The sequence below is a fragment of the Microtus pennsylvanicus genome, chromosome 5 (genome assembly GCF_037038515.1).
Source record: "Microtus pennsylvanicus isolate mMicPen1 chromosome 5, mMicPen1.hap1, whole genome shotgun sequence".
NCBI classification, from domain to species: domain Eukaryota; kingdom Metazoa; phylum Chordata; class Mammalia; order Rodentia; family Cricetidae; genus Microtus; species Microtus pennsylvanicus.
In genome coordinates this window covers 104506672-105078581 of record NC_134583.1, presented here as the reverse complement: position 1 = coordinate 105078581, position 571910 = coordinate 104506672, and the positions used below count along the sequence as shown (strand labels likewise).

At 44.6% G+C, this 571910-nt stretch overlaps 6 protein-coding genes and 1 pseudogene across 16 annotated transcripts; 5 read left to right on the top strand and 2 right to left on the bottom strand.

The window, feature by feature from the left end:
- Positions 1-3730: 3730 nt before the first annotated feature.
- Tmem252 (transmembrane protein 252) lies at positions 3731-7775 on the bottom strand. The gene is made up of 2 exons (XM_075973745.1): positions 7437-7775; positions 3731-4874 (listed from the first exon to the last, which is right to left on the bottom strand). The coding sequence occupies exons 1-2, from the start codon at positions 7709-7711 to the stop codon at positions 4598-4600; spliced, it is 552 nt and encodes a 183-aa protein (XP_075829860.1). The 5' UTR covers positions 7712-7775; the 3' UTR covers positions 3731-4597.
- Positions 7776-125026: 117251 nt separating this feature from the next.
- On the top strand, positions 125027-375662 carry Pip5k1b (phosphatidylinositol-4-phosphate 5-kinase type 1 beta). 2 transcript variants are annotated; one of them, XM_075973743.1, is made up of 16 exons: positions 125135-125238; positions 165235-165306; positions 235996-236082; positions 239311-239379; positions 275879-276009; positions 283549-283666; positions 290994-291146; positions 292160-292459; positions 309271-309482; positions 311156-311239; positions 311369-311417; positions 312331-312415; positions 319535-319690; positions 320726-320870; positions 362397-362514; positions 374892-375652. In XM_075973743.1, the coding sequence occupies exons 4-16, from the start codon at positions 239311-239313 to the stop codon at positions 374892-374894; spliced, it is 1623 nt and encodes a 540-aa protein (XP_075829858.1). In that variant the 5' UTR covers positions 125135-125238; positions 165235-165306; positions 235996-236082; the 3' UTR covers positions 374895-375652. The 2 variants fall into 2 exon arrangements, with proteins under 2 accessions (XP_075829857.1, XP_075829858.1); XM_075973742.1 differs by lacking the exon at positions 165235-165306 and having other exon boundaries at positions 125027-125238; positions 374892-375662.
- On the top strand, positions 184045-184381 carry LOC142851152 (dynein light chain Tctex-type 3 pseudogene; annotated as a pseudogene).
- On the top strand, positions 201892-208688 carry Pabir1 (PP2A Aalpha (PPP2R1A) and B55A (PPP2R2A) interacting phosphatase regulator 1). Its single transcript, XM_075973741.1, has one exon. It carries the CDS (start codon positions 202015-202017, stop codon positions 202873-202875), a length of 861 nt encoding a protein of 286 aa, XP_075829856.1. The 5' UTR covers positions 201892-202014; the 3' UTR covers positions 202876-208688.
- Positions 375663-385103: 9441 nt separating the features above from the next.
- On the top strand, positions 385104-405526 carry Fxn (frataxin). The gene is made up of 5 exons (XM_075973740.1): positions 385104-385309; positions 388890-388987; positions 391838-391958; positions 399963-400060; positions 405243-405526. Exons 1-5 carry the CDS (start codon positions 385148-385150, stop codon positions 405391-405393), a joined length of 630 nt encoding a protein of 209 aa, XP_075829855.1. The 5' UTR covers positions 385104-385147; the 3' UTR covers positions 405394-405526.
- Positions 405527-439434: 33908 nt separating this feature from the next.
- Positions 439435-555571, top strand: Tjp2 (tight junction protein 2). Of its 10 annotated transcripts, XM_075973729.1 has the most exons (24): positions 439668-439790; positions 464178-464298; positions 517071-517124; positions 519991-520115; positions 522178-522280; positions 523196-523808; positions 528727-528830; positions 529521-529674; positions 531755-531863; positions 531945-532078; positions 533396-533462; positions 534182-534332; positions 537507-537615; positions 538287-538497; positions 539278-539465; positions 539904-539999; positions 541470-541549; positions 542822-543032; positions 548141-548241; positions 549416-549628; positions 550725-550835; positions 551967-552281; positions 553706-553791; positions 554643-555571. In XM_075973729.1, exons 3-24 carry the CDS (start codon positions 517080-517082, stop codon positions 554800-554802), a joined length of 3486 nt encoding a protein of 1161 aa, XP_075829844.1. In that variant the 5' UTR covers positions 439668-439790; positions 464178-464298; positions 517071-517079; the 3' UTR covers positions 554803-555571. The 10 variants fall into 10 exon arrangements, with proteins under 10 accessions (XP_075829849.1, XP_075829851.1, XP_075829844.1 ...); XM_075973736.1 differs by lacking the exon at positions 464178-464298 and having other exon boundaries at positions 439618-439790; XM_075973733.1 differs by lacking the exon at positions 550725-550835.
- Positions 555572-565670: 10099 nt separating this feature from the next.
- On the bottom strand, positions 565671-566875 carry LOC142850325 (non-histone chromosomal protein HMG-14). Its single transcript, XM_075973726.1, has one exon. It carries the CDS (start codon positions 566774-566776, stop codon positions 566483-566485), a length of 294 nt encoding a protein of 97 aa, XP_075829841.1. The 5' UTR covers positions 566777-566875; the 3' UTR covers positions 565671-566482.
- Positions 566876-571910: the final 5035 nt, after the last annotated feature.

Below are 571910 nucleotides of genomic sequence, written 5' to 3'. Positions count from 1 at the left end.
AGCCTTTAAGATCAAATGACCCAAGGGTCAGTGAGATGACGGGGGAGTAGGTAAAGATGCTTACTGCACATGGCTACTGAACTGCTTGAGTTCAAAGAGAGATTTGACTCCACAATTGTCCTCTGGCCTTCCTGTGTGGCCTGGCATATGCATCATCCCCACACACTCACATGCACAGACAATATTTTTTTTTAATTAAGAGTAAGTGACATGAGATATACAAGAATTTTGTGGGAATCAGCATAGTGAATCATACAAGAGGCTATTTTACAGTGAGGTAACTATTAGGTCCCCTCTGGAGATCTTCTAGAACTCAGGGGTTCCCTTGTTGCAACATATGCTCTGGAAGGTAGCAAACCACCACCACCACTACACACACACACACACACACATACATACACACACACACACACACACACACACACACACACACACACACGTAGTAGTTCTTTACCAAAGCAGTGCCTAATCCAATTCATCTAGGGGATTTGAAGATATTGTGCATATATGCCAGGGAGGCACTTAAGGGGGGCACCTGGATGTTCAATACCCTGCCTGCCAGCTGTCAGCCATTCCCCCAAAACAAAAGGTTGTTTTCTTTCACCTAAGACTCTTGAGCTTCTTCATCACACTTTTAAAATCCAGGAGGGGGTTAGGAAGATGGTTCAGGTGGTAAGGTGTCTCAGAAACTAAGGTGGAGAACACCTGACATTGACCCCTGGCTTCCACATGTATGTACACACATGCACGTACACATACACGGAAGGGTAGCCATCTTTAGAGAGAGAACATTAATCAGATCTTTCCATTACAAATTGCAGGATGCATCCACCATATTTGCAGGTCATGAACGCTTTCATACAAGAATCCTTAGATTGATTGGCATCCTTGGTGCAGCCCTGTGCTATATTTGGCCACACTAAACCATGGCAAGAATCATAGTATCATGACCTGGGAGTTTTGGGGGCCAGATCCATGAGCTACGACTGATGTAGAGGATGACAAAGCGTTTGTGGGAACTGATAATGACAGAAAGATGACTCCATGCCCATGAGTAGTAAATCGGCGTTTGGCTCATCAACAGTTACAAACAGTAAGAGCTTAGCTGAGGCAGCGGAGCTTAGCAGAATGCCTGCTCAACTACTTCAACCAGCTAGAGGCTTTACCCGCAGAAATAGCCCCTGCAATAGCCAGCTCACTCTTGTGTGAGTCACCGGGGTTGTCATGGAGCTTGAGAGCCCACAGTGGAGTAACAAATCCATGATTCTCTCCCTCTTTCCATTTCTTTCAGCACCTAGCATGTGCCGTGCCTCATAGGTGAGCTTGAATGATGCTTCACCAAAAACAATAGACAAACAGATGTGTCAGTACGAAAACAAAACAAACAAAAACCTTTGAGGTTTTGCGTGGAGGGGTCAAGACAGAGAGCCAGTCCATCTCAGCTATGCAAAGATCCAGCATCATGTACTGTATACTGACCTTGCCACTCTGATCTTCTAGTTGACGGCGACAATTATTTAAACTTGTTGAACAACATGAGACTGTTCACTGGGGGTGGGGGGGCAATATGATTCACACTGGGGGATGAGGAAGAACGGTGAGAGTCCTCTGCCATGGAGACTTTCCTCTCTCCATTGTCTCCTAGTCCAGATGCCCTCCTCAGTATCCACAGGACCACGGTTCCTAACCCAGCAACATCTCATTTATCACACACCTGAGAGAGAAGGAAGATGCCAGCACTGCTGTCCCTGATTGCATCCTGCCAGGGATAATAATGTGCCATTGGCTACACACAGCGGGACACGTTTGTTTGGTTGCCCGGTGGATTTTAGTTGCTGAGACTCAAAAATCAAAGATTGTTTTTCGTAATACCTGGGTTCTTGACTCCTGAATCAGAGTATTTGTGTTAGAAACATGTCAAGGATTATGTTTTGGTGCTGGTTTGCTTTTCTTTTTCTTTTTTGTCTCTCCTCTTTTCTCCCTCCCTCCCTCCCTCTTTCCCTCCCTCCCTCTCCCTCTCTTTCCCTCCCTCCTTCTCCCCCCCTCCCTCCTTTCTAACACTGAACTGATTCTCCAGCTTCTACCTCACAAGTGCTTGAGTTACAAGTGTGTCCCACCATGTCCGATTTTACTATTCTTTTTAAAAAGGAAGCACCAGGTTGTTTTCTGAAGCAGCAGCTGGTGTCAGTCGTGTTTGGGTTCGTAGGAATATAAACTCATCTTGATTCTATGTGGAAAATGCTACTATGGCTTAGGGTCCTCTACTGATTTCTTTTTCTGATACAAAAAGTGACCAAAGGAAGGAAGAAGGAAGAAAGAAAGAGAGAGAGAGAGAGAGAGAGAGAGAGAGAGAGAGAGAGAGAGAGAGAGAGAAGGAAGGGAGAGAGAGGAGAGAGGGAGGGAGGAAATGAGGAAGGAAGGAGGAAGGAGGAAAGTCGGAGGTACTGGAGAGGTGGCTCAGGGGTTAGCGTGCTTGCTGTGAAAGTGTGAGGAGCAGCTTAACTCCTTACTCATGTCAGGAACCCCAGAGAGATCCCTGGAAATTCACTTGCCAGCCAGCCTATCTACAACAACAGCCCTGACTACCCCATGCGTGTTCGTACACATGCACTTGGGCACATACACGTACATGTACAACACACACCCACAAAATAAATTACAAAAAGACTTAGAATACAAAATTTATTGCCTTGCAGAGACTAGCATAGTGTTTGCAAACCAGACTTAACACTGGGTTCATCTGACCCCTGGTGGTAGAAAAACTATTCTGTGTGCAAATCTGGGTAGTGGTCCAATAATGCTTGTCATTCCAGCCAGTAGGGAAAATTGCTTGGGAGGGGGATGGAAAGAGATGACAAGAAAGGAATGACAAATTGTGTTGTCAATAAATGGTCACCTTCCTGCTCAACAGTCATCAGTGGCCTCCCTATCCAGTGGTTCCCTCATTGTCAAGGACTTTGTGAATTTGGCAATTCACAAAGATGTGCTTCGTGGACCAGGTCTTTGCTCTTTCGACTTCTTATGTGTTATCTCTGCATCAGTGGAGGAGTGGAGACCATGGACACCAAGTCCCACCTTGATGACACTCTTCTTGAAAGATGTCATCATTCCCTGTGAGTTTCCAAAGGCTCTTCTCCCGTGCCCATCATGCTGGCTGCCCTCTGGAGGAGTCAGGAAAACTGCACTCTGAGGGCCCATTTCACAGGCAGGAAACAGTCTGGCATATTTTAACCAAGAAGCCACCTCAGCTGCTTCTTCAAGGGTGGATAGTTCAGCAGTGACCTGGAACACTGCTTTCTCCTGGGGTCACTTTTGACATGGAGCAAGAAATCGAAGCTGTGTCCCAGAAAGAGAAAAAAAAATAGCCCATGTGCTCAAAATTCTGAGGTAGTAACTCCTCTCGTGTACCTTAGGTTATTCACCTTTCTTGAGGCCACTGTTTCATTGACTACATTTCCTGAATGCTCAAAGCCTCGGTTGACACATCCCTAAAACAGGAATGGTTGTAGCATCCACCTCTTAAAGATGGGGTGGGGGCTAATAACATGCATGCGAGAGCTAGCCTACTCACCCCTTGAAAGGCGTGTCATAACTGTTAGATATCAGCCTGGACCCAGATGCCTTACTCGGTTAGAGAAAGAACATGAGGCCGGGAGATGGATATTCTCATTCACGTTTAAAAGCCCCAGCCTGTGTGTCCTGTCATTCCCCCCCCACACACACACCCAGCCTGTTCTCTGATTTTAAAAACTCCCCCAAAGAAATTAAAGTCAAGGAGGGACCACTGGGTTTTTTAAGTCTAGAAGTCTAGTTCTCTATCTTGAAACACAGAAAGCATCCTTGGTAGTGGAAACATGGCCTTACAGTTTTTAATCTCTGACAATCTGAATTTGAAGGGGGGGGCATATTGGAAAACTGCCTATAAACATTTTTTAAACTTCTCGAGCTTTGTGATAAGTTGTGGATTAGCATCAGTCACCCTTGACTCCCTGGATCATGAATTAAGTATTCTATCTAGTCAGCTTGAATCTGTAAGAACCCCTATGTGTCTATATGAAAACCTCTTTAAGAGATAACTCTACACTTTGTGTTTGAACCATTTGAAAGCAAATATTGCGGTCTCTTCCCTTTCACACAGAAAGAAAACATAGATAATTCAAATAAAACTATACAAAATGACGTTCCTTGGTTCCTAGGGCCCCTCCCATGATATGTGTGAGCTGTGGTGTCTCTCGGGTAGCACAGTCAGTGGGTGACTCCAATGCGGCCTCCCAGGCATCTTCCCTTTGAGACTCTTTTGACACGGTATGTGAAGGGCTGTTGCAGCCCCACCCACAGCAAGGGCCCCTCCAGGCTTGAGTTGAGATCACGGGGTTAGAAGGGAGCCTGGCCTTCTACCTTCTCTTCAGTCTAAGGTTCCCCTGGGTTGGGCTTAGTGGGAATTCTCTACACCAGCTTCCTGCTGGTGGCTATGTCCCTCAAGGATCCCATACTGCCCTGGCAAGGCTGAACGCGAGTCCCTTGAACCCACGGTGGACTTGTTCTAATGCAGGGCGGCAGAGCTGCTTCCCAGTCCCTGGCCAGCCTGTCCGTCCCCTCAGCAGCTGGTGAGTTCAGAGGGTTGGAGAGCAGGCCCTGCCCTTGGCACTGTGCTTGGTCCCTCGGCATCCTGTGCCTTTGCTGGCACTCCTGCATCTGCCATGCACTCCTGGTAGGGTGGTGGGGCCTCAGGTTGCGGGTCATCCTCATCTTCAAGGTCCAGGTTTGTTGCTGAATACAGAGGAGGAGGAAATCCCAGGAGGCCTCTGCCTGCAGGGCAGGCCTGTTTCTCAGCATCCAGGCTTTCTTCATAAGTCGGGGGATAAAAGTCGGGCCTGTGAGATGAAATGCCACAGAGATGCATGTGTTATTTAGGTCTCGGCGGTGAAGAAGCATATGCCTGCCTCTCTCAGCTCACATCGTGTGAAGCTAAACTGCTAGGAAACACTGAGTTTGAAACAGATGTACTTTTCTGACACTGCCAGTTTCTAAAAACTGCACACCCTTCCTATGGAATTGATCCCTTCCAGTCATAGCAGTCCGCCTGTTCGAAACAGGTATGCCAAGCTATTCTTCCTTGTTTGCCGAAAGAGTCTAGGAAGCAGCCATGCAGTACACTGTCCTTATCAGTGCACGTCCCTAGGTAACACGGAGACTTTGACCACGAACCTCTCTTTAGCCAGTACTCAATCCTTAACACACCTCGTCCTCCACTCCCTTGCTCTCAAGGTCTCTGACCCTCACAAGCAACAAAATAAGAAGGGAAACCAACTCCATGCAGGTCCCTGACCCGAGAGATGCCACCACTCTCTCCTGACACATGGTCAAGTCCTGGGCAGCTGGTTTCAGAGGAAACACAGCAAACGTGCTCAGGCCTCAAGAGGCTTCAGCTTAGAGCTTTGGGAGGTGCTCAGCTGCAGCATTGCTAGGTTGGCCTGCCCATGGTTAAGGTCATTCACCCCGGTTGGTGGACCTGTTCATCATCTTGCCCATCTAAGCAATTACTAAACACTTCTGGCTCCTCCGCCATGAATGAAGGTGGAGGTGGGGTGAGCGGAAGAGAGCCAGGGCAAGCACGCATGAGTTGTGTATTTATAGAGGTAATCTACCCGGTGCCCAGCGGAGTGTTTATGGTGAGTAACCAAAACAGAACGAGGTCTACAAGGTCTGCCATTTGGGGCCACTGCTCCTTTCCAAATGTCACAAGGCCTAAGGCCAAATTGCTGAAGGAGCTGTCTACTGTAAGACGTAAGTCTTGACCTTCCCTGGGGATAGCTAAGGCTGAGTCATGGGGACAGAAAGGTGAGTCCTTCCCTGGAACCAAGTGAGAGACTTCAGGAGGACAGCTGCCATGAATTCCAACACCGGAGGGACATTCGCTTGGATACCTCTGCTATTTGGAGTGCAGATTTTTGAGATAGGGATTCCCCCCCCCCCCACACACACACGTTTAACTCTGTGACCTGAGCATCTCAGGATGCAGCAGGAAGGAGCAGTGAGATAGGGGTGTCAAGACAGTCATTATTTACTTTTAAATACTCTAGACAAGAGAATACATATGACTGTGTTGGTAAATTTCAGGTGCATCCTAAAGACACTCAGTTACTATCAGCAGAAATTCACACTGTAGAGGTAGATACGTGCGTGCGCACACACACACAAACACACATCAAAATAAAACAGCACACACACTCTCAATCACTCCAGAAACACCTACTAAATTGCTCCTGCTATCTTAATGTTTTTATTAAACTCAAAGAACTTCCTGGTTAGTCTGATTAACCTTAGAAACATGTGTGAGTGGCGTAAGGGATATCAGCAAGGCACAGCCATGGCGAGAGGACTCTTATTCAATGTGCATGGGATAATGAAGACGTTTTATGGACTTCCTACTCTTGCATGAAGAGCACAAAAGGACGTATGGATTCTTACTTCCTATACCTTAAGAATGGTGTTCTTGTGTTTGGACAAGAATCAGAGGATTGGTGCAAAATTAACTGACCACAAAGTTACCCAAATCCTTGACTTTTCTGTTTTGGTAAAATACAAATAACTTAGCATGTATTACTTGGAAGGGTGTTAGTGGTATTTAGTTGATCTTATATTGCTACAAAGCATCTCTTGAACTTTGTATCTCTCCAAATTACAACCCCATATTCATCAAATAGCGATGAATACACACACACTCCAAGCCTGGGAACCACTGTCCTATTTCTTCTCTGTGGCTGCTTCTTGGTGCAAGTGTAATGGTCCAGTGGTTGACCGTTCTGATGAATGGGGATCACCTGGCATAATATTTTCAGTGTATAATCACCTATGGCATATATTATTTTGTTCCCTCTTAGATCAATTAACATTGCAACGTATGTGTTCATGCTGTCATTTGATAACATTGATGGGCGTGTTATCATCTTGCTTGGAATGCATCCTTCATGCAAGGTGACAGCAGAACACTGAAAAGGACCTAGAACACCTAGAACTTCCCTTAGTCACAGGAGTTGATGACTGACTTGATGTCTGCTTGCTCACTTATCGTGGGGGGGGATTTAGTCTGGAACTTTCTTTATAACTCAGTAACCAGGTTATAGGGACCACCTAGTCATCATCTGCCTTTCACTAGAATCATCCCCCAAATGTAAGAAGAACCTAGGAGTTGTGCCCCTTAATATGCTTGCTGTATGTGAGCTTTTACTAGGGGTGTGAGGATCTTACCCTAAGAAAATTCCCCCTTGCCTCATTGGTTTCCCCAATAGCAGCCTTCTTCTTCCACACTGTGACCCCAGAGCAAATGGCCCTATAGTAAGTGGATCCCCTGTGCAATTAAACATCACTCCAATTCCCTCCCACGTTGGAGCTCAGCTCAGCCCTTCTCATGTCCTCAGGTGCTCAGCACGTACCTGTCGACTGTGGCCAGGGGCAGGTCCTGGGATGCAAGGTGCTGTCTCAGCACGCGGTTGAACATCTCTTTGTTTTCATTTGCGTGGCGGTAAGTGGCCCAGAAAATTCCACTCAGGAGGATCGCAAAGCCCATAGGCAGAAGCACATAGGCCATGACCAGATTCCGCTGAGAGTGGATGACAGAGTTGGAGATGAAGTAGCCCCCCAAGCAGATCATCAGAAAGCCTGCGAGGAGGGAGAGGGAACAGAGGATTAGACTACCCCTGTTCTGCATCCCTGCTTCTCCAGAGCCCGTCTGACCCTGCCACTCCTCTGCTTCCAGGCTTTCTCGGGGAAGTACACTCATTAGCTAGGTCACAGTCTTATACACAGGAATAAATGGCCTTTGAACAATTAAGTGAAGCAGGCACCAGGAAGCTATTCATTAACCACTGAAAGTTACTGTAATATCCTCCAGGGGGAACCTGGAATCATCACACGGTGTCCTCCAGGAAGGGGAGGTTACACGTAGACAGTTTGCTCCTGGTGCGTGGGTAGGAGCTCACCTGCTCCCAGGTGCTGGAGGAGAGGCCCTGAAGTTTGGATTACAAAGGCACACTGGTCTCTCAACCCTCACTGTAGGGGATTCCCCGCCAAAAGCTGCAGAAGTTAATATCTCTCCGGAAACTATTGCTTTTGTTGGCTGGCAAGGAATCCTCTCCTGATTTCATTTTCTCTTTCTGTACTAAGAAGACATTTCTCAGGGATTCTGGGTGTCTTTGTCTTGCTACCTCAGTGACTCTGTCCTTCATTGCCACAGGGCTCTGATATTGGGGAAATTCCTCAGGAGCAGGCCAGGGAATGATCCTTCTGTTGACAGGGGAGAATTCTAGGAAAGGAACATTCTGGAGAGGGACTATGTGGGGGCACATGGGGATGGCTGTCAAAGAGGATGGGGAGACAACTGCTGTTTAAATCCTACTTTGGAATCCTTCCCATTTTTGGGGTGCAGATGTGACCATCTTATTGTCACATCTGACAGGTACTTAGCATTTATTCTATACGACTTGAGCACAGGCTCAAGTTCCTGGTTCATGATAAATGTTTCACCCGAGTCTCCTCCCACTCTCAACAAGGATCCACAGGCCTTGGATCTGAGAGCATTCCCTACAAGGTTGCAGCACAATGTGGCCATCATGTCTACCAAGAAAGTTCATGTTAGGAAGGTCTCCTACTACAACTTCCCCCTCTGTCCCCCACACAGCTTCCCATGGCACACTAGCAGATTAAAGGCCCCGAAATATCTGAAGCCTTCCACCTAAGATATGTCAAGTAAAAATGATCTTTGTAGATGCTGTCAATGTTCCTCACCCTCTCCCCTACACCTTGTCTCTGTTTAATATTGCCTTCGAAGTATTCTCCGAGCTACCGTATGTACTCTACCTGAAGTTTACTTTGTTCCTCTTGTCAGACTGGTTGAAACCCCTTATTCTAGATCCACTTCACACCTTACTTCCTACCTTTGATACCTTTGTTGACTGATACCTTGGCACATCCAGGCCAAAAGACTTCTTCCCACAAGGGCTTCCGAGTCACTTTGGCCTGGATGCTTTCTACACTTCTCCATTGTCGTCTGCTTTTCCAATACAGCATCGTGGTATCTCTACTAATATCTTTTCCCCTCGTACCCACCATTTCCTTAGTTCTGCCTTTGTGTTAGGGCTAGGGGAGACAGGAAGACGCTGCAGATCAAATACACTGGCAGGTGCTTCGTCCTGACATATGTCAGCTTCAGTTCTAACCTTGAACTACATCCATCTTCTATGCCTGGAATTGTCTTTGCAGTCTAGCCTTTGACTTCCTCTTTCTGCAGTCGGTGTTCAGGTTGCTATGGTGGTCACCGATGACTCCTGTCTGCTATCTAAGTAATCCCTTCCATTTGAGTGTGAGCTTGGACCTAGTGACTTGATTCTAGGGAGTAGAATAAGGCAGAGATGATAGCTGTTTCCATGATTAGGTTAAAAAAGAAGGGAATCATCCATCCTGCTAGTAGATTATTAACTCTGAAGCATGAGGTTGCCATACTAGCATCTGGCAAAGAACTTAGAGCACCTTCTTGGTCAACAGTCATTGACAAACCTTCACTAATGGCCCTTAGCTCATCAAGCAGATAGAAGGACACTCCGGTCAAAGCATACAGAGTGAGGAGCAACTCCTTTCGCAACCATTTCTGGGAGAAGGCATTCAAGCAGTACTCTGCCTACACAACCCTTGAGAACAGGAGCCGTTGAAGTTACAGCTTCCAAACCTGAGTCACACAAGCTATGGCCTTATAAACATGCTCTGCTTTAAGTTGCTACATTTTTGTGACATGTTTGAAGGTAGCAAAAGAGAACTAAACCAGTCCTATAAGGACTCAAGAAGTCAGAGTAGTGAGTGCTATATTCATCACAGGACCTGGTCCACAGCACTCTGCTACAGTGGTCTGTGTTCTTCCTCACCATCACCATCATCACTGATGGTCCTCAAAGCCACGAGAAACCCCAGGGTTCATGACTGAGGTTGTCTCTAAAGGCTAGGTCCCAAGTTCAGATTAATGGTAGCATCCTGGGGCTAATACTAAATGTCAGGTAAGGAAGGGGGAGCACTCATGATGAGCACTGGCTATCATGGAACTAGGCTTGTTTGGGTTGTATAAACATGGGAACTCAACTGCGGAGGGTGACAGATCAGGCTCAGGCCCTGGGGTGACAGGAACACAGGAACAAATGAGCACCTTCCTACCTGACCTCCTTCAATGTCAACAAAGACATGGTTTTCCAGACAGGTTTCTTCCTCTTCAGCATTACAGGGATGGATCCTGCCATTCCTGAACAGTGTCTGGTTGTATTGGTGATGGTAGAAGCGGTAGTGGTGTCTTCCTAAGAATTTCAGTGAAATACGGCAAAATCCAGAAAGTACCAGGGAAAGGAAGGGCCAGTTCCTTCATAGAAAATGTATATAAAAGAAAAGTCTGTGTCTGGGTACAGAGTACTCTAGGAATTTGATGGGAGATAGGGCATCACGGACCCCTTGCTCTGCCTTGCTAAACTGTTAGATTCCATTCTTAAAGCTAGCCACCAAGGTCTAGTTCCTTTGGCCATTATCTTATGCCTAACTAAAACTCGTCCAGCTACCAAAACACCAAACAAAACAGCAATCAAAATTTGGCTACACTGGCTAACAGGGTCAATCAGGACTTACTGACGCACCCTAGCACAGACTTCTCTCTTTCTCCTTAAAAACCACTTCTGCAGTAATACCTGCTGCTATCTTTGCCTGATCCAGAAGCAGCCCCCTGGCCCAGAGACAGCCCTCCCCCCCACCCCCCCACCCCCCCACCCAGAGATAGCCCCCTAGCCCAGAGGTAGTCCCCCTCCCCCAAGGGTAATAAAATCTCCTTTGTGCTGAGAATTTGGTGTCCAAGTGTGTGTGGTTAAAGGGAAGGTTTTAATTGTAGATATGAGAGAACAGCCAGAGGCATCCGGAAGAGGTCAGAGCAGAGAGCTAAAGGTGTAGACTGACCATGGTCAGCAGACTGGGCCTGGCTATGAGAGAAGCAGAACAAGAGAGAGGGGGAGGAGAGAGGGCGAGACAAAGAGAAAATACGTATCTAAAAATGGGGGGGTCATAAGAAGATGGGGGCAGTTTAGGGCAGAGGAGGAGGGGATAAGAGAGGAGCCTAGCTAGCATGGGCTCTGAAATGTATATAGCAGGCACCTGTGACGCTGAGGGAGCCCGAAGGCCAGCATGCCCTTCGGCAAGCTAATCATACACAGGTAGCCATTAGTCCTTTGCCATTGATAAGGGACTTGGCTCCTTTTGGTGGAGAGGATCCGGTTTAGGCTTCACAAGCTCCTGAAGGATGCTGGCTTTTATCTAACCCCCAGAAATATTCCTATGGTCCAGGCTGAGCTCATTTCTGGATATCTGAACTGCCTTTTGGAGTTTGGGGAATCGGTGTTTCATTTGGACCTGACAACAGTAACATGTTATTTGGCCATCAGCCAAACGTCTTAAGACACGTAAATGACTTTCAACACTGTTCCCTTGGGCAGGACAGACCCGTGAGCACTGTTCTGAACATTGTGTGCCGCTGAGTTCCAGGCACTCTCCGGCCCCTGGGTTCACATTAGAATACACCGGAAATTGGCTGCAGTACACAGACAGGGCCCGAAGACACGGCACAGTCCTCTACACCCAAGCTTCTGTCTCTAGGGTGCATAAACAGGCTGGGGGTAACTCAGAAGCGTCTGGAGGCTGGTGGAGGCGGTGGCACAGGAAGAGCCTGATGCCAGGCACGGAGGCAGAGGTGCGGATTTCAGAAGGTCACCTGGGCTCAGGAAGCGAGCCTCTGCGGGAGGTGGAGGGGGCAGCGTGTGGGCAACAGGAGATGCCACCCAGTCTGACCTCGTGGTGGTTACTAAGTGCTTTCGGGATTAACCTTTCACACTTGAGGGTTCACTGAGCCGCTGGTCACTTCCTCCTCCTCCTTGTTTTCTTTGCTTTTAAACCTTTTCCTCTGCCGCCCCCTCCTCCCTCCCCCCCACTCAGGAGACGATTGAACGGAAGGGAGGTTTTGAGACACTGGCAAAGGACAAAGAGCAAGTCAAGGAATTCCTGGCACGGGAAGGAGGCAGCCCCTCACTTGTCCACTGTGACCGGCAGGTCACCAAGACAGATACCCTGAGCAGGTCTGGAACTGGATGGGGCCCTTGAGATGTGGGCCCACAGCACTGAGCTTGTGAGGTTGCAAGTCAAGCCCCTTGCTAATCAGTATAGATTCCATTTTCAAGCAATTTTTGAAAACCCAGGTGGGCATTCCTGATCCTGATACTGTCAAGTTTGGTCGTTTTGAATCTTGTCATTGTCTGTGGACAGAGATGTGTCAGATTTACAAGTCCCCAGCCGTGGTGCCATTGGATATAAACTTGTGAGGTTTTGCCATGGCGTGGGGTTCCTGTCTTGTTCTGGGGTAGCCGTGGGAGGTGGACTCTTTTCCCTTTCCCAGAGATCTGGAGAAATCACATCTGTTCTGGTTTGTGGAGACTACATTGGAAGGTAAGTTCTTTCTAAAACAAGCTTCTCATCTTGTTTGATCCACAGACATGATGCACGGAGGCAAACCACACATACACATAAAAATAAATAATATTAAAGTTGTAGCTGAGTTAATCTTCCTAAATTGTGTGGTCCTCAGAGGCCCTCTTCCTGGGCTCAGCCATAGGCTAGGCAGGCCTTCTGTCCCAGCTCGCCCAGAAGCGCTCATCTTGGACTGCAGGTTTTTTGGTTAGCTTTTTTTTTTTTTAACAGTTCTTCAAATTCTTCTAGTACATTTAAAGCTTTACTCTTTCTAAATCAAATTTCATAATCAACAATTTTCTAGAACTATCCCATGTATCGTCTGCCAGTTTTACAGAGCTATACACACGCATAGTACACACGGTGTGGTATGTAGATATATGTGCGGTATGCATGCTGCTCTGTGTAGTGTTTGCTCATGATTCTCCCATCTCCAATGCTCAGCTCTGCATTAATGCCATTGCTCTTCGTTCTCCATGAGTCTGCCCGGACCTCTGTTTTCTGCGAGATGTTTTCAAACCCTGTTCGCCTTGATCCTCACTGAGAAGCAGCACTTAGGCCTTCCAGGGATTTCATGTTTTAAAAAGGCCTTGTTTTATGTTTTCTTTTAGGAATTTCTCCTTTTACTATCAATAATTCCTTTAGTCTGTTTTGGCCAGGACTTTCAAAGGCTTTGTTTTGTTTTGTTTTTATTAATTTTGTATTTCATCATTTTTGCATCCAACCTTAAAAATCTCTTCCGTTGACTTTTGAAGGTAGTTTTCTCCTTCTTTTCCAGACTTGTCTGGAGAATGCTTATTTCCAGTCTTATTTTCTAATATTATTAGAGTCACACATCTTGTCACTTCAGCTCACATTCCACAAATTTACGTGCTGTCTTCTCATTGTCATATTGCCAAATAATAACTAATTTCACCTACTCTTAAAATAAATAAAACAGATAAACAGACGAGAGATGTGAAAATAGCTATTTAAAGTGTTGTTCAACCACACTGATAATAGGAAAACAGTGAAACATTGTTTTCTTACATGTCAGACTAGTAAAATTCTCATGACCACATGCTGTGTTGGCAAAGTGTTTATCCACAAATGCTGTCTCATATGTTGCTGGTGGAAAGACAGCATCTAGCAATGTTATATTTACATGCTCTTTCTGACCCACGAGTTGCACTTGAGGAAATGGATTTGCAGGATACTCTGGTGGAGTGTAAAATAACCAGTGTACAGATCTCATTAGCACAGCAGCCCTGTTTGTGACTGTCCACGACTGGAAATAGTCAAGTGAGTGAAAAAGAGGGGTCTGGTTAGCTTTTTTGTCAACCTGACATAAGCTGGAATCACCTGGGAAGAAGCTGCCTCAGCTGAGGAGTTCCCTCCATCAGATTGCCCTGCATAGAAGTCTGTGGGGCATTTTCTTGATTAGCAATTGAGGCAAGAGGAACTTAACCCACTGCGGGTGGTGCCACCCCTGCGCAAAGGAGCCTGGGTTGTCCGAGGTAGCAAGCTGAGCAAGCAAGTCAGTAAGCATGGCCATGGTCTCTGCTTCACTCCTGACTCTAGGCTCCAACCTTGGGTTCCTGTTGGATGGACTGAGACCTGTAATCCAAACAAACCCCATCCTTCTCCTAAGTTGGTTTTGGTGTGTGCTTTATCACACGAAGAGAAAGGAAACTACAAGGCCCAGTTAGCAAATGAGGGAACACCAAAATATCAGAACCCCGGAGGTTATGCTTAGAGAGACAGCAGTCAAGCTGAAGGGCTCCCAGCAGCCTCTACTGTTTGGATGTTTTGAGTCCTAATCCTCTGTGTCTGGGGCTCTCCTGTGCATTGTATGACGTCTGTCAAGTCCAGTGTAAAACAGAATAAGAAATATCTCCACATTATACAGATTGTTCATAAAAGGGCAAAATAAACAACAAAGTGGATCCTGTGAAAACATATCTGTGGGCATGCCTGTGTTTTCAAAAAGAAATGAAGTAGCAAAGAAATTTAATTTTAAGTTAATTACTTTTAGGAGGAGCCAAAGAGGCAGGTGGGAGGAACCAGGTTGATGACAAATCAGCCTGACTTGAGCGTGCCCTTCAAAAATAGTTTTGACGCTGGCACTAGATACATACCTTCCATGGTTAAAATCCAAACTAAACCAAGACTAGTAAGCAAAGCGATGCCTATTTTCTTCTGTTTTCCAAAGGAAAAATAGAATAAATCTACTTTCCTATCAGGGTAACCACATAAAATAAAGTAAGCAATTGAGGGAGGACGGGCAGATATGAGAGCAAGTAAAGAGATATCTTGATTGAGGGAGCCATTTGGGGGTTAGCAAGAAACCTGGCTCTAGAAAAATTCCCAAGAATTCACGAGGATGACCCAGCTAATACCCTAAGCAATAGAGGTGCCTGAGCTGGCCTTGCCCTGTAGTCAGACTGGTGAGATTATCTTAAATATCACCATAGAACCTTCGTCCAACAACAGATGGGAACAGAGGCAATGACCCACATCGGAGCACTGGACTGAGCTCCCAAGATCCAGTTGAAGAGTGAAAGGGGTGAGAATATGAGCAAGGAAGTCAAGACCATGAGGGGCTCACCCACTGAGACAATTTGCCTGAGCTAATGGGAGCTCACCAACTCCAACTAGACTGGGAGTGAATGAGCATGGGATAAAACTAGTCCCTCTGAATGTGGTTGACAGTTGGGGCAGACTGAAGGGCCAATGATAATGGCACTGGGATTTATCTCTACTGCATGTACTGGCTTTTTGGGATCCTATTCTCTTTGGATGATGTATACCTTGATCAACCTGGATGTAGTGGGGAAGGCCTTGGACTTCCACAGGGCAGGGTGCCTTGCCCTCTCCTAGGAATGGAGGGGAGAGGGGGAGGGGTTGTGGAGGAAGTGAGAGGGCAGTGGGAGGAGGGGAGGAAGTAGGAATTTGGGTTGGTGTTTTTTAAAGTAATAAAATAAAATAATGAAGATATCACATACGGCACAAAAAAAGAAAACATAAAATAAGGATTTCCACTTAGTGGGAGAGATCCTACTATAAGATAAAACCTACAAATAATTCTAAAATGTATCTCGTAGTATTGTTCATAAAAATATAAAGTGTCAATGTGCTCCCAATAGCTCAGGTCAGCTGTTTCTGTGGGTATCTCCTTCATGGTCTTGGTCCCTTTGCTCATCTTATTGTTCCTCCTTCTCTTTGCCTGGACTCTGGGAGCTCAGGCCGTTGCTCTGAATCTATTTCCATTAGTTGCTGGATGAAGGTTCGATGCTGACAATTAGGGTAGTCATCAATCTGATTACAGGGGAAGGCCAGTTCAGGCACCCTCTCCACTATTGCTCAGGGTCTTACCTGGGGTCATTTTTGTGGATTCCTGGAAATTTCACTACTGCTAAGTTTCTCACTAGCTCCAGAATGGCTCCTTCTATCAAGACATCTCTTTCCTTGCTTTCCCTCCCTGTTTTTCCCCCATCTCGACCATCCCATTCCCTCATGTTCTCTTCTCTCCTCTCCTTTATTTTTATCACCAAAACAATGTGGTTTTTGAAAGCATTATTTCTAGTAATTATATATATTTGAGTGAACCTTAGTAATGCATCGTCTTGGGGTCCATGTACTTAGTCATTTTATCTTTTCTGTACCAAGGAATGAGATGTTGAAGAAAAGAGGAAATATCAGCTTTGGAGAACCTTGAGATCTGGGCTATTGGAGTTTTATAACTGTCTCTTGTCAATCCGATTGTGCTGGCTAGTTTGATGGCAACTTGATACGCAAACTAGAGTTATCTTAAAGGAGAGAATTCCTTAATATTTTCCTTCATGGTTCCCAACATTTTACTCAAGTACAGTGAGCTATTCCTTCCGATACATTTAAATGAAGGTCTCTAAAAATCCAGGCTAACAATACTGCAAGAGCTTATAGCTACTGTCAAGGCAAGTTCACAGATTGAGCAAGCTCCTGGCTGAGAGCAAATGTCTCTCACATAAATACAAGTCATCGTCTTCCACATCTTCATACACCTGAAACTGAGCAACACATCCTTCAGAAACACTTCATATACCTTGTGAATTTCTCTAGAAGAAATATCATGTTCCAAGGATTAGTGTTTGTTTCTAGGATGTTAATAATAAAAAGGAAAATCTCAACTTTCCAATTTTAACTAAGAATAATGCTTCCATGAAAGCAGCCAAAATGTAAGGGAGGAGAAATCAAACAAAAAAGGTTGCGATACACATATGACCATCTTCTTCTCGGCCAGTCACTCCATTTTCTGCCTTAGCCTGTCCTAAATCCTTACTTAGTCAATGGGAGGAAGAATTAGTGTCTTAGTTCGGGTTTCTGTTGCTGTGATGAAACACCATGATTAAAAAGCAACATGGGGAGAAAAGGGTTGATTAAGTTTACAATTCTACCACACTGTCCATCACAGAAGGAAGCCAGGGCAGGAGCTCCAACAGAGCAGGAACCTGGAGGCAGGAACTGATGCAGAGGTCATGGAGGGGTGCTGCTTACTGACTTGTTTCCCATGGCTTGCTTGCTCAGCCTGCTTTCTTATAAGCCCAGCAATGGCACCACCCACAATGAACTCAACCCTCTCCCATCAATTAGTAATTAAGAAACTGCTGATCTTACAGAGGAATATTACAAGGAATAAATTATAATAATAATAAAAAAATAATAAAGGTTGGAAACCATGAAGCACAGAACTACTTGTTTTGTCTTATAAATAAATTGAGAGCAGCAGAAGCAGAAGGTCCCCACTTGCCATCTAAAACCACTGAGAAGCAAGATGATGGCTTTTTCTTTCTTTTCTTTACTCAATCCATCTGTCTTTTAAATGTGAGTTATTGATGTCTAGCACAGGAGAAAACTCAATAATTTCTTATAAATATTTCTTTTTTAAGATGAGAAAGAGAGATATAAATATAAATTTCCATCCATATTTAGTGTTTTTTTTAAATGATTCAGATTGCTGTGTTTTTTAAAGATGGATAAAAGAAAGACAGAGGGGTCAAACTGATGCTGATCTATAGGAAGAAGAGCAGGGAGTGTCTTGGTTTAAATAGTTTCTAGATTTCTTCGTTTCACGTGATGCATTATGAAAAACACACCTAACGCGGTCCCTCTAGTTTACTGAGTATCCCTATATGCTGAGCATCCCCACTTGCTGTTTTTGATTCCTAGAATCCTTTTGTGGCTAGACATTTTAAGCTCCCACCAAGCCTGGAGGATGCTGAGTCCTGAGAGGACCAATGACTGTCTCTCAGGCGACACTCTCCATCGCCATCCCATGTTAGCCATTTTGCTTAGCAAATTTACCATGAATGGTACAATTGTTGCTTGTGGGTTTCTAAAATAAAGGCTCACAGTATGTATGGAGAACATTCCCATTTCTGAGTTATCGACCAGAACACAACAGGCCTTGCTTCATAGCCAACGATCTTAGGTGTCAGGAAGTGTAAATGCTGCAAGTTTGTTTCCTGCTCAGTTACAGTGCTCACAGGGTTCTACTGGGGCTCTGCTGTGCGCTGACATTATTCCCACTTTAGAACTCAGATAATTAGCGGCTAAATAGTGGCAGCCACAGGAGAAAACATAAACCTCAAGGGACCTGGGTTGCTAATTAACACTTTGGCCCAGAGGTGTCCCAAGTCACTTTGTTGTAACTCCATTGACAATAATTGACAGTGTATTCCCAACCAACCCTAAGGAACCAAGAAGAGTAAATCAAACAAGGGCCTGAGTATTCAGTGAGTAAATATTCAGTGAGCATGCTAACTCTCTTCACCAGGCCTGTAAACAGGTACCAAGTACGCATAGAGGATGAGACAGGAATTTTGTCTTTGGATGAGGCATGCAAACAACCTTCCCGAACGCAAAGAAGATGGTGCACTCATTAATCCATGGTGTAAGCCTCCCATCAGAGTAGTGGTTCTCAACCTGTGGGTCACAACCCCTTTGACAAACCTCTATCTCCAAAAAATGTTTACATTATAATTCATAACAGTAACAAAATTACAGTTATGAAATAGCAACAAAAATAATGTCCTGGTTGGGAAGGTCACCACAACACGAGGAACCGTGTTCAAGGGTCATAGCATTAGGAAGGGTGAGAACCACTGTGTTAGAGGTAAAGGTGGATAATGTTAAGTGGCCAGCTATAGAGTCTTACAGATGAGCTTAAATTCTTGAGGCAGTTCCCATCAATGAAGGGCATATTGAAGAGAAGGGAACCTGCTTATGGGAGCTTTGTGAATTGTTTGACACATTGAAGGCAAACGTGATCAGGACAACAGGACGGAGGCAGGTAAGGGCAGGGATGGACTGCCATCTGGGGACAGACCACTGAGGCCCTGTGCCATGAAAGGAGATAGTGTCTCATTGAGATGGTTACAGGTTTACCAAAATTATGTCAAATGTAGTGTCTCCAGCAAACTCATATTTCCATTTTGACACATTTATGGTTTTTAGAAGAATATGTTCTCATGCCCATTAAAGTAAAATAATAAGGTTGTCAGCAGGGATTGCTTGATGCTTCTCAGGTAGTCATTAAAAACACATGAATAAAATAAATGAAAGGGATAGGAAGAAAGCCAAGGAAGACACAGCATTAATCCTTTTCTCTTTATCAGGTCAGGAGAACTTATTTACCGTGGAGAGATGCTCAGAAGCACTGATGAAATATCATTCAATTCTGCATGTTGGTGACTTTTTATTCTCCCTTTATTTAGCCTTGGCACGTGAATTCATTTACTGATTCCTCTTAGGCTTGGTTCCACAATTCTTTAACCAGATTAGTTATTTCTTGAAAACAAAAGTCTAGGTCCTTTGTGTGTTTTTAAAAGTCTTGACATCTCAATACTAGACAGAACTCACTAAAGGAAACCCTGTCCTAATAAGTAATGTTTATTGGGACATGGGGAAGAGAGACACCAGACCACAGTGTAGAAGCTTTGATTAACATCTGCAATCCTGTGGACTCAGTAAAGGGCACTATACAAAAAAATTAAAGAAAGGAAGAAAAGAAAAATTAAAACATGCAACAACTAAGCAAGCATTCCAGATTCTCCCTATGGCTTTAAAGAACACAAAGGCTTCCAAGCAGCCAAATAGCAAGGTCAACCCAGGTATAATTTCACATATTACAGGAATGGGAAGACAAGAAAGACCAATAGTAATAGCTTCATCTCGTTCAAGCTGGAAGATAGGTGAGCTTTTACTAAAGCTCCATTCTTTCTCTTCTCCAGAAAATGAAAAGAGGATACATTCATGGAGCAGATTAAGGAAATCTTTCATTGCTTTCACTGGAAACATTCTGGGTTTTATGACAGATGAGCAAGTGGGGGAGAAACAAAGAACTAGATAATGTGAATAGCATGGCAGGCAGTATGGGCACCACTGCCATCTAGGCTAGTGTTTCTCAGACTCGGGACTTGTCGTGTGACTCACCTGGGGACTCTTAGGAGCATGCAGACTCTGAGTTATCAGGACTGGGATAGAAGGACTTAAGGTTCTTCATCTCTAACAAGATGCTAAGTGATAATGGTGGTGATGGTTAAGATGATGATGATAGTGATGATGATGGTGGTGGTGGTGGCAGCAATGGTGATGGTACTTATAGGAGTAACCCTATGCCAGTCTCAGTGGGGTGAGGATATTAACCAGTCTAAATCAATCAAGGTCATTTTGTTCCTGCCCATGATTGGTTTGAGCTCAATCATGTGATCAGTCTTGATCAGTTAAAAAAGTGAATGTTGGTAGGGGCAGATAAGGCCCTTACTTCTTTCTGTTGGTGGAGGTTACAGATGGGGATACTATCTTCAGAGCTGCTGTGTTCAAGTCACAAGTGTATAAAGACCTTCCTGGTCCGTGGGTTCTTCCCACCCTCTATATTATTGTATACCATCTGTCATACGAATACGCGTTGTATCTCCCAAATCTTATATCTCTATGTTCACTTCTATCTCAACCTGTACAACATGTGTATAAATCTGTATCTATCTCTATCTCCGTTCCAATACCAAATCTTCAACTGCCTACTTAATACATCTACCCAGAAAGCCCATTACAAGTACAATCAAAGCTAGGACATGTGTAGTAATAGGGGCGGCAGGGCTGTGACCCCAAAAACCCCAGCCGCCTGGCTCGGCTAGCCTATGCCCCGAAATAATTACATAGACACTGTATTCATTTAAACACTGCTTTGGCCCTTAGCTCTAGCCCTTACTGGCTAATTCTCACATATTAATTTAGCCCATTTCTAATCATCTGTGTAGCGCCCCTAGGTGCGCTTACCGGGAAGATTCTAGCCTAAGTCCATCCTGGGTCGGGAGCTTCATAGCGTGCGTCTTCCCTGGAGCAGGTAGCATGGCGTCTCTCTTGCGTCTGCTCCGGAGAGGAGAGCTGTCGAGTCTGACCTCACTTCCTCTTCCTCCCAGCGTTCTGTTCTGTTTACTCCACCCACCTAAGGGTGGGCCTATCCAATGGGCCTAGCAGTTTCTTTATTGCTTAGCCAATGAAATCAACAGATTGATATATGACACTCCCACATCACTTCCCCTTTTTCTGTTTAAACAAAAAAAGGAAGGCTTTAACCTTAACATAGCAAAATTACATATAGCAAAACAGTTATCAAGTAAAAGTTACATCAGAAACATTTATACATATAACAAAATTGACCGTAAATCTCTATCAATAAAGCGAAATCTGTACTAATGCAAATTATTCATGTCTATATCATATCCCCCTTTAAATGTAAAAGAACGTTTATAAACCATATTTGGGAACATGGGCGCAGTTTTTTCTCTCCAAACTGCTTCCTGCTGAATGGGGGCGTCGTTAATGATTTTAGGGTGTAACCTGTGTGCCAGGTTTATCTCAGTTGGCAGTTGAGCAAGGCAATTTTCTGAAGATGTTCACAGCAACCCTTCAGGAGGACGTGGTCCATCATACCAAATCGGAATAGAAGAAATCCATAGAGTCTCATCCTCTGTGAAAACAAAAGAAGAATCTCTTTTCCAAAGTATCATATCCTTAGATCCAAATTTTGAAATCATACCCTCATGATATCCGTTCTGGTTCCACTGGGCAGCCCATATAATGAAATGTCTCTCTGTACTTAGTTCCTTCACAGTCAAAAATTTTAAAGAAAACACAATGTACATAATCCAGACTCTCTGTGAATTTTCCATCTTTACGCGGCTCATTTTTATTTATATCTATAACTATCTGTACTCTGTCTCTTTAAAGACTTTACTTTTACTTTTTTCTTTTTAAACCATTAACTTTATTCTCTATATTCTTTTTCTTCTCTCTCCCAAGCCTACGTACACTCATCCAACAGTGTGACTCATTCAGTGGTCTGAATCTGTCCTATTGTGAATCTGCAATTTTTTACTATCCAGGAGCACTTTTGATTTGCGCCTTTAAATCACTAGGCGCTTAAGAATCTAAGCTGTGACATTCCTAAATTAACTTTTTGCTTTTTGAGCGTATATCTGTAGACCAGGCTGTCTTTGAACTCTCAGAGATCCGCCTGTCTCTGCCTCCCAGGCATTGGGATTAAAGGTGTTTGCTACTACACCTTGAACTCACAGAGATCTGTTTGTCTCTGCCTTCTAGGCACTGGGATTAAAGGCGTGTGCTACCACACCTTCAAGTCACAGAGGTCTATCTCCCTCTGCCTCACAAGTGTTGGGATTAAAGGTGTATACTACGACGCACAACAACTTGCTTCCTTTGTTTTTTGCTTTAAGAACTTCAACTTTCAGCTTGCATATATTTTTAACACACAGTAAACCATTTAGAAATTTTCTTTGTCTCTGAATCTCTCTTTACTGTATATCTCTCTGTTTTTTGACCACATGAGTCTTTAGTTTACCAAGCAATCTCACTCAGTAGGACTAAAGGCGTGGCTTTGAAGGCTAGATGTAGCCCATTCCTTAGCTTTTCAGCCTCATGGCTGAGGTACTGGCTGTAGCCATGTTTATAGCATTTCAAGGTCCCTGCCAGCCAGCGAACTACAACAGACAACACTCAAGTCCTCTCTCTGTAGCCGGCCCTCCTGCCTCAAACAGTCAGAGTTTGCCCTGGCAGGATGGCCCAGAAAGCCGGCATTTTAAAACAACACAGGTTTGTTCCTGCTGCTGAGTCAGGAAAATTTCAAAATGGAAGACGTACCATTTTGTGCTAGCTCTGGGGCCGCCAGGTAGGAGCGGCACTCAGCACTTTAATTCTGAGACTGAGCGTGCAGCACAGAAATTCTTTTCATCCAAGTTACATCCAAATCTGACATGCAGAGCACTGCGCAGTCTGAAAACACGTCCCTGTATGGCGGCAGGAATCCGCCATGCTCTTCCGCCTGCCTAAGCCTGATTCTGCCTTCTGCCCAGGAGCAGGCGGGGAGCTCTGAGTCATCGTCAAGGTCTCAGAGCACTCTCCTTCCGATCCCAAGAGGGAACACAAACATAAAGCAAGAGTTTGCACTGGCGGCACAGCCCCAGGAAGCCACGCTTTGAAATGACACAGCGTTTTTTCTGCTGCTGTTGCCGAATCAGGAAATCTCTCTACAGCACGCCACCAACAAACAGCAAAAATCTGTGTTAAACTCTCTCTCCATTATTTTTAAGCCTTCTCAAGTTTTTTGTGGACTCAGTTAGCCACACGTCTGGGCGTCATTTGTAGTAATATGGGGCGGCGGCAGGGCTGAGTCCCCAAAACCCCAGCCGCCTGCTCCGGCTAGCTTATGCCCCGAAATAATTACACGGACACTGTATTCTTTTAAACACTGCTCTGGCCCATTTCTATCTAGCCTCTTCTAGGCTAATTCTCACATATTAATTTAGCCCATTTCTAATCATCTGTGTAGCGCCCCTAGGTGCGCTTACCGGGAAGATTCTAGCCTAAGTCCATCCTGGGTCGGAGCTTCATAGCGTGCGTCTTCCCTGGAGCAGGTAGCATGGCGTCTTCCCTGGAGCAGGTAGCATGGCGTCTCTCCTGAGGCATCTGCTCCGGAGAGCAGAGCTGTGGAGTCTGACCTCACTTCCTCTTCCTCCCAGCGTTCTGTTCTGTTTACTCCACCCACCTAAGGGTGGGCCTATCCAATGGGCCTAGCAGTTTCTTTATTGCTTAGCCAATGAAATCAACAGATTGATATATGACACTCCCACATCAGACATGGAAAACAAGCATTTTTCTTAATTAACGTTTTGCCTCTATTTTGTGTCTAGTTGACAAAAAGAAACCTCCAGCACATATGTATTTTTAAGTAAACATAAAATAAATATGTTTCTCCATGGCTTTCTAAACACCCCTGGTGTTATTTATTCCTCCTGCCCCTTCTCCTTCTGTATAGCCCTCCATCCTTCCTCCCCAGTTAAAGTCCCCACCATGTTTCCCCTCCTCCCCTTCCATAGCACCTGCGTCCCGCTATTCCCTTCTCTAGAGATCCTCTTCCTGACCACTACCGCCCATCCTTCTATACTTCCCTAGTTTCTGCAGTTGCTCCGTGCTGTCTCGTTATCACTGAAGATATTGAGTTGGAAGCCGCACACGAAAGAGAACGCGTGGTGTTTGTCTTTCTGAGTCCGGGTTACCTCACTCACTATAGCCGTGTCTAGTTCCACTTTCTGGCAGATTTCATTTTTCTTTGCTGCAGAAAAGGATTCCATTGTGCATATGTAGCAATTTTTCATTATCTCCTTCATCACATGAAGGACACTTAGGTTGTTTCATTCCCCAGCCATTGAGAATAGAGCAGCCCTGAACGTGGCTGAGCAAATATCTCAGTAGGATACCGTATCCTTGGAGCGTATGCCAAGGAATGATATAACCGAGTCAAATAGTCAATCTACTTTTAGGCTTTTGAGAATTCTCCACGCTGATTTCCACCATGGCCGTACCAGTTTACAATCCAACCAATGTGAGCGAGGGTTCCCCTTTCCACACATCCTCGCCATCCGGAGTTATCAGTCATTTTCTTGATCTTAGTCATTCTGACTGTGGTAAGATTAAAAATCTCAAAGTCGTCTTAATTTGCATTTCTCCAGTTGTTAAGGATGTTGGGGTTTTTTTGCATTCTTTATTATGTGTATGTGTTTCCATGTGCATGCACATGTGTGCACATGCACGTGGAATACAGATCAGTGCTAGGTGTCCTCCTTCTTCGCTCTTTTGAGACAGGGTCGCTTCCTGGATCTGGAGTTCATTGATTGGCTAGACTGGTTGGCCAATGAGCTCCCAGAATCTTCCTGTCTCTTCTTCCCATGCCTTGGCACCAGGGTTTTTACATGGCTGCTGGGGAACAAACTCAGGTCCTCATTTACTTCCTGTGCCATCTCCCCACTCTTCCCCAACTCTGTTAAGATGCCTCAGAGGTTGTCACCTCAGGAGACATCTTTGGCTCTAATAAGATTAGATCCTTCCAGAACAACACACAACCCAACTGTAGTTCTTCATTTGTCCTCAGGTCTTTATTCCCTACAAGTTGACAAACGCTTACAAGGCAGAGGCTGTGCCTGTCTCTGCCCTTTACCATGGTACTCACAGCACCACGCCCAGGGGCTGGCACTCAGCAGTGGCATAATCTTTTCTTTGTCACTAGACATGTGTGGTGGTTTGAATGAGAATGGCCCCTGTAGGCTCATATTTTTGGATACCTAGACCCCAGCTGGTGGAAGAATTCGGCAGTGTGACCTTGTTGGAGGGGGTGTGTCAATGAAAGCAAGCTTTGAGATTTCAAAAAAAATTTATTTCATTCGCCGTTAGCTCTCTCTGCCTCATGCTTGTGGATCAAGATGTAAGCTCTCAGCTATCGCCCCAGAGCAATGCCGACTCGCCTGCTGCCATGCGTCCCACCATAATGGCCATTGAGTCTCACGCTCTGCAGCTGTGAATCCCAAATTAAATGTCCTCTGCTCTAAGTGGCCTTGGTCACCATGTGTTTTCACAGCCATGGAAAAGGAACCAAGATCCATATGAACAACACATCTCTCTAAATGGCTCACGAACAAGTAGAATTGTACTTCTTTACATGAATTCACCCAATTTCCTGAAGGTGGACTGTTACCAGTTGAAATATTCTGGGATGTTTGGAGCTGTTTAGCAGTCCGAGTCAAGAAGGTCAAGCATGGCTGAAGTTCATGTGTCGTCTCATAAACCCTCTGACTTTGCCATTTATCTCACTGTAACATCCCGGTGAATCAGATCCGGACAAAGACTTGTCCCTGTCTGGTTTCTCTGTTCCTCTTCAAGGATGCTCAGAATACACTGTGATCCTCTCTCACACTCCTTCCGCCATGATCGGTCTGTCTCTTCTGGTCTCAGGTCAATGTCAGCCCTATAGACTGACAGGAGCCAGCAGAGCCACTAGCTTGAATAATGGAGACCTTTTTTCTTTTACATGATCTGTCCTAGAGAGGTGCTGTCTTAGGTGCCTTGGCCCAGGCCTCTCTTTGAAGTTGAAAATTAAAATGAGGTTTCGCCAGTTGCTTTAAGTAATATAGTTAAATATTACAGCGTGGTTGACCCCTGCCTCCCAACTGCTACTCTTACGGCGTGGTTCTGCCTTGTGCTGACCAGTGCTGATTAGACAAACATGGATAAGCTGCTAAGGAGGTGGACAGAAAGGGGTGTATTAGACTTTAATAAAGAGCGATTGAACAGTCCCTAGGTACCCTGGGACAGACTGTGGATGGTCGTGGCCTGCATCCTACAAGACCAAACCACACCATCTTTTTCTTTCTAGCCAATGAAATAGGCAGTGGGAGAACAGACTCTTGCCTGCCGCCGCCAGCCCTCCTCTCTGTCGGGCTTGGAAAAGTGTCAGAAATGATGAAAGCTGCAAGTCCAGCCTGAGATACGAGCAGGGTCAGGGAAGGATAAAGTTCCCCTGGAGCCGCGACTTGAGCGGCATCTTCCATCTCTGCTGCTTGTCTCCGCCTCGCTCCTTAACCCAGAGAAAGCACAGGCCATTTTGCTGTAACCCGCTGCCTCTGGCCACAGAAGGCCCCTGCTGGAGGAGCAGATTCAAATCTCATTCCTGTCCAGGCCTTGGCCCTGTTTCTTCTGGGCTGTTTGTGGGGGACAGAGAAGGCCGAATGGCGGCTGTGCCTTGCTGGCTTTAAGGAATGCTACACATGAGGCGTGTGGAAAAGCTTCAGGGAAGTTATTTTGCTCTTGGCTCTTTTGCTTTGGGGCACTTTTCACTTCATTTCCATCTAATGTTTCGCAGAGATTCTCTCAGTTCTTCTCCCTCTCTTTACTTCGTTCTTACAGGCCAGTCCCTCACACCATACATCCCTCTTCCCAGTAGACTATTTTTGAAGAAGCTAACTGTTTCCGGTCCTGCCCATGCATCGTATGCTATGACAGCAACGGTGAGCTACATGGAGAGCTCCAGCAGCCTTGGCTTACTCTGAGCAGGAAAAGGGCAGCAGCAGTGAAGGAAGACCTAGGGGCAAGGGAAGGCTGACCCCCGACAGAGCAGCAACACTGAGACTTTAGTCAGCTCTTCAGGGAACTCTGGATAGGATGTCTGTCTAGATCGGTGGTCCTCCACCTTCCTAATGCTGTGACCCTTTAACACAGTTCCTCACGTTATGGTGATCTCCAATCATAAAATTATTTTGTTGCTCCTTCATGATTGTAATTTTGCTGCATTGTAAATCATAATGTAAATATCCGGTATGAAGTATATCTAATATGTGGCCCCATGGGTTGAGCATCGCTATCTCTAGTGTCATCCCAAATTGAAGCAATGGGCCAAGATTTTGTCTTCTTGGTCAACTAGTTACTGGCCAGAGGCTCTTCCTGGGAAGGGCCTAGCTCTTGAGCAAGGTCATTGCCACCATCTTCATTGGGAAGAAAGCTCTGATGGAACTGGGATGCAGGTCTGGGGCCTCTGAAGGAGCGGGGAGCAGCCTTGCAGCTGCTGGTGGTTTGAAGGGGATGAGTCCTGTGTGGCCGTATGAGAGAAAGCAGGAGCTGGATCCGCTGTCACTACCTGGGTTACCAGGGAAATTATCGTTCCCTTCTGTGGGCTCTCAGTCAAATTTGGAAAAAGAAGAAGTTAGAAACAGACTTGGGAAGGAAGCCTGAGGATGCATTTTAGGGAAAAACAAGAGGACAGGCAAACGGTAAATCTTGGCAACTGCCAGAAGGAGGAGAAGGAGAAAGGGGTGAGAGAAAGTCAAGCCCTTTGAGTTAAGGTCGCAGAAAGAAGGTTTGCTCAGCAATGGAAGTCAGCCACTGCTGTATAGAGGAAGGGGAAGAGGGCTTCAGATAAAGGGTGAAAAGGCCCAGAATATTAAAGAGTATGTGTTTCAGCTTTTGCCGGTGTCTAAAAGAAATAGAAGAAAAAGGAAACGTTAGCCTGACTTGGCAGAACCACACGCGAAGGCTCCACTATGGTTGAGGGGCATCCGGGATCTCATTAAGGGAATAATTATTCCTTCTATAGCTTTAGCTTGTGTTCAGGTCAATCAGATTTTCTGGGGAGGGGTGGGGGTGGGGTTCCTGACCACTGAGTGATTGACAGGCCCAGCTTGATTACTTTCAAGGGAGAAGACAACAGTTTTAATGTTAGTTTAAAACATTCTAATCTTTAGAGATCAGAATACCATGCCTCCACCTAGGACTAGGTTCTGTTGTTTTGACCAGGAGACTTAAGGATGGTCGGTTGTGATGCTTTTATTTCTAGTGTCACCAGGAAAATAGGAGATAGGGCCCAAAGCCAGCTATGAGGAGAGAGGAATGGTTTTGTGACCATCTGCCACCTAGTCTTCCAGCTAAGACTTAGGTCTTCAAGTTACCCTAGGTCTCCACCAAGCACTAAGAATGGCTCCGGTGCTTTCAGAAATCCCCATCAGCCTCTCCTGGGGACCAGTGACTTGGTGGCCCACATCCCGCCCCTCCCAGAGGGGCCTCGGCTTCCTGTTCCTGATCTGCATGTTACTTGTACAACTCAACACTGGGTTTTTCATCTGTCACTCAAGATTCTGCTTTGACTTTCCTGCATTATGCTTCCTTGAGGATACTACCAGTCAAGACTGGGTCCCTTAGAAGAGAGTTCCTCAAGACAGGCCAACACTCCAAATGAAACAAATGAAATTACTATTTCTTTATCTGGAGTTGTCTCTTTGTTATAATATCGATGTAATCGGGGCTCGGCAGGTTCATTTTTCTGATTTTCTACAAGTACTTCATTCAAGTACATTTTAGTAGTTATTTAGTCAGTAACAGTTTTGTAGACTAAGATCCTGTGGCCCAGACTGTGGAGATATGAGCTATAAGTCTCTAAAACCTGTAACGTTCTGAGCCTAGAATGGCTGGAACAGAAGGAAGCTAACAGCGGCACCCGGAGAGAAGGCCCTGGGAACCTGACTTCCACTGCCTGTCCTTTGCCTTGAAGGTACAGGTCCTGCAGCCCATCAGATCCTCCAGCTGCGAGGAGCTGAATGCTGTGGTATGTCTGGTTTTTCTGCCGTTTTAAGCTGTCCAGGTCTACAGACATTTGTGTCTCCTGACCACCCTTCGAAGATCCTCAGCCTACTCCTTCCACCTGCAGCCACCCAGAGGTCACTAAGAAATAGGAGTTTCAACCAGGACCTCCCTGCTCCTGTAGTTCTGATATTCTCAAACAAGAGGCCCCAACATCTGGCAAGAGACCCTGGCTAAAGGATCTGGCGCTCCTTTCTCTGCCCATATTATGTGACCACGGATCATATTATCATATCATATGATACCATAACTCTCATCTGTTGGGCTCTGCAGATGGCTTGTCTAAGCCTCAGAGATTGTTCTCTCTTCAGACAGAAAACTGAAGCTCAGGACCATGAGGTGTACAAGGCGAGGCAGAGATCTTCAGGATCTGTGCATCGCATCCCTCCCGTGATATGAAAATTACTATTTGAAAACCTTTGACTTGTTATGACTGTGTTAAAGAGCATATGTTATGAATACATGCTCTTATTTATTCCTTGGCTTTGTTCTGTCATCGGCGCATACTTTTGTATTAATATAGCTTACGCAACTCTGAAACACTTGCTCTTCTCTGTTTCCTCCTTCCTCATAAGGAAGACACAGCAGAGCTCTGACTGGTAGACAAAATCCCACACAAGGATTTAATCAGGTTGTTTTTCCACTCTTTGTATCCATCTCTGTAGTCATTTCCTATTTATTACAAGTGATACTGAGTTTCGGTTTATATTAACGATGTGAAACTTCTTTTCACAATAAACTTTAGGGCTGGGGGTTGTAGCTCAGTGGTATAGCACATGCTTAGCATATGTGAAGCCTTGGGTTCAACCCAGAGTACCACAGAACCCACTCACCAACAAAACAAGCAAATTTTAAAAAGCAGAATCAAAATTAAAAAAAAATAAGCCAGTAATTAATAGCCAAAGTGATACTTGGCTGTGCCAACCAGCCCAAAGAATGACCTTGCATTCCACGCTGAAGCATTTCTATGTCATGGATTCTCCAGGAAAAGAACAATACCTCCCTGCAAGGTTATTGTGCAGTTTAAATGTGTTAACCTAAGTTAAGAGTATGAAGCAGTACTTGAGACACCCTAGATGGTGGTGCTGTGCAAATGCATGCTGTTTAGAAAAGATTATCATTTAGTTCTTATGTGCTTCCTGTAGGAAGGCAAGCTGCGAAAGCAAAGACAGCCAGGGGCATTTAAAGATAGATTTATTTGTGAAAGCTATACTTAATCCCATACAGTTCTGTAAGATTGTAGGGTTTAGGAGAAATTTTTACTGTGATGTGTACTTATTAACAGGTGCTTTAAAATATTCAAACTGTGTTTATTTCCTTTAAAAAAGAACATAAAGTCTCTGAAGTATCCTGTATGTTTCCCCAGCCACCCCCTTCCACAGGAAATGAAGAATAGTAGTCAACCTGCAGCGAGAGCTTTTAAACTTGTTTACTAAGTACAGAATCTTATTCTTAGAAGTATAATTATGAAGAAGTAGAACTTAGGAAGCGTGAGATAAAGCACCCAAATATGTAGAAGTACAAAGTAGAAACAGTGTGTCCAGGCAAACCTCTAAAGAGTTTGGGAGACATACTGGTCATGCGTATGTCATGTAAACTTAATGCTTTCAACAGTTTACTGTTAAATTTCAGAGGCCAGGACTCTCCAGTGTGGGATGTTGATCATCAGAGGCAAAAGATAACTCACCAGAAGACATCATGCAAGCTACCAAAGGAGAGGAGTAATCAGTATTCCTATACAACTATGATGACTGTGGATTACAACAACCTACATGGCCAGTTAATCCTAAGCGTACAGTAGAGCCACACACACATTAGCTCCAACCAACAGGTCTTTCATTAGACGTATGGCCTGCTCAACAAGAGAAAACCATGCCTGGTAATGGAAACCTAGCCCAGAGCGAGTGAAATCATAGATCTTGGAGGAGATCCTACAAACACCACTTTACAAAACCAGGACAATCCCTAACTACTTTCTAATTATTTATCCTTATACCCACAGATAAATATAGTTCTCACCACTTAGCAAGGAAACTTCTCTTTGCTACAGATGGAGACCATTATAGAAAACTACAACTGATCAAAATACAGAGTGGTAGAGCCCAGTCCCAACTGATGGCATCTAGAACACAACTCTTGCATCTAAGGCTCAGGGATCTTTACAAAAGAAGGGGAGGAAAGACTGTAAGAGCCAGAAGAGCAAGAAGTTTGCTGTGACATTACTACTCCTAGACATGCCAGAGAAGCAATACCCATACATTCTCACCAACATGGCTCCCTACACAAGACCTGAACAAGGGTTACACTAACATATATGCTAATGTGGAAGTGGGAACGCTCAGGGGGAAAAAAAACTTTGTAGACAAAATCTATAGGCAACCAAGGATCGTGGAGAGTGGGCTAAAGAGTCTTCCCCGGGGAAGAGCACACCAATTAGTTATCCAACACCAACTGGAAACATATGCACAAGAGGTAACACAGGAGCTGAATTGGTAACAACAATGAAAGGAAAAGAGGTGATTAATATGAGAGAGAGTAGAAGGGATAACCCGGAAGGGGTTGGAGTGAGGAGGGGGAAGGGGAGAAATGATGTGATTATGTGTAATCTCAAGAAGAAGGAGGAGGAGAAGGAGAAGAAAGGAAGGAGGGAAGAAAGAAAGAAAAAAGAACAGAAGAAAGGAAACTCTATCTTCTCTGACTTTTGGCTAAGATCAAAAAGAAATTTTCAACTTTACAAAGGGATCTTGACTGTTTCTCTCATACACACAGAACTTGCTATGCTAAGGAAAGCTGTACTTCACTAACTCCGTGTATCTCTTATACAACACCTTGCTGTGTACGTCTGGGGCTCTTACTGGTAAGTGCTGCCGTATGAGAGAGAAAGGCGTCTCTAGATAAGCTCCCAGCCGCAGGAGGCAAGCTGTGTAAGTTCAGTCTCAGCTCTGACACCCATCATATGCCTGATGGAGGGCAGGCTATTTAACCGTTCTCTGCTTTATCTTCCCCACAGACAAAAGGGGATGGCAAGAGCACATCATGGTTCAAGTGTGGAGCTTGACGGGGCTCAGAAAGGGCTTAGAATAGTTTCTCTCCCTCCAGATGTCCAGTGGGGGTGTGCTTTTGACATCTTCTACAAATCTACTGTCCTTGTATCATCAGCTGGCCATAGTCTGCTCCCCGCTGTGATGCAGACCCCCTCCTGCACCCCCAAATTGCCTTCATTTGCATTACCACAGATGTCTCCCCTCCATGGATTCCCGCAGCTGAGAAGTGCCAGCTCTCCATTAAGACCTTTAGGCGGGAAAGATAAGTCAGAGCAGCCTTTCTCTCGTGTGGGTGTCCTTACCCATGGTGGGGAGTGGCTCTGAGCCACCTCATGACTTGATCCAAGCCTATTCCAGGCGTCCAGAGCTCTCCTGCCCAACATCTCACTTAGACATTGCCCATTGTTTAGAATTTGCTTACAAATGAGAGGATCATGTCTTCCCTCCCCTGGCCAAGGTAAAAGTCTCCACTGAAGCACCCATTTCCTGCCCTGGTCCAACCATGCCTGGGATAACTGAGAAGAGAATGTCCCGAAGCCCCTGCACCAGGGCAGGGAATTTTCCTGCATCCTCTTCGGGAAACTTGGACTAACTGATGATACGTGTATGGGAAGGATGAGAATGCAAATTCGTTAAAGTGCAAAGGGGAAAAGCCATAGCTTAGGATGGGGACAGTCATGGATGTGGCTGTTCACTTTCGAAACAGGATTTTAAAATGTGTACGTTGTGGTAGTTTGAATGTAATTGGCCCCCAGAAGCTCAGAGAAAGTGGCACTGTTAGGAGGTGTGGCCTGTGTGTTGGAGGAAGTGTGTCACTGTAGGGTGGGCTTTGATGTCTTCTGTGCTCAAGCTATGCTCAGAGTGACCCCGTTTGCTTCCTGTTGCTTGCGGATCAGGATGTGGAACTCTCAGCTCCTTCTCCAAGCACCATGTCTGCCTGCATGCTGTCATGTCCCACAATGAGGATAATGGACTAAACTTTGAACTGTAAGCCAGTCAATTCAATGTTTTCCTTTATAAACGCTGTGATCATAATGTCTCTTCACAGCAGCAGATCCTAACTAAGACATACGTCATAGGAGGAGGGAGGGTATGAGTGTGAGCAGTTCTGAGGGGCTCTAAGGAGGGGGAGGAGTGATCTGGACAGACTCTGTTTGGAGTTCGGATGAGTGCAGGGGACAGACATTATTTAGTAAGGAACCCCCTGCAGGCGTGATTAATCTCCTGTCCTTTCCAGCTAGCTTCTGGGGTTTTCCTGATGGAAGGCGATAGTGCTCTCTCTATAGTCTTGATGAAGATAAAGAAACTTGTGGGGAAAATCTTGCTCTTGACTTTGGGTAAAAGAAGCCAGAAGCCCTTTAAAGTCTTTTCATTTTCTGCAGGTTAAATGGGTCAGCATGCTAAAGAAGAAAAAAAAAATCACCTATATTTAGGGGTTATCTTTCCCTGGGTCCCAGCACCAGATACCATCCATCAGGGTATGGAATGACTTAATCGTGACAAGACAACCTCAGTTCCACTAAGGTCTGATCTAGGGACTGTCAGGAAGGGCAGGCATCACTGCCCATGAGCATCACCAGTGGGTTCTTACCACCAGCCCTGGCTGGTCAGCATTTCCAAACATCTTAAGATTCTGTCTTATCCAGAGCTGCCGTGAGCCAGGGGACTTTGGCGTGCTGAGAGGTCCAGGTGGTGATGTAGGAGTCAGTGTTCCTGGCCCCATCAATGAGTGTTCTAGCTATCTTACAGTTTGGAAAGAATGTGACAGTCCCTCTGGGAACCGATTCTATTTATAGCATCGTTTCTATGGGAAAGTGGTCCAAGCCACAGTCGGTCTGAGACGGATGGCTAGAGGGAGCTGATAATTGTTTCTTCACATGTGGGGATTGCACTGAGGCTTTAACAAAATGAATAGAGCGAGGATAAATTGGATGTTGTGCCATGCATTTTTAGAGGAGTTTCAAAAGTTGTCTTCTTAAATAAACAAAACTTATTTAAATGGTAATATTTATTCAGTACTTGTTGTTCACGAGCAACTGAGTTATGGCCTTGGGCCCAGGGGTTCACACTACTTACTTCTTACCTTATACAGTGTCTTTCTAGAATATACCAGTCTTTGTGTTCCCAGAAGTGCACAGAGCAGACGGGCAATAATACCCCTCTGGCCTTCTCTACCTCGGGTCAATACTGTCTTTTGAACTTTAGTGAAGAGAGCTATACTGAGGGCTTTTGTCATTGCTAATTGTTAATAGATACTGAGCCCAGACCCTGTTTCCTTTCCAAACTTGGTTCATCTTGGTTGTTTTGGCTTTGTTGTGATTGTGGTTTTGCTGCAGGGTACTGGGAATTGAACACAAGAATGACCTTGAACATGAGACCCTCCTGTCTTAGCCTCCTAAGTAGCTGGGATCACAGGTGTTGGGGACTGTGGGCCCCCAGCCCCTGAATTTCCTGTGGCCCCTGCCTGCCGGAGTAAACAGCTTCTTTTTCTATGCTTGCAGCTGCTCTGAGCAAACAACTTGTTTTGCAGCTGCTCTCTGAGCACGAAACCCTCAGGGGTTCCTGATGGCAGGGGAGTGGTTTCTGGTGGGCTTGCAGCTGAGAGTTAGGGCGTGGCCATTAGTTAAGGAGACCCTTTGTGAGCTGCCCTGGAACACAATAAAGGAGCATTCTTGGCTGTCTGTGTGTTTCAGTCTCCAGCCCCTTGCCCAACTTGCAAACCATACTGTAGTGCATAGTGCGTGTAGCAGGCATTGTGCTACACACAGGCCTGAGCCCAGACCAGATTTCAGCATGTGTTAAGTTATATTGCCCTCTTAACAGCCTTGTGAGCTAAACACCTTTATTATTGCCGTTGGTATAGATGAGGAAACTAAGAAAAGACAAAGTCAGCTAGCTTCCTCGGTCACCCCACTAAAATAACTGGCGGTTTGGGATTTGAACAGAGGCAGTCTGGCTCAGGGTCCGTATCTTAGCACAAGGCTCTGATGCCTTTTCTGTGGTATACAGATAAAGAGATCGATAACTAACTCCGTCTCTAAGGATTTAGTTCTTGCCACTGCTTCACTGGATGGCTGCTGTTTAAGGCAGAAGCTGTAGTAATGACAGGTATGTGGGTGTCACTAAAGTTTCCATATATCCGCATATCCACTCAACATTCTTAGGAAAGACAATGTTGGCTGTCTTTGGCACATCTGCCTCTTTCTCCAACAACCAGGGGCTTGCCTTTGGTCACTCCAACAACCAGGAGCTTGCCTTTGCAACCACAGGGCTCCAGAGGAGACATTTGATTGGCTTGCAATCAGGAGGAGTTGCTGAGTTCCCAAGAGTCCCTCCAATATCACCATTGACCTAAATACTGCACCAGCCATCGTTGCTCAGAGGCCCAGGTTTTCCAGCAATTGCCATGGAAACCTAGAATTCTTATTCTGTGCCTTGTGCCATATGTCTGAATAGAGGTACAACAAGGAAAATAACGATCTATAATTTCTCATAGGAAAGTCCCTCAGATTCACAGCAACAGAAAATATATATTCCATCTGTTTTCTCTCCAAGCTTTCCAGCAACTTCTCTGTAGCTAATAAATGAAATTGTGTTATATTTTTGACAGCTGTTTTATTGTACACAATTCTTGGAAACACAACTATACAGAAAGTTAGGATTAAACCACCTCGAAAAACAAAGAGCAACAACTGTTCTTCAGCTGAGATCACATGGGGTGCAGCGCTCACAGTGGGCATCAGCTGAGATCACATGGGGTGCAGCGCTCACAGTGGGCATCAGCTGAGCTCAGCATGGGGTGCAGCGCTCACAGTGGGCATCAGCTGAGATCATCATGGGGTGCAGTGCTCACAGTGGGCATCAGCTGAGATCATCATGGGGTGCAGCGCTCACAGTGGGCATCAGCTGAGATCATCATGGGGTGCAGCGCTCACAGTGGGCATCAGCTGAGCTCGGCATGGGGTGCAGCGCTCACAGTGGGCATCAGCTGAGATCACATGGGGTGCAGCGCTCACAGTGGGCATCAGCTGAGATCACATGGGGTGCAGTGCTCACAGTGGGCATCAGCTGAGATCACATGGGGTGCAGCGCTCACAGTGGGCATCAGCTGAGATCACATGGGGTGCAGCGCTCACAGCTCTCACAGTGAGCATCAGCTGAGATCACATGGGGTGCAGTGCTCACAGTGAGCATCAGCTGAGCTCAGCATGGGGTGCAGCGCTCACAGTGAGCATCAGCTGAGATTACATGGGGTGCAGTGCTCACAGTGGGCATCAGCTGAGATCAGGATGGGGTGCAGTGCTCACAGTGGGCATCAGCTGAGATCAGGATGGGGTGCAGTGCTCACAGTGGGCATCAGCTGAGCTCAGCATGGGGTGCAGTGCTCACAGTGGGCATCAGCTGAGCTCAGCATGGGGTGCAGTGCTCACGGTAGGCATCAGCTGAGCTCAGCATGGGGTGCAGTGCTCACAGTGCTCACAGTGGGCATCAGCTGAGATCAGCATGGGGTGCAGCGCTCACACTGCATCAGCTGAGATCACATGGGGTGCAGCGCTCACAGTGGGCATCAGCTGAGATCACATGGGGTGCAGTGCTCACAGTGCTCACAGTGAGCATCAGCTGAGATCACATGGGGTGCAGCGCTCACAGTGGGCATCAGCTGAGCTCAGCATGGGGTGCAGTGCTCACAGCGCTCACACTGCATCAGCTGAGATCACATGGGGTGCAGCGCTCACAGTGGGCATCAGCTGAGATCACATGGGGTGCAGTGCTCACACTGGGCATCAGCTGAGATCACATGGGGTGCAGCGCTCACAGTGGGCATCAGCTGAGATCACATGGGGTGCAGGCTCACAGTGGGCATCAGCTGAGATCAGCATGGGGTGCAGCGTTCACACTGCATCAGCTGAGATCACATGGGGTGCAGCGCTCACAGTGGGCATCAGCTGAGATCAGCATGGGGTGCAGCGCTCACAGCTCTCACAGTGAGCATCAGCTGAGATCACATGGGGTGCAGCGCTCACAGTGGGCATCAGCTGAGATCACATGGGGTGCAGTGCTCACAGTGCTCACAGTGAGCATCAGCTGAGATCGGCATGGGGTGCAGCGCTCACAGTGGGCATCAGCTGAGATCACATGGGGTGCAGCGCTCACAGCTCTCACAGTGGGCATCAGCTGAGATCATCATGGGGTGCAGCGCTCACAGTGGGCATCAGCTGAGATCAGCATGGGGTGCAGCGCTCACAGTGGGCATCAGCTGAGATCACATGGGGTGCAGCGCTCACAGTGGGCATCAGCTGAGATCAGCATGGGGTGCAGCGCTCACAGCTGGAGAAATGCTGAAAGTCATCTTTTATTTCAGTCTGGGTACCAGAGGCAAGATTTGCTTCTTTTAAATTGGACCCTGATTCTGTCTCCCTTAAAAGCCTTGGGCAAATAATTTGCCATTGCCCATGAACAAAGTTAGCTTAATAATGGCTTCCATGCAGAGCTGTTAGAAGATAAAAGAGCCTGGGAGGATATTTTTTGTGGGGGATAGGATTTTGTGGGACATGGTCATTCCTTTGAGGAACTAGATCAAAGCCAGGGGTTAAGTTTTGGACCTGGAAGGCAGTGCTCAGCTCAATGGTTTCCAGTTGGCCTGTGGAATCCTGGGTTTCTTCCGATTTCCCATGGGAGCCACAGAGACAAGAGACAAATTGATACCTCTCATTTATTGGATATTGAATTGAATGTTTTCATAAAGCCGATTTTAGAAAAGGATTCCAAGATGTGCATATTCAGAAGGCCCTCATGTCACCCAGCCATCTCATACATGAGGATGTAGACCACTGGGCTAAGGGCCTGGAGATACTCAGAGCTGTGGTTGGAACCCAGAATGCTCCTGCTTCCCCAGCCCGCCATGCCCTTGGTGGTCATTTGTGTGTTTGAAGAAATCAAATACTATCACCTATGAGATGGGGTTCAGAGCAACGCCTCCATGCCCCCAGACTGAACCTCACTCTCCTGTCTATGTGCCCCTTGCTTCTGTAACTGTATTTCCACTTGGCTCATTGGATTTGCTGCCTAGTGCAACTTTTCCAACAGTAGTCTGTTCCTCCCCGGGGAGATAATTATTATGGACAAATTTTTATTTCTTAAAGGTTCCCAGCATTCTGTACTGGAGAATGAAGCATGCAGACACCTATCAGCGAGGTCTGGACCTTGTTAATCACAAAATAATTGTCCCTCGTGTGGCCCCCTTCAAATGTGTGAGTTTCCTGTAAGGTGTGCAGCAATAATTAAAGAAAGCCTGTACCTCTGAATAGCCAGGCCACTAGGGCCCTGGAGCTGGAGGGACTGTGCAGATCGTTAACCTTTTAAAAGGTGGTTGCCAGCACTGAACTATAACTCTCAATCCTGCCAGCATTATCTTGAGCATTTACTGGAAACTAGAAAATTGTAATCCCTATAAGTCTCCACGTTCAGTTATTCTCCCTACTCCACAGAGATGGAAACCGAGGTTCCCAGAAGTTACATCAGAGCCATGGGCCTGTGGAACTGCCAGGGACATCAGTCACTTTGTTCTCTTTGAAAATGGACCCATATGGAGCACAGAGCAGCAGCCCTGGGTTAAATGAATCCCGTCCTTACAGAGCTGGTAAATGACCAAAGCTGGAATCACCTCGAGGACTGGCCTGTGATCTAAGCATCTGTTCAACAAGTCCAAGTCGGTGTGCAGACGCTGTGGGCCTTGCAGTAGTATCAAGCCAAGAAAGGATGTAGCAGGCTGTCAAGTACCAGGCACAACTCGGATCCAAGACAGGTACCCAGGGAGGCTTCATTCATATGGATGCTCCTTTCTCCTTCTGAACTTCCTCACTGATGGATGTGAATGTTAGTTCCATGGTATAACTTTAACTTTTATTCTTAAATGATTTGAAGCAAGCAAACAGAAAAGAAATCCCATCAAGAATAAAGAACTCTTTTGAGACATTGAGATGGTTTACTGGCTAAAAGCAACACTGTGGCAAACACAAACACACACACACAAAATAACAACAACAGCAATAATAATGAAAATTAAAATAAGAAACTCCCCCATCCCTGCCTTGACTCGCCAATTAGCTACATTTTGCTACACTCATATATTTCCCACCACCCTTCTATCTCTCCTGCTCTCCCTCCTTCCTCTTCTATTTTCCGATATCACATTTACACACACACACTCTTCAAGTTTGAAACAGTTCCACCCCAGATCCACTGAAGCATGGAGCTGAGACAGCTGTATTGCGATAGTTCACCAGGTGATTATGATGCTTGCGTTGGGCGAGCCACACTCCTATGGAGCACACATGGGGTAAGGGGTGGGTGATTGCTTCATGAGCTAGCCATTTCTTCCTCACAGAAGCGACATTGAGAAGCCTGGGAAGTGTAGCTCAGTTGTCTCTATGATGCTAGACTTGAACAATGACGCCTGGCAAGCAGGGGCTGAGTGGTTCCCATCAGAACAGGGTGCTGTAAAGGAATGAAGCAGCCCTCCCCCATCTCTCAGTTTTGGCCTCACCAGGCATTGCGGTCTTGCATTTTATGACACAGTAGGGAGCTTGGACCACACTGTTGACATTCCAGCCACCAGAATCTCAAGCCAACTAAAACTCTTTTCTTTGTTAAAAAACAAACAAACAAACAAAAAAAAAACCAAAAACCCAGCAATCAGTACTTTGTTCTAGGAACACAAAATGGACCTTGTGCAAGTTGGCCTATATCTAAACCTCTGTCCTCATAGTACTTGGCGACACAGTTAGGAAGGACAGCCAGGTGTTTTTAGTGATTAACTCAGATAGCTTGCTTAGGGTTTAGTTTTCTGGTAGGCAAACCATAAAGGAAGGCATTTTTCATAAGGCCCCTCTGAGATTTCAGAAGGGGTTCAAGGATTCACAGCGGATATTAGAGAAAACTGTAATGTCTTCTGGGGAAACCATCAAGTGTCCGCTCTGAAGGAAACTCTCTAAAAAAGCCCACCTTTCTTTTAGGAATTGCACGTGTTTTGGGTGACGTGTGATTCCCACAGAAGGATATCCCAGCACCCCTGCCTGGAAACTGCAGCTCTAGCAGCCCCGTGTTAAAGAAAGACAAGAAAAAAAAAATCTTCCTTTTCCCAAGACCTGCTTAAGAAGCCATGCAGGTCCTGAGTCTGCAAGTAGAGGCCCTTGCACCTTTAATCCCAGCAGAGGCAGAGGCAGATGGATCTTTGTGAGTTCAAGGCCAGCCTGGTCTATAAAGTGAGCTCCAGAACCGTCAGAGCTGTTAGAGAAACCCTGTCTTGACAAACCAAAAAACAGCAACAGCAACAACAACAAAACAAAAGGAAGAAAGGGAGAGAGGGAGGGCGGGAGGGAGGGAAGGGGAGGGTGGGAAGGTGGGAGGGGAGAGGAGCAGAAGGGGAGAGGGAAGAAGGGAAGCCAGTGCTAAGGGTGGTGTCCTGACGAAGGCAGGCCAGGCCAGCCATAAATCTTACCTCTCCTTTCTCCTTTCCTTTACCAGCTTCTGTGCCCTGGAGCTGGGGTACCATAGTTAGACAAGGAGGCAAGCTCATACTACGGAGTGAGTAGTAGATAACCATGGGAGAGATGGATTCTGGGTACTTTCAATATCTGACTGTTGAATTATCACTGTTTACAGAGTTTTCAAGCTTCAGGCCTCTGAAGTAAACCTCGGAGATTTGGAGGCATTTGAACTGCCATTTTCAGCTGTTCATATTAGGATGATTTTGTCAACTCAATATAAGCTAGAGCCACCTGGGAGGAGGGACCTCAGTTGAGAGAATGTTTCCATCAGCGTGGCCGACAGGCAAGGCTGTGGGGCATCTTCTTGATTAAGGATTGATGTGGGAGGACCTAGCCCAGTGTGAGAAGTACCACCCCTGTGCAGGTGGGGCTGGGCTGTATAAAAGAGCAAACTGAGCAAGACACAGACTAAGCCAGGAAGCAATGCTCCTCTGTGGCGTGCGCTTCAGTTCCTCCCTCTGGGTTCTTGCTCTGAGTCCCTGTGCTGATTTCTTGGTGGAGTGTGTGTCAGGAGTAAGATGAAATGAACTCCTTCCACTAGAGTTGCTTTTGGTCACGCTGTTTATTGCAGCAGAGGAAAACAAACCAAGGCAGATGGACTCTAGATTCATCCTTGCCCCGCCTGCACTTTAGAGGCTTCCTGATTTAACTCATTAGTACCAAATCAACACAACTTCCAAATCACTCTTCATTTTAGATTCTTCAAGTCCTCGCTTTTGACACAAGCAACATGAAGAACCTTGGGTTTAGAATGAATGCTCTCTGTGTGATCACACTTTTATAGACACAGTGGGACAAGTCTGTGCCCTCTGCGAGAAAAACATCAGTGTCAACAAAGACGAGGAAACAGCTTTTGTCATTTTCCTTTCTTGTTCTTCATTTAGTCCACGAAACTGTGGCCACAAGGATCTAGGAAGTAAAGGATGACAGGGATGGGGTTTGTCCCCAAGAGTGCAAGGTTAGAAAGCAGACTGAGGAAAAGAATCAAAAAGTAAATGATTGTTAGTATCACACGCTTTATGTGACATGCTTTATTTGAGGAAAACATGGTCTGAGAAGAGTGAGATCTTGTCCCAAGGGAGGGTGGCAGAGAGGATGGGGGAGGTAAGCAAGGAGGCCCTGCTGTGGAAGGGGCTGGGCCCTCAGTCCTTCTGTGTCAGGGACCAGAAAGAATCCGTCGGGAAAAGGAGATCATCAGAGGTCAAGCTCAAGAGAGGGATCGGAGATTCCCAAACCCCAGTCAGCTCATAAAGAGGGTAGGAATGTGCTTCCAGAAACTTCTCTGTCCCCACCCCCAGAATTGAACCCAAGACCTTCTGCACTCTGCCACTGAACTACGAGCCATTTCCCCAGTTCTCTTGATAGTCGATGCTGTCCTGCAGTGCAGATGGCAGGGTTTAACCACCCGACTGCAGCAGCTTTCAGTCCCTTTAGAGTTTCAGTCGTGGTCCTTGGTACCACCTCTGCCTTCGCTCTTGGTTAGTAATAGGATCTACGATTCTTTCGCTCTCTTGGAACCCAGTTTCCTCTCATCTCAAGGGTGAACATTAGGTCATCGTTTCAGTCTGACATTCAAATTCAAGACTCTGAGGGGACTTATCTAGCCTGGATACCATACTAAGTTAGTACCACATAGTCCACCCAAAGGGACTGCAGATGTATTATAGTTTAATAATAACTCACTTTCTGTGTTAAAGATGGCAACAAATTCTATTTTGATTGGGTGACATTAACGCACAGTTCACTCTCACCATGTTTGGCTCGAAGCGGGAACTTTTATAGTCTTGAGTTAATGGGTCAGGCCTTTCATTCCTCCATGGTTAGGCTTCTTAGTCTCCTGTTCTTTCCTTATATGACCTTTCCCACTCTTCTCTCTACTCGCCCTACTTAACACCAGTTTTCAAACAAGATTCTCTGACATCATGAAGGGATGGGTTCCTGCCGTGATGGCGGTCAGGTCAAATCCTAAGCATTTGGGTCAGAAAGTAGATGGATGATGTAGAGGGTGATAGAAGAGGGGAAGCAGTAATGGAGAATGAATGTGTACATAAAGGTTTTCAATGTTGTGTCTTAAAGTAGCACACACCAGGTTTGGAGAAAACCCTGTGTTTTTAAAGGTCTGGGCGAAATGAAGACCTGCTAATTCAGCTCTGGAGGGTGTCGCCTTCCACTAAGGCTTTGCCCGAAGATGGTTGTAGCATTTTCTATAGGTTCTTCTCTGTGTTGCTTCCTCTTCTAGAGAATTCTAGATCTAGAGAATATCATCAGGACGACCTGGAGATTGTGGTCCTGACTCAGACCGCTCAATGCACTCATCAGAGAAGCTTTGGGCAGATGCTGATGCCCAGGCCCTTCCCTCAGAGAGGCTGTGATCATTGGCGTAGGAGAAATGGTTTATTTTTCTGATCATTTCCCAGGCAATACAAGGGCAGAGTTGAAACCTGAGAGTTCCTCCTCAAGGATGTCGGTACAGCTTACTTTAAAAGCTGGCCGGTGAGGGGAGAAGGGTGATCATGTCAGAATTAAAATGATTCTTGTAGATACACAGTAACACAGCTCTTTGTCCACCATGTTTTTCTCTCATCATGAGACATGTTTGTATCTCTGGAGGTTTCTCATCCCACCTGGTCCCACGGTCGCTTTTAAAATAACCACTCAGAGGCTTAATATTCATCACATACTGTTTGGTCTATTAGCTCAGGCTTATTACTAACTAATTCTTACAACTTAAATTAACCCATTTCTATTAATTTATATTTTACCACAAGGCTCGAGGCTTGTTACCTTACATCTTGCTTCTCTTCTCCAGCGGCTGCTTGTAGGTCCCTGACTCTGCCTTCTTTCTCCCTGTATTCAGTTTGCCTTTCCCACCTAGCTATATTATGCCCTGCCATAGGCAAAGGCAGATTATTTATTAACCATTGGTAATAAAACATATTCACAGCACACAGAGGGGCATCCCACATGATATGCTGTCTGAGCTGTGGTCATAGAAGGTGGTTAAGAAGACACTGGATCCCATTAGATAATGTACCTGAAATTATAACTCCTCCCTCCGGTGAGTTTCTATCCCAGTCATAGCATTTGTGCAGAGCCCTGATTACAGGGAGCTCGAGCCCACTAGGTGACAGCTATTCCCAGGAAGTGGATGGCTCCTTTCTGAAGACATTAAGTAGACCAGGGTGCTGGGGAATGATGGGTAGAGAGGAACGAAGGTCGGGGCCTGCCCCAAGGAAGTCGGTCTTTGGACCTTCCTGTTTAACACAGCGACTTGAGTCTGGGCAAATGGCCAAGAGAGTTTTTGATAATAGTTGCATTGCTAACAATGAGAAACACTCCCCAAGGTCAAGGGGCCAGGGACTTAAACCTTGGGCGGAGTCAAAGGTGAAATAGATTCAAATGTTAGTGGCTTTCTTCTTCACTTTTTAAAAAAGATTTATTTATTTATTAAGTATACAATGTTCTGCCTGCATGTACGCCTGCATACCAGAAGAGGGCACCAGATCTCATTATAGATGATTGTAAGCCATCATGTGGTTGCTGGGAATTGAACTCAGGACCTCTGAGAAGAGCAGCCAGTGCTCTTATCCTCTGAACCATCTCTCCAGCCCTCTTCTTCACTTTTTAATATTCCTGAATATGTTTGAAATTTCTTTCTATAAGTTTCTAACCTCTTTGTCTTAAAATTTCAACAGGGAAAGGTTCTAATTCACCACTAGACCATTGCTGTGGTCTGGATGCTTGTGTCTTTCCTAAAACATATACTAAAATTTCATTTACAAATGCAGTGATAGTAGGAGGTGGAGTCACTGGGAAGCGATTGGATAACAGGGGCCCTTATAAAGCACTTAATTCCTCTATAAAAGAGTCCCCAGAGCACTGTGTCCCTCCTCTCTTAGGAAGGAAGGACACAGCTAAGAGGCATTGTCTATGAACAAGGAAGCAGGTCCTCACTGAATACCAAATCTGCTGCCACCTTGGCTCGGTCAGGTGAGGCTATGGGGACTACAGTTCTGACGTTTATAGGCTAGCCATTGGTGTGTTGTGATATGGCCTGAGGGGACTAACGCCACCTTAGTTTCTGCTGCAGACATTCTCAGGATAAAAATTCCATCTAACCTGCCTTTATCGCCTCACCCCTGTCACAGTAGCACTATCCCCAATGCAGATCAAGGCCTAACATAGGCTAATAGGCTAGATAGACTTGTCTGTTTGTTTTTGGTTGATGTTTTACGATAAAATCAGAAAATTCCCCTGAGTGCCTGCCATGAATAGTTAGAGCTCAGCCGTACTGATGGGCAGGATTAGCTGTGCATTCTCAACTGCAAACACATACGAGTTTGTGGTCAGGGCTTCTATTCCTGCTTCCGTTAGAGGGTGAGGCAAGGCTCTGGCCACTTTCTTAATCCTTTGAGTCAATGTGCACCTGTCCACAGTGAAAAGGACATTGGAACCTTCCAGATTCAAACATGGCAGGCAAACGTGTCCTGGGCTTCCTTCTGGTCCATCTGTGCTGAGATTCAGCTCATTGATCATGTACTACCCTCAGCTACTAGGAAGACAGCTGAGGCTTGGGACCTACCTTTTTTTTCTTACTCATTTCCAAGGTGGTTTGAAGACACACAAGATTTTGGTAACAAACTCTATGGAGCAGGACCTTTTAAAAATATATAAATATAACAAAACAAACAAACAAAAATCCTCCCAGGAGAACTAACCAGGTTTCCACAAAAAAATAATCCTTTTTGAGATCCAACTCTCCCATCCCAAGGATTTCCTATTGAGCCCTATATTGGTTGTTGTTGTTGTTTTGTTTTGTTGTTTTGTTTTTCGAGACAGGGTTTCTCTGTGTAGTCCTGGCTGGCCTGGAAGTCACTTTGTAGACCAGGCTGACTTCCAACTCACAGAGATTTGCCTGCCTCTGCCTCATAAGTGCTGGGATTAAAGGCTTGAGCCTCCAACACCATCTTAAAGGTCTATACCATCATCCAGAACTGCCATTTTGAGGACCAAGCTCAAGGAACCAGTTGAGTGTCTTCTTTAGCATCCCCAGTCTTTTAAGTCAGACAACACTGGAGACATTTGCATGCATCCCTCAGATACACACACTCCTACTATGGTTCTATCCTTATTAGGATCCTTCTTCAGGGACTTAAGAAGGAATAGTTATTATCTTCTGAACATAGACATTTCAATACAGAAAATGTATAGACTTCCTACTAAATAGTTTAACACGTATTGACTAAAATAAACATGGATGTTTCAGATATGGTAGGTAAATAGGGTTCTTGAGGGTACAGGACACAGGCACCATCTTGCTTCAGATTTGAGGGGTTTAATCCACACTCCCATGCTTTCTCCTGGTAGTTAATCTTTGTTGCAACTTGGCTGGATTTGAACTCACCTAGGAGACACTCTTCTGTGCAAGTTTAGGGGGGTATTTCCAGAGGGGTGTAATTGAGAAGGGAAGACCTACCATGAATGTGAAAAGCTCCATCCTATGAGCTGGGGTCCCAGGCTGGACAACAGCTGATCACACACATTCATGGCCAAAAATCAGGCAAACATAAATGCCTTGGAACAGTGTGATCAATGGCCATTAACTCCTCCTGCCACGGCTAGAGCTGCTCTTACCACCAAGACTTCCCCCTGTGATGGACTGTAATTTGGAACGGTGAGACAACCTTCTTTCTTTATATTGGTTTTGTCACAGCAGTGAGGAGAATAATCAGATGTAGCACCACATGAAAATACCTTGCAAACATTTTATCACTGCCGCAGATGCCCCTAGTCCTCCTGGGACATTTGCCTTAGCACCGTCTTCCTTCCTCATCTGCGTTACACTCACTTTTCCAACCTGCCTTGGATTCGTGGAGCCCTGTGTTTTGTTTCAAGCTGTTCTGTCCACTTGAAGGCTAGCTTCATGACTTTACCAGGGACACAATGTTTTTTTTCTCTCTTTCTCAGTCTCCCCATCCTTTCTTTCCATGTCCTGGCTATTCTTTCTCTTTTGAAGATCTCACTCTGGCAACAGACTCAGTACTTCCATCTCAGTGACTGAGGGTATATTTCTCACTCCAGCGTGATGGATAATTTTATGTGCCAACTTGATGGGGTGAAGGGGTGAAGCCTTGTACAATGTTTCCTAGGGATATGCACAGAAATGCCTGTCTACCAGACAGAAGATCCTCAGACCTAAGGAAGTATCCCATCCAAGTCCAGCTTGACCAACCAAAGGGTTTGTTGGGGCTGCTTACAGGAGTCATTTGCAAGGGCAACACTGACACCATCATGGGTAACAACTCAAGAAGGCTGAGTCACTCAAGTCCCCAATCCTGGTTAACCTCTCATTTTCTATGTACTCATAGTACACGTGCGCGTGTGCACACACACACAAACACACACACACTGCTCTAGAACATAATCCAGACCAAGCCAGCAGGAAAGCCTTCCCTGTGGCTGGATAGGGAGAGAAAGGAGCAAGTGGCTGAGACAATGACTCCTTACAGCCACTTGAGGGAATTTTGTTTTGCTCTGAGGTTTTTTGTTGTTATCATTTTTGGTTGTTTGGTTTGGTTTTTGTATGATACATGGTCTCAGTTTTGCAGTTGAGGGTGACCTTGAATTCCTGACCCCCATGCCTTTGCCTCCCAAGTGCTGGGATTTCAGGCAGGGTTCACCATCCTGGCTACGAGGAACTGTTGATAGCCCCAATCTCCTTAAAGTGTCATGTGTGTAAGAACAGCTACTGATTTCAGTCCAGCACTGGTCCCGTCATGCCCAGAGTTCCACTGCCCTTGGATAGCCAATAAAGCATTAGTTCTGGGTGTGTCTGTGTGAGGATGTTTTGGGAAGCGATTAACACTTGCATCAGCAGGTTGAGGAGGGCAGGTCCAGGCTTGGCAATCTGAGGCAGAGCATCCAAACAGCTGAGGGGCAAATAACACTTAAACGGAGAAGGAGCGAAGCTTCTCTTTCTTCTCTTCTTTTGCCCCTGGACATCAGAACTCCAAGTTCTTGGGCTTCTTACACCAATGACTCCCAGGTCCTCAGGTCCTTGACATTAGACTAAATTATTTCTATATTGGCAGCTTTTCTGTTTTCCCAGCTTGCAAACAGCACACAATAGGGCTTCTTGACCTCATTTATGTTTACCAGTTCCCATACCAACTCTTGAATGCATGCATGTATACATGCCTGCATGCACGCATGTATGTGTGTGTGTATATATATCATCTGTCAGTACATCTACTTATTACCATCACCTGGTTGGTTCTTTTTCTCTGGAGAACACTGACAAATGCACCCAGTGTCCTGAATGCAGAGAGATTAGCTTTCTAGTCGAGCAATGTTCCTTTACCAAAATTTAGTCTGTAAACACTATGTAGTAAGGGTACAACTATGTGTAAATATAAAATGAAAAAAGAAGACACCTTATATGTTGCAACAAGAGTTCTTAATTGAAAGGAATTTGGGAGCCTTTACTCATTTGTCAATTTGTTTCCCGTATATCTCATGAGAATTCTGGTGGAAGATGTTGGCACTCTTCCTAGATCCCTTGGTCCTGCATCCGCTCCCAGCTTCTGAATTCCTTGCTCCTGACTTTGCCCAGCTTTGCCCTTCTCACAGCTTTGAACAAGGTTTCTGAGTAGATCTTATCCATTTAGAAAGTTCAAGAGCTAGGAGTCCCCCTCAACACACACACTGACCTCTTCCACCAATGCCTAACTCCAGGTGTGGGAGGAGACCTCTGACATGGCATTTTCCTAGACTTAAGAGACACTCGCTAAATGCAGTTTCTGCCCAGAGGTCCCATCTGGTGAGGGGGAGACTCTAGCTGTCCCCCAACCTCATGCCATTCCTTGCCTTCTCCCTCCTCTTCATCGTCCTCCCATTCCCGCGGCAGAGCCTTCGGGAAGCATTTCCCTAATGACTCACCTGCCCTTGTAATTTGGATTTAAGGTTTGTGTCTCAGAAAATCCATCAAAGTCATTCACCTTCCACACGCGAGGCTTCGTGATTATACTCCAGAGTGAGGGATCACAGTGGAAAAACTGATGAATCAGAATGTCAACCCTGAAAACATACAAACAAGTAATATTATTGTGACTGAGCAGGTCATATTCAGGAATAGATATGCCTATACATATATGCACATATTAACAATGAAAAAGGAGGCCATGAATTTGAAAGAATATAAAAAGAGGGCATAGGGAGAGTTTGGATGGAGAGATGGGGTGATTGTTTTATAACATTTCAAATAACAGAACAATTTTTTTTAATGAGTTGGCCAAACTGCATTAGGCTTCATGGTTCCCTAAAGAAATGTATAGCTCAGGCATGCAGGAGGGAAGGGATAGGACACCCGTTCCAGGCAGCAAGAGCAGGTTGTGTGTTTGTCTGTCTGGGGCCGTGATGGGGATGGAATCCACAGTCACAAGCTTGCTAGGCAAACACTCCAGCGCTCCCTTATATTGTTTTGTACAGCGCTAAGGACGGCTTTGTAAAGCACTTGTCTTATGGGTATGGGTGGACAGGTGGCAGAGCTAACGGCCGAATATTGAAAGGTCAGCTGAGGCCTAGGTGTGATAGTGTATGTTACAATCCCAGCGTTCGGCAGGCCAAGGCAGGAGGATTGTGAGTTTGAGACCAGCCTGGACAACTTGTCTGAAAAATGATAACATATGGCAATAGCCGGTGAGTTGTGAATTAGGCATCTCCAGAACACAGCTACTTTAGTGCTGTACGGGGGAATGAGAAACTAAACTTTACAAGGTGTCTCCAAAGCAAAACAATGAAGATGGGTTTATTGGTTGATGAGAGATTGGATCTTTTTCTTCACTTTTTACAGTGCATTTAATTGCTGCCTGTTTGCATAGGAGCCGAGGTCATCAATAATTTTGATGAGTGTTGTTTTTTACCCAGCTGGCACAGAGCACACAGGCACTAAAGGGCATGCATGTGCTGGGAAAGGAAGCCGTGTGTGCTACAAAGAGAAGCATTGAGATGCTCGGCTGGATAAGTTTAGTCTGCTGCATAAGGCAGGATGCTCTCAAGCCGTGGTGTTCCATTTCTTAGTCTGCAGCGGTTCAGAATGCAGGCAGGCCTGTGAGGGAGAAGGAGAAGTCCAGATAGGAATGAGGACTTAAAGCCTTACAGGCTGTAGGCAGCTTACATGCAGCCTTTTAGATGTGTAGGAAATGAAAGAGCCGCACTCAGATCACGGCTGCCTCTCTGAACTTAATGGTTTTATGTAAGAGTGGGAGGCAGTTCTTTCTTTCTTTCTTTTATTTATACTTATAGTTTTTTTTGGGATAGGGTTTCTCTGTGTTGCCCTGACTGTCCTGGAACTCACTCTGTAGATCAGACTGACCTCAAATTCACAGAGATCCACCTGCCTCTGCTTCCTGAGTGCTGAGATTAAAGGTCTCCACCACCACAACCAAATAAACAAGTATGATTTCTTTTTTTTTTTAGGTGGGGGGTAGGGGGTTGGTCAGAGACAGGGTTTTTCACCACTCAGCAGAAGTCAGAGGTTTTTTACATTATATTATGATTATGATGATGATGATTATTATTTTACATCCCAACCCTTCCACCTCTCTTCCCTACTCCCCTCCACACACATCTCTCCTCTGCCTGCCCATCCATTCCTCCTCCACTTCTATTCAGAAAAGGGCAGGCCCCCCCCCATGGATCTCAACCAAATATGGCATATCAAGTTGCAATAAGACTAGGTACAAACCCTCATGTTAAGGCTGGACAAGGAGACCAACCCAGAATAAGGTAAAAGATTCCAAAGGCCGGCAAAAGAGTCAGAGGCAACCCCTTGCTCCCATGTTAGGTGTCCCACAAGAACAAGCTACACAACTGTAATAACATACAAGCAGAGGGTCTAGATTAATCTAGATTTAGACTGATCGTTCTAGAGGTACTAGATACCAGTCTCCAGGATATACAGTTGCATGATTGAATGGCACTACCAGGCACCTGTGGGTACCTAGGCTGTGGTTCCAGGAGAAGGAAAGGGCACCTATTGAGGTGTATAGCAGACTCCCTGGTTGTCAGTTCAGTCTGATAGCCCAAACAAAGACACAGAATTCAACCGCCTTGGAAGAACAAACAAAACTTGGTTTTATTCTGCTTTTAGGAGTCTCTGAAGGAGAAAAATATTCACAAACGATTGTAGAAGTGATTCCGTCTTTGGCGGTGGCTCTGGCGGGCCCAGGTTGTCTGTTTGGGCTTTGCAGTCAGGCAGGCTTCCTTGCAGAGCTCTCCAAGCTCAGAAGGGCAGAAGCCTTCTGCTGCCCTCCAGAAGAGGGCTCCAGAGTCCCCAGACCAAGACTCAACGGGATGAAACACAGCTCGACCACTAGAGGGAGACAGTGAGGCCCTTGAGCTTCAGCGGGATTTCAAATTTGTATTTGTTTACAAAGTCATCATTTTAAAGATGCTTTCATCTAGGAGTCGGGCTTTATCCTGCACTCATAAAGCCCGCGAAAAGGTGCCCTCCAAACCCAGGAGGCACACTTCAGCTCGGGGCTGCTTTCTCATCAGTGTCTATCTGACGTCTGCTTACCTAGTGTCTGCTAAAATCAGCCAAGTCTCAAGAGTCTTTCAGACCATGCAAAATATCTGCTTCTTGTTTACTCTTGAGGTAGTGGCAGTCGATACAGAATGTACAAGTGGCAGGAAGGCTCACACTGGGCCACAAGAAAGTTGCTCACTCCGTCCCCAGGCAAGCCACTCTACACTCATTTAATAGAGCCACCTATAAACTTTTGGAAAACTTCGGTGTGCTTCCCCAAGTGTCATGGTAAAGGGCTCTGATGCTAAACACAATGACAACAATGATGGGCTTGTTTTTCGAGTGGCTTTGCACACACAGTGGGTCCACTAGGTTTTATATGAGCGGCAGTGAGGGGTTGGAGAAGATGAAAGATGATCCACAATATCGAATAATTAGCCTGGCAGGAGTGCTACTTACCCAGCCCAGAAATGTTGCTATACACCCTAATAGGTGCCCTCCCTTCACCTGAAACCACAGCCCAGGTACCCACAGGTGCCCAGCAATGTTGCTGTACTTCAGTGAACAGTGTCGTACAATCTCGTGACGGTACAGGCTGGGATCTCGTGTCCAGGAGCTCTAGAACAATACCAGTTGAGTGGTACAAATACAGGCCATGGATACATTTATAGTCCTGGCTGGAACAGGAGCGACTTTGCAATGTGCTACTCGGTCTCTGAATGAAATGCGGTAGACTCTTCCACTGCATCTGAGCCCCACCTTTATAATTGTTTAAGCCGAACTCAAACAGCAAGCACTCGCTTGAGTGACGGGTATACAACATGGAGGGAAGGACCCCTGTCTGACTTTGCAAACATATCTTCTCTTTTCAGCCTGCCAAAGCTCTTTGCATTGTTCAAGGCCTAATTCAAACACCTCTTGATCAGATGTTTTGCCTGGTGCCCAGTAGGATGTGACTTCTCCAGGGTTTCAAGGAATAATGAAGCCAAATATCCCCATTTCCCAGGATTCAAATGCTGGGCAATCCTCTCCTCTCCCATGTAGGCACAGAGGGTGTTAACAAGGCCAAGTTATCTGGTTTAGCCCTAAGAACATAGAACCAAGAAGAGTTGCCTCAGATCCATGGTAACTCAGGCTGTACTCTCTATGGTCCAGGCCAATGGCTGTGAAATTCCCGTGGGGCAGGTGGAAGACACCACCGTTAATCTCCCATTCTCTCCCTGTGAAGGCTGATTCTAATGTCAACTTGCTACAAATCTGAACCACCCTAGAGCCTCACCTGAGAAATCATCCTGATTACTTAATAGATATGGGAGGACTCACCCCAAATGTGGGCAGCACCTTCTGCGAGCAGCCCACATCCAAAGGGCCTGGCAGAAGGAAGGTTATTCACCTTTTGTTCCATTGGCCTTTCCTCTCCTTGCAAGTTGATTTGCCCCATCGCTGCTGTGGATTTCTCTCCTGCCCTCAGAACAAGAATTTCCTGGATTCCACTGTGGACTGAGAACCAGCGGCTGTCCAGGAAGCTTCCAGGTTTCCAGGGCCTGATTGAGACTTTAAGGCACCCAGCCACATTGTCTGAGGAACTGCTAGGTTGATAACCTCCCTGGTGAGAGACAGCTACTATGGGACCATTCCCACTTCAGAGGCAGCAGGCCTCAGGGACCAAGTAACTGAGTTCTTGGCCTCTCGACTGCAACACAGCTATACATGTGTGAGAAATTACCCTAAAATTATATATGTAGATATTCAGTCCATTGGTTCTGCTCCCCTGGAAAACCCAGAATAATGCAAGCTGTGGTACCAAGAGCAGTTCTGGAGAAGTAGAATTGTAAGAATGACTTTCTCTAGTGGACTTGGCTGTGTCTGGACCTGGCTCTACTACTCAACCCTACTGCGGTCGCTAAAGAGTCCTCTGGTAGCGTGGAATACACTGAAAATCCATGGGGTAAAGTCATTAAAGAACTAGGCAAGATAAATTCATTTTCTACTCGTGACTCTCCTCTTTCAAGGATCAAGGGATGTACTGACTCTGTGTGTAAAATATTTGAACAGTTATGGGGGAAAAATTCCGGCTGGTTCTTTTTATCATCTTTTCCCAAGGTAACCAAGGGGGAAAGTGAGCTGAATGGGTGATAAGACTGACCAGCTCTAGATGCACATAAACAACCTAAAGGTTCCTAAGTGTGCCCTGGAAGAGAATCTTCTCTCCAGCCACAACAGAGCCTAGCTAGTTTCAGAAAACCCAACCTAACCCCTCATTATGCGATTAGCTGATTACAGGACAAATTTAATCCCATGCCTCCCAGGGGGATAGCAGTCAAAGTGGAGGCACTGACTGGAATCCTGTGACTTGGGCTGGAGACGTGTAAAAGGGCCCCAAGTTCCCATCAAGCTGAAAATCAAAGCACAATGTGATTGATTCTCCAAGGCTTCCAACTTCAGGAAGAATTCAGGGGCAGCGTTAGCCCCCAACCATGTGGTTGCCTAGCAACAATGACCATTTACCATCACTCCCCAGTTCCCAACACCAACTCATAGGTACTACCCAGTGAGCTAGTGTCATCTGCTGGTTTTCAGCATTTAACTGGATGGTCAGCAGGGATGGAAGGTTCAAGATGGCTTCACTCATGTCTGGCACTTGGTTCTGGCAGTGATGGGAACTCTTGCTTCTTCACGTGGCTGCTCATCTTCAACAGGATGAGGACTTCTTCACACCACAGTGAGTAATTTATGTTCTATTTTATTCATACACACGCTGTTGCATTGTGAAGAATGAAGTTGTGGGCATCTAGCTCATGTTCCTGGAGTCATGGCACGTGTGTCCTTCACTTACTAGGCAAGGCTTTAGTACCATCTTTGTACTAACGGTCTAGGTTCTGGAACTTTGCCGTATCCTACTGATTAAAGCAAGTCTTGAGTCCAGCCCCAAATTCAAAAACAGATAGATAGCGTTGCTTGATAAGAATGGCAGAGCCACACTGCAAACCAAACATAAAGCCCTGACCCATCTGGCCGGTGTAATAACCACACACACCACATACCTGGGTTTGCTTAGTTATTTTATCTCATTTTATTTGTTTATTGGTTTGCTAGTTTGTTTGTTTTCGAGAAAGGGTTTCTCTCTATAGCCCTGGCTGTCCTAGAACTTGCTCTGTAGACCAGGCTGGTCTCGAATTCAGGGATCCACCTGCCTCTTCCTCCCTAGTGCTGGGGTCAAAGATGTGGAGCCAACATGGCCCAGCTGCATTTACTTATGTCTTGAGGCAGCGCTCTCAGTGACCTTGCTGTGCCGTGCATTGCAGTTTAACAAAAGAAGTCACCAGAATTCCTCTGAGGCTGAGGTTACCGTCTTTGAAGTGTAGAACTGAGAGCAAAATTGCACTGGTTCCTCAGAGCCACATAGCCAGTTCCACAGCAGACTTAAACCTTGGTATCCGTGTGACAGTTTCCTCTTCATACTGAGAGATATTTGACATTGAAAGTGTGAAACAATAACTCAAGTCCTTGTCCATGCACCTGCTCCTACACTTAGGAAGAGAGGGCAACAGTTCCCCTACAGCTCCATCACACATCAGCTCCCCAGCATACACCTCCATCTCCACATGGCCGTCCCATTTGGCGTTAGGCACATCAGGGTGCAGTGGTACACATTGTTACACAGCTTATTTTCCCTCGGCGCTGGGTATCAGTTCCTTGGCCTAGAACTAGACAAATGTTCTACCCCTGAGCTGCACCGCCAGCCCTCTACAGGTTATTAATCTATGAACAACAATGACTGTGTGTTATTATTAGGCACATCGGGTTTTCATATTTTTCTACCACTGAAATCCAGATGCTCTCATAATTGATAACATTTTGCAACAGCTGTCAATCAGGTGTGCCCTGGTGTCACTGCCTGTACATGTTCCAATACCACAAGTACCAGGGATGAAACCGTAGAATGGTTCTCAGGAGCATGGGGACATTGTGGCAATGACAGAGGACTCATACTCAGGAGTCAAATGTCTGTGTGATGAGTGTCAAGAGGCTAGTTCCAGGACAGGCTCCAAAACCACAAAGAAACCCTGTCTTGAAAAACCAAAAAAAAAAAAAAAAAAAAAAAGAGGCAAATTAAAAAAAAAACAGTAATGGTTCATAAGGAGGGACCAAAGTGGGCCATCTATAGCTGCCTGCGAAGTAGGTTAAAATCCAGTGACAAGGACTTTCCCTTCGTTTGTGGATCCTCTGAAGGCGAGAGTACAGCAGGAGTAGAGTATTGGAGGCAGGGTCTGTTCTGTGGGAAACACAGACACCAGAAAATGTCTCTTAGAAGTCAGCTTTAAATGTGGGAGACCTTGACACATTCTCTGATTTATATTTTCCATTTTATACATGCATGATATATGATTTTAAAAATACTCCTAGCCGAGTACACAATTATAAATGTCAGAAAATATTGTCAGAATTTAATTCTTGCTATTTTCTACTTCAATGAATGCAGTATAATGGTATACCTTGTGGTAAAGGGTGTCGAGCTATATCTGTGTTTCTGAAAACTATGTTTGTTTGCTGGACATTCTGTTTCTGAGATTTCTCAGTGGTTAGCACGAGATTACACTGTGTAAATATACCACGGCTTGTGTGCCCATGTGAATGAACATCACCCAATTCATCTGGTGTAACACCCGATTTGGTGTTACACCCTCGGTACAGTTCGCGCGCCTCTGTACCAAACGCGAGTCGGGCAAGGGCCTGGAGATTGAAAAGAAGACACAGAGAGACCAGGGTCATTCGAAAGGAGATCAGCCGAATGTCACTTTATTCAGCTTTGGGGGAGTTTTTATCTACCTGACTGCAGCACAAGGATCTCCCCCCAGGCAGATGGGAAATTACCATATTATCAATGGAATGAATGTGGGAAATTACCATATTATCAATGGAATGAATGCCCTGCAGCTAACCACCAGGTGGGGCAGGCATAGCACAGAAACACACTTGAAGCTTAGTAGTTGATCATAAACTGTCCTCATGAATGCACCACAGGAATAAGGGAGACCAGGGCCCTACAATCTGGGCCTGAATAGAGAAAAAAAAGCAAAGGAGGGCAAACTTGCTGCCTGCTGGAGCTAAGACCACTCTCTGTCTGCCCCTGCTCTTGGACAGTAGGCTTCCTGGTTCAGACCAAGACTAGAACTTAACCCTACACCATGGGCTACCCACAACCACCATTTGCAAACCTTTAGACTCAGGCTACGCTTCCCTTACCAGTTCCTCCGCTTCTTCAGCTTGTAAAGACTTCTTCGTCCCCATGATTTTTATTAACCAGTAGCTACCACTATATAAACATGAGTGTATGTATGTATATGTGAGTGTGAGTGTGTGTCTGTATACTGTGTATATGTGTATATATATATGACAGGAATCACATACACACTATTGATTATTTCTTTCTCTGGAAAATTCTAACTAATATACCATCAAAGAGTTAATTTTCTTTATCAATTTGAGCATCAACATTAATGATCTATTGACTTGTCATCTCAGAAATCCAAGAGGAATTTATTAAACTTGGGTGTGAAAGCCTGCATTTTGATGGGTGGGAACGAATGAGCAACTGGTGTCTGGTGTGGACATAATGAATGTTTCTGATAGTCTGACTCGAAAAAGGTGAGTCTGAGTTCACTGGAAAACAGTAGATCCTGAGTTATCGATAAGACCACGGCAGCTTCTTGGATAATAGGATTTGATAAGACGTAAGTGGGGTGGGGGCAGCAAAGGAAGAAATCTGACAACCTGAATTAGGGGCCTGAGCAGGTTGTCTAACCGCCGGTAGGGCCATCTGAGATGTGTTCTCCTGAGCAAAAGCAGCAATGGTTGTGTACAAACCTGAATCCACTCACCTGACATTCCGGAACAGCCAATCTTGTAAGAAAGGGGGTTAGTGATCACCTGGAGCAAGGGCTGGGCTGGTGCAGGCTTACTCCAAAGGGGCCAAGGGAATCTGGGGGAGACTGCGGAACTGCGCTATGCAGATGAGATAGTCACATGACTGTATGCACTGGACAAAATTCACAACACCGTAGTCAAAGACAGGTACTGCATCCCATATAAATGAAACGCTAGTAAAAATAAATAAATACAATTCCAAGGACCTTTTCCCCAAACACTGCAATTTGTTTTGTCTGAGCCAAGAGATTGTATTTTAAAGACCCTGCCTGGGGTGGGAAATATCTGCTCCTACTCCAAACATGGAATTAGAGTAGATTTCCTCCTCTCACCTGAGGCAACCAAATGACAGAAAATGTAGGGGACAGCAGATTTCAAGACACTGACATCAGGCCGCCAGGGCTGGCAAGCCCTGCGATTTGGAGGTGAGAGAGATATGAGTTGGCTGCAGGAATGGTTTCATGGGTTTATATGTGTAACAAGCTTCCTGCTCTCTTCTTAGACGAGCATGTTATAGCACATCAATTGTGTCTTGATACAAGGTTTTTACGTAAAGTCCTTCACGTGGTTATAATCCTATTGTCAGAGCTGAGAGCCACTAACTCTTACAAGACTTTACTTGACCCTAGGATCTAGTATCAGAAAACTCTGATCATTTGACTCGGTGTGATTCAATTGAGAGTCACCATCACGTGTAAAGTCTAAGGCTAGGCATACAAAGAACTCATTTTGGAAAATAAGTTTACACTTGCAGATAATTCCTCTGGGCAGGTACTGGGCCTCCCACACGCCACAGGGCTATACCCCCAGCCTGATGCTTTTTGCTGGCTCTTTTAATAGTGATTGATGTCGCACTGCAAAGCCAGAGAAGCTAAGTTTCCATGAAGGGTTTATTTTGCTGTGATTTTTGCCAGTAAAAAAAAAAAGCTACTAATGATTGCTAGGCATCTTGACTTGTTTATAAAATAAATCTTAAGATTGTTCATAACATTTAACCCAGGATGTAACCCAAGGACATAAGACACGAGTGCAAATTCAGAACTGCTATAAAATAATAAGACTTGGCAGAATTGTATCTGCTGGGGGGGGGGATACTGAGGCGGGAGGATTCCTATGAGTTTGAAGTCAATCTGAATCATAGAGGGGGCTCTAGGCTTAGTCTCGAAAAACCATTAAGGAAAAAAGAAAGGAACTCAACATTAAAAAATGGAAGTAATTTCATGAATTGTGGTGTTTAAGCAAAATGAAAAATATAAGCCACGTGAGCTGCACAGATGTCTACTGTGAAATAAGATGCTTTTCATGGTAAATGACAGGAAAACATTTAAGTAGCAGAGATCTTACCATTTGCCAAGATGCCCAGCTTTGCTATGGTTACAAGGTCTGTGCTAGGTCCCACAGGCTGCTCATCCCTCCTTCAAGCTGTATCCTCGATTCTCAGCTCTGAGAAGTGATGCCATCATTCCAGACATGACTGCCTAATGTCCAAAGAAGTCAAGATTTCTTTTTGCAAATCTCAGTGTCTCTCTCTCTCTCTCCCTCCATCCTTCCCTCCTTCCCTCCCCTCTCTCCCTCCCTCCCCTATCCCATCCTTATAAAGAGAAGTGAATACAGAGAGAGTCTGAAAAGGAAACTTGAAAATGCTTATCTCCAGTGGATGGAATTATGGGAAATATTTTTTAATTTTTTTATACATTTAAAGAACACAGTTTTCTTCAGTGAATATATAACAAATTCTAATTCCTTCAAATATTTAAAAAAATTTAACAAAAGCAATCAGGCGCTGGAGAGAAAGCTCAGTGTCTAAGGATACTAGCTGTTCTTTCAGGAAACCGACATGGTGGCCCGCAAGTGTCTGTAACTCTAGTTCCGGGTTTCTGACACCCTCTTTTGACCTCCTCAGGCACCACACACATGTGGTGGACAGATGTACATGCAGGCAAAATTCCCCCCCCCCACGCACATGCTCACACACACACACATGTGCGCACTCACACACACATACACAAATAAAACACTTATAACTCACCTAGGCCTATTTACTTTTCTTTCGTTTATTTTTTGGGTTGCCTCTGAACAGAACACATATAGACTTTTTACGTCTTGTTTTATGTATGTATGTGGGTGTTTTACCTGCATGTATGTATGAACTCTGTACACTCACAGTGCCCAAGGAGGCCAGAAGAGGGCATTGTGAACCACCACGTGGGTGCTGGGAACCAAACCTGGGTCCTCTGCAAGAGCAACCAGTCTTCTTAACTACTGAGCCATTTCCCCAGCAGCCCCACCCCCTTAAGTGAATAGTTTTCTTTTAAAAAGACGGTCGCGTAAACTGAAAACAAGGACATTCACCTCAGGTTGTGCCTTGTCTGATGCAGCCTCGGAATTCCCAGCACTTCCTCTCGCAGCGTGACTCACCACACTCAGAGGTCCGGGACACAGCAGCGCCGCTGCCTAGGTGGCACACCCCTTCCGCCTTAAAGACTGCCCTGGCCCTCCTCTTCCCACAAGTAGTGGGTTGCTCGGTACAAACCAGGTACCATGTCAGACCTCAGCACCTAGGGGGAAGAGAATACCATAGATTTGTCTGGGGAGCAAGGTGACCCAGAGTAGCTTGGAAGATGCTGATGGAGGAAGGGAAACAGGAAGCCCGAGAAGGGACAGCTGGAGCAGAGCGCGCCAACTCTACCCTGGACCACAGGTCACACACAGAGCCATGCACACATCCTATGGCCGCTTTGGAGTGGAACTCTGTCGTGATGTTTGTCTTGTCACTTCCCAGCTATCCCTGGATGCAAAGGGACAAGGGAGACTCCGGTAGAGGAAAGGAAGAATTGGTTTCCTGGTCCGCAAACCTTGGCTTCACTGAACCCCAGCTGTACTGGCTCTTTGTGTGGAACTCCTAGCTCCTCTCCCGTTCCAGGTCTAGACCACAGTAAGCAGTGCCTGGAGACAGAGGAAAGACTCAAGGAAAGAGACCCCGGTTTCAGGGTAACGTGAGCCTCACTTTCCAGGTAGCCCCCATCAGCTCTTGCCTGTGAGAAGTTGAGCGAGAGCAATCTTCGCCTCTCCACCCCTCCATCTCTTCAAACCTGTTCAATGCAAATGTGACTGGTGGAGTCCCACGTGAGCCACGTGTGCAGATTGCAAACACCTAAGTGAGGGAGCCCACAAACGCACCCGCAGCCACTAGGAAGCAGCAGGCACTTCACCTTCAAGTCTGCAGACATTAATCAAGAGCTCAGGGCTGTCAGCCTCACTTCCTGACGTGAGGATTTAACCGAGGTAGATCACTGGAGCTTGCTGTGGTCGGAAAACAACAAAACAAAGCCGGTTCTGTGGAAATTAGACCGGGCTAGCTTCACCTGCTCACTGCCTGGAGCCGGGCAAATGAGCTCTGACCCCGGGGAAGAACAAAGAGTGCCTGAGGGGCCTTGGGCAGAAAGTTATGGGTGAATCTCCCGAGTGGCACAGTGCCTGCAGCAGGCTGTGTGGACTCAGCGCTAAGAGAACAGAGGAAGAAAGAAAATAGAGCAAGAGCGTTTATCCTGTCTTAGGAGCAGCTTCTTTGATCGTCTTCCTTGTGGAAGACTCTTCGCTGCCCCTAGCCGGGGAGCACAGCTCCGGAAGCAGGGAATGAATTATCTTCACGGAAAACTGCCGAGCCTTCCAAATGTTCCATCGGTTCCACACAAGCAAGGGGCATGCAGGGGACTCTTCAGTGGTAGGATTTCCTAGCGGATTATCTGGACATTGCATTTGGGCTTAGTAACCACTAAAGCTGTCCTAAGGAAAATACAGAGTGGGTGAAAATGAGAACACTCCCCGTCATAGTTAGTCTCCCCATGTGGCGTTAGAAGTAAGGCGTGTTTTGTTCAAAGCTTGTCTGAGCCTTGAAAAGACGCCATGACACGATGTGCCTAGTTCATCATCATACTTGGTTTTGTATGAGTGTTTTATTGTGAGCTGAGGGGAGGGGAGGTTGTAACCCACGATGTTTTGGTTGAGTTTAACACATTATCTAGGGGAAAGAATGTGTCTATAAAATTCAAGAGTGGTCTTTCTCAAGGTATTTTACAAGTTTGTGTTTTGAGAATAGTGCCGTGGCTGGTGAGTTCAGAGCTTATCTTCCAAATGGAGAAGTTGAGACCCAAAGAGGTGAAAGGATCCGCCCAGGGTCACGACCTACTGCTGGGCTGGGTTGGGCCGGGGCTTGAACCCAGGGCTGTGTGGAAATGTTTGCATGTTTATTAGATTTTAAGTAGTAGCCAATGTTTTTGTCAAAGTAATGTTCAAACAAAAGCATGTGTGCACACACATGAACACACACGCATACACACCTATACATACCCACTCCAAACCCACACCCCTACACAAACACACACACACACTCTGACTCAAATATCACTGCAGAGTTTATAGCAGAGTTGGGTCTTGTTTCCTGAGCACAGACCTTGTTAGACCTACTTCTAATTCTGTTTCCCATTTCCTCTGACTCGTTCCTGTTTATCTTCTAATGATCTACTGATATTTGACTTCTTGTTCCATCAGTTTTAGGTATGTTTATTCTGTTGGTTTTTCTGATGTTGAAAGTGAAGACTTAGCACTTCCCTGACTTTGCCTTTCCTGTCCTATCTGTAATTGACAGTTTAAAGGAAAAACTGGTTAAATCAGTAGCAGTTAAGTCAATACAGTGTCAAAGCGCTCTGGATAAGTCAAAGGGTGCATCAGATAGGATTGAATTTCCTTTCCCGATTCCTCCTCCTCCTCCTGGAATTAACAACAGCGTTAGCTCTTCCTTCTCTGTCCACACCGATTCTTCTCAAACCCTGCGACAACATGTGCTGCCCCTGTTAGCACAGCCCTCCACTTCCAGCAGGTCTCTCTTAGAGTGCGACTCTACCCCAGTGGCTCACTAGGCTGTGCCCCACATCAAGCTGGGAGAGCCCTTCCTTGGTAATCCCTCTACCTTGGGCAGGGTTCATCTGTTTCTTAGACCCCACATGGTTGTCTTGCATGAATGACTCAATTCATTGTCATGGAGTGCTGCTGCCTAAGCAATGATGCGGAGGATAAAAAAGTTGTGAAGCTGATTGTGTTCTGTGTGCACACTTAGTAGACAGTTTGCCCGGATGTAGATGTTTCTGTTTAATTGATAGTGGAATATAGACTTTCCCTCATTATTATATAGCCATTGACTCTTGGCCATTTAGTCTCCAAGTCATCAAGTCTCACTTTTCAGAAGCCTGGTGCCACCATGACTCCTGGTTCCTTTGCTTGTTTAAATACAATGTTTCTAGGATGCACTCTTTACCCCTTTGTGATGGGAATGTTCTAAGCATCCCCTACATATTTGACAGATTCAATGCCTTCTATGTGATTATCTTGATGTTCTTTAAACCTACAGTAGAAATTGCTTTTTCTCCTTTCAAGGAAGGAAATATAAGCAATCTAGCTCATGAATGGGACTTGTTGTTACAGGTGGTGTGTAGTGACAGCTCCCAGACCTCACAAACATTGTTACAAACGTTGTTGGTCGAGGCTGTGTAGAGTGATAACTCCCAGGCCTCATTAACATTGCTCATACTTGTTACACGTTTCTCCTGAGTTGTTGGTCTGCTAATCACGGCCACTCCCGGCCTGAGCTCTGCAGAGTCTAACGTAGTCTAACTCAGGGCTTTCGTTCCATGTTCAGCACACAGGAAAGGGGAAATGAGGAGAATAAGACATGAGACTGGCTGTTTGTAGTTGGGAATATGAGTGAAAATCTAGAAAGCTGGAGTGAATTGGCATCTAAATGTGACAGAGGGCTTTTGGGGTCACATTTAACAGTGTCTGCACTGAGGAGAGAATGTGAGGAGGAAGGCCTGAGAGAAGGAGATGAGCTTCAAAGAGAACGATTGCCACGATGAGGCCCAAGGAGCAAAAACATGAACTTTAGCTTCTGATAGTTTCCATTCAGATGCTGGACTTGTGGTCTCGGTGAGGTTGCTGAAGTGCCCAGACCTTAGTTTTCTCATTTGCAAAATGGGAGCAGTTACCATGAAGATTATTGTATGAGTTAAAGGTCTTTACAGCTACTTAAAATAGAAACAAAACTTTTAGAAAATGTCTGGAATCCTGCACATGATGATGATGAGATGAACGGTCCCTTCCAGAGACCTCCAGTACTCTGGAGAACTTTCCAACATGTATTGCCATAGAGATTCTGGGAGAGGTGAAAGCAGCGGCAGGCAGGTATATTGTTGCCAAGTAGGGCCTATAGTGTGGTGTGCAGCAGCCTGGAGCTCATGCAAGCTCTGCCCTAGACACACTGCCCAGACACACACACACACACACACACACACACACACACACACATCCTGAGCCATGGCAGGATGCCTGAGATGAAGAACAGTTCATTTTCTGGGCCTTCTTGAAAGACTTCCATGGTCCTTGCTGCCACTGCGGGCAATGTTGATGCCCATAGTCCATGCTGCTGCTGGTGGTGGCCATGTTGGTCTCTGTGGCCTGTGCTGCCACCGGGGACCATGTTGGTGTGCATCGTCCATGTTGCCACTGGAAGCCATGTAAATGTCATAAGTAAATTCTGCCAGCAGGGAGCACATTGAGATCCATGTTCTGTGCCACCGGAGGCTGTGTGGATATCCGTGGTCCATGGTTTGTCGCCAGAATCCATGTGGAAGGCCATGATCTGTGCTGCCACTGGCTGTAATGGGCAGGGAAGCTTTTTTTTTTACAGTGGTATCAATTGCAGATTCATAGTTGAGAAAGAGAGACATTCAAGAATTCTGTGACGATCCCCTCCCAGAGAAAGTCTAGACAGGAAGCCATTGAAGAGTCCTTAAAACTTTTGACAGGGATGCTAGAATGTCACAGTTGGTGGCTACTGGTCGGGGGACAGAGGTGGGAAGAAATTCTCATCTCCATTTAAAGTACTGGCCACTGGGAGTTTGACCATGCTCCAACGAGTATATGGGAAACATGAATTAGTCTTGGTGTATTTTTTTTTTCTTTTGGGAGAACCGAAGGAACTAGGATGTGAGGATGGACCTGGAAGGAATGGGAAGAAAGTGTGATTGGGTGCATTGTGAGAAATTCCCAATAATCAATCAAAATACTATATTTTAAAAAAGGACAAAGTTCTTGAATAAAAAGTTGAGGCATATGACAAGACTGTTTAAAACGGAGTTTGAGAGGCTGGTGAGATGGTTCCATCAGTAAAGTGCTTGCCGTGCAAGCATGAGGACCCAGGTTTGGTTTTCAGTACTCACATAAAAAGTCAAGTGCATGCCTGTAGTCCCAGTGATGGGGAGACTGAGACAGGAGGACCAGCAGGGGCTAGCTTGCTAGTCAATGTAGCTAAATCAGCATGTAGCCCCCACACGTACAAACATCTAAATATACAGAGAACTCATAATTGTAAAATATTAAACAATTTGAGGGAAAGAATAGTTGAAGTTTTATAGTTTTCTTTTAATTTTGCTTCATTCAATAATAAAAAAATTTTTCTTAGTGAGTTTGTCCTGAAACCACAGATATGGCAAAAAGTAAAGGAAGGTGGCTGCCCTGCATTAAGAAAGAATATACAGATAATGGTTGAAGAAATCAGCAGTTAAGAGCATGGATGCTCTTACAGAAGACTGGGGTTCAATTCCCAGCATGCACCTGATAAAGATTCACAGCCTTCTGTAACTCCAGTTCCAGGAGATCTGACACCTCAATTTGTCCTCCATGAGCAGCAGGCACACACATGGTGCACAGACATTCATGAAGGCAAAACACCATACATTAAAATAAAATCATTTAAAAATAATAAATAAATATATCTGATATATAGATATACACTATTCCTCCTCCTCCTCCTCCTCCTCCTCCTCCTCCTCCTCCTCCTCCTCCTCCTCCTCCTCCTCCTCCTTCTCCACCACCCCCACCACCTCCTCCTCCTTCTCCTTCCACTTCTTTGTCATGGTCATTCTTGAGAAGTAACAAATATGAACTCTTTCCCCTGCCCCCCATTCCTCAAGCCTGTTGTAGAGTGGTGGTGCGCCCTCTGGTGGTTTAAGTGGCTCCACCTGCCCTAAGAGCGTACGTTCTGGTAGAAACCTATCTGAAAATAAGAAACTGCAATTTGGGGGCATTTCCTAGAAATGACTAGTCAGGGTGGTTTCCAGGAGATTTTAATGTATTGTTGCTTTGCGTGTGTCCATGTGCTATTGTTAAGGACATATTCTGGACACGTGTGGCTTGCCTTGATCTATCTGGCTTCAAATGAGGCCAAGAAGAGGAGGAAGCATGAAGCAGACAGAAAGTGTTTCTGGTACAGTGGCACAGAAGCATCCACTGTCCTGCTGCTGAGCTCAAATACCAACCCAAAGCAAATAGTAGATAGGTAGAGAGTCGAGAAAGGAAGTAGTTGAAAACGCTTCTTGGGTTTTCGGCTTCGGCCACTGGGTACACAGGAGTAGCGTTCACTGGTTTGAACTCAACTGGGAGCAAGGATTTATGGGAGTCATGAAGAGTCCAGTTTGTGCCGTGCTTGGTCTACATGAATGTGTGGGCCCTCCAGGCTGTGAGCTCGCTGACTCTCCAACTGAGCTTCCTTCTGCTGCGGTATGGATGCATGTCCTCTAGCCAGATCTTGAACTTGGGGTGGCGGAAGGCAGGTGCTGGCAAGGATTTTCAGTCATGGCTGCCATGTATGAGCCTAAATGGTTTGGCTGGGGCATGCTTTTTGATGTTAGATGAGGAATAATGCATGGAAGAAACCCAATAATCCAGTATTCCCTTTCCAGAAAACATCTCTGCAGCAGGCTAATATTATCACTGATGCGCACATGCAAGGGCCATCCATCCATGCTGAGCCATATTTTTTTAAATAAACAAACTATTTGTTAGGTGGTTTTCTCCAGAATCACTTATTACAACACAAGTGGAGTTTTTGTCATAAAGGAGGCAAGATCACCACTAGTATCTCCTAAAGATGATTTATCAGGGGAAAGAGTCACTTGAAGTAGGGAGCTCAACTGACAGCAACCCTACTAATGGGGCAGTGGCGTAGGTAGCTCTCCACATGCTATACTGAGGGGGGCACAGTTTGCACATATTAGAATTGCAGCACATGGAAATATCGAACAACCCCCCCCCCCGGGAATTCTAGCAAATCGCTAGCTCATGTGCTTCAAATATAACAACTTCAAAGGCTTGGGCAGGCACCAGAAGTAGATGGTGAGACCTGTTGCTGGAGACACTATGCTTTAGATGAGAACACACAGACCCAGCTAGAGCTGACCTGGAAGTTCCTTGTTGGCAAGCGTCCATAATGCTGCAAAGTACTATGTCCGCTGCCTGGAGGAAAGTCATCAACAGCCTTTCTCAGCTGTGGACCCTGCAGCTACAGTTCTGACCCTCCCAACAAGAGAAGCCCATTGGTTCGATAGTGGGAAGAATGTTTGGGGGTTAAGTCACCACTACCCCATTGGATGTGAGGTCTGCTCTGTACGAGTGGCTACAGTGTTGGCTCTGTAAGCCTGGTGGAAGTCTGTGAGTGGGAGGAGTGTACCAGCGATGGATTGCCACATGGGAATGTAGCCGAACTGCCTCCTAAACACACGGGCTTACGCCTGTAGACAGAGCTGCTATTGGCCTTGGCCAGGGAAACGTCTTCATCCTGCAGAGAGCAATGGTCAATGCAGACATGCACAATTAGTCAAAGTGCTGAAAATAGGTGACATTGAGTGCCCCGACCTAAACAAGACATCTGTGTCACCCTTCCAGGGTCGGGGAATGTGACAGAAGAGGGAGAGGAAAGACGGTGAGAGCCAGAGCACGGAGAACAGTGCCGTGAAACACTGTCTTTCTGGGTGCGGCATGCTGTCATAATCACGAACACACAGCAACTACCGCTAAGGGCACAAGGCCCGCAACCCCATAAAATGACATGGGGGGGTTAAGGGGAGGACTGGTTGGAAATGAGAAAGACATTTGCAAGGGAGGGAGGGAGGTGAGAGAGGGCACTGGGGTTGCACATGTTCTGCACATGTATGTATTTGTCAAAAGTAAAAGATGTGGGTGACAAGTGGTCCTAGTAGAAGAGGCTGAGGAAGCAGGGCCGCCAAGTAGAAATGCAGGGGTCCTGTGCAAGGACAGCGTGGAAAGACTAGTACAACTTGGATGCGTCCAGTGGTGGACTCATCACCGTTAGGTCCTGGATGCGGTCACTGCGCTGTGTCTTTGTTCTATGGGGACAGTGGCTGTGCTTGGGTCCGCATGTCTGCAGTTTACCTCCAGTTGCTTCAAGCAATAATGAAACTGCTAAGCCGGGCGGTGGTGGCGCACGCCTTTAATCCCAGCACTTGGGAGGCAGAGGCAGGAGGATCTCTGTGAGTTCGAGGCCAGCCTGGTCTACAAAGGGAGTTCCAGGATAGGCTCCAAAGCTACAGAGAAACCCTGTCTCGAAAAACAAAACAAAAATAATAATAATAATGAAACTGCTAATTATCTACACATATATGCATAAATAAGCACATTAAAATGTGATAATTGATAAGTATACACAAAATGCCTGTGTATACTGGGTTTTATATATACATACATATACTATATGTACATATGTACTATATGTACATATATTAAAAATAAAAAGGGAAGGCGCAGCTGTCCAACCTATACACAAGTGGAGGAGTGTCTAAACACTGAAGATCTAGCCATTGTTCCTTTCTTAAGGTCAGACATTGTAATATTATCTTTTCTAGTCTCTAAATCCCATCTTGATGAAATGTCAAAATAGGAAACACTGACGGGCTCCTAGGAATGTACGGTATTTGCTGTAAATCCCAAACTTGCAATGTTTAGAGAGGGATTCGCATCTTTTAAATCCAGGTACCTAAGCAGAAAGCTGCCTGCAAGGCACTCCTGTCCCCTTGCCATGTCACGGTGGGCAGCGTCCATGGCCAGCTGCTCTGCTGAGAGGGGTCACAGACACATTCAGGTTCACAGGGTACCACCTGCAGCCTTTGCAGATCTCAGTAGTCAGAAGCCGGGCTGTCAGAACACTGCAGGGGGCCAAGGAAGCACCCATTCCAGCTCTATCTGCCCTGTTTCTGGAGCTTCCCTGTCTACAGCTTCCTACCTGGCTGGTCCAACAGCCTCTGCTTAAAACACACTGGTGGCTAGAACTAGCCAGCCAGCTGATTCAGCTCTGGGGAGTGGAAGCATCATGAGAGCCTTGTCTCATCAGACCAGGCATCTAGTACATTTTTGAAGAAAAATGTCAAAGCAAGCCAAGGGCGGTGGCATGTGTCTGTAGTTACAGATAACCAGATACGTTAACTTCCTTTTTTGTTTAACGTATGTACATATAATTATATGTGTAATCCAGAAACTCACAAGGAGATTAATACCTATATACTTTTGTGTAGACTTATTAACAGATAAAGTAGGGAATCACCAATGCACAGCAGTCTAGGCTAGCCTGGACAACATAGCAAGGTCTGTTCTACACACACACACACACACACACAACCAAAACAAAATTAACTTTAATTAAGTACGGTAAGTAAAACATTCCATGCCTTCAGCAGAGTGTCTGCGTATAGAATCATTTAGAAATCATATTTACATTTGAAGGGCCTTGCATTTATCTCCTTCTGAGATACCCCCATCTGATAGCTATACGTTTAAAATTGATGCTGTAAGGCACACACATTAGGCATCTGTGTGTGCCCAGGCTTTGCTTATGTGTGCCTAGAGAGTATCAAAAGATAAATGTTGCAATGGCGTCTCATTTGTATTTTAATAAATAAAGCTTGCCTGAAGATCAGAAAAGTAAAACAGCCACACTGACTAGCCTTGCAGACCAGGCAGCAATGGCATACACCTTTAATCCCAGTAGCCACACTAGCTTGCCATAGAAACCAGGAGGTAGTGGTGCACGACCTTAATCCCAGCACTAGAGAGGATTATAAGACGGGAGGAGACAGCTCTCAGTCTCAGTCTCATTCTGAGGTTTCCTGGAGGTAGGATCACCATTTTCGGACTGAGGTCGAGGTAAGAGCCAGCGGCTGGCTGCTTTCCTTTTCTGGTCTTCAGGCTGAACCCACTATCGGTCTCTGAGTTTTTACTAATCAAGCTACAAAATGCCAAGGGTATTTCTACAGACTGGGACTAGGTAAAGGGTCCACTAAGCAGGCATCTACTTCTCACCTTAAAAAGTTTGTCAATGTTTGAATCCTTTTTAAAAAAACACTAATACTTAAAATATTTCTCTACCAGTCCTGGTGGCCCATACCTGTAATCCCAGAGGCGCTCCTGTCTCCTGGCCATGTCACAGTGGGCAGCTTCCTGTGAATGCCCTGGCTGTTCCTGTTTTTGGAGGCAAGAGCCACTTAGTCCTGTGCACTGAGAGGGCTAAGGCAGGTGAATCTCCGAGTTTGAGACAGCCTGGTCTGCACAGAGCATCCCAGGCTAGTCGGAGCTATATAATGAGACACTGCCTCAAAACAGTTAAGCAAAAGAGAGAAGTCCTATATACCGAATTAAATCTGAGTGGCTGCTCTGTGGGCAGCCTAGGATAAGCCTGTTCCTTGTCCTCAAGAAGAAGTCACTATCCCGTACCAGCCCTTCAGTTCCTAATGTATTTCTCCCAGCTAAATATTTCCACTTCCTTCAACTGTGTCTTATTTGATAGAGTGTCAAAGAATCATACAGAAAAATAAAAAGGGAAGGCGCAGCTATCCAACCTACACACAAGCAGAAGAGTGTCTAAACACTGAGACCTGTTCGTCGTTCCTTTCTTACGGTCAGATATTGCAAGGATACTTTTCTAGTCTCCAAATCCTATCATGACAAAATGTCAAATAGGAAGTCGCTGAAGGCCTAACCTCCTGCTGTTGGCACCCCACCACTCTCCACAGAGACTGAGTGGGTCTGAGACCAACAGAAAGCTACAGTGGCAACCAGTTTTGTGTTGAATGGTTGTAAAACCACAGTTGCTCGGGTTCATGCAGTGCCTTGCCCAGCATTTGGTGGTGCCCTACTGAAGGACTCTGTCAGGAATGACAAAGGCAGGCCAGCAGGCTGTCCGCTGGGTACTGGGTGAGCTCTCACAGCACTTGACACATCTGACTGATGAGTCAGTGGTCACCCAGGGCAAGAATGACACGGCTGTCACATGATATCTTAACTGGGAAAAACCTGTGCTGTGGCTTGAAGATTCTAGTTCCCTCTCTATAGCTAAGGTGACAGCTTTTCCTCAGTTACCCATCTCATCATTTGTCCTTGTGTACTTAGCTGGCCCCCTCTCCTCTTAAGTGTACGGCCACTGAGATGACACAGAGTATCATTATGTTTAGTCGTTACATTTTCTTTGCTGTCACGGAGACCTTACAGTATCAGTATGAAGGAGGAGAGGTTGGTTTGAACTCCGAGTTGGGGACAGTCGCTCGTTGTGGGCAAAGCATGGGAACTGGAAAGACTTGACCTGTGGCAGTGGGGACCTGTGGCTAGGCTCCTTCCTATCTTAGCAGACCAGGAAGTGGAGAGCTTGGGCCTGAAACATTGCTGGCCTGTAACCCTCAAGGCCCACCCTTCCTGGCTGTGTCAGCCAGCTCTGCCCCACCCCAAAGGATCTAACCCTCCTAAAGCAGCACTCCTGTCCTGGCAGGGGTCTAGGGGCTTTGTACCCAGAAGCCTGTGGTGGACATTTACCATTGAAACTATAAACCTGTTGGTAATGGCTTCTTCATACAGAGATATGGTCTTAGCATTCCAAAAAGAACATACTATAGCTTCACCAGAATCTAGGGCACTTCCGAGCATTTTGGAACCATAGAGGCCAACTTTCAGAAGGCAAGGCAGCTAGCTACTAAGGTGGCTTTTCCTCTCTGAAATCACCTAGCCATCTTTGAGACGATTCCCAGCCTCGCTCTGGGAAGCCAGGTATTTGATTCCTTGAGACAGCAGCCGACTCCAGCTGTGCCCGAGGTTAAGAGAACAGTCGTGGTATATTTTCTCTTTTTCCTCCTATCAGTAGGCATTTCTCTTGAAATTACTGCCCCAGCTCTCCTACTCAGAACACTTCATTCTCCGAGACCTAGGAGAACTAAGAACGAGAGCTTTCTGGTGCATCAGTCACAGCCAAAGTGATAAGGAAGTGGCCAGAAACACCACCTCTGCCACTTGCCTGCTCTAGACCTTGAGACTGTTTCTCTACTCTGGCCCCAGTTTCCCCATCTGTAAGAGGGGACTTGACAGTAGTCTTCCCTAGGGATGCTAACAGCATGTTTAAATGAGTTGATAAGCAGCATTTTTGCTATTCAAACAATAAAAAGGCAACTCGACCCTGATATGCATCAATAGGTGTTTGGCAGATGTGACCACTGAATGAGCCTCTGTTAGGAAACACAAACAAAGAATAGAATTCTGTCATCTGAGCTATTCCACCCATCACCAACGACAGGCAACCATCCCTTCTTAGATGCCTGTCCTGGACACCTGCCTTCCCTGTGTCTTCTGTCAACAGAGGCTAAAGTAGACACCCTGCATTATCACCAGGAGGCCAGGAGTGAGTCCAGTGGCTGCTCCTCTCAATGTTATTCGAAAACAGTGACCAAGGAGGAAATAATGACACTTTTGACTACCGCCACTCTTTCATTCCCATGGGGGCAGGGGATCCAAAACGCTTCTTGAGCATGCTACTGAAGAGCATTGCCCACAATTTCTTCTGCCAGTCATCAATCTCTTGTTTGATTTTTATTTTTCATGAAGCAGATTGAAAGCCTTGGGGAGCCAGAGATCTTTACTAGGCTGGATCTATAAACAAAATACAAATTAGAATCGAACAGAGTCTCTTTTTTAAATTCCAAGTTCTTCTCTCACTTTCTTTAGCTTTCCTTCTAGTCTAAATCAAATCCCTGGGAGTTTAACGACCTTCGCCCAGGACTGTATGGGGCACACAGTCTGCTCTGGATATGGTGTTGATTCTGACAGAAGAAAAAATGACATTGGCTCTCTAATTACTAGTGGGGGATTAAAAAAAGACACCTCTTAGCTCTGAGCATATTTGTTAGTCTTCTCAACACTGATTGAAACCTGCCATTCAGCCTTTACACAGCCACCAGGAGCATTAATGGTGTTGATGCAAGGACTTCAAACACTCAACTGGGATTCTGATCAGATGCTTGAGGCTGCCAAGCAGGTGACATCAGTGTGTTATCTGAGTCGTGTGCCACACAGTAGTCAAGAGTGTGGCTGTACAAAGACATCCAAAGTCAAATATTATAAAAAAAAAAAGAAAGAGATTCTGGCAGAGTGGAAGAAACTGTATTGTTGTGTCAAGCTGATATGTATTTGAATGGGCAGCCTCATACAAGCTACTAAATCTCTTAAAGGCTTAATGTTATTCATCTGTAAAATAAAGGTTATAGCATGTGTCTCCAGTCCTGCAGATTTTATAACAGTGAAAGTCATTACCAGCTATTAATTAATTAATTAGATCCAACCTCCCTGTAAGAATAGCTTGCTCACTTTCTCCTCCAGAGAGCAGGGTCTCCTGTTTATTCTTTTCTAAGGTTCTAGGTATCTAAGCGTGTGCTGCAGTTAGGAAGATCAGAAGAAGCATGAAGACTGGGCAGTCAGGGAAGTCTACCAAGGCTCTACTGTGATGCCTTTGTTTTCATACTACCCTATGTTGAAAGCTTGTCACAAAGGCCTAGCCCAGCAGTGACTTCCTCATGACACTCAAAAAATGGTAAGACATGTAGCAACATATACCCAGGATGTTCAGAAGCCAAAGATACATGAAGGAGAATGTCTGTTTATCTATCTATCTATCTATCTATCTATCTATCTATCTATCTATCTATCTATCATCTATCTATCTATCTATCTATCTATCTATCTATCTATCTATCTATCTACCTGCCTACCTTCCTGAGCATCTTTTCACTAAAGCTACCTACCAATGCCCAGGTGGAAGCATTGACATCCTGAAGCCAAGCCATCCCATAGCCTCAATATTAGAAAATCCAAGATCATTTTATTTGCCTTAAAATCTGATAAAACAACAACAACAACCATACTTTCAGGAAGAAAAGCTGTGAAAACAAGAAAAACAGAACTCCCTTTTCTCTTTGGCCATACTTTAATTCCTATTTTTGTCCTGACCACAGGGAATAAGGAATGTCTTCCCACTTCATGGTTCTTCTCATGATTTTTTTTCCATACATTCACATAGTCTGAAGTTTTACGTCTTTTTTTCTCCAGCCGGAACATGGGCTGCATATTTTTTCTCTGCTTGAGGCTGGGGTAGAGTCCGGGAAAGAAGCAACAGTGAAGACGCGTGCTGCTTTTTCTCATGCTGCGGCAACATGCCCGGCAGACACAACTCATCCGAACAGTCATTAGGGCTCACATGTCCATCGCCCATCGCAGTGGGGATGGCCCTGAGGCTGGGGCATGAGGCATCTGCTTCTGACATTTGGGCTGACCAGAAGCAGAGTCAGACCACAAGCCTCAAAATCCCACCCCAGTGACCCACTGCCACCTGCCAATCTCCACAGCTCTAAAACAGCATCCCCAGCAGGCAACCAGATGTTCAAACATGCAGGTCTGTGGGGGGCATTGCAGAGTCAAATTGAAAAAGAATCCTTACCAAATACTGCTGCCAGATTCAGCAAATGAAAGCTGAGTTCAAAATAAAGTGAATACATGGCTAAGATACATATATTCCGTCCACATGGCCGTGATACGTAATTTATGGGACTTAAGCAAAAGGCTTTATCTGAAACTTCGGTTTCATTAAATATACAATATTTTTTAGCCTGTAACCCTCAGTCCGACACACAAGGTAAATGGCCCTGGGAGTGTTTGAGACCAGACTCTCCTCCATAGTGTTCCAAGCTGTAAGGCTGTGGAGGCATCTTTGATCAGGGACCAGTCTCTAATCTGCAAGTGCCAAGCTCAGCATCCTAGCGATGGGAGCATCTGTTCTCTCATCTTCCAGCAACCATCACCTCAGCATCTTCCTAAGAGATTGCAGGAGGGAGCAGAAGAAAAGCCTCTCTCTTTTCCCAAGGGCCTCAAGAGAAGCCACAAGGCTCCTAGAGCTGGAATATCACCCAATCAAAGAGGAGGTGTCAAATAAGATGTAGGAATAGCGAATCAAGAAAGCCCAGAGCCGTGTGTAACTTTTATTCATAAACAGAAGTTATTTGGGGAGCGATTTCTTCTTCTCCCACCATATTAAATATGAAAACACTGAAAGTTCCCTTCTGGAATGACACGGGAGTGTGTATAGCTCTGTGCATATATACATAGCATTCCTAGCGAGTGTGTCTACCCAGATGCTAATGTGCCAATTCAAGTGTCAGGTACACTTGCAAAGAGTATGCAAGTAACAAACGAGAGGTTCATTCACTAGTTAAGGGAGATCTGGAAACTGAAAGTTCTGGAATATCCTTATGTCGAGATGGAGCACTGGTGAGTTCAGCCATTAGGCCCATTAGCCATTGAGTCTGCTCCTGCGGCTGTGGGGAGTGTAGGAGATCCTGAGTGGATGTGTTATTGACATGAGTGTAGTCATGTCAAAGACCCCAGTGCCTCAAACCCACGGAAATGACAAAGCCTTTCCAGGTGAGATTCAGAGGGACGGCAACGCCCTCCTCTGGTCCAACAGTGAATGTCGATAATGTGTGCAGAAACTGTCAAGCATAGCTTCCTCTTCAGGCATGCCTGCAGCCTGAGACTGCTCCCTACAGAGACCTCCTGCCCGGAGTAGCTACCCCTGCCTCTTCGTTCAGCTGTGGACCATAAAGCCACCCCTTTGTTCATCTGTGTACAACAAACCCACAGCTTTGATTCCGATATTTAAGATAAACATTGAATTTCTCAGTTGCTCTTGGTTGTAGTGTGTGTCCATCAGAGTGCACGGCATACCCTGTCCCAGCTTTTCTGTACCTATGTCTGTGTGTCTGTCCTTCCTTCCTTGCCTCATCACTGCAGTCAGGTCTCCGGGACCAAGTCACGAAGGACTTGGCAGAGCTCTCTGAGGATTTATTCCCTACCTTTACTTTTAACTCTACCGAAGAATGTCACTGTGGTGATGGCCTCATTAGAAGAAAAGATTTTTCTCCTTGACAATAATAAGGAAAATGTGGCAAAGATTTTGAAAACAGTTTCCAACATCTTGAGGAATGGGGCACTATTAGACAAGAGGACAGCCACCAGGGTCACTACTTAAAGAGGACAATGCTTCAACTATACATCAGCTTTGAGTGTTTCTTTAAAATAAGACCCACCACATGACTTAGAGCAACTTTTATGCTCAATGGAGAACTTGAGTACTAACACATGAATTTTCAATCTGGATGGGGGGCGGGGTGGGGGAACTGAGCTGCTGAGCTGCCTGAAATTTAGTTTTCATTACACAAAGGAATGAGAGCTCATGCGAGGTATCAGCTATTTTGTTGATACAAAGATGCCATTGACTGTAAAATGCATCATTAATTTGTGTCCCACTAAGAAAGAAGCCTGAAATGCCTCCCATTGTCTCGGCACTTGACTACATCCTAAGAATAAGATAGGCAGAGGCTGCCGAAGGATGAGAACTCTTGGAAGATAATCCCAAGACTTCAGCCTCCCCTCACCAGTAGAACTGCCCAGTGGACAGCAGATATCCTCAGAGGCGGCCTCCTGCCTATCGTAACTGAACTAAATGAGCCAACTTCTTTTCAAAGTACCAAGCTTGGAGCTGTTACACAGCAACAGCTGACACTTCCACAAACGTCCACATCCTTCCAGTAGATTCCTCTTCCTGGCCTGCAGGATGGCTCAGCAGGTAAAGGTACTTTCTGCCAAAACTAAGAGCCTGAGTTTAATGCCTGGAACCTACAAGGTGGAAAAGGAGAATTGATTCCCACAAGTCATCCTCTGACCTCCAAGCAGACACACACACTCTCCCACAAATACATGAATTTATTAAAGTAAATTCCCTTTCCTGCAAATTCTACAAAGAACTCAAATCACACATCTCCTGCTCATCCCCCACTCATTCACTAGAATATGATCACACCATGTGTCTTCTTCTGTGATCTATTTTATTTTACTTTACAAATGAATTTGAGCATCTTCCCATAACAACAAATTAGACACAGTAAAGAAAGAAATCTCCCAAAATGATCCTTGAACCTCTGGCCAAACAAGGCTTTTCTATGACATCATGGCCCCCGGCCAAATGTTATCCTCAAGTTGACCTTCCAAGATCTGTTCAGCAGTAAATGTCTCAGTACAAAAAGATTTTTCACAGGACAGAGCTGTGCCTTGGTGTGCCACTGTTAACGTTTGTGGAGAAAGTAATGATTTTATCCAGACTGTCCCTGTTTGAAGTGTTTAAAGACATACAGATGGAAAAGGAAAAAAGGAACAGATATTGCTCATTATTATTTTGCTTTCTGATCTAAATCTCAGTAATTTAAAATCTATAGTATGCCTCTCCCTTGGCCGTCATATTTTCATTGCTACCATCTTTCTCCCAGCCACCAAATGGTAACTTTGACCTGAGAGGTCACACATTTGGCAGAACTGGGCAAGGGTGGCGGCAATGCTTACTGGATAACCCCAAGCCTCAAGCTAGCAAAAATGCACTAAAGTTTTCCAAGGAAAAAATAACCCTACAGGTCTACAAGTGTCTTGTGGAAAAATTTTCAGACTTACTCTCTCTACTTTGGTTCTTTACAGAAAGATGTGCATGGGACAATCCATTCTCATCTTGAGTGCTTTCCCTTGGGGCTTGGTTTTTTTTCTGATAACAGACTGCAATCATCTCATTTAACCCTTAGAAGAATTTTGAGCTGGTGTAGTGCTGGTTTTCCTTTTCAGAACAAGTTGAATCTTAGAGAAGCAAATCTTGCAAGACCCCACAGCTAAGCCGTAGATCTGGGGTTCTACTTCAAAGTCCAAATGCTTTGCCTCAACTTTATATGATTCTGTGCTGTGGAAGAATGCTCTTGTACACTATAATGATTTGTCACTTGTATTGGTTTAATAAAATGCTGATTGGCCAGTAGCCAGACAGGAAGTATAAGCATGGCAACCAGACTAGGAGAATTCTGGGAAGAGGAAACCAGAGATACAGTTGTTATCTAGAAGCAGAGGAAGCAAGATGAGAATGCCTCACTGAGAAAAGGTACCAAGTCACATGGCTAAATATAGATAAGAACTATGGGCTAATTTAAGTTGTAAGAGCTAGTTAATAATAAACCTGAGCTAACAGGCAAAAGAGTTTGTACTTAATATAAGCCTCTGTGTGTTTCTTTGGGACTGAACAACTGAGGGAACAGGTAGGACAAAAACTTCAGTCTACAATCCTAGTTCTTACAGAATTTTAAACAAACTACACATATCAAAAATTACATCAGTAAAAAAAATACATCAGTGAAATTATGGTCAAATATTATTTTAATGTAAAGCTTTATGTGGTTTTAATGGTTTTTTCCCCAGTCTTAAGTGGGTGTGATGTTGAAATCCACTTGGTTTGTTTCTTTGCTTGTGTTAGTTTGTTTGTTTCTCTCCCCTCCCCCTCTCTCTCCCTCCTCTCTCTCTTCTTTCTGTAGTAAGCAACTTCCTCAGGCTTTCATGTGAGCCTTAAGGGGATAGGAAAACATGCAGGGACTTCCTGAAAGGATGACAGGGGACTCTCAGCTATAGAACCCCTTCCACCAACTTAAATGCTTAGCCAGTGGAGACAATCTTTGCTTTTGGAAAGGAGTCAGAAACTCAGGTGTCTATGAACTATATCGCATATTAAACGCTGTCAACAGTATGATTGGGTGTGGTCTACACGTTTTTTACACGTGTTGTCGATGCTGTTTCTCACATCCAGTCTGCACACACCCTTTCATCTGGGGATGGATGACTTTCCTGACTGTAGGCTCCACCCTGCCTGGCCTGTACACCTGACTGACTGAAAATCTTGAGGAATTCTCTCAGAAGCATCTTCCATGACTGGGGATCTGGGCTGTCCAATAGAGACACAGCCACACAGGACTGTTTAAATTTAAATTCATTCATGCGAGATAAAAATTCAGTTCCTCGGCTGTACATTCTAAGTGTTCAGCAACCACACATGGTGAGTGGCTACAGCAGGAACAGTGTAGCTATCATGCATGTTCATCATTCCGGAAAGTTCTACCAGACAGACCGCTCAGGAAAAGCTCACAACCTAAGAGGAACTTCTGTCTAAAGACTTCCAGAGTAGAAAATATAAATGTAGAAGATTATCATTATTAAATAATTTTGTATATAGATGAAATTTATACAGGAAGGATACAAAATAAGACCTAGAGTGTCTTTATAGTTTAAAGAAATGGTGTAAAAGTAGCTGTTTATGATGTGGAGTCCACCAACAAGAAAGAGGAGTTCAAGGTAAATTCTCAAATAAATGAATCCAGAGCTGCAAAAAGATTTGGCTTTAAAATATATCATGTGGAATTCCAATTCCCTGTCATGCCAGAGTCATAATTGCAGAGACAATGGTTTATGTGGGAACAAAGTGGGTGTTCTTATATTACATTACGATGTTCTCTTATAATAAAAGAGGGTGATAATTCTTAATAATAAAGTAAAGAAATCACATTAGGGGATAATAGGGTTTCTTGGCATGAACTCCCCCCATCCCTGTCTGAGTTACGTTTGTCTTTAACTGTTCTGAAGTAGCTGCAGGATTTGGAAATTAGGAGTTGGGTGAAAAAGACATGGAAGCAGAAGGGGGACCTGGGACGAAAGGGAGTTTCAGTGGGAGGGGAGGAAATAAGAGTGACTAATAGAAGAATATGATTGGAGTGCATTATATGTGCATGAATTATAGAAGAATAAATACTTTTTTTAAAGATCAGAAATGAATTGATTAGACCATTGGTGTCCAGCTCTGGCACTGACCATGGTGATACTAACTAACAAGATACTTTGGATCAGCCTTGATCCCATCTGTGAAATGGGAGTATTGCTACCACACTGCCAAGATAGTAAGAGCTATGGATGAGGACACGTGTTCTGTGTACTTTATAAGAAGGAAAAAGAGAGCCACTTCAGCCTTAATCCACTAGAGGCTAATTTTAGAGTTGGTCCTTCCAACTCTCCAATCTCCAAGACTGTGCTTCTTAGCAGCTCAGAAAAACGTGTGTGGGATACAGGATGCTCTGCGCTTTAGTGCTGACATTCTGCAGTTCTTGCTCTATGATACGAGAACTGGGGGCTTTGCATTTGCCCAGGATGATATCACTTCAGTCTGCCAAAGGGAAAGTGAAGCTGTGCATCTCAGAGACACAGCCACTTCTTTACTTAGTAGCTTGATCTGAGGTTTGGGTCCTTTGGGGCTTTTGTGTGTTTGTTGTTTTGTTTTTGTTTTTGTTTTTGTTTTTTGTTTCTTTGTTGTTTCTTTCCTCTGGAAGAATTTAAAAGCATTTTTTTTCTTTAGGAGGCATATGTGGACGTCTGACCTGCTAAGTTTATTCTTAAGAAGATAAAATTAAGATATTTATTTTAGTGTCCCACCCCCCACGTAGCTGTGGCACACCCATGGAGGGTTTCCTTTCATGGTGGTGTAATTATACACACCGGCCTGTTGTGTGCTGCAGCGAGCATCCTTCCCAAGGCCAGAACACCTGCTCAAACACCTGCCCAGCATGCAAGGACTTGGAGAACAGTGCTCATTGGCTTAGCTAAGGGCACTCAGAGTCAGCTACCCATGCCTAAGCACAATGGAGCCTTGTTTAACCTCTGAGGAAGCACTTTTATTATTTCTGGTGAGAGCTGTAGCTCTGTCTGAAGAAGAAAGAAAAAAGGAGAAGGAGAAAGGGAGAAGCTCAAAAGCAATTGGTTGTCAGTGTTTGTGGCTTATTTGGTATCACAGAGATTGAGAAAGATGCAAGAACATGTAGCAATTCTTCCTGGGCGCTTACAAAACCTATGACAAAATGCAGTGCCCCGATACAAGAGAAACCAATGTAAACACTCAGTGTTTGGGGAAGGGAAAGAAATGAAGAGTGACGTTGTTTCTCAATGCCCTCTACATTCACAGAAGGGCTAGTTAAATACTGTATTCAGATGCTTGTGGGAGCTAGGCAAATGTTATCAGCACTGAGCTTGGTCTAGGATGTCTTGTATGCTGGATAGTGTGTGTGTGTGTGTGTGTGTGTGTGTGTGTGTGTGTGTGTCATTTTCTACAAGGAGGATGACCTTTCCCACCTTTTCCACCCTCTTTAGAGTCTAGGAAAATCATCCAGTTTACCCGAAGTCACACTGCTCATCGCTGTCACTGTGGGACTCCAGCCGTGTCGCTGTGACCTCCAAGTATGTGGCATTAGTCAGCTTGCCACCTTTCCCCTCAAAGTCACACACAGCTAGGGAATGGCAGCCACTCTGCTAGCTCTGGTTGGATTATTCTACTCATAAAACGGAGACAGAAGAGGGAAACTTAGCTTGCCGTGGGCCCTGGGTAGGTGCTGGGCATCGCTAAAGCCCAATTTAGATTGTATTAGTGTTAATGAAAAGTTCTAATCAAAAGTGTTCCTTCTGATGTTCATCTTATTGTAAGTATGCCAAGATATTGGGGGGTGAAGGTGGAACAATTTGATTCCTCCCACCCCCGCCTGTGCTACTCTTGCTGCCTCCAGCAAAAAGACTGAGACCGAACACTAGCAGCTCCTATATGTCAACGCTTGCTGTGTTGAACACTCCATGTGTGCCTTGGGGAAGCTGCACAAAGATCGCAGCTGCTTGATGCCTCTCCTGAAGCTGCAGCCCCTAGACAAGACTGTTGTTAACCGTTTGTCCTGGACAATCGCCAGTCTTGCTGAACCCTGGTTACCTCTGTAGCCCTTTCCTTGTGGGCCACTTCCCCTGGGGGCCTGGCAGGGCAGCTGTCGTGACTACTGTATGACTGTTTCAGACACCAACTTTCATTTGTAGGACAAGTGTGCTGTGATTGGTGTGAACACTTCATAGGTTGGATCAGTCACTTTCTCTGTCGCCGTGTCAAAAATGCCTGCCAAAGGCAATTGGAAGGGGGGGTTCTTTCAGCTCACAATATGAGGGTACAGTGAATCGTGACAAGGCAGCTGGTCACAGCGGACCCTCAGTCAGGAAGCTGGGTTTCCTGAATGAATGAAAGTGCTTGGCTTTCGTACTCCATTTTCTTCCTTTTCTTCTTATTTCTCATGGTGCCGCCCACATTCGTGATGAACCTTCCCTGCCCCTTCACTTAAATTTCTCTGAACTCCCTCACAATTACACCCAGAGTTGTGCCTCAGACTCCTGGGTGATTAGTAACCCAGTCAAGAAGACGATGAAGACGAACCATCTCGGTTAGTCCCTGATCACTAGAAGAGTTTCGGAGGGTTGTCAAGTCTTTAGAGCCAAGGGTCTCAGATGTTCCAGGCTTAGGAGCTGTAGCATTGGCTACAGTCAAGAGTTGAGGAATCCCAATGCCTAGGCCCTTCTAGAGGCTTCAACACTGCCAAGGATGAAGGACCCCAACTTTATAGGCCTGTATAAGAGCTGGGCCATTTGTGAAGCTAGAGTCTGGCTACTTGAGGTCTGCATGAGATAGTGCCACCAGCTGCTGTTCCCACCTGCCTGCTGACACCACCTACTTTGATGAAAGCCCCGGGGACATAAAGGTGCCAAAGGTCAGCTCTTGAAGAGCTTCTCTGGGCATCCCACAATTTCTATCAAGATAGAAGGCTCTAGCATATTAACCAGGAGCAAGGCTTTCAGGCCCTAGGTTTCCAAAAGCTAAATTCAGAGACAGGCCCTGGGCATGGGAAATGACAGACGAAGGACAGCGTCAATTCTGCAGCAGGACAGGCCTGCTGTGTCCCCAGATGTCTCCCATGTGAATCTTTTGCCTCCCTCTTGTATCCTGAAGAAAAATCGGTGTGTTGAGTTAAGAAACATTGCTTTTGAGTAAAGAGACTCCCCAAGGCTTCTAAGATGTGGCGTTGATGAGAAAGTACAGAATCATATTACATTGTTACAGCTCTGTAAGTTCCCTCCCTACTCCTTTCCTCCCACCCTGCCTGCCCCTTCTCTCTCCCTTTCCACTCTTATCAACGACCTCATTCTTTGAAGGCCAGCTCTTGGTCCCAGGAGCCTCTTCTGCTCTTCCCCTTTTCTGGAAGCAGAGAATTTATGACTTTAACACTTAAATGTAATTGATTTCTAAGTAAAGGCTTGGTCTTCACCATAATGATCATGTGCTTTCTTTGCCCCGGGGTTTGACATTGTCATGAACCCAGAAAGTAGATAAAGGCACGCCTGAGTCCTTGCTGAGAACTGGACTGACCACCGGACCATCCCTGAGACACCCATCTGGTAGTGAAGGCCAAACTGGGAAGCTGGCAGCAAGCAAGTTTTAATCTCCACTGTATTTCATAGAGAGGGGGCGTGATGACAGGCTAGCAACGTGTGTGTGTGGAGGGGCCTGACAGCAAGATGGATCATAGCTGACTTCAGGAGCTGCTCGCCAGCCTTAAAAGGGACCATGAGAGTAAGACTCGGGGTAGAGCCTGCCACACACTGGGAGCTCAGAGTTATCTACGGGTATTCTCAGGAATAAGAAAAGCAATTGCTTAAATGCCGAGATGAAACAGCAGCTCAGACTCAGGATATTGCCTGGATGCGTTCCAGGGAGTGTAGCTGCTCTCAAGTTATTTTAAGGTGTTTGGTGATGAGCGCCTAGTTTGTAGTGACTGAGACTCTCCTGTCTATGGCCAGTCTCTGTGAAGGGAAGAGGGAGGAACCTGGGGCTAAAGTGAAAGGAAGGAACCTGGTTCAATGCCTGGGAAGAGACTCTGGTGTCAAGGCCATTACTGCCATCTCCTAATTGAGTCACAAGAGCTGACAGAATCCCAGGTGGTGAACGTAAGGGGCTTTGTTGCTAAAGATTCTGCTAAGAGAGAGTGCTGAGACCTCTGAGCCGTGGTGGACTGTATGATGGACCCCTTGCCAGCATCAGGTGTCCCACATCTGAGATGGCGCTGGGGTAAAGAGGTAGGCACAGTTGATATCAGAGAATCAGGACTGTTTGCCTCAGCATCCTGTGAGAGAGTGGACTGGCTCATGGAATAACCTAGTTAACTTCGGCATGGGAAGAGTGGGTCTGTACTCCCGGAAGTGGCTTTGGTCCACATATTTACCAAGGGAGATCCAGGCATTCTTTAATCTTGTGTCTATTGGTTTCAGGGTTGGTGGGTCCTGGTAGAAATCTCAAGCACTAAGTTACTGCTCCCGTCCCCTTAGCATTTGGTGTGTGTGTGTGTGTGTGTGTGTGTGTGTGTGTCTGTGTCTGTGTGTGTCTGTGTGTATCTATGTGTGTGTGTCTGTGTCTGTGTGTATGTCTGTGTGTGTGTCAGAGGGGGGGGGGGCAACAAGGGGATCCATTTCAAAAGCTCCTGTTTCAAATTTAACCTATATTCTGTGTGAATGCGGTTGGGACATGGAGGTGGCATCTGCCAAAAATGCTTCAGATCGATTCTCGTCTATGTTCCCCATGGTTGAGGAAGTTGCAGTGCTGAGTCCCGCTTAGCTGGACTGTGACCACCTTGGATATAATCATCGTCCTTGCCTGAGTGAAGATGAAAGAGAACCTCCTGGGACGACAAAGTCAACAGAAGTACAAAGGGAGCTGCAGGCTAGAGAGGACAGGCTGAACCTCGCTCAGGAAAGCAGTAAGGCACATAAGCTAATAGCGCGTGAGAGTCAGCCAGGGAAGGATTCCATGCGTGCCTGCTTTGCCAGGAACTGTACTGCGATGTTTCTCGGTGTCCTTACCTCACTACTGTGACCTTCCTTTGATGGTGGCGGTGTCAGGGGCACAGAGAAATTAGGTTCCTGCCTAGAGTCACACAACCGGCAATTTCAGACAGAGCGGAATGCAGATTGGCCTGATCCCAACATCTCGGCTCTTTCAACCAAGCTGCCACTCTCAGCCAGTGTGGTTGTATGCATGTGAACATAGAGAACCTTCAGGGGACAGGGCAGTTTAACATCCAACCACGTTTCATTATAGTCCCAAACAAAACAATGAACTACCTAGATAGTTAATTATTGAATTAGAAGAAGGGCTAGATCCCAAAGACAATAGTCCTTAAGGGGAAGCCCGAGATAGCTTCTTAATACTTTGTTCAAAGGTCCATGCCAAGCCAGTGCTAGGCAAATTTGTCTTGATGGTGAAGGGAGGGGTTGCCACTTCAGACTTCTGTGTGAGAGAATAAAAATTAATTCCTAATGTATCTCTGAAAGTTGGTCTGATCTCTACTGTGCACCGCACAGAGTTTCCTGCCTGATTCTCAGCCCTATATTCTCAACATAGCCACTCCTGGCTGCTTACAGTGGTCCAAACATGCCATGCCGCTTCCCTACACAGAACCTCTGTGCCCTCTTCCCTCCATAGCATTTCCTCCCCAGTCCCTCATCCTCTAGTCCAGCCCAAACTATCTTTCCTCACCCCTCATCTTGCAGCCAGAGAACTTACGTTCCCAAGGATGTTGTCATGAAATTATATCTTTCCCTGGTCATGCCCTCTCCCCAATCTAGGAAAGTTTCCTCTGCTGAGTGGAATCATGAAACTGGGCTCTTTTGCTTCAAGAATGTGTCTCTAGATTTAGGAGTTAGACACTCATTAATGCAAACATAAGTATCTCTCCTCTACTAGCAATGAAGTTCATGGATGGATGGATGGATGGATGGATGGATGGATGGATGGATGGATGGGTGGATGGATGGATGGGTGGATGGATGGATGAAGTTCTCTGTTTTGATTCTCATACCCTTTGTTTGCTTCATCAATCTCTTTGGCTTCACTTGCCAAAATTTTCAACAATCCTTCTCTAACAGAATTTGCAAAGTGTTCCACGGTTTCAGAGCACCTTCACACAAATAATAATGTTTTCATTCTCTTTCACGAGTCTCTATGTCATATAAATATCAACCAATATTCTCCAAAGATTTTCAACATAAAATTAGTCCCTACTACTGAAATGACTACCAGAGCTTGTGATCACTTTTAAATTTGAGGACTGAGCAGTTAATTGCTGTTCTATCTTCATTTAATATATATTAATATATAACATAATACATATTATGTGTATTAATATATAACATTATTACATACTTATTTGTACATTTTATATAAATTATATATTTATGAATATACAAACAAACAACAAACAGGGCAGGGATGATGCCTCATTACTGCCTTTGCTCTCCCTTTCAAATATTGCTCTTGAATTCAGTGCCAGACTCCTGAATTTTATTTTTATAGCAAGTGGAGACTTCTGATTTTATTTTTATAGCCAGTGGTTCTTGGGTTTGATCAGGTCTGAGAACCACCTGAAGCTTTGTTACAGCACAAACTTTGGCCCCACTGCCTGATTCAAACTTTAGAAAGTCTTGTTTGTAAAATCATACTGCCCTAGTTAAGGTCTTTATTGCTGTGATAAAAAACAGCATGAGCAAAAGCAACTTGGAGAGAAAAAGGGTTATTTGGCTTACACTTCCATATCACAGTCCATCACTGAGGGAACTCAGGGCAGGAACTCAGACTGAGCTGGAACATGGAGACAGGAGCGGATGCCGAAGTTCCAGAGTAGGGAGGCTTACTGGCCTGACCTCTTACAGTACACACAACCACCACCCACAGATGGCATCCTCAGTGAGGTGGGCCCTCCCACATTAATCATTAATGAAGAAAATGGCCCTGCTCACTTACCCACAGGTCAGTCTGGTGTGGTCATTTGTCAGTTGAGGTTCTCTCTTCCCAAATAACTCTAGTTGTGACAAGCTGAACTAAAACCCATCAGCACACACACACACACACACACACACACACACACACACACACACACGTGGTGGACAGCAAAAACTGCAAAACTCTTTTGGGATATCTCTTGAATTTCTCGTGGGCCACAAAACCTAAAAATGTCAGTACCCTTTGCAAAATATCATGTAATAATGGCATATTTAATTTCTTCCTTGTGTGACCTTAAGCATCAGTGTGTTTGGGTGGAAACTGTTGGAATCCAAGAGCTTGACTATATCTTAAAGAGATTGGACTGCTCAGGTTCATCTGAACATTTATCTCTGGATACAAAGATTTTATTAGAAAATTTTGTGCAGTTCTCTGTATTGTCAAGGAAAAGAGGGCCTGCCATATAATCATTCATGCATACATGTTTTTCAGTTACCATGTTCCTTACTAATTATTTTTCTTACTAATTATTCATTTTCCTGCAGTCATGAGATCATAACTCTGAAAAGCCACTGTGGTCAGGCATGACGGCACATGTCTTTAAGCCCTCAGGAGGCACAGGCAGGTGGTCCGACCTGGTCTACATAGAGAGTTTCATGTCAGCCAGGGCTAAGTAATGAGGCAGCCCTATCTTTAAAAAAAATAATATTTTAGAAAGACAAATTCTGAGTATTTTTTTTCTCATATGCAGAACCTCGATTTAAAACTCTATGTGTGGCCAGGTGGTAGCGGTACATGCCTTTAATCCTAGCACTCTGGAGGCAGAGGCAGGGGGATCTCTGTGAATTCAAGGCCAGTCTTGTTTACAGAACAAGTTCCAGGAGAGGCTCCAAAGCTACACAGAGAAATCTGTGTGTGTGTGTGTGTGTGTGTGTGTGTGTGTTGTGTTTATATGTGTGTGCATTTGTAGCTGTTGTAACTAGATGGGGATAGTGAAAGGGAGGGAGAGGAATGAAATAACAAGAAGCATAAGTGAGGACACTGGAGGAAGACAAGGAACGAGCTGGAGGAGAGCCATCGGGCAGGGGAACAGAGTAAGTGACACATACTTAGGAAGAAAGCATGATGAAACCCATTACTTTGTAGGCTAACCTAAAAAATTAACTTCAAAACATTACTGGGGAAAGTTTTTAACAGAAAATTTATGTTCTACAACTAAGCATTTTCTGAAAACAGGGACAAAGCCACCATTGTTCTAGTGTCAGAATGCTGAGGTGCTCATGGCTGAAAGTTCTCTGGCCGTAAACCACAAGAGCCACTGTAGGAAAAGGTGTCCATTGGGAGCTGTGTCTGTGGGAGCAGAGAACTGGTGTGTCGTAAACTGAAGCAGGTTTGTTGAAAAAAAAAAAACATGTCCATCCTTTAATTATTTCTTTATAAAATGCAAATCATTCTTTTATAGAGATAGTGCATGTAAAAAATAAACAAATATATTCATATGAGGAACTATCAATGGCCCAAAATAAAGAGAATATTGGCAACTAGAGTGATAATCACACAGTCCTCAAGGAAGCTTGGTGGTCTAGCGGTTCTGACATTTAAAGTCTTGCTTTTAGTGACTTTGGGCTCCTGCTAAGGGGGAATTTGAAGATGAAATCTTTATACAAGGCCATGACCCCCACCAAATGGCCAACTTCCTGCCAGTGCAGGACAACAAATCAGAAACTTTGGTTTCAATCTAAGCATTGCTAGGAGGAAAAAAAAAACTTTCCTGAGAATTTGTAACTCCAGAAATACTTTCTCATAAGTTTCAACTTTACACAGCCCCTATGACTTGAGCAGCCCCAGGTTGGGCAATAAAACCTGAAATGAGTTTGGTGGTCAAATTTCACACTGAATGTCAGGTACACATCCAAGATAAACATTTACCGAAGTGCACATTGCAGGATGAGACATGTCTCTGATCATCTAATTTTCTGCTAGAACTTATAAATACATCTTCAAAATTATTAGAACATGGGAGAATGAAAAGTCGCAATTGAGGATAACCAACTATGAAAAGGTCAGGCTGAATAGGAAATTAACAAAATGAACAACAACAAAACTGTCATAGTTAATGAGGTTGAAGACACAAACCGTGACAGGAATCAGATAGAGCTAAAACGCAGCAAACAAGCTGGAGTACAGAGCTAAGGACATTACTTAGAATGTAGTGCAGAGAAAGCAAGAGACTTAAAACATTAGAATGGAGATAAGGAACAGCATTAACAGATGAGAAGTTCTAATAGGTCTACCAGGAACACCAGAGCAACAGGATGAAAAGTGAAGAAGACTCGGGACACGCAGACATGTCCTGGACACTCAGAAATGGTGTCCAAATCCCTTCTCCAGAAGTGCTACCTACAATCTTATGCAAAACAACAGCTTGCATTAAGGTAAACTAGACATCTTTAGAGGAATGAATAATTCCAGATCTGCTCAGGAGAGACCCAAAGAAAACCTGGAATATCTTGTTGTATAGACAGCCAAGAACTCTCAAAGACTACAAAGATTACATCAAGAAAACTCAGAAGCCAACCTCAATAAGATTCCATGAACCAAGGATGGGACAATCATTGTGAGAATTGTCAGACATTTATTTTAAGAATGATAACTAAAGTTGGTTAAGATAATTTAAATTTGTAAAATTGAGGACTTTGCACTTTTACTATAAAAACGCTGAGTGATGGTCTTGGAAGATGCCTTAATGTGATGGAAGGCATAGCACTGCCTACATACATTATTTTAAGACTGTGGGAACTGCTATTCAAGATAACCAAAAGCTTTTTCAAGAGTATTTATACAATCATTGGGTCTGAAAACTTAGTCCAGTTGATAGGTAGACCACTTATCTAGAATGTTCAAAGCCTGATTCAATCCTCAGCATTGCATAAACTGGTGTGGTGGTGTGCACCTGCAACCCCAGCACTTGGGAGGCGAAGGTAGAAAGATAGAAAGTCAGCTATGGTTTCAAACTATCCTGGATATATATGAGACTCTATTTCAAAAACTATTTATATAAGTTGATAATTGGAAAGGGAAGCATAGAATATCCTGTTGCGGAATATTTGTTTACAATGGGAATACGGAGTTTTTAGTTTTAATAAAGAGCTGAATATCCAATAGCTAGGTAGGAAGAGGCTAGCCAGGACTTCTGGAGACAGAGAGGACTCTGGGAAGAAGGCAGAATTGCCTGACAGACATGAAGGAAGCAGGATAGACAGTATTGCTAGGCTTCCTTGAGCCTCCTTATTCCCTAGGGAAAAGTGAGTGCTCTATCTGCTCATCCTGCAGCCCCATAACGAGGGACAACCAGACGTGATAGGGAGCAGAGTCAAAGCAGGAACTCAGTTTATTACTGTGAGTGTCAGCTTATATATGCTGAGTGACTTCCTGTGATGTGGGGGTACCTCCAGCCAATGAGAGGCAGCCACACCCTCTCCCTTACTGGAGGGGTATCTACCTAGTTTTTGCTGTCTCATCCTCACTCAAACTCAAACCAGGGTTTTCTCTGTCCTACAGGCCTCGAAGTCTAGGCCCTGAACTCAAGCCAGGCTTTTTTTCTGTCCTATAGGCCTCAAGGTACAGGCCCTGAGATAATTTTGGCTCAACAAGTATGGAGATGACGTAAAGAGCCTCATGAAAGAAAGTAGATGAAACATATGGGTTAAGTTAGGAACTTAACTAAGTTAGGACTAACCTAAGGTCGAGTTTTCATAATTAATAATAAGTCTTCTCCTTGTCTTTTTGTGAACTGGAGGCCCAAAGAAAAATCCAACTACACATCTTCATACCTTAAGAAAAAATAGGTCTAGACCATGGTTATCATTAGCTACTTATATCCAAGAGAGCAACAAGAAAACATTAGGCCCTTTCTCAGAAGAACACAACACACACTCAGGAGTCTTGCATAACACAAAACAAAAGCAAACACCCTGGAAGCTCTGAATCAGTTGCAATACACAGGAAGCATTCAGGCCTATAAATATTTTGGATTCCCAACAAAATGGGAATTCTACAGAACAAACTATGCTCTTAGCTGAAACGTTTTAGAAAGAATAACAAAGGGAATCTATAAACTAAAAAAAAATGTAGGAGGCCTGTGGACTAATTGCAATGAAAAATCATTTTTGGTTCTTGATCCAAAATGTTAAAGACATGTATAATATAATCAGAAAGCTCTAAACAGGATATGGAATGATATCATGGTCTAACTTTAGACAGGCTGACGGATCTGGTATGTAAAGTGCACACACGTGCACACACAGAGTCCTTAAATAAAGTGGCTGGGCTGAGCATCATTGGCTGTCTTGTTGATTAGGAAAGTGAAGATTCCTAGGAAGGCTAGGACGGAGCAATGAGAGTTGATTGATGTGCCAGTATCAACTGGACAGAGTGCAGTGAGGTGAACAAGGTAGTCCTCCCTGCCTATGATCAGCAGCAACAACCAAGAGCTGGTTTTCACGCTGCTTGGGAGTGATTCTGTTACAGGAAACCTTTACTGAAACAGATCTCTTGAAGCTGTCAAAATGCACTTCAACAAAAAGACACTTTGTGGAAAGACAGGGACCACTTGAGATGCAGCTTTACACCCTCTGCCATTACGGTGGGGGAGGAGATAAGTGAACGAACCATTGCCGGGAAAATAGAGAGTGCAAGTTTTGTTTTCAGACAACAGACAAGGCATTCTCTTTAGCGCCATCTTGTTTTCGGTACTCTATAAAATCCTAACTTTAAGAGAGAAGAATGATTGACTGTAACACAAAACAATCACATTAGAACTATCACAAAAGACAAAGGTCATTTAAAAGGTAATTGAGTAAGTACAGACAAACTGTAGAAGTCATTTGATGTAAAGGGAAAAGTTAATGAAAGCTACTGGGTCACCTGACATCTCTTTGAATTGTGTTGGGTTACTGTGCTAACAGCAGGGTCCAAGGTGTTCTCTTGATTCCTTCTGAAATGCTCATCATTTTTGCTGTTGTTTGTTTGTTTTTGAGACAGGCTGGCCTCAAACTCCCAGAGTTCTACCTGCCTCTGCCTCCGTAGTGTTGGGACTCAAAGTGTGCACCACCACGCCCAGGGAATTCTCATCTCGTGTAAAGATCTTTTCCCTTTGAGAATGGGAATTAAAGTCTTTGGATTGTTTTTATAGCCACCAAAAAGAACATCCTCATGATGTGTTATTGTACAAAAATAACTTTTTAATCTTAAAAAGTAGACCTATAATTCATTTATAAATTATAAATTATAATGGCAAGTATAATTATTTCGAATTAAACAAAATCAATAAAATTTAAAGCCCAAGAGGAACAGCATGGCAATTTAATGCAGCTGAAAGGAACATGAAGTAACCTAAAAAAAAAAAAAAACAGTAGGAAACCATAATATAAGAGCACAAATTAATGGAATTAAGAACAAAAATGTTGGAGTCCAACAGAGCCAAAAAAAAAAAAATCCTCTGATCTCCTTCAGACTCTGAGCTTACGAGAGAGAAAATCACAGATGTGAAGGCAAAATCAGAGTGAGTGGAGCAAGAGCCAAGCAGGCACAGCAGTTCTTGCTGCTCATTCTCTACTTGTGGAGCACAGAGCAATACGGTAGAGAGAAGCAGACATGTGCCTCCCCCAAATTTCTATGTCACTTAGTCTGAGAGGTAGAAAAAGGCCCTAGTTCCCTGTGCGTAGACTACTTGATGATTCACAGCTGCTCAGTCACTGGTGGAGGATCAAAGGCTTTGACCATAGATCACGAGCTTGTTTCCACACAGGTGGGAAGTGATAGAAGGACGTCAGGACAACTAGGCAAAGCTGCCCGGGGATGAGTTTCATTTTTCATTTAAATGTAATAAAAAGGATCAAACTGAACCAAATATTTCACATTTGATTTATAAAAAGACACATTTTGGGCAAAATTTTAAAAATTATAAAGGAGAGACATAGTACATAATAAATATGAGACAGACTATAAACTAAGACAAACCAGATATTAAAATAATAAGAGTAACGTGAATTTTATATTAATAAATGTACATTTGGATAAAAATGGTTACTTTCCCAGGAAAGTATAGTTTTGCTTAAATGAATCAAAAGAAACAGAAACCAGCTGCACCTATAATAACTGAAGAAACTGAACTAATAATTACATTGAAATTCTATTCCAGCCAGGTGTGGTAGCACACGCCTTTAATCCCAGCAGAGGCTGGGCAGAGGCAGGCAGATCTCTGAGTTGGAGGCCAGTCTGGTCTACAGAGTGAGTTCCAGGACAGCCAGGATAACACTGAGAAACCCTGTCTCAAAAAACCAAAAAGGAGAAAAAAGAGGAAGGGAGAAAGAAAGGCTACATCCAGGCCAAAATGATTTCTCTCTTAAGTTCTGCCTAATAATATATTATAGGTTCATCCAACCTTGCACAAATGTAGGTCAACAAGGTGGACCACAAAGCCTTCTCTCAACAATGGGGTAAACTTATTTGCTAGAAGGGAAGATTGCTCTTGATTTGTCCTCTTTGTTTTTGTCACTCGTTCTTTTCATACAACTTTGAAAAGGAAAACATAAGTTGGAAAAAAAATCACTCCTCTGTTTAATGGAAGAATGACCAACATAAAATCTGGTCTGTTGGGGTTGAAAACTTGTTGTTTAGAGTCAATATTGGTCCTTAAAAAGTGCAAACACGGGGGCTGGAGAGATGGCTCAGTGGTTAAGAGCATTGCCTGCTCTTCCAAAGGTCCTGAGTTCAGTTCCCAGCAACCACATGGTGGCTCACAACCATCTGTAAAGAGGTCTGGCGCCCTCTTCTGGCCTTCAGGCATACAGACAGAATATTGTATACATAATAAATAAATAAATATTAAAAAAAAAAAAAGAAAAAGAAAAAAAAAAGTGCAAACACTCTACTCCCTGATGGAAGGGTCAGAAAACAAAAGACTGAGAGCATCAAATGCTGGCAAGATAAATTAATAAGGAAAAAAATAATGGCAGCTCTGATTCATTGCTTGTGCACATGAAAACAATGCAGCAACATTGAAACACACACCGTTTGCTTTTTCTGCCTCTGTCTCTATCTATCCCTAACAAAGTTGAACACATGCCCTAACGACTGGACACCCTTGGTGTTTGCTCAAAGAAGCTGAAAACATATATTCACCCAAAAACTTGCATGGACAACTCCATTAAAAGTTGCCAAAATGTGGACGCACCGAGCAGTGCTTCAGTAAGCGTGTAACTGAATTTGCATGGTGGAATATCATTCACAGGCGAGAGAAGTGAGCCATCGAGCCACGGCATGACATGGAGGAAATATAAGTGTATCTTACCAACCGTAAGAAGGCAGCCATAAAAGGTTGCACACTTTGGACTGCTAAGGGACATTCTGTAAACGTGGGGGGAAGGAAGATGTGACTGGACAAACAGCCAAGGACTTTTAGAGGCGTGAAGCTATTCCGGAGAATTCTATAATGGGAGGGAGATGCAATATAAAGTTTCTAAACTCATAGAATGAACGATATTGAGCTTTCTCTAATGGTGATAATAATGAGTGGTGATGTGTGTGCTTGAGGAAGGAAAATAAATTGGGCAAAAAGTCAAGAGTGCCACCTAGGCAAAATTCCCACGAGTCTAGCTGTACAGTTCATGTCAAAGTTCTTTCTTCCTTCTTTTCTTTCTTCCTTTCTTTTTTTACAGGATATAAATAGATTTCAGTATCTGGGCTCTCCTTCGCACAAAGAACTAGGTCAAATGGCTAGTAGCATCTTGATTCTGGAGGCTGCAGATACCGTGTTGGGGAGTGCTATTCTACTTCTCCTACCAAATTGCTCAAAGACTATCAGTCTTGAAAAGTGTCCAGTCTTCTATTCAATGAGTTCTGCTGCAGGGTCATGTGACCCAGCACTTTCATGGATCCCACTGTATCTGGTACATATAGATGCTGCTAGGAGCCTTGGAAAGTCCCCTTTGAATGAGCCACAGTGAATGTCTTTAGGATTCTAGAAGATAACCATAGCATCTTTTGTAGCGATTTGTTTTCTTGTTGATAAATGGTTGTTGGCTTCGAATTGAACTCTAGCACAGACAAAGCCCTTGATCATAGATTACACATTAATTTAGGCCAAATTGCCTGCTATTGACAGGATATTATTTGTCCCATATGTCATAGAAATAAGTATGTCCAGTGTCTTAGTTACCTTTTTTTTCTAACCGCTGTGATAAAACACTGTGACCAAGGCAACTTAGAAAGAATTGAATTGATCATAAGTTTCCAAAGGCTTAGGGTCTGTGCTGGTGGAGTAAGCAGGCATTAGGTGGCAGGAGCTGCAGGGGAGAGTGTGTGAGTTCACCTGTCCTTTCTCACGTTATCTTATGGGCATCGGGACTACAGGCACAGAGATGTAGACGCTGTGTCTACCACTACTGTGGTGAGTAAGACTCTGTCACCTGTAAAGTGCAGGATTCTTTTGCTTGGACCAGCACCTGTGAAAACAGGTGGCTACATAGTTCCCTTGAGAGCTGAGTAAAAACTCAGGCTTTTCATAGGTCTTGACTGCTGGGTTGGCTGCTAGGCAGGAGGGTTTGTGTTGTGATCTAGGTATAATTTAGTCAAGTAGCTATAAAGCAGTAGGAGTGGATATTCCAGCTGAGCGGATGCTATAAACAAGGGCACGGAGATGGGAGTCCTCTGTGGTTTGTCTGGGAGGCGGATAGTTTAACTTAGCTACAATAGAGGGTTTGAGCTGGCAAATACCAAAAAATGTGGTTATAAAATGAATTTGGAACTAAATTACTACATTAAAATGTTTTCTAAAAGCCCTGAGCTGGTTATCGTGACATATTTCTATAATCCTAGCCCTTTGGAGATGGAAGCAGGAAGATCCAGATTACAAAGGCAGCTTTGTTGCGTAGTGAGTTTGAGGTTAGCCTAAGCTGCATGAGATCTTGTCTCAAAAATGGAACAAGGAAAAAAAATGGAACAAGGGTCCATGAGATGGTTTAGTGCAGGATGGCACTTTCCTCCAAGACTGATGGCCTGAGTTAGATCCCCAAAATCCATGTGACAAGAAAGAACCAACTCCTGCAAGTTGTCCTTGGTCCATTTGTTTATTTGCTTGAGTTTCTAAGCAGGGTAATGACATTGAATTGTATGTCACGAAAGAGTGAATTACAGTGGAAAGAAAAGAAAATCATTGGGTTCTTATCTCAATACTGATGGCCGCTTCCTAGCTATGTGATCTCGGATAAGTTCCTTCTCTCAGGCCAGTGTCCTCATCTGTCATGGGAAAATAATAGTCATCTTGACCCAGTAAGGTGTTTCAAAGGTTCTAGATAATGTCTCTAAAATGCTTGGTGTGGTGCCCAGGATATCGGAGATCAATGCATTGTGATGGTTTTTATGGAGCTTTTATTTGTCTAGATGAAACAAGATCTCCTCTGTTCTGAGGTCATTACAATTGTATGGGGATAAAATAATAAGGACCCAGGCTAAGCTAGTGATGTATTGACAAAAATATACTCAGTACATGCAAACCTTAGAGACCAGTCTGGCATAATGATACCTAAGAGTTATTGAGTACCTTACAATTGCCAAATGTTGTTATAATCCCTTCAAATATCTATTTAATCATCTAAGAATGCTCTGAAGATGATGTTGCTATCTCAAGATTGAAAAAAAGAAAGAAAATGAAGTTCAATGAGATAAAAATAACTTTACGTCAAGTAACTAAGAAAATGCCAGGGAGGACTCCCACAAAGGCAGCAAGGCCTGCATCCATGTGGTGGAGTGCCCGTCTGCACTCACTCCCCAGGGGAGGAAGCTAAGGAGCAGTGTGGATGCTGTGGCCTGGGAACCGAGGAGGGCAGGAACTGCCTAACCTGGCTTTGACATTGTGATCTTCTGTCCTGTTCTGCTGAGCTGGAGGTGAAGGGGAGGAGCCTCTGAGGAAGAGTTTGAGGTTCAGGATTGCAATTTGCCTCTGTATGAACACAGGTTCCCTGGCAGGAGAGTGAAAGTCACTGTGGAAGACAGTTGAGCTGCTCACCAGCATTGCCCTCTTTAATTACTCTGAGCATGGTGGTCTTAGGCGAATACCGACCGGTGTGGTTAACCAGAAGTCCATGTGGCATCTTGAAGACCTGGGTTCCAGGAGCTATGGCTATGCCAGGACATCCTGTTTTCACAGACAGAACTCAGGGGTCTGCTGCCACCAGCAACTTCATTTTCCAAGAGCAAGAAGACAAAGCTTACTCTTCCCCGTTTAACCCCATAACTCCCATAACTTCCCCATTTGCTATGGTTGACTGTATTTCTCTGTACAGACATCATGGTATTGCGAACAAAGGTTAGGGTTAGATGTTCATCTAACCTCAGTTGCTGTGATAGCACCATAACTCACTAGCTCATCTTGGGTGATTTCATTAGAAGTCACTTTGATCTTGAATATATGTTCTAAGCTATAAAATGGTAAAAAAAATGCTTTATATTAAGATTCTGGGGAAAGACTCATGGGAAACCTCTAGTTAGTGAATATTAGTTACTTGCCCTCAGCTTTTCGTATGTTTACCTCCAGGATCTGGCTTAAAGCTATGATCACAGACTCTTTTGTGCTTCTCGTATGTTTACCTCCAGGATCTGGCTTAAAGCTATGATCACAGACTCTTTTGTGCTTTTCCATTGAGAGGCAGGCACCCGTTCCCCTCCCTTGAAACCTGGGCAGGCTCTTGAATGTTACCAATGAAAGAGGAAGAAGATTCATATGACTTTTGTGACTAGGTCATTAAAGACACCTTTAATCCCAATACTTGAGAGACAGAGGCAGGCAGACCTCTGTGAGTTCAAGGTATGGTGGCACACGCCTTTAATCCCAACACTTAGGAGGCAGAGGCAGGCGAACCTCTGTGAGTTCAAGGACAGCCTGGTCTACAGAGTGAGTTCCAGGACAAAGATACACAGATTGCAACCCCGACAACATGTATTCACTTACAAAAATGGGCAGCAACTTAGATATGGAACACAGGCTAGAGTTTGCAGACCTGTACTCTATATTCTGAACCACTGAATGGAAACAGATTGACTCCATAGGGGTGGTGCACCCTAGTACTACTGAGCAACCACTGAAAGAGCCCAAACCCACCAACTCAAAGAGGATCCGAGCTTTAAGCTCAGTCCTAATCAATGGGCGAGTGGCCATTGAGGCTCAGAGATGGAGTTGCAAAGGCATGGAGCCCCAAAGCACAGCGCCAGGGAGATGAACAGAGCTGGAGACACAGATGGTCCTTGATGGAACAGAGGGAATGGTGGAGTTTGTTTTCTAATTGGCTTCTTCTGCTCATTCGCTTTGCATCCTAGGGACTTGGGAGGACAAATGAGAGAAGGTGAAAATGGTGGTGAGGTCCAGAGTTGCCATCATCTTATCTTTTCAGAAAAAAAAAAATAGCTCCTTGAAGTGGATGTCTTCAGAACACAATGTAAAACCACTTCCTCTCCCAGGAACATAGCTGGCACTCACAGGAGGAAACCAGAATAGCATGTAATGTTCTAACAGCTCTTCCAGCAGGGAGCCTAAATACACACAAACCATTCTAAATTTGTATCTGCCGTGAACATGAACAATGCCATGGTACCATTCTGTTATGAGGGTCATCAAACAAATCGCACGCACATAGAGGGGGACATGCTTCATTATTCTGACTTTTCCAACGTCAACCCAATTTCTTTAAGACTAAAACAAACACTCAGGCTCCACTTTTCCCTCTCTTATTTAAAAACCTGACCATGTAGGTCACGGTTACAGATTAAAAATTACATGGGAAACTTTGGCACCATGTGGGTTTTTCTGGCTACGTCAGTGTTGTTTCTTTATGCTGGCTGTTAACCTTGAGCGTCTATTAGATTCTCCATAGAAGTAAGAGGGAGAGCCGTCATCACAGAAGCTTCAAAGCTACAGATTCTCATACTCAACTACATGCATAACTGCTGCTGGTTTAATTTCTGCCCCCACCTGCTGAGTGGCTTTGCCCACACTCCCGTGTCTCCTTCCTTAGCACCCTTTGACTTCTACTTCTTGTCATGGCTTGAATATGAAAATATGAAATGTTCAGTTAATGCTTGATCTCAGTGTATGTGAATCTCGGGAAGTTCTACAATGTGTTGGAGATATGGCCTAACCACAGAAAGAAGGTCCCGTGTGTGTGTGTGTGTGTGTGTGTGTGTGTGTGTGTGTGTGTGTGTATGGGGGGGTGTCTTTAAAGGTTCTATCTAGTCTTATCCCCTTCCCTTCCCCTGCTTTCTTCCCACCATGAAGGGAACAGCTTCCTCCTCCATTCCTGCTTCCCACCTTGGTGGACTCACCATGGGCCCAGAATGAACAGAGCCAAGACCCACCCAGGGATGGAAATTCTTGAGCCTGTGACCTAAATTCACCTTTCCTTCTTTGAGTGGTTCTGTTAAATACTTAGTTATAGTGATGGAAAAGTAATGGATATACTTTTACTGCCAACTGCTGGCCCTCACATAAGAAAGCATGTGATCAGGATTGTCAGTCTCATTAAGAATAGAGCATCTTATAGGAAAAAACCTACATCCTATATGTGGCCCACAAATGACATCTCTGGGTCAGAACTAGTCCTGGAGTCTATCAGCTAGGGTGAAATGGACCAGTAAAGGTCAGAAGAACAGTATTCAGCTTATAGACTCTTCATGGATTTGTCTCCAGGATGCAGCTAAACACCCAAGCCCCAGTGCTAACTCATGGGTACCAAAAGACAATGCTTTGGAACCTGTGGCTGTCTTGCATCCACTCTTATCATATGCCCACCCCGTTCTTGACTCTGAATACTTTATCATGATTCTGTTTTGTAATCATTTGTAACTGTATCTCTCTCTCTGGATTCTTACCTGTCTCTGTTGTGATTGTCTTTCAATTGAACTTGCCACCTTTAGAATCATCTGAGTTTAGAGCCTCGATGGAAGAACTGATTGATGTTGCAGTCTAAAGTTCTCTCTGTGTCTGCAAGGTGTTTGGACCATTTCTACAGGGTTTGGGAGCATTACAAGGCCACTGGAAAAGATGATGGAAATTTTTTTGCTAAGTAGCAGTAAGACAAAACAGAGTAAGTCTTGAATTTCTCCTCTCTGGTATTTTTACTCAGTTCTTCACTGTGCATCCCAGTTCATTGGTGGACTGTCTTCAGCAAGGGCTGGAGACTATCCTGCCGGTAATGGAGTCTAGACCAGTAAAGAGTCCTGTGTGGTTTCCTCTTGAGTTTCCTATTGCTACACAACCCCTGGTTGTGATTGTTCTGTATGGACAACATAGCACAAGGAGCCCATTTGGCAGCTGCTCATGGAAACTCTGACTATGTCTTTATTTTCACACCAACACACACTGTAGGGGGTAAAGGGCAGAATGTTGTCCTACATGCAGTCAATCAAGACCAAGCTAATTGCGTTTCCCAGGTGTTGGACACTGAGGGACTGAGGTAATTTTTTTTGTTTTTTTTTATTTTATTTTTTGTGAATGCACAGAGAAATGTACCCATCCAACAAAATGCTGCAGAAGGCTGCAAAATAAGCCTTTAGGAAAAACCCGGGTTCTTTAGCGCTCCCTCCTCCCTACCCCCTCTCTCTCCTTCTCTCTCACCTCTCTTTGGAAACATAATGAAACTTCAATATAATCAAAATGCTTGGATCTGTGTATTATTAATGAGTTTTACTGGGTATGGCAATGTTCCTTTAAGAAAATGAAAATTTGAAAAGACACATGCCTGAGGTTAGATTAAATCAAATATATAAATATATAAATACTAACATATTTAAGAGCCGTTTGCCATGAGGGATAATGATTGCTATTCATATCTATGTTTATATCTCCTTGACTTTATATCCACACTTTCAAAATAAAATCTTGTTCTTCAGCTGTTAAAGCTATAGCAGGCTTCCGGCTGTGGAAAAGCAACTGGTCTGGCAGTGAGCATATGGCTTCTGAACGGGTGCTCTCCATGACCTCAGCATGACCTCTGGTATACCAGTAACTGTGTGTGGTGTACCAGTGACTGTGTGCAAATGTCATGGCCTCTCGCCTTCCTTCCCTGTGAAGAAGGGCACTCCATCAGCAGCTCCTTCTCTGATCTGCTGAATATTCTCCAGGGCCAGCCATGCTCCTCTTTCTTCACTTGGCCTTCATATATTGACGACCTTTCGCGCTGTCCTTCCTCCTTCCTGGGTATTGAGTCACGTCTATGGTGGGTTGTCCTCCAGTGCTCCAACACTAAATCTCATGTCTACACAAAGCAACTCACTTGTCAAGTCCCCTGACCCCCTCCCAGGGTCCTGAACCTCTGTCTCTATGAAAGTTGCACACATGGGCGTGTGCGCACTCATGTGCGTACACACACACACACACATCACAGGAAGAGCGTAGACGCTATTCTTAACTCCCTCTCCAAGGGAGACCTGCAAGCAGGCATTAGGTCTTGCTATTCTCCTTTCTGGTTTAGCTACTATTGCCCTCCACTCATTCTCCACAATAGGACCTTCCTCAGAATCTCATTATCCACTTTGTGTGTGTGTGTGTGTGTGTGTGTGCGCACACACGCGGGCGCGTGCGCTTGCGCATGTGCACGCATGCAGGTGTGCATGTTTGTACAGCTGCATGTAGCTGTGTGTGCACATGAATGTGGAGGTCAGAGGTCAACCTCAGACGTCATTCCTTGGGAGCCATACACCTGTGCTTTTAGACAGTGTCTTTCATTAGCACTTGGTGTTCTGCCAAGTATAGGAGGGCAAACAGCCAGGGAGTCTTCCCATGTTGGGATTACATGCATGTACCACCACACCCAGTTCCTTTTACAAGGGTGCTGGAGGTTAAAGGTGGCTCCTCATGCTTGTAGAGCAAGGACTTTACCCACTGAGCCAACTCCTCTGCTCTCTAAGCCCATAGCCTCATACTTCAATTAAGGACCACCATTTTTGTCTTCCTGTCTTATTACCAGAGTGACAGATCAGTTAGGTCCCTCTCTGCTATAAAACCCTTCCAAACTCCCCACAAGTCTCAGAATAAAGCAGTGTCCTTGCTGTGGCATACAAAACCCTTCACTTCCTGTCTCTCACTTAGTTACATAATAAACTAAAATGGCATCAGAGCCCAGAGAAGTCCACTGTCCCTTTGTGTTCTGCATTTAAAGGTTCCTTGCCTTCTTTCACTTGGATGGTTAACATCAGTGACTTTCTGCAGTGCCTTCTCTGATGCCACCACAAGTGGCTTCAGGACCTCTTTTTTTGTATTGTCAAAATCCACTGATCTTCCTGCCCCTTGGTTTCTACCATACTACATGGGTGCTGGTCTGAGCACCCCACACTGAGAGTGAGCATGGGTGCTGATGATCTGAGAATCACACGCTGCGACTGAGCCTACCCCATTCTGAGACAGAGCTCTATCTCTTACCAGAAGTAGACACTGTGCCTCATTCTCCTTTGTGTTGCCTATTTCTTGGCATGGTGCCCATTCACAATAGGCATTCAAGAAGCGTCTATGAATCTTGTAGAAAAAAAAATCATGTATTAGATGATTAGACTTGCTATTTTTAGAAATCATGCATATAAAATTTGCTGGGAAAATTCCATTCTGATCGAGCTATCACGTCTCACTCCTGAAGTTCAAGTTTCTTATCTATTAAACAATAGCTATTCTGTGAACACCTACTATGTGTCAGATACTTCACTGTGCTCCAGAGGTGTCTTCAGATATGTAGTTCTTTATAGCACTCATTCTCCGTGCCTTCCAGAATGACATCCCAAGTGAAATATGGTTGACAAGTAGTTATATTACAATGAGTCAAATACTATTCATGTAAGTAAGGACATATGAGGGGGCCACAGAATAGAACACTACTTTCAAGAAAAAGGAAATACGGAAGAAACAATACTTGAGACTGGATAATGGATTGGTGGCTACCAGCATAATAAGGGGGCTTGGCTGGTCTGGAGAGTGCTTTACAGACATAAAGATCAGTCTCTGCATTTGGAATATGGCAAAGGCCCAAACAAGAGACTTGAAGTGCTCAGCTTAGTCAAAGACCCTGAAGGATAATTCAAATCATGTCAATAAATTTGGGTTATGCCTTATAGGGAATGAGTCATCTTAAATGGTTCTGAACAAGTATAATATAATCAACGCTGCTGAGAAGCCCTGGAATAGTTACATGGAAAGTTTTAGGGAAAAAAAAGAGGTGGCAGTAAGAACAGAGGTGGAGACCATTGCTGTATTCCAGCCTGGAGATCTTGGTGCTTGTGCAGGGGCCCTTAGTCAACTGGATTTCCCAGGTAGGTTGGTTCACTTGCTTGAACAAGCATCTTCCTTAGAAAATGAGATTTATAATAATTAAAGAGATTAGCTGGGTAGGGTTAAATGAAATTTCATACCAAGAGCTCAGAATGGTGTTCATAAGCCCATACAAGAGTTTTCTCTTTTTAACCTGTGATGGCCTAACCCAACAAGAGGACAGAAAATGGCAGCAAAAAGTTAGAAAACACTGTGAGCGTTTGGGTGTGGTAAAGCATATAAGTTAGGTCAAGGAGGATCTCCAGTTCTGGACTTGAGTGGCCGAGTGAATGAAGAGCATTGCTTTGCTATAAAGAGCAAGGGTGTTTTGTTTGAATGTCGGGGGTTGCTAGGAAGTGTTGAATCATAGTGTTAAGTATTTTCTGGCCAACAAGCCTCTGCACCAATGCAAATAATCCCAATCAGACCAAATCAGACCAAATTAAAAGATACCCAGGTTTAATGGGTGCCAGCTCTCCTGGGTAGTCCCGGGAAAACACAGAGGGAGGAAATACATAGTTGCTCAGAGCACATTGACGATGACATGGCCCAAAGTTGTAGAACATTATTTTAAGGTGTATTACATTTGTTTATGCTCTGGGACATTTGTTTAATGATGCAAAGGTGTGTTGCTTTTGTTTGTGCTGCGTTTGTTTAGCTCTGTAAAGCTAAACAAATTCTTTGCCTGCCTAAAATACTTGGTGGTCTAATAAAGAGTTGAATGGCCAGTAGTGAGGCAGGAACAAAGATAGGCTGGGCTGGCAGGCAGAGAGAAGAACTAGAAGGAGCAAGGGAGGAGGAGAACAGGATAGAACAAGGAGAGGAGGATGTCAGGGGCCAGCCACAGAGGAAGAAGGAAAATTAAATATATGGAAGTAAGAAAAAGAAAGCCCAGAGGCGAAAGGCAGATGGGATGATTTAAGTTAAGGAAAGCTGACTAGAAACAAGACAAGCTAACGCCGGGTATTTATGAGAAAGAATAAGACTCCATGTGTAATTTATTTGGGAACTGGGTGGTAAGTGCCACAAAGATCCCAAGGAGCCAAAGAGTAAAACAACCAATAGCATTTCGGCGTTCCAACATGGGGCCAGAGTAAAAGAAAATGCAACAACTTGCTAAGGTTTTGGTAAACACAGATCTCCAGCTCCAGAGAGATAGTCTTAAATAGGGGATGCAAAATTGGATCCATCTGCATCCAAATGGGGACAAAAGCCAGAGAAGGGTGTGGCCAGGTGTGAAGACTGGGAAGGTCACTGAGAGGGGAGTTCAGAGATGGTGACAAAAAGTGGTAGAAAGAAGGAAAGGCCCCCAAAAAGACAAAATAGAGGAGTCAGATAAAAATCACAGCACAATGAATAAAAGGATAGGCAAGGCCACTTGTTGCTCGGCAATGGCATGAACACAGGATCATATGCTTCATCATGAACCATGTAATTCACCAGAGCAATGGCCCCAAACCTGAAATGCTATGCAAGTTTGTCTGTGGCCCATTCTGTAGAATCCAGCTCAAATCTTTCAGGCTAGTTTGTATGGCTGGTTTGAATCCCAGGGGTAAAAAAAATATCTATGACTTTATAGCTTTAATGTTTGAACATTCCATTTCAAGAATCAGGTGTGTGCAATTCGGCTTTCAAGTAAATATGGATGGCTTGATAAATCAAGAACTAAAATGCCTATACACGCTAAATCTTCAACAAGGCAATTACATAAGGGATGAAAAAAGACCTGTGCCATTCTTAGGGTTGCCTTTTGGACAGATGAAGGATTTAGAAGAAATCGCCTGGTGTGATTTATCTGAACCATCATCTAATCCACCATACATGAAAAAAATAATACCAGCAGGTCACATTAGCTCACGAGGAAGTCATGATGCTATAGAATTCTCATAATTAGATCACACTGGTAAAGGTTGAATGGGAGACAGAATCAAAACTACCTTGCCCAGAAATGCATCTCTCCAGCATTTAAAGGCTTTAGAAAAATCCCAAACCAATGTTGGAACATGCACAGCAAACCTGTGTGTGTAATTTTGAAGTTCGGGTTCTCATTATGTATTGAATCTTAGTCAGCACTGTGAAAATAATTGGGCAAGCAGCAACATCGAAGGGAAATAACCCCTTCCCTTCGTTGGAACTCACATCTATGTATGCAAGAACAACTCAGGAAAGAAGAGAAAAAGATCAACCAAAGTGTGTTCAAGTGCTGGCACAGCTGGCAAAATTACTCGCTTCCAAGCCTGATGACCTGGGTTCAATCCCTAGAACCCACTGTGAATTCCACTGTGGAATGCTCAGGCACACATGTATGCCAAAATACACAAACAGCTTTAAAATTTGTAATAAACACTGTGATGAGAACAGGTAGCCAGGAGCATGAGAGAGAGAGAGAGAGAGAGAGAGAGAGAGAAAGAGAGAGAGAGAGCCCGTTTTCGTTAGGATGAAGAAGGCAGGTCTCCCTTAGGAGCTGATGTCAAACTGTGACATACATGACAGAATGAGCTAGTCTGTGGAAGTGAGGGAAAGTATTTGGCAAGACGTCATATTTCCCCAAGTTCAGTGGATAGAATTACACTGGGGAGAGGTGATGTAGCTTAATGTTGTCATTGCTTTTCAAAGGTGAACGGATAAATGTAACTTAATGTTGCCTTTGCTCTCCAAGGGCAAATGAAAACTGAAATAAGATCAAAAGAGATGGGTCAACATGGGGACTCTTGTTAGAGCGCCGGGCAAAAGATGATGATGGCCAAGACTGAGATGGAGACATTGGAGTACAGAGACGATTAGAGCCCAAGGAGATTCTTCAGAGCTGTAGCTGACGTAGATGTGGGGAGATGGTAGGCACGGGGGAATCAAGGAATGGGGAGTGATTCCCAGGATTCTCCCCATTAACATGGTGGCTGGTGATGTCATGTAAGGGATGCAGCATGCTGACAGTTTGAGGGATGGGTAGTGATTGTTTTCAAGCTGTCTATAACGTGTGTGTGTGTGTGTGTGTGTGTGTGTGTGTGTGTGTGTGTGTGTGTGATGTCCCAGAGGGGCAATTGTTACGACAGACAGTGTAGTGAGTCTGTGGTTCAAACAGAAAATAAATCTATGAGTGCTATCCCAACCCACGCGACTGAAGAAACTGAGTTTCTGGTGCCAGTCTCTTCCTAAATCGTTTTCTGTATGTGTCCCATTTGCAGGAGCAGTTTGACTGTAAAATAAAATCTCCCTCAGGGTTTTAGAACCACATGAATGTCCTTGGTTATGTTGAAGATGCTTGTGACGACCAGGCATGGTGGTGTATATCACTGATCCCACCACTTTGAAAATACTTGTGAGGATGAGAGAATCAGTCCACTGCCAGATATATTGATAGCTGTTTAGGGAACCCACACAATGGCAAGAAACACCCTTTCCCCAACACACTATCCTGGCAGCTTGCCAGTGGACATCCGAGACACCCTCGCCCTCTGGACTTTATTCTCACTTTGGTTTCCTCCCCTCCCTTACTATAAAGCTAGGCTTATCCTTGAGGCCCAAATTAGATTCTTTAAATATCTTGTGCATTTCTGGAACTTTCCATAATTAATTTCTACTCCAGTGCCTCTTTAATTTCATTTGCACACGTAGCACCTGTTAAGATGCAGTTTCTGATTTGATTGGCCTGCAGTAGGGTCCGAGTGTCTGCATTTCTGATGAAGTCTCTAGTGATGCAGAGGTGTCTGGTCCATGGACCCTTGCTCCTGAGAATGGTGGCCACATACAATGTCATTACCATGTATTATACTAACGCAGAGTCTGTGGTTTTCCTCCTAATGGAGGCACGTAGGTGGACTGGTTAAGATAGAAGGAAAAAACACCTCACCTCAAAAGCCTATCTTTGAAGGCCTTGTTGTTATATTTGTTCTGCAAAAAAGGCATGAACCGTGAGGAAGAATCTTCAAAAATTGAACTCCAGGAAGATTACATGCCTGGTTAGTGAAATACTTTTCATAATTTCAAATGTCACTTGAGTTTCTCCAGATGGGTCAAGACCTGGGTGATAACGCTGTGGCCATCTCCATGCGTCCTCCTGCACTATCATAAACCATGGGAGCATCCCTGCTGCCAGAAGAGCTAAGGTCCTTTCTTCTCATTTCCCCAGACAGCAGCACCCAGCATGCACTTCTTTGTTCTTGCCTTCATCTGGTGTAAGTGGCAGAGGCGACCCACCTCAGGACAGCTTTTGGATCTCACGAATCCATGCTTCCGTCTGGAGATTTGGCCCTCCCCAGGCAGAATAGAAGATCACATTCACACACAGCACTGATGGACTGGAGTGGTTCTAACAGTCCTATAAGGAGGACTTTGAGAGAACCAATGGGCTTAAGAGCGCAGATAGAGGGCTCTCTCCCCACCACTGACAACTAAGAGCTGCTTCTGGCCTGCAGTTTAACAGGTAGTGGGCAGTCTGGCTGTCTGAATGAGGCAATTCTGGCATGAATTGAGAAGCAGACAGGTCTAACTGAAGGTACCTGATGTTTGAAGCCAAACAGAGGAGGCCACACTAGGACTCTGGGAGTCGCTGCCTTTGCCTCTCTAGAAAGGGATGAAGGACGCTTCCTTAGGAAGTTGGTACCTCTCTGGGAGGTTGGAATGGGGATTAAGGATCAAGTATGAAAGCATCTGGCATACTTACTGGTACTGATTATTTGATTGTTTCTCAAGGATCATCTCAGGCTTCTCTCTCTCTTTTACCTCTTATCCACTCTGTAAATCATTCTACTGGGGCTTAATCTGGGCTTATGTTGTCAGCTAGCCGGTCTCTGCTGGCTTGGGAGTTTTCACTCATTTGTACAGGTACCTACTCAGCAGCTTCTCCAGCCTGCAGGCTCACTCCCAGCAAAGCTTCTTCCCTGCCCCACCTTTCTTCCAGACACACAAGACTACACTGGCCTAGAATCAGTTTCTCCTTTCTCTGCTGTCTTGGATACAAACAAACAAAAAAAAATGAAACCCACTTAAGCCTCCTCTCCACCCTGTTTACCAAGAGTGAAGCCAGGGGCCTCTGTTTACAGTGCTTTCAATAGTCTCTGCCTGGAGTCTAGCCTGGGGTAATTCTTCAGATCCTTTTCAATGAGGGCACGTGAGCGTGACTAGGTGAAGGTTGCTTCGGGGGAAATACTGGGATTCCCTCCTCCTTGTTGGAGAAACTGAATTCTATGAGGCACACCCTTAGCTAATCTGAGACAATAAAGACTAAATTGACTTGGTATGCACCTGCATAGTATGCATGAAGAAGTAAGAATGAAATTAGAGTTTCTTGGTTTGTTTTTCAGAAAGAATGCTTGGCACTAGAAGTTATCATGTTAAGTAAAATAGCCAGACCCACAAAGACAAGTAATAAATGTTTCCTCTCATATATGTGATTTACTGGGGAAGACATGAGCATGAGAAGACTATTAGGGCTGTGGGAGGAAGGGAGGGAGAAGAGAGATGAGAAAGGATGAAAAAGTGAATGTGATTGAACTAGATATCTATATTAAAATGTCATAATAAAAACTCTTGTACAAAGTAAAAAACAAAAGTAACATAAAAATAAGAAGAGTGAATCATAGCTTATTTCTGATTGTCACTGGTGGGAGGGGAGGAGGGGACGGAATTGGAACCCATACTGTATCTATAATATTTTGTTGGTTTGTTTCTTTCCGTTAAGAATTCCTGAAGGAAGTGAGACATTTTTAAAAATCTTATCAAGCCTGCCCAGCATTGTAGTTATTTATTGTATTATTGTTAAGACTTGTATGCCTGTAATATTTCATAGTAGTTTTTATCATAGTGATTGTTTCGCCTTTGCCTAATTCTTAGGAGGTTTCTCAGCTTTCACAATATACGTGGAACCAGAACCACAGAGACCGCCCAAGTGGTAGACGTTTCCTTTTTTCTAAATACTGAACACCCTCTGGTGTCTATTTTGGGTTTCCTTTTCCACCCAATGTTTCAGCAAGTGAACTGCATGCAGGTCGTGGGAGTTGAGTCTGGAAAATCACAGTGGTCACCAGACTCTAATCTGCCCAGTGGAGAGCTCCGAGCTGTGTGTGAGTCACTCTCCCTGCAGCCCTGACCTTGGCTGACCTCCATGGTGGCTGGGGCCACAGCAGAACAGAACTCCAGACTGAAGGAGCTGGAGGTAAAGAGGCCTTACCTGGTCTGGTCACAGGGCGCAGGACCACACTCTGCTTGGAATGGAATGAGGCAGGTCAGATCTCCCCCAAGGACTTTCACTGGGTAGACCTGCATTCCATCTGGCTGTACTGCTGGAGTTAATTGCTGAGAATTTGGAGGAATGTCACAGAACTTCTGGTTGAGGACCATAGGTACAGAGATCTGGAGATTGAGATTAGCAACCTGTCTGCCTACAGAAATTGGTCAACTGACATTTCTTGTCAGTGTGAGCTTTTGCCCAAGTTAAACTCTTCTGAAAATGTAAAAACCCATATTATCTTTGTAAACAAAAGTGTTTATATACAAATTCGTATTTATATAGGAAGTTAAAGAAAACAACAACAAACATCTTCCAAGAAGGTCACTGCTCAGCTCTCATTGGCTAGCTTCTAGTCTTTTGTTTTCCTTGTATCATGTGTTTTCGTCTAGTTAGTTTATCCTCTCAAAAGTGGTTACTGACCAAGTATCAAGCTTTGTTCTTAGAAGCTAGAAATACACAAATATAAGGTAACAGCCAAAAACCTTGTGCTTATGGAGTAGACCAATCAACCAATCAATGAAGAGAACAGGCATGAATGTGCAAGGTGAAGCTAGATAACCAATGATATAATGAGAACTAGCACAGGAAATAAGGCAGGCCGAAGACTTCTAGGGTCCTGCTCTGAACCCTTCACCTGGTATGCGTATCTCAAATAATGAGAGAGATGGAGGAAGAGACAGGGGGAGAGAGGGAGAGAGGAAAGAGGGAGGGAGGGAGAGAGCGCGCGCTTGAATGAGACAATATAGAAGCTTTCTATGAAAAGAAGACAGCCATGAGGAAGTCCAAGTTAAGGGGCTTCCTAGCAGAAAGTTTATCGACTCTGAGCATAAGAAACAAATCCAACATGTTCATGAATCAAAAAGGAAAGATGGGTGTGTCTGAAATACTCATGAGCAACTGAACTGTTTCTGCCTTGTGGAAGGCCAAAGCAAGGTCTTTTATCTTTATCCTAAGACAGTGCCTTCAGAGGAGCCTAAGGAGCAGGATAGGATCTGATTATCCGTCCTTTGAAAGGTCCTGCTGGACAGGATGTGGCAGGTGGATTTTAGCAAGCATGAATTAAAGCCAGAAAACAAAGCAAGATTGATATGGTCAGCCACAGGGAGGTGGATAACCCTAGGATCAGAATTAGCAGAGTAGATGAACCAAAGCAGAGTTGATTTTATGGAGGTGATATTGGTTTTGCAGTGAGATCTGTCTGTATGTCCATCTGTCAAGATGGACATCCATCCATCATCTATCTATCTATCTATCTATCTATCTATCTATCTATCTATCTATCCATCCATCTAATCCACATGTTTGCCCTGCTTATTTGGCTTAATTTTATAAAGTAGAAGGGAGTTAAAACATTCTTCTAAAACACACTATAAAAACAGCTTATCACAACTCAGAACACCAAATTGGGGCTGATGTTAGAGATCAAGTTGGGGTGCCTAGGAATACCACATCATGAGACTTTAGAAGGCTGATATCCTCGGGGCCTTGTGGGAGCAGCAGAACTCAGGGGTTCTTCCAGCTATTCCATATCCCCCACTACACCCCTACTTCACATTCTTACTCCTGCATGAAGAAAGGGTGGCTTTTCCTCAGCTGCTCCTCATGATGCAACCTTGTGCCTGATGGACCAGCATCTTGTAAACAGAGTCTGGCTTGTGCCTGATGGACCAGCATCTTGTCAACAGAGTCTGGCTGGAAGGAGATGGCTGAGTGGTTAAGAACTTTTCCTGTTTCGTCAGAGGCCTGGAGTTTGGTTCCCAGCACCCACATTGGATATCACTCAACCACCTTTAACTCCGGTTCCAGGGAATTCAGAGCCTCTGCTGGTACCTTTACACACACAGGCACACACGCACACACGCACACACACACACACACACACACACACACATGCACGCACACATACACGCACGCATGCACATGTTCCCTACCCCCTCCAGACACACATATATACATAATTAAAAATCACATATATTTTAAAAAGCACAGAATCTGAAGTGGGGGCTTTATCTGCTAAACCCACCCGAGAGCCAGTTCATGCAAAGTGAGGGCAGCTGCAGCCGAGTTCACATCAGCAGCCAAGCGCCAGCATCCTTCCTCACTTGAGAGTCTGCACCAACTACAAACAGCAATAAGGCCAGATTCCTCCTCTCACTGTAAGGTTTTGACCCTTGAAGTTTTTTCACTAATAACTAGATAATTCCCTGCCTTAATTTCCTAGCTGGAGTTTTTATATTCTAAACTTTGCTGGTGGATTTTTGGGGTATACGTTCACATATTTAACAGTTAAATTTAGCGGTTACACCTCATGGTACAGTGTATCATATTTTCTATAAAATGACTGTTGGTGTCCTCCACACATGTCATCTTTTGACAAAACATAGCCACTAATGTCCCCAAATTACAAAGCAATATACTAGTTGGGCGTGGTGGCATTTGCCTTTAATCCCGGCACTCGGGAGGCAGAGGCAGGCGGATCTCTCTGAGTTCAAGGCCAGCCTGGTCTACAGAGTGAGTTCCAGGATAGCCAGAGCTACACGGAGAAACCCTGTCTCTTAAAAGACAGTACACTGAGGGACAAAAAGATGACACATTAGAAGTTGTGTGGCTAGAAGTAGAGGAGACAGGGTTTGAGTTCAGGCAGATGCTTCTACCCACCGTGGTACACACACACACAAAATGTCTTTAAAATATACGTAGGCAACTGACATTATCTGGGAGCAGATGACTGGTTGATTTCTAAGAAAAAAAATCTATCAATCAGTTAGCAAAGAACTGCTGAATGCCTCCAGTGCACGCCGGGCTAAGCTCTAGGATACAAGGATGAACAAGCTGATGCTGAAGAGGCTGAAAGCCGCCATGCTGGCAACGTGGCAGTGTGCCAGGTGGTGTGGCTGTGTGGTGCTCGTCACAGCTCTGGAGAGCATCACAGAGCTCCATCTGGCAGGAGACACGTGACCACCGTGTAGTAACGATGGGACCCGTGCGATGGTACTAGCTACTATTTACATTAGACTTAAATAATATTAAAAATGCATTTCCCTGGTCATGTTAGCCACACGATAAGTGCTGTGTTGTGTGGTTGTTTTACTCTTTTGGCTTTTTTGGGGGATCCACCACCCAGCTTCTAAATAAATCACACATGGAGGCTTATTCTTAGTTATGATGCCTAGCCTTAGCTTGGCTTGTTTCTGGCCAGCTCATTTTATATTATATTATCCTGTCTACCTTTTACTTCTAGGCTTTTATCTTTCTCTATTTCTGTATACCTTACTTTGCTTCTTTCTCTGTGCTTTGCTGTGTAACTGGCTGGCTGGCCCCTGGTGTCTTCTCCTTCTCTCTCTCCTCCCCTTCTTCATTTCTCTTTCTATCTATACTCTCTGCCTATCAGCCCTGCCTGTCCTTGCTCCTGCCTCACTATTGGCCATTCAGCTCTTTATTAGGACCATCAGATGTTTTAGACAAGCAAAGAATCACAGCTTCACAGAGTTAAACAAGTACAGCATAAACAAAAGTAACACGCCTTGAAATAACATTCCCTAACGGTGCGGTCCATGCTATCCTAGCACCCAACACACAGTGTCACACACAGGTTCTCCATCTAGAGGGTCTGGAAGCACAGAGAGGAGACTGCACATCAAGACCTGGCAGTGAGGACGAGTGCTGGGAAAGCGACCCTGACAAGTCATGGCTGGGAGCTGAAGGGCGAGTGCCTTCAGTCCTGACTAGGCTCCTGTGGAGGTTTTGCATATCTCTACTTAGTGAGCCAGGAAATGGACTCAGAATTGGAGAAACTAAATTTGCCTGACATCAGGAACGCTGAGCCGGGGCACATTTACTTCAAACCTGTCCGACTGCAAGACTGTGCTCGGAAGCCTAATGCTGTAATTAAGGGAACTGTGGCTAACAGAGATTAGCACTATCTTTTGGGAGGCATAGGTGGCAGCTTCACAGTATGAACTGAATACTTTGCTGTGTTCCAGTGCATTTTGTGAAGCACGGATGGGATGTGTGCAGTGTTCAGAAAACTAAGATCCCTTGCCACGTGGGGACAAAGACACGAGCCTGTGAACTACTGGCAGAACAAGCAAGTAGCCTCTAAACACTGTAGGAAATCCAAGAGGGGGCAGTAATGTCATACCATGAAGACTCGTTGAGTAATGTCTTCCCATGAAGAATCATTAAATGGAGGAAGAGTCAAAGGTGAGAGGGGAAGGGGCTGTCTTGGAAGGTGCTGAGGGTGTGTGAATAGCGGAATCATTCAGGCAGGAGCAGAGCTTAGAGAAGTTGGGCATGGTATCCGCAAGACCGATGCTGATGAGACGGATGGGCAGGCATATCTGTGGCTGAGGCTAAGATGGATGGGCAGGCATATCTTCTGTGGCTGAGGCTTGAGGGTTATAAAGATGAGACAACTCAGTCCTCCGGGTGGCCATGGGCTCTCAATAAAAATCTGGAGGAGTGTTTATGGATGAGCCCTACGCAGTTCAACTCAGGAGCAGAGCAAAGAGATCAGCCACCAGGCTTCCATCTCAGGAAGCATTAGATACCATAAGACTCCCTCTCTTTTCAGGAAAACGCTTTGGAGAGGATTTGGGGGTTACTCTCCTTTGTTCTCACAGTATGCTGCAGTTCTTCCACTTTTCCTCACTCTTCCCTTCAAGCCCTCAACGAGACTCCAGTGCGGAGGCTTCGGAATTCCTTTCTGGAACATGAACTCAATACATGTACACATCAGGAAAAAAAATAAATGAAGTCCTATAGGATTGTGAATAACAAAGATAGGACATGCAAATTCTGCATCATGCTGTGGCTAATTTGCTATCATTGCAATGCATTATGGATACTTTGGTTCATTGTTTACACAGTATCTGCTCTGTTCTGCCTTTGTCTAACACATCTGTATTTTTTTTGCACAAGAAAATCATCTAAAATATTCCATTCTAGTTTGAATTTATAGTATAATCAGGCCTCAATTTTGGGGTGGTGAGTATATCGCCCTGAATTTTTTTTTTTTTTTTTTTTTTTGCTTTTCGAGACAGGGTTTTTCTGTGGCTTTGGAGCCTGTCCTGGAACTAGCTCTGTAGACCAGGCTGGTCTCGAACTCACAGAGATCGGCCTGCCTCTGCCTCCCGAGTGCTGGGATTAAAGGCGTGTGCCACCATCACCCGGCTTCCCTTAAACTATCATATAATGAACACTTTTGTACAATATTTTTGGCACGCACTTTTAGTTTTAGAGGGCACAGCCCCAAATGGAGTGAACAGGATACAGGTTTGGATAATTCCACACTCCCTAGTTGTTCTCTAGGAAAAACTTTATCTAATGCATCTAATTCTCCAGAGCATGTTGAGTTTGAGCATTGCTTTGGGGTCATGTAATGCCCAGCTGTTCTCATACTCTCCACATAGTGGAGAAAGACCTTGAACTCTTGATCCTCAGGCCTCTACTTCCCAAATGTTAGGATTACAGGCATATGCCACTGCGTTCCTTTACAAGATGCCAGAGATCGAGCACACACATAGTGCCCATGGAGGCCAGAAGAGGACATCAGATCTCCTCAGACTAGGTTTACAGGTCGTTGTGAACCACACATAGGTGCTAGGAATTGAACACACATTATCGAACACGCGTTATCTGGAAGAGTAGCTAGTGCTCTCAACCAAGGTGCCATCTCTCAGCCCTACTAGGGCATGTTTTAATCCCACTGTTCCCTTCCTATTCTCTTCCTTCTATTGTGTCTCATCCTCTATTCGCCATCTGGTCCAAGATCGTCACTATGGCAACGAGATTTAAGGAACAATGTTAGCAGGACACAGGCAGATTGTAGATGGGTATAGCATCCCTCCTATGAACTCAGAGTTCAAGAATCGCCAGCTTTCCAGGTGGAAAGGACACCCCCAGTGACTGCCTGTTTAACTCTGCAGTCACGTGACTCTTTCCCATCATCAGAATTGGTCTCTCCAGAGTGTACCAAATAACACCTGTTGAATAAATACCATGGAGGCGAGGAGGCAGAGGAGAGAATTTGTTCTGTTCATTCTTGGCACCCGGGTATCAAAGTCAGCACTCTCCTCCACTACAATCAATTCTCAGGTAATTATAATATCACTGAGCCAATTCTTGAAGCATCGTCGAGAAACATTCAATTAGGGTCTTAGCGTGTAATTAGTAGGGCTTGTAGCAATGTTGTGCAAGAGGACTCAAGATTTACTCTGGTGGGCTTTTTTTCCCTTGTCGTTTTTCACCATGAAATGCATACATTTTACTTTCTTCTTGGTCTTTAATGGTGTCAAAAATTGGCAAAGTTAAAAAAAAAGAGGACTTAAATATATCACTTAAAAGGATAAAAGTGAAAAGCCTTACAAAAATAAAAACTGAAATTTTGGAAGTCCAGAAGGAGAGAGGCTATAGGGAACAGTAAAACTGTTAGTTTATTTTTTTCCCTCTTTCAGAATACAATACCAAAAATAATTTTGAAACAATGGCTACATTTAAAAAAAACTATAATTACATAATTTAATGTTAAAATTGGAAACAACAAAAAACTCAAAACAAAGCTGGGCGATGGTGGCGCACGCCTTTAATCCCAGCACTCGGGAGGCAGAGGCAGGCAGATCTCTGTGAGTTTGAGACCAGCCTGGTCTACAGAGGTAGTTCCAGGACAGGATCCAAAACCACAGAGAAACCCTGTCTCGAAAAACCAAAAAAAAAACAAAAACCAAAACAAAACCCCAAAACAAAATAAAACTCGAAACTGCTAAAAATGATCTAATCTTAAACTTTAGATGGTAAGGTAGATAGAAAAAAATTACTTTTAACTTTAGTCTCTTTTATATCATATTAATGTATTTTTTTTACTTTTAAAATATCTTTTTTGCCGGGCGGTGGTGGCGCACGCCTTTAATCCCAGCACTTGGGAGGCAGAGGTAGACGGATCTCTGTGAGTTCGAAGCCAGTCTGGTCTACAAGAGCTAGTTCCAGGACAGGAACCAAAAGCTACGGAGAAACCCTGTCTCAAAAAAATCAAAAATAAATAAATAAAAAAATATTTTTTGAGGTATGTTAGATATTATCCAATTTATCCATTAAAAGAACACAATGTTCCCAGAATATCCAATGTTATATGTGCAATATTTTTTTTTATTTTTTTATTTTTTGGTTTTTCGAGACAGGGTTTCTCTGTGGCTTTGGAGCCTGTCCTGTAACTAGCTCTGTAGACCAGGCTGGTCTCGAACTCACAGAGATCGGCCTGCCTCTGCCTCCCGAGTGCTGGGATTAAAGGCGTGCGCCACCACCGCCCGGCTATATGTGCAATATTACGATGGGCTGTAGTGTTGTGCCTCATGAGACCTGGGCATGAGGTACAGTGTAACTTCCTAAGTGTAACTTTCCGAGCCTAGCTCAAGTTTGGAGACCTGTCTCTGGCTACCTGACCTAGACCTGCCTTTGCCCAGCCACCTCTAGCACGGCAGAATATTATTGGCCCTTTGTTTCTTGTTCAGCCTTGGTCCATCCCAGGCTTCTCCCCCCCCCCCCATCACAACCCTATGTAAGTCCCTGCTTGATACCATTAAACGAGATCCTGCTTTGACAGACTCCCGACTCAGTGGGTGTGTTTCTCTCACCATCCTGTTCAGCCCCAGAGAGAGTCCAGAGGGTCCAGATCTGCCCCCCCCCAGCTCTTTCTGCCAGAGAACTCGGCAGGTTGGTGCCCTGTGTGAGGACCTTTCCGCCAGAGAACCCAGCACTATAGGAGAGTGTCTCACCCTTGGCAAATCTACCTGCTAAAAGTCACTCCCAGTGTCCCTAGCAAGCCTCCCCTCCCTGTCTCTGTGCAACTGATTTTTGCCTCTCTGGATTTCTCTATTCTTGATTATTAAAAATGGAATCTAATAAACGGTGTATCCGGCTTGGATCAGGTGGCTTGTTTTCAGGATTCTCCCATGTTGCACCATTCCTGTCACTTCATTTCTGTCTTTGACAATCAGCAGTCTGTTGTGTGGACAGAACCCATTTTGTTTACCCAATCGTTGACAGACATTTGTCTGTTTTCACTCTATGCTGTTACTGACATTTGGGTACAAGCTCCCCTGTGGCTTTGCTTCCACATCTCTTGGGGATATACCTAGGGATGGAATTGCTGGCTTTGCACTTAACTTTAATTTTTTTAATATCACTTTATGTATTTAGTGTGTATATACATGTGTATGGACACATGCATGCCTCAGCATGTGTGTGGAGGCCAGAGAACAAGTTCCAGGACTTAATTCTTCTACCATTTAGGTTTCAGGGATCAAATTGGGCTCATCAAACTTGGTGACTAAAGCCTTATATTTAGCCCTTTGAGCAGCTATTAAATCAATTTCCAAACCAATTTCACCTTTTTATGTTCTCACCAGCAATGGATGAGAATCCCAATTTACTTACTTGCTTATAAGCCACTGTTGTTAGCTTTGTTTTTGTTTTATTTTAGCTATTGTATTGGGTGTAAGGGGCAGGTGATCCTGGGTGTTATAAGAAGGTGGGCTGAACAGGCCAGGGGAAGCATCCATGGCCTCTGCATCAGCTCCTGCTTCTGGGATCCTGTCTTGTGTGAGTTCCTGTCCTGACTTCCTTCAGTGATGAACAACAATGCTGACGTATAAGCCCAATAAACCCTTTTCTCCCCAGCTTTGCCTTCAGGTCATGTTGTTTCATAGCAGCAATAGAAACCGTAACCAAGACCGTATGTTGTATCAGTTTGCATCTCCTGTTAGATGGCTGTGGCAGACTGTAGGCATTGGTTCTGAAGGGGGAGTCAGACTACGATGCTTCACTTTGACAGCAAAGCATTCAGACATAGCCGAGAAGACAGCAGAGGCTTGTGAGGATCATCCTTCAATGGGCAGGAGAGTCACTACTGCGTTTTCAAAAGATGAGAAGCAGAAGCCATGCTGTGTCTTACCGGTGTATTCCCAGGGGCTTGGCAGATCTTAGAGCCTCACTGCAGCCTGAAGCTGACATTCATTTCTAGGCCACAAATATTTCTTGTGTTATTAGCATCACGTGCGCCATTCTATCTCCCTTCAGAAAATGAAGCTCAAGAAACACAGGCATTGATCCTGGAAGCTGCCACTCTATCGGGGAGAAGACTCTGACTTGCTCACTGTGGTGGTTTGAATGAAAATGGCCACCATAGGCCCAGAGGGAGTAGCACTATTAGGAGGTGTGGCCTTCTTGGGGTGAGGGTGGCTTTGTTAGAGGAAGTGTGTCCCTGGGGGTGGGCTCTGAGGCTTCAAAAGCTCAAAGCAGGCTCAGTGTCTCACTTTCTTCCTGCTGCCCACCTATCAGGATGTAGAACTCTCAGCCACCTCTCCAACACCATGTCTGCCTGCATGCTGCCATGCTTCCCGCCATGACGATAACGGACTAAACCTCCGAAGAGTAAGCCAGCCCCAGTTAGATGTTTCCTTATGAGAGCTGCTGTGGGCGTGGCCTCTATTCACAGTGACAGAAACCCTAGGACATTCACTAATCAGCTGGCTAGAGGGAGGCAGCGGCTGCAGCTTCGTGGGACAAAGATGAATCTACCTAAGAAACATGAACGGTTCCATCAGCATCACTGTCTTCCTCTGCCTCCCAGAAGAGTGCACTATAGTCTACATATTATGGGCTGTGTTTCTGTGGATTCTACCCAATGGATCAAAAATCCTAGGGAAACAAGAGCTGGGGCTATTCTGAGTATATATATATATATGTGTGTGTGTGTGTGTGTGTGTGTGTGTGTGTGTGTGTAGAGAGAGAGACACTTTATATTGTTATTATTTCCTAAACAAGGTACTGTAATTATTTATAGAGAATTTACATAGCCGGGCGATGGTGGCACACGCCTTTAATCCCAGCACTCGGGAGGCAGAGGCAGGCGGATCTCTGTGAGTTCGAGACCAGCCTGGTCTACAGAGCTAGTTCCAGGACAGGTTCCAAAGCCACAGAGAAACCCTGTCTCGAAAAACCAAAAAAAAAAAAAATTTACATATTATTAATTACTATAAGTAATCTAGAAATTAAATGTATGGGACAGGTTCATTTCCAGCACCACAAAAAGTATATATGAGGACCGCATGAACCATCTGTAAATACGCTGCTATTTTATATAGGGCCTCAGCATCTGCATTGTCACACCTCTAAGTACCCCTGGAATCAACCCTACAGGTATAAAGGTAAAAATTCCTGCTATTCTTTTTAGACCTGTCAGCCTTTTATTTTTAATCTATTTGATGCCAAATGTGTTCACTATCGATGAGAAAATTCTTGACATTTTAGTGAAGTAAAAAACCAAAGATTTAGCCGGGCGGTGGTGGCGCACGCCTTTAATCCCAGCACTTGGGAGGCAGAGGCAGGCGGATCTCTGTGAATTCGAGACCAGCCTGGTCTACAAGAGCTAATTCCAGGACAGGAACTAAAAAGCTACGGAGAAACCCTGTCTCAAAAAAAAAAAAAAAAAGAAAAAGAAAAAAAAAAAACCCAAAGATTTTACACTTCAAAACTTCAAAACATTTTGGCATGGGGAACCCATGTTCATTGAGACAACTTTGGGCACATTCAGAAGAACTCTTTTTTGTCTGGGGACAAAATGTCTTCCAAGGACTTGACCACTGATTCCCCAGATGATTTTTGTTACTTTCAGAGAGGTGTTTTAACACACTGCTCTTCAGAGGCTCCCAGGACACAGCGACTTAGAGCTCACTTCAATCTCCCTCTTCTACCTCAAGTTTTCTTTTTATTTTTCCCTAACTCCTACCTCAAGGGTAAATCAGTGTGTCCAACCAAAAGAGGATCCGTTCATCCTTTATCAACATTCTGACTTCTGATGGGTGTGGTAGCACAGGCCTTTAATCACAGCAGTCAGGTGGCAGAGGTGTGTGGATCTCTGTGAGTTCAAGGCCAGCCTGGTTTACAGAGTGAATTCCCGGACAGCCAAGGCCGCAAGGAGAGATGCTGTCTTAAACAAGCAAGCAAACAAGATCCTGACTTGCAGGTTTTAAAACTCCAATTCAGGGGACTGTAGAGATGGCTCCGTGATTAAGAACACTGGCTGCTCTTCCAGAAGACCCAGGTTCAATTCTCAGCACCCACATAGCAGCTCACAACTGCCTGTAACTCCAGAGCCAGACGATCTGACGGCCTCACACAGACATGGATGCAGTCAAAACTACCAATGTACATAAAAAATTAAAATTTTCTAATTCAGTATGGATAAAAGAAAAGGTATGTGAAGGCATAGTGTATCTAGAGAATGTTTTCTACACTTCAGTGTGGTTCTCTTGACCATCCTTGAAATTCTCTTTTTTTCTTCTTTCTCTCTTCCATTCTGATAGCTGCTACTTCTCTCCACTCTTCAAATAAATCATTTTGGGTTTGTTTTTGTAACTCGTGCGCAGAGTGAAAATTCACCTGGTAAGGATGTTCACGGGAGTCCGTTCCTAACAAGAAAAAGGTACTGAGGAAAAGAGGAGTCAGTGAATCTGACAGGAGATGGGCGGTACAGCTGCATGGAGAACAAGGATGCTTACGGTATATACAGTTTTAAATGCATAAACCGATAGAGCATCAACTTAAAAAACATTGGAATTCTCCACTCAACATGAATACTTCAATTCTCCGTAATTTTACTTTGAGGGGGTTTTATGTACAGTTTTTGTGCAATCATAATCTTAGTGCATATGCTTTTATTTGGGCAGAAATTTGTCAGAGAAACCCTTCTTAGCTCTTTTTCATATCTCTTAAGTTCTGGAGGAAGAATGTTTTAGGGTTATACTTGCATGCCTGTTGACATTGGGCCTCTAGTATTCATATTGTTTCTGACTGAAGAATGTAGACATCAGCGAGTTTTCAAGAGAGCTGGGATAATGCTAACCTTGGGCAAAGAATTAAACAGGGCTTATAGCTGGGAAAGTTTCATGCTTTCTAATTATAAGGGAAAAATATGAAGAAGTTTTGAGGCATTGGGAATCACACAGGTTTTTAGAGAGTTCCTGCTAGTCAAACTCCCTTTAAACCATGCCACTGTGTACACGGCAGAAGGCAGTTGAGGATCTCATAATGTACATAAAATAGGAGGGACATTTCAGAGCATGTCTCTGCTAACCTGGTGAGGTAGACCAGGAGTCTGAAAACAAGAGAATGCCGACTTCACCAGAATCAGAGGTAGGATGAGAAGGTCACGTGCATCAGTCAATTTTCTGTTGCAGCGATAAGACACCAGCAGTGTGAGCAACTTATGGAAGATGGTTTTATTTCAGTTTGTGTTTCCAGAGGGATAGAGTCCTCACGGTAGGGAAGGCAGGGCAGGGCCGTAGGCAAGGTGGTAGTAGCAGGAAGTTGGTTAAGCAAGTTTCTGTCCACATACAGGAAGCCGGGCAAAAGAGCAGGAAGTGGGGTGAGATTATAAGTCCTCAAAGCCCACCCTCGATGACATATGTCCTCCAGCAATATTTTACCTTCTACGAGTTCCTTAACTTCCCCAAACAGTGGTACCAATGGGGTACCAAGTGTTTAAAAGCTTACGGGAGACAGTTTTCAATCAAACACTGCATGGGTCTTATGACTCCTAGTTCCATGCTGTTTTGAAACTTTATAGGAAATTGGAAGGAGGGATAAGGGGGTGATTAGGATTTAAAAAGGGAAAAGGCAGAGAGCCTGCACAGGTTCCAGCCAGATGGGTCCTAGCTCTCAGAGTGGCAAACTGGACCCCGTCTCCTACCCCTAACCTAGAAGATGTTTGTAATTGATAACACTTGCAAAGGGAAAAGTAAGTTTTATCCAATAAATTCTCACCGAGTATATGAACCACACTTAGGCCCCATGTCTGGGAATAGTTGGCGGACACAAAATGGTGTTTTGTAGATTTTTGTCTCATACTGCTTTGTCTGGGTACTTTTTGTCTTATTGACCTTTTGCTTGTATATTTTAGTTTCTGGGTTTGTGAGCGTGTGTGTGTGTGTGTGTGTGTGTGTGCGCGCATGCGTGCATGCATGTTTCTTGTTGTTTTTTTTTTTAACAGAGAGAAAGAAACAGGTAGAGTCGGGAAGGTGTGGCAGTAGGGAGGACCTGGGAGGATTTGGGGAAGGGGATGAGCATGATCAGAATATATTACATAAATTAATTTCTCAATTACAGGAATCAATATATAAACTTTAAAAAAGGGAAAAGACAGAGGAAGCAAGGAGGGAAGAAGGGTGGGAAGAAAAAGGGAGGGAGAGAGGGGAGGGAGGAAGAGACAGCTATCAGAAGGAAGGGAAAAGAGTAAAAAATAATTAAACAACAAGAGAGGAAAGCATATTTCAAGACTTAGCTAATCTTCAGAGTGAACTTGAAATTAGAGACCATGGAGTTTTCAGGGTAAACTCGCCCTCCCCAATTAGAAAAATCAAGCCATACAAAATATTTAAGCCCCTTTGTCTATTTAGAAATTACATTTCCATAAAAAGAAGGCAATTCTAAGTTGTGAAAGGTAAGGGTTCTGCTGTCTGATATCAACAGCTACAATCCCAGGCTTTCCTCTGGATTCTTGTTTGTGTTTGTTTCCCTGGCTACAGCATCCATGATAGATGAACTACCCACAGTTGACAATAGAATGAAGTGGAAATAGCATAGAACTTCCAAGTTCTATCCTTAAAATACGGACAGTTTCTAGTTTCTCCCTTTTAGAAACTGGATGCCATGGAAGAAGTATGAACGTTTTGCGGTAGAGAAGCCCAACTCAGCCACATGAGAAGTCAGAAGCTGTTACGTGGTGGAGGACTGAGATATCTGATATTCAAGTGAAGCCTCCCAGCACCTTGCAGCTCTGTCAAGCTGCCAAGGGAATGAAGCCAAGTGAGTTTTCATATTAGTTCATCTACAGTCCGATTAGTCAATCATCAGGGTTCTGTGGGGCTACTGTGTTCTAGTATGGTTTGTTGGGCAGCAGTCGGCAACTGAAATAGTTGCCTACAGGTAGCAGCTCATTATTTTGTTACAGACCTATGGTTCGGGTGGATGGTCTGTTGATCTGGACCAAGCCTGATGAAGCTCGCTTGGACTTGTTTGTGCCTCTGAGAACAAATCTTTGCCTAGCAAAGATGACCTCCACTGTGATGACTCAGCTCTTGCTCGCCAGGGTCTTTGTGCAGCAGCAGTCTTGGTAATGGCAGAATCCCAGGATCTGATACAAAAATGTACAGTTTTCAAGACATGCTTTTTATCATGTGAATAAAGGCAAGTTATCAATTGATGACCGTTAATATCATCAAATGGGCTATAAAAAGAACATGCATGTCTCCTGTGTAAGGGCAGTATTAAAAAAAATAGTAAGAATTTGGGCCAAGACCTGGAATCTATGGGAAAAATATTTGAAATTAAGTAAGACATTTAAATGTGTATTTTCTGGGTTTATATAGACTTCAAGTCACTATATCAACTGGCTAAGTCACTATTGCTAGTGACATTGATGCTTTTTCTATTTCCAGTAGAGGATGACTCTCGAGTTTCTATTGAGGTAGAGCCAGGAAGAAATTTTTGTCTCACCATACAGAACTAATAACACTACAGTATCAAGGCTTTTGTGTCTGGTTTCACAGCATTAGCCCTCTAACTGTCCAGTAGGCAGTTGGCTTTGGATCTTCCCTATAGAAACTCAAGGCTATTCGCCTCTGTGACTACAGAAAGCAGTCTAGGTGCTAATGGGAAAAGCAGCTTTGTAGAGGAAGCAAAGGAGGACTGGGGTGTCTGAGTGTAATGCATCTGACCACTTTTGATCCACTGAGATTTCTGAGCTTTGCTGTTTTTCACTTCCCCTGAGGCATTTTTACTGACACCCAACCTGCCTCCCTGCTCTTGGGAAGCAAATTCACATCCCACTCCTTCAATTTCAGAATGGAAGTCTGAGAAGCACGCAAAGAGAGACTGTGATTCCCCGCTCCCAGATCTCAGCTAGTCTGCCACTAAGAGCAGTGTGCTGCTGCCCCCTAGACAGGAATTCACAGCAGGAGGCTGCAAGGTTCTTTGATCTTTGATCTGTTCCTCTTTGTCTGCTCCCCCCTCCACTGGCCCCATCCTGAACTCAGTTAAGCTGGTTTTTCGGTTACTTTTTGTTCAGGGACTAAGAGTAAGGAAAATTGTGTTCTGGTCTGTGTTACTGGATGTCTTTGAGCCATGGTTTTCTCATCTGAAAAGCGTGCAAGCTGGACCACACATGCTGTTACTCTGTACTTTAATAAGTTCAGGATGCCAGGACCCAAGCAGAGGGGTCCTGAATCAATGGTGCCCTGAATTTCCAGTAGTGGCCAGACACACCTGGAAGAAATACACTGGGAATATAGCCAAAGAACATTTCACATCTATTTGATTTGTCCGTTTCACTTCAATACAACCTTAAATCAATTTTTGTTACAACGGATTTATTGTTCTCCATCCCAGACTGATATCAAATCACGACAAAAATCACTGGAGTTGGTGGGGGTGGTGGTAAAAGGTTTCAAAACTGCCGACCGTGTTCTTTGCAGAATCTCAAGGGAGTGTCCCCCCTCAAGCAAGGATCATCAAATGCTGTCCTCCACCGCACAGAACGTGAGCTCTATTTCCCACAACTGTTTGAGAAAGGAAAAGTGGAAGGAAGTGATGAAGCTGAAAAACTCCAATTGCTTCGACCCTACTGGAAGGAGTCGCTACCTTCCCGTGCCTATTTGATAAATTTAATATTAGTGTCCAGGACAGAATAACGCCAAACACATATTTAGGTCTGGTCTCCACCCTCTTTGCACTTATACTAACTTAGGTGAGATTCCAAGAAGCTCCAGCAGGCGCGCCCCATTGCTGCGCATTTGCGCGGGTCCCCTCACTAACCTATCCCTACCTGTTGGATAGATCTACCTTCCTTAAAACACCCGCTATCCTTAGAAGGGGGACAGCTGTGGTCTCAGAACCTTTGCCTGTCCTTTCCTCGTGGAAGAGGGAGCCTGTACTTAAGTGCTAGCTCTCCAAGAAAGAGGAGTCAAGTCAGGCATAACCTGGTTCAGTGGCCTGGGGCAGGGACACGCTCTACCCCAACACAGAGCTCCGCCGTGAGGCTTCAAGACTGCGAGAAGCACCAAGAAGCCCTGGAGCTTCGGAGGATCCTGCTAATTCCAGGGAGCCGCTTCACCTTGCCCCCCACTCCCAACCCCCGTCCAGGTTGCGGACAGCGGCACAGGGTGCATAGTCCCCACGCACCGACTCCGGCACTTGTTCCGACTGCGGGCCCCGCCGCTGCTGCAAACCGGTCTGGCTTCCCTGCAGGGCGTGCGGGATGGAGCAGTGGGTGGAGAGAAAAGGGGAAGAGCCTAGGCGGCCGGCGGGCGGGGCCTGCAGCCTCCGGGAGTCGCTGCCGCCGCGCAGCCTGCTCGCCGCCCGCCTCGCTCGGACTCCGGCGCGCCGTGCGGGGACCTAAGGCCGGCGGGTGCTGCCACTCCTCGGCCTCCACCCCGGATCTAGCCTCGCCTAGCGATCCCCGGCTGCCGGGTCCTTGTGGTCCGCTTGCCACTCTGACGGCGAGAGGAGCGGCGGGAAGGAAGGGGAACGCGGGGACACGCACACCGGCCGCGGCGCGCGCGCATTGCACACTCACAGCCGCGCGTCCCCGTCACCGCGTGTCCGAGCCGAGTGTGGCCCCGCGGCAGGGCCCGGCACCTGCCCGCCTCCGGCGCTGCCCCGGCCCCGCCCCACCCGCTGCCCGCTGCAGCCACCCAGGAACCCGCAACATCCCGACAACTTGCTCGCCGTGGCGCAACTGGTCTCGGTCACTGAGGCTCCAGCACGCCTGCCGGGGGAGGTAAGTTTCCTGCGCGTCCTCGGCAACCCTGCCTACACCCTCCCTAGCCGCCGCGCCTGGGGCTGTGTCTCTTCTGAGACCTGACCTCTCCACCCTGCCACTTTGACTGTCTGAGTTGTGCTGGGGGTGACATGGAGGGGGCGCCCGTGGTTCCCGAACGAGGACCTTAGTACCTCGGGGGGCCTCAGCTGCGCATTCCCGGTGGGCACCCACCAGTTCCCTGCCCCTATCCCTGGGGTGGCAGTGACACCCGCCGACCACTGTGGCTCACTTAAGCCTGCGCCCCCACCCTCGTTTCAGGGCAGTCTGCTGAGTTTGGTTGCAGTGGGAGAGGTGTCCCCGTCTTTCTCCCCTGCTACTAAACAGCCGCGAACTTGTTAGGCGCCCCTGGGATGTCCACAGGGGCTTGCGTGAGTCAGTATTCTGGTGATTTCTGGCTTTGGCGCTGGGTGGAACAGGTGAGGTACGGTTCCAGCCTAAAAACAGCCAGGGACTTTTATGGGGCCTCTCTCTCCACTGGCCCAGGCAACGTGAAGCTTCAACATCTGGAGCAGGGGACTGGGAGTATGGGGCCATGGGGTGGGAGAGTGCTGGAGTTGGATTTGCCGCTCTGGTGCCAGCAGTCGTCAGCACCCAAGACAACAAACTGCTTATCTCTCATCTATGCAGATGAGCGTTCTCTCACTGCTTACCCCCACCGCCCAAGCAGGCTGTCTGCCTTGCACAGCATGCTTGGGTAGAAACCTGTTCCGGAGAAGTTGTTTGGGTAGTTCAGTGAATTTTTTTCTTGTGCCTACTAAAATCAGGGCTTCGAACAGGGATCTGCTATTTAGTATGATGCTATTTAAAGCTCTGGCCCCCAGGTAACACCCCTGACGCTGGCCCTAGATGCCATTCTCAGCTAGGTAGAGGTCCCCGCTGTAAAATGAATGGCCCCCAAGGACCGAGAATGTGTTAATCTGACCTAAGGAGTGATCCAACTCCTTTCTCTTGAACTTCAGCTCGGAGGGACCCTTTTGTCCCTCTTCCGGGAGACTTCCCTCTTGTTCTGTGGAGAGGCTGTAGTGTTTTTGCAGTCGTTGGAGTGGATCAAAGTCCAAGGATTGGTTTTCTTTCGACTCCACTGTGATAAAATAAATGGGGGTTCGTGGAAGCTTTTGTTAGAGGGCTACCAGCTGAAAGGAACCCCTTGCCCAACCAAGTTCAAGACTGAACCTTAAGTGTCACCTATGATCTCTGAGCTGAAGGAAATGCTGGTTATGAGAGCAAAGGTGACGACCCCTGAGGACAGATGGGAAGGGCAGGCAGTCAGCTCTTGATATGTGATGTTCATCCTGTGAAAGCTGTCTAGCACTCACAGATCCAGCCACATTACATCTTTGTCCAAACTAAGAAAACTGGAGGGACGGAACACCACCTAATAGTTGCATTAGCGTTTTGCAGTTTTTAAATACTTTACAGTATTCTCATTGATTCTCAATCGTGTCTGAGGGGGACGAGATAAAGATGATAATCGCACATTTGCAGGAGGCCCTGGACACTTGGATTCTGGGATTTATCACAGTGACGAGTGGCTGTTAGAGTCCCAGCCAGGTTTGCTGTTCCTAACTCAAAGCCAGCTCTGTACTTGAAGTCTTGGTGGTTTTTTGTTGTTTTGTTTTTTAATGACCAGACTTGTCTTCCTTTCTTGGTGGCCAGTACAGTCTCTTTGTGACTTGCCACTCACGCGTTCGCGTTGCAGATGTGAGGAAACTCAGGGTCAGACAACCTTGGGAGTTGTGCCTCGCTTCTCCTCTGCCTGGAGGTTCTGACCAGAGAGTTCATCTAATCTCCTGGCAGCTTGGTGCTTTTGTGTTTTCTGTCATTGTCCCACTTCTGATCAGGATGAGGTCATGCTGTTCAGAGTGCTGTTTGGTGACCTGGGCCCTAAGTCCAACACAGCTTTTGTACCAGACTTACCACCTCCAAGCCTAAAATCTTTCCCATACACAACGAAGTGCCTATGGGATTCTGTTTCTTTTGCCAGCTTTAGCATTCTGTGGTGTCTAGCAAGGTGGTATTACTTCTTTTGGGTCCTTTTCTTCTCAAGTTTAGGAGTAGAAAAATGTCTACCCTGAGTCAGCCAAGGGGCTTACATGGATACCAGCTTCAGTTTACTTTTTCTGACTTGGACTGTGGACTACTTGTTGGAGGGAAAGAAAACTGCAAGTGTGTTTAATTTCCCACCTAAGTTGGTTAGTGTTTCTGTTTGACGTTAAAGTACTCAGGGTGAAGTACTCTCAGGTACAAGTTGGGTCAGTACTTCAACAGTATATGTGCACATTTATTGATTTATTCATTTAATTAATAGGTTTTCTTGAGACAGGGTTTCCCTGTGTAGCCCTGGCAGTCCTGGAATTCACTCTGTAGACCAGGCTGGCTTTAAACTCAGAGATCCACCTGCCTCTGTGTCCCTCGTGCTGGGATTAAAGGCATGTGCCACCACCGCCAAGTCATTTTTTTTTAAAGTTTTGCAGTTTGCATATAGTAACCCCCCCCCACACACAGCTGTTCGGTTAATAGAAGGGAATGAGAGCATTCATAGGGAAAGCATGCTGTAAGACATACAGAATCTCGCATGTAAATTCCCAGCACGGAAGGTAATTTTCCTGTGAGAAGAGAGTTGTGCCTTTTCGGGAGCCTATTGGTGATCACCCACGTCGTCTCCTGAGTTCATCTCATGAAGCAGGTTTTCCTATCCTCATGCCGTCTGTATGATGCTCCCTTTCATGCCCGTCCACCTCTTGTGAGTAACGAGTAGCTGGCTAAAGGATCCATCCCCAGAAACTGACTTGTGTCCTTTTATGAACGGACTTGTCTCCTTTTTACTCAAGGTTGCTGAGGTGCTTTCCAGTAACAACTAACACTGGCTCCGTGGTTTTGCAGGAGGAACCTAATTAGTGAAACCAACCTAGTTACTGTTCTCTTTCCACAGTGGATCTGAAATACTGCTCATAGACCTTGCTGTTTATTAGGGGTTGGGATATTTTTTTCCTTTTGATAAAGAATTCGAATGGCAGCATTAACTTGTCTTGGAGATAGGCCATTTATTTACAGGTACGACAGCTGAAGAGTTAGGAAGGAAACTCACTGGCTCACGGTCACGTGGGTGCTGGGCCCAGGCCAGAGCTCATGCAGCATTGTTAGGGAGGCTTACTTTCAAAGTTGTGAGGGTGCAGTTTTGACTTTTAGAAACGTTAGAGATTTTCAGAAAACTTGTTTGCCGGTAATTTATGGAGCAGGTATATTTTAAAGTGGTTTTCTGTTTGTTTTTTAAATATTATTGTCTAAATAAATGTCCATTCTCATCCATATGCTATCATTTTCATGACTAAGATACATTGGCAGATTCATAATTAATACTTTGTTCCATCCAGGGCTTGAAGAAAGGGATTTGTTTGAATACAAACAAATGCAGGATGGTTTTGTGCTGGTAAATAAAGGCAGCCACTAAAGGTGGCCCTGTCACCCAGCCAGTAATATCATAAATATGCATACATCTCATTTGCATTTGGTTGTACTCCTGTTAAACTGTAATTCAAAGCAGAAAAATAATTGTGTGTGTGTGTGTGTGTGTGGTGTATGGCTACAGCCTTCCTTATTGTTCTCTGACAAACATCAAGTTCTAAATGTGTTATTTGTTACAAAAAAAACCATTTCCCTTTGTAAGGAACACACTGACTGGAGTTGGAGGAGTTCTTTTGATTCTTTGGAGCTGCCCAGTACATTATGTAGCTGAGCACAGCCTTCGCTTGTGCTCTTATCTCTGAAGCTGGAGGTGTTTCTGCTGAAATCCAGAGAAAGGACTGGAGGACCTTTGCATCATTTTGTTTTACTAATTTTTCTGTATTTTTGTTTTGTTTTTCAAATCAACCTCAAGCATATTTTTTAGAATAGGCGATGCCATTAAGTTGTTTTTTTCAGCCATGTCCTACTAAAAAATAAACAAATGCGCCAACCTCAGTTTTGTTCGATTTATTCTCAACGTTATCATCCTGTGCATGACTTCATCAGAATGGGCAAAGGTACATCCATGGATTCTCTTCAAACTGGGTTACTCTTGGGATGCGATATGAGTCTCAGGTGAGGATTCTAATTGCCAGTGCTGGGAGCCTGGGAGATGGAATTTACCTTGGGGGGAAACTAAGGTTTGGAGAAAGGAACGGCAGACGTTCATCTATTTTGTATAGAAGAAGGGGGGGGGTTAAGCTACATCCAGCGATGCTAATGGATGAGTTTCAAAAGCACCATAAAGACATCGCTAGTCATAGACATGTATAGAAATGTGTTTCTTTGCTTCGCAGATAGACTGGCACGAGAAATACAATGGATTGAACATGCTGTTTGTGATGGGTTTCTTTTTTTTCTTTGTGTTTTTGGTTTTGAGACAGGATTTCTGTGTACAGTCCTGTCTGTCCTGGCACTCACTCTGTAGACCAGGCTGGCCTTGAACTCAAAGATCTGCCTGCTTCTGCCTACCAAATGCTGGGATTAAAGTTGTGCACCACCACCGCCCAGCAATGTGATGGGTTTCTCATGCTTAATTCATACCTCTTATTTTTTTTTTTTGTTGTGGTTGCTGAATCTGTGCCCACCATCGTATGACCTCTTTGAGGGAGTAGGAAGCATTGTCGCAGGTGTTAGGCAACTCTCCGTCAGTGGGAAAGATTTGGCATCCTGTTCTGTTTGTGTTGATATTCTTGGGTTTAGGGATATGATAAGTGGTGAGAAATTTTAAAATGTGTCAGCCACCTCCAAATTAATGTTTAAAAATCTCAGGATGTTTCTTAATTATTCAGTGATTCTATTCTTTCTGAGTCATTTTAGGAATACCAACCAGACTGGTGGGAAGCAGATCCAGGACTTTATGGTGTCTCTTTATCACTCGAAACAGGCTTTATTCAATAGATTCCAACTTTTTAATGTAGTTTCATTTTCTTAAAGTAATTAGAAAAACTAATATAGTTTAAGACTCCTGTTTAGTTACTTGTCTTCTTTAGCAAGAAGATTAATATAAATAAAAATTTTGTTGGATGGTGGTTGTCTTTGGAAACACCCCAAAAATACCCAGAGCTGTGTTGCCTCTAAGGTGATTCCAAACCAATCAAATTAAAAATGAAGATGGGCTGCCCTACGTGACCCTTGTCGCTGAGTGCATCGCTTCAAGTCATGACATTGCATCTCTGGCCCCACAGGCTCCTGGCCATCCCATACTGCAAAAATATATTCATTTCAACCCAGAATTCCTCATAGGCTTTTGTTTCATCACTACTCAAAAGTCCAAAGTCTCCTCCAGAACTCAAAACAGCCTCTTACCTTGTTCCCTTATAAAATGACATGCTCCATATATCCAACATACAATGACACTAATAAACAACCTCATTCCGTGAAGCGGTGACTGGGAGCACAGTGGGGAATGAGCAGACCAAGTATAACTGAACATGAACAGAGCAAGTACTACATGCTTTAGTTCCAGGTTCAGCATCTAGAGCTCCTGATAGTCTTAGTGTTCCAACAGTCCTTAGTCACTCCACGCGCCTCCTGTTCTGCCCCCTTAAGCCAGTTCCACACTGTGCCTATAGCTTTCCTGGTGAACCTTATGGTCCTGACATGGCCAGCGTTCTGGGGTCTCCACTGCAGCTTGGGCTTTGCCTTCACAGCTTCACAGGGTGTCTTCTCAAGGTCCCCCTTACAAGAAATCCGACAGGCCGTACATTACCTGGCCTCAGTGACCTTCTTGAACTTTGGTGCAAACTTCTGTGACGCCGTAACTTTTGATATTTCACGCCTGTAAATTCAGGACCATATGGACAGTGTTGCCAAGCTCTTTTGCCAGATGGTGATGTAGTGTGGCCTCCTTTATCACAGCTGTAGTGATTTCTGGGTACCTTGGTGACTAAACCTGGGAAAACACTTCCCCAGGTGATTATTTCCCAGCAGACAACACCCCGTTGGTGGCATTTTCACGAAGTTCAGTCTTCCTCCTCTTGACTGAATTTGATTGGACAGGAAGAAGATCTTGCCTTCAAGACAATTTCTTTCTTGCCAGTGCAAAGTGGTAGGGTTCTCCTTACCTGGGCTACTCTCTTTAAGGAAAGTAGACGCTTTGTCAATACCAATGGTTCTCAACCTGTGGGTTGTAACCCCTCTGGGGGATCGAATGACCCTTTCACAAGAATAGCCTAAGATCATCAGAAAACACAAATATTAAGCCAGACGATGGTGGCGCACGCCTTTAATCCCAGGACTTGGGAGGCGGAGGCAGGTGGATCTCTGTGAGTTCGAGGCCAGTCTTGTCTATAAGAGTGAGTTCCAGGACAAGACAGGCTTCAAAACTACAGAGAAACCCTGTCTCAAAAAATAAACCAAAAAACTCCCCACAAATATTTATATTATGATTGATTCATAACAGTAGCAAAGTTACAGTTATGAAGTAGTAATGAAAATAATTTTATGGTCGGGAGGTCACTACTTGAGAAATGTTTTAAAGGGTCACAGCATTAGGAATGTTGAGAAGCACTGGTCTTCGCTCTCCTGGTCCATCCACTCTTTTCCATACCAGTCTTTGTGACTTGAATTCTCATTGTAAGCCTCAGTAAATGTAGTGAGTAGTAACTGTACTGCTGCCTGAATATTACGCCATCTTGAAATTTCCTCCATTAAACAACTGATTCCATTACACTTGAATTCAGACTCGATCAAGTAATCAAGACATGGGTTAAAAGCAGGCAGTTTTTTCATTTTTTTTTTTGTCGTCGTCGTTTTTTGTTTTTTTGAGACAAGGTTTCTCTGTAGCTTTGGTGCCTGTCCTGGAACTAGCTCTTTTTTTTTTTTTTTTTTTTTTTTTTTGGTTTTTCGAGACAGGGTTTCTCTGTAGCTTTGGAGTCTGTCCTGGAACTCCCTTTGTAGACCAGGCTGGCCTTGAACTCACAGAGATCCGCCTGCCTCTGCCTCCCGAGTGCTGGGATTACAGGCGTGCGCCACCACCGCCCGGCTTGTAACTAGCTCTTGTAGACCAGGCTGGCCTCGAACTCACAGAGATCTGCCTGCATCTGCCTCCCGAGTGCTGGGATTAAAGGCGTGTGTCATCACCGCCTGGCTTAGTTTTTTTCATTGTCATTGTCAAGATGTAGCATTGTTGTCCTCTACTCTATAAGAGCATTTTTGACAACGGACTTGGTTGAAGGGCTCTGTGGAATCCCAGCTCTGTCACTCCAGTCTCCGGCTAAGCAGTCTCTTCTGTACTATTTGGTGATCAGTCCTGCTGAACACCAGCTCATTACTGACCTTCCCTGTAGCCCCGTGTGGCTCGGTCTGGGATGTGCCTTGCCTAGAGTAGCCATATGTTGGGGTAGTCCTCAGGCGTCTTTGGAAGGAGGCTCTTACCACCTTTCTATCTCAGTGCCCCTAGAAGCCCTCAGCGTCAGAAGGGTAGACTGCACACCGTGAGCGTCTTTCCCCCATGATGTCCTCAGCAGCACAGTGCCAGCATATCTAAAAGTGTCGAATAGACACATCAAACGAGTAGCGTTGCTTTCATCTCTTGAAAAACAAAACAAAACTTTTTCAAAATCCCAGGAGAGAGAGAGGAAATGCACAGATGTCCCGCACGCCACTGCACATTTTTAATGCTGCCCGTGGACTTTCTCCAGCTTTCTGCTGCTTGGTAGCATAACTGTTGTGATCAGCTTTTCTGTAATGGTCCCTGTAGTAATTATTCCCAAGAAAGGTTGCCCACAGTCATTTCGAGGATGATGCTCCCGAGACGATGAATTGGCTCTCTGGGAACAGGGATGAAGGGAAGCTTTTTATCGTAGATCCTTTTAAAACTCTAAACTTGGAACCGTATGAGTTAGTTAAACTAAAATTGCGATGGAGGAAAGGATGTGAAAGTCGGACATCCTTGTGAGTCAGAGAGAAGATAGAGGTGGGATCAGTGGTGGGAGGGCTGGCCTCTCATTGCGCACCAATGGGCGTCAAGTGGCTCCTAGTCAAAGAGGATGCCACACTCTATAACATGACTTTGAAAAGGCTTGCATGTATGCTCCCATGACAAAATAGAACATTTACTCAAAGAGGAGAACGTCAATATTCCCTGCATCCACAAAAACAAGCTGCTGTCAAGGAAAGCATTTCCATGCTAAAGCATTCATCTTGATGATGCTCAGAGAACCGATAAGATGTCCTGACCTGCAGGGCCGTCAGTGCAGACCTGCGATCCCAGATATTGGGTTGCTGAGGCAGGAGGGTCACAGATCCCATGGCAACCCGGGCTACAGAATAAATTCACAGACAGCCAGGACACTATAGTGAGACCCTGTGAAAGCCAATGAAAAGATAATCACCAATCTCAGTTCAATCTGCTGTTACAAAGAACCCCCAACTAGATGGCTTATACACAACAGAATGTATTTCTGATGGTTCTCTCTGGATGCTGAAAGTCCAAGATCAGAATGCTGGCATGGTTGGCTTCTGGGTTGAAGTTGTGGAGAGCTGACCTCACATTATATTTTTATATGGCAGGAAGAGAGGTGGAGAACCATGTGAAGATTGCTTTTTTAAGATTTAACTTAAATTATGTGTGTCTATGTGTGTGTGTATTGTATGTCTATTGTGAGTATGTGCCCACAGAAACTAGAAACATCAGATACCCATGGGCTACTGTGAGCTGCCTGATGTGGTACTGGGAATGGAACTTAAGTCCTCTGGAAGAACAGTATGTTCTCTTAACCACTATGATCAAAAATTCCTGACATAAAGCTCTGTCTGGCTATGAGCAAAAACCTTCTAGGATTCTGTGTCTGCAGAGATGGACTGATTGGAATTTCAGTTCTGTTGAGAGACTGGAATTTTGTAGCTTCAGAGGCTAGTTACTTTATCTTGAGCTAGTTTTAGCCCTGATTTTTTTTTATCCCACTCTGTATCTGAACTGATACCGCATGATAATAAATAAAAACCTCTTAGAAGCTATTATAACCTTATCAGAACACTGGCTTCCACCGATTCAAGTGGCATCAGATAACACTTTAGCCCCATTGAAAAACTCCCCCCATCTTGATGTACCCACCTCTCTGGTGTACCCACCAATGCATTTTAAATGTGCCTTGCTTTGTGGCTCTCTGCCCTAAAAACTAGAAAAACCCCATGAAACTTGGGGTAACCTAAATCTCTGTTCCTGGGCTATGGTCACTCAGAATGATTCCAGAATAGACTATCTCTTACTCCCTTTAAGATGAGAGCTGTTAGATTTCAACATAACTCTGGGGGAACACAGGAGTTCAGTCTGGCATGGCAGTTAATGCCCTTAAAGAAACACAGTCAATAATGACCATAACAAATAAAAACAAAGCTATGTAAATAATACTTATAATTAAAAAAATGGTTTCATGAAAGAGCATGTCCACAGTATATGAAGTATACTCTTATTTTCCGGAACATTCCCTCCTACCTCTAAGTTCTGATAAATACTGGCCTTGATGCATTAGATTGGCATGATTTCCACTGTATGGATCTGTAGAAAGCCCCAGGCTTATCTCTGTTACCTCCCATGCCATCTGTGGTGTGCCTCATATCTAGAACTCTTGGCCTGTATGTGCCAACCAGAAGATGGGGAGTTAATGACCAAGTGAAGGCTCTCCCCATAAAGTTTTATTTCTCTCAGAAAGGCAAGGTGAGTCATGGAGAGTAGACACCTGTTGGAATTTGGACCTTGAGGAGAGAGGTTCATAAAGCCACCTTCTCTCGCAGGAGTCATAAGTTTCAGCAGTGAACAACGACCTTTAAATTGAGCATTTCTGTATTTTTTTTCACATAATGTTCACCCTAAAGTTTACGCTATGTTATTTTTAACAAGAGCCTAAATACTCTTTAAAAAAAAAAAGAAGAAAAGAAAGAAAGAAATAAAAACAAAACAAATAAAACCCTTTCTTAAAAACATGTCAAGGAGCTGGGTAGTGGTAGCACACGCCTTTAATCACAGCACTCGGGAGGCAAAGGCAAGCAGATCTGTGAGTTCGAGGTCAGCCTGGTCTACAAGAGCTAGTTCCAGGACAGGCTCCAAAGCTACAGAAAAACCCTGTCTTGAAAAACCAAAGGGGGGGGGAACATGTCAAGGACAATTTGAGAGTGTTTTTTTTTCCCCTGCATTTGGACTTCATTGTTGTATTGTCTTCCCATATTAACTGACCACATAAGCACAAAATGAAAAGGGATCTATTGAGCGACCCTGTGGTTGCACAGAACCTCTGGGCAGGCTGCTTTATTTCTAGACTACACTTCCTATTTGCAGAGGACTGACTGTCCCTTGAAGTACAACATTGATGTTAGACATTTTTCAACTAGAAAACCTCCCCAAAGTTGTCGCATCTTCTTCCCCCTCCTTTGTAAGATGGCACAGAGCAGAATGTAGCCTTTGATGGGGCATGCGGTGTTCTTTGCTCCCTACCCGTTGGCCCCGGTTTGTTATTCCGAAACTCCCTCTGATTTCATTCATTTATTTTAAGGACGCTCTACTCAAAGAGGATTTCTTCTGGTTCCAGGTTCAGGAAATAAAGTTCGGCATGACAGGGAAGTCGTAGTGGATGAAGCAGGTCTGTGCCAAGGACACTTACAATGGCAGTGCCTCAGGTGGTCAACCCAGGAAACAGAGAAAGCTAGACCCAGGCTGGAGGCCTACCCTGCTATGCTGTTCATGCTGTTCAGCTAGACCGGTGCCAAAGGTTCTGCTTCTTTCTAAAACAGTGCGTTCAGCTGCAGACCAAGTGTTCAGACTTGTAACCCTGTGGGGGACATTTCCGATCTGGCCAGCAATAGCTTTACTCATTCCTTGCTAGGCTGTTGAGACTATGTTGTGACCTAGGGACTACATAATACCTATGTTTTCTAAAATGTGACTCTGTAAGATTCATTCATTATACATTGAAATGGCTCTTTTTAATTTTTAAAGACTCTTTCCCTCTGTCTCTCTCTGTCTCTCTCTCTCTCTCTCTCTCTCTCTCTCTGTATACACATGCATACACATGTGTCCATTCAAGAACATGCAGGCGCCCACCAAGGTCAGAAAAGAGCATCAGGTTCCCTGGATCTTGAGTTGCAGATAGTGATGAGCTGCCTGATGTGGGTACTGGGAACTGAACTTGGGTTCTTTGGAAGAGAAACACTGCTGTTAGCTGCTGAGCCATCTCTCCAGTGTCTGAAATTATTGTTTCTTAAAGAGAAAAAGAGTGGGGATGACCCATAAGGGGTTTTTGAGAGAGGACCTCAAGAGGTCTCTGCTCAAATCCTTTGCTTTGCACTTAGTTGAAAGGCCAATAACAGGCATATTTCCCAAAGTGCTACCTTTTAAAGCTGAGGCGGGCATCATTTCCTTTTTATTTTCTATGAAGTATTTATCATGTGTTTGCTAATTTATCTGATCTAAAGCAGGATTTCCTAAACGTTTTTATTTCACTTAATTGTAGTGGTAAAAAGGATGGGTATTTTGATGGCAGTTTCATTTTCGGTTTTTAGGTCCTTAGAACTATAGATGACACATCGCCTTTCTCTTTTCCTTGGAGAAATTGCACAGAGAAGTCTCCCAAATTCCCTGCCTCCTATCAGCAAACCTCCAGCAAAGCAAGGAAAACGAATGATGAAAAATTCACTTTAAGAGGCTGTAAGCAGGTTTTCCTCCGGCCTAAGAATTCGTCTTTGAAAGGGAACAAGCGAGGCCTTGCTTTGAGGAGCTATTTTTAAATGATGCCCACTTATTGTTTTCCCCAAGATGCATGGTTTCCATGGAGTGGTGAGGGTAAAGGGAAATGGAGCAAGTGGCAGCCCTGCCTCTGGTGCCAAGAGAAACAGGACTTTCATATATGTTTGTTTATAGAAAGCAAAATGGAAATTCGGCTTATAATACGGTTGGGTTTCATCATTTTGTTAAGCAACAGCTTAGAAACAGTCTCCCACCCAGTAGCTGGTAATGTAAGCATGATGCATCACTTCCTTCTGTGCAAACTCTGAGGAATAATCATTTCCCACACGTGGCAGAACTTCTCGCAGCAGTTTGGAGCTCAGCACTGTGTCCTCCACCTGGGTTGAGCAGCTTCAGAGTTGATGGACACTCTGCCTGTGACCTCGTCCGCATCCTTCGCTCACTTAACTGTCACCTTCCTCTCACCATCTCACGTTCGCGTCCCCAGTGCTTAAAACAGCGTCTAGCCCAGCGAGTCTCCACTTTCCTGATGCTGCCACCGACCGCGTAACACAGCTCCTCATGTTGTGCTGACCCCCAACTATAAAATTATTTTGTTGCTGTAATTTTGCTACCGTTATGAATTGTAATGTAAATATCTGACATGTGACCCCAAAGGAGACATGGCCCACAGGTGCAAACCACTGGTCTAGCCCAGGGCCGACCTGCAGTTCATATTTGCTGAATCCATTTTTTTATAAGCTATAACTTACTTTGCTAATCTGGTTTACCCTTTCTTTTGAAAATGTGAACCATTCATCTTCTAGCCTGAACACCTTTTCAAATCCTTGTCTCAATGAGTGGCCTTGTGTGCTGTCAATTTTTTTCCATCCTAACTTCTTTTTTTTTTTTTGCCGGGGGGGGGGGGATGCTATATTTGAGACAACTTCATGACCTCACGTGTCTCGTTTGGTGACTCTCTGCTCTTAAGACCCTGAGTTTTTTCACAGTGAGGAGTAAGCGTGAGCCCAGGAACCTTTGGAAACCCCAGCCTGCTTCTATCCCCAGGTTCAGCGTTTTCACAGTTACTATCTTTGCAGATTTAGACACTTGCGGCCGTCTCGCTTCTACTCACCCGAGGCCTGCATAGCCGCTAGCGCTAGCTAACCTTAAGAAGATATTCTCTTGTCCTCACTTCTTCCCTATACCAGCCCCTCTTAACTGCCCTCCTTCAGCAGCTCCCCAAGCACCTTAATGTCCCCCTTTTCCTTTGTTCATTTTTACTTGCTCCTGGAGCTTCAATTTTGTGGCCGCCACCCCCACCGCCAAACCCTTATGTGTCTTGGTTTGTTCCATTAGTCTGGTCTAACATGACTGTTGGCCATCCTTTCTCACTGTTGGTGTCATCATGAGTGTGGTATTAGAGCAGGGACAGCAGCTGTACACCACATACAACAGTCGCCATAGGGAACCTTAGATCTTAGTGCTTTATACTTACATGCCTTGGTGGTGGGGGTGTGTGTGAGAACGGATGGGAGGACCTGGGACGCGGACCTGGGACGCGGACCTGCGACGCGGTGTGTTGGGGACCCCCCATGGACACAATAGCTGCGCTGTGTTCAAAGCTTTCTCTCTGAAGACGGTGCAACAAGAAGAGTTGAGCCCAGGTGATGAGGTCGTGTTTTCACTCAGTCATGTGAGCAGTGTGGGGAAGTGGGTTTGAAAGGAAATAAGCCAGGGCCAGAGAGGCTAATGACGGATCTGAGACCTCTGTAAAGGGAGTGAGCGCAGCGAAAGGGGAGCAGATGGGAGACTTGGAGGTGTTGACCCACTGAGATGGGAATGTTAGGAGAACATTAGGAGTCAAAGGAAGCACGTCTTTGGTGTTTAGCTGAGCGCTTACAAGAGTGGCAAGAAATGCTTCTCTGGCAGGCGATGGTGGCGCACGCCTTTAATCCCAGCACTCGGGAGGCAGAGGCAGGTGGATCTCTGTGAGTTCGAGACCAGCCTGGTCTACAGAGCTAGTTCCAGGACAGGCTCCAAAGCCACAGAGAAACCCTGTCTCGAAAAACCAAAAAAAAAAAAAATGCTTCTCTGGGGAAAGTGTGTGGAGAAGAGGCAGCATGGTCTCTGGAGACATGAAGTTTGATGAGTCCCAGTTTGGACAGTAAAGAGGCCCACGGTCTAGGCCGGGTGGGGCTGTCATGGGAGTGGTAGGAAATGGTGGCTGTGGTAAGGTAGCAGCTTGGGCGCTGATCCAAGCCACGGGAGCAGATACGGCTGAGACACCTGCAGACTCTCCGGAGGGAGGAGGGAAGGAAAGATGGTGGAGCCATGGTAGTTAGAATGCTTGTGAGCTGTTAGAGGCTTGGGATTAATAGAACTTCCCTGAAAAGGTGTGGGTAACAGAGCATACCGTCTGCTCATCTTAATTTGCAATTTAATTACCTCATACGTCGGCTCAGACTCTTTTTATTACTGAATTGCCTTCTATTTTCTTCTCTGTTTGAGGAAATGGCATCTAATTTTCATGGTGCAATACATATTCAGTTGTTCTGGAAGGCATCTGGGACCCCACTGATCCAAATACCTACTTTCCCAGAAGCAATTTCTCAAGCCCACTTTTTCTTTGGCATTTTTCTTCTTCTTCTTGTGACTCCTGAAGCTCTCCCCTGAGGCTGGCTTGTCACTGCCTTGAAGCTTATCTCTCTAAGCAGACTCAAGTCCTGACGTCAGGGACCACATCTTTGCCTGTTCTCTGTTCCCACCCAACTTAACGGCTTCTGCGCCTTCAACACCCTAGACGCTGCTGCTGTGTTTTATCGATTATTTTGATCCCCCTTCAGAAGAACAAAGGGAAAATGGAAACTTAAACTTCTGTAGGGTTTGTAGCAGTCGATATGCCTTGAAGTAAGTTGAAAATGCCTGCTTCAAAAATGTTTGCAAGCTTATTGTTCTATTTCTTAACTTTTAAAAAAGAAGAAAAATTGAAGTACTAAGAAGTTCACAAAGACCAGTGTAAACTTCTTGTGACTTGCCTTTATTGTGACTTTAGACTCTAAAGAAAGAAAATGTCTTTTGACAGCTCCTTCCTACCTGCTTGCAAGAGGAGTTTATCTCTTGGTGTGTTAAAGCAAGCTTCCTGTGCTTCTAAAGGTCATTTGCTTATATTTGCCCAAGTTGAATTTGAATGCAGTGAGCACCGTGTTCAGAGAAGCACAATCCTGACTCATCCATTCCTTATGCTGACACTTTGATGACCCCTGGTCAAGTGGCTTGACCTCGTTCCTGCCTTTTTCTTCTTGTCATCCGTAGAATGAACATCTAAGCCCTGGCTCTTGAGCGTGATCAAAGGCATGATCCATTTGAGAGGCCGAATCGAGTGATGGCCTTTGAGGTCCTTAGAACAGAAGTGTCCCATACAGAAGAGAATGTGTTTTATAGGGATTACAGAAAGAGGTCACACTCAGGGCTTCACTTTTATAGCAAGGGTGGGTTAGCAGATCTGGACCAAGGGCCCTTGTAAAGATGCTTCCTTTCCTAGCCCTGGAGCATGAGGTTGGGAAGATAGCATCTCATTGAAGACTGCCAAGACTTTCTGAGTTGAAACACGCCCTTGATACAGGTGCAAAGGAGAAAGTAAAACACATGTTTATTCATTAAAGAAAAGCAATGCTGGTTAACAGCCTGTGATTGGTTGGCTAAGGCTGAGAGTAGCAGGTGATGCTCCCAGTATTAAATAAGCATCTACTTCTTGTGTGGGAGGAACTTAGCACACTGCAGCGAGCCTAGCACCAGGCCACACTCACAGGGGTCCATGTCTCAGTGAGTGCTGCTGTTGAGGCTGAGTGTGAGAGAGACACTCTCAGAAGCCATGTACCTGGGGAATTTTTAAGGTGTTTGAATTTAATTGGACTCCTCAAACGCCCAGTGCAAATTTCAGTAATAAAAATATTATAGCCCAGTGGTACATGCCAGCTGTCAGAGGGATCAGACTTACAGAGAAGGGGAATACCTTCAAGATGGGAAAAACTATTTTGGGTGACTAATAGAAGATTGTAGCTGCCATGCCCACCAGACACCGCATCTCATGTTTCTGCACTGATACCACTGGCAAGGGGACTTTGAGACTGGCCACCGTGTGACTCTGGCTTCAGAGATTATTGAGTTTCCAGTGCTGTTATTAAGTTTACACGTGTCTACCTGTCAGAGCTGGCCATAGGCCAGCACTCTCAAGAACCTTCTGGGACTTCCAGCAGAGCCATCCTCCTGGCCTGTCAGCTGAAGGACCTCACAGTGGGCGCTGGTCAAGCCTGCTCTTGATGTGTTCTCCACAGACAGGATTCCCCAGAGGAAACTTGCTGCATTTTCTGCCCATCCGTTCCCACTGAATAAAGTGTCCAATTACAGGAGATTACCTTTATGAGAGTATGGCGTTGTAGGGGATGTTTGTGTGAAGAAAGCAAGTATGTTTGAAAGACATATCTTATGTGGACATCCTAATGGCTGACTGCCCCACAGCCCATTGGCTGTGCCCTCTGCCTTCAGAGTTTAACACGTTGGAATAGGAATCTTTGGGTCTGTAGTCAGGGCATTAGCTCTGTTAATATGACACTAAGATCCGAACTGTTTGCTCATCCTGGCATGAGTACAGTGGTATCATCATGTCCATAGCTGAGCTGTTTCTTGGTCCAGCTGTGGACTGAGTGTGGCTCGGTTCTGACTGCAAAGTCAAAGGCGAGCTGATGGGAAGTGAGCTATTGAAGCAGAGAAAAGAAGGCAGCGGTGTTCCCATCCCCATCTGCTCAATGGGGAGAAGAACTTAACGGTTAAAAGCTGCTGGATCCATACCATGGCACCTGCATCCCTGCTGGCAGCACTGGGTCCCAGATGCTCTGACTCTTCACCCGTGCTTGCTATGATGAGTTTTGTTCACTGTGGTCATCTTAACCGGTCTTTCAAACAGGTACCTTGTGTTTTTAAATTGCTTTCTTTAGGAGTTAACTGTGCTTACTATATAACATTGTCATCTTTAACTGTGAGTTTTTACATTGATAATCCTGTCGTATGTCTGAAGACAGTTTTACTATAAAGATAGGCAGAAACACAGAGAGACGTGTACTTAAAACTACGAAGTCACTGAACGTAAGAATTAAAATAGCAGTATGTTAAACTTGGGAGAGTGTGCAATGGGAATCAAGCCCTAAGGATTTAAGTCTCCACCAAGAAGTTTGAAATAATCACCAAGACCCAAAGCATACAATTTAAGAACAGCCGTCTTAGAAGAATGGGATTAAGAAAGATAGGAGAAGTTAGTTCTCATGAGGACGTTTGGTCACTGATAGCACAGAGACACAAATGACACAAAATTGCTCCAATAAGTAGGTGGTAGAAACTGATTGTTAAGAAATAAATACTGGAGAACTTGTCTGTGATTAAAGATGGGGAGGAAGAAAGGGGAGGAGAGAGGGCGGGGCTACAGTGACAGCACCCTGGCAATGTGTGCCCAGACTAAGTTGGGTGTCTATTATAATCTAGGCACTTTCTAAGTGATAACCATGCATTAACTTACTTCATATTCAGAGAAACCCCTTGAGGGTAGATGATGTCATCACCATTTTACTGGAGAGAAAATCGAGGACCAGAGGTATTAAAAGTGGATGATGAAGTCAGATTTCAAAGCCAGGTGGCAGAGCGACATAACCATCTCTGTAAGGTAGGCTGCCCGGTATATCTCATGCCAGGTTGATGACTGGGACACCTCAGAGCACATACAGTGGGTGTTTCTTGATCCTAAGATAGCTTCATTTGTTTTGTGAGGCCATTGTTTGAAGAAGTACTTAGCATATGTCCAGTTAGAAACCAGCAAGGTAGTTAATGCCTATTATCACACTCCTAGGCACTAGTATTATTCTAGATGGGGAGGCCAATGGAACAGAAAAGTAAGAATCCTCAGTTGGCAGAAGGAAAGGAAGCATACTTGCTCTGTTTGTTTTACAAAGCACTAATACCCTTCATGAGGATTCCATTTTCACATTTATGCTCACACACACACACACACACACACACACACACACACACACACACACATACACAGAGAGAGAGAGGGTTGATGGGGGCTGCAACATGTAAATTTCAAGGAGAAGCAAATATTTTAAGTTATAACATAGACTCAGAGTGCAGAGGTAAAGCTATTCAGATATGAGAGAAGCCTTTCCAAACAGAAGGTATAGTAAGTACAAAGTCCTGAGGCCCAAAGATAGTTTGACCCATGTAAGCCAGCGTGAAGAATCAGTATATCCCAAGGTGGGGGCAGAGAAGGGAGGCAAGCATACATGGACAAGGCAGGTGTAAGGCCTTATAAAGGAGATCTGGGGGTGATCTAGTATGATGAGAAGCCATTAGCAATTGAGTGTCAGGAAAGGATGTTCAGTAAGAACTTGCTGCCTTGTCTCTCGTGATGAAACTTTCAGCTGGTGGGGGGCACACCCTTGAATCGCAGCCCTCAGGAGGCAAAGGCAGATGGTTCTCTATGAGTTTTAGACTTCCCTGGTCTACATAGTGAGTTCTATACTACTGGGGATGCAGTAAGACCCTGTCCTCAGAAAAGAAAGTCTTGAAGTCGAGCACATTTTTCTGGTTGGTGAAGATCTGAATGAATGGACCACCAGGGAAATCAGGTCCTCTCTGAGCAAGTGAACTTGTTTGCCTGTATGCACATTCCCTAAAGATGGTTTAGTGCATGAACCAATAAATCTCAGAGACCTGTACAGGCGACAGTTCATGCCACAGTTACCGATTCTCCTACATTTAATGGCATTGACGTGCTCAACCATCATTTTAAAATCTTCTTAGCTGTCCAGTGCTAATTGAAAGATTAGTACAGAGTGTACTAATGAGCAGTGAGGTGCATAAGGAGAGAAAGAATAAGGAAAGGTTTAATTTGAATTTGAGATATTTGGGTAAATGGGGGTACTTATATCCAAACTAGATCTACAATATCACAATATTTTCCCTAGAACTCTTTTGATTTATATACTTGTTTTAAAAATTAATGATTATTAAGAGTAAGAGTAAATAGCTAATTTGGTATTAAGGGAAAGCATACTTTGGCTTATTTTTAGGATACATTAGATATCTTGAGTCAAATTTACTTAACCAATATATAAAAGAAAGATAATTTCCTTATATGGCCAGTTGTATTGAAAATAGTGTTACACGTCACTCTTCGATGGCATCTGTGTCAGCTCCTGCATTCAGGTTCCTGTCCTGCTTGAGTTCCTGTCCTGACCTCCTTTGTGATGTGGAAGTTAGCTAAAACCTTTCCTCCACAAAAAAAAGTAAAAAAAAAAAAGATTTCTTTAAAAAGAACTATATGGAAATATATACAGAGAGAGGATTTAATCAAATGTATGGGAAGGGTAGTCTTCAAATTATAAAAAGTAATTATGTAAAATCAATCTTTATTTAGACAAGTGGCCAAAGATTAGAAGCTATCATTTTTTGTGCATTAAAAAAGCAAGTAATCACCTATCATAATGAAGGCAATGAAGCTAATGTGATAGGTTAAAGAATAAAATTATGTTACAAGGTTGATATGACTGCAAAATTGTGCATTTACACATAATAGTTATCATTTGAGCTAGTGCAGTACTGGTTTGAACTCTAGAACTAAAATAAAAAAAAAGATATACTGCCCTAAGGAGGCCAACAATACCCTTGGTCCAGTAATTCATTTTGTTGTTGTTTTTTTTCTTTGTTTTGAGACAAGGTCTCCCTTTGTCAGGCTTGCCTAAAAATCAAGGAAGTGAGATTCTCTTGCCTCAGCCTAACAAGTTCTGGGACTACAGGCTATCCCACCGTGCCTGGCCAGTGATGTCTGTCTGCACAGGAAAAAAAAAATACTGGGAAAAATGTTGTTAGAGCAATGTTAATAACAATGATGAAAGGCTAAAAATAATTTTAGTACCTGACATTTAGAGAATGATTAAACCGGATTAGTAGCCCTAAGGACAGAATATTATTTGAAGATAAAGTACTATGGTAAGATCTATTTCAAATAAGTTGAAAGATGCATTAGAGAAAATTGCAGCTTGTTCACCGTTTATCATGCATTTTATTGCATATGAATACAGTAAGAATGTAAGAAACTTTAATTTATGTTTGTCTGTTGATTTCTGGTTTTGTTGTTTTGTTTGAGACAGCGTATCACTTTATAACCCAGCCTGGCCTTAAATTCCTTTCTTAGCCCAGCCTAGCTTCCAGTTTACAACAGTATTCCTGCCTCATCCTCTTCAGGATTAGGATTGTGGGCATGAGCCTCCATGCCCAGTGAAAAGCAAATCACTTTTAAAATAATGATATTTAGGGTGTATAAAACCATGGACAAGGACAAGATAGAGTGTGTGCCTGCCACCAGGGGCCAGGACCTGGGATGTAGATGACTCTCTGCTTCCAGTGTAGGTGGGGACAATGTGCTCAGAGAAATGTCCTTCAAGGCTTACTGGAAGAAACATTGATTGCAAAAACAGTGAGCCATGTCAGCAGATGAGATTTATTTTTGGATAAAAAAATTACTTTAAAGAACATTTTAGATCCAGGATCACAGCCTGTATCCAATTACAGCATTAAAACATAAACCGTGCAAAAATCTTAATTCTTAGTAGATAGTGTACTTTGAGATTAGCAGGGGACTTTTGGAAAGCCCACAGGAGCCGTCGTGGTGGAATCTGGACTTCTGTTGAGGAATCTAACCTTTGAGCTTGTCCCACCAGGTCCTATTAGAATGGGACAATAAATTCCCTAGAATCCATTAGGCCCTTAAAATGGGTGGAGTAGCCTTGACGTAAGCGCGAGGCACAAATGCACATCGACCAGAGTGGAAGCAGGAAGGCACAAAGGGATTTCACGATTGTTTTGGATTTAAATTTTGAACATGACAGCCTTATAGAGCGGCCCCCTTTTACAAGAAAAGCATTATCCCGAGATGGGGCCAGAATGGATATTGGCTTCCTTGAAATCTTATTTGAAATCTCCTCCACCTAGCTGCTCCTTCAATCATTAACAAGTAAGCAGATATGAACTCCATAGTCACTGTTGCCAAGGAAAGTCACCTTTGCCACATGCCTACGGGTCCCTTTCAATATATATGGAATAATTTGGTTTCAAGGGTCACATGTATTGGTTGATGGCTGCTTTCGAGCCTTAAAGGCTGTTGTAGAATCATTCGTTTGTGTCTGGGAGGTGTCATATCTCAAGTTAGCTTCAGTGTATGAGTATAAATGGCATCGATATGCCTTGATATCATGGATGTCTAGATAGATGCTTGTTTTGTTGGGAAATATGAAGTAGAGTTGCTGTTGCAATGGTACACTGGGCATGTGTAAGGTGACTAGGTCCCATTGTCTTTTCAGCCTCTAAAGTGAGGCAAATGCAGCCCATGAGATTACTTAGAAACATGGAGAGGGGTTGGAGAGATGTCTCAGTGGTTAAGAGTGCATACTGCTCTTCCAGAAGATCCAAGTTTAATTCCCAACACCCTTGTTGGGTGGCTTACAATCACTTGTAACTCCAGCTCCAGGGGATCTGGCCTGCTGTGGGTACCCACGCTCATGTGCTCGTACCGCAGCACAGACAAGTACACAGATTCCCACAGACACACACAGAGAGACACTTAAAAAGAAAATAAAACTTTCAAAAATAAATATGTGTAGTACAAAGCACCTCCGAGTCCGTATCACGTGCAATGCTTTTGCAAGGTGCCTTAAGCAAAGGGTTGATGTTTGGAGGGAAGGGCTAGGGTGAGACACAATTGTGAAAACAATACATCGCCCTCGCCCTCAAGAAAGTCACAACAGATAGGAGAGCTTGGGGAAACAACGTGTAATCAGAGAAAGGTAGTGCTCTTAAAGGTGCGGTGGCATGGGCGGAATGTGGCCACACGTGGGGTGAAAGCCAGATTTAAGATTCAAGATTAAGCCTTTGCAAGTGTGAATATTTTTCTATTTACATACGAAGACTGGCTAGTACACAGAGCAAGTCCATGTGGAAGTTACTGAGTCACACCTTTAAAAGTGACAGAGTGCTAGAATTATGCCCTTTGCTTTTGAAAATTGCCTCCCTTTCTCTGCGTTTTAGGAAATATTTATACTATGCAAACTGCAGCCCCTTGGGGATGTGGGCGGGCTTGGGTGTTGCAGGCCTGGAGATAACTTGCAGCCTTTTCCTGCTGTCTATCTTCCATGGATTCCGGTGCCTCTGCCACCAGCACCCTTCCTGAGCCCCAGTGCGCTAGTCCCAGGGGCAGTAATGACTCCAGGAATCCTTCCCTGGATACTGGAGTAAACAGTGACGTGAGGGAGATAAGCCTTTTAGTTCGACAATGTATTTTCTGTTATTTTGTAGGTCTTGCCTTTCTCTGCCGGGTTATATTTGTTGATTGAGGAAGGGGCCCATTTAATTTTCAATGAGTAAGATGTGAGCAAATGGGATTCCCTTCAAGCCAAAGTCTTGTTGCTGAATTATGCGGATCCCTTTGTTTAATAGCGTTGCTCACAATGGTATGGAACCATTTCAGATGACTTCTTTGCTGTCTATCAGTACGTTATTCAATGTGACCTATTCTACATGTTATTATAGTAGGCTCTGTGTTGGATGGGTCTGGCCAACTGTAGGGCGATGCAGATATTCTTGTGTTTTTACAGCAGGGAGACCAAGCCATGCTGTTTTGGTAGGCGAGGCATGTTAAATGCATTTTCCATGTGTTCTGGTCTCAGCTTGTAGTGGGTTTAATATGTTCTCTAAGTTAAGGGGCTTCTCTGCTCATGTAGTCCTAGACATGTTGGGATTCGGAGGGGATTCGTCCTCCTACCGTTTCTAGTTGATGCTCTGTTAGATTTCCAGAGGATTAGCCGTGGCGTATTTTAAAGTTCTCACTCACCTCTCTCTGTAGAAACAGGGCTATGACTGCCTGTGGTTTGGGGAAAGGAGATCAGAGGAAGAGCTACCGGACTCAAATCTGTCAGCTAAACCAGAAGCCATGAAAGCAAAAACAAAAACAAAAACAACCTATCGTGCCTAACACTATAGGAAGAGCAGGGTTTGTTCTGGGCAAAGCTCTCTGGCAGAACTTGGAGGTAAGTAGCAGCTGGCATGAGAGTGCTGGCAAGAATAGTGGAGCAGAAAGGTCTGTCTGCCCTTTAGGTGAAACTGAGAAATTCTTGGCTGGATAGGTTGGAATTCTGATGACTGGCATAGTAGGTGGGCATGTCCTGCAAAGCCCTCTGTCTCAGGATTGGGTGGTGGTGATACAGAAAAGTGAGCCTTGGACTGGTTTTGGTGCTTTGTACTTGCAAAGAAATTTGGTCCCTCTCCTCCCACAATAAAAGAGAAGTTGATTTAATTCAGGCAAGGACCACAATGTAATTGTAAATACTCATGTAGTTGTGTAATTGAATTGGTGGTAACTTATTTTTAGAAACTCTAAGGGGCAGACCACAGAGTTGCCTGCAGGAAACGAGAGGCGGACTGCTGAAGGGACCTTGCTGCACGTCCTCTGGGTGCTTGCGTGTCCTGTGCTGCTGCTTCAGGATACCCGATGTGCTGGCTTGACTCTGCACAGGTACCTCAGGCATGCATATGGTGCTCATATAGAGTAGTCCTGCAGCTTCTGGCTTGCTGCTACAGTTACGCGAAAAGTGATTCACCTGCCACCACAGTTCAAAAACAACCTTGCATATTCTCTCTCTCTCTCTCTCTCTCTCTCTCTCTCTCTCTCTCTCTCTCTCTCTCTTTCTCTCTCTCTCACCTCTCTCTGGGTCTTCCCCAGTGCCCACCCTTGATTAATACATCTAAAATGTTGTCAGTTTTGATTATCTTTTCAAAATGACTCTTTTCCCTTGGTCTTTTGTATTGTTTTTCTTGTCTATTACTCCTCTGATCTTCGGTACTTCTTTCCTTTGCTGGTCCGGTTCCTTGAGAAGCATTACTAGTTTGCTGATTTGAAATCTATTTACAGATATTAGTTGTATTCATTTATTGTAGTGCTCGGGATTGAACCTAAGGCCCTGGCGCTTGTCCCTGGCCTTATACCCAAAACAATCTTTCTGTTTCTTTGAGGTAGGTTCCTGCTGCTGTGAATGTCCCTCTTTGTATTGCTTCTTTTGTATCCCTTAATTTTTGGTCTTTTGTGTTTCCGTGTTCATTTTGTGCACAGTATTTCATCTAACTGCTTGCTGTGTGAGTAGCACAAAGAGCCATAGCTAAGCACGGTGCTCCCTGAAGAACGTGTGGAGGTGTCTCCCTTGTGTCCTGTTAATTCCATACGCAAATGCATGAGGACTGTTAGGTTTGGGGAGGAATGATCGAATAAGTTTTCTCAGTTACCTTAAAGCATCTGTGGATGCCTGTACTGGGCCCGTACAAGGTTGCCCCCCCATTAGCATGTGTGGAGGAGAGAAGCTCAAGAGGGCCTGCTTCTCACTGAGGATTATTTGCTAATGGGAGATTCAGGAAGAGGGGGCATCATTGCCCTACTAGTGCCTACTAGTGACCTCACCAGGCTCCACTGAATAGTCCCAATCCAGTGGTCCCCAAGACGGTCCTGTTTTAACTAAATGCATCAGCATCATAACACCACCCAAAATCATGGATCTGAGAATAGGATCAGTAGGGATGGAGGAGGGGGAATAATAGAGGGTGGACAGAAGAGTGATTATAATCTATTATATATACATACAAGGTGGTTAAAGAATAAATTTAATTAATAACAAAGTGTCGACCTTCATCTCTTTCTCAGATGCCTCCATTGTCAGAGGTAATTTTTGGCTGCTTGTGCTGCATAGTTTTGTGTCAACTTGACAAGCTGGAGTCATTTGGGAGGAGGGGACCTCAGCTGAGAAAATGCCTCCATAAGATATGGCTGCAGACAAGCCTGTAGGGCATTTTCTTAATTAGCCATTGATGTGGGAGGACCTAGCCCCCAGCCCACTGTGGGAGGGATCACCCCTGGGCCAGTTGTCCTGGGTTCTATAAGAAAGCAGGCTGAGCAAGCCATGGGGAGCAAGCCAGTAAGCAGCACCCCTCCATGGCCTCCGCATCATCTCCGGCCTCCAGGTTCCTGCCCTGCTTGGATTTTGGTCCTTACTGCCTTGGATGATGAACAGTAACATGGAAGCATAAGCCAAATGAACCCTTTCCTCCCCATCTTGCTTGTTCTCATGGTGTTTCCTCACAGCAACAGAACCCCTAACCAGGACACTAGGATTAGTAAGGAGACTGGGATGTGCATAGTGCTAGGTATGAGCTTGAAATGGGGTTCAAATTCTGGCTCTGCAAACTCCCATACGACCCCAGAAAAATCACTGAACTGCTTAAGCCATTTCCTCAAAGCTTTCAGCTGCAAAACAGGATGGTCATGTTCTTCATTTAATTTCTGTGCAATAAACTTTCAGGGGTAAGTTCAAATATTTGTTGATGTTTATTGGACTCCTTGACTGATCAAAGCACAAAGTGCACAAAGAAAAGCAGATGAGTAAGCAGCTCACAGTGGGGTTGGGAAGATCTACTTAGGAGACAGAGCAGTTTTGGGAATATAAAGTAAGACGAGTCTAAACTGGTGTCACTGAGGGCAAGGTCATGCATGGCAAGGCCGCTTGTAGGTGGGTGCCACACAGAATTAGAAAAATGTAGAAGGAAGTGTATCAAGGAAGACCTAGATCTGAGGGAAGGACAAGAGCAAAGGATCACAGGTAGGTGTGGGGTGTCTGTTTAGTTAATGCTGGTGACCTTCAAAGACGGACAGCGCGTGTAGATGATCCATGATCCGCCTCCTGTGTCCTATACTCTTAGTCTTCATTGTTTTTTTTTCCCCCCTTTGGATTTTCGAGACAGGGTTTCTCTGTAGCTTTTTGGTTTCTGTCTTGGAACTAGCTCTTCTAGACCAGGCTGGCCTCAAACTCACAGAGATCCGCCTGCCTCTGCCTCCCTAGTGCTGGGATTAAAGGTGTGCGCCACCACCGCCCGACTTAGTCTTCATTGTTGAGGTAACTGATACTTGTTCTCGTGGCTTCAAATGGTTCGAGATTCACAGGGATAAACATGTCCAGAGAAACATGACGGAAAAAGAAAGAAGAATATGCCTTCTATAAGGCCTGTCTGATGGCAAGGTCACTCTGCAGAGCATTTGGTGAGGTTAAAGGAGTGGGCAGCCCATCTGCTTGACTGTTGTGGGAATCTCCTGCCAACCAGACAGATGGTGACAAAGGCAGATACCTCATTGCTACAAACTGAAAAACTGGAAAAGGCAATAGGAAGTGACCATGTCTGCTTCTGCTGCATGAGCAATAGGGCCATACCTCCATATGTGTGGCTGCTTGTGGGTCACTTAGAATGTAACAGAAGAACTTGATTCATTAGATCTTACACTGCCCACTTAGGAAAAATTGTCTTATGAATTGAAGCTTAAGAAGCCTTTGAAGACAGAGGTCATGAGTTCTTGTTTTTGTTTTGTTTTGTTTTAGCAAACTTTGTTTTAGAGCACTTTTAGATGTAGAGGATGTGTTAGCTTTAGGTTGATACGACAAAATAACTGAGGAAAAAAAATCAACTTTAAGCATCATTTTACTCGGTTATGGAAGTGTCAGCCTGCTTTCGGCCTGTGGGGGATGGTGTACCGTGGTAGTAGTGTTTACAGCATCCAGGAATAAAAAGAGATAAGGGGAAAGGGCCAAGGCTCCAATGTGTTTCAAAAGTACAACCTCAGTGATGTAATTTCCATCCACTTGGCACCAGCTACTTAAGATTACATTACTTCCCAATAGTGCCATAGACTAGTGACCAATCCTCCAACACATGGACCTTTGGGGACACTACAGATCCACAATATAGCAGAATACTATCATAAATAGCAATAGGGAAAATTCTTGGTATCTCACTTCCAGTTTTCTTTATCATTGTCTTACTTTGATATGGTACATTTGTTTCAATTTCTGAACTGATAACAATTTTTAACTTATTTCTACAGTTGACTCCAGCTTACTGTTTTCCCAGTGTCCTTTCCTCTGAGGTCCTGACACATGTCCTCTTGCATTCTGAGATCCTATCACATGCCCTCTTGCATTCTGAGATCCTATCACATGCCCTCTTGCATTCTGAGATCCTATCACATGCCCTCTTGCATTCTGAGATCCTATCACATGCCCTCTTGCATTCTGAGATCCTATCACATGCCCTCTTGCATTCTGAGATCCTATCACATGCCCTCTTGCATTCTGAGATCCTATCACATGCCCTCTTGCATTCTGAGATTCTATCACATGTTGTCTTGCATTCTGAGATCCTATCACATGCCCTCTTGCATTCTGAGATCCTATCACATGCCCTCTTGCATTCTGAGATCCTATCACATGCCCTCTTGCATTCTGAGATCCTATCACATGCCCTCTTGCATTCTGAGATCCTATCACATGTTTTCTTGCATTCTGAGGTCCTGTCACAGGTTCTCTTGCATTCTGAGATCCTATCACATGCCCTCTTGCATTCTGAGATCCTATCACATGCCCTCTTGCATTCTGAGATCCTATCACATGCCCTCTTGCATTCTGAGATCCTATCACATGCCCTCTTGCATTCTGAGATCCTATCACATGTTTTCTTGCATTCTGAGGTCCTGTCACAAGTTCTCTTGCATTCTGAGATCCTATCACATGCCCTCTTGCATTCTGAGATCCTATCACATGCCCTCTTGCATTCTGAATTTCTATCACATGTTCTCTTGCATTCTGAATTTCTATCACATCTTGCAGTCTGCATTTCTCTTACATGTCCTCTTGCCCTCCTCATAGTTCAGTCTTTTCCCTTATTTGAGTTGATTTTCCCTGTTTTTTCTGTCTTTAACAATTCTGAGAATTATTGTCAAGTGTTTTGTAGAAGGTCCTTTAGTGGAAATTTATCTGATATGTTTACCCTTAGGCTAGAATTATGTGTCCTTGGAAGGTAAAATGCGGTGCTCACTCATCATATCAGCAAAGAGTAAGTCACGAGGACCTGTCCCTCCTGATGCTACTCTAGACTCTCTGGCTGCTCACCAGGTGTCCTAACTGTACATTTTCTTTTTTACTTCCTGCAGTTCTTATTCTGGAATGGCTAGCCAGGTGTCACTATATTTAGCCCACAGGAAGAGACTGGGAAGTGATGCACCCCTGCGTTAGAGTAGAGGTATCTATAAAATTATGTGGAATACTTCAGCATAGACGATTTCTCCACATTCTCCATTTCATTCAGTCACATGTATCCTTAGTGCTCACTTGTGTGTTTTGTTTTGTTTTTCACTTTGAATTGCAATTGAATATCACTTTATTCTGTAGCTCAAAGCATTCCAGCCCTGGGTCCTCCTTGTCTTCCTCCTTCAGTTGCTCCTGTGTCCCTCAGTGGTAAGGGGTTCATCTGTTTGCTCTTGTCTCTGGAGCTCCGTCTCATTTTGTTGCATTCTTTATCTTTACCCTTTAGCATTTGAGAGGATAAAGAAGAAACTCAGGTCATAAGATGTGTAGCCAGAGTGGATGTGCAAAGCTCTGGTGGAAATGAAGCCGGTCTTCGAGTGTTTCGAGGATCTGGGATGCAGAAGAGATGAGTGTTTGAGACTCTGATTACATAAATATGATGAGACTTCAGGAGAGGGAGGGAGGGAGATAAAGAGACAGAAAGAGGGAGGGAGAGAGAGAGAGAGAGAGAGAGAGAGAGAGAGAGAGAGAGAGAGAGAGAGAGAGAGAGAAGCTAAAACAGCTCCTGTGGTTTTAGAGGTCACCGTGTGATTAATTGGGATTTTAAAAAGTCATGCACAGAAAATGGAGAATGGCTCTATAGTTAGAGTAAGACTTCTAAAAATATCACCATCAGAAGTTACTGACTTCTGGCTTGTTAAAAGCCTTCCATGGCCCGTCTATGCGAAGTGATATGGCTCGTCCACACCCCAGCTATATTGAAATGGAAGTTGCTTTTATCTCTCTGTAGTCAGTTCTGCTCTCAGTTCACTCACTGAAGAGGCTTCGATTTAACACCCACTGTGTGGACTCATTCAAGCCCTCAGAGCGCTTCCGTGGACCGGCCCGCTGAAGTCTGTGTTCTCTCGGAGAATACATCTAACTCAGGAAGATGGGTCTCAAAGAGGTGGCTTTTAAAAATGTCAGGTGGTAATACATGCTGTGGAGAAAAGATACTGGACATGGCGGGTTCTGGAGTTGGGCAGCGGGATGGTTGTTGGTAGAAGGAAGTGGATGAAAAGTCCCCGTGGGTGAGGGGGCCTGACATGACAACTGGTTCTCAGTACTGGTCGTCAGTAGCAAGTGAGGGCAAACACACGTGCCTGTGCAGGGGACACTGCTCACAGAAAGAATGTGTGAATGGCTGTCCCCAGAGCTCAGAGCCATTTTGGCTATGGTACCTAGGAAGCTGCTCGTGCCTGGGCTCTTGTTTCATGTGCAGAAGAGACATGAATGAAGACGCCTGAGCAGAGAAATAAGGTAATTGACTTCACATTCGGAAGGACTGCGCTGGCCACTGTGGTGCGGAGACGGGAGAACAGAATCAGGCTTTCCACCTATTAGGATGAGCTATTCTACTTTAATTTTTACCCTATGTCACATATGAATAATTGTACGCACACCACTTGCCTTCCGTATATTGTCCTGTTGTCCTCCGATGATTCTGTAGTGGTTAAGTAGCTGCATGGTAGCTTGTGTTTCCTCTCATTGCTATGAACTATGAATTCTGTATCTTTAAAGGACAGAGGTTCATTACCTTCTAGCTCTGGAGGTGATATGTCCTAAAACTGAGGTACTAGCCGGACAGTACTTCTCCTGGAGCCCCACTCCCCAGGACTGTGTTTCCCTTGCTTGGCTAGTTTTTGATTTCCTGGCTCACAGATACTTCCTGTCTGTTCACAGCTCCCTCCCCTGCCCTTTCCGGTCTCTCCTGCCATGATCAGGGCCTTTTTCTGCATCTTGCTCTCCACCCTACCTTTTCTACAGACCCTTGTGATCGCAGTGACCCTACCTCCATCATCCAGGGCTTTAGTTTAGTCACAACTGCAGAGCGCTGCTCATTTTAGAGGGTGTCCTTGACAGGTGCGCTATGGGATTCAGATTTGCATATCTTACAGAGACCATCATTCAGCCTGGCTTGGGTCCTGCTTTGTACTCCATTGTTCTGCTCCTGTGGGAGGCATCGAGTTTGGGGCTGGCATGACTTTGTTATCCCTCCAATATTTCTAAACGTTGACTTTCTCTTACTGAACGTGTCCGTTAAGGTAAATGCACAGGTGTAGGTTTCCTAGACCAAAGGCCAAGAGCATCTTATCTATGTGCTCTCTAAATATACGGCTGTATTATCAGTAGATTTGTGACTTGTCCTTTCCTTTCCGTTTTTTTTCCCACACTCAAAGCTCTGTGTGTGTGTGTGTGTGTGTGTGTGTGTGTGTGTGTGGTGTTAATTGTATTTTCGAGGACAGTTTATTTTGCTTGTTAGTTGTATCTGGACCCAGAACAGCGGAGAAATAGGTAGACCATTGTTTAAGTCGGTAAGGCTGGCATTAACAAATAATCTATACAGAATTAAACGCATTGGTTTTACATCTCATCCAAGAAATGATAGTTGAAAGGGAAAGGCACTATTAAAAGGGATTCAGTAGATAGGGAAAGATTATTCCACTAATTGGAGTGACTGCCTGTCTCTGGGGCACACATGATCAGATTGTGGTACGCTACAAGCGACATCAGGGACTGCCACTGAGCACAGAACAGACCTTGGAGAGCAGGGAGCTTCCAGAAGACCTGTTTTTGGGGGAGAAGACTGAGCCTGTCAGCACCTGGTTGATGTAAACAGATGATGTAAGACCACTGGGCAAGGAGGGAAGAAGTAGAACCTTACCCTCGGCACTGCCATGAACTTGTTGTCTTCTGTAAGCCTTTGGCCTCTTGAGTCTGAGGGTTTTTTCTTTTTTAATCTAAAAGTTGGAGGTGGCAAGGGGTAGGATGCAGTCCATGGCTCGGCTCCATTCTCACGGGGCTCAGTTCTCACGCTTGGGTTCTTTGTGACTGCCCAAGTTCCTACTTGTGCTCTGCGGTAACTTTGGGCAAATTTCTAGACCCAATGGGTCCTTGAGCATCTAAACAAACTATCCTTATTTTCACCTTAATTTTGACCCTTCCGTATGAGGTTCCCTAAACATCTAAGGTGAGGTGTTAAAAAGTTAACTCTCTTTGATCTGAGGAAGACCTGAATGTTCTTGTGTTCAGAATGCAAGTGTACCTCTTGGGGATTTCTGGGTGAGTCTCTTCTGCCCCCAGATGGGACTGACCTTCAGTTCCTCACTGATCTACCTGCTTTGTGCTATCTCATCTAACCCAGCCTTCAATTCTTGGGTTTTCTCTCATTATCTCATTCAGCACCATGCCTTAACTTACTTGTAACCACTGTGAGCCCTTAATTTCACATTTCTGGGTTTTTTTTTTCTTCCCTTTGTTTCAAACAGATATTAGAGCTAATTGAGAAAAGTGTTTAGTGTAGTTTTGAGGGCAGTGTTAGGGTGGAAAGGAGGCCCTATGAGGAGGTCAGTTCTTACCCACGACAGGCACAAGCTTCGCAAAGAGTTGTGGGAAAATATCCCAACAGTCGGCGTATGCGGATTCTCACGGTTTCTGAAATGGCCCGTTGAAAGCCTTTCTAAGGAGTGTTTCTTTCTCCGTAAGCGAGAGCACGATGTGCACTGGACAAGAGTACAGGCTGAGAAGATAAACGTGGGTCACCAGGTTCAAGGAACTGCCATGTGCCTGATCCAAGGGCGTCAAAGCAACAGAGTTCACGGTCTTGTCTGTGAATCTCTCAACTTCGTGTTTTCTCTTCTCACTTTGTATTTTCATCCTGTCCTCTGTACAGGAGTCAACCACAGTCTGCAAGCCTCAGCTTACTCTCTCTCGCCTAGTCTTCTTCTTCGACTGCTCGCTCAGCATAGGGACTAGATTTTTACACATGAAATATAATGCTTATACATCTTCCCAAGTCTCGGCTTTGTCTTTTGGAGGGAGGTTTTCTCGTGTTTGTTTCTATTTAGTCATTTCTTTTTGCATTGTTTATTATGTCCGGATCTCATAGTGCTTGGGACAGGAGCCACAGTTCAGTGGACAGGAGCACTTGCGTCGATGGAAGAAGACCCGGCCCTAGCATGACCATCCTTCCAAGGCTTATTATTCTCAGCTCCCTGCTACTGTGTCCATGCATGCGCTAGGCTTTGCCCTAAGTTCTTCTTCATCTTCTTGATGTGAGTTCATTGCATCTTAATTCAAGAGTGATGAGCTGTCCTGTGTGCTTTCTCCCCCTATGTTGGTTTCTGGTTAGTACCTTGGTCGGGCAATAAACTACCCATTATAGCTGTGGACTCTCTGCTTATCTGAAAGAAGCATTTCTTTCTTATCACCACCTGCAGCCAAGCCTTTGCTGTTATGCCCTTGCTGGTCATGCCTAGAGCAGTTTCCCAACCTCAACCAACAAAGACAAGTGACAAAAATGAACAGGAAGCCACTTCGGTGGTGTGTTCCCTTTGGTCTGACTGATAGTAGACATGTTTGAGGGTTAGTTACTGTTAATTGGCTCCTATGCAGTGGCGGAAAATGGACCGGAAGTTAATTGACTGTGGCAGGTGCAGCAGATGACAGAAATGACCCACTGCCTCTGTGGTCACAGATATACACAGCGTGAGGACCAAGGTACCTTCTGATACACGCTTATCAGGAAGGTCTCTGGAAGCAGGCTGCCGGCGGTAGTGCAGGAAGAGAAGGCTTAGAACTGGGGTTCCAGGTCAGTAGCTCTGATGAGATCACCAGGGCCCCTTCTGCAAGGGAGCTGTTTGTGTGCCATAAACTGTGGTATGACTCAAGGCAAACATTTACTTAGCCTGAAGTGTAGGTGAGCGGGGGGTAAGGCCCCCTCCTTCCTTAAGGAGTATTTCCTCATGACACTCATTAGCTGGGAGCAGCTCAGACTGTAAATGTCACATGATCTAAGCGTAAGCCATCCTGTGGCTAGTTATCCCTGAGTTGTAAGAGTTCAGGCTCAGGTAGGATTTGATGGGACCGAGGGGTTTTGCTTATGAAGTGGGAGGGGTTGGTGGTAGATAAGAGCGTTTCTGAGTAAATGCTGGCTTCAAAGTGGTTATTTGTTGACTTTTTTAAAAAAAAATTAGTTTGTGGAGTGGGCGTGTCTGTGTCACCCTGGTTGTCCTGGAACTCCCTCTGTACATGCTACCCTTGGGCTCAGAGATCTTCCTGCTTCCGTTTTCTGAGTGCTGGGATTAAAGGCGTGCACCGCTGAGCCCGGCTACTCTTTAGTCTTTCTAAATGTCATTTTACTTTCCCATTTAACCAAACTTTGAAAATAACAAATTTACAAAGGAGTTAATAGATTCTGTCATTCCATAGCACAGAGAATATAATTGTTCACATTTTAAATATTTCTTTACAGCCTCTTTATCTATAGTTATGTGTACAAATAAATAAAAACATAAATTTTAAATTTTGAACCATACTGTAGTTTTTAAAAAAATTGTATTTCAGGAATCAGTTTTCTCCTTCCACTTGTGGGCTTCCAGGGATTGAACTCGGGCACCTTTCCCCACTGAGCCATCTCACCAGCCTCCGCGTACTTGGTTTTGATGTTGTTTTATTGTTGTTGTTTGTTTTCTTTTAAGATCTCACTGTAATAGTCCAGGCAGGCCTGGAAGTCTCTAGGTAGGCCATGCTGGCCTTGAACTCCCAACCCTCCTGTTTCAGCCTCTTAAGTGCTGTGATCATGGTCCCATCACACCTGGCTTGTAATTACTTCTTTTTGTTGTTGTTCACAGGCGTTAAACCCAGCGCCTTGCATGTGGTTGGCCACGCACTTTACCTCCGAGCTGCATCCCTCGCCACAGAAAGTGACTTTGGTTTTCCTTCAGTTATCTGAGCAGCGCTTTGGAGGTTTCATCCAAACTGGATTCCCAGTCGAGGCTTTGGTGTCTTCCAGGTTTTCCATTCAGGAGACATCACAGGCTCTTTTCAAGACATCCTTGGCCTACGCACACTCCGTTCAGTACGGTACATGTGCCATTCCAGAGAGAGATCCATAGCTGTATCCCTGCGCACAAATGGCCTCCCTGGGTCAGCCCTCTGACATCACAGGGGAGGGCAACTTAGTGAGACCACTTACTAAATAACTAGATAAGGTCACTTCTAATTCTTAAATTCTATGATTTGAAATATTGTTTCTATGGGACAATGCTTTATGTGTTACACCCAGCTGAGTTTTAATCTCCTAACTCTGTGGAGAGATCTGAGGCTAGCTGCCTAGAGTCACTGACTATGCAGATAGGTGTAAAACAGCTTGATGTGTATAAGGAGCAGCGATAAAAGTCACGGCTGTTTGAGCCTTACTGTGTTTCACATGCTGTCTGTCTTAAGAGCCTCCACGCGGGCACTCGTCTTCTGCCTCACAGTGGTCCTTTGAGGTATCCCTTATTATCTCTACTCCGCAGATGAGGAGCCTGAGGCACGCAGAAACGAGACACAGCCCATCTGGCCCCCAACCTTGTGGCCTGTCTTTGTGCCTGGTGCCTCCCAACCCGGTGCTAGGGAGCGTTCCTCTGTCTGCTTTATCTTTCAGTCCTTCCACAAAGCAGGTGAAAAGTCAGTCTTAAAAACTATGCATTGTTAAACATTATCATTCCCTTCACAACATCTAAGACATCGATTCCTTCTGGTCTAGTCAAATCCTGGGAGGGATGATCTGCTTCTCAGTGGTGACGAGGGGCAGTAGGCATGATCCCACTGGCTGGGGGAAAGATGAAGGCAGGAAGAGCTCTCTACAGAGTAACACTGTGGAGCACAGTTGCAAGACGTAATTATACTGAACTCTCTCTAAGAAGAGGAGACAGCAGGCCTGTCTTTTAAATAGATTTCATTACAGCATTCACCTAAATTTCACTTGAGACCTGAGCTGGGATATTCATTCGCTCATCATCTGGGAGACCCTCAGGACCCTCTCCCACATCGGTTTCTCTGCGAGGCCGAGAGATCCCATAATTGGAAACACGGTCCTGGCCTTCAAGCTGCTTTGTGATGTTTGAATAGCTCAAATGCCAAAATGCCTATTTAAATTACCTCAATTTCAACAGAGTTCCCTTAGTAGTAGCATGGATACTTGAAGAGAAATCCCCGTCGTGTACCGACTTGGCAAGTGAAGTTCCTGATGGTAGAGAGACTTGCTCAGTGTGTACTGGTTTGCTAATGTGGAAACCAGGGCCTTGTACCGTTGCTTGACAAAGTGCCTGTTTACCGAAGGTTGATTCTGTTTCGTCCTTTATAACCCCGTGGACTTGAAGATTGGCTTTACATGAACTAAGTAAGACAAAATGCTGGATAAATGGCTGGACTTGAAGAGGCCCCCTAGCCTGTGATGGATATTTCCTGGGTTTCCTGCTGAGTAGAGAGAGACACAGACTTTGGGCTTCTCAGCCAGGCCCCAGATGGCAACACAGAAATCTGACATGTTAAGGTGGTATCTGAGGAGAAGAGTCATAAGCTTGGAAACTGAAGATTGCCAGAGCCTCCTCCTGATGGATCAGGGTTGAGCTTGGTGGTAGGCTCCTGAGGCAGCTGTCCCTTGAGCTTCATCTGTCTCCCTGGAGTGGGAAGAAGGTGTAGGAATGAGACCCAGTGACCTGGGCAAGAAGTAGGTTTAGTTTCTTCAGATATTGACAGATCTGCCTGGTGTGGTTAAAGATGGAGCACGTTACAAGATGATCTTAGCGTTTAGGTGGGTGTGACAGACCTCGGTTTTAGAAAGCACATTCCGCATGAGATAATGCCGCCATATCTTGCAAGGTTGTGTGACTTGAATAGGTGGATGGAAGGCCAGCCAAGGTTGTCTGTCTCGCTGTCCCATTGAAACTTACTTGGTGGAAAACATTTCTAAGTCCCATGCCTGGTCTCAGTCTTGACAAGTTAATGTGCAAGATCCTTAAACTTTCTGTATCGTATAAGAGTCAACGTCTCCATGTTCGCTATGTTAGTAGCTGTCCCCTTCTTCCCAAGGTGGCCTGAAGCTGTGTCTGGATGCTTCTCGGAAGCTGTTGCTTCTAGCTTGTGCTTATGGCCTGGGGAAGAGTAGGACTGAGCACAGGTTTGTCTCAGGGCAGCTGTCTTTAAGTTGTGGGCATCTAAAGAGGATTCTTGGTCTTGTAGAACCCTTTGGGCTCTACTAGGCTCTTCAGGAACACACTTGCAACTGTGTCTAGAAACCTCTTGCTTCCAGCTCACTGATGTTGCTAATCACTCTTTTCGCCCTCTTTGTTAAGTCCCATCTCAGTCTCTAATAACTTCTTGTATGGGTTCCATTACTGTTCTGATGGCCTTTGGCATTCAGAACCTAGTAGAGCCCGCATATACAGGTCAGCGAATGAACTGGAGAAAGTATACATTGTTTGTTCTACATACTGCCCGAGGGCAGCTGATCCTTGCCAAGTCTAGGGTGGCTGAGCTGTGTGCAGTTGAGTCGAGGGGGTTGTCCAGGAACATCCAAACAGGCCACCACTTCTGGCCCTTCAGATGTCGTAGGTAGAAATGATGAACAAGATCATTGTGTTGTGTCTGCTCCATGGTCCTGTAGAGGAGCTTGCTAGGCCAGAAGGGAGAGCGGGGGCAGGAATCTCCACCCATAGTCCTTTGTTAAGATCACTGTGCTTCACTAAGACCACTTGTATCTCTACTCAGCAGAAAAACACACATGTGCGCACACACACATGTGCACACACACACACACACACTTTGTTGGAGATAAGCAGGGCAGCACAACCACCCATTTTATAGATGACTTCAAGGAGATGGTGGGTTTGAGAGAACAAAATGTTACTCACAAGTATGGTCCAGAACTCAGTTCTCTCTCTCTCTCTCTCTCTCTCTCTCTCTCTCTCTCTCTCTCTTATGGTCCTGTCTCTCCTGCTAACCTTCTTACCCAGTTGTCCTCTGAACTCAACTCGTAGCAAGACTCTGGCCTAGCTCCCTGTGCCACAGTGTACTGAGGGGTGATGGTCCAGGTTCCCAGCCAGAAGCTGCCTTCATGATGCGAAAAATAAGAGACTCTGTTCAGACCAGGAATTACTATATGTACTCATGGCAAACTCCAGTGATTGCCACGTCTCTCCTCCAGAACCCTTCCTTCTTGCGGCCAACCGACATACTTGGGGATTCGTGGGTTCTCGGTGCCTTCTACCTAGAAGTAGAGGCTGGGTTCTCAAGGTAGGAGGTGCCCTTGAGCTCTACATGGCTCTTGTCTTACTCCTCAGTCCTTCTGTGCCTCCTCAGAAGACTTCCCCATCCTTGGCCATGAGTCTTCCTTTAGTGAGTTTTACTCCTTCTAAAGCCACTAGAAAGGTCCACATTCCTCAAGGTCACAGCCCAGGTGGACTCCCTCAGGAGGAGGTAGTCGGGTTGCCTCCCGGCTCTAGTTCTTGCTTGTGCCGTGCCCTTTTCTGGATAAAACCCCATCCAGTGCAGCTGTTGAGACCTATTGCTTAGTTGCTGTCTATTGACTGTGAAGTAATGGACCGCCCATTCCTCAGGGTGGTTACTGCCGGCGCGTCATTTTGAAGTGCACACGGTACCTCAGCAGCAGCGTGTTACATGCTAGCTCTGCAGAAAACACTTTTATTTATACAAATAATGCCTTGTATTTGAAATGTGCTTCAGAGTTAGCACAGCACTTCATTTTATTATCTAACAGGGCTCTCATAAGAAAATGCAAGTAAGGAGCCAATTTGAGGAGAGAGACAAAAATATGATCCTTCCTGTCACTTTTGTATAAATTATAATATAGTATAACTGTTTTTAAAAGAAAAAACAGCATGTACTTTAGTTACAAAAATTAAAAGTAGATGGCAAAGCTGTATTGTTTACACATCTTTGAGACTTCATACCAAAATCTGAAGAGCAGAAAAGGAGCTGAAAAATTTTGTCCCAGCTGTATACAATAAGAAGTCATAATAGTTTAAGTAGGAACCCCTCTACTGTATGAAAGAAAATATGTTTTAAATGACTCATGGCAAAGAAATGGATTGTTTAAGCTGGAGTTCACTTTGCATATAGACCATTAATTTATTTTTATTCAAATGATGTTCACAGAACATAAAATCAACTGTTTTATGGTGAAAACTGGAGGCACACGTCACCTCTGTCTAGCTCCAAGACATTTTACCACTCCAGAATATAACCCAGAATGCCCCGGCTACAACCCCTTGAGCCCTGGGCAGCTGTTCAGCTGCTTTTTTGCTACTGTGGCTATTTCTTCCGCTGGGAATCCTCTAATGGACCCTTCTGTGTCTGGCTTCTTTCACTCAGCGTGTTTTCAAGCTTCATGTTCCTTGTAATAAGTATCAGTACTTTATTTCCTGTTCTGGCTGAATAACCAGTATTTTTAGCATGCAAACATTTAGGGGGGGTGCTGAAAACTCTGGCACCCACCCACACATAGACCCACTATATTGGTCCCTCCGTGGGCAATAACCTCCTCTCACAGCAAGAGTGAGATCTGAGCTGATCCTACAGTACCAGCGCTAAGGGAACATGCACAGTTAAGGCTGTAATTTGTTGCATATTTAAAACTCAGGAAGGAGGTGGGCAGCTCCATGCAAGGAGTACAGGTCATTGTTTATATAATACATACCTCCCGGGAAACAAAGAAATGTTCCATAAAGGATGTTAAGAAAATTAACAAAAATATTCTTGAGGCTTTTACATCCTGGGAGCCTGTGTTGACACAAGTCTTCCAGAGAGTGCTTGGAACACATACGTATTCATTGGTGCCCTGCAATAGCCCCGGTGCTGAGGCTGGGCTGGGCTGATTAAAGATCTCTCTCCAGCTTCTCTGAGTGGCTTCAAGTTGCCTCATGTAAAAATGGGAATAATGATACCTCCTTGTGTTCCCCCAATGAGACCCACATCCTAATTCCTGGGATCTGTAGATGCCTAGAACCTGTTGGCTTATTTGAGAGGAGAGTGTCACCAGGGTTTGCGAGAGGCAGTGCGGTTCTGAATTATCTAGATGGTCCCTCAGTTCATCCCAGAGAGCCGCCAAAGACAGGTAGAGAAGGTCATGATGTGAAGACGGAGACCAAGGGTGAACCTAAGCCATGGAAGACTGAGGCTGGCAGCAGTGGGAAGCTGGAACCAGGCCCAGATTCTCCCTTGGAACCTGAGAGAGAGAGAGAGAGAGAGAGAGAGAGAGAGAGAGAGAGAGAGAGAGAGAGAGAGAGAGAGAATATTAACATCTGTATTTCAGGCAGCCCTAGCGTTCAACAGTGTTATCTCACCAGCAGCCATTCTCAGCCATGGCACTGGTAATATTTGGTAATTCTTTTTATTTTCAAGACAGGGTTTCTCCGTAGCTTTTGGTTCTTGTCCTGGAACTAGCTCTTGTAGTCCAGGCTGGCCTTGAACTCACAGAGATCCTCACGCCTCTGCCTCCCGAGTGTTGGGATTAAAGGCTTGCACCACCACTGCCAGGCCCATTTGGTAATTCTTGACTGCGAAGTTGTCCCCTGCTTGTGGGATGTTGAGTAGCATTCCTGCCCCCTAGATGCCTAGTTCCTCTCCCCCATTGTGACAACCAAAAATGTCTTCCTGAATTGCCAGGATCACCTAGTGGATAAAAATTACTAATTACTCCTTTCTGAAAATCACTAGAGGCTTGACCCTCACTGCAGCTTTAAGAAGCTGTGTGGTTGTGGGAAGCCTAGGTAATCTCGCCGAACCTCAGTCTCATTATGAAAAGGCTATTCAAATGATGCACCATACTAAGGCCCCCAAGCTGTTCCCAGTAAAATGTAATACATGAAGATTAGTGATACGTGACTGCCCCATTAGTTTATCACACAGCATTCTGCGTAGTACCTATTATACAATTACCAGGCATTTGAAACCTTTTTCCAAAAGTCGTTTCTATTAACAACGATCAAATGTGGGGTGGGCGAGGCAAGGTGGCTCCGTGATGACAGGTGTTTGGTGTCAACCCTAATGACCCGAGGTCAACCCTCGGGACTCATATGGTAGAAGGAAAGTTGTCCTCTGATCTCCATGTGCACGCCCTGGCACGTGTTTCTCCTCTCCTCACCAAATGAATATATATGACAAAAATGAATAAAAAGATCAATACCTGTCTTGACATCACATATCCCTTCTTCATTGGTTTCTCCTCCTGTCTTGCAGCTAAGAACTGAGAAAACTTGGCTTGCTGCCTCTGGGTGGACTACCTGTCAGTCAGGCGACTTCCTTGAACTCGTAAGCTAATACCCTGGATAAACTGTAACAAGCCGACGGCATGTCTATTACTCCATAATTACAGCTTTCTTCACAGCGATGGAGCTGTTGAATTCGCTAAGGAACTGTGTCAGTGGCCCCATTCAAATCTGTGAAATATTTAACAGCAGTTAGCAGCTTTCAGTAAAGGTTAGAGAGTGTTGTGAATAGATACTGTCGCCTATGTTTATAAGGATGAGGAATGCATGCCTGCTGGGGACTAGGCCACTGTGCCTCTGTGTCCTGGGGACAGGGCCGCGAGTAAGACCAAGAGCCTCTGTTCTAGCCTGCAATAATGACAATATGTTCAATAACTCTGTGCAAGTTATAGCTTATTAGACGCTGATAAAAGTAAATAATTGCGTGTGAAGAGTTGGGAGAACTGAAGGGAACTCTGTGCCCCCGGTTTTTGGCAGGGTGGAAAGACCACCAAAGTTTTGTTTACCACATGGATAAACAAAAATAACTCGGGTCCTGCCGAGCCCAACGTTCAATGCCCTGAGCACCTCTGTCCAAATGCACTGCTGGTTGGAATACTTTCTGAGTATCCTGCCTGGGAATGCCTTCCAAACTTAACCCATGTGGCTCCCATTTATCACAGCCGCCGCGGGAATTCTTTCTAGCAATGTTTTGACTATCAATACTGGCACGCAGACTTAGGGAAGGTGTATCCCTAGCTGGTAAGAAGCCTGGTTCAGACCTCTGTCATTCTGGATCTCCTCTTAAAAAGAGGATGACTTAGGGGAAGTCGTTAAGCCTCTCTGAGCCTTGGTAGCCTTATTACCGTTAGTCTAAAGATTACAGTTTTAGAGGCAAGTAGACTTGTGTCAAGGGTATGATATACTCAGAAAATGTTGAGAGTAGGAATTTTGTGATTAACATAGAATACTGTTTCTAAGGTACCTTTATAATTAGTCATTACAATTATAATTTATTTGTGAAGCATACCTGTAATTATCCGTTTCAATAGGCAGTCACTTTTCAAATAAGCCCTCCCTAACAAGGGGCTCCACACAGCCAACCTAGGGCTGGCCTCTTGTGAGCTTGGGCCCGAAATAGTCTTTACATATTCTCTGTATATTTACACAAAGGTGGGTTGAAATGAGAGAGCAGAGGCAGTGGATAATTTGGGTCAAAAAGAATCCAGCTTGTAAAATATGCTGAGTTGAGTCTGTTCTTGTGGGTGGATCTGTGGATCAGCTCTCCCCGGTGCTATTTGGCTCTCCTCTTTGTGAGTAGAGACTTAGGCAGACACTTGTTGAAGGGGTCTGGACTACAATACCTGGTTGTATTACCTGAATGGACTGGGACATTCCTCAGTGAGCCAAGGCTTCATTGAGAAATAGCCAGAATCAAGGCCGATTCTCACAACCAAAGTGTCCTGCTGCCCTACAGGAAAGGGCTAGGGACTGGGAAATTGTGGCTTCACAGCAATGTGAATATTCTAAATGTTCTCTTTGAAATGTTTCCTCCTGGGCCTGGGAGCATAGCTCAGTTCTGGCATGCACAAGGCCCTCAGTAAGATCACCTTGCCATAATTTTTTTTTTTACACTACATTATGTAAATGTCTTCAGTGCCAGCACCCAAACCCATATTCTTGCCTCCCTGTAGATATTTAAAAATTGCTCAAGTTATAGTATCTGTTGTGGTTTTCTTTCTATTGCTGTGGTAAACGACATGGGAAAGCAACTTGGGGACGAGAGGGTTTATTTGGCTTGCATCTCCAGGTCACAATCTGTGTGAGGTAAGTTAAGCCATGAACTTGAAGCGGAAATCCAGAGCCGAAGCCATGAAGGAATACTGTTCTTGCTCCCTGCCTTCTTCTCAGTTAGGTCTCTTGCTCAGGGATTGTACAGCCCACAGCAGATAACATCAATTAGCAATCAAGCCAATGCCACACAGACATGCCAACTGGTCTATATGATCAGAGCAGTCCCCTAATTGAGACTCCTTAAAATAGACCTGAGCTGTGTCGAGTTGACAGCTAATGCTAACTAGGAGAATATCTTTTATATTTTATGTAGAATAAATCCATTGGAAGTTTATTTCAGTGTGTGTAACATTCTGTGTGTATAGACTCGTTCATGATGTCATGAAGCTGTATTGGTTACATAGATGTCAACTGTGAAGATTCAGGTTATTGGGAATACCTTTACCATGATGGATGCCCTAAAAACATCAGTTGAATTGAGTATCTGTTGTTTTCTAAGTAACTTTATAATGCAAAATATTATTGGCAATAGACCTGAACTGTATAATGTTGGAGCTGCTAGAGGTCGCTGTGCTCAGAGACAAGCTACCAAGTCCTGGGAGGGTCGCTTAGCCACTTAGAACAAGACCAGGACACTGCTTTTAAGCCAAACATGTATACAAATGTGTACTCTCGACCGTTTGCATAGTTTGAGTTTCTCAGAATTTGCTCTCTTTTCGTTTTCTTCCTTCAGTGAAAGCCATTTGATACTGCAGAGCATCGTACCTTTAGCGGCTATAAGATGTGTCATCCGTCTTTCCTTGACTGTGATCTCCAGTTTGTGTTTTAACTGATCCCCTGGACTTCTGCCCTCTGTGAATGGGAGAATAGCTCTTTCTCCACTTAAAGGGCCAAGACCCAGAGTAGATCTGCTTTTGAGCCCTTTGCTTCCACTTTCCAGTTTCCTGGTTACTGGGTGTGGTTCATTGTAAAGAGGGGTATTATTGCAGGTTCATCTTGTTTTGAGATGGGATAAAGGACTGGGGAAGAAGGGACAGTGCTGTGGACAGATGGGACAGGTCATATCTGGAATACAGACAGAGTTCTGTTGTATTTTAAGTTCTGTGTGCTGGAGTCTGACTTGTTCAAACTAGAAAGGTAGAAGAGGGTTTAAGAGCAGGGATCGTCAGGCATAGGACAAAGATGAGAGTGGCATTGTGTCCAAAACAAGCAAGATAGGTTTTTAATTTTCCCTTTGGTTTTGCTTTTTAGTGAAAATAGAGAAGGGTCAGGGTATCCAAGACTCTCTAAACATTAGCTCTAGTACCTGAGCTCACTGACTAAGGCGTGTGAGCCCCAAAGTAGTTAGTAGCGAATCCCATTTCCATTCTTAGGAAGTCTTCACCAAGGAAAATCTACTGTAAGTCTGCTTGTTTGTGATGAAAGGAATCCATATTCTTTCCATTGTGGAAAATATACAAAATATAAGTAATTAAAGAAGGCAACATTTTGGAATGCGTCCTTCAATCCTTTCTGTTTCTGTTTGTTTCCAAATTTTCTTTAGGATAGGAGCATGGAAGACATGCTGTTTTAAAATCTGCGGGTAAAGCATGTAAGATATTGTGAATATTTTTCTGCATCTAAGTAGGACTCAAAAGCATTTTTAATGGTTATTTCTTGGTGATTAGCATAATGAGATTACTGAGTAGCACCAGTGACTCAGAGAATCTGCAGATTCCGTTTCGTTTCGTCTGTTCGTAAGTCTTCCCCAGGAAAATCTGTTAAAAAAAATCTACTGTTTGAAATTTATAATTTTAATCATTAACTATCAGAAATATGCTTTTAATATCCAGGGTCATTTCCTTAGGACAGATTCCTGGAAATGCAATTACTAGATCAGCATGGTTGTCAGACATTAGGGTATTTGTGCACTGCTCAGTTTATCCCTGGGAAGACACTGACCCAGATTTAGACCAGGGATGGGGGCGTTCTGCTTCCAGCTTGCTTGAAAGTTGCATGTAATCACTTTTTTTTTTTCTCTATATAGCTGTAGATCAGGCTGGCCTCGAACTCAGAGATCCACCTACCTCTGCCTCCTGAGTGCTGGAATTAAGGCATGCACCACCACTCTGCAGCATGTTGAGCTTTTTAAATAATTGATTTTAAAAATATTTCTTGTAATATTTCTTGATTGTACATTCTCTGGTTTGGGCATATATGCAATTTGTGGACATTTACATGACTTTTTCTCAAATTGCTTTATCTTCCCTGTCTCTATGTCATTTGTCTATTCTTTATGTCTTTGTTTCTACTCTATGTCATTTGTCCACACTTTGTCATTTGGCTATACTGTATGTCATTTGTCTATACTTTGTCATTTGTCTATACTGTATGTCATTTGTCCATACTTTATGTCTATCCTTTCGAGACTGTTTTGCTCTTCAGATGAATCCACAGACATCTGTGTTAACTGTAATTATTAGTACTCTTTCTGTTTTTGTTTTTGTTACAGATAATTTCTTCAGCTTGTTTACCTTTTTTGATTTGTTTTTTTCTGAGATATTTATAATACTATGCTATCAGGTGTATTCTTTTTTCCCCATTAATCTGGGCTTTATTATGATTAGACGGGTCTCTTCATTCTATTACTTTGTAAAGATTACCTTAATTTTTGTGGTTTATTTTTTCATGGTGAAAGTTGAAAATTTGGAGGAAATGCTATTTCCTTTAAAAATTTACCTTTGCCCCTCCAAAAAAAGGGGAGGTATCCTTTAAGCCAGGCAGTGGTTCTTCTGCAAACCTTTAGTCTCAGCACTTAGGAGGCAGAGACAGAAAGATGTGAGTTCAAGGCCAGCCTGGTCTACAAAGCTAGTTCTGGGACTCCCAGGGCTATACAAAGAATCCCCGTCTCAAAAAACAAAACAAACAACAACAAAATTGCTATTGTGTAAGGCCAGAGACAGGATCTAACTTGATCATTTCAAAATAGATAGGCAGTCCACCATCATGATTCAAAAATCTTTCTTTTTACATCGGTTTGAAGTGCCCTGTTAATTGAGCACTGATTCCAGGCTTCTTTGTTTTTTCTTTGAGACAGGGTCTCATAGAGTCCAGGCTGAGTTTGTTGGAATCTGAGACAGGCCTTCAACTCCAGATCCTCCCACCTCCACCCCCAAGAGCTTGAGTCAGAGGCCTTTCTTCATGCTCAGTATTCCAGGTTATTGGGGTTTTTATTTTTTTTGATGGTTTCCCTCTTTATTCTCTATTCTTACATATTCTTTTCACATGTTTCCTATGTACTTTCCACTGTATGCTTTTTTCTACAGCTTATATACCCCAACGTAGTTTTCCAGGCAATATAGAAATTACAATGTGATCACATCCTGTTTTCCACAAAGCAGTCCAGGTTGTTTTTAAAGAATGGAACAGAATAGGTTTCAGTTCCTATTGCTGATAAAATAGTTTTAATGTAGGCCAAACTGTTGTATCAGGAGCGGCGGGGCTGCATCCCCGGCACCCGGCCGCCCACATGGCTAGCTCAGGCCACTTCCTGCCACCCGGCTAGCTTTACCCGAAATAATTACACGGAAACTGTATTCTTTTAAACACCGCTTGGCCCATTTCTATCTAGCCTCTTCTAGGCTAACTCTTGCACCTGGACTAGCCCATTTCTTATAATCTGTTTAGCCCACGAGCTGGCTTACCAAGAATGATCTTAACCTGCGACTGCCTGGAGTGGGAGAATCCTGGCGACTCCTGACTCAGCTTCTTTCTCCCAGCATTCTGTTCTGTTTACTCCACCCACCTAAGGGTGGGCCTATCAAATGGGCCTAGCAGTTTCTTTATTGCTTAATCAATGAAATCAACAGATTGATATATGACACTCCCACATCACCAAACCTGCTTGCTCATCTTTTCCCCAAAAATGTTCTTGAAGATTATTCTTCATTGGAGTCATTTTGTCAAATTATAAAGAAAACCTCTGATGCTATATTAGTAAAAGCTACATAATATTTAAATCTTTATATTTCAATATTTAATCTTTTGGGGCAGAAACTCTTATATTTACCCTTAGCTTTAACATTTGTTATATCACTTAATGAATACATCATTTCATCATTTTTCTTTTAAACCTATCATAAAAAATACACAGTCTTATGGCAATTGGGTATGTTTCTGTTTGGCTTCCCACGGCTTGTTTAGTATTTTTTGTTAGTATTTCTTTTGTTTATATCATGAATTTTAGCCCATCACATATGCTGCTTGGTTATTTCTAGAATGCAAAGAACTCGACTTTTGCCTAGTGGCTTACTGTAGTTTCAGTGACGCTATTACATTTTGCCGATGGAATATCACAGTATTTCTGCATGTTAATTTTATCTTCCGGTTTCCATCATTTATATTTTTACAGCCTTAAGTCATGCATGAGTTGTAGCTTTCTTCTAGGACTTTGGCAGTGACAGGTTGTTTCTCTCTCTCTCTCTCTCTCTCTCTCTCTCTCTCTCTCTCTCTCTCTCTCTCTCTAAAAAGATGTTCTCAGTAACACATTACTCATGTGTGACCTACTTGATGCGCTGCGGTAAACGCCACTTGCCTAGTGATCTTACCCACAGGAAGGTGACCCACCAACCCAGTAAATGAGTCTATTTTAGGAAATGTCTAACAAATGCCTGACTTGCTGATGTGCTGGTTTTGAAAGATCTATAGAGAAGAAATGTGAAGTGTAGCATATCCATGTTAGAGAAGTAGATCAGCAATACATGGACTTGTGTCCAGTCTGAATTCTCTGTGCAAAATTAGCAAGACCTTGGATGTATAGTGTAACTCAATGCCTAAGCTGTACAATTTTACATTGAAAGATAAATGTTTGTTTAATAGTGTCCTACTTTAGAGATGCCCTTTCTAAAGAATTACTCTTTGTCTAGAGTACTGATTCCATTTTAGGGTTAGGAGCGTGGATATTTTCAGTCTCTTTGTGAGTAACCATTTGCATAAGGAAATCCGCAGTGGTTTGCAAAAAGTTATTTGGTGCCGATGTAAAATTCTAATTTATGTTATATTTGTGTCCTTTCTTAGGTATACACCTTTCTTATTTGTTGTGCTCCTTCATGCAAAAATATCTGATTTAATTAAATTATGCTGTGTGAATAATATAGGATTTTACCCCCTCAGAATTGGGAAACTATGGGGGCTAGAGAGATGGCTCAGCTGGTGGGATTGCTTCTTGTTCTTCTACAGGAAGAGCTCACAACTACTGCAGCTTCAGATCTAGAAATTCAGGATCCTCTCTGGCTCCTATGGGCAGCTGCACATATGTACACACGTATACACACAAGCATACACACATGCACCAATTTTAACAATTTAAATGTGAAGGATATTGAAGGTTATAGCTAAGCTAATTATTGTGGCACTGTATCTACAGGAATGTGTACTATCCTTTTAGCTAAACATTATAGTCACCTGAGCTATCTAGATATGGAGCATGGAGATGGCGGGGAGGGAGAAAGAGAGAGAAAGACAGAGAGAGAAACAGGCACACAGAGACAGAGAGAGCTATATTAATTAGTGGACTGTGAATCTGGAGTGAAAGAGATTTTTTAAAATTTTTTTTATTGTTTTTATTAAGCTATATGTCCCCCCCCCCCATGACATTTTACTCAGGAGATCTTGTCTTTTTCGCTTTTCTATGTAGATCCATGTATGTCTCTCTTAGGGTCCTCTTTGTTGTCTAGCTTCTCTTGAGGTTGTAGACTATAGGTTGTTTTTTCTTTGCTTTATGTCTAAAAGCCTCTTATGAGTGAGTACATATTATATTTGTCTTTCTGGGTCTGGGTTCCCTCCCTCCCTCCCTCAATGTGTGAAAGATATTCTATTCAGAGCTAGAGAAAGAGATGGCCAGAGCCCTGAGGATGACCCAGGATGGCTTCACAAGGTCCACCCCCACACCCCCCTGTCCTCCAATGATCATTGACCCATGCATCCTTCACAAATCTAAAGAACAAAGCTGGGGTGATCCTGCCTGACCCCTGCAAGGCTTAAGGTCACATGAACAAATACCCCCTTTCTCTGAGCTACTGGGTGGCCTCTAAAAGCTGGCCGTGTTTCCTGAGCTGCCTGTAGACTTCACTTTGCCATCTTTGATCAGTCATCTGGCACTGACCCCGTGGTTTTAAGAGTGTGGCTTCTTCCTGCTGTGCACAAAGAAAGCTGTGGAGAGGAGCTAGGACACATTGCCTTACTCCATAGATTAAATTCCGGAGTTGCTTTTTTAGGGCCTTTGGCCATGTGATATTTTACATAAATGCTCTTAAAGACAGGTCATTCTGTCTTCCTCCTTTGTATACTATTAGTTTCAAAAGCTCATAGCTGCTCCTTTTGCTTGTCAAAAGACAAGAGAAAGAAAGGACTCGAATTAGAAACACTGTGAAGATTTTTCTAATTCCTTGTCTTCTTATTTGTGCATGGGAATAGTCACTTTAGAATGCATTGGTGGCTGCCCTGTGTCCTGTGTATCCAGTTTGGGTTTCATAAGGCCATCTGCAAGCTGAAAGCCAACCAACCAAAAAGGAAAGCTCAGGGAAAGGTAACTTTTAATATCTTTCGTCTGGTCATTCCTCTGTGGCAGGAAAGCTCAGGGAAAGGTAACTTTTAATCTTTCTTCTGGTCATCCCTCTGTGGCAGGAAAGCTCAGGGAAAGGTAACTTTTAATCTTTCTTCTGGTCATCCCTCTGTGGCAACCACATGTAACAATTAGCCGTAGTCTTTGGTAGACGCACATCTCTGGGACTTGGACTGCCTATCTGGTATCTTAATAACTTGACATTTGTAGTGTGGAAGGAAACTTAAGAGAAAGAGCCCAGCACTGCTGCAAAGATTTTTAAGATGGAGCTTCAGTAGACTTGATTCTGGTTTATCCTAACTAAAAGAGAATCAGAAACTTCCCCTTGGCAGAAAGATGTTGGGACATGTGAGTGCCTGCCTCTTTCCAAGAGAATCCATAGTGGAAAGTGGTCCTTTGGTTGTTTTCATTCCTGCCTTCCCTTGAAGATGCTTCGATCTGACGCTCTAATATTACTGTGTCAGTAATGTAATCTGTAGCCATATATGAATACTAAGTTCTACAGAGGGGCTGTGAAATTGCCTTTTTACATAGTTTTAATATATATATATATGTATATATATACATATATATAAAATTTAGTCCCTGGAAAACAATTAACTATGTTTGAAGTAAACGGGAATATGAGGCTATTATTTCATTTGCAAAGTTTATGAAGTCCAAATATAGTGAAGAAATTCCAGTTCCCAATAAGATGAGATAAACATACTTCACTCTGACCCCGCCCACTGAATGCAGCGATGAAGCCTGGCTGGAATGCATGGAACTGCTATGTGCAGACTGTAAGAGATAAAGGAAAGAGCCCGTAATCTGAAGTTCCCCGAGGCTGGCGAAGAAAGAGTAAATCTGGTCCCCATCTCACTTCATTGTGCCCAAAAGAGAAAGTCTGTGCAAAGTCTCTGAAGACTCAACTGACTGAAACCACAACCCACAGAAAGGGATTGGCTGCCTGAGCCTCGCTGGGACAGTCACCTGGGGAAACCACAATGGACCGTTCTCTCACAGACCCACAGCCTCATAACATAACATTCCAAATGTCTGGCAGCCTGGGGAGAAATCCTGGGTTCAGATGGAGAAAGGAAGTCAAGAGAAACCAATACTGAGATTGGCACAGATGTTGTGGTTCTCTGGTAGACATCAAAGCAGCTGTTATAAAGGTGTTTGACAAACCAAGGAAGAAGACACTTTGAAACAGGTGGACAATGGAAGACCTCAGCCTATGCCTGGGGGAAGGATATATAGAACAGCAAAGTTTAAAATGAAGCACAGAAATACAAGAACTGAAAACTTAAAACCATTAAGACTTAGGATCCAAAGGGGCATGACGAAGAAGACAGTGGAACAATCTAAGGACAAAGAGAGAGATGTGGGGATGGGAGTACACTAAGCCTCCGGACCAGTGAAATAATGGCAGGGGAATAATGCTTCTGACGTTAGAGTTCCAGAAGAAAGAAGTCAAGCACAGCACTGGGGCTGTAAATAGGAGGAGGGGGGTGGGGTCTCTGAAACACGCCTGGTGATCCAAGATGCGCAATGTCACAAACAGAGTAAACCCAGAGAATTATGCGCTCAAGCAGATCCTTATCTAACTGCTGAAACCCAGGGACGAAAAAAGCCTTGAAGCAGAGGAAAACAGTTCCTTGCCTGCCAAGGAGCAATGATCTGGCTGCCCAAGGGATCTAAATCGTGGACACTATCAGCAGGTGACAATGATAATAACAGAAAATTATTTGATTGTCAACCCAGAGGCCTATATCCAGCAAAAACATTCTTCCGGAACTTTCGGATTTTCTCAGATGATTGAAAACTAAGAAAATCCAGGACACCCGATGTAAGAAAATTGCTGAACGCTGTTCTCCAGACAGGAGGAAATAATGCCAGGAGGAATGTGGACCGTATGAAGTGAAGGCAGAGAAGTAAAGGAAATACCGACTATCTGAAGAACGCTGCTGCTCTCATTTGGTCCTTCAAATACGCGTGATGGTTAGAGAGAAAATAAACTAGTGTTGCCTGGTGAGGTCTTCGGTGATGTGATATGCCATAAAAGCATAAAGGAGGGCAAAGGTACATACATGTTATGGTCTTTATATTCCAACTGAGTTAAGAACAATATATCTCAAGTGTGATGCCTGTATTATAATCTCAAGGTGAACCACTCAAAATCCACCAAATGGGACATAGAGTTAAAAACAAACAAACAAGCAAACAAAACACACATACACACTATAAAATGGATACTACAGAAAGGTACATGAAGCAAAAACAGGGCCATAAACAACAGAAGAAGAAAAGCAGAGAGAAGAAACAGTAAGATGTAAATGTTCTATACAGACCACTTAAAGGGCACATATCAAATAGATAGATACAGCCACACATTTCCAATGAAAACTTAATATCTGAGGTGAGACATCACTTACACAGCAAATTATGTAATAGAAAATGTGTAGTTCCCTATTTTTATTTTAACTACCTGCTAAAGTGATATTTTAATATATGGAGTTAAAGTATTAAAATTTCACTGTTCTTTATACTTTTAAAAACTCTAAATGCCAGAAAACTTCAAATTACTTATGTATTATGGATTCTACTTTTGGGTAGCAATGCCGTAAGGGAAGGGTTCTGCAACATAGTAAAAAGAAATGTCTCAAGGGCCAGGCAGGGGGACCAGGAGCTGCACAGTTTTGTTTCCTTTGATAATACATTAGGAGATTTGGAAGTTCTTTCAAGGCTTGATTCCCAGCACCAGGATCAAGTATACAGCTGTCAATCAATCTGGGCAGACAGAACACTTATGGCCACTAAACTATCAGCTTCACAGCACACACAGGTCCTGTGGCTCCGCCATGTCCACTGCTTTCTGCAGGGATGGAGCAGCTGTTCAGCTACAGAGGAAAAGAAGCAATGCTAAGTAACCATCTTACCTAGTGCCTCTCGCAAATCAGTAAGTTTTATTAACCAGGTCTAGAAGTGCTAAAGCCAGATTACTCTTTCTAAATAAATGAATATATATATTTGTATTTAAATACACACACACACACACACACACACACACACACACATATATATATATATATATATATATATATATATATATATATATATATGCGCACCATTATTCCAGTCTGGAATCAATAAATGGAAGTCCCCAGTTTACAAGCAAATGAACAATAAAATGCTTGGATAATTTTTATTACAAAGCAAAATTGTTCCATAACTTTGAACCAACATATAATATTGCTGAGTAGTAATAATTGTTATAGAACAACAAGCAGGCAAAAACAAAAGCAAACAGGACTAGCCCAGGAAAAGGCTGTGAGGTAGAGAATGGAGAGTAAGGTCTATGCACTATCTTCATCTAAGGCAGTTTTCCTTAACTGCGAAGGCTGGAGCTTTGTGGGAAGGGAAGTCATATTCACAACCTTTGGTTGATGGCCTGTCTAATTCTTAGCAGTCCAAGAACCATGGACATACTCTAAAGGTGGGCACACTCTCCTGGAATCTTCTCCCAACTGAAACTTGACATTCAGCTACGACCCACTCTGTTTTTCTCTCTGCCTAGAGTGTAAACTCTGTGAGCACAAGCCATCCGTTTTGCTCCTAGGACTGAAGGACATACTGCCTACTTGGCTCAGAGGTGCTCACAAATATGCTCAAATCAGATGAACAGGTGCCAAAACCTCGCCTCAGCTTAGCCTAGCGGGCGGGCTATGGGGAAGCATTTGGGACTCCTATGAACCAACCACTCTAAAGAATGCTCCCCTTTAGTGTGCCTGTTGAACCATTTACTGCATGGAGTGCAGATATATTTGTTGACTGAGGTCAGTCTGGCCAACAATCAGATTACAGATAGCAGGTGGTTCTAGTTACTAGGAGCATAAGGAATTGAAAGCTAACTGGAGCTGGGTGCTTCTTCTATTGGTCCTACAGTGAACTTCTGTGAGACCCAGAGTGTGGTGTGGCTCAAGGCCTCTGGCCTGAATGTTGCAAATTTGAATCATTCAGATTTTCTTCTCTATGCTAGTCTGGCCCTTGTGAACTTTAACAAACTTTGTATGTACAAAACGTCAGAATTCTGGGGGCTGGAGAGATGGCTCAGTGGTTAAGAGCGCTGTCTGCTCTTCCAGAGGTCCTGAGTTCAATTCCCAGCAACCACATGGTGGTTCACAACCATCTGTAGTGAGATCTGGCGCCCTCCTCTGGTGTGTGGGCATACATCGAGGCAGAATGTTGTATACATAATAAATAAATAAATCTTAAAAAAAAAAACTTCAGAATTCTACACAATTTTGAATGTGCTTTGCATCATTTCTACGGACAGGCATGAAGAGTTAGGGTAAGAGAAGAAATGGCCACCTTAGAGATTATAGAAATAATGTGTTCTCTTTTTTTCAGGTGAGATTTCCAGTGCCTGTTCCTTATTCCTGCTATGTGGTTGCTCTGTCCTATTTTGGCTTTCTGTTGCTATGATAAAACACTCACCAGAACCAGTTCAGTGAGGGAAGAGTTAATTTGACTTACAGATTACAGTCCATTGTCCAGGAAAAGCCAGGGAAGGAGCTCAGAACAGGAAGCCGGAGGCAGGAACTGCAGCAGGAACGTAGAGGGTGCCTCCTGGCTTACTTCTCCTGGCTATCTTTCTTACACAGGGCAGGCTCACTTGCCTAGGTATGGCACTGCCCGCAGTGGGCTGTGCACCACTGTTACCAGTTGCCAGTTAGGACAGTGCCTTGCCGATATAGCCATACACCAATCTAGACTGGTGTCAAGTTGACAGCTGTGGCACATTGCCCTGTAATTCTGAATATCAGTGGCCCCAACCTAGTCTCGCTTATATAAATTTAAAAATGTTTTCTGGAGGCTCTGGTAGGATCTAGAAAGTAGGCCTAGAACCTCCTTTCCTCTTCAAAGCCAGCTATAACTGGTTGGGAAGTCTGCACTCGTACCTCAGGAATGCCTACTCTCCTGCCTCTCTGTTCCATATAAAGAAGCCTTACAGTGATATCAAGCCCGCCCGATAATTCAGGATAATCTTATTTTAGCTCAGCCGAGTATCTGCCTCTCACGATGCCATTCTGTATAAGACAATCATGTCAGAGGTGGTGCTTTTTGTCCCTCCATTCTCTTCTCATTCTGCATTAGTTAGCTAGAGTTAATGGAAGGAGTTAGAACAAATAGCACCCTAGGATACCTAAAGTATTTCTATTCGATGGAGCCTGCCTAATTTTTAGCTGTTTGTTAGTTTTTAAAAAATATTTATTTTAAATTATGTGTACCTCTTTCAGGGTCTGTGAACTCAAGTGTAGGTGCCTTTGGAGGTCAGGGCATCCTGGAGCTTCAGGAAGTTAAGAGGCTTCTGACAGAGGTACTGGGAGTGGCTGTTGGGCACTCTGCAAGAGGAGTAAGTGCTCCTCACTGCCGAGCTGTCTCTCCAGCCTTCTAGCTGTTTTTTAAAGCTGGCAGCACGCTTTTTCTTAAACCCAGGATTGTGTTCCTGTGTGTAGAAAGACACGTCCTTATAAAGGATAAGGGATGTGTTACCTCATCTTAATTTTTAGATGCCTCAAATATTTTCCCGAGTTCAGGAGACAGTTTTTTCTTCCTCTGATGAGTAGGTGGTTGAAAGTTGTGCAATGCTGTTTTTCTGAATATAAAATCGTAGTGTCCTTGTGAACATGCTCATTAAAATAGAAACATTGGACTATCCTCATTTGCATTCCAGTCCACTCTTTTGAGTAGATTTTTATATCTGGTTCTTGCTATAATTATTTACATCTCGGGTGGAAATGCCACATCCATTTGCAGATTAATTATGCAATTATCAAAAGCCTGGAGAGAGATCTCAAAATTCACCGTTAACAACTAGAGAAAACACAGGAAACTGAGGAGCTAAAGCCGAGATTTCCTGAATGTCTTTCTACTAGGCCACAAGATTCATACATGCCTTTAGGTTGACAGCGCCATGTAAACTTCCCCTGATGAAGTGATTTGAAGGAAAAGACGTGAGTTAGGAGAGCTCAGTGCCCAAGCTCGGTGTCACATTTACTGAGATCTCTTCTGGGCCTTTCCATCACCCATGAATGCTAGCGAGTGCATCTTCCTCAGTGGCAGGACTTTGAAATGCAGTGAACACTCTGTTGTTGCCATATGCTGCAGCTTGTGAGGTGAGACTGTATCACTCCTTGGTCTGTGCAAATGGAGGTCCCCTGGAGTGGTACAGATCACCATGGCAAGCCTTCCCCTGGAGGCCTAGCAGCAGCAGAAGACCTGCGGCTCAGTAAGGCTCGCACACTGATTCACAATGCTTGTGTCCCATGTGACTAGATGCATGGTGGCAGGAACACAGGAGTACCTGACCTCTCCTAGGCTCTGCTGGGGTACCGGAAAAGACCTTTAGAGGGTAAGCCCTATCTGAACCAAGTCTGGAAGAATCAACAAGTGATGGCTAACAAGAAACAAAAGTGAATGATTTCCTTAACTAATCTAGCAGTCTAGGAAGAGAAATAAGAGCTGTGTGCAGAAGGATTGTGTACTGCAAGAATCATGGACACAGCCTCAAATTGTGTCTCCAGAATCCCTAGAGGACACCAAAATCAGTAGATGGTTAAAGACCTGAACATAAAATAACAGTTTCTGCATGTAAATGACTTACACCCTCCTGTATATTTGAAACCATCTCTAGGTTAAACATAACATCTAGTTCAATGGAAATGCTTTTGTCTTAGTTAGGGTTTCTATGGCTGTGAAGAGATGCCATGTCCACAGCAACTCTTAATAAGGGAAACATTTCATTGGGCCTGGCTTACAGTTTCAGAGGTTTAGTTCACTGTTGTCATAGTGGTTAGCATGGCCGCACACAGACAGACGAGGTGCTGGAGAAGGAGCAGAGAGTTCTACAACTGAATCAACAGGCCACAGGAAGAAAGAGTGACAATGACTTAAGTTCCTGGAATTTCAAAGCCTGCCCCCAGTGACACAGTTCCTCCAACAAGGCCACACCTCCTAATAGCACGACTCCCTATGAGCCTATGGGGCCACTGTCATTCAAATCATCACAGCTGTGGAAATAATTATTGTGCTACGTTATAGTGAGAGAGAGAGAGAGAGAGAGAGAGAGAGAGAGAGAGAGAGCGAGAGAGAGAGAGAGAGAGAGAGAGAGAGAGAGGCTGAAGTTATTGAATGTGGGCCCAGCCCACCCTTTTTAATATAACGTTTTAATCTGTAATTAGTTGAGTTCATGGCTGTGGAATCCAGAGCAGCAGGGGGCTCCCTTTGTGCCATTGTGACCCAAGTATGAGATTCGCCTGGCTATGTGGGGTGGGGGTGGGGGTACACAAAGAACATTGAACCTTTCTGTTCCCTGGTTCCCCATTTAGTAAAACAGTTGTTAAGAGTTTCAGATGAATTATCCTAAGTAAAATGTTTCAGACGGGGCCTAACAGAATAGCAGGCAGCACATGTTGGCAGGTGTTGTTGATGGGGTAATCACAATTGTATTATGCAGGGGTTAAAACAAATAAGCAAAGTCTGCACTGCCCATGCCAGTGAATGTTGGCATAATAGTGCTGATAAAGTTTTGTTTTGGGGGGTTTTTTTTTATGTGTTTTTTTTAAAGATACAAACTGAAGCTTTGTAGCTATATAAACTTTATTTCATCAGTTTTCCAAAGTTGATGAGACTCTTGTGAATCTGTTCACACAGAACCATCAGAGACAAGGAAGACAAATGCTCACAGGGGCACCATCAGCTGTAATGATGATGGCAAACCGGTATGATTTCTTCTTGTGCACTGGTAAACCTTGAGCTTGTGTGTAACATTCGGTGGCTTCTTATGGAGGGATGAGAGTGGGAGCGAATTCAGGTGAAGTGATGGAGGGCTGGTCTCATCAGGCGTGGCTGCCTCCCTGGCTCATCCCTGTTCCTCTACCCCCTGTTAGCTAGACACCATTTACTGCAAGCCTGGCTTTTGTCTGGGAATGCTGGTGACCACTGTGCATTTTTCCACTGTCTCCTTTTACGGACATCTCCTTTTTTGACTTTTCAATGTTCAGTTACTTGTTTGTAGTAAGCACTGTTTGGTTCCATCTTTTGCTTTAGCATGCAGGGCGTAGTGTGGCTTCCTAGTTTCTTGTGATTCTCTTTAAGGTGTTGGCTTCTCTTGGAGATATTTTAAGGTTTATTTTCATCTCAATAAGAAGTGGTCTCCGTAGCATTTATTTGTCTGTTGCTTTTGGAAGCTATTTTGTGGCGTGTTTCTGGGAATGGTAGGTAAGCCCACCACTGTGGGTGAATACACACATCTATTAATTATGTAAGACACCTTTCCATTTCCAAGTACCATCTTTCGCTAAACTGATTATTGTTTAATTTTGCTTTAGAGACAGGGTCTTACTGTGTAACCTGGCTAGCCTGGAACTCGCTATGGAGGGGGAGGGAGGGAGTGGAAGGAGGGTGAGAGAAAGAGGGAGAGACAGACAGAGACAGAGAGACAAGAAACAAAGTGAATGGTTTCCTTGGACAATCTAGCAGTCTAGGCAGAGAAACAGAGAGGGGCATGCGAAAACATCGTGCACTGCAGGAATTGTAGACACAGCCTCAAATTCATGGTTACATTGAAGACTAGAGTGTTACTTGTATGTTCCGCCAAAGGTTATAATGGTAGATAAATTTGCAAAAGTTTGTCAACTGTTGGCAGACCCCAAGAATTTACCCTAATTACTGTTGCGAAAGTTGAATCTTTTGTTCTCTCCTCTATTCCAAAGTCCTAGTCGCGTCTCTGAATTATAAACATGCAAATAGCCAGAAAGTTTGGTTTTATCTTTTAAATTGTAACCATCAGCATTCCTTTAGTGATTTTTATTAAAATGCTGAAGATTTAAAATATGATGCATGCATTTTAAATACAACTAGACTTTTGAAAAGTAAAAAAAAAAAAGCCATGCTACTACTCTGCCTTTGGGATATGCATTCTGGGAACTGTTTTTAAACATTTTAACCAAAGTGCTCTGATAGAATTACAGTTGCTGCTGGTTATCTTGAATTCACTTGCAGGTTGTTTGTTCTTACTGGTTTTCTTTTTCTTTTTTAAATGAAAAAGTGAGCATTCGCCATGTGTTGCTCTAAAGGAAATCAGTCACAATTGTTCACAACAAAAGGCATGTTTCAAAATGAAAGCTCTGAGCAAAACCACTCTGGGTTTTCGTACTTGCAGCAGGACAGATGTTGGCATTGTGATGAAGCAGAGTTTGCTTCTCTTTGGCGTCACTGTAATGGTCCATTCCCTGGAGCAGCTGGAGATGAGATTGTGTTGTACTGAAATGTTGATCAGATGCTTACACTGTAATGAGTGTTGACTGTGTTATACTCGACTCTGTGCTGTAACGAAACATACTCGGTCTGAATCTTTATTTGATGGCACGCGGAGAAAAATTGTTGTCCTCCTTTCTCTGGGTCAGAATAAATTTAAAGTAAAACTCTAAGCAACAGGACCAGAGATGTCCTTAAAAGTAGAAGGCATTCTTTACTATAATCCTGCAGCAAAATAGGACCTGAGATTTCGAGAAACAAATGTAATTTGTTTGGGCTATCTTGTATGCAGATAGATATTATGCAACCTTATAAGGTGATTTGATGACTTCCTCGGAAGGAATAATGGACACATTATAGAGTCAGTAATGTTTGAAAATGCACAATTTTAAAGAAAAGCTAAAAAAAGAGAGCCCTACTTTTTGTCATTACCTCTCAGAAGAATGGGAGTACCACAGTTGAAGCGAATGCAGTGAACATGCTCAGGTCTTCTTTGGGATGTCACTGCTATGGGCTTTCTCAAGGACTTTTACTAGGCTGTGGAGTGCTTATCTCTGACCTAGATATTCTGAACTAAGAAATTTAGTTTGAGAAAATAATTTGATTGGTAAGGGCCATTATATCAAATGCTGGGAATACTGTTTTTAAAAACATATAATTAAAGTGTGGTTCTTTTATCTATTAGATGCCTTGTAGCTATATAAAATGAGGCTTGCAAAGAGATATGGCATAATGATAACAAAATATGACTTTGTAGTCTCAGGTGAGTAAAGGAGGCACAGTGAGACTTGTGGTTATCTACTATACGATGTTATAACAAGTCCATGATATAGTCATACTTCACATACATTGAAATTGAAGGTATAAATCTTTGTTGATATAGAAAAGGTGTTCACAGTAGATAATATGGAAACTGCAATTTAGTGAGCATTGGATGTATAAAACAGACAGGCATGAATATAGATGAACACCCAGAGTGTTTCTGTGCCAATACCACAGGCAGTTATTTCTGAGTGGTGAGATTATTGGTAATTTTCATGTGTTACCTCCTGTGTGCTTTTAAATTTTTGTATAATTAACAAATATCTCACAGCCAAAGTCACCATGCAGGGGTACCAGAGGTCCTGCAGCAAGATTGGCTTCAATGCTGATACTATAGTCAAAGAGTGTTGATGGAGTCTTAGGCGGTGAGGGTTAGTCAAAACCACCAGTGGGCTGCAAGCATAGTGGACAATCCCCAGGGCACTTGGTTAAGTGGGGAAAAGCTTATAAATACACTGTGATTGTGCAGTGGACCAGAGGCATGCATATGGCGTTCGCATGGCCAGCTCCTGTTCGGGATGTTAAATCTGATGGAACCTGTACTGTAAGATAGGAGAACCATCTGACATGAACCACACACTGCATCATTAATGTTTTTGCAGTCGTCATTGTCCTGTAACCAACTAAATACATTGAGCTAGAGCCAGTAACTTAAGCCTTTGTGAGTGTATCCTTCCCTAAACCGAGTTACTTGGTAATGGGCTAGATAGCAAGTGTGCAATATGCTTCAAAGCTATCATCAACAGCAAAATCCTGAATATTATAAGCAAAAGTTGGCAGATTATCTCATTTAAAAATACCAAAAAGTCTCGTTTATATTAGCAAGAGTAAAAATAAACAAGAGTAGAAAAATTTTTTAAAAGGAGGGGGCTAAAAGCGCAGAAGGAAGGACTAAGTGGGAGAAGGAAAGAATGAGCCAGAATGAACCAGGGGATGGGTGGAGGGAGGAGTGGAAGACAACTGAGGACAAACATACCCATGCCTATGAAGAAGCCATGATGGAACCCATTACTCTGTACACTGTCTACACAATTCATTTTTAATCAAAGGAAAACTAGGGTAGGAATGTAGCTCAGTGAGTATGCCCAGCATGCTCAAGGCCCAGGTCTCTGGACTTCAGGAAGAAGAGAAGTCACCAAAAATACTGTGAGCTACCATGTAAACCACTGTGGGGATACCTAGTGGTCAGTGTGTCTAGAAAAACCTAGTGGTCAGTGTGTCTAGAACCATTTTCTTTATCAAAGTGACTTCCAAAAGAGAGTAGCCATGAAGGAAATGAAATGGTTATCAAGAGGTAACCATTGAACTCAAAAGGAAAGACCCAAGTGGTTTAATAAATGCCCCGATGCTGATATTAAGGAAGGCAGTGTCACTGCTTATAGAAGAAGTCTTTGAGTCACGGGGAATAAACTCCTAGAACCTTCCCACAAAAGTCAGTGAGTGGTCATGTGACTATTTCACCTTTTCAAATATAGTTTTTATGAATAATTTTGAGAATTTCATGCATATATACACTATATTTTGATCATATTCATTATCCACTCTAGCCTCTAGCTCATTCCTGGTCCATTCTCACTCCCAACTCTGCATCCCCCTTTCTTAAATGGCACACCTAGTCCAGTTTGTGCTACCTGTAAACTCACAGGTGTGGAGCCATCCACCAGAGCTTAGGTGATTTACCAGGACCATGCCCTTAAAAAAAAAAAAACCCGGCTCCTCCTTTCTCAGAAGCCATCATTGTCAATAGTTCCTCAGTGAGGGACAGAGGCTCTGAGCTGCTCCCTGTTCCACGTGGGAATGTTAATGGGTCTTGTACACGTCCTGTGCAGGCAGCCACAGCTGGTGTGAGTGCTTGGGTGCAGTGGTCCTGTCATCACCAGAAGACACTGTTTGACTTCAGCCCCCACCCCCGCCACCTCTGTCTCTGATATTCATTCATTCTGCCCCTCCTCGATGATCCCTGAACCTTGGGAGATAGATGTGTGATATAGAAGTCCCACTTGTGACCGAGCACTCCACAGACACATATTCTCTCTGCCCTTTGACCAGTTGTGAACTTCTGAGTTAACTAGTGTCTACACACACACACACACACACACACACACACACACACACCACATACCCTTCCTTGATGAGCACTGGAGCTGTACTAATTTATGGGTCAAAGATCTGAATCCATAGGGTAGTTTAATACTATGTCTACTTAGAAAAAAAATTAGTAGTTTCCTTCTTGGGCCTATAAGTCCCTAATCATGGGTTCTTAGCCAGATTTATAGCGCCAGGTATGTAATTTCATTTCACCGTTTTCTGACCATACTAAGGGGTTGTTAATGTGGCAAAATGATCCTAATACTAGAAATTGACAAGGAGGGTGTGTGTGGACATGTGCACTGCGGATCAATCTTTTTTTCTGAGTATTGATGGAAAGACTTTCAACAATATGCCATCGAACAGACTCTAAATAAATATCCTGACAAGGTGAATTCCATCCCAAGAGTGGAAGCTTGGCTTGATAGCAGAGAAGGCTTTCTGCATGTTAAGCTGACTAAAATAGAAAAATCTGTATGATCATCTTAAAAGGGGCGTAGAACACTTAGCTAAAATTCAGTAACTGATTACGGCCCTAGTTACATGACCACATGCTTGACAACCCCCAGCAAACTGTATTCTTAGGAAGACTTTGTTTTCTGCTTATAAATTTGTCAGTAAAATTAACTTTAAAAAGAAGTAGAAAATAACCTGATATGTACTCCTGAGTACATTAAAATTTGGTAAAAGAAGGAGTTGGGGAAATGGCTCCATGGGTAAGAGCTTTTGCTGCCCAAGCTTGAGGATCTGAGTTCAGTTCCCCAGCACCCTGACATCACTGCATACACCAGTAACCACACCAATGGGAGTAGGGGTTCGAGGGGGCAGGAAGAGACTGGAGGATCTGGATCCTTGGGGCTGCTGGCCGGCCAAGTAACTAGGAGTCAGGAGGGGGAGAGCTCCACCTTCAGTGAGAGACTGCCTTCCTGGGGTAAGAGAGTGCAGGACACCCAATATCCTTCCTCTGGCTTCCACTCATGTGTGCACATGCACATGGACCTGCATGCATGCACACACATGCATGTCAAACTGTAAAATTTTGTAAAATAAAAATAATAGAATTTGTTATTTTGGATACTTGTTAAAATATATGTCTGCAAATTGTGAAGCATTTGGCCTTTATGGTTTTAAATTGAGATGTTTCTTTACACTTAAAATAAGATTACAGGTGTGGAGGTGCACACCTGTAGTCCTATCATGGGGAAGGCAGAAAGATCACAGATTCACAAAAAAGATGCCAATGACCTCTGCGGGAAACTAGTCCCTTTCTTTGCCATCCTCAGGGTGTTTTTGTTCTTCTGAATTCTTCGTGTGCGGAGATTTTTAGCCTAGGGAAATCTTCTGTTCTTTGATGCATCGTTAAGATTAATTGAGCCTCTAGATTTTGCATTTTCTAAAAGCAATTTAAGTATGAAGAGTCGGGGCAGCTTTTACTGCCGCATCTCCTGTGCCCCCTTTCCAGCTTGTGGCCAGGTCTGGAGATGATGTAGGAGGAGTGGCACTAATTGCATTTTCCCTTCACTTTTGCCAAAGAAAGGGAGACATATTTATGCTGTCAATGAGGAAATGGATGAATCATTATCAGCACTCTGATAGCATTGTGAGTTACAGTTCAAGAAAGAGAGGAGAAATAAATCCTTCCAGATTTGGAGACTGTAAAACCAAAGGCTACTTGATAGGCTTCGAATAAATATTTATAGCCGGTTACTTGTGCCCTCAATTTCATCTCCATCCATTCTAGGTCACTTTGTTCCAGTGACCTCAACTTTGTCTCATCCATAGCTCTGCTACCACAGTCACCTCTCAGGCAAGAACAAGCTGAAGGAAACCCTGGCCCTTGTCGCATGCCCCGTGATTCTGTGTTGCTTGTTTCCCTAGGGTTCCACAAGAAAATGGGAAGAGGAGCCTACTTGGCACCCTGATGGAATTAAAAGGGGAGGGGTTCTCAATTTGGATTTGGAAAAATCCCCAAATGTAACCCATTTCACTGTTCTGTCAAATCTCCACCCCTACCCCTACCCTGTGGCATCCTCTCTGGCATCAAGTGAAGTCTTTCCTTACAGACATCAGGTGTCCCCTCCCACCCCCCAGTCAGCCCCTACCCAAAGCAAAAAGACAGCCCTATTCCTTCATCATTTCTGCCACATTTGACAAGAGACCTCTGTCCTTTGCATGTGACAAGCAGCACTCGTGGGGTGTACACCGAAACCTCTTTATTTTTGCCTCTCCATGAAAAGTGGTCAAAAGCCTTTCTTACTTCTGAATGAACTCACAGGGACCTTTCCTTTTTTTTTTTTTTTCATTTTTCAAGACAGGGTTTCTCCGTAGCTTTTTGGTTCCTGTCCTGGGACTACCTCTTGTAGACCAGGCTGGCCTCGAACTCACAGAGATCTGCCTGCCTCTGCCTCCCGAGTGCTGGGATTAAAGGCGTGCGCCACCACCGTCTGGCGGGACCTTTCCTTTTGCTCACTATTTTAGAAAAAAAAAGTTTCACTATTACATCTGGTATCCAGGACTGCTGTGATGTTGGCGAAGTCCCCACCCTCATGGTAGCCAGTCTCTGTCCTCAGTGACAATGTGTGCAGACAGGCATTCTTCTCGCAACTTGCTGAGATCTGACCTGTGGGAGCCAAGCTGAGAATGAAGGAGAAGCAAGGGGTAGGTTTTGTCTTAGTTATCTGGAGAAACTCTTACACAATTTGATTTCAGGAGGAACAGTAGTTTTGGGGTAGGAAGATGTGAGTCCATTCATTATCAAGATAAGCTTGAAAATACTGTGGCGCACACGATAGGAATGTCTGGGAGATGTGATGTGGTTTAGAGATAGGTCAGCCTTTTCTAAAGATACAGATTTGAGCGCTGTCAGCATACTGACCTTAGCAAACACTGAAGGAGTGCGTGCTTGAAGTGAGAAAAGAATTGAGGGAACACCAGGGAGCAATCCCAAGGGATAGAAAACATCCTCACTCTGCGATGGATGCCCTTTTGACTTCAAAGAAATCATTTGTCCCCTTTCAACGCTAATGTACTTGCTGACAAGCATTTGGGTAGGGGACTTCTAGTTTCTATTCCTTTGCAGGAGTCTTTATGACTGCTTTGGGATGAATAGGGAATATTAATTACTTAATTTTGTGACCTTGATAATATCTCTTGACTCATACACTTAGATGAACTTCCTATCTTTTTCTGATGAGAAGGGTGGTTGGATATTGTCGGATTTTTCTTTGGGTCACCAGTTCGCAAATAATGACTTATTATGAAAGCTTGGCCTTAGCTTACACTTGTCCCACTAACTCTTATAACTTAACCCATATTTATATTAGTCTATATTCTATCACGTGGCTTTTACCTCTCTCCCATTCTATATGTCTGATTCATTCTGTGGGTCCATGGCATCTCATGAGCTTGATTCATCTCCTACTTCCTCTTTCTCTGCCTGGAAGTCCCACTCACACCTACTGCCTAGCTATTGGTCTTTCAGCTTTTTATTAAACCAATCACAGTAATACCTCAGAGCAATACCTCTTCACAGTATACACATATCTACATTTCCCCCTTTTTGTCTAAATAAAAGGGAAAGGTTTTAACTCTAATGTAGTAAAACTAAGTACAATCAGAACAATTATCAGGTAAGAATTACATTCACAATGTCCAGTCCATTTGTATTTGACAAATTCAGAGAAAATACTGTATTATCTGTCTTATCTTCTTGAGTCTAAAGTTTTATACTTTAACTACTTTTTATCATAGCTTGTATTATCATTCTAAAAGATACCATTTTGCATCTTAAAGCATCTTCTTAGATAAACAACTTAATGTCTCTCAACCCATACACTTTACTGAGGTGGCATTCCCCTCTGTATGTTATGAATATGTTTTATTACCATTGATTAACAAAGAAGTTGTTTTGGCCTATGGCAAGGCAGCATATAGGTAGGTGGGAAAACTAATCTGAATACAGGGAGAAGGCAGAGTTAGGTAGATGCCATATAGCCACCCAAGAAGCAAGAGGTAACGAACCACGAGCCTTGTGGTAAAATATAAAATAATAGAAATGGGTTAATTTAAGATGTAAGAGCTAGTTAGAAATATGCCTGAGCCATATAATATAGTTTCTGTGTGATTATTCAGATCTGAGTGGCCAGGTAAAGAAAGAATATTCTCCATTTACAAGTGGTGCCCAATATGAGGCAAGAATATCCACATAAAGCCTCTCCAATTACATTTTACCTCTTTTGTGTTTCTTTTCTGAATTTGGTAACAAGGAAGACTATAACTATAACTATCTTGTAGTTAGAGTTTTTGTCAGGACCTCTGGCTCCAAAATAAATTCACAGAGACTTAATATTAATTATAAATGCTCATCCAGTAGCTCACACTTATTACTAACTAGCTCTTACAACTTAAATTAACCAATTTCTATTAAACTACATTCTGCCATATGGTGCTACCTCTCTTTCATCTTGAACTTCCTGTTTCCTCTTCGTGTCTGGCTAGTGACCCCCTGACTCTGCCCTTATTCCCAGTGTCCTTAATCTGGTTCTCCCGCCTAACCTTGTCCTGTGAATCTCATCTATCTATCTAAATATATCTATTTATGAACTTGAAAATATACCTAACATGACTATAAGTTTGACTATTATAGATGAATAAGTATTAATCTGTATTTCTTAATTATGCATTACACTTTTAAATGAAATGAATAAATGTGATACCCTAAACAAGAGTAGAAAAATATATAAGTATAACAAAATTAACTTTAAACTTGTATCAATAAGCCAAAAACCATACCAATGTAAAATATTTTGATAGTAATAGCTGTTTTTAAAATTAGATTCAATAATCTATCCTTTTTCTCCTATAATTTGAATATCATGTTTTCCTTTTATCCTTTAGAAAGAGATCTTTGACTTTAACTCCTTTGTTTAGATTTTTTTCCTGACTATGATCAATAACAACTTGTAACCAACCCCCATTAAATGATAACAACCACCCATAATCCATCTTTTGGAAATGTGAGCATTGTTCTCTAGTCTACTTGGTCATCTCAGTCAGCAGCCTTGAATCTGTTTTGTTTTCAGAATTCTGAGGGGACTATAACAAAGGCATTCTGAGGGGCTGCATCACCTGGGCCCTCTGTTTTCATTGGTGTTTGATCCCCTTGTTCTGAAAATACATAAACCTTTAAAGGTAACATACAAGTATGGGATATGTAGCGTGCACAAATCAGTTAAAGGTGATTTTTTTTTTGCTTTATGTTTGAGCAGGTAAAATATACAGTATGTGTTTTGTAGATTTGAAGGTTTATTTCTATATATCTGTAGACAGGATTCTCAGGGGGGTCTTCATTGATCAACCTGATCATCTTTAGCCTGAATGAATCCACAGCATCTCACTTCCTCTGGAAATAAAAGCATAACCTATTCCCCAAAGCAACACACCTTTTTACTTTCAGTTTGAAATCAAGGTATTTTTAAAATGTATAGGTTGAGTTAATCTAGCAGCTTTCATAATCCAGTGTCTCTTAGCAGCCAAAAAAAGTCAAAGACAACAACACAGAATTCAGAGTCTCTGTGCATATTTACGTAAATTTTTCTTTTATATTACTTTACTCCCTTTTAAGGACTTTACTATTATTTTAAAACTATTTTTATGACTGTCTATACCCTTTTTCTTTTTTATCCCAAGCCTTTGTGTATTTTTAACAGACTGTAACCCATTTAAAGGTTTTTTTCCCATCTGGATCTGCCTTTGCTGAGTATCTGTATTGTTTGTTTGTTTTGATTGCATGAGATGAGTCTTCACCTGCTGTATTAGTCACCAGCATGGTGCAGCTTAGTGCATGGCATTGGTGTCTGACTCCTTACCCCTTTGGTTCCCTGAGAGCTTAGCTTCATGGTGGAGGTATTGGCAAGGGCCACATTTACCACCTCAGCTCTGGGAAATTGTTGGGTCCAAGGTGCCACCAAGTATCATGCTGCCTGTTCCTCATAAACCCCACTTAAGTGTTTATTAGCAGGGCCTCTTAAAAGAGCTGTGCTGACTAGCAGCTAGCACCAAGCCAAGGAAGCTACCTTTTAAAGGAGCTGCTCTTCTGTTAGTGGTATCAAGCTTACCCAGGTAAAGGTGGTTACCAAGAAGCTGTGTTTGACTGTGTTTCATGTGTTTGGAACCTGCCTCCCCTATTTTTAAGGTTGTATGTGAATCTATGCTGCTGGATGTTTGGGCACCTTTTGTAGGTGGAGTTTCTCTGTGTCTCAACAGTAACTACCAAATAACCACATGGAAACTTATTAATTATAAATGCTTGACTGATAGATAGCTTGGGCTTATTACTAGCTAGCTCTTACAACTTAAATTAAAGCATTTCTATTAATCTATATTCTGCATGATAGAACATGGAGTACCTCTCTTTTATCTTGGACCTCCTGCTTCCTCTCTGTGTCTGGCCAGTGACCCTCTAATTCTTCTCTTCTTTCCAGTGCCCTTAATCTGGTTCTCCCACCTAACTTTGTCCTGTGCTGCTATTGGACAGTCAGCTTCTTTATTGAACCAATCACAGTGACATATATTCACACATGTATAAAGGAATATTCCACACTATTTTATCTTCAGCTCTATCAGAGATCTGAGAAGGATATAATATTACCTAAGTAAACAAGAATGAAGAATGCAAAACTTTCAAAGCTATAGAAATTACAGACATAGCTGGCTGCCTGGATAGTCACCCAGGGTTCCTCCGAAACATTGGGGCATCCATCTTTGGCCTACAATTGAAGACATCAAGCCTGCTAAAAAAATTTTAAAAATTTTGAGACACAGGAAAATAGCAAGCTTGAAGAACCTTGGTATTTGTGAGGTCAATAGCAAATGATGATTAACACCCTGCCTGAGTGTTCAATGCTTAGCTTCTTACTCAGCTAAGATAACTTAGTGAACCTCTCAAAGTCTTATTTCCCACATCTGCACAAGAAGATAATGATCCTGGCAATTCTTAGCAAGGGGTTGAGGAATGTTCCCAAAATATTTAAAAGCTACCTGGGACAGATGCCCTCTCTAGGTGTAAGCTGCCGTTCTACATTCACAGGGACAGGGGCACTGTGTGGTGAAAAGCGGCTTCATTTCGGGGACAGACATTTTCACAATAAGAGTGTGGGGCCGGTGAGTTGACTCTGAGGAGAAAGGTGCCTACCGCCAGGACTAAAGGCCTAAGCTTGACATCGGTAACCCACAGGGTGGAAGGAGAGACGCAACCCCTGCAAGGTGGCTCTGACCTCCACTTCTGCATGCTGCACATGCACCTGAACACAAAATAAAATATAACTTAGAGAATGAACTGAAAGGAGTGAAGAAGAAAAATCCTCACTGCTTCCTTATACGTGGGAAATTTAGGTGACTGAACTCTGTGGGTCATAAAACTCCATTTCCTGCCTACAAACTGAGCTATGGGTTTAAAAGCCATGCCTACCAAATTTCAGTCGCATTCAGTTTAACAGTTTGCATGGGACAGGCTTCAGAGCGTCTAGCCCTTCCTGTTTTATATTGCATTTGGTGTTCTGTTTAGCTCAGAATACAGCTGTGTACAAAGGTGACCACAAACCACAAGCTCTCCTCTTTCTCTGTAATAAAACCTTACTATCATCAAGTGTCTTGGAAGCTAGTAAACTCATGGCTGTGTCATCCTCTCAGCCAAAAGAATTCCTAAAACTTGTTGCTTAGGAAGCTTTAGGGTGCTAGCTTCAGAGTCCTTTAGAACATTTTCCTTTTCCTTAGAATCTATTGGTTTCAGCTACTTAAAGGCAAAGACATGCGCCTCACGTAACATTGGCTGTTGACACTGGGGTCTCCAGTTTCTTCCTCTTAACTTCATATGTATATTAAAGACTGAGTTCAACTTGTTTGTCAGGCACAGTGAAATGTGTGTACCCCTGTGCAACGTTCTGTGTGCTGAGGAGGACAGTGACCTGTCTGTAGTAATTCAAAGCAGGGTTTTAAATGAATAAATAAGAATAAGCCTCTAGGATTAGTCCCATTGAACATTCAGCGCAAGCAGGGAAGGGAGCATTGCTGCAGGGATTAGCAAATGGTTGGCTGTGGAGAACAGTATCCAGGATCCAGCCACATTCTGAGTGATGGACAGCCTCAGCACTGTGCCACCCGTCTTTCCTCCGACACACAGACTCAGAGCAGGAACCACGAAAGCATGCTTTGGCCCATGCTTTCTTCCAGAACCCTCTGCCTGGTTGTTAAAGGAGCCCTTTGATTCATACCTACCAAGTCACAGAAGAGCTCTGCCTTTAAAATTGCTACACTCTGAGGGAAGATGAGGTGAGACTCTTCTTCCATGGATCAGCCTGGGAGTGAGAAAACAGAGGAAACCCAAGTCTAGAGCGAGATCAGCCTGTGATCAAAGCACAAAGCATGTTAACAAAGGAAACCTGTTTGTGTGGGGCATTTGCTGTCTGCACACCTACTGATGACACCCTATTATTTGACTCTGACAACAAAGTCTGTGTCCCCATTTCACAGATAAGGAAAGTAAAGCCTAAAGAAGTTTCATGGTTGATGCAAGGCCACAGTGCTGAAAGTATAATAATCTGATTTCAGGTTTGGTCTCTTCTTTGATTATAGTCCTGCTGAGTGCTAATTTATAGAGATCGTATAGAAAATTTCTAAATACACACGTTAATCAGCTTTTCGTTACTCTAACGAAAGACCTGAGGCAATCTACTTAAAAAGAGGAAAAGCTCATTGGGGCTGATAGTTTTGAAGGCTCCAGTCACAGTCCTTTGGCCTTCTATTTGGAGTGGGAGCACATGGTAGAAGAATCCTGTTCATGGAGCAAGAGATTGATGTGTTCACAGCTCCTTCAGGAGTATAATTGCTAGCGGCACAAAACCTCCTTCATTAGACTCCTCCTTCAAAGGCTTCCCCACCTCACAGAACACACATGATCTGGAAAGGCCAATTATATACATGCAAACAGATTCTCAGACTTTTGAACATTTTCATTTTATTAACTTTATATGTTATATAAAATCTATCAGTTCTCTTTACTTTATACATGGTTTGAAAGTGATCATGTGTTTTCCCCCCTTCTTGACAAACGCACTGAATCTTACAAGGAAAAGGATAGTACAGGAAAAGAGAAGGTTATGCCAAAGATGAATGCTTATAATGTTGAAATATGTGAGAACAAGACATTCCAACCCTATTTTCTATTTTATCTAAAAGATATAAAGGAACAAAGAGTATGGATTAGGAAGATATTTAAACGTACAACTTAATTTCTTTAATGATATTCTTCCTTGAGAAAAAAATTGAAAGTAACTAGCATCTGCATCTGTTTACATGAAGCTGGCTGAAGGAATGAACCAAGCTTAAGCCTCTCCCCTTTCTAACTTTCAACTTTTTCTACATAAATATGGCTCCGTGCAATGGTATGATAGCTTCTAAAAGCTTATTAAACGTTTTATTTAAAATGAAAGCTGAGAAGGGTCTGAAGATCTTCATCACCTTGGTAAATTTCTTACTGTCTCTTCTCCCTTTATAGTTGGGTAGATAAGAGTCCCTTGAAGGTATACACCATAGACCTCTCAATAATGTAGAGTTGGAACACCTGGTAAATTTGTGAGACTAATAATTCTATTTAATTGCAAGGTTTTGGTAGCTAGACTTGTGACACCACACCTATACCCATTGCCCGCCTGTGCTTCAACAGTCCCCAATGAGCTCCATCTTGTATTGTGGGGGTACCACCAAGACAACAAAGCCAACCTGGGTTGAACACAGTACACGAAGCTTGCCACAGAGGTAGATAGTAAAGATGGTTTCCTTTCTGCTTTCTCAGAAGTAGCCAGCTTTGAAGCACTATGGTAGCAGGGCCAAGGCCCACTCGGAGCTCTTTTGGTGGTGTTAAAAAGGTCCCAGGAAATTTTCAGTGCTTTGTAAGGCCACTGGAGTCTGGGTGCTGGAGGCCTCAGGCAAATGTAGGTTCAGGGTGTTCCTGTTTGCTTTCTGCCTACTCTCAAGGACTGAAAGCTGATCTTTCACCCACAGTGTTACTAGATGGAAACTTAACATTCCAGTTTAGAGTTAGAACTGAGGTTGATGTTTGCACAAAAGATCTTCCTTCCTGGTGAAGTGTGTTCCTACTCCTGTTCTTTCCTCCTCTATTTACATTCCAGGTCCTTGTGGACATTTTGAGATCCAATGCTATATGTAGTGAACCACATACATTTCAAGTGTTTGTATTTGATACATATTTACTACACATATGCACACCTTGTCTCTAGTACGCAAATCAGTGTGGGGCATCTTCTGTGTTCCACCTGGTCAGTACAGCCACTATTTTGACTAGTTTGAGTTATTTTGAACACCAAAGGAATAGAGTGGGCATGGTGACATAGGCTAATATAGGATAAGCTTCTGTATGTTGTGAATATGTTTTATTACCATTGGTTAATAAAAAATCTTATTTGGTCAATAGCCAGGCAGAATAGAGCCAGGAGGGAAATCCAAGCAGAAAGACAGAGGGAAAGAAGGTGGAGGCAGAGTGATGCCAGCAGCTGCCAGGGAAGCAAGATGAACGGTAACAAGCCACAAGCCTCGTGGTAAAATATAGAATAGAAATGGATTAATTTAATTTGTAAGAGCTAGTTAATAGCTTGAGGTAATAGACCAAACAATTTACAATTAAGTCTCAGGATGGTTATTCAGGTATTGGCAGGCGGGAGAGAATATAGGTCTTTAATCCTGGCACTTTGGTGTAACATGAAGGCCTACTTGTTTGGGTTTCTGGCCTCCTACCAGGTCCCACAGCCGTTTGCCCCAAGGAAAATCACAGAGAGGTCTACATAAGTTATAAACTGATTGGCCCATTAGCTCAGGCTTATTAATTCTTATAACATATATTAACCCATTATTCTTATCTATGTTAGCCACATGGCTTGGTACCTTTTTTGGTGGGCAGGTCACATCTTCCTTCTTCTGTGTCTGGGCAGGACTGTGGAGGAATGGGCTTCTTTCCTCCCTGAATTCTGTTCTCACTGACCCACCTCTACTTCCTGTCTGGCTGTCCCGCCTATACTTCCTGCCTGGCTACTGGCCAATCAGTGTTTATTTAAAATATAATTGACAGAATATAGACAATTGTTTTGCACCACTTTAGGAGGCAGGGGAAGTCTGTCAGATCTCTGTGAATTTGTGGCTAGCATGGTCTACATAGTGAGCTCCAGGCCAGCTAAGACTACACAGGGAGACCTAGAAAGACCCTGTTTTAAAATAAAACAAAATACGACCATAGAGTACACACTGTGTTTGAAATCTTCTATCCAGGATTATGCTATGATCCAAACATCTTTTCTGAGTGAAAAATGCCATTGTCTAAGTTATGTATTTGTTCCTTTGAGGGTATCTGGGTGGATTTTGATACGGGATTATTACAAATAGTAAATCAGGAATATTCTTCTTTTATTAGAACTCAGCACTCATCTCTCTTGGGTTCTCAGTATATCCAAAATTAATCCATATATTCTTTTTTTTATGCTGACATTTTTTCCTAAATTAATGTACCAGTGAACATTCCTAAGTTCCTGTGTTTTCAGAGTACAATTTTCTTTTCCTTTAGATTAATGATGCCAGCCAGTGTTGGAGGTTGAGACATTTGCTACTCATCTCAGATTATACTCATAAACATACATGTGTTTACATTTTTCATTTATTTGGTATAGATTGAGAGGTAGAAATTTGCCTTGCCATATGCCCAAAGGCTTAACAGTAAAAAATGAAAAATGTCACAGAAATGAAAAAAACATTAATTTTAAAAATCAAATATTAATCACAATACCTGAAGAGACATCTAGTTTTATGGTGTAGAAGTGAACATGAATTTCAGCTGTACACATATAATATTTAATTTACAGAGTGGAACCAGAAGGACTGTTCAACTAGGGCTTGGTCCTTTAGATTCTGCCTCTCACAATTCATTTGCAACAGTTTGAATTGCATTTTATGACTTCGATTTTCTCTCATTTGTTCTTGATTGCTTTGAGAGGAAGCAGTAACTCAATATATTAAACTCCATTTAGAATCTTCAGCTCTGAGCATTTTAGTTCTGTCAAGCATGTGCCAGCAGAAGGTTGAAAAGAGATGGAACCACAGGGCTCTAGTTTATTGGGTTACATAATGGTCCATTCAAGTCACTTACCTGTGTGGGCCGGAGGGCAATATAACCAAGAATAATATTCCTGGCATTAGAAAGAACTCTCACAGGAAGAGGTGCCTAGGATCAATCTAGAAAAGCCTGTTAGGCTAGCTTTCCAAATAACAGCCTTCACTTCCCTTTTGGACAGACTTATATTATTTCAGCCATTCACTATAATTCATTCACACAATGGCTCCAGAAACACTGAATAGTCTATGGCAGGCCATGCTCTTGATACTGGGCATATGGCCCAGAGCAAAATTGGTTTTGCTCATAAGGAACTTAAATTTTTAGGTGGGGAAGAGGCAAGAAAGCATTGACGTAGGAATAGAGATTAGAGTGAGATGGAAGTAGGGACAGAGAGACGTGATTCTCCCAGAGGAAATAAAAACTGGATAAGAGGCTTGGAAATGCAGGCAGAATATAGGAAACTGCTTTTTTTTTTTAAAGGTAATGTCAGAGAGAACAACCAGTGTCACTTCATTGTGGAACTGAGCAGTAGGGATGACCACCAGAGGAAGTCATCTATGAGGATTAGGGCAGTGTCTAGATAGGCTTCAGGGCAAGGAGGCCTCTGGGGTTGGAAGTTTAGAGAAGAGGTCAGCAGGAGGGCAGAGACTCATGGCCATTGGGATGATCTTAGACTTTTAAAAAAATAACACAAAAATCTAAGGATTCTGAATAAGCAATAAGTCAAATTTTAAAAAATGATTATACTGAAAATTGGGTAAAGTGGACTATACGGGAAAGGCATGGAAGGAAACAAAAAGAGACCTCTAACTGGTGCGGCATAAGTGGCTTACTTTGTGGGATTATCAAAATCACTGTACTTTAATAATTACATTAGTACCTGGACATCAGACATGGGTAAACAATGATTGGCTTATTAGCAATAATTAGTAATCTTCTACAGATACAGATATTTTAAAATACATCCTATGTCTAAGAGTCTTTCATTACCTCCTATTTTATGAACACTTTTCTCCCTCTGCTGTTTAAGTTAATGGACCGTTCCTTGTACACATCCATATCTGAGACTCGTCTCTCATCTTTCAAGTATAAAGGTGTCCCCCAAATCCATCTTCTGCTATTCCCAACTTTTAGAGCATCCTTCTGTCTTAAGAATTAATCATCAAATTCTCCCACAGTCCCCGTGAAACCCATCAAGCAGCAGCATAACAGTTTTCAAATTAGGACCTTGATTTATATTGGTTCAGGCCTTTGTTCTTCCAGATTATTGCCAATTGGGCCTTTTGAGATTTTTATTTTTTTGACAACTGACCCTTTCAACAACATCAGTAACTAATTTATAACATATAGCTTATAGACCAGTATTTAATTTATAAACTGCAATCAGGAGAAAACAGGACTTTGCAGTGCTGAAATGACTGGGAGCAATAGACACTTAAATCATTGGTTCGTTCCATCTGCCGTTATTTGCCATCCCTTCATCTTTGAAACATCTGGCAGACCCTAAAACATGGCTCTCATTGTGTCATTCTTGTCAAACTCTGAGCAGCAGCCTACTACTCCCCATGTTAAATATAGAAACTTCTGCAGGCGCTCGCATCTCCATTCTGACACCATCTTTCCCCATTATTCTTCTCCAGGTAGTAACTTCATCTATTAGTCAAGTTCACTATGCTGCAGTCATCTTCTCCTTCTATATAAAACATCACCCATTAAAATCCTGTCCTTCAAATCCTCTCTCACACCACTTCCTTTACACTGCCACCAATATGCAAATGATTTCTCTGAGTCCCCAACCGCCATTGCACGTAAAGACATCAGTAAGCATGCTAAGACTGTACCCACAGAGGCCAGGTTCTCTACGGGTGTTACTTAGGCTCTGGTTTTCCCTGAAAACTGGGGTCAATAATACCTACCCATGAGACTGTTGTGAGGATTTAATGAATTATGGCAATGTGCAAATTAGTTCTGTAACCGACACGAACACTTAGCATTGTCTTTATCTTCAGGACCCATATTTAGTAGACACTTCAAATAAAACCTGTTTGACATGGAAGACAGGAGGCTTGGAGAGCTGCACAATGCTGAATGCCACTGATCCCTGTACCCTCCGTTCTTTTTTTTTTTCAGCTGAAAAAAAAATTACTACCCATTCAAAGTGGCCACATTTGTATCTAAAGGTCACTCCAACCCTACCAAAACTGAACTCTTAACCTCCACCCGTGTACCTTTCCTTTCTATTTGATATTACCATCTAAATTACTTATTTCTTTGAACACCTAAATTTAATCTCCTGGCCGGTCTTACTGTTTGAACCTCAAATCATGTCGTGTCCATCCACTTCTCCCCACCACCTCCTCTACAACCCTAGTCCCGCACTCTACTTTCTGCTTCCTAATTTTGTGTGCCTCTTGCCCTTTGTCCGCTCATTCTCCACTGGTTTTTAAAGCATACACCAAGCTTAGTGTGAGGTTGTCTGCCCTGAGTCCTGCTTCCTTGGGGGCTGAGATGCATCCCGGAGCTCTGGAGTTTGAGGTTAGCCTCAGCAAAAACATAGTCTCGACTCCATCTCAAACAATAACATACAAATAAAACACACGCCTATTGTAACCCTGCCTAACACTCCCCAGTGGCTTCTCATTACAGAATAAGATATACTCAGCCCTCTGCCCTCTCAGGCCACAGTCCCCATCACACTTTCATCATCCCCCACCCCCACCCCCTGCTTACTCCCCCGCTTTTCCCCAAACCAGTGGATGTCTTGGCTCTTAACATTGGCTGGAACACTCAGCCCCCTGCAGCCCACAAGACTTGTTATTTATAACTTAACTTTACCTAGTTGCCCCTTAACCTCTTCTATCGGTAGTGCCCTATCACACCATCCTACTTTTACCCCCAAAGGCTTCCCACCAAAAGTCTACTATTTGGTCACCACCCCCATTCCCACCCAGTAGAAACCAAATGTCCTCACACAAGTCTCATTTCCTAAGCACAGTACCTGGTACACAGTAAGTAGGCATGCTGGGATAGGAGATTTGACTGAATGAATGAACAAATACAATCCCTCTTTTAATGAGATACAAAGTTCTGTGTCAATTACATATGCCAAAACCAGTTGTTCTTTTAAAAATGCATCTATTTTTCCGTTCGTTTAATTCCCCTCCTGAGTGAACATTAGTGGCAGAAATATGATGATTTAGAAAGTTAGAAAGCTTCTCCCTCCCAGCCTTAAATGTGCTTATTCTCCCCCCTTCTCCCACCCCAGACTCTGCCTTCGTGTAAATTACCGTCCTCTCTGGCCTTCTCCCTGTAGGTTCTAATCACCCCTATGTCTTACTCTCCAGACCGCAGCCAAAGAGCAGTTCGGCTGCTACCGTACCCTTCTGCCGTTCCTTGAGAACGCCTGGGAGCTTTCCTTGTTATCAAGAAAGACCAGAACTTGCTCTTGTCCACCACCAGGCTAACACTTCTGGTTCCCGTCTGCCACCTAGCTGGGTAGCAGGGGCTTCCCTCTTCCAGGACGGTTTTTACAAAGCGCCGCTGTTGCCCCCTTTAGATCTCAGAAGACTGTGTTCCCTTCCCTCCGGAAGCCCTCCCAGACTAGCCCAAGCTCCATCATAAAGCCCCTCATCGCCAAGGGCCCCGTCTTTCTGAGCTCATACTTGCTTCACAAACATAGACCGCCGCGGCCTTTACAACCTGCCTTCCCGCTAGCCCGCGCCCAGCGACTATTTGCGGAAGGAACGAACTGACAAGCCAACCAACCACCGCTCGCCCTTCCCCCGCCGGCGCGCCGCAGCAGTGACGCATTAAGCTGGCGCCGCGAGGACGGGCGTGTCGGGGCGCCTGCGCGACGGGGCGGGCATGCGCAGAGGCGCGAGCCTGCTGACAGATTCTCGAAGGCGGCGGCGGCAGCGGCGGCCTTCGGCCGCGGGGAATGGGAATCTCAGGGCCGTGACTGAGCACCGCCCCCGCCTCCCTGCCGAGACATGGCTCAGGAGAAGATGGAGCTGGACCTGGAGCTGCCCGCGGGCACGGGCGCGAGCCCGGCGGAGGGCGGTGGCCCGGGCAGTGGGGGCCTCCGGAGATCTAACAGCGCCCCCCTGATCCACGGCCTCAGCGACTCCTCGCCGGTTTTCCAGGCCGAGGCGCCCAGCGCCAGGCGGAACAGCACGACGTTCCCGAGCCGCCACGGCCTGCTGCTCCCGGCCTCGCCGGTCCGCATGCACAGCAGCCGCTTGCACCAGATCAAACAGGAGGAGGGCATGGACCTGATCAACCGAGAGACGGTCCACGAGCGCGAGGTGCAGACCGCAATGCAGATAAGCCACTCCTGGGAGGAAAGTTTCAGCCTGAGTGACAACGACGTGGAGAAATCCGCCTCTCCAAAGCGCATCGATTTCATTCCGGTGTCTCCAGCACCGTCCCCGACCCGGGGAATTGGGAAGCAGTGTTTTTCACCGTCCTTGCAAAGTTTTGTGAGTAGCAACGGATTGCCTCCAAGTCCTATACCCAGCCCCACCACCCGGTTTACTACCCGGCGAAGCCAGAGTCCCATCAACTGCATCAGACCAAGTGTTCTTGGACCATTGAAAAGAAAATGTGAAATGGAAACTGATTATCAGCCAAAGAGATTTTTCCAGGGCATCACCAACATGCTGTCTTCTGACGTTGCACAGCTGTCAGACCCCGGCGTGTGCATAGCCTCCGATACCCTGGATGGAAACAGCAGCAGTGCCGGATCTTCCTGTAACTCACCAGCGAAAGTCAGCACTACCACCGACTCTCCTGTGTCGCCTGCCCAAGCAGCCTCCCCCTTTATTCCAGTAGATGAACTTTCGTCTAAGTAATTCACCCGTCTTGAATCCCCCTCCCCCAGTGGAGAGAGAGACAGAATCAAGTTAGAGCAAGCACTGAACCTTGTCGATTAAGTTGAGTCTGTTTCCTATTTGACTCTTTCCCCCTTTTTTTGGAAGTTCCTGAAATGTTATTCTGGAGAATTTCTATGTCAGGTTCCTGCGGACGCCCTTGAATTCAGTGTAGTAATATTTTCGGACTTTTTATCAATAAGTGTGTTGAAGCATACATTTTACGCTGCTAATATGTCTAAATACATATGTTATCCCTTGATTTTTTAAATAATTGAGAGCTCTATTTATTTATGGGATTATTAAGTTCTGATGAAAATATAAATGTTGAATTTCAGTTTAGTAAACTGATGTTTTAAAATTCCATAGTTCATGGCACACTAATTTTTAATGTTTTTAGTGATTACTGTTTTCCATCTCTTGAAGAACTTACCTTCTTACAGCTTTAAAGAAAAATGTTAGTCATATCAGTCCATTGGTTGTCTGGTAAACCTAGGGGTCCTTGGATATTTAATGTCCTGGGCACAAGAGTAGATGGGAGGGGAAATGCCAAAAAAGAGAAATAATAACATTTTTCAGCAAATATTTTAAAAAATTAAAATTAAGTATATAAAAGTAAACATTTAAGAAGGACATTTTCTAACAAAATTTTAATAGTGAAGTCACACCAGTATAACTTCAGAAATGAAAAGTTTCTTTTTGAAAACATTTTTAACCAGAAAGTGCATTCTCTTGGGTATAATCCTCAAAGTTCAATGGGACTGTGCCTTGTCTTAGCTCACTGTAGAAGGCAAAGGCCACCATATCAAACTTAACATTTGAGAAATATAGATGTTTGGGAAACCCCATTGAGTGTTGGGAGAACACCCAGACAGACGATATTCTCTCAATCATCGATAGACTTTACTATCCAGTCATGTCTTGATTCTTAAAATTCTTGCCAATGAGAAGCCAAAGCAGCATTTGGCTGCTTTTCTGCTCTGCCCATCTGTCACCTGCTCAGGAAGGAAGCAGCTGTTTCCTTGCCAACAGGTACTTCCTACACCCTACCAAGCTAGGACATAGACCAAGGTACCTCCGACTTGGATTCTGACGGAGTGATGCATCTCTATTGTTGGAGCTACATTAGCAACAGTGGAAATGTTACTTGAAGGCCGATGGGGTACAGGAGATCAGTGGAGAGTCGCAACGTGTCATCATCACTTAGGTTTCCATAAAGTGCAGTTATGGAGTGCTTTTCTTTTGCGATTAAGATAAATGGCAAATAGTTTTTATATTGTACTTTATAATACTTTATCCTAGATAGACAAGGCAAGCAGACAGACAGGTGAAATGAATAACAGATCAACAGGAAAAGGTTAAAAAAAATACTTTAAGAAAGACCATGACAAAAACTCGTTTTTAAAGTCATTGCCTACAGATTTTAAGAATTATATGGAATTTTTACAACTATGAGAATAAATGGAACTGGTCAACTCTTGACAGTAGCATCAAGTTTCAGTGAAATAACATCAAGGGTAAGGTTGTGTCTGTATGTGTAACATTTCTGGGTAATAGTGTATTTTGCTGACACCCTGATTGTTCCTCAGCTTAAACTTACAATATATCCAGTTCCTGTGGGGTGCTTGACCTACTTATAGAGGAACTTTAATAACTTCAAAACAAGATTCACCGCCACATTTAATGTGTTCTTGCAGGTTGATGCCATCGATGCCTCATTTCCTAAACTGGATGCCATGTGACATCTGACTTCTTCCTGTCAAATACAGCGTAACCACCAAGTTCTGTCAGTTTCTTCTAAAGTGTGTCTCAGTGTGTCTCGTGTTCTATTCCAGCTCCCCTTGTCACCTGCCTTCCTGTGTCTCACCTACCTTATGGCTTGCTCTTCACACTGGCTCCCGAATAATCTTAATACATTATAAACTTGATTTCTTTCACGTTCATGCTCAAAAACTATATTATTTCTCTCCTGATAGTTTAGATAGTTCTGTATAGTTTCTGACTGTAGTGACCTGTAGTGGTGTGGCTGTTCCCGAAAGGAACTCCAGTCCTCTCGTCTCAGAACTCACCTCCCTCCTGCAGCTGCAGAGACTAGACTTCTTGGTAATCCCTAAATAGATTACATATTCTTACATGATTGCACTTTTAAAATGGATGTGTTTGTATATGTGTGTACATGTGTGCGGCACACACAGTGTGGTCAGAGGACAGTGTGCAGAGTTCATTCCTTTCATCCTGTGCATTCTGGGAGTCACTCAAGTCACCAGGGGTGTCAGCAAGTTGTCATGTCTTGTTTTTTGGTAGATTGTTCTTTCTCCCCCAATGATATTCCAGCAAATGCCTTTTTAAGTTTGTGTGTGTGTGTGTGTGTGTGTGTATACATGCATTGTGCACATGCATACACATATGAAGTCAGAAAGCAGTTTATGTGAACTGATTCTCTCCTTTCACAGTGTTGGCTCCACTTGGCAGCAGGAGCCTAAATTTAACCACTGACCCATCTTGAACCAGCCCTCCTCCACTTTTTAATTCCACATGAACTTCGACTGAAAATTGTATAGATTATAAAATACTTAAGTAATGTATACATGTATATAGTTAAAAATGTGCCATTTACTATGTAAACTTCATTGTCTCTTCTACAGGTAACATCTGCTGACAGTTTGGTGTGCACTCTGCAAGCTGTGATGCTCTGCATTTCTCTGCATAGATATGTGCGTGTAGATGCAGGGCATCAGTATGCGTTGGCAGTTCTCTCCATTTCTTTCACCCCATCTTTAATCACTCACTAGGTCTTACTGATTTTATCTCCTGGAATCTAACTCCCGGTTTCAATCTCTGCTGCCAGCAAGATCCAGGCTATTGTATCCTTCTTGGGCTTCTCTCCCAGTGGTGCTCAGCATCCTCACTCCTGTCTGCTGTCTGTTCGTTTGCTCAGCGTTACCCTTTTAATATTGCTTGTTTCTTATTTTTATGAGTGTACAAAATGCATCGGTTCTGGCTCGGGGCTCTGAAGGATTGACCCTTGCCTCTTCCTTGTTTTTGTTTGTTTGTTTTGTTTTTGTTCCACCCTCGCTAGTTAGCTATCCTCTTTTGAAAAAATTATTTATATGTATATGGGTGTTTGCCTGTATGTATATTTGTGCACCTTGTGCATGCCTGGCGCCCACGGAAACCAGAATAGAGCCTCAGATCTGATCTATGATAACTGGAGTTACAGACTGTTGTGAGCTTTCATGTGAGTGCTGGGAATTGAACTCGGGTCCTCTGGAAGAGCAACCAGTGCTCTTAACCTTTGAGCTGTCTCTCCAGCCCTCTCTTTCTGCTTTTTAAATGCCTGATATTCATCTTACTCTTTCCTTTCGCCAGGTCGTTTTCCTACAATCTATGAAAGCCTTTATTTTCCTAAACTGCTGCTTTTCTGTAGGTGGTAAATCTTAAGTAAGCTAAGACTCAGCGTTTGTATGAGTAATTTACATCACCATAGCAACTTTAACCATTCCTCCTTAGCTCACGTGGACATTTGCTTCCAAAAACACATTTTTAAGATATTAGTGTTGCCAATTCAGTAATTCTGACCTAAAGCAATTAACAGCACTTAGTTAAAGAGCCATTTTGTCATATCTAATAAACTTCTGCAGTATATTTTCTTTCCTTGTGGGTGTAAAATATATATCGTGAATGAATGAAATCACAACTGGTTACCAAACCAGAGGGCTGCTGGATGCTGGGACTTTTAAGCATACTTAAAAGTTCATGCCCTCCAGAAGGACCTGGATCAGGTTGCCTTCCAGCGAGTCACATTGATTAGTTCAACCCATTACACAACCTACCTACCTCAAGAGACCACTTGAGATAGTTGGCAGGAAAGCAAGTAGTCTGAACTTAGTGAAAGGCTGGACTTTTCCCCCTGTATTTTGGGGGGGGGGGGCAATGGGAAATTGGTAGAAAATTAGAGAGAGGAAGTTGCTATAAGATGAGGCAGGGAAGGCAATGTAAATTACAGTCCTAAGTGGGTATCAGAAAAGAAAAGACTTGCCTTTGGAAAGCAGGACTAGAAACCTGGTTTTCTTCTTCAACCCGAATGAAAAGGTTGGCAAAGACACCGCAGCTGTTGGTTTGCTTTTGCAGTGGTTTGGGGGGCAGAGGTATGGAGGAAGACTACACATATGATCAGTAGTAAATTAGCTTTAGGGTCAGAAGTGAACTAAATGATTAATGGCCTGAGAATATCTAAAGGAGAGGCTTAAGAATGAATAGAGGGCTAGCCAGGCCACATTGGATTCTGTTCGCATCCGCACAGAGGTGAGCTGAACTGACTAGGTTTGGGAGTCAGCTAAGTAGCTACTAGTTAATGTGAGCACGTTCCTGGGAAAGTACAGTTGAGTGAGAGGCGTTGGGGATGGTCAGAGGATGAGTGGGATCCTATTCATGATCTAACCTTATAACCTGTCACACCAGTGAATATGGAGAACCTGGTCTCATTGTGGCACTTTTTAACTATAATTTTTCACAGTTGATCTTATTTAGCTAGAAGGACAGCCCAAGAGGCAAGCTTCCACCTGAACTCCACTTACTTGGTAGACATTTGTATCGTACTGCCCCTAAGAACCAAGACACAGTTTGTTGACATCTAAGTATTTTTTTCTGAAAAATTAAAATAATATTTATGTAAAATGTAATGAACTGCTCTCTGTGTATCCAGCATTTTTAGGTGCTAGTTTTCAATGTAATTATTTTACCGTTTACTGTGATGGTCTTAACCCCTGTGTTTTGAATGAGGAAATAGGGGTAGAATGGTGAGGACACTTGCCTGGGAGTCCAAAGCTGGAAACTTCGCTGCTGGTTGCAGTGGTTATGAACGGACTGCAGAGCCAGGCTGCTGTGGTTCAGGGGCCAGTGGATACAAGGACCTAACAACAGTACGGAACAGTGAAGGGACATGGAGCTGGCAGCTGTCATTATCGTGTGCTTCTGAGCAGTTCTTTCCCTCTGTAACCTCCCCCGGATTTGGGCCCAGCTCACTGAAACTGCAGAACAAGTCTTATTTCTCCTTTTTAGCTCTAGCTGTCATCCTTCCTTTACAAGTCCAGAGCACTGATCCTTCTCTCATGGCCACTGCTTGCTCCAGATTTTAGAGGCGTTGGGTACTTTTCTTCAGTGAAGTAAGGCTGTCAGATGACAGTTCTCTCAGGACCCTTTGCCGTACCAGGTGGGGAGGTCAGAGTCATCTAGCAACATAAATTTTTGTATCAATATTGTGTATTGTTTATATCTGTACTATTTCCATGCAGCATTCAGTATGGGCTCAGGCACCATTTTCATTAACACCCCCCCACACACACACACATATACACCACACTGTTTAACCCTTATGATAACCCTCTGAGGCAGATAGTATGAATTTACTATGACTAATAAGAGAAAATCGAATTTTGTCTTTTAAAACGCCATTTTTTATTTTTCCCTTTTGAATTTTGTTCCTTTTTGTTTTTTCTTGGTTATTTTATTCGAGAAGACTGTTTCCCACCTACTTAACGCACTTGCTAATTGTGTGAGTGTTACCATTCTGTTTTTAAGTCAAATGATATATTTATTTTGGAATGATTGTGTTCCAGGAAATGATCAGGAAGATTATTGTCTTTCATCAGTGGTGAAATACTGACGTGTGTAAGAAAATCATTCCAAGCTTCACATTTTAAACTGATTTGCTATTTGAAACCATAAGAGATACTCAAACCCTCCCTCTTTTATTGTTTTGCCTAAATAAATGTAAGATTTGTTATCCTGTTGAATATGGATTATAGATGTTGTTATATTTAAATTGATTCAGTTTTTATATTTACTGTTTCTATGAAATAGAGGAAGAACCAATTTGAGTCTTCTCTCCTTACTCCTCCTCTGCCCTTAAGAAAGAAAAGAAAAGGGGAAAAACACTCTTTTGTACACATTTAATCCCAGCACTCAGGAGGCAGAAACAGACACAGATCTCTCTGAGTCGGAAGCCAGCCTGGTCCATATAGCACGGGCAGTGGTATACAGTGAGACCCTGTCTTCAAAAATACCTCTGTAAGTTAAAAAGGTAAAATTTTAAAGGAAAACATAGTAGAATTTAAAAATAATCCCAAACTTCTTATACCTAAATGATAAGTTTCATTTCTTTTACAGAAGCACCCCCACAGCCCTCCATAAGACATTTAAATGTGGAGTCTTTGAGAAACTTTTCTCATTTTTTAACTTTACTTCATAGAAGAACTATCACCTCATTGTTGAGTAAAAAGGGTTCAAACCAAGCAAATTTCCCTTTGAATATATTTGAGAATTGGTAATTAGCATTAATGTCACATCGTGTCCCTTACTGAACCCTTTGAATTCAACGCCATTTAATACATACTCCCACTTCCTCCCCTGTTTCCTTTCTCAGTTTTCTTAAATAGGTAGGCTGGATTTTTTTTCTTTTTTACAAGGCCTACTGAAATGTGGACACACATGTACAGGCACACACAGGAACTATTGCACTCTTTTTTATTAGGCCTACTGAAATGTGGACACACATGTACAGGCACACACAGGAACTATTGCACTCTTTTTTACTAGGCCTACTGAAATGTGGACACACATGTACAGGCACACACAGGAACTATTGCACTCTTTTTTACTAGGCCTACTGAAATGTGGACACACATGTACAGGCACACACAGGAACTATTGCACTCTTTTTTACTAGGCCTACTGAAATGTGGACACACATGTACACACACACACAGGAACTATTGCACTCTTTTTTACTAGGCCTACTGAAATGTGGACACACATATACACACACACACACAGGAACTATTGCACTCTTTTTTACTAGGCCTACCGAAATGTGGACACACATGTACACACACACACAGGAACTATTGCACTCTTTTTTACTAGGCCTACTGAAATGTGGACACACATGTACACACACACACAGGAACTATTGCACTCTTTTTGTTTTGTTTTATTTTGGTTTGGTTTTCAAGACAGGGTTTCTCTGTAACTTTGGAGCCTGTCCTGGAAATAGCTTTTGTAGACCAGGCTGGCCTCGAACTCAGAGAGATCCACCTGCCTCTGCCTCTGCTGAGATTAAAGGTGTGCACCATCACTGCTCAGCTAATGATTGCACTTTTATAGCGCTTTATATTTTGATTTTTAACAAACTCCTCCATCTCAACTTCTGCCCTTCAAGAGGCAGCTATAATGGATGTGGTGGCTGTGCCACAGCCTTTTGTTCCTAATTTTTAGTTTGTCCCTTTTGAACTTCTAGAATACTGGTAGCAGTATAAAAATCACTTGTTAACAAAAAATAAGTCAACATGGTTCAAAGTGGGAACCCAAGAGCCCATTTTCACATCTGTAGCAGTGAGACACAGGACCACCGTGGCTCTTCTTTCAGTTGCCTACTGGGGTCCCCATGGCCTGACTGCCCTCTAAGGTTGACTTAAACAGGCAGCTGTGGACCAAGACAATGGAGAAAGAGCCTTGCTGCCCTAGCGAAGCAAGTTAGTTGTTTGAGGTAATTATTCTTCTCCCTCACTTAAAGGACAAAGAAAGATTTCAGTCTTGCCATGCAGGATCACCGAAACTCGAGTGACAAATAGCTATTCAGAGTCAGTGCCTGTCCCTCTGAGTGAAATCTATGGGCTGTCACTGAAGGAGCAGGTATTTCTTTTAGCATCAGTAAATGTCTGGAAGGAGCTGTCCCACAGGACTTTTCTGTGAGGAGAGTGACAGTGTGACTGTCCTGAACATGTATTTATTCTTCGTTTCTCCCTTCCTCTAAGATTTAAAGTCAGGATATGTTTAGGAATTACTTCAAGTCACTCCCTTGTTCTCTATTTTGAGTCCACTGGAGGAGGAGGTAGCAAATAAAGACAATAGTATTAAGTACCAGGTGGCTTGAGATCAAGAATTACAATTCACTCTTAGCATTTCTTTTTTTAAAAAAAATAAAAAATCTCTTACACCTGAATTGAAATATCATTTGTCCTCAAGGCCTCATTTACCATACTGCTTACTACAGAGACTTCTGAAATGAGTGTGCGTGTGTACCTCTAATGACTGCCACTTAATTCTAAGATTAAATCAAAGCAAGCAGCGTGAGAGACAGCCTTCCTCCTCCACATAGCCCCTGGATCCCAGGACTTCCCACACAGTTGCCTGAAGTTCCTGTTCCCACATCTGCCTGTGCTTTCTGGCAAGGATGTCTGTCCTCCCCTCAACATGACTTTCTCCTTTCTCCTGCACCCCAGTTGGCCCTTTAACTCTTTAAAACTTACCTAAAGGGGCACAGTGGTTCTGATGGCCTTTGGTCCTCCCAGGACTCTCTTTGAGAATCATCACATAGACAAGACCTTTCCTTATCAAAACCACAGTGGACTACATGTTGTTTGTGTAATTCCTTGCCTTTTTCCCATGCAAGTCAGAACTCAGTCTTTTACTTTTGTTCCCAAGACCTGAGCATAGCACATTAATTACCCAAGTTTTTATTAAGTAAATGAATCAATGGATAAGTGGATGAATGAGTGACATTTTTTTTTGTTTTGGTTTTGACTTTGTGATATTTATGGTGAGATTTTCCTTCTTCCATTGACTGACAGCAATTGATTGAAAACCTGGTCATTAAGCACTTACTTGGGGACACTGTGTCTTTAAGTGAGAGGAATGCAGTAAGATTCTTAGCAGAAGGAGTCTAGTCACGTGGCTGAGCTCTTAATAGCTTCCTAAGAGTTCATTAAGCAATTTTGATTCGAAAACCTATTCTAAGCCCCCCACTGGCTAGTTTCAGATATGTTTTCAGGGATATGTTCATGTGAGAAGCCAACCTCCCTGGTCAGCACAACACACATTTCATTTCTTTTCTAATCTAAGAGGGGGGATTCTGTGTGTGTGCATATATTTATCATTTTCTATGTATTAAGAACAATAAGGAGGTTTAAGATTTAGAAATAGATTGCTTGGAAGGAAAAATTGGCTGTGAGGGGATTAGAGAAGTGATGGGTAGAGAGTTCCAAACATGGGGGGGAGGGGCATGGGATTATTGGCTTTGATCTTGAGGGAGAGGGAGAGCCACCAGAGGGATTAAGTATAGGAATGACGTGATCCATTTTAGGTTTTTGTTAAGGGACACTCTTGCAAAGTTGAGAATAGATTTAGGGAAAGGGGCAGGGTAAAAATGGGGTTCATTAGGAAGCTTTTTGGTAACCTAAGTATGAGATAATGGTGATTTGGGTAAATTTGATAGTAGGGAACACAGAAGTAGTAGTTAAATTCGAGATGTATTTTAAGGGTAGAGCCAGCATATTTTGCTGGCAGGTTTAAGGTAGACAGGATCAAGGGAGAGAGAAATCAGGGGCAATTCTGTGGATTTGAACCTCAGCAGCAGAACACACTGGGGCTACCGTCACCTGAGACTTGGAAATCTGTGAGTGGAGTGGGATTTCAGGGCTATGGTTGTGGAAACACACATCATTGATACCCACATTTTGGATATTTTGTTTTTGTTTGCTTAAGGCAATCTTTAATAGACATCCAGTGGGAGTGTGTTGACTGAGGTTTCTGGCCAGCCCGGTCCCACAGTCGTTCAGCCCCAAAGAAACACACAGAGGTCTACATTAATCATAACTGATTGGCCTATTAGCTCAGGTTTCTTATTAACTCTTTCTTACTTCTTATGTTAGCCCATTATTCTTGTCTGTTAGCCACGTGGCTGGTACCTTTTTCAGAGAGGCAGTCACCTCTTGCTTCCTCTGTGTCTGGATGACGACTGTAGACTGAATCTTTCCTCTTCCCATAGTTCTCGATGCCACGCCTCTACTTTTTGTCTGGTTGCTGTTGCCCCGCCTATACTTCCTGCCTGGCTACTGGCCAATCAACATTTTATTAAAAATAATACAAGTGACAGGATAAAAGACCATTGTCCCACAATAAGAGTGGGGTCAAACAAGCAACTAGATGATGATGAACAAGTCTGGAGTTCAGGAAAAAGGGCTACTTTGCAAATACACACGCATCAACTGTCTGCCAGTGCATTTAGAGTTGAAACCAGATGAGTCTGCTAAAGAGTTAGGCATTGGTAAAGAGAGTAATAACTAAGCCTTGGGGTACACTGTGACACAGAAACGTCAGCAAGAGAGATGGAGAAGGAGCGATAAGGGAAGTAGAAAAACCAAGAGAGTGCTGCACTCTGGAAGCCACGGGAGAAACGGGCACGGTTAGTGATTGTGTGTGTCCAGTGCAGGTAGGGTGAGAACTGGTCACTGAGCTCAGGGGCTCAGTGACATGGGAGTTGCAGGTCACTTTCTAAATGCAAGTTATTTCAGTGGAGCACTGGGGGTGGGACCCTGATTGGAGAGGGGTGAAGAGGATCGAAGGAGCAGAACCAGAGTTGGAAGGGAGAAAAGTCAGATGGAGAGAAGACAGGCGGAAGAAGTTCAGTCAGGAAATTCAGATGGGAGAAAGACAGACAGAAGAAAGACGAATGGAGGAAAGACAGGTCTGTCAGAAGGACTTGAATCCTTAAGGCCAGAAAGCAACTGGAGCAAAGGTCACCTCCCCCTTGCTTCCCTAATAAGTTATTATGAAGCACTTCACAGTAAATATTCTCTTGCATGCAAATAATTGTAATTTTAGAAAGAAATTCACACAAAAAATTCAACTGACAGTTTTCTCCCCTCGCCACTTTAATTTCATAGTAGGAAAAAAAATATGTAAATGACTGTTTTTACTGCAATCATGAGCTGTTAGAACTAAAACCTTGCGATTCTTTTTCTCATGTGCTGTCTGGCTCATTTTTTCCTTTGTTATTTATTTTTCTTTAGGACATTTTCTCTACTTATAAATTGAAACTTAGTTTCATGGCACAATTATTTTTGTAAGTTTAGCCCAGTTTCTTATGTTAGAGACATTTTCTTCTTTGGCGGGTGCTGTGAATTTTAAAGTAGTTCATGATCTTCTCAGGTTTTATTTGGAAGTATAGGTTTGTTTGTTTGTTTTTAAATTCATTTTAAAATTATTGCTGAAGAGTGAGATAAGAGCAGAGTAGAATTCTTCCCCACAACCGCTCAGAATGTATTCTAATCATAAAGCCTCACCAGAGCATTTTCCAGGCTGTTCGGATCCTTTGCGGATGACTTGGGGACAGCCGGGCCATGTTCATACCCCACAAGGAAGAATGCCTTGTAGAATTATTGATCCCTCAGACTCTATCAAAAGCCTGCTCTGCAGAGCATCCCCGACACTTCTGCTATAGGTACTGTGGGTTCCCTCGAAGTCACTGAAATTCCTATTGCCTGAACCTAGTGTCTGCCTTTGTGTGAATGTGTGTGTGTGTCTATAAATATGTATGTCTGCCTGTGAGTGTGTGTATACGCGTGAGTGCATGTGTCCATGTGCCGTATGTGAGTATGTCTTTGTATATGGTGTGTCTATGTGTGAGTGTGTGGGTGTCTGTGTGTATAGTGTGTCTGTTCGATGTCTGTGTGTCCCGTGTGTGGTGCGTATGGTGTGTTTCTTTGATGTATGTGTGTCTGTGTTGTATGGGAGTGTGGGTAAGTGTATATATGTGTGTGAATGTGTGTGTGTGTGGTATCTGTAACTGTGTGTGTGGTATGTATAACTGTCTGTGTGTATCTGTATGTAGTGTGTGTGTGTGTGCAAATTTATGTGAATGTGTCTAAGTGTGAGCATGAGTGGGGGGACTGTGAGTTGTGTAAGGTGTCTGTACGAGGATGAGTGAGGTGTATGTGGGAGATGTCTGGGTGAACATGCATGAGGGTTAAGAGCTCAGCCTTTGCAGACTGGTAAAACTGCATTTCCTTCTTTCGTCTCAGCTTTGTCATTGTAGGCAAGTTAATCTTATGGACCTGTTTCTCAACTACAAAATTGAACTAATTTGTACCTTAAAATATTACAGGGATTAGCAAGGAGAAAATGTAAAAGTATTGAGCAAACTAGGAACAAACAAATGGAAATCTTGGAAATCTGAACAATGTATGTACATATGATGTGAATTCCTTTATCTTTGTGGCACACTTCCTGAAGAAAGGGCTATTTGTTCATTCTTTCCCTTCTGCTGACTCTCAGCTGTGGAGAAAGTGTAGTGTATGTTTGCTCGTGGTGGCAGAAGCGTGTTGGGTGCCCATGGATCTGCAGTGTGTGTGTCCTGAGAGGCTGTGCTGTGCCCTCTGATGGCTGTGTTGACTTTAGGGAATCTTCTAGCCAGACTCACAGTACATAGTCTAGGGAATCAGTCTTTCCGATGGCCAAAAATTCTGCATAGATTTTCAAACACTTGTGAAATCTGCCAGTTTAGCCTCTGGTCAGATATCTTTTCATGGCTTAGAAATTGTGTGTGGTTTTTTTCTAGATCCATCCATTTGCCTGCAAATTTCAAGATGTCATTATTTCTTACCACTGTCTTATTTCTTACCACTGTCTTATTTCTTACCACTCCATTGTATAAACGTACCACATTTTCTTTAACTTTTCTTTGGTTGAGGGGCATCTAGGTTGTTTCCAGGTTCTGCCTATTATAAATAATGCTGCTGTTAACACAGTTGAGCACATGTCCTTGTGGTACAGCTGAGCATCTTTTGGGTATATACCCAACAGCAGTATTGCTGGATCTTGAGGTAGATTGTTTCCTAATTTTCTGAGAAATGGTTATACTGATTTCCAAAGCAGCTGTACAAATTTGCACTCCTACCAGCAATGGAAAAGTTTCCCTTACCCACATCCTTTCCAGCATAAGCTGTCATCAGTATTTTTGATCTTGGCCATTCTGACAGGTATAAGATGGACTCTTGAGTTGTCTTGATTTGTATTTCTCTGATGATTAAGGATGTTGAACATTTCCTTAAGTGTCTTTCAGCCCATTGAAATTTGTCTGTTGAGAATTCTTTGTTTAGGTCTGTACCCCATTTGTTTTATTGGATTATTTGTTCTTTTGATGTCAAGTTTTCTGAGTTCTTTTTTATATTTTGGAGATCAATCCTCTGTCTTATGTGGGTGAGGTAACCCAGACCCAGAAAGACAAATATAATATGTATTCACTCATAACTGGCTTTTAGATATTTAGCAACGAACAAACAACCTACAGGCCACAATCCCAGAGAAACTAGACAACAAAGAGGGTCCTAAGAGAGACATACATGGATCTACATAGGAAGGTGAAAAAGACAAGATCTTCTGAGTGAATAGAGAGCATGGTAGAAGGGGGAAGGGAGGGGAGTGGAGAGAAATGTATAGCTCAATAAAAACAATTAAAAAAGGAAAAAATAAAAATTAAATTTAAATTAAAAAGAAGTGAATCTGTGGGTTTGTGAAGTAGCCCAGCAGGTAAAGGGGCTTGCCACCAGTCCTGATGACCTGAGTTCAGTCCCTAGCATCCACTCGTGGGAGGGGAGAGCTTTAAGTTGTCCTCTGATTTTATGCTTGCATAATGGCACATACATGCCTACAGAAAATAAATGAATGTAATAAAAAGGGGAAAGAAATGGTGTGTACTATTGTTTCCTTTTAACATAATTCATCAACTTTTGAAAATTTCGGAGGGGCGCTTAAATCCCATTCACTTCTGAGCAGACTTTCATGTGCTTTGCGCTTGAACAGTGTGAATAGGGTTAGAAGTAGAGATGTAAAGAGGCTAAGGCCAGTTACATACCCTATGGATATAAGAGATTAGCTTCCGTTTAAGAACTCGAAATGAGTGACATCCTTGCCTTACCACTGTTTCCCATGTGTATCGTTCCAGACCCTCTATGACTAAACACACATACGTGGTTTGCACACAGACATAGCCTTCTACCGTTACCCATCAGTGGGGATGGGGCTTTATTTTGCTCTACCTAACAGAAATCACGAGCAAATAAGGGGCGCTCTTCCAGCAATGCAGGTCTACAGGTTCTAGTCTTTGGCTGCCCCTAGGATGGTGGCTATTGCCGCTTCACTGCTATTCCGGCTCAGCCTCCGCTTCTGCCATCTCCTCTTTATGTTACCAGTTCAACCCTTTCTACTAATGTTCAAGATCAAAAAACGGGAGTCGGGGGAAGAGTCTTGGGAGAAGGCAATGCATCCAGTGTGGCAGCTCCGGGGGCAGCATTGGAGGATATCTTCCTGATGACTCAAAGAGTGAGCCAAACAGCCCCGAGCCTGTGACAAAGGAGTCAGTTATGGCCCTCATGCAAATGAAGGATTGTATTTACACCAAGGATAGGTCTTCTGTTTGTTTGATGAGGTGGTTCTCAGTAGCCCAAGTCAGGATAAAATGGCCACTCGCCCTTGGCAAGACCTGTAATGGGAAAGCATCTGATGTGACTATGTGAAACAACCGTGTCTAAAAAATACATTATTGAGCTCAAGTAGTGCATCAGTAGCCAGCAGCTGTGGTTGCAGTAGAGCCTTCTCAAAGTGTCCATGGAATAGTCAAAACAGCAAATGGTCTGCCACATAAAACAGCTGAGCACCCAGGAGTGGTGTAACAACTGTGAGCTACAGAATCAAATCATCCTGGCCCCCAATAACATGAAAGCGGAGCTTGTAATAAAGGCGCATCGTTAACTGTGAGAGTAGCTAATAGACAGGTGCTATCTGTCTCACTATTGTATACTTGGCTCTGTTGATTGCTTTTCCCCCTTGTAATACACTGTTTGTTAACCTTGTTTGTCAACGCAATTAGATTGAGAGGCACCTAGAGGACTAAAGCACACCTCTGGGTGTGTCCTCCAGGGCATCTCTAAAGATGATTGAGGGAGCTAGAATTGCCTTAAATGTGGCAACTCAGTGAGCCGGAAGCCCAGGTGGAATAAAGGAAGGAAAGGAGAGAGCTCTCTGGCACAGATATTCTCGCTCTTTTTGGCCATCATGATGGGAACTGTTACGTTCCTCCATGTCCTTCCAGCCTTGATGGACTGAAACCTGACACCATGAGTCAAAATACCTATTTCCCTCCCTTAAGATGTTTTGCCTTCAGTATTTTGTCACAGCGGTAAAAACCTAGTGCATATGTAATTGCTGTTCTGGATATTCTTCTCTATCGTTTTAATAGCTGAATGTTACTTCTTTATCTTTTATGATATGTAACATATCATAACTGCCGAACTGTCACTGTCTCTGTGGGAAGCTTTTCAATTTTTTTTTAACTTAAACTATACAAATTTAAAATTTGAAGACCACAAGACTTTCTGGCTGTCTTAGTTATTTTTCTATTGCTGAAGAGACATCCTGATCAAGGCTGGCTTCAGAAGAGTTTATTGGGTTTTACAATTCCAGGTGGTGAGTCTGTGACTGTCATGGCAGGGAGTAGCCTCATGGCAGGGAGCAGCAGGCAGGCAGAAAAGGTGTTGGAGCAGTAGCTGAGAGCTTACATTCTTACCCACAAGTAGAACACGGAGAACACTAACTAGAAATGGCATGGACTTTTAAAACTTCAAAGCCCCCCTCCAATGATAGAACTCCTCCAAAAAGACACACCTCCAAACCATTCCAAACAGTCCACCACTATGGACCAGATAGTCCAATATATAAGCCTACGGAGGCCATTCTCATCCTAACCCACCACATTGGCCTTGCTAATATAAAACGCCGGGTATGTAAATTTGGTTTCATTTTGTTTCTTCTTAAAATATTTCTTAGTTTGGGGTGATTTATTTAGCAGTTGAGTTCAGCGTTCTTTTGTCACTGGAAAAATAAACCAAATGTTCTCTGAAAATAGTCTGTATTTCAGCTTTAAAAAAAAAGTCTGGGAAAGGCCTTTTTTCCCCCATTGATCCAAACTAGAGATCTTTTTGTATCACCCTGAATGGCCTGGATACATAAGCCAGGCTGGTCTCAGACACTCATGGATCCACCTGCCTTTGCCTCCTGAGTCCTGGGATTAAAGGCATGTGGCAAAGTACCCTACATTTGCTATGTTTATGGCAATAAACTATGGGCCCCAAGCAAGAATAACAATGTTTGTTTTAAAATGTAAGGGTATTTTGGGTTAGGGTTTGTGTGTGTGTGTGTGTGTGTGTATTTTAATTTGATGTTTTTATTTCTCTATATTTCCATTCTTTCAAAGAAGATAATTGTTATTCTGTTAGGAAATTACTAAACCTTTTTATCCCAGAAAGCAAGCAGCATACATATGGCACAATCAGATGTTCTTGTGACTGTATCCTGTCTCAGTGGCATACTTTTCCCCTGATTTGGATTTAATTACTTGCAAATTAAGATCCACAAAGAGATTAAGAGATAAAATGCACAAAAATAGGCATTTCAGATTATCTTCTAGATTTTGTGTGTGTGGAAGATCACTGTGCATATTGCTGTCTTTCCACTGAAAGGGCCTTGGGCTGCACGTTCTGAGATGCCAAATAAGACCGATTACCAGTGGAAAGAAATAGATTTAGACTAAGTAGACAGACAGGCTGTAAAAACACTACACTGGTCTTGTTTAAGTATTTTCCACATTAAATTGGTATGTAGTAACCAATTGGTTGCATTACTACCATAAGTTTTTAAATAAATGAATTTGCATCCATTATGGCTTTAATGACCTTTGGATTGCCACATAGTAGCCAATGTGGATATTTGACGTTAAAAAAAAAATCTGTTAGAGCCCAGATTTGAATTAAACTCACTCAAAGTATAATGATTCTGTTATTAATTTTGGCCTCATTTTGTAAGAAAGAAGTTTTTTTAGTTTAAAAAGCCTAATTAACAAAGTTCTGTTAGTGATGATTAGGATGAATTTCTTATATAGTTATAAACTGTTGTCCTGCAAATATTCCTGAGTATGTACGACGGGTCAGCCATTGAGTTTAATGAAAAACTTTAGTCCACAATGTACACACTGAGCCCTTGACTTCAAGGAGTGTGCCTTGTAGCAAAGGGGAATTGCAACAGAACGAAAAAGATAACACAGTCACTCCTGGCTACATATGTTTTGAAGGAAATAAATAAAGGCTGGGAACATGAACTCTACTGAAGCACCTGCTTTGGGAAGAGTGGTTGAGGGGAAACATCGTAAGCAGAAGAGCGGGGGCATGCGTTCTACTGGGAAGCCCTCAGAGGAGAGAGGCATTCAAGATGAGCACTCCAGGTCATGAAGAGGCTGGTTCGAGGAACACAAACATTGGAGGCACAAGCAAGAGGCTGCTAAGAACCTTCTAGATTGTAAAGGAATGAGTGTTGACAGGAAGCCAGAGTGCCATCTACATATAAGCCCTATGCCCTGCGTGGGCAGTGTAGGAGTTGGAGTGGCCAGGTAGTGCAGATACCATGCTGTTCGGAGCCTCTCGTTTTGGAGCCTCTTCTAACTGAGGGTTTAGAAACTGCGGTGATGGGGTCGCTGTTGCCTTCTGCTCATTCTCTGTGTGAGTGTGGCTACAACTAGTAACAATGCACCATGTACAGAATAAATGCTGCCTGCCAGTGACACAGCTGGGCTGTCTGTGTTGGACACTCCTTGCAACTCAGGCAGAGAGCACAGCGCTCTTTCCTGCTCTCGGATGATGGTACAGTGGTCAGAGACAGAGTGGTTTGACCAGGCCATGCAGCTTGTGGGGGGAGGGCAGTGCCATCATTAAAGTTGGCAATGTGGCTTCACAGACTGTTTCTGCCCACCCAAGCCAGCATAACTTGCCATTTTAGAAATAATTGGGTGGAGAGAGGAGCAAATCTGGAGGTTAGGGTTGTGAATGGAGATTGTGCTTTGATTTCCCAGGCACCCAGACCCAAATAATCACATAAAAACTGTATTAATTACAACACTGTTTGGCCAACAGCCCAGGTATATTCCTAGCTAGCTCTTACATCTTAAATTAACTCATTTCTATTATTTTCTAGTTTACCACGAGCCTCGTGATTTATTACCTCATATCTTGTTTGGCTACCTGGTGTCTGCCTGGCTGAGCCTTCTTCTCCGTGTATTCAGTTTAGTTTAGTTTTCCTGCCTGGCTATATTCTGTCCTGCCATAGGCCAAAGCAGCTTTTTGAGAAAGCAATGGTAATAAGACATAGTCATAGCATACAGAGGGGCATCCCACATCATCTCCCCTTTCTGCCTTATTAAAGTGATTGTCAAACATTGTTAAGTCAAGGAAAAACAGCCCTTCAGAATATCCTGCTTCACAGAAAAGTCTGTCAGATATGCTAGGGCTGTAGACCGAAGAGAGGTGCCCCAACATTGCTGAGGAACTTTGGGTGACTGTTCAGGCAGCCAGATGTTTCTATCATTTCTCACATTTTTTGGAAGTAGCTTGCATTTTCTGCTTACTCAGTTGACATTATTTCCTTCTTGGGTCTCTGAGGGAGTTGAAGACTAGATAGTTATAGTTTTCCTCACTCACCTGATGCAGAAAGCAAGTTATGATAGAAAGTAAATTAGGTACAGGACTTTAGACTCACTAAGATAGAATAGATGTGGAGTATTTTCTCTGAATTTATCAAATACAAATGGACTAGACATTGTTGATATACTTATTATCTGTATAATATTGTATATAGTTATTGCACTTACTGTATGTGATTTTTCTTATATTAGGTATAGTCTTTTTTAAAATTTTAGACAGAAAAGAGGAAATATAGTGATATTTTATTTATGTTTTAATAATAAAGTTTGCCTAAAGATTGGAATGGCAAAACTAAGCCATTAGAGGTCAGATAGTGGTGGCACACACCTTTAATCCCAGGATTTGGGAGACAGGGGCAGAAGGATCTCTGTGAGTTCAAGGCCACCCTGGGCTACACAAGATCAACGCAGAAACAAATCCAGGTGGTGGTGCCTCACCTTTAATCCCAGTACTAGGAATCATACACCTTTAATCCCAGCACTAAAGGGGAATATAAAATGGCAGAAGAGAGGCTGAGTCTCCTTAGTCTGCAGTCACCCATCCTTGGTAGAGGTGAGACTTCTCTGTTGTTGGCTGCTTTGCTTCTCTGGTTTTCAGATTGAACCCCCATATCTGACTCTGGGTTTTTATTATTCGTGCTACGTTGGATGGTGACGGGATTATACCAGCTCATGGAGAGTTTTTGTCCTACAAAGAGCTCTGAAGAATGGGGTGGATGCATTGTAGAGATGCGAGGCCCTCCAGCTAGCTAGGGAGGATGGCTTGATGGGACACTGCTGGACGGTCATGTGGCTCTGTCTGGCTTTCTACAGTGTATTATAAATTCCCAAGTCCTGACCTCTACTCTCCTATAATCCTAGCTATGTATGACATGACAAAACCAGAGCCTGTGCCACTCAAAACCCCCAGTCTCCACTGTGGAGGTTCTGTAGAAATAGAGACCTGCTGGCTTAACCGAAGTGGAGTGTCCCTCCTCCACTTGTCATCAGCCAGAACTACCTCTGGGCAAAGGGAAAGGTTCTCGGGACTCCTGTAACCTTCAGCAGTTAGTGAAGCTTGAAAACCTAGACACCTTTGACTTAACCCCAAACTTCCCAGCCCCAGATGCTGAGCTGCTTCCATGGCCCATCCCACATAGGGTTACTTCTTTTCATCTTCAGTTGGATTCAGAGCCATTGAGTCTCACTGCGACACTACCACAGAAGTTTCCATCTGCATTCTAACTCCCGTCTTCCATTGCATCTTTTCTGCTCTTAAGCAGTTTTTAGCAGATGTGCTTTATGTGTGGTGTATGTGGCTGCCTCCCTAGGCCATCTAGTCTGCAACCAGCATTCTCTCAGCTCGGCCTACCCTGAAGGTCAGGATAATCTTTGTCTCTCACCAGACACACCATGGTCAGCCCCCGATGGTTCTTTTTAAGCTACTCTGACAAATTGCTTATCCTTGAGATTGCACACTCTAGACCTCTGCCCCCCCCTTACCTCCACCCCTCCTCGTTTTGCCCCCTTTTAGCCTTGATTCTTCTGTTCAGTTCCTGGTTCGTTGGCTCATTCAACTCCCATGTCTTAAACTTACACAGAGCCAAGCACATGTCAAATGTTCTGTAGAATTTTATTATTTGGTGATTAGTAACTGATTTATGATCTGTTGGCCTTTGAGTTTTTTGGCTTTGAATTTTTTATTGCATTTTTTTTATAACATTACACATGAGCCCTCTAACTGTGATGATTGAATACTTGTTAGAGGCAAAGCCAAGTGAAGGCATTAGCTCCTAATCCTGCTAAGGACAACCTCATTATTACTGTGCTTGTGTTTTGGCTTCTCAGTTGGATACCTTGGCAACAGGGACTGTCTCACTCTTTCTTATAATCCCCAATGTACCCCGTGTAAAAGAGTCCAGGAGGAAGTGAGTAAACGAAATGCCCTTCTGGCTGAGAAACGTATCTCAAGTCATCGTTCTGATACTGTTTTCTCTCCAACTAGACACTTATGTTTGTGTGTGGTTCAAAACCATTTTTGTTATTTCTTACCTGTTATGCTGGTTAGTTTTATGTAAACTTGATACAAACTAGAGTTGAGAGAACCTTAAGAATGTGCTCCCACCAGATTGGCCCGTTGGCTTGATTGGATGTTGGAGGCCCAGCCCATTGTGGGTGGTGCTACCCTTAGGTAGGTGGTGCCACTGCTTTCTCTAGGCTGGTGGTCCCAGATGGTAGAAGGATGCAAGCAAGCTGGGCAAGCCGGTCAGCAGCATTCCTCCATGGCTTGTGCTGCAGTGCCTGCCTCCAGGTTCCTTCCCTGCCTGAGTTTCTGCCCTGATTTCCCCTATTGATGGATGGACTGTGACCTGGAAGGGTAAGATAAAATAAACCGTTTCCTCCTTCAGATTGCTTTTGGTCTTGCAGTTTTATCAGTCCAATAAAAACTCTAATAGTTAAGCATATTGTTAGACCAGAGCCGTAGAAAAACATTAATTTTTTCCTGGTTGAACATTGCCCTCCTGCATACAGTTTCCCTTTCCTTAACTGGATTTTCCATCCTCTCCCACAAATGTCTTTAAGGTCTTTCCAACTCCCTACTGTGTTCTTCCAGACTTCCTGACAAGCGGAGGCCCTAACGCCTGCTTCGTCTGAGATTCTTTAGGGTCACTGACCTACTGTCCTTTATATAGTAATATTTATATAGTAATATTTCTATATTACTATGGATATTTCTATATTACTATGGTATATTTCTATATACCTGTGGAAGACCTGTGTTGCTCTGACTTTCACAAAAGGAGAAAAACTCATCCCATAAGTACTTTGTAGATTGCAGCAGAAGCAGAGCCACGCATACGACCAGGGTAACTTGTCTTCTGGTCTGGCTTTACCTGTGTATGGTTTATATGCCATTGAGTAATTTCTGGGGCACGGACGCTTAAAATAAAGGGGGCAGCTTAGAAGACAAATGAAGATTGAAAGCAAATTATAAAGAAGAGAAAAAATAAAAGCGTACATATTCCCTTTAAGATTTGATTCTTTGAAGTCAGCCCTTTGCCAAATGTCTTATAATCAGTGAGTAAGAGACTGTAGAAGAATTATATGGAGAGAAGTCCACTTTCTGAGGTTTGCCGCGATTATCCCCCCGTGTGGCCAAAAGGGTATTTTTAAATGATATTTTAATGTTAGTAGAGTTCTCTTCCACATACCAAACTTCATGACTTTATATGGGTTTACTCTCCTGGCTGGTTTCTCCCTCCTTCTGGCATGCCTGCCATGTATCCACAAGGACGTTTGGTCTTTGTGTGTGGCGGATTTAAAAACAAGGTGGGGACTGTCCAGCGGTGGTGGTGTTTCCCTGAGAGACTGTGTGTGATGCTGGGCTGAAGGCAGCACGTGACTTGGAGCTGCTTTTGCCAGCAACTTCCTTCTGTCCGTTGCCACGGCCTTGAGAAGGCTTATGAATTCTTTGGGCATAACCTTTGTTGGGAAAATGAATTACAAGTGCGTTGGGTTACGCCGAGCCTTTTGTTATCCCCCTTTAAAGCCGTTCTGTTTGTTCACTTTGTGAGAGCCTTTCTGAGGGCTGACGCGTGTGTTTTATGAGAGAATGTAAGAGCCTACAATTTGTTTTGATTGATCTCCATTTGGATTCAAAGAGAACAGGTGCTGTCATTTGGAATTGGTTTTGGCAGTGGCTTGGTTATATAAATATTAGAAATACAGACTGGAGCCTCATTTAAATTATCTTTCTCCTTAAGAATAGGAGAGATTTTATGTTGAGTATTAGATTCTGGTTCTATTTTTACAACTTCTCATATAAACATGTAACATGCCATATGTCTGGACATATGTATTATGTGATTATGTGTGGCTTCCATTGTACAGACATATAGTATGCAAATTTTCTTCACTTAAGAGTTTATAGAAATATACTATTTTCTTTAAAAACCTGAGGATGGGATTTCCAAATATAACGAGGGTTTATTTTTCCCTGTCTTAAAAGTGTCGGCTTTGCTAACTTTGGAAACCGTGTCAAGAGTTATTTTCAGTTCGGTGTGGTTTTGGCGCTTATCTTTACGCCTTGGAGAATGACCCATTGCAGTTTTAAATCTTTGCCCCTTCTACATCTTCGTTATTGTCATGTATGTCCAAACGCCCCGTTTGAGGGACGCTGTGCCTCTTCTCAAACTCCCTGGGAGGGTTGTGGCAGCGCTTCCTTCCCAGCAAGGCTGACTGCCTCTCACCTTGTGTCCCCTGCAAACCGCTTGTGGTCAATTCCTGTGCTTCTCAGATGTGGAGATGGAGCTTTCTGTGAGCCTCCCAGACTGGACTGACCCAGTTCTCCTGCAAAACTCCAGAGCAAAGCGCAGGCCACAGTGTGTGTAGCCGTTTGCATGTTCCTCCCTCCTTCGCTCCCTCCCTCCCACTGACGTGATTTCTTTGAGAATTAGGCTATGTCTTTGTCATTTTGGCCCTGGAGCCAGGCTCACGACCTGACACGTGATACTCATTAAACGTTGATTGAATGAATGAAAGAATAGATTGATTTGTTGTTTTCATAATGAACATGAAAAGAGAATGATTAAAGTGGAAATGATTAGCGGTGACGTGCACAAATGACCAAAGGCCCTGCGTTTTGTCTGCTTTTTGTTTTTAAGGAATTTAGAAAATGTGAATGCCCGTGCCGCCTGAATGGCGTGAAAACGCTTATGGCTCTCTTCGTGGAAGCTCCGTTTCCATAGGGCAGGAGCACTCTTGATTAAATAATTCATGACCCCTTCTCATTCCAAACAGGATTGAAGTGAGGCTGCCTCTGAGGAATTTGGCAGTGGCTCCGCGTCAGAACTCCTTACTGGGTCAGCAGAACTCATGGTAGAAGAGAAGTGGCCTAGAGCCCGAGGTTGCAGAGAGTCCGCAGCAGAGATGGACAGAATACCCAGGCTGTCAAGCCTTGTTCAGCCTTAGCCCTAGTTAGCCCGCTTCCATGGTGTTTAATGAGCTGTTTTGCTGGGGAGACCACGAAGGGCTACTAGTTAGCATCCCTCACCTCTAGTGTCTGTCTGTTGACCTACTTAGATAATTAGCCACTTTCCCTCCTCCTTTGACCTTGCCTCAAACTCATTTTGGCAGATTAAAAAGATTGAAGTCTGTGAACCTGGCTGGGAATCTGGGGCTGGAGGCTTCCTGCTGAAGGCCTCCAGCATGGCCCCTAGGTATGATATAGCATCTAAAACATTCAGTAGCTCGGAGGTTTGAAACAGCTCCCCTACCACCTTGGAAATTAAGAATGCCCTCTGGGTTAAGACTCACTAATGTAGAACACGGTTTTTTTTGTTTGTTTGTTTGTTTTTCCCCCACGGAATAATCACGGAGACGAATATTGTAAGCCAGCCTTTCAGTTGCATTTACAAATTCAATGCATAATGCGTGTTAGTCTTCCTCTCATTTATCAGAGGGCAGGGGTGTTACCACGCTGGAAAGAGCATTAGATCTGAAGTCCGGCCTCACCCCTTCCACCTCTGTCCTGATCATAGCCTCGCTCTTCCTGTCACGCTTAAGGCCAGCGAGGCCAGAGGCAGAGCCCGGCAGCTTTCGCTTGTGATCCACTGAAGCTCTTACCCAATCGCTAGAGTCATAAAAGCTGAGGCTCCTTTGCCAGCCACTCGCGGCCACCTTTCCATTGAGAACCGTGGTTCCTAGACACCTCACCTCCATCTCCCTTCTCACTTTCATTCCCATTGCCGTTTTGGTCTTTGTCACTGTCCGTCATTGCTCACTCTTGATCTGTTTTTAGCGCAGCAAATTCATCTGCCTAGCTCAGGTAGTCTCTGGGATCAGATGGTTTCAACGGGTGTTCCTTAGGAGCCTCAACTGTTGTTCAGTTTCTGCATTCTGCCAAGTAATAGGTTTTTCTGTACCCCGATAATAGGTTTCTCCATCAGTGCAGCAAGCCAGATCAAGCCAAGCTGTAAAAGTAAAAGAAGAGGTTTATTTGAGCAAAGGAACTCCGGGGTGAGTTCTCCAGCCCCAGAGACGGAGGCAAAAGAAGTCAGGCTCCCTAACTAAAGCAGGAAGCTTATATAGGTTGTAGGCAAAGGGGTGGTGATGTTTCTGCCACAGGATGGATTGATACTCAAGTATGGTCTAAAGCTGAACACTGTAGGCAGGGACTTGGGCAGCTGGCAACTTCAGGAGAGGAACCGGTGTAGCCACCAAGAGTTTAGAACTGGACTTTTTGGCCCTTTTCTTTCTTGGAGAATCTCTGAGAGGGTAGGGTTTGGAGAGAGAGCAATGGGACTTCTAGGATCAAGCAGGAGTGAGCTGGAGGTTCTAGCCAAACACCCTTGATCTTAGCCAAAATGCTGAGAAGTTACTACAGTCCATGTCTCAGCTCTTGCCATGTTGTTCAGGCCTCTGCTTTTCAAGTCTCTTAGCACCATCTCCCCTTGAGCCTTTGACCCTGAAAGCAACAGTGACTTCCTAATGGCACCCATCCATCTCTGCCTGTCTTTAACCACTACCTCTTGCTTAGCATGTTTTAAAAGACAGCTTCTCCCTCTACAACCTTGGTTGGCCTGGAACTCACCACATAGACCAGGCTGGCCTTGAACTCACAGAAGATTCTGCTGCCTCTGCTTCCAAAGTGCTAGGATTAAAGGCATGCACCAGCACACCTAACCCTTGCTTAGCTTTCCAACTCACCCATCACTTTGATAACCAATTCCTTCTCTTGACTCCACGTGGTTCTGCTTTCTCTAGTAGCTTCTGACAACACTCTTGAAGTGTTCCTTCAGTAGTTGAATGGTTTGTGTGGTCTCCAAGCCTGTAAGGCGTGCTGAAAACGGTGGTTCATTGTTCTTGCTATGCATGCGTAGTAATTAGTTACTTGCTTTTGTGGCTCAGGAATTTGAGTTTTCAAAAATTCCCACACTGAAGTAGGGGGTCCTTGAGGTGGGGGTGGGGGTCGCCACTAGGTTCATTTACCAACCGTGGCTTCCTTCTTCCAAATCAACCTTCCAACAAGAGTACCTGCCCTAAGAAAATTAAGATGACTGTATCCCGATTTCTTTAGGGGCTAAAGAGATGGCTCAACTATTGAAAACCTATATGGCTCTTGCAGAGGACCTGATTTCCCATGCCCGTATCTAGTGGCTCACAACCGCCTGTGACTAGCTCCAGGATATCCGACGCCTTCTATGGGCAGCTTCAACTCATGTGCATATACCTCCACGTAGAAGCTTGCATACACATAATTAAAAGTAAAAATAAATATTGAAGCAATAACAAAGGCTGAGTTGAGGAATGCTGAGAAGCTGCTTGCAATATGAAGTGAGATAATGTGTGTGACATCATTCCATTTGTCATAGTGACTCATATGAAACGAAAATCTCAGTCATTAGGCTTTGATGGCATTTGCTGGTCAACCTAGCACTTGGTAGTCCGAGGCAGGAGAATCACTTGAGCTTAGGAATTTGTGGCCAGATTGGTACCACATTCTCTATTAATTTTTTTAAATTTAAAAGGACACTATAAATGATTTATCCTTTCTGTATATGAGAGGACATATGTGTATTGGGCCAAAAGTGTGTGGGCACAGACGTATGTTGGTGTACACACATGTGAAGTCAGAGGCCAACCTCAGGTGTTCCTCAGGATCCATCTTCCCAGTTTTTTGAGACAGTCTCTTAGAGGACCCTGGCTAACCAATTCCACTATGCTGACCCGCCAGTGAGCTCCAGAGCTCTACCTGCTGGCCTCCCCAACACAAGGATTACAAGTATGTGCCACGACCATGCCTAGCATTTTACCTGGGCGAGGAGACCAAACCCAAATCCTTGTGCTCATACAAGAAACATTTTACCAACTGAGCCTTCTCCCCAGCTCCTAAATTGTTTGTTCTTGAAGATAACAGAATCCAGATAGTACACACCAGAAGCACAGGTGCAGGATCCAGATAGTACACACCAGAACCACGGGTATGGAATCAGTTTCACAAACGACAACAGACCTTCTCACTTCTTAACCATCTTTCGATCTCAGTATCTGACTATATACAGTAGAAGATGGCTCTGTATAATTTCAGAAGGTTTTTTTTTAATGAGTTTTAACTTGGAATCATGGGTCAGATTGCATTTCAACACATTTCCTAAGGAGATTATTTCCTTAAGCAGCCTTTGGATTTGCTGCATTCTGTGCCCTTGCTGATACTATGAATGCAACCCTGTCCACTTCTTATCAAATGGTGGGTTGTGAAGAATGCCATTCACAGAGAACAGCCTGGAGTATAATGCACTCTGTTCCTCACGGACAGTATCTACATGTTCCTCGTGGTTTCTGTCAGATCATGAAATAGCTGTCAACTGGGGTCTCCACACAGTAGTTTCTTGTTGATTTCACTTTACCAGGGAAGATGAATGACAAACAAAAGCCTGGTCATCGGGGAATTTTAAACTGTGTGTTGAAAAAGAAAACACACAGCTTTCTAGATGATGAAGAGAAGTGAGTCCCAACACAGGCTCACGAGGCCCTAACGTGAACGTCCTCACCTATAAACGAGGGACCCTATAGAGATGAAAGAAAAGGCTAGGGAGTTAAGAACCTCCTACTGCCCAAAAGGTGTTTTCATGGGGATGAAGGACAGATGTGCTGCTCCTGGAGGAACTACCAGAAGTATTTCCATCAAGTGAGAATTGAACCAGAAGCCTCAGGATAGCGAGACAAAGAACCAAAGAAAGTAGTACCTATCAAATGTATGAAGTACTTTTTGCTTTGCTGTGACAAGCTACCGGTCAAAAGCAGTCCAAGAAAGGGAGGGTTAACTTTGCCCCACAGCCCCAGAGGCTACCTACCATCCATGAGGTAGGGAAGGCATGGAAGCAGGAATATGGGCAGATGATCACTGTAGCCAGAGAGCCAAGACTCATGAACATTGGTTGCTCAGCTCACTTTCTCCTTTCCCCTTTCTACTCAGTCCAAATGCCAGCCCACAGGTTAATGCCACCACCTTCAGGATGTGTCCTCCCTCCCCAGTTAAGCCTCTCGGGAATCTCTTACAGACTCTTAAGTTATGTCTTCTAAATCCAGCCCAGTCGACAATAACAGTCAGCCATTACCATGTATGGTCAAGTCTAAATGATGATAATGTGACTGAGCTGTCAATCATTAAGACTCCTTGAAGCAGAAGTGGCGCTGATAATGAGATCATGTGTGTGTGTGTGTGTGTGTGTGTGTGTGTGTGTGTGTGTGTGTGTGTGTGTGTGTGTGATGGAATAGAGTGGGAAAAGAGAGAATGAAAAGCATCCCAAATGTGCCTGTCTGTGCTAAGGAAGAGAAAAGGGAGGTTAGAGAGGTTGTAGGTTGGGTTCTCTAGAAGCAGGTATATGATATTTATGTTTTGGTTATTAAATATTGAGTGCATGATATTTACAAAGAGTTAACTGTGTTGTGGGAATTGTGCTCTCTTACACACACACACACACACACAGCCTTACTTCAAGTATTTGTGCATGCAGTCTCAAGTGAGGATGAAGTTGTTGGGTTAGGCTCTAACTAGGAATGGTTCAGAAAATGAGGATGTTGTGTGTAGAGGGGGGCACCTGGTGAGCATGCTGTGGATGAAAAAGGGCAAGACTTGGGTGATGAAGTATAAGGCAAAGAATGCAAAGATGAATGGCCTCCACCCAAAGTTAGGGAGAGGCAGGGCAGGGGTCTTCCCAGAACCTCAGAAAGATCATGGCCCGGCGAGAGCCTTGATTCTGAACTTTCAGCCTTGAAAACTGTGGGGAAACCAAGTTGTTGCTTTAAGCCTCTGGTACTCTGATAAAGCCCAGGGAAGCTGAAGCAAGCTTTGAGGAAGCACAAGGCCACGTTCCCATGAAGAAACCACAGAGCTGTGTAAGGGAAAGAGAACACTGCCTTGTCATCTGACCGCAGAAAGGGCTGCCCCAAAGAGGTTGTGACCTTGGGTGACTGACTCCTAACCCAGAAGATGTTAGCTGTTAGTTGAGATGTTTTCTCTCTCTCTCTCTCTTTACCTCCCTCCCTCTCCCCACCACTATGCTGGCAGCCCTTTTTTTCTTGAAAGATTTGATTGGTAAATCTTTAAGTATGCTACAGTGAGTCATGAGGAAAATACCTGGGTATCAGGGACATATGTAGTCATTTTGTTTTTACTGGAGAAAATATAGTTGGGGATACAGAAAAGCCCTAGGTTTGATCCCCAGCATTGCAACAGCAAAAGAAAGATTTTTAAAATTGATTTAAAGTAGAACGATAACTGAGAGCAAGTATATAAGGGAACTTTTAAATTGCCAGGAAGAAAAAGGGAATTGAATTAAAAACTTGATAAATCCAGCACAGGAATGATAAACAATAAATACAGTAACAAGTGTAATTAATCCTAAGAATGTATGTTGGAAGCAAGCCAAAATATAATTTTTTCACAATAGATGTGAATTTTTAAATCTCCTATCACATGGCAAAATCAGAAGTTCATTTTAAGCTATTTATAAGAAATCCTAGTAAAGTCAAACAGTAGAGCTGGTGGGAGCAGACTCAATCTGGTGATTTGGTAATTTGGTGTTTGGTAAAATTTAGAATAGCAAACTTAGGGATGTTGCTCAGTGGTAGAGTGCTTACCCAGCATGCATCAGGCCCTAAGTTTGATCCCCAGCAGAAAGGAGTCTAAAGGGGGCAAGCCCGCCCACACTTTAAACTGTCAGGAGGCTGAGATAGGAGGACATTAATTCAAGGACAGTCTGAACTGTATAGCAAGATCCTGTCTCAGTTACTAGTATTTAACTAGCCCTGCACTCAATCCTCAATACCATGTGAACCCTACATAGTATAATACATGCTTCTAATCCCAGTGCTCTAGAAGCAAAGGCTGGAAGATCATAAATTCTAGTGACTGTCAACTGCATATCATGTTGGAGGCTAGCCTGGGCTGCCCGACACACCATTAAAACAAAAACAAACACTTAATGGGGATATTATCATTAACGTGGTGAGGAATGCTATGTATTTTTTTTCTAAAAAGAGTGGAAAACAAAATACTTATATCTAAGTTTTAAACCCCTCCAAAAAGAAGGACTATTTTTGCAATACTGGGGATTGAACCCAGAACCTTGAATATGCTAGGCAAGTACTCTGCTGCCAAGCTACGCCTCTAGTCCAAGGAATAATTATTAACAGGAGAAGCAAAAGTACTAATAACCAAATGGAAGGTGTTCTACAAGATGTCTTTTCCCGAAGCCCCCAGTTACTCTTGAATACATTAGATTGAAGCTACTTCCACCAGTTCCAGGGTGTTGGCTTCAAATCTTGTCTTGAAGGAGATTGAGAAGCAGCTTAAAGAAGGGGAAAAGTCAGGAAATCAGTGACACCTCTGCCCTTAAGGTGAAGGAGGCCCTGGGATCTATGAGCCGCCTGAGTGGTAGACACAGGGAAGGGCACGGGCGGGCACATCCTGACTCAGACACAAAGGCCAGCTTCATCATCACACCACCACCATGGCTGACTCAGCCCCGCTGGCTTTGGTGGCTGGTAAAACGGAATCCTCAGTCAGCCTTCTTTTAAGATACATTAGAAACCACGGGGTCTGGTGATGAAGTTCCCGCTTCTTCTGCTTCGGCCAGGTAAAGCTAAGTTGTGAAGAACTCCCTTTGGCCACTTTGGAAAAATCAAGATGAAATATGCAGATATCCGTAAACTTCATGGTTGGAACCTAGACCGAAACGTTCACAAGCAGCATTAGATTTAATTGTTCTTAAGTGTGTATGACCAATCCTGTTTTCCTAAGCCTGGGGGAATAGGACTTGGGGATATGCTGTGGCTTTAGGGAATTGCATACAACTGCGCATGACCAAGCTAATATGCTAATTGGATTTGGAGTAAGTTTGGGCTTCAGGATAAAACAAGAACTGTAAATTCTAAAGACTGCTTAGCAAAAGCTCTCATTTTGCTTCTAAATATATTTAGGAATTATTCTGTTGAAAATTCACGTTGAGAGTTTCTCTTAAAGGAACTAGAAAAAATAGAGTGCCAGTACCTGAGCTTGCCAGGGGTTGACCAGTAGTTGGTATTGTAGACCTAATAATCTTCATCAGTTCTCGTGGATAGTTCTTGAGATTCTGAACGAGATTTTTTTTAATATCCAAAATTTTGCATTTTATGCAATCAGAAATAATTTTTAATTAACTATATATATTCAGAATGTGGGGGAGAGAAGCTGAACACAAGCCTATTTTTACGTAAAAATAATTTTAATTGAATTTTCTCCTTGAAAAAAAACAGAGTCTTAAAGTCATACAATGGCGTTGATAAAAATAACTGAACAAGTCAGAGAATGGTGGTGCACGCTTTTAATCCCAGCACTAGGGAGGCAGAGGCAGGCAGATCTCTGAGTTCATGGCCAGCCTGGACTACAGAGCTAGTTCCAGGAGAGCTAGGGCTGCACAGAGAAACCCTGTCTCAAAAACAAAAACCAAAAGTCAATCAATCAATGAATGAATAAGTAGTTTGTTTTCAGCTTCAGAAACTGTATACAGTTGCCAGTCTCTAATCTCATGTTAGTAAGCCTACAAAACTGAGTATTTTTGTTGTAGTTTTTCTTTTTCATATGTTTAGTTATCTGCAAATAGTTTTGGGAACTTCCCCAGTCCTATTTATTTCTTTTTAAAATTGTGCTTATTTATTTTCTGTGAGTTCCTGTGCATGCACTCAGTCTGTGGTGGAGCCCTTGGGGCCCAGAAGAGGGCTTTGGAACTGGAGTTACAGGCAGTTGTGGGCTGTCAAGTGGATCCTGGGAACTGAACCTGGGTCCTTTGCAAGAGCATTCTAGCTCTTAACCATTGAGCCATCTCTCCAGCTCCCTAATTTTATTTCTTACAATATCGGTATGCATTAAATTAATGCTTTTGGAAGTGAGTTGATAGAAAATCAAATGGATCTTCCTTTAAAAAGCTACGGTGAATGGAAATGCCCACAGAATTAGAAAGAATTTCAATAATAAAAAGGCTGTTTACAATAGTTGAGTCTGTATGCATACACAGAACATCGGAAATAAGGAAGCAGATGTTTGTCAGGGTACAAACCTTTGAAAATAATTTAATAACAGTATAATGGAAACTTTATGGCAATAGGAAAAAATTGTTTTAGTTTTTCAAGGCAAAGTTTTTTGTGTAACAGTCCTGGCTGTTCTAGAATTTGCTTTGTAGACTAGGCTGGCCTCGAACTCAGAGAGATCCGCTTGTCTCTGCCTCCTAAGAACTGGGATTAAAGGTGTGCACCACCACTGCCCGGCTTCTTTTATTTGTTTGTTTTCGGATTTTTTTTGGTTTGTTGTTGTTTATGGCAATACAATTTAAAATCTAAGTAAAATGAATGGTTTTCTAATTGCTAATTGTTAAAATTCTATCCAGAGACATTACAATTTCCAAGAGTTGAATAAAAAACTGGTTGCATATAAAGCCTTACATTTTATGAAATGTATCCTTAGTACCAAAACCTGATGACAAAGCATCCAATGTCACCCCTGAGACTTTTAAAATTGTCTTGGGCAGTGCACAACTGCAATGCGTTCATGATGCCATCATGATGATGTCATGTCCAGGAGACACAGGTTTGCCCAATTTCCCCCAACCTCTGGCTCCTGTGATCTCTCTGTCCCCTCTTTCATGATATCCCCTGAACTTTTGGGGGTGGGTGAGCTAATGTACATATTCCATTTAGAGATGTCCACACTTATTTAATCTCTACTGTACAGATACTTTTAAACAGGAAGATGTATATATATAATATATACACACACATATATATTCATCAGTACTGCTAAAAGCAAGTGAAAGTGTGTGTGCGTGTGTGCACACACATATATACAAGTAACGAGCATAGTGGAGATGTTTTTATAGCAATGCAGCAGAATGTCAACGTTGATTATCTCTAGGGGGGTGTGAGTGTAAGACCTAATTTATTTCTACATTATACCTATCTACAGTTTAAAAGTTGAGTATGATCAAGGCATGGTCGTTTGTACCTGTAATTCCTGATACTCAGGGTCTTGAAGTAGGAATATTGCAAATCAAGCCTACCTGGGAAACTTAGCAAGACCTTGCCTGGGCATACAATAAAAGCTGTGGGGGTGTAGGTCCGTGATAAAGCGCTTGCCTGGGTTCAATCTCTAGCGCTGAAAAAAATTATTACAATAAGATGATTTCTCTTCTGTACTAAATATAATTATATTTTTGGTTGTGAGCTTAGCCTTTAACGGCTGAGCCATCTCTCCAGCCCCTAAAATATAATTATAGCCAAAAGTTTGTAGAGGTATTGTTTGGGGTATATCATCTAAGCAACTCTGATTTTTAAAAAAATCAATTTATCATATAACTACTGCTCAAAGATTGTTCACGTGTCAAGAAAAGAATCCTGTGTGAAAACTAGTAGGGAAATAGCTAGTCCATCCTTTATGTTCTATGTTATTGCTTTTATCTGTTGGAGACTCTATCTAGAGGCCAATCATGTTGTCCTTTGCTGAGCCAAGTAGGGCCTTGGAAGTTAAATTGGATGCGGCAGTTTCTTTAGTACATATGGGTCCTGTGGTTTATCCCCTTGTTACCCACTGTATTTACTGCTTCCTGTGCACCCCTTTCCTGTAGTCTCACCACTCAACCCTAGAGCCACATCACATCCTTTGGGGGAAGAAGAAGAAGTGAGGATGTCACTTAATATTGACCAATGATCTTTTTTTCTGACAGAAACCTGGAGGGACAAGAGCAGTGTCAACAATGAATAGGCCACCTGTCACCACCAACTACAGATGACTTGCCGTTTCCTTTACAAAGGTAAGGAAATGTATTCTGTATCCCTAATCCTGACAGATGCTCTATACAGCACTTAATTTTTCTACTGTATCTTTATTTACCTACCTAGTTCGTGATCCTTACCTTGGACTGTATTGAATTTCAAACACACAGGACATGGAATGATTTTAATGTCTGTGTGTGAAGGGACAAAGCATGGGAAGGAAGGAACATGCCATGAATCACGATGCTTGGCTAATTTTTAATCACCTTAGAATTCTCCTTAATTTAAACAAATACTCTACAGCAAAGTATTAAAAAGAATGCTGGATTCATTTGCAGTCATCTTTGGGTAAATCACCGGTGCTTCTCAGAATATCTTCCCTCCTTTCTTTTATAGAAATAGGGTGGTTGCAATGTTGTCATCTTTGCTTATCTTGGCTCACACTTGCAAGTACGCATTGTACCCAGTGCAGAAACGTAACAAGCCCAAGTGAGAGCAGGGAGTAAACCCACTGTGCCCAGTTTAAAAGTCCTTTGTAGTTCGCTATTGTGGCCTTTAGTGTTGTCATCTTGGGGGGTCTGGAATCTCCTGGAGATTGGCCTCTGGGCTGTCTGTGGGGGGTTATCTTGATTGCAGTGACAGAGGTGGGTAGACTGGCCACAGTGCATGAGAATTTTTTGTTTGTTTGTTTGGTTTTTTTTTTTTTTTTTTTGGTTTTTCGAGACAGGGTTTCTCTGTGGCTTTGGAGCCTGTCCTGGAACTAGCTCTGTAGACCAGGCTGGTCTCGAACTCACAGAGATCCGCCTGCCTCTGCCTCCCGAGTGCTGGGATTAAAGGCGTGCGCCACCATCGCCCGGCGCATGAGAATTTTTGTGCTCCCTGAGCGATGATCCTGGACTGTATAAAGAGTAAACTGAAAACAGGCAAGTAAACCATTGCTTTCTCTGCTTGCTAGAGCCATAATGTGGGTAGCTGCTTCAGGTTCCTGGGCGCTGATTTCCCCACAGTGATGAACTGTACTTTGAACTAAAATCAGACCTTTCTCCCTTAAGTGGCTTTGGGCATAGTATTATATCACAGCAACAGGGAGAGAAAAAATAACACCTTTGAACTCAGTTGACCCTTTAGGGGTGCTGAAGGGGGACTATCAATAAATATTGATCAGTGATTTTGTTTCTAACACTACCCCAGGGCGAGGAGCAGAAGCATTATCAGTGATGAATAAGGCACCCATCACTACCATGGCCCTCCTTTATCTGTTTTGTGCTTCTCAAGAGGAATCGAAATGAATTGAGTAAGCTGGTGTAGTGTCCACCTCCTCTTCCCTGTTGTTGAGTCAGGAGTGACTTACAGAGTAATGAAATGTACTTTGAGACTCTCTGCTCCCTGCCCTTCATTCACATCACTGAGTCCATTTCCCAGAGGTTGTTTCTCAACTCCCTGCAGAGAGGCTGTTGAAGTGTTTCCATTTTCAAAGCCAAGGGTCTGAGAAGTGCAGCTCCTCACACGGCATTCATTGTTGAAGGAGATCCTTCTTCTCTTGGCTCTGGTGAGCCGACTGGAGGTCGGCTTTTTGTCCCAAGCTGATATTGCTAAGTCTTTCAAGCATTTTAATCTTCCTAGCATTTTATTCAGAACCCATTAAAGTACTATTCTAAGGAAACTAGGGGGAAAATAACCAAATTCTTTGAACAAATAAAGCAGATGTTTTGTGAAACAGAGGTCTTTGTAGACTTGCAATTCTAATATTGACAGGTTGAATGGAGGCCATCTGAGAGGAAAGAGGATAAGACAGGGAGTGGAAGGATGATTGTGGTAGCAGTAAACCCGGTGGACCTCATCTAATTCCATATATTCGTTCTCCTGAATGGTCTTAGTCATGTTGGGCACCCTGTATCAAGGGTGAACTCAGTTATTTAGTTCAGGTGTGGAGACATGACTGGCTATTTCTTTGACGCCACAAATACTGAACTTATTAAAAAGCCCAGGATTCGAAGGCTTGTAGCAAAGTCAGATCTGTCTCTCCCTGGGGTATTAAATGCCCTTCATGTAGTTTAAGCTCCTGGAGTATTCTTAGAGTCGATGATGAGTAGCAAAGAGTTTCAAACTGGACAGTGAACAGAGAGTGAGAGACTGTGAAGCAGTCAGCCCGCGTGATCTGTCATCATCAAACCTCTCCCCTCAGGGCTCGGGGATCTGTATGAAAGAAGAGGAGACAGGATTTAAGAGACAGAGGCAGTGGATGACTCCAAGGAGATAGCATCTCCCGAACCCAACAAAACTAGAACACTAAGACTCTGAGAGATAGATTAGCAGAAGTTTGGGAAACTCAAAAGAAAACACACAAAGAGCTAACACTAGTAATTTCAAACTGAAATTCAAATGAGGAGAGCCCTTATTTGGCCCCAACAGATTATCAAATATATCTAAAATAAAGTGGTCATTTCTGACAGGCTCCCAATCGCTATAGGCAGAGTTAGGAGTGGGTATAGACTTCCTGGAAGGCAATTTACTAGATATTGGTAAAAAGTTAATACTGCGGTATGACTTAGTCATTCCAGGATTGAATCCAAGGTAACAATAGTATTGAACAAAGATATAAGCACAGATAGTTACTATATTATTTGTGGAAGCAGAATTTTTGAGCCACCTCAATAATTCATCAGTATTAGCATTATTAACTAAAGTACTGACACACAATTAGATTCACACAGTGATATCTCCTTGCTTCTAAAAGAAAATATTCCTTTCCCAGGGAAGATTTTTTTCTTTTTATCATAAAAGGTACATACACTTATAATATCACCAAGATGGATATTACCATTTTCCATATCACAATGCACATGTCAAAAGGCAGAGACAACTGTGCTAACATGGGAATCATGAAGCTGCTTCGGGAAGTAATATTAAGAGTGGAGTTTTGTGTGCATTTTGATTCATAATTTTGGTACTTTCCAGATATTTTTACAGTGAGCTCTTACAACCTGAAGCAAAATAAATTTTAAATAGCTTTTAACAAGAAATCCACATGAAAAGGCTTTAGGTTTCTACAACGTCATTCTTCAGACTTACAGAGTAAAGTATACTCTCAATAAATACTCTTGGATTTTCTTTTTTCTTTTTCCTTTGTTTGTCTTTCTTTGGAACAACGGCAGTAACAACAGCGAAAGCAATGTGCAAAATATATCTTTTTCTTTAGTAGCATTACTATGTTACGTTGGAAGAGTGGTATTCAGATTTCAAAGGGAAATACTTCTCCTTTGCAGATGTCGTCAACTGGTGAAAATGGAGACACCATACCTGGAAAACAAAACGAAGAAAAAACCTACAAAAAGGTGAGCGTTTCACTTTCTTCAGAAAGTAGGAGCGATCTTCTGCTGTTTGCCAGGTTGTTGTTAGGCCTCTTCTTCCTCCAAAGCCATTATTATTACTTCCTCTTGCTGCTCTACCAAATTAGCAAAAACGTGGTGGCTTAACTGACAAAATGTATCACCGCATAGCTGTAAAGGTCAGATGTCTGACGGGGTGTCGCTGTTGTCCACAGAGCTGCGTTCCTTCCAGAGCTGGTAGGGGACAATCAAGTCCTTGTTCTGTCTAGTTACTAGATGTACCCATGATCGCATCTTCTTTCATCTCAATGCCAGCAGTGGCCGGAGGAGTCTTTCTTGGGCTGTATCCTTCTGCTACTACACAGAACAGTGGATAGCACCATGCCCTCTCAGATAATGCAAAAGACTTTCTTTATTTCAAAGTTAGCTGATCCACAACCTTAACATTCACTAGCCTAAACTCTTCATTGCCACGTAACATTCATAGGGTCCCAGGATTTGGGGGCTATCTTTGAGGGACATCTTTCTGCACACCCCCATTTGACCATTTGAACTTAAGACTGGGGACACAGTTATTTTTCTGCCTCCTTTATTATTCATATGGAAGAAGACTCTCAGTAGCATGTGGTGTCCCATGTCTAGCATGTGAGTCCTTTGACTCACTGCAGCACACTAAGTACTTTCTGTCTCTAAGTTAGGAAAGAAGGTGTCAGTGTGCATTGCTGCCACTCCCTGAAGTTTTTGAATCCTCTAAGGTTTTGTGTCTTCGGTCCATTTCCCACAGACCTCTTTTTCCAGGCTTCCAAGTGTATCTTACCACTCTTTGAATTTGATAAATTCTTGACTCTTATCAATCAAGCTATCATTATTGGGTAAACATGGCCCTAAGCACCACTCTCGCCCCTTGTAAGTCAACCTTACACTTAACAGCTTTTAAAAGTCCTTGCCCTCCTGCTCTCCTGGGATTAGGAGGTTTGTTTATTGAAGTTTTAGTGTATCCTATTTTTTTTTTTGTTTCTGTGTGCTCTTCTTTGATGGACAGCTATTGTGTGTTGCAGTTAAGGACAGCTCCTTCTCCTGTCTACTGACAGGAACAAGAAAGACCCCAAAGAAATCTGTGAAAATGTTTCAGTTGACTGACAAGGAGAAGTGAGACCTGAAAAACAACCCGGTAGCCTCCACTGAGGTGGTGAGAGCAGCTACTGTGGACTAGTGTTAACCAGTTGTCTTGGACTCTCTGTACGGGGCTCCAGATGAGGCGGGCAGCAGCCGGCATCATGCGGCTTAATCATCCTCACCTGTTCTAAGGAACTCTCAGTGTTCGTGAACTCTATGCTCTTGGCGTCTTGATCATTTGCACGTGATTGTTGAGGTGGCTGCTTTTGGTTCTTCCAATTGCCCATTTCTCTAATGTATATTGTCAATTCTTGGCAAGCCCAGGAGGAAGTGAGCATAAAGTCATAAGGTTAATGTCTTCAACTAAGGGCTACAACAAGTCGGGTTTTAGCTGTGTAAAACAAACATGTTGCCCATTAAGGCAGGCATTAATGGCTGCCTCTCTGTGTTTACAGAGTCTAGGATTTCCACTCTCAGTTAATGTGCTGAATGTCTTCCGCTAGAGCTGTAAACACAAAAGCCTACAGGAGCCAGGCAGGAAACAGGTTTTGTTATAACTACGGGAACTATGGTCAGGGATCCATGCCTTCCTTCGGGGAGGAGTGGCGCTCAGCTGCCTCTAGCCAAGCTGTGCACAACTGGCCACCCCGGCCTGTCATGTACTCTGATAAATTTTAATTAATTAATTTATAGGAAAACAGAAATCCAAATCTTGATGTGAAATCTCCCAAGTTTTTAATCATCAACTAATTCAGAAGCTTGTTGTACAGTTCCCTCTGGGCACAACAACACACCCGTGGAACCTCTCTCTTTCCTGCAAGCTGTAGCCAGTTTGCAGTCTCTGGCACATTCTTGCTGTAAGAAAACGAAGGAGGAAAGAAAAGCATGCAAAAGAAATGCCTCTGAGAACTTGCCTCTGCTTCCTGCTACTGTTCAGTTCACTGGGGAGAAAAATATCATCCCATGAAAAAAGAAAAAAAACCTAAATAATGATCCAAACCAGTATTGAGTATCAAATGCCAAGACAAGTAGCAGGCATTTTGTTTAATCATCCCAAGTTCCAAGTGCCATTCCCCCATAGGTGTTGTAGTGGTGACAGCTCTACATCCTTTTCCCTCCTCCCTGAGGTGTGTGTGTGTGTGTGTGTGTGTGTGTGTCTGTGTGTCTGTGTGTCTGTGTGACATAGATATCCCGTTTAGGATTGAGCAGACAACCATCATTTATTCTCCATGCTTTGACAAGTTATGAGTCTCTGCAGTGATTACTGCCCGCTGTAAAAAGAAGCTTCTCTGACCAGGGTCGAGGGCAGCACTAATCTATGTGTATAAAGATAAATATTGAGAAGGCCATTTGACAGCTGGTTCCTTTAGCAGAACAACAGTAGAGATTCCCCTTGGGGCTTATGATCCTCTGGGCACGGGCCTTTGACTGCAATTACAGTATAGGAATTCTCCCCTGTGGAGCAGGCCCCAAAGCCAATCAGAATGGGCTTAGTTATCCCTGTAGGTCATGCCACTGCTGGAATCACTGGGCACATCTTGTCTGGCAGGTTAGTCTGCAGCGTGCAGAGTCCACCAATGGCTAAAACCATTGTGACTTGATGGCTTTTACACACTCGAAGGCTGAGGGACTCCGTTTTTAATCTGTGTTAGTAAGCTTGAAGCTTGAACAGGTTTGTGTTGGTTACAATGATGAATGGTGCGGTTGTAGTCACTAAGGCACTGTGACACTGTTGTGGGGAACAGTGGTAGGGTGTGATGGCTGTACACACCTAGCAGAGGCACAAGGTGCCTGAGGTCAGGGGACTGTGGCACCAGTGGCTTTTCTATTCAAGAGGACAAGAATTGGGCACAAACTAACATGGGAAAAGATGGACGAAAACATTTCCAAGAGAAGTTCTCTCGTGTAGTCAGGGCGAGCCTCAAATTCACAATTCTCCTGCCTCTGTCTCTTCAGGGCTCAGATTTCAGGTGAACTTGACCATCCTATCAAGAAGAGTAATTTTGAAAAGCATTGCAATAAAGAATTACCTGAAAGTTTGTGATCGGAATGACTGCCAGAATTTCCCTGCTACTAGGAGAGGATATTGTGTTGCTTGGGGGATTTATGGCCAGATACGAGACTCAGAAGCAAGCAGAAGACAAGGCATCTGTAGGGATGGTCAACACTTGAATAAGAGCCAAGCCTCTGCATTTTTTTTATGGATTTTGTTTTTTTCAAGACAGGGTCTCATTATATAGCCTGGAACGCACTGGGTAGATCAGGCTAACCTTGAATTCACAGAGATCTGCCCGATTCTGCCTCCAATTGCTGGAATTACGGATGTGCGCCACCATACCTGGCCTCTGTATTTTTCTATAAAGATATATATGTATTCATACATACACGCACTAAATATTAATGTATTATATATGTATGCATTCTGATACCTGAAGAGAACAGAAAAGGGTGTTTAATCCCTTGGAACCGGTGTGATAGGCAGTTTTGACCCTCCCAATGTGGATGCTAAGAACCAAACCCAATTTCCCCTCAAGAGCAGCAAGTACTCTTTAACCATTTAGCCATTTCTCCAGCCCCTAAGCCTCTGCATTTTGGTTTTTTGTTTTTTGTTTTTTTTTTTTTGTTTTTTTTCAAGACAGGGTTTCTCTGTGGTTTTGGAGCCTGTCCTGGAACTAGCTCTGTAGACCAGGCTGGTCTCGAACTCACAGAGATCCTCCTGTCTCTGCCTCCAGAGTGCTGGGATTAAAGGCGTGCGCCACCACCGCCCGGCTAAGCCTCTGCATTTTAAATGTGATGAAACTGCTTAGTCCTTATTCCTCCCAAAGCAACAGATGTCAGGATGGCTGAGTGATGCATGCCAGATCACCTAGCAGTTCTTTCCCAAGGAGATGGTCACGCTTTGCTGATTTTGTGGTGTCCCACAGTTGGAATTGCTAGTGTCCCAGCCTGCGGGGCACATGCTGGTGCAGGAAGTGTTTGTTGTTTTAATTTGCCTTTCTGCCTCCATCACCTCACCTCTGGACCTTGTCCTTCCAGCCTACTTCTCCTTTCTAGGCCTGTCCACAGCACCCTTCCTCCCTGGGAGAGTCGGTTCTGGGGGCTACAGGCTGCAGTGGAAATGGGTGAGGGAGGACTAACGGTCCCCTGCTTTTGATCCATTGAGTCTCTAAGCAAATCTCACCATGTCTGGTAGGAAACTGAGAGGCCCGGACACACATTGGGGAGGCCTTGACCTAAGCGCCCCTCTGCCTTTCATCCTCTCTTCTATTTTTTAAGACCTCGGTTTGGTTTCATTGCGAAGCATCAGCCAGTTTTCCTGTCGGTGGAGCAGGCAGTGATGAGGTGGGAGGAAGTGATGCCTGGCCCTTACCACATTTACAAGGACAGATGGCTTTTATTACTTTTGAAGCCTGAGTAAGGTAATGGCCCGAAGACGCTTTGATCTCAATTGAAGCACTTGTTTCAGCCTAAGCGCCTTTATGTAGTCTCTGTGAAGACATCCATCTACCTCGGGAGAACGCTGGAGTGCGGATCCCAAATTGGGGGAAGACATATCTGTGTATATGTATGTGTTCATGCATACGTAGCTTAGAATCATATGAATGTATTAACCTATTCAAAAATTAAGTAAATCCTTTTCATCGTTTGGGTAGGGGAAAGAGCTGGGCTGTGTCTCGTGCCCTGGCCACTCTTTCCCTTGATTCTGGGAAGCCAACCCCACTTCCCTCAAGTCAGCAAACTTATCCCCTGTCCAGATAGGGACTGCGCTCTTCAGCTTAGCCTAGACATCTATGAATATGTCTTGAGCAGTAGTCGCCATGAATAGGAACTCCCCTAGTCTCTAGGAAGAGGGACCCTGTAGCATTTTGAGCAGTAGTCATGTGCCATCATAATCCGTAAGCCACCTCCCACTTCTCAACCAGAAATTTTGTGGCATGGAGAACATTTAAGGCCTGGAGACATTTTAGGTTCTCACAGCTCCAGTGATAATGCTCTTAGCTATGTGGAGATAGGGGCCAAGGACACTGTGTCTTACAAGGCACAGGACAGGCTTGTCACAACAAGGTCTAAATGTCACTAGTACCGAGACTGAAAGTCCTTGAACACTAACCAAACTCAGCCTTTGAAGAAGAGGGAGGATGTGAGTTCGTTCTTCTCTGCCTATGCCAGTCTGTAACCTTGGGTTCTTTTTTTTTTTTTTACATTGATCTGTGTCTTCATTTTCCTCATTCATAAAATATAATGGATACATTCCCTTATACCCCAGTGCTGTAAGTATCAAATGAGTTAATAGATGTGAACACAACTGGCTAAAGTAAGATGCTAATGAGCAGAGTCTCAGTATTTGTTACTGAGAGAAAGATTACTCTTTGTTTCTCCACGTTCATCTGTAGGAACAGCAAGATGGTCAGGTGGCAGACACCTCTGGACTAGAGTCATAGGAATGACGTCTTCGCATCCTGAGGTCAGCTGCCATCGACCTGGGCATGGGAGAGGGAATGGGGAATGTTGGAACTGGTTACTGTCCTTCCCCCAATGCAGTGGCTCATGACATAAGAAGCAAAGATGAGCTTCTAATAGTGGGCTGCCCCTGGGATTTTAAAATTGAGCCACACGGAGGTGGAGAGTGTAATTAAATATGTCAGATTTATAAGCATGTACAATGATAAACCATCATCTCCCTCCCCACGTAGTACATACCCGACTCCAGACTCCAGACATCTCAGCTTCTGGAATACATGTTTTAAAATATTCCTTTATTGCTTTCTGCAAGATGTCACATATTATTGAGGAAATAAATCAGCAGCTTCAGAGAGAGCCCCCAGGGAGGCAAGCCATCTTGTCAGTGTCTTTCTCTAGATGGGTCATTGCAAGGTGGCCACTTTCTGCATCCACTGTGGAGGATGCCTTGGGGTGGCCAACTGCTCTATCTCTACCTTTCAGCCACTAAATGCCTACCTTTTGATCCCCAATTCCTGTAAACATTACATTTGTGTCCCTAAGACACTCCCTATAGGAAATGCTATTCTAAGCTCATAACCTATAATAGGGCAACAGCCACTGCAATGCAGCTGTATTTGATATTAAGATAGGACAGATTCTGGGGTGTTTCTGTTTGTGCAGCCAGTCCCCAATGGGGCTGTTGTTCCTGCTCACAGTGATCAACACTGCCTTGTTTTCTAATGTAAGGACTAATTATAAGGTAGTAAGCTGCCTGCCTCCTGCCCGGCATGGCCAGGGGTTCTCATTTGACCAGTAGTCATCCTTGTTCCAAGGCCCATGGCTGATCCACCTCTATCATGACCTCCCTTGCTTCGTCTGTTCCCTTGCAGATATTTTTTAAAAAGGAAAGTAATCACATATGAGAAATATCAAATACTAGAATTCTGGATTTTGCAAAAAAGAACACCAGTAACTTAAATTTTCGTATTATACGTACTTAATAAATACTCAGAGGCTACTCACCATCGTGTGTTTATTTGGAGTTTTGCTGTTATGTGGAGTGTTGGCTATTGAAATCATTTTTATCGAGTTCCATTTAGTTTATGCCATCTAAAAATCCTGTTTATTTGATGAGTGAAAATGTATTATAGTCAAAAATAGTTTCAGATACCAAGCTAATGAGAGTACTAACATTAAGTGTTTACTGTATGCCAGATACAATTCTCAGTAATTAAGAACCATTAATTTTATCTTCATAAGAATCCAGTGAGGGCATCAGCAAGACAGCTCAGTGGGTAAAGGCACTTGCCATCAAGTCTGGGGCATACATGGCAGAAGAGAACTAACTCCTGGACGTTCCCTTTGGCTGCCACGTATGTACTGTGGCACGTGTGTACCCACACTGGCACACACTAAATGTAATTTTAAAAGAACCCAGTGAGGTGTGCCTGCTTCTCTGTTTTCATGAGCTACAAATCCATGGACTCAGCCAGCCCGGAACTGAAAATATTTAGGGTGAAATATTTCATCTGTACTAAAAAGTAGATATTTCCCCCTTGTCATTGTTCCCTGAATAGTACAGTGCTGTGACTGGTATAATGTTTACATGGTATTATATGTTTTCAGTAGTGTGGAGAGGATTTAGAGTATAAAGAAGAATGGCTTTGGGATATAGGTAACACTCAAATTTAACATCATTTTATATAAGAGACTTGACAGTACCTATAGATTTGCATTTCTATAGGGGTCAGAACCAGTTCTCCTCCATGAAAGGAAACAACTGTCCTGTTATTCCCATTTTATGGATGAGAAAAAATTGGTATGGAGAGGTTAAATAACTTGTTTTCCAAGCACAGTACGTGGCAGAATAGGCTGGGCATCCAACCCTGACTGTGTCCAAAGTTTGCCATACTCCCTGCACACTGTCCCGAGGATGGTACTGCCCATGATGTTAGGACGCCCATTCTCAGCCATGTGTGGTGGTGGATAGCTTGCCTGGGAAGCTGCGGCAGGAAGAAAGCAAATTCAAATTTAACATGGTCCTTAGAGTGAGACCCTGTCTCAGGAGGAGGTGGGAGGATATATATGTATAGTCTTTCTGAATTATCCACTGTAATAACAAAACCAGGAACACAAATAACCTGGCGATTTTTGATTGGGAAAAAGACATTAATACTATTGAGCAATTATGAAACAACATTTTCCCTGCTTCAATGTTCCAAAGCCAATTTTTCTAATCCAAAGTCTTACCTTAATACAGAATCCAAGCTATAGCCTGGAAGATACCTTTTTCTAGACAATAATTTCCCAGCAATTTTGAAATGAGAAAGGAATATATTTTTAGGATATTGTGCTGAGTCCTGAAGAGAAAAGGATTCCAAAGTGACTGATGACAAATATTTTCTTGAGAGTGGAGATAGTGAGGGGAGGAAATTAGGAAGAAGCCACCTTGGAAAACCTAGTCAGCTGACAGTAAGGTAGGTTCTCAGGAGTCATGCTTCACTGTTAATCTGTTCATAGCTAACAAAGATCTGATAGAGAAAGCTTTGGGCAGGAGAATGACTGTTCCGGCCAGTCCCCTGGGGGAATCAAGCTCTCCCAAATGAACACCTACCTACATTTTTTGGTGATTGTGGCCCACCATCTGTTGGGTCTGGATCAGCGACTCATACTAGAAAAGGGAAGTGAACCTGCTTAGTCCTCTATGGGTGAGTCATGGACTTGGAGACATTCAGTACATCATCAAGAAGGGAAGGAAAGGGCTGGGTACTGGGCCACACATCTAGAATTCCCATTCTCAGAGGCAGATGGATCTCAGTGAGTTTGAGGCCAGTCTAGTCTACATAGTGAGTTCCAAGACAACCAGAGCTATATAGTGAGGTCCTGTCTCTGAAAAAAAAAATTGGGGGAGGGAGAGAAGGAGGAAGGAAGGAAGGAAGGAAGGAAGGAAGGAAGGAGGGAGGGAGGGAGGGAGGGAGGGAGGGAGGGAGGGAGGGAGGGAGGGAGGGAGGGAGGGAGGGAGAGAGGGAAGAACAAAGAAGAAAGAAAGAAGGAGAAAAGAGGGAAGGTGATGGGAGGAAAAGAGAAAAGTATCTTTCTATGGAGACCTGAAAATTCCTCATTTATCCCTTATTTTTCCTTGGCCCAACTCCAATATGTGAGTGCTTTCAGCCACCCCCAGACAACAATGTAGGTTCCATTCAAGGGAAATGCTGAAGCTTCTGTAGGGCCTTGTTGTCTTATTCCCTGTGGGCAGGGTGCACTGATCTCACCCCCCACCCCCGCCGTGACTCCTGCTCATCAAGGAAGCTCAGCTGCCTTCTTGTGGAGCTGAGAATTGAAATATAAGTGGTCTGGGTAATCTCCTAATTCCCCTGAGATATGTTTTCATAGTGTGACCTTGTCATTTGTTGTGGGTGTGGTCTGGGCCTGGAATATGAAGTATGTTTGGTTAATCAGTTGACAAATATTTATTTAGCTTGGCTCAGTGCTGTGCCTTAAGGTAGAACAGAGGCCAAGAAAGTCAGAGTCGCCACCCTAAATAATGTTGTCATTGTCTTGATAAGAGACAGGCCAGAAAAAAAAATAAGGTTAATAAAATAACAAGCTATTTTAATAATTACCAAGATCTGCTGAGAATGAAGGAGGTCTGAGTGCTGCTGTCAAGGCAAAGCATTCAGGGAACTCCTCTGAGGAGTGGACATGGGAAGATGTGGTCACAGACGTCAGGATTCTGACGAGATGGCAGAATGAAGCAGCTGAGAGAGGAGTGGAGGAAAGAGCCGCAAGTGTTCTTGTCAGAGAGAATGGCATTTGCCCGGCTCTGGAGGCAGGAAGCAGCTGGGTGGCTTCCAGGAACCCAGGAGAGGCCAGTGTGGTGGAGACTTCTGAGCAAGTCAGAGCAAATGGGCACGCTAGGGAAGAGCAGCAGTTCCCCCCTGGAGCCAGTTTTGTCTGCGTGAGGTCAGCAGAGTTGTCACAGCTAGGGAGAGGGTTGCCACTAGTCTGATGAGTCCCAGGGTTTCTGGGACATATTGAAGTACACTGGACAACCCTTCCACACATTGGTCCTAAATGTCAACAGAGCTACACTGAGAAATAGATCATGGACTAGACTAAAACAGAATATTGGAGTAGGGGGGTAGATCTTGACTTGGGTGTGGGCTGAGAAAGTGATAGAAATAATTGATGATCCCATGGATTCTAGCTCAAGTTCTTGGATTGTATCACTGGCAGAGATGGAGAAGGATGTCTAGGGACAGTGATATCTTCCAACTTGGACATGTTAGTTGGGTAATACCAATGAGGTCTTGAAGAGAAGAACCAAGTAAGAGGTTGAAAATAGATTGGTAACCGACAAGACATGTATGGAGTTCAGCTTCAATTCCTCAAATTGTAGATCTACAGGAATTGATACAACATGATTAAGAGAGGGGAACTTAGCAATGAATTCCTAGCTGCATCGCTTAAGGTTCCATTCTTTCTAGGTGTTGTCCCAAGCAAAGGCTGCTCCTTGATAGTCAATATTTGGGATTGGCTAGCAGCCCAGTTCTCCAGCTCAGCAGCTTGATAGACATCCTCATCAAGTGATAGGAGCAAGTTCAGCAACTGTCTAGATTATCTATTTGACAAGTGAGAAGGAACAATAAGAGTTTGGAAAGCAAGTATAGGCTCACAAAAGCATGGGAAAGGGTAGAATACAGAGCTGGAGTTTGGATCATAGCCAAGGCAATGATGACGGCAGGCAGAGCACCTACCCTTGTGCCCACTCTGCAGTGTGTAAACCCTTGCCACCCTCAGGTGCTCAACCTTGTCCAGGATGCTTCACGGGACTATGACAGTACTGCGGTATGGCTTGAGTGTTTCATCTAAGAAGAGGCACTGAGTAGATGATGTTTGCTTCTACAAATCCCAAATTGCTATTGTTCTTAATGGTCTTCCCCTCTTGTACCCCAGTGGATTTTAAATCCCAGGGGAGCAGGGCCCGTTAGGTATGGATTAAGTGTGAATTTAGTACTTCAATAAGGCACAATATGACTGCCACGCTCTTCATTCTAACTCCTTGTTCAAGGTTTGGAACACTGAATAGTCTATGGCCCTGTTTTTCATCTCCAGCAGTCTGTATTCTTGAGTACGAAGGGGACAGGTTATTTTTTTCTTAAAGCATTGTAAAACTTTCAAAAAGTCTTTCATGCATTACTGACATCTTTAAAAAAGCCACATCCAGAAAGGGACAGTGTTCTGCTTCTTTCGCATTCAGAAGGAAACTCTGTTGGGCGTCAAGAGCCCTTCCTTGTCCTCCATTTCTGCTTCATAAGTCCACTGGCTCTTTGGGTGACCATGGAATTCTCCTGACAAAACAGATGCCATTTTTTTTCTCAGGACTCAGAGTGGACTGGATGAGGGTGTACAGTTAAAGACAGCAGAAGGGGGAGGGGCTGGCAAATGTCCGGCTTTGCTTTGCATGTGTTTTAAAGCAAACAGAGACAGGCCAGTTCCACCATCTCCCAGGAGCATATTCACGTGGGATGAAACCTAAGATCGGACTTAGCTCCAGGTTTCAGATACAAAAAGAGGTCGGAAGCAGCGAAGTTGAACTAGAGAGCAAAATCAAAATGTGGAGTCTCCTGAGAATCAACCTCGTAAAAAGAAACTTTTTTCCCAGGAAATATTCCACGTAATAAAAATGTCAAAAGTTTCCATTTCCTTTTGGAATTTAGGGCATGCCAACTCAGGCTGCATCGATGTTTATCTCCATGCTTTTTGTCCATTCATTTATTTCTAAACAAGTTCTTTTTTTTTTTTTTAGCATATTGCTGTGGGGTTTTTTTGTTATTTTTTGTTTTGTTTTGTTTTTTTAATTTTTTCGAGACAGGGTTTCTCTGTAGTTTTTGGTTCCTGTCCTGGAACTAGCTCTTGTAGACCAGGCTGGCCTCGAACTCAGAGAGATCCACCTGCCTCTGCCTCCCGAGTGCTGGGATTAAAGGCGTGCGCCACCACCGCCCGGCATTGCTGTGTTTTAAATGTAGGTTTTTTTTGGAATGTGTGGGTCTTGAATTGTTTCTCATGCGTGCACAGATGTGTGGGAAGAAACGTTGGCATATGCTACAGCTCCTGACTCACCTGGCCAAGGACAGGGTCTCTTCCCAGACCTAGTGGCCACACAAAGCAGAGCAGCATGTGACATCCCTTGACTCTCAAGAGTTCTTGCCAGGGAAGCACACTGGTTAGTTTACAGGGCTGGCTCTGGTCACATCTGGGCTATGCAGGCCCTCCCCTCTAGCCTGAGGGTCCACTTCTATTAAGGAAGATTGTAAGCCAAGGCCTTCCCCACAAACAAGAGCAATTACAGGCATCCTCGCCCTTCCTGCTCTCGCCGAAGTTTAGCCTTGGCATGTGTGTGAGTTTTCCCAGAGAGATGTGAGCAGACTTCTATTCAACCTGGATGAGGCACCAACAATAGCCCAGAGAAGCAATTCTACCTAAGTCCAGTTTAGTGAACCAGTGAGTTTGGGGTAGTTAACTACATAAGGCAAGTGAGGGGTCACTTATGAGAATATGGGTGACTCAAAGACAACTGAATTATCAAAAAAAAATTATCCTAGTGTAGACACTGTGCTGGATAGTTGTATGTCAGCTTGACACAGGCTAGAGTCATTTGAGAGATAGGAACCTCATGTGAGAAAATGCCTCCATAGCTCGTGGCTATAGGCAAACCTGTAGGGCATTTTTATAATTGGTGATTGATAGGGGAGGGCTCAGTCAAATGGGGACGGGGCCACTCCTGGGCTAGTGGTTCTAGGTTCTATAAGAAAGTAGGCTGAGTAAGCCATGGGGAGCAAGCCAGTAAGCAGCACTCCTCCATGGCCTTTGCATCAGTTCCTGCCTCCAGGTTCCTGCAGTGTTTGAGTTCCTGTCCTGACTTCCTTCAGTGATGAACAGTGATGTAGAAACGTAAGCCAAAATAAGTCAAGTTGGTTTTAGTCATGGTATTTCATCACAGTGATCATAATTCTGACTGGGACAGACACTGATTCACAGAAGAAGCATCCCTAGAGCTCACTGCATGACTTGAAAGAGTGTCCAGTTCAGAGGGAATAAATATACAACAGCACCAGATCCCAAAATCACTGCGCACCCTGGTGGTCCAGAGCATCTTCAGCTTTCCATCCCCCACCCTCACCCCCATGCGCTCATTCAATGGACTGGGCTAGACACCTATTTGCATTAAGCAGGGAAAGAGAAGTGGGCACAAGGTCCTTGGCCCGTGACCTTCTAAAACCCAATGGACACTATTAAACCTACCTTTTGAACCGTTATCCACTGTGGAACCTACCCAGCTGATCAAGGATTGATTGGCTATGTCTTCAGTCCTCACTTCCACTATGCGTTGTTTTTGTTGATATTTGATTGAGATCAAGTTTTTTCTGCTTGTCCTGGGACTCGTTACATAGACAGGCTGGGCTTTAATTCACAAAGATCCTCCTGCCTCTGCCTTGTGAGTGCCGGAATGGACTCATGCACTAGCACGCCAGGTGTGCTGTGATTTTTCTGTAGCTTGGCCAACTAGAGAGGTTGAAATGCCTTAGTTAGCATTTGTTTTTGTATTTGCCTTTATTACTCATAAAACCTGATGTTTTTCAGACACTTTGAACTGCCTTACATGTATTGTTTTGAGAATTACTTATGAATACTATTGCTGTTTTATTGCTAAGTTCTCCTTACAAATTAAGAGCACTGTATTTTTATCACAAATATTTTTGTGACCTCTAATTAGACTTCATTTTAACTTTCTGTTTTTAACTGAAAAACATTATTTTATTTTCCACTAGTGAGAAGAATTCTGCCTATTTGTGGTTGTAGAATGAAGGTTGTAGTGAGTCATGTGATAATCAAAAGAGATTAGCCTGCCCATCACATCGTACATTATCATTGCCCGAGGTAGAAACTCCCCACATCTTCTCTTCTAGCGGTTTGAAGCAATAATACAGCATTGTTACCCACAGTCACCCCTCTGTATCGGGAACAACACAACTTTCTCCTTCTCACTGTGACTTCTTACATGTGGACCAGTCACTTTGTCCCCATCGCTCCTTTGCTTTTCCCACCAAAGCTTTCATGAAGCCAGATCTGCTGCTACTTCCCAAGGTTCTACTTCCACTCCCAGTTTTCAACTTTATTTCTAGTAATTCCTCGTTTTAATTATAATTCATAAGACATACTTCTCATGGTATTACCTAATTTTCAGGTTTTTCCTGAGGTTGTTTTTATATCATCCCTCTAATTTAATTTTGGATATTATGGCCATTCTAAAAAGATTCATGCTATGCTTTTTGTTAAAGTTATGTTACATCTTAGGATGGAATATCTATGTAATTACTGTGTTTTATTCACGTCAGTGCGTTTTTTTCTATGTTGATTCTGTGTGCTGTTTTCAGATAAATATCTTTCTGTGTAACCTATGTGGGACTTTGTTAATGTTTGGAGGAATTTTTTTCTATTGTGAATAGGATCATTCTTCCCATTACATTTTTCCAACTGAATATCCTGTAAGATTATTTTATAAGCTGCTAACAATTTATAACAAATATTTCATTAGGTTCATGATTGACTCTTGGATATAAATACAATATCTATAACTCTATAAAGTATAAATTTTAGTTTTTCAGTTGACCTGTTTTATCATTGGTTTGTTTTGCTTTGTTAACTGGATATTCAGAAATCAAACTATCATAGGCTGTTTGCAGTAAGTGCCCACTAATACTCTTGTGCCATTTCCCAGAATACTCATTGCACACAGAGATTATTAAAAGATGTGTCACTCCAGTGTTTCTCATAGTGTGATACTTTCTTTAGTTTAAAAAAATTGTTTTCTTTATTAACAAGTTTTCTTTCTGATTCTAGTTTTACCAAAAGTTTGTTATTATTTGAGTGCTGTGATTTTCCTATAATTGATTCAAGTGAGCATTAGAAAGGCAATCATTGTAAACACAGCTTTGGGGAATACCAGCAAATGATACAACTGTGTTTCTCTTAAAAATATTATTCCTTTTATAGTTTACTATCAGTCCAGGCAGATTGAGTAAATGCGTTGTTTTTATGACTTGAGAAATTACAAAATTTTCTCCCTATGGATCTGCTTTATCATTGTCTCAAAGCAAAGCAAACTGGGTGTCGATTATCTTAAGGGAATGCTTTTGCAACATATTTGGAGCAAGCAAATTGGTGAGAACAATCTTCCTAAGATTCTGGTTTGGGTGAGAAAAAAATGCACTTCTTTTGTTATTGTTATTACTGCTTTGGGGTTGGTTTGTTGGCTGGTTGGTTGTTGGTTGGTTAGTTGGTTGGTTGGTTGGTTGGTTGGTTGGTTGGTTGGCTGGTTGATTGGTTATTTTGTTGATTGGTTGGTTGGTTGATTATCTGGTTGATTGGTTGGCTGGTTGGTTGATTAGTTTGTTGGTTTGTTGGTTGATTGGCTTGTTGGTTGGTTATTTTTTTGGTTGGTTGGTTGATTGGTTTTATTTTGCTTGAAATGCTGTTAATTTCTCTCTTTTTCCTTGGTTGAGACTCTTTGTTTTACTCTTTTTAAATGTATGTTCCTATAATAGTTGGCCTCTGTCTTTTTATTTGTGAGAACGGAGGCACCGGTGTAGCAAAAGGCCCTCTGAGTTGATTTCTTGGTGGTGGTTGTTTGCTTGGGTACTGTGATGGTCTCTTCTGCACACTCTCTAATTGAGCCATGCAGGAGACCTTAGAAAGATGGAGAGAGATGGATGAAGAGTGGGGAGAGGCTGCATTTCAATCCTCATTTGTTTCCAAAATAACATGACTTATATTCCTTTCCTTCAGCACATTACCTACCCTTCCTTAAATATCCTATAGATCTTTTCTGTGGTCTAGGAAAATGAACACAAAAGAATCCCTAAAATATGTCATAACCATTTCAATACTGTTGGAAAACCGTGTGACTAAGGTATCATGTGGTGCGACTCACCAGATCTCTTTAAGCTTGGTGAATCCTAACATAACCAGAGCATAAATGTGGAGCTCGGCCTCGCTCATCTGCAATCCATAGAGCTCGTAGAGACCATCTTTGACCCTGAAGGCAAAATTATATATACTATTCCATGTGAGAAACTCATCACCGATTCCTCTGTTCACTAAATGATCTAGGGTCCCTTTGTGACATCCCTTGGGTTCTTATATAAACCAGTGTCCTTAATTCTAGCCTGGTACAAATTATCAGTGACTTTTGAAACTAGTGGGAAAAAGAGTGAAAACATGGGGGTGCCTCACATAGATAGGACCTGAAGATTGAGTATTTTTTAAGTAATATAGGTATTGACTTCCTGTTGCTACAGTGATGAATCACCATAAATTTTGCCTAAAACAACAAAAACTTATGATTTTACAGTTCTGTGGGATGGAGCTCCAACACTTACATCAATGACCAAAATCAAGGTGCTGGTGTGGCTTTGTCCCTCTCTGGGGACTAGGAAAAAAAATCTTCTCCTAGCATCTAAGTCTTTCCTTTCCCAGATTCTATGTGCCACTAACATTTCTTTCTCATGGCCCCTTCAGCTTCTTCAAGCCAACATGGAGGCTTGAGTGCTCTTGTGTTATGGATCGCTCTCCTCTTTAGCTTCTTTTCTTTTCACTTTTAAGGACATGTTATTATCATATTAATATTCTAATAATAATATAATATTAATATTACATATTAGCGTTATATGGGTAACCCAGGACAGTCTCGCTATGTACATAAATGAGCTGGGTAGAAACATAGTTACAAATGCATTTTATCTCTTCAGATAACACATTCACTTGTTCTATAAATTAAGACGTGAGCATTCCTGTTCTCCGTGCCTCATATAAACTGGCAGTTCGTGTCTGCTTGTACCTATAGTGCTTTGTTGTCCTGTAATGACACTGTTGTCAGTTTGCCTGAAGCTCTTTATACACAGACTGGAGTCCAAGATAACAAATGTCTCATCTCTGTATTTCTTTCTCTTATTCTTTCTACTCTTCTGTTTAACTCCCTCCATCGAATCTCTGAGCTCAGTAACTATAACCCCTGTACCTGAATCTCCCCTCCATGAACCTGCATGGACGCAAGGTCTTCTTACCCTGTCCACACAGGAAGCTGGACTTTTGTGACGCTCCCTGAGATTAAAAAAAGAAATGTGGTCAGTGTAACAGCTGTTAGCATAAAGCAATTCATATTTGAATTTTCAGTCAAATGTAGAGCCTGGTGCTGGAGATGGTCTGGTCTCTTTCCTTGCCTGGATCAGCTTGCCTCTCCCTCAGTCCCATTTGCCATGTGATTCCTTTGTGTTTACAGAAGCAAGGCATGTTTATGAGGCATGTCCAGAAGAAGGAACTGATATATGGAAAATATCTACGTAGGGTATAGAGGCAGCTGATCCCTCAGCTGGAGTCAGGGGCTATAAATAGACCAGTGACCTTGTATGTGCGTGGGACTGGTATGTTCCATCTTTCAACACACTTTCAGTAAACTTAGATGAATTTATTTTTTGAAAGTGGAACATTAGTTATCCACAGAGATTTTATTGTGTCATACACACACACAGAGAGAGAGGGGGGGGGTGAAATAAGGTCTTTACCTCTAATATCATAATCAATTCTTTTCCTTGGAAGTAACTTGACATTCACTGGGGTTTTTACAGTCTGATGAGTTGAGAATAGTCACCATCATTTGAGGTAGAAATAGAGGAAATGATTAATTTAGAAAGGAGAAGGATTGCGGGGTGGGTGGAAGTGACATTTTCTGCATTGTATTCTTAGAAACTTAGACTTTCAGAGCTGGATGTGCTTCTGATAAAACTGTTCGTTAACATAAGAGGAAACAGAAGCCAAAGAAACTTTCAGTCCCTGGGACAAGTTTGTGCCAAGTGTAAAAACCCAAGCTGGAGTCAAGTTCATGCCTTTCTCAGCCCTTACACTTAGCTCAACCCCTTCATTAGTCTCAAAGAGATGACCAGACCATGGCCTCTGCCCCAAAGATGCCCTCCATGGCCATTCCTACTCCAGACTTGCCTGGCTAGCAAAAGGAACTGTATGTAGTTTGTGTGTTGTGTGTGTGTGTGTGTGTGTGTGTGTGCCTCTGTCCATGGAAGGGGGGTGCGTGGGCACCCAGAGCACTTGCAAAGACCAGAATGATAGGACCTGCGCTCTGGGACTTGCTGTCACTTCGGTGTTTGGGTTTCTCACGCGGCTTTGTGCAACAAAACATGAATTAAACAACTACACAGTTTCCAAATGCTGTTCTCCATGAGCCTGTGGCAGAGGCCATTCCTTTGGGGAGCAGGACAGCAGGCATACAGATGGCGGGACGAGCCCTCCCAGGGCATGTTCATTCACTGACAGAAATGACTTATCTGGTGTATGCCCTGCAAGTTTAGATGCAGATATGTTCTCAACAGGGGGCATTTAGCAGTGTCTACAGACATGTCGGGGTGTCACATCAGAGCAAGAAGGATGACTGACACAGAGCGGATGGAGGCCACACGGGACTGTCACCCACAGCATAAAAGTATTCAATCCAACTAGCCACTTGAGCTAAGGCCTCTGGAGAGACCCTGATCTGTGGACATTTTTGGCTTGCCTAATTCTTGACTTTAGAAGGTTGTGCAGCTTAGAAACAGAATGGCCTAGGCATATTTGTTCTGGTACAGCCTGGGAAGAGGTCTGTAATCTAACAGGGTGAGGGGACATGGGTGCTCGCTTGGAGAATGGGAGCCAATGAAAGCAGTTGCTGTATTAGCTGACCTCTTTCCCAGGCTTCTGTTCTCAGTGACCAGAGTAAAAAGGCTGTTGCTCTTTGTTCTTCCTGTGTGTGAAGTCAAGGATTTGGGTATATTGCCTTCTGGTTGCTGTCCGTTTGAGGAAGGGGTGGTGTCCTGAAATAGTTTAGATAACCAGATTTGAAGAGATAATTAAGAATATGCAGAACAAAGGAACACTGTGACATTATCCAGTCTTTACACAAACAGCTGTCGGCAGAGAACCTGTGCCAGGTGAGGGATTTGAGTCTCAGCAAACTCCATCTCCGAGGACACTGAAGAAAGAGAGGAGGGCTTAGGAGGACAAGCTGGTTGGGAGACCTACCCTATGTCTTGCTCTGAGCTCTGCTCAAGGACAGGTGTCCTAAGAAAGATTTGCATTTCCTTGTTCCTTTTGGAATCTTTGAAAGAAAATTTCCATATTGTTTGGGGTTCCCTGCCCCCAACGCCAGGTGGTTACCTTCCATACAGTCTGAATCACTGAGTAAAGATGCAAGCATTTCCAGTCATGCTCTTTGTTTGGGGCACCAGCCACGATGGTGACCACACCCCTCACCCTTCGAGCCCAGCAGCTGTGGGGTTGACCTTCCTTTCAGCCCTGGTCAGTGGTGGTTGGCAGGAGCCAAGACTGCTTGTGTTCACGTCTGTTCACATACTAAGGCATTCTCTCAAAAGCCCATGTGTTTACCCAACTGGATGGCAGAACTTTTCTCCCAAGGCATATACCAAATCAGGTGTGTTTAGTTCACAAGCCTGACTGTTGCTAAGAAACCCTCTTGGTGGACTTCTAGAGCCAGTATCAGATGCTAGTGCTGGAGTAAAGATGAAAGGATTCTGCCCAGGCACAGGTTCTATCCAACAAGGCCTTAGAAGAAGGCAAGACAGCGGCATGGTGCATGGTGTGAGGTAAGCTATTAGAGAGGTACAGGGTACAGAACAGCAACCACCACTGGGGTGAGGGGGAGCTATGAGCAGACCTTTTGTACAGCAGACTCATGTAATCTTCACAACACAGGAATCTTCAGGCTGTGAATTCCTTGTTTGTGTGCATGCTAAATGCTTACTGTTGTGAAACCTGCCCAAGGGAGAAGCCACACAGTAGGGCTACATACCCATAGCCTATAGAATCCAAGTGTGGAGATGATCTTTGTCCAACCATCAACTACTAAGTCACTTACTGGATAAAGGATATTTGTAGCTGCAGAGCCAGATAGATTGCTTTGCTCAGCTAATTCAGAATGGAGTGGTTTGCTGGGATGACCATATGTATCCTTGGATTCTAACAAAATAGCTGGTTGTGATCAGAATTGTTCTCCTTAAGAGGTTGTGCTCAGAGACTGCGTGCATGAGGACTGAGATGAGCTCTGAACAAAGGCTGTGCTTAGATGGCAGAGGTGAGCTCTGGTGGACAGAATGCAGAGTCCCCAAAGGCCAGCCTATAGAAACTTTACAGTTAACCGTGTTCCTCAGAAAAGGGGAAGGCAGCCATCCTCAACAGATCTGCTGATTATGGACCAGACGCTTCTATTTGTGCTATCTTAACAGGTCGTGCATCTTCAGGAGCCACGAGGGATCCCTCTTAGATGGGCCAGTGGGGAGGCTTGTGGGGATCAACTTGAGAGGGTCTACAAACCATCTCAGAGTAATCCCAACCATCTAAATTGCAATCAGTCCCCATGGAAGAATCCTAAATAATTTGTCGTTAGCTCAGACGTCTAAGATCTTAGACCACACCAAGAACAATTCAGTACTGCTCTTTTGGATTTCAGGGAGAAGGACTGTGCGAGATCAGCAATACCCCTGCCTCCCTGTAATGTTGGAGGTTGCAGGTGGGTGAAACGAGGCTGCTTCCTCCTTTACCACTTGGGAAAAGCACCTCATTGTAACCCAAAGAAGGCACAGCACATTTGCTTCCTCTTGCCTCTCTACTGGCCTGACTCGTGACCGAAGAGTGTCTCTACTGGCGTGACTATGACTGGAGAGAAAATAAAAGACACCGGGAAAAAAAAAACGGTGGAATGAAAAATATTAAACCATATGAAGCGAGTGGCTTCCAGTTGATGGCCATAAATACAGAATGCAAAATGAAATCAGAAAGTAGACTTTCAACATTTAGTTTGTATGAGAAACCATTGCAGTTATTAGTTGACTACCTTCATTTTATAGAGGAATTATAAACCACAGGATGTCAGGACCCTTTCTCAGCATCGCAGCTCTCTCATGGCAGAAGGTGCTGGAAGTTCATATTGTTCTGTGTGTTGCTGAACCCATTTGCAAATGACTGCAGTGGGGCTCATGAAAAGAGGACAGTAGTCACTGAATGCTTCGTCTTCTCTTCTACCCCTGCTCTTTGAGCTAGCTGGTGGAAGAGCTTGGTACTCTGCTTCCTCGTGCCTGTTATCACACAAGTCCCCCCTGGGTTCTGATGCAGCTCCTCAGACCAAGTCCTCAAGCCTCCCTTGCAGAAGAGTCGATCACCTCCTCTGGACCTAGAACATTCAATTCAAAAAGCTATAAGGGATAGGACTCTAAGGAGGTCAGGGCAAGAGCCAACAGACTGGGTGTGAAGAGGTCGATAGCAGATGAGAGAGGCCTGGAGATTGATGTGGTTGTTTTGTCTAGATGGCCAAATAAAGAGATAAAATGTTTTAGAAATCATTCCATGGGTCTAAAAGAGGAGTGTAGCAGGGAAAATCATGTCTTGATTACAGGTTGAGCTAGATCTTGGAGAGAGCATAGAGATTGCACAGGCAAAGAATGTTTTGCCCAGATTTTCAAGAGTGCCCAATATTTGAAATTACCACCCAATTTTAATACTATAACTGTGCTGTGGAGTTCTGGAAAGACGAGTGAATGGATTTCCGCTGTCAATCTATGTGTTTCTGTTTTATTTTTATTTTTATATGTGTGTGTGGTGGTGGAGAGGTGAGGTCCTGCAGAGTTCAGGAAAGGGTGTTGGGTCCCTTGCAGCTAGAGTGACAGACAGTTGTGGATCATCTGACTTGGGTGCTGGAAACCAAACTCCAGCCCAACCTGTGAGGTTTTGAGAAAGAATCCACTCAATAGTCCCTCCGTGAAAAGTGATCGAGGGCTTATCTTTCAGACATGCAGTCTTTCTGAACCTGAGTTCCTTCCTCTGTAGTGGTAAGAAGGTTGAAGGTAAGTATTACAAACAATTCAACCTTTGTCTCATGAGCATTTTAAGTAATTACAATAGTATTTAAATATATAAGTGCATAAGACGTCTCAGAAAAATCATCGCATTCAACCCTATTAACAACTTAAAGTCAGTCTTCTCTGGGAATACCTGAGTCCAAATCTTAAAGCCTCATTCAGTGAGACCTCATCCTGATGTTTCACGTCTCTGTATGTAGCGTTCTCTCAGCATCGTTTCCCTGTAGCTTCTCAGGATGCCACAGGACTACTAGGCTGCTAATGGCATAACTGTTGAAGTGTTAAATGGTTGCTAGGACAATCGCTTCAAATAATCTAAGGGTAAAGGGGGAGAGTGTTTGCTCCCCATTCTTTTTTTAAAAAAGAGCTTGCCCATTGCTATTCAGAGAAAAACTATTAGTACTCTTTATGGTGTTTCTGCCCCATTAGCAGTCATTGCCCCTCCCTTCTCAACTTTGCCTTTATATTGCATAAGTATTATTTCTGTAATATATCATATATTCATATAGTATAGATGATATCCTATATTTAGATATATGAAGGTATGTATTTCTTCCCATTCAATTCAAGAGTTTATCATGAAAAGTAACTGGTAGAGATTTGAAAGCGAAGGCGAAGCTGTTCTTATTTCTTCTAGTGCTGCTTCTCCACTCTTATTAATTCCCTCTTCATATCTAATTTTCATAGATCAGGAAGCTTGGCTGTAAATAAGTGACTACTACAAATTGAGGCACAGATGGGAAAAATAAAACGTAATTCTTTTTTCTCCAAAATGGTTTTCTTCTACTTTTGTTCTCCCTGTGGATAAATGGTGTGGAAATCTCCTGCTTTGCACTTTATCTTCTGATGAAGGAGTTGCAAGCATGTGCCCGTGGCCTTGTTGGCACTGTGTGAGAAGAACCGTCTTATTCCTCTACTTAGCTGAACAAATCAGTTGATTGGGTGGGGAAGTTCTGAGGCCTCTTGGGGTAGGCAGTCAAGGTAAGCACAACGAAAGCTGACAAAATACTGGTGTGCCCAGAAATAATGTCCAGTTTCTCTGCAGGTCTTGGTCACCGTAAGAGTGGTAATTGTCCTGGCTTAGCCCCTGAACTCCAAAAGCCCCTTTTGTTCTTCCTCCTTCTTTCCCTCTCTTTCTCTTCCTCTCCCTCCCTCTCTCTCTCTCTTTCCTCTGGGCTCCCCTGTGAGGGAATATGTATCTGTCTGCATGTATGTGTGTCTCTGTATGTGTGCAACTATGTGTATATCTCTGTGTGAGTGTATCTGTGTGTGTGTGGGTGTGAATATACATGTGTGTATGTGCGTGTGTGTCATATTCTGCAAAAGATGGGAGGGAGGCATGAAGGAGGTGGAAGGAAGAGCTAGAGCCAAGTATCCTCTCAAAGTAGGAGGGGATAATAGAAGGCCAGAGAAGATGGGTGAAAAAGTAGAAGTTGCTTAAGGTTGCTTCTTAAGAAGAGGGGTTGATTTTTACCACTATCCCACATAGAGTTGGTCAACAGCCCAAATGCTAATTAACTTTCCAAAGACCCCCAAACTGCCACCATTACAATGACGGTCTTCTTGGGCCACTTAGTGCCCAGATCTCTGTGTACCTGGACTCAAGAGTGTTTTGTGACCGTAGAACTCTGTAGGAATGAAACTTGGCTTTGGCCTTCACCTGCTTACACACCTGTGGGAAAAAAAGAGTTAACCAGGAGCAATGCAAACATGAAGAGTAACTGGTGGCATTGCCTGGAGCCAGGACCATACGGTCACCAGCAAGTGTGAGGATTAGCCGGAGGGCTGAGCTGTACCCGTGCTCTCTTGAGTGTAAAACCAACAATGCTAGCCGGGCGGTGGTGGCGCATGCCTTTAATCCCAGCACTTGGGAGGCAGAGGCAGGCGGATCTCTGTGAGTTCGAGACCAGCCTGGTCTACAAGAGCTAGTTCCAGGACAGGCTCCAAAACCACAGAGAAACCCTGTCTCGAAAAACCAAAAACAAAAACCAACAATGCTGATGCATCCCACGACGAGTGACAACCTGGGCCAAAGTGGTCTGGATGTGAAGCTGAGGTGGAAAGGCCTGGTTTTTGGGGCCAGAGTTTCCATGTCCGTGGTTTGCGGCTCAAGATAAACTGCTCTGAGTTTCAGTTTCCTCGTACAGCAGTTAAAAATAACTCAGGAGAATGTGTGCATTATATTGAGCACTCCCAGAGGCCAGCTTGCCAGGAGAACCCTGAAGGGCTCCTGTGTTGTCTCAACACTCCACCCCACCCCACCTGAAACAGAGATTAAAGTGAGGTTATGACAGGAAAACTACCACTGTCAAAAAAATAAAAATAAGTCCAGCTAAAGATACGAGACTGTTGCTCACTACTTGGAAACCCATCTGAAAGGGCTTTGCTAACCCATGATATAAGACTATCAACTAACAGGTAGAGACTTAGACCATAGCTCTGTATCTGTTGCTCCAGCCAGAAGTGTTCTGCATACATATCTCACCCACTCCAGGATTTTGTGTTCCTGCCAAAAAGGCCCCACTGCCTAACCAAGCCCATTGTGGGGTGCATTCCTTATGTATTATATAAAGCATTAACTGTGTGACTATAGATGAAGTTCTTCTAATGGACCATTTCAGACATAGAAGACTAAAGAATTCTAAATGTTATTATAGGAATAAAGAACTTATATTGTGGATGCAATAGAATAGCTGCAGTATCTAATCCTTGGAGAATTTACAGTTTCCACATTAAAAGCTCCTAACAGAAAGCACTGAATCTTTTCTGTGCTTCCGGGGGGAGTATTTTGCAAGTGCAGTTTAGCTTCAATTAGTCGGAGGTAATTGAGCATGGTTATTAGTGTGTGACCATAAAAAATGAAATTATAAAGTTAACAACAAATAAGCAATAAAAAAACACACTAGTGATTAAGAAAATGGAAATTAAAGTACCAAGTTTGAAAAAAATCAACATCGATGATGCTGGTATCAGTAAGAATATGGCAATAAGAACATTCTTATACTCTCTTTGAAGTGCATCAGTTGATGAAGTCTCATCTAGAAAGTTCTGGGCAGACCCTTGCACAAGTATAAACAGTCTTATCCTTTAAATCGGCAATTCTTCTTGGAACCTCTGCTGCAAGTTACTAAATAAATAATTCAGAAATGGGTGAATGGACAAATATCAATTTTAGTTAATATACTATTAACTAAAAGTAAGGGCTGAACTAGCTAAATGGGATAGTTTTGCTTGTAATTTTAGCTACTTGGGAGGCTGAGGCAGGAGAACCACAAGCTCAAAGCCAGCCTGAAAAACATGACAAGCTCCTGTCTGAACAATAAGAGCTGGGGATGTAGGGTAAAGGTAGAGCACTTGCTTAGCTTGCACAGGCCTCAGGGTTTAATCCCCATGGGAGGGAGGATGCATATTTTATTAGAAAGGAAAAGTGTATTAAACAACCACTCCTCATTAACTGAAAAATACTGCATTCTTAAGGTTTTCATAACTTAGCAGTGGGGAATTATGCATATTCAATTGCTTCTAAGAAGATATGCCAACAATTGCAAAAGAAACTCTTGATAGCATGCTATTATGAATTCTACTATATTAGTCTTTTAGAAATGTTACCGTTTAGGTTAAAGACACTCATCATAAGTATGGCACAGGAGGGAGGAGGGAGAAAATGTGTATGATTACAAGAACTGTAGTCTGTTGATAGGGGAGCAGTTGAACCAATTGTGCTCCATATTAGCTGTGAAAAAATCTCTGTCACCACTGACTATAATATATTGGTTAGATTGGCAACGCTGTGACTAAATATCTGTCATAAGCAATGTAAGGGAAGAAAGGTTTGTTGACTAAGGTTTCTGTCCTGCCTGGTTCCCGCAGTCCCAAAGAAATCACACAGAGGTCTATTTAATCATAAACTTGTTGGCCTAGTAACTCAGGCTTCTTATTCACTCTTATAACTTATATTAGCCCATAGTACTTGTCTGTATTAGACACGTGCCTTGGTACCTTTTTCAGCAAGGCAGTCACATCTTGCTTCCTCTGTGTCTGGGTGACTACTGCAAACTGACTTTCCTCTTCCCAGAATTCTCGTTGCCGCACCTATACTTCCTGCCTGCTACTGGCCAATCAGCATTTTATTAAAAATAATACAAGTGACATGTTAAAAGACCATTGTCCCACAGCAAAGGATTGTTTTGTCTTTACCAGTTTTGGACTCTCCGTCTATCTACTGTGCTACAGAAAATAGCAGAGGCAGTCAGTTCATGGCAGCAGGAGTGTGCACTGGTGGCTTTTCCCACATGGGCCAGACAGAAAAAAAAAGAGGATATAGCTGGAGTCAGTTGTGGGGCCCACTTCCTAAAGAATCAACAGTGCCACTGGCTGCGAGCCAAGTACTTAAAGCCTGAGCCTATGAAGAACATTCCGGATTCAAAACATGGTATATACAGCCTGGATAGCTGGACACAGAAGGCTATTATGTGAAAGAACCAAGTTGTCCAACAAAGCCTAAATAGTGGGAGTCCCACGTTTTACTAATTTACTTTGTGATGCCATGGCTGGCACATGATAAGCATGTGCTTAGCACCGAGCTACACCCTCATCTCCAGTGTGCACATGTATGTGTGTGCTTTCATGTCTAGAGAGAAAAGCCTCAGGTACATAATAACTGGTTGAGTATAGTTAACCCTAGCATGCAAGGAGGGGAAATGGGAACATCTGTGTTTTGCTTTCTATAACTGAGGGCTATGTGACTTTTCTCTCAATGAACATGGTTTGTTTTTAAGTTAAGCAATGGCGTCTATGTAAACATTTGTTTTTCAGCTTGAGAACATTTTGAATCAAGTCAAGAACATTTGAGTTTTGGATCATAAGTTATAGCACTCGGAACATGCATTCAATTATGTGTAAAACCAAAAAATGAAGACACACCCGTACCTATTTCTCTCTCAGTAAGAAAACTGTAGTCCTTGCCTCTGCTGAGTCATAGGGACCCCAGGCTCAACTCATTGCTCTTCCGTTCTCAATGCACAACTTCCACACATGACCAGTAAAGACTACTTCATCTATAGATGTCACCTCAATGCAGGCCACACTCCTTCTTAAGGCTTGGTCTGGCACCTAGGCAATATCATTTCTTCTTACATACCATCACCAGAAATCATGACAATACCTAACTTCAAGAAACTCAGACAGAATACCCCATTCAAATGTCAATTACTGTTTAACAGGGTTTCTCAGTATTGGCTTTGGAGTAATTCTTTGTTTGGGGGTCACCAGGATGTTGAACACACCCCTTGCCTCTAACCAACAGATGGCAACTCTCTCCAGCTAAAATCACCAAAATCATCTCCATACCCTTCCAGGTGTCACCTTGGGGGGGGGGACAAAGTTGCCTTTCATGAAGAACTTTCCAGTAAGAAAGACTGGATGCTGAGGGCAAGTAGCAACATCTGTGAGAAGCGCAGTCACATCTGCCCCCAAATAGAGATTAGTGTTTTTGGAATGTTTTAACTTTATAGTCGACAGCTCCCTTTTCAGGAGACCTAACATGCTAAAATTTTGTGGGATCTAATTCTAGTTGATTTTAGAAGATTGAAAAAGAATCAGGCCCTAATTTTTTGCTATTGAATCTAAATTTGTGCTTATGTCAATTAAATACTGTTTCTATTTGAATACATGAACAACTATAATTTTCTTCCCTAGTGTGTAGGAAGGATATTAAGAGTATATTATGCCATGTTTATGATGAATGTCTTTCGTTTAAACTGTAACATTTGCACAAGACTAATATAGTAGCATTCATAATGCCACACTGTCTTAAATCATGAGTGTCATCTGCAACTGTTGGCCTGTCTCCTTAAGTGCAATTGAGTGTGCCTACTTCACCACTGCTGAGTTACAAATACCACTGAAGTACAGCATTTTTCTGATAACGAGAAGTGCTTGTGTAACAGGCTTTTTCTTTCCGTAAAGTTCGCCTCTCTGACAGGTGTATCAGTGAAGTGGAGCTGACTTAAATAAAACCCTGCAACGTCTTTTCTTTGTTCTACCTTTTTCTATCAACATTTGAGAAGCAGATCTTCCATCAAACACCGGAATCTTGTTAAAAAAAAAAAAAGCTTCTCGGCAAAAAGGGAAAATTAACTAGAAAGTGTGTTTGCCTTGGGCTTCTTCCAGGGTTGTTTGGTGCCCAGTGTGTCAGAATGACCCTATCCCAAGGCAGTTCTGCCACACAGAATGCAGCCCCAGAAAGAGGCCTTGTTAGAATAGAGCTACACTCTTCTTATTTTGAAAGATGTAGATGGCTGCAAAAATTGTTTCCGAAAAAAGTTGCGTGCCGTGAAAGCAATAGAACGCAACCAAGTCATGTGTGAAACTAATGATGGCAGGAGTCTGTCATTTCTAGCTATTGCCATGAACAGTGACAGTGTGGAGGGGCCTGTGGAAGAACAGGGTCCAAGGGTGATGGTGGAGTACTAAAAGACAAATGGAGAAAGAGAAAAATAGGAACCTGGCTTTCCGTGAACGTGGAGACCAAGGAGCCCAGAGCAATCGTCAGTGCTTTAGTTTGGCCTATATTGATTTGTGCAGACACAGGAGGGTCTCTGGTCTGTGACCAATACAGCTAACTATATAGAGTTTGTACCTCCTCCTTCAAGATGCAGGTGGAGCTTAGAAGCAGCTGCAAAAAACTGCTAGCCGGGAGAGGGGTGATATATTTTTTTCCTGTATATGAGAAGGTAGTGGCCATTTTTAGGGGATAATTACAGATCTTGTGAGACACCCAGCAAGAAGCAATGTGTATCTGGCAAAACTTTGAAACATCTTACAGCTGAGTTCCTCGCAGAGGATTCCTCTCTTTCTCTTTCTCTCTCTCCCCCCCACTCTCCCCCCCTCCTTTTCTCCTCCTTCCAGCATCCAACAGAAAAGGGAAGAGAGCCCCTCCCCCCACATTAAATGCCTATGGGTACCCAGAAAGCTGGAGGAGGGATGGGGTCCCCTGAAAGCATCCCCAAATCTGTCTGTTAGTAAGCTAGATAAAGTGTACCAGATGTCTATGTGAGGCTATTTTTTTATGGCTCTCTGCCAAGGTATGAACAGGGGCACCTTTATTCTCAGTCAACAGGTCCTAGACCTGCTGTGAATTTCATGTGAGCAAAGGTGGGTCCCACCCCAGAATACATTTAGAGAAACAGCAGGAGGCACAGCCACGTCACTGCCATTATGTTTTCTAACAGTCTGATGGTTGCATGGGTTTATAGCCTCCTGAACCCTTAAAAGAAGAGAGAGAAATAAATCCAGACAACCCCCATGGTACAGAGATAATATCCATTCAGGTGTGTTTCTTTCCTCTAATTATCCTCTGTGTGTGTGCGCACACGTTTGTGGGGTTTGCATCTCCAAATTTCAATGGGTTTGTTTTGTGTGCTACCGCTTAGACATAACACAGCGTTTTATTTCTCCACATTACAGAACATTTTCTTATGCTGATGGTTTAATTACATCCAGTCACTTTGTCATATATTCTTAATTCAGATTGAGGTTTACGTGTGGAGCCCTGACTTCAGTATGAACAAGGAGAATTGAGCTCAGGATTCTTACTGTTCTCTCATTTGTATGTGGAGTGAAGGATCCGCCATAGTGGTCCCCTTTCCTCCAGAATCCTCTCTCCATTCCGTAAAGCCACCTTTCCTTAGTCTTCTTCCCACTACCCTAAGTGTTGCTAATTTACATTCGACTCCCATTCTTCGTGTTCACCAGCCTTCTCTGCGCCATCACCATCGCCATGTGAACCATGCAAGCACTGCGAGCGCCCCCAAATCACTGCCCTCCTACCTTTCCTCCAATCTGTTCTCCACAAGGCAACCAGCGATCCTATCAAATTAGACACCCCATCCCCAATAAGATTCTTCACTAGTTTTTACCATCTGTTGCCCAACACAACTGAAACCCAACAAACCCTCAGAATACTTTTAAGGGGCCAGATCTACATCTGCCTAGTCTTTCCAGCCCCCAATGCCTACTCTTTACCGTTGCCCACAGTGGTTTGTTTCCAGGTCTCTAAAAATGAGCTTCCCTGACCCACTAATGGGACCTTTTCCCACCACATGAAAGTCCATTGCATCATTTTGTTAAGTACAAGGATTTTTTTTTTCTTTTTCTTTGAGCATTGTTGCTTTGGAGCTTGTCCTGGAACTAGGTCTTGTAGACCAGGCTAGCCTCGAACTCACAGAGATTCACCTGTCTCTGCCTCTCGGGTGCTAAGATTAAGAGCATGCACCACCATCACCTGGCTACAAGGATCCTTTTTAGGCCCCTTCCAAATCCCTGAGTTGTAGAGAATTGTCTGACAGTGGTAAACACAATGCCAGTCTTCAGTGACATGACCTGCCAACTGGCCCGTGCCAGCTAGACTTGAACTAGAGAAGTGAGAGAAAGTAGTAGAAATCTCCCTGCCCCAACACAGAGTGCCATCTTGACATAAAGGGGTGCTCTATAACTACTTTCTATGGCCTGGTAAAATAAGAGACCTTGTCAATTAGCATCTCTGGTTTAGATGTCATCTTACTCCAGGACAGACTGGCCTGTGCCATCTTTGTCACATTGCTCATGGATAGCAAGAAGCAGAATAGAGGGGTTCAGATTAAAAAATGGCTTCTAGAGTCAAGCTGTCTGAGGTTTGGACTTGATCCTAGAGTGAGGACGCTGAGGACCCATTCAGGGGTTTCAAGGAAAGTAATAACATGACCACGTTTGTGCTTTTGAAGCAAATCTCTCCAGCAACAGGTATCCAAGCTATAATCCCATAATTAGTTCAGATAGCCTTAGAGGGGAAACTGCTGTTGACATGAAATGCTTCAATACTTCCTTGCAAAGCCCATGACATCAGATACCATATTAAGTGATCCAATTTCATAGACAATGCTTTGTAGGAGGCCATTTCCTGTAACCAATGTAAGGCTATTAAACCCTTGCTGTAGTTAGGATCATTGTTTTCCTTCTGGTGAGTCTCTGTAGGCATTTCTTCTTATTGTTAGGATGCTCATTATTATTTCATTGTTCAAGTGCTTCTCGGCGTCTGTCAGCTCCATCTTCAGCAGAAAAAAAGTCACATGTTAAGCAAACGTGTAAACTCGGGTTCAACAAATGATCAGAACACTGAACTGGGCACCTTCAGAAAGACCGGGGACTCATTCCTCAATGTAGTATGTAGTACGAGCCTTGGGATTTAGATCAAGTTAATTCCTAGATCCAGTTTATCTATGCGGTGGGCATTATGCATCACTATCTGTCTGACAGCTCTGATTATTAGACAGTCATTAAAGCTAGTGCTTTTGGGGCTACCAAAGTAGTTCAGTTGTAGAGTTATTGCCTTACATGAGCTGGGCACTGTGTTTATTCCCCTGCACTGCTACAAATGGAGCTTTTAAAACTGTAGTTCATCCCATAAATGCAAGCCGACGTCCACTTTCCTTAGTATTAACATCATACCTGGACAAGCTACGGAAGTAAATAAATAAGTGGTTTGCCTGCGTGCTGTTTTGTGGCTCTCGCTTTCCCTAAGTGTCACATGCTTAGTATCCAGGCAACATACTTGCCTCCACTTATCCCTGTGAGGTCCAGAATTAAAAATAGATCGTGTTGCTGTTCCAAATCTAAGCCTGCATTAAGCCTCTACTAAAGGAACCAGAGGTCCCCCCTGGAGTTAGGAGGAGGAATGGTCATGTTCCAGCACTTTGGGGATGCAGTGTGCAGAGCCCGCAGTGGAAACTTAAGTAGCCCAGAATGCATGAAATCTGTCAGCTCACTCAAGTCTTGCTGCTATCCCAAAGACAGGAAGGGACCCCCAGGGCATCTGAATTGTGGGGAGAGAATGACTGATTGCAGGAGAGCAGCCTCCAGCATTTCCTTCTGAATGCTCTTCGTCATCATCATGACCTGCTGATTTGATAATCACGCACACACCAGGAAAGGTTTCAAAGTGATTTAAGTTTTACAGCATATCTTGGTGGATATGAAGCCGAGCCTAATGCCCTAATGGGAAAGTGGCAAATGAAGGGACCTCTGCTGCTAGTGGCCTGTGACCAATCATAGGTCACTGAACGCAATCTAGAATTCCCAGGAAGCAGCCAGGGCACTGTAGAATTATACCCAAATGTACCCAGATCAAAACATTTACTTTTTACCCAGAGATCAGGAAAAGGAAGCATGTGGGGTTGTGTCCACGGAGGCAGCCAGACACCGCCTCATCGCAATAATTCCCCACGTTACCAGCGATACTAGTGGTTTACCAAGAGTTCTGTGAGCTTTTGTTTGCCTTGCCAATGGCTGGGTGTGATTAGCAGCTAATTAAACATTTTTATCTCAGTTTATCCCAAGGAATGGCTCCTTCGGGGCTCCTTCCTTTGCTGACATCAAACATCCCGACTTAATAGAGAACCTTCAACCTTGATTCTTGGCTCTTTTTGATAAACGAGATGTGGAAGCAGCCTGCACCTGGTGGTCAGACTCTGCCAAATACTGGTAGAGAGACTTGGGGAAGTCGCCTAACCATGCTGAGCCATAAGTATACACCTACAAAGAGAATCATTGTCACCAAGCTCAGCTGCTTGGCTAAGTGAATTAAGGAACTCTGCTATTTGAGACCGCAGAGTGTGGTTGTTTCTGATACAATCACCCTTGGCTTACGTACTGAGTCCACCTCTTCACCTTGTAGGAAGTTACTAAACATCCTGAGTCCATGAAAGGGAGGAGGTAATACAGGATGGAAATCATTTATCCAAAATCCTTGGGACATGTTTTGGATATGAGATTTGGAAACATTTGCATATGCATGATGAGGTCGCTTGTGGATAGAAGCCAAGACTGGACACAAAATTTATTTATATGTCAGTGGTGCCCTACACACTTAGCCTAAAGATGATTTCATACGGTATTCCTAAGCATCTTATGCAGGTGGTAGACGCCCTTTGACTCCAGCTGCTGTGCTGCTGGGCTCTATGTTTTGTTTGGGTCATGACCCATCTCGGGAGCTGGGTATAGGATTTTCCACGTGTGGCAATTGTTGGTACCCAGAAACTTTGAGGTGTTCACTATATCACTGACATACACTATTGATAGTTCCCAGTGGGGGAGCATTTTGGATTTCAAATTTTCACATTAGGGGTGCTTACCAACTAGCACTTACCTCTCATAGAAAGGTTTTAAAAAAAATCAGCAAACGTCAAGGGCTTTGAGAACCTTGTAAGCATTTTGGAACTATGTGTTATGGTTATATTGGGGAAATTACCATTATCCATGTTGTCAACTGTCTGTCTGGCATAAATAACTTATTTCTATGACTTTATTACTATGCTATTATTTCTCCCACCCAAGCACTTAAAAATCAAGAGGTCTGAAAAGAAAAAGAAATTAATACGATTACAATTTGTTGGGGTTTTTTTTTGTTTTTGTTTTTTGTCTTCTTATTTAATTAAATATGTCAGTGGTGTCCTCATTCCTTCAGGAACTCAAAGCTTAAATTCATACCACAGGAGAAAGATTGTTTTCAGCATTCCTTAGAGCAAGAGGACATTGTTTTACCCTGTTTTTGAGGTTATTCATATGTTCTAGGGAAGTGACCACCCCCATCCATGTCAACAGCGTCTCTGGTGGCACTCACACCCCCTGAAGCCTGAGGGTTCCAGTCAGACTGCCCTCTGTTCCCAGGGTGGGGACAGCGAGGAATGTGGTACTCTCTTACTGACAGACTTGCACCAAGGGATAAAAGCCTGCTCCCATGGCTCTGGGAAACAGCATGGGGGGGGGGAGCGTGAGCCCAGAAATAAAATGCACCAAGGAGGTCTGTTTCAGGACTAGACAGAACATTCCGGGGTGCTGGTTCCTCTGAAAAGCATTGACGTCACATCTTAGGGCATAGCACCCTGAGTGGTGAGCAGGAAAAGAAGTGGCTTTTGACTCTTTAGACAGGGTTCAAATGAAAGAAATCCATTTGTGCCTTCAGAATGCCGAGCAACTGGTACAAAAGGTCACTGATGCCAACTGGTGGCGTCTCAGAATCCAGGGAAGGAGCATTAAAATAACAAAATTGTTTTTTCAGGCACTAGATGCACTTAAGTCTCAATCTTTTGCATCTTGCTTCCTGCAGTCCTAAATCAAAGGGTATGTGGGGGGGAAAAAAACACCAAAAATTTCTCATGTTCTACATGGTCCAACATGTGGATTGTCGTCCTCAGATGAAGGATGACAGATGTTTAGAGGGGAACAAGAAAAATGCTTAAATGATGGTTCAAGGAATTGTTCTTAATCAGATAATGAGGCTTCTGAACAGTACTGGTTGAGCGTGACCATTTCAGGCAAAACCAACAACTATTAATGTCAGACACACCCTGTATTAAATGTCTGTTCGGGGGTTCAGTCTTGGCTGCCTGGGAAAGAAGACAGTTTTTCCTTTTGAATATACTGGATAATCTTTATTCCATTTATTTATGCCAGAGTTTCTCAACCATGGAACTGTTGTCATTTGGGACTGGCTAAGGCTTTGTGGCAGGGAGCTTTCCAGTACATTGCAGGATGCTGAGACCTGCTTGGTGATGGTGGCACTGCAACATACCAGTGTGCTAGCCACAACAAAAACCTCTGCAGACATAGCCAAAGGCCTCTGGTTAAGAATCACTCATTTAAGCCAGGCTGTGGTAGTGCCGCCTTTAATCCCAGCACTCGGGAGGTAGAGGCAGGTAGATCTCTATAAATTAAGGCCAGCTTGGGCTACAAAGCAAGTTCCAGGACAGCCGGAACTGTTACACAGACAAACCCCCCTCCCAAAACAAGAATCAGTCCTATAACTCACTGTTTTCTGCTGTGGTCTGTGGTGCTTCATTAGCACTGGCAGACATAAAGAGTAAAACACACGAACACTTAAGAGCAATGTGCTGAAGTGTTGGGGGAGCAGCTCTGTAGATGATGTGTCTGCTGCACAAGCACGAGGACCTGGGTTCAGATCCCTGGGACTCACAGAGAAAGCCAGACTTGACACAGCCAGCTTTGGAGAGCTAGAGGGAGGAGGACCGCTAGAGCCAAATCAGTGAGTTCCATTGTCAGTGTCTCAACACTGTGAAAGTGAAGAACCAACAAGGAAGACATTCAGCATCAACCTCTGACCTCCACATGCATGTGCTCACACACACACATACAGAGAGAGAGAGAGAGAGAGAGAGAGACAGAGACAGAGAGAGACAGAGACACAAAAAGTGGAACATATGCACACAGAAAAATGTATTCTAGGACCCAAACCTAATGACCTGAGTTCAATCCCTGGGACCTATGTTTTGAAAAATCCAGATGGAAAAACTTGTGACCATAGGCCCAGGACTGCTTTGACAAGATGGGAGGTGTGACTGTAAGCCCAGCACTGCTTTGGCACAAATGGGAGACAGAGGCAAGAGACTAAACCGGAAGTCTGAATGTACAGCACAGCATTAGAAAGAAGAGAAAAAGACTGCCTCAAAATCAAGTTGGAAGGAGAGAACCGACACCAAGAAAGTTGTTTTCTGACCTCCACACAGGCTATGGCATGCACACATATGATTGTACATACATAGACATGCACGAATACATAAATAAATATGCAGAATCTATTCAGATTTTCTTTTGTTTTTTTTTTTTTTGTTGCTTTAAGAAGGGTCTCCATCTAGCCCTAGCTATCATGGAACACAGTATGTAGACCAGACTGGCCTCCAATTCATAGAGATCCACCTGCCTCTGCTTCCAGAGTGCTTGGATTAAAGCACCACCATTCCCAGCTATTCTAACTTTATTAAATTGAATTGTTCTATTCTATTATTGTTGTTTATTCTATTATTTTATTAAGATCATATATATGCATAGATTAATAGAGATTTTAAGATCCTTGGCTTAATTCCCAGCACCACATCACACATATAAAAAAAGGAAACTAGCATCATGTACATGCATGCACACTTTTGTGTATACATGTACACAAGATAGTTATTCTCTAATTAACAGCATCTCTGTTTCATATGAAGATATTTGAAAAGTAGCAAATTGAAAACATTTGTGTCCTGATGCTTCATCTTTTATCACACATCAATGCTCTATCTTTTATCTCAGATTAATGAAGAAAAAATTAGCTTTAGATCATTGCCAGGACCAGTAGGCAATTTTCAAAATTAAATTTTCTGTGAACACCAAAAACTGATTATTTTTTTTTCCTACCATGTCTATGTAGAGAAAATATTCTTACTGATCCACAAGTACACTGGGGAGGGGGAGGCATTTTTTTTTTTAAAACAAATCTAACTTTACCTTTTATCTTTGGGTAGAAACTATAGTGCTCCTTATCCAAAGTGCTCCACGGAATTTCTAAGTTCTTAGTGTAACAATGGTAAAGTTTTAACCTTTTAACCTTAGGTGCATTTTGTATGAAAGATATCACACATACAAAGATAATCTCATGGTGTGTCATTTACTTCTCTTCATTGTGACCAAAATGCCTGGCCAAGGCAAATTTACTTTGACTCCTGGTTTCAGAGGACTCATGACAGTCAGCATGGCTGTGAGAAAATGAAGGAACTGGTGTGTACCACTGGTTGCATATACTGGAACTCTTCATCTACAAATAGACAGGCACAGAAAAAGGGACCTGAGGCAAGACCAGAATATGAGCCTCCTGATGACCTCTGTCCACCAGTCAGGGTCCATCTTCCATAAGTTCTACATCCTTCTAAAACAGGAGCGGAGGCCACGTGTTCAACTGCCTGTGCCTATGGGGGACAATCCGCAGTCGTCACTATGAGATCTCATACACGGAGAAGGGTCCTGAAGAGGTTCTACTAAGCCCCAGTTTCCTGCTATTTGGGAACAAGAAGGAGAAAGTAGCCTCCCCCTCAGTTTGCTGCCTGTATCCCTGACGAAAGCCCTCGAGGCTAACATGGTACCCTGTGTTTCCTTTGTAGACGGCATCGTCGGCTATTAAAGGTGCTATTCAGCTGGGCATAGGATACACAGTGGGGAACCTCACTTCCAAGCCAGAGCGCGATGTCCTCATGCAAGACTTTTATGTGGTGGAAAGCGTGTTCCTCCCCAGGTAAGAACATTTGCATTCGAAATGATTCCATGCTGAGGAAACTTCACAGTGACATCCTTCTCTTGAAGAACTTTTCTGCCACACGCATGTCTACATGTACTGGAGAGTGTGGGGGCGGGACCTGTGGCTCCACCATGTTATTGCTTGGGAAAGTCCTGCATTTCTCCTGTGGAGACAGTGAGTGGCCTCCACGGGTCAGCTGTAGTTAGTTGTAATGGGTGCCTGGAAGACTATGTGCAGAAGGATCATGGGGTTTGCTGGATGAGGGTAAAGGAATTTCCAAGTAAAGTCTGCCACATGTTTTGAGAGATCTTCCATTAATCAGTGCTGGTACCAAGGTTTTGCTATGCCTAATTTAAAAGTGTGAGCTGGGGCTGCACAAATGGCTTAGTGGTTAAGAGCACTGCTTACTTTTGCTGAAGACCTGGGTTTAGTTCCCAGCATCCCTCTGGCAGCTCACAGCCATCTCTATAACTCCAGTCCCAGGAGATTCAACATCCTCTTCTGGCCTCCAAGGGCACCAGGAAAACATTCGTACACATAAAATAAAACAAATCTTCTTAAAAATAAATAGTTAAAGAATGGACTGGAGGGACCACAAATCATCTTACATCTGAATTAAGCCAATAAGTTTTATTTCGTGATGACTTTGACTTAAATTTCCTCCAGAAAAACATGAAATAATGCTGCTATGTTGACACCTTGTATGCAAAAATCACCAAAGCTGGGTGGTGGTGGCGCACGCCTTTAATCCCAGCACTTGGGAGGCAGAGGCAGGCGGATCTCTGTGAGTTCGAGACCAGCCTGGTCTACAAGAGCTAGTTCCAGGACAGGAACCAAAAGCTACAGAGAAACCCTGTCTCGAAAAATCCAAAGAGAGAGAGAGAGAGAGAGAGAGAGAGAGAGAGAGAGAGAGAGAGAGAGAGAGAGAGAGAGAGGAGTCACCAAAGCTATTCATACATTTATCAGTTTAAGGAAGAAAAAAACATAAATTATTTAAAATCAGGTACATGGGCTGGTGAGATGGCTCAGTGGATGAGGCACTTACTGCTGAGCCTCACTACCTGAGTTTGATCCTAGGATCATGTACACTGTAGGAAGAGAAAGCCATCTCTCGCAAGTTCTTCTCTGACCTACCCTCACACCATGGTGCACATGAGCTTGTGCGTGCACGCACACAAACACACACACATGCATGCACAAAATAAAAGTAATAAAAATGTTTTTAAAAGTAGATACATGTGGAAATGGAAAACAGTGATGGAACTGTATACTTGAGGTATCTCTGTGTCGTGTAAAAATATTAAAGTCGAGTCCACTATTTTAAAAGACAATCATTGTTCAGTTGAAATGTCACCACAGCTGCAGGTTTTTTCAAAGACAATGAAATACAAGTAAAGATATTTTCCCTGGGGATGCTTACTTTGTCTCTGTGACTATGGGGATTGGCTTTTCAGACTCAGTGGTTTATAAGCCATTCCGTTGTTTATGTCAGGGCTTGATCTCATCAGTCAGGTGGGTAAGGACAGTTCATGACAACTATCATCCCTCCGAGTCCATGAGCCTGTGTTCTTGCATCCCAAAGCATCAGAAAATCCATTAGTGCCAAGGTCCCCTAAGTAAAGTAGTACAAGCCGACATATGACTTGTACACATTCTTCTGTATACTTTTTAATTGCATTTATTTTCATAAATGTATATGAATTCATGCATATGCACCACTATAGCTGAACTTTCTTTGGACCACCAACTCCCAAATAATGACATCGAAACTTATTAATTGTGAAAACTTGGCCTTAGTTTAGGCTTGTTCCTAACTAGCTCCTAAAACTTAAATTAACCCATTTATATTAATCTACATTCTGCCATGTGACTCGATACCTCTCCTCAGTTCCACATCTGAATTCCTCCACGCCTTATTAGTGAATTCTCCCTCCCCCACACCTCTCAGATTCTTCCCAGAGTTCCTATCTCTGCCCAAAGTTCCACCTATCCTCTCCTGCCTAGCTATTGGCCATTCAGCTTTTTATTAAACTGATCAAAAATTGCCTTAGGTAGGTGAGGAAGTACAGACACATCTTCACACAGTGTGATCAAATATCCCGCAACACCACAGATAAATTGGTTCTATATTTCTACTATGTACAGCCTGGGGATCGAACTCAGGCCCTTAGGTTTGTCACCCACTGAGCCATCTAGCCAGCCCTCCGCCTTATATAGCATCTCTAGATTACTCATGCTACCCACTACACTGTGAAGAGTCGCTTACTGCGCTGTTCAGGGAATAATGACAAGAAAAACATCTATCTATGTTTAATACAGATAGAATTTTGAAAACTATTTTTAATCCATAACTGGTTGATTCTGTGGTTATGAAAAGCACATAGAGAGAGCCCACTATATTATGCCCCTATTGTCCTTGGGTGACTTGTGACAAGCCTGTGACATCCTTGTGAGGAGAAAAAGATGGTGGCTTTTTCACCTTTTTCTTTTTGAGCAGGAAGCTAAAGTTGCAAAAACTTAGACTTAGGTCTTTGTTCTTCACATTATGGACTCTGTGAACAGCAGGCCAGACACACCCCCTGGGGAAGAAGGCTTCATCCCTTACTTAGAGAAATCGATGATTGCATTTTAACATCTACCAATGCTTTTAAATACAATAAGACATCATAGTACTGTTGTTTGTTTTTAAGGACCTATGCATCCTAGATACAATTACATGAAGACAAATAAGTTTATGTTGTAGGTCCCTCAGTTACCTCTCTGGCCTCATTGTCTTCATGATTTTAGCAAAGGACCGCTATAAATGAGCTTTTTGTGGACCACCAGCTCCCGAACTTGGAGACTTCCTACTAAGTATGAAAACTTGGCCTTAGGTTAGGCTTGTTCCCAACTAGCTCTTAAAACTTACACTGACTCATTTATATTAATCTATATTCTGCCATGTGGCTTGTTACCGGTCCTCAGTACTGTACATCCGACTTCCTCTGCATCCCTCTGGCAAATCCCCACCTCTCAGATTCTTCCCCCAAGTCCCACCTATCCTCTCTTGCCTACCTATTGGCCATCCAGCACTTTATTAAACCAATCAGGTGATGTCTTAATGAAGGAAGTGCAGACACATCTTCACAGGGTATGATCAAGTGTCCTGCAGCAGTCTGCTCCAGGGTTTCTCACAGGAGGTGTTGTTTCAGGTTAGATAACTCTTTGTATTGGACTCGGTGCCCCAGGCCCTACCAGTAATAATAACCTCATTAACACAACAGCCAAAATACCCCACAAAGTGATGGATACACTGAGTATCTTGATTGTGACTATGGTTTCACAGTTATAGATACATGTAAGAAAGTAGCAATTCATAGCCAGACATACTAGCGCACATCTTTAATCCCAGCACTTGGGAGGCAGAGGCAGATGGATCTCTGAGTTGGAGGCTAGTCTATTCTACATAATGAGCGCCAGGACAGTTAGAGCTACATAGTGAGACTCTGTCTTGAAAAAAAAATAGCAATTCATACATTGATTAAGCTCATCTGAGGATGTGGGTCAGGGTGAATGACCAGCACAGACTCTGGCTGTAAGCAGCTAAACCATTCTGTAGTCTCTAGTATCTCTACATCATGATACCTCAGTCCTACAGAACTAATTGCTTGAAGTGACATGCTTTTTAATTTATTTTTTAACATGGTTTTATATCTATTGCCATTTTCCTACATATATGTCTGTGTACTACTTGCATGCTTGATGCCCTCTGAGGCCAGAAGAGGAGAAAGTCAGATCCCTTGTAACTTGTGTTAGAGATGGTTGTGAGCCACCATGTTGGTGATGACAATTGAATCTGGGTCCTCTGCAAGAGCAGCTAATGTTTTTAACCACTGAGCCATCTCTCCAGCCCCTGACAAGCTGTTTTAATTTATCTCCACTCTGAAGCAACAGACTCGGTTGCCCTTAGCAACCAAATGCATTGTGTTCCTTTTTATTTTGAAATTGCTCAAAGCTATTTTTAGATATCATGTTTTTGTTCTACGGATCATTTCATTTTGTAGATAGGAAAAGGCCTGGACATTTAAGATTTGAGGGATATGTAAGTAACAGGGCCTGTCCAGTCTCTGGTTACATGATCTTCCAGAATCAAAGACAATAAGTAAAAGAACCATGAGCATCCAGCCCTTGGGATGCTCTAGATAAGTTTCATTGCTGGTGGGATAGAGAAGGAAGAGTTTTTATAACATTTGTACCCTAAGACCATGAACCTGAGGTGGCAATGGAAAGCAAAATTTAGGTACCAACTATAAACTAAGCATGGTTTTGTTTATTTGACATACAATATATCCAATTATAATTTTAGCTGACCCTTTTTTTTTCTTCGAGACAGAGTCTCGCTGTGTAGCTCTGGCTGTCCTGGATCTCACTCTGTAGACCAGGCCGGCCTTTAACTCACAGAGATCCGACTACCTCTGCCTCCTGAGTGCTGGGATTAAAGGTGTGTACCACCGCACTTGGTTAGTTTACTCTATTACCTTTCACACTCATACAAAAAAAGAAAGAAAGGGGGCGGGTGCTGTGGGAACTCCTTCAGCCAATAGCCTTTAAGATACTGACCCACTTTGGGCATGGCCACATAACTATGATGTTGTAAATTACAATAAAATAGTCCCATAGAGAGGGAGAGAGAGAAGGAGGGAGGGAGGGAAGAAGGGAGGGAGGGAGGGAAGGAAGGAAGGAAGGAAGGAAGGAAGGAAGGAAGGAAGGAAGGAAGGAAGGAAGGAAGGAAGGAAGGGCGGGCTCATGTCATATGAAGAAATGAATACCCTAAGATCGTCTTAACCCACAAGTAAATGGTGACGGCTCCGAAGCTCTGCTCTGCTCTCTCTTGGAGTCACACTGCTCTGGGGAAAGGTTTCTGGCCTCTTTGCCCATGAAAAGCTTTGCTTCCCCTTCTGCTCCCCTATAGGACATGCTGTCACTGATGATGCTCTTGGCTGACAGCTGTGTTTCCGAAGCTGAGAGTAAAGTGTAAACATCATCCCGTCCTTGTGAATTACCTGGCTGAACACAGTAGCCTGTAACCCAGCAGTGGAGAGAAAGAGTCAGGGGAATCCATGAGGTTCTGTGGCCAGCTGGCATAGCTGCATTGATTCAGGCTTAGTAAGAGACCTTGTCTCAAATAAAGGGAAGAACAATTGAGGAAAGACGCCACACGCCAGCCTTTGGCCTCTGTATCCATGTGTATGCACGCACACACATACACACATGTGCACATACAAGCACTCACATGTGCACACAGCCACATAACAAGTACATATGCCATACAACACGATGCACAAAAACATTTTTCCAAAGGGAACAACGCTCACCTTGTCTACCTTGAGCTGCACGGCTGTGTATGCACATATATCGTGTGTATGCATTTGTCCCTGCCTGTCTCGTTCCCAAGGAAACGTAAGACTATCTATTTGATACCGTCCAGGACTTGAGCATAGTAATCAAGTCGCTGTTCCCTAGGAAACTCCTTATAGTTTGCGGAAGCCCAGGTGAACAACACAAGAAGCTCAGAATCAACCAAAAGCAAAGCAAGCTAATGCAACAGTGTAAATGCAGCATCCAGCTTCTTACGTGGACGTGCTAGCCAAAGAATGAAGGGAAATAATGAAAGGAGCACCGGCGTTTCATCTTACTTCTGACTGCGGGAGGAGCCTGCCCTAATAGAGTGCATAGCTTTGATGGGCCGGAGCTAGAAAGCCATAAGCAGGAGACAGAAGAAATAGGCCACACTGAGCCCACTGACAGCAGCCTCCTCCCAAGCAGGCGTTGTGATTCTTTCTACTTGCTGACAGTCGAGAGGGAGGAGATCAGAGTTCATATTGACTCTCCTGGCTTTGAACTCTTATTTCTCCTTGGCTGACATTTGTAAATTATTTCCTGTCACATAAATTCTGAAGTCATCCCAGGGGACATACAGCTGAATGCATTTCCCCTCATAAATTGCAAAATGTGGACCGAGGAAGCGTTTGGCTGTGCTGGCAGGCCTTCGCGCGTGATTAGGGATATTCAGCCATGCTTGCTTAGGGAAACAACAACCATTCATAAGGTGAAAGTGGTGGCACACACCTGGTAAGCTCAGCACCGACGAAGCTAAAACAAGGGAATCGGCAGTTCTAAAACAAGGGAATCGGCAGTTCTAAAACAAGGGAATCGGCAGTTCTAAAACAAGGGAATCGGCAGTTCTAAAACAAGGGAATCGGCAGTTCTAAAACAAGGGAATCGGCAGTTCCAGGTCCTTTGTTCTACTTAGTGAATTTTAGGCCAGTTTGCATTTCAAAGTGAATATCTGTTTCAAACTCCAAAGGGAGGAGCTAGCAAGATGGCTTCATTAGTAAAGGTATTTGCCACACAAGCTTGTCACCTTGAGTTCAACCACTGGAACCCACATAAAGGTGGAAGAAGAGAACCAACCCCACAAAATTGTCATCTGACTCCATATATATATACTATGGTACATGCATACACAGATACACATCATTTGTGTGCACACAAACACGCACAATAATAATAATAATGATAATGGTAACAATAATAATGATAATAATAATAACAAATCTAAGGTTTTTTTAACCCCGAAGAGAAAAATAGCCCAGTGACCATTTATAAGCAATTTACTTTGAGATGGAGATTGACAGTTCTTTTCTCCAGATCATAAGATATTTTAAAAATGATTTCACATGACGGCTGGGTAGATGGTTCAGGAGCTAAGAACTCTGGCTGTTCTTCCAGAGGACCCTGGTTCAATTCCCAGCAACCACATGACAACTTGCAACTCCTTAAGTCCAGTTTCAGAGGATCTGAACTGCACCCTTTTCTGGTCTCTGAGGGCACTGCACACATATGGTGCACAAACATACATTCAAATAAAACATTCATACACATATAACTGAAATAAATAGATCCTTTAAAAAAATTCTTTCTTTCTTTCTTTTTTTTTTTTTGGTTTTTTTGAGACTGGGTTTCTCTGTGGATTTGGAGCCTGTCCTGGAACTAGCTCTTGTAGACCAGGCTGGTCTCGAACTAGCTCTTGTAGACCGCCTGTCTCTGCCTCCCGAGTGCTGGAATTAAAGGCGTGCGCCGCCACCACCCGGCAAAACATTATTTCAAATGTTCTCAGTTATAGATACTTATCCAGTATCCAAAATTCACAATGAAGAAGTACTTTAATTGGTCCAGGCGGGGCTCGGGGTCTCATTAGAACATTATTATAATGTGATTTCATTAGAAAGTGATAATTTTCCAAGGAAGGAAAAGCAGGGAGAGGAAGACTATCTACCACACCCCACGATTGGCAGGGAAGGCCTGTGTGGAGTGGTCCATCAGCATGTCAGTGTGTCTACCCCGGGGCCACTGACCGTTGTGATACCCACGAGCAGAGGGTATTTGTTTTCCCAAGAGATAAAATTAGCCCAGGACTAATAGAGCTAGAATTTGAAGCCGGAATTGTCTTTGCTAATGTTCTTTCTCTGTGTCTTCTTTCTGAATGAACTGCAGTGAAGGTAGCAATCTCACCCCGGCACACCACTACCCAGACTTCAGGTTTAAGACCTATGCTCCACTGGCCTTCCGGTACTTCCGAGAACTCTTCGGTATCAAGCCTGATGATTACTTGGTAAGAGCCTATCATTTTCCTTTCTACAGAATGCATGGTGCTCTCTTGAACAGCAGCAGTGGCAAGTGACTGTCTCTTAGAAACCTCGGGAACATAGTAGACGTTCCAAGTTTTTTAATGTTTACATATTTGGCTTCAAAAATGCAATTTGATGCCACGGTTCTTAACAGATAGCTATAAAAATCTGCTATGTGGTTAATATTTAAATAACTGAGGTATTACTATTTTGGGTAATTACCCTAACAGATACCTTATGATTAATCTAATGTTGATGGGCCACAACCTTGACCTGAAATTTTCCTAGTTTTGTTCTCTACATCTCCTCCCATAGTCCTCTCATGTTCTCTCCCCCTCTCTCCCCTTCTCCTCTGGTTTTTCAAGACAGGGTTTTTCTGTATATCCCTGGCTATCCTGAAACTTGCTCTGTAGATCAGGCTGGCCTCGAACTCACAGAGATCCACCTGCCTCTGCCTCCCAGGTGCAGGGATGAAAGGTGTGCGCCACCACCGCCCAGCTTTGCAGTCTCTTTTTAAGCATATTTTCACATGTACATAGGCATTCTCTGGCCTCTGCTCTGTCTCTCCTCTCTGTCCTCTCTTGGGCACAGCAGCAGCAAAAGACACAATGCCACCCTCAGGTTTATCTCCTTCCCTTTCAGAGGGCCGCAGCCCAGTTTTTGTTGAGAGGGGTTGGCGTACCTCATAATTTCATTGCTGTTAACACCTAGGGGCTTTTCAAAAACTGTTTTTAAAGGAGCCATAGGAAGGATGCCAGCTAAGATTCACTGTTGTCCCATTCTGGATGCTCTCAGTAAGACTCTGGTGAGATCCTGGAACGGTGCTTTTCAGGGGTGGTACGGCAGGCAGTGTTTGTCACTGGTGATGGAATGTTCTGAATGTATTTTACAATATGGATAAGACATAAAGGATGAAATTCAAAACTGGTATCTGTTCCATGCTAATGAAAACACATCTCTTTAGTCGGTACTTAAGAAAATAATGATTTTTAACTATTTATTTGTGTATGTGTGTATGTGTATGATGTTTGCAAGCATGTATTTCTGTGTGAGGCCATGTATATGCTACATTGTATGTGTGTGTATGATGTTTGCAAGCATGTGTTTCTAAGTGAGGCCATGTACATGCCACAGTGTATGTGTGTGTGTATGTGTATGATGTTTGCAAGCATATATTTCTATGTGAGGCCATGCACATGCCACAGTGTATGTGTGTGTGATGTTTACACATATGTATTTCTGTGTGAGGCCATGCACATGCCACAGTGTATGTGTGTGTGATGTTTACACATATGTATTTCTGTGTGAGGCCATGCACATGCCACAGTGTATGTGTGTGTGATGTTTACACATATGTATTTCTGTGTGAAGCCATGCACATGCCACAGTGTATGTGTGTGTGATGTTTACACATATGTATTTCTATGTGAAGCCATGCACATGCCACAGTGTATGTGTGTGTGATGTTTACACATATGTATTTCTATGTGAAGCCATGCACATGCCACAGTGTATGTGTGTGTGATGTTTACACATATGTATTTCTATGTGAAGCCATGCACATGCCACAGTGTATGTGTGTGTGATGTTTACACATATGTATTTCTGTGTGAGGCCATGCACATGCCACAGTGTATGTGTGTGTGATGTTTACACATATGTATTTCTATGTGAAGCCATGCACATGCCACAGTGTATGTGTGTGTGATGTTTACACATATGTATTTCTATGTGAAGCCATGCACATGCCACAGTGTATGTGTGTGTGATGTTTACACATATGTATTTCTGTGTGAAGCCATGCACATGCCACAGTGTATGTGTGTGTGATGTTTACACATATGTATTTCTATGTGAAGCCATGCACATGCCACAGTGTATGTGTGTGTGATGTTTACACATATGTATTTCTGTGTGAAGCCATGCACATGCCACAGTGTATGTGTGTGTGATGTTTACACATATGTATTTCTGTGTGAGGCCATGCACATGCCACAGTGTATGTGTGTGTGTGTGTGTGTGATGTTTACACATATGTATTTCTGTGTGAGGCCATGCACATGCCACAGTGTATGTGTAGCGGTCAGACAGAGAACAACCTTGAATGGAGAAGGGTCTTCTGTCTGCCCCTGTGCTATGTTCTAGTTGCTGTGCACTAGTTAGCCAGTGAGCCACTGGGGTGTTCTCCTGTCTCCCTGAAAGAGTCTGGGGTTACAGATAGACACCCCTGCCTTTGGCTTTTAAATGGGTTCCAGGGAGCCAGACTCAAAGCAATAGCGTTATTGTCAGCTTTTTTACAGCTCAGAAAGTATTGATTTTTTTCCCAGTGACATAAGATGCAGGACTAAGTCTCAGCAGAGCAGTGGTGGTTCTTAACAAGTCTCTGCAAGTCCCAGTGGCTCTTTTTGCCTCTCTGTCCCTCTAAAATACTAGCACCTGTCCCTGTTACTCCTACTCAAGCATTTGTGCCTGTTCTGGAGGTGTGTTAGGGAGAATCCTTGGGTTTCTGATCATTTGTTAATAACTGAAGGTCACCATCTCTCAGAAAATATGTTTAGGAAACCCAGTGGGGTTTCATAATGAAAAGGGCAAGGTCACTCTTGTCCCTTGGGCCGTACACAAGAAACTAGTGACTCTTCCTTCTGGACATCTCTAAACTTCTGACCAACCAAAGAGACACCACAGCAATTCACTGCACTGTTAATGCAGGCATCTGTCACAGCCCTGGGCATGACGTCACAAGATGGGTGCTCATCTCAGCCCTGCTGTGCCCATTGCCCCACAGCCCGGGAAAGCTCACTCTGTTCATTTCCAATAACACACAGTTGCTCTCTTTGGGAAAGTTCTTCTCTGAACAACTTCCCATATAAATTACCCACATTTCTTGAATGGGACTTTAAACCAGAAAGTATTCTTCATAGAGTAGGAGATCTTACAAAAGAGCCTGGAAGACTATGCCAATGGTTTCAAAAGTCTCCGTCTATCTACCTCGTCTCCAGATGTTCAGGAGACTCTTTCCACTAGTCCTAGCGTCCTCACCCACCAAGCCGCAGACAGCAAGCATAGTCTCCAGGTAGCATCTCTACCCATCACACGGCAGTGGTCCATCCTGAAGAACACACCCTAAAGAAGTCCAATCTGTCTCGCGTGGCACATTTTGGAGCCATTAAGCTCAAATAAAGCCCAGAAGACAAATGGGCATGTCTTAGAAAGGTCTCTGTAAAGAAACAAAGGATGTGACACAAATACCAAGTCCTGGCATCTGTCAGGTAGGACTATTGAAACCCACACTGTGAGGATGCATGGCTGTAAGCAGGGGAAGACAGAAGAGACCGTTAATGAGTGATTGCCAGCTCCATAGATTTGAAATCGCATCCCTGTTGGTTTCGTGCTGCCGTGTCTGGATTTCTGCCAGAATTATTGTGCCTGCGTTCTCAGTTTCATTAAAATTCACCATGTGCTCGCTGATTACAAGTTTCAGGTCTATGCATGTATAATTTGGCTAGGGAGGCAGCAGGATGAAGCGCTTCCAAGTGCACAGCACTGTGAACTCGTCTTCATTTGTTCCTAGACCAGCATCTCCCACCCAAGAGGCCCTGGGTGTGTCCGTCTCTGCTGCGGGGACAAGCTGCTTGCTCTTTCCTGCCCCTCCAGGTTTTCACAAATCCAATGTAACTCATAGGAGTCACTCATAGGAATTTTTTAGGCTACCAGTAAGAGCGAAAGCGGATTGAGTGTTGTACACCATCAGGGGAGTAGGAGGCAAGTTCATCTGTGCCGTGTGGTACAACTTTACTTTGTTAGCTTGCCTTGGCAGAGCCCCGTTGGAATATGCCTTCTTTCGGGCAGGTATAGCAGGGAGGCCTTGCAGAAAACCGAGACGAGAAGATGCTCACATTTAGGCGGCTTTCCCAAAGGAAGCATGCCTGGGAGGCAGATAGAGCCCAGGAGTGCACATGGAGACCTGTTGATCACAGCTGGTTCAGTTCTCTGTGTCCTTTAGAATCAGCTTTCAGAAGCTGCTGAGAACACGGTAATGAATCTCTAGAGTTCTGGAGTGGAAATCATATTCCCATCTAGTGTCATAGACTCGGTCACGTACATGCTGATGGTGTGTGATCCGTAATGTTAATTCAAAACGTTACCAAAATAGGACAATTGCCTATCAATAGTCTTTTATAAATTGCCTACTGAAAGAGTATCTGACAAAGAACTGATCAAGTTAGGTCAGTGTTTATAGAGAAATTTGATACTTTACTGGGAGAGAGATGTAGGTCTGAATCTGGGTTTTTCCAGACAGAATTTTCTCTCTTTTGTTTTAAACAATGGTTTTACTGTGAGTTTCACACATTGTGTTGTGAATATAGTCACTTCCTCCCCATCTCCTCCCATAAGTACCTTTCTTCCCTCCCCTTCCTACTCACCCGACTTTGAGGTGTCCCCCATACCCTGTTTAGTTTCTACTGCCCAACTCCTCTTTGGAGTGGCATCTACCCTGCAGTGTAGTCGACCTACCAGGATGATCGTTAAAGAGAACTGAATCTCCCTCTCCTAGCAACCATCAAATGCCAATGATTCCCTAGCTAGCAGTGGGATTTTTTGTCCATTTCCCTGCTCTATGCTAAGATTTTGTTTACCTTGAGCTTGTGTGAGTCTCATGTGTACTTCTAGACAGATTTTCTACTATTGCCCCATGATTGCTCTATTTCCTCTTTCTGTTCTTTTCTTTTATACTCTCGTAATTCTCATTCCTCCTCATAGGGAGATCTCACGTGCATTCGTGCAAAACACTCATACAAATAAAATAAAAGTAAAACAAAATCTCAAAAAGAACCTGGTTATCCTCATGCAAGAAAGTAACGCCAGACCCTTATCTCAGGCTGTTGCTCAGGATGTGGCTCAATGGTAGAACATTGCATGAAGACTCGGTTTCCACCCCCAACACTACAGAAATCCAGCGAAAAGGCCTGGAGTCTAGCGTTCATGTCACATTTGAGAAGATGAGAATAGAGCTTTGGGGAAGACCTGATGAGTGGGACTCCTGGGATATAGCGCTGGGCCACTTGTGGTCATGAACATGGGAAAGGGTGATGCAGTGAAGGTCAAGATCAAATTTACCTTGAGAAAGATCCCTGGTTTCCAGAGGAGAGGGCACTTAGGTGGGGTGAGAGTTGCAGTTGAGCCCAGGAGCATGCCCTAGAGGCCAGACAGAAGTTGATAAAAATCACTGAACCTGGGGTACTGACAGGAGATATCTTGTGAAGGAGGCAGGCAAGATCACGCATCTGGATACAGAGGAGGAAATAGGAAGTGTCAAGGCTAGTCACCAAAGTTCTGGCCTGGGGAACAAGACCATAGTGTTTCACCCCGAAGATAAGGCAAAAGGTAGAGGCCCCATGGTGTAGAGATGTGATGTTCTGCTCTGTGGGGTTATACTGCTAAAGGGCCCCACCCTGGCTGGAAGGAGGGACAGAGGCTGGAATCCAGCCCATTTTCTACTCACCACTCTCGTATTCTGGCCAAGAGCTAGATCTCCTGTGGTTAGAATTTTTTTTAAAAAAAAAATCCTTCTCATTACAACAACAAAATAAAAGCCATATGATTTTTGTTTGTTTGTTTTTTGAGACATAGCCTTTCTATGTAGTGGAGCTCACTGTCCTGGAACTCACTATGTAGACCAGGCTTGCCTTGAATTCCCAGAGACCCCAGAGTGCCACCACGCCCAGCAAAGCCACGTAATTTAAATCATAACAGCTTGTCATATGTAAAGTACTGAGTTATAACCAAGTAGAGATATCAATTATAATGAAACACACCTGTAGCCCCAGAGTCCTGAGGTGGGGATGTCACATCATCCTCTGTGAAGTCAGTGACAGTGGAGAGTGTCCCCTGGGGAACCAGAGGAAAGAGAAGAGAGAGGTTCTGTGTTGAAGGGAGGCCAATGCAGGAGCGCTCGCCCTTCAGCTGGGGCTTTATGAGCATGCTGCGGACAGAGCATCTACTGTGCGGTCCTGTTTAAAGATCTCACAAGACAGAACCCCTGGTTCTGTCACGTGGCACTCGAGGTGGGGAGAGAGGAGAGCATACCTCTTTCCCATGATGGAATTATAAAAATAAATGGTGGCACACACCTTTAATCCCAGGCAGAGGAAGGGGATATCTGAGTTCAAGGTCAACCTGGTCTCCAAAGAGCCAGGACAGACTGGAACTACACAGAGTTACACAAAGAAACCCTGCCTCAACCCCTGCCCCTCCCAAAGAAGAGTACTTTAGCTAAACTAAGACGATGACTCAGTCAGTAAGGTATTTGCCTTAAAATCATGAGGACCTGGGTTCAACCCCCAAAACCCACTTTAAAATGACAAGCGTGATAAATACTCTTGTAATCCCAACATGAGGGAAGAAAAGACCAGGGTCGCTGGGGCCTACTGGCCAGTTTGTCTAGCCTAATTATTTAATTTATTTTATTAATTTGTTAATTATTTTATTCAATGAGCTTCAAACCAATGAGAGACTGTCTCAAAAAAGCTGGGAAGCATTCTTGAGGATGGTAGCCAAGGTTATTTTTGGACTGACACATATACATATGCACACATCACACACCACACACACATACACGCACACACACGCATGCATGCACTTAAAACAAGGGTACTTTCACCACGCATGGTGGCATAGGCCTATAATCACAGCAATGGTGAAGTGGAGGCAGGAAGAGCATCAATTTGGGATCATCTTGACCTATAAAGAGAGACCCTGTCTCAAACAAAAAGCAGACTTTAATTGTGTGTGTATGTGGTGTATCCATGTCTACATGCTTTTGTATACACATTTATATGTGCAGCCACATATATGGGGGATCAATGTCAAATGTTTCTCTCTGCTGTTTGTCTCTGTCTATTTTAACACAAGGCTTCTCACCAGACTGGAGTTCACTGATACTGCCTGATTCTCTAAGACTAGTTGGCTTTGGCACTCCAGGGATCTGTGTTCCTGTCTCAGCCACCCCAGTACCAGGTGCAAACCATCTCACCCAGCCTTATACATGACGGCTGATCTTCCAAATACAGATCCCCATGCTTTCAAATACTTTGCCTACTTACTTTCTCCCCGGCCCCAAAAGTTGGCTTTAAATGTTTGCCTCGGAGTGGACATTATGGCTCATCGGAGAACACCTACCAAGCCTGACAAGGGCCTGGGTTTAGTTCAGCCACTGTGAATACATAAATAAGGATTTCTATAAATATACACATACATACCCAAACTGATTTTGTGTGTGTGTTTGCTCTTTTTTTTTTTTAACTTTTTCAGTACTCCATCTGTAGTGAGCCTCTGATAGAACTGTCCAACCCTGGAGCCAGTGGATCCTTGTTTTTTGTGACCAGCGATGATGAATTTATCATCAAAACCGTTCAGCACAAGGAAGCAGAGTTCTTGCAGAAGTTGCTGCCAGGATATTACATGGTAAGGGGCTGTTCACAGCTACAGTTTCTACCTTGGGATTTATTCCTTTCTTTGGAGGGCTTTATTCCTGCAGGTTTTCCTTCCTTTGCATTTAGACTATGTTGTAGCATTCCTTGGATAGATTTTAGAAGTAATAACCGGAGGCCAGCAAATAGCTCAGTGGGTTAAAAGCATTTATCACACAAACCTGGTAAACTGAGTTCAGTCACCAGGACTCTCTCATGGTAGAAGGAGAAAACCAACTCTGCAAAATCGTCCTCTGGTCATGGCATGTGTGTGCCCACAAATCATATACATATATATACATGCCAATAATAATGATAATTTTTGATTCTAAGAAGTGATAGCCAGACGTGGTACACACCTGTTATCCCTGCATTTGGAAGGTCTAGATAGAAGGATCATGATTTCAAGGCCACCCTGGAATCCACTGAGAGACCCTGTATCAAAAGAGAAAATGGTGTAAGTAAGAGCCGAGTCCTGAGCATAGCTGTTGGATCACGGTCCTGGGTTAAGTGCAGCTCAGTCATTCACCTCACTGTGGCCCTGCTAAGTGAAGCTGCTGCTGAACCTTTGCTCCCTTGTCCTTTAGAAGCTGGAAACAGTGTCTTTGTGGTGATCAGGAAGGGATAGGAGTAATGCTTTTTGTAGCCAGCAGCAGTCATTGTGTCCATGGTGACATTCATTGACTGTCAGTGCTGGTTAAGCAAGGCTTTGAGCAGCCTTCCCATTAATTCAGCTTTTATGGCTCTGAGTTTAGAATGGTTATGTTGCTATTCTAAGAGCAGATTTAGAAAGAAATTAGAGACAACAGAGAGAGACACTTGTGCATCCATCTATTCCAGCCGTTTATCAACAGAGGAACGGGTAAAGAAAGTGTGGTGTGCCTATACAGTGGACATTAACAGCACATCCTATGTCGAGTCATAGTAGCTCTCAAACTCACTTTTAATGAAAATAATACTTTGTGAAAATGGAACAGAACAAACTTTTCTTTTTTTTTTACATTCTAGAATTTAAACCAGAACCCAAGGACTCTTCTGCCAAAATTCTATGGGCTGTACTGCATGCAGTCAGGGGGCATCAACATCCGCATTGTAGTGATGAACAATGTCTTGCCACGTGCCATGAGGATGCACCTGACCTATGACCTGAAAGGCTCCACCTACAAGCGAAGAGCATCCCGAAAAGAGAGAGAGAAACCCAACCCCACATTTAAGGACCTGGATTTCCTGCAGGACATGCATGAGGGGCTGTATTTCGACACAGAAACTTACAATGCCCTTATGAAGACACTGCAGAGAGACTGCCGGGTAAGGAAGTGTCTCTGGATTTCCTTTGAAGTAATCTCGATCGTGAGAGCTGCATGCCCATAGCAAGACATGAGGAAGGCCCACAATGGGCATGGGAAGTCTAGTCTTTCCATGCTGACCCAGGCTCTCCGGATCTCTGAGGAAATGGTGAATGATAAGGGAATGGCCTGGGGTCTGTGAACACTTCTTTGTTGGTTCTTATAATAAGCTCTGTCAGCTTTCTTTGATAAAATGCAATGAGAACTTTTCCTTTTCCTTCCTCCCTGGGGTGGGGAAGGTAGCTGAAAAGGAAATGAAATTTAGATTTAATGCAGAAACCAGCAAGGGAAGCCATATTCAGATCTTGGATGAAATGGGATTTCGACTGAGGAGACACGTTTAGAGAAGATGTACTTAGTGGGATTAACGGAGGGCTCCCTGGAGCCCCACTGTGAGCTGAGCCTTGACGGACAAACACTGTGCTTTGGCTGCAATTGCCCTGTCTGAGAGGCTAGGGGAGCGAGGGCGCCAGATAGAGCCCAGTGCTCTGTGGAAGGGTGATTGTCAGAGGTGAGAAGGGGCTGCCCAGCTGTGGTGCACACACCCTATTACATCACTTTATAAATACAGGTGGCCAAAGCCCTGGGGGAATGGTTTGCATGTGGTGAAAGTGAGTAAAAACCCTTCTGGAGAAAAAAAATGAAGAATTGTAACTGGAGGCTGAGCTTGCGGTTCCCAGCTGCCCAGTCCCGAGTAATCACACAAATTTAAATTAATATTACAGACTGTTTAGCCTATTAGCTCAGGCGATTATTAACTAGTTCTTACAACTTAAATTAACCCATTTTTACTAAACTGTATTTGCATGTGGTGTGGCTTGCCCGTAATGTTCTGACATCTTACCCCTTTGGTTGCTACCTGACGTCTCCCCAACTCCACTTTCTTTCTCCCTGTATCTGTTTGGATTCCCCCTCCCCCGGCTGTATTGTGCCTGGCTATTGGCCAAATCAGCTTCTTTATTAACCAATGGTAATAAGACATATTTATATCATACTGAAGGGTCTCCCACATCATATAATCCTGAAAAATTATGATGACTTAATTAATATACACCCCAGAAATAATCTTGGAATGACTGATCTGGGGGAACTGGGATAGTCTAGTCAGGCGAGTTAGCCATCTTGAGCATAGCTGGGTTGGGCAGCATGATGGTGCAGGCTGGGGCCTAAGCTTTGCCAAGACTTCCTAGGTAACCAATGATGCCACTGGTCCATGCTGCCACAAAATAAGGGCTATGCTATTCAGGCTGTGGCTTTCTTGGCCTCCGCTGGGCCCAGACAGATGACATGCATTGTTGTGAGGGAAAAAGTAGCCTTCCCCGGAAGCCTGGCCACACCGCAGGTGAGGAAGGCAGGCTGAGCACCCCACTGTGTAGAGCAGAGAGCACCCTCATTCTGCTTTCACTGGCTTTCCTTGCCTCCTGCTGCAGGACGCTTGGTAGCGTGTGACAGTAACTCCTTGGGTTCATTTTCTTCCTTAACACAATTGTTGTATTACTTGTGACATAGTGATGTTAGATCGGGTGAACACGGTGTGCCACATAGCCAGGGTTCACTAGTCATGCCTCCTTCTCCCTCTGAGCACTTGGAATTTAGCACAATCATGCTGCCATTTTCATTGCCGAAGGAATCCTTAAAAGAAGGTGCGAAAGGCAGGTTGGGTGGTGCATGCTTTTAATCCCACCCTTGGGAAGATGGAAACAGGCAGATCTATGACTGAAGGCAGCCCCATCTACACTGAGTTTTCTAGGCCTGCCCACCCTACAGAGTGAGAGTCCTTCTCTTGGCGGGGGGGGGGGGGGGGGTAAGAAACTTGTAAACTTGTCCAGGGGTCAGAGAAATAACTCAGCAGTGAAAAGCACTGGCTGCTCTTCCAAAGGAAGATTTGATTCCTAGCCCCAACATACTGGCTCACAACCATCTGTAGCTCTAGTTCCAGGGGATCCAACACCCTCTCCTGGCCTCTGTGGGCAGCAGGCACATGTCAGGCAGAATGCTCAGACACGTACAGATTTTTTTCTAATTAAAAATAATAACAACAAAAAACACAAACTTGTCCAGTGTTGCTGAACAAGCCGGTGACAAAGCTCACATCCGTCTGGGGGCAAAGTGTGATCTAAACAAAGAGAATTTAAAGTTTGACTCTAGGGGTCTTTTTAAGATTTTTTTAAATTTTGTTTATTTATTTATTGTTTGGTTTGGTTTTTTGAGACAGGGTTTCTCTGTGTGTAACTGTGGCTGTCCTGGAACTCACTTTGTAGACCAGGCTGGCCTCAAACTCAGAGATCCGCCTGCCTCTGCCTCCCAAGTGCTGGGATTAAAGGAGTACACCACCACCACCCCGCTACTTTTTATTTTTTATTCATGCATGTTTGTGTGCCTGCCATGGGGGATGGAGATGTCTGTGGAGGCTAGAGGAAGGATCTCCTGATTCTGGAGTAACAGGCTGATGTGAGCCAGCTTCCATTGGTGCTGAGAAGTGAACTCAGGTCCTTTAGAAGAGGAGAAAGCACTCCTGACTCCTGAGCCACCTCTCTGACAGCTATTAAGTTTTTACTATTACTATCTTTTATCAAGTCATACGAAAAGCTATCGGGACCAAGAAAAAAAATATCCTATTGAACTCTTCTGCTATCTGAAGGAGTCATGTTTTTCTTTTTTATTAAAAAAAAAAGGAAAAGGGAAAAAGAAAGAAAAAACACACACATTTTAATGGAAACCTTTTATCTTGTGTTTTTTCTGTGGTTTCAGGATGTGGGTGAAAAGTTAACTACCAAATTCCCCAGAGTATAGTCCAAGCCTCTCCAGTCTTAGATTTGTTTTTTTCTCCTCACCCCCTGCCTCTGATATGTGTGTGTGTTTGTGTGTGTGTGTGTGTGTGCGTGTGTGTGTGTGTGTGTGTGTGTGTGTGTGCGTGCGTGTGTGTGTGTGTGTGTGTGTGCGTGTGTGTGTGTGTGTGTTTTCTCAGTAATATCGGAAACCTTTTTCTACAGTCTGCTAAGGCTACATGCTTCTGTGCCAAGAAGAGTAAAGGTCAGTTATAAATGCCATTGCACGGGATTTGTGCCCAACCCTGAGAGAACAGGTCAAACATGACTTTTCAACAAAAATGAGACCCTAGAGAGGTACCTGCTTATTTTCTACTTTTTTAGCATGTTGTTCTAAAATAATACAGACGTCCATGTTAAAGAATCGAATTGTATTTGAATTTGTACAAGGCGTAAGTCGTGGAACTTGCTATTCTCATCGCAAATGCTTTCGTCCCTGTGGTATGGAAACATGCAAATACTGAGCCTGACTCCAGCTGCTGACCTGCCAAGTCATCTGTGATCAGGATCCAGTAGCTGGTCCTGCAGGCAGAGCTGCACTGTGCAGTGCAGGGATTTGGAACCATGGGTTCTGATGTTTGTCAGGGATTGCTTTGTAGGTCTGATGGGTGATGTCTTAGTTAGGGTTTGTGTTGATGTGATAAACACCATAGTCAGAAACAACTTAAAGGACTCATTTGGCTTACCTGTCCTATTAAGGAGAGCCATGGCAGGAACCACCTCAAGTCACGAAGTGAAGCAGAGGCCATGGAGAAACCCTGCTCACTAGTTTGGTCCCCCTGCTTGACTGTCTTGCTCAGTCTGTTTTCTTATACTACCCAAGACCACCTCGGTGCCCTGGGGTGTCACCATCCATAGTGAACTGGGCCCTCCAGCATCAATTATTAATCAAGAAAATGCCCAACAGACTTGCTTGCAGACTTGCTAGTCTTAAGAAGGCATCTTCCCAATTAAAATTCCCTCTTCCCAGAAATCTAGGTTTGTATCGCATGACAAGTTAGTGTTTTGGTTAGTGTTCACTCTTCAGCTTTAGAGAGATACGGAAGTATATTGATTTTGTTTCCTTTAAAGTTGTTTAGTTTTCATTTTGGGTACAGACTCTTTGTGCCTTCCCCTCTCTGCATCCCCTCTACTCTTCAGAACTGAACTTTAGTGTGACTGATGGAGTATTGGGCTCTAGGGTGGCTGTGGGGTCACTCACGGGCTGGCACTGGTACCTAGCATCTGGGGATCTCTTCTGTTAAAAACCCTACTGTCTGTGGGAGGCTCCAAAAACAAACCAACCATAGACCATTTTTATGGCAATGCTCCAGTGGGAGGAAGGTGAACCAGGCTCATTGTGGGACATGTGCTCGTTGCTGAACATGGGTGAGTGACCTTCATGTTTGAACTATTGCCAAAAAGTACGAGAGATGCGGTGATGATAGTGTATTATAGGGTCAGAGTAGGTGATGACTTAGCTTGATATTGAAGGGTGAGAGGAATTCTGGGTAGGCAAAGCAGTAAAAACATTATTTCTAAGAAGAAAAAAACAATATATATTGGATATGAAATAGCATGGCACATTCCAGGAACTATAGTTGTTTGTCTTTGCTGCAGCTAATAATTAGGGAAGGCATGTGAGGTAAGAGAGAAGTGCATCCAAATATTTGTCAAAACCCTTTATCAGAGTTGTGCGGGTCCTCTTGAGGACTCAAATAACAAATCCACCAGACCTCTAGGACTCCTGGGCACTATTGATAGAAATGTAAATTAGTCTAGACACTATGGAAATCAGTATAGAGTTTCCTCAAAAACTCAAACTAGAATACCATATAATCCAGCTATGCTACTCTTGAATATAGTACCCAAAGAGACCTGTCGACACACCACAGAGACACTTGCCCATCCTTGTCTATGGCAGCACAACTCATAGTAGCCAAGGTGTGTAATCAGCCTGGGTGTCCATCAGCAGATGAACGGATAAAGAAAATGTGATCTGTGTACACAGTGGGGTTTTGTTCAGTCATAAAGAATGAAATTAGGTCATCTGCAGGGAGACAGATGAAACTGACTATCATCCTGTTAAGCAGAGTAAGTCTGACTCAGAAAGACAGGATTGCCTTTTTCTCTTGTGTGTGCAATCTAGAATAATACACGCATGCATGGCATGGAATAGAAGTGAGGGTTTATTTGGGGAAACAGAAAGGAATCAGCAAGAGGAGGAAGAGGAAGCAGGAGAGGATGGACATGGTTGTAATGTGTGATACGACTGGATGAAAACTTCATTATTAACTCTATCCCTGTGTACAATGAACTAAAAATAGACAAATATAAAATAAAAGCCCCCTGCTTCTTCTCTGTGGTTTTCTGGACAGGCATGGGGACCCTGCTTGTTGGAGCCCCCAGCTTTCTGCCCACCCTCCATCATTTCTTTTGCATTTTACCATAACATCTCAGACTAGGAGATTCCATTTCCCTGAGCCTAAGCGCTGTTGGGAGATCCCCGTGTGACTTGTTGAGCCAGCTCGACCTGTGGTTGTCCCCTGTTCCCTGTGGATTGCTTCCCTGCTTCCAGTCCAGAGCTCTGTCTGGACTCTTCTCTTGGATTGGGCTACTCGCTGCTCAGCAAGCCCTCTAGCAAAAAAGCTCCATCTCCCTGTCTGACTTGCCCAGTGATACATAATCCCTTGGGTGTCAGCCTTCCCTTTGCGATGGCCAATCCCTCACCAGCTTACTCTCTTGGCTTACTCTGCCAGGCCATGTTTTCCTGCCTTCTTTCCTCTCACCTTCCCTTACCCATCTGTGACTCCTGGGATATCTCTTCCTCTGAGGTCACCATGCTGTGCTTCCTCCTCCTCCCAACCTTACCTCTTTCATGGGATTTAAGGCCGCTATTTCTCATGAGCAGATTCTTGATCAAGCCCCAGCCTTTGTCTCTGGCTCAGTGGGTGATTAGCAAATGGCTCTTGGAAAACTGTATTTGAACAAAAGAATAATAAAGAGAATATCGGAGCACGAAGAGAGGAAGGCATGGGTGCCGCTCCAAGAAATGCCTTTTATGACTTCCGTGTCTCCAGCTACTCTTCCAGTCCCTTTGAAGGGAGCATCCAGTTCTGCTGAAATGCATGCCAAAAATGGCATTGAGAATTTGATAAAGCTGCTGATTTCCACTTTGAATCACTTGGGATTAGCGCTGCACTGGATGTGCTCACAGAAGTGTATCCACAGTTCAGTGATTTCTCCCATGAAGTCATGTTGGAATGATGGTCGGACTTTTATTTAACATTGACCCCCTACCTCCCTTAGGTATGGCTCTTCTCTGTCCCCGGGAGAGGTTTCTAAGCCTCTTAATTGTAACATAAAAACTCTCTGGTAAACAATCTTTTTTCTTTCCTCAGGCAGATGGTTATCTACTTCAAAATTAAAATGGACCCGAAGTAGACTGGCATGATCAATAAACAGATTGAATATCTGAATTTTACATCTAAATGACAGATCGCCCTCAGGGTTATATTTGACACAATGAAGAATTGTACTGGATTATTTAAAGTATATGTGGGGTGGGGGTGAAGAGGTGAACTACTTCAGAATGGGTGTTGCTTACGAGGCCCTGGAGCTGTTTATGTTTGTCAGTGAACAGGCTTGCTTATAGTGTAAGACTTATATGGGTGTCAGCTGCTGGGCGTTTGATTGCAGGGTCAAATGAGAAGGGGGCAAGATACAAGGCACTGGCTGGGAAATCTGCACAGGCCACAGTGGGAGAAGCTCAGTTTTGCCCTTTCGGCGTCTGTTGGTGGACGTACAGCCTAAACTGCTGGCGTTAGGGCCTGTAGGAATGGCTCGGTAGTTAAAGTACTCACTGTACAAATGAGAAGGCCGGAGTTAAATCCCCACAAGTCAGACTTGAAATGCCTCAGAGGCCAGTGTTCCTTTCTGAGCCCTCTCTGCAGCCACATCACTCTGTTCCCTGCTGTACCCAGAGCATAGCACGAAAATAAAATGATTGCAGTTAAGATTTTGTAATTGAAATTTTGTGCATGCGTTTTGGAAGAACAATTATGAATTGTTTTGTACTTGAGTTTAATTTACTGGGATTATTTTTTTCTCTGATGTAATTTATGTATGAAAAAATCTAGACACCCATGTCATTTAATAAATTTGACAAATTATTCTATCTTGCAATATTTTGGGAGTACTCTGGGGAAAGTGAAGTGATAGGCAAAGTCTATTACTGGGAACTTGTGTTTATAACCTAAATGTTTCCTAATCCTTCACGTGGGAGTCACGTTAGAGACAGTCTGGATAATTAATGGCCTAAATGAACCATTCCACATTTACTATCATTCCTTGTTAAGCACCAAAGTTATTAATTTTTCAGTAGTGTGGAATCGATTTTCTCTTTTCCCACAAATCACTGTTATCATAAATATTAATAGGCCCTGAGAATTTAATGAAACCGGCTTCTACTGGAACATCTTGATGAGCACCGTGAGCTGTTCCAGTGTATGGCAAGCTCTTGATTTACGGACTGGATGCTTACACCCTTGGGCGTTTCTCAGTGGGTTGCCTTTTTTCATGTTAATTTGGCTTTATGATTAGCGCTTACCCTCTAGGTATACTTCCTATTAATTCCTTGCGTGTAATTTAGACAGATTTGAAGGTGGGTTATTTTGTTTGGGTTTTTGTTGTTATTTTCAGTGTTGATTTGTTTGGGGCTTGAGGCATAGTTTCTTTCAGTGTACCACAGGATAGTGTCAAATTCATGGTCCTCCTGCCTCAGCCTGGAATGCTGATATTATAGTCATGCATCACGATACCTGTTTTTATTTTTCAGAAATAACCTGGAAAATATAGGACAAATGAATTCTTTTTCCACATAGATCTTTACAAGCACTGTAATTCCGTATGATAGTTAATTTGCTCCACTATTTTAAATTACATTGGGGTTTTGCTATCTACAATATTAGTTACTCTCGTGCTATAAAATGTAAGAATAAATCAAATTTGGAGGAGCTGGACAAATAAATGAATAAAACTAACTCCAAATAAAAGACAGTTTGAGCTGGCAAGAATCCCTTGAGTCTATGGGAAACAGCGGCATGGTATCTTCCACTCTCCAGTCTGAGTTAGAGGGAGCTGTAGACACCTAGACAAAGCAGGCTCCTAGTGAGAACATCAAACAAACAACGTGTATTTGCAAGGACTCTAAATGTTTCCACCTGTAAAGTCTTTTTTTTTAATGGAGTCACTTGCAACAGTTGGGGATAGTCACATACACCCTTCACCCTGTGTCCCCAATGGTAGCATTTTGACATCAGCACAGTATCACTGCCAGGAAACAGACTCGAATGTAATCTCCTGGTATGTTTTAAAACTTCTTAATTCTTCCAGTTTTGTGTGTGTGTGTGTGTGTGTGTGTGTGTGTAAGTAGATTCGCATATCCACCCACCAGGGTCAAGTATAGAACAGCTCCTTCTCAAAGGTCCCTTGGGCTGCTTTTCCCTAGCCTCAGCCACCTCCCTCCTTCCCAAAGGTACCTCAGGCTGCCCTTCCCTAGCCTCAGCCACCTCCCTCCTTCCCAAAGGTACCTCAGGCTGCCCTTTCCTAACCTCAGCCACCTCCCTCTTTCACAGTCCTTCCCCAATCTCAAGCAACCGTGGATGCTTTTCATGTCTATAATTTGGCATTTCAAGAATATTGTATAGAGATGAGTGTAGGGATGCACACCTGTAGTCCCAATGCTGGGAAGGTAGAGGCAGAAAGGGAATCAGGGGTTCAAGGCCAGCCTGGACTACATAAAACGAAAACCACAAAAAAAAAAGCTATAGACAGCATGAAACTGTGCAGACTGGTTTCTCACTCACCGTAAAGCCCTTAAAGATCATTCACGTCAGATCCTATATCGATAGTTTGCTCTTTTTTTTACTGCTGAGTGGTATTTTGTGATATGAATATACTAGTTTAATATTAACCTGCTAAAGAATGTGGGCATGAGGAAGGGTTAGTTTTTTGATGGTTCAAGGAAGCTACCGTGAAAACTTTTGCCCCAATTTTTACCGGGCGTAAGTTTTCATTCCTCCGGGACAAGTGCTTGCGTGCTGTTACTGCATTGTGTGACAAGTACATATTTGCATTTCTAGAAGCCGACGCCCCCTTTTTCCAGCCTTGCTGCCTAGTCTCCCCTCCCACAAGCCTGGTGTGAATGATCCGGGTTCTCCCTATATATCCCCACCCCCCCGCCCTCCCTCCCCGGACGCAGTGCTTACCAACGGCACTTCCTTGTTCAGTTTTGGTCTCCTAATCCGTGTGTATTGAAGTCTCTTGTTGAAACATCACCTGGGTATGTACTCCAGGAAAGCAAAGGCTGCGGCCGGCGGTGAAGCAGTTCAAGGGTATTGGCAAGAGAACAGAAAGGGGAAAGGAAAACAATATACAGTCCAGGCCGGCAGCTGATAACAGGCCTGTGGGTGCTGATGCAGTGCAGCTTAAGGTTCTGGGATTTCAGGTGTGTGTTTCTCATAATAACCATTTCCATGAGGCTACAACGCCATTGTGTAGTCATCATCATTATGTCTGCATTATCCAGTGATTATTGCTCTGATTTTAATGTCTGCACTAGACTCTTAATTTCTCTAAGAACAGAAGCCAAGTGGCTTTAGTTCCGCATCCACAGCCTGCTGGACAGCTCATTCGGTGTCACCTTCTGAAGAAGCCTAGGACATAAGGACAGCAAGTTTTGGACATAGTGGGTCTGACCTAATCATTAAGGTAATAGAAGCAGATTTTAGAAAAGCCGACTCATGACTTGTCCTGAAAGGGAGCCAGAGTCAGCTGTGTCTCCTTTACATGTTCGTTGGCTGTTGTATGCAACATGACTGAAACTGCTTTGCTCACTTGGCCAGTATGCACAGATGTGCAGCTGTGTTGACTTTCCCTTCTCCTCTGTCATTGCTTTAGATGATGACTAACTCTCCCATGTAAGACTGCTACACATTACAGTATTTCGTGAGCCTCGGAAAGGGGCTGATGTTTGTCCCCGTGCTCGCCAGTTGCTGCAAGTTAGTTGCCGTGTGTACGGCTGATGGGAAAGAGTCCCCTGCTGACAGTAACAGAAGGGACAGATGGCCAGTGTGGGATGGTGACAGGGTAGCTGTGGGAAAAAAAAAGTATTCTTCTCTGTTGCTCATTCCCGGCTTTCTACCAAGCAAAAGATACCTCAGTGTAAGCCAGACGCCTAGTTCTCAGTATTCTGCAAAAGTTAGGAAGAAAAAAGATTGTATCTTCAATATAACCTATAGATGCCAAAATAGCTTAAACCACTTAAAATACGTAATACCTACTATGAATTCATCAAATATATGTACAATACATGATTCATGTACCTTAAAGACATGTTTCCTGGGCTCAGCTCATCCATAGATTGCCTCAGTTAACACTGATTGTGGACTTGCTTTGACTCGGGCAGTGCTCGCTCTTAGAGGCAGATTTTCTCTGTCCTAACTATGCCACTCGGAACTGAGTGGCTCCGGCTCTTTCTTGATACAGGATTAAGCTTCCTGGGTCTGCTGAACTTACCAGTGCCTCATACCCATGGTCCTCCACCATCTCCCTTAACCTGTAGAAAGACACTGAAGTTAAAACCGTACATCATAACCTAACTGGTTATCAAAGGATAGTTGTCTGATCCTCAGGTTCTGACGATGAGGTGCTGGGGTAGGTTCTGGAGGAAGCTGGAAAAGCCTTTGCCGAAGTAGACAGTTTGGAGCATGAGAGTTGGATTTTTGAACCCTGCTTCCAGGAGGTAGGAGGGGCATGAGGGGGTATGGTAAGTGATGGCTCACGGAGAAAATCAGTAGTCCAAACATTTCATTCTTAAAGCTTAATGAAAAACATAATGAAGCCTGTTGCCACCTGCCAACTCTTGCAGCAGGTGTGATTAGGACATCCCATGAACATTAAAACAAGACCTCTTCCTGAGATATGAGACGGTTCCAAGGGAACAAACAGCTGGGGACTAAATCCATGACAGCGAATCCTGTGCGAGCAGCTGTTGAAAATTCTCATTGGTTACAGGAACTGCAGGGTTGTCATAGCACGAATTGTTATAGCCCTCCCTCTCATTCAAATGGAAACAAAAAAAAAGTCTACAGGCAGAGATTAGAGAAAGGAAACTGGGGGCTGGGAACCCTGCCAGGCCTGAGAGATAACTTCCTTGACTTAAACTTTGAAGATCTGAAGTAGGTCCTGATTTCTACAGTAGTTGGTGGCCGCCATCGTCTTCATCATCTGTGAAGCTACTTGTGATTTTAAATAGCATGTCACACCGAAATTGATATGGGACTGAGGCATGTTCAAGGTCAACCTGGACCATGGAGACTTTGTTTCAAAACAACCACGTATATGAATGATATGTGTGTTACTGTACACATAAATATGCATGTTTGCATGTTAAATCTCGAGTGGTAGGTGATTGTTTCAAAAGCATAGAACATAATTCTGTCACTTCAAGTTTTATAAGTCAAAGGGAAACCAAAAAAGTTGCCTTTGTGCTGGTCAGCACGCCATCTTCCAGAGTTCTGACCGAGTGTGGTGCCACAGCCTAGAACTAGACTAAGGATTTAATATTTAATCCATTCTGATTTACTAGCTAACATTCTATGTCTGTATTTTCTCTTTATTAGATTAGCAAAGAACACTCTGAGCTTTATTGAGGAAATTAAGTTAAATGAAAAAGACAGCATTCAGCCTAACTGGACTTGCACGTACACGCAATCTAGCGCTATACTCTGAGGGGCTGCCTTAGCAAGCAGTAGCAGGCCACTGGATCCATTTCTCTTCAGATCAGTTCATTCCAGGGATGGCTATTTGCATAAAATCTCCAGGATACCATTTTTAATTGACTTATCTTATTGGATTACTACAAATATTTTGTACCAGTTATTAACCCTTAATTTCGTGACTATATATAGACCAGCTAGAGAAATTACCCAGGGACCTTGATGAATCTTCCCCATCAGCTCCATATTTTGGTGTGTGTGTGTTTGTTTGGTCTTTGGACAAAGAATGTCCAGTTGAGAGGAGCAGAGAGCCCAAGCCAGCCTTCTGCTTGGCGCGCCGTGGTTTCCGTCCCCTATTTCTGATCTGTCCCCTCATTCTCCCATCAGCTGCTGAGGCAGGGGCAAACTATCCAACCAAAGATCAAAATGCATTTTTCTAAGCATCTCAAAGAAGAACATGAAACTTTATTTTTGAAAAGTTGTAACGTACATAAAAGTGGGCAGAATGCTACAATTAATCTACAAATACATATAAGTATGTGTATATATTTATACATATAGGTATATGCATATATGTCCCGTGTTCATTTTCAACTCACAGCCAATCTTGCTCACTCTTTCTCTATATACAGTTGGAAGCACATTCCACTCATCATATCCTTTATTGATACATATATTTCAGTATAATTCTCCTAATATTAAGGACCCCTTCTTAAATGAAAGAAAACAAGGTCATGAATTTGAGAGTGCAAAGGAGAGAGACGAGGAAGGGATTTGATGATGGGAAGGAGACATGGGGTAATTATATTTTAATTTTAAAAAATAAAATACCCAAGGCATTATATCCTACATTTAAATTCATATCAAATTTTAAATACTATATGAAAGCAATACTTGTATCCATCAAATAGGCAGTATCCCAATTTCTAATCCTTTTTAATTTTATGTATTGTACAATTCAGCCTCCATTTTAGAGCCAGTCCCAAATGCTCTTGAGTGATTAAAGAGTCCATTCGTAACCCAGCCTATGAGAGGCTTCCCAAAGAGCAATGGAAGGGGTTTCCCAGCCTTGTCTACATCAAAACAGCCTCCCTTTTATCTGCCATTTAGTTGCGTGCACACTAAACAGAAAACGACAGTGTTTGCAAATATCGTCTTAGTTTTCCCTTTGAACGGAGTGCAGAATGCCCGTAATGTAAGTAGCTTTGAAAACACAGGGAACTTTTATGTTCGTTTTTCTGACAACACAGCACACAGTCAGAGTAAATGTTTTCAGTGCTGGGGTTCTTGTACAGGCCTCATAATAGGGAGTGCAGTGTCAGAGATGCTTTGTGGCTGAACCTTCTTTTTTTTATTTGCATGGAGATATGGACCGATATAACCAATGTGCATTCCTTCCACCTCAGGAAGCACAGAGTAGAACAAGCCTTCGGTGAGCATAGCATCTTCTTTCTGATACGAAAACTGCAGACAGAACCTGGGCTCGATCATTGTAGCACAGAGGGAATGTTTGTTCCCAACCGTTTGTAATATAGCTTTCATGGAATATGAGTTAGGATGTAAAAAAATCCCCCCTGAGTTGAAAAACTAAAAAGTCTGTAGAAGAAGCAGCATGAGCAAAAACATCAGGGGCTTACATCTTCTGGACACTCTTAGAAATTTAAGTAGCCGGGAGGTGAATCTAAGCTGGTGTCAAACAAGAAGACATGGACAGCAGCCATGAGAGCAAAGGCCTTTGATGTGAAATTGAGATCTCGCCACAAGCAATGGCAGGTCAGGAGGCTTTGAGCCGGGGTGTGATGTCACCTAATCTTGCAAGGGGTCACTGAACCGATCTGAAGGGGAAGCTGGAATGGAATGATTAGAGAAGAGGAATGTTTTGATAACACCAGCTGCAGGACTGGGCAGCTAATGAAAGGAAAGGGCTCCTTGGAGTCTAAAATTTACATTGTAGTGATTTCAAATAAAAGACGGAAGTCGGGGGCAAGAATTGCTTTGGGACAAAACAAGAGTTTAGGTTACAATATAAAGTGTTTAGAAGAAGCTTCAAAACACCCAGAGGCCACTGGGAATATACGGGCTATAGTTTAGGAAGGAGAACGAGCCAAAGGTAACAATTCAGGAATTTCCTACAGGAAGGTGGCAGCTAAACTCGACCTCCGAGTTGCACATACACATAATCTAGGGGCTGACTTAGCAAAGTCGTCTTCGTCTTGCGTGCCCACTGCTTTGCTGCCTCAACCTCTTTCAGTTATCATGGCCTCTTAGCAAGGCAGTCGATAGACATACTTCCCAGTACTTCCAGTGTGTGTTCCGACTGTAGTCCTGACTTTCTGTAACTCTGAGAGCTATTCCTGTTTCCTCTCTCTCAGTGGAGGAGTAAAGTCCTGCCCGAGATAGATGGAAGGGCACCTGGGATATGGTAGCTTGTGTTTTGAATTGCAGAACCCAGCAGTCACAGTGACATCAAACAGACTTTTTTTGGAAATACATGCACCTGCATGACGGACTGGAATGGGGCTGTAGTTACTGCTCTCCCTTAAAGTTCATGAGCGTTATATTTCTGGCAGGAAACAACTGGGAAGACATGAGTAATAAATATTTGGTCTGTAATTGATGCAAATTCTCCAAAATATAACTAAAAACCCACAGATTCTAAAGAAATCTGGACTCTTCCCAAAAGCCACACCCATGAACAGGCTGGAATGCTTCTGTATTTTATTGGACTTTTTAATGAATTTTTTTTGTTTTCGGAATTGGAACCCCATAGGTGTTTGCTTCTAGTGAGTGATACGTGTGTTTTCTCAAACTAGTACAAGGAATGGTTCGCGATGAATTATCATAATGAATAGAGATAGCAGTTAAGTGAGTGGTTACTTTATGTGAGGAAATTTCCTAAGCGCTTCATCAGGATTAGCATATTTAATTTTCACAAGTACCATATGTAATAGGCAATATTATTCTAACAGTTTTACACATAAGGATACCCACCTGGGGTCACGGGGCTTATGCTCTCTAATCCCAACTCCTTATCCACCAGTGTCTCTCAGAAAGGAAGCCCTAGGGCTGATGAATGTGCAGAAAATGCATCCTCTGCCCATGGCGATGATGAAGAGGCTCTTGGGCTGTCTGGGTGGGGACTGTTCTCAAACCATCGTTTCTATATGATGGAGAAGTAGGACTGGGGCTCTCCGTCCTCGTTTCTGTGTGAAGGACGTCCAGCTTCCCTTAGTATTTCTTTTCAGAGGCTGAGCCAGTGGCACCCTGACACGAAGCAGGCTTCTTTTCCGTGGTGTCCTCTGCTTGGTGGAAGGGCAAGGCTGCAGTGGCATGCCTCTGTGGAGAACTGACTGATGGGTTTGATTCTTGAGCCCTGAGCCAGTGGTCGTCAGCATCACCCATCTCTCCAAACTTCCTCCTCCCTTTCTGGTGTGACTCCTACTTCAGTTAGTTGGGGCTGGGGCTGCTGGTTTTCCGTGGCTATCAGGGCATACACAGATCTCTGGAAACATAATTTCATCATCCCAGGCCTCTCAAATGATAGGATTCTACTCACAATTGTTGTCTGTCTCCACTCTAAAAATATAACTTTAGCTTATCAAAAGTTGAAGAAGATTCACCAGGCTCTGTTTTATCCCTAATGCTTTTTATTTTTTTATTTTTTGGTTTTTTCGAGACAGGGTTTCTCTGTGGCTTTGGAGCCTGTCCTGGAACTAGCTCTGTAGACCAGGCTGGCCTCGAACTCACAGAGATCCGCCTGCCTCTGCCTCCCGAGTGCTGGGATTAAAGGTGTGCGCCACCACCGCCCGGCCCTAATGCTTTTTATAAATACAGTTGAAGGATGAATTCTCTGGAATAACTAAAACTTGTTCTCAGCCCATTATATGTTCATCATTAATAGCAATGATGACTGAGACCCCAGGGACCAGCGTATTTCAGAGACTATGCATTGTCCAACTTCATGAAGCCCTTCTCACCTAGCCTCCCTGAAGTATTCTTGTATACATTCACAAGTATTCTCTCTCCCATCCAACCCCCTCTCAAAGAACAAAATATCTGCTCTAAAAATGCTTAGGCGCAAGGAAAATGAGGCGCGTGAAGAATTCTGGGATTTTGATCCTACATTGGCCAAGGATCAATTCTGAAATTCTGAGTGTGAAAGCCGGAGTCTCCTCATGAATCTGTCACTAATACGCTGTGGCTGAACGGGTTTTCACTTGCTGAGCAGCTACTGGTGGGAAATGGCAGGGAATACAACCATCTATGGTCTCGAGAACTCTCTCACACCTAGTAGGAAAGGAGAATATTCATACAGGGAAAGATCTGACTTGAGGGCATGTTTCCTGAGCAGGCTCTTCCCGTCTAAGGCTGGTCCGGGTGTGCAAGTCCCCCTGCACTCCAAAGACAGTCTGAGGGATGGTCGCCTAGACCTTGTGTCCGGTCCTTTTTCCTCACAGCACTGCTTTCTCCTTTGTCGGCTACACTGAACCATTTTTGATTCCTTCCCCTCCCCACGGTCTATAGGGTAGACAGTTAAGCATTCAGCCCTCTCGTTGTTGAGGTCACATATATATTATTAAATTAAGAAGACCCGCCCTGGGGAAATGATTGACAACTTTGAGAGCTAGGCTTTGAGAAAAGGTCCTCGCTAAACTCGAGATTCGGATGTGGAGAATGGAACCCAGGCAAAAGCTGAGTTCCTGCTGGAGCTGATGCACTTGGGACACTGGGCTGTGGTTTCTCGGTTCCTGGGCTCAGGAAGAATGTGATTGCCAGAGTCTGCCTCCTGGATCTGTCCCTGATGTGCTGTCTGGGACCAAGCAGGTTCTTTTATCTCCATGGTGTTCATCTGTGTACCAGAGACAGCAGTAATACCGGCTCACAGTGTTGTTGCCACGGCTGAATCCAAGGGAGGTACTTATTTGTGGAATACAATCAGTAAATGCTATAAGTGAATCCATTGTGGAAGGGAGAGGTGCTTCCTTTAGATTTGCATAAAAATTTTATTTTACCACCACCACGGCGGTCCTTTCTGCCAGCAGCCTAATAATAACTAGGAGGATTCTGGTTTTGATGTTTTGCCTGTCTGCCTCTCAAGTGCAGGTGTGGCGAGTCTCCTGACCCCGAGCTCAGGAATGCACAGGCTCCTTGTGTTGACCAACTTCCTGGGTCTTTTCCTTCCTCAGGTGCTGGAAAGCTTCAAGATCATGGACTACAGCCTTTTGCTGGGCATCCACATCTTGGACCATTCCCTTAAAGACAAAGAAGAGGAGCCCTTACAAAATGTGCCCGACGCAAAGCGGCCAGGGGTACAGAAAGTCCTCTACTCCACGGCCATGGAATCCATCCAGGGCCCAGGCAAGCCTGCAGATGCGATCATTGCGGAGAATCCAGACACGTAAGTCAGCCACGCCCCCGTCCTGGTTCTGGGTACCCCAGTCACTGAATAGGTGCACGGAATCTCCTCCCCCAGGGATGGTACCCAGGGAATAGATTCCTGGCTGGCAGCAAATGGCTTAAACCAACTTTGTTTCTCTTCATCTTAGACAGCTAGATGAGGGGCAGTTTCTCGAGTTTGTATCAGTCTTTCACCCATGTGGTTTTTGGTCTTAGATAGTTCCTTTTTTTTTTTAAACAATGGCTGAAAATGTTTTCCCTTCATTTACTACACATTCAAAACATCTACCAGAAGAGGGAAGGATGAGCTCTGGATTTGAATAAACATGAGTACATGTTTATTCATGTTCGTTTATTTACTTACATAAACACATGGTACGAAGGATACTGGCACTTCAGAGCTTGTGATCTGTATAAGGAGGTTCTGTTGGTCTCACCTCTGCACCCTGGCAGATGTCTTTCTCCTGGGCCAGATGTGTTAGTAACCGCGGGCTTCATTTGCATATGTAAAGTGCGCACTCAACAGTAGAAAGCAACCACGGAAGGTTGTTGAAAAGGTTGACTCATCCTGCGAACTTGCTGAGCAAGGAGACAGAGGAAATCATTTCCCAAGGCCTTGATGCCCTGCTTTCAAGGATTCTCAGGCAAAGACTAAGCCGGGTGCACACTTGTCTCTCATCAAGGACACTTACACGCGGTCAGCCTTTGTTCAAATCCTTGCTGGCAATTCTCTCTAAATAGCCAATAATCCACTGAACCAGTGAGTCTGTATCCACCTTGGGAAATGCCACACAGCTGTCAATCACATTGCCACCGCTGTGAGAAAGGATTCCACATTAACGAAAGGAATGCTGAAGTTACAAAACAGCTCAATCCAATAATTTCTTCGGATTAATCCATATATCCATACATACATACACCCACCCTGCATAAACGTATCTGAGGAGTTAGTTGCACAAATTTTCTTGTATGTCTTCTTCTATTTTGCGGGGGGTAGGGGATGGTGATTGGTTAGATTTTTTTTTTTTTAGACAGGAGCTCTCTATTATGTGGCTCTGGCTATCTGGGAACTCACTGTATAGACCAGGCTGGCCTTGAACATACAGATCCATTTGCCTCTGTCTTCTGAGTGCTGGGATTAATGGTGTGCTCTACCACAGCAGGCCTCTATGTATTTTTCAGTCTCACAGAAAACATAAAATTCTTTAGTTCAGAAAGTAATATTATTTTAATGTAGGCTAACCTTGGCCTTTCTACGGAGACAAGAATGGCTTTGAATCCCTAATTCTCCTGCCTCTACTTCTTGTGTCTGCCACCATGCTTGGGATTTTCTGCAGCTCTGGTGATCAACCCCAAGGCTTCAGACATACTTGGCAGGCATTACCCCACGATGCTGGCTAGTATTGCCTTCTTAAAAAAGGGATCTCTTGTACTGCTCTAAAAACCCTCCTTCACTCATAATTTTTAAAAAAGAAGTGGTTTTATAATTAGATTCCTCCCATCCGACTGCTCAGACTTGACATCTATGAAGTTATAATCCTTCAAACTGATGAAAACTTATGGCAATAAAGGAAGCGGTAGTCTAGAATTCTTAATGTTTTCAGTGTATAATTCGTAATGAATTTTAGCTTTCTGTACTCTTATAAAATCTTTTCCCCTTTGCTCTGTCCACAGAATGGGAGGCATTCCAGCTAAAAGCCATAAGGGAGAAAAGCTGCTTTTATTCATGGGCATTATTGATATTCTCCAATCATATAGGTGAGATATTTGGGCACGTGGTCTTCCATTATTTTAAAAGTAATCAAACTTTTTTTTTTTCTGAAAATTCACGAAGTGAAAGCGGTTTTGCATTCTCAGTGGTATTTTCCCCATCTGTTAATTTTTTAGGTTGATGAAGAAGTTAGAACATTCCTGGAAAGCTCTTGTTTATGATGGGGTGAGTGACCTTTGCCTTGTCAAACGGTGGACACTTCTAGGCCAACTGAAGCTGTCACTAGACTCGGAGGAAAGCAGAGGTCTTTGCGTGCTCAGAATCTTAGGTGGGAAGAGTGGTTCTAGACTCAGAACAAGACCACGTAAACTTGAATAGCTGTTCAAATAAATGCCTTCTAGTCCAACAGCCAGGTACAGCCCCGGAAAATAAAACTGTGGTTATTCCTATTGGGGTGCAGAGGTCCCCTTTGTGACGTGATGAGTTAAGGTGGAGGGGGCTTTTTCAAAGGCTCTGGGAAGATTGGGGTCCTTAAAATGAAGTTTCTCTGTGTTCATCTGGTAGAAACTTATATTCGAAATAGAGCATCTACCAGATGAACATAGAGAATCAGCTCCTTCATCCAGGCTGTTGTCTGGATCATAGGAAAATGGACCTGTCACTCCTAAGGATTCCTGCAGAACATGAGAGGAACCTGGCCATTCAGTTCAATCTGTTTCTGTTCTTTACGATGTGACTGAGGACTCTGCCCTTCTTAACCACCCCTTGTGGAGCTGCACGGATTCCTCCTATAAATAGTGCGTTCATTACAAGTGACCCCTTCATTCCATATGGTCCCTGGATTGCTAGTTGTCTGTTAGGAAGAAAAAAATATATATAAGTCCTTGTAAGCCCTGGTGGTGTCACAACAGGACAGACAATTTTTGTTCATGGAGCAGTCGTTTGACTGCCTCCCCTGTCCCTTCATGCTCCATTTTATCCTGAGCACATAGACTCTCAGCCCTAGCCTTCTGCTCCTTCTAATTGTTGGCCGCGTTTGGTTTCAGACCCTAACTGACAGAGCCATTCTTCCAACTCAAGATGAACTCTTAAGAGACAAACCTGTCGTCTTTTTTTCTTTTTTCTTTTTTTTTTCCAGGACACTGTTTCAGTTCACAGACCAAGTTTTTATGCAGATAGATTTTTAAAGTTTATGAATTCCAGAGTTTTCAAGAAAATTCAAGGTAAGAGTCTTAAGGAAGTTTCTTGGTTTGTAGCACTTGTTACTGACGTCACCCTATCTGTGTGGAAAATTTTTGTTGGAAGAGTTGGGTGTTTTTACTGCAGTGGTAATAATGACTAATTGTGATTAAATATCACGATTTAATGATGCCATAATCATTAGCCCATTTTATGCCAAGAAAAAGTGCAGGCTGGGGTGTGGGAGATGCTCGGCCAGTAAAGTGATGTAAGAGCGGGAGGATCCGAATTCAGACCTTTAGCACCCTGATCAGAGCAGAACACAGAGCCAGGGGTGGTGGTGTACACCTTTAATCCCAGCAGAGGCAGGCGGATCTCTGTGAGTTCAAGGCCTTGTCTACAGAGTTCCAGGACAGCCAGGGCTACACAGAGAAAGGCCTGTCTGGAAAAACAAAGCAGAAACCAAAAAAGCAGAACACAGAATAATCTCTGCTGCAGTGAGGTATAAACAGGTAAATGGTTAGCGCTTCTTGGCCAATCTATAAGCTCCATGTTCAATGGGGGACCCTTTCTCAATAAATAAATTAAAAATAAATAAATTAATAAACAAATAAATAAGTGGAGGATGATTGAAGAAGACACTCAACATCAACCTTTTGGCCTCCACATGTGTGCACACGCACACACACACATACACACATACATATGCACGTGCGGGCGCGCCCACACACGTACATGATGTACAGTTAGTTGTTGAAACATAGATTTATTTGTATGTAGCCATTGGCACCAATAGTTTAAAGAAGAAATCAAATAGAAAGAACTTAGAGACAAATGAAAGCACACACACACCATCAGGCACAATGACAAATATCTATAATCCCATCACTTGAGACGTTGAGATGCTGAGACAGGAGGACCAGGAGTCCTCAGGCCAGTCTGGGGACTACAGTGAGACCCTCTCTCAAAAAAAAAAAAAAAGACAGAAACAAATGGTGAGAAACTACAAAGGCAGCACTCAAGGACAAATCTATAGATTAAAAGTTCCTATATCAAAAATTGAAGAAAGCTCCTAAAGCTTTAGCTTGGTGCTCGCCCAGCACAATGTCCCCCATGTTGATCCCCGGCTCTGGAAAAACCCAATGAGAGAAAGCTCTCAAATCAGTACCATGCCTTCAAACCACGAGTAATTGAATAAATAGAACAAACTGAGCCCAAAGCTAATGATGATTATTTTGAATCAAGGTCAAATATAGCATCTTATCTGTTTATCATAATACTTAAGGGAAATTTACTGTGTACATGTCAAACTGTGTGGAAAGTAGAGAATAAGCATATTATACACATATTGTTGTCTTATCACTTAATTATTCTGTGGTCCAACTTTATAACTCAAATCATAATAAATTAGTCACCCAAAAACCATGACACTAGTCATCATAAATTTTTCTAGCAATATTTGCTATAGTTTGGGAATGCAAAAGAAGCTGTGATAATTAACCTGAAAGCCAATAAAATTTGGGAGGAAGCTGCCCAGAGCTGCCTAGTACTTCCTCCCAATTTTTATTCTTATATTTTGTCTGTTTTCTTAAAGCTGATGTCCAACTAAGTGCAGGACTGCTGTGTGCAAGATTCAAGTTTGACTTAGCACCACACACACACACAAACAGATGCAGCATATTGGCAAATCATTCTAAGCTTCTACCCGCCGATGTTTGCATATCATTATAATATAAATAGTTTCTCAAATCCTTGAATATTCTAAACATCATTTAAAACTGAAACGCAGCATGAAAATTATAGGGGTGTGCCATAGTCTCCTAGCCGTTCTTTGAGTATTCTACATTTATATCCTTTCTCCTTTGCCTAGTTCTGACTAATATTTTTATGAACATAGTCTTAGGTAAATGCTGTGTCTAAATTAGGATTGTTCACTTGGGATAGTGTTCAAGATGTGGTAGTAGGGTATTAAATGTACGTAACTGCAGAGACCAGATGCAGCCCCCAGCCTGCATTTGGCTTCTTCAACTATGCCACCCTGGGAAATAGGAGAATGCCACCTGGTTGTTTTATTAGGTGTTTTTCAAGTACTGATTAGATTCCAGCATTACTCAGGGTTTTTCAGCCACTTATAATTCCTTTGAGAATTAGGCTATGTAATATATTGGGTATTTGTTATTTTTCCAGATGACTTAAATGAATTACATCTGTATAAACCTACATCTCATTTTTCTGGGACCAACTTTTATACACAGTGGATGATCTCAATGGCATCTTAAAAAGTATTGTCATTTGAGACTTGCTATAAATTAGATTTTTCTGCCCAAGGTTCTCCTGACCGTGAAGTAGTGTTTATTCAGGTTGTAAGTCTCTGCGTTCAGACTTGGAACTCATAGTTTCAAAGCTTTCAACCTCTCTTCCCCCTGAGCCTAGGTTTCTTTGAAGTTTAAAAAGGGCATGGGCCTTTATTGCGTCATACACATACCCAATTCTGGAAAAGGGAGGGTCCTCCTGGGGCCTCCTTTTTTCCTCTTAATGTAGTAACATAAACCGATGCCATAATCAATGGCTTCTTCCGTTCCAAAAATGCAGCGCATGTTACAGACTTTTCCAGTCTCTCACATATTATGCTTTTAATGCAACACATCTTACTTTTTTTAAGAAGATTAACTTGTTTCTATTTTATGTGTATGCATGTTCGCTTGCATGTATACATGTGCACCATGTGCATGCAGTGCCCACAGAAGCCAGAAGAGGGAGCCAGAACTCCCGCAAGTGGAGTTACAGATGGTTGTGAGTTATCTTGTAGGAACTAAGAACCAAACACTGGTCCTCTGCAAAATTGGCAAATGCCCTTGACCACTGAGCTCACTTTCCAGGCCCAAGACTGCCTTCTTAAGTAGTAAATCTGTTAACTTTCTCTCATTTGGGGTTATTTTTTTATGACCATTTTTGCTAAGATACACATCACGTATTACAAAGTGCACCTCTTCAAAGTGCAGTTTTATGGGATTTAATATATGCACTGACTCATCCAGCCATCACAGCTGTCTAATTTTAGAATATTTTTATTATCACCCATTAACAATCACCATATCCCTCCTCTTCTCAGCACATCTTTCTGTCTCCGTGGTGTTACCAATTCAGGAGACATCTTAGAAACCCCTAGTATCTGACTTGTGCATGTGGCTTTCTACATTTAATAAAGTTTTGTAGGTTGTACCATGTATTGGAACTTTATTCTTCTACTGCTGAATAATATTCCTTGTATGCCACGTATTATTTATTCTCAGTCGATAACTCATTCCTATCTTTCTGGCTGTTATGAACACTATTGCTGTGAACATTCATGCGTGAGGTTTTGAATGAGTGCATATTTTCATTTCCTTTGTATAGGTAGCTGAAAGTGAAGTTTCTAGGTCACATGATAACTCTGCAAACCTTTCCCAAGCATCTGCTCCATTTCACTGTCCCCCTGGCAACATACGAGGGAATCATTGTCTCCCTCCTCACCAGCGGCTTGCTGGTTCTCTCTCGTCTCAGCCATCTTCGTGTGTGTGTGTGCAGAGTTGTAGTTCACTGTGCCTTTGGTTTGTGGCTCTCCGGTGACAAACGATGCTGAACATCTTCCCATGTGTTCACTGGCCATTTGTAAATTCTTTGGGGAAATGTTTACTCAGATTCTTGGCCCATTTTTAGTTCCGTTGTCTGCCTGTTGTTGAACTTTTAAAAGTTCTTTATATGTACTGGATACAGTGTGTTATCAGGAACATGATGTAGGTTGTCTGTTGATATTTTTGCTACTCTGGGTATAGTCCCATTCTTCCTTCCTTCCTTCCTTCCTTCCTTCCTTCCTTCCTTCCTTCCTTCCTTCCTTCCTTCGCTGTCCTTTATGATTCTGTCCCTTCAGACTCTCGTGCTCCTCTTTGGTGACCTTAGATGTCTCTCCAACTGTGGCTTACCATCATATGTGCGTGTTTTAGATCCAGGCTAGGACTTGGTCTCTTTTTTATACAGTTCTCCCTGGGTAACTTTCCCTTCCCATCGAGGTCTGTTACCTTCTGTGGGGCTAAGGTCACTTGCCACACCTTTGTCACATTCATCTTAGAAGAGAGAGAGATTACAAATCCTGAGACAGCCCTAATGCATTCAGTTTTCAGACACATGCAAGCCCTCTGAGGTTGAAAAGGGCAAGGCTCAGATATGGAATAAGGAACTCACCATTGAAGGCAACGTTGTTACTCTTGCTCCAGGCGTTCTGTGCTCTTGACAGAGGTTTGTTAATGGGCCCCCTCTGCTGTCTTTCTCTAATCACACCCCCCAATCGATCCTCCTGAGTGCCGTCCACCACTGTCCCTCTCTGACCTCCTACGGTCACTCTCACTGCCCATGTCCTCACTACCAGAGCTGGGTCTCAGTGCTGAACATCAGCATCTGCCTAAGAGTGACGGAATGGAGAAGCAATGCTCAGACCTTTCGGTCTTAGAGTGACTTAAAAGTTAGTAAGGACCCCAAAGAACTGTCTACATCTTATAGAAATCTGAATTGGAAAAAAAATCTATTATCAATCATTGGTTCTTATCAGTTAACAACAGAAACCCATTGTGGGGCTGAGTGGGTCACTTGTCCCACAAATATACGTTCCTATTCCTAAAACCTATATAAAGCCAGATGCATGAACTAGCACCTGTAACCCAGGCTCTCCTGCAGGGAGATAGATGCAGAGTCAGGAGAACGAAATCCCTGGGAGTGTGCAGGCCAGCTAGCCTGACATGGTACCCAACAGCAAATAAGAGACCCTGTCTCTGTCAAGGTAGAAGGCAAGGACTGACACTTGGGGTTGTCCTCTGACCTCCACATGAATGCTGGGGCACTCCTGTACACACACATATACACATACATATGCACACACAAAGATTTTAAGTATGTTAATGTAAATCAATTAGAAATTTATGAACGTGGGACTGGAGAGATGGCTCAGAGGTTAAGAGCATTGCTTGCTCTTCCAAAGGTCCTGAGTTCAATTCCCAGCAACCACATGATGGCTCACAACCATCTGTAATGGGGTCTGGTGCCCTCTTCTGGCCTGCAGACATACACACAGACAGAATATTGTATACATAATAAAAAAATAAATATATTTTTTTAAAAAATTTATGAACGTAAAACTAATTGTGATGATAATTATGGTTCCTAAAACAAGTAGTGAGAAAGGTGGCATTTATGTGACTCTTTGGAAATTCTGAGTAGCTGTCTTAGTCGAGATGAGTTGAAGTCTTGCATCTGCTTCTAAATTCGGCCCGTGATGACAGCATAGTTCATGCAACCTCTGATAAACTCCTAATGCTTTAATATTCTTATAGCAGTAGTTCAACCTTGAAACCCATCTGCGGGGTCAAGGACCCCTAGCAGCAGTCCCTGAATCACAGCTCATAAACTCTGGCGAAGACATCAAAAAAAGACAAAAGGCTTTACTTTGACATCTAAAGATCCCACAGCAAAGGGCAGGAATGTATCACAGTTCGTAAGAGATTAGCAAAAGCAGAGGGGGTGCTATGGCAGACCCCAGGGGTGGGCAATCACCCCGCTCTGTAAGAGTGGAATAGTGCTCAGCAGAATACGGTGTGAGGGAGAGCCAGCTTCCGTGGTCCACTCCGCCATCATTGAAATCAATTGCGAGCAACCAAGAGGAATGGCAAGATCAGTTGTTTGAACATCCAAACGGTTCACCAGACACACGCACACCCTAACCAGAAGATGAATGTTAAAGAGCCGGAAAATCAGCAAGTGAAGACAGAAGAGAGGCTCCCGGGGTTCACACTCTAACCCTGTGACCTGGAACAAGCCCAATTTTCTGCCCTCCGTTTCTAGGCCTGTAAAAGGGCCAGCTTCCCTTAGACATTTTGACAGTTTGAGATCCGCAGTGTGAGTGCTGGCCTCCAGACTACAGCCTCGTCCACAAACATCACTTGTCATGATGATGGTGTTAATATAAAATGCTCGGGAAGCCGAGCGGAGCCTTTCCCAAAAGCAGTGAGATTGCGCTCTATTGTCCCCTCATTCGCGAACCTCAAAGTCACTCATCACCTAATCTCTTGAACCCTGTCCACAGAGAGGGCTGATAGGCTGTGCCATCCAAGCTCAGGGGAGTCCCAAAGCTAACCCCAGTGACTCATCCAGTTGCTGTCAGCTCACCCCTTTTAAGCAAACCTCCGAAGGACTCTTGCCAGTAACAAGTTCCAGGGGAAACATAAACAGGTCTCAGCTTCCCTCTCTCCCTCCAACTTCTTCCAACGAAATTCTCTAGCCTTAGTCAGCCAAGAAGAGTTACTGTGGGAAAGCATGAACTAAGTGGCCGAGATCAGACTACAGCTTACGCAGCGCCTGCCAGGCTGTTCTGTGGAACCACAGGCTTCAGCATGGCTCGGGGAAGCGCATTTTCACTGGCCTGGCTTCCCACCATGCTTCTGAGGTTGGAGAATGCCCTTCAGATAGAAATGGGAGTGAATTATGCATCCGGCAAGACCAGAGAGAAGGAAGTTTCGGTGGAAAATCACAAAGAAAGAAGCAACCAGAAGTAACGTGGCTAAATTGGGCAACATGCGTATACGATTAAGCCCTGGCACATTTGTAAGTCCCGGTCCCCAGTTAATAAAGCTGGGGTCGTGAGAACGCTCTGCCATCTGCATCGACCAGCTCACCCAGCCTCCTCCCAGCATAAGGAAAACAAGGAGGAGGAAGGGCAATTTTAACAAAAACAACAAAAAATTTATAATTAAAGCTTGCCTCAACTAAGACTATTTCAAAATCCAAAGAAAGTCCAACTCAAATGTATTTTAGAATATTTTTCTTTAAATCAAGTCATTCTGAACAAATAATATAGCCAAAACACAGATATTTTAATCTCCCTTACCATACATATGAAATGAGCTCTTGCCCTTCTATAACCAAATTATTTCTAAATTATTAATAATAAATAGAATAATAAGTTTAGAAATTTGAATCTGATTTTTTTAAGTTTTATTTATTATTTTAGTTCTGTGGTTGTTTTAAGACAGGATCTCATTGTGTAACTCAGGCCAGCTCCGACCCCTCCTGCCTCAGCCTCAGAGCTGGGATTGCCGCTGTGCCTGGTTTTACAATTTCTCTTCCTTACTCTGTAGCTCTGAAGGCCTCACCTTCTAAGAAACGGTGCAACTCCATTGCCGCGCTGAAGGCGACCTCCCAGGAGATTGTGTCCTCCGTCACCCAGGACTGGAAGGACGAGAAGCGGGATCTGTTAACTGAAGGAACAAGTTTCAGCAGCCTGGATGAGGAAGGTAAAGGTGCTTGCGACCTCTTAAAACAGAAAAACTCTAGTAAATTCTATGAGCAATGTAAAGCCACAGCAGAAAACTTAGAAAATGCATGCTCCAAGAGATAGCCTATTAATAAAAATTTATAGGCTACCTAGAATACAACAAATTTATATAAATATGAAATGTCATATAAACAATGTATGACATATGATTTATCATAAAATATTATAAATATTAATATATTTAAAGAAAACCTCTATAATCTACCTACTTCATGGTAACAAATGCAAACATATTGGTATTTGTTTTCCTAGATTTTATTTATTCTGTGTGTTGTATGTGCAATATAGGCATGTACATGCGTGTACACCTACGTGCACACGTGGAAGTGATGAAATAAACCTGTTCAGTTTATTTGGAGCTACTTCAGTGCATTTAAATAAACGTTAGGATTTCCTTATTTAGTACGGTAGATGTGTTCCTTGGATGAACAGAGAGAGATTGATGTGGCATGGAGGGAAAGTGGAGCAGGGTCAGGAAATGCCGAACTTTGGTTCTGAAGTTAAAAAGAGCCCTGAGTCATATCCAGAAGTCTGTGTAGACTCCAATGGGATTGAGACGTGGCAGGCTTTTGTTCTGTTAAAGGGTTTCTTTGTGCCCCTTGGAGTCCGCCTCTCATGTGGAGGGTGAAGCCTGTCCTCTCTCTGTTCATGCATCTGCCAGTCATCCTTTTAATCCCTGCCACATTATCTCCTTAAACTCCTAGGAATTTTTATGCCATCATTTTGAAAGATTAAATCACTTTATTAGGTTTTTAAAAGAGCATCCCTAATGTCATTTCCATAAGCCATTTTGTAAATTAATGTCATTTCCTTTCTCTTTAACCTGTTTGCAAGCAGATATTTTACATTTCTCTTGTAGTTCAGAAGAGCACAGTTAATTCGTAATTTCATTTGCAGCCCGATACGTAAAATGAATGCTCTTAGCTAAGTTAAATTATCGCAGGTAGCCTGCATTACTGAGATTCACGAACGTGTGTTTGCTTTCACTCCCCAGCCCTGGGATCCCGACACAGGCCAGACCTGGTACCCAGCACCCCATCATTATTTGAAGCTGCTTCCTTAGCGACCACAATCTCATCTTCTTCTTTGTATGTCGGTGAACACTGTCCACAGGACAGGACCACGCTTTATGCAAACAGGTAACATTCATTCGATCAGCTTGCCAATCAAGCTATTCCTCTGTCCACCTCTGGCCAAAAACAGTACCTTTGAGATTGTGTTTCTAGCAACCAGATGTGCCTGTCCCTGCCTCATGTGTAGGAGAAAGGGCGTGCTTTATTTTTACTGCTGCAAAAATACATTTAAAGAAAAGCCCCTCTGTTTCTCTTTGCGATTAATTATTATGTTTTGTAGAAATGAACTACACACATGGCTCCATGCAAAAAGACAAATCTTTCATCGTTTTATTTTAATCAGTGCCGTGTATGCGTGCACAGGCTTGTGCACACATGTACACATGTGGCCATTCACACATGTGAACGTGGATATGCTTGTGTCAGTGTACATATGGAGATCACAGGATGACCTCATGTGTCAGTCGTCACCGTCCACCTTATTTGTGGCAGGGTCTCTGTTTTCCTGTTACATTAGCAAGGCTGGATAGCTGGCCCATGCGCTGCCAGGAGTCTCCTGTCTGCCTCCGAGACTGTGGGAGTCCAGATGTTCATGCTCCATGTCAGCTTTTGTGTGGGCCTGGGGATCAAACTCAGGTACTCATATTTATGTAGCAAGTGCCTTTGACCCACTGATCTTTGTGGTCTTTTCTTTTTCTCCCCTCCCCCACCCACCTTTTTGAGACATAAGTTCATGTAACACAAGCTAGCCTTGAATTCATGTTCAAACCCAATCACTCACATCAGTAATTTCTTACATTTTTATCTATTTATTGGTGGTGCTAGGGATTGAACCCAGGGCCTTAGAAGTGCTTGTCAAGCACTGTGCCACTGTGCTACATCCTAACCCATGAGTAGATGCTTTAAAATGACCTCTCTTCATTCACATCACTCATATAGCTACAGAGAAGTTTCATGCACTGTTTTGTACATAAGACCTTGATGACTATGGTAAGGATGCTATTATTAGTGCCTCTCAGAACTGCCACATCTGTCAGTCCCGAGTTTAGCGTGGTCTTTGGCCAGTTAAAGTATGGTGGTTACATCTGCTTATCTGTTGCATTTTTCTTGCTCTGCCTCTCTCCCTTGGGTACATAGAAAAGTAGGTGCAAGGGTAGCGAGTGGGCAAACACTAGGTCTGCAGAAACAGATCAGGTGCGAGCAAGCAGGGCGTGGCATGGAGTGTTTCACCTGCAGAACTGCCAGAAAGGCTCCTCTGTGAATGACTGAGATCGCTTCAACTACATAAAGGGCATTTAATTTGGCCAGCTTTCTTGGCTTGAAGAAATTTAAAATAATATACACTAGCCTACTATGAAAATGGACTATGAATGTTCAAATTTGGTTTCTCAGTTTGTCGGTCCTTTCTATGTACAGTGCAGCAGAATGCATGGGTTGTACCCCATGAGCGTAAGCCGCAGTTCAGAGGATAGAGGGGAGGTCTGAGGGAGTTCTCAGAAAGACTAAGAACAAGTCCATAGGACGCCATGGGGCTTTGTAATGGTTGGCTCCTGTGGTCATTCTCAAGAGCGGTAATTCAATGTGCTCCTCAACCGTTTACTGGCATTTCCAGCACTAAGGGAACAGTATTTGGGGTTGGGGTTTTGTTGTTCGTTTGCTGGTGTTTTCACTGTTGTTGTTTGGTGTCAGAAGGGTTCTTAAGTGCCCTGGCTCTTGGTAAGGGGTATTCAACCCCTGGGCATTTTGCGTGGTTTCTTAAGGCTTACTCGTGAAACCAGTAAAGAAAAAAGTAAAGTGTCCCAACTAGAAGCTGGCTACCTCTTCATGCTCTTTTTGAAGTTAGATGCTTTAAGCCGTTTTCCCTGGCACTCTACTGCCGTGTTGCACTTTTATCTTTTACCGAGCTGTCAGTCAGGGTTCAGAACAAAAAAGTACTTCATCCAAGGCAGAAGGAGGCTGGTTACTTACCGAATGTGTGGGAAGGCCAGTAGAGAGGCTTTGGTCAGTCTTGGTCGCTCCACTGAGCCCACCCTCCTGCGGCACAGAAGTCTGGGTGATGCTCAAGCAGATGTTCTCCCAGTGGCACCTGAGGAAGCTTTTCAGAGCAACCGGGACATCCTTAAAACAGGCAGACTAGGTCGCTCAAGCAGCTTTGTAGCGTGAATTCTAATTGGTCTTAATAATAAAAACCCAGGGTCAGATAGAGGAGAAAAGGCTGACAGATCAGAAAGACAAAGGAGTAAACCACAGTCAACTCTTACCTTGCTAATTCTTCAGCCAATAAAAGGGGCCAGCTCCTGTCACCTTTCACCTTATAGTCCTCTCTCTGCCCAGCCATATCACTTCCTGTCTATTCAGACCTCCAGACCTCTGTGGTTAACTAGTGGCTAGCTCTGCCCTCTGATCTTTAGGCTGCCTTTATTTGTTAGAGCACAAGCAGAATATCACCACACAGCTTCACTCTTCCCGGCATTTCTCTGCTAGTGAGGAGAGTTCCTGGACCCTCCAGGTACCACCCTCTTCTTCATTTCCTTGCTGTCTGTCACCTTTCTGCTCCCTCCCACAGGCCTTTCTGCTGGTAGCCTTGGTGTGTATGAAAAGCTGAAAGACCTGCCACAGTCTTAGCTTTCCTTAGGGAAACCATAAGGACCTGAGATTCAGAGATGCTAAAACCCTGAAGAGAACGAATGTCCCAAGAATCCCTGTGGATGAGCATTCCTGAATGTTCACCCTGTTCATTCAGCATGGAAACCTCACCAGCAAACTGTAAAGACATGTTCAGATCATGGTTCCATCATTTTCTTTAGTGCTGTACATGATATTTCTGGAAGTAACAAGTTGACATGGTCCTAAGTCTCATTTGGCTCACTAAGTTTTAAAACCAGATACAGACAGCCTAAGAAGAAAAATGCATTGAGAAAGAGAAAAAAAGAAAGTACATCAAATATTGACATTGCAATTTATATCTGAGGTTTTTCTGATACTCTGTGAATCATATTTCGCTTCCAGGCGGCCTGCTTTCTCATTTTAACATTATGTTATCCTTGTCTGTGCTCATATAAGCTATAAATACTTCAGGTAATGGCTGTCATTCTTGTCATTCTCGGTCTCTATAGAGCCCTTAACTTTAAAGCATTGAATAGCACCCAGATAAGTCCACACCTAAATTATATATTGCAGTGGGAAATAGCTGTCTCTAGAAATCTTTTATTTTTAAAGGATCATTCTTTGTGACTTTTAAAGTCCCGCTGTTTCTTAGAATTCATTCTGTTTTGTTATGTGTACTCTCAAAATTGACTAGGAAGCAAAGAAAAGAGTTACAGTGCCTTGAAAGCATATATTTAACTGCTGGTTGAGAGTACATAGTCTCTCTCTCTCTCTCTCTCTCTCTCTCTCTCTCTCTCTCTGTGTGTGTGTGTGTGTGTGTGTGTTGTATGTCTATGCATATGTTCCTGTGAAAGGGCATGCACTGACCTGTGTGGAATCCAGAGGCAAGAGCCACCTGTCTTGCTCGCTGAGACAAGGATCGGCCTGTCTTTTCCTCCCCCGTGCTTAAGTTACAGACATATGCTGCCCTCACCTGGCTTTTTACATGGAGCTGGGGATCTGAACTCTGGTCCTCATGCTTGCCAACAAGGACTTTACGAACTGAGCCATCTCCCCGGCATCAGGAGTCCAGATTTAAAGGTTCTACTACATGATCTCAGGTTAGTGTGCCCAGATCACAGACAATTAGTGGGTATATAAGTTCTGAATTTCTGATACTTGTATTTTTCTTTCCTACTAAGAAATCTGTTCTTTAAAGGAGGGATAAATTGAGCTCTGAGAACTAGAGAGGCAAATAGTTTTTCATCTCAAAACTAAGAGCAATTCAGCTTAATGACGTGAAATAAGTTAGGCACATGAATATTCATTCTCCCCATGATTTCCTGCACAGTTGGGAGCGGAGCTGCTGCTCTGATTATGCATACAGATTGAACGCTCCCTTCATCCCAATGCATCTGTGCTCTCGCATCACAGAGGCCCTCGCCAGCATCACCTTGGTAGCCAGTCTCATGGTTTGCTCGTGTTCGGCTAGTGGCTGTCTCTAGCAGCTCGTCCACTTTAGAGACACGGAGTTTTATGAGATGACCAGATGCCATAAGAGAAGTAACTGGCTGTTTCTACATGGGAAGCCAGCCGGCAGAACCTTCGTAATTGATGAGTCCAACATTTAGATCTCAGGTTGACCCAGAAGATGTGGCAGCAATCCTGAGCCCTCTTCTTCCTGCCTGAGTGCTATGAACCTGGGAGTGGAGGAGCTGATTCCTTCAGCCACAGGTGTCCTCTTTCAGATTGCTTACTGCTCAGATTAAAGCCGTGGAAGGAGAGTCATACTAAAGTAGGTGAGAGACCCTTCTTTAGAGTAGCCTAAAAGGTCAGGAAATGGCTGTGCAGACCTCTGGTGGCATGTGTAAGTCTGCTTCTAGGGTCCAGTTGCAGCGTGGATCTCCACGCTTTTCCTGTGCCATCCTTGCATCGAGACCTACAGACTTTTGGTCTTCTTGTCGTGTGCTGTAGGCAACCTTGGTAGACTGCCTTTTTTCCTAACAACAATTCTTCTAGGCCTGTATTTGTGCTACCTTCTTTTCTACATAACAACTGAAAAAAGTTGTAATAGATAAAGTGACAGGCTTACATTGTTGCCTACCTAAGTTACTTCTGTGCTAGAGGTCATTGGCTACTTTTCTCATTAAAAACATTGTTGCTCTGGCCATCTGTCTAACATGATGCCAGCCATATTTCAACTCATCAATAATTATATAACAAAGACTCTTAAAAGTATGTCATGCTAATTTTAATTCACAAGAAAACTACCATGGCGCTTTTGTTTCCCCCTTTCCTCGATGGACTTAGAACTGCTACTCTGGGGGCTGGAGAGATGGCTCAGCGGTTAAGAGCATTGCCTGCTCTTCCAAAGGTCCTGAGTTCAATTCCCAGCAACCACATGGTGGCTCACAACTATCTGTAAAGAGGTCTGGCGCCCTCTTCTGGCCTGCAGGCAGACACACAAACAGAATATTGTATACATAATAAATAAATATTTAAAAAAAAAAAAAAGAACTGCTACTCTGCCCATTGAGCAGAGCTTAATCCACTAGGTTTACAAAGACTTGTATTTGTGCTTGACAAGAACAGAATTCAGGGGAATCTTTACTAGGTAAAACATGACTGAGGGGGCTGCTAGAGTGAGCATTCCAGGTCTTTCCCCAACCCTGTTACAGGCAGAACATAACTACAGTGTTTCTCTGGTTGTTGCACACACCTACTGTGCCCAGAACCCAATCCAGGACTGTTCAACCCCCACGGCTGATACCCTTTGTTTGTTTACATTCTCAGTCTGGCGTCTCCAGAATATTTGGGCTTTTCTGTTTCTTCCTTTGCTGGCAGTCTAGCTCACTCCCCTGCCTCAGGTACTTCTCTTGCTTGTTCATCTTAATAAATCACCACTCAGAATTTCATCCTTCAAACTATCCCTCTGGCCTGGTCACACTGGGCAAGCTGATTTAGTGTTGGTACGCCAAGGTTTCCCCATCTGGAAGAGGTGCCCATTCGTGTTTTTGTTTGTTTGAGATGCCCCGCATGTAATAATTATTTGTAATAAATGAATAAGTGAATACCCTGGCCCAAAGGCGTGCTGTAAAGAGAACTGAAATAATGATCAGAAAGCAATTGTGACGCCTCCTGGAGCATGCCACCATCAAATCATCTGTTAACGTCGATAACCAAGCACTCCAAGGCTTGAACACCTTGCAGCTTCCTCTTAAGTCCCTCTGCAGGAGGCAACACGGGTTTTAGCAGAAAGCATCAGGTGGCGCTTTACTACTCAGAGAGCCCAGTCAAGAAAACAGATAATCCACTTGGGATGTTAAAGGTATTTGATTTACTGAGTGCAAAAAGACTAGAAGAGTCGGGAGGGAGAAGTGGCAGAACCCCCAAGGAATCCCCAGAGGAAGCAGCTCCCACAGTGCTCCTGCAGCCACTTTTCCATCAGGGACAGTGGAAGGTGATCCCAGCTAAACGAGCTGAGACAGTGGCAGGAACACAGTCAATGCACTGCGCAGATAAGGAGGGAGAAAAAAAAACGAGGGCGAAGGGAGCCAGGGGCTTCTGTCCTCACCTCCTCATTGGTGTCGCATCTCAGCTGGCAGGACCTGGCAAGGGAAACTGTCCGTGCAGCTTGCCCAGCACGGAGGCCCTAGGATTGCAAAGTAGAATGCGGACCAGCTACAGGTAGCAAAACAAAAATCAGGCTCGCGTAACATCCTTTTTAAAAAAGAAGTTGAGAAAAAGGTGGATGAGGAATGCAAGGGTCAAAGCTTTACAGTGGAGAGTGCACACAAGAACAGGAATCCACTTCCAGTCCTATAGAACAAATCCCAGAGCCTGTTTGTTAGCATGCCAGTGTAATAGCGCTATATAAACGAGCTGCAGTTTTTCTAATGATTAATTAGAGAACACGGTATTTACCAAAGTGCCTGGCTTTCCCAGGTGCTGTGCTAGGGTGAATGCTGGTTATAAATGCCCTCTTGGCTAATTCCGGGCACATGGAATAGACAAAGCAGTCATTTAGCTCCAGACTTTATCTGATGAGGCTTGGGGAACCCAGGTGAGGCTGCAGACATGCTGAGGAGGGAAAAGAGCCATCCTGCACATTCTGGCTTCTGAAACTATGACCCTAACCTGTCCCTTCAACTGACTGTAATTCGGCCTGGAGGAAGTACTCATAAGCAAGGAAATACAATGTCCCTAATATAGTTTGAGAAAGCAGATCACCAAACGGAAGTTCGCATTCCCGAGGATGCTGAAGGAAAACCTTCCCAAGAAAATCTCTTGATAGGAAGAGGACTACAGTGGCCATGCTGGGGTTACCAGGGTCTCCAGGGTGGGAGGGGGGACCTCACGTGTCACTCCAGTTGTATCCGTGGCTTGCAGAGCGCATCAGACCCTGACAGAAGTTTCACAGTGTGCTTGTTAGTTTTGCTTCTCCTCTGCCCCTAGAAAGCTAAGGGGGAACCATGGATTGCCATCACATCCTCTGCCCCTAGAAAGCTAAGGGGGAACCATGGATTGCCATCACATCCTCTGCACCTGGAACTTACCAGATGGCTGCCTTTTTTTTTCTTTTCTTTTCTTTTTTATAAACCATAGGACTGCTTCTGAAGTGATTGACTTTTCAAATGATCCTTCCACAGATTTCTGCAGGAGCAGGAAATTGAAGTGAATTTTTCAAATACATGGCATTTTATGAATAATTGAGGGCTCAGGTAATTTGCGAATACTCCCTTTTTTTAAGGGATCAATGCATGGTATTGTGTCTAGGCACCTTTCATGTATTAGTAAGATTCTTGCATGAGTCCAATTTATAGATAAGCCATATTACCAAAAAGGAGGAGGCATAGGTGGTGGCTGCTAGTCATACATTAGATATCTTGGAGAGAGGAGAGAGAGAGAGAGAGAGAGAGAGAGAGAGAGAGAGAGAGAGAGAGAGATATTGCAGATAGAGAGATGGAGCTGGCTGGATCAGTTAAGAGTACCTATTGCTCTTGCAGAGGACACAGGTTCAGTTCCCAGCATGATTTTAGCTCCAGGACCTGACACCCTTGGTCTCTCTGAGCATCTGCACTTGTATGCATGCATCCACACACAGACATCCACATACAAGTAATTAAGAATAATACCTTCAGCCGGGCGATGGTGGCGCACGCCTTTAATCCCAGCACTCGGGAGGCAGAGGCAGGCGGATCTCTGTGAGTTCGAGACCAGCCTGGTCTACAGAGCTAGTTCCAGGACAGGCTCCAAAGCCACAGAGAAACCCTGTCTCGAAAAACCAAAAAAAAAAAAAAAAAAAAAAAGAATAATACCTTCTTGCTAGATGTTGTGACACACACCTTAAATCCCAAGACTTGGTAGGCAAAGATAAGTAGATCCCTTTGAGTTCCAGACAAGCTTGGTCTGCATAGGCAGATCCAGGCCATCCAGCCATCCAAGGCTATAAATGAGATGTTGCCTTTAAAAAAAAATGAATCAGGTTTTGTTTTCATTCTCTGCCTTTCAAATTTTAGCACTAAAAAAAACCACATTCTTACTGGGGCTGAGGCAGGCTGATCTCTGTGAGCTGAGGGACAGCCCCCTCTGCACAGTAAGTTCCAGGCCAGCCATAACTACATCATAAGGCCCTGACTCACAAAACAAAAGCAAACAAACAAAAATTACATTCTTATTTTCCTTACTTCAAGGGAAATGTATCACAGTGGGCATATCTCTCTTAGCTCTCCAGTTGTTTAGCCTCCTTCACTGGCCTTCTAGAGAAATGTTTCTCTTTGTGACTAGGCTCTGTGTTCCAGGGACCTACCTGTCCAAGCAGGGTCCTCTAGGGTTTCTCAATATCCAGAAGAGTTGGGGGAGGGGAGGGCCGTGTGGCTGAGGGTAACAGTGCTATAGCTGAGGCACTTCTGGGGTTTAATGTGTGATGTGCTCTCTGAAATACAAAGCGTAGCAAAATGCCACTGTTTTCAGGTTATATTAAGAATAGGACCCTGGTGCCATTATTCAGGTTTATTTGCAAAAATACTAAGCGCAGAAGTACTTTTGATTCTGGCCAGTACCAAATTTGTGTCCCAGCTCAGGCCTTCAGACCTGAGATCAAATTGCTTTTCTGCTCCCCAGCTGTTCTTGACCTCCCTGTAACTGAAGTCCTTGGTTATCACTAAGCAGAGAAAGTCTTTAGTCCTTTTGAGCTTTGGTGCCCCCATTGTTCTATGTGAGGGTCACTTTGGGCCTCCTAAGCCCTTAGGAACCCCCTCTTGCCAGGCAGTGATGACACACTTTGTGAGTTCAAGGCCAGCCTGGTCTACAGAGCAAGTTCCAGGACAGCCAGGACTACACAGAGAAACCCTATCTTGAAAACCAAAAAAGAAAAGAAATCCCCCTCTCAGTCCTGGCCTTTTGAATCTCCCTGCTTGATTGGTCAGCCTGACAGCAACTGGCTGGATCATTTGCTGAAGCTGAGTATACACATGGTAGCTTCCTACCCTGGATAATTCCTGATCAAGTGGTCTTTGAGAGGCCAGCAACCCAGCTAAGATAATCTCTGTCCATCCAGCAGCCAGCACGACCTTGGCATCTCTTTGACACCTGCCATAGTCTTTTCGTGTAGTTCTTGTGTCCCACGTAAATTAGTGAACATCTGAGCCTGCACTTCGTGGTAGGTCAACTTGCAGGCTTGTGTCAATAGTCCAGCCACTTCTCCTCCATCCAGGGGCCTTCCGGTGCAGGATGTTGCCTGAAGCCTTGGCCTCATTTTGTTTCTCTCACAAATAATACAGCAAGAGGCTTGCTCCAGCATCATTTCCCCTAAGGCAGGAACAAAGTAGACCCATTTCCTGTTTAGTCTTGCTGCTGTCTATGGGATGAGCTCCACAAGTGTCTCTTTCATTTAGATGACTCGTAGATCGCTGGAGGGGAAGGATTTCAGAGTCAAAGCCACCCGTGGAAGCCTGCTACCCAGAGTCACTAACCTCAGAGAGATAGCTGTGCCTGGCTCCTGGAGGCCAAATGCATTCACCATCCCTGCCTGCCTTTGGCTTTATGAGAATTACAGTGTCCGGAGACCTAGGTAAATTTAGTGTTAGAACACGAGGTAGTGACAGACTCCCAGTCCAGAGTAATAGTAACCAAAATGCAATTATTAATTGTCTGTTTTCCGTAGTAAGGAGAGATGAAATATTTGATGATGGAAAGGAGCTCATTCTTGTTCTGTCCCATGTGGAAAGGGAGTGCTTGGAACATCACAAAAGAATGAGAACCAACCAGACTTATGTATTCAATAACTGGTTTGGCTAAAATGGTTGCTACTTGGAAAGATGGTGACATTTCTCTTTTCTTTTTCTCATCAAACCTTTCGTATGTTTCTGAGTCTTTAAGCACTTAATCTGCAAGCAGTTGTTTTCTCTTTTATTATATGTGGGTACGTCGGGATTGGTGCCTGATACATACACCTGTTGTTACTGGATGTTGTCTCTCTTGCTGCCGAGTGGGCAGGAGAGTGGGCAGCATTCCAGGGTCCAGTCTAATCTTATTTGGGAAATGAGATGCTAACATCTTTGCTGTTGCTGAGCCCACCCCTAGCAGGAAAAAAACAAAAACAAAACTCTCTGATCCTAGAGTTTTGGAAATGGAAGAAATGGAAGGAACCTTTGACATCAAGTCGTCATCCACCTTCTGTTTATATCTTTTTATATCAACCATCTGTGGAGACACACGAGTGCATACACATGTAAACACACAAAAACATGCATTTTAGCAGTTAGATGGCTCTATAGAATTTGCAAAGAGAAAGAACGGGTCTCTCTCCACTTCCACATGTGCTTCCCTCTTTGGATCCTGTGTCTTTAACTCTTTGGGACAATCCCTCTCTAGATAAAACCCATGTCAGTAAGCAGCATGCATAGGCTGCTGTTCCTGTAGCTTTTTCTTATGTATTAGCTGATAACTTCTCCCTGTAAAGAGCAAATTCATCTGTCTTTTCTTAACCCCACACCTGCCTCACCCATGAAATCCTCCTGCCTGCATGGCTACCCTTCCTGCCATGATAGTTCTGTCGTGATTATGCTCACTAGTCAGTTTTGAGGATTTTATTGTAACTTTGCAAATACCATATTACACAGCCATGTATTGCTATCTGAGAGGGACTGGAATTCCAGGACCTTCTTCATATACCAACATCCATGGCTGCTCAAACCCCTTATATAAAACGCTGTTCGCATTTGCCCTTCCGTATACTTTTTATCACCTCTGGGTTGCGAATGGTACCTAGCACAATGTAAATTCTGTATAAATGCCTGTTTCACTGCATTGCTTATAAAATAAAAATGCCAGTTAAGATGGGATTCTCTTCCTGAAAAAAATTCTAACCTGTCGGTTGAGTCTGAGGGTTCCACATCTGCAGAATATGGAACCTACTGTGCTGTGGTCGTTTTGAGTTTTGTTTTGTTTTCCCATCTCTCAAATGCCTTTTTGTTTAATCTTGCACATGGAGGCAAGTTCTTGTTCGACCACTGAGGAACATCTTCAGATCTGGTTTCTTAATTTGTAATATATGTTTTTATTGCTGTGTATATCATTGGCCTATAGAAGCTTTCCCAGGGCCTCTGGTATGTTCTGGTCTGTACTGGTAGGTCTAGGGTCATTACTTGGGGACCTTCTTTCTCCATCCTTCTGCATACCCTAAGGACCTCTTGTCTGGCTCTGTGCTGACTCCCACTTTCTCAGTATAACCTATACTTTCTTTCTATCCATGTTCTCTTTCCCACAGCGTGCTGGAGTTTCCCGAGATAGTGCCCCTGTGCTGGCTTGTCACTTGCTACACTGATCTATCAGAGACCCTCTTTAGACTGCATACCCATTGTTTTAGAATGGGGCAAAGGGGGTCCCTAACTTTTTTCCCTGCAGTTTCTCTTATGTGTGTAGGAATCTTCTAGACTTATCCTCTAATTGTGTTTACTTCCTGTCCTCATTTCCATTTCTCTCTCATGTCTGAGGGATTTACTCAGCTTTATTCTCTAATCCCTCCACTGGGTTTTTAATTTCCGTTCCCATATTTTCTGAGAATCCCTTTTTATGCTCTGAGGTCCCATGTTGTAAGAACCATGCCTTCATAGCTGTGATATTTTTTTCTCTTTTCTCCCTGAAGATATTAGAATGGGTGCCAAGAGCAAAAGCTGCATACCCCTGATAGAGGCACTCCAACGTCTTTATCTCAGCAGATAATGTTTCTTAAATACCGAAATACATTTGAGGTACCTAGGGTTGGGTAAATTAAGATAAGACCTCACAATGAAAAAAGTCACCTTATAAACACTATGGTTTGAGGAACAGATATTCGTCGCTTGCCTCTGCCATTGCTTGTAACTAATGTGGCTTTTCCAGCGCACATAGCCCTTGAGCTATTCATCCCAGGGCCTGAGAGGCAGGACAGTCCCCATATTGCTAGGTTATCATTCATTGCTTGTATTATCCTGTAACTGAGACAGCTTTTAAAATTCATGTTCTTGCCTCCATGGCCAGAAGTGGTTCATAATAAACAAGGAATTCTGAGAAAGGCTCTCAGTAGGAACGATGACAAGCAGGGAACTGGATATTTTGTTGAAAAGCGCACAACCCCAATGTAACTTGAGCCAGGTACTTCTTTGCCAACACAGGCAAGTCGGCTGCCTGAGAGCTGACTGCAGATTGAAGTCATTCCCTGACTAAGGGATGTGATCTTCCTATTTCTTCAACATTTATTAAATAAGGCTTATAAAAATCACTGTATAGATATGGAAGATAAATTTTCAACCCAACAGTTATGATTACAAATAAGTAATGTTCAGTTTTTACATTCTAGTTTAAGGTAATCCTAAAACACATGTATTAGATGCCTAGTATCTATCACAAACTCTGCCAGAAGCAACTCTGCCAAAAACTTTATGAATATTATCTTATTTAATGGATCTGTCAACTTTGTAAGGTGTGCATTCTATAGGTAGTAAAGCAGTGTGCTTGAAACATACATGATAGGAACATAGAAAAAAAATCAGTTCTTACCGAGCACCTTGTACACCCAAACCTAACACCATATAAAAACTTAATTTGTTACAGAAAATGAACTCACACACACTAATGGAAACTTTATCCCCTCGCATCTATAATTATTCATATGTAAATATGTTCTCTGAGGTCTCTCTTGGAAGTATTCCTGTTTTGGTCTCATGAGTTATGATCATCATCCACTAAAAGGCACCCCAAAGGTTGGCAAAAGTGAGCATGAGTCCAGTAGGAAGCAGTGCAGCCAGTGTGAGGTGGTGGGGGGCAGTGCAGCCAGTGTGAGGTGGTGGGGGGCTCTGGACTTGGGCCCGGCAGGCTGCACAGCTGTGTGGGGCAGACTTGATGAACCGTCACTTGCACCGCTGAGCAGAGGCCAGCCCATTGCAGAGGCTTTCAGCCAAGCAACGGAGAATTATGGCTGACACTGGTTCTCACAGTGATGAGGCCTGCTGTCTGACAAGGAGACAAGTGTACCCAGGGTCAACTGGACAAGGCAGTACAGCCCTCTAGTGACAAACCACAGGGCACTCTCTCGCAAGCCTGTTGCTGGGCTTCTCTGTGCCCATGTCTCAGCAGTACCAGCATTCTTCTCTCTTCTCTAAAACCTGTCTCAGAAGAAACTGAGCGAGGACTTGCTTCAGGGGTTGGGCAAGAGAAGGTCAGAGAGTAAGTGACCGTCCCACTTTCTGAAATGTCACGGTGCTTGCTTTGGAGCAATACGTCTAGATCTTCCAGGGCCTCCATTCAAGCTTGGGGACTATTAGCAAAGTCAGAGTTCTGCCTGTTTGTTCGGTGGCAACAGTTCCAAAGAGGAAGATAAAAAGACTCAGGGTGTGGGGAGGGCTGTTGTTGATTGAAATAATGTCTCACTCTGTAGACCAAGCTGGCCTTGAGCTCTCAGAGATCTGCCTGCCTCTTCCTCCCAAGAACTGGTATTAAATGTGTGTGCTACCACACCTAGATGGCTGGGTTTGGTTTTATTGAAGCAGATTTTATGCTTGTGTTTAGAATACCCCAGCTACAATACTCTTTCCAGGTCTCTGCCCCCAGACTGGAGGCCTACCCTGTGAAAACATTTTGACACTGAGCATCCTACACATCAGAGAATTTGCAGATCTTGAAGACATTTCAATATTATCAGAATTCATTTTAATTGGGAGTTGTCCAAGTAACATTTAGGATTTTAAAACATTGACCCACGCAATTAGGTATGAGTATTCTTCCCTTTTCCTCCTAACTGATAGTTTATTAGAACATTAATAGTGTGTGCAACTCTGTGTGTGTGTGTGTGTGTGTGTGTGTGTGTGTGTGTGTGTGTGTGTGTGTGAGTGAGTGTGTGTACAAGAGGGCAACCTCAGATACCATTCTTCTTCCTTGGGTATCACATTCACCTTGTTTTTTTGAGACAGCCTCTCACTGGGACCTGAAGCTCACCAGTTAGACCAGGCTGGCCAGCCAGAAAGGACCAGGGATCCTGGTGTTTCTCCACCCCCAGGGCTGGAATTATAACAGTGCACCACAGATTCTGAGAACCAAGCTCGGTCCCCATGCTTGAGTGACAGACACTTTGCCAGCTAAACAATCTCCTCAGCCCAGGACATAAATATTGTATTCCTCTCAATAAGATGGGCTTGGCACATTTGTGAGATGTCTCAAGCGCTGACACACAGGGCCAATTGTGTCGCATTTTGTAAACATTAAACTGAAGGTTGCCATAACCCAAGTGTCTCACCCTGCAAGTTTTAAAAGATGAAGGGGTTTTTGGTTCAAGTAATATTGGCTTTGGAGATTTAAAATGACCTTCCAAGATTTATTTTTTTCCTCAGCTTAGAATTGATAACAAACAAAACAAAGTATTCTTTTTATCGAGTTGCTGTGTCTAAAGAAAAGCTTTGTGGTACCGAGGGGAGAAGCTAAGAACAATCATTAGCTTGATCGACTCATAATCCTTAGGAAGCACAATCATTAGCTTGATCGATTCATAATCCTTAGGAAGTCTAATTATAGTCATCTCAATATCAACTTGGTGAAAAAATGGAAAGAAAATGCCATCGTGAAGAATCTTCCCTTGATATACTGGAAAGGCTTGGGTTCTATTAATAGAAACAGCTGTGACCTGACTTACTATAAGAAATAAAGCTGGCCAGGCCTGGTGGCACATGTCTGTAATCCCAGAACTTGGACGGTAGAGGCAGAAGAGTCAACAACTTTGAGGCCTGGTCTACATATAAGTTCCAGGCCAGCCACGACTACCTAGTGAGACCCTGTCTCAAAACCCAGAGAGAAGGGACAGCAAGGAAGGAAGTGGACTTGTTTGTGAATTTATTTTCTTTTTTTAATTTTTAAATGTTTTTGAGAATTTCATACATGAATACTATGTTTACATCGTTTCTATCTTTTCCCCAACTCCTCCAATGCCCGCACTCCCCTCTCAAGTTCATGCTGTCTTCATTATTATCATAACCTATGTATGTATGTATGTATGTATGTATGTATACAGATACACACAGCCTGCTGATGCTGAACACATTGAGTTTTGTAAATATGTATAAGTGTTTAGGGCTGACCACTTGGGATTGCATCTCCTGGGAGAAGTTTATCCCCGGAGAAGGCCGATTCTCTCTCACACAGCAGGCACTGATTGCCTGGAGCGCTCCATCTAGGGGTTGGGTCTTTGAGATTTCCCCCATTTGTGCAAAACGTGTCAGCTGGTGTTGCCCTCGTGAAGGTCGTATTTTGGCAGCTATGATGTTAAGATTACATGGGTGCAGCTTCCTTGTCGTTTGTAGACAACACTAACCAGCAGGAGGTGTCCTGGTCCTCTGTCTCTTACAATCTTCCCATCCCCTTTTCCCTGATGTCCCCTGAGCCTTAGGTCTAGGGGTCGTGTTGTAGATGTATCAACTGGAGTTGGGCACCCCCTGACCACTTATTCTCTGCATTTTGGCCCGTTGTGATCTCTGCAATAGACGCCATATGTCTTGAAAAGACGTTTCTTTGGTGAAAGTGAGAACTCCCCTTATCGATGGATATAGGGACAGGGATTTAGATACAGTTAGAAGTTATATTGGTTCATTTTCTGGTTATGAAAATTATTTAACTGCTTTAGAATATAGGTAATTTGGAAAATAAGGCAGTTATTCTTAATTCTACTATCTTTTTATTGTTACTATCTGTGTGTGTGTGTGTGTGTGTGTGTGTGTGTGTGTGTGTGTGTGTGTGTATTATGCGGGGAGGGCACACTTGCCATGTCACACATGTGGAGGTCAGAGGACAACTTCATAGAGTCCATTTTCTCCTCCACTGGGAGTTCCAGAGAGCAGACTCAGGTGGTCAGGCCTTCTCAGTAAATTCTTTACCTGGTGAGCCATCTTGCCGAATTCTCTGCTTCCTTCATATAATCACTAGTGCCTAAGTAAACCCCAGACAGGCTCTTTTCAGGATGTGTGGTCCAATATAAGATTGTCATCAGGGGAGCTGGAGAGATGGCTCAGTGGTTAAGAACCCTCACTGCTCTCTCAGAGGACCAGGGTTTGGTTCTCAGCATCCATGTGACAGCTCATCATGATCTGTGACTGCAGCTCCAGGGGATCCAAGGGACTCTCCAACCTCCACAGACACTAGATACACACGTGGCGTACATATGTACATGCAAACAAAACACCCCTATGCATAAAAAATAAAATAACTAAAGTTTTATAAGATTATAATTGGGGCTAGGGCTATAACAGCTCAGTGGTAGAGCGCTAGCCTCCAATGCATAAAGCCTACTACTGTCAAGAAAACGAAGGTAGTGTAATAATGTAAATGGCATCTTATCTCATGTCATTGGTATTGCTGTTACAATCTACATCCTTCATTCATCTCTGGGTCTTTCTGGGTTTTATTTCTATGAATACACTATTATTTATTTATTTTTATGATACGCTATTGAGCCAAAGACTTCCTCATAGACTGTTATGCAAACCACCAACCCATCTGTCTCCGGCCTTCATTTCTTCAACTAAAGGCAGCCACCTTTTGTGTCTAACTTTTTTCAGAGATTTCTTTATAGCTCTGTAAACAAAATTATCTTGCCACTAAGGACTGGGGAGGGATGAACGATTTCTGGACAACTAGTTTCCAGTTTTTCACAGGCGTGGACCACTAGCCCCCTCATCATCCCTCCCTCCGTACTAACCAACTCATCTCCTCTGTTCCCTTAATAGAAGATGTCATCGTTTTAGTTACGTCATCGCTGCCCCTGTCACAGACACCACTCACAACTGTGCCCTGTTATAAAGCATCATCGCTTTGTCTTGTATTTTTCCCCCCAAAGTGAATTCTGTTCTGATCTGTTCTTAATTGGCTTGAACTTCCTACGGATTAACTCTCAAGCTCCCCAGCATGCCTGGTTGGCTCCGATATATCATAGACTCTATTAGGCCCATATACCTGAATTCTTCTCCCAAAGACTTCTGACCTCGTCCAGTCTGCTCCCTGTGCCTGGTACCCATCATCCTGAGGGCATCATCTTATTAGTCTAGGTTCTGCTTTATCTCTGATGTTGGCTCCACTGCTTCGTGGTTTGTATTTTCCTCTTCTTATCTTACTCCTTGATTTTTATGGAGTACATTCTCTGGTATCTTTTTGAGAAAGGGCTCAGAGGAAGTCTTGAGACTCTGGTATCTGAAATGCCTTTATGCTCAGCTGACTCATAAGGAAGGGTTTAGCAATATGTTGAGTCTTATTAGGAACAGTCTTCCTTAAGGCCTTCCAAGGCGTTATTGAGTTGTTTTCAAGCTTCTTGAGCTGTTGAGGGGTTCAAAAAAGTTACTGTTTCCTGATCCAATGCATGTAATCTGTTTTCTCTCCCTCTTAAAGTTTAGAGATCTTCTCTTTTTTTCTGATAAAGTGCATGAAGTTGGGTTTATTTTTACCCGTTATAAAGTACGCTGTACTTTGCCAGTCTGCACATAAAACTTTCACGTTGAGACATTTACCCTAATTTATTCCTTCCTTCCTTCCTTCCTTTCTTCCTTCCTTCCTTTCTTCCTTCCTTCCTTTTTCTGAGTTGGCTTCTGTAGTCAGCAATTTTCTTTTGATTTTTTTTTGCCTATGTTTTTTCTCTTCTCTCATTCCAATCTCATTTGAAAGCCCCAAGCACTGACCTTGTCTATGTTTCTTTTGATTTTTCCCATCTGCTGTCTTATCTTTGGGGCCTATTGTTAAGTGTGATGACCTTGATTTTTCATGTAACTTGTTACGGAATCTGTCCTACTATTTTATTTTACTTTCCAAGACCTTTTTTCTCCCAATTATCTCTTTGTTTGGGTGCCTCCTCTCACTTCAGAGTTTGAGTAACTTTGCTGAGGATCTAAGAGACACTGAAGCGTGGAGCTGGGGTGGCTATTTGCTTCTCCCTTATAATCCTGCCTCCTTACAATTAGCACATTTTTGACTGTATTTTCCCTTCTCTTACAGTGGTGGCTTTTCTTAGTTGTCTGCCGAGACTTAAAAGTATGCCACTGTTAGTCTTCAGAGACAAAGTGTAAATTGGCTCTTTCCTGGTGCTGAGGAAGGACTTGGGGGAAATGGGATAATTGCTAATGAGTATACTTACCTTGTGAGTGACAGTAAAACATTGTTAAATTGATTACGCAGCTGTCACATAACTCTGGGTATACAAAAAAAAAAAAAACCCACTGAGTTATATACTTTCAGTGAATCGGTTTGGGGTGTGTGTGTGTAATATTTCAATAAAACTATCAAACAAAAAGTGGGACACTTACTCAAAGCTTGTGGCTGGGACTTGTTCTTTGTGGGACTTGTTCTGGTGTGATTTGGCAGAGCTGTGAGTATTGGGAGCCTCTCAGATCAGATTCTGTCTTCCAGAGTTTGCCAGTCCCGTCCTGTCTCCCCAGAGACTGCCCAGCTCTCCAGCCTGGAGGCTAAAAGGCTGGTTTTATGGACTAACCCCACCCCATCCCCCTGTTTGTTCCTCACCTGTGATGTGACTGGTGCTCTGCTCTACCCACTCCAGAGACTACGTCTTAAAAAATAGAGTTGAGAAAGGACAGGTGCGTAGCAGAAAGGCTTCTGGGAGGTGATCTGCCTGCTTACCTGAACTGTTAGCCAGAGGCATCTGTCTTAACTGTCTCCCTCTCCCCAACGAAATATATGCTTTCCTTCTCTTTACTGATTTTTTAAAGAAGTCTGTGAATCAAAATTGAGAACAGGAAGTGAGGAGAGACGCATGTATCAAATATAGGTCATTGTGGGGCTCAGAGGTTAGGAGCATTGACTGCTCTTCCAGAGGTCCTGAGTTCAATTCCCAGTAACCCCATGGTGGCTGACAACCATCTGTAATGAGGTCTGGTGCGCTTTTCTGGAGTGGAGGCAAACATGCAGACAGAACACTATATACACAATAAATAAAATAAATCTCTCTTTTTTTTCTTACAAAATAGGTCATTTGTCTTCTCCAGTTCCTTTGATCCATTGCATTGTGTACTACTGAGATTTCATTTCACTTAAAATTCTGATTTATAAAAAAAAAACAGAATAAGCATTTATTTCCAAACAAATTATTCTTGTAATTCTTATAGTTGCTGTATTAAAAAGTTCTGGGCATGTCCCTCCCCTACCAAAGGTAGAAATATTCTTTTTCATTTTTCATGTACAAACAGAAAGACCAATCCTTTCTGAATTCAGAGACCTAATTAAGTTCCTTTAAGCATAAGGTTTATGATTGGCTATTTTGAGATTTAAAAAAAAAATAGTAAAATAAAAACTGAAGTTCCCAGCCAGGTGCTGAAGGATTGCCTTAGTTTTGCCATGATTGAAGTTCTCAGTTCTCACTGCCCCAGAAAGAATCACCAGATCGCATGGTTGTGATAGAGAGAGGAGAGGCTTGCTATTTTCTCTACACATTCCGCTCATGTGGCTCTTTGGTCTTAAGGGAAGTTATTCAGTTCATCTGCACTGAAGTAGGGCCCAGAGCATTAAAATGATGCAGATGGCCGGGGGGGGGGGGGGTCACTAGCCGACCCCTATCCTCTGATTTGCTTGATCAGGCAGGGACTTGGTTCTGTTTGCATTGCTGCTCCTAGGATTACTCCGACTATCCAGGGCGTGTGTCTTAAAGATGTGGCCGGTGACTCACGGAGCAAGAGAAAAACTATTGACTGTTTACAGTGCCATGTTGGCACTGGCACATTCAAGGCTATTCTGAATTGCCTTGTGATGAAAGCATTTCAGTATCGTAAGATGTTAGTCACGACTGATGTCTCCCAGATCACCTGTCTCTCAAGCCTTGCAATTCTTTTTCCAATCTAAATTTTGGAGAAAAGAAACTCAACTCTTATTTTTCCATGCTGGGGATTGAGTCTGGGCCTCCCATGTGCTCTGTCTGCGCAGCTCCGTCACTGAACTCTACCTCAAGCCTCTGAGAGAACCCTGTTTCAGTGCTTTATATGATGACGTATGTCGGTTTGACCTTCCCGAAACATCACAGCCATTTAAAAACTAGCTCTATAACATGAAGGGTCTCATGAGAAATAAATATGTGAGGCCCCTTCTCAGAGATTGTTAACAAGGGCACTGTGACGTGTTTTGATTATCCCAGAATTATAAAAGTTAAGACAAGAAGATCATAAGTTCAAGGCCAGCCTGAGCTACAGAGTATATCTGGGGCTAGCCTGCACATAATAGCAAAACACATACACACACACAAAATGTAGGGCATTAAACTAAGCTGGGGATTCCCAAGTATAGATACCCCTGCAGTTGTTCAGGTCACACGTCTGTGAAGCCAGCCCTGGGGGGAAGACACTGTTAGTGTCTCTATGGATTATAATACACACATTTTAGCCGTTACTAACCCATGACTAACACCTCTGCTCACGGAGCTTTCCTCCCAGATCAGCCAGAGCTAATTTATTATGAAGTCAATTCCTAAATCTCCACCTCTCAAACTCTGGAGTTAAATCACTAAACTAGCACACATCTTACAATAGTTCCTTCCATGGTGTTCCCTGCCGGGACACTCAGAGCTCTATGGCAGTAACTTCAGGAACTTTCTCTCTGCTCTGACAGTGGCTGTCAGTGGGTCAGTCAGTTCTTCAAGTCAAATTAAATTAAAACCTGAGATCTGATCTGCAAGAGGATGGGGACTTAAATAAAAATATATCTCTTATTTCTAATCTCCTGGCAGTTAGTTGAGCTACCTATCCCTCCATACACACACACACACACACACACACACCTCCCTTATTTTTTAGTTCAGTTCATCTGAGCACCTGCTACTCATTTAGAAGGAAATTAAACCAATGGCATTTGTCTTCCCTGTTGGCAGTCTTTGAACACCCTCTCATTCTCAGCAACACTTTATATTCAGGCCCAGCCACGTGTCCTTTAACTTATTTTGAATCCTGAATCTGATTGCCACTTAGAAATTCATGTAGCTCCACCCTCCCCCACGGAGGCCCTTTCCACCACATGATGGACTAAAAGGTCTCTTAGGGGATTCTAAAATGATTTAAAATGCCATTAAGAGATGTCAAGGCCCCATAAGGGAGGGAAGGGATGAATAGGTATTTATCATAAGTAAACATCCTATCCTGCTATCTCAGAACAGGGCAGTACTGATACCTTGAACTTTGAATACATTGGCATCTGTTCTGTGGTTGCCCTGCTGTGAAGGCTGCTCCCTTGAGTCTGCTTCTAAACAAGCAGAGCCTGCCGTGGGGCTAAACTGGCTCCTTCTGTAGTCCAGGAAGCTGATGTGAGTGAGAGCTGAGAGCTCCTTCCTCCCAGGGGCAAAGAATCAGAAAGTTTGTGTGCAAGTTACAAAGGAGCGATTATCCTAGAAAGCCAGAGGTTGATGGTAAGGTTAAGAAAGAAATGGCTGGCTTGGAAGATACTACATGTCTCCTTAAAGCTAAAGGGCCTGGAAAGACTGTTGCAGTGAGAAGAGAGAGAACATGTAGCTTTTTTTGAGGGGGGAGGGAGATTCAAGGCAGAGCTTCTCTGTATAACCCTGGCTGTCCTGGAAGACTCTCTGTAGACCAGGATGGTCTCAAACTTAAAGATCCACCCACCTCTGCTTCCCGAGTGCTGGGATTAAAGGCATGCGCCCCCGCCATCAGTGCATATAGCATGCATTTATTTATTTTCTATTTTATGCTTATTGGTGTCTTGCCATGGGTATCAGGTCCCCTAGATAGAATTGCAGACAGTTGTGAGCGCCATATGGGTACTAGGAATTGAACCTGGGTCCTCTGGAAGAGCAGCCAGGGTGCTTAACTGCTGAGCCCTCTCTCCAGCCCCCGCATGTAGCTTTTTAAACTAGAACTTCCTTTAGTTTCCCTGAGACCTTGCCTCCCTAGGAGTGTCTTGAATCAGCACACCCCCCCCCAGAAGAGATCGCTCAATCGCAGTAAACACAGAGGAACAGGAAAAGTGTCCGTTTCACATACAATAATGCCTCTTTTCTCTCCTCATGACCAGAGCCAAGGCAAACCATCAAGCACGAAGCCTTAAAGGGGTCCGAACTATAAGCTGCCCCCCAGATGCACTGTGCCTCCACAGAGGAACTTGCAGGTTGTGTCACTGTCTTTCACAGAGGCTTGGGTTTACTCACAGTTAGTAACCAGCCGTGTCAGCTAACATCACCAGGAACGTCTCCTCGTCCACCAGAGACTAAGGATATCCACCACAAAGTTATTACAGTCGTGGGCTTGGCGACTCACGCCTGCAGCTGTAGTTACAGGAGAGGCTGAGGCAGGAGGCTCGCTTGAGCTCAGGCGCTCAGGACAAGCCCAAGAAACGCAGTGAAGCCCCATTGCTAAAGGGAAAACGGAGGATCCGTTCTTGGCCCTTTGGTTGATACCAGGGGTCAAAAAGAAGGCGAGCCCGGCCCAGTGGCTCACACCTGTAACCCTAGCACTTGGGAGACTGGAGCAAAAGAATTCTTGAGAGCAACCTAGATTACAGAATAAGACCCTGACTCAAAAAGAAGAGGAGGAGGGGGATCAGGGAGATGATTCAGAGAAAGTGCCCACCACACAAACACGAGTACCTGAGTTCAGATCCCCAGCACCCACAGAAGGTGCTGGACATGCCAGCCTGTGTATTGTAACCTCCATGCTGGGGGCATGGAGACAGATGGATTCCTGAGGCTTACTTAGCTAGTCAACTAGCCAGATTAATTAGCTTGAGGTTCAGTAATGGGCCTATCTCAAAAATAAAATAAAATAAAGGTGGCGAATGAGAGAAAAATACTGTCTGGCCTTGGACACACATCAGCACCTATGCATGCACACATCCACACCAACACATGCATTCACTACATGCAACAAAAAGGAGAAAAGAAAGTCACTATCAGCTGATCTGAAAGTATAAGGTGAAGCTGGGGCAGAAGGGAATTGTTAGTGTGCCGTGATCCCCAGAGGCTCAGGTATATAAACCCTTGACTGCCAGCTGGTGGCGCTGTTGTGAGGTAGTCGAGCCTTTAGCAAGTGGGAACCATCTGGAGAGAGTAGGTTTCCATGGATGCGCCTTGCCAACAGAGCCCAACTTCCTGTCCCAGCTCTGTTCCCTCATCTTAGGAGAAGTAACGTGCTTTGCCACAAACTCCCAGCTCCGGGCAAGGAGCCCAGCTTGCCCTGCATTCTCCCACCAAATAAACCATAGCCAGAATGAATCTGCCCTCAGCTTTTTAGCAGGTCTTACAGCAATGGCAATGGTAACTAAACCAGCGCCCCTGGAAAAACTCACGCCTGATACAGTTGGCTCCGGACAGCGCAGCTCTGCAAGCCCAGGCCTTTCAGAAACTAAGAACAGCTTAGGAAACTTGTTTCCAAACCCCTTTCATACAAGAGGGGTAGAAATCTATTCCCATGGGTGAATGATGAAGCCAATTAAGTCAATCTTAAAAGTTTGGTTTAACTATGAAGTAGAACCAAAAGATGAAAGGTTTTATTCTTTGGTTTTTTGTTTGGGGGGGAGCAGTTAAAGGGCTGGAAAGATGACTCATCAGTTAAGAGTGCTTGCTGCTCTTGCCAAGGGCCTGGGTTCGGTTCTTTGCACCCACTTCAGACAGCTCCCAACTGCCAGTAATTCCAACTCCAGAGATCAATGCCCTCTCCTGGCCTGCCAGGATACCGCCACTCACACGCATATAAGCATGCATGTGCATGCATCCTCACACACACTTCAGATCAAAACAGATGCAATTTTAAAGGTAGTTAAGTATTCAGGGGACAAAACAATGGGCACAGAGAGCACAGGTGCCAACTGAAGGAGCTTTCTAGGGCTGAACGGAAACCATTTAAAGAATAAATGGGGGGGCTGGAGAGATGGCTCAGCAGTTCAGAGCATTGCGTGCTCTTCCAAAGGACCCGAGTTCGATTCCCAGCAACCACATGGTGGCTCACAACCATCTGTAATGAGGTCTGGTGTCCTCTTCTAGCAGGCATATATGCAAACAGAATATTGTATCCATAATAAATAAATAAATATTTTTTAAAAAAGAATAAAACATGCAGCGGTGGCACATGCCTTTTAAAAAAAAAAGAATAAATGGCATTGAGTCATGACCTCCAAGATTTAAAAAGTCCAGTAGAACATGCGGATATGAATCTGTGGTTAAATAAATGAGGGAGGAGGAGAGGAAGCTCCCACACAGGAAAACGGCAAATGCATTGTATGGACGCCGCCCTGTCTGCTGCAGGAAGATAGACTCCGTACCTTATCCCCAGACTGCAGGCTACTCTCAGCCGCTCACTGCCAAATAGCACAGTGCAGGAAGAAGGGAGGTGACTTTCTGGTCCTGAAACTTCATCTAGCGTACCTTGGCAGATCCGTCGGGTATAACATCATCGGTGACATCAGGGTGACAGGAAGTGGAAAGGATAAAAGTCCGCCCTCATAGTCATTCTCCCAACAACACCTACCTACTGTCTAACAAGAGGAAACCCTTAGTCAAACCCAAATTGGAGGGCATTCCCTTAAGATGCCATCAAATGTACCAAGGTCATAAATAAAGCAAACAGCACAGTCCACAAGAGACCGAAGAGAGATACTGACTAAATGCTGTCTTGTATCCTGCGTGGGACGGAAAGGGGACATTAGAGAAAACTGAAAAAATCCTGGATGTAGTGTGGAGTTTGTTTTTAAAAAGAGAGCTGACACCTCTCTTGTCAAGTGGCTTCATGAGAAACTCCTCTGGAGCCAGAGCGTACTTTCTAGGAACTTTCTGTCGTCCTGAGACTGTTCGGCAGTCATGCTTTAAAATCCTTCTAGGGGGCCAACAACGTGGCTCAGTGAATAAAGGTGGTTGCCACCAAGCCTTTACCTGATTACGTGTGTTCAATCCTAGAGACCTATGTAGTGGTGGGTCAGAACCTACTTTAGAAAGTGGTTCATGCATGTGTACACACTAAATACATTACTTAATTTTTTAAAAAACTGCCTCTTGAAGTCGAGCATGGTGGCACATGCACTTAATCCCAGCACTCAGGAGGCAGAGGCTGGTGGCTCTCTGTGAGTTCAAGGTCAGCCTGGTCTACAAAGTGAGTTCCAGGACACCCAAAGGTAAGCTACTACACAGAGAAGTCCTGTCCTGGAAAATGAAAAAGAAAAAGAAGAAGAAAAAGAACAAGAACAAGAAGAAGAAGAACAAGAAGAACAAGAACAAGAAGTCAACTAGATCTTCCCTCTTTAAATCGCTTCTCTTCAGTATCAGTCGTACCGGGAAATGCCTGGTGCCTCCCATACAGCCTCCTCTGGGTCCTTCCTTTCTTTGAAGGCTGCCTCTTGACCCTGTGTGCAGGTGCACACGCCTTTAGTCTCAGCACAGAAGCAGAGGCAGGCAGATCTCTCTGTTCAAAGTCAGCCTGGTCTGCACAACAAGTAGTAGGCCAGCCAGAGCTACGTAATGGGACCCTGTTTGTAAAAAACAAAACAAAAAAAAAATCAATTAATTTTTTATAGCCTGCTACCTGAAACGTGAAGCAATGGGCAATTGCATATACCAACTGTTTACACAGGGGACAAGTAAGTCACCTGTTGAGTACTGTGGGCCCTCTGGCAGATGGCTCACCTGTGATTAATGAGTGGCATGAGTTATATTTTAACCTCCTTGGGAATCCCAGCCCCTAGAAGGTTAGCTGTGTTCAGCTTTGTAACTCATAGCTCAAATTTCCTAGCTCCCAGAACTTGAGGTGAGATTAAAGAAGGTTTGGGGGGTTTGTTTTTGATTGTTTGTTTGGGTTTTGGGGGTTTTTTTTGTTTTGTTTTGTTGTATAGGTGCCTAGTGTTTAAAAAAAAAAAAGTCTCTCCTCCACTCTAGCTGCCCATACTGGGCACACAGCAGCTGTGATTTTAACAATGAAAGGTAGTTGTATTCTGACACAGCTGTGAGACATGCCCAGCAGCTCCTCATTCTTTCCATGCTTTCCTCCCAGGTCTGTTTCACAGAGAAACCCTGTAAGAAAGAAAGAAAGAGAGAGAGAGAGAGAGAGAGAGAGAGAGAGAGAGAGAGAGAGAGAGAGAGAGAGAAAGAAAGAAAAGAAAGACTTTAGTACATTCTGTTTCATCTTAGCACTAAAATGCATACTGGATGGCCAGTGTTGGGGTCTCTTAGAGGGAGTATGGATCAGCTGTTGTGTTCACCCCATCCCAGCTCTCACTTATGCTCTCTGAGACTTCGATAGTAAGATCTGTGGCCTCTGTCTCAATCTCTGTAAAACTGTTGCCTCTTCAAAACCATGATGTCCCAAGGTTCCCTGGAATGGGCTGGTGTCATCCAGCAGCCAGTCCAGCCTGGGCTAGAAGCCCGAGTCTTTGCACGCTGTCCTTTGGTGCTTCTTGTGTGAAACCGGTACAGTGATGTCTGTCTATCCTGGCAGGTTGTTAAAATTGTAACCACTATAGTGATGGCCACCCTGGCAGGTTGTTGAAACTGTAAATTTGATGGCAACTGTAAAGGGTCAGACTTAGAAACTCCAGAAAGGAAGGTTATCACTCTTTGGGTGGAGGGATGTGGTCATTTCTGTGTGTTGGTCTCAGCTGCAGTAGGCTTAGAACTGGAGGATTCTTTTAACTTCCTTTTTCTCTGTGTCTTTCACATCATGCATCTCAATCCCATTCATTTCCCGTCCCTTCATATCCACCCTCTGCCTTTGCAACTCCTCTCCCTAAAATAGAATAAAATTTAAGAGGAAGAAAAACAGAAAAAGGAAAAAACTCTCATCGTGGAAGCTGTAGTGTAACTCAGTGAGTCACGCAGTATCCCTTTTGTCCATATATCTTGGCTTGCAAGTGTTCATTGCAAAGCGTCACTGGTCTGTGTTGAGGCCTCTGGTTTCTGCTACACTCTCAATGCTGGACTCTCACTGGGGGCTCCTCTTGGATATCCTGTTGTTGCCCTGTGTTGTGGAGATCCTGAAGCTTTGGGTCTGAGGGTCCCTTCTTGTGCTCCCGCAGAACAAAGATGGAGTGGATGTTGGGGCAGGCCAACTCATAGCCCTGGTTCTGGGCCAGGTAGTGGCGGGGTTGGTCAGCCTGCCAGCTCTCCATCCTCACCACCGGTGTGAGCTTCTAGTACGGCCCCAGCTAGTTCGCTCCTTGCAGCAATAAGCAAGGTGCAGGGCCGTTTCTCCTGCTTTCTTTTCCTCATGGTAGCTCTCCCTGCCTGGACCGTCAGGGCCAACTCTAGTGTGCTGCCCAGGTGAGGTGTGGGAGCTACTCTCCCAAGTGCAGCATCTGGTGAAGGACAAAGACAGTTTTCCCGCACTTATGACTTCAGGGCCAGCTCTCCCACCTGCCTCAGGCAAAGAGGGCATCTCTTCCCTGCCCATGCCACCATAGGGCAGATGAGGGGCGGGCCCAGATCTCTCGGGCCCTCATGTTCTCATGCTGGCTCACCTGTGCCCCCATAAACAGGGTCAGCTCTGCTGTGCTGCCCAGACTAGGTACAGGGCTTACTTTCCTAAGTGTTGCAGTTGGTAAAGGGGATGGTCAGCTCCCTTGCCAGCTGGAGGTGATAGGGGAAGGGGTACCTTTCCTTCACTTCTACCACCACACTGCAGGCAAGGGAAGAGGTACCAGCTATGCCCCCTCACACACTCAGGGCTGCCTTACCTGCCCCCTATCTACAGGGCCGACTCTACTGTGCTGCCCAGGCCAGGCACAGGGCCTGTTCTCCCAAGTGCTGCAGCTGCTGAGGGGCTGAGTCAGGCCTACCTGCTGCAGACAGTGAGGGGCGAGGGAAGGGAGCATCTTCCCCTTGCCCATGCCATCACATTGCACGCAAGAGGGAGGCAACGCCATTCTCACACCCTCAGGGCCAGCTGGCCCATGCCTTGCGAACAGGGTCAGCTCTATTGTGCTGCCCAGTGAGGTGTAGGACCCTCTCTCCAGAGGGCTTCAGCAGGTGAGAGGCAGGACCGGAGTTCTCCCTAATGTTCCAGCCAGTATCCTCTCTGTCTTTAGTGGTATCAGGAGCCATGGACATCAGTAGAGACCATGCCTGCATCAGAGCCATGAGCCCAGACATGGGCCCCAGCAGCAGGAAACTTGGGTGAATAAAAGTGGTATTACTCACCCCACATAAGAGAAACAGTTAGAGGCAGAACCAGCCTGGAGTGCAAAGACCTTTCTGTTGGTTTGTCCCGTGTGCTGTAAGAAATGGCGCCAACTCACTGAAATCATTAACCAGCCACCTAAGCTGCTTGAAGGAACATGTGTTTTCCCTGGAATTGTTTTGTCCTCTGGAACTGTGTCACGGAGAATTACAGCCAGGGTTAATTACATGTTGTCAAGGCCAGGCCCTGTGCCAAGTCTTCTGGGTAGGTTATTCATTATGTGCTTGCAGCAAGGCTGGCCTAAGCTCTCATTACCATGGGCGCTGGGTTGCTCCTGGCGATTGGTGGATTGCCCTACCTAGACAGCCATAGTGCACCAAGGGGAGCTATTCGAGAGCATCCTTCCCTCAACGGGAGCAAGCACGGCTAAGACAAAGTAGGTCGTTAGCAGGAAGACAGATGAGTTCTTGTTCATCAGAATGCTGTGGGGTTTGTTTCCTTGGATTTGCTGTATTCTGCGTGTGAAGGCGCATTTTCAAATTTCACATTTTTAGAGCTGAAGAAAGGTAAGTTATTCCTTTTTTTAAAAAAAATCAAAATATAGTCAGTGAATTCTGTTCACTGAATCATGGGTCTAACACCTGTTTATTAATCAATCCCAGATGAGCCTATGGATTTGTGTGCCCCTTGTCACAGTTCTGGAGTCCCACCAGGATCTTTGGTCCCTGACCAACATCCCCTGTTCCATCATTTTGCCAGGAGCTGTAGCTAATCCAATGGAAGCAGCAACTTCAACAGCCCATGGTAAAATTAGTCCCTAATGTTTTCTTTCGCCTTTTCTGCAATGGCATGCTGAATCTTTCTCCTTCTGACTTATGAAAATCAGCTGTCAAATTCCTCAGTTCAGCCGCTGCTAGCTCCGCCATTATTCATCATGAGATGACATGAACTCTCATTTAATGAAATATGATCTTAGAAGTTAGTGCTCAAAACCGATCTCTTGCTAAGTCTCCACTGTACTTTTGAGATTATGTGTATGTGTTCATACAGTGGAAATACAATGTAATCGCAGGCTATTATGTATGCATTTCTTCCTAGCATTCAATGACATCACACTGAGAGATTACATTTTAAATGCTTATTCTATGGCGATTCATAAGCACTCTTAAGTCAGAGCTAGATTTATTGTTTGTTATTATCTGCTCTTTTAACTCAGAAGTACACTGTAGCTATGACTGTTTCACTGTCAATGTCACACACAAATCGAGGAAATAATCTTCTCATATTGGGAAATTATCCTCCCGTACATCAACAAAATCACTCATACCATTAACAAATGGGTAGAGTTCTGAAAGACGTTTATTTCACTTTCATCTTATTAATGTAAAGTCAAATACCAACGGGCATTATGTGGGAACTGCATTCCTCGACGGTGGGCATGGTCTGGACACAAACAGAGAATTTCCCCAGAGTTTCTACACTGGTCTGACAGTTAGGTGATAATCTGGACCTTAGAGTGAAGTTGTTGAGTAGTTCCCTGTTTCTAATTCACCACATGATCCTCTTCAGCAAAAATCTCTGTATGTAATGATGTTTGTGATGATGCTAATAATAGCCAATACGTATTGATCACAGTGGCAGATATTAAAAGGGTAGCTTCCCTGGATCTTCACAGATGTTCTTACCTTGCTGAGCCAAGGAGGCTATGATGGCCCTAATCCTGGGGGCTTCAGCACTAGGTGGAAAAGAAAGCATCTGTTCGCTAGCTCTTTCTCACTAACAGGAAACATGGCAGCTACTGGGCTTCTGTAGTTCATCTCAACCCTGTAAAAATAAAATGGATGTCTGAGCCAGCTTCCTATTACTTCATCAAAATGCCTTATAAAGAGAAAAGATGGGGCTAGAGAGGTAGCTCCGTGGTTAAGAGAACTTGCTGCTCCTCCAGAAGATTCCAGTTCAGTTCCCAGAAGCCATGTCAAGGGGCTCACCATCTCCTGGAACTCCCACACCAAGAGATCCAACACCTCTGGCCTCTGCAAGCACCTGCATTCACACACACACATACCCCCATTCAGATACAAATACCTACATTAAAAACAATAAAAATACATTTAAAATTAAAAAGGTATGTTTGGGCTCACAAGTATAGAGATTCAAGTCCCAGATCTGCAGTCCCGATGCTCTGGGTCTCTCTGGTGGGCATCACACTTAGCAAAGGCAGAAAGCGTGTGTAAAGAGTTAAGAATTAAAACCTTCCAGGAAAAAAACAAACAAACAAACAAAAGATATGGATCATACTGTCCCTTTCAAAGTCATGCTCCAAAAAAAATAACTAAAGCCTTCCGACTAGGTTCCACCTCTTATTGGGTTCCACCCCCACCTCCCAGCACCATCCTGGGAACCAGCTCTGAACTTGTGAGCCTTCAGGAAGCATCCATCTAAACCACAACAGAGCGACTTTATCCCCTGTCTGTGAGGCTATGACTACAGTGCGTGCTCCCAGTGATGGAGCAGCGCTCTATGTCCAGCTAACTAACCCTGTGGATGGGCGCCCAGGAGGCAAGGGCCAGAGCTTCTGAGAGACGTCTAAATCAACTCGTGATGAGACAGCCCCTCTGAGATCGTGCTATGCAGGAGCCTCCGCATGAGTATTTTCAGTCATACAGAGTAATTGCCAGTAAACTGTTTGATGCAAATAGGACCTAGGTACATATTGGATGACAGGCGGTTATTAAGACATCTGGTGATTAGATCAGGCTCGGAGACAGAAAAGTGAGTGTTCTTCAGAGCAGGTAGAACACAAGTGCAGGAGGGGGCAATTTCAATGACAGGTTTTACACTTTAATATTTATGTTTACAAATTGCTTCGCACATTGAGACATAGCAGGAAGCCAGGTGTGTGAGCACTGTTAAATGACGGTTTCGTGTTTCAACACAACACTGTGTTGTTTACTTGCTTACGAACGGCAGGAGTTGAGTGGGACATGGTGAGTGGCTGCATAGTTGATGTCACCAACACCTGTGCTGTCAAAGCTCACACACACCAGTGAGGTCTTAGTCCACTGGGCAGAAGACTGAGCACCCATTCTAGGTCAGGGGACACCAGCAGTGTCCCTAGGCAACCGTCTCCCATCCCATTCTTGGCCATATCTTCCTGGTCCTCCGTCATTCTCAAAGGTGTGCCGCGCCATTTCCAGACTGGATGTCACTGCTTTGCCCTTCCCTCTCGCTTCCAGTCAGGGGTCCTCAACCTTCCTAATACTGCGACCCTTTAATACATTTCATGCCATAAAAGTATCTTCATTGCTGCTTCATAACTGTAATTTTGCTACTGTTATGAATCGTAGTGTAAAATATCTGTGTTTTTTGATGGCCTTAGGTGACCCCTGTAAAAGGGTATTTTGACAACCCCCAAAGGGGTCTCAACCTACAGGTTGAGAACCACTGCTTAAAGTAAAGATGATTCTAGATCCAGCTGCTTCAAAACTTTGTTATTAAAAGTGCAGCTACCAAGCCTGGAGAGAGGGTTAAGAGCACTGGTTGCTCTTCCTAGAGGACCTGGGTTTAATTCTCATCACCCACATGGCAGCTCGTGACTGTCTGTAACACTAGTTTCAGGGGATTTGATACCTTCACACAGACATTCATGAAGACAAAACACAAGTGAACATGAAATAAAAATAATTTTTAAAAAAATGCAACTTCCTAGGCCTGTTGGCATTTCTATGCAGTTTAAAGTTTTGGCTTAAACAGAACACCTAGTTCTGACCCATAACTTGACAGCTAACACTTTGATCTATAAAGAGCTACAGCCAGAGATAATTAATTCAGATAATTCAGAAGCCAGAATAAGTTCTCAGCTCTTCCCAGCATGCCCATAACGCCAGATCATCTCTGCGACGAGGGAACCAGGCAGGCGCCTCCCTTTGTGGCCACTGGAGCTCTGCTCAATTTATTTGTCCCTAAACTGTTTATGTCCCTAATGATTCAGGACACAGTGCCGGCATGCACCTCGGAGACTAGCAGTTACTGCGATATTGTCTCATTATTCAAGTGGAAGCCCATAATTAATGTGGTGCCGGCCAAGCCATGTATGAGAGACCCTCCTGTCTGTTTGCTCCTCTCTGACGCTAACGGTTCGGTAAAGCCCGGGCCTGCATATGGTATTCCAGCAGCAGTTAACTGTTAGAGTCACACAGCGCATTTGTGAGAGCCAAGCTGTCCTTCTAACCTCTTCTCATCTATGTTTTCCAGCGGCTTTTTCGATTTTATTGTTGATTTTCTAAATGATGCCCTCTTTGCCAAGTGTGGACATCACATCATGCAATTATTTTACTGACGAAAAGCCTTATGTTTTTAAGGACAGAAAATATAGTGCTTAATGAGGGGTAGGAGTTGTATTTTTTTTCTGGGTATTTAAAAATACCCATTTTTCTATTAATTTATGTGGTTAGCGTACAGCGTAGTGGGTTTCTTCACAGCATTTTCACACTGTGTGTTGCTAAACTTTGTTCTCATCTATTCTCTTCCTCTCCCCCCCCATTTCCTTGCCCTCCCTTCTTTCTTATTCCTTTCCTTCCCCCAGATCACCCCACTCATGCTTTCTTGTCACATTTCAATATGGATTTCTTTCCTGTATGAATTCGTATCAAGAAGGAGTTCTTTTCCTATCAGGCATGGTGTGGCATATGACTTCAGACTTAGCCTTCAAGATGGGGACAGATAGATCTCTGTGAGTTCAAGGCTACCCAAGTCTGCATAGTGAGTTCCAGGCCAGTCAAGGCTATATAATGAGACCCTATCTCAGGAGGAGGATGGTCTTTCCCCACAAATGGTCTGATGTGTTACCAGAAGAGAGGGAAGGTTAGTGGATCCTTGTAGAGATGGGGTGAGCAGGCTGGCTCCCACACACCTAGCTTATGCCCCGAAATAACAACACACAAATTGTATTCTTTTAAACACTGCCTGGCCCATTAGTTCCAGCCTCTTATTGGCTAATTCTCACATCTTGCTTAACCCATTCCTAATCATCTGTGTAGCACCACGAGGTGGTGGCTTACCGGGAAGATTCTAGCCTATGTCCATCTTGGGTCGGAGCTTCTTCGCATCTCTCCTGGAGAGGAGAGGCATGGCGTCTGCCTCACTGCCCTTCTTCCCAGCATTCTGTTCTGTTTACTCCACCTACCTAATTTTCTGTTCTATCAAAGGGCCAAGGCAGTCTCTTTATTAACCAATGAAATCAACACAAAACAGAAGACTCTCCCACATCAGATCCTTCCATTCACTGAGGCCAAGGCTTCCCATTAATCACTTAACCCACTGTGACTCTTGTGTGAGGGTGCCATTTAAAGTACCACTGAGTGGATGCTACCATGGCAGAGATATGTTGTCTCTCAGTTCTACAAAACAAAAGTCCCTGATCAAGGTCCTGTTAGGGTCTGTTGCTTCTGGGACCATAAAGAAACTTGTCCCAACTTTTGGTATGGCTTCTGGGAGTGTGTTGGCAGTCTTTGGCATCCCTGGGGTGTGGCTTTTTTGTGTTTATCATCATGTGACATTTTCCTTGTGTGTGTCACAAATTTCTCACTTGTATAATGACACAGGTCATATAGGAACAGGTTACAGCTATTTCTATGGCCTCATCTCCACAAATGAGACCTGTAACAGCCCTATGTCCAAATAAGGTCTCTTTCCGAGGCGCTCTGGGCTAAGACTACCATCCTGCAAATAACGACATGGAGATGTATTGTTAATTATAAAAGCTTGGCCTTTCGCTTAGACTTGTTCCTGACTAGCTCTCATAACATCTTCACACAGTGTCAACAAACACCCTATAACACAAACGTTCATCTGTTTCTTTTGTTTGGCCAAGGAAAAGCATTTCCAATTCAGCGTGTTGTCTTTCTAACCGGCCACTTCAACTACAACTCTTCTTGTGAAGAGAACATTTAAGGCTGAGAGTCAAAAGCTATTCAGGAGCCAAAAGGCCCTCACCAAATCCAAACTCCTTATTTTTACAGAGGAGGCAGCCTGAGGTCCAGAACAATTCCTTGTCTTATTCAAATATGGCATACTCAGCCCCTTCGAGCCACGTGGGTATCAGATCTCAGCTACCCGGATTCTCGCTCTAACTCCCATGTACCTTACTGCTTCTGTGAGCCATCAATGCCATTGCTCCCTATGATTAAAAGGTCCCTGCCCTTTGGCCTTTGCATCTTGATTTCTGGCTGAAAGGAGCAATGAAGTTTATCTTCAGGAAATACCCACCCCCCTTCTGGGTATTTGGGGAAATGCCTGAGCCGTAGGGTTTTCAGACACTTCTCAGCCTCACCCCTGGGAGCCACTCAACACAAGTGTGAGCTCTGGGCAGGAGTCCTATCTGATCATTAAGAAGAACATACTTGGGGGCTGGAGAGATGGCTCAGAGGTTAAGAGCACTGACTGCTCTTCCAGAGGTCCTGAGTTCAATTCCCAGCAACCACATGGTGGCTCACAACCATCTGTAATAAGGTCTGGTGCCCTCTTCTGGCTTGCAGGCATACACACAGACAGAATATTGTATACATAATAAATAAACACATATTTTAAAAAAAAAGAAGAACATACTTTCTTAGAGAGCAGAAGCCATCGGTGTTGTGAAATATGACAGAAATTAATTTAATAATTGAGTATACATTTTGATTTGTTGTAATTCTTGGACTGGTTGGGGATGTAAGGATGTTTTACATTTTATATGTTATAATAAAAATATGTAGGTGCATACTTCCTTTTATTAGCCATTTCCCAAACTATTTTGGTTTGGGCGTTTTGTTCCCCCACTTTAATTATGTATAGCTGATAAATAAAAATATTGTCTGGCCTAGAGAGACGACTCAACGGTTAAGAGCATTGACAGTTCTTCCAGAGGACCTGAGTTCAAGTCCCAGCAACCACAGGGTAGCTCACAGCCACCTATAATGGGATATGATGCCATCTTCTGGCATGCAGGTATACGTGCAGTTATTGCATGCATATATAAGAGCACCATATACATAAAATAAGTAAGTCTTAATAAATTCTTTTAAGAAATAAAAAGACAACGTAAAAAATGATGAGTTATCCCAGAAGCAGGGGCACACACCTTTAATCCCAGGTAGAGAGAAGCAAATCTCTGTGAGTTTGAAGCCAGCCTGGTCTACAGAGCTAGTTTCAGGACAGCCAGGGCTACACAGAGAAACCCTGTGTCAGGAAAAAAAAATGATGTGTGTTTTAAATATATAACATCATAGTGTGACATGTGTGTAGATTGTGGAATACTACCATGATCAAGCTAGCTTACATGTCCCTCACATCACATGGTTGGATTTATGGGTAACAAAATGGCGAGTCAGCTGCTTTTCAGATCTCACGTGTGCAATGCACTGGTAGTAACTGTGACCTCTGTGCTGTGAACTGGGTGTCTAAAACATGCTCGTCTGGCATAGCCAAACCTAAAAAACCATCTGACCAGCATCATTCCTGCCCGTTTCCTCCCGTAAAATTCTGTACCTATGTGAACTCATTCTGTATTTTTTCTTCTATGTCTGTCTTATTTCACTGTACATAATATCCAGTAAATCTGTGTCAATATAAATGGCATGATTCCCTTCTTTTTCAAGGCTATAGTGTTCCATAGTATATACGTGTTTGTATATGAGTCTGTGTGTGTGGTGTGCACATGCGCACATGTGCATATATCCATCAATGATAAAAAGTTCTCCCTACTTTTTTTTTGAAAGTTTGCTCTGTTGGCGACCTAGCCATGTCTGAACTGTTTACCAGCTTACCTTTTGCTTTTAATATAGTACCTGGTATGAAGTAGGCTATCAATGTATATTTGAATGGTGTATTGTTTTATAAATAAAAAGGTAGAATCAGATTTTTTTTAGTGCTGATAGTTCGTTATTAAAATATAATTTGGGGAGTGGTTAGTTGTTTTGTTATTAAGATAAGCCTCACTCTGTAGTCAAGGCCAACCCCAAACCCAGTACGTAATCAGTCTAGCCTTGAACTCCTGGCAATTCTCCTGCCTCCTCCTCAGGAAGTTCCCTTCTGCCTCTGCCTCCTGCTGACTCCAAGGTCATAAAACTAACATCTCTCTGCCTGCTTTGGGGGAGCTGGTCATTTCCTTTTGTGCATCTCGCTTATGATCTATCCCAATTAACATTTCTCTGTCAGGAGTTTCTCTCGTTTCTTTCTTGTTTTAACATCTACATACCCATTGTGAGGTAGATATGGAGGCCAATGGTAGAACCCTTACCTTGTCTGCCTGCAACCCTGGATTCAATTCCTGACTTTTTTTAATATTTATTTATTATGTATACAGTATTCTGTCTGTGTGTATGCCTGCAGGCCAGAAGAGGGCACCAGACCCCATTACAGATGTTTGTGAGCCACCATGTGGTTGCTGGGAATTGAACTCAGGACCTTTGGAAGAGCAGGCAGTGCTCTTAACCTCTGAGCCATCTCTCCAGCCCTCAATTCCAAATGTTGTCAGAAACAGAAAATATCAACTCCTGCTCCATTTGGGAAAGCCAAATACTTAAGATGTCATCCTGGACACTTTTTGTCACGTGTCTGTTTTTCTCCTGCTCTTTCTTTTTAACTGAACCATTATTGCTGGGACTCGGACTCTCTTGAAAAGGGCCGGGAGAAAGGGATGCTGATTCTGGCAGAGACTGGACGGATTGAGACTGAATGTGTTCCTTGTTGCTCCAGAGTCAGGCCTGGGTTTAACTCCGGGTGACCCGTGTTTAAACAAGGTAGAGTTAAAGCTGGAAAGTACAAAGCACGTAACAAGAAGCTCAGCCTTAGCAGGGCCAGCTTATTATGTGTAACATAATCATACATACATATTTACATAACTACCAGCTTTAAACGGGTGTGTGCATGTGTGTGTCCTTGCTGGGCTGGGCTGGGCTGCTAGAAAGACGGGTGAGAGAGAGATGGTGAGGTTCTCCACAGGTTCCTTCCTCCAGCTTCTAGTCACACTGTGCTGGCTCCTCTCAGAGGGCAGCAGGCCCTCAGCTAAGCTTGAGGCCAGCTCTCTGAACAGCAGGCCCTTCCTGTTTCATTCTCTGTCTGTCTGTCAGTTGCAAACCCCAGCTTGGTGCTGTCTCTGCAGCAGGCTTTATGCCCGTAAACAGGGAGGTTAAGCCAAGCTCTACAGCCACAGGCAGCCATCAATCAGTACTTGAGATTGCCCACTGTGCTGCACGCTGGCTGTCTCCTGGCCTAATAATAGCAGAAGTGGAGAAGGAAGAACAGCAGCCATACTCCTGACCGCAGAGCACAAAAGACAGGAGCTGTCCGAAAGGCCACGCTCCCAGAGGCAGCAGTGGTTAGGAGTGTGGACAGCCGATAGGCAGTGTGGATGTTGCAGCCTCGGTCAAAGCCTCCCACGTTTCTGGGCCTTTGGGGTAACCCTGTAGACATTCCTCCTCACTCTGCTAGAGAGCTCAGCATGCCCGGATTCAGTCATGGAGAGGCCACGAGCCTGCTGCACAGCCATAGCTCCCAGGCTATAAATGGGAAGTCTGGTGCCAGTTCCTAAGAAGAGCAACAGCCTCTCCCCTCCCCCATCACAGTAGGGCTGGAGCTGGCATTTTGACCTTTGCCTCCCACCTGGGCATTGTGGGAACAAAAGCAGCATGTGGCTCTAAGACCAAATGAGGTTTGGCATCCAGCAAGTGAGTCCCAGCTGTATTTGTGGTTTTCCCTGCAAGGAGAGCTCTCTACCCATGGTGTTATCGGTTAGTGCTCCAGTAGCAAAGCTTTGAATACCAAAACAGGCATCCTTTCTAAGCACTCGTAATGAATCCACCCGTGCGAAGAGACCTCATCAAAGGGCAAGGCACAGCCCCAGAGCTGCTCTCCCCTGTTCTTAATGAAAAGCCTTCCCTCGGGTTGATCTGACTCTCACCCACAAAGTGGGGCTTGGTCCCTTGCGTGAAGCTGTGAGATGGGCTGGCCAGCCCCTCTGTGGATGAGGAGCCCCAGGGTTCTGTACCCAGGTGACAACTTGCCCTGGATCGTGGCAGGGCATCACAGAAGCGGGGCTTTGGCTCAGACTCTGCCCTTCCTTGGTGTCCTGTCCCCCCTGCCCCAGTGCAGTCAGCTTTAAAAGACAGAAACTTTATAACATGAGCAGCCTAAAATGTGGCATGAATATAAGCAAAAGTGGGGAGGGAGCCAGAGACCCCGCTGAGCCCGATAGCCTTGATGCCAGGAACATGGCCCAACAATCATGACATGGAGCCCAGAGGCAAAGCTATAACACGAACTCCCCATCGGCCCGGCACTAAATGGTATTTTTATAGCCTCACTACTATAAACTCTGTGTGTTGGCTTTCTAATTTTGGAGGCAACTCATGAAGGAAACAAGAAAATTCTAGTTATCGTTGTGAGATAAAATGTAAGTATTAGTAGCCATTATGAAATGGATGCAAATCTATTTTTTATGTGTCCAATACAAAGTGAGATAAGGAAGATAAAGGGGGAGAAGGCAAAGATGAAGTAATGTGGGATGCTAACAGATGTGCAGATGATGGAATTAAAACAGTTAAATATAATTTATAGTTAAAAAAAATAAAATGCATAGAGCAGGTGTTGGAAAGAAACTCGGCGTTGGAGAGTTTGCATCCTCCCTGGGATATCCGTGGGTGCGGCAGTTGAATGTCTTTTCTTCGGAGGTTCATCAACAGTATAAAGAGGGCTAGAGCCGGGCGGTGGTGGCGCATGCCTTTAATCCCAGCATTCGGGAGGCAGAGGCAGGCGGATCTCTGTGAGTTCGAGACCAGCCTGGTCTACAAGAGCTAGTTCCAGGACAGGCTCCAAAACCACAGAGAAACCCTGTCTCGAAAAAAAAAAAGAGGGCTAGAGAGACTGCTCAGGGGTGACAAGCACTTGTTGCTGTTGCAGATTCCCAGCACCCACATGGCAGCTCACAACTGTCTATACCTCCAGTTCCAGGCAATCTGATGCCCTCTTCTGGCCTCTGAGGGCCCCGGGCATGGACGTGTAAATAAAATGTTCATACACATAAAATAAAAAGAAATCTAAAGAGTTCTCATCAGAAAAGCTAAGAAGAGCAATGCTGCTGGGAACCCCTGGAAGAGGGTGGATTCGGGCAAGAGCTGTGGCTTCACACCCTGACTTCCCTAGCTGTGTGGTCCGTTGTGCCATTTCTCTTTTAATCGAGGCAGTGAGAAGACAGCTTTTAAAAGACCAAAAGCGCGGCTGTGGAGGTCCATCTGTTCCCCGAACACATGTGCCGGTGAAAATGAGCCGTAAAAACACTCATTAGGTCAGCAAACAGAAATCAGTGTTCCGGGCTTTAATTATTGATGACGGTTTCAACGGTCCAGCCAAGCTAAGGCTCTGTGTGAAGCCAAACTGATGTCACTTGGCAGACGACAGCCCCTGTGGCAGCAAAGCGCCATGAATGTCCACTGCCAAAAGGACCGTGATGAGATGAATTCCCCTGCAGCTCGCTCATCTGTGAGAAGCTTATGACTTATCAGGAGCAGAGTGACAGGCGGTCCCGGGACCCCCTAGGCGTCTACGAGACAAAAGCAGAACCAAGTGGATGCAGTTTCCTGTGCAGGTCACGGTACATGAGAGGTCTCCAGCCCTCAGAAGCTCTAGATGGAGGGAACGTTGGCAGAACTCAATGGTACAGAACCTGGGCACGCTGCCAGACTCTGAAACCCGGTCACATAGCGTCTCTTCTAAAATAGATCTTCCCTCGCTGTTAGTCCCAGAAAGGGTGGGCCCTCTGGCCCTGCCACTAGATCCTGAGGGCCTTTTTCCCAAGACAGATACCCTCACTTATAAAGGACTCCTAAAACGAATGCAGGAAATTCACAGACTGAGAAACTATAAATTGATTACAAATAAAGGGATGCCTGGGAAATCAACAGTGCAGTTTAAAAAGAAAATTAGCAATTTCCCGGAGAGCATTCTCTTACTCCACACACTCCACAGCATTTGGGTGAAATCCTTTGGGGGCTGGATCTTCTTTTTTCTGTGTGAGGCATCTTTAAGGGATAAAACAATTTGCTATAAGCTATGGATACATTGACTTAAGTTGGGCTTTCTTCTTACATTATCTCTTTATACTTTATAATTCCATTTTATTATTTTCAGCTGGCAGTTGACACTTACGTATTCATACAGGTTACCCAGGAAGACCACAGATGGAATTTCTTACACCTACATGATCAGACACACTATCATCCTCTTGGCTTGCTGCTTCCAATGTTCTATTCTTGAAAACCATGGGAAACTTCCGCTGGGTAAAAGCATCGCTTTTATTTCAGATGCAGAAGGATGATTGCACGTTCCTGGCTGATACCCAATTTAAATACAGCAAAACAGGCTAGTTCAGCCAGGGATAATAGTATACGCCTTTAATCCCAACACTCAGGAGGCATAGGCAACCAGGTCTCTATGAGTTTGAGGCCTGCCTGGTCTACATAGTGAGTTCCAGGACCGTTGGACTACGTAGAAAAACTCTGGCTCAAAAAAAAAAGAAAAAGAAAGAAAGAAAAGATGATTTAAAAAAAAAAAAGAGCAGCTCCTTCATCAGTGAATACCGGATGTATAATGCCACAATAAAACAATGCCAGCTATGCGTGTTGTTCAGGCTTTTATTGTTTCCCTGGGTGGTCCTCATAAGGTATCCTCCTAGAGTACATAATAGCACTCCATGTTGTTCCAACTGTGGTCCTTGGAGCAACCCGGCATGAGCATCACCTGGGGCTTGGTCAGAATGTAGTTCATGGCCTCCACACTAGACCCTCTGGTTCAGAAGTGCCAGTGGACGGGTCCTAGAAGCTGCCTTGTGACCAGCCCTCCAGGGACTTTGATATACACTGAAGCCTGAGAACCATGGACGCCATTGAACCTTTCAGGCCCAAAAACAGGATGAAAAGAAATGGAGGACGGAGGATCAGTGGGACGCAGAAGGGTTTTTTGTAAACTAGCAATGTATGGATGGATGAAAGGAGCACAGCAATCAGAAGTGAAAACCAGACACTCAAAACCAGAGATTCCAGAGGCTTCTACATCCACAGAACCCTTGGTTTGCAAGATGGGACCCTCAAATCACTTCCTGCAAATACTGTGAACTGTCTGGGGCAGGAGAAAAGATGTTACTAATAAAATTTTATTTAAAGTAAAAAAATACTTATTACTAAAATGCTTTTTTTTTAATTTAAACCTAAATGGCCACATTTTCAGGGTGACTCACAAAAAAAAAAAAAAGAAAAGAAATTAACCCAAAATTCACCACCACAGCCTTTTAACCATAGCTTGGGCCATATCCTTGGATCTGTTCTATAAGCCACAAACTCATTATTCATCCTTGTCTTTCCAGCAAAGGGTTACCTTCCAGTTCAACCTTCACCTTGGAAGAGGGGACCATCTACCTGACTGCTGAGCCAAACTCCCTGGAAATGCAGGACGACAACGCCTCAGTGCTGGATGTCTATTTAGTGAGTGACTTTCTTCTGTTCTTCCCACAGCATCCTTAACGTACAGAAGATGAAGTTGTGTAAAGCCAAGTATGCTAACTCAGCCTCCTGACCCAGGGTTAATCTTATTTAATTAATGCAAATGCAAATTTGGGGTTCACAGTGTGATTGAGTATCCCCCCGGCAGTTAAGACTAACTCAGCAGATCTAACCAGAGAACAAACCTCATGAAGTGAAGGCAAAGCTGAGGGGGCCTTGATTTCATCCCAACAAAGTAAGCTTGCCCTTTGACTCAAGCGGTGCCCTGATGCTTGAATCTTCTTTATTTTGGCATTACCTCTGTGATAAAGCAGTAGGCTGGATGGCAGAGAAATGGGCTCTGGGAAGAACTCAAATTCAGAACTGAAGAGTTGTCAGATGACCCCGTTCAGGGTTGTCACTAACCAGCTGTGTGAGAGGGGCCTCACTTCACTCCATCAGCCCGTCGGACTGTCTGTTCTACGTTTGTTGATGGTTAGATGGTACAAGAAAAGTACCTTGGCAGGCTGGAAGCAGTGTTTGTCCTGCACATTGCATCCCGTCCATATCCTCCATGTGCTATACGAACGCCCAGCATCACGTGAAGCAGGGAGGGTGTTGAGGGGAATGGCAAGGTGTCATTTGGAATGCTGTGTTTTTAAGTTTAAATCCAAAGGCCCGACAGCCTGTGGTTGGGGCTCCTCTGCCTATGCGGCCCCTCTTCCCCTGGCTGTTGTGATCCAGTCACACACCTCCTCAGCATTCCTCCCGCAAACCAAGCCTTGTCTCCCCGTCTTTGCTTTGCTATTCCTATCTGTGTACTCTTTGTCAGGGCCAACCCATGCTGTTCCCTTGCTCCCTTCCTTCATACCTCAACTCAAACATCTTCCCATCTTAACTAACTCTGTGAAAGAGCAGCCCCAGCAACAGCAGCCATTGGGAAAGGTGGTCTTTAGAACCCCTAAATATTATTCTTTTTTCTTTTTGAGACGGGGTCTCTCTGTGCAACCCTGACTCTGCTGGAGTTCATTCACTGTGTAGACCAGGCTGGCCTCACTCACAGACATCTGTCTGCCTCTGCCTCCCAAGAGCTGGGATTAAAGGCAAGTGCCTCTGTAGACAGAAGTTTCTGTCCCACCCAGTCCCACAGCCATTCAATCCCAAGAAACACACAGAGGCTTGTATTAATTATAAACTATTTGGACTGTTGTTCAGATTTACTACTAACTACCTCTTACAACTTACGTTAACCCATAATTCTTGTCTCTGTTTAGCCATGTGGCTTGACGCCTTTTCTTCTCAGTGGGTCATTCTCATCTTGTTTCTTCTGCTTCTGGGTAACAACTACATCTCTCCCTTTCCTCTTCCCAGAATTCCTAGTCTGGTTGCCCTGCCTTTACTTCCTGTCTGGCTACTGGCCAATCAGCATTTTATTAAATCAATACGAGTGACAAATCTTTACAGTGTACAAGAGCATTATCCCAAAGCATGCCACCACAACCAGATTTTTTTTCTGGTTATTCTTTAATGTTCTAGTACAACAATCCTCGAATCTGTTGCACTCACGACCCCAGTACATCCTTGAAAATCAGTGAGGACCCCAAAAATCACTGAGGGGGCAGGGTTATGCCTTCAAAATTAAAATATTAGCATTATTTTGCTTCCTGCATATTCCTAGCATCCCTGACTTAATAGGTGCTAGAGTAGTGGCTCCTGGCTTATCTGCTTTTATAGCAACTTTTTTGGTTTGGTATTGTTGCTATTATTTTTTGAGATAAAATCTCAGTATGTAACTCAGGCTAGCCTCAAATATACAATCCTCCTGTCTCTGCCTCCTGGGTCCTGGGATTACAAAAGTTGCCTCACCACACTGGGGTCATGTCTGTGTGAGCCTTTGCCACCCGGCTCATAGATTCACTTCCGGAAAGAATTCTCCTGTGAGTGTAGAAAAGGATGAGATGGGAAAGCACACAGCATGGGAGCGCCGCTGGTGGGAGAAGCCTTTGACCTAGGGGCCCCCACACGGCTTTTCTAGGCTGTGAAGATAATAGCCTCTTCACCTGTGTCCAAACCAGATGAGCGGTAAATTAAAGAGAGCTAGTTCCCTGGAATCAGTGCCTGTCTCCGCTCCTCAGGGATCACTGGCGATCGCCCTCTTTGGGCTTCAGTTTTTTCTTCTATTAAATGGAATATCGACTGCTCTCTGAGACCCCGCGCGTCTCTAATGGGCTGATTCGTTCTGGATCACACCAGTTGCACAAGGATGGCTTTCTAGACGAGCTATGTTCTTCAAACTCGGCGGTTTCATCACCTCCTCTACCGCTAAGCTTTACTTAAACTCTAGGCCAATACGTCTAGAACATTCTGCCCCATGAGCTTGTAGGTCTGGGACATGTTTTCTTGCTGGAGATATTTTTATGATTATTGCCGTTATTTTGAACGCTGTCCTACATGTGAAAAGACTCCGCGCATTTCCTGCCCTTCACTGTTCTCATTCGCCTCTACATTATGGAAGAGCGATGAGAAAGAAAACCCAGTCTGGCCTGGGCAATTTCTCTCTCCTTTCTTTTTGACCTAATTCAGAAGCTCTGGATCACAGCCATTTTTATCCCAGCCATCTCTAATTGAATGACCCTTGAGGCAGCGTCTGTGATGACATTCTGTTTGGTGTTGTGGCCCAGTGAAAGCTGATGTCCCGTGTGAGGTTTTCCCCGTGAAGGTGCAATGTTTCTTTATTAGTCGCGACATCTTAATCCATTTTATGTTTAACTGATCCACTAAGGATCTATATCCCTGTGGAAAATGCAGGTTTGAACCACACTGATTTGTGCGTGTCAGATCTCATGGAATTTCTTTTTTAGGGATCCACCCAAACTTGAGCCTGTGGGGCTAAGGCAGCCTTGTGACTTTTCTCAGTAATCTGAACTGAAATTTAAAAAGATGGTTGACCTCTGAAGAGAGCTAACAGTTTCACCATCCCAGTCCAGGCGTTTGATTCAGGTCCCACCCAAGCTTCCTCCCACACTACTTCCCAGAGGCCCTTCACCTCCTCGCTGTGTACACCCCAGCGACTCATTCGCAAATATTCAAATCAAGGGAGGTGGCTTTTTAAGATGGCCTTATCCAGTGACGGAAGATGTTCCCTATTGAATGCCAAGCTGATGAGATGCAGATTAGGGTATTGAAAAGAATACAACAAGGCTGAGTGGGCTGCATTGATAAAAAAAAAAAAAATGGGCACTTCTGCCATCTTCCTAACGGGATGGTCCCCAGTATTGTAAGATACCAGTGCCATGACTTCAGATCCTAATGCAGCTTTCGCCTGATGCAGACCGCAATTGAATGTTGCTGGAAAAAGGAACAGCAAAAAACCATTCCCACTGGAAAATGGAGTGGGAGAGAGTGCCCTTTCCTGGCTCCCTGGGAATGGGCTGCCAATGAGAGATGAAGGGACTGCGTTTTTAATAACACAGGAGTCTAAAGGACAGTGCCACCCACCAGCACCGTCTCTGTGCGTGTCACCCACGCCCTGAGTTATACCCTGTCGCCTTTACACTTTTCGCATTAGCGTCCTCTCAATAGCATAGCCCGTATCTGTGGAAGTGCTTCTGCAAAATGGCTGAAGTGCAAAAATAGCTGCGTGTAAGGAAAAGAAGCAGTTAAGCCATTTTTTTTTTAGCCACACCCGGATTGGAGATTAGTGCACTGACAGGCAGCCCGGGGACAGCCTGATCATTCGGTGTGTTTGGGGCGGTTAATGGTCCTCTTTGATCATGGGAAGACAGGTGACAAAGGAGTGTGAATGATTGAATTAACAGCTGCCACGCCATCATGGATGAGGCAAGACAAACACTCACCAAATTAGGTCACAGGGGTCTTTGAAAATTCACAGGAGGTTTTGGCAATAGAAGCTGCCTGTCTGAGTTTGAATCCTTAGGCTTGGGAAGAAATGACCCCTGCATAGCCGCACAGCCGTAGCTGGGTCTCTTTAATCATTCCTTGCTTCTAAGCCAGTGTGGGCTGCCCCTGGGGGTGTTGATGGGAAACGGTGGCATTTCCACTGCCACTCTGGACAGAGCTGGAGTCCCAGCAACCCAGGTACTGTTCACATAGCCAGTGGTGTTTCGTGAGCGCTTAGATGGAGACCAGGCACACAGCTCCTCAGGTTGGAAGCACTGCACGAAAGCCCCGTTTGTCCCAGGCTTGCACTGTGGGGAATTGACTCCTTAAGTGATTTGATTAAGTGATGTTTTTAAGACTCAATGGAAGAGCTGGGGTAGGGGGTGCATGCAGACGTGGTGGCGCACACCTTTGATTCCAGTGCTCAGAAGGCAGAGGTAGGCAAGAGCTCTCTGAGTTCGAGACTAGCCTGGTCTACATAGCAAGTTCCAGGTTAGCCAAAGCTGGGTAATGACACCTTGACTCAAAAATGAAAATCAAATAAAAACAAAATAAAGGATGTCCTTGCACGTGGGCCTGCACACACATGGGTGACGGCTGTTCTTGAGATAGGATGATGTATGATTCAGTTAAGAAGCAACCAGTCTGTCTAGATTAGGTGGGCAATCACAGGAATATTTTTTTTTAACAGATAGCATTTAACTGCTGTGCTAAATTAGAATCGGAGCTGCAGTTACAGAGATGCATGGGTTTTCCAGCTCCACTAGGCTAAGTTTCAATGCCTCTTTGCAGGGCTGTGGCAAAGGGGTCTCTTTGAAACATCCTGGCCGCAGTGGCCTTACAGCCCAGTTTGGCTCCTACCTTTGAAACTAGCTCTGCTCTTGTATTCACATGAGACCATCCATGGGTGGCCCAGCTGTTTTCCTTTTCTTTGCCTCTCTCTTTGTCCCTGTCCTTCTGGCTTCTGCTTCTCTTTTTCAGTCTGTTCCTGTCCCCTACCTGGTCTTAGGAAGCCAGTGTTTACTTGACTCCTAAAGTTCTCCAACTGTTGAGAATGAAATGTCTGAGGGGACTTTGTTGACTCCCCAAGGGAGGCCTTATCCGCTCTGAGGAGTGGATAGGGGGTAAAATAGGGGAAGGGGGAGGGGGAGAAGGGGAAATGGGGTTGGTATATAAAATGAAAACAAATTTTTTTAAAGGTTTATTTAACTTTATTTTATGTGCATTGGTGTGAAGGTGTCAGATCCCTGCAACTGGATCTTCAGACAGCTGTGAGCTGCCATGTGGGTGCTGGGAACTGAACCCAGATCCTCTGGAAGAGCAGTCAGTGCTCTTAACCACTGAGCCATTTCTCCAGCCCCGAAAACAAAATTTTTAAATAAAAAAAGAAGCTATATCTGAGAGGAAGCCACCGCTTCTGGTATGAACTTGATATCTTCCAGGCTCAGAACCTGAAAATGGCAGAATCATGCCAAGCTAGACCTTGTGAGCATTCCATGTCACACCCTTGGGCCTGGTGAACTCAACTTCATTCATACAGATTTCCTCCAGGGTCTCTGGAGTGTAAAAGGAGGGTGCTTAAGGTCCATCCCTATAATAAAAAACAGGGGCTGGAGAGATGGTTCAGTGGTTAAGAGCACTGGCTGCTCTTCTAAATGGCCAGGGTTCAATTCCCATCACCCACAAGGCAGCTCACGACTGTTGCTCCAGTTCTAGGGGATCTGGCGCCCTCTTCTGGCACCAGGCATGCACGTCATGCACAGATAGGCATGCAGGCAAATATGTAGACATGTAAGTTAATAAAATATATTTTTAAAATATAAACAAAGCTGATCGCACGTGGAAATGCACAAGGGGGAGTCTGGGGCAGGGATCCTGACGGCCTGGCTTCCTCTCATTGTATCTGCCTATATTAATCTCCTTTTGTAAGGAGTTGCCACAAAGTGGGTGGCTTAAGCAACACAAATGTGTCATCTCCTAGAGGTCAGGGGTCTGAATTAAAACTTCCCACAGTGCCTTGCTCCCGGTGAAGGTGCCAAAGAGAAATGCCTGCCTGTGCTTGCAGCCTCTGCTAGCTTCACATGTTTCCTGGCAGGGTTTTTCTGTTTTGTTTGGTTTTTTATGATTTTTCAAGACAGAGTTTCTCTGTGTAGCCTTTGCTATCCTGGAACTCGCTCTGTAGACCATGCTGGTCTCTAACTCAGAGATCTGCCTGCCTCTGCCTCCCAAGTGCTGGGATTAAAGGCATGTACCATCACCACCCAGCATGTTTCCTGGCATTCTTTTTTTTTTTTTTCAAGACAGGGTTTCTCCGTAGCTTTTGGTTCCTGTCCTGGAACTAGCTCTTGTAGACCAGGCTGGCCTCGAACTCACAGAGATCTGCCTGCCTCTGCCTCCCGAGTGCTGGGATTAAAGGCGTGCGCCACCACCACCCAGCATTTCCTGGCATTCTTAAGCCTGCACAGTGCCCGCCTCCTCAGCTCCAGGGTCACCCTGCCTTCCTTGTAACCCTGTGTGGCTTCTCTTCTTCTTAGTCATTGGATTTAGGTCTACTTCAATCCACTGTGGCCTTAACCACTTACATATGAGAAGACCCTGGGTAAGGTGACTTTCTAAGGTCACGAGTAGACAGGAATTTTCAGGGCCTTCCATTCAGCCTGATACACAGACCTTCTATCTAGCCTCTTTTCCTTGGCTAATAGCTAGGAGGTTGGGTGGATGTTTCCAAGTTATTTTGAATTCCTCACAAAAAGGTGTTGGACAAATGACTGTGTAAAAAGACTTGTCTTAGGATGTGCAGTGTGTGTTTCAATAAGTTCCCTGGGGGTGGACCCCAGCATTGGTATTGTTGGAAGCTCCCTGTATCCAGGGAGCTCATTTCCAGGGTCCTTCAGCTCTGAGCAACCTGTCATTCTCCTGTGCCAGTATAAAGGAGAGCTGTGTCACTCCTAAGGACCCACTTCCTCAGACCTAATTAGCATCAAATGCACTCTGCTTCAGAAAGCAAACCCTATGAATGACAGCAAACCCTCTGCTGCCACCTACTGGTAAAAAGGCAGCTCTGCCCGTGGAGGATAGGGAATGACTGACTGAAGGTTGAGTGAGTAGGAGCTCAATGTATAACTGCTGCACTTGAACGTACCCTTCCAGCACGGTTCATGCTAGTTCAGCAGGCAGCAGAGTCTTCGGGCATCAAAGGAAGCTCGCACCAGAGACCCAGCATCTGCCACCTTTCAAGTTGGCCTGGAGGCGACCATTAGAACTATGCACCCCAGAGAGGAGAGGCTCATCCCTCCACCCCATCCAAGCATGCCTTCTCATCCATCAAGACCAGTTCCCCTTGAGTCTCTTTGAAAGCCACCCCTTGGCGCTTTAATTCAGCATGGAAAATGCTGCTTCTGCAGCGCAGACATCAACTGTAACAAAGTATCAACAAACACCCAGTGCTAAAGGCTCTTCTTACTGTCTCTAAACGACCCTGGTTTACAGGCTGCTGAAATGACAGCAGTACTCACTCTGGCACCAAGGGTCCCCTGTAGGATTATCAGGATGCTTAAACCATTGATGCCCCACAGCATCTCTCCGCCCTTTGGAAACGAATTAATGAAGCAGCAATCGGTGTTAAAATATTGCTGCTGAACCAACAGTTTGGAAATGAGAGACCTTGATCTCAGTCTGTCTTCTGAGATGCGGGACATGATGGCAGCTTCTCTGCCGTCTACCTGCTGCAGGAACAGGACTCTTTGATGGAGCACTGGAGGTTGGCAGGAAGCCTGACAAGCCACAAGGTTTGACTAACACTCAGGAATTCCATCAGTGGCATTCTACCAGATTAGACCCAAATGGATGTCTTCATCCAAAATGTGCACATCCTTACAGTACAGCGGCAATATCCCCACCTTCTGCACCAGTGCTTCTCAGGTGAGGTCTGCAGGCCCTGGTCCTTGGAGAACAGCTGCCCTTCTGGGCATGAATCCTAATAGTTAAAGAAAGGGGGGCTTGTTTGGGGCATTGTTTTCAGCCCATAGTTGCTTGACTTTGTTGAATTGGGTCCCTGTGTAACAGTCTATCATAAGAATGTGTGTGTCAGGGTCCCTCACCTCATGGCTCAGGGTCCCCATATCCTTTTCAAGGCCCCATGATGTTATCACCTCAAAGACAGCTCTTACCTCAAAGAGAATAAAAGATAGCTTATTCTAGAGTCATATATGGGAGAGCAAGAGACCCCAAATTCCATGTTTCAATGTGGAAGCAATTCCCCGAGGTTTCTATAGTAACAAAAAAAAATGTTATGAATCGAGACACTTTTAAAATGCATTGAAGTAACATCAGAGAGGTGAGTCACAGCCAAACAGAGGAATTTCTCTATCTGCATCTGATGCTGTCTGATGACAATCTTAGCTTTGGGGTTTGGTGGAAGCTCTTGGTCTGCCACTACATGCCAGCAGATTATCTGGTAGTACCAAGATGTTAGTTTAAGAGGGAATTATATAAGGAATGGCTGTGTAGACTAACGATACTCCGAGATGAGCTGTAATTAGTCTCTGGACTTGCATCCTTCCTACCTCTCCATGTCTCTAACAGTTCTATTGAGTCTTTGCTGGTAGAGTTTATCTCATTTACAACTTCCTCCTGCTAGACCTCAGGGCTACACTGCCCCAACAGAACCACCAGCTGGAGCACAGAGGAGGCAGAAACAGGCAGAGCTCTGAGTTGGAGATTAGCCTGGTCTACATAGTGAGAGCCTGTCTCAAAATATACATACATATGTGTATTCATATATACATTCATACATACATACATACCATAGTCCTTCCAGCTGTGAAGTTTTATACATGTGAGATTCTATTCCATTGCCCTGTTGTGTCCTGATTTCTACAGCACTAATGTATGTATATATTATGCCTAGAAAAATGGTGAGCCTTTGGGTTCCTGCTACTGTTAAAACCCAACACAAAGAGAAACCCAACTATATCAGCCCCAGGTGATCATGACTCATGAACTAACATCTAGTGACAAAAGTATACAAGTAAAATAAAGTGGGGGCTGGAGAGATGGCTCAGAGGTTAAGAGCATTGCCTGCTCTTCCAAAGGTCCTGAGTTCAATTCCCAGCAACCACATGGTGGCTTGCAACCATCTATAATGGGGTCTGGTGCCCTCTTCTGGCCTGCAGGCATAGACACAGACAGAATATTGTATACATAATAAATAAATAAATAGGTAGATAGATAAACAAATAGATAAATAAATACTTTTTAAAAATGTACCAAGTATAAATTTTAACATAATTCCTTTATAGATTCTTTGAGAATTTTACATCATGCATCCCAATTCTGCTTATCTCTCAGTGCCCCCATATCTACCCTTCACCCTTGCAACATCCCCCCAAAAGAAAAACTTTTAAAATAAAACAAAATAAAAAACCAACAACAACAGCAAAACCTCTTCACTTCTCCATCGTTTCTGCCTCTCTAACACACTTCAGTCATCTTAGTGGCGCTGGCGGCCATGGTGTGTCTCACAGTGTAGCCTCTTGTCCAGACAATGTTACTTGCAAATGTTCATTGCAATGATTCATTGGTCTGGTTCAAGACCTCTGCTTGCTTGCTTGCTTGCTTGCTTGCTTGCTTGCTTGCTTGCTTTTTCGAGACAGGATTTCTCTGTAGCTTTGGAGCCTGTCCTGGAACTTGCTCTGTAGACTGCTGGCCTCAAACTCACAGAGATCCACCTATCTCTGCTTCCCAAGTGCTGGGTTAAAGGCATGTGCCACCACTGCCCAGCGGCCTCTGGTTTCTAATACACCATGATCATTGAACCCTCGCCAAAACTGGATATCCAGAGTCCACCCTGAGTCACAGAGACTCTTTTTATCCTACGTTCCTATATCCCCTCTAAATGATGGCAAACATCTGTAACCCACCAAATGACCAAAAACCACCCACCCCACCTCTTGGGAATGTGGGCATTGTGTTCTCTCAACTGCTTCCTGTTGTGTGGGGGCGGTAGCATCTTTAGTAGGCCCTCTACTAAATTGAGATGTTGTTCAAGTCCTGGGAAAACTAATTGTACCATTGTTGTCAGTCTCAGAGATGTTCCCATAAATAGGGATCAGTATATATGTCACCTGTCTTGTAGGTTCTCTTGATTTATTTATTTATGTCTGTAGTCAAGATTTTCAGAATGTCTCCTTGCCCCCCCACATCAAACCTGATCTCTATTAACCTTGAAGGAGTCTATAGCCTTTCATTTCTTGTGGAAACAAAAGCATAACCTCTCCCCCAACACAATACATTTTCTTTGTTCTTTTTTTTGTTTGTTTTGTTTTTTTGTTTTTCGAGACAGGCTCTGTGGCTTTGGAGCCTGTCCTGGAACTAGCTCTGTAGACCAGGCTGGTCTCGAACTCACAGAGATCCGCCTGCCTCTGCCTCCCGAGTGCTGGGATTAAAGGCGAGCGCCACCATCGCCCGCCTCACAATACATTTTCTGAATTCCATTTTAAAGTTAAGGAATCCCTAAAGTATCTAGGCTGGTTTAATTCAGCAGTCCCTTTTGCAATCCAATGTTTCTCAGCAGCTTTCATTCACTCATTAAGACCCTGTCTAGTTTAGGCTCATTAGAGAGAAAAATGACTGGGAGGTGGTGGTGCACGCCCTTAATCCTAGCACTTGGGAGGCAAAGATAGGTAAATCTCTGAGTTCAAGGCCAGCCTGGTCTACAAAGCGAATTCCAGAACAGCTAGAGCTGTTATATAGAGAAACTCTGTCTCAAAAAACAGAAAGAAAGAAAGAAAGAAAGAAAGAAAGAAAGAAAGAAAGAAAGAAAGAAAGAAAGAAAGAAAGAGAGAGAGAAGAAAAGGAAGGAGGAGAAATGAACTATAAACCCAAACAGTGAGGGCTACAGACAGCTCAGTGTTAGAGCACTTGCTTAGCATGCTTGAGTCCTTGGGTTCGAGTCCCAGTCCCAGAAAAAGAAGTGTATAAAACTTACAGTAGGGACAGACTATGTGATGAATGTTGATTATTTATTGCCAAATGGTATTTCCCTTGACATACTTTTCCCTCCCAAAAAGTTACATTTCAAACTCTTTATTTTGTTGGGTTTCTATTTTGTTTTGTTTTGTTCGTTTCCTTTGAAGGTATTGCATAGTACCATGGCTATAACCTCGGCTCTACCCTCTCCACTGTATTCTTTGTTTTGATTCTGAGGCTCAAACTCAAGGCCTCACAAATGTTAAGCATATACTTCGATCGCAAAGTTACATCCCCAGTCCTAATTTTGTTTCTTTATGTATACACATATAACATGTGTTGCTTCTATAATCAGCATATGACCTTGCAAAATGGAGTAATGCAAGAGCCTCTAGGGAAGAAAATGTCACTTGCAAGTCTAAAAGCAAAGATATGGGGAAGTAGTAAAATAGTTCCCGCAGTGAGTGTGCAACAGTGACAGACAAGATAGTGTGTGTGTGTGTGTGTGTGTGTGTGTGTGTGAGAGAGAGAGAGAGAGAGAGAGAGAGAGAGAGAGAGAGAGAGAGAGAGAGATTGAGGAGGATTACTTGAGCCTGGATTTCACTGCCAACCTGGTAGCACAGTAAAACCCGGAGGAAGGAGGCTCCAGGAAGGAAGAAAAGTCAATCCCTCCCAGCTGCCCTGTGAAAAGGGTTAGTTATTCCTCTCCTCTCATCCAAGTACTAACTGGGCCCGACTCTGCTTAGCTTCCAAGGTCAGACAGGCTTAGGTGTCTTCAAGGTGGTATGGTCATCGACTGTTATTCCTATTCTACAGAAGAAACAGGACGTAAAGGCCGGCAGACATGCATATGCTATATGACCTAAATAACTATTGAAATGGAATCCCGGCATGTGCCGTTACACCCTTCACGGACGCACGGCTGCCTCTGCTTCCTTTGCTCACTCTGTCTCATTGTTTTGTTTTGCTTTCTGTCAGCCTTTCACAGAGCCCAGGCTGGCCTCAAATTCACTAGATAGCTGAGGATGACCTTGGATTGACCTTGCCTGGCTCTGCTTTTAAACAGTTAACATTTCAGGCTAGACGTCTGATGGCTTGTTTTACTGCTGGCCATGAGGATATTGATTGGAAATGTGCGTAGCATTCATGAGTACAGGACTGCGTTCAAGTGGTTGTGCTGCTTGGCTTTAGGTCTCACATACCGCACATCCTCCTTATGCCCTGTGCCCTGAGAAGGCCAAGTGGGTCTTAATATTACTTCATTCTAAGGCCCCAGCATCACTGCTATGATGTAACTGGGGCTTGATCTTGATGAACTTTGGATAATTAACATGTCACAGGCTCCCAAAGAAGCATACGATATCCTAAGAAAATCCAAAACCGAATGCATGCTTTTCCTGGTGCAAGTTACCGGGAGAAATAACAACATAAGGTCCCACTTAGAGGCAGGGGTTACAAACTGATGTTAAAAGAATCTCACATCTGCTTCTTTCCTTCTATTCTTCCTCCAGTAAGTGAAAGTCGTAACCACCTAAGCACATGGATGGGACCTGATCACAGCTGTGGGGGAGAATCTTCCCCACTGCAGAATTCTCCTGAGGAACTGAACTGAGCCCCGGCACCCACAGTAAGACTCGTCTGGACCTTGGAGCTCATGAGATGCCTGCCGAGGGAGCCTTGGTCCGTGGCTGATCGCAGGTGGATGTGAGAACCCCACACTGTTCTGTGGCTGCTGCTGCTGCTTGCTGACTGTGAAGAACTGCATGAACTATATTTAAGCTGCTTTTCTATACCATTGCCAATCACCTCTCTGGACGGGGAAGTGCTATTTTCCTAGCGGCTTTTGCTTTGTTCCATTCTGCATGCACATAATGATGACACATAAGCAACATGTGGAATCTGCTTCCGTGTTTTTTTTTAATCCACCCATGCAAAATGATAATTAAGATATAAATCCTCTCTCTTTGTTTGAGAAAATTCTAATCATAGCCCATGTCATTGAAAGGTTCAGTCTGTTTCCTTTAAAGATCAGTATAATAGGTCTGTCTTTACTTTATAGAAAGTTAGCTTCTATAAAGATTTTTTTCACTGTTTACTAGTGAAATGAGAAAAGCAAAGCTATTTATAAAAGGCCTTATGTTATGTATATACATTGTCTTTGAAATATTTGTGATTTAGTTTATTGCTTGTAAAAGAGAAATTATATAATTTATTTAGTAAATACTATTGTAAACTATAGTTTTATTGAAAGAAATAAAATATTTTGTTCTCAATTGCGGTCATACATTGATTCCGATGACTTACAGTCTCCATCTGTGTGTGTGTGTGGTCGCGCATGTGTGTGTGTGCGTGTTTGTGTGCATGTGTGTGTGTGTTGGGGGTTTGGGTGATCAAACATAGAGAGAGCTCTGTATATACTAGGCAAGGGCTCTACCACTAAACTATAACCTCAGCCCAGATTAATTGATTGATTAATAGAACAAAAAAGTAAATCTTTTTACAGGAAGTCCACCCTAGTGTAGTAGTTTAAGAGTAGCCTCCATAGGCTCATATATTTAAACTCCTAGAGAGTAGCACTATCTGAAAGGATTAGGAGGTGTGGCCTTGTTGGGAGAAGTGTGTCACTGGGGGTGGGCTTTGAGATTTAAAAGCCCAAGCCAGGCCCAGTGGCTCTCTCTTCCTGCTGCCTGCGAATCTGAATGTAGAACTCTCAGCTCCTTCTCCAGCACCAAGTCACCATGTCTTGTCTAATCCCTCTGAAACTGTAATCCAGCCCCAATTAAATGCCTTTCTTTATAAAAGTTTCCATGCTCACGGCATCTCTTCACATTAATAGAACATTGACCTGGCATAGATCTTCTGGAATCCTTAGTCAACTGAAGCTGATGACAGGTGGCAATGGAATAAATAAAACTCCTAGTTCTAAGACAAGATCTACCTAATAATAGATTCTGTTCAACTAATCCAGTGGACGTTCAGCAGAGACTTACATAGGTGGGTGGAGCTCTGTGAGTTCGAGGCCAACCATCATGCCCTGCTGTCACTTTTGTCATTTGAGGCACCCCAAATTGGCCTCACCCTTGCTATGTAGCCAAAGATGGCATTGTAGATTGGGACTGCTGAGATCACCAGCACTTGCCCCTATGCCCAGCTAGAGGCAGCTTTTGGAGAAAGAAAAATCACTTCAAGAATGGTAAGATGACAGCTAGTGGTTGTGGTAGATGTTGAGCTAGTGGTTGAGAAAAACCCCAAAGCATTAGACCACACACAGTGTGCGGCCCATTATAGCGCCTGCTCCTCCCTTTTAGAGTCTGAAACCTTTTCCCACATTCTCTGCCTGTTCGACGAAGTCCAGGTCACGAGGGACCTCAGTCTTCCTTGCAAACTGGCTTCTTTTATGCTAATCTCAGTATTTCCGTGGCTAGTTTGGATTCAACTCATAGAGCATATAGAGCAGCCAGGTAGCTTAACAAAGAATTGCCCCAGAAAGAGATGCTGCAGATAATGCGAATCTGAAAGGGCATCTGCAGCCACTGAAAGTTTAACAGCAGAAGTCTTCCACCATCGCCATAACAACTACACTTCCTGGTGAAGCATCCTGTTTTCCTTGAGGGGACCCACCCAGGCCACTTAGCCTCTGACTGAGCCATTCTACCTGCCAATTGACACTCAAAAAAGCTCCAGCTACCAGAATAGACTCATGTGGGAAGGTCATATGTCTGTTGATTTCATTGGTTAATAAAGAAACTGCCTTGGCCCATTTGATAGGCCAGCCCTTAGGTGGGTGGAGTAGACAGAACAGAATGCTGGGAAGAAGGGAAGTGAGGTCAGATGCCATGGAGCCAGATGCGATGAAGCTCCAGCCCAATATGGACATACACTAGAATCTTCCTGGTAAGCCACCACCTCGTGCTACACAGACTATTAGATATGGGTTAAAGCAAGATATGAGAGTTAGCCAGTAAGAGACTAGAGCTAATGGGCCAAGCAGTGTTTAAATTAATACAATTTGTGTGTTGTTATTTCAGGGCATAAGCTAGCCAGGCGGCCAGGAACGCAGCCTGCTGCTCTCACTACAATAGACCCCATAAACCAGAGGTCATAGAGCATGCGCAGAAAACCCAAGGGTTCTCAGCCTTCGATACACAGCCGGCCACATTTGGGACAATGAAGCAATCCTGACAATTGGACCTGCCTCCAGACAGACATGTGACTTGGTTACAGGACTCATAAAAGCTCCCCAGGTAATTCCAAGCAGTGAAGGCAAGGTTTAGAGCCATGAACAGCCAGTAAACACATTTGCTGTGGATTTGACATTGTTTTGTGGCTGTCAATTGGCCTTTTTTGTTGTGTCCTTTTTCTTTTGTTTTGTTTTAATTGAAGGTCCCTTATTGGTCCTGCTTCCATGAGTGGCCAGAATCAAGGCATTGGGGAGGGCAGAAGGTGAGGCAGGGAAGGTCATTTCCATAATGTTCCATTGCCACACAGAACAAAACAAACAAGTTCAGAGTCACCACTGCTGTTAAAAGTGGGCAGCACGGGTTAGGGAGAGATGGGGCATAGGGGTGTCATTAAAAATAATACAGGCTCCCCCTAAACTAGATGCCTGGGGAGGGCCTCAGTCTGTGTCAACCTAAGAGCAAATCAGAACATCAAAAGCTATTTAGAACCTGGTTTTGTTGGCGCATGCCTTTAACCCCAGAACTCGGGAGGCTTGAACTCTATGAGTCTGGTCTACAGAGCTGCAGAACAGCCAGGGCTACATGGAGAAACCCTGATCTGAAAAACCAAAGTGGGGGAGCACTGTTAAGAAGGCCAGATCGATCAGGAATGGATAAAGGGATGAGAAAGAGTCCGGGGAGAGGGGCATTTGTCAACTGGGGTAAAGGGATTGCCCACTCCCTGCTGGGAACCCGTAGCCCCTCCTATCTAGCAGAAAAGGGGCAGCCTGCAATACCCAAGAACAGGTCTGGGGATGCTCCATGCTCCAGGCAGGGGCTGAGGGCAGCTCACAAAAGGCTTGCCCTCCAGGGAGATGACAACTGTCACCTAGTTTTTCTGGCAGGATTCAGGGGTCCTTGTCCTCTTCTTAGCAGTATGATTATAATTCATGCTCGATCCCTGTCAACTCCTTGATGGCATTCTTGGAGCTGGCGTTCTGATCTTAAGGGGTGTGCCAGAGTGCCCTGTAGCTGGTAGAGCAAAGGGCTAAGGAGAGGGAGGCCTCAACTCAATTGTCTCAAAATCAGCTCTCCAAGACGAAAGAGAAGCAGACAAACAGCAAGTTAAGAAGGGAACAGTCAATGGCATCCAACAGGCAGTTCCAGAAACCAGGACAAGCAAGATATCTGAGCAGTTACCATAAGAAACTGTGGGGTACAGAGCCAAACCTGGCCAGTGAGACAGCAAAATGTTCACCTTGGAGTTTTTACAAGGAAAACAGAGTGTTGTCACCCTTAAGCCCAAGAGCTCCAGTTGGCATAGCCAAGCTTAGTTCTGCTTGAAACACCCCGTCCTCGCCTTCGAGCCCCCAAACATTGGTGTTTTCCTCATGAGTCTCACAGTCCACCCAAAGAAACTCAGGACGGATGATTAACTGTGGTCCCTATTAGTATGCCAAAGTTGATGCTGGCCCCTAGGGGCCTTGGCATAAGCCACCTTTCTGGGGTGACTTCTGCTTGGCTCCTAGCCATGGCAGATTCATACGTCCAGGGTAGGAGTGTGAGGATTAGAATTATTAGGCAAAAGGAATAGAAATATAGGAGAAATAAGAGACAGAAACATAGAATAGTATCAGGAGGGACATCCAATGAATACTGAAAGTCAACCGTGTTTACTTTCCATTTGCTTAAATACCCCAACCTAAAAGGTAGGAATAAGACAAAAAAAAAAAAACTGCATTCCCATTATACGTGGAATGACCAGTTGAAGGATTGAGGGCTACATTCTTAGTTAAACATTCTGTTGCCAGAACGAGACAAGTAATGCTCACACCCTAGGCCAAAACATTCTGTAGGCAAACCAATCCCTGGGTAGAATCCATAGCTATCTCCCTAAGGGAGTAGGAACCTAGTTGGATCCGTAGACTTTTGTTTGAGGTAGAAACAGATCTACTTCCTTGCCAAAAACAGAACAATCCTTACCATTTCTTGTTGGTACGCAGGGCTGTGAGAACATTGCATTCACAGAGGAGCATTTTTGTGTTTATGCCAGATTGTTTTTTGTTTAAAGAATGTTATAGCAACAAATAAAATACATTTTGAAACAGATCTACTTCTTAAGACCTGAAATACCAGGTCCGGATATTAGCCACACCTGTTGACAATAACCTTGAGAGAGGGGAACTCTCTGATCAGTTATTTGAGCTGTTGACAATAACCTTGAAGGAACAGAAGTAAGTTCCAACTCTCTGACCTTTAGTCAAGATAGAATGGACCCGTTCCTGTCAGTGCCTCCTCTCAGCTCTTCCCGCCCTGCCACTACCCTAACCTTCTCCAGCTCACAAGCATCACTTTCCCTAGCTTCTCTTTCCTTGTACAGCCCTGCTGTTTCAACCACGTGCTCTCTTGGTTCCCTTGACTCTCTGTTTCTTGGCTCCCCCTTCCCTCTCTCACTCTCCCCTCCTCTCTCTCCTCTCCTGGTCAGATTCAGTCTGGACTCTTCAAGATGCCTCTGGCTGTCTCCCTCGTATCTACAATGCAAACCTCCTCAACCGTACCTTGTAGGGATTGTGTCCTCATTTCCTTTAGTCCCCTCTACCCACTGTGCTCTTCCTCAGCCCACCCTTGCCTAACCACCTTCTGATCACTTGGACCTCAAGGACGCGTGCCTTCATCACCCCTCAAACGGAGACAGAGCCACTCCTCTGATTAACCCCGTCATACACTTCCACGACTCTGTAAGAGCTTTTAAATTACCTCCTTCCCACACGAGACTAGAAACTTCATAGAAGGTGTTGATTAGCAGCCCACCGTCTCATCAGCAGCCACAGGGCCTGGATCTGTAGGATGGACAGGCAGCTGGATGCAGCGGGGCGGGGGAGGTGGAAAGGGAAGAATGGGTGAGGCAAAGGAATGGAGATTAAAACCAGAAAGCAGATGGCGCCTGCGGTTTGAAGACATCTAAGGAAGAAAACTTCAGTTGACTATGAAGTCCGGAGTACAGATAGAGGTAGCATATGTGGTCCGGCCTGAAAGACAATTTGTGGTGAAAATTTCATCCAGAGATTTCACCTCATCAATGGTCCACGGGAAAGAAGAAAGTGTGATCTGTATCTCAACTGAACATCTAAGAAAAGGGATCCTCTTTTAAATCCTGTCCCAGGTGCTCTTCCAACATCACCGTTACTAAAACAAACAGCTAGCTCCTCTACCTTTCTCTGGCGTCAAGGAACCATTAGCCCTTGTGTTAACTCAGTAAGCTGTCAGTCGGAGCTGCAGCCTTTGGCCCAAGAAGACTGCATGCCCAAGCTTGTTCACATGTTTGTTGGAAGGTCCGTTTCCTCCAGAACCTTGGCCGTCTATCTCAGCCCCTACCGCACAGCCCTCATCTTCACAGCATGGAATCCAGCAGGCCCCACACTTGCTGGCATGGAAAAGGAAGTGGGAAGTGGTGTAGCCGCATCCAGCAGAGAAACGGCTGCCATTCAATGATTACCAAGGCTAAGGGAAAGGCAAGCAGCCCTTCCCCCAGCTATGGTCAAGACCACTCTATTCCTATCCTGGGGGATGAATGCCCACTTCCGGCTGCAGAGCCCTGGATCCTCAGTGATCTGCCCCAGCCTGAAGTCTGTGGCCACCAAGGAGAGGAGATCTGGAGTGCTAGCCTCTGCTCTCACAGGTAGAAAACTGTGCCCCTTAAATGACTTGATGATTTCTTGTGTGCCATTCCTTCCTTCCATTCGCATGCAAAGCCCCGAGGCAGTCCCTCTGTTTGACAGGGAGGAAACTGAAACTCAGAGAAGCATATGCCTATAGTCCGAGCTCTCAGGAGCTGGAGGCAAGAGAATGGGGAATTCCAAGCCAGCCTGGGCTTCCTAGCAAGACCCTGATTGAAAAAAATAATAATAAATAAGACCTAAGTTTGAAGGAATTTGGACAATGTTATGGAAATTATCTAAAACTGTAAATAAAGAGAAGATGACTGTACGTCTTTAGTTCAAAACTACACTATAACAGTGATAATGAAGGGGACGGGTTTTGCCCCAGACACCACAAAGGACCATTTTGCGGGGTCTGGATTCGGTTGACTATAGCAAGTGTCTAGAATGGATGCTGCTGCCATCTAGTGGTTAGAATCTAGCATTGCTGCAACTCCGCAGCAAGGAAGTCAAAAGGGCTACTATTGAGAAAGCCTATTCAAGGGCCGTGTGACCATGTTTGACTTATTACCGACTATTAGTTAGGTCTCTATCATATCAACATGTAGAACGTTGGTTTCACGCTTTAGTCTTCTGTCTTGGGAGCTAACCCCCAGCGGTACAAAGTGTGTAGAGTCTTCAGCAATAGGTTCTAGTGGACAACCAAGAGCAAAGACAATATTGTCTGTATTGTTGCGAGGGAACCTTTTGGACCTCTCTAAACAACAGCTTATGGGGAGATACACTACACCTGGCTTCTTGTTCTTTTTTGCTGTGCTTGCAATCAAACCCAGAGCTTTGTGTACCATTGAGCTATGGTCCCCCCAACCCCACGCCCTCTGGATTTGGGTCTCATCCTTGTGCCCTCCTGGAGCCTAACCTCACACCTCTAAAGACCTTTGGTGTAAATACACTTTTGTTCAGGATACACTGAAGCGTAGGGTTTTCTGGGAAGAATTTGGAGGCACAGTTCAGCCCAGTATACCTTTCTGATTCATTTTAACACCTGTTGGGCAGGTAGGCCTGAGCTGTATAAAAAGCAGACTAAACAAGTCATGTGGAGCAAGCGAGGAAGCAGCGCTCCCCATCCCGCCCCCCTTGGGTTCCTGCTTCAGTTCCTGCCCTGACTTCCGTTGGGTATCCATGAGAAGTGTGTTTCTCTCCTGCTGAAGGCCATGCTGAGTCAACAAAACCGCGAGTGAGCTTCCCTGAGGGCCATGAGCTGTATGTATGCCAGTTTCTTATCCAACACAGGCACCCTCTACAGTGGGTATCTCAGGGCCGAGGGTGGAGCTCAGTGATCGAGCCCTTGCCAAACATGATGACTGTGGCAGCACATGCTTAATCCCAGCCTTTGAGAGGCAGAGGTAGACAGATCTCTGTGAGTCTGAGGCCAGCCTGGTCTGCAGAGCGAGTTTCAGGACTGTCAGGGCTGAATAGTAAGACCTTGTCTCAAAACCAAACAAACAAACAAAACATGCTTTCCCAACCACACCACCTGCCTTTTCCCTCATCATCCCTCAAAGCTCCAAAAGAGGGTTTCTTTTCTTTCTTTTTTCCTTTTCCTTTTTCTTTTCTTTTTTTTTCCCACACTGCTGAGTACCATGTCCAGCAAATAAATTCCAACCTCCTTTCTTCTGGCCTTTGCAAGTTTCATAATTGGCAATTATTTATTTAAACTAGTCCTGTTTTCTTATTTATTCTCAGAAACATTTGATATTGGCTGATTAATTCAAACACCTTATGAATCTGTTGGGTCAAGTCTGGCCTGGCACTTTCATCCGCACTTGTGGGGAAGAGTGAGGATTAAGAAAGAAATAGACGGGGGCTGGAAAGATGGCTCAGTGGTTAAGAGCATTGCCTGCTCTTCCAAAGGTCCTGAGTTTGGTTCCCAGCAACCACATGGTGGCTCACAACCATCTGGAATGAGGTCTGGTGCCCTCTTCTGGCCTGCAGACATACACACAGACAGAATATTGTATACATAATAAATAAATATTTAAAAAAAAGAAAGAAATAGACAAGAGACAGCAGACAGAGGGCACCCAGTAAATCCTGAGACTAGCCGGGCCTTCATTTCTCATAGCCCTTATATATCCCAGTCCAAAAAGAGAGCGGAAGGCAAAAGACTTCTTCACCAAGATACAAAGAACAAAGTAACTGCTTTCTTAATACCCAAACCATCAAGTAACCACACCTTAGGTCAAAACATCCTGTCGTACAACCTTGAAGGAACAAAAATAGGTCTGAACTCTGTGACCATTAATCAAGGTGGAACAGATCCACTTCTGTGAGCTCCCACGTAAACAACGCTTGGTTTGGTTTTTTATAACCGAGTTTCTCTGTGGAGCCTTCACTGTCCTGAAACTTGCTGTGTAGACCAGGTTGGCCTTGAACTCACAGAGACCCTCCTATGAGGGGTTAAAGACTTGCACCACCACAGCCCAGCATGAATCAATTCTATGTTCAGTTCATAGCAGTGTATTGAAGGTCAAGCCAGTGTCTGGATGCTGACTTGGGTGTTATCAGTCTCCTGGGACGGGGCACAGTGAATGCTGTTCCAAGATCCTCAGTAAACAAAGATATAGCCTTGGCAGATGGTGGGGAAGAACACCCTAGAACCTCTCTGATCAATACAATAAGTAAACAACTCCCCAGAGAGAAAGCCACCTCTTGGCAGGAAGCTGAGGCCTCAGGCTGGGTATCAGAGGAACAAGTGAAGAACGGCTGGAGAAGGAGCAGGAGTGTGGAGAGTTGGGGGTTAATGCCCACCCGTCTGGACTGGGGAATAGCTCTCCCTGGAATTTTCCCACGCCTCTTCATCAGAATGTGCCACTCCCTGGTACTGGCTTCTGTGGTTTGAGTGTTTTTGTCAACTCCGTGAATTCCTATTGCAACCCTTCACACACACACACACACACACAGAGAGAGAGAGAGAGAGAGAGAGAGAGAGAGAGAGAGAGAGAGAGAGAGAGCTCATCAGGAGATGCTGCCTTTGGATGGGTCTGGGTCATGAGGGCTCCACTCTTGCTATATGAAGGGCTTGGAGGAGGAGCCCTTTGATTCTTTTCTGTTCTTTATAAACTCACTAGATTCAGGCAGTGCAGCCGCACAAAATAGACCATGTCCCTGGCCGGTAATGTGGCTGCTATTCTTGTCCAGAACATTAGCTTCAGTGGATTCAGTGGATGGGCACACGGTTTCAGCCCGATCAGTCAGAGCTACACTATTGCAACTGAGGAAATCTCCTTTTCTAAGATGGAAGAGCCCTTGGGTCAGAAATCAGAAGGCCCGGGTTCTAGCTCCCCTTCAATAAGGGGTGCGTCACTTAAAATGTCCGGGCCTCCAATTCTGTCGGAAAATTAGCTGCAGATGTCCTTGCTCAGGTGGACGGTCCTACCTATCAAAGGTCACATCCCAGAAGACAACTGACCTTCCCTCATCCGGTAGCCATCCGCAGCCAATAGCTCCTCAGCTGGGCGTGGGGCTACACAAGGCCCTCCTCCACCCAGTCAGCCTGGTACTTCTATTGCCTACGAGATGTAGAATTTGAAATTATCAGGCGGTTGGAGCTGTTAGAACTAAGTTTTATTTCTTTTTGAAAGCAAGACTATCTTGTTCATCCGCGTTATCTTCAGAATCGCCCACTGGCACTCGGTAAAATGGTTAGTGAATAAACTCGCGGAGGTCAGTGTTGATACACTAGTGTCGCCCAAGGGACGCGTGCCATGTGTGGCACAGTGCAAGCAGGCTCTGGGTTCTGGTGAAGCGTGCGCACAGTGCTGGGCACTTCATCCTCACGGCAGACCTGCGCGCGGGAGCCCAGCCGCGGCGCTTGCAGGGCACGGCCACCAGGTGCCGCCACCGGGCCCTCGCGCAGGGGCGGAGCGGCCGCAGAACAGGAGCGGTATGTGGGCGCTCGGACGGCGCGCAGTCGCGGGCCTGCCGTCCCGGACGGCGTCCCGGGCCTCGGTCTCTGTCGGGATCCCGCGCTGGAGGGAGCCTATCGGAGCGTGCGGCCACCGAGGCCTGCAGGTCACGATCAGCTCGGCCTCCGCCTTCCGCCACTCAGTGAGTACGCGGGCCGCACTCCCTAGCGCAGGCCGTGCCCGCCCCTATGCGCAAGGCGCGCTGTGTGCGCATGCGCCTGGCCACACGCGGCGTTTGCGCGGACTTCGGTCCTCGCGTGGGAGGACGGCCATAACGATGAGTGGGTCTGTGCAGTCTTAGCACTGGTCGGTACCTTTATGAAGACTTCAGTTTCAGTCATTAGCACACGATGTACGGCGTGTGCAGTCAGGCGTGTTTATTACTGCGTGTACTCCGAAGGTAGCACGCAGAATTCATGGAAGCCTGGGCTTCCATGAATCAGTTCCCTTTTTCGTGGCGTGGGACTAGCAGGTGTGGAAGAGCTTGGAGTCCGGCTTTCTGTTGTTTGTTTGTCTCACTCTAGCACTGGCTAGACTAGAATTGGATGCGTACCCCAAGCTGGGTTCAAGCTTATGATCCTCCTCTCGAGTGCTGGGGTCACGGGTGTGCCAGCAGGACCTAGACGCTGGCTTTTGGAAAATGTCAGGACCTCGGTTCCACATTCTGAGTCCGCGGCTCTGAAGAGCCCTGTGACCTTTGGGATCTTGGCCCTCTGGGGCAGGGCTTGGCTTTGTAAAGGGTTAACACCCATTTTGCGATTTTGGCGCGAATGTTAAACTGTTTTTCGCAAAGGCTTTAGCACTTCTGATAAGTTCTCGGTTCCTTGACCATGCAAAAAACAGAATCGATTACTCCACGGCCTGAAAAGAGAACGCTCAAAGAATAGCGGTGGGGTTAAGGAGGGCTTCTCATAGAGGGACGAGATAGTTGCCAAAGGAGGGGACTGGGGAAGCATTCCAGGAAAAAGAAGAGCTGTGGAATAGGTGCCGGTTAGTACTGTAGTCTGCGGGTTCAAACCCAGCCTGGGATACATGAGATTCTGTCTTTAAAAATAAAAACAAAACAGGGCTCGTCTTGTAGGTCAGTAGTGAGGTCGTCACTTGGCGTTCGAGAGGTCCTGGCTTCATTTCTTAATACTGAAAGAAAATTTCAAAACAAGAAGTGAGACGGCATGAGAGAGACAGCTAGGATTTGAAGGGCAGGACCTGGGACACCTACACACCTACACACCTACACACCTACACACCCACACACACACACACACACACACACACACACACACCCCATCCCGCTTTCTCAAATACTGTCCCGAATGTTTTCAGCTCTGTTCTGCTTCCCAGCGAGGTCTTTCTTCCTTTGCCTGGCTCCTGGCAGCTGGGCCCCAGTTCCAAGTTGTGCACTTTGAATCTCTGCATCCTTGTGAGCCTGAGCAACTTCCTCTTTGGCATCTCAGTTTCCTCGCCTGTAAAACACGAATACAGTCTGTCTTTATCCTCAGATTCGGTCCTCACTGGCTCACTAACGTTTCCTGTCCCTAGTTGTCTGCCGTGGTGCTCTGGCAGTCATCGGGAAGGCTGCAGAGCGACAAAATGCTCCAGAGTCATGGAGGGTGTTCCCAGTGGCCCCACGAGACGTTGCCCTGCTTGCTCCCACTGTCTTGGTGTGAGCAGACGTTGTCTGTTCAGTGATGCGGTTTTTTCACTTTTATGTACTTCTTGGCGATTTTGTTGGTTGAAAGTGGTCCCCAAGCCTAGAGCCACAGTAAACACAGTGAGACTGTGACATGCTTTACAAAGAACATGTGTTAGCTCTGTTCCACTCCAGCATGAGTTGCAAGCGCTATTGCTTCAAGTTCAATATCAATAAATCAATAATATATGTTAAAGGGGCTGGAGAGATGGCTCAGTGGTTAAGAGCATTGCCTGCTCTTCCAAGGGTCCTGAGTTCAATTCCCAGCAACCACATGGTGGCTCACAACCACCTGTAATGAGGTCTGGTGCCCTCTTCTGGCCTGCAGACATACACACACACAGCATATTGTATATATAACAAATAAATAAATAAAATAAAAATAAATTAAAAAAAATAATATATGTTAAATAAAATGTCTTTAAACAGAAACACATGCCAAACAAGATTGGGCATCAACCCTTTGATGATCATGACCCTGAAACTTGCAGGCTCCCAACCCGAGTCCCTAGGAACAAGTGCAGCATTTACAGGGCTACCCCCCCTTGATGATGACGGCGTAGGGGCTGGAGAGATGGCTCAGCATTCAAGAACACTTGCTATTCTAAGAGAGGACCTGAGTTTGATTCCCAGCACCCATAGAAGGCAGCTTACAGCTTTCTATATCTCCAGTTAAAGGAGATCGGATGACCTCTTCTCCTCCAAAGTACCTGTACACATGTTGCGTACACCCATCTACTTAGGTGCACATACAAAATAAAAAATAAGTATTTTTTTAAATGGCTGCTGTCAATGAAGTCCTTCCCTCGTGGGGTTATAATGAGGACTCCATGTCCGGTCAACTAAAGACCGAGCAGTGCCGGGCAGGTAGAGAATACTGTAGGACAGGAGGTAGCTGGAGAGGTGGTTATCAATGCTGTCGTCACTACTTCGAAACATGCTGCCTCGCGCATCCTACCTCTGCTCATTTCCAACCCTGAGCCCTTGTCTTCTTTTCTGAGCTCACCACAGTCAATGCTCAAAAGAGCGGTAACTATCTCTGACCCTTTCATAGGAACCAGAGTGGCATTTTGAGGCAGTAAGTCTTAACATTAAGACTTCTTGTCTTGCCAGAATGAAGTCATGATGAGTATTTCAGGGCCCCTGTGGCCACCTCTGCCTCCCTCCATCACCTCTCCCCACCCCATCCCACCCTCACACACCTGCCACATCAGCTAAGACTACACCACTTTTCTCTGGCTCTCGACTCAATCTCATCTGGTCATAATCAACACACATGCCCCTGCCCAGTGCCCAGCAGTTAGGAACTAAGAAAAATCAACAGGTCACACCTTGCTGGTGTGATACGTCAAATGCAGCGAGTCAGCTCTTGTTTGAAACTTAAGCGGAATTCTGCCTCTTACCATTTTTTTTTTTGGTGCTTTTTTTAAAAGTCAAATTCTAGGGATCCTGGGATGCTACCCTGTCTCTGGTGAGCCACCAAATCTGAGCACTTGCAGCAGCACCGTCATGGGGGAGATGATCTGTCTGGTGCTATACAGCCATAGCCACTTGAGATGTCTCCAGCACAGCTGAGGACCAAATTCTGTTTTATCTCAATAAATTCAGAGAGCTCCATAGCCGGGCAGTGGTGGTGCACACCTTTAATCCCAGCATTTGGGAGGCAGAGACAGGTGGATCTCTGTAAATTTAAGGCCAGCCTGGTCTACAGGGTTCCAGGCCAGCCAAGGCTTCATAGAGAGCTCCCTGTGTCTCATGACTATCCTATCAGATAGCACAGGCTTAGCAGAGAGGCTGGGAAGATCCATAGGAAAACACTAGGGGTTGATGGGGGACAAATCTTAAGGACTGTCCCTGGGGTGCTATCTTGTTTTTTTTGTTTTTCGAGACAGGGTTTCTCTGTGGTTTTGGAGCCCTGGGGTGCTATCTTGTGACTACTTGTGAATCTAGAAGTGCCAGTCTGTAGATCCTGTATTGCTGGACTAGAGTAGACGGAGATGCGGTCACTAATGTTCTTAACTTTGCCTTTTAGAATTTGAACCTCCACTACCTCAATCAGATTCTGAACATCAAAAAGCAGAGTGTCCGCATGGTGCATTTGAGAAACTCGGGAACTTTGAACAATCCAAGGTAAGATGAAAACACTCTGTAGCTCAGGCGTCTCTCCCTATGTAGAAATTGTCTTCTCCCTGGAAACGGCCCTTAGTGACACCGTTCTATGGCACTGAGCATCTGCCATGTTACTTTTAGTGACTAGTGTTTCTGTGTGGGTATCCCAGACTTGCTGTTGTGCATCCCTATTGTTGAATGTTGGGTTTTTCCCCAGAGCTTTGTTATTTATATTTGTTATTTATATTTATATTTGTTATTATATTCCTAGTTGAGGAAAGCTGGCTTAGTTAGGGAAGAGACACGTGACCACGGCAACTCTTAGAAGGGAAAACGTTTCACTGGGGTGGCTCACTTACAGTTCAGCGGTTCAGTCCATTATGATCATGAAGGGGAGCATGGCAGCGTGCCGGCAGACGTGGCGCTGGACCTGAGAGTCCTACATCTTGCAGACAACAGAAAGGCAGCTCACTGTCACACTGAGGGAAGCTTGAGGAAAAGAAACCTCAAAGCCTGCTATAGGAATATTCCCTGTGTATGTCTGTCTGTATTTCTCTCTCCTTTTTCTGTCTCTCTCCCCCTTTCTCTCTGTCTATCTCTCTCTAATACACACACACACACACACACACACACACACATGCACACACTCACATTCACCCTATAATGGCAAAGGGCAAGATAACCAGAAGAATAACTCCCACTGAGAGAATAGCTTCATTGCAGCCTTTGGCCACGGTGGATATCTGCTTGGCAACCTGAGATAAGCTCTGCCTTGACTCTGATGACTCTGCTTCCAAAAGCTGTTTTAAGGGTCCAGTGACTATCTTAGGACAGACTTTTTTGTGATGGATTTTCTCTGAAACGTCTAGAAGCTCTTGACTACTTACTCTCAGCCCAGTATGCACCCCCGATGTCTTCCTACTTGGAAGCTGCCTTATTCCTTTGCATCCCTCCATGCCCAGCTCTCTGCATGAAGGGCAGGTCCCCGAGGTCATATCCAGCAGTGATGCTCATAATGCCCTGAGTTTTGTTGGTGCAGCAGAGTTGCACTCCCCCTGCCTCACCTCACACACACATCCACACCCCATTTTGGCTCACCAGAAGCCTTTGGTGTTCCAAGGCTTAGATTCCCCTTGTGACTCTTCCATCTTTAGGCAACTGTTAATCTCAGAGTCGGCCGCCTCCTTCCTTCCATCCCCTTACAAGCAGACCAGTTGTCTCCTACTATTTCCTACCTTTGCACCTCCTAAAAATGATACAGAGCCGCCATACAGAAGATCCTGCCTGGACCAGTAAGATGGTTCAGTGGCTAAATGCACTTACTGTACAAGCCTGGCAACCTGAGTTTGATCTCTGAAACACATGGGAAGGCAGAGAGAGAACTGATCCACAGTTATTCTCTACCTCCGCATGCATGCCATGCTGTCTGCATATAAAGACCCTAATGAATAATAAATAAATGTAAGTGTTTTTAAAGACCATTCCAACTGTCCTTAGAAGTCTTCATTCACCCCAACCCACCTTTCTTCTTCACTCTCTCCATTCACCCTTGAAAAGTCCGTCACAGTCTACCAGATAAACCGCTGTCTTTAGTTACAGCTCCGACCATTCTGGTCAGTCTCATAGCCTGTCCCCTGTTTTACCCTGGCAGTGGGGTAGGCTGGGTAAAGGATGGATTAGATACCATTAGCAGCCAGCAGCCTCTGTGGGTCCCTGGGAACCTTTTGGATAATGGAGCCATCTAGTGAACCATCTGATAAGCGGCACATACCCTTGCTGAGGCACAGAAGCCCCCAGAAGGAAGACTGTTACAGCAGTATCTTCTTTTGTTTTGTTGTTGGGGGCAGAACTCAGGCCCTTATACGCGGTGCATTCATATCTAGCTCTGAGCCACTTCCCAGTGTAGCAGGAGTTTATTCTCATAACTCAAATGCCATAAAAGTCATCAGAGGTGTTAGTGTTCACCAGCTTCTACAGCTGCCACCACTGTCTAATTCCAGGAAATGTTCATGATTCCAGACTGTGGCCTTCATTAGTCAGGGTCCATCCCTGCCTTCCTCGGCTCCCAGAACTTACTAATGAGCTCGTTGGACGTTCCAACTGAATAGCTATTCTTTCAGAGGACCTAGATTCAATGCCTAGCACCCACATGGCAGCTCACAACTGTCTGTAACTCTAGTTCCAAGGAATCTGACACCCTCACACAGACATACACACAGGCAAAGCACCATGCATATAAAATAAAAATAAACAAATCATTTAAAAAATAAATACATTGAATCCTCAGTTTAAAAGAAATAATAAAAATATAATCGAAAAGTAAATGAATGAGAAAAGCTAAGTGTTGTGGCTCATGACTGTAATGTCAACACTCATGAGTCTGAGGCAAGCCCAAGTGTTGCTGTGCACTTGAAGCCTATTAAGACTATGTATCGAGGGCTGGAGAGATGGCTCAGTGGTTAAGAGCACTGCCTGCTCTTCCAAAGGTCCTGAGTTCAGTTCCCAGCAACCACATGGTGGCTCACAACCATCTGTAATGAAATCTGGTGCCCTCTTCTGGCCTGCAGGCAGACACAATACTGTATACATAATAAATAAATCTTTAAAAAAAAAAAGACTATGTATCTAGACCATCTCAAGACAAAAATAAAAGTTGATACATGATCTTGGTACTAACCAGAAAAGAGGCTCAGAGTATCAGAGTGGCTGGCCCAGCAGGGCTGTCATGAATCCTGGTGGTTTTTGTCTCACCTGTACTCCGTGTTGTTAGCTGCTTACTTCTGCTGGAAGGCTTTATTTTTTTGTATGTATGTATTTATTGTGATTGTGCAGTTGCTGACAACGCTCTGGTGGGTTTCTTTCCTCCTGCAGCTCTCTAGACGAGACAGCTTATGAAAGACTTGCGGAGGAGACGCTGGACGCCCTGGCAGAGTTCTTTGAAGACCTTGCAGACAAGCCCTATACCCTGGAGGACTATGACGTCTCTTTTGGGGTACCTTTGGCTTTCTTTAGTTTTCGTTTCCTCCTTAAAAACTATAACTTAGTGCTTAATCCTAGTACTCAGGAGGCAGAGGCAAGCAGATCGATCTCTGAGTTCCAGGCCAGCCTGGTCTGCAGAGCAAGTTCCAGGACAACCAAGGCTACATTTCTTAAAACAAATAAACAACAACAACAAAAAATCCTGTAACTTAGGCTGGAGATGTAGTTCAGTTGGTAGAATGCTTGCCTAGCATACACAAAGCCTTGGCTTCGGCCCCTAGCACTGCATACAACTGAGCATAGTGGCACAGCCCTATAATCCTAGCACTCTGGAGGTGGAGGCTGGAGGATTACAAATTCAAGGTCATCTTCAGTAATTTAGAGAAGTTGAAGGGAGCCCAGGCTACACGTGAACTTGTCTCAAAAAGAAAAGAAAAAGAAAAACTAAACAAACAACAAAAAAAGAAACTAAAACAAGAGCATGCCCCCCAGGCAGGCAAGGTGGCACACAGGTATAACTCTACATTCTAGAGTAGATGCAGGAGGATCACTGAATGTTCAGGGCTAGCCTGGTCTGCACAGTGAGGTCCAGACCACTCAGGACTACATAGTGATACTCAGTCTCAAAAAAACAAGGATACTAGTGAAGGGCTCAGTGGGTAATACTGCTGCCCCCCCCAACCTGATAACCTCAGTTGAAGTCTTAGAACCCAAATACGGTGGAAGAAACTAATCCACACCTTGGCATGCAAGTGGACACACACTCCTCATACACACACATTCAGAATAACAAGTAAATTTAAAAAATAATAATACGGAGTTTATAAAATAGCCTCCAATGGGCATAACCATCTAGTAACATAGATTGTGGTTGGGGCTTAAAAACTAGGATTCATGTGACTTTGGACAAGTCACTCTACCTCCCTGAACCTCTTGCATTTAAATACAGATTCCTGGGCTGGAGGTTAAGAGCACTGGATGTGCTGGCTGGTGGTGGCACATACCTTTAATCCCAGCACTCAAGAGGCAAAGGCAGCCTGCCTGCTCTACAGAGCGAGTTCCAGGACAGACTCCAAAGCTACAGAGAAGCCCTGTCTTGAGAAAGCAAAAAAAAAAGAGCACTGGCTGGTTTTCCAGAGGTCCTAAGTTCAATTCTCAGCACCCAATCACTGGCTCACAACCATCTATAATGAGATCTGGTGCCCTCTTCTAGAATGCAAGCATACATGTAGGCAGAACACTGTACGTACATAATAAACAGATCTTAAAGAATTATTTAAAGTTTTTTTTTTTTTTTGGTTTTTTGAGACAGGGCTTCCCAGTAGCTTTGGAGCCAGTCCTGGGGAGCTAGCCTTGAACTCATAGAGATCCACCTGCTTCTGCCTCCCAAGTGCTAGGATTAAAAGTGTGCACCACCACTGCCATGCCCAAGAATTATTACTCTAAAAAAAAAAAACAGATTACCAGGGCTGGGGTGGGTATCTTGTGGTGAGCAGTTAGGGAAAGAGCTCTTTACCCACCCTGGGTGAAGCTCTGGCTTCAGTCACTAGTATTGAAGAATAAAAAGCAGAGGACCAGGTTCCAACCTTGGACAGTTGTCCTGGTAGTCCAGACTCCTCCATACGTGGCCCGAGCAGGCTTCACTCTACCATAAGAAGCAGCCCATGTTTGAGACAGGGTCTGTCTGTGTAGCCTTGGCTGTCCCAGAACTCGCTGTGTAGACCAAGCTGGCCTTGAGGATCCCCGGGACTAAACATGCACCACCAGACCCTGGCTCACCTGGAATTCTGATGTAGCCCTGAGTTCAAAATCTAGAAATTTTGATTTAATTAGTGCGTTGTGTGCTCTAGGTAAGGAACTGAATTTGCAGATCGTCCCCATGATAGGCTGAGAACTTTGAATTACATGAGCATTTACCCAGCCACTGGGCGCTAGGGAAGTTTACATGCTGGCCACCAGGTGGCAGACTAAGTAAGGGTCTGCTTGGGCCTTTTACCATGAGAGAAAAATGTTCCCTACTCCTTTTCTTGCCCATTCCCCCCCTCCTCCACCACCATCTCAATACAGACGGAGGTTAATCCTCTTGACAGCAATTAATTAATATCAGGAAATGTCATGAGTGTGCATTTTGGAGTAAATTTTAGGATTACGTAGGGCAGATGGTTGTCAAAATGATAAGGGGGAAATGGTAAAAAATAAAATAAAAAACTTTCAAATTTATTATTTTATTTAACTAGAAGTCACATGCATGTGAAGGTCCCTGGCTCAACATGACATCTCCCGTGTGCCTGTTTCCACAGATGACCAGGTGACAACAGTCTTTGTTCCTGCAGGGGCAGCGCTAATCTTCACAGGCACAGATCAGTAATCCTAGCCAGCTGGGTCTGGTTCTGCTCTGGTTGGTTGGTTGGTGTGAGGCTCTCCTCCGATTGGTCCCTGTGCAGTAGCCATGGCTGGGTATTTTGTTTAGCTCCTTTGTGGTTTGGTCTGGATGCCCCACAGAGACTTGGGTTGAAGGCCAGGCTCCCAGCTGGTGGTGTCACTGAGGTGATCGGAGCTGAGGCCCAACCTAAGTGAAGAATTGTTTTGCTGATGGATTTGTGATCAGAGGACTGTTGTGGGTGGGAACAGTGGAGAGTTTGGGAGGGGTGGAGACTGGGAAGAAGGAAGAAGGGGGTCTCTGGAGTCACGTCTTCAAAGACATCCCTTCTCCCTGGCCTCTCTCCTCTCCAATTTGCTTCCTGGCTGCCTTGAGGAGCAGGTCCCCCACCACACCCTTCTGCCGCGTGGTGCTGTGCCGTGCCACAGGCCAGAAACACCGCAGCAGCCACCCGTACACTGTAAGCCAGGGTAAAGCTTCCCTTGAGGTTTTATTTGTCACAGCTGGGAAAGTGTGAGTAAGACAGTCCCCTCCCTGCCCATAAATGTGCACACGCTGGCTAACGGACCACAGTAGGGAGCTGAAAACTTGGAGACAGTTCTAAATGTCTTAAGACCCCTGGTCAGCCAGCACAGCCGCTGACGCATTCCTTCCTGCCACTGTCCTCTGGAATAGCTGGAGGCCCTGGGAAAAGGAGGCTGAAAGAAGGAACCTGAGCTTTGTGATCTCTGCCTTGGGAACACTTCGCTTTGGCAGACAGTACCACAGGGTCCCTTTGGTCACTGTTTCCCCACTGGTCCATTCACCCGAAAATGTAATGGATACTTCTACATCCATCCTGAGTTTGGGCAGAAGCATGTAGGTGCCATCTGAGTCGCTTCTTCCTAGGGACTCAAGATAGTAGACGTGGGGTCGAGGGGACAACAGTCTCCTTCGCCCGCAAGTCGTGCCGAAGTAGTTAAAGCAGAAGAGGTTACAGAAACTCTGCCAAGTGGAAAGCCCCAGATAACCTTCCCAGAGGCACCTGCACAGGTCCTGGAGCAAGAGGGGCCCACAGGAAGATTCCAGAAGACAGCTAGAGCACTGTGGAGCTGGGTCTCCTGTGGCCGGGTTTCCCTTGGTTGTTTGGGGAACGCACATCTGTTTAGTTCATGTGCACTCTGGGATCCCTCCAAAGATTGGGGAGTAAACTGAAGATGATGTGGTTGAGTGGGCTGTCCCTGGTATGGTCACTCACTGTAGTAGTGACCAGGTGCAGGTGTGAAGTCCTTGAGCAGAGTCCTTGAGGAGGTAACCAGATGCTGAGTACCAGGCCGGAATGATGCGACTTCTGCAGGGCCCTGACTAACGAGGAAGGACAGTGGACTCGGAAGTCCATCTGGAGAGTCAGGCAGCCCTTGGCATTTCTACTAGGCCACCAAACCTCAGCGTGAGGGTGGAACACACAGGGGGCATTTATCGACCACGGATAGGTGAGTCAGAGGTGTGTGGTTTTACTGAGTCTGTTAGCCCCTAGGGGGAGGCATGAAACTGTAATCTTAGATGAAGAGCCAGGAGCTGAGGGGTGGCTGGGATGGGGGAATTAGCATCCAGTGTACACAGTGTTTGGAGGAAATTAACACTGAATGTGTGTACCGTGTTTCAGTTTTGCCAGGTGCAGAGATTTCTGAATGGCCCTAGAGCAACAGTGTGAATATACTCAATACTGCTGTACTGTGTGAATTGGTTACAGGCAAGCGTAATGTTGTTTTTGCCAAAGATAAAAGAGAATGTATATAAACTCTCAGCTAAGGATGAAGATTCAGGAGGGTGAGGGGTTGCCTACTCCAGGAGAACGGTATTTTTGAGCACAAGCAGCTCTGCACTTGAGATCAACTCCACTGGTTGCTGATATTTTGTTGTGGTCTTGTGGCTCTGAACCTCTTTTTTTTATTATTATTATTAAAGGTTTCTGTCTCTTCCCCGCCACCACCTCCCATATCCCTCCCCCTCCCCCAATCAACTCCCCCTCTCTCATCAGCCCAAAGAGCAGACCAGGTTCCCTGCCCTGTGGGGAGTCCAAGGACCTCCCACCTCCTTCCAGGTCTAATAAGGTGAACATCTAGACAGCCTAGGCTCCCACAAAGCCAGTATGTGCAGTAGGATCAAAACCCAGTGCCATTGTTCTTGACTTCTCAGCAGTCCTCATTGTCCGCTATGTTCAGTGAGTCCGGTTTTATCCCATGCTTTTTCAGACCCAGTCTAGCTGGCCTTGGTGAGTTCCCGAAAGAACATCCCCATTGTCTCAGTGTGTGGGTGCACCCCTCATGGCCCTGAGTTCCTTGCTCGTGCTCTCTCTCCTGTTCCTGATTTGGACCTTCTGGTTGTAGTCCGATGCTCCAATGTGGGACTCTGTCTCTGTCTCCTTTCATCGCCTGATGAAGGTTAATATCCAGGAGGATGTCTATATGTTTTTCTTTGGGTTCACCTTATTTAGCTTCTCTAGGATCACTAATTATAGGCTCAATGTCCTTTATTTATGGCTAGAAACCAAATATGAGTGAGTACATCCCATGTTCCTCTTTTTGGGTCTGGCTTACCTCACTCAGGATAGTGTTTTCTATTTCTGTCCATTTGCATGCAAACTTCAAGAAGTCATTGTTTTTTACTGCTGAGTAGTACTCTAATATGTATATATTCCATACTTTCTTCATCCATTCTTTTGTTGAAGGGCATCTAGGTTGTTTCCAGGTTCTGGCTATTACAAACAATGCTGCTATGAACATAGTTGAGCATATACTTTTGTTGTATGATAGGGCATCTCTTGGGTATATTCCCAAGAGTGGTATTGCTGGGTCCAGGGGTAGGTTGATCTCGAATTTCCTAAGAAACCGCCACACTGCTTTCCAGAGTGGTTGCACAAGTTTGCATTCCCACCAGCAATGGATGAGTGTACCCCTTTCTCCACAACCTCTCCAGCAAAGGCTATCATTGGTGGTTTTTATTTTAGCCATTCTGACCTGAACCTCTTTTGTAAAACTGACAAAGTGATGCCTTCCTCCACAGCTATGGTCTAGTTGAAAACAGTTCCCACAAGTGTTCAGACACAGATCCTGGCCTACACCAGGATCCAAGTATAGAGGAACCAGTGTGTCTACTGAGGGCCTTGCTGTGTTTATTATACCTGCATCCCCTACTTCTCTGTCGGGAACTTTTGTGTGTTTGGTCTGGGGATTGGTTTGGTATAACTTGTTTGTTTGTTGATTGGTTGGGTTTTGGTTTTTTAAGACAGAACTTTTCTGTGTAACAGTACTGGCTGTCTTGGAACTCGCTTTGTAGACCAGGCTGGCCTCAAACTCACAGAGATTTGCCAGGCGGTGGTGGTACACGCCTTTAATCCCAGCACTCGGGAGGCAGAGGCAGGCGGATCTCTGTGAGTTCGAGACCAGCCTGGTCTACAAGAGCTAGTTCCAGGACAGGCTCCAAAACCACAGAGAAACCCTGTCTCGGGGGAAAAAAAAAAAAAAAACCTCACAGAGATTTGCCTGTCCCTGCCTCCCAAGTGCTAGATTAAAGGTGTGTGTTACCACCACTCTGTGGTTTTTTTTGTTTTTGTTTTTAGGTAGGTTTCACGTTGCCCAGGCTGACTTCAAACTGGAGTGTAGCCAAGGATGACCTTGAATTTCTGATCTTTAATCTTCTGAGACTTGAGATTACAAAGCCTGAAGCACCTTGGGATGGGGCCCAGAGCCTTGTATATCATAGCCAAGCACTCTCCCAACTGAGCCACAGATTTGGTCCTTATTTTTTGTTTGTTTGTTATTTTGTTTGTTTGGGTTGTTTTGGTTTGGTTTGGCTTGGTTTTTAGTTTTTTGAGATGGGGTTTCTCAGTAGCTTTGGGGCCTGTCCTGGAATTTGCTTTATAGATTAGACTGGCCTCGAACTCACAGAGTTTCTGAGTGCTGGGATTAAAGGCATGTGCCACCATTGCCCAGCTTTGTTACTTTGTTTTAATCAGGGGAAAAACACATGTTATTTTATGGGTCTGAGAGCTGTGGTGGGATCTGATGCTTTCTTCTGGTATAAAATTATACATGCAGATAGAGCACTCATAAGTAAATCTTTAAAGAAAAAAAGACACATGTTATTCTAGGAGAGAGAGAAGCTGGGCATAGTGGCACATGCCTATCATCCTGGCACTTGGGAGACTGAGGCCCGGGTATTACAAGTTTGTTGCTTGCCTGGGCTGCCTAGTGAAACCCTATCTCAGAGAGAGAGAGAGACAGAGAGAGACAGAGAGACAGAGAGAGACAGAGACAGAGAGACAGAGACAGAGACAGAGAGAGATCACTAGCATGCCCCTCCCATACCTATTGGTTACATTATTATGGAGCCAGCCTCTAGCATTTATTTAAATGACTGCCTGTGTTTGTAAGGGTGTGCTGTGAGAACCATGTCAAGACTCCTGATTGGATGAGCACTGGGCAAAGTAGGGAGCAAGCGCTGGTTGGTGCAGTAGGCTCCCACCTGCTTACCAGCCCCAAGCAGCATAGGGAACTTTGAGAGTACTTAGTGCTCGGCCATTGTTTCTGTTCTAAAGAGACTAAGGCCTGGAGAGTCGAGAGCTCCTTTGTTGGGTGTTTTCAAATTTAAATGTTCATCTCTTGAACAAAATGGACTGGCCAGTCTTTTGAGGATGCAAGGCTTTTCAGGGGGAAATGAAGTCTGGTGGATTCTCTGAACATTTGCTGGATGCCTGGGAAGATGTCTGAATAACACAAATAAGCTAGGGCTGTCCCCGCCTGCTCTTCTAAGACAAATGAGGCAGAGTATTGATTACTTTCTTCTCTTGCCTTTTTCTCTTTTGCATTTTATTGTGCAGCCTGCTAGCCTCACACTCACAAGCCCCCCCCCCCCAGCCTCCCAAGCACTGATGTTAGCGATTGTTGCCACCACCCCCGCTTTCCTTCTGTGTTTTCCTAATGGACTTGTCAGGTATGATGCCTGGGCAGACACCATTAGAGTTTAGTCTGCATTTGCATGTGTTCTGATTGGCGGTGGAGGGCAGAAAGCTAGCGGTCCGGTTTACCATTGCTGAGTTCTCAGGCAAGTCTTAACCTTTCTTTCCTTGCCGACCACACAGGCAGAGAGAAAGCAGTGTGAGCTTCAAGTGTTATGCCTAACCCACTGTGGTGGCCTCAGAGGCGGCTCAGTGGCTAAGAGCTTGCTACTCTCTCATGAGAACCAGGGTTTGTAACCCAGCACCCACAGCACATCAGGTGGCTCACGGGTACCTTTAACTCCAGCTGCTGGGGGTCCTGTGTGCCTTTGGCCTCCGAGGGCAACAACTTATGTCTATAAGTAAAAGTAAAACAATCCACTCTGATCCTGATGATAATGTCTTTACCACACACATTCCTAATTGTGAGCCCTAATTTTTGTTTGGTTTTGGTGCCAAGAATTGAACAGGGGGGGCTTCCCAGCTCCTGAACACATTGCCAGAGCATGGCATCCCCAGATCCCTTGTTTGTTATGGTGTGTGTTACATCCTTGGATACATGAAAGGCATTGAGATATGAAAAACATTTTTATATATTTGTTCTTGTGCTAACTAACCTCGTTTATTTTCTTCACACTTTCTTCCCCCTGACACCCTAGGGCGGCGTGCTAACCATTAAACTGGGCGGGGATCTAGGGACCTACGTGATCAACAAGCAGACTCCAAACAAGCAAATCTGGTTATCTTCTCCCTCCAGGTATGTTGGGAAATCAACGTCTGTTAGGGGTGGGCTCTTTGGAAATATGCATTGGGGACCACTTGAAAGGCTGTCTGTCCATCACTGGCTTTGCCCTGAATTTATAACTGTCTGCCCCAGTAGGAAGGCTCCCTTCCAGTTGAACGTTTCTCCCCATTGATAACTTGGTTGCTGTCCTCAGGCATTAGGATGGTGACAAGACCTGAAACGGAACTATTCGGAACTTCGCCCAGACGGTTTTTCTCTGTTATGTCATTGCCCAGAAAAGAAACACCACTTGACTTGCCTTTGAAAGAGATACTTTTGCCAGTTATAGTGTTATACATCTGTAATACAGCACTCAGGAAGTAGAGGCAGTAGCTCAAAGTGCCTAGCCCAGTCTAAGGCTAGACTGGGCTATCATGTAAGACCCTGTCACAAAAGCAAATAAGCCAACCTGGTCTATATAGTGAGTTCCAGGACAGCCAGGGCTATCCATAATCTACTTTTGTTACATATGGCGGCACTTTTTTTTTTAATAAAAAAAGTTAATTAAAAAGCTACTTTGAAGGCTGGGGTGTATATCTCAGTAATAAGAATGCTTGTCTGGCGATCTATAAGCCCTGGATTCCATTCCCAAAACGGAAGGGAAAGAGGGAAAAAGAGAGGGAGGAACTTTCTATGTTGTAGCATCTGAAAAACGTGTACTTTGTCCTCAAAGTTAGTTAAACTTTAACTCCCAGCCAGTTTTGAAGGTCTCAGTAATTCTGTTGTCAGAGTTAGATCCAGACTTTGTGGCAGTGGGGACAGTGACTTTCTAGCTGCAGCTCCAGGGCCCCCATCTTCCTGCCTGCCCCATGGATGTGCCTACAGTTGAAGGAACAGTGCGGTGTACTACAGGCAGCCCAGGTCTCAGAACCGAGAGCTTACTAGTGAGCATACAGCTGCCTGCTGCAGTGTTCTGAAAAGGGCTGAGAGATGCTTGCTCGGAGATGGTTCTGCAGAGATGCTCTCACAGAGATGCTCGTGCACAGATGCTCACACAGAGATGTTCTCACACAGATGCTCTCACAGAGATGCTCGCGCAGAGATGCTCGCGCACAGATGCTCACACAGAGATGCTCTCACAGAGATGCTCTTGCACAGATGCTCTCACAGAGATGCTCTCACACAGATGCTCTCGCAGAGATGCTCGCGCACAGATGCTCACGCACAGATGCTCGTGCACAGATGCTCACACAGATGCTCACACAGAGATGTTCTCACAGAGATGCTCTTGCACAGATGCTCTCACACAGATGCTCTCACACAGATGCTCTCACAGAGATGCTCGCGCGGAGATGCTCACGCACAGATGCTCGCCCAGAGCCTTCATACTAACCTTGCTGAAACTCAGCAGCACTACTAAAGAAGACATTTTGAAGGCAAAGTGGGAAAGCTCAGCTAGAACCAGTGTGGAATTCTTTGAAAGCCTAATGGTATTGGCAGTTTAAAAAACTGAAAATGTGCCAGGGTATGGCTCAGGGTAGGCAAAGAACTGGCCTAGCATATGAGAGAAGGCTCTAGGTTGGATTCCCAGCACCACAGTAAACACACGAGCAAGCAAAAATCATATCGAGGAGGCTGGAGAGGTGGCTCAGTGATTGCAAGCACTTGCTACTTAAGCACAAGCACTAGAGTTCAAATCCCTGCACCTGTGTCAGGCAGCTCACATACACCATGGGGAAATTAGTCACTTACAGAGACTCCAAGTAAACACTTTTTTAAACCTGCCCTTTATATGAGGGACATGGAGGGGAAATCTCCTAAGTGGTTCTTCCTCACGGTGCTGTGTTGCTTTCAAGGGGGATGGAGAAGGGTGGGGGTATTTTTATTTATGTGTTGGTGGGGGTAGGTGTGGGTGAGTGCCCATGCCCACAGCCAGAAGAGGGAGTCAGGTTCCCCGGAACTGAAGTCGCAAGCAGCCCAGTGTGGTACAAGAAGTCAAACCAGTCCCCTGGAAGAGCAGCTTGTTCTGAACCACTGAGCCAGCTCTCCAGCCTCCTCCCTCAGAAGTAATTTCATATTAACCAGAATATCTTTCACTGGGCCATGGTTAGAATTTCTTACCTCAGCAGGAAACTGCTGAGGTCCTGTGGAGAGAGTGGTGTTTTCTCGCCACCTTGCCGTAGGATCATAGGCTAGGGTAGAAGAATCCTGTGGGAACACCAGGACCAAAGGAACATGAAAAATCATCGTTGTTATTCAACTATAGAAACACCTAATGACAATCATCTTACAATATTGCTTTCCTCTGGTTTTGTTTCTTGTGTTTTTGTTTTTGTTTGTCTTGGGGAAGGAGGGGAAGACAGGGATTCTCTGTGTAACCCTGGCTATTTTAGAACTTGCTCTGTAGACCAGGCTGTGCTCAAACTCACAGAGATTCGCCTTCCTCTGCTCCCGAGTGCTGGATTAAAGGTTGCACCACCAGTACCCGGCTGCTGATTCTGTTTTGCTTTAATGTGGCCCAGGTAGTTTGTGTTCAGAAGTTTCTGTTCTTTAAGCAGAAGCTCTGCCCATTTATTTGCCCTTTATTCTATACTGTCAACGCATGTTTAAATTCCAACATTTCCTTGCCAATATTAAAAGGCTCCATACATTTATACCTACATAAGATACTTCACATCTTTCCCTCCACCCCAGGAGGCTGCCTTCCCACCTCAGTCTTCTCCTGGTTTTCGTAGTGCTGGGGGTCTAACAGTGAATTGCACATTCTGGGACAGGACAAGCCCTCTACCACTGAGCTAGATCCCCACTCTTCTAGCCTGTCTTTGAAAGTTCTCTCTTGAGTGTTCTAGGTAGACTTTGGGGTCCCAGATCGTGAACTCTCAGGGTTCTCTGTTGCCTTCATTAGGGCGTCCCCATACACCATCATGGTCTGTTGCTCTCTCTGCTCTGTTCTCCAGGCCATGAGGAGGTAGAATTTGAGACATGGGTCATGTCAGCCGGGAGTAACAAATCATGGTGAGGGGGAAACAGCTACAGCTTTGTCCACAATACTGTGTGGTAACCAGATTCATGTTGCTACAGCTAAGTAACTGAGCTGGTTACTTATAAAAGGGGAAAGGATTATTTGTCTCATGGTTTTGGAAGCTCAAAGTCCAAGATCGAAGGAATGTGAAGGACATCAGTTTGGCTTTTTATACAATGGCATACCGTGGTAGGAGTATGCATAGGAGCAATGTCCTACCTCATGATGGGAAACCCAGAAAGATTAGACAGGGTCCCACATTCCCTTATGGACACATCCCCAGTGATCTAAATCACTCCTCTTAAAGCTGACAGTATTAGGATGTCACATAAAACCATGTTCCAAATTCTTCTTCTTTATGGCCTGGAGAATAGAGTAGACACAGCAACAGATCATGGTGGTATATGGGGAGGCACTGATGAAGCTCTTGATTTTACAGATTTGATTTTTCATTAGGAAAAGTGTGTTTAGCTAGAAATTATGGAACATGCCAGGAATCCCAGCACTTGAGAGATATAGGCAAGTTCAGGGTTATCCTTGGCTACATGAGATGTTCAAGAGGCTACATGATATATGAGACCCCATGGAAGGAAGGAAGTTTGGTTTGTTTGGTTTTTGAGGCAGGGTCTTACTTTGTATCCCTGACTGGCCTGGAACTCACTCTGTAAACCATTCCAGCCTCTGTCTACCAACTTCTGGGATTAAAGGCCTGCACCACCATGCCCAGCGAAGTTTTTAATAATAGCACAAGTATAGCCAAGGCTAGGAGAGGCAAGGGTAACTAGTTAGTAGGTATTTGGACTTCTTTCAGGGTAATAGGGGTGTCTTGGACCTAGACAGAGTTAGTAGTGACACAGTAGTGTAGGTTGGGATCAAATCATGAGTGGCACAAAATGACCCTCATATTCCAAACATTGCTGTAAGATAACAGGTGTCCTGAGGGGTAGGAAGTGAGCTGCAGGAGACTCACAGGGGCCAGGCTCTGCAGTGTTCCCAGAGGGCAGATTGCACAGTTGCCCTTAGGAAGGTGCTAACAGAGGAAATCAGAAGTTCACCTCGCTGCATGCCCCTGTAAAGCTGCGGTCGGTCAGTCTCTGCATGGCAGGCAGCTCTGTGGATCCTGTTAGCTCTCCATTGAAAAGATGGGCATTTGTTTTGGTTTGCACCATCTTTGGGCCTATAGTGAAACAGAACAGGGCATGGGATGTATGGTGGAAGGAAGCTGCTCCCCTGGCAACTGGAAACAGGGAAATGGAACAGGATCCCAATCAAACTGCCAGTGACCTAACAAACCACCACTAGTCCCTACCTTATGAAGGTCCCACCACCTCCAATAGAGTCATGGACTGGCCACTAAGCTTTTAATCACGGGCCCCAGTGGGACCTTTAAGATCCAGTCCAGCCAGATGTTGTAGTCGGACTTTCTTTGTACCGCCAGCTCCCAAATAATGACACAGACTTCTTAGTAAGTACGAAAGCTTGGCCTTAGCTTAGGATTGTCCCCAGCTAGCTCTTATAACTTACATTATTAACCCATTTGTATTAATCTACATTCTGCCACATGGCTCATTACCTCTCCTCCATACTGTACTCTGACTTACTCTGCATCTTGTTGGCAAATCCCACTTCTCTTCCCAGAGTTCCTAGCTCTACCAGGAAGTCCCACCTATCCTCTCCTGCCTAGCTATTGGCCATTCAGCTCTTCATTAAATCAATCAGAATGTACCTTTCACACAGTATGATCAAATATCCCGCAAGAAAATGTGGTTGCCTTAATCCTAATACTTAGGAGTCTGAGTCAGGAGAGTTGCTACAAGTTAAAGGCCAGCTTTGGCTCTATAAGTAAGGTCCAGGCCACCTATATCCAGATCCAAGATATAGAATAAGACTCTATGTTCAGCCGGGCGGTAATGGCACATGCCTTTAATCCCAGCACTTGGGAGGCAGAGGCAGGCAGATCTCTACGAGTTCAAGGTGAGCCTGATCTATAAGAGATAGTTCTAGGACAGGCTCTAAAACTACAGAGAAACCCTGACTCAGAAAAAAAAACAAAAAACTTTATGTTCAGAGAGAGATAAGCTGAGTGGTGGTTGTGTGTACCTTTGGTCCCAGCGCTCAGGATGTAGCCCAGACACCATGGCTCTCCTAAAGAAGGTCTGCACGGACTTAACACGCATTTGTTTTGTTTTGCAGTGGCCCTAAGCGCTATGACTGGACTGGGAAGAACTGGGTGTACTCCCATGACGGCATGTCCCTGCATGAGCTGCTGGCCAGAGAGCTGACTGAAGCCTTAAATACCAAACTGGACTTGTCTTCCTTGGCCTATTCTGGAAAAGGCACTTGATTCAAAGACATTAAAGCTATCAGGCCAAGACCCCCGCTTTCTTCTGTAGTTGGGTGTCTGGTTTCCCATGCCTGCTTCTGAGAACAGTCACACTGTGTATGACAGCTCTGTGAAAAAAGTGTGTTACCTCCCAGCCTGTCCCCGGATCTGTCTCTTCATTTCTACCGAGGTTTGTTAGAACTGTCTTGTTTCTCCCCGTGCGACCCCGATTTCTTAGAATGTCTTACATCATGTGTGCCTGACAACAATCTCGGGAAAAGGAAAAGGGCTCTAAGGGAGGAACAAATCTTCCCACTCTTCATTCTTTGAAGAATTTATTATAAAAGCTTCATGAAGAGCCAAAGTGACCTGCCATTGTGCCTGAATTGACACGGTAAGAGTAGCTTCTGAATGTTACTCCAGGTGTGAAAACATCGGAGCCTAGCTAAGTGTCAAAAGGAACTATCTTAAAACACCTGTGTTTGCTTTGTGAACTGTACTGTGTACCCTGGACCTGGCTTTGTGGCCTGTACTGGGCACCCAGGACCTGGGTGCTGTTGTCTCTGTGCTTTCATAGGCAGGTATCTTTACACAGACAGCATCTGCAACATGGACCTGAGATGTCTTTTTAAAAATTGAAAACTGGGCTGAAGTGATCTTAGTCCACAAAGCATTTACCACACAAACATGAAGGCTGAGGTTTGATCCTGGGAATCCACATTGAGAAACCAGGCATGGTGGTGGAGTTTGTAATCCCAGCACTGGGGAAGTGGAGCTGAAAGGGCCCCTGGGACTTGCTGACCAGCCCGCTTAGCCCCATCAGTGAATCCGGGGTCTCTGAGAGGGGCACTGTTCCAAAACAAAGTACATGGCTTCAGTTGACCTCCGTCCTCCACATGTGTGCATGTGTGCCAACACAGACATGTGCATACACGCAAATTCATACATACTTAATAAGTGCATAGATTACTGCAGGCAAGGAGGAAAAACCTACCATAACACAAAGGATTAAATTGTCATGGAGCTGAGGGTGCAGCCACAAGATGCACCTGGCCCTCCGCTTCTCATCTATTCAATGATTCCCAGCATTCAGTGGAGGGGACCCAAGGCAGGCCACCAGGCTCTTTTTTGGTCCCACTAGGTTAGTGGGAGGGATAGGCAGTGAACAGGGTTTTTTGTTGTTGTTTTTGGTTTTTCTTAGGCCCGCAGAAACAGTATTGTTTTTGCTTTTGCTATGTTGGATTTCAGATAAATTCATATCAAACTAGCAGCTGCCCCTTGTTCTCTGTGTGCCGAGTCCAGGGCACCATTGCACCGTTTCAAGTTTTACAGGCTGCCCTTTGTACAAGAAGCAACGCTCCAGACCATCCATACTTAGCAACGCCGATGTCTTCCGGCTGAAGGAAGTTAGGGGCTGGGATTCTAGCCCAGTGGAGAAGGCTTACCTAGCGTATGGAAGGCCCTAAGTTCCATCCCCACGCTACAAAGGCCTGGGAGATTTGTTAGTGGCAAGTCTATGCCAATGTGCGGCAAAGGCTCTGCAGGGTGAACTGAGCACACCACATCATAGAAAACACAATGGAGCAGTGTAAACAAAGGCTAAGTGGCATTTAAGATATTTCCTTCTTTACAAATAATTTTTTTTCTAGGTCTAGTGGAATTTTTGAGTGGGGTAAGTCGGTGCTTGAAGGCGAAGGTGTAAATCACAACAATCCCACACCAGTTTGGATAATAAGTAGAACCATATGCAGACATGCCTACGGTGTGTCTTTGTCTTCTAGTGAAAGTCTCAACAACCCCTGCCTGCTTGAAACAGTGAAATGGGACATTTACCCACCCGAGACTTAACGGGACTTCCGAGCATGCCCTGGCTGCCATAGCACATGGAAGCTGGGGAGTCTGCTGTTCTGGGCACCTGATGGACTAGACTAGTCCTTGGGCTTCTTAACTTTCACTTTACGTGTCTCTGACCAGTTTCTAAGGCAGCAGAGATCTCATTTAAGGGAGGATGTGGACACCCTACTGGGTGAGAGCATCTGCACACCGGGCATGCTGCTGCACTGCAGTCCTGGCACTGTGAGCTATGGGTGAGAGCATCTGCACACCAAGCATGCTGCTGCACTTGTGCAGTCCTGGCACTGTGAGCTATGGGTGAGAGCATCTGCACACCAAGCATGCTGCTGCACTTGTGCAGTCCTGGCACTGTGAGCTATGGGTGAGAGCATCTGCACACCAAGCATGCTGCTGCACTGCAGTCCTGGCACTGTGAGCTATGGGTGAGAGCATCTGCACACCAAGCATGCTGCTGCACTGCAGTCCTGGCACTGTGAGCTATGGGTGAGAGCATCTGCACACCGGGCATGCTGCTGCACTGCAGTCCTGGCACTGTGAGCTATGGGTGAGAGCATCTGCACACCGGGCATGCTGCTGCACTTGTGCAGTCCTGGCACTGTGAACTCCAAGGCTCAAAGGTAAGAGAAGTGAATCAGTCTGGGCTTGAGATACTGCTTTGTCATTTGTTTTTGAGACATCGATGTGTCGCCCAGACTGACCTTGAGTTTAAAACAGTTCTTTGTCTCCCAGACATTAGGAATGCAGGTGCGCCACCAGGCCTGACAAGAGTTAAACTGTGATAGAAGGCCGCCCAGGCTTTGCACTACACAATTCAAGACACCATTATCCAGAGATGACACTAACTGTGATGAGTTATACATGCTGCCACTCACCAAGAACTGCTCAGAATATAAGGCTGCAGCAGGAGATCACAAGTTCAAGTCTAGCCTGGGCCACACAAGACCCTGTCTCAACTCATTCTAGCCAGGTATGGTAGCATACGTCTTTAACCCAGCATTCTGGAGGCAGGGACAGAAGGATCTCTCGAGTTTGAAGCTAGCCTAGTCTACATAGTGAGTTCTAGGCCAGCCAGACCCTGCCTCAAAAAGCCAAAGGTAAACTCATATTTTGGAAGCAAGCTGGAAAAAAGAAAAACACATGAGCTACAACCGAAGCCTAAGACCCAGGAGCATCACCTCTGGGTGTTCTAGTCACCACAGGCAAAGCTGATACCTGTTGAGTCTAAAATTTAGAAAGCTATATAGTTGTTTTTCTGCTTTTGTTTTTTTGTGATCTAGGACTTGAACTCAGAGACTTGTGCATGCTAGGTAAGTGCTTTGTTACTGAACTACAACTCCCAGCTTTTTCTTGTGTGTGTGTGAACTAAGTTTTATAAGTTTGATATTTTCATTAAATAATAAGTTCACAATATGTCTTCAATTATACCTGCCCCAATTTTAAACCCTGTAACCACTGCCAAAGAAAGACCGGTGTCTATAAAGATGAAGTTTGTGGAGATCCAGGATTGCCGAGGTACGCTATCATCCATCTAAGGTAAAAGCACCAGGAAGTCATATCCAGTGGCATTCTTGGAACAGATTTATCTTCCACAAACCGAAGCAGCTACATGCCACAGAGAGGAAGAAGGCACAGAGCTTTGGAGTTTCTTATAAACGTAGGCTGCTTTTTAGCTGAGGATTAATCTTGGTTGGTAGAGTGCTTGCCTACTGGGTACAAAGTCCTAAGTTCAGCCCCCTAGCACTGTGTAAGTGGCATGGTAGCTCATGCCTGGAATCCTAGCACTGGGGAGGTAGAGGCGGGACAATCAGAAATTTAAGATTATAGCAAGTCTCAGGTCCACCTGAGCTACCCACATGAGATCCTGTCCCAGTAAATCTAAGCCAGCTTTCAAGAAAACCTCATGACTGTGTGCATAAGAAATTTCTTGCAGGGGCTGGAGAGATGGCAAAGTTGGTAAAGGACTTGCCACAAGAGCGTGGTGCCCTGAGTTCAGACCCCTAGCACCTGCGTGGAAGAAAATGGGGCATGGCAGCATACATGCATAATCTCAGTGCAGAGGTGGCAGGGACAGAGGGCTCTGGAGATCCCTGGCTCTGAGCTTCAGATCACTGAAGGACCCTGCCGAGAACAAAAGGTGGAGAGTAGCCGAGAAGACATCCGTCATCTTGTCATGAGCCGCTCACCTCCACGTGTGCACGCATAAATAAGTGTTGAGAAACCTTGGTTTCACTTAGCCAGTGATGATCCTGGAGTAGCTATTGGGGCCTTGATAAAGGGGCTGCAGTGTATCGGGACTTACTTTATTGTTGATTTTTTTTCCCTTCAGTACCAGAAACTTAACTTAGGGTTTCACACATGCTTGGCAGGCCTACCTCTGAGCTATACTCCCAGTCCAGAAACTCATTTTCTAAGTCTGCCTCTGCTAGAGACAGAATGCAGACTCCAATGTCCCATCTCCCCTGCTCGTGTTGATTAAGAAATAGAATGTACCAGAACAAATTTATTGAACTCTCTGTTTGTTAGAATGTTGAGGAAAACACCTGTACCCAACAGTAACATTGCCTCTCAAAGACTTCTTTCTATCAAAGAGTCAGGCATGAGAGAGAGGCCATTGCAACCACGGAGCCTAGTATAAGGCAGGTCTCTGAGGACCACTGGCATGGTCTATCTTGGCGTTGGGAAACCTACCTGATGTTGTTCTATTTTAGGGGCTGGAGAGATGGCTTGGTAGAGGACTAGAGTCATTTTACAGAGGACCAGAGTCTTCAGTTCCCAGCACCCACGGATGGCAGCTCTCAACTGCCTGTAACTCCAGGTCCAGGGGATCAGGTGCCCTCTTCTTGCTTCTGCAAGTACCCACACATATGTGGCATTGTTGTGTGACAAAACTTCTCCTGAGGAGACACAACATGCATCTACTTACCCCAGAGAGGAAACCCATGACAGACCAAAGTCCAGATACCACCAAAGTCCAACATGGTGAACCAATGAGTTTTATTTATTTTTTTTAAATAGTTATTTATTTATTATGTTTACAATATTCTGTCTGTCTGCATGTCTGCAGGCCAGAAGAGGGCACCAGACCTCATTCCAGATGGTTGTGAGCCACCATGTGGTTGCTGGGAATTGAACTCAGGACCTTTGGAAGAGCAGGCAATGCTCTTAACCACTGAGCCATCTCTCCAGCCCCGAACCAATGAGTTTTAATGGAGTCTCAGGAATAGGGGTGTGAGGTTACTTAGAGGAACAGAAATGACTCAAAGGCAGCTGCATCCCCAAGGCCCAGCCCAGCTTGGGTGACAGCTCACAGAAACTGGGAACCTGGAGCTCACTTCCTAGCCTGCAGGTTGGAGAGTGTCCTGTCCAAGGGACTCTGGTCTGAACCGCCTCCAGGGAGCTTGACCCGGCTCTGCTTCTCCCAGGCAGCTCCACTGGTCTCTGCTTCTCCCAGGCAGCTCCACTGGTCTCTGCTTCTCCCCCCACAGCTGGTCTGGTCTCAGTCTTCTCTGCAGCTTGTCTTGTCTGAGAGGGACTCCCAGCTTTTATTGCTTACTCCGGCAGGGAGGGGCCTAGCATCTGCTCAGTTTCAGGGACTTCCAGAGCTGTTTTGGGTTGTTTACCTTCCTGTTTAAAGACCTTGCCCACATAATGGAATGTGTCAATCTCAGAGGAAACTGTTATACAATAGGCATACATTCACACATACATTATATATATAATTTGCACTCAGGGCAGAGGCAGGTAGATCTCTGAGTTTGAAGCCTGCTTGGTCCATGTATCAAGTTCCAGAACAGCCAGGGCTACATAGTAAAACCCTGACTCAAAAGGGGTGGGGGGGGGCAGGTAGAGGCCAAAAAGATAGCTCAGCAGTACCTAGCCCCCACTTGCTCACAAACACGGATACACTTTAAGAAGAAACAATTGCTGCAGAATCACAATCCACCAATGAGCTGAACTCGGATTTTCTGTGTTTAAAAGGATTTTGTTTGTTGTTTATAATAATAATAATCATTATTATTGTCATCATTATTTTTTTTGAGGCAGTGTTTCTCTGTGTAACTCTAGCTGTCCTAGAACCACTCTGTAAACCAGGCTGGCCTCGAACTCACAGAGATCCACCTGCCTCTGTCTCCCGAGTGCTGGGATTAAAAGTATGCGCCACCATCTCCCAGCTTTCACTGTTACTTTTACAAATGATAAAACTTTCAAAATGCAATTTATTTATTTTTGTGGCTAGCGCTGGCCTATCTAGAAGAGGCCAGAGGAAGTTGGAATCTATATCATCCAATGTCTAAGACAAGGGAAGAAATGAGCAATTCGAAAGTCTTCATTTGGTCAGGTCCCAAGTGCAAATCACATCTAGTACAGGTGTTTTCAGTCAGAAATACTGTGTTTTGTAACTGTGAAGCCCAAACTTGAACTGAACTGGTGAGGATTTCCAGGTGCTGTATGAATAACAGGATGCTAACAGCCAATTGGCTGATTCTAGCATGTCTACTACTTGGCTTGTGAAAATTTTATAAAGATCCCTTAAATCCAGCCTCCGGGTTCTCGGAAATCAGTTGCCTTCACCTGATTCCCATGATTTGTTTAAACAAACCGCGCAACGTTTCTGCCCCTGCAAGATCACACACTCAAGCGTCACGGGCCTGTGGTTGGTAGACTACAGAGAAAGCGGGTCCTGCCGTGAATTTCCAAGCCTGGGGTTGCAGGTGTGCCTCTTGGCTAAGAAAGCCCCACCCCCATCCCCGAAGGCTCCATATGAGCCCAAAGGTAAACATCACCCAACAGCCGCTAATGAAGTCACTTTACTCTTCCGGCTTCAAAACAGCTAGCCTTTTCCCCAGGCAATTTGCTGATGGTGTACCTGTTAAAGGCGAACGTTAAGCCCTGACCGCGAGTCCCCCAAAAACCAACAAGGAGACAGAGTACCGTAAGTAAAAGCAAAGAGCCTTTATTCGTTTTTCAAGTTCAAACTTGGATTCTCCCTGTGTCCAACACGTAGGCACGAGCAGAAAGCCCCGAGCTCAGTTGGGGTGGGGAGGGCTTCCCTTGGGGGACAGAGTCTTGACTGACCCAGAGACAGACAGGCCCCACCAGTCGAGGAGGAGAGAGGAAGGCAGCCAGAATTTGGAAGTCATCGGAAGGCCTGGGCACTTTCCCCGCTCCCAACCCCAGGGCCGGCTGGATTTACAGCTAGAACTCTGTCATGACGACACCATGTCTTAAATAAATCATAAGAGAAAGAGAAGCCCTAAAATTTCTAAGATTGAAAAAATAACAGAAGCGGGACTGGAGAGGTGGGTCAGGGGTTAAAAGCACTGACTGCTCTTCCAGAGGTCCCGAGTTAAATTCCCAGCAACCACATGGTGGCTCACAACCATCTATAATGGGATCTGATGCCCTCTTCTGGCATAAAGTTTTACATGCAGATAGAGTACTCACATACATAAAAGAAATAAATAAATCTTGAAGAAAAATAAGTTTAGATTTAGGATTATTCTTTGTTTTTTGAGACTTGCTAAAGAGCCCAGACTAGCTGAATTTACAGCAATCTTCCTGCCTCTGCCTCCCAAATGCTTGGATTGCAAGTGTGCCTCCATGCCTGGCAAGGGTTAAAATTGTGATGGAAGGGGGCTGGAGAGATGGCTCAGAGGTTAAGGGCACTGGCTGCTCTTCCAGAGGTCCCGAGTTTAATTCCTAGCAACTAAATAGTGGCTCACAACCATCCGAAAAGGTACCTTGTGCCCTCTTTCAGTGTGCAGGAATACATGCAGGCAGAACACTGTATACATTATAAAAAAAAAAAAAATCTTTTTTTAAAAATTGTGAGGCTGCCAAAGCTTTGCATTGCACAATTCAAGATGCCACTTTCCACGATGACCGTAACTAGGATGAGATATAAACGCTGCCACCAAGTGCTGTACAGGCCATTTAAGCATGTCCATCTAACCCTGCTGGGCCTTATCCACAGTCCATCAGGTTCCACAGAAACATCCTCTATCTACCTCCTTCTGGCCCCGACTTGTAGCTTGCTGATCAGGTGCCCCTGTTAAATATCCTGAGCACTGAGGCTGGATAAGGCCAGCCCAGCTCTCCTTCGCTCCTTTCCTGAAGCGAGCGCAGTGGAGAGATGGCTCCGTGGTTAAGAGTACTTATTGGTTGCTTTTACAAAGGACCTGGATTTGGTTCCCAGTGTCCACATGGCAGTTCAAAGCCATCTGCACTTCCAGTTCCAGGTGGTCTGACACTCGTTTCTTCCTGGGTACCAGGCATTCACATACATATGTGTGAGCAAAACATTCATACACATAAAATAAAATAAACTGCAAGTTATACAAAAGGTAGAAGAATGACCCAGGTCTAAAGGAATGTCATTTAAGCATGCAAAGGCCTGGGCTACTTGGGGAACAGAGTAAAGTTATACCCTGAGCAGCAAGCCTGGAGAGCAACCCAGAGCCTGGAGAGGAAGGAGAAGATTCTCCCTTCTAAAGGCGAGTCCAGTCCTTTCCTTTCTTCTGGCTCAGAGAGAAGGTAATTATTTCTTGGATCCAGTGGCTATGTGCTGTCAGAGGAAGTGGAAGGCTGCAGAAGAGGGCAGGAGGAGGGACTCTGGCTATTAATAGCTTTGGCTGTGCCTGAACAATGACACAAGGATCTCAGAACTGGAGGGCGGGGAGCCTGTGCAGGCGCCACTTCCTTTGCTGTGCCCTGATGCCAAGGCTTTGGCATGGCAAGAGAAGGAATCCCAGGAAAAGAGGGAGATCCTCCAAAAACTTGGGGAAGCAAGGGTCACTTGGAGAAGACTGAAGACTCCCAAGAGGGCCCACTCAGGGACACCCACACGGCTACAATCCCCAAAAGGTATTTTTTATTAAGGTCAGTGAGAAGCAGTGAAGAGATTAGTTATTAAAATTTAAACACTATTAAGGCAGGTGTGGTGTTGCAAAGCAGAAATGCTAGCACTTAGGAGCCTGAAGTAGGAGGGATGCCACCAGTGTAGATGCCAGCCTGAGCTACAGAATGAGATCCTGTCAAAAAACAACAACAAAGAAAAAAAACCAACAACAACAACAAAAAAAACTATAGTAGTGCATGCCTGTAATCCCAGTACCTTGGAGGTGGAGGCAGGAGAATAAAAAGTTCTGGGGGCTGGAGAGATGTCTTGGTGCTCTTCCAAAGGTTCAGACTCTGTTACCAGCATCCGCTTTGGGCAGCTCACAACCGTTGGCAACTCCAGCTCTTGGGCACCCAGCACCCTCTGGATGGCCTCTGTGGTCATCCAGGAATATGTCATATGTGCATAGATATATAAATGTGCATAGATATATGTGCATGTAAATAAAAATTAAAAATTTTAAAAATAAAAGTGTTTTTTTTTTTTTTTTGGTTTTTTCGAGACAGGGTTTCTCTGTGGTTTTGGAGCCTGTCCTGGAACTAGCTCTTGTAGACCAGGCTGGTCTCGAACTCACAGAGATCCGCCTGCCTCTGCCTCCCGAGTGCTGGGATTAAAGGCGTGCGCCACCACCACCCGGCTAAAAATAAAAGTTTTAAGGCCAATTTCAGCTACATAAGGAATTTGAGGCCAGCCTGGGCTACTTTAGACCCTGTCTCAAAAAACTAAAATAAAATGATCATGGTTATGGAGAAGGGATGGGGAGGTTACTTAAACCAAAATTAAAGATGCATGAAAAATCTTCACGGAAACCAGTTATTTTGGTTATTGAAAAATAAAATATATTGAAAAACATATTCTAATTACAGTTTTCCCTCTCCAAACTCCTTCCAGATCCTCTACACCCTCCCAAATCCATACCCTTCCTTGCTCTCTCTTGTTAAAGAACAGACAGAACCAGAGAAAAATGTAGAGCTCAATAAAAATCAATTAAAAAAATAAACAGGCATCCTAAAATAAATTAATTAATAAATGAAATTTAAAAACACAAAAGAAAACAAACCTGAATAGGACAAAACAAACAGGAAAAAAACAAAGAAAAAGCACAAGAGGCACACACTCATTTACATATGTAGAAATACATAGACATTTACATATGGGCACAGCCATTTCAAAGGCAAAGGCTTCCCACTTGTTCAAAAGGAAAAGCCTTCTGGTCTGTGAGTGTGCAAAAACTAGCAACTGCAGCTTCCTCTTCTAGAAGTTTACAGCCTGGAGCTGCTCATCTCCAGACACCTCCAGACACCTCCGACTACTCAGCTTCTCCTCACTGTGCTGTTCAAAACAGATGGATTGAGCATCTGGGCAGTTGTGGTAGTTGGTGCCACCCATCCCTGAACACACAGCCCACCTGACCCCAGCTTTTCTGTGTACACGGCTGTCGTTTCTTAAGTGCCACATCCTTTCTTCATTCCCTCACCATCCCTAGTCAGAGTGTCAGGACCAAGCCAAGAGGATGTAGCAGTGTTTGAACACAGGTACCCTGTAGGGGTAGACATACTTCCCTGAGAAGACATGAGTTGTTACATGCAAATCTCTTCATGCATGTGGTATAAAAAAACATCATGCAGGCCCACTCACACACACAGAAAAATTAAGGGGTGGGGGGATAGAGAATATAGCAAGGATAACCTCCCTACTAGTAACTGGCCCTGGAGGCCACAGAGACTCCCAAAATAACAAAGGCTGCCGCCGTTGCCCTTGGTTGCCCACTGTAACTAGATAGTAAGACCCTACTGCAAAAGGCATAACACACTTTGATTGTAGGACAGGGAGCCATCAAACTAGAACTCCAGAAAACATCCTCCCTTCTGGCCAGGTTTCACAGTGCTAGAAGGTGCTATGTAGGCCCCAGGGGAGAAGAACCATCAGTGATGTTACATGGGTGGATACTACTACAAAACTGACCTGCCAGCAAGATGCACCCTCTGGTGTGATAGTGGCATAAACGTTATGGGGGGGGGGCATTAACCACCTGCTTGCTGGTTGGTTTGAGGCCAGTTCCACAGGAGGGAACTCATGTTTTGTTCTGTAAGCCATATCAAAAGCCCATGACTTTGGAGATCATAGTCCCAAATGGGAAGCTCTAGCTGTCGTTTTACTAAATAGACATGCTATCAAATCTAAGTGTTTGTTTTACCTATAGATTAGGGCTGCTCTCAACCTGACCCAGAAGCTTATTTTTGCAGTAGCTAATGATTAATGGAGAAGCTTAGACCTGGCCACAGTACTAAGAGCAAGTGACTGTTGCGGCCTCAGCCTTAAATAGGACATCTGAGTCAAACCCCTCCCCTCAAGACTCAGGGAACAGGGAAGAATGGGCGGTGGTGAGAGAATGTAAGAGCCAGAAGAAGAGGAGCAATGCTGTAAAATGCTGTCTCCTGGACATGATATTGTCGTTGCACTTCTGAACTCACTGCACAGGGTTAAGCGAGCAAGACCAGCCAGCATTTTGGCAGACAGTGCTAACTGAACACTGGATTTAAGAGAAAGAGAGAGAGAAAGAGAACACACCATAGGAGGATGGGAGGGATGCATGTTGGGGTGTGTGGGAGGGAGTAATTGAGGGTGGATATGATCAAGGTACATTATGTATATGTATGAACTTGTTAAAGAATAAAAGAAAGCTATTTTAAAAACAATTAAAAATAATTAGTAATATTAATAGCATGGGCGTAAGTAGTGTTGAAATATTTTTTTAGAATGCTTTTCCAAGTTGCTTAAAGCCTAGAGAAGGAAAATGACAGTGTTCAGTAGACACAAATTATAGGATTAGCGCAAGTAGCTATTGAGATGATGAGTCAGAACTTACAAATTGATTTTGTTTGAGTCTTCCCAAGTAGGTGTGTCTGTGTGTGTGTGTACATATGTATGTACGTGTGTGTTTAATGGCATGATTTCTTGAGTCTTTAAATTTCTAGTCTTTACTTATTTAAAAAAATAAACTGTAAAATGTTAAGATGTAGCTATCACATACATGCCAGATCTGTGTTTATATTAAAGAATAGCCACCAGGCTGTGGTGGCACACACCTTTGATTCTAGCACTTAAGAGGCAGAGGCAGATGAATCTCTGAGAGTTCAAGGCCAGGCTGGTCTACAGAGCGAGTACCATGACAGCCCAGGGTACACATAGAAACCCTGTCTCAAAAAAACAAAAAACAAATATTGCCTTGGTAGCTGTGTATGATGGTACATGCTTGCAACCCCAGCACTTTGAAGGCTGAGGCAGGAGAATTGCGAGTTCCAAACCAGCCTGAACAAGGCAAAGCTTTGTCTCCAAGAAAAGAAAAACAAACACACAAAACTATTGCCTTGGTAAATTTAATCAAGATGTTAAGCACTATATGTTTGCCTTTATTTAGTGTTTCATCTCTTTGAGTGGCTTTTATCAGTCGTTCTTTTCTGGAGGTAGAAGGTGTTGGGATCAGCTCCAGGTCTTACATTCCTAGTGGTCAAGTACTCCAGTGGGCTATACCCCAGGTTCCAACTGTATATTTAACTTTATTTTTATTTATTATGTATGTCAGTGAGTAGGGGTGACCCAGGTACCTTGGTGTGAATGGGGTGGTCAGAGGGCAACTTTGTGGAGACAGTTGTCCCCTACCATTTTTATAGCCATCCCAGGGGTCAAATTCAGGCCACATCAGGCTTGTACAGCGATCTGGTGCCCAGGAGATGATTGCTTAACATCCCAAGGAGAAGAACAGTGTAGACTCAGGCAGGTCAGTGATGGGGCAAAGCCTCCCTTAGAGGCCTGGTGCTGGGGATAGAGGGAGGCATCCAGGTGCGCCTGGTCTACAGGTTCCTTCACTGGCCCATGGCTCCCGCTTCTCCAGTGGAAGAGAAAGGATGTGTCACTGGAGTCAGGGTACCCCCGCCTGGGGAACTGCTCCGTTTCTACCTGAGACACAGGGGGAGGGGGAGTTGAACATCATACTCTGTTTACTGCTGGTCTCCCTCAGCCACTGAGGCAAATTCAGCTCCTGACAAGGCTCGTATCTAGGTGTGCAAGTCCATAGAAGGGTGTTAGACACCTGTGCTCGAGATGTAGCCGTCAGGGAAAAGAATGTGAAGACCGTAGACATGGCCGCTTTCAGGCCAGGTGTGGGTGGTGCATGTCTGTTATCCTGGCACTCAGCAGGCAGAGGAGGCAGGATGGCTGCCAGTTCAAGTCCAGCTTGGTCCACATAGCAAGTCCCATGCTATCCAGGGCCATATAACAAGACCCTGTCTCAATAATATTAGTAACAACAACAATAACAACAGTAATAATAGCTACTTTCAGCCTTTCGTACTCTAAGATTTTATAAGCATATTGATTCGTTGGGAATAATTTTGATTTGGGCAGTGCTAAATACATAAACACTATCAATCTGGAAGAAACTGTAAGTTTTAGGAGATGATGCACCCACAATGATGATGATCGTCTAGGCCATGGCATTCGAGGTACGTATGTGGGGAGGGGCTAAGATTACATCCCTTTATCCCTTCTCCTTGTAGGAATACGGGAATACGCTTACAGTTACATGACCTTATTAACTATCGTATGCAACTGTTATGTTCAAAGAAACGAAGATGTCACGCCTGCTGCTAAAGCTGGATCTCTACCATGATAACAGGTCACAGCTAGTTTGGAGGATTTTTAAATTATTGTTATTCGTGGTGTCATTTTGCTTATGACAAAACATCCTTATTACTTTTTATGTGAGACTCTGGGATGGAGAGAAATTATTGTAGCGCTTATTTTCCTTTCTGTTCTAAAAAATAGCATTTGAAGGTTTCTTTTTCCCTGAACATGGAAAAATTTAGGGCCTGGGAACAATAATAAAAGCAGGTCTGTGTTTTTAAAAGATAACCCCAATAACCTTGGGGTCAGTGTACTGGATGGACTGGATTAGTAAGGGAGAACATAGGCATAGAGATACTAATTTTGGACCTCGCTTTTTTTGCTTTTTTTCATTCATTTGCTCATTCATTCATTCATTCAAAACTTCTTTAGGCATGTCTTTGATATGTCAGTACAGTTGTGGACACCATGACATGACATAACAATGAACAAAGAAAGCACTTATTCCAAGATGGAGCTCACTCTTCACTGTGGAGAGACCTTCCACAGTTCGGGAATATTGTCAATAGCTTGTCAATATACAGTATTGATACTGGTAAGTGATGAGGGAAAAATTAAACAAGTGAGATGGAGCTTGCTGGGTACATTGTAGTAAGATGTAGTTGACATGAGATTTACCATAGCAACCACTTTTTAGCGTACAGTGCAGTAGCATGGAGTCTACTCACGTTGTCATGTGACTGTCACCACCAGCCGTCCCCGTCACTTTCCCTGGTGGATCTTTTGATAGGGTGTTTGAAAGTCCTGGTAACATAGGTCATGTGAGCGGAAGCCTAAAGGAGGTGAGAGATCGAGCCTTGTACATCATTAGGGAGATGTTGTCGGTCCCCATCCCCCAAACAATCTAGACGACTGCCATAGCCCAGCCACAAGTTTGGTGTTGCTGAAACCACTTCCAGAGCAGTGAGCATGGCTTGGGTATTTAGTTTAGCAAGAGGCCAGTTTGGGTCCAGACAGAAAGACACAGTTCATTGCTGGATTAGTTAGGCTTCTGTTGCTATGATAAAACCCTGACCAAAAGCAACTTGGAGAGGAAAGGGTTTATTTGGCTTATGTATCAGGACACAGTCCGTTGAGGGGAGCTAAGGCAGGAACCTGGAGACAGAAACTGAAGCAGAGGCCATTGTGAGACATTGATTACTGCCTTACTCCTCATGGCTTGCTCAGCCGGCTTACTTGTACAACTCAGGACCACCTGCCTAGGATGGTGTCACCCAAAGCAAGCTGGCCCCTCCCACATCAATTGTTAACCGAGAAAATGCCCCCACAGACTCCAGGCCAATCAGATGGAGTCAGTTCCTCAGAGGAGATTCCCTCTTTCCAGGTGTGTCTAGGATGCCAAGTTGATACAACCCAACCAGCCCAATTGCTAAGCACAAGACTGATGCTTTAAGCATGCAGAGGATTTTCCTGTTTGTCCTAGGATTAACATCAAAGAGCACATGATGATAGAGGGAAATTTGTGAGATGGGGAACCCAGCCGTGCTTCCGTTCTGCCTTTCTCCCATCAGACATGAGCCAAGGCTCTGGGTACAAGAGGGAAATGGGTACATCTGTACTTGGTAAATAGAAAGATCAATCAGTCAAAAATGTCATTTCCTGGAGCCTTCAGGTGTTCTGTGAGTTGTATCTGGCACCAAGTTCCCCTTGGGAAAAGAATTAAATCATGATTTCTGACCTGCCTGATATTTGAATGATGAACTTGCTCTGGTAATGTCCTGCAGGAGTCACAGAACCAACTGAACCAACTCCTTGTCTCAAAGCCCCCAAGGAAACTAGGAGAGTTGAAAAGGAAGTTGGGACGGTGTCTGCCTTGGTAGTCACTCTCCGACTGTCTTTCTCTGGAGACTTAGAGAAACTTGAGCCTGTTTGCTCTGGGTGGCTGCTTATTTTCTTACTGATAAGAAAACCAGTAAGAGGAAATGGCACGGCTTTGCCCACAGGGAGGGACAGCCCCTGTAAATACAGGCAGACCAGTGCACATTCGCGCTGGTGGTGTTTCCCTGGGGGTGTAATGACTTTGAATGTATAATACTGATAGGGTATTAGAGTAAGGGTTGATGCAGTGTAAAATCTTTGGGCCCAGAGACCAGTTGTTCTTCTTATAAAAGTGCTCCATGTGCCATTTTGAGCACATTTTATAACTGCTCACTTCCTGGAGGTCTCATTTTATAGGTCCACAGTCTTTTATAAGTTGTTACTAATTTTTTGAGACAGGGTCTCATGTATTCCAGTCTGGTCTTGAACTTACTGTGTACCTGAGGATGACCTTAAACATCTGAACCTCCTGCCTCTACTGAGATTGCAGGAGTCATACCCTGTTTCTGTGGCACTGCGATCAAGCCCTGGGCTTTCCACATGCTTAGGAAGCCCTTAACCAGCCATATGTCATCCCTCGTCCTTTTTCTGAAATCCTTGAACTGTGAATTGTAGAATTGCTAATTTTCTTTAAAAAAAAAATAGGGTAATCCATATTGTTACAGAATACCTTCAGGAGAGACTGAACCAGTGCTTTATAATTCAGTGGTTCTCAATCTGTGAATCGTGATCCCATTGGGGGTCAAATGACCCTTTCACAGGGGTCACCTAAGTCCATCAAAAACACAGATATTTACATTATTATTCATAACAGTGGCAAAACTGCAGTTAGGAAGTAGCAAGAAAAATAATTTTATAGTTGGGGGGGGTCACCACAACATGAAGAAGACCATCAAAAACACAGATATTTACATTATGATTTGTAACAGTGGCAAAATTGCAGTTACGAAGTAGCAAGAAAAATAATTTTATGGTTGGAAGGTCACCATAACATGAGGAACTATATATTAAAGGGTATTTACACTGATGGACTAAGGATTGTAATGAAGTTACATCAGTTCAGATCAGATTTTGCTGCCAAATTCGTTTGGGGCATCAAATGTTTGGTTTCAGGGATAAAACACTAAAATTTCAGAATTATAGTGATGATATCCTGTACTTGTGTAAAGCCTTAACTAAGGAAACAGAGACAGGAAGCTCACTTCAAGTTTAAGGCCACCCTAATCCATGTCATGAATTCCAGGCCAGTCAGAAACCCTGTCTAAACAAAATCAAACCTGTCTCTAAGAGCTGGGGATGTAACTCCAAGGTAGAGTGGTTACCTCACATTCATTAGGCATGGGTTTGATCCCTGGCATAACAACATAATCAATAGAAAATAAAAAGAACAATCTTAAAGACTCTTCAAAAAGCGAACAACTGTGTGGGCCAGCCCCTTGAGTCGCTGTGATACAGTGGCTATAGACCGGGTGGATTGGCGACCTGGGTAGACTAGAGGCTAGTCCACTGTATGTCCTGCACCTGAGTAATAACCACCAGGAGCAGGTGAAGGTACAGATACGCTGTTAGCATGCACCTTCTGCCTCCAGCCTCTGCCTCTGGGTCTTGACTCTCTGAAGAACGGGGTCGCCATTAGGTGAACACAGGGATGTAACTGTGCAGGTTGGACCTCCTTAATCTGAATATCTGAAATCCAAACTGCTTCAAGACCCCAAACTTTGTGAGTGCTGATAAGGGAGACCCCGTATTAAAATGCCATGTGGGGCTGGAGAGATGGTTCAGCAGTTTAGAGCATGGGTTGCTCTTACAGAGGACCCGGTTTGATTCCCAGCATCCACATGGGGCTCACAACCATCTGGAACTCCAGTTCCAGGGGATCTGACCCTGTCTTCTGACTAGACATGCACATGGTTCATATACATGCAGACAAGATAGTCTTCAAAAATAAAATATACATGTAAGAAAATAATGAAACAAAATGACTTTGGGATGGGACCTAGTCAAGATGAAGATGTACTAGAACTTGTATAAAATAACTCTTGGGCTATGCATAAGGTGTGTGTGGAACAAAGCAAATTTGTTGTTTACACCTGAGTATTATCCCCAAGATCTCTCATGATATGTATGCAACTATTCCAAAATCTGACAAAAACAAAATGCAAAATCCCAGATATTCCAGTAACGGATCCTCAGCCTATGCTATCCTGCTATTTCCTCTCAGGCCAGGCCTCTCTGGTATCAGCATCCTTCCACATATAATGGATGCACCTGTAGCAGGAGGTCCTTAGGTGGGGACCGTCACGTGGGGTACCTTAGGGTGCTCCAGTGGGACTTGCAGGGACACAAGAACTGATCAATGTGCTTTTTCTAGCTGCCTGTATGTTTCTCCACAGGCAAAGCCCCATGACTCATCCCTAGCTAGGCAGTTACAGGCAACTGATATCTCCCAAGTGAGTTGGAAGGGATCTGGTTACGGAGGATCCTTGAAGGAATTGTTGCTCTGGGAACCATTAGGTGAAGATAATTAACCCAGCTACTTGTTTTGGCAACCCCGGTTTCCCACACAACCTTTTACAGATATGGCGACCTCACAGTTGCTAGACCCATCTGGGACACATTCCTTCTTTTGGGAGACTGGGAGTGCTTGTGGTAGTAGCTCTAACGAGGAGACAGTGAGGACCATGCCCTCTAAGCAGGCCACACACTGAGCAACCTCTGCTCTGTCTCCTGGGATTCAAACTGGCTAGTACCATGCACAGCTACCTGGACAGTAAGCTTGGGAAGATGGCATGGAAACCAGGTGAGTTTGTTTTTTTTCTCACTGAGGGCTTTACATACTGAAGGAGCAAACGGATGTAAACAGGAACAATGTATCATACCATATCAAGTCAAGAGATTGATATTTAATTCTGACTTATTCATCTAGGAAATTACACTACTCATGGAACCCATGCTGTGTGCTGCTTTGCCAGACATTAGCTCTGTCTGTAAAGAGTTTAGGCTTGGACCACATGTGTGGGGTATGTCTGTGGGTGTGTGCCTATGTAACAAAGGGGACATCTGGAGCACAAGACAAAGGACAAACCAGCAGAGAGAATCAGAAGGATGGAGTGGGGTGTGAATCAACACACATGGTGGGATCAGGGGAAGCCATAAACCGAGAGGAGTTAGACATGGGCCTTCATGGCTGCACAAGGTTTTTATTGGTAGATTAGGGGGCAGGAGGGCACCTTGGGAAGAGCATCCTTCTAAAAAACAAAACCCAAACAAACAAAAAAACAAACCGAGAGTCCAGGCTGGAAGAAATAGAGTGTCAAGATAAGCAGTCGAAAGAAAACACACAGAGCTGTTTTGTACCCCGAGTGTCAGGCTAGAAGGCTCTCCTTTCACGACGGCAAAAAAGAAGCCTAACCTGGAGATCTCTGTCAAAGGAATTCAAGCTGAGCACGCTATCACCGTGGGAAGGAGCGCGGTGTGGAAGCCTGAATCCCACAGGATATACTAGGGGAGCAAGGAGAGCGAGAGCCGCCAAAGGGAGGGAGGCCTTGTACTTAGCTGCTGAGTAGGGTCACAAGGGGGTCAGCAGGATGCCTCAGCCTGTGAGGATCAGGACATCCTTACAGTGTTCAGTGGGAAGGGTGTGTGCTGGCTCGTGAAAATCAAAGCCCAGAAGGAAGTCTGGCTCAGCCTCAGCCTTGCCTGGGGGTTCTGAACCTTTCCCTGAAGCTCCCTCTCAGGGGCAGAGCAGATCAGATGGTTGTAAGATGACCATGTGCCAGCAAACACAGGAAAGAATGTCTCTGGTGGCTTCTTCTCTGTTTACAGTTTATCCTGTATTGTTTTTAACTCCGCACCCTCACCCCGAGACAGGGTTTCTCTGTAATTTTAGAGCCTGCCCTGGAACTAGCTCTATAGACCAGGCTGGTTTCGAACTCACAGAGATCTGCCTGTCTCTGCCTCTCGAATGTTGGGATTAAAGGACTGTGCCATCATGACCTGACTGCTTTTAACTTTTTAAATTGTGAGATAGGACACAAGGAAAAACTATAAAACAAAAAAAAAATATTTTTGCGGAGTTGGGATGGGAATTGAGTCCTTACTCATGCTAGGCAAGGACTCTACCTTCACCGCCAGCACCCACAAGGTCTCATGATGCAGCTGTCCTGGAGCTCACTATGTAGGTCAGGTTGACCTCAAAATCATAGAGATCTGCCTGCCCCCACCTCTCAAGTGCTGAGATTAAAGGCAGACCCCACCATTAAACAAACACCACACATCTATGACTTACACATAGATTTAATTAAGGCTCAGCCCTCAGAAAGGGCATCCAATCCCTGGAACTTGGCATCAAGGGCAATTGTGAGTGGTCAGGTAGGTGCTGGGAATTGAGCGGGGTCCTTTGCAAGAGCAGCCAGTACTCTTACCCACTGAGTCATCTCTCCAGCCTCAAGACTCAATTTTTGTAAAGCCTCCTCCCAAGTATAGGGACAGGACAATTGCAGGGTTCCTCAGCACCTCTTGTGTATTTGACCCTTTCTCAAGAAGGAGAACTTTCCAGACACCATCTGGATCATCTTTCCAGTTTAGCTGAGAACCAGTTCTACCCTAAGGAAGGCCACTTTCTGAAGTGTTTGAGTCAATTCTTAGTCACAGGGATGGGGGAAAGGATGGGAGAAACTCAGAGCTGTTTAAAAAGTGACGTGGAGGGAGGGCATAGTGGTGCACACCTCTAATCCCAGCAGAGGCAGGTGGATCTCTGTGAGTTAGAGGTCAGCCTGGTCTATAGAGGGAATTCCAGGACAGTCAAGGCTCTCCAGAGAAAAGGGATGTGAGACATGATGTGGAGGAGGAGGAGCACCGCTCAGCCATAGGAGAGGTCAGGAGATGGCTACCAAACCTGGGTTACTGAGTAAAGTTAATGTCGGTCGTAGCTGATGACTGGTGGTTTTTAGAGAGGGAAGGAACAGTTTCAGAAACTCTTAGGCAACTTGTAAGGTTTTTCTGTGTAGCCCTGGCTGTGCTGGAATTCACTCTGTACACCAGGCTGACTTTAAACTCAAGAGATCCTCCTGCCTCTGTCTCCCAAGTGCTGGGGTTAAAAGTGTGCACCACCACCACCTGACAGGAAAAAAAAAGAATGAAAAGAAAAGAAAATGAATGGTGCTGTGGCTTGAACCCAGAACCTCCTTCATGTAAAGCACCCATGTACCCTGGCTACAGGCCAGTCCTGGAGATACTTTTTCTAAATGGCTGGGGCAGTTTGGGCTATAGCTTGGTGGTTCAATTCCTAATACCAAAAACAAACAATACAAAATAGGATGGAACAGTTTACAAAGGCAATAGCAAGATACCTGTTTTCATACACTTTGGTTTGCCTTGGATTTTCATATTTTTAAATTGTTGTTACCGAATTGTAGTGACATTTTGTTTGTGTTTTAACAAATAAAGCTTGCCTGAAGATCAGAGTGTAAAGTTAAGCCCCTAGAGGCCAAGCGGTGGTAGCTCATATCTTTAATCTCAGTACTTGAGAGTCCAGCACTAGGGAGATAAAGACAGGAAAAGACATGGCTGGGCAGAGAGAGGAATAGAAGGCGGGAGGAGACAGGAACTTAGATGAAGTCAGAGGTTTGCTTGAGACAGTTGCAGTCTGCAGATTCAGTCTGAAGCAGGCAGTTAGAAGACACAGACTGAGGACAGGATCGTCCTTTTGGTCTGGGGGTTCTGTAGAGGTAAGTCTCTCTAGTGGCTAGCTGCACTGCTTCTCTGATCTCTCAGCTTTTACCCCCTAATATCTGATTCCATGTTTTTATTAAGAACAATTAGAGGGGCTGGAGAGATGGCTCAGAGGTTAAGAGAACTGACTGCTGTGCCGGAGGTCCTGAGTTCAATTCCCAGCAACCACATGATGGCTCACACCCATCTCTAATAAGATCTGGTCTCCAGAACACTATATACATAACAAATAAATTTAAAAAAAAACTTTAAAAAAAGAACAATTAGAATTCGTGCTACACTGAATAGTTTTTTTTCTCCTTGTTTGTTGGGTTGTTGTTTGGCATAGTATCTCACTGTCACCCACACTGGTCTTGAACGTGAATCCTCCTACCTCAGTCTCCTTAGTGGTTGGGATTACAGGTACTACAGGTTGTGCCGCTGAACCTGCTTGCTGTTAAACACGAGAACTTGGTCAGCAGTTAGCATGCTTCTTTAACCTCAGTTTCATGCAGGAATAGTGTACCAATTAAATGCTCATTAAATAGCAGCCATTATTTTGGCCCCACTATTACTCAAACATAATAAGAATGGGTGCAATTTAGTTGTATCTCTGCCCCTAATTTCAATGTTGGACTACAGTAAAGATTGCCAGTTGTAATTAATATCAAGTAATTATGGTATTGTTCGTCAGCTTTGAGCATGACAATGAATGAGCCGGCTTTTAAATTAGATCTTACCAGAAATAATGTCTTCCTTTTCTGCAAAGGCACCCAATAACTATACTCAGTGTTGTGTGACAAGATTTTTCCCGGGAGACATAGCTCATAGGTCTATTTACCCCAGAGAGAAGCCTGCGACAGACCAAGGTACAGACACCACCAAAGTCAAACTTGGTGAACCAGTAAGTTTTGGGTGAGGGGTCACTTATAGGATCAGAAACAATTCAAAGGCCCACCCCAGCTCACAAAAGCTGGGAAACCTGGGGCACACTTCACAGCCTGCAGGCAGCCCCACAGATTGGAGAACATCATTTCCAAGCAACTTAGTAGATCTAACCCTCTTCCAGGTATTCCCCTAGGTCCTGCTTCCTCCAGGTCTGGTCTGAGTCTTTTTTGTGGCTTGGCTTGTGCCTCAGAGTCTTCGTTACAGCTTTATTGCTTAGAGAGAGAGAGAGAGAGAGAGAGAGAGAGAGAGAGAGAGAGAGAGAGAGAGAGAGAGAGAGAGGTGCCTAATGAATCCAGTCAATTTTAGGAACTTCCTGAAGCTGTTTTGAGTTGTTTACTTTCCTGCTCCAGAAGCCTCCCTTTACAGGAGAGTGCTTCAATCTCCAGGAAACTGCTTTGCAGCACATACTTCTATGCCTCCCCCGCCCCCTGTATTTCCATTTGCCTTGCTGCAAATCCATAGTCAATCCAGGCTTTAGAGAAATTATTCATTTCCATCTGAACTTAAATTAGTATTGACCAGAGGCGTAACTAAAATCACAGTGACTTTTGCACTGTTAACAAATGACTAACCACAAGACTGGTACATAGTTCAAGTCAGTCAATAAAGTGCTTGCCTTGCATGTGTGAGGACCTGAGTTCCATCCCCAGAACTCACATTTTAAGAAAATTTAAACAGTCAGCTATAATGGTGTATGCATATACTCCCAGCCCTGGGAAGATGCAGATAAGCAGATCCCCAGGGCCCGCTGGCCTCCTAGAATGCTTGGTGAGTTCCAGATCAGTGAGAGACCTGTGTCAAAAAGTGTATACTGTATGCTGGGCAGTGGTGACACATGCCTTTAATCCCAGCACGCACACAAGAAGTAGCAATTGAAGTTTCTCACTGATTTCCACACACACATGCACAGCACACGGGTGTACCTCCCCACACACCAGCACACATAGGAAAAACATGCCCATATACCAAATGACCAGCACACACACGGTCTGGAGAGATAGTTCAGCACTTAAGAGTGCTTGTTGCTCTTGTAGAAGATTCAGTTCACAACAACCACATGGTAATTACCACCCCAGAGGATCTAATAGCCTCCTCTGGTCTCTGTGTACACTACATTCATGTGGTGCACAGACATACCCACATACATAAAGTAAAAAGTGAATAAATCTTCAAGAATGACCAACACGGAATATTTATGAGTTGTTTATTGAAGTCCATATATATAATCAACATCTCCAAATGCTGTAAGACAGTCCTTGTCCACCAGCTTGAACTAATATATTTAGAAAAACTTGCCCAAAGAAATGACGAACCGAGACTTAACCCTTGGCTCTGAACTACCACACAGAAGGTTTAAACTGAGGGCTTGGTGCTCATAGTATACACGTGTCCTCAAAGCATCTAGGAGGTTGAGGCAGGAGGATTGAGAGTTTGAGACCAGCCTGAGTTTTGCAGCAAGACTCTCTTTTGAAGAAAAAAAAAATTAATTCACTTGAATTAAGACAACACAGGATAATAGAGTAGATGAAAAGGTGTGTTAAAAAGCCAGGCAGTGGTGGCACATACTTTTAATCCCAGCAATCAGGAGGCAGAGGCAGGTGAATCTCTGTGAGTTCGAGGCCAGCCTGGTCTACAAGAGCTAGTTCCAGGACAGGCTCCAAAGCTACAAAGAAACTCTGTCTTGAAAAACAAAAAACAAAAACAAAAACAACAACAACAAAAAAAGGTGTGTTAAAGGGAGTCAGAGTCACCTTTAATCCAGCGACTGCTGAGTATGGAGAAGAGAGTGTCCCTGGCTGTGGCTCTTGAATTTCTCCCCAGCACTGGTTGCAGCTGCAGGCCAGCTGTTCACAGGCCCCATTTTGCTTCTGCTCAGAGGAAGTGGAAGGTAGGCCTTCTGCCTGCTGAGCTTCCTCTGTGAAGGAAAAACCCCAGGTTATTCCCAATCCACTATAGTCCCACCTTAAAGCCAGATAGGAACAACTGGGTAGGAAGCCAGCGTAAGAACATTGAAAGAACTCTCCGCAACCACGTGACCTTTGCACGCTTGGCTGACCTATTTCTTAGAGGCACAGCTGGCTCCATTCCGTCTTTAGGAAGTGCCAGGATCTCATGGCCACAGCCTGTCACTGGGTCCCCTCTGAGATCTCATCCATTTCACTAGGATAACTTGCACTTACCAGACAGATCCTTAGTCCATTCCATGTTTATTTTTCTTTAGATTTTAAATTTTTGTTTATTCATGCACTTACTTCTGCCACGCTGAGGACTAAATCCTGGGATTCATCAACGCTTTGTCAGTGACCTACATCCTGAGCCCTAGTCTGGTTTTTAATTAAACTTAAAGTTGTTCTGGAAATATGCAGGCTCGTCTTCACCACCCATCCCCTCACCCACCCAACCCCCTCCAGGGACATATAACTAATGTAGCCAAATTGCTGAGCTCCTTTCTAGCTTTTTTTCCCCCTGCTCGTTTAAACAGATATATTATGGTTTGAATGGGAAGGGTCTCCCCCTGCTTACGTGGATGCTAGGAATAGAACTGGGTCTTCTGGAAGAACAGCTAGTGCTCTTAACCGTGAGACATTTCTTCAGGCCCTCGTGTGCTCAGTTTACTACATCCGCCCAAGCCTACTGAGGGGCTATGAGTATGAGTTTTGTATCTAGCGAATATTTTATGACACCTTTGGAGATGGTTGGGGCAGTCTCCCGTAACTCAGTCTGGCCTCGAAGCAGAGGATGGCCTTGATCTCCTGATTCTCTGCTTCAGCCTCTGCTGCCTGCCTACTACTGGGATATAGGCATGTATCAACAAGCCTACTTATATAATAGCACTATATATGTTAAAATGCTGGTTTTTAGAATAGAATAATAAAACAGGTAAGGTTAAAGTTTAAAAGAAACAAAAGTGTTAGGTTTGTAACTTCTGCTAACCAAATACTCATTTTGAAAGCAAAGCAAACCTCTGAATAGTCCATATAGGAACTATCGTGGGGCTCACATCAATGCTTGATGACCTGAGTTTGATCCCCAAGACCCATGTGGTAGAAGGATATGATTGACCTCTGACCTAAACACCCCCACACATATACCCACATATACACTAAATACATATAATATATATTTTTTACAAGACCCAGGCATAGTGGTGCACACCTCTATCTCAGTACTCAGGCCTCAAACTCACAAAGATCTGCTTGCCATTTTGTCTCTTCAGTGGGAATTTAACATTATTTTATTTCTTACTATAGAAATGAGGTAACTTGGATTTTGTTTGTTTTTAGAGATAGGGTTTCTCTGAGTAACAGCCCTGGCTTTCCTGGAACCTGAGTTGAGGCTGATCTAGAACTCATAGAGATTGTCCTGCCTCTGCCTCCTGGGTGCTGGAATTAAAGGCATCCACCACTATGCCCATCAACTTGGACATTTTTGATGTCATTGTTATTGCTTTTCCTTCTCTTTGGGTTTAGACTATAAAAGAAGAATTGCTTGGTCAAACAGCGAAGACACTGAATAGTTTAGGACTACAGAGGCATCAAGTAGCAAAGTCAAAAGGAGGAACAAGGACCTGTTTTGGAGCTGCACAGGACTCCACTACCTGATAGGGATATAGTCACGTCAGAGCGAATGCTTTCTTTCCCCTTCTTGTCTGTCCAGTTTGTATGTAAGGCACAGCAACGATTCTAGTACCTCAGGGACAGGGCATAAGAGCTCTCTGTCACCAGGCAACAAACAGGGCTTTGTCCCACAGATGGGGTCCCTGGCTTCCTCAGAACTGCCTCGGTGCCATGACAAGAAGGGAGGGCGCTGCTGTTGACACCATCAGACTCAGTTCACAACCCCCTCTCCGTGGCATTGCTCTTGTGACCCATGGAAGTGGCTCATCTTATTTTTTCTGATTTAAGGTTTACATTTTCTAACTGGAAAATGATGTTTAGCCCTCAGAGTGGAAGTGTCTGTTTGCTACTGAGAATGCAGTTGTGTGGCTAAGACAAAGGAATGCATACAGCATGTCCCCAGCAGAAGAGAGTGGGTGACGACACAATGTTACTGTCAGTTGCTGTCTATGTCGCCCAGTAGCCCTTCCATCCTACCCAAATACCTTCACAGTAAAACCCACACTCAGTTGGAAACGCCCATTTCACGGCTGATACAGAAAGAAATTCAAGAGATATTTTTCATTTTGTGTTGTGTCTGTCAATAAATACATATAAGTATGCCACTCTCTCACACACAGTAGCAACAGCAGTCCCACCTATGAAAAAACAATACAAATAAATTGTTTAAAACTGTTGGTATTTCTCTGTGTGTGGCATATATGTAATGGATTAAATAAAATTGCTGCAGGTTCCTGAGTGGCTGCAGTGGGCAGCAGGCCATGAGACCATGTCTCAGGTCTCCAAGCAGGGGCAGGCAGTGGGCAGGGGGTCCTGAGAGCAGCCAGACCCAGGCAGGGATGGCACATGAGACTGCGCCACAGGTCTCTGAAGGCAGCTGGTCCCAGGCAAGGTCCCGGGCAGGGAGCCACACTGCAGGGCAAGAGACAGACGGATAGGCATGCCATGCAGAGTGAGGTTGAATATTTATTTAGTGGGTAATGGAAGGGAAGGGGAAGAAGGTGAAGAACAGAGAGAGAGGCAATAAGAGAGAGAGAGAGGAAAGGAGAGAGACAGAGACAGAGAGAGAAGGGAGAGAGAGAAGCTGCCTCTTTGAGAGGGAGATTGAAAAGGAAGAGACTCAGGCTACAAACAGGAAAGATGCGGGGCGGGGGGGGGGGAGTGGGCATGGTTTGTCTCTTAAAGGGACAGGACAGATCATTAAATTCCCATCTCTTTTTTTTTTAATAATAAAAAGGCGGGCCGGGTGGTGGTGGCGCACACCTTTAATCCCAGCACTCGGGAGGCAGAGGCAGGCAGATCTCTGGGAGTTCGAGGCCAGCCTGGTCTACAAGAGCTAGTTCCGGGATGGGCACCAAAGCTACAGAGAAACCCTGTCTCGAAAAGCCAAAAAAAAAAAAAAAGGTGGGAGGTTAGGCACCACAGGTTAAAGGATTTGGAGCGGCAGATTCTCAAGACTGTTTCATGCTTATTTATGGGCGTTGTCTTTGGCTGGGGGGGGGACGACGGACACCTGAGAAGGCTGGGTGCTGGTCACATCCTGGCATAGCTAGTCTCTTTGCTCCTGTCCAGTGTTTATGGTATGGAAATGTCTGGTGTCTCATACATCTGTTTAAGAATGTATTGGCAGAACAGAGGACAAATTTAAGTTTAGGAAAAAAGTTTTTAGGACCAGGGAATTGAGGGGGGTGTATCTGACCTGTTTAAGGTGGGTCCTTCAATTTGGCTCACTGGAACCCATGAGAATTCTTTGGGTTTGTGAAAACAGAAGTTTTAGATATATACATTGTATAAACAGTAGTATATTTATGTCAGAGTGACTGTGACAGATGTTTTTGCACAATGAAAAGTATTTTTAAGACTGTGGAAGACAGTGAGAGAGAGAAATTTGATAACTTGTATTTGTTCTCACACTTTTATAACTTGCAGGTCTTGCATTTGTAATTTACTGATATTTGTTTGGTAAGGTTGTCCTTTTAAACTGATAAAACCTGTATCAGAGATCTTTGGGAAGGATAAAATTTTACTTGAGTTACTGATTAAAAATGACAGAGAGCGGGCTGGAGAGATGGCTCAGAGGTTAAGAGCACTGATTGCTCTTCCAGAGGTCCTGAGTTCAATTCCCAGCAACCACATGGTGGCTCACAACCATCTATAATGAGATCCGGTTCCCTCTTCTAGCATACAAACATACATGGAAGGAATGTTGTATACATAATAAATAAATAAATCTAAAAAAAAATGACAGAGAGCTTGCTGGTTGGCACCTAGAGCTACTACTCCTCAGGGTCCTCCATGGTCACTGAAGGACCCTGGGCCGCCAGTCAAATGCACCACACAGTGCTAGAACGGGAAGACTGACCCCAGGCCAGTCCGGTCATGATTTTAGCTAAGAGAAGCAATCCAGAGATGAATGTCAGCGAAAGGCTCAACTGTCCATGGTTGGGGGCTGTTCCCCCATTTCTAGGAACACCAGAAGACTGCCAGGAGCTCAATGGTCAATTACTCAGGTTCAGAGAAATGGTTAAGATGACCAGAATGGGGTAAACTCACCATTTGAAGTTGGGGTGTCCATAGAAATCACACCGTAGAAATTGTGCTCAGGCATATGGAACATGTGGTTCCATATCTGGTTCTAGATCCAGATCCCAGGAGAGGGGCTTGGAGTGGAAGAGCCTCCTGAGTCTTATGGCACCAGTGTAATGGTAAAAGTAAAATGCTGAGGATCCCTAGTGGCTGCAAGCAGGCAGTGGACCATGAGATCATGTCAATGTCACAGGTCCCCGAGCGGGGGCAGGCAGCAGGCCCCAAAGCAGCCAGTTCCAGGCATGGATGGCTCACGAGACCACGAGGAGAGACAGACAGATGGGCACGCCACAAGACCATGATACAGGTCTCTGAAGGTGGCTGGTCCTGGGCAGTGAGCCCCGTGGCAGGCAAGAGACAGAGACATGGATAGGCATGCCAAGCAGAGTGAGGTTGGACATTTATTTAGTGGGTTATATAAGGGAAGGGGAGAAGAGGAGAGAGAGAGAGAGAGACAGAGAGAGACAGAGAGACAGAAGTTGTCTCTTTGAGAGGAAGGAAGATCTGCCTGCCTCAGCAGAGAGGGGAGGGAATGGGTGTGATTTGTCTCTTAAAGGGACAGGACAGATCATTACAATATATATGTTTGTGTGGATGTGTGCACATATGCACAAACATGTATGTGCACACGGGAGCCAGACGCTGAAGATTGGGTGTCTTTTTCTATCATTCCCCATGTAATTTTCTGAGTCAGGGTCTCTCACCGAACCTGGAGCTGACCAGCTGACTAGACTGGTCAAGTTATTCCAGGGCTCCACCTGCCTCCTCCTACCCCTAACACTGGGCTTTTCCAAACTCTGATTCTCATGTTTGCCAGGAGACTCACATATCATCTCAGAATTTCATTTTATTGTTTTTCCCTAAATTTTCATCAACTTAGGAAACATGAAATCCCAAACTTATTATGCAGCTAACCATGAGTTTGAACTTCTGATCCTTAGGCCTCCCCATCCTGAATGCTGGGGCCTGAACTTAGGGCCTCACACACACTAGTAGAGCTCTCTACTGGCCTAACTGTATTCCCAGATATATACATAATTTATTCATTTATTTTAATATTTTCCCCTTCCAGTACTAGAGATTGAATCCATAACTTTGGACAAGGTATGCTTGTTCCATGGGGTAATCAACATCTTCATCTCATAGTAATACTTTTCAGTAGTTCATATGATTAAATGTACAAACAAGATTTATAAATTGTATTTCTCAAATAGTGATAAAAAAACTTTTAAAGATTTCATTATTTTATTTTATTTTTTTTGTTTTTGGATTTTTTCGAGACAGGGTTTCTCCGTAGTTTTTGGTTCCTGTCCTTGGAACTAGCTCTTGTAGACCAGGCTGGCCTCGAACTCACAGAGATATGCCTGCCTCTGCCTCCTGAGTGCTGGGATTAAAGGTGTGCGCCACCACTGCCCAGCAGATTTCATTATTTTAGTATGGTATGGTAGAGTAGGCCTTTATTTCTAGGAGCCAGAGGCAGAAGAATTTCTGTGAATTGGAGGTCATCATGATCTACATAGTGGGCTCCAGGATAGCCAGGTCTACAATAAAGAAACCCTGTCTCCAAAAAATACCCCTTTTTTGTTATTTTTTTTAAATTTATGTGCGTATCTGTGCACATGTATGCTGTGTGTGTCCTGGTAGAAGCCAAAATGGGGTGTCAGAGTCCCTGGAACTGGACTCAGAAACAGCTGCCTGATGTGATTGAAATCACGCCCTCTAGAAGAACAGTGTGTACTCTTAACCACTGAGCTCTCTTGCCAGGTCTGAGTTTAAATGGTTTCATCTGTGGACTTCTCGTTCATCTGTTTTTAAGTGTCTTACCATTTGTTGAGGAAATTGGATGCTTTGTCCTTTAGTCCCAAAACAGCATTGGGAATTCAGGTATGCTGTGGTGGTTTGAAAGGAGATGTCCCCCAAAGGGAGTGGCACTATTGGGAGCTGTGGCTTTGTCAGAGTGGATACGACCTTGCTGGAGGAAGTATGTCACTGTTAGGGTGGGCTATGAGGTTGCCTATGCTCAAGAGACTGCCCACCCAGTGTCTCAGTCAACTTCCTGTTCCCTACAAGCCAAGATGTAGCCAGCACCAAGTCTGCCTGCATGCTGCCATGCTCCCTGGATAATGGGCTGAATCTATGAAATTGTAAGCAAACCATCCCAATTAAATGTTTTACTTTATCAGAGTTGCCATGGTCATGGTGTCTTTTCACAGCAATAAAAACCTTAAGATAGATGCCAAACTTTTTTATATGGGAGCTGAAGACTAGAACTTGGTGCTTGCACAACAAGCATGCTTGCCTGCAGACCCATCTCCCCAGGCTATGCTCTTTTTTGTTTTAATTTTTAAAAAACTATTAGTATTGTTCTCTGTGTGTGTTCTTGGCAGGGTGTGTATGTGGAGATGGAGGACAACTTTCAGTACTTGGTTTTCTTCTACCATGGGGACTCTGGGATGGAACTCGGTCCTCTGGTGGAGAAGCGGGCATCTTTTACCTGCTGAGCCACCAGTCAGGGTTTGTTTTGTTTGAGAAACGTGTAATCCAGGCAGGCCTTGGACTTGCTATGGAGCGGTGATCTTGGGCTTCTGGTTCTCTCTCTGTCTCTCTCTGTACTTTCCTAGTTCTGGGACCACAAGTGTGTGTACCACCCCTGACTATTTTTTTTTAAAGTTCTTTTTATCCGTTGGTGTGTTCCTAAGGAAAATAAAGACAAATAATTATGTTTAAAATCACCAGAAATAATTTCATTTTTATGACTGACCTAACTTGGTAGCTATATTCATTTGTTTATTTTTACTCTTTTGGGGTTGGTGGTTGTGGTGGGGTGGAGTTGAAATAGGGTTTTGAGGGGTTCTCCACAGGGGTTCAGGCAGGGGAGTAAACTGCAAAGGATGAGAATAAAGCTCAATGCAGACTGACTTCATCAACCTGGATCAAGATTCTAAACAGGCTGATGCCAGGCAGGTCATCACCAGCATATTTAAAACATAGTACAAGTTGGAAAAAAAGTTGCCCGGTAATACAATCCCCAGTGTACAAGGACGCATAATTACAGTGAAACTCGGGGAACATGCCACTTCTTCCAAGAAGACGGGTTCTAGAGACTGGCTACCTGTGCTAGCTTAAGGGTCTAAGGAAGGACCTGGACTGGTCTTGGTTTTACAGATAGCATAAAGGTCATTTGGGCTACTAGCCACCTCTAGCACTGGTTGTTAGAGCCTGGGGGAGCCTCTGCCTATACAGATAATGTAAAGATCCGGTCCTGATTGTGGGAGCTTGGGAGGCCCTGACTGTACAGTATTATAAGGGTCATTTAGACGATTAGGTATCTCCATCTTGGCTGTGGGAACCTGGGGAGGCCCTGGCTGTTGTTCCTAATTTCTGGCTGGCTTTCTTGTCTGCGGGTTAGAGGGTAAAGACATTACTCGGGGAAGAAAACACAGACACGCGGAGGTCCCACGTGGGTGCACTTTTAATGGGGGAGGGGTAACAACGGGCAGGTACAGGTGTGCTGACACGACAGGAGAGGCGGAAGAGAGAGAGAGAGAGAGAGAGAGAGAGAGAGAGAGAGAGAGAGAGAGAGAGAGAGAGAGAGAGAGAGAGAGCTCGTGGCGGCCCTTGCTTTTTAACGGGAATATGTCCGTAGTCCAGGAGAATGCTGGGAGCTGTAGTTCCGCAAAGGAACAACACTGGCTGTAGGGGTCATTTAGATTGCTAGCCACCTCTGGTCCTGGTTGTAGGAGTCTGATATGGCCTGGCCCAACAGATATTGCAAATTTTCAGACTATGAATCACTCCCAAGCTCCAGCTTTCTGGATAGAAGACAGGTTTTGTTTGTTTTCCATCTTTTCCATTGGAAAGCCAATCTTGTATGGTTAATATTCCCGGCTTCTCGGGAGATCAGTGGGTGCAAGGGCATTTGGGCTATTCACAGTAGGGTCTCGGGCTAACAACTGTCTATAACTCTGTCTCCAAGGCATCCAATGGCCTCTTCTAGCCTCCGGCAGTACCAGGTAGGCACATGGTACACAGACATGCATGCAGACAAAACTATGCACATTAAACACAAATATAAATAATTTAAAACACACACACAAAGTCGAACATGGTGTTACTTACCCATTTTTCCAGCACTTGGGAGGCTGAGGCAGGAGGATTATCCCATTTGAAACCAGCCAGAATTGCATGAGAAGTGCCAGGCCCATTAGACCCGCCCCCCCCAAAACCAATAACGACAACAACAACAAAAACCCCAAACAAACAAAAAACAAGGAAAAACATATAGGCGTTTTTCTTAGTAAATAGTAGTAGGTATGCCTTTATTTGCCTAACAGTTGGTTTGTGTTCTTTTTTTTTTTCGAGACAGGGTTTCTCTGTAGCTTTGGAGCCTGTCCTGGAACTAGCTCTGTAGACCAGGCTGGTCTCGAACTCACAGAGATCCACCTGCCTCTGCCTCCCGAGTGCTGGGATTAAAGGCATGCGCCACCACCGCCCGGCCTGTGTTCATTTTTCTTACAATAATATTGTCCTTCAGGCTCGATTTTCCTTTGTCTCTGTGTATATGTGTTTGTACAGGCCAGATACCAACCTACAGGACTGTCCTGTTCCTCAGGGCTTGGCCTTGTTGGTTGCTGAGGCAGGGTCTCTCATCTTCCGGGGTTTATTAAGTCCAGAGGATCTGTCTTCCCCAGCTATGGGATAACAAACCTGTGCTACTACTCCTGACTTTTCCTTCCTTCCCTCCCTCCCTCCCTCCTTCCTTCCCTCCCTCCCTCCCTTCCTATCATCCAATAGAGGGTCTCAGCTGATTCCATTACTTCTAGAGAAGGTTTTTGTGGGGAGAAAAGAATGCATTCTCACGCGAAGTTGCCTGGAGTGAACCGCAGCATCCTTAGCAGGATTACTAAAAAGCAGATGTTTGTGATATGGATCGGGCTGGATTCAAACTCATAGATTCTACCTCCTCCACATGCTGGGATTTAAGGCATGCACCATCTTGCCCTGAACTCCCTACTTTTTTTCGTGGGTTTTGGAGATTGAAACCTAGTTCTCACTCGTCCTTCTTGAAATCATTTGTTATGGACCACCGGAAATCTAACCTAAATAAACTTGAGTTTTAGAAAAGTACTGTTAATTGATTCCATTACTTCTGGTGAAGGTTTTTGTAGGAAGGGGAGAGAATGCATTCTCACGCTAAATTGCCTGGAATGAACCGTAGCATCTTGCACAGGATTTTTGAGAAAGCATACTAAAGTATTTCAAGTGGCAACCCCGTGGACAGGTCGGTATCATTGCGTGCTTCCACACCGGACAACCGTCACAACTATTCATCTCCCCATCTCCAGAATTTTACAGTTCCAAATTGAAGCTCTGTATCTCCCCCCCCCCCCATTCTTCCTAAGATTTTTAATAGGACTAGGTTAAATGGAAAGCGCACTTGCGCCCCAGGTGTAGCCTTGGGCATTGGGTGCATTCCTCCTTCCCAGCGGATTCGCCCCGTGACTAGGCAGGCTCAGGGGTTAGCGCTCCGCCCTCACCTATTGTCCCAGGAGAGGAACCGGTATTTCCGGATTGGAGCCTCAGACTCAGTGATCCAGGGTGAGGGCGAGGTTGAAGGGGGAGGGGAGTGGAAACTGATCTTAAAACTTATCTTTCACCTGTTTCTCTTCTTCCCCAAACAAAAATCAACCCTCCCCCCCCCCTCCCTTACCAAATACACACACAATGGCCCACAAACATCCATCCCGTGGTTTTGGAAGAGTGGCTGAGCTTTCCTAGCCCGCACTCGGGAAAGGACTTGAGGGCAGATATGGACACTAATAAACCCCGAGAATGGCTCTCGAGGCAGAAGCTCAGGAGGTTTTGCTGAGAAGGGTAGGGGGCCCAAGCATCGCTCAGTCCCTGCCCCACCGCTAGGTGGCGCCGTTGAGCCCTTTCCCCTCCGCCCAGTCTGACGTCCCGAAGTGGCGCGAGCCGAACGAAGTAGCCTCTTTTTTTTTTCCAGGTCCGGAGGAAGCAGGTGACGGCCGCCGCCCACCTACCCTCCCCCCAACCACGCACACTTTCGATAGGCACTTTTTTTTCTTTCTCCGAAACCTCCAAACAGGAAATAGGTTGAGTCACAACAATACCCAGGAGCGGCCGGTGGCCGAGGTCACTGGCTCCCGCCTGCTGGTGGCAGCCCGTGGCACTCCGCCTCCGGACAGGCGCTGCCCGCGCTGCGCCGTGCCGCCCAACGCCGGGGACCGTCGTCTGGCCGTGCGCTGACTCTGCTGGCTGCTGCCGTCCCCCTTCTCCAGGCGAGTACCTGCCGCCCTGTCCTTCCCGGGGTGCAAGATTGCCCTGGAGCCCTGGTCGGCCATGGGGCAGCGTGCTTGGACGCCGGCCCTTCCAGTGGGGTTTGGGGTGTGATTTGCTTTCTGTTTGCTTCCATCTCCCACCCCTGGGCAGACTCGCATCAAGGAGGTTGATTTAGGAACACCCGGGACCTGAGTGTAAGTCGCTGCTACAGGTGCCTGGCTCCTCCTTGTCCTTCCAGGCGGGACGTTGTTTCACTCCTGCAGAGTCTCTTTCTACGCGTTTCAGAGGGCCTTTGGGTTTCTGTTGGCAGCAATGGTATCTAAGGGGTAGGTGGCCTGGATGGACGCGGTGGAAGAAGGCTGGTGACGGGGTGCAGGTGGGGGCGATCCGAACAGCCATGGGTCTCCCCACGTCGCGTACTGGAAAACTTGTGAAACATTAAAACGTGTGTGTGTGTGTGTGTGTGTGTGTACTTGGGGTCATCCGACCCACTTCTAAGGGAGAAGCAGAGTTGTCAACACGCAGGGCGTTGTCAGCTTTCCAGGGCTGCTTTCCCCAGCTCTTCTATGGGACTCTCAGTCAAAGTCGAGCTGGAGATCTTTATGTTGGAAAAAGGCCACCGAATGCCAAGCATTCCCCGAGCTTGAGAAGGGTGTTTTCCAGACTGCTGCAGTTTGCAAGAGGGTTGCTGAGCTACTGTCTCTTGGTTGTCGGTGGCGCCTTCTCAGGCCCACAGGTGTGCATTCTGCCCAGAGACCCCTCCGGCCTCTCAAAGTTTTCCCACTCGTTCAATTCATTTATTTCAAAGACCAGTTTCCTGGTTAGGAGAGAGGGATTCTGGGACATTGCCTGGAGCCTATTGAAAACGCAGGTCTCAGGCTGCACCCTAGACCTATTACCCCAGGATCTAGTTGCACTTTGACCTTTGGGAACCTTTGGCTCACCCTATCTCCAAGAAAAGTTGTGGGTGTCTAGCACAGGAATGATTCACACCACCTCCCCACCCAGTCTTAACTTTGGATGCTATTTTAAAAGTGGGGCAGACAGTACAGCCACGTTGGACCTACCTGCTCCACCCCGGAGCCATTGGCTCTTTCTGGAGATTGGAAAGTATCTGGCTAGCCTGTTTAAGCTTGCAGGTTGGTTGTTTCTGGATCTAAAGTTTTTCTAGCAAATATGCAGAACGTGAAATCGAGCATTTTAACCTTAAATGCAGAGCTAAGGGACATCAGAGACACCCAGTTTTCTTCATGGACTGAGAATACTTACTAAGAATGGGAGGTAAAAGCGGAGTCATGTAGGCAGAATGGAAACAAACGTCCCAGTGTACCTGAGGGGACCCGGCAGAACGTGTGCTTTCTATTAATGAAGGTAAAGAGCCCCGAGGATCCCCCCCCCCATAGAATGGAGTCACCCCGGGGGTTTCAACCTGCATCAATTAACTAAATATAAATGCAGGTAATCTCTTAACTCTTCATCCCCTTAAGGAAATAAATTTGCACTTAGAGAAAAAAATACTTATAGTAGAGCTTGGTAGTGCTCGCCTTTAATCCCAGCACTTAGAAAGCAGAGGCAGGATGATCTGTATGAGGGCAAGGCCAGCCTGGTCACTCCAGGCCAGCCAAGGCTACACAGTGAGACCCGTCTCAAAGCAAAAACAAACAGAATCCTTTTTTTGTTTGTTTATTGGGTGTGTGAGAGGGTCAGAGGGTGTACCTGTGGGCTTCCATGCCAGGGTACTCCTGTGGAAGTTGGAATAGCTTTATGGAGTCTTGTGTTCTTCTACCTTGTGGGTCCTGGGGGTGGAACCTCTCGTCACACTTGGCTGCAAGGACCTTTACCCTCTTGAGCCTTCTAGTCCAGCCCTGACCCCTTTTCTGTGTGATGAGTATATGTGTTCACGTGTGCATGCATGCGTGTGTATGTGTTGGCACATTTGTATGCAGAATGCATCTGCATCTGGAAGCTAGAGGCTGACATGGCTTTCTCAGTTGCTTTCCCCTTATGTATTGAGACAGTGTCTCTTACTTGAACCCAGAGCTTGAGGATTTGCTAGTCTGGCTAGCCAGCTTGCTCCGAGGGTCCCTGTTTTAGCTTCCAAGCTGAGATCACAGGTGGGCCTCCACACCAGCCCAGCATTTTCTGTAACCCACAAGTGAAGTTAGAGTGGAAAGTGCTATACCCACTGAGCTGTCTCCGCAGTCCCTCCCCCACTTACTCTTCCTTCCTTCTCCCCCACCCCCTGTCTTTCCTTATTTTTCTTTCTTACGTGAATAGGTATTTTGCCTGTATGGAAGTCTGTGCACCATGGTCTGTGAAGTACTCCTGGAGGCCTGAAGAGGGCACTGTGTCCATTGTCATTGGGTTTTGGGACTCAAACCTGGGTCTTCTAGAAGACAGTACTCTTAAGAACTGGGACGTCATGACAACACCACCTCCTTTTATCACTGACTCCAACTGAGTCTTGAAAGTAGTTCAAATGAACTTTAAGAAAAAGGTTGTCTCCATAAATATTGGAACCACAGCAAGACTTGAGGAAGATAAAACATTTGATATAAATTTTCAAAATACTTCAACCTGTTTTATTTAAAACATATATATGAGACAGGGTTTCTCTGTGTAGCCCTGGCTGCCCTAGAACTCTGTAGACCAGGTTGTCCTTGAATTTAGAGATCCACCTGCTTCTGCCTCCCAAGTGCTGGGATTAAAGGCATGCACCATTACCATCTGGCTAAAAAATTATATATATTTTATGATATATATATGAGCCATTTTAAAAGATTTATTTTAGGGCTGGAGAGATGGCTCAGTGGTTAAGAGCACTGCCTGCTCTTCCAAAGGTCCTGAGTTCAATTCCTAGCAACCCATCTGTAATGAGGTCTGGTGCCCTCTTCTGGCCTGCAGGCATACACACAGACAGAATATTGTATACATAATAAATAAATAAATATTTTTTTAAAAAGATTTATTTTATGTGTCTCTGTGTGGGTATGTGCCTGACGAGACCAGAAGGGGGCATCAGACCCCCTAGAGCTGGAGTTTCAGGTGTTTGTGAGCTGACTGGGTACTGGGAACCAACTTAGGTTCTCTGCAGATGCAATACAAGCCCCTAACCTCTGAGCTCCAATCCCTTTTATTTTAATGTTCAGTGTGATGCTCCCATAGGAGGAAATTGGCTCCTGGCATTTCTCTAGCTTAGAAAAACTTAGCGGTGATGAGTTACTTGTTTCCAGATGTCCGGTTTGTGGTTTGAAGGTGCACTTCAGTGAGAACATAAATGTGAGCAGGTTTCAGAAGTAGTTGTGATAGAGCAAGAACGTGACTCCGAACACAGTAGATGAGGGCTAGGGTAGTGGGTAGTTTAATAAATAACTTCACGGTGGCAGGTCCTTCATACAGGCTCTTTCTTCTTTCTTGAGACTCTCATCTGAAGGAGGTGACCACACGGAGGAAGGAATTTACAGCTTCCTTTGATTGAAAAGCCCCTTTGAAATCCTTGACGATCCCTCAGCCAAGGTCTAGGGAGAAAACTCCATCTGCAGAAGAATCCTGCATTCACAGAGTTCCAAATAGCTAATTCTTTTTACTTCCAGCAAGGCTAGGTGGGACAGATTTCCCTCCTTTCTTAGAATGTTTTTTGAGATACATTGTAGTTTCATGTTTTATCTACTGACAAGTACAATTTTGCAGCCCACAGAGGGGGGGGAAATGATCCTTAGGAAACATCCGAGGAGTAATTTTATTAAGAGTGAAAATCTGCCAACTATTCAATTCGCTAAATCAGTCTTGAATGTTGGAATATATAGGCTTAGGCACCTGTCGTGGTTCTGTTACATAAACAGCCTTGGGAGTCATTTGAATAAATGCACACACACACACACACATAAACACACACATACACAAACACACACTTGAATGGACATGCAAACTAAGATACTGTTTTTTTTAAATATTAAAACATTTGATTATTTATTGTTATGTATGGGTCTTTTGCCCACCTGTGTGTCTGAACAACATGAGTGTAGTGCCCTCAGAGGTCAGAAGAGGGCATCTGGGCACAGACACACATTTGGATCAAACACCCACACAAGAAGCACACAACAACAATTAAGATTCAGAAAAAACAACAATAATAAAGATTCAAAAAATCAGTCTAAGTTTGCCAGTTGTAATCAGCACCTTTCTTCTCCTTCTCTGTCTCCTCTTTTTTTTTTTTTTTTTTTTTTGAGACAGGGTCTCTCCTTATAGACCTGGCTGTCCTGGAACTCACTGGTGTCAAACTCACAGATATTCTCCTGCCTCTGCCTCCCAAGTGCTGGGATTAAAGGCATCTACTATCATGCCAGGCCTTTCTCTTTCTAAATTAATGCCTCTTGATTGTGGTCTTCATGGAGATTTGGAATACTCGTTTTTCCATAGGAAAGATTAAGTGCTTAACCTTGATTTAATGTCAATAAATATTTGATGCATGACCCATTGCAAGCCAGAGATTTCTGAATATATTGTTACTGAGTCTTCACAACCACCCCAAAGGGTTCTCCAGCCCTCCTTTCCTTTCTCCTGCTCTCGCTCCCTCCCTCTCTCCCTTTCTCTTCTCATTTGACAGAACAGAAATGAGTTCACCCTGGTCTTCTCATTTGAAACCATGCTTCTTTGCGTCATCTATCCGTATGTAATTAGAAGTGCTTGGTTGTTTGTACACACTCACTGCTAGGAAACTAGACATCCATTTATTCTTCATTCAAATCTTCTGAAATATCAGGTTCTGCACCAAGCATTGAAGACAATGGGGAAAAAACATGATCCAAACAGAAGTAAATTCCAAAGGAGCAAAGTGTTCTTTTGCTGGCACCCGAGACCTCTGATGGCTTAGATTATGCTTGGCTTGACAGTGGCGTTAATATAGCTAGGCTAGTGCCTGGCAAACCGACTCTGGGATACTTTTACTACTGACATGGATCAATGATGTTATTCTTTCACGCCAGCCTGAAGGTACATCCTGGTACTTTAGGACCGCAGTCTAGCTACATGTAGCTGGATGTGGTGCACACCTTAACCCGTCATTCCCTAGCTAGGCAGGAGGATGGAGAGTTCTGTGCTGTCCTGGGCTACGTAGCAGAGCTGACCTGTGCTTCCCAGCGTAATCAACAGGAGCACATATTGCAAATGCAGGGCTGCTGCATGCCTGTGTGTAAGATTAGAGGAATAATTATCTCCTTCCAGGACTGTAGGAAAAAAAAAAAACCTCCTATGTGTAAAAGTGCTTGTAAACTGTAAAGTGGTAACAAAAGCGGCCTTTTATCTCCATTTGGGATTTATACTGAAAAGGAGATGGAAAAGGCCGCACAGCAGCCTCACACTCTTTAATTTATCTAACACTTTTCGGTTAACAAGTCTGTGTTTTTCTTGGTAGATTTGCACCAGTTAAAAAACATTTTTTTTTTTTTTTTTAGAGCTGGACACGGTGGCACAGGCCTTTAATCCCAGAAAAGGGCAGGCAGATCTCTGAGTTTGATTCTAATCTGGTCTACATAGGACCATCAGGCTTACATAGTGAGATCCTGTGGAAAGAAGGAAGGGAAGAAAGGAAGGGAAGAAGGAAGGAAGGACAATTCTATTGAGATTATTCATGTACCATCTGCTTTACCTCTTCCAGTGCACAATTCAGTGTATACTCATTGTATAACTATTATGATGTTCAATTTTTGAACACTTTGTCTTCCTAAAAAGAACATCTTCTACTTGTTGACTGGCATGGCTCAGTCTCCCTCCCCAAATGTCCTAAGGATAACCATTGGTCTGTCTTAGGGTTCCTATTGGTAAGATGAAATTACCAAACGCAAGTTGGGGAGGAAAGGATTACACTTCAGTATCACTGTTCATCATCAAAAGCAGTAAGCGAGGGAACTCAAGCAGGGCAGGAACCTGGAGGCAGGAACTGATGCAGAGGCCATGGAGGGATGCTGCTTACTAGACTGCTGTGAACATTCATAGAAGTTTTCATACGAACATTGAGTTTAATTTTTCTCAGGTATGTTCCTAGAAGTGGCAAATCTGTGACAAATCTACTGAATATCAGAATCTGCTGAGCTAGTTTCCTCAGCAGCTGCATCATTCTGTGGGCACTGGCTATGTGTCTTGCATCTTCATCCACTCAAGTATTATTAGAATTTTCTATGGTGTGTGTGTGGTGCATGTATGTGTTCCTGTAGGTGTGTACATGTGCATGTAGGGCCAGGGGGTGGTGTCAAATTTCTTCCTCTATTACTCTCCATCTTATTTTTAAAAAGGATTTATTTTTATTTTATGTATATGAGTGTTTTGCCTGGATATAAGGACACCACTGCATACAGTGCCATTGGAGGCCAGAAGAGTGCATTTGGGTCCCTTGCAACTGGAGTTAGATACTGTTGTGAACTACTGTGTGGCTGCTGGAATGGAACTTGGGTCCTCTGAAAGAAGAATGTCAGCCATTTCTCCAGCTCCTTTCTGTCTGTCTGTATCCATCTATCTATGTATCTATCTATGTATCTATTTATCTATCTATCTATTTCTATTTTGAGGTAGACTCTTTCTCTGTACCTGGAACTCATAGATTCAGTTAAACTTTCTGGCCAATGAGCTCCAGGGATCTGCTATCTCTGCATCACCTATCCCTGAGGTTACAGATACCTCGCTGCCTGGGCTGTGTATGGGCGCCAAGGATCCAAACTGAGCCATCTCTTCTGCTACCATTTTCATTGTTTTTAATCTGGGCTGTCTCTCACTTGGCATGGAATGGTTTTGATTTATATTCCTTTCATAGCTGGTGATGCTTATTATCTTTTTTTATTTACTTGTTTTTGTTTTTTAGGAGGATGGGTTTCGGGTAATAACTATTATGTATCCCTGGTAGTCCTGGAACCTTTCTATGTAGACCAGTCTAGCCTTGAACTTGCAGAGATCTGTCCCCTTACCCCTTCAAGCACCCCATTTATTAATTTGTTTTTAAGACAAACTCATGTAGCTAAGATTGGCCTCCAACTCATATACAGCTGAGGATGACTTTGATCTTCTAAGCCTTCTGCATCCACCTCCCCAAGTACTGGGATTCCAGGCATGTTCTGTGGAACGCATGCCTTGTTCATGTGCTGGAGACTGAGCCCCAGACTTTGTGTGTGATGTATCCCCAGACACTCATGTGTTTCTTAGACTGGTTTTTCTTGGCATTTTCCCCCCTTGACTGTTAGATGAAGAAGAAAATCCATGAATAGATTCTCTATTGAAGTGTAAGTTGAGCCATTTGTTCTTTTGGAATTTGTTTTGTTTTGTTTAACTTTTCATTTGCTTCAAGACTTGATGTGGTACCCGATCTTCCAAAAGATGTGACTGAAAGATTAATAAATACACAGAGCGTCTTTGTGGTGTGAATTTGCATAGGTAAGGAAGGACTTATTCTATGGGCTGACTTAATGTCTATAGAAACATTGTACACCTGTTTTAGGGTTGCTGTTACCATGATGAAACATAAAGACAACCACAAGCTGCAGAGGAAAGGGTTTATTCAGCTTATACTTCATATTCCAATTCACCATCGAAGGGAGTCAGGACAAGAACTCAAGCAGGGCAGGAGCCTGGAGGCAGCAGCAGAGGCCATGGAGGAGTGTTGCTTACTGGCTTGCTCACCATACCCTTGCTCAGACTACTTTCTTATAGAATTCAGGACCACCAGCCCAGGGATAGCACTACCCACAATGGGCTAAGCCCTCCCCCACATCAATCACTAGTTAAGAAAATGCCCTACAGCTTGCTCCCCTCTCAAATGACTTTAGTTTCTGTTAAGCTGACATAAAACTAGTTCACATAACACCCATTCGAATGTTAAAGACATGACAGTAACCATTTAAACATTTTAGCAGGGGTGGGGTGGGCAATGGAAAATTAAAAAAAGTAAAAGTAAAATGGTTTGGGCTGGAGAGATGGCTCAGAGGTTAAGAGCATTGCCTGCTCTTCCAAAGGTCCTGAGTTCAATTCCCGGGAACCACATGGTGGTTCACAACCATCTGTAAAGAGGTCTGGTGTCCCCTTCTGGCCTGCAGACATGCACACAGACAGAATATTGTATACCCAATAAATAAATATTAAAAAAAAAAGTAAAATGGCTTAATGAAAGTGCTTACTGATTAGCATCTGTCAATTTATTAAAACACACAGTGAGGCTGGGGTTGTAGTTCAGTGGTAGGTGTGTGCTTAGCACTCCCAAGGCCTTGACTTGTTGGTACACAGCTCCCTCCCAGCACTTGGGAGGGTGAGGCTGGAGAATGGAGAGTCCAAGGGCCAGCGTGGACCTCAGGGTGAGATCCTATCTCAAGCAAAACAAAACAAAAACCTAACACCAAGAATAAATAAGCAACCCATGCACTGTTATCCTTTAAAGTCCTGTTAGTACAATTTATTGATGGGTATCTAGAATCAAATTCCTGCAGGAGGGCAGTTAGGATATTTGTTATTTTCCAAGCTTCCTGGCAGGGTTTTTTCCTCTGCTGTGTGGAAGATTAGTTATCTTCAAGCTGTGTAATCAAAAATCAGTATTGAATTTCCTAGTTGTCTGTTGCGTCTTATGGGGGCTTAGTTTACTGAACTCAAGTTTTGACTTCCTACTAGGAAAAATGTTGATAGCCCCAAGAGAAATAGAGGAATGAGCTGGGTTTGGTGGGAGAAAATGATTTCCTATTGAGAACTGCCTGAGACAATGGTGGTGGACTGGCTTGTGGAGGGGAGTGCAAGGAAAATTCTCTAGCATTACTGTGTGTCTCCACCATGGGAGAATTGGGTAATACACGGGCTTCCTACCCTACTGCTAGAATTCTGACTGAGGGAGTCTGAGAATTGAGTCTTTTAAGAAGTTCCTACCCAGGACAGTTGGTGCTCCTGACGAGACAGGGGCCGCTTCTAAGCTGAGAGCCAATGGTGTGTGGGCATTTGGCAGTAGGACGGGAGCGTGTGAGGTGGTAAGGTTAGGGGATGGTTGGGCTCCTGGCATGCGGGTGTTCATGCTGTGATGGAGATAGGGCACAAAAAGGGATGGGGGCTGGAAGGAAGAATAGGAGCCTCCAAAGTATTGGGTGTACTGACAGAGGGTGGTCACATGACCAAAGCCGTCAGGGTCTACTAGGTCCTCTAGAGTGAGAACCTGGGTGGTACTGTTTTCAGGGGAGGGCTTGAGCTGGCAGGTTTGGGATATGTAGGTCCTGCCGTCCTGGCACTTCCTCTGGAAGGCACATGTTACCCAAGGGCCAGTTGAGCAGCTTACAGTCACAGGTCAAGTGTGGACTTTTTCTTTATGATATAAAGGACCCTCTTGTCCTTCAGGCTATGACTGATTTTTCCCTTTTCCTGCCTATCATTACTGATTAGCCTAGACCCAAGGTGAGCTCCAGGATTCCTTCATGTCCATGGTGTTCGCGTCACTAAAACCCACTCCCCTCCCGGCCTGTCCAGCTTAATAGCTTTAAAGATTTGTGTAGCCCTGGGCCCAGGGTTCTTAGCATAACTGGATATAAGCCGATTCTGAGAGTGGGTGCTGACATACGCGAGTGTTTGTGACAGCCCACATCATGAAGGTCAGAAGGTTTGCTACAGGAAAGAATTGCCAGCAGGGTGGTGGCCCATGGGTTACAGCGCACACCCCTACCCTTCCTGTCGGGTTCACAATGTCCGGGCCAACATCCTCTCTTTAGCTTGTATACTCAAATTTGAAGGAATGCTTAGCATGTCTGAAGAGGTAAGAGGTTCTCTTGGGCTTGGGAAAGAGGCCCTAGTCTGTCCTAAGCATTCTCCTGTCTGAGCTAGCAGAAAGTGATCTTGAAACATCTGTGCTTTAGAGTCGCCTGGCTCTGCCTGTGGTGGCTGGGTAGAAGCTGAGTCGCTGTGGCATACTTTAGACATTCCAGTTTCTTCTCCCTCCCACTCAGGCATTTGCACACATTAATATTCTCATATTCCCATAGAGTGTGTGTGGGCTCCTGTGTAATGGACAGGACTGGACAAGGAGGATTTCGCAAGCCTGCTTCCGCGGAGTGGTCCCCAAGAACACACTCAGGTTTGGTAGGTTCAGGAGGGTTCTCCAGATTCAGCAGGTGGCTGGATTTAGGACTAACTCATTAGAGTAGGAGGGCACGTATCCAAACCATCCAAGGGAGAGCAAGTGGAGCAAAGGTCAGAGAAGCCAGGATCCAGATGCAGTGCCGCTGGGGCACCCAGGGGAGTCAGGGCAGATGTGTTTCATTCCCACACACACTGCGGGGAGCAGTTGTGACCTCACGGGTGACATGTTACCAACCAGGGAATCTCCTTAGAGGCTCAGCACCCAGGCATTTTGTTGGGGAATTGTTACCTTGGCATCCTCTGCATACCTGTGCCAAGCCCCCAAATTCAGACTCCACAAAGGAAGGCAGATATTGAGTAAAACCCACGTTATTTGTTTAAGCATTTAGAGACAGGGAGCCAACTCTAGTTAGTTCAGTTCTGGGACTAGGGAGGGAGCCCTCCCACCCATCCAAATTCTCACGCTAGTTAGTTCAGTTCTGGCACTAGGGAGCCCTCCCACCCATCCAAATTCTCACGCTAGTTAGTTCAGTTCTGGGACTAGGGAGCCCTCCCACCCATCCAAATTCTCACTCTAGTTAGTTCAGTTCTGGGACTAGGGAGCCCTCCCACCCATCCAAATTCTCACTCTAGTTAGTTCAGTTCTGGGACTAGGGAGCCCTCCCACCCATCCAAATTCTCACGCTAGTTAGTTCAGTTCTGGCACTAGGGAGCCCTCCCACCCATCCAAATTCTCAAGCAAGATCTGAATGTAACTCTCGTACTTCCTCCTCTTTTTTCCTTCTTGGAGATGGGGGGGGGGGAGTGTCTTTCTATGTAGCCCAGGCTATCTCAGAACTTATGTTGTAAGCCAAGCTAGCTTCATCCTTGTGATCTTCCAGGCTCGGCTTCCTGAGTGCTGAGATCACAGGTGTTCTTAACTGCACACAGCTTTTTTTTTAAATTTATTATGTATACAATATTCTGTTTGTGTGTATGCGCGCAGGCCAGAAGAGGGCACTAGACCCCATTACAGATGGTTGTGAGCCACCATGTGGTTGCTGGGAATTGAACTCAGGACCTTTGGAAGGACAGGCAATGCTCTTAACCTCTGAGCCATCTCTCCAGCCCCTGCACTGAGCTTTTTTGTTCGTTTGTTTGTTTTTTGGTTTTTCGAGACAGGGTTTCTCTGTGGTTTTTTTGGAGCCTGTCCTGGAGCTAGCTCTTGTAGACCAGGCTGGTCTCTAACTCACAGAGATCCGCCTGCCTCTGCCTCCCGAGTGCTGGGATTAAAGGCGTGTGCCACCACCACCCAGCTGCACCGAGCTTTTTGAGGGCCATTCTTGTAAGGACAGCAGGCTGTGATGTTGCCTGGCTTTTGTGTGCACAGATAGGAATGAGACCAGAGATCAAAGTCATTGGTGGAACCCTTGAATTTGAAAAGGGGATCTGTAGAGGGTCTGTGTTTCAGAGAAGACAGAAACAAACTTGTCCCTGTGCCTTTATCTTGACGGGTAGGTATGGTAACCTGGATTCTCACTACGGAGACGTGACAATGGTGATGCTCTCTGGAATAGAGTGGGAAGACCTGTTCATTCATTCATTCTTGTTTTGAAACAGTAACTCATTCTGTAACCCAGGCTGGCCTGGAAAACTTGGCAATTCTGCTTCAGCTTCCCACATGCTGAGATCATAAGTATGAGCCACCATGCCCAGCAATTCATTCTTTATCTACTTTTTTTTTCTTTTAAAACAGACGCTCACTGTGTAGTCTTGGCTGGCCTCGAACTCACAAATCTGTCACTAAGGTTAAAGGCCTACGCCATCATAACCAACTCATTCTTTTTAAATTAAGAAAAAAAATTGTATAGCTGTTTGGCCTGTGTGCCTGATGCCTGAGGAGGCCAGGAGAAGGTGTCAGAATCGCCTGAAACTGGAGTTAACACATGGTTGTGAGCCACTGTGTGGGTGCTGGGAATGGAATGTGGGTCCTCTGGAAGAGCAGCCAGTGCTCTTAACCACTGAGCCAACTCTCCAGCCCTTATTCATTCTTAATGTGCTTGTTCTTGTTGCTGCCCATCTACTTGCTAGGCACAGGGCCTGGTAACGGGTATGCAGTGGTGAGCAGGCTCTGACCTCATGAGACCCGTGTTCTAGAGAGAGATGGGTAAGTGCAGAGCCAATTAAATCCCCGTGAGCGGCCTGTTCCGAGGTCCCCGGGGCACCCAGACTTCTGTCGGGAGGACTCGGAGGCTTTAATCAGACTAACCAGGGAAGGAGTCACATTACCCCTATTGCCTGTGAGGCCTCTTCCGAGTCACTTATTAACACGGGGCCTTTCTCCCTTTAAAGACACGGGACGTTTATGGCCACTTCTGGAGGCTATTTTGAGAAGTAAACAGGAGAGTGTAACTAGGGACATTTATCTTGGTGACTGGCACAATGGAAATGTTCACTAAATGATGGTTTAGAGACAGCTAGCCACAGAGGCTGTCATCTGCTGAGCCCTTGCTCTGCGTAGCCCAGTTAGGAGGCGTCTGCCCTCCAACCCCCACCCCCGACTTCATGGGCTCACAGTATATCTGTGTTCTGAATTAGAACATATTTTAAAAATTTATTTATTTTTTTGAGACAGGGTCTCTCCATCATATAGTCCTAGCTATCCTGATATTTGGTACATAGACTAGGCTGGCCTTGAATTCAAAGAATATCTACCGCCGGGCTGTGGTGGCATGCTCTACTTATTATTCAAAGTTCCTTGCCAGGCGGTGGTGGCGCACACCTTTAATCCCAGCACTCGGGAGGCAGAACTTTGCCTTAGAAAAGATGGACAGTAGGGGGTGGGGAAGGCCCCTGGGTGAGCCTCTGGGATGAATGTGTCCTGAGAATGGAAGCCTCGGGAGAAGGAAGGTGAGCCTTAGCGGAGCCTGAGAGTTTAGAAGGCAAGCCATAGCTTATGTTTTTTTAAAGAACAAAACCAAAAACTCTTCTGCTTTGAGTTGAGGCTTTTTCCAGCTCCCTGAAAGCGGACCACGGCCAGAGAAACAGGCTGTTTTGGGGAATTTCCATTTTCATGCTTTTAAAGCACAGAAGTGGTTAAAGTGCTCACTGAGGAAGGATGTCCTCTCTTTCCTCCAGGAAGGGAAAAGAAAGAAATAGTTCAAAGGAATGCCAGCCTGATCTGAGATTTTTTTTCCTTCCTTTGAGACAAGGTCATGACATGTAGCCCCGGTCTGGCCTGGCACTCCCTGGACGGACTGGGCAGGCCTAGAATTTGCAGTGTTGGGGATACAGGTGTGCACTCTGACTGATGTGTGAATTTTTTTATATTCAGGTTTTGTTGTTGTAGTTGTTGCGGTTTGCTTTTGGTTTTTTGAGACAGGGTTTCTCTGTGTAGCCCTGGCTGTCTTGGAACTCACAGAGATCCATCTACCTCTGCCTCCTGAGTGCTGGGATTAAAGGTGTGCACCACCATCGCCCAGTTTATAACCAGTTTTTAAAAGACATATTTTTATTTATGTGCATTTTGTGTCTTTGTGTGAGTGGAGGCCACGTGTGCAGCTGCCCTTGGAGGCTGGAGGAGGGCATTGGATCAGTTGGTGTTGCAGGTAGATGTCAGTCCTGAGAATCGAACTCAAGTCCTGCAGAAGAACAGCCAGGGCTTGTAATTGCTGAGCCATCTCTCCAGCCTCCACATTCAGTTTTAATCTTCTGGAAAGAGAACTTGATCCTAAGGCTTATTTGGGATCAGGTATATTCTAAAATTTAAATAGCTCCTGACAAATACCTGTAATCCTAGCACTTGTGAAGCAAAGGTAGGAGGAGCATCTGGAGTTGTGAGCTAGCCTGGGCTACATAGTGAATTCTAGGTCAGCCTGGGGTACATATCAAGACCCTATCTCGACAAACAAAGGAACATACAAACTAAAACAAACAAACAACAAACAAGACATTCAGTGGTAATGAATTCACTCACACACTTGCCTAGTCCCAACCTCTGTAGTTCATTGAACTTCTGTGCAGGCAGGATGGCCATTCTGAAACAGTAGAGCTTCATGGAAAGTTTTTATTTTGTTTGCTTTAGGTGATTTTAAAACAGTGGTTGTAGGTGTAAAGAATTTCTAGAACTCTAAGCCTGTCTCGGCACACACCTTTAATCCCAGCACTGGGGACGCAGAGGCAGATGGATCTCTGAATTTGATGCCAGTCTGGTCTACAGGAGAGATACAGCCAGAGCTACACAGAGAAATGCAGCTGAGAGGGGGTGGGGAGAAGAACCTCTAGAATTCTAAGGGAATTAGCCACATAAATAGTAAAAATTTCTAAAAATCCTTCAGAAGGATAAAGAACACACCACATATAAGGGAGGGATATTTTGTCCGGATTAAGTTTTTCTGTGTTATTGTCCGTATTACAGAGGAATTCACACACAGATGAATGTAAAGGGGATGAATAAATACATTAGAAAGCCAGAGAATCTCATTTGTAAGAGGAAAGTTAATTCATTATCCTATTTCCTAACGCATAATTATTTTCCTAAAGAAAGACCCAATTTTGACTTCGTGTGAGGTCATCATGGATGAGAATCATTTTGTAAGAGCTCGGGGTCAAAAAATTCCAGTAGCAGATGACACTCGGCGCGACACGCCACTTCCAAAGCGTCCTGCCCCTTTCACTGTGGTAAAATGGCTTCCACGGGCAGCCAGTGCTACTGGGTTTTTTTTTTTGCTGTGGTTCGTTAGCTCGGCCTCTTATTTGGGAGGGCTACGCAGTAATTTTTATCACACTCATTAGAAACACAATTTGCCAGAACCAAGTCTGATGCCCAAGTGTAATTACGTCTTCCTGTGTGATTAAATGCTGTATGGAACTTTCCCTCAGGGGCGGCAGCTGTAGCCAGCCAAACTCAAGTTCCACCTACAATAGGATTCTTGTGACTAACTGGCACTAATTGTTTGCAAAGCAACCGGTGGGAGTAACAGTCAGGCACACTGGAAATGAGCTATTTCAGTAGGAATGGCTTGTCCCTTGTTTTTCTGCCCCGTATTGTGGTTAGAGGATGTTAATTGCTTAATCAGATAGAGTGAAATGAGCTCTTGGCCTATATAGCTGTTAGCAGAAATCCTATCTTGTATCTCCTCAACCTTCTCATCTTAAAAATGCGAGAATGAGCCAAGCTTGATGGCACACACCTATAGTCCCAGCACTTGGCGGGCAGAGCTCTGTGAGTTTGAGGCCAGCCTTATCTACAGAGTGAGTCCCAGGACAGCCAGAGCTACATAGAGAAATCTCATCTTGAAAAAAGAAACTATATTTCTCAGGGTAAATATTGTAAATATATAAAATCATAAACACTTGGATTTTGACTGTCTTTTATTTATTCTTTGACAAGCTTATGCATATGTATACATTGTATCTTGATCCTCCCCACCCCTAACTGTCCCACTCCTACCCCCTTTGGATACCTCCCAACAAAGTTCCTGCCAACTTCACCTCTTCTCTATAACCTGTGGGATCAAATTAGTGCAACCTCCTGGAATGTTGACCGATGTAACGGGCTTATATGGTTCTAGTAATCATAGCTGTCGTGAGTCCGAGTGCAACAGTTCTGTCCATAGGACAGCATTATACAGTCTTCTTCCCCATCCTCTGGCTCTTATATTTTTTCTACACCCTGTTCTTCAGTGTTTCCTGAGCCGTGGTGGGGGAGGGAGTTTGATATAGTTGGCCCATTTAAAGCTGAATACTCAACAGTCACTTATTATTATTATTATTGTTATTATTATTATTAGCGTTTGTATTGCATCCTACCCAGTGCAAAAATAAGCTTCTCTGACCAGAGTTAGGACTAGAACTACTTTTCAGGTATAAACATATTTGAACTCTAGAGCCTATAACCTCTTGAGCCAGGAGCTTTTGACCAGGTTTATAGTACCAGGCATGAGTTTCCCCTGTGGAGTAGGCAGGCCTCAGATCAATCAGAACGCTGTTGGTTGCTCCCGTAGCCTTCATACTGCTGCTACACCAGCGGGCACATCTTGCCTGACAGGTCAGTTTTGTGGTGCTGAGGGGTCACCGCTGGGTAATTCTAGTGATTCCCTTGCCTCCCCAGCAGCTTGCACTGCCACATGCATCCCTTTCTAGCCCTGTGAAACCTAACTAGCAAATCAGGGCTAGCTTGACTTCCCTGTGTTCTGCAACAGAAGGTGTTGTCTTCTGCGGCAGAATGTGTTGTCTTCTGCGGCAGAATGTGTTGTCTTTAGTAACGGGGTCTTCCTATCTAGTTCGGGCAGGCAACCAATAGAAATGGCAGTAGCATGTGTTGTTTTGAGAGCCTTCTGGGGCCTCCCTGAGCAATAATTCATAAGGAGGTATCCCACACCTGACACTGAGCTTTTCATTTAATAATCCATAAACATTCAAAATTGTAAGGAAATGGTAAGCTTCAGTTGTCAGCTTGACTGTATAAGGAGGCCACCTTTGGGTGTGTCAGTGATGGTGTTTCCAGAGAGGCCTAACTGAGGAGGCTCGACTCACCCTGAATGTGGGCAGCAGCATCCCACGGGCTAGGGTCCTGGGTTGAAGCAAAAAGCGGAAAAGCTTTAAAAAGGACTGCCGAGTACTGTCTTTCTCTCTGTTTTCTGTAAGCCGCCGCCATGTCTCTCTTGGCATGATGGACTCCAACCTCTGAACCATGGGCCAGAATTAACCTTTCCTCTTTCAGGTTGGTTCTTGTCAGGTGTGTCTGGTCACAGTATCAGGAAAAAAGATTAAGAAATACACAGTTTAATGTTATCTTGTGGAATCCCACAGAATTTGAGAGACTACTAATTTAAGCCGAGAGAGAGGGAGAGAAAGGGGGAGAGAGAGAGAGAGAGTTTCAAAGACTGGCTGTTGAGCCGAGAACATTTACAGAAGGGCGTTCAAGAGTGGGGATTGGGAAGCCTGTGACTCCTGGACATCTGTGCTGTTCAGAATTGCTACGCGATGGCTCCTCCGGTTTTTCTTTGTATGTTTTGCTTAGACAATGACAGCATGGTTCCTGTCTGCGGCTCAAGCACATTAGATGAGGGGGGACACACCCCACAACTTGAAAAAGTTGGTGAGGGAGGAGTGTGTGAGTCAACTCTTTCAAAGTGACAAGACCCAACTAAAATGAGAGCCAATGCAGGTCAGCTTGCTCGCTTTAGTAAGTCTAGCAGGGGTCTCCTGGGACGGCAATTGCCTTCAACATAGCTGCATCTAGAAGACCAAAGGATGACATTTTTTTGGTGCTGTTTTTCTCGGTGTCTTGTGAAGAGCTGACATTATGAGGTGGGACATGTGAACTGCTTGCTAGCAGTCTTGTCTGCCTGCCAGCCATGGGAACGGACTCCAATGCAAGAAGGCATTCCCCGTTTTTTTTTTTAACGTTATTTTAATTTTCTTTAAAAAAGATCTATTTATTTATTTTCTTGCACGAGTCTTTTACTTGCATGTGTCTATGTGGACCACATGGATGCTTGGTGTGCGTGGAGATTACAAGAAGGCATCGGGTCCCCTGGAACTGGAGTTCTGGATGGTTGTGAGCCACCATGGGGGTCCTGAGACCCAGTCCCAGGTCCTCTGCAAGAGCAATAGCTCTCTTAACCGCTGAGCCATTCCCCCAGTTCTATCACGGCTCTTTTAAAGTCATATTCATCTTAGAAAAAAAAAACACCCTAATAATCTATCCTGGATCGTGTGTACCGTCTCCCACAGGGGGTTACATCCAGGTTGGATGGGGTTCACTTTACCTTGTGAACGAGCTGAGAGTGAAGAGGTCCTTAAAAGGGGGAGAAGGAGGGAGGGAGGTCCTAAGTCTCTCTGGTCTAGATATTTTCACACTAACAGAGCTCATCTATCTTGACCTTTAGGATACTTCAAAAGAATAGAGCAGAATGTGGCACATAGGCCTGTAATCCCATCACTTAGGAAGCTGAGGTGGGAGGATCACCATGAGTCTGAGGCTAGCCTGAGCTACCTAGAGAGACCCTGTCTCAAAACAAAACAATAATCATAAAAGAAACAGTATGAGAATACTGTTATTTTGTACAATCAATATACATTAGGTTTTTTATAATTTAGAAAAGCATAAAAATAGTCATTCAATTAAGAAAAAGAATCCAGCCAACCAACCAGGATTGTTTGTAATTAATTAGACTTTGCTGTTGGCCCAAGCAGGTTGTTCGCAACAGAGGGTTATTGCCCTAAGATGGCAGCTGGAATTCCTTTCTTATTTGCCAAAGCACAGCTTTCCAGGAGGGATTTGCAGGAAGAGCAAATCTGTCTCTGATTTTAATACATTCAACGGCAAGTAGGCTTTTGACCAATTACTACCAGGTCCTGAGATCAATCACCTCCTACGCCATTAGTGCGTGAAGGATTAGTGGCCCCAAAGATTTGTGCATGGATTAATCGGGGAGTGTACATTAGATGCTGTGTTTAAAGCCACCCTCAGCCCTGCAGATCATTTCCGGAAGTGCTTTATGCAGCGTTCTTTAGCTTTACCTAATGCTCACATCGTGAGATCTGAAAGACCTCTTTTCATCCTCCCTGGCTTGGCTCCCCACCCCACCCACCCACCCACTGATTGGACAGGTCTAGCTAAGGAGACCCAGCCCTGGGAAGAAAGGAGCCGTAGCCTTGAGTAGAGCAAATGGTAACTGAGTTGTTCTAGCTGAACAGTGACCAAAATCTACAGGACCGTGTACTGAGAGAGACAAGATGAGGTACAAGAAATACGTGGCTATTCTGGAAGCGGCTGTGGGCATTACCCCACTTAACAAAAGAGAACTTCTGCCTGAGAGCCGGAGACACGTAAACCTTTGGCAGCGTCCTGGGTAAGCAGAGGAGGTCACGTTTCTCTCCTGATGATGGGAACAAGTTTTGGCTGTTTGGGGGACCAGAGAGAGAAAAGGGCTGCTCTCTCATGGGGGTAACAGCATGGGCTTCGTCATTGAAAATGTTTTTTCTTTCTTTCATGGTATATATAGCTCTTTCAAACAGACTTAAAAATATCAAAAGCAGGATACCGAACTTCTGAGAAGATGAAGTAATGGCATGTTAAGAACACACTTTTAATACTTAGATTTTCAGTCCTCTCTCTCTCTCTCTCTCTCTCTCTCTCTCTCTCTCTCTCTCTCTCTGTGTGTGTGTGTGTGTGTGTGTGTGTGTGTGTGTTGGTGGCATCCGTGCCCCAGCACACATGTGGAGGTCAGAAGACAGCCCTCAAGGATATGCTCTCTCTCCCCTTCCACCTTTACACGGGTTCAGGGGATTTGAACTCAGGGTGCCAGGCTTGTATGACAAGGACTTTTAACTGCTGAGCCATTTCCCCAGTCCTGTGTTTTTGGAGAAAAAAAAAGATCTACAGATGTAGTGATGCTTATGGATAAAGACAATGTCGTATATGTCCTTCTTTCTTTCTTTTTTGTACAGTGCAAATTTCTTTCATTATGGTGCATGAGCGGTTGTGGGCTGTAGTTCTGTATTTCAGTGCTTGGTGAGGGCCATTCCTAGCACTGGTGTGTGTGTGTGTGTGTGTGTGTGTGATACTATGTTTCAGGGATATTTGGCCTGACATAGTTTTCCCATCACCATTCTTTGTGAAGCCCACTGATTTGCCACACTGGAGAAAGTTTAGTTCTCTTTTTGCAGGTTCGTGGGTCTAAGCACAAACATGGCTGAGGTCCTCCCCTTGTTTCTTTGCCCAGTGAGCAGCTGTTCTTTAAGGCGCTTGCACGGGAGACAATATTTTCTGGGCCTGCATTTTATTTTTAAGCGGCATGAGTTACCCAAGAGCGGTCACCAGCCAATGTGAGGATTCTTTAATAAGTGGGATTTTTTTTTTAAATCAAAGGTGCTGGCTCCCTTATATATTCATTATGGAGGATGTAGAAAATACAGAGAAATGAGTGGATTTATTTATAGTTCCATTTTCCTGTGAGAAAGCACTAGAATCATGAGAGCCAGTGCTTTTCCGCATAGGAGAAGGATTTTGCCCTCCACTCCAAGGGACATTTTATAATGCCTTGGGGCATTCTTTGGTTGTTAGAATTCAAGGTTGGTGCTGGCATTGAGTGGGAAAGGCTAGGGCATCACCACTGTCCACCCTGCACAGGGCAGCCCCTCCACAGCACAGTGACTTAGCTACAAATGCCAGTTTCATTGTTCTCTAGATATTTGGCTGAGGTAGACTTTTTCCCCGTCTGTAAATATATATGACAAAGTTTTTTTCTTTGATAGGTCTTAGGTCTGTGATAGAATTTGGAGACATTACTACTTATTATTATACCATTTACTGTCTTCTTCTGAAAGTGAAGTGTGACGATGTCATGCTGTAACGAACAGATGATTTTTGTTGTTGTTTGCTTTTGTTTCTTGAGACAGGGTCTCTCTATGTAGCATGGCTGTCTAAGAACTAATTATGAAGTTGAGGCTAGCCTCAAACGCATAGGTATCTGTCTGCCTCGGTCTATTGAGTGCTGGGATAAAAGACATGTACTATCACATCTGGTATCTTTTTAAAAAATACTTTTATTATTGTTGCTTTCTTTCTCATCAAATATAGCTTTAGTGGAGTCTTATCAAATTTTCTCCCTCCCTCCCTCCTTCCCTCCCCCCTCCCTCCCTCCCTCCCTCCCTCCCTCCCTCCCTCCCTCCCTCCCTCCCTCTCTTTCTTTCTTTTCCAACATAGGGCTTTTCTGTGTAACTCTAGCTGTCCTGGAACTCACTCTGTAGACCAGGCTGGCCTTGAACTCACAGAGATCCGCCTGCCTCTGCCTCCTGAGTGTTGGGATTACTCATGTGGGCCACCACTGCCCAGCTTACTTTCTTTAAATTTTAAAAGTTGCTGTTATGTGTATGGGTGCTTTGCCCATGTGTATGTCTGTATATCACATGCATGCCTGGTGCTCACAGAGGCCAGAAGAGGATGTTGTTGTATTCCCTAGAACTGGAGTTACCGAGGGTTGTGAGCAGCATGTGGGGGTGCTGGGAATCAAACTTGGATCCTCTGGAAGAGCAGCCGGTACTCTTAACCACTGAACCATCTCTCCAGTCGCAAAGTTATTGTCATTATTTTTCTTATTTTTCAAAATAAAAATATCATTACATCACTACCCCCTTCCCTTTGAACTCTAGTCCTTCAACCTATTACTCTGCATTTCCAACACACAGATGATATAGAGGGGACAGATGATGCTGCGGGTTTGGCGCAAGGACCACACAGGAAGCAGTATCCAGAGATTCAATTTCCATTGCTCTTGCTGTCTTGAGACCTGGCACATTCGGATTATCTTGTTGGCTGTTTGTCTCAATTCCTCCTCTCCCAGAAGCTGCTCAAAATCTCAGTGGGAGGAAAGGAGATTGTTGGCTGTACTTCTTTGAGGGAGAGGGACAATTTCCCCTGAGCCTTCCCCATGAACTGGGCATGCTGGTGCGAGCCAGTAATCTCAGCAGTGGGGAAGTGGAGGCGGGAGGATCACTTATTCCAAAAGCTACAGAGTAAATTTGAGGCTAGCCTGGACTACACGAGATTGTTTCCCCTGCCTGCCCCCCAAAAGTAAGAAAGTTAAATCCAGGATGTTATAGGCACACAAAAAGCTTTGCTAAAAAGCAAACTGTTTCAATAAAAGAAACTGTTTAGACCTGATACCTGCAGAAAAATTCCACATTCAGGCCAAAGGCGTAACCAAGCACATCTTGATTTGCTTGCCGCTTATTTATATTTGGAAGTAATAATAGAAACTGCGAATGGGCTGGGCTCGATCCGGTCCACAGCTTGCTTTGTAGGAAGTCCAGATGACCTTGGATTAGCCTCTGTCTACACTTCCTGCTGGTCCTTGGAGAGGGGAAACGGGCCTCTTGCCTGAACAAATAAAATCAATAAAATCGACACCGTCCCTGACTTCTGGTTTGGTGGCTTGGGAAGGAGAGGGTTAACTCAGAGAGCCGGTATCTTTTTGTGTGGGTCTGGAAGTCGCATGAGGGCACATTCTTACTCCCACTGCAGGATTCCCTGCGACTGTCTCAGAGGAGTCGATAAGGCCCAGGTTTGAGCTTGCCCCCTTGTGGTAGTGGGCAGAAATGTGGAGGGTTAAATGTTCCGGAACTGAGTGATGAAAAGAAACCAGGTCCCTTGGGTTGATAGTGGTTAAGTAACACAGAGCTGTAAGCCAGTTTTCCTGAAACTGTATAAAGGAAATCCCTTTGTAGTTTGAATCTCTTTCTCTTTGTTCGCTTTAATATACTAAATATTATGTACATTTTACCATATTAAATATTTCTTACCAGGCCTGGGGGACGCATCTGTAATCCCAGCCCTTGATGGGAAGAAATAGAGTTACAAGTTTGAGGCCAGGCTAGGCTATATATTGACACCCTGTGTTAAAGGGGGAAAAGTTTTCTCTGTTTCTCAGTTGTTTTCTTACCTGCTAAATTTTTCCCCCTACACAGAGAGGGTGAATTTTCTGAAATTCTTGAACTTGGGGATTATCCTCAGGTGAGCTGGGTCTAGCCCAATGTCTATCAGTTGATAAGTAGATTGATAGATTGTGGTACGTCCATACAGTGGGATGCTATTTCATTCATGGCTGTTAGAAGTAATAGAGTATTGAGGTCTGAAAAGACAGCTCAATGGTTAAGAATGCATACTGCACCAGGTGGTGATGGTGCATGCTTCGAATCCTAGCACTCAGGAGGCAGAGGCTGACGGATCTGTGAGTTCGAGGCCAGTCTGGTCTACAGAGCTAGCTCCAGGGCAGCCAGACCTACTCAGAGAAAAAACAACCCCAAACCCTAAACCCAAGCCCTGTCTTGAAAAGCCTGATAAACAGATAGATAGATCATACATACATACAGAGAGAGAGAAAGAGAGAGAGAGAGAGAGAAGGAAGGAAGGAAGGAAGGAAGGAAGGAAGGAAGGAAGGAAGGAAGGAAAGAGGAAAGAAAGCCTACTGCTCTTGCAGAGGATTGGAGCTCAGTTCCCAGCACCCATGTCGGGGTCCCTGCAACCTCCTGTAACTGTAGTTCCAGGGAACCCAATATCCCTTTGTGGCCTCCAAGGGATCTTTCGTGCACAGGCACACACATGTGCATGTAAATCATTTTTAAAAGGTGCCTTATCCACTGGAAATGGAGTGACAGTGGATTATAAACTACTATATGGGTATTGGTGACCAAACCTGGGTCCTCTGCAAGAGTAATTTAACCGCAAGGGCAATTCTCCAGACACACACACACACACACACACAATGGGTTTCTGATATATGCTAAGGATGAACCTCAAATATGGGATGCTAAGTTAAAGAGAAGATGCCGGATAGCTGTCACTATTGTAGTGGACATTTACACAAAATACACAAAATAGGAAATCCTAGGAGGCTGGAGAGAAAGCTCAGCAATTAAAAGCGCTTGTTGCTCTTGTAGAAGACCTGGGTTCAATTCCCAGCACTTGCGTGGTGGCTAACAACTGCCCATAAATCTAGTTCCAGGTGCTCCAAAGCACTCTTATGACCCCTGCACTTACTGCATAACATGGTACCCAGACATACAAGCAACAAACTAATACACATAAAAGAAAAATAGATAAGTTTTTAAAAAGAAATGACTTATAAAAAAAATAGGTAAAGGGCTGGAGAGATGGCTCAGTGGTTAAGAGCATTGCCTGCTCTTCCAAAGGTCCTGAGTTCAATTCCCAGCAACCACATGGTGGCTCACAACCATCTGTAATGAGGTCTGGTGCCCTCTTCTGGCCTGCAGACATACACACAGACAGAATATTGTATACATAATAAATAAATAAATATTTTTAAAAAATAGGTAAATTGTTAGAAACAAATGAAATTGGAGGGCTGGAGAGATGGCTCAGTGGTTAAGAGCACTGACTGCTCTTCCAGAGGTCCTGAGTTCGATTCCCATCAACCACATGGTGGCTCACAACCATCTATAGTGAGACCTGGCGCCCCCTTCTGGCATGCGGGCACACATGGAAGGAATGCTGTACGCATGATAAATGAATAAATCTTTAAAAAAATGTTAAAAAAACAAAAAAACCAAATGAAATTGGTAATTGCCTAGGATCAGAGGGCAGGGAGAAAATTGTGTGTGGGGTGTGATTGCTAATGGATGTTGGGTTTCTTTTGGAGGATAATAGGTGTTGTGAAATGGATTATTTATACAGCCTGCTCTATAAGTGTGTGTATATTTAAAAGCCATACTACAGGGTGAGCTGTGATTGTACTCCCGGGAATGTCATCAAACCGAGGGCAAGCAATTAGTAACCATCCTGTCTCCTCCAGGGTGCGGAGTACTGTCTTACTGTCCTCTCCCTGTGAGTGGGACTGGTACCCAGGCTACAGCGCCAGGCCCAAGCACTCAGAGGACCACAGACCAGTGTCCACATACAGCCTGTTCTCCCAGGTACTTGCTTACTTGTCTCTTATTAACCTAGTTACTGGCTCACATCAGAAATTTGATATATTATTTCATATCATTGATTAAAGATAAGGTCACTGTTTTCATGTATATTTCCTAAAGAAATTTGATGATAATATCTTATTTACTGAGTGAAGAGCTGAAGGATCGTGTTTGGACTGTAGACATAGCTCGGGCCTTAAGTTCAATCTCCGTTCTTGCATCAAAAGCAAAAGAAAGGAGTGATGCCTTAGCTAGGAGAAGCACTTCTTGCATCCTGCCAACGTCGGATGCTGTAATTTCTTGGCTGAAGCATACATGTAGATCTCTTGTGATTCAAAATAAACTCATAGCTGGTGGGAGAGAAGCATTTGGTGTGCTTGGTGTCTGAAGTTGGAGATCATTTTTGTAGGTCACAAATGTGGTTCATCGCCATTGACATGACAGTGTGTAAGTAACAGCAGGAGGCTCTTGGGAGACTCTTTAAAAAAAAAGAGCACTCTAGCTTCTAAAGATAGATTTTGTACTCAATTTTAGTGAGGAGCTCAGAGAGAGTACTACTGTTACTGACTCACTTTTAAGGATGAATTATACAAGATTTACAAGGTATTAGGTTTTATCTCAACAGATGCTTGGGTTTATTTATTCTTAGGGTTTACCCTCTGCTGTAGTTCGTTTGTGGCTGGCCTGGTTGGGGTTAGACTTAGGGTTTACCCTCTGCTGTAGCTCATCTGTGGCTGGCCCAAATGGGGTTCGCCTTTTCTTCATATACTTAGTTCATAATTCCGTCTGCTTCCGCTGGCATCTCTTGCCCCTTTCGAGAACCAGAGTTGACTGGTGTGTGAACTGAATACTCCCAAATGACAGGTGGCTGTCAAGGGCTCAGGCTGTGGCTTTCTTATTAAAGTATGGTCTTAGATACAGGTCTAATGCCTATGAACCTCAGGTTCAAGGCAAAGTCAGCTGGAAGCTGATGGCTTAACCATCAGCAAGGACCAGCCACATACCAAGGCCTTTCTTAGAGTCTGGTTGCCTGAGATCATTTTAGTCAGATGACAAGAAGTCTGACATAGACCACTAAAGGAGAGAAAGAGACTGATTTCGGCTTCCATTTTCCGAGTTTTGAGTCCGTGGTCGTCATGCTCTGTGTCTCTGCGTCTGTGGAGAAGTTGCGCGTCACGGCACAGAGGCTCTTCACGGCCGCCAGGAAGCAGAGAGGGAGAGGACAGACACAAGACGAGGACATGCCCCATCACCAACTTCCCACAGCCAGGCCCTGCCTCCTGAAGCTTCTAGCAGCTCTCAAATCTGGAGACCTAGTCTTTAATACATGGAACTGTGGTGAACATTTTATATTTAGACCCAAGGAGCACGCTTGAGTGGGGGTAGGTCTCATCCACTGACTCCATGGGGTTTGGAGCAGGTTTTTGGTTTGTGAGGATGTTCTGTTTAGAGTTCTGAAAGGTCTCAAATGTGAGGAAATTTGCTTATCCAGACTGCAGAAGTGTGCTTTTTTCTGAAACCAGAGTGCTACGTGGGATCTGCTAGCTTAGTCAAATCAATTGTGAGGACAGCATAGAATGTGGCAAAGAGAGTCTTAGTCCTCTGAGATGCTGTAACAAAAGAACTTGAGATGTGTAACTTTAAAAACATCAAAACTGTGTGTGTGTGTGTGTGTGTGTGTGTGTGTGGGTGTGGGTGGTTTGGACCCAGGGTTCTATGACTGTTAGGCAAGCACTCCGACCCACAGAACCACTATCCAGCCACCAGTGTATTTAGCATCTGATGCAGGACCACTTCCTCATAACACCATCTTCCTACGGTTCTGATGAGAGCCTTTTTTGTTTTGTTGTTTTGTTTTTGAAACAGGGTCTCACCATACCCTCTCAAAGTCACCAAGATCTGCCTGCTTCTGCCTCCTGAGTACTGGGACTGAAGGGTTTGTCACACCCTTTATGTTTTTTTTTTTTTGAGACAGGGCCTCATACTGTGCTCTTGGCTGATCTGGGACTCTGTGTTGTAGAACAGGCTGGCCTTGAACTGCTAGTGGTCCCAGTGTCTCCTTGTTGCTGGGATTGATAGGTGTGTGCTGCCACAGCCAGCTTGGAGCCTCTTTCTTTGATAAGAAAATTAGTTTTGCGGGTAGAGTCCCCAAAACTGAATCACCCCTGAAATGCCACCTCCTAGTACCATCCCTCCCGATGGTTAAAATGTGTGTGTGTTTGGTCATGAACAAGTGTACTGTGGTTGAGGGGTCCAAGCTGTAGAGATGCTCTTTCGGACCCCAGCAGGTCCCTCCTGAGAAGTCCTTTGTACTGAGTTTTGTAATTGTGACTGGCAAGCCTTCTTCACAGCAGCCAGGCTTGAAGTTAAGGCAGCTCCTGCTTTTTGATGTGTTAATACCAAACCAGTCAGGGAGGAGAAAGGCAATGTAGGAAACAGACTGTTGGGATCATAGCTAGACTTGTTCCTGATAAAGGTGGCAAGGTACTGGTTTGGGGATTTGGTGTTTCGAATGTAGATCTCAAGGAACTTGGGGATGTCTTGGAGGTCACCCTTGGCTAGTTCGTTTAAAACACAGATCAGCCAGGCATGGTGGTACTCGCCTTTAATCCCAGTGCTTGGGAGGCAGAGGCAGGTGGATCCCTGAGTTCGAGACTAGCCTGGTCTATAGAATTCCAGGACAGCCAGGGCTGTTACACAGAGAAACCCTGCCTCAAATAAACAAACAAACAAACAAATAATAAAACAACAACAACAAAAACACAAATCGAGGACTTTCCCTTGGTTAGCTAGCACCCACACTTGGGTTTGTCTTATTTTCTCACCTCTCTTAGAGATGCTCTTGGGTACGTCATATCTGACTTCCCCAGCACCTTTCTCAAGTCTTGTGCCGAAGCCTGTGCAAGACATTTTTATTGCATCCCAAACTGCTTTACAGACAAACAGCTAGATCATAGCTTGGGAGGCAGGAGAGGTCACATGTGTCCCGGAACTTGAATAAATTTTCATTACTGAAGTCAGTGTGATGATACACGCCTGCAAAATCATCGGACAGGGGAAGGATCTCTGTGAGTCCGAGGCCAGCCTGGGGTGCAGAATGAGACCCTGTCCGGAAAAGATAAGCTTTATTTGTTTGTCTTAGCCCGGTCCACACATCTCTGTTAGGGAAGGTTTTGATTTGCCTTCTTTCGCGCCTTTCTTAGGACGCTCACCCTGCTTAGCAGGAGTGTGGGAGCAGCGTGGTGTAGTCAGCCTCTGAGAACATGAGAACGCTGCCAAGCGAGCTCTCCCAGACGTCCTGGGGCAGAGGCACCCAAACCAGGCATCCAGTCACCATTTATTCCACTTTAATACACACAGGAGAAGCAGGGAGAGAGATGGGACACGCTTCTGTCTACAAAAGGGTTAGATTTCCTAGCTGGCGGGTGGTCACTAAAATGAGCAGATGAGAGCCGCAGGAGGGCCCAGCAGAAAGCAGGTGTCTGAGGCCACCTTTGCTTACTCTGCTGTGAGGACACAGGTTACCCTTGTCATAGCTATAACTTAATAATCAGTACTTGCCTGCAGTTCAGGGAAACCTACATGTGTTCCCTTACTGGCGACCATGGTAGGGATGGCAGCGGTCAATTTGGAGGTAATATGAGTTTGGTTTTATTATGATACTAATGTTTATGAAATAGATTAACAAGTTAAATAGCAAATCATGAGATATTATAATTGTATAAAAATGCAGTTATGGGCTGGAGAGATGTCTCAGCAGCTAGGAGGAGCACTGGCTGCTCTTCCAGAAGACCCAGGTTTTATTCGCAGCACCCACATGGTGGCTCATTGCCATCTATAACCCCAGTTGCAGGGAGTCTGATGTCTTCGTGGCAGCAGCCAAACACGCAGTACAAGGATATACATGCTGATAAAGCCCCTGTACACATAGACTTTCACAACTATGATTATAAGGGAAATAGCTAGTGAATTACTTAAGCTTATTAAATAAATATTGTAAGATTTGAGATTTATTTTCTTGCTTCGTCCCTTTAGTATGTTTGTTTGCTTTTGGTTTTTTGAGACACAGCTTCTCTGTGTAACGGTTCTGACTGTCTTGGAACTTGCTTTGTAGACGGAACTGGTCTCGAACTCGCAGAGATCCACCTGCCTCTGCCTCCAGGTCACCAAAGAGCCTCTGTATATCTGGTGTGTAGTGCTGGATTCAGTATGCTTCTCTAGTCAGAGATACCTGCGTGGAGAGTGCTCTTCCAGTGACCTTGATTGGCTCAGAAGTGACATTTTGTTACTTTTTCCCCTTATTACTGAGCTCTACCTCGGAGCTGTGTTCCCAGTCTCAGGCCTATTTTTTGTTTGTTTGCTTGTTTATTTTTATTTTGTTTCCTTTTTAACTGGATCTTTTAAGAAATGTTTCACTGATACTCTTGGACTTTGAACACAGTCTCTAATGTAGCCCAGGCTGACCTGGAACTTGTAGGTGGACTCCAGACACCTTACCCTCCTTCCTCAGTCTCCAGAGTGCTGGAATCATAGACTTGCACGCCCCCCCCCATCATTTTATGGCCTTTGGTGATCTGTTGTAGGGTTTGAGTAACTCAACATTGGTTGTATACAGAAACGAAGTAATTAATTGATATCCAAGTGTATGTGTACACAAGTTAAACATACCTGTTTTAGCTACTTTTCTATTGCTGTGAAGAAACACTATGACCAAGGCAGTTTATAAGAAGAAAACAGCACTCAGGAGGCAGAGGCAGGCCAGCCTAGTCTGAAGAGACTTCTAGGATAGCCAAGGCTACAGAGAGAAACACTGTCTCAGATAAACAAACAAATAAACAAATTGAGTAAAAAAGAAAGAAAAATAAAAAAAATAAGTAGCTGGGCGTTGGTGGTGCATGCCTTTAATTCCAGCGCTCAGTAGGCAAAGGCAGGTATATTGCTGAGTTTGAGGGCAACCTGGTCTACAGAGTGAGTCCAGGATAGCCAGGGCTTAACAGAAAAACCCTGTTTCAAAAGGAAAAAAAAACATTCATGGGGTGTTTCAGAGGTTGAGCCCATGACCATCAGGGTGGGACGTGTGGCCGCAGGCAGGCGGGCGTGACCATCAGGGTGGGACACATGGTTGCAGGCAGGCAGGAGGTGGTGCTGGAGCAGCAGCTGAGAGCTTCTGTCTGATCTGCAAGTTGGAAGCAGAGTGATGGTGGGGGAGCTTTTGAACGCTCACAGCTCACTCCACAGCGACACACCTCTCCAACAAGGCCATACTTCCCAATCCTCCCAAAAGATCCCCCAACTAGGGACCAAACATTCAAATATATGAACTATTGGGGCCATTCTCTTTCAAACTACCACAGTACTGCAGGATAATACCAGAAACTTTTCGTTTGTAGACCAAATACAACATTTTGCAAATCATTTCTTTTCTAAATTCTAAAACACTTGCAGGGGTGGGAACAATGGGAGAAACATGTGATCCTAAGTATCTGGAAATCTGATGTTGAGGAGGATCTTTTAGGACCAGGACTTTAAGAATATTCTGGTCAAAGAAGTCAGACTGTCTCAAAATGGCAATCTTTCTCTCTTCAGTCAGAGAATTCTAACAATGTCTCTTAGGAGAATTCCCCAAGCCTTGGTGATGATAGAAGTGTAAGCTTAAATTATCAGTCCTCTGGCCTCTTCTCAGAGCCACTTACTGAGTCTCTGTGGGCCTAGGATCTTGTGTGTGTGTGTGTGTGTGTGTGTGTGTGTGTGTGTGTGTGTGTGTGTGTAGGGTTTGCTGCTTTAAACAGTGCCTCATGCTACTTTGAGGTTTCAGAAGCCTGTTCTGTCTGTCTGTCTGCCTGCCTGTCTTTGATTTACAGATTACATGTAAGCTCTTAGCTACTGCTGCAGCATCATGCCTGCCTGTCGCCATGCTCCCTGCTGTCACAGTCATGGACTAACCTCCTGGAACTGTAAACAAGCCCCCCCAATTAAATGATTTCTTTTCTTCTTTCTCTCTCTCTCTCTCTTTCTCTCTTTCTTTCTTTCTTTCTTTCTTTCTTTCTTTCTTTCTTTCTTTCTTTTGTTTTTTTGAGACAGGGTTTCTCTGTGTAGCTTTGGTGCCTATCCTGGAACTAGTTCTTGTAGACTAGATTGGCCTCGGACTCACGGAGATCCACCTGCCTCTGCCTCCCAAGTGCTGGGATTAAAGGCATGTGCAACCACCACCCCGCCTAAATTTTTGTTTTCTTTTTGTAAGATGCCTTGGTCATGGTGTCTTTTCACAGCAATAGAAATGTAACGAAGACACAGGCCTCTTCTACACAGTTCTGACTGTTGTGGAACTTGGTATGGTTTGGAACTCCCAGAGATGTCTGTGCTTCTTGAACTCAGGGATTGAAGTCGTGCCTCTTTACCAGCAAAGCAGAGGCTCCGATGCGCAGTGTCCAGAGTTGCATTAATCGACTTTATATAATGCATCAGATGTTCTTGGTACACATTGTTCATTTAATCTATCGATTGGGGTTTCGGCTTTCTTCCTCAGGATGAAGCTAGCAGGTAACATTTGTCCTTGAGAAGAGATATAGTAGACGCTGGTGACCTGAGTGCAGTGTCTGCTCCCTGCCAGGGAGGAAGCAGTCCTTCACAGAAAGAGCATCTTGGTTCCTTTTCTGTTGACCAAGGCAGCTCACAGAGATTTTTTTGTGCCTTACAGTTCTAGAGGTTTAGACTATGACCATCATTATGGGGAGTGTGGTGGCAGGCAGGCAGGCAGGATGCTGGAGCAGTAGCTGAGGGTTTACAGCCTTATCCACAGGCTAACTAGGAATGACACCAGTCTTTTGGAACCTCACAGCCCACCCTAGGGGCACACTTTCTCCAACAAGGCCATACCTCCTAATCCCTCCCTAATGGTTCCACTAACTAGAGACCAAGCACTCTAAGCTTATGGGAACCCTTCTCATTCAAACCACCATAGCTACCCATCACTGGAGTTGGGTCAAGCTTGATCCATCACTTTATTGACAAGGTTGAGTACTATCTTGACTTCTGCCTATGGCCTGGACAAACCTGACACTTTGCCGTGGAAGTCCAAGCCAGGGCCCACATAGAACTGTAGTTGCCTCTTTCCAACTTAAGATTTCCTCCCAAATAGCACTGCAGGCATCCCAAGAGGGTTTAAAAAAACGTATGTATGTATATATGTATGTATGCGTGCATGTATGTGTGAGAGAGAACACATATGTGCCACACATGTGTGTGGTCAGAGGACAACTTTCGGGAGTCTGTTCTCTCCTATCATGTAGGTCCTGGGGATGGAATTCAGGTTGTCAGGCTTGGCAGCAGGGCATGCCTTGCCCACTGAGCAATCCTTGTTGACCAAGCAATCTTGCTGGCTCCCTTCCCAGACTCTGAAGTCATCCAGGTCAAAGCTGAATCTGAACTCTAGAGTCAATTCTTTGGCCAACTAAATCCATCATACTCAGAAATGTTACTAATCCTTAACACCAAACAGAGGATGCTGTGGCTAGGGGGGGGGGGTATGTTTGCTCTGGGAAGGCAGAGGAGAAGTCAGCGGAGAAGGTACCATCTGCCAAGAAGTTATCCCTGTGCGTCCGACTCCTTTGTATTCAGAGTGACATCTTTCATCGCAGCAATAACATTCATGGTGCTGTATTGCCAGTGATAACAATGAAGTTCAAACGAGGGAGACATGGATAATCAGCTCCTTTGCTTTCTTTGGCTCCGGCCTTCTTATAGTACTCCTTCAACTGAACTTTCCCTAGCCAGACCACCCAGGGCCTTTTCATCCCAGTCCTATGTTCCTGAAAGGCTTGTTTCTTGGATTCCGTTTCCCTGCTGTATCTGTAACATAGATCATTTCTCTGGGCATCACTTCCTGGTAGCCACTCGAGTGGGTGCTTTCTGCTTCAGGCGTAGGAAGGAATCTAAGCAGGAAGCCCGTACCCACCTGTAAACGTGGGACTGAGGAAGAGAGATTGCAAGGTGTAAGCCTGTCTAGGTTACAAGTACCTTGTTTGCCAAACACAAACCAAAAGAAGAAAAGGACAAAAACAAACAGACAAACACCCGAAGCAGAAGAGCTCCACTGAAGAGCCTGGGGCAGGAATGATGGGGACAGGGTCTCAGAAGCCATAGTCACAGAGAAAGCCAGTGTGACTGCTGGCCGTGAGCTTGTAAGATTGCAGAGCTGGTGAGGTCAGAGAAGGTAGGGTCACCTCAGCAGATCTTGGAGGTCTCTAGGAAAACCCTATACGCTGGGGGCAGGGGACTTAAAGCCCAGATGCTCATTTCTCAGAGTTCTGGAGACTAGGCTGTCCAAGATCAACATGCTGGACAATTCAGTTCTTTTGTTTTAATGTTTTAGCTTGATTTTATTAGTTTGTGTGTTCCTGTGTTTTGCCTATGCCTGCACATCCTGTCTGTGTGGTACCCTTGGAGGCTAGAGGAGGGTTAGATCCCCAGCAGCAGGAGTTCTAGGTGGTTGTGAGCCATGAGGAGTTACAGTGGGTGCTGGGGATTGAAACCAGGTCCCCTGGAAGAGCAGCCAGTGCTCTTAACTGCTGAGCCATCACGTCAGGCCTCCAGATTCAGTTCTCAATGAAGATCTTCATCTTTGCTGGCTGGAAGAGACTTCATTTCTTAGCATAGTATTTCCCAAAGGTATGGGGACAGTGAGGGATGGGGGAAGGGGAAACTGCAACGAATCTATTTAGTCCATTATGAGGATCTTACTCTTTTCCCCTTATTGTCCATGTGTATGTGTATGTATGCAGGTGTATATCTGTATGTATGCAGGTGTGCATGTGTATATATGCAGGTGTGTATGTGTATTGGTATGTGTATGTGTGCAGGTGTATATCTGCATGTATTCAGGCGACTGTATATATATATATGCATATGTGCATTTGTTTGTATTATGTGATGTGTTTGTATGCAGGTGTATATGTATCATGTGTGTATGTGTATTTGTGTGTGTGTGTATACATAGGTATATTTGTATGTATATGTATGCAGATATGTGTAGGACGTAGGTTGCTGTCAGGTATCATCCTTGGCTTACTGAGATGTTTACGGTTGGGCTCAGAGCTTGCTGATTCAGCCTGGTTAGCCAGCTAGCCCAGGGGATCCTCTCTTCACTTCTGTGCTGGGATTACTGTTGGCTACCACACCGGGCTGGCATTTACGTGGCTATAGAGTTCTGAAATCCTGTCTTCATACTTGTGTGGCAAGCACTTTTTCCCCATCTCCTAAGGGGACCACTTTTAAATCTAAGTTTAGTTTGGTGACCTTTTGAGTGCTTGCTGGCCTCTCAAGAGTTTAGTCACAAAAAGCAACAGGATCTCGTTTTCCTGTTAAAAAGATCATCTTGGCTGCTGGGAGAATTGGATGGGAGGGAGATAGTGGGGCTGGGTCCAGGGAGACAGTGGGGCTGGGTCCAGGGAGACAGTGGGGCTGGACTCAAGGAGACAGTGGGGCCGGGTCCAGGGAGACAGTGGGGCCGGACAGTGGAGCCGGGTCCAGGGAGACAGTGGGGCTGGACAGTGGGGCCGGGTCCAGGGGACAGTGGAGAGGCAGGTTTTGAGAAAGAATACTTTCTACAATAAAAACATGTAATTTCCTAATGTTTTCCATTTTGATTTTACCATTGCAAAACCTTGCATGTGTGTGTGTGGGGGGGGGGCTCGGAGGATCCCTTTCTTTACTCTTTTAATACTATTTTTGGGGATTCTTCATCACGATGAAGAAGCATTTATTTTTGCTATTTTGTTCAAATTTAGTTGTCGTGGTGGTGATGGTGGGTCTTGGTTTTGTGTGGTGGTGGTAATGGTGGGTTGTGGTTGTGGGTCCCATGCCCACCTCCTGCCATCCCCGCCCCACCCTCCACACGTCACTGCTGCCGCCACCTTCAGCAGTAGAGACCGAAGCCAGGGCCTCAGACAAGACTTCTAGTGAGCTAAACCGTGGCCCTCACTTAGGTTTCTTTTTTCTATCAGCATCAAATAAAGTTTTTATTTACTAGGTTTTGTTTTTTCTTTTGGTTTCTCAGTAACTTTGGAGCCTGTCCTGGAACTCGCCCTGTAGAGCAGGCTGGCCTTGAAACAGAGATCCTCCTGTCTCTGCCTCTGGAGTGCTGAGATTAAAGGTGTGCGCCATCGCCACCCGGCTTATTTACTAGTTTTAAGTAAAACAGTGTGATCTTATTTTTGTTAACATTATTCGTCTTTCTGGGTAGCCATCCATGTAACCTTCTGCTTGGGTTTATGTCTAGAGTATTTATCTAATTTCAGAGGTGGTGGTAGGTCTTAGATGATCTTTAAGTGTCTTGGGCTAGTGAGATGATTCTTCTGGTCACGATCTGAAGACAAACGTGACAGCCTGGTTGGAATTCTAGGACCACACGGTGGTAGACGGAGAGAACTGACTCCTGCAAGTTCTCCTCTGACCTCCATACCTATACCATGGCACGCATAAGTATGTGTGCACGCACACATATACAGATCAATTCATTAAAAAAAAAAATCGACCGTGCTTTTCTGAACCATTAAGTGCTTTATAGTGAGTATTACTCAATCACCTTCACAGAACTCACTGGTGTGAAAATTTAACAAAAATGCAAGCAGTCCATACCAACTATGACACATTGTGATGCTCTAATTTATTGGTCAGACAAGTGTTCCCGGGTGAAAACTGCACTGTTCTTTGAGACTCTGAAATATCTGGACAGCCTTCTGCTCTTTCCCTGTATGATGGCATGAGAGCAGTCTGGAAGGCAGCAGCTGCAAGCCGCTTTCCGGCCAACCAGAGACACTATTTGCAAAGGTAAACCAATGGTTTTTAATCGGTGAAAAGATGGAAGTCCATCTGAGAGCTTCCTAGTGGTTTCTAATGTGCTCACGTTTAGCTTACTCGCCTCTAAGTGCTGCGCTGAGAGCCTGCAAATGACCTGCTGTCTGCAGTCTCTAAAGACTCAGAGTTAAAGTGAGCTTTGTCACACCGTCATATTTCTAGAGCCATTCTGTCTAATTGTCCTATTTATAATCATGTTAGATGACTTAATGACCATAAAATTGATTTTGTGTAATGAAAGAATATATGAGCACAAGAAATTCTAAGTAACTTTGGAACCTTCAGTGAGTTGTATAGCTAGACACATGGGCGATATTCTTCTTCCCTTCTATCCTCTCTCTCTCTCTGCTTCTTCTCCTTTTCCCTTCTTTTTTGAGAACAGGATTTCTCTGTGTAGCCTTGGCTGTTCTGGAACTCACTGAGGATGGCCTCAATCTCACAGAGATCACTTGCCTCTGCCTATTTTAGTGCTGGAATTAAAGGCATTATGTGTATGAGTGTTTTGCCTGTATGCATATATGTGTATGGTGTGCCTGTCTTTGAAGATCGGAAGAGGGCATCAGGTCTTTTGGAACTGTACTTATGGGTGGTTATGAGTCACCATGTGGGTACTAGGAGTTGAACTAGGGTCCTCTGCATAAGCAGCAAGTGCTCTTAACCAGAGCCCTCTCTCCAGTCTGTGGACAGCATTTTTCACCGCTTTATAGATACTATAGTTTTAGACTCTAGGAGTAATTCTTTAAAATTGCAAGGCTTGGGGCTCAGCAATTAAGAGTATTTACCGCTCTTCCAAGAGGGTGTGTCAGAGGGCTCGCAGGGCCTTTAACTCCAGCGCCAGGGTTTCTCTGATGCCCCTTTCTGGCCTCTGAGGGCACTGGAGTCACACCACACACATGCAAATAAAAATAAAATCTTAAAATTTAGAGGATATTTTTTGTTTCGATTATGATATCATCTAAGCTGAAATCCTAAGAGCTGTGAAATCACAGCAGACAACGTCAGTTAAAATAGAACCAACACGTATTTTCCAGTCATACACCTTGCAATTTTTTGAAGGTAGACCATTATAATGGCATGACTTTGGGAATTAGACTATCATCTTCCCTTTGGTTTTTGCCTGGATTACATTAGCATCGATTATAATTTCTAAGTTTATTTACTTTCTTGATTATCTACCTCTATTTTTAAATTTTCACTAAATTTCTGGTAGTATGTGAAATAATGGGATATCCCTGATACATTTAATATTTAACTGTATCTTGCTCATATTTGCAGAAGTGTAAAATACGTCATGATTCACTGTGCTGGGGCTGTGTCCGTCTGTTCTTCCCTGCTGTACATATGAATGAGGACCACAGGATTCTAATGTCTGTTACTAGGGCCTGAGGATGGAGCTCTGTGTTTGTTGTATGTTTAGTAATGCACGTGCTTGTGAGGCTCTGTCTCCAGCACAGCAGAGACGGGAGGGGAGAAATAAGTCATTATTCCACCAGGAGGGGAGAAATAAGTCATTATTCCACCAGGTGGACGGTTGGGCAGGAATGTATGGCACTAGAAGTTCCCCATTCAAGTAAGAAGTCCTTCAGTGATGTAGGATTTGGAGAGCTAGATAGCCAAGTCACCAGCCCCCACTCCTCCAAAAAGAAATAAACAAAAAACAAAAAGGAACCGAAGAAGAGTAGTTTAACTGCCTTTCAGGGTGAAAGGACCAATATGTGATAGCCAGATGTGAAGCCAAGGGTTGAACAGAAGTGGAGGTGCCCTTCCCCCACTCCTGAAGTAGCTTTTGGGGAGGGGGAGCAGTGGTGTTGTTGGAAGCTGTCTTGCAAGGCAAGAAGGTGGTTATCAAGAACTAATGTTTGGAGTGAGGAGGTGCAGGGAGGGGCCAGGAGAGATGTGGTCACCAGCAAGGCAAGGGAGGCACCTCTTCCTTTGGAGAAGTGTCATGGGTCACCTGGGGCTTCTTTTGACTTGTTGTCATTTGTCAACTTTTTCTTCATCAAATTCGGTACACGCTGTCTTTATCTCTCCCCCCCCTCCTTAGGGAAAAATGTAGGCATTTGAGAATGTTTGTGGAAAGGGTGGGTCTGTATGATTCTAGTCTGCCTTGGTTGTAGAAAGTAGCCTAGAGACTTTGTGAATTTACATTGCTCCCAACTGAAGAAACTATGTAACCAAGTTGCAAAATATGCACATAGATACATATCTATCTAAATATATTCTGTATGTGGGAGGAGGGTGGGGTGGGGGAGAGAATATCTCTTTATATAGGTCTCAAATCCTAACTTTTTAAAAAAAATATTTATTTATTATGTATACAATATTCTGTGTGTATGCCTGAAGGCCAGAAGAGGGCACCAGACCCCATTACAGATGGTTGTGAGCCACCATGTGGTTGCTGGGAATTGAACTCAGGACCTCTGGAAGAGCAGCCAGTGCTCTTAACCACTGAGCCATCTCTCCAGCCCCTATTTTGTCTTTTTCATTGAGGCAGATCTTCCCAGGGAAGTTGAGGCTGGCCTTTAACTCAAGATTGTCCTGCCTTAGTCCTGGGATTATAGACATAGGTCACTAATGCTGGACCTGCTTTCCGTTAAGTAGGGCTTAATAGCGCTTATCACTGAACATAGATGACGTCCATCTCCTGTGATTGGCAGTGGAACTTCAGAGTGGAACAGCTTTGACCAATATTAGCAGTGGGTCTCTGTGAAGCAATTAGGTTCCGAGTCAGATTGTTTTGTTTGTTTGAAAGAGAGATGATGTCGTTTTGCCCAGGCTGGCCTTCAACTCTCTATAGAGCTGAGTGGACTTCTAATGCTCCTGCCCTCCCCTTCCGAGTGTGCTATACCATATTGTTACATTGTGCCAGGGCTCCAACTCAGGACTTGCACATGCCGGCTAAGCACTCTAGCAAGGGAAGTCCAGCTCCAGCCCTAGTTTGACTGACTTCCTCACAGTGCTGTGTTATTGGCTATGCTCCCTTTCCTAAACCTCACTCCTCCCATGACTTTCTGACCATTCTCCCCCAGAAAGCTGCTTCCACCCTTTCAGGCTTGCTCTGCTCTCTGTCCTGCAGAGTTCATAACACTCCCTGCACACTGGCATTCCCATAAGCAGGTCCTGTCTTTGGTCCACCTTTGCCTCTAACTACATCTTTGTCTAAACAGACTCATCCCTTCTCATGACGTCAACTTCCACAACTCACTGAGGAGTCCCAGACCTCTCTATGCAGGTGCTCCTTAATCCCTCCTGCAGTTGATACTTGGTCCAGGGTGAATTACCGAGCATCTCCACCTGGATGACACATCACTCTTGACTGCTGTGTTTCACTAAACTCATTCATTATCATTCCTCAGGCCCCTCCCAAGGTACGCTCCCTCTCCTGAATTCTCCACTGCGTTCAAAGGAATGTCCATGGAAGTGCGCCACAAACCTGAGAGTCATTCTGGGCTCACTTCCCTCTTGTCTCTCACTGCTGCTCCGTGGCCAGTCTGCTGAACCACTTCCTCAGTCTCTTTTGAATCTGACTTCCTTTTGTCTAAGCTGTCTGACTTCAGACCTACGTCATATTTCGCCTGCTTTCCCACAGTGGTTATAGGTACAGATTAAATTCTTACCACCGTTCCTCAGATCCTAACTGCTAAAACCTATCATCCAGGAAGACAACAGATATCTATATAAAATGCTCACTTAATCCCCCTTTTGTAAGGGGTGTTCAGCACTTGCCGCCCATGGTACCCTCAGGGAAAGGCTGCTAGAGTCAGATTCTTTGTTTCTACTTGTTCTTATTTTTACCTCGAAGACCTTTTCCTTTAATTTTGTTTCACAAGCGCATCCTTACTTCTAGCTTGTATTAGCAAGCTATCTCTGGAAGCTCTCTCTGAACTCCACCCTCCCCCTATCAGTCGGGATGAACTTCCATTTTCCTCTTGCTTGCTGACCCTCTGTTGTAAAGGGCTCCCTGAGGCAGGAGGAAGGTTAGCCTGATCTGCATAGTGAGACCTTGCCACAAAAGAGAAAACAAAACAAAAACAAAAAAGTAGAGGTTAAAACAAATTCCAAGAGTGGGTTTGAAATATTGTGTCACTGTGTAATACATTGCTTCTCAGAAGAGTGGAATTACTTTAGGGCCAGATATGGTGGTTGTATGCCTTGTAATCTCAGCGTTTTAACGCTTCAGACAGATTTCTAGGTTGAAGGGAGTTGTAGCAGCTGGGAGGTGGTGGTTCACGCCTTTAACCCCAGCACTCCAGAGGCACGCAGATCTCTGTGAGTTCAAGGCCAGCCTGCTCTACAAAGCGAGTTCTAGGACAACCAGGGTTACACAGAGATCCCTGTCTTGAAAAAAAAAAACAACCCAAAATCCAATACAAAAACAAAAAAGAGAAAAAAGAAAAAAAAAGCGTAGTAATTGAATTAAGCTTATAGAATGCTTCCTTTCAGGTGTTGTGTCAGAAGTGGTAGGTATTATGGCAGATAAACCTGTCATCATTTGTCACGATGGGAATAGTCTGTATCTGGGCCGCCCAGTTGCTGCCATTAGGCACACGTGGCCGTCAGCCCTGGAAATGTAGGTAGTATGGCTGAGAAACCGAAATGTTCACCGCTTCTCATTTTAGTTGGCTGAAAGTGAAATGTAAATACAGGCAGGTGGCAAGGGCTGCTCAAATTGGACAGCCCCAGTCACGGAGGAGAAGGGAGCCATTAAACAGGTGTAATTGCTACGTTCTGGACCCTTTCTTCCTTTGTGGATGCTTTGTTGACGTAATGAACTCATGAAAGTAAGGTGTGACCGGCTGGCAAGTACTGTCATTACCACTGTAAGCCAGCAGCACTACCTAATTTGGGGAACCATTTTCAAATAGGTGCTTAGATCAGGAGGGTAATACAGCGCGCAGGTCAGGAAGACTAGCCCGCGTCCCAGTGGAGACTGGAGATGAAGAGGGAAATGTTACTCACAGCGCTTACTCAAAGGCGTGGACTTCCTACTCCAAAGGAGGCCAGCAGCGTAATGCTTTGTGGGCAGCATCTGCAAGACTTGTTTTTCCACATATACTGCCAAACTTGTTCTGATTAGACAGGAAGTGAAGCCATTCTCAGAGAGCCCGTCGGCATCTGGGTCTCGTCATGCCGCTCTCCAGACCTTTCTACCTCTTACCTATCAATTTATGGGCCTAGGCTGGGGGTTGTTCTCCAATTTAAGGGCAGAACAGCGGCGGGCACGCTTTCTCTCCTAACTCCAAGTCATATGTTTAATCAGTGTTATCAGTTTTTGACTCTCTAAATACTTTATGTGCTCCTGTAATAGGACAGTTTATTTAAATCTCACGAATCTTGCACAAGGGGAACTCTGAATAAATCCTGTCGGATCAGCCTTGTGACCTACTGTCTTCTGTACACTGGCGAAGGAGACGGATTTCAATCTCTTTATTAGAGTTGCTGGCGATATGCCAAGGAGGGTAACCTGGCAGGCATTGCCTTAAAAAATCCCGCTTTACTATTTAATCCTAACACCTTTGTACCCTTGGAATCTGGGTCAGCAGTGGAGCTGCGAAATTTGGGGTGCAACACTTATCTGTGCCGGCTGGTCCCGCGGGTCACTTCCGAAGCAAAGCTTTGGGGTTTCCCCAGCTGTTCTCTGGAAGAGAACCCAAGCGCTGCTTGTGGGAAGCCCCACGATGTACTCTCTAAAAGGTGTCCGTCAGGACGCCGCGCGACTTCCAGGACATCAGCGGACACCGGCCAGCCTTGCCACCCGCGCAGCGCTTACCCGGGCGCGCGCTCGGCCGGACCTGCTGGCTCCTAAGCGCGCGGGCGGAGCGAACCATCCGGCCAGCGAGGCGGGGGTGCAAGCCGGACGCACGAATTCGGGGACCTCCTACCGCCCCAGGTTCTCTGTCGCCGGCCGGGAGTCGGGGCGCATGACTCTGCTCGCCGCGGGGTCTCCGGCGCGGCGCCGGCGAGCCATCCCCCGGCTGCGAGGGTGGTAGCGGCCGTTGGAGTTTCCCCCAGCCGGCGTGGGCGCAGCTAAGCGCGGGGCGGGCCGGCTGCGCCGCGGGAGGAGGGACAAAGGGGAGGCTCCCCGTGGTGGCGTACGGGCCGCCACTGCAGCTTGTAGTTCTGAACCGCGACGAGGAGGACGTGCGGGCAGAAGAGCGCGCGAGATGCCGGTGCGGGGAGACCGCGGGTTCCCACCGCGGCGGGAGCCGTCGGGCTGGCTGCGCGTAAGTTTTCTCCCAGGCCGAGCGGCGAGCGGCTGCGTGGGAGCGGGTGGGATCCGCGTGGCTCCCCTCTATGCCCGGGCTTGGTCTCTCTGGGCTGTAAATAGCCAGGGTCCTCCTGCGGGGGGACCAGGGCGCAAGAAAGTCGTGGACTGCTAGGATGGCGCTGATGGCTTGTGACCTCTCTGAAGTCACTTGGCTTTGAGATGAAATCGCAAGTAGGGGAAAGTGTGGAACCCACCTCCCTGGTGTTGGTTCTCAAGACTTTCTGCCCTGTGGTCGCTGTCGACTGGACGCTTGTCTGTGCTCTTTCCAGCTTAAAGCAGAGGTTCTAGCCATGTACTGAGAGAAACTGAGGACTCTTTGGGTGCCCAAATCCACACTTTCCTTTTCGGTCAGCTGCTTCTGCGGTATAATTTCCTTTGCAGTAGGGAATGGAGATGGGGTTTCGGAGGAAGCCCCAGAAAGGAGTGATGATGAATGGTTTGTGTTCTGGGAGTACCTTACCTGTCATCAGTCCCTTTTATTTTATGTCTTCATTTGTCAGGTTTCCGCTTTTACACAGTAGTTTATTTTAAGGTATAAATAATCAGGGATTTCGACCTCGGGCTTTTTCACATTCTTGAAATGTGAAGAACTTGGGAGGGAACCTGCCAGGACTCGGTAATGGAATACAGCCTTCCCTTCTATTTTAGCTTTAGTTCGCAGGCTGAGTTGCTTCTTTGGCCACTGTCTGACCTGAGTAATAATGGTTGTGGCTTCCCTGAGGTTCCCAGTGAGGAGTCATCCCCTCCCAGAAACTGCCCTGTCCTGCACACTCCCTTGCCTCCGCTGTCTGCTGAATCCCAGCAGAGAGGGAGAGATGTCCTCGCAGCTTCCTAGGTGGTCTGTTGGCTGTGATCAGGATCCCTTAACAAAAAACAGGTCCATTTGTCCCAGGAGAGCCGCCCTGCCAGGTTGACTTGGGACGAGGTAGTTTTAGCTGAGACATTAGTAAGTAGTAATTGCATTCGTGGAAGAGTGCCTACTTAGGTTAAGAATGTGTTAGCTAACTCAGTACATTTTCTTGAATAATGCCGCTTTAGCGTGGGGAATGCAAAGATAAGTAAAAGCCGTGTAGTTTCATCCACAGTTTTGTTAGGGAAACGCCCAAAGAATAAGGAGACCAATGGTGCCATTAAAGAAGTGTGGACAGGGACAGGGTGCTGTCCTCGGGAAGATGAGAGAAGGGGAGGGAGCTTTAATCAAGATAACAGTGGCTTTGAGTTTTGTTTTTACCCTTGACAGAGCTTCTTGGAAAGATTGATAAAAGGGAAGGGTTTTTTTCTTTTGAAAATTTACTACAACTCTTGTGTGTGTGTGTGTGTGTGTGTGTGTGTATGAGAGAGAGAGAGAAAGAGAGAGAGAGAGAGAATGAGAGAGAATGAGAGAATATGATTGTCTCTGGTGTGTGGATCTCAGGTATATTTTTGAGTGGCTTCCCCAGTGGCAGCTTTTCAGTACCACTGAGCTAACGTTTAATGAGCATCTAGTTAGTACTGGTCACTTTGAGGAGATAAATCGGCAAAGACTGGATTTCTGCTTGCAGGAGTCCAGTGACCCTAGCATGGTAGACTGCTTTAGATAGGACTGGCTTTACGTGATTCCTGGCACTGAGGGAGGGGATGTTTAATACTGATGCATGCATGTTCTGCTATTTAGAATTGCAACAAAGGGTGGGATTGTCCTCTCTGCGTGCATCCCTTAGGGGATTCTTTCAGGGAAGAAAGAACACACGTGCAGACACTTCCTGACGTCAGCCACTTCCTGATGTCAGCCACTGTGGAGAATGGCTGGGAATGTACCCACCTCACAGTGCACTGGCATAGAGTGGGTGCTAGGTACGCAGTGGTCAGTAGTCCCAAAATTCAACTGTGGGGTTTTAAATGAAGGATTTGGCATTGATACAGGAGGTAAGGCCTAGCAGTGTAGGTAGGAGGTGCCAGATAGTTGCCAGTGAAAAATCCGAGACGAGGAAAGTGTTGTAGAAACCTCTTTGGAAGGTCTTGCGTGTCAGTAACAGAACTTTAATAGTGGCCTGACTCTGCTAACCTGCCTGGGAGCCGCCTGCATAGTTAACATCCCGCTCCGCTCCCAACATAGGAAATGGTACTGTTTCTGAGGCTTGCTTAAAAACACAACCAGATTCATCTTACTGCCCTCTGGGGAATTCATTTACAGTGACTTCTTCCTAAATTTACTTAACCCTTGATCTAGTTCCTCGTACACTGACAGCAGATCACAGCTAACCAGCCATCTCCTGGGTGCCCCGAGTGAGCACTGTTTGTCCAAATACGTCTGAGCGCTTGGGGAATGACATGTTTCTCAACATTTTCTTTTCACGGGATTGACTCTCCTAAGAAGGCTGTCTTTGAAGGAGACAGATTCTTGAAACTAGGTGGGGGTCGCTTTAGGTCACTGCGGCTCTGTGTACGTCTGAAGTTGTTTAAAAAGACATCCTGAGTTGGTTGAAGGTGTGGGTGCCACAGGGCAGCTGTGGAATTGGGAAGGACCAATAACCACTCAACCTTTCAACGGCTCCCAAGATGAATTAAGCCATTAGGGAATTCCTTGCCTAATCCCTAAAACAAATCCCATTAAACAGCCTGGCCATATTAAAGATTTCTCTCAATTGAGAGACGACTCCCAATAAAACGCCCCATTGATTATACCCTAAGCAGCAGCCAAGGATGCAAAGACTTCTGGCCACAGTGACCTTGGGCCAGCAGTTTCGATGTTGAGAGCTAGAGGTGATTTTTTTGGTTTGGTGCTGTCCCGTGCAGGGTTTCCCCAGTCTTGGATGGAGGGAAGCAGAATTGGCCCCTTAGCTGGACCAGCCATAGATTCAGAGGCCTAGCTTAACACCAGTTTGGTGAGCTAAGCTCGTCAAAGTTTATACACATGGTTAAGAATAGAAAACCCTGAGGCAGAGGCAGGCGGATCTCTGTGATTTCGAGACCAGCCTGGACTACAGAGCTAGTTCCAGGACAGGCTCCAAAGCCACAGAGAAACCCTGTCTTGAAAAACCAAAAAAAAAAAATAAAATAAAAATATAGAAAACCCGTAGTGCCCTTATTTAACCTACACAGGAACGTTTGTGATGCCCCCTCTGCCTTGTTAGTAGCAGTCCATGGCCCTGCGACCTTGGCGAGGGTCTCTCGAGGCGTTAGCTGTGTAAAGTGTGGACTGCAGTGGAGAGCTGTGCCCCGGGAGCTATGATCGCAGTGGCCAGTGCTGACTTGGGATGGTACCCAGGAAAAAGCAGTCAAGTAAGCTTGCAGCGTTTGGGGTCACGCAGAGCTGTGGGGTGGAATTCTGTGCTCTTCCCCACCTGGTTTAGATTGGTACTTCCGGGGCATTGGGAGGTCGGTGTGTACCTGGACTGTGGTGTTGTTGATCAGAGGAGGGAACTTAGGCTAGGGCCTGACATGTCCTGGGCATGCACTTGGATACAGAGTTGCTTCCTCAGGCCTCTATCCTGTTTTTGTTTTATGATTGGTGCCTGTTATTTTGCCCATTTAGCCCCAAGCTTCTTCAAGGTGATTTACCTGTGAACTCAGAAAAAACAAACAAACAAAAAAAAATAAGGACTTTGACTCTCCTAAATACTTTTTTCCCCTAGCATATTTACCCAGTTGTGATGCATACAAACTTGTAGGTAGAAAATTATTTATTTGTTTATTTACTTGTAATGCAGAGATCCTCCTGCCTCTGCCTCCTGAGTGCTGGGATTAAAGGTGCACCACCACGCCTGGTTTAGAAAATTATTTTTAAAAATTAATTAATTTTATGTATATGGTGCTGTGTTTGCATGGATATATTGCCTGGTGCCGGAAGGGGACATTGAGTTCCCTGGGACTGTAGTTATAGATGGTTGTGAGTATCTATGTTGGGGCTGGGAATCAAACCTGGGTCCTCTTCAAGAGCAGCAAGCACTCTTAGCTTCTGAGCCATCTCTCCAACACTATTTTTTTTTTTTTTTTTTTTTTTAGACAGCACTGGCTGTCCGGGAATAATCTGTAGACCAGGTTGTCTTTGACTTTAGAGATCCACCTGCTTCTGCCTCCCCAGTGCTGGGATTAAAGGAGTGTGCTACCACCTGGCCCTATATTTTTAAATAATAAGACAACAACAGCAAACGAACCCAGCCAGGTGTGGTACCACATGTGTTAGCCCTAGCACTCTGGAGGCAGAAGCAGGCATATCTCTGTGAATTCTAGGCCCATCCAGGGCAACCTAATGAGACCCTGTATCATAATAAACACAAATCATCACCACCAACAAAACCAAGCCAAGAATTGTCTTCCACGGGGATTAAATTCTATCTTTATTAGTTTGTTGGAAGGGATGTACTCTGTGTTTCAGTTCTACATTAATGTCATGTGAGGGCTAAAAAAACCAGCCACCAGTGCCACTTACTTCAAGATTAGCTAGCTTACTTAGGATGAGACAAAAAAGATTGTCAAGCAGAACTGAGTCTGTATTAAGAAGATGTGTAAACTAGATGATGGTAGTGCACGCCTTTAATCCCAGCATGTTGGCGGATCTCTGTGAGTTCGAGGCCAGCCTGGTCCACAGAGTGAGTTCCAAGACAGTCAGGGCTACAGAGAGAAATCCTGTCTCAAAAAACAAAAACAAAAAAGGTGTGTAAACTTAGTATTAGGATGAAGGACGGTGAGTGCAATGGTTACTTTTGTTATTTGAGATTTGGTCAGAGCTGTGTAAAACACGTGTGACTTGGTTCTGGAGAACTCTTGAGTGTAGCCCCACTGCACCTTCAGGAGCAGAACATGCAGAATCCTCCTGGGAGGCCAGGAGCGTTGAGCGCTGTGGACTCTCTTTCGCATGGGTATATCCCCCAGTTTCGGCTCAGTTCTTTGTCTTTGTCCATGGTGTGGCTGATGAGACTCTTAACATCTGGCCCAATTCTCGTCCCTTTTTCTGCTTTTTACAAGGAGATGTCGCTTTGCCAAATGTTGGATCACCAAATGTTGTTCATTCTTTTGTGATAAAGCTGAGTGACAACGAGGAAGGACTTTGGCTTTCTGGGGAGAGTATCACTTTGTTTTCCAGTGAGGCTTGAAGAATGGCTTGACATGGGAATGGTTTTACCTTCTCAGCGTCTTTCAAAAGTGTGTTAAATGGAGGAGTTTTGACTTTTAGTTAATGAATTCACTTTATGGTGCTGGGAATGGAGCACATTTTTATGCTTTTGGTGCATGTATTGAGCCGTGGAAAGGGCTCTAACAAGGATGTCAGAGGGACAAGAAAGATTGAGGTAGCAAACCATCCCCTGCTTGGGCTTAGCAGTTGAGATGCATATTGATGGTTGGTGGATAAAAATGAAGAGGGGACCCTCTGCTTGCGTCACAAAGCGCTCCCCGAGTGTCCTGGTGGTGCCAGTGCCGTTTGTGAGAAGCCCTAAGCCGTTAGCTAGTGACTTGGATCTAGTCAGGTATTTGTTGAGTGTACCTGCCAAATGGTTAAAGTCAGGTCTTTGACACGATGCAGGCTGGCATCGTTCCGTAGTCGGATGCGTTTTGTAATAATGCTTATTTAAACTCTAGACTAGTGTTTAGCCTAACTAGACTTCCATGGGTGTGGCGTCTGTTTACGTTTCTCCTCCCCTGTTCTGTATAAGGGAGCAGGAGATATAGTTAATGATGAAAATGCAATCTTCACACATCTATGAATGAATGCCTCCCATCCCTTTTGTTGTCTTGGGACGCTGGGAGTGGCAGCCAGGGCCTGGAATATGCTAAGTACCTGCTGTGCCAGGTACTTATTAAAATATTACTTTATTATTTATGTCTACATGCATATTGTGCAACACATGGGTACCTGCTACCTTTGGAGGCCAGAAGAGGGTGTCACGTTCTCTGGGTCAGAACTTAGAGGTGGTTGTGAGCTGACAAATAAGTGCTGGGAACCAAACCCTGGTCCTCTGCAAGAGCAGAAAAGACACCTGGCGGTACCAGGGCTCTGGGTTTTGTCAGTTGTAACAGTTTTTAGTCTATCGTTGGTTACTGCTGATGAAAGTCCAGTTACATTTTTGCCATGATAGTAAAGAAAGCTTTGGTAGTGATACAGATTCTTTAGTCCCTGGAGTTGAAGGTGACCACGACAAAACTTTTCCAGGGGAAATGAAACATACTCAGCTACTCACCCCAGATAGTTGACAGTTTGGCTTTTAGTGGTACAGACAACACCAAAGTCCAGTTTGATGACCCAGTGAGCTTTATTGGGGTTACTTCAGGAATATGGGTGAGGGGTTACATATAGGAGCAGAAATAACTCCAAGAGAACTGCATCACCAAGGCCCACCCCAGCTTGAGTGACAGCTCACAGAAGCTGGGACTGCGGAACACACTGCACAGCCTGCAGGCAGCTCAGCAGGTTGACGTCTCCTTTGCAGGTGCCACCGCTGGTCTAAAGGTCTTCCAGGCAGCTCGTGTCCTAGAGACTTCTTTGCCCCTGGGCAGGGAGGGGCCTAGTCAATCTTGTCAGTTTTTGGGAGTTCTTGAAGCTTTTTTGTTGTTGTTTACCTCTCTGCTAAGGAGCTCCTCTGCCGGCTGGAATGTTGTTTTCAGTCTCTGAGGAGATTGGTACAATACAGGGAGATAATGCTTTCTAGTAGCAATTAGTACTTACAGGGCGTGCACCTTCTAGGGGCTTTGTTCTCTGGAGGGAGGAGAAGGAAATTTGTCAGATTGCCCCAGCTTGCTTTTTGACGTCCAACTGCAGCAATTTGTTCCCAGGAAGTGAGAGCAGTTCCTAGCCGAGCCCCAAAGAAACTAGTTCTGTTCAGCTCTCGGTCTGTTTCTTCGTTTCTTCACTTTGCCTTACAAGGATAGCAGCTGCACCTGAGAACCTGGCTGGGTGGAGTTTCACCACCGAGGAGTCATAAATGTTTCCCTGAGAAGTCATCTGCCACTCTCAAGTCTTTGGAGGAGCCAGCCGAGCCGAATGAGGAGATTATTTGAGGGAGTTTCTTAGCAAAACCGAAGGACTTCCCGATGAGCTCAGTTTCGGGAGTGTGTTTCCTCCTTAGCCCTCTGTGGTCTGTAGTCAGCTGCTCCACTGTTTGGGATTGGCTGGTGTGCACCTGTCCCTGTTTACTCCGGCCCTTATCACCCTTCATGCATACCAACAGGCACTTCTCATCAGCAGGAAGCGATGCCCTCCTGTGAGTCACAGTGGACGGCCCAGGGCATCAGCCACACTCGCTCTGTATTCGTCACATTGACTTGATTTGGGGAGGCGTGAGCTAGCATGACTCAGACTAGTGGAAGAAAATTCTCTCAGACTTAGGAGAGAGAATTCCTTATATTACACGTAGTGAGTGGATGATAGTTTGTGGGCGAAAAAAGTCTTACCAGAAATTGTAGAATTGTGCCTGGACCTCTCTTGGTATTGTTGAGATGGGTCTGTGTGTAGCTTAGGCTGGCCTGAAACTTGTTACTGTGTTGCTTTGGCCTCCTGAGTCCTGGGATGAGAGGTGTGGGATGCTGTGGTACCTCTAGCTGCAGAACTCTTGACTTAGGCATGGAAGCAGCATCTGCTGCCATGCTAACTAACTGGCCCTTTGATGTAACTCACAGACTTAAGTTCTACCTAGTTTTGATGGCTAGCAGCTTTCTGTGGTCTTTAGCTTTTGAGAGCTCCCAGTGCTTGGGTGTAAAGCCTAGAGGCCATGCCGAGTGACCAGGACTTCCTTGTTCCAGATCACTTGCTCTTTCAACTGTATTTTTTTTTTCCAGGGTGAGTTTATTTTCTTTTAAAGAGAGATCCGCTGGGTCTTTCCTTCTTTTCTTCCTGAAAGACATTTTAAGGAATCCTGTTTAAAGGCAAGCTTCCCAGGGTGCCTGGTAGTTGCTTAGCTCACAGGGCAGTGGAAAGAGCTGTTATTAAGTTGCAGCTTGAATAATGCACTAGCCCAGATCCTGCAGGTTCCCTTGCCTCTGCAGGCTAGTAGCGGCTGCCCGTTCCTCCTTTTTCCAGATTTTAATTGTTTATTTCTGAAATTAATTTTGTTTCATATGTATGAGTGTTTGCTTTCTTGTATATCTGTGTACTGTATTTGTGCCTGGTACTTTCAGAGGCCAGAAGAGTGTGTCGCATCCCTTGGAACTGGAGTTAGAGACTTTTTTTTTTTTTTGGTTTATTGAGACAGGGTTTCTCTGTGTCTTTGGAGCCTGCCCTGGAACTAGCTCTTGTAGACCAGACTGGCCTCGAACTCACAGAGATATACCTGCCTCTGTCTCCCAAGTGCTGGGATTAAAGGCGTGCGCCACCACCGCCGGGCAAGACTTTCTTTTTGTCAAGACAGGTTTTCTGTGTTGTGTAGTTATGGCTGTCCTGGAGTTCACTATGTAGACCAGGCTGGCTTTGAACTCACAGAGATCCTCCTGACTCTTAACTCTGGAGCGCTGGGATTAAAGTTTCCAAAGATAGTTGTGAGCTGCCATGTGGGTGCTAGAAAATGAAGCCAGGTTCTCTGTAAGAGCCACAAGTGCCCTTAATCACTGAGCAGTATTTCCAGCCCTTATTATATAAAAGAATAAGTTTGACTTATTTTTAATGTGGATGTGTGTGGGTACCCCTGGAGGCAGGGAGAGGTACCTGATAGGGGTGTTGGGAACTGAATTTAGGTCCTCTGGAAGAGCAGGAAGCACTTTTAATCACTGAGCCTTCTCTCCAGCTTCCAGATTTTATCTTGATTTTAATTATGTGTGTGTGTGTCTGTGTGGGGGTGTATGCATGTGAGGTAGGTAACCATATGGAGGCCAGGGGCATTAGATCCCCCTAAAGCTGGAAGTTAGGAGCTGCTTGATGTGGGTTTGGGGACCTCAACTTGGGTCCTCTGCAAGAGCAGTATGTGTTCCTCTCCTCTACAGCCTTTCTACAGGGCTTCTAGAGACTCTGTCTTCATTCTTTTCTCCTTCCTTCCCGGGCTGTGTACACGGAGCTTCCCACATCCTTGTCCTTTGCCATAGACTCTTCTCCAGAGTGAACTTTTGCCGGGATGAGCACAGAAGGGGCTGCAGACTTCTGGTCTGCTCCCAGCCAGGCCAAAGACCAGACTCCTCTGGGGCTTGAGAAGGGGGACTTCCTCCTGCCCAGACTACTGTGAAAGGCCAGCTCTTTGTAGCTTTAGCCTCAAGCACACCAGAGTGGAAGCGCTTTGCACCCTCGGGCTGCTCTGGTTAGTGTCTGGGTGAGTTTTAAGAGGGGAGAGAGATTTATGGCCTTTCCTCGGCACTCTCTGAAACTTCCCAGGTATGGAACTGAAAACTTCTGTTGCTGTACTCCTCATGTTACTATTTGTTACCAGGGCAAAACAGACAGCAGGAGACTTGGAGAGTAAGAGGCCCTCAGAGCTGCGCACAGCCTCTGTGGGGAGTTTTCTTTCCTTTCTGGGTGGATGGAAAAGAACCCAGGGCTCTGCTCCTGTAAGGCAAGTGCGCTCCATCAGAGCTACACCCCTAGCCCTAAATTAAATGAAGGGTTTAATTTTCTTTTGTTGTTCTTATTTGTTTTGGGGTTTTTTTTGGTGCTAAGATTAAAGTTTTCTAAATTGAGGTAAAATATAATATTAAACCACCCATTTAAGCTGTTTTTAGATACACTATTCAGCAAGTTCTGTGTTGTGCTATCTAGTCACAAGATCCTATGAAGTCACTGGTGTGGTTACCATTTGGATAGGAAGATGGACTCTTTGTATCACCATAGAACTGGCCCCACCAAGGGACTCTTCTTCCATTCCCCTCTCCATGCATTTGCTTAGCTTGACCTGAAGAAGGCAATGAATCAATGAAGTCAGTATTTATGTCTTACTTCTTTCCGGGGAATCTCCGTGACATCCATCTGTGTTTCTGTGTTGTTGTATGAAACTTACCAGTCCTTTTGTTGCTTAGTAGCATTCCGTGTGTGTACACTCACACTCATTCCATGTGTATGCACGACCTGTGTTTTATTCTTTTGATGGATTTTTTTCCTTTAATTTTGCTCTTATGAATAAAGATGTTTTAAAAATTCCATACACACCATTCTGGGCACTTAAACACACTTGCGTGAATTCCAAGTAGTAGAAGTCTTGTGTTGTGAATTGTCAGTCTGTAACTCTGATGTCACGCAGACCTGACTCTGGATTATTTTGTCTTGCTACTTCTTTGCTTTATCTCTTATCACGTGCTGTCTTTGCATCTGGGAACCTGGCATTGGGTGCTCACCCTGTGAGTCAGGGTATATATAGTTGGGCAGACAGGTTCTTCCAGTGATTTCTAGGAGTGAGAGAGACAATGAAAGTAGAATATTGGATGCCTGCCCACCCCCTCAACAATGGGAGGCTCTTGGAGTAACAACCAAAATCCCGTCACTGGTGTTCCGATTTGCCCCACAGACCCCACGAAAGTGCTGTTGTCACTAAACCAAAGGTTCCCGAGAACCCGTCACCTCCTCAGCTTTGGCTGCTCCGAGGCTGTGGGAACAGGGAGCTGGCAGACTGACTTGCTGCTGGTGGTGCCGGAAGGGGAACACTGGCGACTTCTGCTATGCTTCATGCTTTCAGATCGTCCATCCATGCTCCTCATGCCAGAGGCTCCTCAGCCAGGGACTTGGAGGTGTTTGACCTCTGGTAGAACAGGTCCTTGCCAGAAAGGCCTGGGCGCCCTCTGGGATTGCCATGAGGCACTCAGGCAGTGGAAGTGGCTGTCATTTCTTATTTCCATCATTTTGGAGGATGACTGTTTCTGTAATGCATGCTTCCAGGTCTCTCCTTTGACTTTATAGTCAGTCACCTGATACAGTCTGGGTGACCTGTAACAGCTACCTCCCTCGTAAAGTGTTCTACCTTTGGGAGGGCCTGCCTTCTGTGGCTCTAGCGCTGCCAAGGCTGGTCTCAAATTCTGTATTTGGGGCTATAGACATCCTCTTCTGGCTCTGGGCACTCCCTGTAGGAGTAGGCTTGAAAAGTTATAAATTAAGGTCTGAGGGTGTAGCTCAGTGGTGGAGCACTTGTTTGGCATGGACTAGACCCTAGGTTCATCCCCAGAACTGGAAAAGAAAAGAAAACTGGATGGTTGTGGTATCAAGCCTACACTCTCAGCACTTGGGACGCTAAGGCAGGAGAATTGAGAGCCCGAGGTTGGCCCGGGCCGTCTGCAATTTCAAGCTATCAAGCAAGACCAAAGAAATAATGGTTTTCAAGTTTGCAAGTTAAAGAAGAAGTAGATGATGGCTTAATTCTGTTAACTTACTTAAGAATGCCAGTGAGTATGTTGGCTTTGAAGTCCTAATTTGATAGTATAAAGTACAAGGTAGTATATAAATCTGATTTATTATAATGGACTCCACCCATCCTTAACTCCTTTAGGATTTTGTCAGATGAAATGGAAAGAGATTGCATATTTATCCCAGTTAGCGCTTCAAATCTCATGCTGATAGAATAGTCTGAAAAATGCGGGCTGTAATAACCCCAGTCATTTGAGCTTGTTTATACGATGTGAGTGTACTGGACTGCTTGAAATATCCTTAGTCCCTTTGGCAATGCCCTCTTTCACTGCTGGAGAAAACTTGACTCATTGCTTTCTTCCCCCTTCAAATTATCTTCTCTGCCACTTTCTTGTCCATTTCTCATTTAAGGTTGGTGGGAAACAGTGGTCACATGACTCACCAAATAACATCTGAGGCTTCTGTCCACAGTACTGCTTCTTCAGAGGAACTGGAAGCGATCCACGGAGATCGGACATCTAAGTTCAGCGATAAGCCAGGGCCGGTAACTTTGCTCCAGCCCTGGGCTGAGCAGAGCTCGCTCGCTATTTGCAGAGCTTCTGTGGATTTGAAAGTGCCAGCACTATATTGACAGAATCCCATTTTATCTCTCTCTCTCTCTTTTTCTCCCTCCAGACTTTGAGTCAGCCAGAGCTCACAATGGATGTCCAAACAGTTTACAGTGCCTGGAACAATGAACAAAGGGGCTCAGTGTGTGGAGAGTGGAGGGAAACTTCTGGGCAGTGACCTAATTCCCTCCCCTCTGCACCCCCCCCCCCCAATGCGGGAGCTTACATACATATTGGCATTTTATTTCTGTATTTGCAGGGCATGAGACTCAAGGCCTCGTGCATGCTAGGGAAGTGTTCTACTACTGTGCTGTATCTCTTGCTTGCTTGTGTGCTCTCTCTTTCTCTTTTTCTTTCTTTCTGTGTGTGTGTGTGTTGACCTAGATATCTATAAATATTTAGGCTTAGTGTTATAACTTGAAGAGGGACTTGTCCTGTTGCTTTATATATTTTTGTGTAGCACAGTATTTATTTATTTATAATAAATAAATGGCCTGGCTGACTGGTACTCACTGTTCACAAGTCAGGAACTTAAGAAAGGCAGCTGAGACTCTGCCCTCCGTAGGTCCTACAGCTTGTTCTCTGTTGGGAACTACGCATCTGCTGTTCAAAGATAAGTTTCTCGCTGGGCTTTTCTGCTGAAAAATGTGAGCAAACAGAACCGAGTTAAAAATAAATTTGACTTGGGCAGTGCCAAATTTCTACATGTCATGTTTATGCTCCCTTGTCCAGAAAACATACCTAGGCCATTCTTGTGTGCCACCTGTAACATAGAGGACACTGTCATCTGCGTAGCGCTCAGAAGACTCTCAGGTGTCTGAATAGGAAGGAGCTAAAGAACATCCATTTATTCTGGGTTCAGCCCCTCACTAAAAACACTCGGCTCTGGGGCCTGGAACACTGGGCTGGAGAGATGGCATTTTAGTTAAGAGGATTGGCTGTGTGGGGAATTCTGCCAGCTCCAAGTCACCGCTCACAGCCACCTGCATCATCTGGAGTGTGATTTGAAGGATAAATGTCAGGGCTGGTCCAGTTGGATCACGTCCCAGCAATGAACTGTCCTAAGAAAACAGTGTAGCACATCCTCCCCGACAGTTCTCAGGCTTACGCTTTTGGCTTTGTACTTAGGGTAGTGATTTATGGGTTGACATGTTACAGAGTGGGAAGCTGTCATCCCTGTCTGCCTCTTGGTCTCGACTGTTCCCACCTGGCTATTGCATTCACTGTGTAAGCAACAGAAGCCCTTTGACTGGGGGAGAGTTTGACTATAACCAGCTCTTCGAAATGGTAGATCACAAAAATATCCTCAAAGCATAAACGTTAAGTGTCCTTTGAAATGTGTGCATATGTCAGAAGATCAGAGAGGTTTCTTAAATATATTTGAGGTGTATGCGTGTGTGCTTGAGTGTGTGTGTGTGTGTGTGTATCACATGTGTCTAGGAGTGTGGAATTCAGAAGAGGGTGCTGGATCCCCTGGCACTGAAGGTACAGGGGGTTGTAAGCTGCCACGTGTGTGTCAGGAACCCACAAGAGCAGGTTCTTCTCTGTCAGAGCAGCCAGTCCTTTTAACTGACGAGCTGTCTCTCCAGCTCTCTTTTCCGTTCCAGAGCCGAGTGATTTAAGTCAGGGTCTGAACCCCCACCGGATCCACTTAATATCGGAGGTTTGCTTTTACATTAGGAGGGATTGTGTGTGTGAGTGTATGTGTGTATGTGTGTGTGTGTGTGTGTGTGTGTGTGTGTCGGGGGAGGGTAGATGTAGCATAGCCACTGCTCAGGAAACCAAGGAAGAGAAAGGAAGAGAAAGGAGAACCCAGATGCTAAGGACTGGGGCCTCTCCCCCTCCCCCACTGCTCTCCTTCCCCAACTTCTCTTCCCTTCTCTCTTTAAAAAAAAAAATTGGCCAATAAGAATGTGTCTTCCTGGCCTGTAACGTGGTGGTGCTTGGATCTAGGTCAACCCCCACTCCCACCCCACAAGCCTGCTCTCCCCAGTTCCTAAGAAGCACCTTGCAGGAGGCTCAGGGATTGTTTGTCCTGGCATCTCTGGGGTGTCAAATCTAAAATGCCCAAGAGTGAAGCTTGCAGACAGGTCCGAGTCCCTGTCCTGGTTTTCACAGATGCTGCAGTGTTCATTGGAGACAGGTTCATTTCAGCTCAGTGACCAAGCCTTGGACAGAACTCTGCATAAGATGTCTCCTCAGGTACCTGCAGGACAGGGTGAGGCGCTCACTGTTTGTGCTTGGTGCCGGCACACTGCATTTGGTTGCGTGTTTCTGCTGGTGAAGCTGGGGCAGGAGATCTTGGTTTTGACCTCACTGAATTCTCCAGATAATTGGGAAGGAGGGGTTAAGTGTGTTTTATAGGCTAGGAAGCCAAGACTCAAGAACAGCGAACACTTGGTTGATGTGTGTTACCGGAAGGAATATGAGCTGGTGGGGTCCATTTGAAACCTGCGGGTCAACTCGATTCCACCAGCTTCTTCTGCTTCTCACTCTCAGGCTGGAAGGAGGTGGGGGGGGGGTGAGGGGCGAAGCTCTGCTTGGCACATTTTAGCCTTCAGCCCAGGATACCTGTGAACGTAGCCCCTCATAAATTGTAAGATACTCTCCCCGCATCTCTGTCTCAGGAGGGCTTCTAACTTTGTAGCTGAGAATGACCCAGAACTTACTGTATGCTGGAATGACAGGCCCCGGCCACACACTGATTTTAATTGGTACTGGGAGTGGAACCTGGGGCTTTATGCATGCCCAGCGACTAACCTACCAAGATCCGTTTTTACTTACTGTTATTATTTTTGGTAATTCAGTTGTGCAGTATTCAGATATGCATTTTAGAAATAAGAGTTCTGTGTGTCAATGTCAAAAGGATGCATATTCTCGGTTGATTTCTAGGAGTGTGGGTATTATGCCTGAATGTGTGTAGGAGTGATTTGTTTGTTTGTTTTGTTTTTCGAAACAGGGTTTCTCTGTGTAGCTTTGGAGCCTGTCCTGGAACTAGCTCTTGGAGACCAGGCTGGCCTCGAACTCACAGAGATCCGCCTGCCTCCGCCTCCCGAGTGCTGGGATTAAAGGCATGCGCCACCACTACCTGGCCACACCAGTATTTCTAAGAGTTGTTTCCTTTCAGTGACTTTCTGTATCCATTGCTCTGTGAGGCCCCAGAGACTCCAAGATGAATAAAACACAGCCGAAGAGGAGGTGTAGTATATGGGCGCCTAGTTAGAACCTCACCTTTCTTATAGAAATATGCTGGCCCCGGGTGCTTTCTTCACGTCTTCATGGCTTCTGGTAGGAATGACTTTTTTTTCTCCTCAACCCAGTTTGAAAACTATTACTGATGTTAAGATAGTTTGTGGCTTCAAAATGTGGGTTGAGAAATAGAAAAAATAGCTTACCTGTGCTTGGATAGACTTGTGCTTGTGCCTGTTGAAAGACACGGTTTAGTAAGTTTTGCTGGGGTCGGAGTACAGCTCTAACATCAGATACCTCCAGGAGGTTTAGGTCCAGCAGACACTAATGCTTTCTAGCAGAGAAGTTCAAAGCATATATGTTGCTGTCGTGGGAGGTTTTTGTTTGTTTGAGACAGAGTCTCACTGTGTAGCCCTGGCTGTTCTGGAACTCACTATGTAGACCAGGCTGGCCTCAAACTCCTAGAGATCTACCTGCCTCTGCCTCCTGAGTCCTGGAATTGAAGGTGTGCTGCAGTGGGAGTTTTGATTGGGAATAAGGATTAGTGAATTTTGGAGCCAGACTGTTTGGTGATGGAGCAGATACAGTGTCAGCTGCTGGTCTTATGGTCCAGGATGGAGGCCATTGAGAACTGGGCCAGGCAATCCCAGGGCTAGAACAAGTAGGAAGATCTCCTTTAGAGCTCAGGGTCTTTAGTTCTTTTCGGTTGTCTCATAACTCGGTGAGACCTCTAGAACTGATGGCTTCATTATGTTTATGTGGACAAACCTAAGGTTGTCGCACTATTTAAAATGCCGCTTCTCTGTGTGACCAGGAGTGTTTATAAAATTACCACTGGATTCCTGGCTGGACTTGATTGAGAGCAGAGGCAATGGCTAGAGTTTATGTCCTGTCTCTTAAATGAGTCATCTAAGGCTGCCAGCTTTGGGTTGTGAACGTCACTTCTTTAGTGTCTTTGTCTGAGGGAATAGCAACCACACTTCAACTTAGGATCAAGGGGTAAAAATTTGATAAGATGGGTTGGAGGGTAAAGTGTTTGTAAGCCCAGTGACCCATCTCCAGGGCCTGGGTAAAGGTGGAGGATAGAATGGACCCTAAAAAGTTGTCTTCTGACCTTACATGTGCATTCACACATACACACAGTCACACAGTAGTAATAGTTAAAAAAAATTAGAACAGTTTTTTTTTTTAAATTTTTTTTCAACAACTCAGTGTGTCTTGCCTAACCCGTGTAGTTTCTGCTCCTGGCCATAGTTAATGATCTACTTGGAGGATTATCTACAGGAAGATTTTGATCCCAGCCAGCCTTGCAGTATGTGTTTAGAAGCCATAAATAGTTTAGATTTTAGTTTATGGCCAAAATAACCCAAAACTTGCATTGTTACCCAAAGTGAGCTCACCTAATTTCAGTGGATTATCCACCCACCGAGACTTTATCTCTTGATAATTAAGCAGGTGCATAAACAAATAAAACCTTTGAGGACAGGATTATCACTTAGGCTGCACCCTGCGGACAGGACAGATGCTTGTTAAGGGTGGAAGGGAGAAAGAAAGCAGGAAGGCAGCTGGGGACTTGAGGCAGGGAGAGGGGCCTGTGCGGTCCTCTTGTAGGTGAGCACTGCCCTCTTACTGAGTCACGCATAGATAGATAGCCTGCCAGGAACTCCAAACTAGCCTGCCACTTGTCTTTCTTCCATTTTCCTTTTCTTTCTTCTTCTTTTATTTTTAACCCTCGAGACAGAGACAGAGACAGGGTTTCTCTGTGTAACAGCTCTGACTATCCTGGAACTCATTTTGTAGACCAGGCTTGCCTCCATCTCAGAGATCCAAGGGGTACAACCACTACTGCCTGGCTCAATTAATCAAATCCAATGCTATTTATTTATTTATTTATTTATTTATTTATTTATTTATTTATTTATTTATTTAAGACAGTGTCTTTCTGTGTAGCCCTGGCTTAAGAATGGATTTGGTTTGTTTTTCAAGACAGGGTTTCTCTGTGTAGACCTAGCTGTCCTAGAACTCACTTTGTAGGCCAAGCTGGCCTCAGACTCAGAGATTCACCTGCCTCTGCTTCCTGAGTGCTGGGATCAAAGATGTGTACCACACCGAGCTCATCTGTTTTCTTTTCCTGTCCACTGAGTAAGAAACATTCTCCTGATTTTGAATGGTTAAATTCTATTTTATTTTAATTTTTAAAAAATATTTATTTATTTATTATGTATACAATATTCTGTCTGTGTGTGTGTCTGCAGGCCAGAAGAGGGCACCAGACCTCATTACAAATGGTTGTGAGCCACCATGTGGTTGCTGGGAATTGAACTCAGAACCTTTGGAAGAGCAGGCAATGCTCTTAACCACTGAGCCATCTCTCTAGCCCTATTTTAATTTTTAAAAATGTGTATGCTTGCATGTGTGTGCTGGTATGCATGCCACAGCATATTCCTGGAGATCAGGGCTAGCGTGGACACGTATGTGCTCGTGCACATGCCGCAGTGTATTCCTGGAAATTATGGCTGGCGTGAATATGTGTTGTGCTCATGCACAGTGTGTTCCTGGAGATTAGAGGGTAGCCGTGGGCATCGGTCTTCACCTTCCACCTGCTTTTGAGGTAGGGTCTCTCTTACTCGATGCTGTGCACATCAGGTTATTGCACACACCAGGTTAGCCGACTCATGGGCTTCTGGGAGTTCTCACACCTCTGCCTCCCACCTAGGAGCTCATGGATGGTAAACACAACGCTCCCACATCTGGCTTTGTGTGGCTTCTGAGGATCCAGACATAGGTCCTAAATTTCTGCCACAAGTGCTTTACCCATTGAGCTGCTTCTCTTTCCCTAAATGGTTAAAATTTGAAACGGTCGTGTTTGAAACGCTCATCTGTTCCTTGGAGTAGCTTACACTCTGTGTCTGGCTTTCTCTGGTTACAGTTACCTGAATCTGGTGTCTGAAAGTATGTAATGGAAAATTCAGGAAAGAAATAAATCTTGAATAACCTTTATTGCAGTGTACTCTTTTGATTATATTTATATATATATATATATTTAAATAGTTCCATTTGATTATTAGGAGTTGTAATTTCTTGCTGTTCCTTAATTTGGAAATTATATCTTATCATGAATGTTCACTGGGGATGGAGAGGAAAAAGCATTATTTTTAGATTTTTTTGTGCCGTCGGGAGTTACAGGCATCCACCTGGAGTCTTGGAACACGTACCGTAAGGATGAGGAAGGTCAGCTGCTCCAAGGCCTTTTCTGCCAGGACGGATGTGTCTCAATCTCAATTACAAGCCATAGCGTAAGGTTAGAAGGGAGAGTTCAGGGCTCAGCTGCTGGAGTGATGGGTTTTGCTATCACTTCCTGATAGCCAGTTACACGCTCTTTTATCTCCTCCACACTGTGTCTGAATATCATGACAAGCCCCTAAGTTCTCACAGGCCATCAGTGCAATAGTCTGCTGGATGGGGATGTTCTTGCTCACACTGTTCTTGCAGTAGCCATGGTTCATCGTCTTATCGCTAGTGCGGCCAGACCCTGGGGACCAGCTGCGTTTGTGGGCATTTTCAACCGTAGCGTTGACAGGGAGAGGCCAGGCAGCCGCTCTCCACCAGGGAGTGCTTGCTTACAGCCCACAGCACAGCTTCAAGTGTGATCACCCCAGCGGGTCATTCAAGGATCTTGTATTCACGTTTCCTCCAATTTTGGAAGGTTGCACATCTGTACTGCTTCAGCAGCTGGATGTCTCGCATCTGCTCTGCCAGATGGCGCTTGTGTTCCGCTGGTGCCCTCTTCAGCTCTGCGGTGCACGTCTGTTGCTGCTGTACCGGGGACTGCAGGTACTTAATGCAATTGTGGTTTGGTAGCTCGTCCAGGCTTTCCTGGCTCCTCTAAGACTCCACTGCAAGTAGGGCAGATGAGGTTTCCATCAACATACCCCGTGCCCCCGGAAACGGGTTACATCATACCTCATGTCTCATGAGACCCAGGTCCTTCCAAGTGATGGGGGTAGGTTCCTTTTTACAAGGTTCCAACCCCCTGATGCCTCCACTCAGTGCCACTCAGAAGATGCTTCAAGTATCCCATCTTGTTGGTTATTCCCCTACTGAGTCATTCTTAGGGATGAATTTCACGACAAGGGATGGGTATGATGTCCCAGTCAGAAGCACTCGCCTAGTATGAAGTCTGGTTTCTCCTGGTCGAGCATCCTGACTGGAGCTGAGATTAGGTGGCCACAGGGTAGGGTGGGTGCTGGGTCTCAGTCTTGCCCTGTAGAGGAAGAGAAGGATGGGGTTGAAGAGCCTACCACTCCTGATTGTCTTGGACGGACCCTTGTAATGACTCTTATTCTTTTGGTATATACTTTGTGTGGATGTGCATGGACAACTGTCAAGTGTAACGTTGTTCTCATTTTCCCCTTAGTATTCGTGAATCTGACCTTGGATCTTGTGAGATCTTTTCGTGTACTCTTCTAAATTAATTTTGAACTTCGTGTTTGGTACTGCATTACTGCGCCCCCTAGTGGATTTTACAGCAGTTACCAACCAGTGGCCCTTGCCAGGTTCCTGATAAAGGACAGGTGTCTTCTTAGGCTCTAAGGTCATGTGCTCTTTCTGTCTGATTTCTGTTGCCAGCCCTGAAGGGTCTCGATAATAAAATGTAACTCAGAATTGGAAAACAGAAACGATGGCACCTGTCTGTAAAATCTCTCAGGCAAAGACTGCCTGGGTGATAAGATGCTAAACTTATTTTATTCTATATGTATGATTGTTTTGCCTGCATTATATGCGTGTCCCACATGTGTGGGGTATGGTGAGAAGCCGTTCACTCTAGGATGTGTTACATTTTCGCACAGGTTGGCTTTCTATGATTGTGTACTTGACTGCATGTATGCGTGTGTACTTTGTGTCTGCTTGGTGCCTCTGGAGGCCCAAAGAAGGTGTCGGATGCCCTGGAACTGGAATTATAGATAGTTGTGAGCTCCTGGCAACTGAAACCGAGTCTTCTGGAGGAGCAGAAGACTGCTCCTTCTGAGTCTGAGTGCTTCTAAGTGTTGAGCCATCTTTCCAGCCCCCGTAGGATATATTTTAATACTAAAGCATGAGAAACTGCTTAAGCCACTACTAGCGGTATGGTTAACACTTTGCATTAAGCATAGCTTTCTAACTTTTTTTAACTAATTAAAATTAAATAAAATTAGACTTTCAGTCTCCTGGTCATAGTGGTCCCATGAGGTCAGTGGTCTCCATGGTGACAACACAACTCTGGAATGTTGACAAGGCAGAGAATTATTGGGTGCAAAGACTGTTGAGCACTGAGTTCCCCAGTGTTAGCATGCTGCGCTAGGGGCACTGATGGACTTCCATCAGCCCAGGGCAGGCTGGGGATTCTGCACGTCTGGCAGCTTCCAGCTGTTGGTGCTGCAGTCTAAGGATGGGCTCTCAAGGTTCCTGGCTCTCTTTCTGCAGGAAGGTATGTCTGTTGCGGCCCCAGCCTTGCAGCCCCAGCCTTGCAGCCTTAGCCAGGCTCACTGATAAGGGCAGAAGCACACGGTGTCTCTTTTCTGCGTGAGCCATCCTGTGATGGTGCCGCTGATCTGGGAGGATCAGTTTACCTTGTGTGTGTCATACCAGGCCAGCCCTGCAAAGCAGTTCCCATGGGTAGTGTTTTTGAACCTGCCTTTTGACAAAGCAGTTTATAATTTTCTTTATCTTCATATCTATTATGGGGTGGCGGTTTGTATGCGTGTTTGCTGTTTTTAAAGCGAAGCTGTGTTTTGATAAATGGCTTGAGTCAGACTGAAAATCACAGGTTAGGCAGGGCTGTGTCTTTGTTGCCAAATTAGCACCTTCCTTTGGGGCTCATTAATGGCTTCTTTGTAATTACAAATAAAGGTGGTCTGTTTAAATTATGCCTTGCAGCTTCGTGTAGGAGAGCTGTGAACATAGAGGTCTTAAATGTAACTATCTGCTGGTGTGTGTGTTATTAGAACGGGATAGTTGCCGATTTGGATCCAGACTGTCACCAGTCTCCTGTTATGGGGCTTCACCCTAAACCATCATGGGACTTCTCGGTCTGAAGGCCGGGAACTGGTCACCAGTAGAATTTTTAGGCCATGGTGGGCGTTTGGTAGAAGCAGTAGCTTCTTCAGGGGAAAACAGACAGGCCGTGTGGCCCCATTGACCTGGGTTCAGTCCCTTCCATCTTTTATATACACGGCTGCCACCAAGTTCCTTTACTTTTGTGTGTGTGCTTGCATGTGTGTGCATGCTTGTTTGTGTTTGGGGAGCAGTCTGTATGTGCATATGCCAGAAGACAATTCTGACTGAGTATGGCTCATGAGGAGCTTTCTACCTTGTTTGCTGAGCCCCGGTCTCGGCTGGAGCTCGTAGGCTAGATTGCCTGGTCTCCACTTTCCTGGTCCTGGGTTCCAGACCATGCCACCATACCTGATTTTCTTATATGGGTTCTGAGGATGGCACTCGGGTCCTCGCGCTTACAGGGCAAGCGCTTTACTGACTGAGCACAGGCTCCTGGATTCGGTCTCCTTTCTGTACAACCCATTGGATACCCTGAATCCAGTCCATGCCCTGTCTAATGAGTGTCTCACGACAACCCTAGAGACGGGGGTTGGATGACGCCAAAACAGGCAAAGGAACGGTGAGAGCCTGGCTCAAGGCACACCAGGGCCTGGGTTGAGACCCAGCTTTCCAGTTGTGCAGTCTAGGAGACATAGTTGTTTTGCTTCGGGACAGAGTCTCATGTAGTTAAGACTGGCCTTAGATTCGCTGTGTAGCTGAGGCTGGCCTTGAACTCCTGATCTCTGACTCTAGTTCCCAAGCACTAGAATTACAGGTATGCACAACCACACCTTGTGATTTCTTGTTGAATAAAAGCCATTTTTTGTGATATAATTAATTCACCTGATAATCCAAATTACACAGTTAACAGCTTCTATTACATTGTTTAGCCATCACACACACACACACACACACACACACACATGCCCATTAATAGTCACTCTTTAGGCAGCAGCTGCTCTTGATCTCTTATGCAAGTGGAATCATATGGTTCATCCTTTTGCATGCTCTACTTATTATTGAAAGTACCTTGCCGGGCGGTGGCGGCGCACACCTTTAATCCCAGCACTTGGGAGGCAGAGGCAGGCGGATCTCCGAGTTTGAGGTCAGCCTGGTCTACAAGAGCTAGTTCCAGGACAGGCTCCAAAGCTACAAAGAAACCCCATCTCGAAAAAAACTACAAAAAAAAAAAAAAGAAAGAGAAAGAAAAGAAAAAGAAAAAAGGAAGGTTCCTTTGCGTTGTAGCATGCAGACATGTCCTTCCTTCCTATGCCCAGGGAGCAGTATGTGATAAGAGTATAATACTTGTGTGTCTGGCCATCAGTTCTGCACATTTGGGTAGTGTCCACTAGTTTGTTTTTAGATATATATAATGCTTTTAGGAACATCATTTCTATATGTGTGCAATCAGATCTTTTGTGTTCCTGGTTAATCGTAGTGCTCTTACGAGAAGAATCAGGCAGACCATCCTAGCCTGGTTCTAGCTGCCACACAGCTGTGCAGTGCTGTGTGTGATGGGGTTGTTATGGAAGTCACTTCATTTGCAGTGGGCATCGAGCAAACTTTGCCCAGGCACCATCTCATCCAGTCTCAGCTGTGCAAGGGTCAAGCTCTTGAGCCTCATCTGAAAGTGGAGCACCTGTGCACTGTGTGTGGGCTCTGGGTCGGTCACAGTCTAAAGACGGAGCAGCTAGGTGCGTGCAATGCCTGCAGAGTACACAGCACTGTCGTGTGCGGGTGCCAAGTTTACAGGTGTCTGAAGGAGAAGTCTTGCTGGAAGTCTGGGGGTGATTTGTTTGCTTTTGATGTTGTTTGGGGGACAGAGTCTCATGTGACCCAGTTGACCTCAAACTTAACACGCATCCCAGCCACATCTTGGACTTCTGATCCTCTTGCCTTAGCTGCCCAAGTGTTGGGAGTATAAGCCTGAACCATCATGGATGGCTTTAGAAATCTGTTTTGGAATCTAAGTTAATAGCTTTCCCTCCATGTATCTAGTTTTATTTATTTTTGTGTATGTGTCTGTGTGCGTGCACTCAGTGACCAGAAGAGGGCATTGGGTCCCCTGTAGCTGAAGTTGCTGGAGATTGTGAACCCTCCAGGAGGATTCTGGGAACTGAACTTGGCTCCTTTAAAGAAACAGAAGCATTCTTAACTGCCAAGCTCCTAACCTTTTAAAAAAGTGTGCTTATGTCACAAGTGAGGTATAAGGTAGTCTTTGATCTATTGTTTGAAAAGGTCTGTTCGTCTTTTTGCACATAAGCTGTTGAAAATCTTTTGGGGGTCTTTTAGCAAAGTTTTAACTTGGGGTTAAATGTACACAGATAAGTTTTGTAGCCAGTTCCTTCACTGTTGTTTACCAAATTGGGAGCTCAATTTTTTTTGGATTTATTTGAAATACAGTTTATAATTTGACATGTTCTAAGGATTTGATGATGTTCATAAGATACTATGGAATTAGATAGAGAAAATGGTGTGTGAAATATGAAAGAGAAATATTCAAGTGTTATACTTTTCAGTGAATATTTTATTTTAGTCCTTGTTTTTTTGGCATTGATATTAGGGATGTATACTGACTTTTGTTTCTGATATTAAAATATGTGTGAGAAATTAAAAAAAAGGTGCGCTTATGTTAAAACTTAGTAATTGGACCCCAGTGTGTCCTCAAACCTTCTGTCATCTTGTCCTAATTCTTTATTACTTAAATGTACCCCAAAATGTTTACCTGAGGTAAATATATGTTTGGGTTAAAAACAAAAAGTTCAGCTGGGAGGTGGTGGTGCATGCCTTTAATCCCAGCTCTTGGGAGGAAGAGGCAGGCAGATCTTTGGCCCAGCCTAGTCTACACAGTAAGTTTCAGGACAGCTAAGGCTACACAGAGAAACCCTGTCTCCAAACAAACAAAAACCAAAAATACAAAAACCAAAAACTTCCTAACTGGTATGTCTTAGCAGTTGGTTAGAGATGCCCATTCACGCTAGGAACCCATCAGAAACCCTTCTCTAACGTTGTTATTAGAAATAGGGCTTGCTGTCTTCTTCACACTGGCTTTGAAGACTTTGCCCCACTTGGCCAGCTGCCATCTTCCATGTGTCCCTTATATACTCTCTGCTCCTCTATGAAAACATGGAGTTGGTCCTTTGGCCACACATGCAGTTCTCCAAGAAGGATGTTCCTGTGGACATGGAGGGAGCGGGCATTGTTCAGAGAGTGACATCCTACAGAGGTCACCGTGGCAAAATTGGAAGAGTCTACGGTGTCACTCACTCTGCTCTTGACGTTGTAAACAAACCAAGTTAAGGGCAAGATTCTGGCCAAGAACATTAAGATGCAGACTAAGCTAAGGGGGAGCACTCAGAATTGCAATAGCTTCTAGAAATGGGTGAAGGAAAATGACAGGAAGAAGGAAGGAACGAGAAGGTTCCTGCAGCAGCAGCTGCCTCACCCCAAGCCCGCAGAAGCTCATCCGAGGTGCAGTGGGAAGGCGCCTGAGGGGGGAAGCCAGGTTCCCTGTGAACTGCGGTCTAAGAGATACAAAAGAAAAGAGTTATATACTGTGCCTGTGTTTTCCTTATTAAATGGAACTGGTTTGTTCTTCCCCTTCAGCCCCCCCCCAAAAAAAAACCCCTCATGGTAGGATGAAAAGTAGTTGAAGATTTTATCTTGTGTGTGTGTGTTGATTTATTTGACAAATTCAAAATCTTGTCAGCAAAGGTTTTGTTTTTGAGACAGTCTCATTTTATAAGCCAGAGCCCTCAGAGGTCTTGCTGCCCCAACCTCCTGAGTCCTGGGATAATGGTCTGTGAGGTGCCATGTGAGGTGCGTGTGAGCAGAGCCTCAGCAATACTTGTCACTGAAACTGGTGTCCTTGGGTTATAGGAAACCACAAGTGTCCCTGTTTGAGGACAGCGGACTGTGGCTGCTGACAATCTCCCCTCCTGGGATTACAGTTGGCTTCCTGATGATCCAGCATAAAAATGCCATAGGATGCTTCATGCACAAAGCTATGGCCACCGCCACTTAATGGATGCATCAGGCATGAGCTCCTGTGTCCTCCCACCTTATATTCCTCTCTCCACCCAGCCATATCACCCCTGCCTCCATCTCCCTAGTGCCGGGATTAAAGGTGTGTGTGATACCAGGTGCTGGGATCGATCGCCTTTGTGTGAGCTCTGTTTCTCTTTTAGATACATTCAATCTTAATGTAGACCAGGGAGGCCTCGAACTCACAGAGATCCTCCTGCCTCTGCCTCCTGAGTGCTGGCATTAAAGGTGTGTGCCCCTACTGCCTGGCCTCTGTGGCTAGCTAGTTGGCTAGTTGTATGCTCTGATCCTCAGATTTAAACAAAACATCTGAGACATTTGTTTCATTTAAGCCCCAGCAATGCTTAACCATGCATGGGCAGCCCGTTTATGGCAGTTCTCCAGTTGTTCCTAGCCTTGGCAGTCCTAGATGCTTGTCTTATTGTCATACCCAAGGTTCCACAGTCTTCCTTTATGCTGTCTATCCAGAGTTTTGGGGCCTTCCTCTTTGTCTTATCCCGTGCACTCCTCCAAGCAGTGCTATCTTCGGGTATCTGCCATCACTCATTCTCATAACATGGCCAAAGTATCTCAAGTGCCACTGTCGTATCCTGTAGTTTACTTCCTTCTGTAGATGGAGATGTTTCTTAATGTCCTCATTGCACAGCCTGTCTCTTCATTGACGCCTAGAATCCTCCTGAGACACGCCATCTCAGACACATTCAGCCGCTGTCTGAGGAGCGTTTCATTGTCAGGTTCTGGAGTTATAAAGAAGGCAGCTCAAGACAAGTGTGTCATATACCTGTAATTTTGTTGTCGTTATGTCTCTTGCTGACCAAACCTTTCCTGGTGCCTGGAATGCAGCCCTCGCTGTTCTATCCGCCTCTTGACGTCTGAAACGGATCCCTCCTTCGAACTGAGGTTTCCTCCCAGGTAGACAAAGTTGACTGTTTGTTTGAGGTTCTGATTCTTGACATTCCCCTCAAAGAAAAGGTGTACCATGAAAAGCCTTTGGCCTCAGCTTTCCTGACTATGGAAGGGGTACAGGTGCAGCTAACTCACGGGGCATGCCATTTGTCGAGAGTCTGTGTAAAAGCCCTCAGGTGTGGGGCTTTGCTCAGTACTGGTGCCCGCCTTCCCTCCCAGCCTTTGTAACCACCTCCTGGCCTGTTCCCATGGGTAGATACATATTCTCGAGGCTACCAAGCAGTGGACTAATTTCAGCATGCTCATGTGGAGAACATGTTATTAAACAGTATGCTCCCCGGCATCTAGAACACACCCTCACAGGGTCATGCTCCTGGACCAGAACATGCTGTTCCCCTCCACATAGAATGCTTTTCTGCTGGACTGGTTTGACCTCCTTCAGCCAGGAGCTCCTGTCAACTTGGTACCTGCTGTGCTTGGTGCATGCCTCCCTCCGCTCCAACTCCCTCCCATCACCCGCAGCCTGCTTGTTGTCAGAGGTTTCTGCCCGCCTGGTCCCGCAGTCGTTCAGTCCCAAAGAAACACACAGAGGCCTGCATTAATTATAAACGGGTTGTCCTATTAGCTCGGGATTCTTATTAATCAACTCTTTTACATTAACCCCCTCTGAAAGGCCATTGGCTGGAGGAGGTTTCCCCATCCCCTGCTTCCCGGTTCACTTATGTCCCACAGCTGATCACAGAGCTGATCCTCTACCTCAGAGTCTTTGTACCTGCCTGCTGGTCTTTCTGTGAACAGCTCTTCAGACCTCCTTATGATTAATTCTTCCCACTTCCATATCCGTAGCAGTCATGATACTTGGTGGCCATGCATATGATTCCATCTTGTGGGAAAGAAGCAGACGCAGGAACATAGCTCAAAACCAGCCTGGGATACATATTCAAATCCTGACTCAAAATAAAATACAGATGCCAGGAGAGAGCGAGAGAGAGTTGCACTGCTTCCTCTGCTAAAGCCTCCTCCCCTCTGAGGGAAGAACATTTGCTGCATATCCCTCAGTGTTCTGGCAGGCTCTGCCATCTGGCTGGTACTGGGAGAGTGTATGTTGAATGAATGAGCATTGTGTTTTCCTCGGTTTTTTGCACTTACACTGGGTTAGAATAATTTGCTCACACTTCCCACTGCCCCACTGACTGGGACTGCCTTAGGGGAATGACTCAAGAGTTGTTTATCTAGCGGTGTAGCAAGTGTTTCTTGACTATAAATGTGGACAGTAGGAAGCTATGGAAGGTGCTTCTGAGACTCGGGATCTTTGCCTGGAGGCGACCTTCCTGCCAGTGTTCTTCTGGTGTCACCAGTGGAAGGGCCAGTGGGAGCAGGCTGTAGCTCTTCTGATGTTTCCAAAGCTGGTCTCTGCAGTTCTCCCTGGCTGCGGGAGTCTTGCTTCATTTGTGACTGCTGCTAGCCCTTGGAGGTATAGGTGGGAAAGGGCATTGCACATCCTATGCTTACGGATTGTACTCGGGTTTATGACTTTAAAGCCTACCTCTTGGAGCCTGGAGAGATGGCTCAGCCAATAAGAGCACTGACTGCTCTTCCATAGGACCTGGCTTCAGTTCCCAGCACTCACACAGTAGCTGACAAAGGTCTGTAGCTCTGGTTCTTATGCCCCTTTCTAGCCTTCACGGGCATACCCAGGCATATATCTGGTGCACAGATATGGATGTAGATGAAACATTCTACTACACATCAAAAATAATATAAATAAATCTTTAAAAAGATAAAAATAAAAAGAGAAAACTAAACTCTTAAAACTAACTTTTTGGCATTCAAATCGTCTCCTGTATTGTAACCATGATGTGGTCCAAATTTAGATCTGTCCCAGTGTCAAACAACCCATGTGGCACATTCTTCTCTTGCACACAGCTCAGCCTGTTGACAAGACCCTCAGCAGTGACGGCACACTTCTGAAAATCTGCCTTGGGTTACAAGCCCGGGCACCCTTATGTTCAGAATCCAAAACTACACAAAGAAGCAAGGACAGAGAGCTCTTTGTCATCTCTTTATCTGAGTTTATGGTGAGTCTGGAAGAGAGGGAAAGAAAGAACTTTGCTGAGCAAGGTCTCTGTCCCTGAGGCAGTGCCGACCTGTACCAGCTGCCCTTGTACGCAAGAATGCACACCATTTCTCTGGGTGCCTTTCCGTCAGTTAACACTAGCAGGGCAGTTTAGTTGTTCAATTCCTACTGGTTTACATGTCCTGGATGGAGAGTGTCTGTGACAAGTTACTTCTCTGTTCCTTTCCATAGTCCTGCTCTTCTCTGCAGCCATTCCTGGGCTCCCTGACTCCAGGAGACCCTTACACACTGAAACACGGAGAATCTCAAGTCCCTTTGTATGAAGTGGGACAGTGCTCATGGGCTTGGGTAGAACTTCACGCGCCTCCGGCCATCTCTAGGTTCCTCATAACACCTAATGTGACAGAATGCTACTTAAGTAGTTAGATTATTTAGGGAATAATTGCCCAAAAAGGCTGTATATGTTTAGCACAGACAAATTTGTTTTGTCTTGTCTTGCTTTTTTTTTGTGTGTGTGTGCTGAGACAGTATCTCACCATAGAGTACAAACTAGCCTTGAAGTAAGTACCCGTTCCCACTGTCTCAGCCTCCCCAGAGCCAGAAGGCAGGTTGTTTTTTGTTTACTTTTTTTTTTTTGTGTGTGTGTGTGTCTTAAAATTTTAAAGATTACTTATATTTTTATTCATGTGTATGTCTGTCTGTGAGTGTATACATGTATGCTGTGTGTGTGCAGGAGCTCATGGAGGCCCTGGGTTCCCTGGACTAGAGTTTATAGGCAGTCGTGATCCACTTTGTATGAGTTTCTGGAAATCAGACTCTTGGTCTCTTAACCACTGAGCCATCTCTCTAGCTCCTAAAACTATTTTTGGCTCACCCTCCTTCACCCGTGGCTAGGAAAGGCTAGCACTACTTAACAAGATACAAGTAACCCCCAATGATTCTCCATGGCCGGAAGAAGTACGTACCCTGTGCCGTCCTCCTTGTGTGGGAGAGAGGCAGGAAGAGAGAAGCGGCTGAAGTGGTCTGAGTCCAGACTGCTTTCTTTGTGCCCCGCAAGTCGTGCTTTCCAAAGCGCTTGGCGTCCCTGCTGTATGGATGTGTCACTGTGAGATGACAACAGGATTTGCTGGGAATGTGGGCCACTATTGTATCCGCCTTACGTAACCACGTGGAGTGGTGGGAATGGGTGAGCGGCCTGGGAGGTAGGCAGTGGCCAGCCCTGACTCTGCGGAGCCATGAAGGCTGCCCAGGTATTCCAGAGGATGTGGATCCAGGCAGTTAAAAGGTTGGAGAGATGGAAAGGCCATGTGAGTCCTTGGGCTTGCGCCCTTCTTTCCCATGCTTTCTCTGCCAGAGGGGAGGGGGGCAAGCCCTTCTTCACACAGTGGCACAGTGACTCCTTTATCCTCGGATTTATTTGTGTCTTGGCAGCTTTCAGGAACAAGTTGTGAGATTGCATGCAGAATGTGGCCTGCAGTCAGTGGTAGAATTTTAAATACTTGTCTTATTTTGAGCAGACCTAGGTGAAACTGATAGCCGCTCACTGGATTTGTGAGGCAGGCTGCTGATTCCCATGTGTTGGCAAATCTCCGTGAGCTTGGCTTCTTGGGTATAGATTAACATACTGCTTTGTGTGTGTGTGTTTCGAGAATTTTGTGTTTGGGATCAAGTATTTAACCTTCTTGTCCTGTAGAAGCCTGCATCCCAATGGCTGGGCATTCCAGGTTTCTGACAATAGTTTTAGTACCCAGGGTACTGTAACATGGATATTGGCTGTGGTTTGGACTGTGATTTAGTGTGTACTTAAAGCAGCTTGGGTGAAGTTTTGTTCTTAGTGGTCTTTCTCACTGAGAAGCAGCAATATGTGGACCCGGAGCTTAAAAGTTGGCTGTTCAGGATTATTTCAGGCCATCAAGACTTAGTTATCTGCCTGTGACTGGTTGCGAATGCTTTCTTTGGTGTGTTTTGGGAGGCGGAGTGCACACGTGTATAAAAGGGGCTTGTATGTGGAGTCCAGGGGTCAGTTTCTGGCGTTGTTCTTCAGGAAGGAGCTGGTTTTTGAGACAAGGTCTCACTGAGCCTGGCGCTTGCTTAAGTCTGCGAGACTGGCTGGCCACCAGGTCCCCTCCTGTCGTCACCTCCCCAGCGCTGGGATCACTGGGTGATTTTTGCCTCCGTTCTAGGGACTGAACTCGGGTCTTCCTGCTACTGCAGCAAGCACTTTTACCAACCGAACTATTTTCCCAGCCTTAAAGGATAGTTATCTGTTTGATCAAGATTTTCCTGAGCTCTATAAAAGGCCTAAAAATAACAGATTAGATAACTCTTTCTTTAAATAACCTATACACAGTGCTTCTTATTGCAATAGGCCTTGTACTCCTAAGTATCCATGGAATGGCTTCGAGGAATGACTTGTTCTAGTCTGGAGGAAGCTACCGTTTGTGTTCCTTATATGGAAAGTAATCAGAGACACTCATGGAGACCATGTGGAAGCTGCTGGTGGCTGAAATCTCATCACCGAGGTTGAAAAGGTGCCCTGGGCCCATAGGTGGAGCCCTGATCTCCTAGGAGATTGGAGTTGCAGGTCCTTCTGTGACTTTACCTGCTCAGGATTCTATGCCACCTTCATTTTCCTAATAAAGTTATTTTTTGACCTTTAAAAGGGGAAAGCAAGGTGCTGAGGAGTCTGGAGCACCCTGGGCTCTCCCACACAGTGCCCGTCTCCGTCTGTACCCATCACACTTGCCGTTCCTTCTGGCCTTGTAACCCCCCCCCCCCACTGCTGACACTGCCCCCCCCCACTGCTGACACTGCCCCTCCACTGCTGACACTGCCCCCCCCCCACTGCTGACACTGCCCCTCCACTGCTGACACTGCCCCTCCACTGCTGACACTGCCCCCCCCACTGCTGACACTGCCCCCATCCTCCCCCCCACCCCCACCCCCAGCAGAAGTTGCCATGCTCTCCTTTTTCCTTGCAAAATTGAAACTGGACTAAAACTTCCGGAACTAGATACTGCCTTGGGTATTAGGTCCTCAGCCAGAAGTCAAGCGCCCCTTTGACGGCCCCCTTGCCTCCCTGCTTTGATCTCACAAAGCGATTGGTGCCTACAAACTGCTTACACATTGAAAGCCTGGTACTTAACAGATACCACGAGTTCATCACGTTTCCCCTTCCCCACCAAGGTGCAGAACTCAGCTCCCTTTGTGTCTCACCTCTGCCTCCTTCCCAGGCTACTTCATCTTCAGTGCTATGTGCTTCGTTCCTTTGCTTTTCCTTTGCACTTTTACCATATGTGACTTACATACACGTGCACATGGACCACTAACAAAAGATGAGTCTTGTTAGCATTTTAAATAAGCTACTATCTGTTGGTGTGTGTGTGCACACACATGAAAGCCAAGGGATAACTTGGTGGAGTCTGTTTTCTCCTTCAACCTTTATGTCCGTTCAGGGATTGTGGCTCAGTGAGAGAATTTGCCGATGATAACCCTAGAATCCATGAACAGTGCTGTATTAGTTACTGATAGACCCTAGAACCTGTGAACAGTGACTGTATAGTTACTGATAGTCCCTAGAACCTGTGAACAGTGGCTGTATTAGTTACTGATAGTCCCTAGAACCTGTGAACAGTGACTGTATTAGTTACTGATAGTCCCTAGAACCTGTGACAGTGACTGTGTATTAGTTACTGATAGTCCCTAGAACCTGTGAACAGTGACTGTATTAGTTACTGATAGACCCTAGAACCTGTGAACAGTGACTGTATAGTTACTGATAGTCCCTAGAACCTGTGAACAGTGGCTGTATTAGTTACTGATAGTCCCTAGAACCTGTGAACAGTGACTGTATTAGTTACTGATAGTCCCTAGAACCTGTGAACAGTGGCTGTATTAGTTACTGATAGTCCCTAGAACCTGTGAACAGTGACTGTATAGTTACTGATAGTCCTTAGAACCTGTGAACAGTGACTGTGTATTAGTTACTGATAGTCCCTAGAACCTGTGAACAGTGATTGTGTATTAGTTACCTTTCTGCTGCTGTGATAAATACCACAAGGAGGGCAGCTTGTAGAAGAAAGAGTTGATTTGTGTTTATGGTTCCAGAGGGACAAGAGTCCATCGTGTCTGGCATGGCAGCCGGAGGAGCTGGCTGAGAGCTCACTTCTTGACTCTCAAGCACAAAGCAGAGACTGACCAGAAATGGCCCTAATCCGAAATGAGAGTCTTCAAACTTTCAAAGTCTGCCTCCAGTGACGTACACCTCCTAGGCTTCCCCAAAGAGTGTCCAAATACCAGAACCTATGCGGACAGTTCTCTTCAGACCGCCAGAGAACAAACAAGAGAACTGTTGCGTTTAATAGAAATTTCCTGTAAGAACACTTACAAGTAATAAAAATTGTTGTTGTAGCCATATTTATAGAACAGAGAATTGATGGTGTATCTATCTTGTGGTTTATTGGAAAGAAGAAAGCGACTGCATATTTTGGATGTATGACATTGTGTTCTTGGAAACCATGGGACAAAGAGGGGTCAGATATCAAAATCTTACTTGGAAGTCTTTCATCGTCATCATATTATCATCATTATCATTATTATTGAGACAGACTCTCACTGTGCAGCCCTACCTGGCCAGGGGCTCACTGTCTACACCAGGCCGGTCTTGAACTTCACCTGCCCCTGTCTCCCAGGTGCGGGGATTTCAGGTGTGCTTTCCATGCACAGCTTTTTTTTTTTTAATTTAAGCATTTGAAGAGATATGTATAAATTAATATATTTATAGAGACCTGCCCTCCCCCCTCCTTCCTTCCTCCTCCCCTCTCCTCTCCTCTTCACAGGGTCTCACTCTGTAGATATGGCTGGTCTGGAACTCACAGAGATCTGCCCGCCTCTGCCTCATGAGTGCTGTGATTAAAGGTATATGTCATCTTGACTGGCTAATAGTCATTTATTAAAGTAGAAAATCTGGACTAGGGATGTAACTCAGTGGTGGAATATCTGTCCCATGCATGTAAGACTCTGGGTTTGATCTCCAGCATGACAAAAGAAAAGAAGGACCCCCCCCCCCCAAGAAGCCCCAAACAAAAACAAAAACAGTAGTCACGGTAAACAAACAATTGGGAGTCCCATAATTTCTTTTTCTTAATCCTTTCAGGATGTTTGTGTATTGTTTTGGATGGATGCATGGACTTTCTTCAGCAGCCTGCTACCCCCACCAGGCCACCCAGCCCCCCCACCCATAACCAAGCCTTTGTCTACCCCTCCTATTCTTTTATATCTTTTTGACCTTGGATATAATATGAATTGTAGTGTTTTAATCTTTGAGAATTCTGATCTCTTGGAGCCAGATGGCATTTGCTGTGGAAATGTCCCAGAATTGAGCACAGGAAGAGGGGGAGAGCAAGTCCCAAATGCCTCTTGGTCTGCGTAGTCAATATTCAGTTAAGTCACAACAGGCGGCGACTTCGTGTTTCTTCTGTGCAACCAGAACTGTGCTTTCCTAGCCCTCCAGAGGGAGTGTGTTATCTGGTCAAGTGTATCAGTTGGCATCGTCTTGAGCTCTGAGCGTCTCTCTCCCAATCTTAAGAGAGATTGTGAACAGGGAGGAAATGCCACATTATCTGAATATTTTTTCAGTATCTCCTAGTTGCTCTAATTATCAGTGCAGTATTAGCTCCCTGAAGCTTCTCGCTCTTACTTGGCCTTCTGTGTGACAGACACCTCCTACCTTTCAGGCCTCGCGCTGTGTCCTGAGTTGTCCCTTTGTGTCTGCTTTATCTATAATTGTCTTCTTCAGCTGCGTCTTGTAGGAGACACTAGTCCATCTTTTGTGTTGCTTCAGTTCTTTTCATTTCTCAAAATCCTTTCAGATTTTTCGGCTTGGTCCTTTTGATGTCTGTTGTTCATCGATAACTGTAGTTTCAGTGAGGTGTTCCAATGTCTTAAAACATGAACTATGTTTTGTGTACTTTTTTGGTTTGGTATTGATGTTTCTAATACAGCCATTGATTCCCTCAGTTTGTTTCTTGAAACTGTCACGTGTATGTGTGTGTGTGTGTGTGTGTGTGTGTGTGTGTGTGTGTGTGTACACGTATGACTGTGTATGTGTGGGTACCTGACTATGCACTCAGGTTCCTTACATACCCGGGAGTTCTGTGACATGTCCCTTGGAGAGAGGAACGCTGCGTTTCCTCTATGGTGTCATCACCAGTGCCCTTCGGTGTGCTTGGGGAGGATGTACAGTCACCTGCCGTAGTAGAACTGCATTCCAGACCCGAATGCAGGCTCCTCGATAGGGATTCTCTGGAGTGGTGATTTCTAGCTACTCCACTGTCCTCATGAGCTGGACAAGAGGGTCCTTCTGTGGACACACCATTTCCCTCTCCTGTATCTACTCAGGGATCCTTCTGTGGATGCATCATTTTCCTCTTCTGTATCCACTCTGGTCCACTATCCCCATGAACTGGACAAGGGGGTCCTTCTGTGGACGCACCATTTCCCTCTCCTGTATCTACTTCGGTCCACTATCCCCATGAACTGGGCAAGAGGGTCCTTCTGTTTAACCATCATTTCCCTCTCCTGTGTTCACTCTAGTCTCCCGCTCTTTTAGATCTTGTGCTTTTTTTCTGTGTGTCTTCCTGTTTCAGTGCCCGCTGAGGCCAGCCTGTCTGTAGCTGTGTGCGTTCTTGGCACTTGTAGCCTTTTTAAAGGCAGCCCGCATTTAGCCGATCATTCGTCTTAAAGCAACAGCACCGTATTAAAGGTCTCCCTAGACCTCTCTTAGAATTGTGTTAGCAGAGGATGTTAGTCTGTTTTTCACGAAGTACTACTGAGAAGAAGCCAGAAGGTCCTGTAGTTTACTCAGTTTGACACATCCTGCTGATTACAGGGCCAAGGATTTCTTTAGGGTTTAAGATATGGAAAATTTGTCAAAAGGTCATTTTTTTTGACAGGCAAGAGAAATGGGAGAATATTTTTCAATTAAATTAAAAAATTAAAAATTTTACTGTATTTTCTTGAGAGAGAGAGAGTGTGTGTGTGTGTGTGTGTGTGTGTGTGTGTGTGTGTGTGTGTGTGTTCATGAGTCCGTGAAGGCCAGAGAATAGCTTTTAGGGCTCGACTGTCTTTTTTGCACTATCTGGGTCCTAGGGATTGAACCCGGGTTGTGCTTGACAACAAGCACCTTTACTGCTGCTGAGCCATCGCCCAAATAGGTTAAAGAAGCTCCTAAGAGTGGTGTTTCCTAACAGTGGTTGTCAGAAGGCTCCAGCACTGTTCATTTCGTTCCTTTTTTCCAGTTTCAGGGCCTCTCACTATGTCTTTCACGCAATGCCTTAGGATCAAGACTGTCATTTCCTAGAAGGTTTTATCCGGATATAAGCACCGGAACGTTGTGAGCAAACGCCTGCTCTTTTTCATGTATGGGAAGTGTGAGCTGGGTTTGTGTCGAATAGTGCAGAGTTACAGTTTTATTTCTGGCATTGTGGTATTTGGTGTGTAATCAAGTTGACTTTGTTTGTTGCCACACAGGGCCCAGGCATGGAGGAGTTGATCTGGGAGCAGTACACTGTGACCCTGCAGAAGGTGAGTTCTGCACGTACCGTTCCGTGTGTCCTCCTCTTGGCTCGCTGCTTCTCAGTTCATGGCTCTTACTTTTGCCCGCACAGTTTGGTTGTTAATCTCGCTGAGGTGGGCAATGCACCATTGGAATTTGCTGGCAATAATGAACTTGTTGGCAGAAGTCACATGCTTTTGTGTTTTTGATTCTTTTTACTCTGTAGCATTTTAGGGGATGTTTAGTCTACTCTTCTCTCCAGACAGAACAGACTGTAAAAGGGAAGAGGGATTGGAAGTGTAGCCCATATTTGATTGAGGATATAGAAGTAACATTTCCCAACACGCACAGCCCAAATACCCTTCTTACCGTCTCTATCCCACTTTTCCTTCTGATTTTTGAGCCGGAATTGAATTTATACCTCTCACACACTAAGAATGCAAGAGGCCCTTGGTTTAGTCCACTGAGCTATACTCTCCCCACCTCTTCCATAATTTGTAACTCCCAAATTAATTTGAAAAGGCTGCCTTAGAAATCAAGAAGTTCAGTTTTAAGTATATATATATATATATATATAGATATAGATATAGATATAGATATAGATAGATAGTGCGTGTGGGGGGGTATCTGTTGATCTGTGTGTCCATCTATCGATCTTTGTGTTTGTCTGTTTGTTAGTGGAGATCAGAAGTCTTCCTTGGGTGTTTTTCCTAAGGTGTCTGTTATATTACTTTTTGAGATGGAATCCCAAAATCTTGGGGACCTGAACTTGGTCCCTGGCACCCCTGTAAAAAGCTGGCTTTGGAGGTACATGCTTACAGTTCCAGGATTGAGAAGGAAGGCATAGAGAGACAGGCAGATCCCTGGGGTTGGCTGGCTAACCAGTCAAGCCCACTTAGCAAGCTCCAGGGCAGTGAGAGACTAAAGAACCAAGGTAGTTCTTGAAGGGTGATGCCCAGGACTTTCCCTTGACTTCCATGCGCACATGCTCACCCCCCCCCCCCACACACAATGTACACCCGCTCCTACCCACTCCACACAAAACGTTTCTGTTTACCCTTCCCTTGGGGTTGGAGGTAGAGCACTATATCAATATTACCATTCTTGCTTAAATGAGGAAATACGTACAGCTTCTAGTCATTTCATAGATGCAGACGCATAATTGATGCTTGATAAATACATGTTATTTCCAGTTCTTTCTACCCTGACGATAAAGGTGTGTTGTGTTAGCTTACTCCATATGTCGATTTTTGATTGGGCCGACTACTCGACAGCTGCACTTACTCTCCAGCCTCACGCTCCAGGCCAGCCTGCTACCGCCTGGCCCCGTCTGCAGTCAGCTTATGGCCTACAGTCCTTATCCCAGCAGCCTGCCCTCCTGTCCACATCAGTGCACATTTTCTGGGCTCCACAGAGGCCACCCTGCTCCCAATCTCTCTAGGTTCTCCCACTTTCTAGAAAGATTGTCAGTTTCTCAAAGGGAAGATTTCCCCTTGACCCTCAGAACTCCATCACTGGGTCAGAGTCTAGGTGTCCTGACTTCCGGATCAGTCATTACGAATTCTTCAGTTGAGGCTTGCCCATTTAACTTCAGACATCTTTCTGATTTCTGCCTGTGCCCCTTTTACCAGCATATCATATATCCCTATAAGTATGGTCCTCAGATTGCAAAGTAAGGGGCCAAGGCTTGGTTTAGGAGATGGAGCCGCCTCTGTTTAAGACCCGGTGCTGGTGCTGGTGCCAACAAGAGCCATGTGGAGGCAGCATGGGCTGCTGGCGTTTGTAAGCAGTCCGGACCCTGGGCCCCCCACAAACTGTCCTTGGATAAAGATTTCTCTTATTCTGAGTGTAGTTTTGTATCATCAACCCTGATTTGGGATTATAACGTCAGTGTCCCTATTGTGTGGTTTAGCCTTTTAAGCAAACGCTGAAGTAAGATAGTGTGTTAACAGGTCCACTGGTATGCATCGCTGAATCAGTGATGGAGAGAGAATAAACCTTTATTTCCCATCTTGTATGCACATCGGGCAGGGTTTAATGCTTTGCTCTTTCAAAATCACAATACCAGCTCTTTAGTTATCTATCTTAGTAAATTTTTCCTTCACGTATGTGCGTCCATGTGCACATGCATACACTCTTGTGCCTGCATGCCACAGCACTGTGTGGGATCGGAGGACGTGTGTGAGTGGTTTATTTTCACCATGGCTGCAAGTTCCTTTATCCCCCGAGCCACCTCCCCCAGCCCCATAATACCAGCTTTCTGTTTAGATTTTATTTTTAAAGGTCATTTAGTTCTTAAATTAAGACACAGCTGCCATCTCTTCTAACTCGAATTTAAAGATATACCACAGTGCTGTTGTTTTTTGAGTAAGGGTCTCATGTAGTCCAGGCTAGCCTCCACTTTGCCCTGTAGTAATGGCTAGCCTTGGATTCCTGACTCTGTTGCCTTTACATCCCAAGTGCTGCAATTACAGGTACATTTTAAAAATACATTTTTTCACAAAGAATCCATTTTTATTCAAGTTGTTCCAGTTTGGGTCAAGCGATCCTGTGAACGGGTCTACCTGGCCTTAGGACAGCACAGTCCTGTTTACACAGAAGACAGCCTTCCTTCTCCTGCCTCTTGTGATAATGTTGGCCTGGGCTGTCAATCATTTCCGCCTCCCACAAGGCTGCTCCCTGTAGATAAGCAATTTCCCTTTAGGACCCTGTCAGCTGACCACGGTGTGACTTTATTTTGTTTTTCATTTGTCTCTGTAAGCCCATCTGTTCCCAGATTGTCTCTGGTTATTGATTTGACTTTTATTTTATTGAGTGCTTGTAATAAATCCCGAAAGCCACTTATGGAAGGATTTTTTCATTTTTTTTTTCCTCTCTCCTAATTCTAATGAACAGGATTCCAAAAGAGGATTTGGAATTGCAGTGTCGGGAGGTAGAGACAACCCACACTTTGAAAACGGGGAAACGTCAATTGTCATTTCTGATGTGCTCCCGGGTGGACCCGCTGATGGCTTGCTCCAGTAAGTATCCTCACTCCCCTCTCCAGTCCCTGCCAGCCCTGCAGGTTGGCACTAGACAGGGTATTATGATACCTGTGACATCTGAAGTCTTTAAGAGAGAGTTAGGATCACAGCTAATACATTATGTTTTAACAGTCACCAAACTTTGGGGACCATCCAAATATGGAGGGAGAGGGAAATCCTGTGTGGGGGCCCTCCTACCTCCACAGGAAGGTAGTGGAAATGATCAGTTGTCGGTTTAGGAACCTTGTAGCTTTTCTGTGACTCCCCTCCCCCCCTTTACTTTGGTGACAGTGTCTGTAGCTTAGGTTGGTCTCCATTTCCCCCACACAGACGAGGATGACTTTGAATTCCAATTCCCTATTTCCCATGTGCTGGGTTTATACACCCAGTTTATGTAGGGCTGGGGATCGGACCCAGGGCTTCATGCATGCCAGAGAAGCAGAGCCCTTGAGCTACATCCCCAGTCCTTGGGAACCGTTTCTGAACTTGCAGCTCATGTCACTGTAGCAAAATGGTTGAGAAAATAACTTAGGGGAAGCACTTATTTATTTTGGCTCACGTTTTTGGAGGCTTTCGTCTGTTTTGGTGGGAAGAATGTGGTAGAACTGGGCAGCCAACAGCACGTGTGCTAGGAAGCAGAGAGAGGAAGACAGAGACAGTACCTGCCCTTCCTGGCTTTCTCTTTTACTTCCTCAAGCACATGAGCTGCCTCCCCACCCCTTAATTCTCTTGAAAACATCCCCACAGATACACCTAAGAGTGAGCTTTACTGATCTTCTCAGTGCTTGTCAATCCAACCACGTTGACAGAACTGATCACTTCCAGTTTCCACATTCCTTAATGTCTACCAGGAGTTTTTCATAGTGTCTTGGAATTTAATGAAGATGGTTAGGAATGTGTCTCAGGACTAGAGCCCTTAGCACAGATTAGGCCTTGGGTTAAACTTTAGCTGTACCCCCCACACCCCATGTCAAAACCCAACTAACAACCCCCCAACAGAATTTAATAGTGGAAAAAGTCATGATAGGTGAACTCAAGTTCTCCAGTTCTGTTCTGAAAAGGGAACTCCACTTTAGGAGACAAATCCTGAATCCTTTCAGGGAAGAATCTGAAGATCCCTATGTGGTTTCATTAGCCAGATCATTCAAAAGCTGAATTTGTGTGGGATTTAAAAATCTCTACGCTCCTATCCTGTTAGTTGGTAGTCTTATCAAAGTTAGTTTTATTTAGAGTAGTATAAAATTTTAAGATAACTTTGGATGAGCCTAAATGATAGGATTCTGTGTTCTTAAAGTTTCTCCGAGAATCAGGGAAGCTGGGTGGGTGGTGGTGATGCTTGTCTTTAATCCCAGCACTTGGAAGGTAGAAGCAGGTGGATCTCTGAGTGTGAGGCCAGCCTGGTCTATAGAGCGAGTTCCAGGACAACCAGGGCTACATAGAGAAACGCTGTCTCAAAACAAACAAATGAAAAAGAAGCTGAGGCAAAGAAGCCAGGCCTGACTGGGCTCATTTATAATCTAAGCATTCAGGCAATGGAGCCAGACACAGAAGGACCAGCAGTTTAAGGCTTTGGTTACCTAAACAGTGAATTCAAGGCCAGCTTGGGCTACAGGAGACCTTTCTCAAAACAAAGAAAGAATTCGAGGCAGGTTTTTGGCCTCTTTCCCTCCAGACATTGCACAAATGAGTGTGTACCTATTTCAGGGAAGTACATGTGGGCCTTTTGCAGCTCACTGTACTTTAGCACATAGGACTGTCCTTGAATTCCTCTTTCCTTCCAGACTGTTCATTGTGGGGTGCCTTCTGGTGTGGGCCTGTGGTCTGGACAGGACTTTTACACATACACGGTGGTTCTTAGTAAACACCAGAAGTTGAATGTGTGGGTTCTGGTTTCTTAACTCTGAAGAAGCTCAGACCAAGTTGGCCTGCCTTGGGGGGTTGCCACACACTGAGCTCCTTAATCAGCTCTTGGGGCTCATTTACCGCTTCTGTTCTCTCTTAAGTGTTGATGATGACTCACCGTGCGTTTCTATGACTGATGTTTATTTCTCGTTTACAGAGAAAATGACAGGGTGGTCATGGTCAATGGCACCCCCATGGAGGACGTGCTCCATTCGTTCGCAGTTCAGCAGCTTAGGAAAAGTGGGAAGATCGCAGCCATTGTAAGTCCTGTGGTGGTGTGTAGTACATACATACACATGCAAGCCAGACATCCTTAGGGAAGATCGCAGCCATTATAAGTCCTGTGATGGCATAGGTACACACACACACACACACACACACAATCCAAACGTCCTTGTACATAAACTGTACATACCTTTAAAAAATTTTTTTTTAATTAGAATTTTTTTAGTTTATTAGAACATAAAGAAGGGCTAGAGAAATGGCTCTGTGGTTAAGAGCCCATATTGTTCTTGCAGAGAGCCTGATTTTAATTTAAGAACATGTTTTCTATGCCCAAAGAAAATGGCCATTTGGCAGAGTTATATGACCCAGGGCCAGCGTACTTCTTGGAGCCTTGATATTTTTCTAAGATGATGCCACAGATGTGGTGGAGCTGTGTCCAAGTTAGCCTCCCGAGGAAGGTGGCAAGCACCCTACTTAATACCTGCTGCATGCCGCTCCTAAGAATAGGGCCACCCTGTTAACAAAGCTGAGAAAACCAGTAACCACAGAAACATGTGCAGGAGTGTCAGCAATTATATACAAAGTGTCTCACTTCCTGAGTTTTTATTTGACTTTGATGACTGCCCGAAGCCTTTGGGACTCTTCCTACTTGGTCAGAAGCGTTCAAAAGCACTATACTCATATCTGTAGTCGCTTTTCTGGCTTATTATTCTAACTTTGTGAAGTTTTTTATTGTCCTCGGTTCTGAACAGGAACGGGGGACGGGGCTTGCAGAGGTGGCAGGGATACGGATGTTTAAGGGATTTTTGTGTGTGTGTATATGACCCTCCAACTTCTTCCCACACACTGAGTTTAGAAGAGGGATGGTTTCACTGAACCTGGAACCAGGGCCATTGCCCTCTCAGTTCTCTCTGTTTGCCCCGTCTTACATCTGCTGTTTGTCTGGGCAGGTGGTCAAGAGGCCCCGGAAGGTTCAGGTGGCCCCCCTGCAGGGCAGCCCTCCCCTCAGTCATGACGACCGAGGTTTTGAGGTGATAGATGAGTTTGATGGCAGAAGTTTCCGCAGCGGCTACAGTGAGAGGAGCCGGCACAGCAGCCACGATATGCTCAGCCAGAGCTGGGAGGACAGCAGGGAGAGGGGGCGCTCCCAGCAGCGTCCGCAGAGCCGGGAACGTGAGCGCAGCCGTGGTCGGAGCCTGGAACGTGGCCTGGACCACGAAGACTCTGGGCGCAGCCGGGAGCGCAGCCGTGGCCGGAGCCTGGAGCGCAGCCTGGACCTCGATTATGTGCCCCGGGACCGTAGCCGTGGCCGCAGCATCGACAGGGACTACAACCGAGACTATGAACGCATCTATCACCAATCCTATGAGCCTGACTATGAGGGGGGCTACAGTCCCTCATACGACCGAAGAGCCCAGCCTGAGTCCCGCTATGAGCGTAGCTACAGCCGCGAACACCTACGCTCCCGCAGCCCCAGCCCTGAGCCTAAGTCCCGGCAGGAGCGCAAGCCTGATCCCGACAGACCCATTGGGGTCCTTCTGACTAAAAGTAAAGCAAATGAAGGTAGGCACACAGGATGTGGGAATGCAGGCAGTGATGCCAGCATCACCCGGTGCTGGTGTTTAGCCTAGACCTGAAACCGCAGAGACCCGTGGGCTCATTTATTCCCCAGAGCCACGTTATTGAGACATTACTCTTGGGCCCTGGTTCTGTGATAAGGAGACGTAGATGAAGAAGGGTCCACTGATGTGGATGCGGGTGTCTCAATGGCTTTGCTTCAGAGAAGGACCTCACCCACAGCTTGTTACAGTGAAGATTCTCAGTCTCTCACCTGCTCTGGGAACCAAAAACTGTGGGGTCTGTGTGTGAACAGGTTCTGCTGCTGAGCCTGACGCGTCTCTGTGCGGGAAAACAAAGCAGAAGGCGGTACCCAGCTCTTCTTGATGGAGTTCTATTCTAGGCCAGGGTTGGTGTTGATTAAATTGTCTTAGATAATCTCCCCAAAGACCTTGGTGGTAGGAGACCCCACAGGTCAGAGCATTCTGTACGTATATGGAAGCTGGCTCTGGCCTAGTCTGCTTGCTTCACACTGTATTCCTGGAGATGTGGGTGCACTTCATCCGGCCAGGGTTCATTCACTTCTGCACAGGGAAGATGCTAGTAGTGTTCATGGGGAGGACTCAGAAGCACAGGAAGAGAGGCAGCTGGAACTCACCCGTAGCTCATCTGAAGCAAAGAGATGAACAGGAGTTGAGCCATTTCCCATCTTGGGTCTTGTCTTCCTACTTGTAAGTTTTCTTATAGCTTTTGTCTTGTCTCGTTGGTTCTCGTACTGTTCTAAGAAGAGAACGGTGAGACGCCTCTGACAATACAAGGTGAAAGGTTCGTTTTTCAGTAGCTTGGGGGATTTCTATTTTTTAAGGGGATTTCAGACAAAAGAGTCCATTTCCTAAGATTTTCCTACTTAGATAACTGGAGTGATGTGAGGTCAGGAAGCGGGTACCTGGAGCATGGGGTCTGTTTAAGCTGAAGTTGCACCATTCCTGAAGAGAGGGGTCTCCTCGTCAGCAACTTTGGAAGCACGGAGATTTCGCAGATTCCTTTTTGCTGTGTGGGAGGAGGTGGCCCTTCACTGGTCCCCAAGTCACATCCATATGTGGAGGCCACAGATGTTTTGAGAGTGAGCCCCTGGCAGGGACCTCCTTCCGAGAGGTCTGACCCATCCTGAGGGATATTGCTTTTCAATCTTTTCCTCCTCTTTCCCTGTTTCCACCCTTGCTTCTTCTTCTTTGTCCTCCTGCCAAAGGAACAACCATGTATGTCATGCAGTCACGGGGGTACCTTGTATTAGTCAGGACTCTCTAAAGGAATAGAACTGATGGGTTATGCATGTGTGTCTGTGTGTGCATGTGTGTATGTGTGTCAGTGTATGTTGTCTGTGTAAGTATGTCTGTGTGTGCATGTGTGTATGTGTGTCAGTGTATGTTGTCTGTGTAAGTATGTCTGTGTGTCACATGTGTGTGCCACTGTATGTCAGTGTGTGTATATGCTCACACATGGTATAAAGAGGATTCCCTAGAGTGGCTACAGTCCGTGGTCCTGACAGTGTGACAGGACTGTGTACTTACAGAAAGGCCGAGAATCCGGGAGTTGTTCACCCCCATTAGGCTGGATGTCTGTCTGAGCAGTCACTGTCTGGCGCTGAAATCTGGGAGGTATTCAGTCTACCTTGGAGTCTGGCTGTAGCAGCAGGTGAAAGTGAACTTGCCAGGGAGAGGGAGGATAAGGAGGCACAAAGCAAGGGCTCGTTCTTTCATGTCCTTTTATGTGGGCTGTCTCTAAAGACGAAGCTCAGCTTTAGGGTGGGTCTTCCCACCTCAAGCAAGCCGATGAACAAAATCCCTCACTGGTGTGCCTAGCAGCTTGGGTTTTGGTTGATTCCAGATGCAGTCAAGTTGACACGCAAGATTAGCTACCATGTAACTCCATATAAGAAACTTAAAACAGAGGCTGGAGAGATGGCTCAGTGGTTAAGAGTACTGACTGTTCTTCCAGAGGTCCGGAGTTCAATTCCTAGCAACCCTGTGGTAACTCACAACTATTTGTAATGAGATCTGGTACCTTCTTCTGGCCTGCAGGCATAGATACAGACAGAACACTGTCTACATAATAAATAAATAAATCCGTATAAAGCAAAAACTTAAACAGAAATCTCATGGAATATTATTTATTCTGTGTGATGTACTGAGTTCCCATTGCATCAAAATTCTAAAACACTGTTAGAAATTCATTAACTCAATTTAAGACCTCTTAATAAATCGTGGTCTATAATTTAAAATCTGTTGGGCTAGAGAGGTGGTGACTCACTGCTTAAGAGTGCTCAATGTTCTTCTAGAGGACCAGAGTTTGGTTCGCAGCACCCATGTCAGGAAGCTACAGTTGTCTGTTAACTCTAGCTCCAAGGACTCTGATGCCCTCTTTTGACCAGAGGCACCCACACATGTGACATGCATATATATATATATATATGCATGCATACATGCGCATGTGCACAGACACACACAGAGAAAATGAATAAAAATAAATCTTAAAAAGCAAATCTTTAATTAAAATTAAGACATCGTCTGTAGTAGCAGGCTGCTGTTCATCCCGGCCGCCCAGAACCAAAACAATGAGATTGCCCAGCTCATAGCTGGTCTTAATTAAGTGGAGAAATAAAATGATTGTGTTTTCCTTTTAACTATTTTGTTCCCCACATTTGAAAACGTTTAAACAACTTGGTGGCAATGAAGATCAGACCAGGGCCTCGTGTACGCCAGACAACTGCTCTCATCTGATTCTACTTTAAAAAATAACAACAAAAACCCCACTTTAAAAAAAAATTTTATTTTTTTGTATTTTATGTGCATGAGTGTTTGTTTTGTTTGTATGTATAAAAGTAGAACTGGAGTGCTGGACAGCTGTGAGCCACCATGTAGGTGCTGGGAATTGAACCCGTGTCCTCTGGAAGAGCAGTTGGTGTTCTTATCCTCTGAGCCATCTCTCCAGCCTCTCCACTTAAAAACTATTTTTATAACCTTATTGATGGGGTGGAGCATGCGTACCATGATGTTTGCATGGAGCTCAGAGGACAACCCCGTGAGAGCCTGTTCTCTCCTGCTACTGTTGGGATTTCAGGGACTGAACAACTTTATCACTAAACCGTCTCAGTGGCCCCCAATTCTACATTTTTTTTTAAAAAAAGATTTATTTACTTTTACTTTGTGTATGAATGTTTTACCTGCATGTGGGTGTGGGTACCACATGCATGCTTGGTGCCTAAGCAGGTCAGAAGAGGACATCAGATCCCCTGGAACTGGAATTACAGATGGTTGTGAGCCACCATGTGGGTGCTAGAAACTGAACCAGCTAGAGTAGCAAGTGCTCTTAACTGCTGGGCCTTCTCTCCAGCCCATGATTCCACTTTTTAAAAGAAGAAAAATTGCTAAGTGTATCCTATAAGTTAGCTATTTCTGGCTAAAGTTACATGAAAATGAATCTTCTAAGAAACTGAGTAGTAGGCGGGAGTTGGTATTGATTAAGAAGGAATGCCACCAGCAGCTGTCGCCAGACACCTTGCTATGTATCAGGAGCTGGTTAACTGTTTTTAGTTTAGTTTTGTTTTTTTATAACTTAAGAGAAGTTCATAAGATGCCTGTGAAACTATTTGCACACACCCATGTGTTACAATAGGAACATTAAGCTTTTAGGAGGCTAGGTAGAGTATTGATGGGGAAGAAAAGTTAGACTTTCTCAGTCCTCTCTCTGTCCTGGGCTGTGTGATCTAGCCTAGGGGCTTTCCATCTATAGAAAGAGATGTGGTAGCCCTAGGAGGGTGTAGAGTATACCTCAGTACTTATTTTTAGTTGTTGGTGTGTGTGGTGCTAACGAGGAACCCACTGACTTACAAATATCAGAATACAGTTCTGCGGACGACTGTTCCAACAAAGCACTTTGTAACTTTGTAATAAGATCAGATGCTAACTGTAGCTTACTAAAACTGATTTTAAAACAGCTTCTTTTGTGATCCCAAGAAGGTATATAGTATTTATTTTTTTTGAAGAAAGCCATTGTTTTCTAAGCATACAGTTTTCAGTGAGAACACTAATGATAACAAATTGAATGTGTTCGTTTTCAAGCTTGCATGTGATGGCTTTCAAAGTCACTATAGTCACCTCTAAAATGTGCCTTTTTTATAGGCTTAGCAAATAACATCGGGATAGTCTGTAGAAGGCTTAAAATATTGAAAAATGTGCATCGCCCCTAGATGGGGTGTTGCTTTTCTCTTGAGAACAGTTCAAAGTGCTGCTGACTGCCAGTATGGCGTTTCAGGGATGGCTCTGCCCCAGCTCCCAGACCCTGGGCAGTGAATTGTTACAGATGGCATATGCTGTGTCCACAGCTTCCTGTACGCAACCTCAGAGTCAGCACAATTTCCTATTAAGATGGATGGAGCAGGTTGTCGTGACTATTCTTTAAAGTGTCCCTTTTACCTCCACCATTCACAGCTGGTAACATTTTGCAACATTGACTTCCTTTCCCTTCCTTTGTTTCTTTTTTTTTTTTCTATTTTTCTTCACCAGCTTAATCCTCCGCCTCCAATCCCCCCACTTAAAGATTCCAGGCCAGTTCGATATCCTATACAAAAATTAAATTTTCGGGCTGGAGAGATGGCTCAGCGGTTAAGAGCATTGCCTGCTCTTCCAAAGGTCCTGAGTTCAATTCCCAGCAACTGCATGGTGGCTCACAACCATCTGTAATGAGGTCTAGTGCCCTCTTCTGGCCTGCAGGCATACACACAGACAGAATATTGTATACATAATAAATATTTTTTTTTAAAAAAAAAATTAAATTTTCACGACTGTTCGAAGTAGTCTTCAAAGCCAGCCTTAAGTTTTCTGAACAGGTTGAGAATGTGTGTGTTCCCGTGTTTGTCTTCTAGAGTATGGTCTCCGGCTGGGGAGTCAGATCTTCATCAAGGAAATGACCAGAACAGGACTGGCGACCAAGGATGGCAACCTTCACGAGGGGGATATAATTCTCAAGGTGAGAAGTCGAGGACAGGGAGCGGTGTGTGCTGGCGTGCGTTCTTAGTCTGGGCATTCACATCCACACACCACGACAGGATATCTGAGTCCAGTGGCCAGGAGTGAGGTAGAGACAGGATCTTTGCCCAAAGAACAAAATAAACTTGAGACACTAGGGACGAGTGAGCCTTGCTCCCTCTCTAGCGCCCCCTTCCCCCCAATAATTTAAAAAGGAAAAGGAAAAGTAAGACGTAGAGGCAAGACTGATTTAATAATAAAGGAAAAATCTCAAGGACTACTTTCCCCTTCTCCCTGTTGATGTAGCGTTTAGGCTCCTGTTCTTGTACCGAAGGAAGGTGAGTCTGAGAACTGTCATTTTGCGATTGCTGAATGCTTCATAGTGTTTACAAACCTCTCCGGTTAGGAAGCCCGTTCCGGCAGTAAACCCAGCTGTAGTCTTGAACTTGGAAGTTAAGCAGGGTAAATGAAATATACACTGACTCTTTTGTGACTGTCCTGGGCTTGTGTGGTTACATTTCATTTAAGGGATAATTCATTTTCATTGAGTCCTCTGAAGTCTTGTCTGAGTAGCTCAGCAAATTCTTTCCAGTTCTATAAAGGAGAATGGGAGTTGTTTTTTTTTTTTTTTTACGTAGCTGCGAATAGTTGTCTCACCTATGAATAACATCGCCAATCTTCCTATACACAGATCAATGGGACTGTTACTGAGAACATGTCTTTAGCTGATGCTCGGAAGCTGATAGAAAAGTCTAGAGGGAAACTGCAGCTTGTGGTGCTGAGGGACAGCAGGCAGACCCTCATCAACGTCCCGTCCCTCAATGACAGCGACTCTGAAGTAGAAGGTAAGAAGGGGGGCTGTGTGCTTTCTGGGGTGTCAGGAGGGCCATGCCTCAACTTTGATTGAAAAAGAGAAGTATTCTTGATTTTTGTTTTTGTTTGTTTGTTTATTTAGGTGTCTTCAAAGTAGATTTCTAGTAGGGAATTCTGGCACACTGGGAAGGACTCTCAATTAAGCCACTGAGAGCAGAACTCATTAGTAACAGGCACACACCAATCAAGTATAGACTTTAGTGCTTTAAGAATGGCAGAAGCCAGAGGGCTGGAGAGATGGCTCAGTGGTTAAGAGCATTGCCTGCTCTTCCAAAGGTCCTGAGTTCAATTCCCAGCAACCACATGGTGGCTCACAACCATCTGTAAAGAGGTCTGACACTCTCTTCTGGCCTTCAGGCATACAGACAGAATATTGTATACATAATAAATAAATAATTAAAAGAAAAAAAGAATGGCAGAAGCCAGACATGGTCATGCCTTGAATTCCTCTCTCAGGAGACAAAGCCAAGGTCAGACCAGCCTCAAAGAAAGAAAGAAAAGGAAACCAAACAACAACCAAAAACATGTACTTCTTTTCTTCGTGAGGCATTATCTTTATCTTAAATTAACTCTAGTGCTTAAAAATATGTATTAAAAATCTCAAGGAGAAAAAGGCTGTTAGTATTTTCGCCTTTAGAAGGTGGTGTGGAACACAAAGCCACACTAAACGGTAAACTAAACTAAAACAGTTTAGTGTTATGGTACATGTTGCTTCCTAATATATGTCCCAGTTCCTGCTTGCTGTTACTGTTTATTTTGCTTAAAACTTGGATAAATGCATTTATTCCAGTTTCACAGGCTACTAGGAAGGGAAGGAATCAAGTCCACTAAGTGCCCTTTTAATACTCGTTTGGGGCTCTAAGGACCAGCTCTAAGTGTTTGTTCCTGGTCAGGGTAGGTGTGGTGTTTTCGAACTGCAGAGTGCAGCTGGCTGCCTTAGCTTCTGAGGATGCTTTAGAAAGCGGATGGGCTAAGAAGTGCAGTAAAGTGGTCCTCCCTCCCATGCATATGCTAAAAGCTGTGTCAGTGAGGAGATGGGCTCTTGTCTTGTACTACTTCCAGCCTGGAGATATAGCTCAGGAGAGGGCCTCCATCGTGTGTTCATGCTCCCGGAGGTGTGATGCCATCCCAGACCCACAGTTGGCTTTTCCACTGGCCCCTTCTTCAGACCACTGGGTGAAAACAGCATTGTGGGCTGGCAAGATGACTCAGAAGGGAAAGGCACTTCCCTGAGATGCCTGGTGTGGACCAGCATGCCTGGTTTTGAAAGTTAGTTTCCGGTCCAGTGTGTCAGAAGTCTGACCAGTTCTTCTGGACTGTGAGTGTAGGACAGGAAAGCAGAGAGATCATGGAAACAGATTGTAGTTTACAGTTTATTTCCTCCCTGTCCATCAAGCAACCCTCTGTATAATATCAGTATCGGAGAGCCTGGTTCCAACATGATCCCTAAATGGTTTGAATATACGTTTAAATTTAAGGTGCACTGGTCTGTTTGGGAAGAGCGTTTTCTCTATCTAGCCTCAGGTTCAGGCAATCACGGCTTGAAAATATGTGAGGAAAAGAGTCCAAAAGTCAAGGTTTCTTTTTCTTGTTATTCTATCAAGAATATGGCATAACCACCGTTGATACGGCATTGACAGGATGTTCTGTATTGTAGATAAAATGTGCAGGAGAGTATGGATAGGCTGCATGCTAACGTTTAGCGTATTATACAAAGTACTTAATCATCTGCTGAGTTTGGTTGGGGAAATGGTTCTGGAACCAACTTCTACAGCAGACTTAGAGGGACTCTACGCTATAGCTGGATCGCGGCCCCCTGAAAACAGCTTTGAAAACATTTGGGATAAGAGAAGTCTCAATTAGACGGTCTCCTCATTAAATAATGTCTCTCTCTGAAAATTAGCAAGTTTCTTTCTTTTTTTTCCCCCTTAGTAAAAATCAAAAACCTTCTAAACTGATGGTCTTTCCTCATGCTTCCCAATGAGAGAATAGTGTGATTTTGGGTATGTATGTATTTTACTGAAAAGGACTTTTTTTTATTTTTGAAACCAGATATCTCAGAAATAGAGTCCAACCGATCTTTTTCTCCAGAGGAGAAGCGCCAGCAATATTCTGACCAGGATTATCATTCCTCCAATGAGAAGCTGAAGGAGAGGCCGAGGTAAGGCCGGGTGGGCCTTCGTTTTAAGTGTGAATTGTGAACGTGTTATCTGCTGAGACATGATCATGGTGTCTGCTTCAGTTCAAGAGAGGAAACCTCAGGCAGACTGTCCAGGATGGGCGCCACACCCATGCCATTCAAGTCCACGGGGGACATCACAGCTGCAAGTGTCGCAGAGACCAACAAAGAGCCCAGGTACCAGGAAGAAACTCCAGGTAAGCCTTTAAAGTCATTTGCGTGTGTGTGTCTGTGTGTGTTATACACAAGCCAGGTCATGCTAACCATGCACTACCAGCCCAGTACACTGATCTGAAGAATTGAGTTCAGAAATAGGTGCTTGATATTTCCAGAATGTAGATGAAAAAAAGCAAAATTACTTTTAAAATTTGTGAAGTATAAGAGGTCCTCTTTATTTTTCCCTTTTAACTTTTATTTTATTTTATTTTTTGGTTTTTCAAGACAGGGTTTCTCTGTATAGCTTTGGAGCCTGTCCTGGAACTAGCTCTGTAGACCAGGCTGGCCTCGAACTCACAGAGATCCACCTGCCTCTGCCTCCCAAGTGCTGGGATTAAAGGCCTGTGCCGCCACCGCCTGACTATTTTTCTTTTTTAATGTGGGAGGTAACCTTTTTAATATGTCATCAGAATTGGTCACCGTTTTGACATATTTGAGTTATAGCCCTCTTGCCCTCTGTCCGCAAACCCAACATCATCTCCCTGATCTTTCCTGCCAGTCTAAAATTATCATCATAACTCTCGTGTATGTATATAGTACATAACTATTCTGTATGGGCAAACCTGGCCTTGTTCTCAGGCTGTAGAGAGCACTGCCTTGTGCATCTGGACCTTGCGTTTTGGATGTTTCTTTTCTCTGACTTTGAGAAACCATGGTGACTGCTAATGTCTTAACAGTTAAACTTCATCTTTAAGTCTTTTTTTTTTTTAAATAAGAAATAAACATGGGAGTGGGGCCTGGTGAGCGGGGAAAGGTGTGTGCTGTTGTCTGGGATGGTGCAAGCGTGACATAAGACACACTTGAAGCCTGTGGATTTTGCTATCTATACAAAGAAACAAGCTCCTGCTGGTCCGGATGATAAGGAAGAAGGCTTTTGTCTTGTTTCGTTGTGATGTAGTTTCACAGTATGGGGCTTGAATCCACAGTCTCCTGCATGGGAGAGGCAAAGCTACACACAAGCTACACACCCTCAATCCACACTAAACTTTTATTTTTAATTCACAATGCCTGGGGACCAGAGAGATTGCTCAAGGGCTAAGAGTTTCCATTCATCTTTATGGTAGCCCATAACCCTCTGTAGCTCTAATTCCAGGGGATCTGATGCCCTCTTCTGGCCTCAGCAACCATTAGGCTCTCATAACATATATGTACGTGGTAGCTCATAACCCTCTGTAGCTCTAATTCCAGGGGATCTGATGCCCTCTTCTGGCCTCAGCAACCATTAGGCTCTCATATGGTACATATATGTACGTGAAGAAAAGTCTCATATGCATAAAATAAAATCTTTAAATCTACAGTTCCTCAACCCAGAGCAGCTCCGAGAACTTTTCTTCGTCCTAGTCCTGAGGATGAAGAGATATATGGGTATGTATTTCCATTACTCTCTCCCCCTCCCATTCCTCTTCCACTCAGCAAATCTGCTTAGCTAAAATCCACAGCCGTGGCTTCTTCCTGCCCTGCCCCAGATGGTGAGTTTGCCATCTTTCATACACTCTTATTCCTAACGTTCGTAAGAAAGAGAAGGAAAATCTGGGATTGGGTGAGCTCTGTGGCTCTGCAATCTATTTACCCTTCCATCTACTTCTCCGGAATGCTTTCCTGAATATTTGCTTTGGATGGATGCCTAACTCCCAGCTAGGTGAAGCATCTCCAGACTGCAGTGCTTCAGTAGAGACTGCAGGGGTGTGGTGGGGAATGTTGAGTGGTGTCTAGACTTCAGTCGTTGGGTTAGGACCAGCTTCCTTGGGTCTGAACTGTCTGATTTGACTAGACTGTGGTGGGATAACTCGGGAGGACATCCTCCTGTCGGATAGCTAGAGTGAACCCCTAATTCCATACTCTCATCTGAGATGAGCTAATGTGTAAATTCTGTATTTTTGTTCCTTCGTGGGCTGACAGACATTCCTTTCACTGTCCCAGGGAGATAAAATTATAGGACAGATCAGAAAACTGGGAGGGATCTTTTGTAAACCAGGATGTCCCTTCCAAGCTAGAAAACAGTTAAATCTTTAGGATCTTGACGTGAACCCTTCACTTTAAACAGTCTCTCTCATCTTTCCTTTCTGAAACCGGACCTACGGCAGCCCTAACACCAAAATGGTGAGGTTTAAGAAGGGAGACAGCGTGGGCCTCCGGTTGGCTGGTGGAAATGACGTTGGGATATTTGTCGCTGGCATTCAGGAGGGCACCTCTGCAGAGCAGGAGGGCCTACAAGAAGGAGACCAGATTCTGAAGGTAGGTAAGGAAGCCTGCCTTCTAGCAGTCTCTTGGGAAGGTGCCTTTCTAGATGTTTTTCAGTGAAGGCGGTCTGAGGACAGCGGGTTCCTGGTTGCTGTAACAGTGGGTTCCTGTTTCCTGGTTGGCATGTTGGGAGCTGTCATTGGATTCTCCCTCTTTCTCCCCCATTGTTTGTTTTGTTTTACTTTTTGCTTTTTGTTGGGTTTCTCAGTGTAGTCTTGACTGTCCTGGAACTGGCTCTATAGACCAAACTGGCCTCAAACTCTCATTTCTTTCTATTTCTTTGTGCACACACACACCAACTTTGGTGGAAAATCTACATGCCATTAACTAGGGATCTGGTGAGCACTTCTAGGTCTAAAGGAGAGGGGAGAAGTGACTCTGACTCACTCAGAGTCAGGCTTCAGGACACAGGGCATACCGTCTCTCTGCACTGATGTTCAGAATGCGCCTCTGGCGTGGGGGTTGCCAGACCCTGCGTGTGCGCAAGCTTTCCAGCAAGAGTCCAGGCGAACCTCAAGGCAACACACGGTCCTAGGACATCCCTTCACCCCCAGCCTATGATGAAAGTCTTTTGAATGCCAGCCATGTTGATTTGCACTTGGTAAATATGCTGATGAAGAGGAAGGTTGTTTTCTGCTAGTGGGAAGCTAGAGGTTTAGAGCTTTGCTTATTAAAGTTGAAGAATAAAATCGATTCGTCTTGTGGACTGTCCATGTGAATTTTATGAAGAGAAGTAGAGAATTCACATAGGGCTTCAGGCTCCCAGTTTCTCTATAAAACTTGTTTAAAGACAAGAAGAATCGCTTCCATGCTGAGAACTTTTCTAGAAAGGTTTTTGGTTCCTGGCGTCACCATGGTGACCAGGGAGATACTGGTGGGTTCTGACTTCTCTTGCCTTGTCCTTGGTGGAGGCCAGGTAGCAGGTGACTACAAGATCTCTTTTCTTGTAAAAGGCTGAGACAGAGTGAGTTCCCTGAGCTAAGCAGAGAGGCAGCCACAGCACAGGTGGAGCTGATACCCAATCCTCCCCAGGCTCCCAGCACACCCAGCCGGGCCCTGCACTGCACACAGATAATGAAAGATGATATTGGTCTGTTGGAAAGGACCTCACAGTGCGACCTTGAAGTACAGAAGGCTGCCTAACTCTTTTCACTGTAGTGTGCTCCACATTTCGTGGTCAGCCTGAAGATCGAAGGGAACTGCCTGCATAGCCTGGCCTTTTGTTGTTGTTGGTATTGTTGGTAGGTTTTTAAGAATGGTTCTGTCTTTGGTAGGTAAGGCTTGCCATGTGCAGCGTGCTGTGCTTCAGCTGAACACGGGTCTTACAGACAGTAGAAATACAGCTGCTTTCATTCATTCATTCATTCATTCATTCATTCATTTTCCTACTTGGTTTAACTGTCCCTTTGTTGTTTATTTGGTGTGACTGGTGTTTGTCTTTCAAAAACTCTTATGAAATGGAAAAGACAAAAAGAAAACCAAAGATATTTGCAGGAGGGGGAGTGCTGGTGTTGGTGTTGGTGGTGATGGTGTTGGTGGTGATGGTGGTGGTGTTGGTGGTGTTGGTGATGGTGGTGGTGTTGGTGATGGTGGTGGTGTTGGTGATGGTGATGGTGGTGGTGTTGGTGGTGTTGGTGATGGTGGTGGTGGTGGTGTTGGTGGTGGTGTTGGTGGTGTTGGTGGTGGTGTTGGTGATGGTGGTGGTGGTGGTGTTGGTGATGGTGGTGGTGTTGGTGATGGTGGTGGTGGTGGTGTTGGTGGTGGTGGTGGTGGTGGTTGTTAATCACATGGATTTCGAAAGGCCACATCGTATTTGCGTGTGTGTTGTGGGAGACACACAACATGCTTGTGCCTGTCATGCATGTGGAGATCAGAGGACACCTTTTGGGAGTCATTTCTCCCCTTCCTCGGGCAGCAGGCACACATACAGTGCAGAGTTATAGACAAAGCATTCTTACGAATTTTTATACATTGGGTCATGGAACTAGATAGAACCTTCAAATGAAGAAATGCAAGTGGACAAGAATTTTTTTTCAGATGTTCAACATCCATAGGCATCAGGGAAGGGCGAATTAAAATGACTCACTGGCCTTCTATGTTACCTTGCAGACTCTTTCTGTGGTGTCCCCCTTAGGGACTTTATAGTCCAGCAGCTTAATGGTACGGGGCCAGTGGTCTTCCGTGTAAGACTCATGCATCCTGTCTCATGAACACATCTTAAACGTGTTTCTTTTGCTTTGCTTTTGAGACAGACTGACCCTGAACTTGTAGTCCTCCTGCCTCGGCCAGAAGCACCGGGATTACGGCTATGTCTAGTGTTAGATCGCCTGTCGGAGACTGGAGGAATAAGGGAACGGTTGAGACGGTCCGTGGATGTGTGTTTAAGATTTTACTTGAGTTAATTTTTAAAAAGCGTAGTGCCAGATCTGTTTATCACAGACCCCTCCACTCAGTATTGATTATGGTTATCTGTTTATTACCCTAATAGTGAACCTTTCTGGTTGCCTCTTTGGGAGACTTGAAGAAAGGGAGACAGACAGAATGACAAGAATTGACAAGAAATTCTAGTCAGTTCAGAGATAAAATCTTTTTTTTTTCCCTTTTCTGGTTTTTTTTTTTTTGTTTTTTTCAGACAGGATTTCTCTGTGTAACAGTCCTAGCTGTCTTAGAACTCACTTTCTAGACCAGGCTGTCCTTGAACTCGCAGAAATCTGCCTGTCTCTGTTTCTCAAGTGCTTGGATTAAGGGCATGCGCCACCACTGACCAGCTCAGTGACAGCATCTTAATTTGTAGACTTGGCAGATGTGGTGGTATGCAGAGCAGCGAGGAAGGGAGGTAGAACAGTACTCGAATAGTCCAGGCCAATAGGAAGGTGCCGGGCAGGTGACTGTACGGACTTACACACATCCTGCTTTTGCCCTGGGCAGGCCCTAGTGGAAGCAGAAACTTGGGAGTCGCCATTTGAAGTTTTCAGTCCTGCTAGGAATTAATTCTGGAGCTTTCCACATGCCAAGCATGTACTTGACCACTGAGGCATTTCCCCAGCCCCATCAGAACCTTACTATAACCCCCACAACGCACGCACGCGCGCGCGCGCGCGCGCACACACACACACACACACACACACACACACTCATTTGTTATATCTGGTCTTTGCTTCCTTCCAGGTGAACACACAGGACTTCAGAGGGCTGGTTCGGGAAGATGCGGTTCTCTACCTGTTAGAAATCCCCAAAGGTGAAACTGTGACCATTTTGGCTCAGAGCCGAGCAGACGGTGAGCAAGTTTGACCATCTGTTTTCTTTGAGGGAAGTGGGAAGGAAGAATGAGGTGTCTTGGGACCAGAAGAGGCAACACTGGGTCACAAGGGTGTGGAGAAAATTTGGGGTGCTGTTCATTTTGTATGAAAATGTTTTCCCTCCATCTACCAAAACAATTTTGCCAGTTGTGCGTCATTTGGAGTTAAAAACTGCTTTTCTGAACAGTGGCGCGTCCTCACCTATGATGGGCGGCATTGGCTCCTCTTAGCTCTCGCCAATCTCCTACCTTGATTCACTTCTCCAGATCCTCCCCTGTGCAGTGGGGGACAAGAATAGTCCCCTCCTCTTTGGGTCAAGAGATTGATGAGCAACTCTGTTAGTTAGGGGTCCTCAGAGAAACAGAACCACTGCATTTGAATTTTAATTTCACCCCCCCCCCATCACCCACTGTGGCCTCTCAGAAAAGCCTAGGATAATGTTTAATCAATTGTCTAGGCACCCCCATACACCGTCAGGTCGACATAAAATCTACCTGCAGGGCACTTTAGGAAGTTGATAATTCTTGCTTCCTCCTGTTGGAGTCTGATTCCCATAGGCCATGTGCTGGGAGCGGAGGGACCAGGAAAGGGTGACCAGGAAAGATCTTCCATGAGACCCAGCCCAGCCACCTGTGCTTTCGTTTCCCAGTGTACAGAGACATCTTGGCGTGTGGCAGAGGAGATTCGTTTTTCATAAGAAGTCACTTTGAATGTGAGAAGGAAACCCCGCAGAGCCTGGCCTTCACCAGGGGTGAGGTCTTCCGAGTGGTGGACACACTGTACGATGGCAAGCTGGGCCACTGGCTGGCTGTGAGGATTGGGAATGAGCTGGAGAAAGGCTTAATCCCTAACAAAAGCAGGTAACTCAGACGGTACTTCCCTGAACGCACCTTCTAATCCCGTTCCCATGCCTCTGAGGAAATCCCGTGTGACGTCATCATCTGCCATCACCAGGGGTTACGGGTATAGAGCTGGAACCTCTGGAGTCGTGAGCACCTCAGGCTTGGTTGTTACCATGGGCTTATTTGAGGATTGCCTGCCACCTTGCCTATGGGACACACCGTGTGGCCTTAGCGCCCCCAGCATGCCTGGTCTCCCACCTTAGGGGAGGCTTGCATACCCTAGGAAACACTCGCTGGTGTGTGGCTGTGTAGAAACATAAGAAAGGTGATCTGTTTACTACATGCATTCACGCTACCTATGAGCCACACACGGCTCCTTCTTGTGCAGTTCAGAGACCTGTTGGGCTCCTCTCATTGCTGTGACAAAATGTGTGTGTGTGTGTGTGTGTGTGTCTGAGAGAGAGAGAGAGAGAGAGAGAGAGAGAGAGAGGTGGAGGAGGAGGAGGAGGGAATCCTCAGCTTGCTTTCTCCCTTGTGTTCAGTCTGGACCCCAGCCCGTGGGAAGGTGCAGTCTATTCAGGGTGGATTTTCCCTTTCTGGAAACACCTTCATAGACTGACCCACAAGTTGTGACTCTAAATCTAGTCAGGTTGACAGTGAAGCTACACACCACACTGCCTTTTCTGCCTCCATGGCCCCCTTCATTGTCTTCATTGTCAGGCAGTCAGCCATGGGTTCTTCCAGGGTACTGACTAGGTCTTCATGCTGTGGAGAATGACTTCTGGCTTCTTCTCTCAGAGCTGAGCAAATGGCTAGCGTCCAGAACGCCCAGAGAGAGACCGCTGGGGACAGAGCAGACTTCTGGAGGACGCGTGGCCAGAGATCTGGGGTCAAGAAGAACGTCCGCAAGAGCCGGGAAGACCTGACGGCGGCCGTGTCAGTTAGCACCAAGTTCCCGGCCTACGAGAAGGTTCTGCTGAGGGAAGGTGAGGCAGCTCTGAGCCCCTTCCTCCATTGTGGCTGTAACCGTCAAGTTCCAACTTTGTCTGTCACTTAAACCAAGATATGTGGTGAGGGAATAGTATTCAGCAAGGAGCCTGAGTGGTTCGGGTTCCTCAGTGGAGGCGAATTCTTGAGATACAGAACATACTTTTAATCCTGACTCTCAAGTGTTTGTACACTAACCACTGAGTGGGGGTGCGAAGCAACAAAGCATCAGAGAAAGACAAGTGAAGTTTCTATTGAACTCGACTCTGCGGGGAGGGCAGTGAAGGCTTCTTGTTCAGGAAAGACTGGAGTCCAGCTGGAGGGGCAGAATTCAGTTCCTTTTGCTGAGTTTGCAGAAGTGTAGATGAATTTTTGCCTCCCATCGGGACATTATGATCGCAGGTACATGTCTGATAGCCTTTCTCGTTTCCTTTCAGCTGGCTTCAAGAGGCCTGTGGTCTTATTTGGCCCCATAGCAGATATAGCAATGGAAAAGTTGGCCAACGAGTTGCCTGATTGGTTTCAAACTGCAAGTAAGTCAGCCCATTGGGTTTTGCTCCCAAAGTGTTTATTTTTTTAAAATTTATTTATTATGTATACAGTGGTCTGCCAGTATATATGTTTGTATTCCAGAAGAGGGTATCAGATATTACTACCAATGGTTATGAGCCACCATGTGGTTGCTGGGAATTGAACTCAGGACCTCTGGAAGAGTAGCCAGTGCTCTTAACTGCTGAGCCATCTTTCCAGCCTCCAAAGTGTTTATTTTGAAAGTTTTCTGGCACACAAAGGTTGGAAGAACAATGAATATCCACACCCTCTGCCTGGAGTCACTGCGTCATGTTGCTGGATATGTTTTCTTTCCTCCACCTGCACCAAGACAGACACACACGCTTCCTTTTGAAATTGTCTGTTGAGCCAGTTCAGTGTTTAAGCTGCCAGGTTATGACGCTTTATCCTTGAGTATACGTGTGTGTCTCCTTATAACAGGATTATTCTTTTACATAAAGACAATATCATTGTCCCCTCAGTAACAAAGAGGTTTAATGTTGTGGTTTGAACATTGCTAATCTTTTTTTTTTAACATTGCTAATCTTAAATATTCTACAAATTGAAACTTTCTGAGTGTCAACATGGTAGCACAAGTGGGAGATTCCACACTTGCTCTTACGTGAGTGATCAGCATCTAAATCCAGATGCACTAAAGATGCTCCATAAAATTACCCTCAGTCTATGTGTATGAAACAGGGATGACAGAAATGATTCTTTTTTTAAATCAAGGTCCTTCAGATAGCCCAGGTTGACCCTAAAATTACTGTGTAGCTGGGGATGACCTTGCATGTCTGATCTTCCTGTCTCTATCTCCCAAGTCCTGGTATAACAGGAATATACCTCTGTGCTTGGTTAAGCTGTGAATGAGTCTACTATGTAGATATGGGTCTCCCTTTTTACAGGTATTTTAATTCTGCCTATGTTAATATTTAAAAAAACAGATAAGCATTTCTGGTCCCAAACATTTCTTTCTTTTTCTTTTTTTTTAAAATTCAGGATCGTCCATTTCAGTGGATATTTAGGACTTTTTTATATCTGGATCTATCCCAAGAGTTTCTTGGGATATTGATACTTGGAGAATACACTCCAATTGGAGCATAAGTACTCCCTATTAGGTTAACCTAGCAATTCCCTCATGGTTAGATTTCCATTTAATAATTCTGGGTTGCAGCTCAGTGGTATGACGCTTGCCTCATATGAGTGAAACTCTGGTGTTTGATATATAAAACACACGCACACAAGCACTTACACACATGCGTGTACACTTAGGTGTGCACACACACACAAGAACATGCCCACGGTTTCAGTTCAGCTAGTGGTGTGATCCCATCTCACTGCCTGCCACGAGGTGATGGCTCGTGCCAGCTGTCCCACTGTGCCGGTGTTAAGTTGGGGCATTTGGTCATCACTGTTTTTTATCAGTGTTGCTTAGCCCTCTTTTTCTTTTGCAGAAACTGAACCCAAAGATGCCGGATCTGAGCGGTCCAGTGGAGTAGTCCGGTTGAACACTGTGAGACAAATTATTGAGCAGGTGAGAAAATCATCAGAAGCCCCCATTGTCAGAGAACTGGATCCTGGTTTGGAAAAGAATGTGTGTTTTAATGAAATGCTAACGAGGGGTTGGAGAGATGGTTCAAAGGGTAAGGGCACTAGCTGCTCTTCAAGAGGACTCGAGTTCAGTTTCCAGTACCCACATGACAGCTCACAACTGTCTGTAACTCCAGTTCCAGGGTATCCAACACCCTCACATAGACATACATACAATCAAAACATCAGTGCACCTAAAAATAAAAAGAAAGCATAAAATTTTTTTAAAAAATACTAATGATAAAAGCTTAATGTAAATTGAAGACATTTCACTATATAAGCCAGATGCTATTCAGCAACAGAGTTCCTCTAATTAAACCAAGTAACATTTATTAGTAATCCCTCTTTATTAGAGAGGAATATATCTCTCTATATATTCTCTATATATATCTCTCTCTATCTCTATATATATATGTCTGAAACCATGGAGAGAGTACCAACACTCTGTGTACATGTATGTATATATACACACAAACACACACAAACAACACAGGTACTTTTTAGTCACATGTATATCTGTGATAATTTAATTTATAAGTTGGCATGATAGGAGATAAACAGCAATAACCAAAAACAAAATAGACCAATCATGAAAATACACTCTAATAACACTTTTACAAATATGGCCTGTCCCCTCCTTCCCTCTTAGAACTTTATACTGTCCTCCCCTTTTCACTCACTGTTGACCCCAGGGGACACTGGAGGATGAAGCCATGGACTAAGACGGTTCTTACAGTCATTCTATAAGAGATTGTTATCTCATTCATGAAGTGGTGGTGCACACCTTTAATACCATCACTTGGGAGGCAGAGGCAGGCAGATCTCTGTGAGTTTGATGCCAGCCTGGTTTACAGAGCAAGTTACCTTGTCTCAAAAAACCAGGGGAGGGGGAGTTTTATCTGATAATATGGAAGTGGATGTGATATGGAAAGAAATATTTTTAGCTTTTTAATTTAAATATACAGGACAGGACATGGCAGTACATGCCTTTAATCTTAATATCAGGAGGCAGAAGGAAGCAGATCTCTGAGATCAAGGCCAGCCTGGTATACATAGTGACTTCTAGCTAAAGCTACACAGTTAGACTCTGTGTGTCCCCCGCATCCACCCAAAATGAACACACATTTCATCTGATACAGTGTTTACCTGGGAAGACAAAGCCCTTGATGACGTTGCGTCATGTCACCATGTACCGTCCTTTCTCCACTTGTAACAGGACAAACACGCCCTTCTCGATGTGACCCCCAAAGCTGTGGACCTGCTCAATTATACTCAGTGGTTCCCAATCGTGATTTTTTTCAACCTGGATTCGAGACAAGCTGTTAAAACCATAAGACAGAGGCTGAGTCCAACATCCAATAAAAGTTCCCGGAAGTTATTTGATCAAGCCAACAAGCTCAAAAAGAACTGTTCTCATCTCTTTACAGGTAAGTGAAACGTAAAAGGTGGTCCATGCTCCAAATGAGAAATAAGGTAGTCTGAGTGTGGGATATGGAATCCTGCTTGGGACTCATTCAAGAATAGTTAATAATAATTGGGCCGGGCGATGCAGGACTCGGGAGGCAGAGGCAGGCGGATCTCTGTGAGTTCGAGACCAGCTTGGTCTACAGAGCTAGTTCCAGGACAGGAACCAAAGCCACAGAGAAACCCTGTCTCGAAAAAAAAAAAAAGAATAGTTAATACGGTGGGGTGGATATTTAGCCCCATGGCGTTTGTATTTTAAGCCTCCAGAAATGATTGTAAAGATCTAAGAAATGCTAATAACCTGTCATTTTAATGACATTAGATTTTTGTGGTAGACTCAAGGCTAATGATTGACCCTAGCTTATGACCAAGCTCCCATGTCTGTGGTAACTGCGTGTTACTGTTCTTGACTTACTGTCAGTCATTCCTTAACTGACTATGTGATAGCAGCTTATTATAGTGATGGATAGTGTCTCCCAAGTAGAAACCTAAGCACTCTGAATGGGGAAGACCTAAGCGTTTGTTCCCTCTACATTTCAGGTGTACTAATGCTGTGGGTGGACTTCCTTTTCTTAAAGGTTACCTTTATGTTTTAGAGATGCTTGCTAAATAAAATCTTTATACATTATCTAGTAGGCACAGTAGACTCTGCGGTGAGAGAAGATAGAGTGTGGGTAGACTGGCCAGGTACCGTGACACGGATGTCGGTGCTGCACACATGCAAGTCTATAGCCTGGCCACTGCTTTATCTATATATAAAACCTTCCATAATTAGGTATTTTTAAAATGCCAAAAATAGGCCCATTGCCGCTGTTACTCATGATGGTTAGATGGTCTAAAAAATATGGCATAGTTAATGTCCTGTCTTTATAAATAAGTGGCATGGTATGCTGTGATCAAGCATTTAAGAGTTACAGTTTTTGTTTGTTTGTGCACTGCTTTCCTTTGTGGGGACACCATAAGGGTACTACATAGATGCTACCTTTTTACTCCAGTGACTTTGGAGGTCCGTGACAGTTGTCATCAGCCATGGATATTTTGGGAAGAGCAAGATGAATGGAGGCTATGGATCCACGTTTGACCACTGTTTACTGTAGTTGAGCTCTTCATGTTAGAGATGTAGGTCTTAACACTGTTGTGAAGGCTGTAACTAACACAGTGTAACCAGAGGTGTTCTATTATTGGCTAAAGCCTTATCCGTTGGGCCACTGAGATTTTTAGTAAACCTCTAAACTGAATGCTGTAAATGTATCATTGCAGCTTATGGTTGTTTTTGTTTTTTGTTTTTTGCATACTTATTCTTGTGTCTGCCTTAATTGTTACCACTAGCAGTACTATCTTGCTTTGTAGTGGCACGGACAGTAATGCTAGTCTGGCCTATCTGCCACCTAGTCAGTCCCATAGGAGCTTGTACAGGTCACAGATCCTAGTGCTGCTGAGCCCAGACGAAAGCTGCCTTTCCTGACTACATCTCATGTCCTCACAACCCAGCTAGATGAGTCAGACGCCGGAAAGGGTGATGTGTTGGTTGGTTGGTCATCCCTTGTCTGAAGTGCTTATGACCAGAAGGGTTTCATATTTGGATTTTGGAGTGCTTTTATAAACACAGTTAAACATTTGAGTTTAATATACTCATTAATTAAGACACTTTAGTCAGAGACTTGTTAAAAAAGCAAGTTGGCTTGTCAGAAAATAATTTCAAAGCCAGGCAGTGGTGGCACATGCCTTTAATTTCAGCACTCAAGAGGCAGAAGCAGATGGATCTCTGTGAGTTTGAGGCCAGCCTGCTCTACAAGAGCTAGTTCCAGGACAGCTAGGACTGTTACACAGAGAAACACTGTCTCAACACCCCCCCTCCAAATTTAAATGCTATGCCTGCATACCCCTTTCTCAATGAAAATATTTAGTATATGATACATTTATGCATGTATATCATAAAAATGAAATTTGAATTGCATGTATTCTTAGGACCTTCAAAGTGCTTGGTTCATGCTTTATAGGCTGCTGTGATGCCCTTATCGGCTTAGAGACCCAAACTAGCCCACCTGTATGATAAATTGTGGCATGGTAAAGCACCATAGGACAGTGTGGCTATTTTATCTGCGTTCCAGGTTTCATTAAAATGAAGTTTTTGGTGTTCAATCCTGGAATTTGGGAGTAGTTTTCAAGTGCTGTTTCTGTAATTATTATCTTTCAACGTCACATTACAGAAAAATGTTTTCTTCTGTGTGGTGTTTGTTTGTTTTGGTCATTATTTAGTCTTTGGAAGAGCACAATGGGGAAAAACACAAATTACAGTAGATAATACTCAGATCAGGGGAGTTTAGGGATGTGGACCACAGGAAAGAAATGGGCTGTGGGGTGGCTTGCCTATTTAGCTTGTGTCTGGTACTTGAGTGTTAAGGTAGCCCCCAGGACAGCCCTTTCCAAGATGTAATTTGTGTACTATACCATTGACTCATTTGAAGGGCCTGTTTCAGTTCCTTCAGGGTTGTGTGACCTGTAGACGGAATTTTCCTATGCCGGTGGTTGCTTCCACATAATCACTTAGAAACTTAATATTAATTGTAAATGCTCGGCCAGTAGCTCAGGCTTGTTACTAGCTACTCTTACATTTAAATTAACCCATATTTCTTGTCTCGTCTTTGTCACGTGGCTTGGTCCCTTTTCTCAGAAAGCATGCCCATCTTGCTTCTCTAGGTGTCTGCTGGTGACACTTGACTCTACCCTTCTTCTTCCCAGCATTCTTAGTTTGGCTCTCCCACCTAACCTTACTTATTCAGCTCTTGGCCAATCGACCTCTTTATTAACCAATGACAGTAATACGTATTCACAGCGCACAGAAGGATTAACCCATAGCAGTACCCATCGTTACAGTAACTTTTAGACAGAAACCCCATCCTTTAGTTTTTTTCCCAACCCTTCCAGCTCACACGTTGCTGTTTGGCGCCCCTGCCACTAGAGGCGGGAAGGTACTGCCCACACATGCCAGGGCTGGGTGTGGCTGCTAGCAGGGACATTTGGCAGCCCGAGTAGCCTCTGAGTGGGCCTGGGAAATTAGCTTCTATGCAGCTTTTATATCAGTGTTCCAGCACTTGGTTCTCACGGAAATGCAGGGGAGCAGTCATACTGGGGGGGGGGTGGCGCACAAATGTGTTTTCTGCATTTCTTAGAGAGCACCCTTAACGTTAGGCTTTCATTGTGATGAATTCATGCTGTGTCAGGCAGCTCCTAATAGAAACCTGTAAAGGACCACTTAACATTCTTTGTGCATCTATTACAGGTCACTTGTTTTGTCCCCCGGGCGTGCAGTCTCGCTTCTATATTTACATCTTGGGTCATATTTTAGCTATGATTACAGTAATCTCTGTGAAGGACCATGATAAGGACACAAAAAAAATCCATGGCATCAAGGTTGATTTCCTTGGGCTGCCCAATGTATCTGTTTAGTCTGATGCTGTAAATAATTAATAAGTAAGGAAATCGTAAGCTCATTCACGATTTCCCAAGGTCAGAGGTGGAACTTTTTTAAATTTTCAAGCCAGGGTCTCATGTGTCCCCAGGCTGGCCTCAGACTTACTTTGTTGCCGGTGATGATCTTGAACTTTGGATTCCCCTGCCTCTACCTCCAAAGTAGGTCCAGATGTAGTCTGATTATAGATGTACATCACCATACCTGGTTTCAAGATTAGAATTTCTTAAATGAAAGAAAGTCAAATTTAATTAAAGGAAAACTTGAAGCATAGTTACTTAGAAAATGTGGGTAACCATTAATGGTTTGTTTGGCTTTAGAAATTATCTCTACCACTATTCCATCTACTAAAGAGCATGGAACCATCATTTAAAAAGCAGTTTGTAGTGGAGTGGTGGTGGCACACTCCTTTAATCCCAGCACTCAGGAAGCAGAGGCAGGTAGATCTCTCTGAGTTCTAGGCCAGCCTGATCTACAGAGCGAGTTTCAGATCAGCTAAGTCTATGCAGAGAACCCTGTCTTGAACCATCCCCCCACCCCCAAAGAATCAGTTGTAAGTTATCTGCAACCTGATCATTTGCATTTTAGGTCATTTTTATATTAATATAATGGTTGTGTTACACCCATTAGGCTAGCTGACCGTTGAGCACCTAGGATCCACATGTCTCCCCTTCCAGGGCTGGGGTTATAGGCACACACAGCCATGCCTAACTTTTTATACAGGGGGATTTGGATCCATGTCCTCCAGCCTTCACAAAAGGTCCTCTTACCTGATGGACTCTCTCTCCAGCCGTGTTTCATCATTTGGATCCAGCTTACCGTTTTGGAGCAGTCTTGCTTGCCCAGTTTACCCTCACCACGTCTGTAGATACAGATTGTGAGGAACAGATGCATGCCGTGTGTCCATTAGCATCTGCGGTCTGTGCTGCAAGTTGGTGTCTTTACATGGGCTCTGCAGATCAACAGCCCAGGCTGCAGACTCAAAATAATTTCCCAAGTTTGCACTCGGGTTTCTTTATTTGCTTGGGGTGAGGTGTATGGCTTGTTCATCTCACCACTTAACTTGGTTTTTTTTCCCCCCTTTTTCTCTGATAAAAATACCTTAACAAAAGAAGCTCCAGGGAAGTAATAGGCTTATTTTTGCCCGCAGTTTCAAGTACAGTCCAATTTACTTGTGCTCCTGAAAATGTATTTTTTTAGGGCTTGCGGCTCAGTGGTAGAATGCATATGTGGCATGTGAGATGACCTGAATCCTGTTCCTATCATTGAAAAATAAAACACACACACACACACACACACACACACACACACACACACACTGAGTAGCTCTTCTGAAGACATATACATGTAATGTATAAATATATATAATGAAAAAATCTATATCATGAAAATCAGCCTGCACAAGTTTTACAACATGTATCTGTAAAGTAAAGCAGCTCTAGTTGCACTCAGCTAAAAAGATTTTGTGTTTAAATGACACACACTGAATTTGGCAAGTCTTTCTTCAGATATGGTATAAAGAGAAATAATGTGAATAGCTGCTAGAATAAAGGATGCTCCGGAAATTGATGCTGACCTTTTTTGTTCACATTCCCGCAGCTACGATCAACGTGAATTCAGCCAATGATGGCTGGTTTGGCAGCTTGAAGGACAGCATTCAGCAGCAGCAGGGCGAAGCAGTCTGGGTCTCTGAAGGAAAGGTATGTGGCCTAGATTTGCTGCTGTGAGGTGAGAGTCTGTGCTCCCTGATGCTTCCTCCAGAGGGCAGTGAATGTAGTGAACCATGGGACGAGAGGGATTCAATGTGTTCTTCCAGTCGGAAGCTTTCTAATTCTCCAACAAAGCAATAAAACCAAGGGACTTTGCAAGGCAGAGCATGATGAGTGCTGACCTACATTCACTTCCCCTCTGCTTTTAATGTAGCGACTAGAGCTGCCTTCCAAGTCTCTAATCAGAGCTTACAAGTTCTCATTCCTAATGCCACACCGCACTGAGGACACGGGAAACTCGGAGTGGAGAGAGAGGCAGGGTTGAGAACCATGGGGAAGACAGTTTCGAAGGATACCAAGAGAAACAGCTGGAATTATGGGCTTAGTAAAGAGGTCGCTGGAGAATCCATTCTGACTCTGAGTTTGAAAACAATAGTGCTCTTTCCTAGCCCTCTCAGGTTGGATAGCATCTAAATCTATAGAGATACTGAAGACACAGGTGTGCTGTGGGAATGAAAGTCGAGAACCTAGGGTCCCTTTCATTCTAGGAACCTTTATTCCAGCTAGATTGAAGGAGCTGGTGATCCTTATGATGATTCTTTTGGTGAAATGGACTGTCTCACTCCTTGAGACCCAGATGTTTACTTGACAAATCTAGCATCTGCCAAATGCTCGTAGTCTCTACAACTCTCTGGAGAGGACAAGTTGAGAAGGATATAGTTTTTGTCTATAAGGTTCTGAGAATCTTTTTTCTCTGGTCCTGGGAATTGAACCAAGCTACCCCTGAGAAACATCCGACCCTGGATGGGAGAGTCTTGGAAATGAGTAGAAACGTGTATATCATGAGGTGGAGACAGGAACCAGTAGGAAAGCTGGAAAGAGGCTGATCCTGGAAGATCAGCCAAACAAGCTTGGCTCAGCTGGCTCACAGGATGGACCACAGTAAGGATAGACCGGAGGGTCTTCAGTGTATGTGTCCCTGTGCAGAAATAAACCCAGCATCAGCATCTCAAAGCCAAGCGATAGCAGGAAACGAAAGGTCCCTTCCCCTGCTAGCACATGTCAAGGTTTCCAGCACTTGGCTCAGCACTCGGGACTTTTCTCGAGTCCCCACTCCCAGGATCCATGCCAGCTCCCACTCACCCTTCAAAACAAATTCCTCTAGATGGAAGGGATGGATGATGACCCTGAAGACCGCATGTCCTACTTAACCGCCATGGGCGCAGACTATCTGAGTTGTGACAGCCGTCTCATCAGTGACTTTGAAGATACCGACGGCGAGGGAGGCGCCTACACTGACAATGAGCTGGATGAGCCAGCCGAGGAGCCGCTGGTGTCTTCCATCACCCGCTCCTCGGAGCCGGTGCAGCACGAGGAGGTGAGGCGAGGCACCACTTGCTGCAGGCCGTGCGGCCACGCGCAGGAACAGTCTTAACTGAGGGTGCTGGAGAACACAGCCTCCAGGATCATAGCAGAGGGTTGCTAGGAAGGCCCACTGCGAGCCAGGGCCTCCATGGTTGTGGCTGTGGTCCACGGAAAGTGGAGCCAAAACGTGGCATTGGAAAAGGTTGAGCCATGTCATTCGCCACTCTGTTGCCCTCGGGGGCGATGCATAAGTATCGGCTTTATGTGCCAACTGTCCAAATTACAGATGGAACTGGATGAATACATTATTGCTGTATTTGCTTGTAACCTTTGATTAGGCCTCTCACTGTACTCTTAGGAGCCCTGCTTTTCTTCTCCCCTTGACCTTTAACCTCCTAATGTTATCAGAATTTCTAAGTGTTTCCCCATCAGTTTCCTTCTCTCTGTATTTCAGTTTTTAAATGGACTTTATACATCCGATCAGATGCACTGTGTATCCGCTAGTTTAGCTTACACGGTCCTACAAACTATCAGTGGGCACTAATTTAAGGTGGAGCGATTATTAATTGAACTTCAGAGAATTGGAATGATGATCTTTGTGGACAAGATTGTCTAAGCGCATTTGTAGGATAATTGTTATGGGTTACCCTTTAGCAGGTTAACTCATTCCAATAAATGATTAGTGAGATAGTAGTGCCCCCCAAGTAAATAAATAGCTTAACACACACAGAAAGACTATTAAGATACAGTAGACAAATAGGAGAGAGAGGCTATTAATATACAATAGACAAGTGATAAAGAGTGAGTTACTGCCTATAGATACAGAAAGAGCTAATGCTTAGGAATACTGGTAGTGACCCAGACCTTTAGACTTGAAGAGTATTTTGTTTTGTTTTTCTTTATTCCTTCGTACTTAGCCAGTTTACTGAAGTGTGTCCTGAGCTTTCTCTAGCGAAGGATGGCGGTTGGCATCTCTTTGCAGTGGGAGAGCGCTGCATTGCCTAGACAGGGTCTCCGTTTCCTCAAGTGTTCAGAAATCCAGCAGAGCGGAGTGCTGCCTTCTCTCTGCGTGGATGCTCTTGGTGTGAATGAACCTTTATGTTTTGTAGAGCATGAGGAAATCCAGCCCAGAGCCACGAGCTCAGATGAGGCGGGCTGCTAGCAGAGACCAACTTAGGGATGGTAGTCCGCCCCCAGCATTCAAGCCAGAGCCGCCCAAGGTATGTGGCTGGGAAGCCCAGGATGGGAAGGAGGACACAGGTGCCAGGGGACACGCACAATGAGATGATGTTGAAGTTACCACATACTCTGTGAAAACCTGTCCTTCAGGCCATTGACTGAGCCTGAAAACCAGGGCTGTGTGAGAGACAGGCCCGAAAAACAGCATTAGGAAAGTGGGAGTCACAGAGAATAAAAGTGATTTCATTTATTTACATATTATTAATTTATTTGATTTTTGGGTTTTGTTTTGTTTTGTAACAAAGTGAACTGTGGTCAAGGGTCACATGCTACAATCAGGATGTTTTCCATTTTCTATCCAGCGAAAGTTTCCGACCCACAGTCTAATGTGGATGCCCCAGAGGAGCCTAACTGGTGGTCTGCTGAGCAGAACAGGCATTGCAGTTGTGCAGAACGCCTCTCACTACAAACAAAAGCATCTTAATTTATTACTTAATACTTTAATTAATAAAGTATTATCTAGAATAGAATCAACCTAAGGGCCCCACTGTGTGTGGTTTATTGCCCCAGATCACAACCGTCCTCTAACAATGGACTTTTCCGTATTGCTCAGTGAATTTTTTTGTAACCCAGTCATTTAGATGAGAAGAAAATGGTGGCTGTGTAAGCTGTCAGCCGTAATTAGTGACCTTACATAATGCGACGCCGCAGACCTGCAGCAGGGCTAGGATTGACCCCGAAGGAGCAGTGGCCCCCTCACGTGATGCTCTGACTAGCTCACCCCACCCGAGCTCAGGGTCACTGCCCCACAGCCAAGCACAGGTCTCACTTTTTGGCCCAGGCTCCTACCCTCCATGTAGCTTGACCTCAGAAAAACTTCCTTTTGATTTCTTCTGAGGTCTTCTGTGAGATTCCAATCATCTCTGCTATGAAATTAGGTGGGCCTGGTCTACCTCTAGCTCTCGCTGGCTGCCCCACCTCTGCCAGCACCTCTGTCATCCTCAGGCAGGGCTCAAGGTGCCTAATCGGTGGCTGTTGTTGACCCTGTCATATTTGGTTATGTTGCCCACCTTTGGAAACTGATCAGGAAACACAATATATTAAATCACTAATGTAGTTATGAAAATAAGCTGAAAGCCCACGGTCATAAGGCGTGATACTGCTCTTTCCAGGCCAGAAGCCAGAACAGAGAAGAATCCTACGACTACTCCAAGGCGAACCCCTCTGCCGTGGCTGGCAGTGAAATCTCGGGAGGATCTACCAAAGGGTGCCCTCCGCCTGTTGCAGTGAAACCTACTTTCGGGCGATCTATCCTGAAGCCTTCTACTCCCGTCCCTGCGCCCGAGAGCGAAGAGGTGGGGGAGAGCACCGAGGAGCAGGAAGATGCTCCCAGGTCAGTCCTGGGCAGAGTGAAAATATTCGAGAAGATGGACCACAAGGCAAAATTACAGAGGATGCAGGAGCTCCAAGAAGCGCAGAACGCGAGGGTAAGTGTTCTAAACAACCCGAGCATCTTAGCGTCCCCCAGGGAGAGTTTTCAAGACATCCGCGCTCAGTGTAGCGGCACATAGCCCTTTCCCCAGCGCCGGAATCACGCCGGGAAGTCATCTGCACAGTTCTGTGTGCCATTTTCAGATGGCCTGCCGACAGCATTTCCTTTTTGCTTCCAATCAAGAAAGCTTAACAGAGCCAGGTGTGGTGGCGCACACCTTTAATCCCAGCACTTGGGAGGCAGAGGCAGGTGGATCTCTGTGAGCTTGAGGCCAACATGAGTATAGTCTACAAAGTGAGTTCCGGGACAGTCAGGGTTATACAGAGATACCCTGTCTTAGAAAACAAACACAAGCCAAAAAAAAAAAAAAAAAAAGAAGAAGAAGAAAGAAGGAAAAAAGAAAGAAAAGGAAACCCCAACAGTCCATGTTTGCAAGCTTCAGTTCTCCGTGGTTCAGATCTGTGTGTCCTGGTCCGGGATAGAGAGTGAGAGTCAGTGCCCCTCAGGAGTTATTTTAGCTGGACCGTGGCTGTGGGGTCCACAAGCCTCTCATAATGTTCCCAGATTTGCCATAGGATATTAGCGGCCATTGGGCCTGTAGGCTGTAGTTTCTTTTAAGCCGTTTGAAGATTTGAAGTGCACATGAAGCATTTCAGTATCGAAGAAATCGAGTGATGCCAGACGTGGAAGCCCCACTGTAATCCATCAGCGTGGGGACTAGGTGGCATAGTGAGGCCTTCCTTCAAAACGGGGGGACAGAGGCAAGGCACGCTTTTCCTCACCTACCCACCCCTCCATTTCTTGAGACCTTGCTGATGTCGCCCAGGGTGACAGGCACAGGACATGCTCCAGCTTCAGTCTCCTGAGTAGCTGGACTAAAAGTCCTACTGTACATAAAAGTTATCATTTTGGCCTTCTTTAAGCGGGCGCTCAGTGGCGTAAAGTACGTTTGCATCACTGTGCACCCACCACCACCGTGTGCTCTCGGGAACTTTCTCAGTTCCCAGGGGAACTGCACTAAGGTGACAGTGATTCCCCATTCCCCCTCCAGCCACTGCCACACCGTTGTTCTCTGTCTGCCTCTCTGAATCTGATGGTTTAGGGGCCTCCCATACGTGGAGTCAGACGGTATTGGTGGGGCCTCCCATACGTGGAGTCAGACGGTATTGGTCCCTTTCTTCAAATCACTTACCTTAGTGTACTAACTACTCAGGGCTGCCCATGCGTCGGTCCTCACCGTTTGGCACGTCCCATGGGACCCCACCCAGCCACAGAAACAGGCTCCCATCTCTTTTTCTTTGTCTGGAAATGGACTGGGAGAAAAGGTGGTAGGAGGTGGGGCTAGGTAGGGTCTGCAGGTGACCAGCGAGAGAACCATACGGTCACCCATTCTCTCCTTCTGTGTCCTAACTACCACAGATTGAAATTGCTCAGAAGCACCCTGACATCTATGCGGTTCCTATCAAACCCCCCAAGCCAGATGCCGGCCTGCCCCCGCACCTGAGGTAAGGGCTGTTCCACGGCTGGAGGCCAGAGGAGGAGGCTTCTCCAGTATTTGGATTGGAGGAGTTTGCCCTACCCTGATGACAGAGCCCTGAGAGAGTTCCCTCTCCAGGCTGTCAGTCAAAACTTAACTATTAAGATTACAGAAACCAAATGCCAGGCAGAGGCAGGTGGATCTCTCTGAGTGCCAGGACAGCCTGCAGGGCTATATAGAGAGATCCTGTCTCAAAGAATCAGAAGTGCCTGGTCACTTGCCTTGTGTGCCCAAAGCTTTCTGGCACACTGGAGCCTTATATTGTGTTAGGAGGGCATACGAGTGTAATTTTTAGGACTTAGTCTTCCTTTGTCACTAATGTTTACTGGCTTTTAGCCAAACTCCTTAATTCCTTTGTATCACCATATATAATCAGGCCCCTTGTGCCCAACTAGGTCTGAAGGACTGTGATGGGCAGTATCCTTCTCTGTTGTTTCCCACTTCTGGAAGCTGGAGTCTTGTTTTAAAGCCCTGAAAAGCGGAGGGCACGAAGATCACTGTTGGAATGCCAACACAGTTGACCAAGTTGATCTTGACAGGAAACTTGGTGTAATTGACGCTGGCAGAGAACCCTACTGAGTGGGGCTGGAGTGGGGAGCACAGGAATGCATCGGGTACAGCCTTCTATGTTAGTTCAGACAATGTATAGCTGCCCAAATAGGCCTCGGCCTTGACCCATACCGTGAACCTGAAGAGACTAGCAGGGCCCTAGCTGGTGGTAGAACGTGCTCAGGAAATCAGCCTGTTGGGCTTATAGCTTCAGTGGCCCTGTGGGCAGCTGGACGGTGCGGGCTGTATGTGATACCCCCATTTTGTTAGTTCTAGACCTCCAGAGCCACAGAAAGCTTCGTCTAGACTCTACCAGGACACCAGCTATGGCAGTGACCAGGAGGAAGAGGAATACCGCCAGCAGTTGGCGGCGCACTCAAAGCGGGGTTACTACAGCCAGCCCTCCCGGTACCGAGACACGGAATTGTAGATGGCCGCGCATGGACTCCTGGGAGGCCAGCCTGGAGATCTCCAGCTAAAGTGCACTGCAGAGATAATGGTGGGGACCCAGGCAACAGACAGCACGGATTATCAACTGGAGGCTCTGTGTGTGGGACTGGGGTAGAGCCGATTATGACTTTTTGCTCAGAATGAAGAGAAACACTACAGTCTTGACACTGTTACTTGCTTTGGTGTGGACCAAACTCTGTATTAATCTCTCTGTATTTTTAATATGTATATTAAGGAGCAATAACTATTTTTCCTCATTCATAGATGCCTTCCAACATTGCTTCAGTGTGGGGCAGGTATGAAAAAGGAGTTAAAAAAAAAAGTACTCTGCCTCAAACAATATTCAGAAGTATTTTATTACAACTCTCGAAGTGCCTTTGACAAGATGTGTCTTAAGTTTTCTTTCCTGAAGCTTACGCAAAGCTAAAACTTTATTTTGACTAAATTTTTATACCAGTTTTGCAGCTATAACTGTCCCTCTGCATCATGCCATCTTTTCAGGCTGTTGTCTTTATAGTATTTCCCAGAAATTCTGACTGTACATAGGATGGCTGCACTTGGGAGTTTGTCAGCTACATAGCTCGGAGGCCAGGAAGTTAGTCTAGAGTTTTTTCCTGTTGTTGTTTGTTTAAAACCATGTGCTCCACAGGCAGATACTTGAGAAAAGGGTATTTTATTTCCTTTATATCAGTGTATGTACTGACATCAAGCGATTTTATAATTTAATAAAAAGGAGTACATGATAGTCAAGAATGAGGTTCGTGGTGAATTTCTATACGCCTTCCTTTTGGGGTGGTGTTCAGATGGAGCCCAGGATCCTCGTGTGTGCAGAGAGGTGCTCCACCACTGAACCCCTGGCCTTGTTGATTTATTTTAGTTAAAATTTTTTAAAATACTTAAAAAAAATGTGTGTGAATGTTTTTCCTGTGTGCATCTATGTGCATTGCATGTGTGCCTGGTGCCTACAGAGGTCAGAGGCCACCAAATCCCCCTGGAACTGGAGTTAGGGATGGGTTGTGAGCCGCCATGTGCGTGCTGGGACTCCGCACTGGGTTCTGTACAAGAACAAGTGCTCGAAGGCACTGAGCTAACTGTAGAACTTGCTCATCTTTGAACGTTGGGAAATGGAGTCACATGAAGAATAAAATAAGGTACTCCATCACAGCCCTGATCATTTTGGGGGTGTTTCCTCCGGTTACTTATTCGTATATGTCTGTTGCGTGTCTGTGAGATGTTGGAGACCAGCCTTGAATTCATACGTTCCAGGGTAGTAGCGTGAGATTAGAATTATTAAACAAAAGGAACAGAGATGTGAGAAATAAGAGACAGAAACAGAACAGCACGGGGAGGGAAATTCAGTGAATACCGAATGCCACTGCGTTTGTTTTCCACACGCTTATATGCTTCACTCCAAAAGGGGTGGGGAGGCAACAGGCCTCGTTAACATGAGGAATAAACTTGAAATCTCCCACCTTTGGTCCAGCTGGAGCCCGTCCGCCTCTATACCCAAAATACTGATTAACCACACCCTAGGTCAGAAGCTCTTGATTGTAGCCACATCTGTTGTCAGAAACTTTGAAAGAGCAAAAATCAGCTCACCCTCTCTGACTGCTAGTCGGGGTGGGACAGGACTCAGCGTCTGTGGGCCCCACAGTCGTGCTGGCTTTGCACTCTGTCCTCTAGTCTCTCTGCTTCCCGTTTTATCAAGAGTGGTCCTCCCACACAGGGAAGCACGCCACATGCCCATCGTGACCAACCACTGCAGCCTAATCTTGCCCATGCGTCATAAGTGAACCCTTGCCCACTGACTGTTTTGATGATGTCCGTTCTTTCTCCTCTTACATTAGCTGACCCTCTTTTATCCCAGCCGTGCCCTGTGCGCCAGCCACCATCCCCTCAGCCCTTTCCTGCGGGTAGATTCTCGGAAGTGGAGTTGGAAAGAGGAAGGAGTGGGGGCGTTTTTAGGCTTATCTTGACTACTAAGTTGCTTCCTAGAAAAGCTCATCTGGGTTCGCATTCACTCTTGAAAGAATCAAATAGGTGTGAAATATAAATGCAGCAGTTTAGGAACTTGAGCTCAGATGAATCAAAGGCACACTGGGTTTGGGAGAGGAAGACTGGAGAGGGCAGGCTCCGTCAAGCGTCCTTTGTGTTGTGATAGACGTGTCAATGGTGAGCTTAAGTATCAGTGGAGTTACAACTGGGGCTTAGTGGGTTATGCTCCAAACATGGCCTTTTTCATGCCTGTCAGCCCCCGCGACTCCAAGCTGTTGATTGTTGCAGCTTGAATTTCTGAGCAGCCTCAAGTCCTCGGCACTGACTAAAAGCTGCTCATTCCATTAGTAAAAGCCACCGTCTGTGAACAGTTGAAAATGTACACTGCTTTAATCCGGGATGACTCACTGTTCCTTCCTCCTTTAAATACAGGAACAAGCTGTTCGGGAAACCCATTTTGAGGTGAGAGGTTCCCCTGTAGGCACTGGCACAGGCTAGCATCAGATGCGTTAGGTAGTGTAGATAGTGTGTCTGGTCCCCGCAACGGCCATCAGTGCCCAGTGACCACCAGTGTGACTACTTCCTATCCATCTCCTGCTTTGTTCTGGGGTGGACACAAAGCTCCCTACAGTCTCCTGGAGTCCTGGAGTGCTAGGCAGATGTAGAAAGGAGAGAGGAAAATGAGAGATCGGGGAAGGGAACTTTGATGAGGATGGCGGTCACACTGCTGTAGCTCTATAGGTCTCAGGGACAGAGATGGGGATGGGGGGAGCAGGTGAAGAATTTTCTTCACTGTTTCTATTCTGTGCGTTCCCATGTGTCCACTATATACAAGGGTGGGTAGGTGGATGGGGCTTTTTCTTTTTTTTTTTTTAAGTCATTTTGTCTTTTGAAACTAATCTCACTATGTAGTCCAAGCTGTTTTAAAATGTCAACCCTCCTGCCTCAGCCTCCTGAGTGCTGGGGTTTAAGGCATGTACCACTGGGGCTGGCTTGGGAGGTCAGTTTCTCACTGTGTTCTTTTATGGGGAACAGTAGCACAATTCCCAAAGACCACTCCGAAGTTCTTGGAGAAGGGACCTTAAATGGGTGAAAGAGCACTCTTGTAGTCTGGCTCTGGCCTGAGCTTGCGTCTGTCTGGGATGCGAGGCTGGGAAGGAAGATCTCTACTGGAATAAATGATCCTAGAAGATAGGGGTTGAGTTCTGAGAGCAGATGTCTCTCTGAGAAGAGAGTGGGGTGATTCTGTTCTGGAGGAAACTGGGTGAGGGCTGGTTCTTGGCAGGCAATTCCTGTAATCCTTCCTTAATTCATGTCAGGCTGTTCCTTCCTGCCTTAATTGCCTGCTCTCTGTGTCCCTGCCATTCGAAACAGTTCCATTAGGGACCGCAAGATGGGTAGAAGGGCTTTGCTAAAGATCTGTGGGAAACACTGACACATGGCCCACCCCCATTAGCAGCTGGGGAGAAAAGAATTACTGCAGGTCAGAGTGGTCTGCTGTAAATGGGAGATGCTGGGCTCAGAACGCTTTCCGGAGGACAGCCAGTGTGTCTTTAAGTCCAACTGAAGCGTAGGAGTCTCTGAGCAACTCTAGCTTGTAGGTGATTCTACCTAAGGGTATTTAAAAATAGCAGGGGGCTGGGTATAGTGGGTGTGGTGGTCAGTGTGGACAGCTTGACAGAATCTAGAATCACTGGGGAGATGGGGTGCCGGTGTTCCTGTGGGGCTCGTTGGGGAGATGGGCTGCCGTTGTTCCTGTGGGGGCCCTTGGAGAGATGGGCTACTGGGTGTTCCTGTGGGGGCCATTGGGGAGATGGGCTACTGGGTATTCCTGTGAGGACCGTATCTTGATTGTGTTAATCAAGGTAGGAATATCTGCCCACTCTGGGTGGTCCCATTACCTGGCTCGGATCCTGGGCTGTATGGAGGCCAGGTGAATGCTCTCAGGATTTCTGTTTCCTGGTTGTGGGTGTCATGTGACCAGCTGCTTCAAGCTCCCTTTGCCTTGAAGTCGCCTCTGCGATGGACCTGTGAGCCAGAATAAACCTTTCTCCCTAAGGTGCGTTTGTCTGAACATTTTACCACAACGACTGGCTAAGAAACTGAAGTGTGGAGGCATAGGCTTGTGATCCTGAGCACAGGAGACAGAGGCAGCAGGATGACCCGAGACTGAGGTCAGTGTGAATTACACGGAGGTCCAGGATTCCTAGGGTTGCATAGTGAAACCATCTTGAAACAGAAGGAAAAGAAGTTTCTTTTACACCAACACATATATGGGTGTTTTATTCTGTGTAAGGTGGCAGATTTGAAGTTCTCATTCTCTTCAAGTGATGACCTACTTTATTGACTTAGGTGACTGGATTAAATTTGTCCCTCTGTCCCTCCTCCACAGCCACAATTGCAGTTGTGGAGCAGGCAGAGTCATCTGACGTGGACAGAGATCATCTTTGCTGGGAAGATACTGGGACCTAGAGCCATGGCAGTCAGGATTCATGCTATAATCAGTGGACCCTTGCTCTTGGGACAGTGCTAAGGCCTTGCATGACACAAAGGCAAAACAATGCTGCTGTCCTCAAGTTCAGGGAGCGAGAGTGAGGTGGGGGCAGGAATTGCATAGTCTCCTTTGAGGTCATGACTCCTGTGATTTAAAGCCTTCCTACCAGGACCCACCTTTTAAAGGATCCACTCTTGGCTGAGGCTGCTCATTGGTTTCCCAGCTGTCCAGACCGAAATAACCACATAGAAACTGTTATTATTACAACACTGTTTGGCCTATTAGCTCACGCTTCTTATTGGCTAGCTCTTATATCTTAAATTAACCCATTTCTACTAATCTGTGTATTACCACATGGTTGTGGCCTACCAGTAAGGTTCTGTCAGGTATCAGGTGTCTGTCTCCTGAGGCGTCTACATGGCTTTTCTCTGACCCCGTCTACTCTCTTGCTATGTCTCTTCCAGTCTGACTATATTCTGCCCTGTCATAGGCCCAAACTGCATCTTTATTCACCAGTGGCATTCACAGTATACAGAGAGGAATCCCACATCAATCCACCAACTCCCAACAGTTGGAATGGAACTGTCTCAGGTGATGCAGCTGACTCAATCCAGATCAGTACACCTGTGTGTATGGAAAATAACAAGCTGTTTTAAAGCTTCTGAGTTCTGTGGTGTTATGCAACAATAGCCCACAAGATTCCCCAGATTTTTTTTTCCTACAAAACTCCTTTATGTTCAGATGCATAAGAATGCTGAAACCCAACACACTCTGGCTTTCTGTTTTTCTATCTTCTGTTAAAATCTTTCTTCTAATCTTGGTCATCAACTTGACACACTTGGGAAGAGGGAATCTCAATTAAAGATTTGCCTCTACCAGGTTTGCCTGTGCACGTGTTCTTGATCAATGAGTCATGTGGGAGGGTCCAGCCTGCTGTGGGCGTGGCTACTCCTGGGCAGGTGGTCCTGGGTTGTAGGAGCAAGTTGGCTTATACACAAGGAAGCACAAAGGAAGCAGATCCTTCATGAACTCAGTCTCAATTCCTGCTTCCAGGTTCCTGCCTTGAGCTCCTGCCCTGGCTTCCTGCAGCAATGGCCTGTGACAGGTAAGCTGAAATTAACTCTTTCCTCCCCAAGGTGCTTTTGGTTAGTGTGTTCATCACAGTAATAGAAAGCAAAGTAGGACATCACTGTTTACCCTTCTAGGCTTAGCACATTCTAGCACAGCTTCTCTGATTTCCCCAATCAAACTTACCATCAGCTCTTCCAGAAATCTCCAAGGCTCTTCATCTCTGCCCATCTATGCACACTAGAATACTACATATATGTGGCATTCACTCCAACAGACATACTGTATATATATCTGAAGAGATGGTTCAGTAGTTAAGAACATGTACTGCCTTTAGAGGACCTGAGTTCAGGTCCCGGAACCTACGTTGGGTGGCTCACAACTGCCTTTAACTCTGGCTCCAGTGGTTATGGACATCCATACAATTTAGCATTTATTTACACAGACACACACATAAATAAATATAATAAAGATTAGTCAAAATGAAATTCTCTTCATCAATCACAGGTCCATTCCCTACCTGTTTCTGTTTCCACTGAGGCCAGTGCCCCTGTATTTGCTTTCATAATTGACCCGTTCGAGGGAAAGACGCGTGAGTAATTAGGAAGTGTCCCTCGTGGTTTGAACACTTGTTCCCTCGTCAGTGGCAGTATTTGGGGAGGTGGAAATTTTAGGAGGTAAGATCCAGCTGGAGTTAGTAGGTCACTGTGGATACTCTTAGGAGTTGCATCCTCCTGACCTCTTTCTGCATCCTACCTTTTCTCCTTCTGCCCTGGAGAGGTTCCTCCCACACACAATCAGAAGGCGAAGAGCTGAGCCCACTGAAATCATGAGTCAAAATACTTAATTCTTCCATTATATGATTTCTGTCCAGTATTTGGTCAGAATTATGAAAAAAACCTAAATAATGCAGAGGAAAGCAAATACTGCACCAAGCTTGCAACATTGTGTTCATGTCAACCTCATCAGTGACACTATAGTGACCCATGCAAGACAGTAATTGACAGCCGTGCTGATTAAGTCAATTCAAAGTTCTAAGTCCTTTTCATTGATAGCCAGACCTAGAGTGGATGTATGCCTATGAAGTCTCTTGGTTCCCAAGCTCAGAGGCATAGTTTTAGAAGGCAAAAGCCACAAAGACCACAATTTACATCAAAGTTAGATGTGGGTCAGAGTCACCTTGACATGTTCATTCCTGGCAGAGAATCGTAATTATTTTAGACATAAGATGCCAACAGTTTTTTTACTTGTATTTTTTTCTAGTTAGTTTAATTATTTTGGTTGATACATCTGGTCCACGGTCAAGGCCATGAAAATGTCAAATGTGCCGTGAAGGCAGATGCGACGATTGCAGGGAGGTTAGAGGCCTGAGAACTGTCTAATCAGACACAAAATTGAGTCACGATAGGACCCTGTTACCATAGTCATTTCAACGCCAGTGAACGATCTGGAAACAGTTTGATGAAGATGTGGAGGAAAACTCTCGTGTTCTGGGAGAGGTGGCGTATGCCAGAATCCCGGTCCTGGGGAGGCTGCCAGGAGGACTGCTTGTTTTAGACCAGCCTGGGCTATAAAATGACCTTATAAAAAATAAATAACAGCCATAAAGTTAGTATGACCAAGGAAAGACTGGCTAGTGTGTAGGGTTAGAATTCTCTTTCAGCAATAAACTGGGCACATCTAAGATTTTTTTACTCAGTTTATTATGAGGAGAACTGTGGTACGTTAAGATAGTAGAAAGAACACAGAAGCGCTAAATAAGATAAGCCATTTAGTTAGGATTATTGGCATTTGGGTGTGGGAGAGATGGCTCAGCAGTAAGGAAGACTTGCTGTTCTTGTGGAGGACCCAGGTTCCATTCCCAGCACCCATGTGGCAGCTCATAAATACCCATAATGCAGTTCCTGGGGATTTATCTGACTTCTTCTGACCTCTGTCAACATCAGGCACTCTTGAGTTAGTGCACATACATACATGTAGGCAAAACACTGATACACAAGGTAAATCTTTAAAAAGAGAACGGAAAAATACTGGCATATGAACTCTGAGGTACATACAACGTTGCTCGATGTCCTGCGGTGCAGCGAATCGGGACCTTTGTAAGTATCTTTTCCACCAGAGAGAAATCTGAACAAAAGAACTCAGACAAGTCTGCACACGAGTGTGTAGGTGTAGGAACGTGGATCAATATGTTTAGTATCAGTCGATCATTATGGGGTCATTATACGGAATAATCTCCCACACTCTCCTGTGGCCATTAAAAAATCAATTCTTTACATTTGGATTGTAGTAGGAAGTAATGCCAATTAAACATACTTACTGGTTGTCTCTGTAGATAGACCCAGACATTGTGGACGGACGATGACGTATTCTCCGCTTTGGAGAAGTTCACATTGGAGATGCTCTTGTTTGCCTGATTCTTTAGAGTCTGAGATTTCCTCAATGAAGAATGGCCTTGTTCTTAGAGCAGCCATGCATCCTAGGATTCAGTCTCCGGCTTCTGAGTCCAATTTCCTCTCTCTCCATCTAGAGTGTTTTCTAGAGGGTTTTTTTAAAGATAGTTAGGAACCTATTGTATAGTTTCATTTAAAAAAAAAACTAAAGCATCAATGTGCTTTAAACAACCTAGTTTACAAAATGGCAAGAAGTAATTTTTAACAGTCATGGAACAAATCCAGTGCATGAACATGTATTTCTCAGCCTACATGGACTACTGAAGTTTATAATGAAGGCTGGTGAGATGTCTCAATATTTAACAATGCCTGCTGCTGAATCTGATCATCCAGGTTCTATCCCTGGATCCCATATGGTGGAAGAAAAGAGAGCTAGCTCTCACAAATTGTCCTCTGACCTCCACATCTGCACTATAGCTTACATGCATGCTCGCATATATACACAAAATAAATACAAAATTTTTTTAAAGATTTGTTTTGATTTTTTAGCATATGGGTGTTTTGCCTGTACTTGTCTGTGCACCACAGCCATACAGTATCTGAAGAGACTAGAAGAGGATGTCAAACCATTGAAATTAGAGTTACAGATAGTGTTGGTTCTGGGACTCGAACCTGGGTCCTCTGAAAGAGCAACAAGTGCTCTTGGCCACAGAGCCATCTCTTCAGCTCTTACAAAACATTTTTACTGGAAAATCAGATTTTAGATAATAGCCCAGACTTTTTTTTTCTTTTTAAAATGGTAGATAGATTAGGTACAGCTGGACATGTGCCTTTTCATAGTAACAGCAGACTTGAGCTGTGTGGGAACCGTTACAAACCAGAGCCCTGCCAGCCTCCTTTACAAAGCTGTGTAGATGGATGAGGTGAGGCTTGGTCACACTTGTTCACCTCTTCCTGCTTCCTTGCATTGTCTTCTGGTGGCAAGCAGTGTATAGCATCCGTACAGTCTCTGGGAAGCCAGCATTATGAACGCACACATAAGCAACTGTACACCTCCCTGGGAAAGTCTCCAGCTCACTCACTCACTCACTACACAAGCCAATATCTTTAAAGGCTCTGATTCCTGTGAGCAGTGTGGTTTAGATGGGTGAGAATGAGAAACTGAGCTAGGATGGAAGAAGCAGTTGGTCCTCTGTAGCTATGGGTTCAACACCTTGGGATTCAATAAACCACAGCTTAAAAATACTTGGGGATTTTTTTTTTCAAATTTTGGGGACTAAAAAGATGGCTCCGTGATTACGAGTAATTACTGCTCTTTCATGGGACCTGAGTCTAGCTCCCAGCACCCACATGGTGACAACTGTCTGTAACTCTAGTCCCAGGAGATCTAACACCCTCTTCTGACCTTCTTTGGTATCAGGCACACGTGGCACACATACTAACATACAAGCAAAATACATACTTAAAATAAAAGTAAATAACTAAAAAATAATAACACAAAATTTTAAAACAGCGCAGGTTTAGCAGTATTTGCCTGAAATACAAGCTCTTGGGAGGTGAAAACAGAAAGATTGCAAAGGTTCAGGCCAACCTGGGCTACATAGTGAAATCTACTTCCAAAAACTGAAACTGAAAACAAAGCCAAATAAAACAAAGCATTATTATGTTATGTAGGAATTTTAAGTCCCCTAGAGATAGCTTAGCGAAGAGAGAAGGTGGTACATAGGTATGACAAAGGCTGTGTCTATTTCCTATAAGGGACTTTAGGATTTTTCAGCTTCAGGTATCCGGGGAAGTCATGAAGCCATTCTCCCAGAGAAATTAGGGCATACTGAAAACAGCTGTGGACTGTTGTGTGTGTATTAGTTTCTTTTTTTATGATTCAACACCATGACCAAAGGCAACTTAAGGAAGAGAGAGTTTATTTTGTCTTATAGGCAATTATGGCCAAGGCGTGGTGGCAATTGGCAGGCATGGCAGTGGGAACCAGAACCTGAGAGTTTACATCCTTAAAGGCAAGATCAAAGCAGGGGAAGCAAACTGGAGGTAGGTCAAGGATGTTTTACTAGTTACTTTGCTGTTGCTGTGACAAAACACCGTGACCAAGGCAAGGCACTGTAGATGGAAATGTTTATTTAAGACTTACAGTTCCAGAGGGATAGGAGTCCATCACCATGACATCATCACCATCCTGAAGGAGAGCATGACAGCAGGCAAGCAGTCATGGCTGTGGAGCAGCAAATCAGAGCTCACACCCAGATTCACATAGAGGAAGGAAAAAGTGCACTAGGGATCTTAGGAGGGTCTGAAGCCTCAAAGCCCACCCCCGTGCCTCCTCCCAAAAGACCACACCTCCTAATCCTTCCTAAACAGTTCTGCCAACTGGGGACCAAGTATTTAAACATATGAGCCTATTGGGGCCATTCTCCTCTAAACCACAGCAGTGATAGAATCTCAAAGCCTGCAGTGATATATTTTTTTCAGCAAGACTGTGCTTCTGAACTGTTCCATCAACAGTGCAAACAACTGAGAACCAGGTGTTCAAATACCAGAATCTGTGGGGGACAATTCTCATCCACGCTACCACAATAGTTTTGAAAATTATTTCTCAATTATTCTTCAATAATAAGCAAATTATTTCTTATTTTAATAATAAAGAATTAGTCTTTAGTCTGTGATGCCTAAAGACTGAATGAGATTTTCAATTTTTGAAAGTATGTGGGTCATTGGGATGTGAACCCAGGATGTCACTATACAGATTTCCTGAAGGCTTGTGGTCCACTCTCAGTAGTAAAGTTGTTGCAAGGAGGGCTGCTTGTTAGTCCTGGCTGCCCAACCACAAAATAATCACCCTGAAACTGTATTAATTAAGTCACTGTTTGGCCCATTAGCTCTAGCTTCTTTTTTTTTTTTTTTTTTTTTTTTTTTTTTTTTTTTTTTTTTTTTTAACTCTTTCACAACGGAGATTTTATTGGTTGAGGAGTAAAGTACACAGACATTTCAATTCTTAAAACATGTACCCAAACTCTGAGGAGTCATACATTGTGTTCACGTACCCAAAAGAGCCATGTGTTGTTTCTCTTTGAACTTATTCCAAGTGATGTTCCACCCCAAGTCTTCCCCAAGACCTCACATAATAATAAGCTGCTCACAATCCTCAACTCCACTGACTCACCATTGTATGCCACGCACAGGACACAATCTCAAGTTCAATGTTTCACAGCACATTGTTATACTTGTTAGGAAAATGGACTGCCATAGGCAAACAGTCCTGACAGGGTAACGACCAAGGAGTGGGTTTTTAGCCAACAGTTCTACGAAACACGACACCGGATATAACGGAAAATATTCCAGACACAAACGCACGACCGAGACTCCAAATTACCACTTAGTATATGCTTTGTGTTGTAGGATATAAAACTAGCCCCCTCTACGGAATGTTATGGTGACCCCCGAGACAGTCACAGCCTCTCTTGATTCAGTATCTTGCTATTTTCTGGTTGTACCAAAAAATAAACAACCAGCAAGTGATTTAACCTCTTAAAAAAATCATTTACACTTAAAAAATGGGATGAGGCAGGATTTCTCCCCACCTTTTAAAAATGTTTCTAGAGCTACTAAAAAACTCGCATTTACAAAATAGTTGATAAAAATATTCCTCTGGATTGTACAAGAAGGGAGGCGGGGACACTGACAGACATGATGGATGGTTAGTCGGACTTGGCTTCTTTCTCTTCTCCTTCAGAGGCTGGACTCTGGTTCTCGGTCTCTCCGTTCTCTGCGGGCAGATCCGTGGTTTGCTGGTCGGCCACTTCAGCTTGTTTGCCCTTTGCTCCCCGCTTCCCTTTTGCTTGCACTTTTTTATCTGATGACTTATCCTTTCCCGTGGCCTTTTTCGGCTTCGCGTCCACCTTGGCAGGGGCGGGCTTGGCCGACAGCCTCGCGGAGCGGCGCTTGGGCTCCGTCTTCGCCGCTCCATCCGCGCTAACCTTCCTCTTGGGCATCTTGGCGGCGCTGGATGGGAGGCGCGTGCGAGGCCGAACCTGTCACGGAGCCGCCGCCGCACGGACTGCTGCGACCCGCCGCGGGGGCGGTGGGAGAACCGGATCTAGCTCTAGCTTCTTATTGGCTAACTCTTACATCTTAATTTAACCCATTTCCATTAATCTGTGTATCACCACGAGGTCATGGCCTACCAGCAAAGTTTCAGCATGTTTATCTCCAGCGGTGGATCTATGGCATCTCTCTGACTCCACCCTTCTTCCTCCCAGCATTCAACCTAGCTTTCCCAGCCTAAGTTCTGCCTTGCTATAGGTCCAAAGCAGTGTTTTTATTCATTAATGGTAGTCACAGCACACAGAGGGGACTCCCCTATCACCTCCCCTTTTCTGTTTAAATGAAAAGGAAGGTTTTAACTTTAACATAGTAAAATTGCATATAATAAAATAGGTATCAAGCAAGAATTACAGCTATCTGTATATCTATATCCACTTTATCTTTTATCATAACTAAGGAAAACTATAACTATATAAATTCTTCAACTCCATCAAAGACTCCAGAAGGATATAATATTACCTAAGTAAACAGGAAATGCATTGTAATCAACTTCCAAAAGTCTAGAAATGACAGAGACATCTCACTGCCTGGACAGTCACCCAAAGTTCTTCTGTACCGTTATGGCATCCATCTTCAGCCTACAGGCCCAGAGTATCCAGCAGACTATTTTACGAAGCTGGAGATTTCAAAGACAGTTCTACCTATACTGGTAGTTTGTTTGTCACATTTTTTGTGTCCTGCAGAATGTCTAGCAGACTCTTTCATGAAGCAGGAACCCTGAAGGATCGTTTCACCTTTACGCAAATTTAGAAGTAATTTCTCTGTGGGTCCTGCATGTCCAGTTAAGCAGTCCAGACAAGAGCAGTTTCTTGCCCAAATGGCTAACCAGCTCCATAAAGAGCCTCTTCGATGCCCATCTTCCTCTTGAAGTAAATGGTGCTGTCAGGAGCAGATATGTCTCTGTCATGAAAAGTTCTAACTTCTTAAAATATTTTAAACATATTCTGTAGTCTTTGAAAGGTTTGAAGAATGCCTATCCATCTGAAATAGATCTCTATATATCTAGAAAATCTAACTAACATGACTACAAGCTTGACTATAATAGATGATTATTTATTAACCTATATTTCTTAATTATACATTATATTTTTAAATGAACTACACAATCACAATACCTTAATCAAGAGCAGAAATATACATATAACAAAATTGACCTTAAGTTTGTATCAATAAATAAGATTCATAACAATGTAAATCTCTATAGCATATCCCCCTTTAAATGTAAACAATTATAAACAGTATTTGGGGATATGGGTGTAGTTCTGTCCATACTACTTCCTGCTGTTTGGGGGCACTGTTAATCGGGTCTTTCACGGTATATCCTGTATTCTAGATTCATCTTAGACAGCAGTTGGCTGAAGTATTTTCTTTATGGGGGTGTTCATAGCAACCTTTTCAGGGGGTCTTGTTCCATGAAACCATATTGGTCTGGAAGCAATCCACAGGTTCTCATCTTCTGTGGAAACAAGAGAAGAACTTCTTTTCCAAAGCAACATATCCTTAGACCTAATTTGGAAGTCATGATACCTTTATAATATAACATTGGTTTAGCTTAGCAGCCCATACAATGAAATGTTTCTCTGTACTTAGCTCCTTTATAGTCAAAAAGTTCAAAGAAAACACAATGATATACATAATCTAGATTCTCTGTGTATATAGTCCATATTTTTGTGACTTATTTTTCTTTATTCCTTTTAATCTATAACTGTCTGTACTCTGTCTCTTTAAAGACTTTTAAAAACGATTTACTTCTTTTTCAACTCTCTATAGTCTTTTTCTTCTCTCTCCCAAGCCTTCGTACATTTATTCAACACTGTGACCCACTTAGAGTTCTTTTATGTCTGAATCTGTCCTTATTGCATTATCTGTAATTTTTTACTGTCCTGAAGCGTTTTTTAAATGGTAAGCAGCTGCTCTGAATGCTGGCTTTGACTCTCTACACTTTTAAAATGGTAGAAGCACCACCATTGTTATCTTTGGGGCCACCAGGCAGGAGCCACACTCAACACTCCAACCCTGAGAACGAGCGTGCATCACATAAACCCTTTTTATCTGAGGAACAGTCAAATCTGCCAGGCAGAGCATTGCACAACCTGGAAACATCTCTGTGTATAGCGGCGGGAATCTGCCATGCTCTTCTGCCTGTGCAAGCCTGGTAGACCTGATTCCCCCCTTTTCTTTCTCTGGAAATCCCACCTATACCTCCTGCCTAGCTATTGGCCATTCAACCTTTTGTTACACTAGTCACATCAAATACACCTTCACACAGTGCACAAATATCCCGCAAAAGAGTCAGATTGAATTTTCTGGATAATGTTATAAAAGTGTGGCTAAGACCCTCAGTCTATTCTTGTGTATGTGTTTGCGTGTGTGTGAGAAGGGGCATGTGTGTCTGTGGGGTGTGCATCTGTGTATCACATGGGGAGGCCAGAGGACAACCTCGACTTATTCCTTGGGTATCAGCTCTTCCTTCTTTTCTTTTTTCTTTTCTTGTTGCTGGGACTCGGCACTTAGATTAACCTGGCTTGCTCTATGCCCTAGAGACCGTGGTTTCCTCCTGTTTCTCTCATCTGCATCCTATGAGCTGCTTTCTTACTCGTGACCTCAGGTTTCATCATGTTAAAAACTGTTCCTGGGATTGTTCTTCCACATCACTGTCCCAGAAAAATGAGATAAACGACACTCTGACTCAATTGGCTGGGATCACATCATTGTCTGGATCAATATTTTCATTCAGGCAGTGGTCAGTACTGGTTAGCACATGTCGCTGAGGTCCCGATGGCTCCCTTACCCACTGGCTGAGAACTAGAGGGGTGAAGGGTACATGTTACTCAGGAAGTTTGGGGAGCTTCACCTAGCGGAAGAGGAAAGTCGTAGAAAATACCAGCGCCGAGTTAGAAAAACACCAATATTGTGGAATTAATGGAGATTCCTGCTTTGCTTTTCTGTATGCCAGATCTTGAATGTTTAGCATGGAGAAATATATCGCTTCATAGCTGCAAGACGCAAGACTCCATAGCTGCCTCTGCTTGTTAAATTCAGTGACTAGGACATACAGTATATAGATCAAGGATTTTTTTTTTTTTTTTTTTTTTTTTTGCTTTGAGCCCTGTTTTTCCTCTAAAGCATTTTCCACAGAGCTGTTCTGGCATCTTCTTGGGGTGAAAAAGAATGCCCTGTTGCAGGCAGGCTGGCGGGATCCTCGGTACTGCAGACTCCCTGCTGCCCACCCTGGCTCAGCCGGGCTTGTCTGGCTTGTCCTTCCCTGTTTCAAATGTGCTATTCTGGGTCATGGTAATTATTCAGCCAGGGAGCATGCTCTTTGGTGACAACTGAGATATCTCAAACTAAGAATAGGATTCTGACTGATGGGGGAAGGTGACAAGCAAGGCTGGGAGACACTCTGCTCTCTGCCAGAGCTTCTGGAAAAGAACTGAGACTTTGATTTCCTCCTTGCTGATGAACTGGCTGCGGCTCTGTGCTTTTTCTATTCCAAATTTTTTGTGAGCTCTTATCAGCTGTATAATTATTAAAATATTGTCCCGGGCTGGAAGCTTCTCAGGAGTCCTAGGGAATTTCCCCAGCAACTTTCGTTGGGTCCCCTGGGCTAACTGTTGCCAGACCTTGCTCAGTGACACACTTGGGGCTCTTGCCTCAGCAGAGACATTCTACTTTGGAGTCAAATGGATAACTTCTTGCATTTTCTAAGCACTTGTAAGGGAAATCAGGGCAACTCTATCCCCTTTCAGGTATAAAATGACCAAAGATTCGAAAGTGAGAGGGTGGGCACACACCCGTTTAAAATGCTCGGGTCTCTGATTTCTCATCTATCTAGCACAGAGGAAACTGAGGACAAAGCTTAGTGTGTTAGTGCCTAGCATGTAGAAGAGCCTGGGTTCAACACCAACACTATAAAATAAAACGGGGGAGCTAGTAAAGCTCAGCTCTCCGTGTCACCGTGAACTGAATTTGGAAAGTACCCGGCACAATAAGTACTTGACAGACGTCAGCCCTTATTTTCCTCAGGAAGTCCCACGGAGTCAAGTTCCAAGACCCTGAATAGTAACAGAAAGTATACACTGACATTGGAGTTTTCCTTCTTCTGGCCCCGCTTCCCGAGTCGCCTCACACAGAGATCACCTTGCATAGAGGTCACTGTGTTGGCCTCTGCCTCGGGGAACCCAGGATAAGATGTCTACACATGAGCAACACCAGGAGTGCCTCAAGCTGATTCTAATCAGGCTTTCACGATCTTAGAACCCGATGCCTCTGTGAGATTGTGACCACAGCAGTGTTCATAAGGTTTGGGATTATTGGGGGGCAGGGTTGGTCATGGTGCTGCTACTACTGAGTGTTCTGTTTGTTGGTTGCTACAGATTTTTTTTTTTAACCATTAGTGAAGATTGGATGTCTACACACTGGAGGGACAGCTCAAAGAAAGGCAGAGAACTGGAGGCGGTGATAAGATAGAGGAGTCTGGACTGATTCAAATCACCATTCTCTGTGCCCCTTCTCTTCTTTTGTAAGAAGCAGGGAGGGAGCTTTGAAATGCCAGTGATAGCAGAGCGGGAGAGATGCCTCAGAAATCAAGAACACTTGCCGCTCTTGGAGAAGACCCGAGTGCAGTTCCCAGCACCCACATGGTAGATCTCAGTCACTTGAAACCCAAATTCCAGGGAATTCTGTCTTTTATGGCCTGCAGGAACCAGGCAAATATGTAGTACACATACACTCATGAGGCCAAAACACTTATATAAATAAATACAATAATAATAAATAAATTTTTTAAAGTATTTATTATGTATACAATATTCTGTCTGTGTGTATGCCTGCAGGCCAGAAGAGGGCACCAGACCTCATCACAGATGGTTGTGAGCCACCATGTGGTTGCTGGGAATTGAACTCAGGACCTTTGGAAGAGCAGACAATGCCCCCAACCTCTAAGCCATCTCTCCAGCCCCCATAAATAAATATTTTTAAAGGCTCTAACAAGTACATTTAGGGGTAGAGATGACAAGCGTT

Excerpts from the sequence above, each read along its gene's own strand:
- LOC142850325 (XM_075973726.1), bottom strand. The coding sequence starts at position 566,776 with ATGCCCAAGAGGAAGGTTAGCGCGGATGGAGCGGCGAAGACGGAGCCC.
- Pip5k1b (XM_075973742.1), top strand. The coding sequence starts at position 239,311 with ATGTCGTCAACTGGTGAAAATGGAGACACCATACCTGGAAAACAAAAC. Across the intron at positions 239,380-275,878 it reads AAGAAAAAACCTACAAAAAG|ACGGCATCGTCGGCTATTAA; the intron begins GTGAGCGTTTCA and ends TTTCCTTTGTAG. Across the intron at positions 312,416-319,534 it reads AGTTTTCAAGAAAATTCAAG|CTCTGAAGGCCTCACCTTCT; the intron begins GTAAGAGTCTTA and ends CTTACTCTGTAG.
- Pabir1 (XM_075973741.1), top strand. The coding sequence starts at position 202,015 with ATGGCTCAGGAGAAGATGGAGCTGGACCTGGAGCTGCCCGCGGGCACG.
- Tmem252 (XM_075973745.1), bottom strand. The coding sequence starts at position 7,711 with ATGCAGAACAGGGGTAGTCTAATCCTCTGTTCCCTCTCCCTCCTCGCA. Across the intron at positions 4,875-7,436 it reads CCCCTGGCCACAGTCGACAG|GCCCGACTTTTATCCCCCGA; the intron begins GTACGTGCTGAG and ends TTCATCTCACAG.
- Fxn (XM_075973740.1), top strand. The coding sequence starts at position 385,148 with ATGTGGGCGCTCGGACGGCGCGCAGTCGCGGGCCTGCCGTCCCGGACG. Across the intron at positions 385,310-388,889 it reads CCTCCGCCTTCCGCCACTCA|AATTTGAACCTCCACTACCT; the intron begins GTGAGTACGCGG and ends TTTGCCTTTTAG. Across the intron at positions 400,061-405,242 it reads TGGTTATCTTCTCCCTCCAG|TGGCCCTAAGCGCTATGACT; the intron begins GTATGTTGGGAA and ends TTTGTTTTGCAG.
- Tjp2 (XM_075973727.1), top strand. The coding sequence starts at position 495,368 with ATGCTGCAGTGTTCATTGGAGACAGGTTCATTTCAGCTCAGTGACCAA. Across the intron at positions 517,125-519,990 it reads ACACTGTGACCCTGCAGAAG|GATTCCAAAAGAGGATTTGG; the intron begins GTGAGTTCTGCA and ends TCTAATGAACAG. Across the intron at positions 538,498-539,277 it reads TTAATCCCTAACAAAAGCAG|AGCTGAGCAAATGGCTAGCG; the intron begins GTAACTCAGACG and ends TTCTTCTCTCAG.